General features: G+C 39.3%; 1 protein-coding gene, 3 long non-coding RNA genes and 1 other non-coding gene across 8 annotated transcripts; 1 reads left to right on the plus strand and 4 right to left on the minus strand.

Annotated features, from left to right (window-relative positions):
- Positions 1-101886: 101886 nt before the first annotated feature.
- LOC143158476 (uncharacterized) lies at positions 101887-147278 on the minus strand. Of its 4 annotated transcripts, XR_012995007.1 has the most exons (9): positions 147124-147278; positions 136910-137039; positions 135304-135480; positions 127104-127224; positions 119679-119806; positions 119241-119293; positions 110690-110847; positions 107563-107704; positions 101887-102675 (listed from the first exon to the last, which is right to left on the minus strand). It is a non-coding gene; the product is annotated as an uncharacterized LOC143158476 (long non-coding RNA). The 4 variants fall into 4 exon arrangements; XR_012995009.1 differs by lacking the exons at positions 135304-135480; positions 136910-137039; positions 147124-147278 and adding an exon at positions 128185-128269; XR_012995006.1 differs by lacking the exons at positions 127104-127224; positions 135304-135480; positions 136910-137039; positions 147124-147278 and adding an exon at positions 122611-122717.
- Positions 147279-152313: 5035 nt separating this feature from the next.
- Positions 152314-157694, minus strand: LOC143158479 (uncharacterized). The gene is made up of 3 exons (XR_012995011.1): positions 157545-157694; positions 155056-155184; positions 152314-152818 (listed from the first exon to the last, which is right to left on the minus strand). It is a non-coding gene; the product is annotated as an uncharacterized LOC143158479 (long non-coding RNA).
- A 56626-nt stretch (positions 157695-214320) lies between these two features.
- LOC143158478 (uncharacterized) lies at positions 214321-479491 on the minus strand. The gene is made up of 4 exons (XR_012995010.1): positions 479413-479491; positions 415986-416157; positions 357944-358015; positions 214321-214351 (listed from the first exon to the last, which is right to left on the minus strand). It is a non-coding gene; the product is annotated as an uncharacterized LOC143158478 (long non-coding RNA).
- Positions 479492-515154: 35663 nt separating this feature from the next.
- TRNAI-UAU (transfer RNA isoleucine (anticodon UAU)) lies at positions 515155-515248 on the minus strand. The gene is made up of 2 exons: positions 515211-515248; positions 515155-515190 (listed from the first exon to the last, which is right to left on the minus strand). It is a non-coding gene; the product is annotated as a tRNA-Ile (tRNA).
- A 6126-nt stretch (positions 515249-521374) lies between these two features.
- HAAO (3-hydroxyanthranilate 3,4-dioxygenase) lies at positions 521375-557118 on the plus strand. Its single transcript, XM_076334457.1, has 10 exons — positions 521375-521573; positions 525837-525915; positions 535506-535589; positions 537284-537390; positions 540293-540382; positions 541099-541142; positions 550569-550714; positions 551870-551938; positions 553110-553192; positions 555790-557118. Exons 1-10 carry the CDS (start codon positions 521494-521496, stop codon positions 555866-555868), a joined length of 861 nt encoding a protein of 286 aa, XP_076190572.1. The 5' UTR covers positions 521375-521493; the 3' UTR covers positions 555869-557118.
- Positions 557119-576716: the final 19598 nt, after the last annotated feature.

Raw genomic sequence — 576716 nt, forward strand, 5'->3', positions numbered from 1 at the left:
AAATCTGCATTGGTATATATGCAAAGAATAGTGTTTAAGTGCTTCATTAATTCAAAGGATAAATAAATGTAGAATAAAATGAGGAAATATGTACAAGCAGCTGTTCAAGGATATCAGATTTTAAGCTATCTGTAACCTTCCTATTATTTCAATGTTCTTCCTCTATTATTAAAAAATATAATGCAGACATTATAATTATAGTAATGATCAGTAATTAGCTGAGATGTTACTACCTTTCAGATATTTAAGTAACGAAATACTCGAAGTCTTTTTGATAGTGATGGTTAGTCAGTGGCAACAGATACAGACTTTTAATGGGGCCAAAGGGCTTCATGGCAGGAAGAATGCTGAGAGCTGCAACCATCATTCAGATCATCTTCGTCATGTACAGTCTTCTTGCCCTACAAGAAGACCCTACCAGCCTTCATGGCTCTTCATAGCAGAGCCATGAACTCTGCTTTCAGAAAAGACTGTTGCAATTGTACTTCTGGTACCGTTTAGAAATGCAAGTTTGGGCTTAGATAGGGCACAGATCGGGAAAGACTCACTGAGCCGGTATCTGGCACGAGCTTCAGATCTCATCTAATCCTGCTAGTCTTGGAGGATCAAATACTCCAGAGTCCTTACTGAAACTGCTCCCCCAGCCTAAGATGAGCAATAAGAGTGATCTTTATCTGGACAGCAGAGCAGCTCAGAGAAGGAGAGGGAAATGCTGATGGCATTTTCTCAAATCTGTGTGAATCTCCAGGAGAAATGTCAGTGTGGGACATTCCCATAGTACACTGTTTGGCCTGGGATAGATGACTGAGGCTTTGGTGCCAGAAGGATTAGTACTGGGTGCCTGTAAGCGTGGATACACAACCACATTTCTGACAGCGTAGCCAGAAGATAGGTTTTGTGACTTCTAGATGACTTTGCTATGGCATGATGCAAGGGTGTGGTTCCCTGGCTCTTAAAGCCGCTCCAAATCAGGGCTGAGCAGGCTTGCTGTCCTGCAAACCCCTGGCCATGCATTTGAGCTGCTCTTCTCAGCTGGAGCTAGCACTGATGTGAATGTGTGGTGAACAAATTTAGAGTTGCAGAGAGAGATCAGTCAAATCACTTATCTGCAGGCTGAGGCCGCCTCTTTTCTTTCCGGCACTAGGCACCCTAAAACTGATAGACTATATCAATGAACCTGAGGTTTTCCCATGGATCAGATAAAATAAGGAAATTCCTCTTTCTCCCTCCACTGCAAGTTTCTAAGCTTCTAGTGGGACCTAAATCAGGGAATTAAGAATCTAGATATTATTGAATTTACCTTCTCCAGGACTCAGTTTGTTCTTCTATATGAAAAGATCACAGCATAGTTTTGTCTCAGATAAAAATGTTCGGACAGCATTATATGTATTGCTATAGCTGTTACCATTTTCCACAAGTATGGGTTATGGAGAGAGAAGACTTGCCAATATAATCAGCATTATTACAGATTTCTATTTCCTTTTGTTATTGTATCTTCAGAATGGCTTTGTTCAATTCTGTTCCTTTGAGGATTGCTTTATTTTTTTAACTTGCCAATTCTTATACATTTCATCAGCCTTAAAAATAATATTTTCAAAACGCTCAAATAACTTAAGACCTTCTCTCTTTCTCAGATGTGATCTGGTGCTTACATGTGGGCCTGGAAATACTATTACCTGCCAAAATTGTAGTGAAACTGGTGTGATATAGACATCTAAGACTTCTGAGACTCTTGGTCTCCTATAGAAGATCTGGCACTAGTACAACCATTTAAGTTACTGGTATTTATTTTTATTGAAAAACATCCCAGTACAACCACATTTATAGATATAAAGACATCCTATGTTGTTGCTTCCCTATACTGCTATTTCCTTTCTGGACTGAAATAGGTGATATTGCTAAGAGTAACAGTATAACTGCATCAATATCAAATGCTGTCTTAACTATACCTGACATCTTGCTGAAAGTTGTGACATAGGCTGCTAAGTTCTAGTCTGTTTTGAAACCAAGACTTAAGGTCTAATTCCACGAAACTTCTTCGCTTTCTTTTTAAATTGGAGCTTTTTGTCTGTTTGGCTCTCTTGAAAGTTTTTACAGTTAGGTTTATGCTACCAAATCAGATCAGGAATCAGACTTGGGGTAGGACTTTGGGTATTATTATTTCTGTCTCATAATAATGATATGACAAGGATTAGGAACAGTGTGAATGAAAGGTGAAGCTTCAAGCTTTTGGAGCAGAACTAGCTCTCACCAGAGGTGAGTCCACGCTAATGTTGCACTTCTTTTATGGGGCTTATTTTGAACTTTCTTAGAATTTTTGAGGCAGTCATCTGAGAACTAAAAAGCATAGCTGCCTAAAAAGTAAACAAATGCTTTTAGATGTGGTGGGCAGATCAGATAGGATATGAGTTCTAAGAATGTACAAAATTAAGTCAGCTTTATTTAGCAACAGAACGGTTACTGCACAGTGGTAGCACCACACATGACTCGTCCCCAATGTTGCAACACCATTAACCAGAGAGATTGGACACAAAGATGACTGTTCTTGGCCTTGCCGAGAATGCCAGTAAGATGTCTAATCACTGCCAGTCGTGCTGTTTCTCAGCTCACATGTTAGTCATATACAGCAAGAAAAAAAATCAAAATTCTGTTGTTCCCTACTAAGTCACACCGAGTAGCACCTAAGTATTACAGCTGCTCCTGATGGGACTCCTCCCATCAGACCACCGCAGCTGGGTGATCACATCTGGCCACCAGGGAGCAACTTTGGGTCTACTGATTCAACAGGAAAACTGGTTTGGACCTGAGCTTCCCTATGACTCTCACGGTCGCCAGTCTGTATCATGTATCGATCTGCAGTCTCTGTCCATTAGAGTGGTCATTATGTAACATTACTTACTACTTTTTTTCAGAGTGCCATGAAGCTTCCACCACCTTTTGCTTTTCTGGAATGATGTGGGACACCCACCCCCCAAAAAAATCCCCAAACCCCTTCTTCTGCCCATCTCATCTGTACGGTGCAAAACCACCTTCGCTAGAAGGGCCAGGAGTTGTTGCAAACCCCATCGTGCATTGTACAGTTTTGCTTCTTTTTATCCCTCTGATTCTTTTCGCTGAATTGTCTGATTACTGAAAAGCATCAAAGACAAAAGGACAGCATAAAGCAAAGGTAGGACTTCTTTCTTTTTCTCAGGGCCACTCAGCTTCCAAGAGATCTGAAACAAGAGGGCCCTTCTAACTCCCACAGCAAGAGCATGTTTTTCTGTAAATGCTCTCTCATTCTCTCTTGCTCTCGCTTGCTTTAAAGCATACATCTGACACAAATTAATCTGCAGGGTTTTTAGTCATTTCCCATCCGCTGCTGGGGCAAATTAGACTTGCTGATGTTGTTTTGGCCTAACCCTGAAGCAGCATGAAAGGAATGGCCCAGAGAGAGAGAGCGCATGTTCTCCTTGGCTCTTCTTCCATGTACTCTCTGGCTTGTTCAACAAAAAAATGAGTTCAATTGGCCTGAAAGGCACTGGGAGATTGAAAACCCCTCTGTAGTACCTTAAAGAACCAAAATTACTTAATTAATGTGGAGGCCATTATGTGGGGTTACCATATGAATGAGTAAGTGGACTGCCTGAGTTACAGAGCAGGAAAGAGGAGAGGATATCTGAGGTCAGCCTTGTCAGGGTAAAGGAATCCCAAACAATGAGGGCACTGGTTTAAGATTTGGGGAAGAATTTGAAAAAGAACCCTGAGAGTGAAATTAAATGAAGCATGGGAGAGTATTAGTGGAGATTAGCAGCGCTGTGAAGGAACCCAGAGCAGACTGCCAATCGTCCCTAAGCGCAGGCAGCTTTAACTGGGCTGCTGCAGGCAGGAATTAGGCAGTACGCTGCTGGAGTTTGACTGAAAAGTATTTTCTTGAGCAACGTTAAAGAGTTTCTCTTCCACACCCCCTCTCTTTCATTGACTTCTAAAAGTGAACATGCCTCTTTCAGCTGCATTTTTTTTTTTTGTGCCAGGCAGACTTATGACAGAAGTAGAAAAAACAGAGTCAAGATTTTAAAAGCACTCTGGCACTCTCACTGTAAATGTGAGATTCGCTTAGTAGCACAGGGTTGTCATCGCAAATGTACTGCTTCAGACAAGCAGAGGACAAAGCCTAGTGAAACTAATGAAATTAATGGCTGTGTTTATAGTTGAATTTGGTGAAGAAACTGATGAGATGCATTTGCTTACATATAGAATGAAAGGGATGGATATTGGTTTAGTGAAAACTAGATTATTTTTCCAAAATCTGAATACTTCCAGTGATCTAAATTTTTCGGAGTTCTTTGAGGCCATTTCAAGATTTTTCTCTCTAGAGTTTTATCTTATCAGCCATAATTTCCAGAAAGCATACCTGTGATAGAACAAGCGTGCATAGGACAAGAATGAGCTGAAGGCGGTAATATTTTGGAAGATGTTGGCTACAGCATTTATTTTCTTGGCTTTGGTTTCATTTGCTGTCTCTTTGAAACTGTATCCACTTACATGTTCTGGAGTAACAATCCTGACTGCTGGATATCAGTTCCTGGCGCTTACTTTTCCTACCAGCTGTAAACAGAATTGTTGCTAAAAGCAAGGGGAGAGAAAGTGAATCATCTCTCTGAAAATACTTTTATTGTGTGTAAGTTTTCCAGAAGATAATGGACTAGATTTTGAATAACATTTGCAAGACTATCCACAGAATCCCAAGGTGAGACCTGCCAGAGCCTGTAGGAAGTCAGGGAACATATTTAGACCACGTCCTTCAGTTGTAATTAATGATCCTGACTGACTGTATGGATTGGTAGCACCTAACGGCCTTGGAGAATCATCACTCGGTGCTTTGGTGTTAAATGCACCAAATGTACTGTGATACCCAATAGCTGGTTGCATGGACCTAATCTTAAGTATCCATCTTTGGAAAGCTGCATTGTATCCTTCTCTACATCTTTATTCCTAAAGACTGTAGGTAATCTTGTATTTTACACCTCTAAGCTCAGTCAGAGGGGCTTAGCCTTCCCAGGCAGCTACTGCATGCTCCTGAGACGCCAAGGGACCCATGTGCCTAAACTGCCTCTGAGGTATTGACCTAAATGCTTAAGTTGCCTGGTGAATAGGCACACTTAAACCCTCGCTGTTTTATGTCCCTAAAACATTTAGGTGCTTCTGGGAAGGGCGGGGGGTGGCGGGGAGGACACAACGCCAACTAGCCCTGACTGTTAATAATCCTAATAGTTTTCAAGTAACACCAAAACTGGAATCTAGCTGGCGTTTTAAATTGGAGTAAATTAGTGGAATACACATAAATGGTGCTTCATTGCATAAACTGCATTTCAGAAGCAGATTGGATGACATTTTCCAATGTTCCCTCTGCAGCAATTGTTTCATTCCTCTGCAAAAGAACAATTTAAGTAATTGAATTTTCCCTCAGGATAGGAAAAAAATTACCCCCCTCCCAGCCCTTTCTTTTTTATTTTCCCTTCTATTAATTTAATTGAAACCAAAATTGTTTGAAATATTAAATAGCATTGGAGACCTCCCATTACTAAGGCTAGAGCTGTGTGGGAAATACTTTTCTAACATGCAAAATGTTTGTGTTTTCCTAAACATTCCTATTCTGCTCTGAGATAAAACCAACCCCCTTTAAAGGCAGGAGTATGTGTGCTTGTGTTTATGTATGGGTGTTAGCATTATGAGTGGTACGTAACCCCCCCAGAACTTTCAACTTCAAAATACCTCCTTTTTTTTCCTGACCAAAGAAAAGAAAAAGTTGCCAAAAAAAAGTGAATGGTTCCATGATTTCATTCTCTACCCAGAGCTTGAGCAGGCTTGCTAGCAGGGCACTGCCTTTCGACTGAGTGCTCTGCAGGTTAATACGAAGGCCATCAGAAGTCCGACATGAGCAGGAACCAACACAGAGCATGGCTCCACAAGTGCTTAGCGTGACTGTCTTCAAAACATACCTTGCAGCCTGGCTGAGCAAGAATTCAATTCCCTTTGGAAAGCAATGTTGCTTTGAGACTTGTGACTCACTAGTCACCAGTCATATAGCTGTCATGCAGGACTTCATGGGTAGTTTTCCAAGCTAGGCCTGACTAACATGTTCCACCTGGTCTAATGGAGTATATACAAGCGGCTTAAGCTGGACTTTGCAGCGAAGCAGAGGAGGTGCGTTCAGGCGGTCGGCTGCAGGCCCAGCTGGGGGGGCGGGGGGGGCAGAACTACCTGTTGTGCCACAGATGAGGCTGGTCCCTGAGGGCATGTGAATTTGGACACAGCAGAAACAGGTCAGGAAGCCCTCCGGACAAAACCCCTGACCAATCCCGTTGTGTGTTTCTGCATTTTTTTTTCACATAAAAAAAGAAAATCACACCATATAAATGAGAAACAAAGGTTAAGCTAGTGGTTTGGTTTTTTTTTTTTTTTTGCTTAACTCTAGAGCTAAAAGAGCTGACAGAGGAATTGCACACCCTCTAAACAGTCTGCTCTGCTTCTGGTAACAATAACATATGTGATGCTCCTGCTAATTCTGAATTGACCATGGAGTTACTCAACATATCCTCCTGCACTGCAGCGCTGATTGCTCAACATACGGCCTAAATAGAGTTCGCAGCTGAGTGTGACTTTCAGTTAGTGTAATGTATAATGACCAAATTTTGCCAAGTATTAATCTAATCAGCACTGGAGGACATGTTTAGTTAAGAATGCTTTTTCTACTAAACATGTTGCAGGCAATGTATTCCTGAACCATAAACTATCCCCATTTCTCCACTCCCATCTGAATAAAACAGAGTAACTTTTTATTGAAAGATTTTTGTGTTACTTCAAACAGACTTTAACCCTGACACTGCTTCTTAATGAAATCTAATTACAGATATGTGAATTCATTTTAAGAGGTTTTTCTCTGTCCTTGCCAGTTCATAGCAATTAGAAATCCTTTGCCTTAGAGCTCACATAGAAGAGAGACTCATATTACTTAAACTTTCAAGTCTTCTTTTTCATGTGTGAACCACAAATATAATAACTTTCAATGATTCACAAATTAAGCTAATAAAAATAAAGGCAAGGAGGCGGGTAGCTTCATACTTTCTAAGAGTTTGGGAAGGGTTTTTTTATTTTAACAAAGAGAAAGACAGCTGAAGTCTCAAGAAAAAATGAGCGATACATGAGACCAAAAACTACGTAGTTCTTTTAAAGGATTCTGAATAACTAATCCATTATTAAGATTCCTTTTAATGGCTGGTGCTCCTTCTAATTGGTTAAACTACTTAAGGAAGTATTTCAGTGCAATCATTAGCATAGAAAGCCTGATTGTTTATGCCTTTTGATCACTGATGCTATCGGGGAAGAAGTTGGATTTTAATATTCTTGAGAAGGATGAGTAGAATTCTGACTGCCATCCAGGCTTCTTGGTTGTAACATTATATGTCTAAGATCCTTAAGTTGCATATAGATATCATCTTATTTCCTCTCATCAAATGTTATCATAATAAATGCCCTTTTTGTACTATTTATTATACGCTATCTAGTGAGCTCCTTGGGAATCAAATAACTTAGAAGTAAGGGGAGAGAACACATTCTCCTTCTTGTAGGCTGTATGGACTATGTTGTGCCCTGGAGGTAAATACTAGCTTTGGGATTTTTAGTGAAGTATCTGACTTTCTATGATTCAGTGTGAGTAGTTGTAGAGGCTAAATCATCTGCCATCTGCATTTCATCTGTTCATATGTGACCTAGGTGAACAAGGTCCGCTAGAGTAGGGATAAAGAGGTATTTATGCAAAGAAATGTATCACCTAGATTTAGTTTAGCAAGTTTACCAGCATGTTCTTTTGCTCTGAAAATTGAGAAGGAATCCTCTCAGGTGAAGCTTTCCTACAACATTTCTAGTGCTTCCAGCCTTGAGATACAGTTGCCTTACTGGGTTTGCTTTTGGTTCTTTCAAATCAGCCCGGAGGTGAGATACACGCCATGAAGAATGTCAAATTAAAAGCTGGCTGGTCTGAGGACATATTGAAAGTACCCAAAATAGTCCATGGCATTTGTCATGGGCTAAATTCATTCTTAGCGTCAGCAAGTACCCTAACAGTGCTTGGTCCTTAGTGACACCTGGTAGTAGAAATCAAAGGATTAGCATCTTTAGCCTAAGTTGCTTAGAAACTGTAATTATACTGTCAGGGATATGTAGTTGTACCTTTTCTGGACTGAAACCAGTGAGAACTTCGTACTAAAGAAATCCATTATGGGTGCACACATGAAGCTGAAATTTTGATCTGGAGAGAAACCGTACCAGTTTTACAGTCCTGCTGCCTTGGATGTGGCCAACAGTAAAGCTGATTTTAGAAAGTCTTTCAAAGCTGGCATTAAAACATTCTTTGTTAGGTAGGTAGATGGGGCCATTTTATACTAATCTGCTTCAGAGTGAGGCTAGGAAGCAGTTTTTAAAAACACACTTGTTACTGAATTCAAAACTGTGTTTTGTGAATCATTAGCCCACATTGTGTTCATAGGTAGGCTCCATTATTTGGGCTGACTTTCAAAATGCTGATGGGAGCACACCCACACGAGTAGAGCTGAGTGAATAATGAAACAGCGAATAATTCATCTGATACATTTTGCTTAGGTTCAGGATGTTTGCAAGCAAATTGATTTGGGGGGTAATATTTTACACTGATGAGCAACTACCAAGTTCTGGAACTAAAAGCTGTGCTGTCTAGCTGCTCTCTGTCTACGTGTGCGCACACGCAGCTCTGGCATGCAGGCTGACGGATGCAAACGAAACCTTCAGTTCTGGAAAGCCACGTCTGCCACTCTCCCCCTCCCCCAAACCCTGCTTTCTGCTGATATGTTTGCCAGTAAAACCCAGCCCTGTGAACATTTGCAGACACCAGTCATAAAAACAGGCCAGGCACAGCAACAGTTAAAGATTAATAAAAAAAATTATTAACAGTCACAGAAAATAGGTGTTTCTCTTCTGGCTTCCCCCCTTTCCCCGCCCCCCCCCCCCAGCTGTCTCCTTGGGAGCATTTCACCAGGAAGGAAAATAATTTAGTTATCACAACTGTTGTTATAGGTTGCTGAATGTTTGATTTAGGCAAAACTTACAAATTTAATTCCTTATTTCTGCTTACACAGACCTTATAATGTCTTTCGGAGAATCCTTTTTAAAAGGTCTGAAAGATTGAATAGTTGTAACTTAATTGCATTGAAAAGTTCAGGCACGGTCATTCAGTTTTCAGTCATGGCCATTGCACTTTAGACCGTAAAGAAAAAGAAACCTGAGGAGGGTGGCTGTTTCAGAATGAAAGGCGTGATGGCTGCCCGCTCTCAGCTATTTATTCAGAAGTTAACACTGTCCTGAGTTACAGGAATTCTGCATTTAGCAGCCTGTTCTCCCCCCCCCATGTATGCGGAAAGCCTCCGTCAGCAATCATGGGGAGAAGAGACAATTTCATGAGGGGTGAGTCAGAGGTTATCCCTAATTATAAATGTATTATACTAGCATTTTATTTCAAATCCTTCTGCTCACATGCATGAATCATTCAATATGCTACATGACTCTCTACCTGACTTGTGAACTTACGTGGCGAGGAGGAAATTCCTAGCTTGGGGAAGCGTCTATGGTATGAATTCGTATAAAGTTCCTATGTTCATCAGAACAAAGGATAATGCTTAACTAGCTGACTGCTCAGGCCCTCGATTCTGTAATGTACAGAAAAAAAGGTACACACACTGCACACTTAGCAGAGAGGGAATAAAGTTGAGTATCTAAAGCATTTGGGCAATTCTCTCTGAACTCAGATGCGTCAGTTACCATCAGTATAGGAATAAATAGGTTTTTTTAATATAGATGAGAAAATGCTAGAAATCTCTACTACACCTTGAAAACGCATTTGTGGGCCTGAAAGTTTTCTTCTGACTATACCAGCTGACCTAAAAAGTTTCTCTCTCACTGTGCAAACCCTGCCTCAGAAATATCACAGGTTATCACTTACTTCCAAATTCTCCTTTCAGAGCAGAGTATATGTCATAGAATCATATCACAGCAAACATGTCTCCATGTGTTTCAGCACTGGAAAGCCTCAGTTTTGAGTGGGATCTGTAATTAACACTACTACAACTGAATCTCAACAGCTTTCTGTGCGAGGGAACCCAAATGCTGTCTTTAGTTCGCTCTCGATCCCTGTGCCTAAATTAAGGGCTAACATTAATTTAGATCCAGACTGAACGTGGTCATCTTACCCTCATCAACAAATCCCAAGCAGTAACAGCTCTCCATTCCTTTCCTAGGTAGCCTTATATATAACTTTCCTGTTTATTTATCATTCCTCCCAAAAGTATTAGAGGAAGAAGTTAAACAGAGTTCTTCAGAATAAACTCTGGATTAGTCTGAAGAATTACAGCTTCAAATGATAAAAATCATTTGCCCTTTTTGTGGCCTGAGCTTAAAGAGCATATACCTGTCCAGTTTACTTCTAAAAAAGCAGGCTAGACTGCAGATGTGTTACTTGGAAGAAACGTAACGGTCTGAAGACGTGCAAAGTGTGTCCTGCCAATAAAGCGCTTGTCCTAAAGTAGCAGATCTGGCCTCTTAAAAGGCAGCATGTGAATTTTGTGAATTTGATAGGTTTCTTTGTTTAATTAAAAGAAATTATTTAGCTAAATTGCAACTTTTCTGTCTGACAGAGCTGCAGCTATCACACAAGAATTTCTGCCTAATGGCTATTTTAAGTAGGTATTGAATTATATTGTGTTCTTATTTCAATGTAGATTTCTATTTTTAAGGAACGATTAGACAGTGGTTACATTCTGTACCATTATATTTATTACCACTTTAAAACTTTGACTTAATCGAATTTTTGTAGTCTCTCAGGAATTATCATGGTGATTTACGTGGCTTTATATTCTGTAACTAGTAACAGACGCTGGTCCCTGTCTCCCTTTTGTGCTCTGAGCACTTGGTATGTGATGCTTTTTTAGCTGGCTTGGTTTTGTGCTGTCCCGAACAAATATTTCCACAAAGTTTTCTATCACTGGATTTAACACCATCAGTGTAGCACCTGACACTGTCTTGACTTGCAAGGATCACTTTCAAGGCTTGGAGTCCCTGGCTATTTTGCTCTCACAGATTATTAGGCCCTTTTCGTAATATGGGTCTTGGAAACTAGTTTGAAACCACCAGCTGCTTCTCAGACACTTTTGAGTGGTCCCAGAGATGAGCTGGCACAAGCAATCACACAAGCAATTTTTGTGATAGAAAATCAGTTCAGAAGGTGCATTTGACAAACTGATATTTTAAAAAATTCTCCTTTTCCCCTGTCCAGCTGCCTGGTCGCATCTGTTTGGCTACATCCTTGTAATCTAATGAAACTGATAGATTGCGTGTTTGCAATGAATAATTCATACCCCTCTGAATACCTCAGCTCTTTACGTTCCCCACAAATTTCCAAGTGATTTGAAGAAATAGATTTACCCCATGGTACAGTTTAACAATCCAGATTCATCCATCCCAAGCTGAAATGGTTATGTTTTAGGAGGAATGTAACTGGTGAAAGTACAGGATTAACCTTTTAAGTGAGCATCCTTATTTCATTCAGGATGAAGAGATTAAATTTGGGACTATATTTTGAGTTATGTACGAGGCTTAAAAATTAACAGGGAAAGTTGGGAGTCTGGTTAATATCACTGTTTCTAAAGGGTCTGTATCAGGATCTTTTCAAATAGGTCACAGCTAAAATTATTATCACATTCATTGCTCTTCTGTTATAGCTTTTCCATGTCTCTGAGTGTAATAAGAATAGGTTGACAGTTGCACTTCATTTTGCATTGCATTTCCACATCTCCTAAAAGAAGCCATTGCCTACTTCCCCTAAAAGATATGCAGAAGCATCCCATGTCTCTTTTCCGGTCTGTTTACATATTTAATAGATAGGCTTCATCACCAGAAACTCTTTTCTGTTTACAGATTCAAGGTTTAAAACACAATGGACAAATTGCTACCCATAGAATAAATTTGGGCACGTACGTTGTGTAATTAACTCCAAGAGTTCCAAATTACATATTGTACTAATTACATATAAAGAAGCTAATTACATGGCTAGAGTTGCTTGTTGCTGCTTGTGCAAGTTCACAAAGCACAGAACCTCCTTTATCTATACCGTGATTCTACAGCTATCAACCTACTGACGTTTGATGATTCAGAAGCAACTTTTCCTAGGGTCAGAACAGGTCACTGGAGTCTCCTCAGAGATTTAAGTTGTGGCTTTTTTATATCCTGACTCAGCTAGGTTTCTGATTCTAGGTTCAGACTCGCGACCTCCCTTTTCCTGATTAGACCACGGAAGTTGCAAAACACGGGTGGAAAGTATACATGGGAGAACCACATTTTCTGTATAATTTTATTGCAGTCACTGAGATTGTCTTGGTACTACTGCATTTCATTAGAAGTTTGGATACTTTCTGTTACTAAAATAATGGAGTGATATGAGGGTAACAAAGATGAAAGTATTTTCAACAGGATATCTTGATGAAGCTGAAAAAAAATTTACACAACACTTCAAGTGATAATTGTTCCTTTTATTTTCTGACCAGCACTGAGCCAGGTTACTGTCTGGAATCTGAGTATCACAACACTTAAAGTGAGACAACAAACAACTGCAGGAATGACCAGATCGAAGCGCAAAAGCAAATATATACCTTTGTGCATACCTCCTTCATCTCAACACCACAAAATCTAAACATCTTAATATTATCTAAAAACACCATGCCTTTCCAAATTTCACCCCAAAGTTGGAAACATTGCGAAATGAATGAATTGCAGAAAATCGTCGCCTTGTACTGTCATTGCAGTCCTGTACCTTGCAAAATTTGAGCATCTCTCATCTACACTTTGCTTCACGAGGAATGAAACTCTGATATAATGCTTACTTCTGTAGAGTAGAGGGCAGATCTAAAGCAAGAATAATTGCAGTGAGCAATAGATATATTCTTCAAAAGAACAGTGGCACTTTTGGTGGAAACTAAGCAGGATGGAAAGAGGTAACAGGTTGGAGAGACACACATAAAGGAGGAGATCTCTTGTATGTGTTCAGTCTGTGTTCCAGTTAATCTCCCTAAGCAATGAAATGCATGTATATAACATTTGTTTGAGTATGGACTCACTGTACAGCATGTCTAGTACGCTCAAGCGGTCATCCCTGTGTTCTGGTAACTGGTTATCAGAGACTCCTTTAAAAACTGAGGATCTGGGCCCTCAACCCTATCACCCCACAGGAGAAGACAGGATTAACTAAATGAAGTTTGAATAAATAGCAAGTAAGTGAGCAAGACTAGGGGCCATCAATGATTCAGCTCCTTTCTCCTAAAAAAAGCCAGCATCATTGTGTTAGCATTAGAACATCCCTCTGTGATTGGAAACACTTGTAAGGCGGTGCCAGCATGTTGCTGTTTGCATCCAAACAATAATCAAGATCTCACACAGTGATGATTTGTTGTCAGCTATTTTTCCTGCACTAAACAAGTCTGACACTAGCAGCCCACAAGCTAATTAACTCAAGTATCTGGCATGGGGATCTACATTATAGCTATCAGCAAAATATCCACAGAACTGAAATAACCAGCCAATTGGACTGATGCTCCGGGGAGATGAAGAGTGTCTCCTTGAGGTAGCAAAGAAGAAAGATGAATGTTGATAAACAAGATTTCTACTCCTCCCCCCCCCCCCCGAAGAAATTTATCTTTTTTTTTTTAAAACGAAACCTTGAATGAAGATTTTCCATATTCACTGAGCTGAGTGCTTCAGACTGAGTATTGGTCACTTGGCCTTTTAATTCCTCGTTACTTTCTATCTATCTTTTCAACCTTTCTGGTTTACCTTTACCTTTCGAACTGGATTCTGCTATCAGTTTGCTTTTAATATCTGCCCAGGTTACTTGATGAGACAAGACTGTGGGATGCCTTGCTGTTCAAACACTTTTTGTTGCTCCCTCGGGGTACTGTTGGCATCACATGCTCACGGGCCAATCAGAATTCAGAAATAGCAAAAGTTTTAGGAATTCAGCACTGTTGCTAAAGCGTTGCAGTAGGCTGGACGAGTTGAGCTGTCCAAGATGAAAAGGTAACAAGAACAAACTGAATGAACAGGACATTAATATTTTGACACCTTGTCAAGGGGCCTATATTTCTTTTTTTTTTTCCTATGTGTCTTACAGAATTAGAACAACACTCCTCTGGTTTTCTATCATTCCCACTGAATTCAAGCAGAGCTATGGAGTCTCAGTCTCTTTAAGAGTGGGGCCTGAGTTGTCTCCTAAGTGGGGAAAAATGCTGCAATAGTATCCTCTTGCCACTGTAACACTGAAAGTGAACTTCTCTTTTTTTTAAAAAAAAAAAGACATGATCATGTGGCTCATAATGAGCAAGGAATATATATAGATAGGTCTATAGAGAAAGCCTAGTTTAGTAAGCATAGGCAGGTCCCAGGAGAGCTAATGGAGACATATTTTTTAATTAAAGCAAATTAGATCCCTTCTGAGGAGACAGGCAAGAGCTGTTGGGTCCATATCCATTAAGGAATTTAAGCATTTGGCTCACAGGGTCATATTTACACACCAAAATTAAATACTTATGAGCACTACTTGGTAGAGAGTCACTTTACTCAGTAAGAGGCTCTTGAGAATCATAGGTCAGCCAGAAAATATGCAGAAGAAAGGGCTGCTTCTGAAAACTTGCCACTTTGCTAAGTGTGTCTCCGCGAAGTCCGGTGTTTCTCACCGAAGTTGTGGTACAGTGATATGTTCCCTTCTGTCTTTTGTATAGCAGATATTGGCACAGAGTGAGAGTTCAAAAAGATATTTCTTACCTTCACAGCCAGAAGAGTTAGAGGTGAATCGTTCTGTTAAAACTGAATTTATTGTGTAGAAAGGGAATACAAGATTCATTAATTCCCAAGAGAGTATAAGCAAAGGGATAATGACTCCTCAGACCTGCAAAGAACATACTCCCTTGGAGCAAGGGAAGCCTGAATAGCTGTTTAAATCAGTAACAAGCATATCCACAATTATAATACCATTGGCTAGATTAAGAATTCTGTTTTGGGGCTTGGACCACTCCTCAGTTATTAAGGAGGGAGTCTACATAGTCGTTCGAAAGCACCGTTACAGCAAACATGTCAACTTGCTGTCAGTTGAACTAACTACTAACAATAATGTAACTGCAGCAGCATTAAGCTCATCTCAAGATCTGAGCATATTTTGCTGAAATCAGTGCTGCGGTGGGCTAGAAGGGAAGGGAGTTATTCCCCCCCTTTGGCTACTCTTGAGATCTTAAACCACTCTGAGTGGTCTGGTATTGATAGCACCCAGAAATCTGGTGCTAAAATCTGTGGGGTTTGGGTCTGATCCATTATGGCCAGTCCAGTTCTTCAAGGGAAGCTGGATGTAAATAGTTATGTTAAGTTGCACCTTTGGCAAGTCAGAAGTAGACGTGAGGCTGGCTTTACCCATTCGCCCTCTCCAAATTCGAAATTATCTCAGCTTCTTGGCCAATTTCAAACAATGACTAAACAAAGAAGGGGGAAAAAAAAAACAAACCCAAAACCAAAACAAACTACCATAAACTTGAACTCTTGTTGTCTTGCCACTGTTTAATTGGGGCTTGACATGCAAATTTAGTTGTACATCTGTGGCAGTATTAAATTACTTTTATTAGGAAATAACTTTTGCAGCAATGTGTACGCTTTCTCTTGCTCACTTTCACGCTGAGCTATAAGGTTTCACTACAGCATTCTTTTCCAGGTTGCTGCTGTGCAATCTGAGCGCTAATCATCAAGTGAATTTCTGCTTCTGCTGGGCCCTTCACAGTATTTTCATTTTTTTGTTTTTATTTCCCAAGCATTGCTTTCATCCTGCCTTGGGTCATTTACTATTATTCAGTTAATCCACTCTAGCGGAGTGGCAAATGAGACTGGCACCGAAGGTATGCCTGCTGATGATTCCCAGCATTTTTTTATGTCAGAATAGCACCAGAGGACATTGTGAAAATGAAGTTCCTCCTTGCAACATAGTGTGTCTGTGAGCTATATGGAAAGTGATTATGAGTAAGTCCACATCAGGTACAGGTCATTAAATTAAAGGATTAAATTAAGGGAAGTTAGTTTATGTGGAGTCTGTCAGTTGCATGTGTCAAACCTGAAATGATCATGTTCAACAAAGCCTGGCACACTGTTATATTTTTATAGATATTTTTCATTAGAGGATAACTTCTGAAAACAACAAGAAAAAGAAATGTTGCATGCAACAGTGATTTTGGAAGGTCCCGTTGTTCCCATTTGCCCTTGCTTGCTCTCTCCCTTGTACATGTCATAGCCTACACATTTGAGAGTTCCTAACTAGATTCTGCAAATCCATGTATAGGACAGGCAAAAGCCTCTCCTATAGGTGCAAGTGTCCTAAAACTCAGAGGCACAAACTCCTCTGAAAGAGGTACCGCCCAGTTTCAGACTAGCCACATTTGGTAACTATTTGGGCTAGATCTATTAAAGCCTCCAAAGAAATGTCTTTAGGAATTGCACATCCTGATTGCAGTGTGGACATAATGTGAGTCAGTCATGAGACATCCTGCATGTATTATGAAACTACACAAGGATTCAGATCGGTATGCACATCAGGGTAGTAAGTGCAATCATGCCTTAATGCATGTCTGCACCTGGAGACGTGTTGTGAAGTGTCTTCAATAAGAAGACCCCACCAATATTTTTACAGCTTACATTAGGTTCTCTAACAGGCTGCTGAATGATCTAGTAAAGTTTTTTTAAGATGACATAACCGTTCTGCAAACAAAGTGCCATGTACTTAATAGTTTAACACTAAGGAAGGCAAGCTGAGGGCAAGTCAGTAAAGAAGAGCTTCCCATTTTGTTTTGATTTAAAGTTGATTCCTGTCACAAAGTGTATTCTGGCTCTTTGCTGAAAGCATAGTTTTGTCAGATTCCCCTCATTTTCCAGGAAAAGATACTCTAGGATATGCTGTTAACTTCATCCAGCGAGAGAGAAAGAAAATCAGTTAGAGCAAGGATGAAGCAGCGCAACTCTCCTGTGAACCTATGATTGTCATTGCGTTTATTGTGTGTCATTGTACATGCATGGGTACTGCATTATAGTAATTCCCAGAGTTAAGAGATCAGGATCCAACATGTGTTGACATCTTTTATATCTCTACACTCAGGTTTCTGCAAATACAGGACTCCAGACAGATGAGCTGAATCAATTAGTTTATTCATGAGAAAACAAAGCAAATGCTAATTCAAGAGTTGCTATACTCTGCAGTTACAGCACAGGGACAAATGGAAACGCCCCGTCTTGCTAAGTTGTGTGTAGTGCTTATAAATGTTTTAACCACAGTTCCTCAAAAGGAGCAGAATGCATAGTTCTCCATGTTAACTCCTCCTCGGGGGAAAATGACTGGGCTGAGCAAAAGTAGTGTCGGTATGGCCCAAGGAGTGAGAGGTGTTGCAGTCTCAGCACCAGCTTTGCACACAGGGAAGTCAGTGGGAGTGCAAGCAGTTTAAATATAGGAAAAATCTAATTGCCGGTAATCATGTGATTACCTAAAATGACTTAATATAGCTCTGAAATTAAAAATTAAAAATATATCACGTTCAGCCACTGATATGTAACCTTGGCATAAGGATGTACTTTTGGCAGAAGTATACTGTAAACACATAGTAAATGGAAAGCCACTGCCTTAAGGAGCTATCGGTCTTGGGTTTATTACAAGATGCAATCAGAGAAGGAAACAAACAAATGGATAGGAGCTGAAACAGAGAAGGATGTGGGAAGAATAGTGCAAGCACACTTTTTCATAGATATGCTGTGTGCATAATATCACAGTGAGCAAGGGGGCCCTGGGAGTCTCCTGCTTCATGTTGTGGCTTATGTAGGCACAACTCCCATAGACCTCAGAAAGAGTTTTGTCTTAAATAGAACCGAGGAGGGGAAATTGGGACTCGTCACAAAATGATGATCAGGTATGTACAAATGAATGGATGTGCTTCCCACTATGCTGGCTTAGTGTTGCAAAGAGAAACAAAGCTTGGGAGGAACAAAAAAGCAGCTTTTTATAATTATGGATCTTTTTGAGTTAGTCTGAGCCCTCCCCTTTCCTTCCTTTACCTTCTGTTTCTCCTCCCAAAATAATAACACATTTTGCCAATAATTTTGAGGAAGTCTCAGTGGGCCAGACGGAATTTGGAGAGAGGGATCTGATGGAGTTTCATTTCATTCTTCTTTCTCCTGCTTTTTCCCCCTCCCCCGATTTTCTACTTGTGATTTCTTTCTTTGGCTTATTGCATGACATGGAGGTGGTGAGGCAAAAATAGAAGTTAATGGTACTACCACTGTTTGTTTCTATTAGCGTTTACATGTGAAATGAAGGCATTTTGGAAGAGAACCAGACTAGCCAGTAAAACCTTTCACCCTCATAAACTGTACATTTGGTTTGACTTTGGCTTAGAGCCCAGAACTTGTCACAAGCTTTATTATAAAACTGTAGTTCAGCTAGAGTTTTGTTAGCCTTATTACAACAGCTCCCCTCCTCAAAAAAAAAAAAAAAAAAAGAAAGAAAAGCAAAAGCAAAAGCAAGCAAGCAAGTAAGCAAGAAAAGCTTTTGTTCATTTTCAACACTTTTCAAATTCTGGAGAAAATATACTAGAAAATGCAATTAGCCAGATAGATAACTGGTCAGCATCAATCAACAGAAAATAAATGAAGTTTACATAAAATTTACAAAAATTATACATCGCCTCCTTAAAATAGTCCAAGAGTGACTAATCATATAAACAATAAGGCAGCCACCAACACTCAAGCATGCTACAACTTCTGAGAAAGCACAGGCCTAACACTGCCAAAGAAGAGTCTACAGATCAACTGGAGAATGATATGGACATCTGGAGGGAAGATGCGTGCTACATTTCAAGAGGAGATTTTTCTTTTTTAATACTCTTTCCCAAAGGGTAATTTAGCTCTGCATGAATTCACTCAGGGAATATATAAGGAAAAAAAGAGGAGGAAAGGGAATGTGTTACACAATACACAATTATAAAACTATTGGTCTCATCCTGCTTTCATGCATCCTGTGTCTCTCATGCACAGAACCCCCTTGGTTCAGGACCAAGTACACGTGAGAGCAGTATAGGATTTACACAGTGGTAATGGGATTTAAGGGGACTGCTTTATGCAATAACGATTCATGAATTTTTAAAACCTATTACTGCAGATTGAACAGTTATCAAGAGGATAAGTGGAACTGCACTGAGAGATCAGTTAGTTCATAGCACTCAGCTGGAATTTGAAACATGGTCTTGTAGCTAAGGGACTAATTTGAGACACAGAAGATCTAAGTTTGACTTTTGCTCCTGTCAGTCAATTCCCATGTGATCTTTGAGTAAGTGACTTACACTACCTATATTTCAATTCCCTATTGAGGAAATGGTGACCCGAAATTCTTATTTGAGTCTAGTTTAGAGTAGTCTAAAAAGTCTAGATTGGTCTTCTGGCGTAGACATTTTTACTCTTTTAAAACTTCTTGGGTCAGGAACTCTTAATTTAGTATGAGGCCTTGATTTTGATTGGAATTCATAGAAACCAGATTCTTAAAAACTATTTGATTCCCCAAAAATGCAAACGGGCACATCAACTCAATTTTTTCACAATATTTTGGTGTCTAATTCCAACAGAAATAATTATAACCCTGCACTTTTCAGTGTAGCACCGCACTGATGGTGATTCCTTATTCTCCCATTGGAAGATACAAATTCACAAAATCTTAAAGTTCCCTGAGAACCTATTGAATTGAGTCCCATGTCTCCTTCAGTAGTTGCTGCCCAGGGCTGTCTGGAACCAGGGTACCCAGGGAGCAGGACTACTTGAAAATCTCTCTTCTCATGCAAAATGTTTAGTGTGTGGATGTGAGCAGTATTTTTTGTGGGGGAAGGAAATGCATTTTCTTATTACTACTCTCGGAAAGCAAGCAGATTTGGCTCACCAGCAGTTAAGCCTGGCTCCCGTGCCAAGGGCATGGTTGGTAGTGGCTGCAGGCTGCCTTGTACTGTCCGAGCCTTCCCTGTGGAGCTGGGCTGAAAGTTTCTCCTTGCTGGGACCAAAGATGAGCCTGGTAGAATCATTGTCATCCCTGGTGAGTAAATCACTGCCGGAACTTGTCCTCCACTCCTTCCTGGAGAACAACGTTGTCTGGTGGTGCTTTGCTATGGGTCATCTAACAGAAAGTTAGCCACTCCACTATACTAGGGCATTAATGATGTCCATCAGCAACCTATTGAAGTGAGAATTTGTGTAGCAGATGAAGGTTGTATGCAAATGATCATTAGCTTTAGTCAAGTAGGAAAATCAGTTATGTAAGAAGTGCCATGTAATACATTGCTACTGAATTTCAGTTCACAAGCAATGCATGCAACTCCCAAGAAGTCTTTGGCAAACATTGATTCGCAAATTTTAATCTGATAACTGGGTATTTTCAAACTATACTTGAAAGTTTGCTGGAATTACAAGTAAAGAATGTAAAAATAAAATTATGAAAGACTTGCATCTACCATTAAGAGGAAATCAAAATGCAGGGTGAAACTAAGGGCCCACTGCTGTATGGCATAGCACGTATTCTGTGAAGTGTTGAGGATGAGATTGTTTTAACAGTCAGCAGGAGCCAGAGCCTCCATACCTCTAAAAAATCTGTCTCTCTCTGTGCTTTACATTCTTATTGCTTTCTTTGAGGGGGAGGGAGGTTTGAAGGTCACAGGATCGGGCCATTTGTGTAACCAGAACCAGATGATTAATTACTCTTTTAGGGGTTTTGTTCCTCTGAAAATTTTATCCCAGAAAAGCACGAGGACACACAAAGTCTGTGGTTGAAAGAAAATTCTATTAAGATTACAGAAATATTGTACGTCACAGTTCTATGGGAAGTGGCTTTTCATTGTTTAGCATAAGAAAAAGAAATACTAACAAGTCAGACTACACAGCTGGGGTTTGTGCTGTGTAATAAGCTCCAAATAAAGGAGTTTTATAACAAACCTTTAAATATTGCACCCAAGCTGAAACTACATATATTGGAAAGTCTCAGACTGAAAAGAAATCAGTTAGCACAATTAACATTCAAACTAGATTAACTGTCATTTTAGCTTAAAAAACCCCCACTCCATTCTTTCGTGCTCCCCCCTCCAAAAAATTTGGAACTCATCACTGGAAATATCACCTCAAAAATCTTTTTCTGCTTTCTATTATTTAAACCAGAGACGTATGTACTTGTTTGAGCAAAATAAGAATGAATCTAATTTTTTTCTTAAATCAGAAACAGATCCAGATGAGGATTTCAAAATTATGAGAACACTTTTTCATTTAGATTTCTGTGCATTTAAGTGTTATGTTCTAGGGAAAATGCTGATTATTGTCAAATGTTGAAGACCAGGTCGCAAAGCCCATTGAAACCGCTGGGAAAACTGCAAACAATTTTGATGTGCTTTGAATCAGGCCTTTTCTGGAACAGTCCCTGAACATAATACATGGGATGGGCTGAAATATATCTCATTATGCTGCTCCAAAGGCTCTGTTTATCATGGCAAACCGTCAGGTTTGAGCACCGTCACACAGTCTGTTTCCTTCTTTGCACTTTATTTGGCCCAGTTTTGGCCTGGGCTGACCAGCTTCTCCCAGTTAATGAACAAACATTGTTTGGGTGACTATTGCGAACCTAAGGCTCTTCCCAAGAGTTAGCACAGATGTGGTAGCTGGATTTAGGTACAAAGTGGAGGCCTGGTTGTGTGAGTCCAGAGCATGCTAATGCCACTCCTACTCAGAGCTGGAGAGTAGTTCTGGACACATTAACAGGCCAAAGGTTTAGCAGAAAGGAGGCCTCTGTCAACTCTTATCCAAAAATCACTTTTTTCAATGAAGTCTCTGTTTTCAGCTGGGTTTACTCCGGAACACTATTTTTGTAGTTTCTCATTTCCCCTCTCATTTCCCCTAACCTTGTGAGTTGATCACAGCAGCAAATGGATATGGAGAGACCTAAGCAATACTGCAACAGACAGAATTATAAAGAGTTCATGCTGTCTTCTGCAGGTCCTCTTCCGTGTGTATAAAATCCCATACATGAGTATGTTTCCAGGAGCCAGCCACGCTGAGCCTGTATGAGGAAATACAAAGGGGCTGGTGCCATACCAGATGTTTGCCTCTCCAGAGCTTGGCTGACCTTGGCTGAATGCTGCTTTGCAGCCTACCGTCCGGGCTGGGAGAGAGGGAGCGAGCAGCAGTGCCGCGTCCTCCAGGCTGAGCTGCTCCACAACTCCCTTAGAAGAAAGCAAATCCTCAGCTACTTTTCTTCTGGACTGCTTTCTGGTGGTTTTGTCTTGCTCTTCCTCAGCACCAGGAGCTGGTTGAGCCCAGCACTTCTAAAAGCCCCATTCTTCATGAATGCCACTGAATGGGCTTTTTACAAGGTAAAGTTTGACCTAAGGCTTTTGATATCCTGAAAGGAATCCCTTTTACAATGAGCGGCATTACATTAAAAGGACAATTCTGTTCTCTCACTGGAGTTAGATCAGAATTGAGGTTTCTGCAATTTTTCTGTCCACTGTAGCTTTGATATAACACAATCCCCCTGATGTTTTTGGTGCTGATAAATAAATGTATTTATATGTTGTGCTCTTACATTCCTGGTACTAACTGAGGAAGCAGAACAATAACATACTCTTGTCAATACAAGCACTGCCCTGGGAATTGACTAATTAACATAAAACTCAGCCCTGCAGGGACATTTCCAGGTTCATTTTTTGCTGCCTCAGCAAACTATAGGGTTTGGGCTGTTAACTACTTTCAGATGCTCTTTGTCTTTCAAGAAAGAAATAAAGAACATCCACATTGCTTTAGGCAAGTTAATGATTCTACAGAACACTTACCTTTTTTACCATATGCTTCATGGCAGATTAAAATCCTGAAGGAGCTAAGGATTATATACCGTGTATAGTCCTTTGGCAGAAAAACATGTATTCTGAACTAGAAGTGAATGGCTGAATGTGACATTTATATTCATTGTTTTCCCAGAACTGCACACTGAGGATGTTTGATTTTACTCAGTCCCAAAGCAGAGGTTTTGTAGGTGCCTTGATTTCTCAGGATCTCTTAAGGTTATAACAAGCAGTTCACAGTGGCTACTGAGAAAACTAGAGAGACTTGTGTAATCACTTCTGTAAAATTAGAAGGAAATCTGGCCTAACTTGGCAAAGAGGAGATGTGCCTAAAGTTTTGAGAAACTCAGAATTCTTGGGTTTTGTGTGTGAGCATATGTGTTTGTGTGAATTACTTACTTTTCATTCACATTCTTTTCTTTGGACCACAAACCAAAAGTTTCTTGTCTACAGGAAAAATATTAGAGAAAAGAGAAAGAAATTCAAATGAAATGAAATTTGAATCTCCCAGGTAAAGAAAACCTCATTGTTTTTATTCATTTTCTCTAGATCTGGATGTTACAGCAAATTGCTCTCCTCCTTGTACTGTTTGTCTCATTATTAATTATTATTATTAATCTATTATTAATGGACATGTCTGCCCATTGCTGCTATTTATGAATGAACAAATCACATTCTGCAATTCATAGAAATCATCTGTAGAAAGTAACAATAGAATAATTTTCAATCAGAGTTTTGAAAACTGTTCGATAGGTCCTCAAGTACTACAGCTAAAAAGACTCAGAAGTTACATTTGAATGAGCACAAATACTTTCAAAGTGTTTTGTGAGAGCAGAAAAATAAGCATATGTGCAAAGTGCAAGTTTGAGACAGCCGACGCCACGGCACATGCAGATACATGCAATATTCATAGTTCTGTTTTGTACACACATTTGCTTGTTGGTGCATGAATATGCTTATTTTGTGAGTGCACTTCAGGCATGATTATCAGAAGACCATGTGTGTATATATAACTGTGCATGCCTATCGGCACAAGTTATTAAGGTTGCCCAAACCTATTTGATTCTGGTGTATAAGCTTCACAAACTTTACCCATTTGCAATAAAATTTTACATGATGTATGTCTGCCTGCACTTTTTTTGCTGCAAATTTCAAATATAATAGTTCAACGTTTGCTAAAAAAGGAAGAAAAAAACCTAAGAAAACACATACTGTTTCACTCTTAATCAGACATCCTGGAAAGGTTTAATTTTTGTCACTGTGCCTTTTAGGTTCCAGAATAGCAAATTGGATTGAGGGGGACCTTGAACTGAACTAGGAGAACTTAAAGAAATCAAGAAGGTGATTGGGAAGGGGGAAAGTGAAATCTGATGTGGAACCAGCAGGTAGCCAGGACTATTTGGGCAAGGTGACGTCTAAGAAAAGAAGAAACTTATTGTGAGAGATGAGTGCCCACAGGATGAGGAGTCAGAGGCAGGGAAAAGGAAAGATTGCTACAGCAGTATTTTGAAGAGGATGAGGCAGCAAGTGTCAGTCTTGGGGTGATCAGAAAAAAAACCAGCCTTTGTGCCCTCCTAGCACTTGGAATGGCACCAAGTCCTTGTGAAAGTCACTGACAAGATCTTAATTTCCTCTTATCCCCATCCACACAAGCACTGGCAATTTACTACTGCCATCATCTACTACGACAACTGTCATGCCAGTCGCAGAGATCTGTGCAATGGTTTCAGTGTTTCCAGCACTGCTGATTCTGGGAGTCAGCAAATGCAAAGATACCAAAAATATGCTGATGAAATCTTAGTATTCTTCTTTATTTCCATTAGATACCGCTCTCATGATCAATATAATAACTTTTAATTAGTTTAGTCTGCCTTTACTCTCCTGAAAAGCTTAAGGAAAATTAGGCATTGGTTTTATTTAACTTTTCCCTGGAGATTCTTCCCTGCACGCAGCACAGTGGCTGTCTGTCATATATCTACAGTATGCTAAAACAGAGGGAACACTGCATTTTGCCTTTATTGTCAGGAAGTGTCAAAAGTATTAATAGCATAAATTTTGCTAGCTAGCTAAAATTCTCACACTGCAATCTTGCGCATCAGCATTTTTTTTTACCACAGATGGTCATTTATGTAACACTGTTGGAAATTGTGGCTGTGTTCCACAGCAACAGGAAAATGGGATACATCTGCACTGTGTGGGGAAAAATACAAATGAACTAGAAGCTATGCAAACATTTAAATTACAGGGAAACGGGACTGCGATAAGCCCTGGACTGCATGAGCAGGAAGAGAGTGTCAGCCTCACCCATGCCCTGAAAAAATGGCCACATTTATGGGCTACTCTATTGTACTGAGTGGAAGTTTGTTTATGCGGGACCTTCCTTCCCTCAGGACTTCCTCTGAGAGGAAATGTCGTCACTATTCAGTAGGGGTCAATTGTTATGCATTCAAAACTCAAACATAAAATGCTATCCCTGAATGCAACAAAGTGGAAAGGAATAAATAAGATTTCTCCATTTACATATTTAGAAACATTTACAACAGTTATTCTTGCTCACCAATACTTTCAGAGAGCTGAGAAAAATCGAACAGGTCTTCAGTAGCTAGAATAATACTGTTTTACAGGTAGCCCAGACACTACTCAGTATTTGATGAATCCCACCACTTTTGTGGGCTCTGCTACGGCTCTGTGGGAGTATGTTTTAAATGGAAGAAGGCTAAAAAGTGTGCAGCTGTAAAACCAGGGTCGTGGTCTTATGGGAAGACTCGGCTAAGTCTAGTCTGTGTTTTGGACCAAAGTGCTCTGGATCTGAAGTGCTCTGGATGAACACTTTTCTGAGGCCGTATTTGCAGCTTAGATGTTCCCTGAGTTTTATTTTCTCTTATGGTAAAAGGAATATTGTTTGAGTCAAAAGAGCTAATATTAGTGTTGCTTTCCCTTTGCTATTGTCATTGTGCTGTCAGTCAAATGAAATAACTATGGATGAGACTTGTGGGTGGGGAATACACTGAGCTCTTGGAGTGACAGAATGACAGAATGGCTGAGGTTGGAAGAAGCCTCTGCAGATCACCTCATCCAACCCCTTGCTCAGGCAGGGTCAGCTAGAGCTGCTTGCCCAGGACAGTGTCCAGCTGGGTTTTGAGTGGAGGAGACTCCACAACCTCCCTGGGCAACCTGCTCCAGTGTTTGGTCACCCTCACAGTAAAAAAAGTATTTTCCTTATGTTTAAATGGAATTTTCTGTATTTCAGTTTGTGCCCGTTGTCCGTGTGTCTTTGTCAAGCTCATGGTAACTGTGCTGTTCTGACACCAACCATACTGGAAAGGTGCTGGGCACCAAATGGACAAAGGCACAACTGAAAATTTTTGTTCCCCACTCACAAGAGGCAGTTAGTAAACTTTTCTCCTAGGTGAGTAGACTTTGTCTCCAGGTATATATTGGCTTACACTTCTATATCCATTTTGCATTAGGCTGTGGGACACCTCAGAACAAAGGAATGTGGGGAACTTGACCAGGGTCCACAGCAGTCTGCAGGGCACATTTGTGTCCAGAAGAGGCACCGCAACCATTACCAATGTTGAACTCTCTTGACAGCCCATCTCTTGAAGTTTCAAGTTTCAACGTCCATGAAGTCTTCTTCCCTATTGCATGGCCTATAGTAAAAGTAAGGTGCCTATCCTCTCTCAGATAAATTTTCCTGAGGGTGAGGAAAAGCAATCAAGGCGGCGAGAAGATGTTACTTAGTCTTTCCAGTGGAGCACTTAAGAATTCTCCACCAAGGTCAATATACAAAATAAAGCACAGCACAACATTACAAAGTGGTGTCAACCTGATTAAATCTCTGTTAGATAAAGCACCGTAGTCTACAAGCTGATTTTATCCCGACTAGAGACCTGGTACAACACGTTTAAGTCAATTCCTCCCTCCTTCCTCCCTTTCTCTGCCTCTTTCTCTCCCTCCTTCCCTCCCGCACACACATGCAGGGATTACCCAGGTTTTCAGCCTCACAGTGAAGGAATAAGTGGAGGGCTTTCATGTTGCACACGTACACGTAACCTTTCTGCCAAGCCGTGCAGTCCTTGCAGCCCCAGGCCCGGGCCGTGTCCAGGCCACCAGCCCCTTGCATCACATCTGAAAGAATGTCGCCTGTGAGGCAGAAATTCCCACCATGAGAATCGCTCCTCTGTGTTGCACAACAAAGGCCACCGCATTGTCTCCCTGTTAAGCGGGTGTTAAAATGCGCATATGTTGCCAGGGCTATTGCATATGAGGGTCCATTTAGGAAGCAGTGGTTTTTCCCGACGGCTGACTGCTCTGAATCCCCTCATATTAGCACATTAGCACACATGCGGGCCTTCTTATCAGATTAGCTACAGTTGTCACAGATTAGTTCACCCTGTGAAGGAGCCGCAAAGGTACCTTTGACCATTCATTCAAAAGAGCCAGAAAGGTTTTTTTCTTGTCTTCAACCATCAGAGTGCAAAGCAAATTAAAGGGAAAGTCTCTCTCTTGCCCTTTGTCTCTCATTTTGGTAACAGGATAACTGAAGGATGGATATTAGGGTGGACTAAACAGACAGACATTAATGGATACCTAATATTCATCTAGAAAATATTTATTTAACCCCTTAAAAACATGTTTGTGTTTTCTTTCCTCACAGGACAATACTCTTTTGTTGAGATACTCTGAAGCTCAGAGTTGCTTTTTTATATTTTGCTTCTCTCCCCCCCCCCCCCTTTTTATTACAGTTAATTTGCAGTGTGGTTCAATGATCACTATTCTGCAGATTGGGGGTCAGGGAGAGGAAAAGACTTGCTAGTAGCTTGCTACATTATTTATTTAACCCATCTTGCTCCTTAAAAGGTTGTGATAGCTGGTAAAATAAACAATGACTCAAAATACCTTCGGCATGACTTGCAGTCTACACAGGCATCAAGACTGAGCCTAGAGAAGACATAACACCTTGGAAGTGTAGTGACAGCAGAGATTTCAACAGTCATCTCTGAATGAACTTGGTGGTAAAGGAGGCCTAGAAAGTTACAAAAACATATAGCTGAAACTGCTGGTTAACATTCACACCTTTGGCACAAAAAAATTATGGAAGGAAACTGTGGTGAGGAAGGAATGCAGCAATTCCTTACACCTCGGTGCTTTCTAGGGGAGGTGTTCCACATCCTTGCTGCCAGGTGTAGCATTACTGTGCTCAGTTTGAGCTTGTCCATGAGCCAGAGAAGAAGAATCAGAGGGCCGTGTTGGTGCCCTTAATGCCCTCTGCAAATTAGCTGTGCTGCCTGCATATGGGAGACAGAGGGGACAACCCTCAGTTCCAGGACTGGCGTTCCCTTTGTCATACAGGTGGGCTTTGAGAGTAGACCTGCAGTTGCTGCTCATTGGTCTGGTGCAGAATATTTTCTCTTGGAAATGAAGAAGAAATCAAAAACTGAACTGTGACTTTTTTCTGATTGCAGGTAACCAAACTGCATTATCATTAGTAGGACTTTATTTGGTAACTCTTCATTCAGCTTCTCCTGCAAATGCTGGAGCACAATCTTAGCAATATTGTTTACTAGTCTGTTTCTCCGCACAGGCTTAAACCTGGCTGGTTCAATGTGCTCTGTTTGTAAACAGTAGAAAGTACATTAGATCATTTGTAAGGGCACTAGCACATTAACAGAGGCTGGAGTTTTGGTGCTTCTGAACAAACAGCCCAACTATGTGTACTCAAGTGCATGCAATCATACTCTTCTAAGACTACAACTTTAGGCTCAGAACATGAACTTTTTGGTCCTGGAATCATATCTGACAGTAAAACCCTAAAATACTCCCAGCCTAGTTCTGTCTCACTTTGCAGATCCTGTTGAAATGCAACAGTGTTTCTACTACAGTCATTTTTTATTTTATTGTTTTCAAATCATAGTGCCACATCTATAAGAGAGGGCTGTGAAGGTTGTGGCAAAACCATCCCTTAGAGCCCTGTGTCAAGAAAACTTATATCGCTGATGGTGCTTCCCAGCTCTAAGTTATAAACAACTTCAATTTATGATCAAGATAGTGAGGCAACAACAGTAACAGCAAAGAGGGGTGTATGTGGGATAAATCAAGCAGTTGCACCCTGCTTTTGCTTTAAGTGGTTGCATCTTACTAGTTGATGAAAACAGTCTCCATGCTATAAAGTTACCAGAAGACTTCATTGTGACATCTGTTTCTTCTTTTGTCAGATAGGATGGTAAAACCTTATATTATTAATATCCTGTGTTGTTTTCTGATAAAAAGCATCAGTATTTATATTCTTATATTTCCACATGCACCTAGTTCAGTATGGTCATTTTAAAATTCTATTTCATTATATACATATATATATATGTATGGTGTTAACTGATTTGTTCCAGTTTTTAATTTCTCTTTTGAAAGGGTGTGATATGAAAAGTAGCAGTGGAAGTAGAATTGTAGTTCTCAAATCAATTATTTCTCTATCGGTCTAGAAATTATTTTCTGTGTTTCTGTGAAAAATAGATTTTCAGTCCTCCACTGACACCTTTCACTGTGGGTCTGTGTAGCTTATGCACCGACTTCAGTCATTAATCTGAATTTAGCAAAGCTCTTTTGTTGGTGATTCTTCTGTCTTTATCCCAAAGCAAGAAAATAGCTGCAGAGCTAAAGGCCTAAATTCACAGTAATAACATCTCTTTTTCTTCCTTAAATAAGCACATGGGAGTCTGGGTCAGAGTATGAGTCTTCTGTTTCCAGTAGTTATTTTTACTATGTTGTCCCAAGTGTCACCTGTCTTGCCAGTGTGAGTAAAGAGTCCCAGTTCGAGAGACCCTGTTGAATGTGAAAGTGCTGATTTTCACACAGTCCTCTTCACTTAATGAAGTTAAGCGAGCGTGGTCTGCAGCAATGCATTTTGGTGCTGAGGATGTAAATTAGAGTATTTTCCAGAACGCCGTTTCAAATCCAAACAGTAATCTTCCATGCCCCCAAAGCAATTTAACCTCATTCTACTAAATGTTCTAAATGTTTGATTTTTATCTAAATGATAAAACAGTCTGTCTTGCTTGCCTTAGGCAAAAGAGACTAGAATTGAGACCTGTGGCATTTTATGCTTTGATTCATGTAACTGAGTCCCTGGCAGCTAACCCTGCATCTCATTTCTCTTATGACGTTATGGCTTTCTTCCTTTCCACAATCCCAGGCAGTGTGGCAGCCTGATCTGTGAGCTGCCGATACAGTCATGACATATAAGATGTGGGCTCAGAAAATGGTGGGAAGGGAATGCCATTGGGGATGGAGATGGAGAGCTGCTGCCTGCTGTGATCCGTGCATGGAGAAAGAGCAACGCTGTACAGAGCATGACTGCCTCCCTCCCCGGGCTCTGTCACCTACCCGCTTGCTTTTGTCACCTCAGGCGGTCTGGCACACTGGGACAGAAGCAACTTGACATGTCTGCATGACACACAGCTTTGACCCTTCTTCAGTTCCTTGATGCAGCTCACAGAAGAAACTTCTTGGCTTTGGTCATTTTATGACCTAGTCGAAAGTAACACACAGTTTTATTTGAAATATCCATGAACTTTTAAAAACTTATTTCTACCAAAATGTCAACAACACGTTATTGAATTTTTTGTGTTGCCCTTACTTGTTTCAACAAGCATCTGCTTATTTTAACACACTGGATTAAACTCAGGCTTCATCAAACATGAATAGTAAATCAATTATTTTAAATACAGGAGAGCTGCTTCACTTACAACAAGTCTTTCCTATGCTGATGAACTCCTGCAAGCTCCATGGCTGCTGACCAGGTCTGGGGAGCCTTGTTCCCATTGGTAATGTTGCTTATTGTGAGAATACTGGCTACGCAAATCCTGACGCTTGGTGTGCAGATTTGCATTCCAATACTTGGAGCACTCTGTAAGGGTGTGCAGGGCTGGTATGCTGGCTCTCGAGGCACAATGGGAATTATGGATATGTGTCTCTGGGCCAACAATTGTTTCCATGTGCTTGCTAAATGAGTGCAGGGAGGGAAGACTTTCCTCTTGTTTAGTCTCTATCACTGTCTTCGGTGCTGTATTGCATTTTAATATAAACGTCCCCCACCACCACTACCGCAACCCAGCCCTGTTAGAAATTTGCCTGGCTTTCATTAAAACACTAATGCATGAATAGCTGTAAGTTCACAGGGCTGGAGGGCATCTTTGCTGAAGCTGGAATCTTTGGTAAATAACTTGCTGCACTTTTGGAAGTGTTGAAAGTAACTAAGCACCTAATGAATGAGTACCTGAACAATGGAGTTAGTCAAACTACTCCCACTATTCTTTTTTGCTAGTAGAAGTAAATAAATAGTAAATGTTTTTTCAACCACTATATATTGTTGGCAGCTCAGACTCCCTATCATGCATGTGTAGGTTCACAAGGCTAAAGAATATCATTCAAGTGTATAGTGCCCTATCTAGCTATCAAAAGCAACAGGTCTATAGGCAGACTTGGGCTTTTCCTTCTGTCAGAATAGGCTGGGCTACAAAAATAACAGTATCAGAGCAACAGCTGGCTTAGTCACATCATGCTCTGCTATATAGTCTGGACTTTTGTTTTCATTTCACTTTCCTTTGTTTTAGAGACAAAAAAGGAAGCCCTCGGGGGAAAAGACTTCCAAGTTTACTGCTTGACCAAAGTTAGCTGACTCTGACATCAGCAGCCTTTATTAACTGGAGCTTTAACATTTCTTTCTCTGAATGTAACATTGACACTGGCACCTCTGTTCAGCCACAGAACCAGTACCAAACAGGCCCTGGTGCAGGGCACCAGGCTTTCTCACGCTGCTTTTCCGATTGTTGTAGTGTCATCTGCCATGGACTATCCCTAGGGTTATTAGAGAAATCACTCTGTACAGTCACAAGCATCCTAGACTCTGCCCTTAGACTGCCCAATTAGGTATCACTTTGTGCTGTGTGGCTTCTATTTTAGGAAATGGTTTGAGATCACCAAAATGTTCTTCACATGGAAGCAACAAGCATTTGCCACTGCCAGCTCGACTATAATTTGAAATCTGTGGCCTGTATCAGGGACTGATGGAACTAGCGTATAGGTGGGAAAGGCGGAGAGCTGGACTGTGCAATGGCAGCTCCTCTGGCAAGTGACAAGTACTCATCCCACTCCTGCTACACTGGACTGGGCTAGTTGAGGGCAGTCCAGTTACTGAGCCAGCTGCACCAGCCATCTAATTTCAGTGCACTGTTCTTATGGAAAAGAAACAGCGATCTCCTGATGAGCCATATCAATATGTGAAGTGAGACAAAGCTGTAGTGAAGAAAATACTCCCTGCACATAAAAATGCAGGGCAACTTAAAAATTATTGCTGTAAAGGACACTTTTTGGTTAATAGTACTGGCCCCAAACCAGACTGCATTGCTTTTGCTAAAAGGGCCAACTCTATTGCTTCAGTCCTTTGATGGAAGATCATGTAAAAAGATCACATAAAAGAAGAATGAAATGAAGAATAACACTAGAAGTTTTATCCAAGTGCCTGTAATACTGTATATCGGTGATGGATGATTAAATATTTTTGAGTCTTCATAGCATTATGCAGCTCAGCAGAGCGTGATACACTGTCTTCTTTCTTTTGCTTTTTATGCTGAGCTATATGAACAGCCGTCTGGGTTCCTGAAGCAGCAAGTTAAATATTTTGTCTATAAGGTCACTTCTGTTATCACATATGGTGTTGCAAGGAAATTTCCAACTTAGTTTCAAAATAGCTTTGGCAGAACATAATATTCAAGCCAAGAAAGCCTCCTCCTCCTTTTCCCAGCTTCTGTCAACACCCGATCAAGGGTCGGCAACCTAAACCCGGCTCATATGGAGTTGGCTAGCTCATTTTTTTTATTTCTCCAGGGACAAAAGCAGACTTCATCGCTAAGATAATGACCCTCCCTTCCTGCAGTGATTGAGGTCTAGAAACCCTCTTCTTAGGTGCATCGCATAATCTAGATGTTTGCTTTCTGTACTTGGGTTAGGCATGCAGCATACATTTCAGTTAAAACAAACACTGCTCCCAACATGTCTGGCTTGTTCTTTTGACACAGTTTCTTGAACAGGATTTTACTTGCCAGCTAGCTGTCAAAAGGTTGGAGAAAAGATAAATCTTTATTTGGGTAAGCTGTACTGTGTGTTAGATACTTATAGTGGAGCTCACCTTTTGTAATAACCAGCTTATGTTTTTCTCATACTGTATCTAATGTGTTTTGCTATAAATTTGTCCTTATAGATTTTTTGTGTGTTTGAGTCTGTGTCAAAAATAGAAACAGAGATATAAATTGTGTTCTCTGTCCTGTTTCCTGCCTTTGAAGAATCTCTATAGACTGAAGGATCAGTAATATTCAGGAACAGGTATATTCTGGACAGGTACCGATCATTGCCCTCATGGATCTGGTCACCAACAAACTGCAAATAAGTCTTCATGCAAGATCACAGATCAGGCTCCTCTTCCCCACTCAGCAGGCAGCTGAATTTGGATACAAGTACTGGATCCATGAGCCTTGAAGTTTCCCTGCGTTTGGTCAGGCTCAAATGGCCTTTCAAAGACTTCTTGAAGATCTACCTTTTTTTCCTTCCTAGACTTCAGTCATGCTACTGTTTATGGTGTTCTTATTTGGGAAGACAGCTGTTCACTGATTTTCAGGTTTTCTCTTCTCTGATACCAACCAGCTGATTAATTTTACCCTGACACCTTCAATAGTGCAGCAGTTTCATCAGATATATGAGATTCAAACCATTTCATAGAGTATCCACTTTTCATTCACAAATGCCTCATCACTTGGCTAGAGGGTCGTAGAGACAAAGCCTAGTTTTCAGAGAAACTGAGTATCAAAGTGACCAAAAGGAGCCCGGAATTTTCTAGTTTGACATTTTACTGATATTGCAGGATAAGGAGCACCACGTTCTTGTCCTTGCTCAGTTCTGTAAAAAAACAACTCTATATACAAACTGAAGTGCAGAAGCCGAACATTGAATAAAAGTGAACTGAAACTGGCTGGGATAGTTGAGGAAGTTTAGGAAGAGAAAGGATAGAAGGTGTTGGGGAAGAGAATAGGTAGTGGCAGAGCTAACTTATAAAGCGCCTTCTTTTTAAAAACAAAAACAAAACAAAAAAGGATTGTAGTGGAGAGGGTTGCTATAGTGAGAGTAATCTTACAACCTAATGTGTGAGTGCTCTCAAAAGACTGGATGTTCCAGTTCAGTGAAGCAAGATGGCCCCCTGCAGTATTGTTAGCCCCCTCACAAAGAAATTTTGCTTCTAATCTAGGAACATCATTGTACAATACAGTAACAGATCTGCTGTGGTTTACCATTAGTTTCACTCAAAACACAAGATAAACATTCTTTACTTTAAAACATCAGTCAAAAATAGAAGTCCTCAGTTACCAACTTTGCTCCCTATGCTTCCGAATGCCTCCTGCGCAGTTCTGATGTGAGACTGAAACAAAATTGGTTTTAGAGTAATACCCCTGAACATGCAGGAGACAAAAATACTCTCTCAAACTCATGTGGTAAAAATTGCAATAGGGTAATAGTAAAGACTGAAAAGAAAGTCTTGCTGGAGTTGTGAAGCCAGGAGAGAAGTAAAACTTCATGAATGAGAAGGTAAACCTCAGAAAAAAAGCACTGTGCTCTACATGCATTCGGAATAGGCACTTTGATGTGTATTGTGTGCATGAAAAGCTTTTTATTTCTCCCATCTCATTGTGTTTCCCTGATGGTAGTGAGAATGGGCTAGTACACTTTTTTGAAAAGAAAAAAGTTTTTCTACTATATTGGTATTTTGGCAACATTTGGGGCTTTCAGGTTATCAAATTCTTTTCACTGACACAACAAATCACTATAAATTATGTGCTTCGTAACAGCACAACAATTTCATGCTTTAGAACTTGTACATATCGTGGGGTTGTATATGTATAATCAATATACATCTCTAACCTGTGCCTGATAATATGCAGCAAAATGCAGAATTTACTCTTTATTTAGTAGTTATGCAGGAATAGGCAGTTAGTTTCCCTCTGAAGTACATGAGACTTCTCTGACTGGTATCTGCAACTTAAAGCATCCATCCAGGTCACACATTGCAAAAGCCAGGAAAAGGGGAGGAGGACCAGCTAAAAAGGGACTCAAATATTTTCTTAGCAATTAAATACAATGGTTCATAAGGTTCATGAAGTCAAATAAATTCCTTTCCTCGTCCTGGTTCCTCTCCTCCCTCCCCCCGCTTTGTATACCTCTATCATTTCTATCACTATTATTTGCAAGGCAGCAAGACTATGCCCAGTGCTTGACAGAGACATGTGCCAGACGACCAGAAGTAAAAGCATTAGAAAAGAAGCCTGTCTCATAATATTTCTGATTCACACTTTAGCTTGTTCCCATCAGTTTTCCAACCTAATTCAGAAAATCAAAAGTGGACTTGCAAAGTTTGAATGAGTGTAAACTTTAATAAAAATTAATTTCCTCTGAACGTCCCAATGTTGAACTTAACACATCACTCACAGAAACCCACCCAAGTTCTAAAGACTCAGTGTTGTGAGGTCTGTGTGGCCTTCTACAGACTGCTTTGGTGTGGGAGCTGGGATTGTTTTTGACCCTGTGACACTGAATGGCCAAGAGCTTCCATGCAAGCACAATGGTGCTGTTAGTGCCCATTAGTAAAAGCCTTCTTGTTTCTTTCAGCCGCTCACAGGCCTCCTAAACAATGAAAGAAATCCATACATCATTAATAAGGAGATTTAATTTAAATTCTGCTCTAAGAGAATTCTCAGATATCCTCCTCATTTATTTTTTTTTAAAGTGAAAATTGCTGAAGTCTGATGTAAGGCAGAATCTTAATGCAGAGAAGTGTTGGGCCTTATTTAGGAATGCCTGGAAACTAGTGGGAATTGTAATCATGGAGCAAACTGGAAAGCAGTACTGTCACACCAGTGAGCAGCTCCCATGGAATGAAAGCTCACTGAGCATGGGGATATGTCAGCTAGTGAAAAAAACATCTGTGAGCCTTCTCATAAAATGATCTCTTTTGACTCGAGGGATTTTATGACTTTTACATTTCTAATGATGGTAACTTTATTTTTATTGGGTCTACATGTATTCAGAATTTCTAATAGCCATTTCTCACTCAAAATGAACTCAATTTCACTAGAAAAAGGAATTGCTAAATTCCAACAGAAAGTTGATATGAAAGAAAATGGAACAGGATAGCCCATATTCACCTTTGTACTGAAACGTCACTAATATACACATCAATAATTTTACTTCTAATTGTGAACACTTGACACAGTTAAAAATCAGCCAGTACAAAAGAATCCGGGTTATTTGTCACATGAAAATAATGTGAGTTAACTTTGCCTCAGCTCTATCTCTACTGTCTTCAGTGGAATTAATTACATGAGGAATGAATGCTGATTAGGGATTTCAAAAGGTTTTATTCTGCTGTCACTTTGAATTTGAAACCATTTACTCATTTTGATACTTTTTAGGAAAATAATTAACAACAACAGAAGGTTTCAGAGAAACCTCTAAGTTGGACTATATTGTGTGAGAGGTTGGTTTATATTGCTATCAGTCCATCGGCCAGAGTAAGGCCAGAAACAACTAATGCTGCCTCCATGTAGATATATGTAACATCTTTAAATGTTTAAAACAGATTCTAGTGTAACAGATTCATGTAATCCAGAATGAGCCAGTATACTAATGATTAGGTGGAGAACAACTATTTTATTATGCTCGTTCTTCACAGGTTTCAATAACCATGCTGAATTCCCCATTGAGTGTGTTTTGGTAACGTAGCAGATATCTATCTATCTATGTATCTATCTGTCTATGTATCTATCCATGTGTGCACGTGTGCACACACACATACACACACAAATATATATAATATTTAGAGAGAGAGAGAAAACTCGGAAGAGAAATTCTTCTTCTCATGCCATTGAATCTAATTGAATGCCGTTGAATTAAATAGATTAATTCTGTAGTTACACTAGACTAACTCAGAGCAGAGTTTGTATTTTGGCAGATAGAAATTTTGTTATATAAACTGAATTGTCACTCTAAATGCACTCCTCGTACAGCTCATGCATAATTCTTTTTAAGTTAGATGAATCAAACTGGCTCATAAAAAGGTTATATATATAAAAATATATATAATTATAAATAAATATCTATATAAAAATTTTTGAGATACCTATTATAGATATGTCTCCTAATCTGCTCTCTATGTGTATTATGGCTTCCAATGAAGGTAGCCGCAAAAAAATTCCAGACACCTCTCTAAGGCACATTCAGTGATTCTTTTACCCGAGGCCCCCTGATCTCTGTAAACCTGATCAGGGTCTTATCAAAGATGTCACATTCAGTTTAAAGATTCTTAAATTCTTCTGCGGCTACTCCTAACATGACTTGAGGAAGGCACAATCTCAGGCCTCTGTGGAAACCTTTCTGCTTTGAGGGGATTCTGGAGCTTGTCTCTGTGTCAGGTTTTCACACTATACTCAGCAAGTACGTTATTGCTTTACAGAGCAGTGAAATATGACTTCTTTGCCATAAATGTTTAGGCAGCAATACCAAACATCAGCTTAAAACAGGAAATTAAGGATAATTTTTGATTGAATTTGTTTTGGAAATTTAGGATAGGAAAAATTATATATGCTTCTGAGGATGAAGTAATTCTTTGGAATTTGAGTACATCTGCATTAGCATTTCAGTGTGGGTCAGGAATGTGCTTTTAAAGTGAATCTCTCATTTGTCCCCAGCTACCATGGGTTGGTTCACATCAGAGACAGCACAAACTAGATTCTTTTAAGATGTCATTAAGCCAGAAGATGCAAACATAATACACTCCAAACCACCAACTGGCAAATGAATTCACACTCGAATATTCCTTTGAATGTGTAAATAAGTTCATGTTGAGCATGTACAAGTCCTTGCTATGTTTGTTTTCACAAATATTTGAGCAACTGAGCCTCATTAGCTAGAACAGTATCAGAGCCTCGATCACAAAGTCACTTGAATGAATATGCATGAAATCACCATTAGTTTTGCATTTAAGGTAATTATTCTGCACACATGTTTAACCAGGAAATGGACAGCAAAGAAACCACTCAACTCATTCCCTTGAGCTCAAGTGAGAAAGGTATTTCAGGCCCGATTTTCTACTGCTTTGCATCTTGTGTATTTCTGCAAAATGAGTGTGAAACGTTATCCATTCTGTTTTGAAAACATTTCACAACAATGAATAATGTTGTTTCAGTTAGTAGTTATGTTATTCATCTGTCTGTATCTAATTCTTGCTTGTGCTTAGAATGTAAACTTTTGAGAACAGGGACATACCATATTGGTACTATGCCGAGCAGAGTAGGATCTTGTTCAATGCCTGGAACTCGTATGCACTGGTGCAGTATTACAGTGTAGTTTTGCAACGTTCAAGATGCTGGAGACTCAGTCATCTCACATTTAGAATCTTGTAAATTGTAGCGGATATATGTAATCAAACTATACGTTAATGTAAGAGTCAGGAGAATACTGATCACTACGTTGTACAAAGGGCAATCACAGATATTAATTCCATGAGCAGAAAGAAAGGCAAAATTTACTGAATAAGACAGGAGTTAGGAATTATTGCCTATGCTCTAGTAAATACATATAAGGGACGACATTATGATCATGTCATACCATGACCAAAAATGGAGATTCTAGTATGGGAAACATTATTTTCTGCTCCCTCCCTTCCTTCTCTCCTTCTCCACCCCCACTCTTTTGTTCTTTGCCATTCAGTGTTTTGGTTCAAGTTAATTAAAGATTCCTGTTGCAGCCTCCTGGAGTGAAATTCTGGCAGTGTGCCCAGTGCCACCATAGTCATGTGTAAGCAGCCCCTCCAGTGAGCTCCATAATGTCTCTAAGAAACTATACAAAGAGGAAGAAAGAAACTGAATCCAGATGGAATGGGAAACCAGATATTTCTTCCATTTGTGCTGAAATTTGTGAAGGCTGCCCCATAGGTTGAAAGAGAAGGCAATTCACATACTCCGCAGTCTCAGGGAAAAGCATGTTTTCTCCCCCACCCCTCCACCCTTCATTGAAGACGAATCTGTGAGAAAGCTTACAGTGAGACTGCAAACTCACTAATGCAAAACATGTTTTCCCAACTCAGCTTTACTCTGCTAGCTATAGAAAGGTGTAGGATAGACCTGTCAGGGGAACACAAAAAACAAAACAAAAGACTCAAGAGAGTGACTCAGGCAGACAAAGACTCTTCCTAATGACAGGGTAACACGAGAATTTGATATCCAAACCAACATTTTGACACACAATTCATAGTGAAAGGAGGACTTAAGGCATTTTAAATGCCCAACAGGAGAGTAAACATGTCTAACACACTAAGCAATAACCACATCCTGAACTGCTTGTTGTTAAAAGGCACATTAAAAAGATTACAAAAATGTATAGTACATAGTCATTTCTTGGATCTCACAAGCATAACAAAAATCGGGAAGATCCCTGCAGAAGCACAGATGTAGTGTATTTTGTGCTTGTGAGTCTTTGTCAGCTTCAGTGCTTGGTTCTTAAAACATAGCACTACATTTGGTTGGTAATTACTGAAGAATTCTCCTGTGGATTAACGACAGTATCATTAGAAATTAAAACTGTGGATATTTGCTGGTGTATTTTATATATAAATTCCAGTTTGCTTTGTGGCAGATTCTGTGCTCACTAGGGATATTCTGGAATTTGGTGGGGGAAAGGAATAAATTGTGAAACTATCTGCAGTCTTGCTTGGTTTCTCTATGCATTTCATTTTACTGTCGGCACCATGTGAATTTGTTGCTCTCCGATGGCCTGTTTAGTTTTTCAGGATTTTGGTTGTTTTGGGGGTGGGAGGTGTTATATGAGGATTAAACTTTAGCCAGGGCATTTATGGAAAAGAAGTCTTAAACTTAACAGCTGATGTCTATGTCCAAGGACTAACTTTTAATTCTAAAATATCAGGGCAGAGTGATTTCTTGGCAGAGAGAACAACCTGTTGTAACACAGGAGATGCCCATTTGAGGTGCAGACTTGGGGCAGAGGTTATGATTCAAGGAAGCAGAGTTTCAGCTGACGGTTTAGAGCAATACTTCAGGTGAAATGAACCCGATAATTGCGGTGCAGATTTCCCTAAATAGCAGGTTGACTGGAATAGCTCTGGTTCCCTGTGACTAATTGGATGTTTTGTTTCCACTTTTTTTTTTAAAGCAACAAAAATAGTCCAAAAAGCTGTCCAGGTGAAAGGGGTAATAGATGTATGCTGATATGGGTACGTGTGTTTCTTGCCCTTTCAAACCTTTGAAGCTAGGCTCGGGTCAAATTACTCAAGCAGAACAGCTCTGTTGACAAACATGTGGTCTTCAAAAAACAACCCCAGTATGAGAGGTGCTGCTAATTTAAAATAACAGAGGGGGAGGGAAAAAAAAGAAAAAGAAAAAAAAAGAGAGGGAAAACCAGCACCAGACTACATGAAATCCAACCCAACTGCCACCTTCCCTGCTAGCTTCCTTTTGTGAGCCTGCCTTCCCTGCCGCGTGAATCAGCCATGGTTGGGGTTAAATGGGTAGCTTTTGTCTCCTCACAATGGCCGAGAGTGACAGGTTGAGCTAAATGATTTACTGGTGGAGATGATTTGAAGGACAGAGCTGGGCAGCCTTGGGAACACACGCACAAGAAAAGGACAGTAGCGAATCAGCCTCTCCTCCCCCTCCCGCTTTCATGGTTTTGACTGAAAGATCACAGAGCGAGACTCTGACAGACACAAGGACCATTGAGAAGCTATTTTTATTACTTATCCATGGCAGCCTCGCTTTGCTGAGAACAGACCTGAGGTTAATTAACCTTTACTTTTTTTCTTTTTTTCTTTTTTTTAAACATTGTTGTTTTTCTTATTGGGGATGCAAGCCCGTAAGTTGGCAGGGTCACATGCCATGGGCAGAGGGAAAGTCTCTGTGTGAGACTTCAGTACAAGAAAGCTCAACAAACCCGTCCCTAGCCAAAACAAAGCTTTCCACACAGAAAGGCGATGCAGTGGGGCCGCAGCAAAGGCAGCTGCTCGGAGCAGAGCCGTCCCAGCTGTTGTCAATTGGAATGTGCTAGAAACAGTGCCCCCCCCCCCCCCCGTTAAACTGCCCTGGCGGTGACGGTACCGAGCGCTAATATGGATCCCAGATTGTTTCCTGAACACTGTTTGATCTGGCTGTGTGGGTGGGAATGAACCGGTTTGTCGGGATGCGGGGCATACTGGAGCGCTGGCGTGCAGCATTTTGCCCGTCTCCTCATGAGCAGGCCAGGCATGCGGCGACAAGATGGCGGGCTGGCTGCGGGCCCTCAGCACCAACTTAGGGGAAGGTAGCTCCAAGCCTCCTCTCTGCCTGCAAAGGGGGGAGCAAGGCGGTTTGAGAAATCAGCCGGCAGAGGCTGTGTTCTCCCTAACACAGCTGAGGCTGGCAGGGAAAGGGCACGGCAGAAGGTGGCTGGAAAGTGCCCGTTGGCCATCATGCCCGCCTCCACCTTGCTGGGGTGCCTGCCAGGTCCTGCGTGTGGCCAGCCGGTCCTGCAGCCCCAAGCGCCATCCCCAGGGAACTCGCCCTCCGTTGCACACCCACGATCCTGCTGGCTCGGCGGGACCAGCTGCAGGGCAAGTGCTACTCACCGTCCAAGGCAGCGGGCAGAATGGGGCCTGGCCTATAAAGGGGAGCAGGAGATGGCAGCTCTGTGGCCTCTCAGTAAATGTATTGCGATGCTTTCTTCAGAAGCTACCCCTCCAAACATTTGTGAGGAAAAGTGAAAACTTTTCTTAATAGGAAAAGGACCTTTTCAGACAGTTGCTGTGAATTAGTCTGAAAAAACCCAGAAGGCAAGCCACAGAAGATATTAAGGTTGGGTTTATGGATAAAGCAGAAGTCATAAGAGCCGTATTACTTGGAAGAGGCAATGCTCTCTTTCTATTCCATATTTCATTTGGTCTACGATTTGTAAGCTATTCCTCAAGCGCAGTGGAATAATAAGTCCTGTCACAGGTTATAACCTGCAATTGCCATGTCATTATTTGGTTCTGAGAAACAGATAGCAACAACAAAAATTCTTCAAGTAATTTTTCTAGTGCCTAACACCTAATGACATCCAAAATCCTGTGAATTTCATCCTGTGCAGCAAAGCTTTATTCCGATATATTTAGCTAACTTCAAAAAAAGTCACTCAGCGAATTTCTCAGACATGTTAACTAGTTAGGGAAGAAGTTTGAACAGCAAACCCACTGTGTGCAATAGCACATAGCTTTTTGCTGGCTAGTTTTCAATCATATTCTCATTTTTATAGTAATTTTAATGAAATCTTGTAGTTATTCAAAAGAAACAATATGAACATGTGAACATGATGGCAAAGCAGCATTTCATATCAGCAAGTTTGAAAGACATGACTTGATTTAATGGAAAAGTGAAAGAGTCTATAAAATGGCAACTTTAGAGAACAGAAGTGTTTACTGTTAATCTGTTGTACTACAGAGTTGCAGTACTGTAGAGTTGCAGTATGCTGTCACATGATACGTTTCTAATGGCCTCTTGAATGCTCAGTGGCGAATAAACACTTCTTTTTTAAAATACAAAGAGCAAACCAAACTAAATCTAAAAATAAAAGAAGGAACTATGGTATTTTTTTCTGTGAAAGAGAGCAGTGTTTGCAAAATATGAAGCAACTCTAAAAAAAGCTTACTCGACATGCTTCCAAATACGGATTTGCTACTGTAAGGATTATGGCAGGTGAAAATAGAAGAAGAAACCTTTCTCTTGCATATTCTTCAGTCATAATCACTGTCACTGTCCCAGTGTGCATGGGGAGTGTTGGGATTCCTTCTTTCTTGAAATCCCAGAGGAATAAGTGTACTGTAGTAGACACTGATTAGTACAAAGAATGGGTTTCATAAGTCTTATTCTTGACTGGCTCTGTATTAATAAAACTGGTCAGAAAGATCTTGCAATTATATTTTGCATCTATTTCTGTCCAGGCTGACTTTCTGATGCTTCTCCAAGCACTTCTCTCTCTCAACTTGGGCCTCCACACCTCAAGTCCTAGTAATGCTGCTATAGACATCATCATCTCCAGGACTGGGTACACAGTGCCCTTATAGGACTGGGCTACAATCCATTGCAAGTTGAGCCCTGCTTTAAAAAGTGTCTCCCATAAGTGGTGAAGTTTATAAAGTGCTTTCAAAAATAAAGGAAAACATCTTATATATTGCACAGGATGAAAGAGATGATTTGAGGCTCAAGAGTGGCCTTCTAAATCCAGGACTACACAAATAACAGTTACGCTTGCTCAAAGTTACCAGTGTCATTTACATTAGGTTCTCACTTTACCCCTCTACTTTGCATGAAATCAGTGTAAAATTCCTACAGCTTTACTTTACTATGGATGATATGTCCTGTTCCTTCTTTTTCTGTGATTTTTCTCCTTACCTTCACTCTTTTTTGTTTCCTGCACTTTTCCCAGCCCTTGTTCTGTCTTCCTCTTCTATTTCATCTGCTTTTTCTCTGAGTCCTTTACATGTTTCCTTGTCTCATAATCCTCCTGAGCCACTGCAGCTGTAATAGTGTTCAGACGCCAGAGAGTCTGAGCTAGTTGGCTTTGAAAGTAAAGATTGGAAAACTATGTAAGGGTGGGAAAGGAACACCTGTAGGATGCAGGGTCTCCAGTTCATTCCTTATTTTTCATGTTATGCCAGCAGCATCACAATTTTGCTGCCTCTCTCCTGTTTGTCTGTGCCTGATGAATGCCTTGGCTGACCCCAGCTGAGTGGCTGGATATAATCTGTTGGCAAAGAAAAAGCATGGAATAGGGCTCTGTTGGGTCACCCAAAGGAGGAGCAAGATGGAGTCCCCACAGTCAGGGGGACAGAGGACAGTATGGGTTGCATGGGCTCTGTACTGCAGCTTCCCCCATACAGCTGGGATACAAGGTCCCCTCCAGCCACCTGGCACTCTCCAGTGGCATTAGGTGGCCTCTGACGCTGACATGGGACATGTGCGTTGGTCTATTCCTTCCAGCAGGGCACAACCCCAGAGCACTGCTTGGAGCCAGCGCATAGTGCTTGGGTAACACCAGCCACTTAATTTCTGCCCATGCTCAACAATTATTTCCTTCTAGCAGATCTTTCAAACGCTTTTCTTTACATTACAATTCTTTCATTGCTTTATAAGAGGTTACGTCACATCACAAGACCAAAAAGCACAGTGCAGCTTAGTGTAACTTGACCCTGATCTGGCATTTCTTTGTGATGTGTCATGTCAGAAATGTAAAGAAAACAACATTGTGCTTTTCCTATTAGTTTGGACAGCAGTGGCCACTGAAGGTGGCCTTACCTTCTGCCTGGAAGATGTGTGTAGTTTATGAAAGTAATGAGGATTCTGTACTGGAAGTAGGAGACAGCACGTTTATGAAGCCGTACATACTTTCTGGAGAGCTGTGTGTGAGCTTAACAGAAAGTGGGCTCTGAGTCAGTGCTGCTGTGGGGGTTGCAGAGAAGCTGGCAAGAAAGGCAATAAACAGCATTTACAATTGTTGCTACTTGAGAATGAAGAGTGATGAGGGAAAATATGATAACACACTGTTTTGTCATTTCTGTAGATTTTCTTTTTTGGCCTACCGAATTTCAACTGCTTTTAAATATGCACTTTCCAAAAGGGATTTGAGACAGCCAGGAAAGGCTGAAATTACCCTTAAAAATTTGAAGAGTAAAATTCTAGAGCATCCCAGACCCATTAACAAAGTTCCTCCTTGTACTGAGCCTAAGCAAGAGCTGACAAACAGGACCTGTTATAGCCTAGACCCAGGCCTGATCACGTTAAAAGGAATCACATCCGTATTAATTTTTTCATGCGTACACAGGAAATGATAATGCTGACTCCCATTGCACAGTGTGCTGACCTATTGTTGCTTACTGTGAGGCGTCTTTTATATCCTCATAACTACAGCCTATTTGGATTTAAATATCATACTGTCAAGAGCCTTGCTTCTCCCCATGCAAGGATCAAGTACTTCTTGTTTTTAAAAGAAGACTTACCACTTTATCACCTTGGGGATGATGAGCATGAAGCCCTGATTTAAAAGGCTTGTATGATAGTAGGGATTGAGGATGGTTTGCAGATAAAACATGCTAGGGGAGCCTCAAATGCTCAATTTCCAGTCCTGCTACTAACCTGTTGAGTGACCTTAAGCAACTCACGTCACATCGCTGCAGCTCTGTTTTCCCCTTGATTTTTTTTTTTATTTGTTTAACTTGCAATATACTGGAAGCCTTTGTATAGCACCCTGTAAAATGAGTCCTGATCTCATTTTGGTTGTTAGGTGCTGGTACATTAAAACAATAAAAATACTTTAAAGCAGATTATTAACCCTTCACCCAGGTCCCTCCATCTTAGCAGACCACAGTGCCTTACTAAAACATGTGGCCCTTTTTCTTGAAATATTCTAGCAGCGCATCAGTCATTCTGGGTTTCTGCTGACAGGAAAGCCTTAGGTCAGTCACATCCATCACAAAAATACGGTGCAGTGGTATACACATTTTACAGCTTGAATTCATAGGTAGTTGCATCAGTACAACCCAGGTACTGGTAAGGCAGTGGCAGAAAGAAGTAGCTGGCACAGAGGAAAGTAAGAATTTCTGTGGAGGAGCTCGTAGGGAAAATACCTAAGCACATATGTAGCATAGCTATACTGTGTGAATCTTTAGAGGCGAGGAGAGTTGGAACGGGATGAGTTAGGGGAAACAAACACATAGTCCATTAAAATAATATTTTGAAAAGTGTGCAAAAGTGGAAATTGTTCTGAGTTTCCATACTTACTTTCTCTGCAGGGAGGAAATATTCCCATGCTGTAGGTCCAACGTATAGGGTTAGCAGTTCTTCAGCTATCAGGCCTCATGCTTTTGCAGAAGAGATTATGCTCTGTATCATAGTCTTGTCTTATCATCCATGCTTTCTCAGGAAGTTCAGGTGAATAAGCGTACCTGAGTCATGTCCCAGCTTACAATAGTATTATTAATTTAAATGTCTTGCTTCCACTGACGTTTTGCCTTTCTCTGTGGAGAAAAGATGAGGCCTTTGTGGTTGCTACATATTACAAAAAACATTTGAATGAATAGGACTGTTGTCATTCTGAGTCTAAAGTCTAACTAACATTGGGTGCTTTATTCAGTGGCTCTCTTTTGCCAGAAGAGGGAAAAAGCCCCCCAAAAACCCAACCACTAAAAAACCCCTATATAATGATAGCAAAAAAAAAAAAAAAAAGAAGTTACAAAAAGCACCTGCAAGATTGCTTGTGAGTCCGGGGTACATAAAAAAAGGTGCTTTTAATTTAATTTACAATATTTCAAGTTTATTTCATTCATTTAAGAATCTTTCTTTTCCTCAGAATTTTGATTAAGTTAATGTCACAAAGTGTAAGCCATCTCAAATATTTTAAAAGGTTTCCTGTGTAGCTACCTAGGTCTGGCTTTTGCTCCTGGAGAAAACAGGCACCTTGAGGCTAGACTTATTTAATTGGATGTTCACTGGACTTTTTAGAGATCCAACTTAACAGGAGATGCATGGTACTCCAGAAATGCTATTTCTCTCCATTCACTATAAAGGCAGAAGAGATGGTTAATCCAGATGTAGAGAGCAACATTGCAGATGGCTGTGTTTGATCAGATGAATTGACCAAAATACTTGTACAGGAGCTTCAGAGAACAAATGCCCAAAAGATGTGTGCTAAGTTAAATGGAGGCTTGATTCAAAAGCCTGTTAAAGTCTCTAGTCATCCTTTATTATCTCTGAAAATGTCTATCCTTAAGTCAGTCAAAGCAGAAATGGGGATTTGTTAGTGTTTGTTATTTTCTACCTGTTTTCTAATTGTGCTTTTTTGTCTCCCTTGCGTGCAGAGCCCTCTTCCTGTTTAGCTCATTGCTGTGCACATGTGTATCCATGCGTGTGTACTTGTATGTACAGGCAGCACTGGCTCAAAGCCTCCTCAGAGTTGTGGACAGAATTGATTTCTTATGCTCCATGGATGGAGCAGCAAGAAGGGTTAGAGGTCAGGCCAGAACAGAAGGGGAGCTGGTGACAAGTAGCAGGGGAAAAGGCTTCCCTTTCCTTTCTCAGGTGTAAGTAAAGGTGCACCTTTATGCTTTCCTCAGTGGCAGCAACCGCCTGATGATCACTCTTACTGGGACTGGAGCCAGCCTGCTGAATGTGCATGTCCATGGCCTCTGTGACTATGGCCACACTAGTATTTCTAGCAGTCCTAACATACAGTCCTCTCTGTTACTCTTGGAATAAGTAAGGATATTATACCTTTTTTTAACATTGAATGGTTTTAACATTCATTTTTTTCTAGATCAGAAGATTTAACACTAAAAATCAGACTGTCTACTTAGGTGCCTGTGATGATGGCCACAGGTCCACATGTCTAAATTCTACCAAGGAGAAGTGCACTGGCTGCGTATTACTCAGGGCTACCTGGTCATAGAAACTCCTAAGTTGTCATTTTAGACCACAGAGTTCCCAGGACGTCTAAATATAGATTTGCTCTCATGTTCGGAGATGTCCCATTCTCAGCTGGGTATATCCCCCCACCTCTCCTTCCAGAGCTGCCCTGCTCTCCGGAGAGCAGAGCAGTTCGGGCAGACAGTGCAGAGACTTCAGACAGTCCGCATGGCGTTTGGGATGGATCTCCCAGACTGCCTGAAGCGGAGTCTACTGAAAAGTAGCAAACATTTCCATGATTCTGGCTTTCAGTTTTCAAGCTGTAATGAAATCCTTTTAGTATGAATGTGCTATAAAGCCCTATGATCTATTTTAGCTGGATTACCAGAGGCAGTTTTTTAAGAACTGCACTGCCAACCATGAAAACCCATCTCAGGTTACATCAAGGATATCAACAGTGTATGAATGTGAACCTTTAGGTTAGCATCATTAGAAATAATAAGTAAACAAACAAAGTTATGTTATTCTTAGTGGGCTTAGAATATCTTTCAATTATTAAATATATGCCAGTATGTTATTTACAAATATCCAACAGTGATTTTTTAGGAAACCTGCCCTCCAGTTAGAAGTAAAATGCTTTTTCCATATTTTTTTAATGTTAAAAAATAAAGATGACAAGAGAAAACTGGTTGAAGAACTCCAGGCTGTGCCTTTCCCTGCACAGCTTGAACTCTCCCTGTATTTATCTGAAGCAGATGTTCCAGGCAGGATGCATGCTGCAGCCAGAGGTGAGGACGGAGGTGTACAGAACTTGAATACATTTCAGTACAGCTCCCACATCCTGTTTACACATAGCTGCTGGCCTGAGAACAACACAGGGGAAAAAAAAGGAAGGGGGGGGGTGTGGGGTGATAGGAAGGAACGGTTGATTGGAGTCGTGATACTAACATCACTGCTAGGCGTACATATTGAGAGTGCTGTAGATTTGTGGTTCTCTTTGCATCTACCATCGCCAGCCACATTTTCCCTGCTACTTTGGCAGGCGTTGACAGGCATGCTGTCTTCTGTGACAGGGGCGGGAGGAGGAAGAGAGGGAGCAATTCATTTAAAAAAAAAAAGCCAGCTCACCTGCAGAGAAACTATACTTTCTCTTCTATTCACCAATGCTACCAGACTCAAGAAAAAACACGGCTGGAATTCACTGAACCAACTTTTCTGTCTTATTAAAATCATGGACTGATTTTTAATAGTAGAAAGGCACTTACTGAATCACTGGTGGGCAATGAGAAATACTAATAATGCTAAGCCCCATTTAAACAGTCATTCTGCTGGAGGATAGATTTTTTTCAGGCAAGATACTTACTGGCGATTTGATTTCTGTACACACAGAGCAGTGAAAGGCCCACTTTTCTGTGGACTGGACATGCATTTTCATTTCATGCCTCATTCCCAACTTACTACACCTATACCGCATCATCCACATGTATTCCTGTTTAATGCTAGGGACATAAGGAAGAGGCGTATATATACTTTCTATGGTTTGTTTTTTTTTTACATTTAAACAAGATCACTAAGGGACCAGCTTTTCCTTGTCAAAGATTCATAAGCTGCTAATGGCAAAATTCCTGGGAGGCAGAAATGGAAGAAGCAGTTTTTCAAGGTTGTTTTTCACAAAGTTCACAACAGGCTGGGAACACTATGTATCTGTTAGTTGTCCCTGTAATATTATATTCTGCAGAGACTGGCTACTGGCTTCACATCTACATGGTCATGCACACACATACAACATGGGGTAGTTTGAAGGACATGTACTTTCTTGTGCTTAAATGGTATGAATTTATCAACACCAGAGATTGACTGATGTCTCATCAGCTCATATTTTAAAATGCTTGAGAGGCAGAATGTATGCAAGACACGTTTAATGCCAGAAATAATTAACTAATTTGTTTTACTAGGACAATACAAAAGAAAGTCAAAACTTATAAAAAACTCTGGAAATCTATATTATTGTAGGTTATTATAATCTATTTATTTTATCTCCTACTAATTAGAATGTAAAAATACTAAAATCACAACATGAAAGTTTCTATTCTCTCAGCCCAGACCATATTGACTTCTTTACCACTGCTTCCCCCCCCCCCAGCCCCACTCCAAAAGGAAAGGAACCATCTTAGTGCTCAAGACTCCTCTTTTCTATGGATCAAGTTCCAGTAGGAGACAGAAACTTCTAAAGTATGCGCTGAGATAAGCTACATTTCCCTGGATGCCTTGCTTTTCTTTACCCTATTATATTGGGATTATTTTGTTATCCAAGCAACTACCATGGTATTAGGCTTTGATTTTCTTATTTCAAATCATCTAAAAGACCAGAAATTTGGAATCAAATTGGAAGATAGAAGGCAAACTTAAATTCTGCTTTATTCTCAAGCCTTTCTTCTAAGCTTCAATCTATTTAGTACTTGAAACTCAATCTTCAGATAAGGAACAGCAGTCAATTTCTTCGTTGCTTCCCATTTGTTTTTCTATAAGACAGCCTATCGAGTTCCTTTTTCCCTGAAAAGACTATAAAAAAAAGATGAATTAAGACCTTACTGTATTATTACTAGTAATCCCAGCTCACATTTACATAGCTTTGTAATTACACTGTTTGTTAAAAGCTTTTCAAGCTGCTAAAAAGCATCCATCTTAAGGTCAGGCAGAGGCTGCCTGAAAACTGTTTAATTTTCTGTTACAAAAAGGTTTAGAACAGGGTGAAGCACTGTAACTGGAAATACAGACACTATTTGGGGAAAAAGGCTATTTTATCTTTCCTAATATTTTCTATTTCCATATCTTTTACAGTATTTCATTGAAGAATCTGGTTTTTTGCATCAGTTTTATGGTGCTGTCTTCTACCTTCTGGCATAAAACTCAGTGTTAGTGTTAACGAAAACTAAGAAGTCCTCAAAGAAAAAATGTTACCGGGCTTACTGGTAGACAAACAGCAATATACCATTTTCTGACTTAAGCCTTTGGCCTTCAATCAGAGGGTATGCTTTGCAGCTTCGTGGATTACTATTGCCACCTGGATATATTCTCAGGATGGTCCCTAAGACAAAGACCTTATGAACGACAACATAATATCAAAGATGTGTAGCGAATGAAGAATGACAATCATTTTAGTGGTATAACACTAACATCCTTTCCTAGTCGAAAAGACACTAGGAAATGAAAAAGCACTAGGGAGACAGCATGAGTATCAGCTCAGTGTTATAACACAGGTATGAGTTTTAAACCAGACTCCGCTTCTATTCATTTTTTACTTGTATTTCCAAAAAGGGTAAGATCATTTAAGATAAGATACTTACTTAAAGATATGAAAGATAGCGTTCTACCTGTTAGTAAGAAAAGAAACTCAGTTAGGCAGCGTGAATATTGCATATGGACATTTTATAATGGTTTCCAGCAACTGAACATCCAGAGCAATCCTCCTTATTTGGAACAAAACAATGAATCATAGCAAGATCAGTATACAACACGTGTGGTCTGCAATCAGGAAGGATTTCTATATAATTTGCTTATGATAAGTAGAGAAGATATTAATGGCAAGATACCAATTTTTTTTGCTGTTTCCCACTTCTATATTGCATGTCCAGATGTCCTAGTTTACCAAGTAAAGGTGGAAAGAATTTCAGAATTGGCTTCTAACTATTACTGTTACCATTTTTATCCTTATCTATTTGTACTGTAATCACGCACAATGGTCAGGATTGGTACCTGACTGTGCTGACAGTTGTGTGATATATGAGATGGCTCACTTTTTGTTCCAAGAACCCTGTTGTCCCATGGTTGGAATGGGCACTGAAAAGATTCAGTAATCACCGTATCTTGATAATTTTGAGAAAGCTTTTTGATTCTAAGTAAATTCCTTTGTGTTTTGCATTATAGGAAAGAACCTTAATATTAATATATACCCGAGGATATCTTTTTCCTCTTTGTATTATTCATCTTGCTTCACCTCAGCTGTCTAAACAATTTCTTGTCCTTGGTTTTATATCCAAGCTGATGCCTGACCTGCCACCAAATCTCTGTTATCTCAAATTTTTGTGTCCCTTATTATCAATATATGTAATCAGCTGCAGTATTTTACTGTAACCTTCTTTCTCTTTGAGACTGAGTATTAGTTTGTTTTTTTTTTTAATATATAAAAACACTTTCAGTCCCTTTTCTTGATCATGATCATTTTTTCCTTTGTCACTGAAGAGAGCTCCAGGGCTTCGTGTCTGAAGTCTTTCATTTCTCATACAAAATATAAAATGTGAAAGGGATGAGGGAAAGTTATACTGCTAGCTTATGCAAAGAGCGGATGAAATCTTGAATGAGTCAAACATCGAGCTGAAGATGGTTTTGTCTGCAGGGTCTGACTGGGCTGTGCTTACAGCCAGCAGACAGTGTATATCCACAAGAAGAGGTGTATCTGGAAAGTCTATGGTAACCTGAACTATCTGAATCACCTTGATCAGTAGCCTTGCTTAAGCACAGGATAAATTATGTGAAATAGCTTAAATTTATATTTAAGATGTACAATAAATACTTCAGATTCCAGAATTTTTGAATACTCTCTTTGTAAAACCAAAACCAACTGATTGGCAATTAGAGAAAATAATAATGTTTTTACCAAGCTGAAATATATCCATGAATGTTTCATGGATAAATACTAGCTAATTATTAACTCTCACATATCAATATAAACTTGTTCAGAGTGAGGTTCCTGTGTAGCTGATAACGCCACTGAGGTGGAATATAAACATTTCAGTAGTCCAAATGCCCACGAAAGCAGTAGAAAATTGGAGGCGACTGACCCCTTGCCCATTGCCACCCATTTCCTGGGTAGGCTGAGGAATTCTTTTGCTCTTTCTTGAGTAGCTGAGATGATGAGACTGAACAGGGATAGCTATCAATTTGGTGGAGGATTAGTTACAAATTATGTAGAAAACATTAAAAGCATTTGTCATTCATACCAGTCTGCAATAATACTGAATACTGTTCATTCTCATGAAGGGGATAAATGCTTCAATACTGCTTAATGTTCAGTTTGCAGTCATTATTCTGGAATGGGAATAACTCAGAAATACAATTATGAATCTACCGTGTCTGATGACAGTTTTAATTCCATTAATAGCGAACTTGGCCACTGTGAGAATTTCTTATTCTTACTGCACTTTTGCTGCAGTGATATCTATAGACAGTGCATTTGACTCAGTTTAAGTTATGAGCAATACATTATTCATATTGCTCACACGCTCTGCTTGGGAACTTTACTTGTAGACTTAATTTCATGGTTAGTGACTTCATTGTGAGAACAGTAAGGACAGATAGACAAAAGACAGAATAATTTCAGTTTGTTTAGCCTTGAAGAGCATTGTAAAATATAAAGCAAGGAAAGTTAGCAAATCCAGTGCTGCCAATAGAAGATTACAAGCCATATCGCTGTCTGCAAAGTTTTCATGTTTGATCATCTTGTGATTTTTTAGTGCAGAAAAGACAGGTTATACTCTCAAACTAAAAAGAGCTGCCACTATATTATTAATTCTGATGAGTGCCCAGTATTTGCACTTTCTAAAACCAGAAGGAGGGTATGATCTCAAAAGATCACCTATTAGTACCCCATTTTTTGCTATTTCACTTCCAATCTTCTGTCCCAAGTGCAGAATAACTAAATTTAGCTGGTCACTTACCTTTGTTAATGACATTTTGATCTAAGTGCCAGGAGCTGCCTTCTCTTCTTGCCTGGTAAGATAAACACATCCTTGAAAATATTTTAAGGTAAAACTATTAATAGAGCATATTATACTTACTATGCCAAGTCTTGCACACAAACCTATCAATTAGCCAACTGAAACCAACTACAGGTGCCTGCGAAAGAAATAAATGCATAAAGTTTAAATGCACCATTAAAGGTAAAGCTAAGGATATTGACCAACCAGGTACAGTTACATGCATGATAACAACATTTTAGAGATTTATTTTAGTAGATTATTTTTAGAAAATTACAATAATTGCAATGCATCAGTGACTATGCATTTTTAACAATACCGGTCTTAGTAATATTTTAAAACATGGAAAAAACTGTCATAGCTAATGGCATTGGATTACTTAGTTTTTTATTTAGGAAAGAAAAAGCTGTCAGTGGCCTTTACAGAGTTTGCATGGTAGGAAAGAGGAAAGTAAAAACCTTCTGCAGTGGAAAACTAAAATATCATGAAGCGGTCTGCTTTATATTTATGATTTAAAGGAGATTACTCTGTGTCACATCAACCAAACTGTCTAACGGGAGTTTATTTTAGGGAGCATAGAGATTAGTATTATTCAAAAAACATCTGCTAATTGGGGAACGGTACATGAAGGTATCAGCCTCCTCTTATGTGTTCTGCAGTGCAGTTTTCCATTTTCTGTCCTCAGCACGTTCCACAGTATCTGCACATTCAGAGGGTACTCAGCCATGTTAGCCTTTGACATACAACTGAACTTGTCTTCAGAAGGTGTTCATCTGCACTACACACACAACTATCTAAATCTGTAACATCCATGTCTATCTATCTGTATCTGCATCTGTATTTGTATCTGTATCTAATCTATCATAGCTTTCCTTTAGCCACCTTACTTAGTTTTACTGATGAGCTGACTCATTAGGGTGGTATCAGGGTGATGTGTACAAGACAGACCTTAGGAGTGATGAAACAGGGCAAAGGGAGGCCCATCTCCAGGGTGTGTACGCAAATGCCCACAGCCAGGGAAAAAGGCGGGAGGAACTAGACCTCTGCTCGTGGTCACCAAATTACATCATCACTGGGATAACTGTGGTGGGACAGCTCACATGGCTGCAAGGTTGTGATGGATGGATACACAATATTCAGTACAAAGAGACAGGGAAGACAATGGGAGTGTCACCCTTTAAGTGAAGTAGGAACTTGGATGTATGGAGCTCCTCTATGAGATGGATGACAATCCGGTTGAGAGCTTATGGGTCAGGGTCAAAGGAGAGGCCAGCAAAGATGACGCTGTGGTGTAGTTGTGTTACAGACTACCTCTTTAGGATGAGGAAGTAGATGAAGCCTTGTTTAAACAACTCAGGAAGTCTCTGTATCACAGATCCTCGTTCTTATGGGACCCTTTGCTTTCCCTGTTATCTGCCGGAAGGGCAACAAGGCAGGATGTAAGCAGGTACAGGTACTAGATGAGCCAACCAGGGATGACACACAGCTGCATCTGCTATTCACTAACAAGGCAGAACTGGTTAGTGTGTAATAATCAGTGATAGCCTTGGCTGTAGAGACCATGAAATAGGAGTTCAAGATCCAGAGGAAGGAGAGTAGCAGATTACAAACGCTGAACTTCAGGAGATCAGATTTAAGCTTATTCTGGAAACTGGTAGATGGGATCCCATGGGAAGGAGCTTCAAAGAGCAAAGGACTCAGAAAAGTCTGCAGATCCTTAATGACAGTATCCTCCATGTACAGGAATGGTCCATCCCAATACACAGGAAGGCAAGTAGATGTACCAGGAGACCAGCTTGTCTAAGCAGAAAACTTATGAAGGAGCTCCAGTGCAAAAAGGAGCTGAAACTCAAATGGAGATGTCAAAGGGATGTCAAAGGGAAACAAGAGTAGCCTTTACCACTACATTAGTAGTAAAAGACTGAACAAGGAAAATGTGGTCTTGATAAGTGGATGACTGGATGGGTAAAAAATTGGTTAAATAATCAGGCTTTGAAGAAAGTGGATAATAGACCTACCCTGCCTGGATGCTGATGATGAGTACGGCAAGGGTCTGTTCTGGACCTGACCTGTTTCGTATCTTTTTCGAGGATTTGCCAGAGGTGATGGAGTACATGCTTACTGAGTTTGCAAATGACACCAAACTGAGAGGACCAGTCAATAAAGTCTAGGGCAAAGCTGCCATCCAGAGAGACGTAGACAAATGGAGGAATGGGCTGACAGGAACCTTCTGAAACTCAGCAAGGACAAATGCAAAGTCCTGCATCTGGAAACAAATGAACTCCTGCAGCAATATAGGCTAGGGACTGACTAGCTGAGGAGCATCTCTGCAGGAGAGGATTTGCGGGTCTTGGTAGCAAGGTGGACATGAGCTAGTAGTGTGCCCAAAGGAGCAGCAAAGGAGATCAATAATATTCTGGGTTGTATCACCAGGAACATAGACAGTAGATCAAGGGAAGTGAAAGAAGTCCTTGACTTGGCACTCATGGGACCTCATCTAAATACTAAGTGCAGTTTTGGGCCCCCCAATATGGAAAAGATGCAGTCTCCACCCTTGGAGGTTTTGAATACCTGTCTGAATAAAGCCCTGAATAACCTGATCTGACCTCAAAGCTGAGCCTACTTTGAGAAGGATGTTGGACTAGAGACCTCCTGAGGTCCCTTCCAACTTGAATTATCCTCTAGTACTATGATTAGGAGGGGCAGAAAGACAAGGCTGGGAAAGAGAAAGAAGAGGGTTCAGACTCAGAAGAAATGCACCCTCATTTCATGATTCTGCCTCCTAACATCTGCACCCTAAAAGAAAAAGTGCAGAAGTGACTTCCCCAGCTAGGTAAGCACACGAGACAATCTCTCTGCAAAACAACTGCGAACCTGAAACATCGCGGTACTGAGGAGCACAGGGAAGTTCAGCCACAATCCCTACACTAGCAAAAGGGAAATGGGTAGAAGTAAAAGCCAGCTACAGCTTTCCACCTTAGGAAGGTGCAAATAGTCATTAGGAAAGCATTTCTTCCTCAGACATTTGCATATTAACACCTTGATGACACCAAATCTGTCTTTCCTATAAAGAAAACTCAAACGGTTCCAAAATGCAATTTATTTTTGACATTCTGTTTTATTTTTATTTTAGGCTATCCCTGGGACTATACTGTCTAACAGTTTTCCCTTAATTTGTCTCTCTCTCAGTTTTGCAGAATGACTAATATGAACCCAGAGGCATCTGGCATAATTCTACCAAATATAGCCTACTGATGGGATGGGAGAAAGAGATGCAGTGTGTTTCTATATCTCAGACTTTCTGGAGACAGAGTTTCAGGTTTATTTAGCCCTTGAAAGCAAACAGTGAGAGGAATGAGTAAGTGGAATCTCAAATTTTTACAGAGATAAATGTTCCCTAATATTAGAAGCTCTGCTGTTACCTCAGCCATATATCAGAGGACATACTACATCCTTGTTTGAAAAAAATTCTACAGCCTAGGTTCAATGGCATAAAATAGAATAGATAAAAAGAGTAGCAGAAGGTAATGCTTTGTCAGCCATGTGATGTTATGAACAATATAGTTGCTTGTAAGTCATCTGCGTATTTACAGCAGTTTTCCCTGTGAGAAGGGCTATTGGTAAATGCTACTAATAAAACCTTACAATAACAGTAATAATATCTTTCATTTTTAATAGTGTCTTTGATCCTGAAGGGGCAGCTAGTTTACTACATGTTTTCCAATTAAAAAGGGCATTCATGTTTTATGGCCTTCATCCTATTCATCCTGCTTACTGGCTGTTTAAGGAGAAGGAATAAACCTTTAGCTCTGGAAAACCTAAGACTACTTTGCATTTCTATATTCCCTCCTCATTGCAGGGTCCCTGCAGGCTGTTGACACAGAGTGCTGTAGGGTGACTCCGTTTATCTCCAGTCATTGGTATGATATGACATGGTATTATGCCTCCTAATGTTTGTATTATATTCTATCCTTTTATATTAAGACCTCCAGACAAGTAATCACACTCCATTGTGCTAGATGCTGTATAGAGATTTATCAGAAAAGCCAGTCCACAGTCCAGAGAGTCTATAGCCTAAACCAGACAGGGCACTGGAAAATGTAGACATTTGATCCAGTGAGGGCCTCAAACAGAGGAACAGACTTTAAACAACTTACCAAATTCATACAGGAAGTCTGCGGAAGAATAGGGAACAAATAATCTCTGGGCTCAGTTCTGCTTTCACACAGGATAAATTTGGAAAAGTTCAATTCTGTACTTGGGTCATGAACCAACAGAAAGTAAAACATTGGGGTAGACTCCCTGAATGTCAGGATCATCCGAGGTTTATAAATGCTTAGATTTAGACCAGAATATTCTAGACTATAGCAATCCATTTACTAAAATCAAAATCAAAAGAGGAATCAAAAGATTTTTGCCTTGAGTTGAATCTTACCTCTAGATAGTAGTTTCTTGTCAGGCTGAAGTCTATCCAGTAACTATAATATTTTTATGGGAATAGCTCTTCAAATTAAACACTATTTCTTACCTTTTTTTTAGATTGTTCAGCAAGATTTTAGACAAGTATGAATAAGGACTTACATAGCCTTCTTTAGACCATGTTGCACTGCAAGCTTTACTGCAGCCCTCACACAGAGGAGGAGCTCCTTATGGAAATGTCTCAGCTTCCCCTTCTGTAGTACCAGGGAGGTGTGGTAGGTCACAGAGGGAGTGAAACAGTGACACCCCTTGAGACTTCACTGCGCCCCTTGTCCAAAAGTGATACTGCTTGAGTCTGGGGTTTAGTTTCTTGGTTTCAGCATCATGAAAGATTCAAACACTATGGCACACGTCTGTTCACAAGGAGACCATAACAAAAGTGCATTAAAATGGTATATCTCTGCCCAGTGGTGATTCTGTCAAACAAGTAACAGCTTGAAGAAGGTCAGGAGGGGGGTTCTAAAACAAGACTGACTTTTTAACTATGACATGTATTTAGAAACAAATGGCCTGATTCTCTTGATTAGGCCTTTTGGGGCCCTTGAAGGAGTGGGAGTTTCTTGCTTTTGGGCTGATATGATAGTAGAATTAGACTGGTCAGGTGTCTCAGTTGTTATGGTCCATGTAGATTTTTAGATCAGCCAGAAATTAATAGAGCAGATGCCACCCCAAGATGACTCACTTCTCTAAACCATAACACCACTGCTGCAGAAGGGCATTGTGCTAAGCCAACGCCACTATGTTTGGGTAATTCTTCATGCAAAGAAAAGCCCCAAATTTTTCTCTTGGAATCAGCCTTATGACCCTTGCAGCCTGAAGAAAGGCAGAAGATACATACCATAGACTAGGATCAGATCCCTATATAGATTGAATGTCCAGCAGTTTGAATGCTTATCCAGATCTTGTCCACAGTACCTCTGCTTCCCGACCTTAGAAATCATTTAGGCAAACTTACACTTCCTGCAGCATTCTGGTGTTGGACTGGAAGAGGAATATGAAAAAGGAAGAGATTTAAAATAAATTGGACAGATGTTTTAATCAATTTCAAATGTTAATGAGTTCTGATATTGAATTTCAACATAGCTATTAATATTAGTTCAAAACTCTTCCCAGTGGTGCATGAACACCTCTCATATGTGTGCAGAAAAAGTTTTTGTTTGCCAGTTTTTCTATTATCTTGGCCTTTGGAATACCAAGTTATACCTTCTCAAATATTCATGAGAAATGTGTGTGTGTCTATATGTATATATATATAGATACTGTAGTGGACTTCCTTTTAGATCAGACTTAATACTTGCTCCATCCAAATGAAAACAATCTTAAGTCTTAAGAAGCTTTTGAATTCTTCGAAAGTGGAGGGATTTATAAATCCACAGCTGGAACAAAATGAATTGCAAACCTTAAAAGACAGATTATGTTTCCAAAACATGAGGACAAGTATGACCTTACTGTAAAACTATGTGTTTTAGCCTATGGGTAAAAGTGGTACATGAGGGGATTATTTATGTTTAGGTGTGTAAATAAATAGTAAGCCTTTGGACACCCTTCTCATATTTCCAGTGGAGCCTGCCAGCAGTCTTTTATTTCTGTTATGGCTTCAGGACAATAAGACCAGGAACATGGCTAAATTAGATGTTGCAAATGCCAAAGTGTCTGTGGCACCTCTCACCTTCACATCTAAGGGGCTTGATTCAGTTGAACATGTGCTTTACTTAAATGTAGTGATAGTACCATGACACTCTGGTACGCTGCTCCCAGACTAAACCATTGCTCTATGTAAAGGTAGCAGAACTGGGTCCTTGGTATTGTATCTATCTGATCATGAGAGAATTCTCATCCTATACCAGTCATGACTGTAGAATGGAAGTAATTCTAGGGAAATTGACTGCATTTGAACAAATACTTTGCTTTGTTTTATTTGGCTGTAGAAGGAGTAAAATTATGTTGGTCATACAGTGAAACACTTAGTAGATTTTGTAGAGGCAAAATACTTCTGAAATAATTGAAGGTGAGCTGTAAAGACAATCAATCATCAGAAAGTCATATTCTTTTAATGTTTAACTTGTCCAAATCCCTGCTCTTTCTGAAGTATTGTTCCATTACTTCGAAAATGTTAGAACAATAACAACAAAAAGTCCCACGCTATTATATCCTCTGAAATGACCATAACCAATCATAGGCCATCATCGTTTTAGTGTCTTCAATGATTAATATTTTTTTACACATGGACAAGATTAACACAGTCTGATATATTTATAATCTTTGTACTTAGCCTGGAAGCTCCCTGCCTGATTGAAAATGCCTGCTCTGGACCGTCAACCCTGTACTGTATCCTGCATAGTACTCTGCTGTAGTCCAAGTTTAGGCAGAGTGCCATAAAAATTCCACCTTAATCTTCTATGAAGTTAGATGTGATAACATACAAGCACTCAGATGCTTCAGTAGCCATCCTTTTGCATAATACTCCACTAACTCATCCAGCAATTAGGAGTTTTGGGCTTTCTTCGAGCAGAGAATGCTTGAATCTGTATCTTTCACATGTTAGTGAAGTGCTCAGGCCATGAGGTATTCTGGTTAACTTGTTCTCCACCCTTTCTCTTGAAGTGCAGCCAGAAATGCTAGCATCGTGGGCCAGAAGGAGTACAGCCAAGAAGAAACCTGACTCTAGCTTAAGGTTCAGACAGTTGGTTAGAAAGGGAAAAAACCCAGGGATGCCAGACACGCCTCCCTAATATGTATGCACATTATATAACCGTTAAAACAGTCCTGGGAGCAGAGTTAAGATCCAGAAAGTCTATTATTATTAAGCACCCACCTGAGAAGATGGCTAAATATGTATTGTCTTTTTCTGCTTGTAGTAGCCCTGAGAAATATAGCTTCAATGAATCTTCATCTGTCCTTTCTCAAGTCTATGGGTAAGATCATTGCAACATTCATTGCCTTCCTCTTTTTCTTTTAATTAGCACTTGATTCCTGTTAAGGCCTTTTGAACATGGTCCCATGTGCCTTGTTGCCAAGCAGATTATCACCTTGTAGCTATTGTGTATTTGGAAGGAAGTTTTCTGGGGCTATTTATTAAGGAAGTACACCACCACTCATATTTTAAAATGGATTAGGAAATGGAGGTACAGAAGAGCAAAATGACTTGCCTTAGATCAAAAAAACAGAGATAGAGCCAGCAGGATGCTCCCATGTTTCTGGCACCCAGCTCAGTGCCCGGTGTGGCATATATATCATATTTTCTTTCCTGGATATATTTTCTTGTTTGAAATACATAAATTCCCAAAACCTCTGCTTAGACAAAGTCTACCCCTTCATGCAATTAGGCAAGCTATTAATGTTGTGCCTCAAGAACAGTGCTTCATAGTGCTCCTGTTCCCACTGATGTGCCTTTTCCAACAAGAAACGCAAGCATTATTTGACCTGAAAAGAGTTTTGAGAGTTTAACCATAAAAAGCAATAGAAATCTCTGTTTACGGGATAATTCTGAGTGGCCTGATGGTAAACAAAATAACTGGTGATTTCAATTTTTAATAGTTCTTTAGACTGGACTTTTACACAGACTTTTAGAATATAGACTATATACAAGCATACATATAGATGTAGGTATACATATAGATGTGTGTATATATTATATAGATGTGTGTATATATTATATAGATGTGTATATATATCTGTATATATGTATGGGCAAATTCTGCTTTTCATAACTGAACAATATTGCCACTGAATAGCATAGAATGTGGCTCTGTTTGAGAATACCATTCCGTATGGAAGAAGTTAAATCCTTTCTGAAGTGCAGAATATCATCTTGGACCTCCTTCAGCTTTACTGTATATGCAATCAATAATTCAAGATTCAGAAAATAGAAACAAAGAAGAGGAAGCTCACCAAACATGGTTTTGCTTGAGAAACACTGAGAAAAATCTCCCTAAGGTATTACTAACATTGAAAGATGATGGAAATTCTTGACCTTTCAGCAGTCAAGATTACGGTTAGGCTATACTGTATATGATATGATCTCTTAGTGGGGCATCTTTTTAAGGGTCAGCTGCTCAACGAAAAGGTTAATGTTTACTGGCATGTACAAAATGGGCCCTGCAAAACTTCAGCCAACTGGAAACCCTTGTCAGTTGGAAGTCTAATTAGATTAATTCAGCTTAATTATGTATACTATTTAATAACAGTTACACAAAGGCTAACTAATATACTTTAAAATCCTAGTCTCAAAATTATTCTCAGCCTTAAGTAGTCTATGTCATAGGTACCAGTTTGAATATTGCTCAGTTTCCATAGAATATATTAATATTACTACATTATGCCAAAACAGCCTTGTCTAGCATGTGAAATATGATGTGTCAAATGTTTATTTCAGTTTTTGAACCAAAGTGAATAGTTGCTATAGCAATTGTTACATCACAGATTATTTGGCATACTCTAATGATTCAGAACAATAATGGCTGAGGTTTTAAACATTTTTGTCACCTGTGTAGTAAAAGCAGGGCATATTCCTGAAAACTTGAAAACTACAGTCTTCCTGCTGACACATGGTTTGAAATTGAATTCTGGAATGACAGAAGATTTTCTGTACTATTTTCAAATTGAGCTGAGAAAAAAGAAATCATACAGCAAGAAAGAATCAAATGCATTTAAGATGTATAATTAAGTTTTCTAAGCTGTTCGTTACAGCTGTGTGAAAAAACAGTTCTCAGTTCAACAGCGGATGCGTGAGCTCTTCCCAGAACATTGCTACATTACAGATGCATGACTCTGAAGTGGCCCAATGCAAACAAAATGTATAGCAACCTTCTGATTTGCTCTGTGTTGTGCCTCACACCTTTGACTGGTGTCATTTTTCTTTCTAGTACACTGGATTTAGGTAGAGCTTACTGGGAAAACTACTGTGTTTTGCCAATGATAGTTCAGGACCAGAAAGGGGAATCCTCACTAATCACTTGTGCATAAACTAGCTAACTGCTGTGTTCAGTATCGAACCAGAGAGGGATCTGGATCATAAACTTAAAATATAGTACTGGACTCCTGTCAGAAGCTTCCTCATCTTTTGTCTTCACTTTTCCCATGGATCTTAACAACTAAATTTTATTGGTAGAAACCTGGCATTAACAAATTTAAATTTACATGGGCAACTATTCACAAAAGAAGCTCTGTTACCTGTGTAGGAAAAGACAATGCTTCACAGAGCATTTCCAAGGATTTTGGCACAAGTGGAGGCTGATGAGCCAGATGAGGCTCTGACCTGTACTTCTGAGATGTACTTCAGACCATGAGGGAGTGGAGGGACACTGTAGAACAAAACATAACTTTGCAGTTATCACACAAGATAGTTGAGGGGTATCGGTTCAATCCAAGCAGACTGTCAAAAAAACATATGTCTTCAATTATTTTTATTTCTATACTATATTCAATTGACTAAATTATATATTTCATGTTATGTGTGCATGGAGGGAGAAAGCTTTTTCCATTTTTCCATTGTTTCCATTTAAAATTAAATTAAAATTTACTTGTTCTCTGGAAACATGCATGATAATACAAATAAAATGCAGCAGAGAAGACTGCAAGAAGTGAAAGTAACGAATTCTCATGAATAGATGAATCTCCTTGTTTCCTCCCTTTCCAGTTCTTGTTTGGTTGATTAATTTCTGTTCCTTGGAAAATTCGTTACAACATGACCATGAATCTGATCAATGTATTCAGGTCACAGGAAATAACAGAGGAAAAGATTGAAAGTGATTTCTTGACTAAAAGAGCTATTTTTCTACCACCCCTCCCCAGATATCTTGCCTTCAGCCCATCCTAATTCAATTAGGAATAGTAGTAGGAATGTCTCAAATTACTGTAATTGCTGCAGCAAAAAGGGAGGAAGATGATAGAAACGTACATACCCCTGACCTATGTGGGACTTATGCAAAATAATTCAATTACATGTTATAAAAATAACTGTTACCTATACTACTATGTAGTGGTGATAGCTATGTGGGAAATGGCATTTATAAAGCGCCTTTGACCACTTCACCTGAACCCAGATCACTAATCTGTCTGGCCTGAGACAATTTCCAACACTCCCAATCTGTCAACAGTTCCAAACAGCTGCCATTTCAAAACTAAAGCTAGCCTTTCAGACAGATGTCGTCTTCTTTCCCTCAAGATGTGGCATTATTCTTTTCTTTGCTCCTCCTCTCATAAATTCCACTGATGTGATGTGGGATCAGTAACTGGTCCTTGAAAAGGTGACTGAAGAAGTGGCAGATCCAGTAGCTGATAAACCATCTTAACCCGAGATGACAAAAGATTATTCACACTCATGATCCAGAACTCCAGATTCTAAAGAAATATGGGAATCATTTCTGCCTGAAAAAAAGAGTGAAACATTATACTCAGAAGTGCAAAAAGGGTACATAAAATCTACTTTTTACTTTTTTTCCCCAGAGATTTTTGTTTATATGCTTATGAAAGTTCTGTGGGATGACATTCTATCTTTATTGTAACACTGCAGTCAGTGGAATTTAAATTAAATTTATATGTGAGGAGAAGTGATGACAGGGGACTGTTTGAGTGGGGAAAGGACAAGACACTCCGTTGGTCCCATTTGCTCCAAATTTCCACCAACAAAATTTCCATAATTTTTAATACAGCCAGGATTATATCTGTGGGAGTCACCTGGGAGTAAAACAAGATCATCCATAGGTACAGGGTATAAGGAGGTTGTGTGAATGTGGACTTCCTTCTCAAAGCAAAAGGATTTATACTTATTGAAGGCTGCTTCCCTCTGGTTGAGTTCCTCCAGCACATCTCCCTTGAAGCGGGAGAAAGCTCTTGCAGCTTTTACAACGGTATAATTAGCTTTAGTACAGCTCTCTGCTGTCACTGCCAAACTGTTTCTAGGTGTGGAACTAGCTAGTTAAATACTTCTGTATCATGGTACCCTGTATAACTCAGACATACCCTGCAACACAATGTCCAGAACAATGGTTGACATCTTATGCTCTTATATCTGCCTATAGCATGCTGTTACAGAGGATAAATGTATGTACATGCAACAGAAGAGTTTAAACGCCTGTAGAGACTCAATAGCAAAAATTTAAGGTTTTTTCATTAAGCAGATTTTTATTTTCTTCCAATTGTCGGGCATTTTTAACTTGAGGTAAACTGGTTATCCAGTTGCAGAGAGACAAAACAGCACTACCAAGAAAACTGTTTCAAATATGCTAAAAAGTTTTAAAATTATTCCCCTTGCATTCCTGAGAAACATAGTACAAGCAACAAAGTGATGGTTGGAAGTATGGTTTTGTTTTGTATTTATTTATTTTTCTGTTACTTGAATCTTTAAGACACAAGTAATATGATCATTCCCAATGAGTGCCAGCAACAATTTTTTGTAACACCAGAAATACAGCTAGTTATAAAGACAAATGCAGCAATAGCATATTAACTGCCACAAGCTTAATCATACCAGATCTGTATAAATGGTGGATTTTGAATCTGTGCCTCACATGGCATTGTACATGGAATTCCTTTTGGAGCCAATCCTACCTACTTCTCCAATTAATTCAGATAGAGTTGCGAGTTCTCAGCACTACCGAGGCTGTTTAATAAGGGCCTAAACCCCCAGCCTTTGAAAATGGAAAAATTCACTTTGAAAAAAGAATTCTATAGAACTGGGCATTTATTATGTAAATCAATAATGTTGTCGATAAAGATCCTATAACACTCAATAGAAAATACTCTACAGAGGTTTTGAACCATCCTACAGAATTTAATAGATAAGGTGTATGGCATGCAGGAACCTCTAAAAAGAAACTATGCAAAGCATATATTCTATATCAAGGCCCCAAATATTTTATATTAGTTTGTATGGGACCTTATTAAGTGTTAATATAAATAGGACAGTTTCATTAATTCTATGTTCTACCAGGGTTTTTCATCCCCAGGAGACACTATTCAGGAAGATAAATTTTTCTTCATGAACTTTCCACTAAAGCAAACAAAAAAGACTTCAAGACTTCCCTGGAAACAATCTTTGCTCTTAAAGAGCAATAGGTGGTATCAGTTATTCCAGACCAAGTCCTTTTCTCACTTCTTAAGTTTTTTAAATAGAGCTGTTTAGAAAATGCACTCCGTGCAATCCAGATATTGTGCAAGTATGCAATTTATCTTGTTGTATTTATCTAACTAGCTGTGGATAAGAAAACATGTTTTTTCTTTTATCTGAGCACTGTTGAATGGAGCTTTTCCCTTTAACAAATGCCATTTTACTGTATTAAAAAGAGGAATTCATTATCAGTCAGTTAAGTGAAGTTACTTTAGTCCTGAGATGTCCCAGTTTCAGAAAGGTTTGGTTTATGCTTCAAGCTTTGGTAACTGGATAGTCTGTCATTGAGTGGGAAACACATTAATTCGCAAAGGAGAGTGAAACCAGAAGTGGTGAAAATTTGTCACTGCTTCTTAACACAACTGTTATGACAAAATAATAATTCTTTTTAAAAATTCTTTTGATGTTAAATTTGGTGCTGTAGCAGCTGCAGTAGAAATAGTCAAATTTCTACTGGCTAAAGTATCCCAGGACTTCATTTTCAGTATTTCAGGACTTCAAAAATACAGAAATGACTATTGTTATCTATATAGTGTGGCAAAGTTGGCAGGAGTTGTTTTTTCACGAGCAAAGTTGGTTGTTCAGAATTTGGAAGGAGCTTTATGTTCAACAGTGTTCAGTGAATCATCCTAACATGTGACTGATTTTTGAGAAGTCAAGAGCACTCAGAAATACTCCTGAGAATTTATTCTACTTTTAATTACAGAGCTGAGATTATGGGGGTTCCTAAGGAACTGGCCGGTGGAATTTCTTATGTGTGATAACCCTACATTCCCCAAAGAAGGGAAGGATGTAGAATGAGTAACAGTAAGGTATGGCGACGATAGGTCTGCAAGAAGGATTAGGATCAAAATGGAAATGGCTTTACCTTAGAAGCTTCCCAGGTGACGGGAATAAAGAGTTGAAGAAAACAGTAATCTGACACAATTTTTACACCTCTCTAAAAATATAAGCATAGTCACTGTGGATTCATGATGAAAATTTTATAATACCACAAAACCAAACAACGTAAGACCGCCTACCCGGCTGCCCTTTTTAACCTCTGGATAGACCTGATGTATGATTGATAGACACTAACTATGGAAATATTTCCCAAGGGGCAGAAAAGTAAGGTTTTCCATGGAGTTTATTGTTTTCAGAAACTATCTTGGCTCCGTAAATAGCTCTGGTTCAAGTAAATGTAGAGGATGCTCTGCAGCCATTTAGCCCTGTGCTGTAACCTGGGGAAGCTGCTGACTGGGCTGACAGCGCTCCCACACATGCCACACAGGAAAAAAAGACTCAAGGTACACAGCACAAGCCTCATGTGAGAAAAGGCTTTCAAGGGAAAAGGGAGCTCAGTGAGTTTCCCACTCTCTCCTCGGCTTTCGGAGTTGAGATTGTACCTTGGGACGTAGGTTGGACAAAGACAGTTTGGTTTTTGGTACTGATGCACTATGAGCAGGTTAAGAGGATGCCAGCACCTCAGAAGTGAGAAAACCCACATCTGCAGAGTGAGCAGAGGCATTATCTGGAAGATTTTTGACGTGGGGGCCCCTTTTACTTTAGGCATGGATGGGATTATGAAGAGGACATGCTAATGTTTGCTAAACACAACAGAGCTGCCCTGTTTGACACCACACAAACTGATGAGACTGTAAAAATTCCTCGGGGGCTTTATGGAAAATAGATCCTTGTTTTAATTCTGTTCTATGATTAGTTACTGCTTCATACTTTTTTTTACACCTTCAGGGGACACCCACTGATTTAGCTCACTAGTCTGTGCAGTTTATAAACCAGGGTTTACTTTCTGTTAGCACAGTAATACCTCAAAGCCATGTGAGAACTCAAGGCTTTATGTATTAGTGGCGCATACAGAAAGCCTATTTAGAATTTACCATGGCTCACATTGTCAAATCTTTTTTTCCTAGCATTAGATCCACCGAAACATCTGTAAGCCTGCCCTACTAAATAAAAGCGCCTGACTTTTAGAAGAGAATGAAAGCAGCTCTTGTAGATTCTGTGTTTATAGCATGTCATATGGTACAGCTTGGTCAGAATATTTCTGAAGTTAAATAATGTTTAGAGAAGTTCCAAAACAAAAATCAATCCAAGAAAAAAATTCCAAATAAAAGATTTCTGGTTTGTAAAATGTCAGCCCTGCTTCCTTTGAGTAAGGCCGATCTACAAAAAATGGCTTTGTCTGTGTAACTTTAACATAGGGGATTGATTTAATTTTCATTTTCAACCGAAATAATTACACTTGTATAGTCATGGAGGTATGGTGCTGCCTTATTTCAGGAACAATCAGTCCCGTTTGCACTGCAACTTCTGGCTATACAAGGACGTACACCCCAATACCCTGTCCCCAAGCGCTGGATTACATACTGAGATACCTCTACATCCAAGGAGGCTACTTGAATGTGTAACTGCAACCTTGTTCCAGGTATGCCACAGGTCAGCACAGGCTTTAGAAAGCCAAATATCTTGAGGGAGAGTACTTTGATCTTCCCATTCCTTGAGTACAACTCTAAGATAAACTAAAAGCAAACATCCTAGTTTAGCGTGTTTTAGTAATCTGCCCAGGAATGTGATGTTCCCTGAAAGCAAATGTATAGCTTTCTCTTTCTGTCCTTCTCTCATAAATGAATTCTCTTTTTGTTAAGCTGAATGTTATATGAAGTAGTTTTTTAAGCTACAAATTCCCAAACACTCTTCTGATTAACCCCTCTCTAAGTATAGGACACACTACTTGTGTCCAAATTCCCCAGTCAGACCACAGCTCACACAGACTTCTGTCTCTCTCCTCTAGCGGGGATCTTGGGAATTTCCATTTGTCTGAGGAAGGGTTGTTTATCATGCATGTGACTCTGGTTCTACTTCACCTCAGTCTCATGAGAGTGTTTTTAGGGGATAATGGTTAAGATCTCCATTTTCCTTAAAATGGCAAATTTCTAGCTTCTGTGATTGCAGGAAAAATTTTGAAAATGTGGAACGCTCCTCTAAACCGCAGAATCCGGAAGTCAAATAAAATACTTTCTTCCTCTTTATTTTTAAGGTTCTTATGGTTTTTTAGCCAGTTTCTTTCTTTAGTATTGTTTTTTTCTGTAGAGAAGGTGGAGGTAAGGCGATTAACTCACGTTTTTACTTATCTATTTTTTATTCTTTGAGGCTGACAAGGAGCTTTTGCTAGCCTTCTAACTGTAAGTGAAATCAGGGTTATGCTGATTTCATTATAACTGAAATAAAGGGCAACTAGTCTCCAAACAACAGCAGCTACCAGCTCCTTCCCAAAAGCAAGTAAGGTCAGTGTGCCACGATCTATCTGAACCAAAGATCCAAAGGAACTCCTTCCTTGTAGTGCTCATGGCAGTCCTAAAGAAAAGGCTGGGGTGAGACCCCAAGAGGAGACACAGCCTGACTGACAGTCTGGGTAGTGTTCGGTGGATCGGAGGAATTTGCAGTGCACGTGTCAAACCAACTATTTTCCTCTCAGTATTCCAAGAGGGGTGCAAGAGGCTTTCCTTTTCCCTCTTCTAAACGGCCCTGCAGCCTGAAGGTAAGGGTTTGATGCCGGACAACCGAGGCTGTGCATTTCTTGTTTAATTGTTAGCTCCTTGCCTGTATAATTTTAGATGTGAGTAATTGTTTTTTTCCTCCTTTCTTTTCTTTTTTTTTTCTTTCTTTCTTGCATCAGTGGAAACAAAATGTCAGAAGTATGGGAATACTGGAGCAAGTGGAAAGAGTGAAAACAGACGCTTTCCTGGAATATAATATTATGCCATGGGGGTCAGAAGCAGATGAAGCTAAACAATGACAAAAGAGAGTGCCTTTATACATACATTTCTTCTTGTTCCTTTTTGAGCCATAAAATATTTGAAGTTACTAATTTTACTGTAAAAACAATTATTTTTCTACACGCTGGGCGGCTGGATTAAGATTTAAGCTACTGTTGAATGATTGGATTCTTGCTATTATTTCTTTTATTTTAACTTTAGTGCTGTCAGTATATTCAGTGTCATTTAAGTAAAGCTCATGTTGCTCAAGAAAGATTGCAACAGACTTTGTGTTTTGTACACCCAAGAAACTACTGCTTGTAGCTAGCAGGAAAGATATGAAGGACTGAGAAGGGAACTTGCTGGTCTGTATTGAACCATACTATTTTGAATAACATGTTTCAAGAAAGTGTCATTTACACAGTTTACTAGGGACAAGAAATTCAAAAATTAAAAAGGCTTCAAATAAAAGAAGTCATCCTCAGGGAACCCACTGGGAATCGTTCATTTGAGTTCACCCAAGAAAAATTGTTTTAAAGTTATTTACAATGCCAGATCCTTGGACTACAAGTTTGAGATATTGCTTTAGCAAAAGCTTTTTTTTTTCTTATTTTTTTGAACAAGGTTCCACTTTAAAATCACAGATTTATTTTCTGTAGAAAAGAGTTCCTTGCAAGTGTAGCAGAGAAGTTAGATTTTTTTTTTATGGAGGAAAAAGGAATTAATGTGTCTGAAATGCATATTCGCTAGGCAAGTTTAGTTTTGTGTGAAGTGGTAGCTTTAAGAATCACTCCTGATTAATTGTAAAGCCTAATGAAATCAGCAGGCCTTCTCACATGTTTCAAATTAAATATATGATCAAGTGATCTGCTGGATCTGACAGACTGTACTCTTCAGTAGATCCAGAAAAACATTTTTACCTGATTTATTTTTTTTCCTAAGAATAAACGTAAAGCCTGGTGAACTGAAACATTTCATGAGTTCATTTCTGTTTTACCTTATTGTTAATGCAAAACCCAAATATTAACCAAATAAAAATGGTTTGCCCTTTTCTTCTTTTTTTTTGGGGGGGCGGCATGGAGGAAACAATTTTTTATTTAGAAATCTTCTTAATTTGTAATTCTGGCATATAAAAAAGCAGTACTTGAAGATTTAGCACTTTGGATCACAGGAACTTTTTGTCTAACATTGTCAGACGTGAAATGAAATTTTCCAGTCTGTTTGGTTCCTACAATTGTTTAGGCAACCCAAAATGGCTTTTCTGCTTCAATTTTACAGAGTAGTCAGGAAATTTGTTGTTTTTCTTTGTCCAACATTCCTTTTTATATGGAAAGTCTGTTTTTGAATATTAGGAACTTGATGTTATTTAACAGTGTTAATAATTTAAACTTCTTGGATCTTTTTCAGGTAGTTCAGACCTTGAGAAAGCAAACATTTGCACTATTACAAATAAACTCCATTTGACTCACCTTCTCCAACTTCAGTGTCTGTCATTGAAATAAACATTACACAACAGCATTACATTTTATTTACCCTACTTATCTTCCAATACCATGAAAGAGGCAATAGGTGCTGCTCTAAACTGCAGAGTAGTAACCAAATTCAACATTAGCAACTTTTTCCCTCAAAAAATGAGGCCATAAGCAACAATAAAAATTTACATTATACTTCCTACAGATAACGTTCTTCCCTTGCAAGCTGTTTGTGCCTGGCAAGATGCCCCAGTCACCAGCCCATGAAATTCACAGACACTCATTCCTGCTACCACCAAGTAACTTAACTGTTTTATTTGGGCTGAGAAGAGCAAGTTTCCAGCTGGACAACAGTCTGTAGCACTTCACATATACCAGAAGATGCCACATAACAATGTGAAAAAAAAAAGAAAAAAGAGAAGCTACTGAAACTTTGGCTTGGTACCCACAACTTACAGTAGCTTGTTTTGTTGGCTGTAGTACTCTATGGAGAGAAACAAGAATACATGAGGCAACTCCCCTGATATTTTTGAGATCTGAATAAGAAATTACCCAGGATGAAAATGGCTTATGCAAAAATACTAGACCTCTGCATTGTCACACAGCAACATCTTTGCTGATCATCCTGTGTGTAACAACAGAGGCAGCACCAGATCACCTAAACTGATACCCAGTGATCTTTACCCTCCTCATTATTCAAATCAGCCACTCCAGAAATCCCTTTCTATGCATCTTTTCAACTTCTGCATTAGATGCATGTCTTTTATTTTATATAAGGCCTGGTACAACACACTGAAGCCTACAATACCGCTTTATCTTTTTTCAGTCTCCTGTGGTTTGTGAGATCTCATAGTCCCTTTCCATCTTTTTTACACGCTTACTTTGTGCCCAGTTACTTACTTTGTATAAGTTACTGATTTTATATTCTTTACATTTACAAAGCAGCCAATTCTCAGTCCTTTTTCTCTCTTCATAAACCTGGAGCTGCTGCTGCTTTCAAGTCCCAGGAGAGAGTCCCACTCCCAGAAATTCTCTTTTTTCATCTAAAACCAGTGGGATACCAATTCTTGGAGGAGTTCCCTTTCCTCTCTGGCCAGGGTGGTGAGGCGCGGGCATTCCTCCCCACTGGACTAAGGGGAACTCTCTGTGTACTTCTCCTTCTAACCTTTCCCTTTCCTGGTGCGTTGGGCACCTGCTCTACTGCCGGAGAATAGCTGGTAGTAAGGCTAAACAGTGGTTAGCAATGGTGACAAGATTACTGTGACATTAAAGGCCATATGGAAATTACAGGTCTGTTTTCTGCCACTCAGGTCTCAGTATTTTCATCCATTCTCATTTTGCTGAGAATTTTTCTTTGGCCTCTTCCTCAAAATATACTTTTGTGACACTCCCATAAAACCACAAAAGAATGGTCAAGAAGGGCCAAAAATAAGGAACTTGCCCCACCCCTGCCATCAGGCCCCGACAAAAGTCAGAAACTGTGGAGAGAAATCAGAGGAATGAATGAACTGATTGCTAACTCCAAACCTCCAGTTCACCTGCTTGTGGCTTGTTGCTCATATGAGTATTTTTTTCATCTGTAGCCTATGCAATCTAACTCAACAGCAAGTTCTTTGGTGCAGGGACGTAATTTACAGGTGTGATTCTGGAAACCAATGATTCTGTAAAACCCATGGCTAGCTGAGGGGGACCTAAAAAGAAGCCCGTGATTTTTATGGAAGCCTGAGCATGTATCTTCTGGAAATCAGACTCCTCTACGAATTCATATTTTCCAGTCTCTCTGTCACTCTGGCAAGCTCCTGGACAGGTTGTGGAGTTTCTTTCAGAAGTTTAAAAAATGCAGTTAAGACAAATACTTGCTGGGAATGTCCTGGATATAAACAATTCCACTAGTGGTTTCCAAAGCAAAACTTCTGTCTTCTTCTGTAAGATGATTGCAAACACTCCCTCAGAAATCTCATCCTAGATTTCTTTACTATTTTTCAATTTTGCAGAATGTCTGCAAAACACGAGAACTTTGTAGATAACAAGTAAGAAACTAGACAACATAATTACAGGAGGTGAAAAGAAATTCTGGAACTGACAACCTCACTTATGAATCTGATACTAATCATCTACAATAACAAAGTTCTGAGAAGAAAACAAAGTGATTGCTGAGAGATCGTTTAACAACAGCTACAAAAAAAAAATGGTTTAACAACAGTAACAACCAACCAAAAAAACCCCCAACCCCCAAAAAAGGAAGTAGAGCTAAAACAATCTCTGTTCAGAATGCTGTTCCACAACAAGTCTCAGTGGAGCCTTTGGGACTGTGGTCCCCATATTTCAGTCAGCCATGTGCTTCATGAAAAATTTAGATCTGAAGATTCATGGAGTTCTTGACTGTTCTTAGCACACTGTCTTTTGTTCTTGCTTTCATGCTTTTACCCAACACCTCAGCAGTTGGATCCCTTTGGGACTTGAAAAACCTGGGTTTTTTTCCTCCCTTTGTCCAACAGAATTCTGGCTTAAAAATCTCTCTCCAAAAATTTCTGGAAGGTGCCTTGGGGAAATCTGGGATGAGAGGAGCCTCCGAATATTTCTGGAACAGGGGAAACTGTTCCATTTTGAATAAAATAATTAAATACTTGTTAAGCTATTGGCCTTGAGGTTAGGGAACTTGCCTGAAATGGGAGAGATGAATATTTCAGACTGCTCTGATTAATAGTTCACTATTTTACGTTAAACCAAGCAGGGAATAGACCTCTAGCATTCTCCTTCCAAGTAAGCCTTAATTTAAAGTCCCATTCTCACACTTCTTCACTTGGTTTTCTTCTTTATGTGCCACCCCAGCCTAGGTGAGGGGTATGAATACAATATAACTCTAGGGAAAGCTGGTATTTTGTGCTCAACATTTCCTGTTGCCTGGCTTCGGTGCCTCTCCAAGCACTATGTCAGACTTTGTAAAGCCTATTCTTATGTGCCCAACTCTCCCCACACAGCTTTGGTACCTAACTGGAGTCTGGTGAATCGGGGTATTTATAAGTTCCTTCTGTGGATTTCACCTCTAATTGATTATTTTCTTATTCTTTATCAAATTCCTATTCAACTAAAAATAAATCCCTCTGCCAATTGTAGCAGGACATGGAAAGCATTTTGCTGTAGCAAGGTATTTATATGGATTGGAAGCTGTGAGATACCTTCTGCAGGATCTCATTTGGTCTAAAGTTAGGAATAAAAGTTGATGTTTAGCTGTATATAATTCTTCGCCCTGTCAATGCATGTCAGTCACATTGTTTGAGGTCATTCAAATTCAGTATGTAAAAAATGCATTAACATTCTTTGTACATTGTTTCTTGGGGTTTCCCCGATTGGTAAAATAGCCTTCACATTACCATCTTCTGCAAGAATTTTTCCAGAGGCAAGGAATTCGGATTGACTTTTTCTAATAAAACTACACATAGTTTTTTCTTTTTTTTTCCCCAAAGGCAGGGAACCATTGTACCTTTGATGGGTGCACAATAAAAAGCCACTGAAGATGGTTTTCCTGCTTTTTTTATCCTCATGGATCTTGTAAGATGGTGGATCCATCCTTCATCCTTTTTTTTTTAAATAATATATATATTAGATTACATTGCAGTGGCTGACACTGCTAATATTAACACTGTTGTTTTAGATGCAGATGTCATGATATGCAAAATCACTCAGCACTAGATATCCTAAGTATCCAAAAGATAATGTTGGCTGCAAGAAATCTCAACGACTCTCTTCCTTTAACAATTGTTGATATGGACAAGGCAAAAGGACCTTAGGTGTTTGCAAAATGCTGAAGTTGTACCCATCTGATTCTGAAATGTCCCTGTACAGCTATTTTGAACTTCCTGGAAAAACAGAGAGGATATGAGTATGAATTAAGATGTTACTTCATTTGGCATCCCATGGGAACTTGATACCTGTGGAACATTAGTTACCTAGGCTGAAAATAATAATCCAGTCTCTTTCATCCAGTACTATCTAGTTTATAGTGTTGCTTCCAGGTTATGATGTTGCATTTGATTACAATGTAATAATAAATTACCCGTCATACTATAATTTTAATTGTCCTTCCCTGAAGCTGGTCTTCCTTGCAGCTTTGTAAAGCCAAACAGCTTGAGCGATTTGATTCTTGTCCTTGGATATCTGGGAAGTTTCTGCTTACCAAAAGTTTCAGTTCCCCCTCAAAGAAAGGCTCTAAATTTCTTGGGTGAAAACAGCAATAATTATACCATCATTGTGGTCCCTGTGGGGGATACATCTAGGATGCCACAATTCTGAGAAATAAAGAACTTTGACTGAGAACGAAAGTGATGACTCGCAACAGATTCTGTCCTGTTGTCTGTTACCCTGTTTACAAAACATTTTTCAAAATTTGCTAAGAAAGCAAACTACATAATGTTTTAGTGGTGCTCATACTGTGAAAACCAAGGAGCCAAATTACTTTCCATCTTCAGAACAGAGAAACAAATAAAAATCCAAAGAAACAGATCTAAGGACTCTAATATTCAAACCCTCCTTTTTCTTCTTTACCACTTCTTCAGTGATTCTTCCAGGTCCCGCTGGCTGGTACTGGTTAATCAGTACTTTGCCGAAGTGTGGTCTTAGACCTGTGCACTGCTAGCAGTTAAAGGCTGGTTTCCAGAGAAAGGGATGATCTTCATTTCACCTGGGGAAGAATGCAATAACAGCAAGAATTTAAAAAACTTGTCTGGTTCATTAATAACTGTGACTCTGACATGAGACACTAATTATATGGAAGATTCACAACAAAGAATGAAGAGGTGGTAGATGAGGAGGATGGGTGCCAGACCCAGAAGAGGGTTACTATGTGTGTAGTTACTTTCAAGCTAAAGCCAACTAGGCCTTAACATATGCCCAACTGCATTAAAAAATTACTCTTTCTGCATGGGAAAAGTTCACTATAGACACAAAACAAGAAAACCACAGCCTCTTATTAGGTTAAAGTGTCTTTAGACTTCTGACTGCTGCAGGAGAAATGGTACGGCAGGTTTGGGAGTGAATGTTGAATGCATTGAACTAAACAGTCACAGAACAAAGCATTGTCAAAAAACAAATTGCTGAAGCATATGACAGGAATATTTGGCCACACCACTTTTTTTCATACCGTGTTTAAGTGAACACTGAATCTTGGAACAAACCCAGTCAACCAGGGGCAAAGGGTTTCATGGCACTATTCTAATCACCAATCTGTTTCATCTTTTTTTTTTTTTTTTCTTTTTTTAAGATCGGGACATTTCTGTCTGCAAGCTGACGCATTCCTTAAGCATATATACATGTCACTTAAGGATTTAACAGTCAGAGACACTGAGAGACTGTCCAGATCCCTCTTTGACAGTTCAGGAGACAACTCCAAGAGGCTGAATTACTACTGGGATTTGAAATAACGTGTGCAAAGAGTCTCCATTTCTTCAGCTAGTTAAAGTGGTTTGTTTCTATAATTTCATATACATTAAAAATAAATGTATAGCAAGTAATATTTTAAAGTAACTTCCTGTTATACTGCTGGCATCATCTCCAAAACAGTCGTATGTCTTAATGACATTCCATTTATTTAACTGTTTTTCTCATTAAAAACACTGCCCTGGTGGTACTGATTGCTCAACATTTGACTCTCCAGATTATGCAGATCTGCCTGTTCTGAAGAGACAAATACCCAGGGCAGAGCAGCAACCCCAGAGAAGGGAAGTTCCCTGCTAAGAGTTTATCAGGTTGAGGAACAATGTGCATTGCCTGATGCACTTATTATCCAGGAAGTTACTCATCACTGTTAGTTATTCTTACTGAAAATACTAAAATAATTTCCAGTACTTCATCCAAGAAACTGTGTCCTTCAACTAACAGTGAGTCCAGCGTTACTAAAATGGCCATGCATGATTCTGTACAGAGGGTTTTTTTAAATTAAATTAAACACAAAAGCTGATGAAGTATTTTTCATTTAATTTTATTTTATTTAGCTGGAAAGCAGATTTTACCAGTGCCCTGAATGGGTTTGTTACGACACAGTCCAGATCTATGCACTTTGAGACCCTAAGTCCTTGGTTTTTTTCTCTCTTCATAAAACTGGCATAACTGAGGTTTTGTACTCTGAGGGCAGGCCCCTGAGCTAAGAAAGAGTGGGAAAAAATGTTATAGAGTTTTCTTATACTCCCAGTATGAGAAAGCTGTTTGCATTTCAGCTCTCCCCTAGATAAGATTTGGGTTTTACCCTTGCAATGAAGATCTTAGGCACCAATAAAAATCAGTACCCCAGATTATGAAAAGCCTTTCAGGATACTCTTCCCCACTTGTGCCAAAGGATGGTGAGGATGTGAAGGCCCTGTGGTGATCAGGAGCTCTCTGGAAGCCTGCAGTGATGGCACCAAGGAAGAGCTCCCAGCTGTACCACTCTCAGGAGGAGGGCCCTTAGGAGTGGTTTAGGAGTACAATATAGACCCAGCCATAATGCTCCAGGGATGGTTGCCAGGTGGAAATGCCCCTCCAGGACATGCATGCAAGGTTTTATTTATGAAAGGTCCTGTGTGCTCTTAATTTCCAATCAGTACCCTGAGGCTCAGGGTGGCAGAAGAGGTGCTCTCAGCCCCCCAGAGCACTCTGAGCATGTCAAAATGGCACCCCGACTCTCTGGGTCTCTGCTGCATTTTGCAGGATGTGCATCCCGAGGATGGTACGCTCAGCAGAGTGTTTCTATCCGCAGCGCACACACTGTATGTCCTGTTTCTTGTGTTCTTGCTTCAGGAGGCTCTGCTGTGTTGCACAAGACCAGCTCTTATGTGACAAAAAATCATGACTTCACATACTCTCTGTGAAATCGACTGATGCTGACACAAGAAAATTCAAGGAGTTGATCAAGAAATGGAGACCTCAGGTTATTGCCTCATTTTCTGACTTTATTCTGTTCATGGACCACTCTGCATGCAAAGATCAGAGTTAAAATATAGTTCAGCAGGTTGCCATTCGGTCTCAGTGATGTGCGGACCAGGAAGACATGAATAACACACTGAGATTGGAGCGGTATAATAATACAAACACTTCAGTGATGTACCAGGTGTTGCCTGAAGGCACCAGTTTTCAGACGAGACCTTCAGCTCTTTATCTGAGCTCTAGTGTTTTGTAGATAAATGATCACACTGCACTTTTGAAAAGAGCACAGGGACAACCCCAGGTTTCTAACTAACATTCACTTTCTTAACACATAATATAACATGCAAGGCTGTTACTGACTGAAGCTTGGCTGTTAATGTTTGCCTACATAGTCACTGTACTTACCAGCACCTAATTCATCTGGAAGTGGTCTTTAGGATTTTGAGAGAGATGTTAAATAAAACTAAATTATATTTTTCCATTCTGTCTCACATATAAATCTCTATAAACATAAACCAATCCTGTGTGTGCAGTTTGAACACAAGCTTTGCTTCTGAGTAGTTTTAAATGAGAGTTCTTCACATCCTTATTTAGATGCAGTATCATTTCTGCCTTCAATGTTAATAACATACTCAGAGGGAATGGAAGTTTTGCAAAAAATCACAGCCCTGTATCTGAATAAGTAACGCAACTGACAGGTGCACTTCTCTTGCAGCACTTTCCTGAATGCGTGTGTCTGTGTGTAAAGCAAAGGCCATGCTGGCAGCAGAGCTTTCTATGCTAGCATTTCCATCCCCATTTGTTATCATCAGACCCAAATGTTACTTCTGCAAGCAGCAGCTAACAAGCAATGGTTTAATTCCTCTGGAGCCTGTAGGCTGTTCCCTGCAGAATGCAATCTCATGTTAGGACTTAATTATTTTAAGAGTTTGGAGAACAAAAAGGTCTTGACAGCAAGATAAGTATGAGCTCAGGGAAGCAGGGGTCCCAGTCCAAGTCACTTTCCTCTGCTGATTATGGATTTGGTGAAAACAGGATTTAGTTTCTATGTATTATCTGTATTATCTTTGTAATATCTGACAGAGTCTTTGAATGCAAAGGCAAATAAAGAGGTTCATGTGCTGAGTTCACAGTTTGCTGGGAAAATTAATGTAAATTAATAAGGCCACCAAATGCCTGTGCAAAACTGCAGTAATATACAGAAAGGAATAAGAGATGGTGTTTTGAGAATGAGATGTGTTTTCCATTTATCTGGAACCCAACCATTTATCACAGGGATGATTTCATTTTGGTACACTGTCTTCCCTAACCAGACCTTTCATTCTCCTGAATGAAAATCTAAGTCATGCAAATCACATGTGAATGCATAATGTACAGAACGGTCATTAACTGCAAATCTAACTTGTGTGAAATTTTGTGTATCAGTTGATTTTAATTTTTTTTAATGTTGCATACATTTTTTTCCTAATAGAAATAAAAAAACCCCAAACCCTAATGAAGATAAAGATTCAGTATTGATACAGAACATCAGACAAGCTCAGAGTTTTCAATGTGAGAATATATTGACCTGGGAGTATCACTATTCAATTATTATTTGTTTCCAAAAATCACAAGCGATAGAGCTGGGCAGAAAATAATGCCAAATACACCTGCAGTCTGTCCCAGATTATTTCTGTAGCTGCATCAAGTTTTGGAATTTAAAAAAAAGCCCAAAAAACAAGAAGAGAAACTTATATTATGTTTATTGATTTTCCTGGAAAACCGGGTATATGTGTAGATTATAAAATAAAAATAATCAATAGCAATATGTTATTGGCTATAATGTCTTATTTCAATGTACAGCTAGGTAGAAACACCTGAGAAATTACTTATAAATGTTGCAAACTTTTCAGCATGATGACTTGCTATGTGAGAAATGTTCAAAGTAACAAAATTCTTAAAGAGATCAAAAAAGAACAAAGAGATTCTGTAGAAACAATGGACCAACTATATCTAAAGGATAACCCCACTGAGATCAGTGGAATTGCACTAGGGATATACTTGGCCCAGTGACTCCAGAAATGATGTTAATGAGGAACCTTAACACTACTGCTGGAGAAATCTCTATTTAAACCATGCTGTGGCAGTTCATGTGAAAAAGTAAATGGGACCTTCACACAAACGGCACAGCATGTGAGTGTGAATCAACAGGCTATAATAAATTGGTTTGGTTTCCTTCTCCCAGACTTAAGCAAGTATATTATATTGTAGCATTTGGGATGTTATAATGACAGTTATGTCATTATTCCATTATGTTCAAAAAAGCCTGATTGCCTTCAAAAAAGGCCTGACGTTGAAAAATAGTTATTACAAAAAAAAGAATCTGTAGATAAAATTAAAGAGTGATAAATCCCTATTAAAAATCCCCTGTTTGTCTAAAACTTGATCTGGTAGATGTCAATAAGCTCTGGATGAGGAAATGTTTTGTAAAATAAAGGCCTCTTTTTTTTCAAAGGAAAGCAAACCTGAATGGGTTTCCTAGCAAAATTTTACTTTCCTATAGAAAGAAGCAATGATTTAAAAAGTGTGAAGGAATGTAGTATCTGATGTCCTATGACATGATATATCCTGAAACTACTTAAAAACACAGAACTTGAGCTACCAGGGAAAGGAGTGACCTTTTCAACTTAAACTGCTGATCGTAAAAAAAAAAAGTAAGACAGGATCAAGATTATTTCTAACTTTGGGTAAAGTACTCACAAGTAACAGAAGCTGAAGCTGCCTGGATTGCTCTGTCCTGCCTCAGACTGAATGCAACTCTTACATAAAGCTGTTTGCTAGTAGATTTGAAGGCGCTTTACATTTGTTGTTCCTGGGGACAGATGGGGAAACTGAGATGCAGAAAGCTAAGGTGGGCAGTATCCCTGAGATGGGGGATAGTGGTGGAGTCAGGATCTCATCGCACCCACTGATGCACACGGCAGAATCCAGCAACAATACCCCCACCCCAGGTCACCTTCATAAAACATGACTGATCCTGCAAGCTCTTTTCCATTTGAGGACTCCTAGGCTTCGGTCTCCACCAAAGAGCAAAATCTTTTTTTCCTAATCTAGTGTCTGTTTGCAGTGAAGTGTTCAAACTTTGCAAAAACAAAAAACAAAAAGCCCCAACAGTCTGTGGGCATGTGAAGGAGATTAAAAGATGTAGTGCCTGTGCACTGGGCTGAACTCAGGGCCCTGGACTCGGTGACCCCGGATGTCACTTCCAGTCTTCTAGCCCTGTGAACTGTGATTTCATTCCAGAGATGGTTGAAAAAGAAATGCAGCGTTTCACAGATTTCATCTTGCACATTCAAAATGATCATGTCCTGACATTTCAACTGTTGAAAAGAGACAGTATTTACTACCTCACATGAAAAAGACCAGAAGGCTAAAATGCATAACGAAGTAAAGCCATGATATGAGACAGATGAACTCATTTAGATAAAATAAGGCAAGACTCAACCTTCATCTGAACTTCAAATTGAAACTGAGTTAAACCTCTCATTGAAGGAAGATAAAAAGTTAGCCAATATATTTGTCTTCCAGTTCTCCTTTTTACTTAAGAGAATGCTATTGAAGTGCTGGCTGAGATTTCGGGGAGAGCAGCTCCTGCTGCTGGTACAGCTTCCGGAGCGATACTGAGCCAGGCACTCAGCCTCTCTTGCCTCACTTTCCAGTCACAGTCTGGTGTTCCTCCTCCCTCTCCTTGCTGTCTGATGTATGTACTTTAAACACAAAATTTAGAACAAGAACTACCTTTTATTATTTGATTACACAGTGCCTGAGGTCCTTCCTTCAGCCATTGCGTCCAATGTGTTTGCAGTGCAAATGATGATGTTGATGAAAATATTTTTCTCTGCGTGTCCCCCAATGTCACCTAGATGGATAAATATTTTTGATAGAGGTATATTCTTCATGTGCTATCTCTTTGGTTTAACATTCCGAATATAACTCATCTGAATTTAAAAAGTACTAGGAGAAGAGACAGAAATGTTGCATGCAATTTTGCCTGCACTATATGAACCCCGTGTTATTACCATGCCTTCATTCAAAAGTTAGAAGAAAGCAAAGGCATGGACTACATTTTAATCCATACTTCATGGCAGCCAATTATCATTCTGCTATGTGTCATTTCCCTCTATATTGTTACGATAATGCTCTGGATTTTTGCATGAATCCTTTGGGTTATAAATGTCCCACAGAATATAATGGAAAATATCTTTATAGAAGAAAATGTTATACAACCCAGCATGATCCCACTCCTCATCATTTGTTCTAGGATTATTCAGAAATGTTAATTTCTCTATCTGGATTTCATAAATAGCTCAAACACCCCCAACTGAGCATAAAAATAACTTATGTTTGATGGAAACTGTCTTTTGGGTCCTTCAACTGTTGTTTCTAAATTGGCTATTTTGGTCCCGTTTTCAATTGCCGTGTATGGCACAGAAAGGAGATGGCAAAACACCTTGCCTATTCCTACAAGTGTTCATTTGTGAAACAGTCTTTAACCAAAACCAACAATCTTTACCATAGCTCAGGATATTAGGAAAAGCGAGGTCTTGAAGACCTGTCATTAATAGATTTCTTCAAAGGAAGAAAATACTAGTTCAAACTTCTCAGTCTTTTCGTTGTGGCTTAAGGGATCTCTTTGTCTTTCCTTTCCACTGCCAGTGTCCCATTTTGTCTCCCACCTCCAAGGCACTTAAGAAAACCCTTGCACTTATACCTTCTCTTCTTATCTCATTCAACGGATACTTCATCTGGTCAATAGACATAAGAAGTGGCATAATAACATCATGAAGTGTTCTAATCAGTAGATTCATTATCAGATTTATTATTGTTAACCGAAGTTACTCATATTGCAGGAGTGGAGCAAATCCCAGTAAACACATAATAACTAACAGAACTTACACTTTTCCCAGGCTCCCCAGAGTAGAAAGAAGTAGAGAACGAGGTGAGCAAATTACCCAGCACTCTTAAGGATGTTACAGTATTATAATCACATCTGTTGAACCCCACTTCTGTTCCCTCTTCCTGAACAAAAAATACCCAAACATGGAGGCAGAATAAAGCCAGGTACAGATATTGAGGCTAGATTTTAGAAGAAATGAAGTGATATTTTGCACCCCCTATCAGTGTCTTTAGGAGTAAAACAAAATACGCAAGAAAATGAGTCTGAAAATCAGCCTGAATATCACTATAAAACAATTCAGTGCTTGAGGCATTGCTGAAACTGGGCAGATAAGGTACAGAAGATCCATTCTACTTAGAATTTTGAATGAGCAAAAAGATGATCTAATAGCACTCATTACATACTCACATGATATAAATATACCAGTCAGTTGTATTTTCCAGAGTCCTACCAAAAAAGCAAGAAATATCAATGAAGGCCAATTGGAACAAGTAGTTAAAAAACTAATGTTAAAGAGGAAAAAAAGCAGAAAGTGTGAAAGAAAAAAAGATACCCGGTTTGAGGATCTTCCATAATTAGCATGGCCAGTGTGACGCAGTGCTGTCTCTGCTTGCCTGTGAAGTATTTATAGACTTTGATAGGTTTTTTGCAGTTGTGCTGAACAATTTTTTAATGTTACCACAATCCAAATATGAGTAGCTATTACAATAACAAAACATTGTGAATCATTCTGTAATTCTCTTCTAGCCTAATGGTAACTGTGTTAATCATTTAAATGGCTTGCTACATTTCCATGCTTTATGCAGCAGTATTTAAAAATGTTCCCATCACCCTAGCAAGGTACACTGCTGAGTTCACATCATGTCAGTCACTGTATGGTTAAATACTAATTTGAAAATCTAGCCAAAGATGACTGTAAAGTGAGTAGGCCAGTCACAATCGTTCATGGAAAGGCAGGAAATATGTTAAGGCAGTAGAATATAGTTTTTCTCTAACATTTAGGGAGAGGAGCATATAAATCACTGTGTCATAACATCTAAAACATTACAAAACTGTCTCAGCTGTAACAGCAGGCTGCAGGGCAATATTTACTGCTAATTCTAATTATTGTTATTATGGGTATTCAACTTCAGTATTTTTATTTCCTCAGAACCACTCCCCCAAATGATTTAAATTACAAATTTCTGTTCTTATATAATAATTTCACCTTACTGCTATTATTAGGATGTCAGCTCTCATTCTTGGTCACTTCTTCAGTTTACAGGTAGTTATGGGCAAATTAGTCCTCACCTATTACAAGTGTTTTCCCTATTCAGTTGAAACAGTACACTGAAATAGATTCGGTTTCTACTGTAGTGACATTAGGGAGAATACTTTCATTTCAGTTTCTGCTACATTCTATGCTATATTTTGTTTAATTTTTATTTCTCAGTGGGGCACTCAGTGACGTTGCTCTGAAGCTTCAGTCAAAAAAGAAGAAACAGGTTTTGACTTCGGGAGACCTAGCAGAACACTACCATAACCTGTAAAATTAGAGCGCAGCATCCACAAAAGGAAAAGACAGAGCTGATACAGGAGGAAAAAAGCAAAAACCCCAAACCAGAACAGAATACAAACCAATCTATTCTGCCAATACTGCAAGGAAAGTGAATAAAGGAGAAACTGGAAAAAAATATTGCCTCGCTTATCACAAAATGGTTGAGTTTGGAAGGCACCTCTGGAGATCGCCTAGTCCAATCTCCTGCTAAAAGCAAAGTCAACGAGAGCAGGTCGTTCAGGATCTTGTCCAGTAGAGTTTTGAATATCTCCAGGGATAGAGACTCCACAGTCTCACCGGGCAACGTGTTCCAGTGTTTGATCACCCTTGTAGTAAAAATGTTTTTCCTACATTTTTCTTAATGGAATCTCCTGTGTTTCAATTTGTGCCCATTGCCTCCTGTCCTTTCAATGGATACCACTGAGAAGAGCTTGGCTCTGTCTTCTTTACACCCTCTCTTTGGGTATTTGTACACATTGATGAGATTCCCACCCTAAGCCTTCTCTTCTCCTCTTCTCCTCTTCTCCAGGCCCAACAGTCCCACCTCTCTCAGCCTCTCCTTGCTTGTCAGATGCGCCAGTCCCTTAATCATCTTCGTCTCCCTTCGCTGGACTATCTGTAAAGATTTCTTACTCAAATACACATTGTTTATGCATATTACCTGTATTTATAAAAATATTACACATATTTTAAAAAATACCACACACACCCTTTAGGAGGAATGCTGTAGGGAATGCTAGAATTAGATATGCTTGCGCAACATTAATTCAGTCTGTGTGGTATACCTATTGTGACTTTTAACCTATTTTGAGAGGGCGGGGACATGATGGGTCATCCATTCAGTCTACAAATAGGCAAGCCATATCTGTTTGTTTCCTCTTCACTCTTCAGTCTGTGGCTCAAGGCCTTATTTTAACATTTATAGCCAAACCCTGGTCTGAAAAAAGGCAATTTTTTTTCAGAGACTTTTCAGTGTAACTTCTCACTAGCGTAAGTAGCTGTGCCACAAATGTTCACAGCACCCCTGTGAGGCAAGGTAGCATCTCTACTCCCGTTTTACAGACAGCCTCAGGCCTGAATTTTTAGAGAACTTCGCATTTAATTGCACTTTACATGCCCCCACTGACTTTAGTTGCAGCTGCCAGTGCTCAGCACATTTGAAAATCCAGGCTTCTAGGGCTGTAGACTGGCTTGTCCAACACAATTAGCTTAATCATAAAGCACAATGTTTTTATCTAGTGAGATAACAGTTTGGAACAAGGGAAAATCCTATTCAGTGGAATCTTTATGGTTACAACTCCCCCAAATAACTGTCCTTTCCACACTCCTTCATTTCTTAACCACTGTATGAGATATACAGCATGCGGTAATGAAATATGAAATGCATGCATTATACTGAGCAAATCTCTCACTTGAAATGTGAGGTCTTCGGTTTGAAAATAAACATGATTCAGGGCTCAGCTGTGGAACTGTATTTGCTGCTCCGACAGCCAGGTCCTGCTATCCTTGCTCAGTCAGCTCTTTTGCACAGCGTTAGCCTGATCTTACATTTTCCCTGTGACAAGTTTCCAGAAGTAAGTGTGAAAAGGCAGATCACTTTCCACTACCCACAGGAAATGAAATGACCCTTCTGTTGTTGGTTGAATGATACATGATCTGCATCCCATGCAGAAGCCAAAGCTAGTACGGACTTGTTCTCATTAAACAAAGCTAAATATTGGAAGCACATTTAAAATGCAGTGTAGGAGCTGCATAGGCTCCAGTTGAACTTCCAGAATTAATTCTGCTGGCTTTAAGCTCTTCAGCCTTAAGGCTGAGCTGCTGGATGATGCCATTACAGGCTTTACCTCTAATTCATAAAAAGGGAAGGGGAGAGGCTAAAGAAGCCATAAGCTACGCTTGCTTCTTCCTAATCTTGAGGCATCTCAGCGTTTCAATGGCCTAACGTAACAGCTCTAGAGAGTAGTTTGCATTATGGCAGCCTTAACCCAGCTGCCCACTATTCAGAAAGTCCCCAGTCTATCACACTGCCTCTGCCACATGCTTTGCACCCCCCCTGCCTCCACTGTGCCAGCAAACTGCAGAGCTCTGGCCACATTTAGCTGTAGCCTGTTCACCCAACCCCATCTCCTGAAAAGCAGTTCAAGGAGCAGAAATCCACCCCATGAGGCTCTGAGGACCTGTTGTTTGAGAGGCTGCGTCTTTCCTCGCTGTCACAGCTGAAATCCAGACCAAAGTAATGCTTCCAACAAACCTTTCCAGAGACAGGATGAGAGGAAGGGGAAGGTGGCTTTCATATTGCTCCATGGATGGCCTGCCTCAGGCATCAGTCTCTCTGACTTCCCAGGCACATGGCAAAAGCCGTCTCCATCCTCATCCACGCACTCCCTGTACTGCTTCGCTCAAGTTATGCCGAGGGATGGTATATTAATGGGTCGCCCTTCTGTGTACGTTTAATTTCTGAGGCTGATGACCTGAACATGATATGAGCACTGACGGACATTGTAATTGTATAAACTTGGGGGGGGGGAAATTAAATAATCATAACAAAACCAATTGCCAAGAATAATAAGATTTTCCTTTTAGTGGAATAATAGTGTCATTAATTATTAAAGAAGAAAAAATAACAATGAATCATCGAGGCTAAAAGTAAATGAGCCTGGAGACTACAATTCCTTCTTATATAGGAGTGCCCTCTGCAGTCTAGTTCCTGAGGAGTGATGCTGTGCCAGCTCACGCAATGCTTGTGCCAGAGGAAATCAGGAATAAATTGGTCAAAGCCAGTGCAGTAAGTGGGGATGTGGAGCCATAATGAACACCTGGAGTATGGGATTCACAGTATTGATATGCCGTTCCCTAGGCTAAATGCTAACCCCTTTTCTCTGACGGACAAGCTGAAAGACCTGTGCGCACTTTAGTGGTGGTTTTTCAGATGTAAATGTTGCAGCTGAGAAGTAACAACTTTTATCGTTGCTGCTTAGACATGGGGCACTTTACTCTGTGTTTTAAAGCTTAGCAGAAACTGTAAAGTGATCTTCAGGAATGTTCTTCAAAGGGGACATTGTCTGTGTCCTTTCAGGATTTTAAGCTCTAAAGCTGGTCACATGCTGCCGTAATATTTTAATGTCATTCCTAGCTGGCAGGTAGCAACTTGCTTTTCATCAGTGCCTTATGTAAGTAACCCAAGCGTTAAGATGTGACTTCATTTCTAAACACATTTCTCCATCAACTGCAAATTTTACAGGAGCATCATTTCTGCTTTTATGATGCTTCACAAAAATTACTACTTTTAATTTTTCAAAAAAGTATGTGCAAAAGAATATTTAATTTGGGAGGGAAAAAACCCTAAGCCTCTGAAAGTTTATACCGCCTCCAATTACTTTTCATGCTTGACTATGTGGCAGGGAATACTTCATTATGCCAGGTCACCAACTTTGACATCTCTAACCTCGCAATAATAGTCCTTTTTGTAATGTACCAAAATTGAAAATCAGTTTAGTTTATGTTCTCACTAGGTTCATGGCTCCAGTGCCTAATATATTGCTGACTTGTATGCCAGCATTACTCCCTAGTGAGGAATATTAAACAGCCACAGCATATATTAGAAGGGGTGAAAAGGTCCAGCTCAAGTCTGCTGTATAGTTCACATTCGTTAGTGCTTTAAAAACTCAATAAGTTGCATAATGTTTCCACTTATCCGTGAAATTGTGGTATGATTCATATCATAGGCATCTTTAAATGATTTGTAGTTCACTATTTAAGCATGTATTCCACATAAATAAATACTTCCGGGGTTTGTATACACAACTTGTGCTAGTCAGTATCATAAAGAGGCACAATAGTGCCTGACCTTTATTACTATGGCAAGAAGTTCCTACATCTAATGAAAAACCCCCAAACGGCCAACAGGAATGGCGTAATACAAACACCTCTATTTGGAAAAGGCATTTTTGGAGCTTATCGAAATATGAACGCTATTTCCCTCCATCGAAAACTTCTGTTCTTTCCACTCCCAGTATTCTCCGTGCCTTCTAAAAAGTTCACAGACTGTGTTGTTAAAATTAATGTTAGTACGTGGGATACAGTGTTTGACTGCTGCTAGCTGGGTTGCTCCTTGATGCTGCTAGTTCCTTAGCTCCATTTGTGAAACAAATTGGACTAGAGCCCTGTCTCTCCGGAGGACTTACGTTACCAGTGAGCATACCTGCCTTCTTTAGTATACCAGTTTTTTTTTTTGTATGGAGCAATTCTGCAAAAGAGAAGATATGTATAGGTTTCTGGAAGCTGAAGGATGATAGTTGTTCAGAAAAACCCCTGTTCTTTTCCCTACCATGATACATCTCCAATGTGTGGTAAATTATTTGCAAGAAAACTGAGGATGCTAAGGTGACAAGAATAAAAAAGCTGCAGGAGACCCAACAATAGATGGGCTCAGTCAACAGTCTTCTGAAATAATCTGGCCTGTAGCTTTGGGCTGTTCCTGAGGAGTCCTTTGGGAATCACTTATTCTTCCTGTCAAATTTTTGGGAGCGCCAAATGAAGTTTCACTGAACTACCATCAGTCAGAGCATTCAGCAGCTACCATGTTCTCCCCTCAGCGCTTTAACTGACCTTCTGGAGCAAAGCGTGTCCTTAACACTCTTTGTTGCACGTTTGTGCAATCATAGCCACTGCTGGCAAACCTGTGCGTGCACCTAGCCTGCAACTATAAAATATGAAATATGGCGTGAAGCACAGTGAAGCATGAACACGATCTCTTTCATAAAGAAATACAAGACACAGGATTGTCCGATATCAAGTTCTTGCAAAACAAGATTCAGATTCACTGTCTTGGTGTACATGCATTTGTGATAGATGCTACCGTTATACCATGGGGGTCTGTGAATTCTCCGTGTAGGCCCAAGTGATAGAGCACCACTTCTGTGACGGCACCTGTGGCACAAGCCACGTGCTCCACGTTGCACCGTTCCGCGCGACAGCCAGTGAGGATCCTCTGAGAGCTGTCTATAAACAGGCTGAGGGCCTACACGGGGTGTTTTTGTCTTCTGCAGAGCACGGGTGGGGCATTTCAAGGCAGCACTTGTGCCTGGCGGTGCTCCTGGTCCTGCCAGCCAAGCACCAGTCGAGGTCTGTTGTTCTCACTGCACAAGTGGGTGAAGGAAGGTCTGTGCTGGCTGCCAGGGACATCCGACTACCTGAGTGGGGAGACAGCTGCAGCAGGGGACGAAGGAAAGGACCCTGCCTTCACCTCCAAGACTCCCCCTCCAGCCCCAAATCTTTGCGGATTCCTTACCCAGAATGCGTGACAGCAGTAGTTTCATCATGCTTTTGGTATCAGTACACTGTAAGATTCATGTGGTATTTTTCATCCCTAATGTGGGTGTGATTAGTTCTTTTAAAGTCATCGGGACTCTTAGCATAAGTGAAAACACTATCAGATCACAACCTTTTAATTAGCAGTATGTTGTTATAAGTTTGGTAAAGGAATTACTGAGTGAAATTGTACAAGCTGATTTATATGAGTCAGATGAGACAGTGATCATAACAGACTGTTGGCCTCAATGTCTATGAATCTGTAGGAGTCCCAACAAAACGAGAGAATAAGATCTTTTTTAGTTCTAATTTCTCCGATATCTTTTGAAAAGAAAAATACCTACACTTAAAGAAAAGGTACTTTCTGCAGAAAAAACCCTTTGCATACTGTGGGTTTTTTCTTTGCACAATAAAGTTTCTTCTTTGTTGTCCCTTAACCATTTTGTCTCTTTTTTCCACAAGGTGGGAAGTAAAGCAACAGACAATCCATATACATCGCTATTTTGTTTTATCATAATGATGGTGGACATTTTTAACTTCTCTCAAAACATTGAAGTATTTGTTGGAACTTATTAGTTAAACAAAAACCAATGTTCTTTCACTGAAACATCCAGCCTAATTTGTCGTATTGATATGGATATTGATATAAACTGCATTATGTTCTTGAATTTTGATTCCAGGGTAAATACACTGTTTGTTTATAGTGTCTACTTTTTTCCCCCTACCTTTTTTTTTTTTTTAGGTCTGTTTTCCCTTTCCTCTGTAGTCCATGCCAAATCACCTAAAGGACATACAAGCCATTAACATGCATGTGGGTCTCAACTGTGCAGAACAAGCTGCCTATTACGTAGACAGACTTTTCAGCTCAAATGTCTGAACTAATTCTCCTCTGTGACACTGTGTAGGCAAATCCTGAAGTCCTGGACCGCGTTCCTCATGCAGTATCCTGCACAGATGACGTTGTTCACCACAGCTGGGCCCAACTGCACTTCCCTCACAGTCTGACTGCCTCACATCTTCTGGGTTGATGGCATGCAGTTCTGGCCTCACCGTTTTCGTGGGAAAGTATGTTAACTCTTCTCATGGAAAAAATTGCCACTTGGTCCAAGTATCCTGACTTCCCTACACATATGTCAGAATAATTTCATTGAAAACTATTATTTTCTTGGTCAGCAAGGTGAGGATATGATCCTCTTTCTCCCCTTTTCCTCCTCCAAAACCTTACATATAATACACGTGAACAGTCACAGACAGAAGAACAATGGACTCTACATGGGCACAGTAGTGGCCTATGAATGACTCTTATACTGGTTCAGGATATATGACATGGCAGGCAGAACTTTTCAGATAAAACTGTAAACAAACAACCAAAATCATTATTGCAATTTGAGAACCAGCTAGAGAGTACTTGGACATAAATCACTTTGTGTGAGCAGAAACACAAAGGAAATATTGCTAAAATGTTGGCTGGCAGCCATCTTAAAAAAGGTCAGATTTTTTTTTTTTCTTAGGTGAACCATATGTAAAGACACGACACTTCTGGCTAACATCTTTTTTTCCCTGAAGATCGTAATATTTCCAGTCAACACTGTGGTTTTTCTGCACGTTAGAATATGTATTTATGAGATAGATAACAGCTCAAATCCTCATTACTATTCATAATTTCACCCTTATAGCTGCCTTACGTGACTTTCCCAGCCACAACATTACACTAATCTGCCAGTGAAGGAGTCCCCGTCACGACAGAGCCCACTGAGCATTCATGTAAGGATGTTTTGGGGAGGAGATAGGCCTGGATGAGGGGCAGGACCGATTCCCAGCAGCCTTGGGCTTTGGGGACCGTAAGAAGAAGAGTTAATCAAAAGGCTGCCGATTAAGTTGGGACCAAATACCTTGTCTGGCTCCAGGTTTGCCACCTACCTGTATTGTACTGTGTGCACCATGGCACTCGCGTGGTCAGGCTCAGGAGACGTGGGCTGCTGTGATGACTGCAGAAACAGTATTATTCAACAAAACTTCTTACTTTGCAGAGCTATATGAAGCTCGCAGTTGTGTTTTCTTCTGTCGGCCTCAGGCGCAACACAGGGTTTTGTAAAGGAGCAGCCTAGGTCGTTTGCCGTGGTAGTCACTCAGAGTCACCCCCAGAAAGCTCCAGGGAAAGAGAAGGGCAAGCAGGGGTTGGCAGGGGGAGAAGAGGGCAGTGTCTGGGTCACTCATGGCACGGGGGCATCCGACCTAAACTGTCCACATTATAGGGCAATTAGAAATGCTGTTCCAGTAGCTGCAAGAAGGCTTTTCTGTGACTGGCACTCTTTTCTCTGCTCCCCCTACTTCAAAGGGAGAGAGGGCAAAGCTGCCCCCTCTCATCCATCCATGCTTCTCCGGGTATTAGTCCCTGCGCAGGCAGGGACCCCTACAGAGCACCTCAGAGGGCTATCTCCACCGAGGCAGAGAGGCAGGGACCCGGCTCCCAGCCCAGTTTGGAGAAGAGGATGTGCCCCAGCACCCTTTTTAGTGCAGGATGGCAAAGCTCCCCCCTGGCTTTCAGCTGTGCCTAGTATGCACAGCCCAGCTCTGACTAGTTTGCAGAAGGTGGGATTTTTGCCTTCATACATTCCTGTAATACACTCAGTACCCTGCAGCAGAATGACGCAAGGTCCAAGAAAGGGCAGCCTTCATGCATTTATTAAAATTAATGCTAAACTACAAAAAAAGTCCCCTTTCTAAGGATGTGGGTATTCTTGACATTTCTTTAAAGCAAACTGCAATGCACACTGAACAATGTTGAGTCCTGCTGAGGCTTCAGTAACTTAGTTACGCTTTATTCTCTTTCTAACCCACCCACATACACGTTTTACCAATTTAAACTTTTTATAGATCCTCCTAAAGTCTTTTCTGCTGTGGCTTTTCTCTTAGCATCGCACTTGTTTTGTTTTTCTTGCTTCAGCCCTTGCTCAAGTACAGAGTTCCTTCCTACGTCTGCATGATACTGTGCAAGACAGTTTCCATACCACAGTGTGAAGCAGAGCTAAAAGGAAGGAGAAACAAATGGACTTTACCTGTGCGACACCTCTGTCTGGCTCTTCTGTATAAAATACACAACACTGATTTAGGAGCTTTGGTCCTTGCATGCCAATAAATTACTGGAAGTAGACATAAAAGATGCTAATGGAATCATACACTAATGAAACCTAAAGCATTTATAACTTAAGTAACTTGTCACAAAGCAAAAATTGACATAATTGTACAACTAGGTCCAGGCATACACTCCTGCAACTGTAAAGAGGGGATCTTGCTTACAGATCAAGGCCATATTCTCTGTGTTGGACAGAGTGATTAAATACATATATTAATATAATTAGGTAATATACAAGCATTTTTAAAATGAAGCATCTAAAAAGTCATACCAACTTACCTTTCAAATCAGGAATAATTAGAACCATTTTGAGGCCTATTACTTTCAGCTGCAAGACAACAGCTGATTCCAATGGGCTCTGTATCACTGAAAGCCTGCGCAGTGTTTTGCAAGACAAAGTTCAGATTCATGCTAAGCTAATACATTCATTCATCTTTGAGAGCTTCTTCCGCAGCTAAAATTTGTTTTTGTATTTGAGTAGTATAACAAATACCTCATCAACTCAAAAGCATACTCCCTAGCAAAGCACTGAATTTCAGGACTAACAGAAAAAATTGAAATCTTAGAAAGAAAACACTGGACTTTCTCAGTTGATAGTTGCCACCTTCTTATATAAGATTCTTGTGCTGAGTTGAGCTGATTATAAAATAAAAGGAATGGGTTTCCTAGAAAAATGGAAATGCTGTCTTAAAGGAAGATGCTTTTCAGATCTAAAATACAAGAGTTGAATTTTGTTTTCAAACAGAAATCATAAACTAACGAGATTTACAGAGGAAAGAGCAATGTGCAAAATGCGTGAAGTTTTTCTATTAAGGAAAATTATTTCTGGCAGTTGCACCACTTGAGATAAGGGGTGATGGAGACATGAGCAAATATCTTGGCATCACTTGGTGTGAGCTTGGAGCTCTGCCTAGCAACATTTCTAAAATGAATCAAAGCTCATCTGGCATCCTGCTTAATCTTTAGCTAATGCATACATTGGGGCTCGGGCTTCCCCTTTGTATTATGATGTTACCAACACACTAATGACTGTTTCACTTCGGTGTGGCATATAAAGTGGGGAATATTTGGGAAGTTACACCCACAGGCAGAGTAATGAACATACCTTCACTGAAAGTCATAGGGTGATGCTCATTTATGTTGGTCCTAATCGTGCAATAGGAATCAGAATATGTTAACAGCTTGGGCACAATAAATAAAGCACACTCCACGCTCTCTCCACCTGAGAGCGTACACAGCACTCTACAAACTCATTTTCATTAGAGTTTACTGTATGTTGAGCTGAAGAACATGACAGTAGATTCTGTTGGAGGTGAGTGTTGAATGGAAGATGTGAATATCCGTTTCTGGTTATAAGTGGGGTTATGGATTTCTGAACTCCACCTGGGACCACACTGGGATGCAAGGAAGTCAAGCCCCAGAATTAGCTGTATGGTACTGGATGGAATAATTTGTTCATATAGAGGGCAGATTGTTTTAGAAAATGGGATTAGTTTATTCTCTACGAAACAGGAAAGACTTGCTTCAGGCAACTGAAGGAAGCAGCAATTGCCCTTTTTATTCTTTCTTCTCCCTGAGGGGATATAAGGCAATGAGTCAACTTTGATTCTCCCCTCAGTCCCACTGTCAGAGAGGCTGCCAAGTATATATTGGGTTCCCAAGGGCAAAAGGCCTTCAAGCAGATATTTGTGATACTTATCCTGTGGCTAGTGCTGAAAATTAAAGACACATGATGTGCAAACCCAAAACAACAAGCATAGCTTTCCAAAGACAACCAGCTGCTTCACTGGGAACTGCCAGAGCAAACAATTAGGAATTCAGCAAGGCTATTCACACGGCCTGCTTTCCCGTTGGACGGTTTGGTATTCTCTGCCATGAGGGGAGACAACTTTGATATTTCAGAAAGATGATAAGAGTGACTATTCATCATTGGTTTTGTCCAGCTGGGGAGGTAAGGGCATGTATCTGTTTTGAAAGAAAAAATAACTGAAGCTTCCTCAGTCGGCAAGGCAGTTCATGAAATACACCTTTCATAATTACTAAACATGAATTACATTCTAACTGAGAAATTCTCAATAAAGGAAAGCTGTTTAGGAGGTTAACCATCACTATCAAAACTGAGGAACTGAGATGATATGCTTTTTTCAAATGGTTTTCTAAAAGAAAGTGAAAGGGATGGACGCAAATCAAGTTGCCAAATTCAGTCTCTTCATGTAGGTCCAGATACCACTGATGTGGTTCAATTGCAATGAAAAGCCACAGTCTAGTATGCATAGCAACTCCATCGCTGTAGCCAAATTAACACAAAGGCAGACTGTGGAGTCAGATGTGCTCAGGAGAATCACTCTGGATTTACCTGGGTAGGACTGAGAATTGAACCTGTTCCATAAAGTAATCCATCTTCTATGCAAGCATGTGAAGGAACTCCAAAATTGACATTACTAAACTTCCCAAGAGTATAGTATTTCTGTATACCATCTTTTCAGCTTTGGATGCACTTGTAAAGTACTGTTCTTCTACCAGTGAATATCACTTCTCACACTTTGGCTAGGTAATTGATGGTTATTGACTAAAGCCTACAAAATTGAAATAACCCTAGAGTTCAGCAAATGCACAGTTCTTCACATATACCAATATCTTGGCAGAAATCATAGAAAATGCTACAGAAACAAGAACAAAACTAGTTGTTGGGCACAGCTTTAAAGCCCCATAAAGAGTGTTGCCAGAGAAGTACCATACAGGCTGAAAAAGATGATTTTTAAAAATGCAGTACTTAATAAGGTTAAGAACAAGTGAACTGTGTACCAGCTGCACATTAGATGCTCAAATTCGTATCAGCTTCTTCACCTACGGATGACAAAGCATCAGCATGTGAACCTTGTCTAAACCATGTCTAACTCTTGACCTAGACAGTGACCAGATCTCGGGAGGGCACGACTTTCTACACAATTTCTAAACTTCCTGGTTCTATCGGGGTTGAACGCTCTCAGAAAAAGGATCCTTTCTGCAAAGCTGTTAAATGCTCCTTGCTATTTCACTGAGTGCTATCTTATCACCTGAGAAGTCACACTGAGTATTCCATCTCCAGTTTCACAAATTAGTCTAGTTCTTGGAAATGAAAATCCTATCTCAGATCTTACCGGAATATTATCACAGGAGCCTAAATGCAAATAAACAAGAAGAGTGCGCACCACCAGAGGTTTAGCAAAAACATTTTTTTTTTAAATTTCTAGCCGTTCAAATATAACTGGTTTGAAAAGTCATCTGAGAAGTGAGTATAATGGTATTTGCATTCCTTCAACAGAGATAAAATACAAATCAAATAAGCCAAGGGAGGAAAAGAGAGCAAAACTATAAAGTATAAAGGACTGCAAAAAAAAAGGGAAATGATTGTATCTGTATCTATCTATCACTAATCTACAATTTAATAGATATAGTTAGATGAAAAAAAATTAAAAGATAGCAAGGAGAAAAATATATTAGTGCTCAAGATAAGAACAGACATCGCTGAGTGGTTGATCTTCACAGCTTTTCCTGAAGACCCAGATCATTGTAAGTGATTTCACGTGAACTCCCCACAAATGAAACTGGCAACTTAGGCCCCATTCAGTGCATATTTGAAACAGGCTTTTACTGAGGCAGTTCTGATTTCTGATCAGAATCTTTTTTTTTCCCCTTCTGCTAATAATATTTTGCATACTGCTGAATAGTTCTATGGAAAATACGGGTTTTAAATTACTAAGGGCAGGGGAATTGACAGTTCAGCTGAACTACATAGATGTTTGAAAACCAAAAGCTCTTCATAGAGGTTAGTGACAAGGTATTACTTCTTAAGTTAATATCTTCTTCAAGATACTATTTCTTAAGTTGACCTTTCTTAAACAGAATTTTTGTGGTAGTCTTAGAAACTCAGCATAGGACCAAACAGGCCATCTTTTCTTTTCTTTTCTAGAGTAGTACCTTATGAGCAAGGGTGGAAAAATATGTAGTATTTTGTAAGGGATCTTTCCTGAATAGTGCAATAGGAGTTGTAGGTGCTGTATTTGTGAGCAGGCAGAGAATGATGTTTTCCAGTGAAGCTTTCAAAAGCATTAAATTCACTCTAAGAAAACTTCTGAACCTTAGACTTTTCCTGTGAGCATATGATACACATGCCTCAAAAACATAAAACCAAAGAACCCAATCAAAATCAAAACCACAAAACCAATAATAAAAAGCCATTCAGCTGGAGGTATACTGTAACTAGGATCTGTTTCTAGAAAATGAAAACCAGCTTTGCACTCTTTCTCTGCATGCATAGGCTGCTGAAGCATGCATTTTGGTTGCCTCTGTCTGAATACACCACATTCTGGCAATATGGCAAGAAGCAAATAAGATAAAACACACCATGAGATCATATTTTGTAAATCAGAACTTTCCCAAAGAGTACTAGTGACATAATAGATCTAGAAATTAGTAAAAAATATCAGCAGTTTCCATCTTTAAAAGCTCAGTTTATACCTGTTTACCATCATCTAATGTTATATGAAATTCATAAAAGTTGTGAGTGCAACAGTTAAAACAGCACTGAAGAACTGGACTGGATAACCAGTTTAGGGATCTAGATGACTAAAGTATTAGCTCTGAATGCAAATGTAAAGGGATAAAATTCTGCCCATGTTATACAGTTATATAACCGTAAATCTGGAACAACCCTTCTGAGGCCCCTGGAAATTCTGAGATGTTACAGGAATATAGCAGAGCACAAAATCTGACTGAAATCAGCATAGTGCTATCACTCATTCCTAAACTACATGAGAATATATGTATTTACAGGCACAGGAATGGCAAAATTAAAGACAGAAATTCATAAAAAGAGTAAATTCCTTAACAGAAAAAGAAAACACAAAGATATTCAAGCTTTAATGTTCTGGAGTTACACTATAACAACTAACCAATTTTCCATTTTCTTTCAAATGTCCCACACACCTAAGCCTACAAGCAGGTTGTGCTCTTAAATTATCTCTGGATGTAATACTCACAGAAAGACACAGGCTGTAAACAATGAAACATAATTAAAATGGTTTGAAAAATTCCTGTCCAAGTACCTATGATTAAATTATTTCATCTTTAAGTTTGGGCAGCAAGTTTCCCAGGATTCTGTGTACCTATGTTATAACATGGATCAAAGTGTTGGCCATGTAAAATGAGAAACAGGCCAGTGCAAAACTGACAGAATTAATCCATGGTATACACTTTTCCATCATAGTAAATGCTGTTTCTGTGCAGTGAGCCGTCAGTAATCTCAATTCTTTTTCCTGTAAGTAATACAGCTCTGGTTAGTTTAATTTGCCCTGTACTTTAGACTTCCTCTGCAAGCTGCAGTTTAACAGATTTTATGAAGAAGTGTCCTGGTTGCGGCTGGGGTAGTTAATTTTTTTCCTAGTAGCTGGTACAGTGCTGTGTTCTAGATTTAGCATGAGAACAATGTTGATAACGCACTGATGCTTTTGTTGTTGCTAAGCAGTGCTTACACTAAGTCGAGGTCTTTGCAGCTTCCCATGCCCTACCGACTGAGAAGGCTGGAGGGGGCACAGCCAGGACAGCTGACCCAAACTGGCCAGAGGGATATTCCATACCATGTGACGCCATGCCCAGTACATGAACTGGGGGAAAGCTGGCCGGGGGGGCCGCTGCTCGGGCTAGGCATCGGTCGGCGGGTGGTGAGCAATTGCATTGTGCATTGTGCATCACTTGCTTTGTATATTATTATTAATTATTATGATTACTACTATTTTATTTTATTTCAATTACTAAACTGCTCTTATCTCAACCCACAAGTTTTCTCACTTTTACTCTTCCGATTCTCTCCTCCATCCCACCATGGGGGGAGTAAGTGAGCAGCTGTGTGATGCTCAGTTGCTGGCTGGGGTTAAACCACAACAAGATGCAACTATGTTAGAAGAAAAATATTGTTATGTGTTCATAGTGGAGTACCAGAGCCACAAAGCTTTAATCCCCTGTTGGCTATAAACATTAAACTTCACAGTTTCTGTACCACTTCAGAGCAGGGCTATGACATTTTAAAGTCACCATGAATAAGCGTTCCTTTGTGGCAAATACTTAGTCAAGCTAATGATTTTTTTTTTTTTTAATTGTTATTACTGTCACTGCAGAGCTCCAAATAAATGATAAGGAAGTAGTAAAAATAATGATTGCAATGTCTATCAACAGCGCACTGGTAACTTAGGCCTGTAACTCCCGTGCAAACAGCTTGTAGAGTGAAGCGAAAAAAATATTTCATGTAGCTTTAACTAGACCTACTTTACCTGTACAAAAGCTCAAAAATCTCACTTTAAAAATTACAGTAGTCTGTGAGATACTGTACCTGAATTTTCTATTGCTTTCATAGCTTGGCAATCTTTTGGCATGGCCACTGGCACAAGTTCCTCCTGATTGTTAGGCTTACCTACAAGATCTCCTCTTCTGGATGCGAGAGGCTGTCCTGTTTAACATATCATTAAAAGGTTGTGATTTACACCAATCTTTACCAATGTACAAGCGCTAAGTATGTTTAATTCTGTGTGTGCTAATACAGGGCCTGGGGAACCCAAGATAACAGGAGTAATTTTTCAGTGTAAGTAGGCTGTTAGGGTGACATTCACCTGCCCAGGTCCTAACTCGGCGTATGGAAAGGGCTATGTGTAAAACAGGGACTGCAATCTAGATTTCACCGTAAATTTCATTATTAGTCAGACACCTCTTTCCCTATTTGTATGAATTGTACACAGCAAACTTGTTTTCTTCAAAGAAAAATCAAGGATCTTCCTCAATTAGCCGCCTCCTCTCAAATCAAATCAAAGTTTTAATAAGCTGGCAAGCAATACAAAACTATTAACAACATCCTAAAGAAGAAAAACATATTTCTTGCTATCCCTCAGTGAGCTGGAGCTCATTTTGATAACCTGGTTAGCTTCCAGCTTTGTAAGCTACTGAAATATTTTTCGCTCTGGACTATAATCAGACAAAATGAACAAAAGGGAAAACAATTATCATAGCAGTTTTGTTTCTGGAATTTAAATCCTGCCAGCTCCTTCAATTTTGCAAACTGACACCTTTTCAGACGACTTCTTCGTGATAAAACCTCTTTGCTGTGTTTACAGTGCCAGCTGAATGGCAAATTCCCACTACAAGAGGAGCAGTGGATAAGGCTTATTTCCCTGCTCCTGCAGCAAACTGCCCACCTAGCCTGTGAGCCTCCTCTGTAGTTTTGCCTTTGAAGTTTCATCTTGATTGCAGTCTAAACACTCACTAAAGATGGAGAATTTCACCTTGAAGCTGGCAGAGATGTTCTCATTTCTCCACTGGTTGTGCAGAAAAAAATATTCTGGGCTTAGCACAAAAGCTCAGTAGCTCTTTTAAAAGGACTTCCTCTCTTTTCGGGGTCATTAGCTTTAAATATATGGAGCAGTAGTCAGGGAGCAAATGAAGGAGACGGAAGAAAAACGTTTGAAATTAATTGAGGCCTAGAGCGTAATGAAAAAAAGAACCCAAAATCACATTAGAGATGGTTTTTTGGACATGGCTTCTGTTCTGTCCTTCTCCAGCCAGGATTCAGTCTTCCGACAGCAGCCCAGCTGCCTTTGACATGAATTATCTGCTCCAGTGGTGTTCTCCCAGATGAGGTGCCCAGTGCCCCCAGGCCAGCTTTCAGAAAAGGGTCAAACTCTGTGAGAAACTGAGCATTTTTGCAAAGGTCTGAGGATCCTCACAAACTGGGTGAAGCCAGAGTCTCTTCTCCTGCAATAGCAATAGACTCTAAAGTTGCTCAGAGCAGGGAAGGATCAAAAGTATTCATCCCGGTTACCTCAGGAAGAAGGAGACTAGTTGCCAGGCCCTCTTAAATTTTTAGATCAGATTGGATGTCTTAGAATATTCATAGGACATTTTTTGCAGACAATAAATATTGAAAGTGCTGTCTTTTGCTGAAGCTTGAAAAACGTGAGGGTGGGTACTTTAAAACACAACATGCAAATGCGAAAGCAAGTAGATCAAACCTAAAATAAGAAAGAGTAGAAGTAGTGTGACTTTCTTTGAATCTGGTCAAAGCTGTAGGTCGCTTTACTGTTATCTGAATGGGATCAGATATTGTTGGCATGGTAATATGCAAAAATCACGTTGTCATACACGCACACAATCTATTTTACCAGCTAGTACTTTGCAATACTACAAATCAGCATTTCCCCTCCAAGATCTTTCCTAAATAATTTTACAAGGAATTTTACACCAGATGAGGAAATAAAGAGGATTCATGCAAATGTTCATTCCCACGTTAAATGGGAGGGTGCAGCAGAGAGACTGCAGTTTTTATTCAAGCTGAAACCCTGCTTCAGTCCTGTGTGGCCTTTCTTGGGGAATTCACTGTACAATTTTTTATTTTACAGAAATAAATCCACTTTAAAGTGTCCTAAGATGTCCAGAAGTGGAGCAAACAAAAATTCTGACTTGAAAAGCTCAGAAGTGAAAATCTCTAAGTCAGTGCCATTAACTACCACAGTTAGAGCTGCTCTCCTATTCTTTTCTCTCTAATAAACTACTGGAACAGCAGGTAAAAGAGCTATGATGAAGGCATGTGGAAAAGTTACTTATAAATAACAGCGAAATCCAAAGGTAGGTGTAATCCTGTGGACAAGGGCTCCCTCTGTGCAAAGATATTCCCTGTCACAGGACAGGAACAGTGTGCCACAGTGAAAGGTGCCAGCAGTGGGAGGAAGCACATAAAAGAAATTAGCCCTCTCCCCTTTCTACCAGTAAATCCGTCTGGTAACAGCTGTTACCTATCCAGTTTATACAATCTCTTCTCCAAAATCTTTGATGTCCAGAAGACTGGAAAATCTAATCATGTCTTAGGAAAGAGAACAACAAAAATATTGGGAAAGTAATAAAAACACAAACAATTCTCTTATTGCAATACTTGCTGAGAAAGAAAGTTCTCCAGATCTGGTTAGTTAGCAAACTCTTTTATAAACCAGTCATGAATGGATGAAATTTACTATTTATGGCTATGGAAATAAAATTTTAAAAAGGACTTGCTTTATTCAGCAATCTTGAGAACAATGATATATTTTCATTTGCTCTGCTAAGGACAACCAAAAAATGAGAGCATTGAGGCTTCCTCTGAAAGTCTTCAGCTTACACAGCCAGAATATAGTTTAGCCCATTACCCCAAGGGCCTGATTCTACATTACATCAGCTCTAATGGAATTACATTTGTGCAACGAAGACGATAATGAAATAAATAAATAGATCACAATATCCCTGGTTCTACTACACGACCAAACTGGCGGGATACACCGTGCGCCGGGAGGCCTGTGGTAAGGCACCGAAAGTGGAGCAGCTTGGCGGCTGCCTGCCATGCCACGGCTTCCCAGCTGGAGAGGCGGCCTCCCGAGAGAGGCACACCGAACCCAACCCCACGCTGGGAATGACGTAACTCCTCTCTCTGGCGCTGACGAAATGGCTTGAGATGTGCTACCCGTGACATATGCCCCACAGTAGCTGAATGAGGAATGAGAGTCCTCTTCCGTCCCTTTTGCCCCAGACAAAAAGTGGCATCGTTATGCAAACAGGCACCGCTCGGGGCACGTAAGCAGGCTGCACTGCATCGCCGCTCGCTCACGTCGGGTGTATCAGGCTACCCGGCGCTGGGGTCAGGCAGGGTTTGGCCAGCTGCACGGGAAACAAACAGCAGCTCCTTCTGGAAAACAGAGGGAGGGGGCCAGTCTCCATGCACCTGTTGAAACAAGATTATAAGATTTAGGTTAGGAATGCCAATATGCTTCTCCTGCACAGATCCTGCAGGCACACCTGTGGTACCTAGCAGAGATTGCAAAACTTCGCACAGAGGGGACCGCTCTCACTGCTGTAAAACAGGAATAGCACTCGTACCAAATCTGATATGTAAAGTGAGAGAGAGAATCTGAATTTTAAATATGAATTTTAAAGCTCTTCCTGTATCATCATCCCATTCACCTACAGCTCCTGTGCATGCGAATCTCCCCAGACACATCTCTCCAATGTGTAACCTCAGTTACACATCAGATAATACGCCCAGAGAGCTATTTTTTTTTTCTATTTGGAGATTATGCAGTACAAACTCTCATTGGCTTATTTTTCTTTTAAATCACTACAAAATGTCTCTCTGTTTTGGAGGGGGAGGAAAGTAGAAGGGGAGTAGGCTAATGCATTTTAAATTTTAAGGGAAAGAACCCCTCCAAAGTACAAAATCTTTCAAAGACAGACTTAACGTGGTTTGTGAAACTTGTGTGTGACTGCTGTTTATAACTTGTACCACACTCTGCCTCCTTCACCCTCTGACACATAGCAAGAAAACTGGATTCAAAATGAGATTGCACCATGGTGAATTCATTCCTTGAATTGCATCGTACGTTTCAGCAATACACAGCGTGGGAACACGTCGATTAGCTCTCGCTTTGAAGAAATTGGATTTGCAAAGGTCAGCAGTGGCTCGGCCCATTTCTCAGCAGATCTTTGGCTTGCTTTTCATCCCGGGACTAGCAGGGAGGAGGTCAGAGAGGAATGACAAAAAGAGCGAGCTTTTTGAAGCGCGCCCAAAGAATCTGACCCTGCTCGCAGCAGCGTGGAGGTTTCTTTTGCTCAAAGCTAATAAATAGGTAGATTTTATACCAAATTTACAGGAATAACTTTCCGGGTTTACTTTACGTACTAAACAATTCATTATTTTGGTATAAACTAAGAAATGCTTTTGAGTGTAACTTTCAGTCTGGTGAGAGCTGCCTGAAGCTAATCCGTAGAAACGGCTCACTCGCCCTCCCCCATCCATCCCTCTTTTTGTGCGAAGGGGAGCCGCCAGCCTGGAAAAAAGGTGGAAGGAGGCAAAGCTCAGCCCCCAGTGGAAGTGCAAAACCCGGGGAGTTTGTGCTCTGTATTTCTCCTTTGAAACACATTTCCCAGTTGTTTAGCTTGCTCCCGTGCCAACGTACTGAGACAGAGGTAGCTTCATTACCCTTTCAAGCCGGAAAACTCACAAAATATTTTGGCCACCCTCCACACCTTATTAACATAAACTGGAGTTTCCTCCCGCCGCTGGCAGGGCAGGGCGCTGGGAATGTGTGATCTTGGCATTTCGGCGGCTGTCGCCGAAGTCCACCTTATTCCTGCGGTGAAGGATTACTCCTGGATCCTGAACAGGGGGTTGCTGTGGGCACTTACACCGGAAAGCCACAAAAGAGGGAAGGAGGTGGGGAAAAAAGAAACGAGGGCAGGTTAGAAAGGAATCCAAGAAAACCAGCAAGCCTGAGTTCCTTCACCTGTAAATATTAAACACCTCTTGCAGAAATATAGTACATACAGACTGAAATGTGTCTCCTAGAAAACTGGGAATAATGGACTTGTTTGCTCCATTAGTATATTTTTTTGGCAGGTCCCTTTCATATGCTTCGATTTCTCTGGCTTTAAAGTCTCATGAAGGCTTGCGGTGTGGGGAGAGAGTAGAGAGAATAGCTCCGGCTGCTGTTGCAGGTCTCCGAGAGCTGTAAAAATTTGCTTTTCCCTGGCTCTTCCAACACATAACGTTGCAGCATTCTGGCATAAACTATAATTTAGAAAGGATCCAAATCACAGAAGGCCAAATCCTAATGCCCCTGTAGGTTCCTGTTAAGTAGCCAGTACTGATCCAGGTGAATTCTCCCTGACATTAACTGAACAAAAGGTGAATGCCAGACTTTGCCCCGACTAATTTATTCAAGTTGGAGAATTCCTTTCAGAGTCGGTCCCAGGGATTCCGAGAGGTCTGGCTGCTGCAGGAGGTGGCAGCAGGAATACTGCAGATCTTGGGAAACCTGCTGGAGGGGAGCATTTACAGCATGTGTAAAAGAGGTGCAGGGCAGAGCTTTTCAGGAAGACGAAGAAGATGAAAAGAGAGTGGCTATCGTCAAAATGACAGATGAGTGATGTTTCTGTGACATAACAGGAAGTAATAAATGCTGGTTTCAGGCTTTTAGTGGGGAAATGGTTTGTTCACCTACTGCTGCATAACTACATCAGGCTTCCCCCAACATCTAATCATCTCCATGAAGGAATGGGTCTATGGAGGGCTCGTAACAACTCTGCCAAGGAGACTGTGCCAGCTCGCCTCCCAGGTGTTACGTTACCACGGATCCAGGCATACCCTGGAGTTTCTCATTACCTCACAGACCAGCAACCTTTCGGCTGAGCCTTCACTTTCCAGCCACAGATGTGGAGGCAAGTAGGGGATCTGAATAAGGTTCCCAGCTAAGGGGATCTCTCTTCGGAAATAGCATTTTGTGCTAAATATGAGATTCCCATCTAGAGGTTTGGTTACAGAATCCTTTCGAGGAATATAATTTTTAATTGGATTGGTTCCACAAAATTTGACCTGTAGGAAGTTGTCACTTATGGACACACACATCATTTGCAAATTTTGCATCTGTGTATGTGCAGACAAACATTATCTAACATGCAGAGTTTAGGCATAAGGAGGTGTATCTGGATTATCTGTGCACAGCCGTTCATGCTCAGCAATCAAATCCCAGAACTAGCTTCTTTTTTATATTTAGCATCCTATTGTCTCTCTGTTTTCATTTTTAACACACTCTTTTATGTGTGATATTTTTATCAACACTTACTTCAGCTTCCTTCAGTGGAGAAAGGTGTCCTTACTGCACCTTTCACATATGAATAGGCTTCGTAACTGAAAACACAGAGTGCTGGTTTTAGCTTTCTTTTTTCAAAAACAAAACAAAGTAAGTCAGAAGGTTAAACAACTACAGTTGAGGCTACCTTGCTGAGCTGCAATAAAAAAGAAAAGATTGGTCTGAACACACATTTTTTCATTAAAAAAAAATGCACATAAATTACAGCTGCTGACCATGTAGTCATTCTTTTTATGAGGTGTTTCCCTATACCCATATATGATTTCCACATATAAATTCCCCATTGGTCTGAAAACTGCTCACATGAAACTGATGTTTTTCTTAATAAATTGTCCGCAGAATCTGTATTTCATCTCGGACATAAAAAGTTCATTAGGGAAAAAAAGCATCCCGGTGTCCTGGTGGAAAGCAATACCAGACACTATCCAAGCTAAAAAAAGATCTGACTGTGTAGCCTTTTTTTCCTGCTTTTCTACTTAATTATTTTCCATAATTTAATAAAATCCAATATACCATAGCATACTATAATGGTGCCTGCAGTAACAACCATCTAGTCCAGAGCAGAGAAAAAAGCAATTCTGTTTCGCTGAGTATTTCAGTGTGTTAAATTTTGTTTCCTTTAAAATTCTCTAGGAGAGGGAATAGGCACCTAGCCCTGAAACAGTCTGTCTCCGAGCACAGAAACCCCGAAGCCCTCTGCTATGAAAGAGCCTGTTTGATGAGATGCTCTCGAACCATGCAGTGTGGAAGCCTGGGAACTGCTCCAGGTCTGCTTACCGAGGTCTTCTCACCAGGGAAAAATCACTGGAACTAGAATCAAATGTTCCATATGGGATGCTCAGTTATGAATCTGAGAAAGCATTAAAAATATGAAATTGTGAAAAAATTCCCCAGGCACACACATGAAAATGAAAACCCACATTCATCATTACCTCTGCTACTCCATGTAGAAAAGAGGCAATACTAAACTAAACCGGATGGCTGCGTATTAAGGGTCATCTGCTGCTCTTACTATGGAAGCGCAGCTGTCTCCTGAAGAAGCCAGTGAGTTCAGCAGAGACCGGGTGAAGAATGTGCTCCTAAGAGATTCCTCCTCCTAGAGGAAAATGCTTGGTTTGACAAACTGTTGGATGTGTGTCAGAATGTGACAGACAGGGGACATTTTTAGGAACACTTCACTGAACTAATGTAGCGGAGTGTGGTCCCCAAAAGTACAGTTGCTTTCATTCCCATAATTTACTTTCATCTGTCTTTTTCAAAACCTTCCCTAATTAAGCTTAATTGCCATGCAGTCACACATTAGTGCAACATTCTGTCCACTTGTGGACCACCCATAAAATGTTTCATAGCATTAATCCTGGAAAGTGGTAGATTGCTTGTTTTGTTTTGTTTTTTAATGTGCATAAGTGCCTATAATGCATAGCGATGGCTTTCTGGAACTGATACTTGACTCTGATTATCATGAAACGATTCTTAGTTTATATCAGAAAATTAGAGAGGTCAGAAGGGTGTTTGTGTTTTCGGAAAAACAAGCAATTGTGATGATTTGGAATCCAATGTCTTTGGTGCAGAACTCAGACATGGGGATTCCCGGCTCCATGTAATATTTAACTCCTTCTTAGGACAGTTATGTGCCAGACCATAACAACTTGGATACCCTCAGCTTTTGTGAGTTAGCTAGGTTCTCTGCATCACTTAAGTCTCGGTGATTTAGACTCATAAGCAGCAGTGATCTGATGACCTAATGAAACCCAGGAAAACTATCTTTAAAGCTGGGCAAAGGTCTAGCCTGGAGGACGCCTCTAAGTAATTTGTAGGAGCTGATCCATTACAGAGTATTTAGAAATAGTAAAACAAAACAACAGCAACACAGAATCGCAGGGAAGGCCACTGAAATATTCTTGTAAGCAGCTGATTATTCATCTCTCAAACTACAGTTTATCTGAGTGCAGTAGTTCTCATACCTTTGAAGTTAAGATGACCCCTGAATTTCTAGGATGCTCAAGCAAAAGCAGCAAGTACCAGGTACCTCAGAAGAAAGCTGCTCCCAAGATGCTTCCAGACAGAAATGCTCAGTCAAGCTGGGTGGGCTGAAAATTCACATGACTAGAGGGACAATGACAAAAAGACAAGCAGAAAGTAGTGTTAGATAATAAAATCAGAACTTTTGTAGCAATCAGACAACATGATATTTTATAGCACAAAGATATACCATGAGGGAATTCCAGCCTCACTCACTTTGGTGAGAGTCAGAGTTCACACAATATGACTAAAAATTTCATTTGCCATTTACACTGGCTACTCTTTCCTATGGTTTCTGGGCACTGTGGGACAACGCCAGTATTTTTGCCACTGCTAGAAATACTTTTCTTAGTCCAGAAATGACAAAGAGAAAGGGAAAAACAAAATTTAGGTCCAAGTTAATATTTCTAAATTATTAATAAAAGTGATTAAGTTACATCTAGTCCTTTCCAAAGCTTTCAAGCTTTGTAGAATGTATACGTTGGAAAGGGAAAAATGAAAGGAGAAATACCAAGAACTCTCTAACCAGCAAGGACTAGTTGCACATGTAACTTATTAGCTAAATTTGTCCAAACTACATAGTACTAGAAAGATGCACATTCTTTGAAAAAAGTAGGGGTCTTACGTTATGCATGTGAGACAAAAGTAAAACGGAGAACAGGAGATGCACACATTATTGCCTGTGAGCCCAAAGGCAAGTTCTGATGATGATTTAACATTTTAATGTCAGGGAAAATAATTCTTTTCAGTCACACCTTTATGAATTTCAAAACTGAGAAAAAAACCCCCTGCCTCTAGCTTAATTGATTTGAATAAAAATGCAAACATATAAATTTATTTTGCTTAATAAAAGCTATAAAATGTCAAATGACACAAAATTTCTTCAAAAATTTCTTTCTGAAAAGCCACACACACAAAAACTCATTGTTATCTATGTTAATACTATCTTTGTCCCTTATTTACCACCCAGCCCTAGCATTCTTTCTGGGTGGGAACTGCGCAAGGCAAACACTCATGGGCAAACTGAAGTGACAAGCAAGCAAGAAAAACAGAGTAAAGAAATGAAAAGTGTGTACTTGCTCTGCCAGCTATGCTGCAGGATACCGAAGATATCATAGCTGCATTGAGTCAGCCCTAGAATTTTAATAGGTCATTATAGAGGAAATTTGACATATATTATTAAAGAGAACCCCCCAGCTCAGAAATGCTGGAATAAATTAACACATTGCAATTCTACTGACACCGCCAGGGTCATTCCCAGGGAGAAACTGGTGTTGTCTTTTGTTTTGTCGAGTAGGATTCATTCCTTCAATTTCAAATTCTCTTTCAAATGTTAACATATCTAGATGGCATAAACGTGGCAATCCTGGTGACTACTATACAAGGGAGGCAGGCTTGTTTGCTACAGGGCTTCTGCACTTTGGGTCCTCAACGTCTGGGGCGCAGCCTAATCCAAGGGGTATAGGCAGTAGGGTTAGGATATGTATGTTGTGGAATATGGCAATCTGGAATGGCTTTGTGGCTATTTACTCAGAGAAAGAGTGGTGCCACCTCTCTGTGATCATTTCTACGCATCTTTTTACTCGCATTTAAAAATAAGTCAAACATCCAATCTCTAAAAATACCAACTACTCACAAAAATATACAGCTCCTTAGGGAAATGAGGTTACAACATAATCGTGTTGTACGAGTGTTTGCCTGTCATCTGTTTGCTCTTTCCCCCCAGTTTTTAACTCCATTTTACAGAAGGGCAGAGGTCTCAACGACTGTCAAGTTCTTACAAGTCCTGTGCAAAATGGGGGCAGCCCGGGACCGTGTACGCAGCAGCGCTGCCCTGGCCACGCATACAGTCCTTCCTGCCAGGTGCTGGAGGCACGAAGGACAGGGAGGGCTGGTGGTGGTGGAGAGCTGGAAAGCAGACCATGAGGCTGAAGAGACAGAAATCTATAGGAAATGAGGCCTCTTTAGTCTGGCTGCCTGTGGGTCAACTTGTTAACTGATTTATACCATTTTTTTCCCCTCAGTTCTTGAGTTCTGCTGAAAATTATTTTTCTGCCAATGATGCTTTCCAGGAAAAGACTGCAGTGCTCACTTCAGAACTCCTGACAGTATCATTTATATGCTGAACAAGGGGGCATAGCAAACAAGCTTTTTCTTATGTTTTGCTTTAACCTTGCTGATGCCTTTTCGGTGAACTATGAGCCAAATTCTTCATTTCACTGATTTAACAAGTGTGCAGATACTGACATCTCCAATCCCACTTTTCCAGGTCAAGATCACGTTTCTTTAGAGACCAGCTGAGCCTGCAGACCTCCGAGTCTATTTTCTCATAAATGCCGGTCTCACGGATTTTTAGTGGGAGAGCAAGTGTGGGTTGGGGGCTCGGTACCTACCTATGTATAGTACATATTTGTATTTAATTCTGAGATGCAGCTACCCTGATGGTTATAATCCTGTCCCATAGAAAGCAATATTAAATACAGGGCCTGTTCCTATAGGCTCAGTTCAAATGTGGTTAATCAAATGAGTCCATATTCTGTAGGTTTCAGTACTCCTGAGAGTAACAGAAAACCAGTGACACCAACAAATCGTGATTAAAAATGCAGGAAGCCTCATCAGGGAATGATTGCAGCTTTCCTACTTTGTTTTGATTAATATTTAATTCTGGTACAGACAGAAACAAGAATACAATTGAGGCTGAAAAAAGTATTTGTTCTAATGAAAGTATTTTGCTCATTAACAGTACTATCACTCAGTGAATAACAAAAGAACTGCGATGAACTCCATTGATTAAAAAAACGCCCACAACTATTTAAGAAACCAAATATATATTTAGGGTCCTAGGCAACAAACATCAGGTACCTGAGGCCTCCCAGGAAAGAAACACACATTCATGATTATATACAGTAATACCATTTCAGGGCTTGTCTGGATGAAAAGCGTTGAATAAGTTTATATAGCTGACATCCAGATCACTGCAATCTAAATACGTACAAACCTGCGTAATCTAGTCCAGACAAAGAGAAGCACCTTTCCACCTGGGAGCAAATAACAAATGTTATCACTCACCCAGTGGGTGCGTGGGGTGAGAGGGGTGGTTCGAATACACCCGGTGCTGTCAGGACCACGGCTTCTGCGGAGCTAGCTGCCCACGCTCCCATCCTCCCTGGCAGCGGTAAGTTGCTGGAAGCCCACAGCCCACCTCTGCGCTCTGCTGCTTAGGGCATCTAAGAAAGGGAAAAAGGACGTAAGTGAATCCATTAACTATTGATGCTTCTCGCTACACCTTTACATTTATTCTTTGGCTGTGATGCAAAAAATTAACTTAGGGCAATGATGCCTCAAGCTCAGCAACTGACATCCTGCATCATCTTTCTGAAACTGAAGTTTAGAAACTGAAGTTTTTCTAAAACTAAAGTTTTAGAAAGATCATTTCAAAAACTAAAGTTTGAGTTAGCTGCGATAGCAGAGAGACTGTTTCTGCCATTGTTTGCACTCAAGCAACCAGGCAGAGTTACACTCACCGGAGGCAAACGCTGGCTGATATAGTTTCTGACACAACTGGAAGTTTCTTTGCTTTCTCCATCTTTCATAAAAGACTGAGATCAATAAATCCTTTCTGTCTTCTACTAAGGAAAAAACCCACGATGTGCTGCTGTAGCTTGGGAAAACATAAACTTTGAGGACCTACTTCTGCTGCCATTTCAGAATTGCTTTAAGGGTTTGTCTGCTGTCCTCATTGTAATGGTTTGCATCACCATCCAGGAAAAATATACTGCAGCAGTGTACTTATTCATGATGAAAATTCCACATGAGTAACACTCAGGAATATTAGAACCAACCTATACGTATATGCACGTATAGTTAGAATTACAATTTTTTTTTTAAACAAAATCATAAACCCCCCCCCGTAACTGTCTTGAGCCTAATAAGCATAACAAGGCCATCAGTCTAGAAGTGTATAACTTTGCATGTTTAAATGTATCTGTATAAATATTAATCTGAATAATTTTATCTGCCTCAAAAACGTAAAAAATTACCCGAACAGAAGTTCTTTGGCCTTTAGGTAGACTTCAACAGTTAAAAAAAGCCCAGCATTCAAAACAACAACACAACATCAACAATAACAAAAATATTTATTCTTTCTGCTGAAGCCATTACCCAACTTCCCAGCACTAATCCTGAACTCTGCTTCTTGCTAGCACTTACTTGCTGTAAGTACGACAAAGGGCAGACAAGAGCACCAGACAATATAAACTGAAACACTAGCTTGAGCGTAACCGGAGAACCGAGTTCTGCCAGACCCTCGCAAGCCTGAACTCGTGCAGCTTTTACCGGCAGGTCATTGGAGAAAGCTCAGCTGTGGTTACTGCTCAGGCAGGCAGAGCCAAGGGCACCGCTGGATGGGGGCCAGGACGCCCAGCACCGTGCACCCCGGAGCTGCGGTGCCTCCGTCAGCCTAGGAGGGGGAAATAACGTGTAATAATTGTGCTGCGTGGCTTCGTTTAGAGGAAGCCCTGACTTACAGAAACAGCAGGCTCTGTTTTGGGAAGGGACAGACCCTCTGGACCTACAGAGCACTGTGGGAACGGTTCTGTCGCTTTTGTTCACACTAAGCGGGCCCGTTCCCCCAAGCAGACCCAAACACTCGCATGAACTCTGCATAAATAAGGTTATAAAGCTACTAATGTTCTTTAACCATAAAGAGATAATACCAACCATGAAACCTGAGGGGCTTTTTCTTGTCTCCTGCACATATGAAAGATGGCATTAAAAGAGATTAGTTTTAAACCACTTGCAATTTCCTTTATGCAATAAAAGATTTTCTTTGCTTAGAATTTTCCTATTTATGGTGTGTATTTGGACTCAGTATAACATAATACTTCCCTCAGTATCCCTACTTTTAATGATGCTAGCAGTATTTGAGCCATTCATCAAACATGACAATTGAAACAGCTAGGAGTTAATGGGAGCATGAGCGGTTTGACAAACACAGTCTATTTGACAAGGCTGAGGTCAGGACTAAAAGAACTGCTCGTGGTTAAATAAACAGAAAAGCAACAAAGTAAAAGCCAAATCTTTGCAGCCATTTATCAACTTTAAAAGCCTTTTTGTTATAAGAAACATAAAGTGAAGCTGCACACAGAGATGGGAATTAAATGGGGTTGGAAGAATTCAGTTGGCTTCTTTTTTAGGTGAAATTAAAAAGCTCAGTTAAAACTGAAGGATTATGTCCATAAAACTGACACGTAGCTACATAATACCTAAATCTACACTTTAGAGCTATCCGCTTGTGAACTGACTTAAAGAACCTAGTCTTTTCCAAGATAACAGACTGATTCAGGTGGCATTGAAAGGAGAACGATAGGAGAAGAGACGGCTTTCTTGATGCCTGCAAAGCAGGAGAGCACCGTGTAGGCATGTTCAGGACCACAGCTGAGACTCCATCCATTCATTGCTGCTTCAGTAACAAATTTACCTGATACTAATCTGTGCAGGAGGCCTTCCAGAGAGTCTTTGCAAAATATCAGAGTTTTGTGTTAGACACAATATTGCCTGTAGAAAATTCCTGGATGTCAAATGACTCCTGGAAGGTAATAATTAGCACACCCACTAACTTCCTCCCTTTACTTGGTTCATGGACATCTTTTTTTTTTTTTTTTTTTTTTTTTTTTTTTTTTTTGACTTGGGGAGATTAGTTTGGGCTCATCATCTTTTTCCTCCATCCAAGCCCCTGAAGAGTCTAGGAAAGGTAGAAGCACTGGATCTGTTCTTGTGCTCCCTGAGTAAAGTGGCTTTCAGAGCATGCAGCACACGCACACAAAAAAGGACAATTTCTCTACCCTTTTCTTTTAAGTGCACATAGGCATGCAAAATCAAATCCTTACTATCCTGGGTTCAGTCTTGCAACCGATACACCAAAGGCAGTATCCAGGCATTATAACGTTGATTTCAATGGGAATAAGACTGACTTTCCTGTGATTCAGCTTCCCTGCTGTTTAAATTTGGGGGTGATAATATTCTCCTGACTAGATAAGACAATACAGATTTAGGTACTCAGAAATTCTTGGATATTATAGCTGTGCAGAGTACTTTTTAATCATTTGCCTACCATCACCTTGTGTAATCATTTATATCACTGTCCAGAAACCACCAGTACCATTAGGGAATTTCCATCAGAAGCAAATAAAATAATCTGGCAAAACTCAGTAAGCTTTTGCAATCCTAAAGTTTCAGGAAAGGTCTTTATGGCTTTGAGGCTGGACATGTTGCCAGATGAAAAATCCCTTTTCTTTTGAGACTTCTCCATCCTTCCTATTGCTTTCATGCTTTTATGGCTACTGGCAGTTTAGAGACAATAAAGAAAAAAAAGGCATGTATCGAGGCACAAAGACAGCAGAATGACTAAGAATAGTTATACATTTACAGATTAATTTTGTGCATCTTACTTGTTTCTCTAATAACTTTTCATTTTTTCTTTCATAAGGCAATTTGTACAACTAACTAATATATTTAACAACTCGTATTGCTGCTGGAAAATCACGAAAGACTTCTTTTCCTGGAAGTGATTGATTATAGTCTGGACAAATGAAATAATTTTCCCTGTTCTCTTCTCGTTATGCTTTGAGCAAAAAACCCGTTACAGGAGCACTGGGCAGCCATTTGGAGCTAGGAAATGTATTCCATTTAGCCTGTCAAACACAGTTTAACTGCTGTCTCAACTCTGCCTCTTTTCCAAACCTCCTTTTCAAGACTACACTAATATAACCTAATTTTGACAGAGCATTCTGGACTCTGGGCAGCTCTGGCTCTTGAGCTCTTTTCCATCTGGAATGGTCTTTTCATCTGCTTAATCCCAAGGCTTTCTGGTTAGTTTCATTTAGTTGTTTTGTAATATACAACCTACAGTTGTCTTATAAAATAATTTATAGCACTCACTTGGACTCCTTTTTGGAACTTTCTATTTGGAAAAAAATAAAAAATAATCAACCAAACAAAGCTCAATCCTGGTTTTACTTTTCAATAAAAATGTTGTTACCCAAAATACTGGCATGGATGTCTGAAGACTGCACCCTCCTTTCCAACGTCAGCAATACAAGTGTCTTTTATAATGGACATAATAGCTACTTTGTGTCATGGTTATGTTGTGTTTGGGGTTTTTTTCTGTGTTCAAAAACATATAAAAATACATTTAAAATGTTCAGTGTGACAAACATTTAACGACATGATTGTATCCAACCTTCAGTAAAGCAGGATCCTGGAACAGAGCACAACAAGAGTAATGCTAATTTTAAGATGAAACTTCATGTGTTCATGCAGAACATATACAAATCACATTACTAACATTTTTTACTAATGTAGTCACATAATAGCTAGGTCTGGATTCAAAGATTCAGGAGATCCTTTACAGTCTCATATCTCTTGTAAATGCTTTATGGATGGAATTATTTCTTCGTGCTATACAAAGAAAATCCCATTTCACAAAGGCGGGTTTGTTACCTACTTGAATATTGATTGGCTTTTTTTTTTTTTTAACTTCTGTGATCAGCAGCGTGCTAAACTGCTTAAGGAAATCAACCCTATTCATGCTTTTACCCTCTTTTCTTAACCAAATTGAGTTGGTGCTGAGAGATTTTTCACTGCAACAATGGTAAAAGTCTTTAGTCTAGTCCTGGGGAGGTGGAGGTTAGGATCAAGATTCTACTTTCACTTTGCAATATTATTGCAATCAACCAACAAGAACAAAACCATTGTTATGTTTTTAACATTTTTATTATTAAAACTGTTCATGCACTGACAGCCTACCAAAGTCCTTCCCAAAATTCATCTTCACACCTTCTCCGTAGTTGGTCCACAAGAAAGACTCCTCAATAAAAAGCAGTATGCATCAGGCACACGGAGTAACAGGCCCAGAGGAAAGACCAGCTTAGGAGAGCCTTGCTTTGGCTAACTCCAGGTAGGACTGTCAGGTGCTAATGACCAGGTTTTAATCAGTCCCCAAACCAAGAACTAAGAAAAGATATGTACTACAAAATATGAAGTGCATCTTTCTGGTTCTCAGGAAGTACTATTCCAATTTTTGTTGTATTTTACTTTAATAATAGTCATTCAGTACACACCAAACACATTTGTTTGCTATCTCTATAATTTAGTGCATTAATAGAAAATACTACTATTGTGCCACCTCAGGTTATGCTGTAGATCACTGACTAATAAATCTTCTTCTTAAGCTATGTATCCTTGTTCACCGAGAGAAACAGTAAAGTAAATTTACGGGACTGTTATTGATCTCCGAACAACTACACAAACTGCTACATTAGAATCTTTTACGGTCCATCCTATACAGGGCACAGAGCTGCGTTCAAATCAGTCATCTCTTTTGTCATTGTTGCTATTATTTATTATTAGTCAAGTACCAGCAATGTGCTAGGTCTTCTAATACCACTAACAGCGGCAGCCCTGTTCCACATTTATGAAGCCTTTTGAGTTTCAATTTTACTAAAACTCCTAAGTCACACAGAGCAGGTAATGACAGGCACACCACTAGCTAAACACCTTTAAACTTGGGGTGTGGAAGCCAAGTGAGGATATGAAAGACACAATTTAATGGGGAAAAAGAGAAGGGAAACCCTTTGTTTCTTTCTCCCCCCCCTTTTTTTTTTTTGGTTTCTTTTGGCATTATTTCCTGCAGGACAGGCCACAGAGTAGGATTTTACTCAATAGGGACAGAATAATATCCACCCCTTGTTATTGCCCCTCACTGTCTGTGGGCAGCACGGATGAACCGAGTCTTTAAATGGGATGTGAATAGATAGAACAATATGCCACATATAAATGAGAGGGACCGCATACATATGGTTTCTCTGAAATTGTCACTGAGATGGGATTCTTCTGGGTAGGTAAGGATATATGATTACAGATAAAGGCAGAAATAGAATTAGGCAGGACCTCGAAGACTGCAAGCAAACTAATGGAAGACTTTTCTGATTAAACTGTCTTTCAGCCCAGTTTATCTGGTTTCTACGGCAAGTTATACTATGAATCTCTCATTTTTCATCAAAACATGATTGGGGGGGTGTCATTATTTGACTCACTTGGGTGTTGACAATATTGTCTACCGGAAAATGAAATTATCTAGATTCAAATGATGGAATGAAATTCAAAGTGCAGGGACTCTGATTCGGCTTGCTTTTTGATAATGACAGCAGGCAGAGAAAGTTTTTTATCAGGATTGTTACACAGTCACCAGAAATTATTTGCTTTAACCTCAAAATGTTTTGTAGCTCAAAATTTTATTTTCAGCCAGACTTTTGTAATTCTATAACTTCATTATAGTTGCTTTCGTAAAATAAAAAACATTTATTAAATGAACTAGACATTGACCTAGTCTCATTTTATGTAAAAATTTACATAGAAAATAGTGATTTGAGATGGTAATCACTTCTCCCTCCTATATCCATTCTGTTGGGTCAATTAATGTGGTCATTGGAGACTGCTTGCCCTTTAAGCCAACTCTGAGAAAGGCCAGAGCAAAACCACGCTGCAGTAAAAGACATTCTGCAAGGATGCTGGGTGCTTGGGTCATGTGTTAGAGCTCCAAAACCTTTCTTAATGTACTGCAGATGTTGCTAAGCTTTCACTCTTTTTAGCTATGTTTTCATTTACTATTTAGGTGGTCACTGTGTTACAGTGTTGCCAAGAGAGCTTTACAATCAGCTTAAAATGGGAATTAATTGTATTAATTCATACAGAAGTAACCGAAAAGGTCAAAATATTAATTGCAGGCCTTCTGGCCTGAAATCGGTAGCTAAACCAACAGACAAGGCACAGTTCATCCACCTTAGCAAACAGTTTTATTTGCACGCTGAAATTGTCACTACTGGTTAACCCGCTGAGATTTTTTGCTGGAAGAAAACAATTGATACAACTGGGGTCTCCAGAGTCACTCTCGAAACAGATGTTCCAGGGAGCCTGAAAAATAGTAGCTTCAAGTAAAGGCTCACAAATGCTTCACTTGCCTTGTCCCCAAGCCTTTTCAGTCTGAGAAGACTATCTGCTTACTATGGCATTTCTACTTGTATTAATATTTTTTTAATTCAGCTCTCAGCCTTCATTACAGTGTTGTGCTTAGGAGGAGTAGGGGACTGAATACTTGTGCGCTTGAAAGGCTGAAAACACTGGGTCAAAGATTTTACCAAACACTGCTCTTGCTCTCACTGTTAGATCTAAGTGTGACTGGATTTTTCCTGAAACTGCAAACACAGCCAAAATATTCTTAAACTTGAGTTAAATGGAACCTTTCGCTTATTTGACATGCCAGGGCGCTGCTGATGTTCAAACTAATATCGCTGTTCTTTTGTACTGCCAAGCCAGTCCCCAGAGGTTATGGCTACTATTGCCTAAATCAGGCTCGTTTGAGAGGAACTAATTCAAACATAGATAACCTGAGCAAACACTGAAGGGAGCACTAGAAAACTAACATCCCGAAAAAGAAGCTGCTGGGAGTTTATTGCCCCTAATCCTGCTAATAAGGGAGACTACTGGGCTCATTCTTGTGAATATTTAATTTTTCTTACACAGGAGAGGAGCGGAGAGGGAGAGAGAAGAGACCCAGAAGAACGTCCTAGTGAACAACGTGATCCTCCGAAGCATTTGACTATTAGTATTAATGGGGATATCCTTCGGAGAATGACACAGATGTAAGACTCTGCCTTCAACTTTATCCAGTTAAAAGTAGTAACTTTTTACCTACAACCCAGCTCTGTTTTTGTGTAAATAGCTGTACAAAATGCAAAGCAGGAAGAAATCAAGTCCTCATATTGTAAATAGAAACAAAGTACCCTTCAAGCCAACAACAAATGAGGACTTGATCTTACATATTGTTTGCCTGTTCAATAAGAAATTCAGGATATAATCTGTATTAATAAAGAAATTAGCTACAGTCCAAATCTGTATATGTTATTCAGATATGAAAGAGATATTGTGTATATCATGCACATACGCTATAAATATATTCTACAAACTATTTGCAGGCTGGCCCTCAATCTTCTGCCATATATGAAAGTTAGATCAGTGTTAACTCAATGGCTAAAACTGTGTTGGAAGAGAAAATATCAGGTTTTCTAACAACATTTATCTGCCTTGGCGATGTAAGTTCACCACAGTACTAGAGCTGAAAGAAATACCAATACAAGAGTGTTTTATGTCAAATCTCGAACCACTAATACAAAAGAGTGTAATTTATCAGATCCAAAGGAAAACACTATCTGACAGTGTCCAAAGTACTACTATTCATTACATATCTAAAGGCTACTGATCAATAGACAGCACTATGCTCTTTCGTTCAATAGGTTCAAGCTTAACTGATTTTCATGGCTTCTTGAATGCTTTTATGACTAACAAGGCATGATCCACATAGTGCTTTGTCACTGATTTGCACATAATCTAATAAAGTGACAGTAATAAATCACAAGTATCATTAATAAATCGCCAACAGACAAAGCCGCACACTGGAAGCAATGTGGAAAACGCACAGATATTCCCCCAACTACTTTGGTGAGTAAACAGGCTAAACACACAGTATTAAGAGCTGCAAGTTCAATTCATAGTGAATACATACATCTAGGCTTTTAGAGATTTTCTATTGTAGTTGGCAAACACTCTTCCATGTTTCTTCAGGGCAGGTTCATAGAGCAAAAGAAAAAGAGAAAAGGAAAAAAGAAAAGAGCTGAGAGAAAACAAAACTCAAATTGAGCAAACAAATGCTTGGAACGCAAGAATATAACCCAGTTTGATGACGCTTATAATGCTGTTAAAAACACATTTTATGCCTATTTACTTTATCATTTTGTACCTCATAAATACCTACAGTAGCTAAAACTGTCAGTGGTGCCACTTCAAAGAGCAGTGCCCCTAGGAACAAGATCTTTGAGGTTTAGTCTGGCCACAGTGTGGTTAAGGTTATCACAATGCCTCTTTAAATCTAGAATCTAGTTGGCATAAATCCATGAAAAGCACACATACCTTCAAATGCGAAATTCAGGATTCATTTACTTACCCTTCAGGTTTAGATTTAATGAAAGCTGGGCATTTAACGTGGTAACAAGCTTCCACAGACTTCCCAGAAAAATCCAGCTCCAAGATACATACAGCAGAAGCAAAGCAGTCATTTTGACTCCATCATCACTACAAAAAATGCATACGCTTAACAAGTATTTACTTGAGGTAACAGAAACACAAATTTGTAGCTGTCACACAAGTTAGCTGGTTGAGGTTAACGTTAGACCTCTGTAGCACTTTCTTCTATAGTGAACAGAAAGCCAAATTACTTAGTTTTGGACCGTTTTGAATTAAAAGCCAAAAGTTTTAAGTTGTTTCTTTCGCTTTTAGTTCCTAAATTTAACATAGAACTAGTAAAATCATAAGCGGAAGTCAGCTTCCCTGGAATTTTTGCCCTGACCAAAAATTTTTGTAAACACCACAAGAAAGCTTTTTCCTACAATATTTTCTATTCAATATTTTAAGGCTTTACTTGTTCTGATAAAAGGATCATCTGAATTCTTGAACATGAATGTGAATCAAATTCCAATTAAAATCTTTAGGTGCTTTTCAACCACTTCTCTGGTGACCCTTGAGCAAATACACGTTTGTGTCAGTGGCTTGAGGCAAAATACATAATTAGAGCCAATATTAAAACCATCTTTCCTCTCTCTAAACCTCAGAAACAAAGTTTGATTCAATACTAATAGCCATGGAAAAGAAATAAATAAGGTAGTGGCTAATACCAGAGTGAATAAGGGCTTTCCCTCTGAAGAGTAGAGGAGGACTAGACCTTGGTTCATTACAGCAAAGGGGACAGGTATTACAGGCGGTTATTTACAGGCAAAACTCCCGGACTCTGAGGTAAACCATTCCCTCTTCATCTATTCTTGAGAAATACAAGTCATGTAATGATGTTAAGTTGAAGTCCTTAATAAATAATCAGTATTTTTCCTTTAAGGTGGTGAGGAAAACTGTCGGGGCAGGACCGAGGAGCCGAGAGTGGTAAGGAAGCCTCAGAGCTGCAGATAGGAGAGGAGAAGCGAGATACGTTCCCAACAAGCACCACTGGCATGTCAGAAAGCCTTGCTCCTCTCTGCAGAGTCACCAATCTTTCTCTAGCCGCCTGAAACAGCGGCCAACGTCCCCAGCAGTTACCCCATCCAAATGTCGAGATTTGGGAGTTTTAAAATGCATGTCTGTGGAGCAGTCTTCAGAATACCGAAAAGCCTAGACAGTAGTGGGAGAGGGGCTTACCCCTCCCAGGAAAATGCCATGGGTAAAACGTGGAACGTGGGGCCATGGCAGCAGTTCCCACAGCCTTGAATTGGTCCTCAGTACCTCTGTGTTTACTTAAGGAAAGCAAAACACTTTTGCCAAATTTAACATCTACATGCTATAAATTTTACCAAAAAAAATTGGACAAAAATGAACTTTTTCTTGAGCGAAAAATTAATTTATATGAAAAAGAACAAAAAAATCTCAATTTAAAAAAAAAAAAAAGAAAAAAAAAGAAGAGAGACCTTAAGGAAGTTAATGTTAACAAACGAAACCTGAGGCTTAAAGCCATAAAGCATGACCATCACTCTCTCCTCTTCCTGAGCATGTGACACTTATTTTTGATCCAGAGGTCACTGCTTACTTTAAATGTGACTCCGTCTTTTGGGCAGAGATGGCCTTGGGGGCGAGATATCCAGCGGAGCCACAGATAGATACACATGAAAGTGGGTATTTATAAAACTGCTAAAACGTCTAAAAACTTTTGAAGGTAGAGTTAGGTTGCCTGCTGACATTTGCCCTGCATGTACTTCCTATACAATCATTTGTTTTAGTGTCCTTCATTAGCTTAATTATTCACTGAAGCGACAGAATTACTGCCTTTCTTAATGCTTAATCTCATATCTGTGTAACAGTAAAGAGCCCCCAAAACCTTAGCGCTTGTCTTCTCAGGACAAACCCCTTCACAAATGCTTTTGCTTGCAGTTAAGTTTGCTAACCTTCATCTGTCCTTTCTCCTATCCTCCTACGCTTGTCCGTTTCCCTTTAACAAAGGTTTAAAATAGAAGACGCCTTTGCCCTCACCAGTCTAAGACAGCCCTTCCCAACATCTTCCAGGCAGGCCCAAAATATAAAAAGAAACTAACTTTTTCCTCCTGTGCAAAAGACAATATAGGAGAGAGGTCTAATTTAAGCGATACCATCTCCTTTCCCTGCCTCAGTTTCAATATTGCCCTTTGATTTTTCCTCCCGAGATACTTACTCACGACATCCCCCCATGCCTACACCATCGCTCAGCGAGCATGAGCTTTGCAGCTGAAGTGGGAAAAGGCTCAGACCCAGAAGATGTGGTGCAGCAACACAGCATTTCCCTCTTTGATCTCCCGCTCCTGCCCCACCATCCAGTGTGAAGCTTGGTTTGCTCTAAGGGTGAAGCTCGCCCCACGCAGAGGGGCCCACACAAGGTTTGCTATGCTGTTTAACCCCACGGTTATGCCGGGAAGGGAGAGAATGGTGGGGGACCTCGGAGAATCAGCAGCACAGACAAGCCTCCAACACCTCCCTCCCCCCCCCCGCGACACTGCAGCACTCAGTGGCGTCTGCTCTGGCTCCAATTAGGTCAGCATGGAGGGGGATCTGAGAGGAGGTTAGGGGAGGGTCTGCTGGACCCACACTCCTGCGGCTATGTTGGAAATGAATTCCCACATACGGGGTGCAGATGGGCCACAGCCCCTTTTCCAGCCTGCAAATAAACTTAGTAGCAGCTGGGGAGGGGAACCACCAGAGCCTCATGTGCTTTAATGGGTTCTGTGTTTCTGCATATAGGAGTATTCCCTCCCCTCACTAACCCGTGCAAACCCTTCTGTAAAGTCCCATAAACAAAGCTGTGGATATAATTTTGAATGAGAAACTTGCCACTGGGGAAAACGGCGGTCAGGAAAAATACAACATACCTTTTTCTCCAAGAATGGTGTTTTGGTGTATTTTCATGGATTAAAAACAGATTTTGCTGGTTCGAGCAAGCAGGCAAACTTCTGACCTTTTTTCACATAATAAACCGCCCCCCAGTACTGGTCCCTAACCTGTCCTAAAATAGCCGAGGGAAGCATGGAGCCTGTAAGCAAAGCCGGCCGCATTGCCAGGTGCGGATGTTTGTCAGCACAGCACGGACACGTCCATCTCCGAGACCTTGTGCCCTGGTCTCGATCCAATAAAGTAGTCGAATGTGTGATTAGCTTTATGTTTTCAGGAACTGGCCCTCAACAGGACCTGAAATCAAACATTTACATGAATGTTTTTCTGGGTCAGCCCTGCAGAGCTCAGTACTTGCTGGTTTGAGATGCCAGTACACACCAAAAAAAAGTTTGTGGCTGAGAGCAAGGACCTTTTTAAAGCAAAGCATGATTTTTACAGCTCCATATGGAGTTCAAAGTTAGAGGAATCTGCATGATTACTTTTAGTTTAGCCAAGTGAAATCAAGTTGAAGAAAACTTCCTAGTTCCAAACCTGCGCCCAAATGCAATCTGGGTGCCATTTTTGTTAGTGGAATAAATTTAATGAGGTAAACATGCTGACTTCTTTTCAGAGGCTTGTGCGCTCAGTAATCTCTGAACTTGGAGTTAAATGGGGAATGCAAAAAATGAGGTATCCAGTACCTGAATTATATCTGAGAAATCACTTTTAGACAAACTGGCAGCACTGTAGCCAGGGGCTCTAATAATACATGTGAGCAGCAAGATACGTCCATGCACATGTCTGCAGATACAAACAGGTAGGGACAGAAGACAGTGGATTGATGCTGCACTGTCAGTCTTTCTGTGAGAGACTACTTTTTTCTTCTGAATGCATTTAATTCTCGGCGACAGTCAGCACATGGATAGATTTTACATGGTTGCCAAACAGATCTCACTTCAGTTTTTTATTCAAGCGAGTAGACAAATCCGCAAACATCTTTCTACTGTTCTAGATCAAGGTAATAGCCATAACTTCAACTTCTTGTTTCTTTTTTCTAGATGTAAATGTTGTAAAGAGGTTATTGCTAGAAATGTTGAGACAATAGTAAAAACAGAATCCATTTGTTGCCAAGATTGTCTCAGAAAATAATGAATCACAGTAAATTTGAGATATTTAATCAAGCAGCAGTCTAATACTTTCCCTGACAGTTATGATGCTGCTGGAAAAATCACATCATTGCCCACATTAATTCTGGTTGTGTTCTCTTTTAGCATTAAAATGAGAAGCCAAAAAATTAATTTAAGTTTTACAGCTTCTCTCAGTGGTCTGTAAAATAGAGTAAAACAAAACTGATGATCTGACTTTTTGTTTGGTAGTTTGGAAAAGGCAGACAAAAGAATAGGAAAGGATGAAACAAAAAACAACTCCCCCCCCCCAATCAAACAAAAATAGAAAAAAGCAACAAGAAAAGCAAAACATGTTAAGGTAGTACAGAATCTAGGGCAAGGCAGCTGCCTCTGATCCATAAGGCTTTTGTTTTTCTTTTCTAGGTTAGTTTTAAAACCATTTGGGGTTTGCTATGTACATGGGCCAGTGTCTGTGAGGATGCCAGTGAAATATGAAAAGGACTGAGGAACAAGCTATTTGAAGGCGTAACTACTGAGCTCTTTTCTGTTTGCTTTGGCTGTTGGAGCTGTGGTAGGTCTTTCCCATTTTTAGCCTTCACACCTTTATTATGCTTGGGTTGCACATTAGAAATATTCCAGATGCTGTGGATGGTGACTTCCTCTTGGCTCAAGGAAGAAAGGGTTTCAGTCTCTTATGGATTTCCCTTCTACTGATCAGGAGGCTTCACCTACCATTATAAGGGCTGAGCTTTGTGGTGCTGGTGTTGATGCTTCTACTGGCTGCTGTAGCCTGGAACCAGCATCCCATGAGCCCAAGTCTTCTGAGTCTTCTTGAAAGGAGGGAGGGAAAAAAAAAAAAAAAAAAAGGGGGGGGGACAGAATTGGCAAAGGCTTTCAAACTCGATGGATGATAAAAGTTGATCTTTTAATTTAGACCTATAAAAACTACCCTTTCTCCTGGCGGCTGCCTCTTGAAGTTGAAGGTAACTAATGCTCAGCAAAATGGGTCCATGATTTGGCCCTTCCTTAGGCTGCAGGTGTGGCCCCCATGGCTCTGTGAAGCCAGGAAAACCTGCCACCAACGGACCCCACCGTTTGTCCTCATCAGTCCAGGGCAAGAGTCTAACTGTAACACACTTCACTGCAGCACAAAATTTACTCACCAGCTCACATTCACTGAAGAGCTTGCAATTTGCATTTTAAAATGCTACTTATTAAAACTGCCTACAGAAAATACTTTGAAGCAGTGACCACACCAATGCTAGACTTCTTACGTGAAAATATGAGCTTAAAAATAAGTCTGTTCTACAGCGTCTGCCTGCATCTGATAGCTTGCTGTCTGGTTCAGGTTGACGCACCTTGTCACTACAGAGATGGGCCTCCCCCACAAAGCCAGAATATCAAGTATTAGGATTGTTTATAATCCTCTGCAGCCGTATAAAGCAGCATAAGGCCTAACAACCCCAGCTGTCCATTTGTTCTGTAAAATATACCATAATAAGGGTAAACACTACAAGTGCTGGAAGCGAAGGTTAGAATGGCAGAATGATTTAGGGATGTCAGTGCCCGTACTGTGCCTGCTGCGCTTGATGGTGACCTCCTTAGAAGGGGCTGCCGCTAGTGTCCGCATTTCACTGTCAGACACACATTATGCTCATCCTTGGCTAGAAAAGCCTTGAATGATGTTTAAAAAAATGGGGGGGGGAAAGACATTGCCCCTCTATCCCCATCCTGTAGCCCTAACTGGCATGACTGCCCTGTGTTTGCTTCCCTCTGATGTAAGGTAGCAACATGTATTAATTAAATACCACTCTCTCGTTTCTTTCCCACATTTTCCTGTTTCCTGTCTTTAGATGTCCTTCCATCTCCTGTTTTTATTTGGTTTTATATCCTTTCCTTTTCTCTTTCACTTCTGCCTATCATTATTTTTCCATCTCTTTCTCTTTTTGACCCTTCTTCATTATCTTCTCTTTATTGCTACTTCATTTTACCTGCCCATCAGCTCTTTCACCATGCTCTCTCCTCTCATTTTCCCGTTCTCTCAATCCTTTTTTTCTCTCTGACTTTTTAAATGGCCCTACCACTTTCCCACTTTCCTGTTTTCCCTTTCTGTTTTCACTAATGTGTTTTAGAAAATAGAATTTCACTCTCAACTTCTTCCCTTTTTCTCTGTGGCAGACTATGTTAAACTCCTGCTCTTTTTCTGGAAAGAAAAAGCTAGTCAAAAGTTAGTGGAAAGATGAAGAAGGTGGAGATGACACATCGATGAAAAATACTGTTACCTCACTATTCATGTAGATATTGTCTAACACAGGTTTTTGCAAAAACCAGCTGTCTAACATAACAACAATTCTTGTATTTATTTTCACCTTTTATTTTCAAGCCAGTCAGCAGCTATTTCTTAAAGGATCCTAAAACTACTTTATAATTCATACAGATATAACAATGGTGTTTTCTCTGGGGTGTTTCCTGCCATTTCAATTATAACCGAAGACTGAATTTGGAAGCATCATTTGTGGAATACAGTTATCTAGAGTGTAAGTTTGTTTAGGACAGTGATAACTTAAGGTACACTTCACAGGAATTATGAACTAACTTAGCTATGAGTTATAGCTATTTTCCTTCCTAAATATAACAGTAAATTGTTTCTGTGACTGCTACAAACTCCAGAATGTAAGAGGAGACATAAAATCACTGATGCATCCTTTGATATGCTTTCTTTCTCCCTCTTTTACAATGCCAAGCCATTTTGGCTCTGTGTCATTCTCTTCAATAACATTTCACAGATACTTGTGTTTTGAGCAGGAATGGGTGATGATCAAATGGTTCAACTTAGGGTAGCATTAGCACTGCAAAAGTGACAAGCCATTCCCCTGCAATCTGCTTGCTTCAAAGACTTCTAGTTCACCTCAGGCATCAGAGAACATAATGCAAGAAGCCACAGTTCCTACAGGATCTTGCCCCTCTGAGGCACTTCTACGCGTGTCTCCTTGTGCTACTTGTCTGTCCTTTCCAGGGTGATACCTCCTTGTAGCATTTCACCTGGGTTTCACTCGGGGAGCATGCTAAAAAGTAACCATGGAAATTCAATAGCTTTAAAATACTACTCAAGGCAGAGACCACCAAGGGCAGTATTGTCTGGTTTAGTAGAGCTGGCTTGTAAAATCACAGCCGTTTCCCAAACCAACTGTTAAACCCACAGACAGCAAATTCTGCTCTGCATTACATTGCCTTCCTTAGCGGGTGCTGCGCTTCCTGCACTTAGCATGAAAAATGCCACCACCGCCGCCTCCTCCACTTGTTTAAAGCCTGTAAGAATCAAACCCCACGTCAAAGTGCGCATGGGGGGAAGAAGATGGACTAACCTGCTGGGTCCCCGTTCCCGACCTGCATCAATGTCTTCTGGCCCCGCACTTGGAAACAGTTGATCAGTCTTGGGCAGCAGCGCTCCCAACCAAACCAAAGTGTTTCAAAGCTGCAGAGAGACTGGAGACAAGAAATTTTTGAACTTGCCTGTTCACTTGTTGGTCACAAGTGCAAGTGGTAACAAAACACCTTTAGGGTTTATTCAGCTCCCACTGAACTCCCAGCTTTAGCATTAACTTGACTGAGACCAGAAGTTAACATTAGTTTACAAATAGGTAATAATTCAATTCCCTCCTCCTTCCCCTCTTCACCACAGCATGCATCTAATCGCAGTGCTTGATAGACAGCAATTAAAAATGCAGTTATAATACAAATTCATAGGCACTTGACTTTGGGAAATAGAAAATTTCCGCTGAAATGATATCTGAAATACAGGACAGAATAAAATGACTATCAGTTCTTCTGTATGCTCTTGTTTAGGCAGGTTAGGAATGTCATATCATTGTGAAGTTTTCCACAGGAACTCATAGCACTAGATTTGAGAGCAGACTTGCTTTTCTAGTTGATAGACATTTGTCTTTTCATTTTTACCCTCTGATGTGTGTTACCAACTGATATATGAAATAGAAATATTTCCAATTAATTTTCTTTTAATCTACTTATCTCCTAGAAATAAGTTCAGATCAAATATGGTGTTGAGGCACAGCAACATAATAAAGCATTGCCAAGCATAACAATCTGTCTTTCAAGTTACATTTTTCTTTAGCGATTTTTCTGCAGCCAAGAATAAAATTAAAAGAACGGGAGGAAGACAGAGAGGGGGAATTAGTACATTTGACTCAAATATAAACAACCCACAAAATATGTTACTAATCAGGCAGATTCCCATCATCCTACTTATCTTGGGCCAGACTGCATGTGGTTTCTCCCCAGATGTGCAGGATAGAGAGGAAGCCGTTCTAGGACTACACACAACGGTAATTCTTTGACATACAAATGGGACCTAAGAACCATCCCGGCAAAGGGTGTGACTCAGCATGCTGCATTTCACACAGCACACAATTAAATTGTGGTACTCACTGACACTGGATGCTGTAGAGACCAACAGAGTCTCCACAAGATTCAGAGAAGGATTAGATGATTTGGAGACGACAGATCTGTTAACCGGTTATTACCTATAATGGTCAAAATAAATCTATTTCAGAAACTCCCTCAACTGCTGACACAATCCTTCCCCGGAAGGAAACTCCGGGGAAGAAACATAGGTTATATGGTCTGGTCTTAAATCTTTCCCAAAGTACGGTGCAACATCAGCGAGAGGACACAGGGCCAAATGGGCTGTTGGTCAGACATAGCTCTGTATCTAAGTAGAAGAAATCAATTAGTCTTTTGTTTGTTTATTGTCTCCCTTTACTCACCGCCATTTTAGATTGCACTCTCTTCTTGCTCTGGGTGTGGGAAAGGTTTTGCTATCAGTAAGGGGTTATCAGATCTCTATCAGTTAGCTATCAAAGGTTATCGTACATGGGCCAGAACCTTTGATGGAGGCAACAGAGCTTTACGAGCAGAGCATCCGAGATAATAGTGATATATGCAGGTTGGACCCAAATATATTTTTTTGGTTTTTGAGACGCAGACGTCAGTGACTTTATTTAAAGAATTCCTACATGTTTTTCCTCCTAAATTTAAAGAAATAAAGTTACTGGACAGCACTGATTTTAAATTCCCAACATTGAAGGGACTGAAAACTTTTGCAGAAGCTCTTAAAAGTGTATGTTGTTCCCCATTATAACTGCTAATACTACATGATTGGCTTGTTAATATAGCTAACTCACCAGCAGCATTCACATTAATTTTCACCTTTTACTATGTAATGGTAGTGCTATTTATTAGCCAGACAGACCATTTTTAGTAATGTTATAGGAACAGAGTGTGCATTACACAACAGAACTAGGTTACACCTGCAGCTGACCATTTCTATATTTATGGCTGTCTGACATCTGTAATGAATGGCAAATGGAAAATATTTGTTTTTTCTTTGGCTTAGTAATTATTTTTTTCATGTTTTAAAAATAAAAGTGAAGTGAAATACCTGGCATTAATTAGCGGTTTTAAATATCTGCAAGTCTCTTGCCAAGGTGCCCTGGAGAAACAGAACGGATCCTTAGGGCAGTGCACAGGAAAGAAATCGTTAGCCAACCTCAACTTTCACTGGAAAACTTGACTGGAAAAGCCCAGATTACATTACAGTTCAATTTGTAATCACATCCAGCCCCTTTCACTTCAAGTCTCAAGTACTACAGCCCTTCATTGTATGGGTATAACTTTAAGATGGGGAATTTACCATGTATTCCTAACAGATGATCAAATGTTTTGCAAACTTTATAACAATCTGGTGGACTTCAAAGTCAAATGAAGTTAGGTAATTCATGCTGTAACGTTTCATCTCACAGATGTCATCTAATTATTATTAACATGCAGAACCTATTTTTTCTCCTCTCTCCCTCCTACCAATCATGCAACAGTTTCAGTCACCATACAAAGAAATCCTTTGAAAAACAAATGAAATTCAGGCTGAAACTGTTCCAAGTGGTCCATAGCACAAAATTCTTATCACTTAGAGATTTCAGAATTTCTGTTTAATTGTAGCAGTATTTATTATGTAGCTAGTCACTGACAGGCCTGACTGAAAAGATACAATGATAAAGAGGAGGATTTAAAAAAAAAAAAATCAGATCAAATTGCCTGCAGCACACTTAACTATAAAGGAAATACATATTAAGATATACTTTTTGGAGCATGTAACAATCAGAGCCAAAATAGCCATTCGAAACAAAGCTGGAGACATGGACAGTAAGTAGTCTGAGAATGACAAACCTATTACACAGACCATGGTCTCCTTCTGACTTGGAATTGGATATTTTCATTTTATCTTAAGGAATCCTTGATCAGGTGCAAACAAAATGATGCCCAGATTTTAAGGAAAAATCATGCTGACTCAATTTGCTTGATATTCTTTTTTTTTATTATTTAGTCAATGTCTTTCTATAAAAATTTAGCTTGTAGGCTCTTTGCTCCATGGAAGGAGAAAATCTCACTGTGAAAAAAGCCACAGTGAACACGGCTTTCATGAGGAGAAATGCAAAGGCTTTTTTATAAAGAACTCTTCTTTCTGTGGCACGACCTTTGGTCAGCTCCAGGTAAATGCATTTCAAGGAGGCCAGAAGGAAGTTTCTCCATCGTGCTGGACAGAACCCAAAACACTTGAATTGAACGGAATTTCACATCAGCTCTTCAGTATCAGCTTTTAAAACAAATCTTCCAAATGCCTGTGTTTTCACTATTTTAAATTACCAAGATACATTCTTCCCAAAGGCAAAACTAGGGGAATTTCCCATTCCCACATTCTTCTGCTATTCAGCGAAGAGCTTTGTAACCTACTGACTGGGCATATATCACCCTCTGTATAGATGCTGATAACTACAGAGATGGTAGGTTAATGTAACCATCAGAGTCTTTCAATCACACAGTGATTTGGAAATATGTGAAATGAAAAAGAACAAACAAAATCTAACTACAAATCCAGATTAATTTCTCCTCAAAGTTAGTGAATATTGTGTTTGCCCTCACGCTCTTTGTTTTGATGAAAGACATTAACTGACAGTGCCTTGGCTAGATTTTATTTTCAGCTGTTCATAATCTGCATTTTTAATGACTGTTTTAGTGTGCACCTTCATCTGAAGGATTTTATTGTCATTCTAATGCATGGGAAAAGTATCACTTTCCATCAGCTTCCTTTTCAAAACATCACATATATGTTTACCTTTGGTGTGTCTGCAGCATGGTATGGGGATTTGATAGACAAGGTATTAGCAAGGCTAATCATAATTTAATGAATGGAAACTTTGCCTTCAGCTCATCCTGACGGAGTTGGTAGTAGGAGTGGTTCTTTTGTTACTTCTTTTTGTTGTTGTTGCTGTTGAGGACATTCTTGTGGGTGCAGTTAAATTGGTGCCAAATTACCTGAAATAATTTGTGGTTATTAAACAAACCAGTCTCTGATGTGGAAAGTGCATTGTTCCCTGGCATTCCGGAGGCTTGCAATTTTTCTTTTTTTTTTTTTTTTCTTTTTTTTTTTTTTTCCACAAGAGATTGTAGTAACTGATCTCTGACAATAATGCTTTCTATATGTTGCCTCTTGGGTGGTGGAAGAAAAGACTAAGCTGTGTCACAAAACTGCGCATATGATCTACAGCTGGCATGTCACATTATAACCAAACAAAAACGATCCCATGACTTAGAAAAGCTCTTTAAGGAGGCATCACTTGCAAGGTTAACTATAGCGGTTGACAAAAGAGACAAGGTGCAAACTATCATCCTATTTCCCTGACATGGAATAATGTAAAAGTACTGTGTTTGCTCAGTCTGATTCTCCATTGGGTATTTATTTATATTCACCTTATTTCTAGAACTGGACTTCTAAAATTGCTAATAATTACTATTTTTTATTTTACTGGAACATGAAACCTTTGCAACTTCACTATCTTTGCATTCAGGTGTTTGACCAACTGGTTTTTTTGTAACATAGGAAGGGCTCATTTCTCCAAAAACACGTTTTTATAAAGGCAGAGTTGAACTAATAGATTATACTACCCTTTTCTCACAAAACCTGCCCTTTCTTGGTCTTTCAGTGTGTAAGGATTCTGTATCTGTACTCATAAGTATTCTTCATCAGGTATGTGTGATAGTTGCTTATGGTTCCTACTGCTTGGTCTTTTGAGGTTATTTAGCTATCAGATTTCTTATTCCCAAGGGTCTTACCACTTCCAATGTATTCAACTAGAGGAATTCTATACTCAAGCAATTTACATTAGCTAGGGAAAACTGAGGCGTGTCTACATTGGCCAGTCATCCTACATATCAGGACTCATGTCTTTTCTTATTTTTATTGGTCTGAGCCACAAGTAACTCCACCAATATCAATGGCATGAAGTCAACATAAAACTGACATAAATGAGAGAACCACCAAAAGCCTGTGGTATTTCTGGGGCAACTTCATTAGCATCAGTTATTCGAATCAGGTTTACACTAGCGTAAAAGAGAATTTTAAAAATGCCCCACTCTAACACATTTGACTGCTTGACAAAATTAACTGGAAAATCCCAGCTAGTCTGTCAGGGGTTTTTTTTGACATTTCCCACAGGAAGTATCCATTTTAACACAGTCAATACCTTTCCTAGACACTTGTCAATCTGTTTGGCCAAACAACATTTACACAGTCAGCAAATTAAGATGTAAAAGAAGCTAATCAGGACCTCTCCAGGTACTTTCTTTCCACAAACAATGTACAATGCTTAATTTCCTACCAGGAAATTATAGCGTCTGCTGAGATTTCAAGTTCTGATTAGTTTCAGAGGCTTGGGTTTTTTAAAAACCTGTAATTCAAAATAAAGATATAAACATTACAGCCACCCTATGCCTGAAATCTGGAGAAACCTGGTTACTGCACCCCCTTTGGGGAAAGAATGGGACCCTTTAGATTTTTACTGATAAGGTATGAATAACATTCTCATAAAGCTCAAAGATTGCCCAGATATACACATTTAAAATAATTATGGTAATTAAATAGAGTTGCAAGCAGCTATAGCTCCAGGCAACACCAGTTAAATGTAAAGAGAAAACATCTTCTGCATATGTTTGTGATTTATGTAATTACATGCTTCTACAAGCTACACACCATTCACTGGCAAACAGCCATCTCTTCTTCCATTACAATTTAGCCACAGTAAGTAACATACTTCATCTGTTTGAAAAGCTCCACTTAATAATGCCACCGAGGATGTATACAACAACACTGGTGAGTGAATGTGAAAAAATTAAATGTCATTTGGTTGTGTGTGTTAAAAATAGCCTTTGTGGGCCTGTTTCTGACGTAAATCATGAATGACTCCATTTTAGACAACTAAATTACACCTTATGTCAGTGAGAAATGAATAAAACCCAAGGTGTGTTTCGTGTATGAGATTATGTGTTTGCTCTTGAGAATTACTGTTTTTCTGAATGTAGTAATTTTTGAAAATTAATCTGTACTGGGCCATTCTGAGGCAAGTCCTTACCAAATCCAGTGAGAGGAGAGCAAATTAAAGTGTTACCTGAACAAAAATGGATTCAAAACTCAAGAACCCTCCCTAGCGCACGGGCTTCCCTCTGCCAACAGGAGCACAGACAAAGGATTTCCCTAATGTTTGAGATGCAGCCTCTGGACTACCCTCACGCGCTCACTAGAAACTTTTAGTCAAGCTTCAATTAACATTTTCAAGGAGGTAAAAAGGAAAATGAAAAGAAAAGGTATATATATTTTTCACATTTCATCAGACTTTCAGATTTCTTACTGCTCACAATCACGCTACAGTCCATGGGGTTACTTGTCAAGTATGTTTTTCTTCAGAATAAAAGGCATCAGACTCTTGTTCTTTTATATACAGTGTTTCCTCAGCTCAACTAGTTTCAGCATACACAACTGATTTCGCAGTTCTTTGTGAAGCCTAGTTTATTTATTTGCATGAAAGGGATACACTAACTACAAGACACTGCTCCCGTATAAAATGGGGAGTGCAAATGGGAGCAAATATATTTGGTTACTAGAAATGTAAGAAAACTGTCGTGCCTGTAAAATTGCATACAATTTATAGTAAATATGACATTCTGGTTATGCAGTTCCTTTTCCATTTAGGTGTGCAATTGTGTCTTGAACTATTCCACATTTTAAGTTACATAAGATGTCGAAGTTGCCATTATGGAAAATATTTCTAAGTATAAGTATGCTCTACTGCCCATGAAATAGTGTCTAAGTACATAGCTGAGACACACTATACTCTATACATGAAATTTATTGTATACATACTTTATACTATAGTGTGATATCTGAGACCAAGTTGAGAAAACATTTCTGCTGAGCTAGAAAATATACAAAGAGTAAAGCATGAATATTTGTCCTTTCCACAACTCTTTCATTCCAATGCCAATACACTATTATTTGTAATGTACTTTCTGGCTCTTCACTGTATCTGTAAAGGGTTCCAGATTAAGATCTTTAGATTTTTTTGTTTCATTCTCTGTCCCCACCCGACTGCTGGAAGCGAGGAAGCTTAGCGCTTAGGGCATTGAAAGGCAGGGGTCCCTGCCCCTCTTGAAAGGCAGCAATCTGAACCCAGCTCTCTGAAAACCCTGTTCTGTTCTCACCACTAAACTCCAAAACTCAATCTGCCTCTTCTGCTCATGCAATAAATAATTATTCTTTTACAAAGTACAGCATCTTCAACAAAGAATAACGTGAAAATTTCCCCACACAATTGTCAGTAGTCTCCAGATTCTATGATGGGAAGAACCAAGCCTCAGTCCTTGCTCCAAATCACCCTGACCTGAGACCCACATTCTGAATCTTGCATATACTAGGACTAGGCACTTCTGACCAGAATTTACACATTACCACGGGGGGAAAAAAACCCAAAACATAAACCAACCAAACAAATAAAACACAAGACAAAACCACCTTTAGTTAAGGTAATTTCTTAATAGATTTTCTTATTCCTGTGACTTCTAGATACTTTCCCAAATCTGGACTGAGTTGGAGGGAAAAGATCCAATCCGAAGGTGATACTACCTTTGTTATTTCAGCCGACAGCTAGATGCACTGCATCCCAGAGGGAAAAGCAGAAAGAGATGCAATAACCCGGCCTCAGAGAGGACTCATTTTAGGAAGATGCTGGAAGCCGTGTGAAGGCAACAGTGGAGGGGTGCGCTATGGCTCGTAGGCCACAGGCCACCTGCCAAGGCCAAAACTGGGCAGACAAACTTTTGCTTGAAGAGCTCAGGATCAGCTGTGGGCATAGGAGTCACTGTTATAGTCATGTCCCTGTCCTATGCTGGTGTTAGAAAGTCAGACTAGAAACAAATTAGACTACACCACTCTGCACATTTTAGATCAAAAGCATAAGCTATAAGCGAGATGACCCAAGGCTAAACAATTTGGTAGCAAGAACTATGTTTTCCTCTATGTGTTTGTACAGTACAATACAGCTTTAGTCTGTGACTGAGCTCTTAAGGCACTGATACGATAAAAGAGTAATTGAAGGTCACAACAAATTTAATTGCAGTCAAGCCTGTTACACGTATGCTTGGAGTGTTTGTGCTCCTTACCTGCTAGCCCACACAACATGATCTGTTACTTAAAATTTCTGGCGCTGTGTCAGGGCTCAGATGTACCAACAACACCAGCTCTTCCCTGTGGCACTGCAAGACACCACCCCTGCTAGAAGGACAGAAGGATCTGGTGTACCCAGAAATCATGGCAAACACAGATTGCCACCTTAAAACCTGTGGAAAAAGAAGAACTGAGGATGTGATTCTTAAAAATAATAAAAGAATTAGGAATTTAATAAGATTTAGATGCTTAACACTCTTAAGCCCTTATGAAAATCATAGCTAAGAATAAAGCTCTGTGACATCTTTCTCCAGATTTGTCAGAGAAGAGAAAATGGTGAAGAAGCGTGAAATCATGACAGGTCAAAGCCTCCACGAATATCCTGGGAACTTCCTAACAAATGTAGCCATCTCTATGTTCAACTTGAGGGGAAGTTTCTGGGTGAGGAGACTGGAGCCTGTAAGGTGAAGTAACACTCAGCGTGTCTCAGTTGGCTTCCAACTTGCAGGTGTTGGCCAGCAAAGACACCCAAGGCTGTAGCTCACAGACGCCAAGTGACCTATTGTTTTCTTAGTGGAGACCACTTGCTTCTGGATTTTGACTCCAGGAGACAGTAAGGGTCTGGTAACTTTGAGGGCACATTGCCATGGTTTTGTCCCTGTTGTGGCAAAAGAAAGGCAGTACTTTATTTTTCCTTTTCTTTTTGAATTTGGTCTGCTATAGCTTTTCACCAAATCTCTGGGGATCTGAGTAATCAGGGACTTTTTGTAAATTAAGAAAGTAGATAAATAGAGGCTTTTAAAAAGGCATTTCCCCATCATTCTTTCTAAAGGAAAGCAGGTGTTTGGCTCAAAGGGACTTGTTCTCTTGATAGGGCAGTAGGAGAGTAAAACTGCATTGTCCCCTAAAGCAAAAATAAATAACTTCAGAAAACATGAGAACTGAGCCCTTGTTGAGGAGGTGAAATGGGTGTCCACCCTCTTGAACTAATTTATAACACCGAAGACGTCAAGTGACATGCTGAATGAAGAAATGATTTGTGGCTGAGAAAAGCTCTGCAGAGATCCCAGAGGCTTGGCCAAAGGCAACTGTATCTTGATAGAAGTGATCGACGGCCAAACTAAAGAGTACTGTTAAGAATCTCATCTGGGAAAAGGGGGAGAGCTGCATTTTCCAACTGTGGACCCAGTTGTCCATAGCCTTTGCCAGATTGTGCAGCCAGGATGAAAGCATGCCAAGCATTTAGCCTATTCACTGGGTGCCCTTTGGAAAGACACATAAATCTTAAGGAAAGGTTTCAGTACTTTAAATACATCACAAACAAAATCGTATCAGCAGTCCAACTTTAGTAAGCATGCAACAAACTGGCATCTAGCTCTTCAGGCACTTGGCACAAAGTGAAATTTTACACAGAGGTTGTTTAAAACTTGTACCCATGGGCTTACTTATCTGCAAAGCTTTCTTACCTTCTTATTCTTCTAAGAACTCTGGTTTGCATGATCAGAGCTTGTAATTCTCACGGAAGAGGCAATACCATAGCCAGTTTATACAACTTACATCAAGCATTCCTGCTTACACGTTCCAGTTTAGAATGGTGGTTACCTCTTGCAGTGAGATTGCCACGTTTGGGGCCAGATCCACAGAGCACACCATCAGCTACACCGCTTTATGTCAGCAGTGGATCAGCCTGTTGGGTCAAGGCTGTGTGACACTGTGTCATCCACATGTCCTCCTGCAATTAGAAAAGCAAAGAGGTATTGCAACACAGCACATAAACGCATCCTGCCATTCAGGTTGCAAGGCACGGGCAAAAGATGTCAGTAGTGATATAAAATTGACAGTTGTGCGATGTGGTGATTCTTTATCTATTGCAAAAAATAAATTAACAAGTTAATATTCCGAAGTTAAGGATCTAACCATTCCGGTTTACAGGGCTATAATTCAGCCTAGGGTAACATGTTGCACACCAGAGGAATTTAGCCTTTGACCTGATTAGATGCTAGAATCATCCAGTTCCATTCTACGTGTGAAACTTCACACAGCTCTAATTATTGAAGCCCTGAAGAAAAAGGCCAGAGGTGCTACAGAGCTGGCAGGTGTTAAAAAAAGTCAGAGGTATCCGCTCCTTATATTACTCTCCACCTCCTGAGAAACGGTAGTTCAGAAATCATATACACTTTCATGGGAAGACTTTCTAAAAGTGAAAGGCAGAGGAAAGAGAGATTTGATGTCAAAATCCTATCTGTGACTATGAAAATCCTCCCTTTGTTTAGAGTTAACAAAGCACTTGAGAACCTAATGAAACATAGATTTTAATTATGATATTTGGGAAATTACTCACAAAGATCTTTTTATTGCTGCTGAGAGCAGCTCATTTTCTAATGATGTTAAACAATAGTACACAAAAAGGTAATTAATATGAATGCTAGTACAGGAATAAAAGAAAAGTTCAGAGTTAAAAGCACACGAGTCAAGAAACACCAAGCAATCTCCATACAAAAATGTTGAATGTCTCATACCACTGTATTGGTACTACACGACTAGGGAGTAACAAATCTCAGAATGGGAAAAGAGTAACCTGAGCGATCGCAGGTCCCATCCTGGGCTGTTACTCAATAACATACAAGAACCTAGGAAGAATTAGTAAGGTTAAAGTAAAGACCGTTCAAGATAAAAGGAAAAGAGCACAAAACACACCTGAGGTGTGCCAAAGGTATGCTACACACTAGATGCTACACGCTACTAAATGAAGAAGGAAATTATCTGGCTTTCAGAAAAATCATTGAATATGTTTCCAAAGGAAGAAATTAGTTTAATATGGAAAAGGCGATTATAAGTACCAGCATTTCGATAGGTGTAACAAACCAAATGACAACTGATATCAAAAAAACAACAGAAGGACTGGAAGGTTATTAGACAGGCACCTAAAATACCATTAGTCTGGAGCAGGATGCATTTAATATTTTCATTAATGACTTTGGTAACAATCAATAGAAGTGCTCTAATGAAAGTTAGTGATCACAGGAAGCGGAGGAGCCCTGCCCATGCCGAGGAAGACAGGAATAGTGCACAGGAACGATCTTAGAATTCAGCTGCACAGACTGCAATGCTGTATCAGCAAGGGAAAAACAGAATTTCTCTTACAAGCTCAGAGACCATGATTTACGCAACAAAGGATGAAAATGAGCATGGTATTTTATTTGATCACAGTCAACACTTAAAAAGGCAAATGCAACCTCATAAGGCTTCAGGCAAAGTAGAAAAGGGAATTACTGAAACTATTGCACCATGCCCTAGTACTAATTCGCCTGAGGCTGTGCATATAAATTCTCATCACTGACATTCAAGAAAGGTAAAAGACTGGAAAATGTACAAAGAAGGACTAGTCAGATAAGAGGAATGGGTAGCCTCTCTTATGAGAGAAAATTAAGGGAACTTGGCTTATTAACTTAGCAAAATGTAGGCCAAAGGTGGACGTGCTCAATTATTTTATCTGCTAGGTAGCATAGACAGCAGAGTTCAGCACAGCCATCAGTGCGACCAAAAACTGGGAGAAAATTTGCAACTGTCATAGCAGCGTGCTTGTAGTACAGCTTTCTAGTAGGGCTGCGAAGGCAAGAAGCTGTCTGGTTTAAGATGAAGGACATTAGATTTATAAACAGGATTACAGTGACACAGTTGTCTGCCACAGCAAGGAAGTTGAGTCAGTGAGCCCAAGCTCTCGCTTTTGTTAGAGCTTTCTGATAATCAGATTCTCCAACTGCACGCAGTGCTGCGGTCTGTGATCAGCAGCTTCAGCACTGTGTCACCACAGCTACCCAACGTGCCAGGACAGATGCAGCAGAAGTCCAGAACCGGAGCAGATCTCCGATGTAACTCAATACACGTCGGATCGCAGTATCTGATGCCAGGTCCCCAACTGTACTTGCTGATATAAACTGAATACACATAGTTCTCATGGACTTTGGCTGCATTGAAAAGATTTGTGCAAAGCTGTTTCCTTCACTGATTCTGATTTATTTTCCCTTCCTTGCTTTCCTCCTCCATCATTTTAGCCAGATCTTTTAATTCCACATTTTAATCACATTATCATTAGCACCAGTTTTTCTTTTGATTTCATGATGGAGGTCATCCTTTTCCTCTGACATATGAGATTAGAAATCATAAAGGACAAAAGAAGAAAGTTTAGTATTGAAACCAATATGCAGAACAAACATTTAAGCAATATAATTTGTCAACTCTTAAGGCTGACTCAAACTGTATTGTTGAACATATTGAGGGGGTGCATTGAAAGATGTTCTGATACTAGGAACTAGTCTTCATATTGATATGTGAAAAATGTTGCGATTATATTATTTTAAAAGCATTCATCTCACTACACTGTTGTTTCATGGCCTAATTGGAACAAATCTATGAATTCTATCTCTATTTTTCCCAGTCTACCCTAGCAGGCATACAAACTTATTGAGGAAAATAACAGATACAAAATGCAGTGCTATGACCTTCATTACAAACAGAGCAGCCTGAATATTTTTGTTCTCTTCCACTTTTTCCAGGACCCAAAAAGCCCTGCTGAATGGAGCTGATGAATTGTGCTGCCTGCGCTTTTCATAAAACTTCCTAGCAGGAATGAATGAGGGAAAAGAATGTTCAGGGTTGGTTTGGTTCATATGAATGAGTATGAACCAGAGGTCCTGCTAAACTCGAGGCACAAATCTTGACGCAGTTATTCACTTTAACCATTGGTTACATATGATCCCACAGAATTAGTATGATGCAAAGTTAAAGGGGCTTAGCTTAATTACGTTTTCAAAACTGTCGCAGCCTTTGAAATGTCACTGTTTTATTCAAAGAGAGGATTAAGAAAAGTTACTATTCTTTGTACTGTTTTAAACACACTGGAAAGCTGCTTCAAAGCACCACAATGCTGCCTCAAGCCCCCTGCTCTGTTTTATATCCCACAGAACTGTCCTAAGGTCCTTTGTAAATACTTAGATTTTGTATGATAAAGAATGAGCAATGAAATAAGACACTTGCTCCCAATGATATTGTTTGCTATTTATAAGCATGACATTATTACTTTTACAATTTACATAGCCTTTGTAGAGAAGTGGGTTTCATTTAATTTCCTAAGAATGACAAGTAAAGACAGAGAGAAATCAACAGAAATGGGAGATTTTTGGGGGATATTTTTAAATAAGCTTTCTTGATAATTATCATATGACCCCACATTAAATCGAGGTTTCCTATAGCACATCTGGGTGATTTGAATTCACAGTTAACATAAACATCATAAACACTGTATCTGGCTTATGATGATCTAGTAACTTGCTGCTTAAATCATCAGAATGAAATAGGAAGACAGTGTATGGGGTAAAACAAAATGCAAGTTGAGTTACAAGCAGCGAACAAGTCAAGGTGCATTTTCAGGATTTATACTTCTAGCAAATGTGTATAATTTTCTACCATCTAGCCAATTAAGAAGATTTGACATTTTTCCAGTGAACTACAAAAGAAGAGGCCAGATGGAGAAAGTAACTATATACACATAATTACCAATCCAAAAAGTCAAAACACTTCACGAGATATGTAATATACTGCATATTCATTCACATATTCTGAGTATAAAAACTCAGACATCATTGATCTTTCTGAAAAATCCCTCTTATTTTCCACATATTTTTGACAAACTAGACCCATTTCAGTCACTCTAAAGCAGTGAAGATAAGAAACTGTGACGTGGGGCTCTCACCAATTTCAGTATATCTTCTCCTGAAGTTTTCTCTACTGATAACATATTCTAGAAACAGAAATACAGGCTGTAAAATTATGATAAAAGTAAAACAAAAACAGTCTGCAGCGTTATTGGTAATTTTCTTTGGATTTTGTCAGTCCTTCAGTTTACAGTAGTTCCTTAAAAGTCTTTAGCAATGCACATGTGAAAGGCTTTAGTTCAAGCTTTAAGCCCTTCTTAGTTTTAAGATGGATAAAAAAGGGATCATCACCTCAATCTATCCAGATTGGGTGTTCTTTTTTTCTCAGATCACTGGATTTATTTCTGCCTCTAACTTAAACACGGAATTTTAGTGGGAAGGTCTTAAGACCTGTCAGGGCAACTAAGTAGCATATTGCTCAGCAGCTCCATGTCCTACAGGCTTAAACAGCATTATACATCTGGAATTTGATTATCTTTTTTCCTTCTTTTTCTTTTTTTTTGGTGCCAAAACTGCCATAAGTAATTGGTTTAAAAAAAAGTTTGAGCTGTACATTTTTTTTTTCTGGCAGAACCAGAAAGAAAGAATAATTTCTAGTTTAATATTGGAACACCATATTTAATGTTTTTTTTTTAAAAAGGTGGAAAATTTGTTTCACCACAAAAAGCTCTTTCCTCTGCAAATGACAAGACTTGTCACTTATTTCTACTTCAATGGCGATTCTTGTGAAACTTGACCAGCCATAGACTTGTACGTATATATAACGTGTTGTCTATTGAATTTAAGGGAAAATACCCTTAAGAAAAACATATTGATTTCTGTGGGTCTTACGATTTTCCTGAGGTGTCCCATAAAAAACAAAAAAACAAACAAACAAAAAAACAAACCACTTTTAATGTAATGACCTGCCAGGATTTTCATAAGCTTCCAGTATACAATAACCAGCCTGTACTTCAAGCAAGAACAGTGTTAGAACTAACATCCTTATTTGTAAAAGGGAAAAAGGAAAAGGGAATCTTCACCACGTATTGGGAATGCGGCACGTGGGCTGAATAAGCTTGCCTCCATCAAATACCCTACTCGATCCTTTATTGTCTATTAGTTGGTTATCAATATTTAGAAAATGAAGGATATTTTTACTGGTGTTCTTTTGTTGGAAACAGTTAAGCAGTTGGCAGCCTTTAAAAGTTTTAATTTTGATTTAACGCTGTCTTGTATCTGACTTATGACAGAATGTCAAAGAAATGTGCTTGAGGAACCCATTCTGACAATATCAAGACACTGCATCTAACTTTACAATACACTAATGGTTTGCAGACAACTTCTCCTTCTTTGTTTATTATGCAAGGAAGTGGCTGTCTTCTCATGGGACACTAGCCCATCTGTTAGACAGCCAGACAAGATCAGCAACAGAGCTGTTTTGTTAGATTAAAAATGGCAAGATCTTATTTTCTAGTATTGTTTCCTATATCTTGTAACAACGATTGACAACACTTCACCAAATTGGGTCAAAATCAGGCCAGAAAGTTAAAAATTTACAGGGTATAACTACCAAATATAAAAACACAAGAGAACCAATTTGGCAAACCAATGCATCTACTGCAAAACTACATTTGCTAACTCTGCATAGCAATATGGAGAGCTTAACAGAAGGAAATAATTCATTTATCAGTTAAGAGATATTTATAAAGCATAGCTGGACAAGACTTTAAACAGAGGGTCACCTATAGCTAAAAAGTCTTGAAAGAGAAGAGTCTTTTGGCAGCAAGTGGGTTTTCAAAAGCTTAAATTTCTTAACATGAGAGCGGAGCTGCACTCACTCTGTGAAACGTCACTGTCTCAAAAGAAATTATCTCCTCTGTTTTCAAGAAGAGCTTGTGATGAGGAAAGTAAGGATGACTGGACTCCATAAGCCAATTTTTTCTTTTGTGAGAGCGGGAAAGTTATTCAATCACTCTGTAACTCAGCTCATCATCTGTAAAATGGGAGCACTGGTACTATTTTTAAAAGAGAGATTTGGGGAACTGTATCAAAAATCTAGAGGCGGCAAGATATCAGCAAGGGATCATACAAATATTTGAGAAGTATCTATTGCAAATGTTGTTAAGATGACACCTATTGCCAGCAGAATAAGAAATAAAAGGATGATGTGAGATCAACTCTGTAAAGACCTATATTGAAAAGCACCTAAATACATGCTTGTCAATTCCTATCCAGAATCATGTTTTATCTTGTACTCAAATGCTTTTCTGAATAGTGATGTTTTTCTGAATAAGCCTCACACTTACTAAAGGAGCCCTGAAAGTTTTAGCAAGAACAACCTGAAATACATATAACATAACTCTCCATTTAATCTCTTTAAAGAAGCATGGATGTGAGCGGGGTACTATTGCTGAAAACTTTCTTAACTCTTCCAGGTTTGAGTACTGTGAGTACTCAAACACTTGTGGGAAAGCAGGGTGGGATGAATACCTTCTATTGTCCAACAAAATCAGTCCAGGAAAGACCCAGATCTGAGATGTGATATGATCTGATCCCCCTACAACGCTTAGTCTGAATGATGGTAACTGCTCAAGAGGAAGTTAGCACTGACTGGAAGAAGCCAAATCTAATGTGCATTAGCTGAGCTGGAGGCAATCTCTTCTAGCATTCACATACAGAATATGTGAATTTCAGACAATGAAACTAAAGGAACCAATTTATGATGAAGGAACAAAGATAAAAATACTTTCTGCAGGGCTTTGGAAGCAAAGCTGGAGAAAACTGCAAGAATGTAAATCCAGGACGAGCAGAGAGGTGGGCTGGGTGCACTCATCAGTTGTGGGGGCATAATCATCATATATAAGCTGCGATGTGACTGTCTACAAATTGGAGAATTTCGGCTGAGAAATTAAAATCAAAACCACACAGTAGTCGGCACCCAGCAGGAACTGAAGGAGGATGAAAAGAAAAAGCAACTTTCCTGATCCTCCTTCTTTCACTACAGACCCTGGGTTCCTGCCTTCCTGTTTCCAGCTACAGTGCAACTCCCTGACTCTTTCACTTGGGGCAGTTCCCAAAACACAGACCTCAACATCCCTTGAGTGCAATGAAGAGAAGGACAAACAAACAGAAGGCATGTGACAAAGGTACAGCTCCGTGAGAAATGCAGATGAGCCAAGGCTTAACCAAGAAAGAGCACGGGGCTTCTCTAGACAAGGTCACTGAGTTGGTGCTTGCCATACACGTGTCTCAAAGTTTGGTTCAAATCATTATGCAGAAATATTTGACAATACGAAGATGTTCTGTAGTCACCGTACCACGCAGCAGGGGACATCAGAAACCTGGAACTGTAGCAACAGACGTGGAAGACGGAGTGAAAAATGGGAACTGAAAGTACCCAGCTTGGTAATAGATACCCACCTGGATCATTAAAATTTCCCTAGAACAAACAGCAAGGCCACTCACTCCTGGAAGGTCTCTGCAACAGACATCATCCTGGAGTTATAGCAAGGAGCTTTTCTGAACACATGATAAATTCGTACTCAGTCCCCTTTGCCATGTTTCCTTCCTCAATGCCACGGTCTGTTATTGCATTACAGAATAACAGTGCATTGCTGCAAGGCCTGCCTGGTGGTGTGACAGCATGAGCAAACGTACATAAACATCTCCCTTACCATGTAGACTTCAGGACATGCAGAACAGCTATCAGCCTTTAGCTGCCCTGAGCAGCTCTGAGGGTACAGCGGCTGGAGTCACAGACTGCAGAAATCCATCAGATAATTGGCACAGAGACTGCCTATCAGCTGGTCACATAGGCATCTCACCCCATTTTAGCTTCCTGAAAATGGGATTGATACTTCTGCATTCTTTTCTTTTCCTATGCAAAATGTAAGTTGATTTGAGTAGCCCCAAAGCATATTATTAACCACCTCCGTATTTTCGGTGCTAGCTGAGGTTTGAAATTGTTCCTGAAAGCATGTAACAGAACTAGCACAGACAGTAGTTGTTTTAGCATATAAGTACTTTTGGAATCAAGGCTTTGGCATCTCTTTCATCAGAAAACCTATTCTAAGGAATGCTGCTCTTATCTAGCAGATGTTCCGCTAAAGAATTTGCTTTGTCCTTTGCAAAATATGGCTCAGAGCCCATATCCACTCCACGGTGGAGATAAGAGTGTTGTTTTTAAGGTAATGAGTGGAAGTCTCTTTCCCCATAGAAAAGCTCTTTAGGAATCTTTGACTGTGAAGAAATAAGCATTTCCCGATGAGGATCTGGAATGTTATTTGTAAACAGTTCACATTTGTATGCAATTTTTACGACATGAATTACTCTTTCCTTAACTGAAAGAGCAAAGTTGGACATATAAAAGTATAATTAAAAAAATAGCTGGGTAAAATGTTTGCAAGCAATAGCTTGTTTAATGGATTTAATCCCTTTCTCTGCTCAGAAATTATCTACAGTCAGTCTTTTGTTATGAATTCCTTCGGTACTCCTCTTTGTTAGTCAGAAGTTTTGTGCAAACAAATTTCTCCCTACTCATTGCACACCAAATGCTGACTGTAAGTGTTCTCTTTAGTATTTTAATATGTTCACCACTTGATAGGTTCAAGCTGTGCAATTGGGTGTCTAAGTCACATGGTGTTGTTTATGTTCTCAGAATCCTTTTGCTCCTAATGATTTTCATATGGTCGAGACATAAATTTTGTTTTATGATTAAATGAAACTTGGCTCAGAGGAGCCAAAATTAATTTTTCAGGAGCATTTTGTACAAACAAAACTCCACTGACATAAACACATTAAAAAGGGGTTGTGAGCACAGCCAGAGTAAAAAAAAAAAGAAAAAAAAATCTATTTAGAAGATGCCAAAGTGCTAGAATATTTTTTGTCCTAACAGGTCCAATAGCCATGTTTCTTCTCATCAGTCCCTAAATGCCATAGAGTGATTGTAAACTTCCTCGATTCAGTATGAGTCTGTACAAAATACTTGTGTTTTACATAATTTAAACCTTCACGTAAAGCAATTTTACTGAAAACATGAAGAAGAATATATAATTTCACACCACCGTTTGTGCATAAATATTTCCAGGGCCAGCTGTCCATCTGCCAACTGTACACAATAAATAATTTGTTATTTCCACTCTCTTAGGAAAGCAGTTTTCTTTAAAACAAACCTTCACAATATGTGTTGTTTGCTACCATTTCAAGGCCTGCTACACCAATGGAAAAGAATGTGCTAAATGTAGCATTATCATGCAGGTCAGGCAGGGCAGCCCGGTACACATTTTCCCACAATCTCTGCTCATTAACATCTAGTTCCCCCATTGTGCAGATTTTTGGCTCTGTTCCACCAGAGCAGAGAAGAAAAATGTTTACAATATGCAAACTTGGAGGGACACAAAAAAAAAAAGGGGGGCTTTGAAATGTCAGTCCTTTGGGATGAAAAGTTTCAAAGGGGAAGGTAAGTCAAAGGTTACTAATGGGATGTCTGCAACACCTGCTTTTAGTGGAGGTTTCATAAACAAGCTTTACTTCTCAAGAACAGCTTGGCCTAGACAAAAATGCCAGCTAAAATATCTGTGGCTAGCTTGAGCAGCCTGGTACCTATGAACAGAAAGGTCAGGTTTGTTATATCCTAACATGGCCTCTCACCCTGCTTTTATTGATAAAATGAGATTGCCTTGGTGGCCAACATTGCTTTTCACATCTTAAGGCGGAAGGCACTAGCAACGTGGCACGCTCAGCCTCTGCAGCGGAAGAGGAGGAAGGTGATGTTCAGCATGACTGCTGTAGAAAGCCCTGCTCTCTGAGGAAGAGCTGAACTGTTACACACAGGACTGAGTTTTGCAAACTTCAAAAGTTTCCCAGCTCAGCTAAATGGCCTTCATAAGGCACTTTCGGTTATTGTGAGCAAGTTTCATAACTGTCATAACAACTCAGAGACCTTCAGTACTATTTTTCCCCTGAAAGAACTAATGCATATTTCTAAGATTTTAACATTGAGAAACAGGCAAGAGAAGTGAAATCCTGCTAAATATTCATCAGACCATTGCAGCACCTTAACACTTAGCCATTACAAACGTCTTCTACCCAGAGAACATTCGTGAAACTGCAAAGCAATACCTTCATCTCACAGGCAGCAACCCAGGAACAGGACTGTGTAAAATGCTTGTCCTAAAACAGAGAGATCCTGCAGCAGAAACAGCATCCAAGTCCCCAGAGACAAATCCAGGGCTCTCCTTGAGACACCATCCTTCTTGTCCAGCAAAAAAGCGCGGCACCTTCTGCAAAAGCTCAGAAAATTTCCATTTTAATATAGAAGCAAGGAGAAAGCTGTGTGATAGATAAGGCCACAAACTGGCGTTTGGGTCTCATTAGACAAAAAAACCCCAACCCTATAACCCATGAAACTTTCTCTTTTTTTAATCACAGAGCTAATTACATTTACTTGAAGTTGGTACTCAAACAGCAAAAAAAGATTAAGTTTTCCCCACAGTAAAATATTATCAAATGTTATCTGCTCTCCTGTTATTACCATTTGTAATTTCTGATCCATAGCAACCAATAGAACTGCTTCAGCAGGAACTGTGTTATTAACCATTGCCAAATCAAGACCTTTTTAACACTCTATATTTATCACCAATGTTGAAAAGAAAAAGCCCCAAGATGATGAATGAGATGGTGGGCATTACAATAGAAATAAGCATAGACAGAATCCCAGGAAACTTCAGGAAAATAGTTTCTAGGCTTGGCTTTACTTTACAATTTGTGGAGCATGGGTGTTTGCCACAGGCGATAGGAAATCAAATCTGTTGAGATCCGATTCCTTCAGCTGAATTCCATTTTTTAAACTGATAATCCCTGTTTCTATTTCTCCAGAGAATTGTCAACACCATTAACTACCTCACATACATGGCTGGGCACCAGGGACATACCTGCTTGTAGAGGACGCAGATGCAGCATGAAGTTTTTTAAAGCGCTAATGTATTTCTACATGTGTATTTATCCAGACAGAATACTTTCTGTTCAAAAACTTTTTGTAAGCTACAACTGTCCTAAAAAGAGATCATGTATACTAACCTGGATACATCTTTGTGGTGATGATGATTCAGTCACATTATTTCTGAACTGGATTGTATCTGGCCAGCTCAGAGCATAGGCAAAATACTTCAGACAAACAGCCATGAAGAATTTAATATATTTTAAAATGTCAGACAATGAATGCTTTTAATGCGGTTTAGAGATGGCAGAAACCATCTGTTTCACATGAAAACACAGAGCTGGACAGCAAAGTAAACACAGAGAGTGCACCCTGTATGCCTTACAAATGTAATCTAAGTTTATTTATAAATACACCAGAAGCTGAGAAATGTCTTCAATAAACTATTTGCGTTTTTCATGTTTGCAGATATGCAACTCTAGAAGTTCATCTGGAGAGCTACAAGAAGATTTAGATAAGTTTGTAAGGATGACCCTGCTTCTTATTTCACATAAGTTTTCCCTCCCCATAAATTGACCGAGCTTTCACTCCGTTCAGTGGAGCTGTTCCTTTTTACACTGGGTTGAGATCAGAATAGGGCCTTTTGTAAATGGTACATCAAGAAACATGTTTAAGTCAAATGTAAGCCTTTAAAGTAAGGGTTCTGCTTTTGGTTTGCATAATGACACGCTATGGAGAATAGCTTTCCTATTTTATATTCCTTCCCTTCTTCTCATACCACCCATGACTCTTCTCTTTATGTATTACTTTGGATCTTTTCTTCTTGCTGTTCCTATTACAAACTACATTTCTTTTGCACCCTTTAAACAGCACATTGATGTGTTCAAACTTCCTGCTTTCTGACTGGAAAAGCATTCAGAATTTCTGGTAGGACTTTCAGTTGGGCAGATGACTGTATGCAGGCTGAAAAGTTCATATTAACTTCTGTAAAGTGATGGGAGGAAGCGCTGAAGAACCAGAGCTGGTTGCCTTCAATGTCTGCTCAAGCAGGACTCTCAGCATAAGAAATAGCTATGTTTTGCCCCCAGTCATTCCGGGGAAGTCAGGTACCATTGTACAGGTGCTAAATCAGAAGATGACAACATCCCCAAACAACGCCATTCCCTTGACTGTGTTATTACACAGTCAAATTATTATTAAACAGACCAATTACAAACCAGTGTTTGAACTCCAGTTTAACTGTACAGAACTGGAAGCGTAAACCACCAGAGGAGCAGTGTGATGCTTGGTATCACTCAGACCTTCTTCAAACCTTCAGGCTTTACACTGCTGTGCATAACAGAAATGCTGACATATCACTTGTTTTGTGTACGACTGCTCAGAACTAAAAATTACTGCTTGAACAATCAAAGGCATTGTTCATTTTCTTATCAGATTCAGCATCTGGGCAATATTCATCTGTACCAATTCTTTCAGTAACCAGTTTCTCTTTTCAGGACTGGATTTTTGCATCAAATCACTCTGTAAGGGTAGGGCTCTGGAAATGGGCTTAGCAGAGAAACACGAATATGTGGTAGTGGAAGCCCACCTCCCTTAGGGCAAAAATCTCAGCTAAAGCACCTTGGCAGCATATTAATAGCTATAAAAGACTCTTTCTTTGCTGACCACAAATATGCTGTGGTCAACAAGAGGTCTACTCACTGTTTTGTTAAAAACAGTGATGATTTATTTTGCTTCAGCCATGTGTGAAACTAGTCACCACATTATGAATAATAATATCCTCTTAGTCTCAATGGAGCTCTTTTTATACAGAAAGATCCACAAAGCATTTAACTAAATACTCGATATAGCAATCTACTGGCTGACCACTAAAATATAGCCATATCTGGGATGGAACAGTGCAGCTATTTAACAATGCACAGCAGCAGAGGAGACAAAGAGTAGAAAAAATCCATTAGAAACCAAAGCAACAGCTGAAGTAAAATATAACTACCTTAATTAGGCATGAGCGTCGAGCGGAGCTAAAATTGTAAGTTTGAAAACTGCCCTGGAATCTCTATGCCTACAAGAAACCAGGAGTTTACGCAGTTTCTCAAGAGGACGAACTCCAACTGCACAGTGCCCTCTACTGTGAAATGAAATCCGTAGAGGCTCAGAGGGGAGAAAATTATGTATTAAATCACTTGGCCTGCTTGTTTTCTGCAGCACTGACCTGAGGTTATAAAATCTGAGGAGAACCGAACGCAGGTGGTAAAGGTTCAGCCTGGGCACACAGGACCAAGCTGGAGTCCTCAGCTGTGTGCAGAATAGCTTAGCATCTGCTAAGCCAGCTCCCCATAACTATTTCCAAAATGGCAAATGGGATGAGTAGAACAAAATTTAGTATGATTAAGTGCCTTTTAAATGTCTACAGTTCTAGCAGTTTTGATATTTAGTTTAGTGTGATCCATCTCAATATTTAGATATTATGATCCATCTCAATAACAGTTTGCACCACAGGCAAAATTACAGAACCGTACTATTTGTTATACCTTTGAGTGGCAAGCAATCCCCAATTGACTAGACCTTGCTATGTGAAAAAAACCAACAAGCATCACTTTAGGGGAAGAAAAAAAAAAAAAAATCACCCAGCACAATTCATCCCTGATGCTGCAACACATTCATGCTAAAATTATAGAAGTCCACTTACATTTCTGATATTTAAAATAGCTAGCACAGCGCTAGGGCATGTTATTTTGCTCTCCTAATGCCTACTAAATATGTTCTACTGAGTAAAAATATAGCAAGTTAAACTCTTAGTGTTTCCAGCAGGGTACATGAAGGGACCCAAGGAAGGTTTAAGCACAGGAAACATCTCGGATGACCAAAAGAAAGAAAAGTTAGTTCAGTAGCAAAGGGCAGATCCTGTGACAAATCACACCTCTGTTCAGGAGGCTCATTTGAGCCCTACAGTGGGGGCTTTTTTTCTTTCCTCTCACTCCTGCAGTAAACCCTGCCAGTAGGTTTTATTCCTCCCTACCCCCTAAACACACACATACATATACACGCTCCGCCTCAAGAGCTGGGAGACCTCAAGAGGTTTGCAGCTGGTGTAATGTTTTTCCCTACCACCTTCTAGCAACCTGCAGGAAACAAAGCTTCTTCAGGGAGTTTGCTTCATAAGCAAACTGCTTTTAGCTCCAGCATAAGGCACATTCTTTAAACCTTTTATTCTCCAACATAAATATAAAGCAAGTATGTGAACACCCATTCATTCCAGAACAGATACCCACATGTGCATGGACAGGACAAAGCTGCGGTGGAGAACACCAACGCTTAACGTCCTACAGAAAATATTCAGACAGGACAGTGGAGAGTGTGGAATAAAAACCTGTACAGAGCAAAACAGAATAATTTTCTGAAAAAATCTCATGGAAGAGAGGAGACACCCAGAAGCGCCCTCTGTTCCAAAAACCTCTGCCGACCAGATGGGGCACAAATTTCTTGCACATAGCTCTGTGCGGTCCTTTGGTGGTTTTAAATACTGCCAGGCTGAGCAAGCCACTTGTTGGTTTTAAGTTGCCAGACGACTGCTGAGCCACAGTTTACATGCTGCTAACTAAAAGAGATGCATAAGTTGCAGTTCAGTCCTAAAATATAGTTTTGTGCATTTCCTTGGGTGTGCGCCATGGGTTTTTAAGCAAATATCATTACTTTTCAATTGTGTATCAAGCAGAACTCAAGTTTAAAAAGTAAAATGAAACCAAGTAAATAAAAAAAATTCTGGAAAGCTGAAATCATGGCAACATGATTGTTTTCTTAATTGTGAAGTTTTCCTGTGAGAGTCTGAAGAGGATTACAAGATTTATACGCCCTGTAAACTTCAAGGAGTGGTCTTAGCGATCTAATCGTATCTGGCGGCAGTGATTTTGCTGAGGTGGAGTACAGATCAATGGAGATGGTAAACAGTTTCAGTTCTGAAAGTCACCTGTTGCACTCCCTCTCTAAACACTCACACACACATCTCTGCTCCTGTTCATATGCAAAACGTTTAAAATCACTCTTTCCCCCCCCCCCCTTTTTTTTTTAATCTTTGGAAAGTCTTTGTGGTCTGGCAGGGAAATATAGAGCTGGGGTAACTCAGGGAGAGGGAAATATGTATATGTTCTGTATATAAATAACCCCCAAAAGTCAGATTTCAGCTTGATTTACCCTGAAAGAAATAATGTTTTGTACTCCTTTCTTTTTGAGAAATCAGACCTCCTTTAAAATGCTCATCCAACATCACTTTCGAAATTCTAGATCATACAGGAGTTTTAAATGTAAAGTCACTGTCAGAAATCTGAAATTCCTTCTTTATTATACTTGAAAAAAATCACAGATAACTTCTTATGTTACTATCTCCTGGCTAACTGATTTAATTTTCTACTAGTAAGGAAAGAGAGAAGGCTGAAAAGAGATGTAGATGATTTATAGTTTAGAAAGGCTTTGAAATAAACCAAACATTTGCTGCATTCAATAATGTTCTTTCACTGTTGTTAGCATAGCCCAGTAAGCACAATAGCAGTGAAGCTTTTGGATAAGTTAAGAGCCTTTTTTTAACACAGAAAAGAAAAAGAACTTGTTTACACTTTAGCAGCTGCTTAAAGATAACAAATGAAGCTTAAAAAGGCACATACTAACATCAACACAAGATGTTCCTCAGGCTTGAAAATAAAAATTCAGAGCTCCGCTAGGCTTACACATTGATATTAGATTAAAAAGAAAAATAGTGTTTTCCTCTTACATTTCTGGAGGCAGACATTGTTTGCTGAAGAATGTAAAATTCAATCCCCCAGGGAATGCCAGAGGCTTTTTGGCAGACTCTCTGAAACTCAAGTTGACTCTTTTCTGTAACGACTAGCATTAGAAAGAAAAGGGGAAAAAAAGGAAGAAGAGGAGGAGAAGGAGACATAATTACTTTCAATGTTTACATGGCTCTGGCTTCTTGAATCTGAAAAAGTATCAGACTGCAAAGACTGGACTTAATCTAACTTTATACAATTGACAGGTGGACTTCAACTACTTCTAATTATTCTAAGTGGGTATTTAGTTAGTTATCTTAACTCTTTTTAGAAGAACAATGGGAAAGAATACTCAAGTTTATAAGAAAAGAAGAAAATGTGCTCTCTTATATTTGTGCTTGTTCAAGCTCTGCGCTATCTCATAACGTCAGCTTTGTGCCTAGAAAGACCAGTTAACTAGCCTAACATCAGGGTGGGCATGCATTTTACTGCCAACATCCCTCCAAACACCGTTTAACAAATGTTCTCCATTCAAGCTGAACAGATGGAAGAAAAATTACTCTGAGAAATTGCAGTCCTATAGGCATAAATTATATGGATGCTTAGCAATAGCAGTGCTCAGGCTCAGGAGGACAGAGGTTGCTATAAAACTGACTTGCTTGCTTGGGCATGCAAGCCAAGGCTCTCATCACCCTAAGGAACTATAGACTAGCAATGCTACTCCCATATTTTTGGGGCATACATAGCCTTGTCGGTAATTTTCTAAATATCTTCTACTGAAGGAAATTCCGTATCAGTGTCAAAGAAGATTAACGAATCAAAAAGGCTCTGATTGCTCTACCCTCCCCATAGTTCTCTTTCATACTTAAAGCTTTGAAAGTGTAATTGGCTTTCCCTATTCTTCCAGTATACTTTTCCATCCACAGATTTATTTATTAAAAATAGACGTTTAATGTTTTTAACCAAGTAGTGCCCCCCTTTTTCAGTCAACCTTATAAAAACTTTATTTAAACTATACGGGAGTAACAGAAAAAGACTATATGATTATGTGGGAAAAGAGGAGAAATACTGAGGAAAACCTTAGGTTTAGATCTAATCTGTCATGGCTGGGATCTCAAAAGCAATTTTTAATAGATTGATAGCAAATGTATTAAAAAAAAATCCCATCCTTGAAACCCAACTTCTTTTAGTCCCGTCCACAAATCTTGCCCTGGAATCTTCTGCTCCATGTCTATATTTGCATAATTACCTATTTGTATGCAATACTGTGACTCATTCAAGCACTGCTTTACCAGAGGAATAAGTGTTCTGCAATTCCCTCTTCCTCCACTAGCATCACCTGAACTGCCTTTCATATTCTTTCTTGCTGTTCCAAACCACCATTTTGATTCACATGCCAAAAGTGATTGTAAAAAAAGATACTGCACATGTGAGAGCAGCTTTATGGTAAAGATGCTGTGGGTATGGAAATTGAGGTTTTCAGGGGAACTGATAGAGGGATAGATAACCAATTCAGATCCAATCCAGTGAACGGGAAGAGATATAAACTGACCTGCTATAATGGCATTAGTGAAAAGATTTGTTCACCTGAGATCACCTCCTGGTAAAGAGATGGTCTTATCACATATTATTAATACTTGATTACATACATCAATGCAAAGGCCTTAGAAACAAGTATGCAAGCACATTAGTTCAGTTCACTCTGTATATATGTTTTAGAACACTGATGTCTGGCTTTATTTCACTTCCTTATACTGCGGTCACATGATTCTTTTGACTTGCAATGATGACCTAAAGCAAAGCTTTTGGGATTACATATGGGAAGTTTCAAGCAACTCCATCAAGGTTGCTGTTTAGAAATATTGTCTAGCTAGATCACTAGCTAGATTATGCAGTAAGAATACCCACAAGAAAACAATTAAAGCAAAAAAGACAACAGCTCTCTAGACGCAGAACAAGTATCTGAAGTCCTTCTCACTGAATTTAAAAATTTTAAAATCTGAGTAATCTTTGCACAGAGGAGAAGGAGGTACACTGGTCAAATAACTTGCAAGAGAGAGTTTGCTGAAGGGCAGGTTAGAGAAACATAAAACCCAGCTGCAACAGAAACTAGGCTTTTTTTTAAGACAGTGTGATTACCCTTCCAGAATGACCAGTTTTCTGAGACATTTTGCTAAAGTAAAAAAAAAAAGAAAAAAGAAAAAACCCAGAAAAATGGCTGCTTGATTTGCATTTCTTAGACTACTCTGAAGCATCTGTTGCCCAGAAAACACAGGGCATCATGTAGTTTCACTCATCTTTAATACTAACATACGAAAAAAAGAAACAAATATATTTTCTGAAAAGCCATACCAATCTTCCTTTTGGACTGTTATAGAAGCCTGTTGTAGAGGTCCTAGTTGTTGGTTTACCAACATCTTTTAGCAAAGACAATAGAGCAACGTGGACAGGCAACTCAGATCACAAGAGCACAGTAGTAATCTATAGGAAGAAAGAAAAAAGTTTTTCACAGATTCTGAGATTACATGCCTATCAGTTATTCTAAGTACACGGTAAAGGTTACTACACTAGGGATTCATATATTTATCGGTTAATCTGTCCCAAAGCCATGGAAGGTAATTAATGAAAAAGATAGTCAGGCATGGCTTCAGGCAGTAATTCAATATTACTCTAAATCTCTGCATGAGCAAACCTGTGAACCAAAGAGGAAATGCATACTGTACAAGGACACTTGTGTTCTGAAACGTGATCCCCCGTGGAGTTTTCAGATGAAGCACTTTTCCAGTGATTAACTCAGTACATTTGAATTTCATTATTTGATGTTTTAGGTGACTGGTTATTTGTAGTGCACAGAGAGGAAAACAAGTTTTCCATAAATAAAATCAGAGTAAAAGGCAGATAACGACTAAGCCATCTCAGGTCACTCGGAGCCCCGTTGCTCCACTCTGAACCAGCAGGATGTTCAGTGTGTGCTCTTACAGCTTTTTTGATAATTATGCCGTACTTTTCCTACATTCTGGTGACAATAGATCCATGCTAAGATACATAGAACTGGTTTTCCATACTGCTACTTCCCTTCCTATAGGGTTCATTAAGGAGCAGATGAGGGAGGCATTTGGGCTTATCAGAATTTGTCAACACGCGCTGAAAATGCCCCAATTACACCAGCTTTTACAGTGGTATAGCAATCTCCTGCTCCAGGGCACTGCATGCCGAGTGCAGCCAGGCAATGGAGCTCTCATCAATTTTATAAAAGATGAGAGCCCTCAAAGTTGCCTTGCAGTTGCAGCAAGGAATATGGTTGGCACACACTTCTCCAGGATTTGGGGAGAGGCAAAGCGTTATTTGTCTCTCTGCCGATCTATTACTAAGCAAGAATCAACTCAGATGCGTTTGAGGTGTTCATCAAATTAAAAGATCTCTCCAGAGAAATCCACTGGATGTGTACGTTCTTTGCCAAGAAATGATTTGTTCTGCCATACTTCTGGGAAAACAGAATGCCAAAGATCAGATAATGACACTAGAAATCCAGGAAAGAAATTCAGATAAGGGTTAGATAAAAAGTGAAATCAAATTTCAGAGCTTTGAAATTGTCTCTTTACTGCACTGTAAGTCCCCCTGCTAAATTCACTGGGCCCTGGGTTTGGTGGGATACACTCCATCAGAATATCATTTTACCCTCTATCAGAATGTGGTATTTTAAGCCTGTTTACGTTCTTTTAGTTCAGCAGTATTTTCATGGGCTGCCTTTCTCTTTTAGAGATCAAAGACAAAATTCAGACTGTACTGACAAACTCAATTCTGGATTACATCTGGATATGAAATGGTGCTTCTGTACCATGAAACTTTTTCAGCTTTCAAGCAAAATCTTTTCCTGTTCCCTGTTGGGATGAAAAACAAGGCCTTTTGAAGTTTTGTGTAAAAAACAAAATCTCAGGAGACACCCATGCAGTCCCAGTTAAAAGCTCGGTGGTCAGAGCTCACATCTGTCCAATTTGGACTAAAGACTCGTGACTAAATTTCCCTCAGCCCGGGGAACAGTTTTTGAATAAAGTGCTACTGAAATCTCTGCCAGCCTCTCTATTTTTGTCAGAAATTCTGTCCTGGAGTAGAAAAGTCCTGGTAGAAACCTAATTAAAATCAGCAAATTTGTATAAAAATTTTAATGAAGGAAAAATTCTATCAGACTAGTCCAGTTTTTATCAAGCCCCCACCAGAAGCAAATTAGGCATTAACCACAGATGATGAGACACTTAAAAACAAAGTGACAGCAAAGACATCCCACTCAAACCCAGAAAGGCATCAGCTACATGCATTTCTGCCACTAGTTCTGACATTCTGGCATGCAATACCCTTGGCTTCCTAGATTAATAAACTAACAGCTAGCAACGATTATATTTTCAAATGTTATTTGTAAAGCTTTTCATATTTCAGCGGTGAATTTTTCAAAGCATTGTCAGCTTAGCTAAGGGCTTCCAAAAGTCTGGCACTTAACACACTTTATGCACAAACAAAAAAAATCTGGCCTCCTGACCTTAACTCCTGAGGAGGTCAGGACTGGAGGAACACCTCTGCCCTCTATCTGTGCAGCCCCTACCTGAGGCTGCGACTGGTTTTGCCACCACTGCATTAATGCAGTACAACAGAGATCTCTTTGTAGGATGCTGGTACCCAAGCAAATGAAGGTAAGGCACTTCTAGGTAACATGGCCCTCACAAGAGCCACATCTGTGTTTAATAAGGTGGTACACAGCGACGTGTTTATATTCTGCACTGCCAATATTATTTCAGGTGACTTGGGAAACAGCCCTATACAAGGCTGCATGCAAGCAATCCTGGTACCTGGGTGAAGCCAAGAGGAAGCACATGGAGAGAGGAGTACAGCAGAGCTGTGCCAAAGTCGGGAGGTCAGGAGGCCTTCTGAGTGGAGGTCGCTGCAAAATTGAGACTTCTCTGTCTTCAAGACTGGGTTTCCACTTCTGCTTTGCAAGCTGAATGCAACAGCACTGCATAGGCAGAAAGTGGAGTTTTGGAAAAGATGTGACTGCTTTTTTTATATTTATAAACTGCAAAAGCAATTTCTCCCTTGTCCTCTCCCTTCCCTTTTCCCCTTCTCCTTCCTTCTTCTCCCCCCTTTTTTTGTGTTTTCTTTTCTTTTTCCCTTTCTTTTTTCTTCTCTGTATGAGATTTTCAAAGCTGTTCCTTGCAGACCACTGTAGAGACTATTATGTAGTAGCTACGCATACATTTTCACTCTCATTGTGTCAACAGCGGATTGGGAAAGCTTGTTCCATCCACCTTATATGAAGAGTTGACATCAGCCACAAGGACTACACGATGACTTTTGATTAGCAAAAGATATATTTAGGGTTTTTAACATCTTTAAGGTTTTTATACATTATTTTTGACTCAATATTCAATATTTAAAATTCTTGTCATCTCACCTTGTAATTCCTTGAAAATAAATATTCTTTTCTACTCCATGCCAAAGTGAAAGAGAAGCCTTTCAGTTACTGTTGGAAGATCTGTGAGCAGTACAGGCTGGAAGGATTCTTTATGTCTCAGACACCTTTACCCGCACATTTGATTCCCAAGCAGAGGCACACGAAAGCTCCAGTGGATTCTTGGACACCATGAAATCAAATCTTCTGTGGCCCAACACGGCTTTTCCTCTATGGCATTCCTCACCTGAAGTGGAAGTCCTTGAGTCTCCTTGCTTTTGAAAGAAATAAGAGAAGTAGCGTAGGTCAAGTTTTCCCCTCAGTTAGTACTGCCTCCTCAGTTATTATGCCTCCTTTCTCCTAAAGACAAATCAATGCCTGTAAGTATCCACTGGTGTTTATACCCTTGGACTCCTCAAATGGGGGAGCTACATTGCCCTTTTGCAGACAAAATTTTTGCAGAATTCTTACGCTGAATTGGATGTGATGGAGGTTGGTTCACACACCTCTGAGCTGCTCATTTTAGGCTTTCAGCAGACTCAGGAAGGCGCTTTGACAGTTACAGCCAGTTCATTTTTTTTAACCTTCATTTAGACAGCATATATGAAAGAAGATTTCTACCTTTTTTGAATGAAAGTCATCATATGACACAAGGGATCTAAGCCCTCTATGACTTATTCCAGACCTGGAACCACTGAGCAGAACCTTTTTTAATGTGCAAGTGATGATCAGTATCACTATGTATCATTCAAACTCTAAATAGACTAAGATGATTGTTTAAATAGAAAATTAATTAAAAATACTGCTGCAATTTTAATAAAGGTATTGTTTTTTAATAAAAAAGCTAAATGTCAGAGCGTAACTATTGTGATGACTGTACAGATTCCACATTATAAATAAAATACATGTGTTTTAGAACAAAAACTAGAACATGCTCCACATACTTCTTCAGTTGTTGCTTAACATATCTGGAATATATTAAAAAGTCATATTCAGTTATAACTCAAACAATGCACACATGTCATGAAATATACACTCTTTGCACAGAGGACTAATACGTAGTCAGAATCACTTTTTCAAAGGGACACAATCGCAGTGTGAGTGCCACTGAACCAAGAACAAACACACACCAAATTGTGTATTTGACTCCTACGTTAGACGAAAATTCCTTCCCTAAATTCAACTTTCTTGGTTGAGTTGTCTTTCAAAACATTATCCTTAAAGATTAAGAGTTGCTACCAGCACAGCTTGCTTTTTCTATTCTGTTATGACAGCTTTACTCTACCTGAGGTCAATGACGTAAAACTGGAACGACAAAATTTCTGTAAATTAATGACAGTAAGAGTTTCCCTTGTTCACAGGCACTTCATTCATACCCTTCCAAGTCAATGACAAAGATTCCATTGACTTTAGCAGTAGCATACCTTCACCCATATGAAACACAGGTTTTGACCCCATCTTTAAAATGCATATATATTCTTGCAGTTAAATATTTCTCCACAAAACTTTGGAAAATAGGCTGTATAAAACTACAGAAAATATCTGTATTTATCTCTCTAGGGCAATTTCTTCATTTAGATGCACAAAGAGACATGAAGACTATAGGAATTTACTTATTTGAATATGAAGATATTTGGCCTCAAATTCAAATCACAGACAACATCTAAAAGGCAGTGAGATACCAATGTGAGCAATCATACCTTGTTTATCTTTAGTGCATCCTGGGAACACAGATCAGCAACATGTTCCCCTTAGGACTTTATTCAGCTTCCTCTGAAAAACAATGGAAGATGCCCAGAGACTTCAGTGGTGAGCTGAATTTGGACATATGATTTCTGAGATGTAGCTGAGAAGTTAGTGCTTCATAGAGGGTTTGTTTCTCAAATGAATATTCATACTAAAATAAAATCTTGCTCCCATTGCATATCTGTTGAAGCTAAGTTCACCTTCAGTGTTCAGTCCTGGGAGTCTCTCTATACTCAATCAGAATAATTCACCTACTCACCAATAAGATGCAGTAGAGAATAATTCTCTATTTTTTATCAAAAAGAAAGGCTAAAGCTACTACAGACTTTGGAAGTCTGGCATAAATATTTATTTGTTCCTTTCAACTGTTTTATTGCTTCCTTGCTATTTAACAGCAAGTTTCCTTCACAAAGGGAGCAAGTAATAAAGTGCTTTCATAATAACTGCAAACTTTTAACATTAAGTTGGCAGAAACAATCCATTTTTAATAACAGTCTGTCTTGGTAACCTTGTATTCTGACCCAAGGTGAAAGGTGAAGATTAAATCTCTTCCACCTTTCTGAATGCAGCTGCTGTGCACACAGACGTTAATTGATGTGAGACTTAGCTTTGTAACTCAAGACCATCTCCCGCCTGCAGCATTGAAAACGTGCGATTCAAGGCTCAGTTACTGCTGATAGCAGGTCCCTCTCAGCTGATGGTCTGGACAGGAGAATAAAGTCTTTGTCACTATCTATTCTTCATCAGGGTGACTTTTTTCTTCTTCATAACTCCAGTATTCAGGTCAGGCCTATAATGGCGGCCTCTCGGCAAGAAGCAACATAAAGTGAAACAAACTGAAAAATGTGACAACCAACCAACCCATGGGTGAGCAAAGCTGCAAAGCTGGAGCAGAGACCCACTTGACACTCACTAGGCAACGTGTGTGTGAGTTTTTGTGGGGAGAGGCGTTTGCACAGACATAGTTCCTTTTTCTTTCAATTCTGTTTTGCATCTGACTGAGTACAAGGTATTCCAAATTGGAAACAATTTCTTCGTTTTCTCCCCAACTACAGTGCAAGTACCTGTACATTCAGGAATTAAGTTGTTGGCCTTGGCATTATAGCAGGTCTGGTTAAGTTATTCTTCAGGATATTTAACCAGACCATCGAGATCTAAAACCATAGCCTCGACTGCTTGAGCAATATTAGTACTGGCCTAGAAACATCTCTCTGAAATCAGGGACCAAATCAAGACGCAATATATAAACTGACAAAACGGATAAGATTCCTTGAGCCTTTTCTAAACGTACACCGCATCTGCTGATTTGCAGGAGTATCTAGAAGCATCAGAAGCTAATCAAAACCATTTTACAATTCTAATTTGAATTTGAATAAACAAGTAAAGACTTGCTGAACTGTGCTGTGCAGTCTTCTGAGAAACTCAAGATATTGCTCTACGTGAGGCTCTAGTCACAAAGCAGCATCTCTAACACATGGCAACCAAATGCACATGCTGAGTTTAGATGGAGGACCAGTATGTCATATACACATTGGACTTAGTACTTCAAAATGAAAAGAAATTGATTTTTTGATGTATACTGGCAATGATGAAAATTGCGCAAAAATATTCCCACAATACCACACTAACCTCTTATATACAAGACTATAAAGTTAACATATATTATATATGCATGATCTAAACAATCTGCATTGTTTGCACTGGAAAAAGAAAGAATTTTAAAAAAAAGAACACAACAAACAAAAAAATCAAACCCCAGAACAGAACCAAAGAACAGCATGTGCTTCCAGCCTAGTTTTCTAAGTCATATCTTTCTGGCAGGTCTACTTATTTCAGAGAAACTTGGCTTCTATCACTTAGTGATTTTAATTCCAGTGTTTGGCAAAATCTAGTTTTCTAATCGCCGGCTGAGTTCAGAGGTCCAAATTACCAAAATGAAGGCTTTTCCCCACCGCCTGCCAGGGCCAGGTGATAGGAGCGGGTCTGTTCTGGGGTTTCCAGAACACCCAACCGTCTGTGTAACTAGATAGCATCACATTTAAAGGCCAGTGCAGTATAAACTATGCTTGAGCTAGGGGGGCATTTCTGATGAGTCTCAAACCACTCCAGTAATCCCCTGAGACTCCAGACGCTTTCACAGAGCAGCATTACCAGAGGATCACCAAGTGCTATGGGGCTTAGTGCAGGCAGTTCAGAGAGGATTTTTTTTTTCCCACCCCGAATAGAACATTTTAACGTGGGAATTACAGACCTTTTAAGATAAATCACGCTCAGATTATGCCTTATAATTTGTTAGCATCTCAAAGGAGAAAAAATTAAAATTGAACTTCGCACCTCTGAGAGTTAAGCTCATGAGACAAGAAAATGAAGGTGCCTAAGGGTGCTGAGCATTTGCGAAACACTGCTGGATTCGGCAACATTTTTAAAGGCTCTAGGCAATTAGTTTGGTCATTCACTTTGTTAATGCTTCTATCTTTTTTGAACAGCAGCAGGAGCCACATCACTGAGGAACCTGAAGGACCTTAGAGCAAGGCCTGTGCAACGGTGACAGCAAGCGTTTGTAAAACTTCATTCTTGTGCTGCTGGTAGGAACGTGTCAGCACCAGCTTGCAGGCACAGCTGGAACCTGGCTTCTCCTGCTGTCCACTGCTAGTTAGATGATCGTAATTATGACAAAGTTATCACTTCATGAGAAAATATACTTTGGTTTTTCAAAGGCTGTGGCACTTTGTGCACTACAATTACCTCCATAGCCTCCTCAGAACTAACTGCCAGTTGATAATACCTGATTAAATACAGCCATGGATTTTTTTTTTTTTCAAAAGGAAGAAAAATATCTTTCTAAGGAACTCTCAGAAGAGTATCTTATATGAAATATAACTTACTGTACATGCTGATTCCAAACTACTTGCTAATTAAGCACCAGGTCATATGTTAATAGAAGTAATTACAGAGGGTTCAAGAGACCTTGAGTCATATTATTATTCGCAGCCTGAAATCTATCCTGCTACATTGTGCAATTGATGATGTACTGTAACTTGGTCTACAGAGGCTAGAGACGGAGGTGGAGCGGGAAACCTAGTATCACTAACCTAGTCCTAAAGTTATCACTTGAGTCATTATTGCATTAGCTAGTATCTGAATAAAAAAGAGCAGGAGGAGAAGGTAAAAATAAAATAACTAGGAATAGCTCCTATTCTAATACAAAAGCTAATTCAGGAAACAGGCTGAGGGTGCAGGGGCGTTAATACATTATTGTGCTGAACTTGGGGCCAAAAGGCAGCCAGTTACAAAGAAAAAATATGTACCTATAGGGTATAATATAGTCCATCTGTCAGAGCAGTTTAACATTTAAAGCCACAGCCCTCTACGGTGCTGTTATGAGGCACAAACTAGCTTTATTCAGATCCAAACCTCCTTTTCCCTTCTTTTTTTCTGGAGATGTAATACGCTACAGGACAGGATTTAGCTCACAAGAGTCCTACGTAATTGTGGTATGTAAAATCAGAAAGAATCAACTCACTCCTTTCTCTCCTATTCCTTACACCAAAAGGGTCAGCCTCTTGTTTACTCCTTAATTCAACACAGAGTATTAATTTTAGGGAGGAAAAAATTTTTGAGAAAAAAAGATTGACCCATCAGCTTTTTACCACAAAAATGTTGAATGAAGTAGGGGGGTGTGTGTGTATTTTTATAACTCTAATTGTACTAACTGCAGTAAATTGAGCCTCACTTCAATTTCCATGGGCTTGCCGAATTCCATTTCTCTTGGTAAGGATCCAGCAAGTCCACTGTCAGTTTGTATATATGCACTACATGTTAGTGAAGAGCAAAATCCCATACAACTTAAATATAACTTTCTTACACCTCCCCCTACATCTGTTTATTTGCTGAGAACACTTGAATTGTTCTTGTAGCGTAGATGATTTCAAGCAATCCGCATCACCTCTGAATACCAAGGGCTGAGGCTGTACCAAAACACCGGTATAATGAGACAGCAGTTTTGAAAACATTAGTCTTGTCCTCTCCAGACTTCCAAGCCCCTTCTCTGAAATGAGAAGAAGTTTGCTCAATTGCCTACACACAAGAAGAAAAAGCATTACTGGCCGGCGTACTCTTAAACAGCTTATGACCCTTACCAGGAGCATTTCTCAGAACAGCAGACCATACCACCACCTGGTCACGTGTGTTGTACACAGCTTGCAAACAGAAGTGTTTGGACCTTGCTGTTCATACATGCTACATTTGCAACAGCAAGAAAAGGAGATACTGAAAAAGAGGCACAGTGCCATCTACTCAGTTACTTCGCTATACCAGCTGGTACAGTCAGGTTTATAGGCCTTATAGAAGCAACTTCTCCCTTTAGACCTCAGCAATAAACAGGGTGATAAAGACATTTCAGACAGAGACTTCGAACAAGGTGACATGAAGGCAAATGTGGAAGAAGTTGCCAAGGGGAAGGTTAATTATGCAGCTTCGGGAGTTGTTATTGGGTTTGATAGGCTATAAGTAGAATTTGAGGTCCTTCCAACTCATCAAACAATGTCTTCCAAGGGGGCCTAATTGGATAAGATTTGAGATTAGTATTGAAGGATCTTCTACTGGACCTTACTGCCTCACAGATCCTACAAAGGGTCAAAAGGACTCAAAGGAAGAAAACTGCAATTAAGAGTACTTACTAATGATCAGAATAGCACAAGTAGACCGCGAGGCTTGAGTAGGATTCACAGGTACCTAAGAAATAAAAGCGTAAATTTGACTTTATTTTGCAGATTCAAAGTTACTTGTGAGGCAGACAGAAACAATCACATACCCTCTTTCCCAGGAACAAACAATCATTGGTGAACAAGAAAGAGAGTAAATGTAAAGACCAGATGTTGTCTATAAATGTGGCTCTGTATGAAATAAAATCTGTCAGTTTAACCTAATAAAAAGCACTTCTCAGAATTTCTTAACCCTGAGATAAAACATGTGTGATACAGAATATGGAGACTTCCAGCCAATAAAGCATTAGTATATTTCTGGTATATCAAATTAATTTGGCTACATAATTATTTACTATGCAATACAGCGTGAACTAAACTCTCTTTATTCATCTCATAGGCCCAAGTCCCCAGATTAATTTAAATGCTTGTCTCTCAGTGGGAGTTGTCTGTTTAAAGTAGTTTTGAGGGTCTGGGCTACGGCTCTCAGCTCTTCATTCACTTAAAAAATGTGGTGTGGCTGCTTTATGCAGAAAGGGACTTTGACCCAAAACAGCATCTTTGTAAGAGGATTAGAAAAATTCCATTCTTTTAATGATTGGCTAGATGTTTGCTCTCCTTTACTTAATACTCTTTGTCTGTTATTCTTAATTATCAGCATAAATACTTTAAACCAACGTTGTAAGTAATCTGTCGTTTTATCCAAGGTTTTGTTGAATGGTTCTTTTGAAATGATCTGATTATTGATTTCTTTAGGAGACCATTCAACTAAATTCCCATGCCTGCCCATATAACAGCACCTCTGCCACTTCTGGGAGGTTCCACTAAGACCCATGGTGCTGAGTTTATCTTAGCGCTGGCCCAGGCAAATCAGAAGCTTCACTGGACGGGGAAGATGTGCTTAGGACTGCCAGAAAAGACTGGCACAAAACTTATTTTCTAATGTCATTAACATTACCTAGCAATTTGTGCCACAATTTTTTTGTTCCAAACACCAAGTATTTTCATAGTGCCCTGATAAAGATGGAAACATTTTTCCCAAAAATCTTGTATACCAGTCAACTCCCTTGGATCCTAAGTAATTTAAAACTACACTTTCTGTTTACATGCCTACAGATGGACATCAGCACCTAACATAGCTCCTTAAAAATCCTGGCTGAGGACTAAATTTCACCCCACTAATATAGTCCTACGTTACAGGATAGTGTGCGATAACAGGCCTTTTAAAAGAGCCAAGATGTATTTTGTAATTTAGAAAATGACTCTGAGGAACCATTTGTCAGTTTAATGAAAATCTGAAACTACAGGTTTACATAATAGAATTAATTGTAATGGCTCTGCTGGAATGATTTCTTTCAGATGGGTTATTTGAAGGATTGAAAGAGGGATTTCACAGCTGAAAGAAAGAAAGGATTTATCCTAATACCCATGTAAGCAAAACACGTTTAAATTTCATAATACAGTGCCTTTGACTCTGTGGGACTATTGTTTTCGCATGTCTTGAGATGTAGGAGATACTTCTATTCACAAGTCTATTCAAGAATATCTTGAAAGAATTTGGTGCTCTCCTAATGCAGGTGTTCATCACCCACAGATGGCAAAGGAGTGAGTGCATTTACTTATTAAAATATGACCTTATAGAGTTACAAAGAGTTACACGGGGTTGTGTAACATCCCTGCCAAGATGGAGTTATAGAGTAAACAGAAAACCTATTTCTAACATGGAGGAAAGATTCAGGCCTCAAACAGGTGAGATGGATGGAAAAATTACAAAAAATTATATAGCTCAGAGTGACAACGTGGTCACCCAGGAAGCTGCAGGGAATCATCAGCCTCCCAGTTCAAAACATCATTTCACAACAGGGGTGGTGACCTTATGGAGAAAATAAGTCTTGATAATGCCATGTGCAAGTTTGCTGTTGAGGTCCTGAAACAGCATCATTATTAGCAGTATCTTACACCCTTCATTGCTCAATATTAACTTCTGAGCACATTGTGTGTGTATGTGCCTGGGGGGGGGACCCCACATACAATACTTTGGGTTGGGGCTCCCCCTACCCACATGATCATTCCCTTCAGTCCTTCAAATAGAAGGTCATTTCCATTCCTCATTTCATTTCTTTCTCCACAGTTGGAATGATTTTGTCAGCTATTTGGCGGGGAACAAAAATATTTTGTATTCTGACAATTCCACCCTAGCAGCCATCCCAGCACGTCCCAGCGCCAGGGCCATGTTAACATCAGGCTGCAGAAAGTGTTTCAGCTAAACATTGTTATGAAGTAGAAAAACCACACGAATTGGATTCCATATGGTTTCCGCTCTCACTGGTGACTTCTTGGCCGGTAAGCTGTGCCCACGACTGGAGAGCGGCACTTAACAGACAGGAACAAATTACATGGCCACAGATGCAACAGCGCATCTGATGCACTGAGAAAAGGAGCAGGTGGGATGAAGGTCCCAAAGCTCTGACCAAAATTGCAACAAACAAACAGCAACAGTAGATAGAGTGACATGTGTAAAGGGCGAGAGGCAGCACAGTTTGACATCTTTGCCATAAGGCCTAGCTGGGCCAACTGACAGCTCATATCCTTCCCTCTCACAGCTGCAGTTACCATATTGTACCCATTCTTTCCCTAAAATACTGCTGAGTATTCAATATGCAAACACTGCCATCTGAAATCATGGCAAGAAGTACTTTTTAGCGCATGGACTATGTAGGATATTTAAACACAAATTCTGATATTTTTATGGGGTTAATTCCCCACCCCCTAGTTTGAAACCTCCTCCATCTTACATAGATTTTGATTCAACTATGCAGATATATTTTCCAGGATGTGCAATTGTTGCTCTGTGTCCTGTTGTAATGCAAGTGCCAATGTGTAAAGTAAGGTGTTTACTTGCCTTCTACTACTTAGGCTATAATTTTCGGGAGGGGGGGAACAAAAAAGTAAAAAAAAAAAGGTTAAACCACATTTCTGAACTAGAAGCCTACAGTGTTATTACGGTCGTAGCAACACTAGAACTATAAGAAATGTAGCCATCTCCACTGTATGATTTAAAATAAAAACATAATTATCATTGTCTTCTGGTAGCTAGGAGGATAATTATGCATTGCATTCGTGCCCCTTGTAATTCTATGCAATTTGTTCCCAATCTGTTATTTGACAAGTGTAGGAAAGCACAACCAGTGGCTGGTATTTCAGGGAGTGTCTTGGGAACTGCCATAAGGTAAATAGATGTTAGTGAATCCCTAGCCCCAAAGGCCAAACTACAGAAGCTGAGCAGTGTTAAATACAGCATACTTGCCAACCTGCAAGCCACCTGCAACTTCCTCTCACTGAAGCAAACAGCAGTGCTCAGCAAACCTCAGCTGCATATAAAGTATATTTATGTCCAACCTGTTTTCCCAGAAGGGTACGAAATACTGATTTGAAGCAGCATAACAATAAAGCAATGATAATAATAAGACATTATCCTCCTTAGCACGGTTCTGCAGCTAGGGAGTGCATTTTTGGTTCAGCTAGCTTCTACAGGAAAAAAAGGTTGCTTCTTAGATTACAATTTACCCTATATTACTTTGTTTATAACATTTCTCCATCCTCCATGCCACCCAAAGTGAAAGAGAGTTCACGACACTTTTGATGTGTATTTTACAAAGAGTGCATTTTAAATAAGCCAGGGAGGTTAACTCAAGATCCTTTAATCCCAGCATATATCTTTGTTAAGGAAACATAGACCAAACCATTGAAAACCCCAGCTAGAAAGCAGGTTTGAGTAAATCCCTCACCCTGAAAAAGCCCTCTCAGACCAAATTCAGTGATGCACATTCAGATTCTTTCTGCAAAGAAATAAACTCGGCGGCTGTTGAGGGGAGCGTGTCCCTGCCAGCAGGGGCTGTGGCTCCTCTCCCCCGGTAGCAGCAGCCTGGCATAGCAGAAAAGGATGCCATGCTCTTGTGGGTTTGCTGAGTCTTGTGGGTGCCTTGGGTGACCGCCCGCCTTCCTTCTGCCTCCAGCACGCTCCCAATGTGCTGCCTTGCAGAGGGCATGAGATCTGGAGAGCAGCAGCAGGTCTGACAATGGAGCATCCCCTCCCCATCAGGCAGCTCTCTGGCAGGAGACCTCACAAAGACACACAGGTATCTTTGATCAGGATTGACTGAAATTAATTAGCCCTGTCCCTCTTCCCTATTTCTTTGTAATGTAATGGTTTTTCACTTAGTTAAAGGGCATCAATATTTATGCACGTAAGTAGGCGCTGCCCCAGATGACCTAGGTTGATGTCGACCCTAAGCCCTGAAAAAACAACCCATTTTGGTTACAGATGACCTCCCTTACCTTCGCTGACAGTTAAATTTATGTCTTCTACTCATGAAGTGAAAACGACTGGGCTGATGGGCTGTCCTACCTGGCACTATTGTATCTCTGCCTGAAGGAGTTTTAGAGCCACCAAACAGTCCAGTCCAGTTATAATGCTCCCTCAGACACTTAGAAATCTCAGTATTTTCTCCTTCCGTATTTGCCTCTGTTTTAGAGCTGTCAGTCCCAGGGAAGAGCAGGGCATAACTGCACAGCAAGCTGGAATGTTTTGAGTCTCCAATTTAGTTACTCTGCTCTACAAAAAAGAAATGTTGCGAAGTACCATAAAGGCTGAAACTGGTAGCAGACAATGCATGTGGATAAACACCTGCTGATAAAAAGGACCATGTAAACTTACGTTTAGCTCTGGAAAAGAGGAGTGTTTTCTCTGATTGCCAAAATCAAAAGCAAATTGGATTGGGGGAAGTGGAGAAGAGAGACTTTTTTTAAAACTAAAAACTAAAACATAGCAGTAAGCTGATGCTTACTCATAGAAATGTTTGTTTTCCATAAAAAGATCCAAAACCAGTTTTACTATCCTTGATTTGTGACTTTTTCCCCTCACATGGGCTTGCTCATTTTTCTCTGAACTATAATGAAAATACATCAGTTAAATATAAGTCACAACCCAAAACTGAATCTAGTGATCCAGCACAACCAAAGTAACATCTCAGAAAAAGGTTTTTCAGTCTTTATTAAAAAGACTATTTTTAAAGCGATGACATTTATTTCATGTTCTTTTATGTCAACCTGAAAAATCCAACATTGGAGAAAGCAGTAAATATCTTCAGCAGTATATAAAATATGATAAAATAGCTGGTAGAGGAATTTATCAACCTTTTGAATGTTTTTGGAAAATGACTTAGGCTAAAGTAAACTGCGATCTCTACAGGCTAAAAAACTTGAATTCCTAGAAATATTTGCATACCTATAGGTGAGTCCTTATCCTCTGCTCTGGCTTTGGTAATTTTCCCCACCGCAAATGACATGCTGTCAGGATAAGATAATAAATTTTCAAGACGGCTTTCTGTGAATTGCTGATTCAATCTTTGATTAATTAAAATGTTTCGATAATCCAATTTATATTTTACTGGAAATTAGCCTGCTCTTTTTATATTTTGTTTCTCCTAAGAAGTGTCACTGGTTTGCTGTGACTTATTTTTTGTATCAGGACACAATTTCTAATGAGTTTTGCTTTCCAGTAACGTTGCATTATTGTTATTTTGTGATTTTCCAGAACCGATAGAAAGTGTTTACAGTAAAGAAATACTACCCACTTAAAGTTGTTTTTTCTGTCTGGAAGTTGCGCGCCTCCTCATGTTACATGCAACAGAGCCAGGAAACCTCGGAGAAGCTCAGGGTGATGATTCCCGGCGTGTTGCCCTCCTGCCAGGTGTGCAGCGGGCGAAAAGGCCACGGTGACTTTCTCAAGGTTGCAGATTACTTGCTGCTGTTTGCCAGAAGCATTTACCAATGGCATCACTGTTCCTCCTGTACACTGAATTAACCTGCCTGCAACGCAACTTACAGGAAGGGGTTGGATATACCAAGCACCAGAAATACACAGTGGGGCAGAGGACTTCAGTTCCAAAATGCAGAAAATGCAAGATGGACCCAAAAACCTTCAGCTAAAACAGGGCCTTTCATCCCCCGCTTCTCAGTCCCTGCTCAGGCCAGGGCAGAACACATCCTTGGGGAAAAGCAAGTAAAAACAAACAAAAGCCCCAGGAAGCCTTATTTAGAGCGCTGCTCTTCCCTGCTACCAAGTAACCACTTTCAGGAACAGAGCACAGTGGTGAAGCTAAGTTTGAGGGGTTTTGGACCCACGTCTGATACAGCTCGAGGACCCCTGGGCTGAGCCATATAGAACAGGATAGCTCCAGGGAGGAGAAGCAACAGAGGCAGGGAATGGAGTACATCATTTTGATACTACCATGATTTTTGACAGCCGCTTCTACCAAACTGGACTGAATTTCCTCTGACACAGCACTACTAGAGGGATGGCTCTCTCAGATGCTGGGATGGCTTAAAAAAACTGAAACAGAAATGAAATCACCTGCATCTCTTGCCATAGCACCTGAATCTTTTCTGCATTTGCAAATCTGCATTTGCAGTCGTGCCACAGTCTAGGCTCTAGACATCCCTGGTCTGTTGACCTGTTCTAGGTCACGTAGGTCCTATGTGCATGGGGCACCACTGTGCATAGGTCACCCACCAACTGAGCAAATCCTACTGGAAATGAGAAATACCTGACCAGAGCCACTCCACACCTGATCAAACGTACATCCTATATCCAATAATAAAGAAACACCCCCCAGGTTTCAGATAATACTTGTGGTTCAATAAGCCTCCTTTCGTAGGAAATAAAGGTTCCCAAAAGTCAAATACCCAAGACTAAAACCAAAGTTTTCAAAAGAGCACTTACCAGGAGCATTTGATTTTCTTCAATATTAGCGTGCCTCCACTTTCAACTGGAGGTCTGTGTGTGGCCTTCATCTAAGTTCTGCCTTTAGAGATACAAATAGAATTTTAAATATTTGTTAGTTAATGGCCCCCACTGTCTTTTTAAAATAAAAATACACGTAACCTCTGTAGAAAAATGACAAATTCATGTTTGCATCAATGATCTTCCTCCCTGCCCCCCGCCCCGCCAGTCCTTCAAGGAATATCGTCTAAATACTCTCCAAGGATTTTCCCTGCTCCTGGCATGCATATGAATCTCCTATTAGCGTCAATGAGAGTTATGTCTGCATATCACAAGGAGAATAGATACCTAAATAATTCATTAGACCCTACTCATAAGTATGTCTTCCTTGATGAACAGTTACTATCAACATTCATGGAAAGGTCCATTTCTAAATATTTTTAGAAACTAACCAACTGTTACAGTTATTAAGACTCTGCTTACAATGCAAGTGATTTAAACCAGAGAAATGCGGGCAGCACCAATTCCCGAAGATTTTCTACAGCAGCGTCAGTTACTGATGCTGACACAGGAAAAATACGAGGAAAAGGCAATCAATGGGGCTACATTTCGACTTAATTCATTAATATTTAAAAACAAGTAAGACTGGTTTGCCCCAGGGATTGGTAATAGGATACAAGCCTTTCACCTCTAAGGTCAGCAGTTCAAAGCCAACTTTGGTCACTACTGACTGAAAGTCATTACTATCTATCCGAACACTCTTCAAGAGTATATGTAAAATAAGTTGGTGGTCTCTGTTTATTTCCTAATGGCTAAGGCCCTGATTCAGCAAAGCTCTTAAGCATGCACTTAATGAGAAGCAGATGTTTAAATCCTTTTGAATTTGAACATCTGATTACAGTTAAGCACATTCTTAACAGCCTCACCAGCATGAGCAGGCTGGAGCACACACTTCGGAAGCTTTGCTAAATAAGAGCCTCAGTGTGCCGGCTTGTCAGTTGTTTGTGCACACACAAACAGAGGGAACAAGCAAGCAAGCCCACTTCCCCTTCCCCCAAATAATATTACCCACATGCTGGCACTGTGTGCTAATGATGGCACAGGCATAAGAATAAGACTGTCAGCTGTAGAATAGTTTCCCTTTTCATTCCTCCATATTAATGAGACAAAGTGGGGGAAAAAAAATGTTTGAACTGCCATTATAAAGCAGAATATAAGGGTACAGAACTGTCTGGCTTTTCTTGCTTACCAGCCCAGCAGCTTTCATGAGCGTGGAATGTGCTTTAAAAAGGAGTGGAATAGAAACGTGGCATCTGCACAGCCTTCCCGGTGCTTATTCATGCATGTGCTGTGCTAAAAATGTGTGCAAATATTAATATAGTCTGGAAGAATGGAAGCCTCATAGCCCAACCACATTCAGTATTTATCTATAGGTGAAGCTCATTTCTTATAAGGTAAGGCATTTCGGGGGGGGGGGGGAGGGGGGAAGGAAGTTATTTGGGAATTTAATGTTTTGAGTTCTTATTTGTACTTGAAAATCATTAGGACTGGCATACGGGTAGAAGTTTTTAAACACTGCTGTTGAAGCCGTCATCTCTCCCGCTAGATTAAATACCTTCTAAGATTACCAGTGGATCAGATTTTGTTTTGCTACTTTTAAACAGAATTGTATTCTGGGACTTTTCCATGGTGCCGCTGCTTATTGTCTTGCATGATCAAGGTCAACTGCTGTGAAATTAAAGCTAGTGTTTCAAACCACAGCAGGCTGAGAAAACCACCATTTTAATACCATGACTGTGATGTTAGTAAGGCAAGTAGAATTTCATCGGCTACAAGTGCTACTCCCTGTCCCTGAAGACTTCTGCAATGGTGTTAGTTGTACAACCCAATAAGTCCTCTCAGAAAGAAGTGATGGTCCCAGTTTTGTTGTGCTTCAGTTGAAATCAGTGGAGTGAATTATATCATGGAACTGAGATCAACATCTAGTGCAGCATTTGGTAAATCTTCTGGCAGGTTTTCGCTTGAATAAGAAAGAGATAGCCAGCAATCAAATTGGTTCATAATGAAATGATCACACCCAATTTCCTGCAGCTTAAAAAACAGTTTTCCAAGTATCTAATCTCAGAAGATGTCTATCTCAAAGAATTTTGGGTAAGGTTTTGATAAACATCCTTTACTAAAATGAATGAAACCACTGACCTCTATTAAATTTACCCATTGCTAGCGGAAAAATCAACCTAAAAAGTCATCATTAATCAAATGTTTGGCATGACTAAGAACTCCTCAGCCTGCAGGAATTCTCAGAAAACACTTCCTAGAGTGAGAGTGTTTGCTCTCTTTCTGGAACAATCAAAAAAGGCTATTCCAGAAACTCTTTCCTCACTCGGTAACAGAGCGCTCCGTGCTGATCCCAGTTTTGGGACCAGTTAGTGCTTTGTTAAGGCTCTCCAAGACAAGCCCTGAACTTTTGTGTTTCAAACGTATTCATCTACTTTTTTCTGTAATCATAAGGTACCTACAGTTTTGATTATGACTGTATTATTATACAAACATGGTAATTTCAAACTCTGAATAATTTCAAAACAATTTACATTGGCTGTTTCTTTGATTGTCTCAAATTCATACGCTTTTGTTTTTGCAGCCTATGATTAACCGCTGACCTTCATAAAAGACTAACACAGCATTTAAGTAGAATGCAAATAGGTGTCTGCAACCCTGGCTGAACTGGGAAACAAATCACTATTCAGCCAAGTGATGCAACGGCTTTTCCTTATATTTTGCACAGTTCTGTGCAGTTTACCAGCAGAGCTCCGTAACTTTGTGAAAGGAGTTCACTGTTTATCTGGGATACTATTGCTGTGCTGTGAGGCCAGAGCTCTGCTTCTGCTCCTTTATTCTGGGAACTTTTCTTTTTTATTAGTCATAGTAGCCACAGGAAATTACAAGTACCACCAAGACACACTGATGATAAATAAAGGTTCAGAGCTGCCTTTCCTTTCCCTCCCCCGTTTATGGAAGAGCTTTATCTATTATGACAGTAACTGCTAGGAGAACCAGCTTCATTCTAGTCCTCTAGTGTACACTCAACTTTGCTGAAAACAAAGAGGAGGTCCTGGTTCATTATTTAAAACGCTGTGACTATAATTCAAAATAGAAAAGAAAGCATAACAATAGGTGCTTAATAAAGGAAACACCTGCTTTTCATTTTCCTGTAGTGTTTAAATGAAGCAAGTTAAATAACCTAATTGAGGACAAAAGTTTAAATCCAGGTTAGAAATTGGAGCTATGTTACACTACCTCAGATTGACAAGCAGGGTAAATGCACGTTTGATTCAATTTAACTTTTGGTGGTTCTTAATTAAATTTAAGAACTTGAATGGAAAGTAGGCTATTACCTGTTACGGTCCCACAATAGAATTTCTAGTGTCTCACTGCAAGTGTATCATACCAACTTGTATGGTACAACATATGTTGTATGACACAACCTCCCCTTAGACTATATGTGGGACTTATTGGATAAGGTCTTCTGCTTGAAGGTCTGTGTGGCACAGTGCAGTGCTGCAAGACACTCAAGCGGATTGGGAGAGGTGTAGGCATGGTTTTGGCACACTGTTTGGCCTAACCAGCCATGCTGAGAAATAGCATGAGCTAGCTCGATTCACTAACACAGACAAGCAGCTTCTGGCCTGCAAGCAGGCTCCCTGGGAACAAGCTTAGTTTATCTACACAGCTCTACTTTGTGCCATGTAGACAGCCTTCAGTAAGATGCAACCAAAATCCTTGCCTCAGGGAACTCCAGCACCCTTAAACATGATTGCCTAACAATGCCAAAATACCTCTGAGCTTTTAAAACATGAGTAAATAAGAAAGATAAAGCCCGAGATGAAAATTCCTTCAAGCACACACAGAAGAGAGGAGGCTGAAGAAAGAAGGAGCCACACTTCCTGACTTCCAAGCCAGTAGATGGCCCACCAGACCAATTGAGCTCTGCTGGTATTTCCTCTGAATTACATCCGGCCCCTGCCCCAAAAGCTGCTCACTAGGCCGGAGGCAGAGAGAAGTTCATATGCAGGAACCTCCTTAGCTTGTGGAGCAACACTGGGGCTCCTCCGCAGCTGGCCACAGCACTTCTGAAACTGCAGCAGTGACACCACAGCCATCAGTGAACTAACGTGGCAATTAGACCACTTGTTCCCCCAGCAGTTTTCCCCCACAAGCAACGAGCGGTCCTGCAGTCTCCATGGCCCTGTGGGCTTTGTAGCGTGGCAGGGGCAGACGGGAAGGGTGCTGAAGCCCTGCAGAGCTGAACATTGACGCCACTTCCTCAGCACGGAAGGAGAAAGGGGCAGACTGAAGCATGACTCCACGGTTTTGTGCAAACCCCACAGAAGCCTCTCGCAAAAGGCAGCTTGCAACACAGTTCTCGGGTTGGATGCCGCACAGTGAGAAAGTTACACATTTATGAGCTAATCCTTTGCCATTTGGTGATGTGGTTTCATGTTCTCCATGTTTTCCTTTCTGCTAAGTGGCAATGCGGGGGGAGAGAAAAGCTACTTTTACTTCAGAGGTTTTTCATGTTTATGAGGGGACACCCCAAACTGGCAAATTTCCAGCTTAAAAAAAAAAATTATGTATATCAGTAGTTCTTCTCCCCCTTCCTCATAAAATTTGGACCATTTTCAAACTTATAATGAAATGTGGAAAAGATTTAATTGTGAGCAGTTTTGCCTTTCATTAGGAATATCTTGCATGACATTAGCTGGGAATAACCCAGGTCTGTGTGTTTTTCTTGGAAGCCCAAAGTTCTTTTAGTACAAACCTCTGAAGACAACACCTGTGCACACTCCCACCTCGCTCCTTTCCTTTGACTTCCTCCAGAAGTCTCCAGATCCCAAATTCTTATGTTGGATGTATTCAGTAGGGTTTCCGAGACCTGCTTAGAGAGGGACTCCCCTTGTGAGGAACTCTTTTTGGGATCTACGGAGGGTTGGCTGGCATGCAGGGACTACAGCCAACATGTTAAAAAAAAAATCATCAAGCCAATGTTACAAGGACAGAATTGTTATCTGATAAGAACCCATTTTGTTAAGCAGGAGGGCACTTATGAAAAAGATACTTTCTATGCAAGTTTTCTATTTGAACACTTAAGCACTTTAACCAACAATATTTTACAAACAGGCACTTGTAACTTAAGCTGACAGCCAGGGCTTGGAAAGAAATTTCTCTTTCATCTGTTTCTGCCAGTCTTCCAAGTCATATCTGCAAACAGAGCATGGGGAAAATATATACTTCTAAAGGTTTTATTTCAAAGCTCTTGTGTTCCTCCTGCCTGTTGGATCACCTTTACTAATAAAACAGACTGGATGCACAATGACTATCAGTACTGAGAGTCAGACAGTTACCATACGTGCCCATAAACATGAATTTTTCTGTCATTTGAGTACAATAGCAAAGAATGGTAACTCCATTAAATAAAAGGAATGAAACCCTAAAAAACCCCCAGTGAAAACACAGCATTAGATTTCATTCTCTAGGTTCTCAGAAATCAACAACTTACTTGAATACATTAACGAATTCAAAGAATCATACCAGGCTCACTCTGTGTTCAACATTATCAGAAATCTCTACGTAGCCCAGCTCTAGGGCTGGAATCAGCTCAAGGGATATAAGAAGGTATGATTACACAAGATTTTCAATTCGACTTTGAAGATTCAACAGGGACCTGATCCAAAGCCTACTGAAGTAAATGGAAAAAAGTAGTCTTATATCTTAGTTTAGACATATTCAGTTTGGATACAGTTCAGAGAAGTACTCGTACTTGGCAGCTGATGTAAACTAAACATATTAACCTATCATTAGGAAAAAAAAGGTGCCAGAATAGATCTATATAAGGATAAATCTATGAAGTATTGTTTTATGGTCTGTCTAGCCATTCCAGGATTCCAACACCTTAACAGAGAGGTAGAACAAACTTTTGGTCAATTTATTCATGTGGAACTTTTGCAGTGGCAATTAAAACCTGAATAAAGATCTGATCCTACCCTTTTCTTAATTATTGCCACAGATAAATGCAAGTCTGCAGATAAGTAATGACTTATTTGAAATTAGTGAGGTTACACATAGTGCTGCTCCCAACACTATTTTTTTTTCTTTAATTGCTATTCCATGACACTTTTCTTCTGTTTGTAAAGGAACAAAGAATTTATCACATTAATGAGATAAAACTCCATGAAATAATTCGTAGCTTACTTGAATATTTGTATTTTAATGGCAAAGTATAACAGAAAAATGACTCTTAAACCATAGCACAGTATTAATTGCTAATTAGTTTACCATTATGACTGGAATGCCTTCTAGCATTCTAAGTCAGTTTTAATCCATATAAACAGCCAAGGAATGCTCTATCTCAAAACATGTAATTATGGGGGATTATATTACACCTCCAGCATTTTGGCACAAGCTTGCAATGGCAAAAGATAAAAAGTAATACCAGTCTTCTTGTGATTTCATACAAACAGAGGAAAAAAAAAAAGGCTCATTATCACTACAGCACATTCACTGTTTAGTGGCTCCCTTTTTTTTTTTTTTTAGATTCAGAGATTCGAGCTTTATGTCACACACAAAATTTTTCTTCTACATTCTCCTTTGCTCGTGTCACTCCTAAAATAGAGAATTTAGCAGAGCTGGCATTTATTCTCAAAATTTCCAAGAGAATTCCTGTACATCACTACCATACACGCTACTCTTATTTACAATAAGGTTACAGTTAAAAAGAAAACCCAAACAAACCAACGCCACGGAACTTTGTTTTTGCCAAGAATTAAGTGGTTATATGCATTGTTTGCTGGCTAAAAGACAGCAGATTTAAGTACTAATCATGCTTACAAGTGCCACGGTTCTTTTAGACTGAGCTCAACTTAAATTGAAGAAGCTAGCTCATGGGCATTCACCTTCCTTTTGAAGGGAAACAACTGTCTGAAGCATTTATCATAAGGGATCTCAGCCACAGCGGTATAAACAAGCAGGAGACTAACTTCATTTTCCTTTCTCAGAATTTACTGTCTTGAGACAGAGATATCTCCTCAAATACCCGAAGTTTTTGGGCCCTGGGCAACTCCCTACCTTCTGCTGGGCCTTTTTCAGCGAGGTGGCCGCAGCAAGGACCCTGAAGGAGAAGAATGAGACAGGGCAGGGAGACTGGCCACTGGGGGACAGCAGAAAGAAGAACTTTCCCGTCCCTTTTGTCCTACAGCCATTCAACCCGGTTCTTTGTTTTAAGATTTGTAACGATGCAATTTCCCTTCAGTTCAAGCCCTGGATTTGCCTAAGCAGACGGTGAATCCACGAGTTAATGACCCCGCTGACAGACAATCCGGGCAGCTCCTTCCTTCCCCGGGTGGCTGCCTCTAGCTCCCAGCTGCACCCCGCAGCATTCAGTGCTTTGCCTTATACATCTCTCCTGCACACCCGGAGCTGTCACCACCTCTTATTTCTTTACTCTGTTTCATGCCTGGGCTTTTTCAGAGTTGTTCTTGCTTTTCCCAAAAAAGCAACAACTCTGTTTTCGATGAGATATAGTCTTAGTCCACTTCGGTACCAACAGGCTCTGCTGTCCTTTGATGGCTGCTAGCTGCTCCTGTGGGCCCACAGCAGCATCCCCTCGCTTCCCACTTCCAGTCCTGGCTGCCTTTGGACCTTCTTGAAATTAAGTGATAAACTTAATTGCCCTTCTCCCCAGCCAACCCTCAGGCTTCTCATTGACCCTACCAGCAAAAGCCTCAATTTTCAGCATCCACAGCTAGATCAAGGTTTTTCAAGAGGCCCCTCTTTCTTTTCAAGCCCTTTAGAAGGGGTGCATTTGATGAGATATGTCAATATTTTGCCGTAAGTGGATACGGTCACCTTTTCCTACGACTTGACCAGTGAACAAGCTGAGCTCTGCTGATTTTAGGCCCTGTTCTCTCCTTTTCACTTTAACCAAAGCCATGGAAAAAGTTCCAGACTGATGGCTTGAAATACAGGTATCTGGTGGAGATGTTTTTAAATCCAAGTCTTTTGCACTTTGGCAACACATTGTCGTTTTCACTTAATTTTCCTGACAACCTGCCAATAAAGCCAAAAGTCTGTTTAGCAAAAGCGAATTAAAGTGCACCTTTCTCATCTGAAGAAATGACATATGCTGTTCTAAAGATAACTTGTTATTTCTGACAGAAACAACATATTAAATATCCAAATCTTGTTTGTTGTCATTAAAACCTGGGAAAATAACAATAAGCTGACTTATTTGGGAAAACCAGTCTGTTTTTGAAGCGCATGCTTTAAGAAATGGAAGATCCTGCCCTCTCTGCTCTGCTTGTCACACAAGTTTTGATTTTGAATCTTTAAGTGATTCCAGTGTTAAACATGATAAATTTGATTCCAAGTTTAAGCAAGTTCCTTTATCTCGTGAGTCATTCTCAGTCATTTCTCTCTTGAAAGGAGCTTTACTGATTTCAAATTTTTCTGTTTCATAAACAGGCTCATCATTTTTCTGTTGAAAATCATCACCTTACAAATGGATCATGCAAGGACTACCTGCCAGCTGACTCATATCCCAAGATAAAAATTACAAGGGTTTAGGTGATTTTTTTTTTTTTTTAAATCCATTAAGTTAAACCAGAGGAAAATCCTTACAGTCTAAATCAGTGGAGTTTTAGTGAAAGTCTGAATTTAGTTGGAAAGTTTTTTTTTTTTTTAAAGCATTTGAACAGATTAAATTTCTCAATATCAACAAACCTTTAATGTCACTTAAGTCTTGGAAATAGGGTTTATTTGTCTTATGGACGAATAAAGCTCTCTCCCAAGCACTGGATTTCATTCTTTGTTAAACCGGTGTCTTATGCTGTACTGAGTGGATAACAAAGCATGCATTTAATACATAAAAATCAGAGTAATGAGACACTGGAAGTTAATTATAATGTAGCAGAGTTTAAGGGTCAGGATTAGCAGGCTAGGATTACTTGTCAGTAGGAGTAAAAAGACCAGGAAAGAAGAGGTCCATCACAGTAAGGTAACAAAAAAAGGGCATTAAAAGGACATCTGTGGAGACTATGCTTCCTCTACTTTTTTTTTTTTTAAAAACAAAGAAAAATCTGATTTTGAAAATTGGTCCCAGGTATCTAAAAAAACCAGAGAAAGTTATTTGATTTTTGAACTTCAAACTTTGTGTTCTTTAACTTAAAAGCTTTAACTTTGTATACTTTTCCTTTTTCTGGCATTGGTGAAGCACACTTTCCCTCTCATATTAGTTCCATTCCAGCCTTGTGCTATGAAAGGAAAAACTTTATGGAAAGAACATAGTGCCTTGGTTGTCCCTATATACTACAAATAAAAAAACTGGAACAGGCTGAGCAGCACTTGGGACTAGATATGAACTAAATACATGTTACAAAGAGAAACAGACCATACCAACTATAGTCTGAAGTGACATCATTTTCAAATATATTCCATTTCCATGCCACCTTAGTGACATTTATCAGATGAATTACTAAAAATTAGATTTTGCCAGCAAAGAAAAAATTCAGAAGAAAGGTATTTGTCTTGGCTTATCCAGAAACCTTCAGCTGTTTGTATTCAGGGAGTAGAACTATTTAACATGGGCCTGGTACCCAAGACTGTCCTCAGTTTTATATTCACTCCCTACTCTGGAAAACTTTTCAGTTAGCTTCAGTGGATACTTTCACTGAATTTTAAGTTTACCTGAGAGCCAGTGCTGAAAACTCTTCTGCACGTGATTACTGTTAGTAATCAACCTCCTTAAAGTCAGTGAGACTATTTACTTGAGTTGTCTTAACTTTTCTTTGTGACCTTGAACAAAGTTATTAACCATGAGGTCAAAAGCCTTTGATAATTCGTCAAAGAGGAAAAATATATTATTCAGAAACCTTCAAAGACAATTAAAAATCCTAAAAACAACCCCCAAAAACCCCCCAAAACCCCCTTTTTTCTCCTCCACCCCCAAAACAAATAAAGGAAATGTAACTGGCTATGCACTGGCTACTTCAAATAGCCTTCATTGTATCCTTGAGATACACAGGACCAATGACAGCCTTAAAAAAAAATAAACCTTCCTTGCATACATGAGATATGCAGAATTTCTGTGATGTGTTGCAATTTCGTCAAACCATTCTCTAAAGAGCACATGTGCTCCTATTCCTATTCCTAGCTTTTGTGGTTAGATTGCCACTAGCCAAGTTTCCAAAATAAAATATGAAGTTCCTACAACAGACGAAAGTGTCCAGTAACATAGTGCAGTATAGTTAGAGATTAAACTAGTCAGTAAATAAAATAATACATTGCTTATTAGTTACGGGATGGGTGAAGCCAAGCCCAGGAGGTGGGTAGGATCAGCACACTGCTGCCAGACACCGTTAAGTTAGCATGCAGCGCTAAGTAGGACAACAGCAACTGAAATCAAAGGTTCACAAATTGGCAGGACACATTCTTTTGTTGCGCAGAGTCACTGGTTTTCGAAGGGTGAAATCCAAGCCGTGTTGAAGTCACCAGGAAAAGTCTCTGTGAGCCAGGACTTCACCTTAATAGAAAGTAATTAACCTCGCTACTCCTGCCAAGAGTTTGGGTCTGTGGGCACCAACCCATTAAGCCATGAAACTCGCCTATGCTACAAGAGCAGCTGTTGCAAAAATGTGCAGAGCACAGCAGGAAGAAAGGTTGCCCTGGTGATGTTTGGACACTGCGGTGTTTGCATGATTATATAGGAGAGTGTCTCCTTTTCCAAGTCAGTATCAATGATAATCAGCAGTGATGTGAAAAGAGATGATTAAAAATTACAAGATGGCATTTCAAACATAGTTTTGGCAGGAGGCAAAATTCCCAGCTTCCAGGCAGCTTCCAACAGCTCTGTCTACAGTACGGAAAGCAGCCCAACTCAGCACCCCTGGATCTGAGCATGGGCTTGAAACCTGTGTCACAACTGAGTCATTTAAAATGTCTACTGCCTATACCCAGACACTTTGTAAGTTTTAGGTAGAGTCTAGATTGGGATGACTTCAGGGAAACCTCTAGTTTAGAACTGCCCATATTTAGGCACCCAATTTCTCCCCTGCTCCTTACATCTATGTGCTTGCCTAACTCCACTCCTCCCGTCCTCTTTGACAGCTGTGGCAGTGGTGGCCGAAGTAGGAGAAAGGAGCAATGACAAATTACACCTTATCCCTAGCTGGTGGAAAAAACAGTAAAAGCTAGCTTATCATATTGAACATTGTATTTATTTCAAGATCGTGTTTCTCCTTGTTAGGACAGCAGAGTAACCTTTCAACCTTCATTTGCATAAACCAGAGGTCTACTGGAACTGCGCCCACAGCGTCCACTGACAAAGATATCACTGAATGCTCCTATACACCGTTACTGTGAAGACTTCTTTATACAAAGCCAGGCTAGAATAACTAAGATCGATAAGGAAATTCATTCTGGGAGGAAGAGCTTTTGACTCACATTAGCCTGGGGAAAGACCAAAATCATGCTGGTTAAAAATGGTAAGTGTTCTCAAGCATGAAACCAGATGTTGTCTCCTCTGCCGCTGAACATCTTCCAAAGGAGTGGTATGAAACCTTTATTTGTATGGCTGGGTAGCAATGGCATTTCAAAAAGATGGTTTTTTTTTTTACTTCTAACTTTACAGAAAACATTGCCACTTCCTGTCAGATAAGCCTCTAGCCATGGTGACCCAAATAAGTGTTGATTACCACAATTGACTATCTCTGGAGCCGAATGTGAACATCATGCATTTCCAGCTGCCAGAAAGTGCCCTTGCTCCCTCCCCAGCGGAGACCACCATGTCTCCACCAGGACCACGTGCCACTGGCATTCATCCAGCTTCCTCATGTCAGCACAGCTATGCAGTGTTGCATTTCAGTGCAACCATCAGGCTGCTGTTTGTCTTAGAAACACACTTTGCTCCACAGCACTATGAAATCTGAATGCCTGTGATACACACTGGATCACAGAACCCAGGAGAAAGTACATAGAAACACTAGAGAAAGCATTTCTGACCCATTGAAATCACTTTTCAAGAGAGTTTCGACAGAGCCAGGTCTGGCCACTCAGAGGAGACTACAGAGCTTTTTCTTTCTCCCCATCCCCTTAAATGCTTTACCACCAGAAAAAAAGTAAACACCAACCAACCAAAGTTAACCTCAAAAAAAAAAGTTACCAACTTTAAAAGAAAATCACAACTGAAATACTAAAAAAACCACCCCAAACACCAACAACTCCCTGCTCAACAGAACTTTAACCCTGAGGACACTCACATATGAAAAGCTCAAAGGACTGCAGCAGGGGTTTTGTCAGTATTAGTAAGGCAGACAAGATGGAAATATGTATAAGCACAGAGGGCAGATAGCTGTTACAGTGGGGGCTTGGGTATGGTTCTGGTTTTGCAGTCGCAGTTACTGTTGTGAAAGCACAGATTTCTTTGGGTCTGGGATAAGGGTGACACAGAATGTTGTCCGAAGTCAGTAATGTCTAAGACCATATTGAAAGACCCGAGGTCAGCATCAGACCCGTGTCGTCAGCATTATAATGAATTTGTTTAACTTTTAAAGTTTCCCTTAGTTCAGAAAAATATCCTACAAATGTTTTCTCTGAAGAGGATTTGTGAAAGTGCTTTTATTCTTGTTCAAGAAGTATTTTGATATTTGGATTCAGTGATTAGAAGTGATAAACTTTCATAACAGACTTCTGGTTCAATAACAACAGATTATACAGTACATAGTCAAACGAACATTACTGAAATTGGCCTGATATTAGATACTCAGAGCGTATGTTTGCAGACTTGTTGGCTCTGATTGTAAATAGGCTTGTCTTCCATTTTAACTACAGTTCATTTCCAGGGAGCAATTTCTACTGTTTTAAAACCAGTCTGTACATGTTGTACCTAAAAGCAAATGAAGAACATTTAGAGAAGGGAAGTAGCATGTGTATATTTCCAGAGAAAACAGCCATTTCAGCAGAAAACACTGCCTGACAGTAAATACTTAACCATAAGCAGCCTGGCAGCAGAGCAGAGATGTTACATGGCACACTGGTGCATCTCAAAAAAATTAACCTGACTGATTAAAACTAAATAAAGGATCTTATTTTCATTTGTGATTACAGGTAGCGTCAGAGACTATAAATTCTTCTTAGCTTGAAAAATAAATAATAAAAAAAAAAGAAGTCAAGAGGAGCTTTTACTAAGTTAGCAATACATAGCCCACAAATTTTCGTGACTTCAAGATAACATAACAAAAATCATTCTAAGTGATCTTTTTAGATGCCTTCTATATGATTCTGCATGAACAGATAGTCCCGTCCTACTAATAGTTGTTGGGGCACTCATGTCAGGCTTACAATATCCCAATTCCACCTGTTTTATAACTTACTGACACTTCTTTTATCCATAACAAGGGCGCAACGCCTACCTGAGACTTGATCTGCTCACTTCTTTCTTTGATGTTCCTCACTCTGCGCCAGGGGTCACAGTGCTGGCAGACATGCCATGGGGTATGAATGATTTAAAGCAACAGGTGAAAGTCTTTAAATGAGTGTATTTACTACCACCTTTCAAGGACTCTGTATCAGCTATGCTTGATCATGTTCCATGAGTGTTCTCAGATGCACTTTCCATTGTGTTGCTGTTTAGTGGCACGGTCATATTTCATGTAAGTTAGATATTCTGTGAATTTCACGTGCTCATCTTGTAAAGCTGGTCTAGTGTGGATGGTCAATCTCCCGGGCTTTCATCACTCAATAAGGGACAGATGCATTTCAGTGTTAAGCAAACTAGTAATATTTCCTACATTTCCCATGAAAATACTTTCTGCCTGCATCTCATCTACTTACACTTTCTTTAACGTTCATCTCTGCTGCCTCCTCTCACTGCAAGAGTCTGAAATGGCTCCTATGCCTTAAACAACTTGCTGTTTTCAAGGTGATTTTACCTTCCTTCCTTCAAATCTTTTTCTTAAAGACCGCTTCTTCTAGAGCTATTTTCTTCCACAAAGCTTTGAAAGATCAGCACCCCCTGAGGCATGACATGGCCTTTAGCTAGAATTCCAGCACCAGTCTCTGATCAGACACTCCTCTGCACAACTGCAAATTAGAAGAATCCCCACTCTTATCTTCAACTGCTTCCCAAGATGTTACAATTGCATCACAGCTGTAATGATTGCAAACCTAACTGTGGAAAAAAAAAACCAAACAAATTAAATGCAAAAACCGCAAAGTCCCTTAATGCAAGGAAAAAATACTGAAGAATATTAAGTGGAAAGAATGTCATTAGAGGTCATCTGTAAATATTGTCCAATTCACTAAAATAACAAACAAAAGCAACTGTGAGAACATGCACCTCTGATCTCACAGTGTTTCAGTATTGAAAATTCATATATTCAACTAGGAGGCCAAAATTCTTCCTTTTCCTTCTTGTTCCCCCTTCGTTTATCTCATAGCAAAATTAATGTACTTATCATGCAAAGTAAAGACTAAACAAAAATAATACTTTTTAGCATAAATTATTCCCAGATTAGAGATGGTCAGTCAGGATTTCCTTGCTAGGCGACATGATATTTACTGTACATACAACAGCGAGATCGGCTCCTAATGTTGATAATAGAAGGCAAACCCGATAAACGGCTAGAGAATAGATCAGGAATTAGAAGGCCTCAGTTCTAACCCAGGCTACGCTACTCTTTAGTCATGATGTTGACCAGAATACTTCACAACGCAATGCCTCTCCTTCCCACTACAATGTGCTTCTACTATGTAGCGTTTTAAACGCTGTAAATATTTCTTTAATAGTTCCAGTAGCTTCAAAAACGATGATGGGAACACTCAAATGTACCTTTGCATTCATGGCAGCATCCTGTAGCACATCAAGAATTTAACATTTTCAGGTGTTTAAATATACCTAAATTACATTTCAAAATAAAAATTTTTAATAAAAATAAATAATTAAAAGCTGCAGAAATTAAACACGCACTCTTGGCTTCAGGCTCCATTTGCAGATTGACAATGATCAGCACCTATAAATCCTCATGGGCAGTGAAACGCTGGAAGGGAAAGAGAATGTTTTCAACAATAGCTGATGTCTGTATCAGCAACAAAACCAGTCTCTGAGCACTGGCATCAAGGAGCATTTGATGTGAACAAAGTGACATCGTGTTTCATCAAAGGTTAATGAGTACAGCGGCTCTGTCAGCAATACATTAAGACAGCAGTGTCACTGTTCGTCATACTTGGTGAGTTCAAGGCAGACTGCAAGCATCAATGTTTGCGGATTCGTTGGGGTTTCTTCTCCCTCCTGGTTCAGTAAGTTTAACGTGACAAGTTAGTAGCTCCCCATAAGCAACTCTTTATGCTGTTTTTCTGTGGAGCAATAATGCTTTTGTAAGCCTGGTACTTGTGCTGACTGGAAAACTAGAGGCTTTTCTCAGTAAGTTTAGTTTGTTTAACTAGAAAGCAAAACAGAAAATGTAATAAAACATCCTTAACCATTTTTTTGTTGTTTTTCAGTTTCCTGATTAAAAACCTTTTTTTTTTGTAGAAAATGCAATATTGCTCAGTTAAAGGCTTTTTTTCAAGCAAAATTTTTGTGTAAAACTTTCAGTTTAGATATTTATCCATAACTGTCCATTAAAATAATTGGAAAAGTGTAGAGTAGCATCAACGGGGAGACAAAGAAACAGCAGCAGTGAAGTGCTGTAGAGCCAAAGTTCAGCACTCCGCACAAATTCTGCTGCTAGATCCAGTGCCACTGGGCAGTGCTCAAAGATATCACAACCGGCTTCTGAGCTGGTAGAGTTTTCTGTCAGTATCTCAGGAAACTATTATGTGGCTGAACAAGCACCTGACTCCATGGCAGAGTAAATAAGGACTGGATGTATGAGTACGGCTCTGGGATCTGGACCTTAGATGCAACAGCACTTGCCACATTCTGCCATCCAAGTTCGTAACAAACACCAGCTCATTTCCCTGCTGGATAATACCTTATCTTTCTCTAACCGTAGACAGGATATGGATGACACTTCGCCTCACATGGCATCGGCTTCCAGGATCCATGACCAAAGCCACGGACGGGAAACTTCTTTGTGCTTGGGAGCTGCCCGGGTGAGGTAAAAGTCTTTGTAGCCTTTAGCAAGTCAGTAGTGTTATGTGGTGTTTACTACGCTAGCATTTTATGAGTTGTGCTCATATTGTTGCTGAAAGTGCTTCCGAGTCCTGCTGCTATTGGCGAGGTGTGGCTATTTTCAAAGGCTTCGGTTCTCCCTCCTCTGAGGACCTGAATGACTCATTCGGGACAGTTTATTTCTATGAGCTTGTTTGTTTTACACAAGCCAAACTTTCAGTTCTGTCAGTCTCTAGCTAGACAAACCTTAGTTTTAAGAGCTTATTGCACAAAGGTCTTATTTACATCATTACATATCTGTGTTTCACAAGGCAACCTGTACTTTATAGAAGAATCATAGAAAAGGTGGTTCAAATGGAGCTCAGGAGGCCTTGTAGTCATCAGGTATTCTTACGCCATTCCTGACAGGTATTTGCATAATTTAACAACCATGTAATGACAGAGGCCCCGCCTATTGCTGCACAATCCATTCAACCTTTGCATTAGAAAGGTTCCCTCTCCCCCATAAAATATCTACCTTACCTCTTTCTGGGTACAAAGACTTAACTTCATCAACATGAACATGGAAAACAGACTATTCCTCTCCTTTCTGTGGCCCCTTACAAGGCTAAACATATACTGTTTTGTCTTCTCTGGATAGCTCAACACCGCATGGAACCAAGAGTCCTATATACAACTTCCACCCGTTTTCTCTGTAGTGAGCAGTTGTGCTGAATCAGATTATGCAGTGATGAAGATTTTAACTGGAATCTCACCTGCTATATTCATGCACAAAGCAGTCCCATTTGTGTTGTAAATTTTATTCTTTCACTTTTTGGCTAGCATCCCATTTGCTAAGGATAAAGATGGCTTTAAGTTTGGAGATACTGTTTTGGCAAGTCCATTCTCTGGTTTTCAAAGCAAACAGAATGAAGGCAGGCATAACTTTTGCCCTGGTTTCCTAAAGATATGAAACCTACACAGTCATGCTACACAAGACTTTCTGTCCACCCATCCCACCCCCATAGCCACTTCTGATCCTGTAGGTCAATGTCAGCCTGATTTGACAGGAATGAAGAGTTCAAAGACTGAGTTTCTGCAAGATTTGGGGGTGGGGGGAGGGAGGGGAAAGCAACCAATGAAGAACAGAGACTATCTGAATCAGAATAAGCAGATAATATATCGGACGTTCAGAATCCTTTTAGGAGAGAGACTTACAAAGTGTCTGTTTTGCAGGACAAATTTCACTTGAAGAGCTGGACTAGCCTAGAGTTCATATTGGGCTTCCTGGTTTCAGAACTCCTGGATCCATTTGCACTAACCTGGAAAATAAGTTTGCCATGATATGAAATTCTCAGTGAATAGGGTTATTATTTGTTTCTGTGAAGCTCCTTTCATCAGAAGATCTGAAAGCATGTGACAAAGAAGGCCTTGAGCGTTATCTCTGTTTTATGAATTGAAGAACAGAGAGGGGATGCACCTTGCCTGAGGTCAATAGATCAAATGGCGAACCCAGGTGTCCTTCAAGCAGCTCAAGCAGTTGTCCATGCTGCTTCAGGTGCACCTCAAATAGAATCAGGTAACTTATATTTTGCTATCCTATTTTTTCTGCTAGAGACTTGACACTCACTTGGAATAGTGGTCTAAGCTACTTTTATTTTTACCTGACAGACGTGAACCAACAGAAAAGAGCCTGTTTTTGCAGAAAATAGCACAACCTCAGATTTTTAAAGGTGTGTTCAAGTAAGCATCCAAATGTTGAGGCATTCCAACACACAAGTTAACTTAATTTTCAAAAGCAATTATCTGTGTCTTTGAGTTAACAAAGGGAGCTGCAGAATCACCTCCAGCCACAGCAGTTCTTGTGCAGTTTGAAGGCAGAAACTCTTTCTGAAATCTGGGCTGGGTTTACTACAACTGTCCAGAGAAGTACTATTTGCTCCCACTTAAAAATCACGTAACTTCTGTGCGTTCAGAATCTCAACATATAGTTTTCTTGCCCTTAAATACATTCTAGAAGATGATGTAGCCTTAAGTCTTGTGTTCAGCTATCCTAAATAAATCTGTTCCATAATCAATGCCTATCCACAAGCAGTTTCTAAAATCAACCTGCCTGAAAGATTCTCACAGTGAAAATCAAATTTCTTGGAGGATCCACAGTCATTTTGTCAGAACCTGTTTTATTATTCCAGACAAATCCACTCAGTGTCAATGTCCGAGGGTAAAACCACAAAACAGTATTCCCTCTGCTAAATATTAGCAACAAACAATGATTCATTTGAAATAAGACTTCCAAATGTAATTCTATCCCAATAACTAAATAAATGAGGTGCTAAAAGCACTGAATCCCAATGATGTCTCTAAGATGTCAGGAAGGAAAAAAAGCTAGCTCTTACTACACAACTGCATTTAAAATTAAATTATCCAACAGCCTCCCTCACCACCACAAGTGGTCCTTCAAATCTGCATTGTTGAAGCGAAGAGATGAGAAGAACCTTAAAATGGTAGGAGACAGCCATTGAACAGAGTTGAGAATAGTAAGTGGTACTTGAGTTTTAAATCTAGTTACAGATACTTCATTCTGGCCATACCAAAATCTTGACATGCCTGTACCTTCAGCAACCCAGGTATAATATAAATATTTATATATATATACACGTAGTATATATAAATATATAAAAATGCTAATGTTAGGATCACTCCTCTGAGCCCCAGTGAAGCAGGTAGCCCTTCTCTCTGAGTCACACATTAATCCCTACGACTGGCAGGCCTAGATGCCCAAGCAGCATCCTGACACTAAATGCGATGCTGCATCACAGTTATTCTAAATATATTTTAGGCTTATACACTTATCTACTTCTGCTTGGATGTTTTTGTTTGACTTTTTTTTCCATTGTAGTTTTGGGCATTGCTTCAGTGAAACACTTTAGCAAATGCTTAATTTTCATCATGTAAGTAACCGGGCCATCTTCTACAAAGCAGGGCTTCTGCAAAGCACAGTCTTTTTCCACCTTAAATGCAAAGAGGATTTAAACATGTGCTTATGCCTTGTGCTGACCTGAAATGCAAAGAGGATTTAAACATGTGCTTATGCCTTGTGCTGACCTGAAAACCTTGTGCTAGTGACAGAAGCAGAGCTACTGGTAGCAGTCACCTTTCCAACACTGCTGTGTCACCGGGACTCACACCTGATCTAGAAAAGTCCTTTAATCTCAATGCCCATTCAACTCCTGTGCCCTCTGCTAAGGGCATCACTAGTAGTTTTGAAAAGGACACTTCTCTTTTAGGAAACTGGAGCACAGTTTTCAATCACACACAGTTTTAAAACCAGTACAAATATACTAGAAAGAAAAAAGGAGAAAATTAAGGTTTACTTTCTGTCAGAGGAATCTCTAGCGTAATGTGATGCCTCCTAAAATTAAGGATTGTACCAGACATGGACAAGAACAATATTCTGAAAATGACAGCACACAACAACTATCTGTTTTGACATGTCATATACAGAAATGCTCTGATTTCAATAAAGAACATACACTGTCAATTAGGTCTGAGTTGAAAGTAATATCTAACACTGTGGGGATTAGAGCAAAAGTCTGTGAGCATGCACTTACACCGAGGGTGATTTTAGTGAGGTTTTTTGTGGGTTAAAATTAATGAAAGGAGAGAAAGAGACAATGGAACATGAATGGAAACTGAATTATTTAATTAGCCCAAGTGATTTTTAGACGTATAATCAGTTTCAGAGCCTAACACTTATTGCTTTCAATGGCTAATTAAAACACTACTTGGGATGTTAAGGATTATGTGTGTGCTTAAATGAAAGTAAGAATTCAGGGTTTGGATTACTTCTTTGATGATTTAGGGTATGGCATTGCAGTCTCGTATGCGCATATCTAAATGGGACGGCTCACATGAGTAAGGTTAGTCATGTGCATGTGTGGTGGCCACAGCCTTCACAAACACAGCAGGGAACTTTAGGACTGAAAGCATAAGTCTGCATGTTTGGCTTAAGAGAGGGAGTCCCAGGCTGGGAATTGTTACAAATCAAATAATCTGTCAATCAAGCACAGAGATGGCATTGCCAAACGCTGGGTTATACATGTTTCCAAAACCGTGCGTGATACATTTTATTTGCAGGCTTGGGTACCACTCTGAAAACCATCTGATGTCAGCAAATCAGTATAGTTGCTATCTAAAAGGAGGTGCACTAGCTACAGAAGCCTTTATTGCCTGCTTTCATGGAGTGAAAAAGTTATAGTCAGTTTAAAAAGTCAACTGATCCACAGATAATGTAAAAGTTCCGCAAAACTATAAAGTAAAAGTATACTACATAAACCATGCATGTAGCACCCACAACATCAAAACATCCACTAAAATGCATGTGCAACGTGTCTACTTTTTGGTCTAGTAACTGTCTATTTTCCACATATTCAGGTCATGGAGACTTTCTTTAAAATACAAACATTGTTTTGAATCATATAATCGAAGATTTTACTTTGGAAAGCAATCAGCTTGTAGCCAGTTACATCCTTAACTTCTCTGTAAGCTCCCTTCCAGATTTTCAGACATCAGAAAGATCATACCACAATGTAATGTGCTATGCAGGAGAGTTTCAAACTCTGCTACATCCCTGCTATCTAGACATCACTAGCCTATATACACACACCCCTGAAATAATGAGTAACTGTGTATTAAGATATCTTAGCCTGCCTTCCTAGCAATAAGCAAACCAGTCTTTTCACTCGTAGTCTTCACCTTCTCAGTTCTTTATCCTCAATTTGAACAGATACAGCTATATCCCATGTCCCCATACAAAATAACGAAAGGTAGAATGGTTCCTTAAGTCCAGCTCATGCATCCCTAGATTTACTTCTGTATACCACAAACAGAAGAAAAAAAAAAAATCCCTGTAAAGCTTTTTTTAGTTGCCAATTTAAAGTGACAGTACAAGGAAGGTAAGTTTTGTAGTTACCCCATCAAGGTAACAATAAAATATTTGTGTTCTTATTTACCCCGGATTCATCTATGTTGCAGATCATGCTGCACATTCAACAGAACAGGTCAGAGTGCTTTAAATACACGACACAAAATAGAGGCTGAACAGTAAGACTGAGCGTGTAGTCATTGTGCATGCATGTACAAGCTCAATATATTCATCAGATGGGTGAATCCTGAATGAGAATAAAAATATGCACGATGAAAATACAAGAATGCACAAAGCTAACACAACAGCCTGCAGAAATGCACAGCAGGTGTTGGAAAGCCATCTGATCTTGCTTCTAGGTCCGGTTGTGACTTTGAATGCTGAATTATATACAGAGTCTAAAGATGTTTTACTAATATGACATTTCCATGTGAATCCTTTCGCAATATACGAGAGGGAATACCATATTTCTAGTTCTTTGGAAGGCTGATGGGATACCAAGCTTGTAAATTGTACGCAATGAGGCCAAGGACAGCCTGAGATGGTCATTTTGTTTGTGGGGCGCTTGAAGGGAAATGGTAATTGGTCAAATTCAGTAACTGCAGTTTCCATGGCATGAATTTGCTCAGGCTTCTTCATTTCAAGAAGAGTCAGCATCACCAAGGAAACTTGCATCTCGCACACTCATAGGATATTCTTGTAGAAAATAACATGCTGTTGAGAGGACAATTTAGGGCCAAGTTCTGATTTGCTGCTTGTCTTACAGACTACGGTTGACTTCTGGGTTTTCCTGTAGTGGTGCCGTCTGTCTCTCTACATTGCCTGCCTCCTGTCATAAGTTTTCACTATGACGTGCTTCGGGACAGGATCATCTTGCTTGCACAGAGCTTAGCACAGTTGAGTGCTGACCCACGATGAAGGGTCCAAGTGCTATATATCATAAGAAAGAGTCAAAAACATCTGGGTGCCACTCCTTTACTACTGGCTTGCTGTGAGGAATCAGCCAAATCACTTCAGTAGTTCTTCTAAAAATGGAGTAAATACCACCATTTTTAGAGTAATGACAATTACTTGTTTGATACTCTACATTTCAGACCTGTGAAGTAGCTGGAGAAGTCAATTCTTATTAAAAGAAAGACTTTTCTTTCTCTGTGGATGCCAAAGAAAACAAATGCTGACCAGAGGACAGAAGAAAGATTATTTAGACAAGACAGATATATCCAAATAAGCAAGGCTTCATGAAATCCAGTCTTGACTACTTCAGGAACTAATCAAAATGGTCTTTGAACCATAGGAAATCACCTTTGAGAGTACACAGAAAACAGGGATTAAAAGAAAAGAAGAGGAAGGAGTCACAGAATGATTGAGGAAGTTGCAAACCACTCAAGTCCTGGAAAGGTTCTGGAGCAAATGATTAAGCAAACAATTTTCAACTACTGAAATATAACAGTGATAAAAAGAACTAGAAAAAAACATGGCAAGTCAGTCCAATTTCCTTCTTTGATAGATTAATAGGTTTAGTAGATAACAGGAGACTGGTAGATATATTTCAGCTTGAGTAAGACTTTTGACATGTACACAACTTTATCAAAATTAATGAAAGAAAGAGTTTAAATGTAAACATCATAGAGCATGTTCACAGCTGTAAACACCACAGAGTATGTTCACAACTGACTGAAGAACATCTATTAGTGATTCACTACCAAAACAATTCCTACAGAGGAACAGGTATCTGAAGTATCCTTGAAGTATTCATCCTGCAAATAATTCTTATTTAATGGATGATTTGAACAATGGAGTACAACAGGCAAAAAGTGTGCAGAGAGCAATCAAGTAACAAGATACTGCAAGCATAGATTCAGGGCCTAATCCTGCCCTCCAAGGCTCTCAACTAGTATGGAAATAGTGGAATATAAGGTGATAAAACACTCAAGAACAATCAATACGTCCAAAACCAGAAGATGAACTTCAGTAAAAATGACTTTGAAGTATTACATTTAGGAAGGAGAAAACAAATCACAGGTGCCCACAGAAGAACAGCTAGTGAGGCTGTAATACAGTAGAAAAAGATCACAGACTGAACAGGAGCATACAGTGTAACAGTTTAAAACCAAACCAAAACATCTTATTCGGGTCCTGAAAGGAGTGCTGTAGGACACAGGCATTGCAGGTAAGAACTCAAATCGTGCATCATATCATTAAAGACACCTCAGACTACTTGACATATATTCATGTACAGAGATTCCCTTTAGAGTGACTTGTTCACTTGTGTTTGCTTGGGAACCAGCCTGGTACCGGCCTTGCTGGACTCTAGGTGCTCGTGCAGCCATAGCGCCAGCAATGGCCACTCCAGCCGCTTATACTGTGCCCCAGTGAGGAAAAACGCCCAAATATTTAGCTTTGATTTAGGAACTGGAAGAATGTAAGTTCCATCAGTTAAACATGGATGAAAACTAAATTCTGGTGCCAAAACAAACACGAACAGAGGGGATCCCGCTCTCCAAATCTTAGCTATGGGCGTCTTCAATGCCACTGCTAATAGCAAAGAAAAAGCCTCCTCTGGTAAAGTCATTGAAGATTACTGTTCACGGCACAACTGCATGATCAGCATCACAGCTGTGATTTATAGTTGGTCAAGCAGATTTTTAAAAGGTACAATAAGCTGCCTTTCTACGACATGGACAGTAGAAATTTGTCACCAACGCTGCTTCAGCAGTTGTAGCAAGGAGGAATCTGGGGCTCAGAGAAGTTCCTAAACCAACGCAAGTTAGGCTAGTAACGTCGCAACAAAATGACCAAGTGCTGTGCCAAATGCAGCTCTTGCTATCCCTGCTAAGCTGAGCCATCAGAATTATGTGCCACTGGTTTTCATCCTGAAGGCAGCCACTATGAGAGCTGGCAGAGCAGTAAATGCTGCACGCTTCCCTCCTCACATTAATTCCTTCCTCATTTCTCCTCCTCAGAGATTGCTCTTACATTATGGTATCATTGACTCTGTAGGCAAGCAGCTTTTTAACTGTAAGATAACTAGTAAGAGAAACACAACAGCATCCTTTTCCCTCCTGGTAATTTTAAGCAACTGTGTTAAAGGCAATTACAAATAGGTGGGCGAGCGATATATATAGTATTGACAGCCTGTTGGCCACCCATAAATTCAGAGCTGTATACACAAAATACAAAATACCTCCAGCCCTCCACAGCCAAGAAGGCATAATGTCAGCATATCGCATGAGAAAGCACTTCCTCATCCCCACCTGGGATGAAAGCATGGACTAAAGAAAGATAACCAAGATACCCAGCAGGACATATAGAAAGAAAACTTTTCTACAATTAAATTCATTCAAGTAAAGGCCCATTTGACACTCTGAGGGGAAAAAAAGCAAACAAAAAAAAACCACACCTAAAAAAATGACAAAGCAAACTTACTACACAATTAGGCTTTGTTTTCTCTGTTTGGACATTCAATCTGTCCTCACAACATCTTTGAAACCTTGTTTACAATGAAGACAGGTTACAGTGGAGCAAGTGAGATAAAAGCTGGTGACAGACAGGGTCCAGAAAGGATTTTTATAAGCTGGAATCAATTTTATCTAGGAAATCAGTGAAGAATCACTCTGCAAAATGTTTTAAGCCATACGTATATTTTTTCCAAACATTTTTCAATATTTTGGAATAAAGGGAATAAAATTGGGCATTCATACAAGTAAATTGAAATTCTAGTCAGAAGTTACAGGAGTACTCAAAAAATTATTTCTTTTGCTATTTACTGAATTATTTACTGAATTTTCTCCTTGGATATGCATTGCCATGTGGCAGGAGAAGAGCCAGGCTGACTGGAGGTTTGAACACAGGGCTGCTTGTGAGACCACGTGAGAAGTGTAAGTTATACTACTCTTTGCTTTTGGCATCTAACAAACTTGTCTGAGTGAACATACCTGCCAAAAATTACATTAGCAACAAGGTATCTTGTGTCTGTGCCAACACATTTCCCTTCAAACATGGAAATAGCTTACCCCGCGTGTCTAGCCTTCACTGATGTCTTGAAAGCTGAGACATATCTGTTGCAAATTAATCTGAGTTTTTGCTTTGGATGAAGGGACCAGTCTGCTGACTTGGTGGGATTTGGAGCACGTAACATAAGAGGAGAGACCGAGAGAACTGGGTTCGTTCAGTCTCAAGAAAAGAAGGTGAAGGGAGATCTTATGGTTTTCTTCATCTATATAAACGGGCGCGTTTAAAGAAGACAGAGTCAAACTTCTGGAGGTGCAGAGTGAAAAGGAAAGAGGCAATAGACACAGGCTGCAGCCAATGAAATTCCAATTAGATGTTAGGAATTTTTTTTTCACTGTGAGAGCAGTCACAGACTGGAACAGGCACCCGGGGGGCCAAGGAGTCTCCATCCTTGGAGATGTCCAAAATCCGACTGGACGCAGCCCTGAGCAACCCAAGTTGTCTTTAAAGCCGGATCTAACTTCAAAGTTGGACCTGCTGTAAGCATGGCTGTTGGACCAGGCAGCCTCCAGAGGCCCCTTCCAGTCAGTTATTCCCTGACTCTCAAAGAAAGCTGCTGTGAGGCTGCTTTCTTAGAAAAGTGTCTCACAAGAAACGGGGTCTGATCTTAACAGCAGCAACAACAAATAAAGGGTCAGCTTTTAGATGTTTCTCTCTGGGCTCCATATGCCAGCGGGGTATTAAGAAGCATTACTGGATTGAAGATTTGCCTCAGAATTTGTTGTGTATGCTGTCAACATACAAAAACATTCTTTAGTTTTACTGTCTCAGATGAGAGTTGTTTCTTCATGGGATGCTACTTCACAGGAGGAAACACTTTACAGGAAAAGGAACATGCAGGTCTTGTTTTTTTTCCTTGTACTGATATAACAGAGACCCCTTCTTTATGCTTGCACTGGAATAGAATAACTCTGAGTTGGGTTTTATTTTGTTTGTTTGCTTTTGTTTTTAACATCCCTAAAAGCTTCTTCGTGTTAGAACTAACAACAAGCAAACAAACAGAAAACCCAAACAGGATCTGAGCTTCACGTTACATTTGCATCCAGCATCTGCAATCCGATCTCGACAAAACAGGGGTTTTGTTTGTTTAGAATCCAAACTAATTCTAAACAAGTGAAGAGTTGGAAGATACTCTTAAAGCACATACAAACAACGCATTAAAGAGGCACTGCTCTGGACTTGGGAGATCTACACGAATACCCTAAAGGACCTTGGTCAAGACATTTTGTTTTTCTCTGCCTCACTTCTCCACCATAAAGAGGAAATTGATATCACCTTTTTGCCGCTCTTTTCCTTTCTAAATACACAGGACTGAAAAATCCCACAGGAAAAGGAGCTCTGTCCTATTACAGCATAAACCACAATGCAGTCAAGTTGTCAAAAACATGAAAATACGGCTAACATATGATGAACAGAAACAGAAAGAAGCAAAAAGAGCAAGTACTCCCTTGCAAATATATTCTTGATTTTGCTTAATTGAAAAGCTGGCGACTCTTGGATGGCCAAGGCTTTTCTCACATCCTTATGCAGCGCTGTCTGTCAGTTAGTTGTGCCGTCCAGATTGTATCCATGAGCACACAATAAAGGTCTCCTTCCTCCAGGGTAGCTTCTTTTACAAGAAACAACAATTCCCACCTCTCACTGAGATCCAGATTTAGAAACACAATCCCATAGGATCTGTGTGAGGAACCTGATGAAATCTAAGCTGGCGGCACCAAAAGCAGAAACCTGACACTCGAGGACAGGGCACAGTCTCGTGTGGAGCCACATTGTCAGTTTGTCTCATCACAGTTTGCATAGATCTTCAGAGCTGTCTTTGGATTATTATGCCTCAAGATACCACACACAGATAACACTTTGCAGAGTGTAAATGTAAACATTTAAATAAGTGTGAAAGGCAGAGCAGGCACATTATGGAAGGGAAGTTTTTTTGATGCTGGTGTGGTTTCCAGCGCTGTTCTTGAGAACATCGCACTCAGGCCTTCAGGTGAAGAGGTTCCCCCATCTCCCCCCAAAGCAAGCCTTCTCCTTGCCTTTGTCTGTACATTCCTAGACATTTTACAATCCAAGCTCTGACACACGCTATCTGGAAGCAACAGCCAAGAAGAGGGCCTGCCTGCCAATGTGTCCTGACTAATGTAAGAGAACAAATCCTCCATTGTTGCCCAAGTGCCATATGTCAATACAATAAAATCACTGTCTTCCGTACTCAAGGTTACACTTGTTTATGATTACAACGTTTATTTCTTGCTGTAAGACTATAATTGTGCATGCTCTTTCTTCTGTTAAAATACATTTTTCCACCCCCACCCTGTTAATCCTGTTCCTGCCCCCTCCCCTTCTCAACACATAGCCAAAGGAGGAAAATTCTCTTGGGCATACATTAAATAATATCATGTTTCTTTTTTATAAGTATTAATAATTCAGTTATAACGGCATGCCTGCAGTGACAACATCTAAATACAAAAAAGTATTTAAGTACTTGCTTTGCTTAACGTTAAGCAAGTTAAGTAAAGCCAATGTGAACAGCTGTATACTTTTTGTTGGGCTGGGATGCTACTGAAAGCACCACAAAGATCAGGAGACTTAGGTTTCATCCCAGTTTCTCCCACTTGCCCTAAAATTCTACAGCAAGTCTCTTTTCCTGCTCGTGCCTTCCAACCTGAGACAGAAAATATCGTGTGATATTTTTTCTGAAGCGCTCTGAAACACAAGGATGGATCAATTCAAATACATTATCAGTGTAGATTAAGATGTCTATGGTGCTCCAAAGCCTGCAGTGTGCTGGCCTTTCCACTTAAAGGACACAGTCTCTGTATGGGAGAATACCACTGCTTTCAGTTTTCCCTCATGGAAGAGAGTCTTTTAACAATTTGGTGGCACCCACCAGAGCCATGCAGACAGGCGCACCAGAGGAAGCTGCAGAAACCTCCCGCCATGGGCTGCTCTGCCCAGCCCTCGGACTCGCTCCTGTCCTTGGGCTCACTCTCCACCGAGAGAGAGGATGCAGCTGCAATCTCACTGCTTACTAAGCACCATTTTCATAACACAATGCTGTAATACAGACGTGAGGCAAACCAGCTCCCCCAGTGCACGTAACAGACTTAATCCTGTAAGAAGTGCTCTAGTGCAATAAGCTGCTCCAGAAAGGATGCAGGATGCGGTACTGTCAACACCTGTACCATTGAAAGTCTACCCTCCATTAGACTCTTGCCAGGGCAATAATAAAAAGAGTTTTCTGCAGTTTCCCATGGGAGTGATAAGTCTCACCTCCCTGGAGTGTTTTTTGATAAAAGTCTGACTGGGGTCAGGATGAATGAAGGTAGCCGCCAGGTTCCACCCACTCTCACAATATATACTTTGTCTAATGTGCTGTAGAGCAATACAACCTACAATATATCTCAAATAAATATTTGCCTAGTTAAGTAATAATGCTGAAAGGTTCCCCTATCTTTATTATACCAGAAAGAGATGCATAAATCACCTGATGATATATCTCTGAAGAAGTTTCCTCTAACTGGGGCACCAGGAAGTGATTTTCAGTTTGTGAGTTGGAGTAAAGGGGAGGAAGGAAAGGCGGTATAGTTTGTTGGGTTTTTTTTCTTTAAAAACAAACAAACAAAATAGGCAACAACATTGCTGATGCTACAAAGATTTCTAACAGGTCAAATGCAGCTGCATATAAAAGGACAGGTGCACTGCAGCTATGAGGGCTCTTTTAATAAAGACAACATCTTTACTAGAAAGGAACAAAGTTCATGATTTCCTGTTAAAGATGCCCATGCAATACCAGTGCAACTTAAATAATCATAGCTAAATATTGACTATTTGTGGAACAGCTTTCATTCCTGAACTCTGCACGTGATGTACTCATGTAACACAAGACTGTGCCGCACCAATTGTCAGACACGAGTCTTTATGCAGAAGCAGGATAAAATTATGAGTCCTTGTCTGCCTTGGCTTTTTCTGCCTCCATTTACAAGGAAAAGTTGAATTGCAGTTTAAAAGAAAGACACTACTCTGTGGATAATTTGCTTGGATATGGGTAAGAAAATACTCAGCGGCTACATTTCTATTTTTCCTGCCTAGCTCTTGACATAAAACTTATTAACTAACGAGGTAGGGCAGGGAGAAACAAAAGACAACACAGAAACACAAAAGACTGACCTAAACAACTCAAAGCCTTTGTGAGTAATAAAACATCCAACATTTGCATTTAGAAATGTTAAACTCCTGAGTGGCTAGGGAACCGTGACTTATGCAGACATCATTATTAATTCGCACCAACTTGTCCGACGACTTTGTGCTGATCATGCAGTTAAATTCACATCTAGAAAGACATGAACCTAGAGAGATAAGAAGGGATATTAATCTAGACCTGTAATAGGTTGGAATACACAACCTTATTGCACTAGGAAACAAAACAAGAAGCATGGCACACTAAGCACAGCTCTTTCAGTTCCTAGTCACAAACAGCAAGATCTATACTTGGTGTTGTGTCATTCTTATATCTTAATTCTCCAGCCTAGCTTTCCCATTTTCAGATGTCATTGATTTTCCTGTTGTCCACTGTTCTGATTTTTCAAAACTGTCTTTGAAATTAGCGCTTCTCTAACATTGATTTTCGTTACTCATTTATTATTTAAATATAGGCTATTTCTGCTGATTTTTTTCTACACTGTCATTTATTTAATCACCTCATGATCAGTCTCGAGCCTTCCTATCCTTTATGTCCTTTTGTTTTGCCTTGTGCAGGATCGCAGTTTCCATATTGGATCATTCTGCCTTCCGTTATTTATTTTTCACAGTAAGGCAAACTGACAGTCAAAAATTTGGCTAGTTTTGAGTTACAATAAAATTTCATCTTCTATTCACATTTCTAGGGTTGTTTTTTTTTTTTTTCATTCAATATACTCTTGGACTCCAGTGTCATACAAATCATTGAAATAACTGTACAATACACATTTATTAATCCAATAACTGAAGAAACCCTCCTTTAGATGAAACGGAGCTACAGGATTACAGTCAGGATTTTTTCTGTTGCAGAGATTTGGAGATTACATGACTATCATTTTCCAGGTCAATGCTGGGCAAAGTTAAGTATAAGGAAGCAGTATTCTAACACACTGTTTTGAAGTATGAGATATTTGGGCAATAGTCCCTTTTGTTAGTATTGTGGCTGGTCAGAAGTGTTAAAAGAACATGATTTTATAGCTATTAGTGAAAGGCAGTGAAAAGAGCAAACTATGCAATCTTGCTTATACCTTATTTTAGAGAGCTTCAATGGAATCAGCCAGTGCAACAGAAGGGTAAACAAAGTCACCAAATGCACGCAAATTAAGACCGGAGATACAGGTAATAGGCAGTATCAATTCAAGCATCAAGTCACAGCACATAAGCAGAGAAGTAGGTCAGAGGTATCTGTGGTCCATTTATTCAGTAACTGTACTGTCCCTAAAAGATGGAAATATGGGTAAAAAACAGGTACAAATAATTGGACGTGAAAAGCATGGCTTTGTTTTGAACAGAACAGAGATTCTCTTCCTCTGTTGGATTTCAGTTCATTCAATACAACTATATTCGAATTCACTGTCGAACAGCTAGGCCCATGACGGGATCTATTTTCCACTGTTCCCAAAACATAGCCTTTTTGTAAGTATGTGCAGCACATCAAAGCTGTGGACAGGAAAATGGTGCCATTGAGGAGGATTTCAACGTATATATAAGAATTGTTCTCATACAAAAAAAAAAAAGAGAATAATTAGTTTGAAAAGCTAGAGGAAAAAAAAGTCCTTTTAGTTTTCCAACATGATCTAAGAGGCACCCTCCAGCCCTCATTAGATCACACTCAGGGGCATGTAACTGCAGGCCATTTACAAAATCACTGAGTCAGGAGTTTCATTACAGAAAAAACAACATTGGAACTGAAAATAATTAGTTTATGGACTTAATTCAAAAATTTCCAACCCCTTTTACTGTGGAAAAAAAATTGTGTGGGAATGCATTAACCCTGAATACAAGATTCCTCACCTTGCCTTTTCTGTGCAGGTAGTATACAATCTTTGGTTTACAGTTTGGAAAGGCTTATAGATCATTTAGCATGTAGCACACTGTCAAGAGGAGCTGAGGATGCTCTTAAGATGGAAATTTCTTGGCACTTAGTAAGAGTGCTTGTCTTAGTTTATCCCACTCCAGCCAAGAACTGAGGTAAACATCTCAAGACACAAAATATCTAATGCTCCTAATAACAGCCTGTAGGATCCCCAACCACAAGGAGACAGTCTGATTGCTGGTGACTTTGCCAAGCAGAAAAAAAAAAAAGACGACATTTGAAGCTTCATATTAAAATGTCTCACATCACCCAGTAGTCACTCACTCTGCTTATCTTCCTGTTATAATTAATAAATGCAGAACTGTTCTGAGGTTTCAGAACATTCAACAATTTTCATTATTAGACACAGCAAGTAATTAGGAAACAATTACAAAGGCAAACAACAGCATAAAAAAGCAAGAATAACCCTATTCCTGGCAATTCCAGAGCCACAATTTTAATGTTTACACTCAGTCTGTTCCCCAAACACTCACGTATTTGACATATCTTTTGGGAATTTATCGAGCTGATGGATTACTACTTTCTGATGTTGAAACAATTGATTATTTTCCTACATATTAATGTACTGTTGCTACACAGGTCTTGCTAACATCTTACAAGGCACAGTACATACTAAAACAAATTAGCATTTGCAGTGGTGTTAGTTTATTAAGAATGACTTTCTAAAGTTTAGAGAACTGCAAAAAGGCTGATCTACGGTAACGATTTCCATGAAATTGTCCTGCACATAATGAAGGAGAAATCAGTGGAGACTAAATGGAAGAAGGTCCAAGTTGTGCTATCATTGGTGTCACTGTAAATCAGTCCTCTGACTTCAGGTCAACTGTTTCAGTTTTGTACTCCATGCAGCTAAGTACCTGGGAATGATAAAATACAGAAACTAAGCAAATCTTGCCTAAAGGATTTGTTCTCAATTTGAAAACGTGCAGAGCTTAGGACATACAGGTATGACTAGCTTAGATTACTTCCTCTTGTAGAATAAAATATACCTTTCACTATTGTACCCATCATATTTTTTCAGGTACCAAAAAGAGAAGAGTTGAGAGGGGACCAGTCCAGCTGTCGTGAATAATTATGGAATAGTTCACTCCCAAAGCTGAAAAGCCTTGGACTAAATTTCAAAAGGTAGGTGCTGAAACTATTCTCAACACATATTCATGACTGGGATAGAAAAATGAAAGTTTTGCTTTCATTTGTCAACATCTGTGCTTCACTGATGCAACCTGCAACCTCAGCCTACACATTTGAGACAAAGTTGGAGCTCCTATATGAGCACTAAATAGAGGAAAAAAGTAATTGCTTACTTAATTTCCCTGATATTAACAGCAAGTCGCAAAGGTAAACTGAGCCTCCATTTCAACTGTCTTCCATTGAGTTGGAAAACAAACCAAACTCTTGTTATTGTTTAAATGGCCTTTTATACAGAATATGTTACATGTAATTCCTGAGTCTGCATGAGCCAAAACAGGTGTTTCTGGTAGAACATAGGAGAGCTCCTACCACCGGCAATTCAAGTACAGATGTAAACGATCAAATAAAAACTTGATCAATCTATTCTCAAGGCGTTAATACTTTTCTCAAATAGGACTTTGTTTCTTGTATAATTGACTGGCATGTTTCAGCATAAGCAGGCCCAATATCAGCTTTCACATCTTAGTAGAAATTCTAACTATGCTTCGTCCAACCTCCTAAAATACATAGGCTGTCAAACACATTGGGCCTGTTTCAGTTAAATACTCGCCTAGTGATTTTATTTCCCCGTATCGCAAAAACAGGTTTGCTTTGCAAAAACGTAATTGCAGCAGAGTTGCCCACAAAGCTACACCCACCATGCTCTACTCCATATTCCCACGCTTTTTAATATTTGTCATATTTCATCTTTTAATGCAGTCCTAATGGGAGCATATTGGAACACCACAGAACCAGGCTCATAAGAATGTGGTCTTGAAATAAAACGTGGAACAGAAGGAGCATTGTATTACAGCCTCTGTTAATGTTTTAATGGTTGAGAGATTCCAACATGTTGGCAGTGTCAGGACAAACCAATTTAATAAATTATTAACACTAATCAAACATTTTTATGATGGCAGTCAAAACTTCCTTGGCAGTTAAGGTTAATTCCGTTGAAGTTTGACAAAGATGTTACTGTTTGATGGAAACCATGTATAAAACTACAGCCTCCTTCAAATCAAAACCTTGCAGTGCACCGAGAAGAAATGGTTAAGCAACACGTCTCGAAGTACATAAAGAAACAGCGAAGGCAGGGCTACGGCCTCCATCGGCAGCGCAAGAGCCGACAAATGGTAGTGAAACGTAAATTGATTACAGCGTATATAATATGCCTGCCACTACTTGGGAAAGGATGGATAGAGAGAGACTGTTATCGGGAAGAGATAAAGTTCAGGCTGTCAAGGGGAGAGTGCTAAATCAATATACAAATAAAATCTAGGAATTCCAGGCACTTGACAAGAGGGGTAGAGAGGAAAATAAAGAATCCTGCCAGTTTTGATACATTAAACTTTGGAGAAAAGGTATTTTAAAACTTCCTTTCATTCAAAAGGCAACTAACAATAAACGCCAGACAGCGCCACATTCTCCCTCAAACTCCTCTAGCCCTGCCAGCTAGCTGAAATCCAGCACAGCAGAAGCTAATGAGGGGTATGGATTAACAATACAATGTTTCTCAGGCCTTTCTTGGGCCTCCCCTGGGGCACCCACAGTCTATACATCATCAATCTACTGCAAATTGATGTAGTCAGCCTGTGACAAGGGTCAGGTTTCCAGGACCAGCTACCAGGCATGATCTAGTCATTTTGAGTTATCAAGACAAAGCCCTGTTCTGCTGAGCTCCGGCCATATAAAATCCACAGTTCCCCAGGCTCTCAGTGAGCTGAAAGCAAACCATAGAGCCCTCTCTGTTCTCCTCTATGCCCACTGAGAAACCAGCTCACCTTTCTGAAGCGACACCGTCGTCATTATTTTGTGCTCTCTTACAGATGATACCATCTCAGAAACTTCAGGCTCACAAACAAGAAAAACATATACTAACCCATTAGTTTATTATTAATAATAATTTTCTTATTTATCGTATGCTATTTCAATCACATAAAAATAGTAACAAGAAAAAACATACATATTTATTTTCAATATATGAGAGCAACGAAGAAGAGAAAGAGATGCTCACTGATGTAGCTTTCTAAATAAGAAATAGTTTTATTGGAGTACCAAAAAATGTTGTTCACCCACAATATTTTTCCTGAATAATCACATGTGGGATCTTGCTTTTATCCAACAACTCATGTGCCACAGCTTTTCCAAATACTCTGTGGATTAGTTTGACACATGCATATTTGTGCTGACATCCCCTTAGCTTAGTTGAAGTCGGTGGATTTCCACGCAAGCTTGGTGGCAAACGTGCCTTGGCTCACAGCACTGCAGCCTGGTCAGCTGCACCAAAATGCATCTGTACAGATGGGAAGAGACACAAGGAACCAAGTGTACAACACACTGAGAAAAGTGAGATGTTCTGTCAATAAGTTATGCGCAGCCTGAACTGAAGTAGACTTAAATCACTAGGGAGGCCCCTGTTAATTTTAATGGTTTTGATGGCATCCGCACTTCTACAGAAACTGCAACAGGTAAGATTTACATAATATCTATAGGTTTAGCTCCACCTAAAGTTACAATTAGTAGTTCTTCCTGGAGGTAACTTTCATAGCTGTTGATCTGCCTCAGAAGGATTAAAGAAAACAAGCTGCCATATAGAAAAAAAAAAATTGGATTATTGGATCCCAGCTACCTAAAATATGACAGATTTCTGAGGCATCCAATATACTCAAGTTAACTTTAAATATTCACAGCTACTTGTGGTCCAACACAGGTGTGAACTACCAGTAGAAAACAGGCTTTTTTATTCATGAAGGAACTTAAATGAAATTCAATGTATTCATTACTTATACTATTTCTATGACCATACCCCATTAATATATTTTAGAATGTGTATGTCCAAAAGAGTATCTTTGCAAACGTTACTTAGGGATTTATTAACAAAAAGCAAATCCCCAAATTCATTTTGCGTTTGTCTGCTCTGAACGGACAAGCTTTGAAAAGCAGGCAAGAAAACTGAGCAAGCCACTTGTGGTATGAACATCTGATGAACATTTGCTCATATTTATTCACGCAAGCATTCTGGAATTTCTCTGTCATGGACGGTCTTCCAAACACAACGTCATGCATATGAATGCGCACGAAAAGCAAATAAAAAGATGCACCAATACCTTTGAAGTAACTTTGTGGCTTTTATCTGATGGATGCTTGCGAATACTTTGTTTCATTATTCACTCAAGTTTTTCACCCTGCCAGCAAACTTCTACAGCGGAGAAAAAAACAAACCTCTAAATTGCCAGGCAACCTTAGTTCTCATTTTCCACCAGCCCCTTTGAGCAATGATGTGGGCTTGAGTAAGTTTCTAAAACATAACTACATGTACGTGTTCAAAAATTAGGCTTGTACTCAAAAAGTTTCCACGATCTCTCATGATGAGCTCCTGCCACTGGACTAGCCAGCGATGACAAGTTCTTCTCTTTGTTATACGAGTGAACTTCTACATCGATTGGGATGTAACCAAGACACTGATATTTTTGCAAAAGGTTGCAAGGGACTCTAAGGGAACTCTTGAGGGAACTGTAGCCAAGCCGTGGTCTGTAGCAGGTAGCCATTACATACAACTTTTTGAAGAACCAATACTTAAGCCTTTTGAGGTTCCCAAAAAGGCATGCTCTTTAACCTACATTTATTTACCTAATTTTTTTACATATGTTTGTCTGGGTGGGTGTGTGCACGTTCACCTTTAAGGGCCCGTGTAGCACTTTAGGCACATACCCCATCAGTTAAAAGCAAAGTCTCAATTTAAGCTGATATGAATGGAAGTTTGGACAGAGAATGACTGCAGCTCTTTCTTTTAGTATATTACCACTCATAAGTGATTTTACCTAATAACTTTGCAGGTCTTCTGATTTATTCTGTGCTAAAGACAAAACATGCATTCACATTATTATCGCTGATTACTATTAGTGGTATTATATGGAGCACACATTTTTAGAACAGCTGATAATATATGAACAACTGATAAAAAATGAATATATATTTTGGAAGTAAGCATCAGCACATTATAGAAATACAGGTTCACCTGAAGAGATGTCTAAGTTTAAGTTGCCTTCTATTTATTTTTTCAGTTGTTAAAAACTACAAGGAAGAACAAATTTTCCCTTCAGTAGAAGTACATGCAAAGATGTGCCCACAATTAAAAAAAAAGAGACCCTTTAGAAATGGCTTACAGAAATCACGCTAGTTATCCATCTAAGTACTTGACTATGTGTATCATTAAGATATGCCAGAGAAGAGAAATATGCAGGTGTGTTTCAATTTGTGGATGAAACTGGTGGCCTGTTCAAATTCTGCCTGTACATGGAAGCCCACAGAAAATACGTCCCCCGAATGAGCCCTGCACTGCTGACCTCCATTTAAAATCTCTACTGCAGCTTCGTGAGTGCTTGCTAGCTTTGATCAGTAGTGAAGGATCAAGGCTAAAATCCTGATTCACAGCTGGAGGAAATTTAAATCATCATCTAGACATGAAATTTTACCTATCATATCTGGTAAGGGAGCATATCAGCACCAACCATCTCCCCCACCTAGAACATTTGCCTCCACTCCTCCTCTCAACTGCAGCAGCCCCTCTGCCCTGGTTTCGGCAGGGAGAGAGTTACACAACTACTCACTACAGTAGTGGGAAGTCTTACAGTGGCTGTTCCCTTGGAGGAAAACTGCTAAAAATCTAGCCTCCAACCCCAAACCAGGCTGCTCTAGTACAGGCCAAAGGCTGGCTCTGGTCTGACTGCTCTCTCCATCTACAGAATTGTTACTGCTCTCTTCTTCCTATGCTAAAGCTAAAAACAAATGCTGTTCAGTGTAAGTCAGCTTTTTGAGCAATAATAAATCAGAGTGGTTTGTCTGTGCAGTACACTGGAGAGAAACTTCTAACACTGTTGGCATGAAAGTTCACTATTCCCCTCCCAGAACAATGCTGCTCCTCTTCCCACTTTAAAGGCTCCCGCCCTTCATTGCTTCTCTTCCCACCTATCTTTATTTGGCTGCTTTTCCAAGGGCAGACGAGAGCTCCACGCAATTCTCCGAATCTCTTATTTTCAGAGAACAAAATACCTTCCCCCGTCTAAGAGAACTGATGCACTCTGCTGGCTTCAAACTTTAAAAATACCTCTCTGCTGAAGCAACTGTTGAATAATTTATATTTCTTAGAACTGAGCTGAGTATATGTACATTTTTGCTTTGATATATATGGTATAGTTGTTTTTCCTTCCTTTCCATTGCCACCTTGTTTTTCACTTAAAATTTCAATGTAGGAAATTCTGAAGACTTCAGAGTCTGGGAAAATGATTTGGGGTTTGGGAGCAAGAGAGAAGGAGAGTACAATTTGTTTGTGAGTTGTTTTTTTAATGAAAGGAAAAAAATCGTGAACAGCTTGCAATTAGCAGCTCTCAAAAGTTACAGTTTCTTCAATGGCACACAGCATGCCAAGTAAACCTACAAGAGATTCCTTAGCTTAACATGCCTGGAGCTGGACACAGTTCCTCTAAATCAAAGCACAGCTCACACTAACAGTTGCAGTATGTTAGTGGCTGGATGGTTGTTTTATGAAGAATTATAAAGTGACACAGCAGTCTGGTTGAAAAAAAAAACACACACACACACACCACGCTTTGATGTTTTTAACCACTAACTTCAAGAGGACCAACAGAGACCTTCCTGTTTTTATTGCAGCCTCTCTATCATCCCTCCCCCTGCTCCCTCCCTCCTCTCCCACTGTTAGATGGGGGACTGTTATCTTTCAGTCACTTTGTAAGCTTGACTTGTTTACAGACTGAATGTCTCTGTTTATAGGCCTATATCAGAGAACAAACAGGGCAAGTGTGACTTCCTAGGATCTGAAATGCGATGCTTTTTCCTCTTGGGCAAGCAGAAGTGGCAAGGGAGGGGGGAAGGAAGGGGAGAAGAGAAATCCTGTAACTGTCCTTCTCCTTGTCCCTCTTCCCTCCTGGTATAACGTACACACCTGTATGGTACCAAGGTATTTTAAATGAACCAGTTGCTTAAGTGTTAGTTTACCAAAACACCATGAAAATGCACAGCAATTCTCAGTAAACGCTAGGTCCACTTCAGAATCTCGTCCACCAACAGTAAAATCAATGCTAAATAAAGGCTTTTCTTAAACCGCTTATTTTTAAAGTTTTATATTATAGATCCATTTAGATGTTCATTTGGGGAACCTTAAAAGCTTATATCACATTTTACTGGGGACATTTAAAGGGTGTCAGTAGGGTAATTATAAGCACACACACTGTAACGATGAAATTCTAGAAACCATTAATGGCATGAGTTTGGATATTCCTTCTTATCTCGAATCATATTTTACCTCAGGCATAACCCCAGTCCAGTCAATAAGAATAGCCTTTAATAAGGTACTCAAATGACACAAGAGACAGTTTGCTTATATTGCTAATGGCAGATTTCTTTTCTGTTCTCCATAACATTCAGGTTATAAACACCCCAGAGGAGGTATGGTTTTGTCTTTACTAACGGTGTCTTACTTCTACACTAGCAATTTTTATTTTAATTGTAAGATTCATTTTTAAAAGGTTTCTGGTTTCAAAAGGCTTGCTTTTGCACAAATGCACACTTGGGAGCAGAAGGGTTTTTTAAGGAGGGTACAAGGAGGCATATCACATTTGCTCTTACAGAACTTTATGGTGAGACACTGGGCCAGCCATTTGAGTTAGCTCTATCTAGGCTTTCTCCTGTAGTTTGCTCACCAAAAGAGACTGAAAAGCTTTTGAACTAAAAAATAGAATAAAATCTAGGAAGTTAACTCTTTAAGCACAAACCCTTCCAAATAAATAGATCAGACAGGACAGAAAAGGAAAGATTTTACACATGGCTCTTCCTTTGACAGCTGTGTCCATGCAGGAGGGACCTTTGGCACCGGCACTTGGTTAGACATAGCCCAGTTACCGTGTGAGTAGCAGCAGTACCCAGCCCCTGCTGAGTCCTCCCATCTACTCTAAGACCTGTCTGCTCGTTGCTCCTCACCGCTGTCTCCGAGTCAGAACTGGCCAGGTCTGCACTGTGACTCCCCAGTCCCTATCATCCCCTCCAACGTGCTCAGTAGCACCCCAGCAGAAGAGCAAGCTCCTCTCCCTCCAGGAATACCACTGTACCTCCCTGCTTCTTACTGATGGATCACATGCCTTTACAGACCACAGGCAGGAACAAATGCTGCCTGCACGCACCTCTGCTGTGCAAAGCCCAGTACGAGCTGTGTCAGCTCAAATGGCTGAACTTTTGAAATGAAAGTGAGAATTTGGTCTCCATTAAAGTTCAGGAACAACTTAATCAGTTTAAACACAGCATCCAAATGGACATTACCTAAATGTGTCCTGGTGCCACTCTGCCTACTGGTAACAGCAGAGTTGTTCCTCCTTAGCTGGCCTAGCACAAAGACATCTGAGGGTACTGGCCTTTTAGTTTTCTGCCACAGCAGCAGATTTCTCCCACAGAGACCCCCCACGTCCTCCCACGGGCAGCCAGCCCCACCAATGTGCCACGTCCTCCTTCCGCTTGCTTTCAGGGCCTGCCTCACAGGAGGTGCGGGTTTGTGCCTTTGTCTGGTATTTCACACCTACAGGGCTTCCTCAGCACAGACTGCAGAGTGCACTATGTGAGATGTGGGCTTCTCCCTCTGTGGTCTCCTTACTCTGAAAGCTGTGGGTAACAGCAAGCTCAGTACATGCCACTCCTGCCAAAAAGCAAGCAGCAAGCGAGGAGACAAACCAACCCTTCAAAGAGCGCCAAAGCCTCCCAGTGCAACTCGGCGTAAAGGGAGGGCAGAGATTTGTGGCCATTCTGTTTTGTTTTAAACTAAACTGTTTGGGCCATCCACACCCCTTCCAATTTTTGGTCTCATCTGAGGAAAACAGAGGAAATTAAACTATATGAGTAGAAGGTGGTTTTTAAATCACAACCACTTTTTCCCCTAGAGACTAAAAGCATATGCTTGAATTAAGGGACTCTTTCCATTAATCACAAAGGGCCCAGGATAGATGCAAGAGAAGTTAGGTTTTCCTTATCACGCATAAACTTCCTCCAGCTCTCTTCAGCAATTTCACATGGGGATGATGAAGCCATTTAGCCTAACAAAAGACCTGGCTTGAATCCTGGTTGGCATTCAGATATGATTAACTCTCCCTCTGTCCCTTTTTACATGTTCCTCCTTTAAGATGGCTGAAAAAACACTTTAATGCTCAGTTCTAAGTACATAAGTGGGGCAAAATTGGAAAACACATGCCTCTCTTCAGCATGGCCTGCCAGGAACTATAGATGACACTTTTGCCCATACCTCAATACTGTCAGATCCCATTCGGACACGTATAATTCTGTCTGCACTAAAGGCAACAAATTTTATATTATGGATTCTACTGTGTAGGAAAGACCTAAACACAATGTGACAGGATGCTTAGCCCTTTTTGCAGCTCTGGTCTTTACCATGGAAGTCTGTGGCAAATGAGACACTTAAACTTTTTCTGCCATGTCTGAAAGTAAAGCCTTCACAGCCCTGCACAGCTGGAGAAGAGATGATCACATGCTATACCTCATGGGTGGAAGGATAATCAAATTGAATGTATGAAACCATGCGAGATTTAGATGCGTTCACAAAGTGCATGTAAATGCATGAATACACCTATCTAATTCTCAGAATAAAGAGAATGAACACCTCAAGTCCCCGGTCTCTAAACAGGTAGTATTCAGTCAGCATCATTCCTGTAGCTAATAAGAGCTCAAGGCATCTCACAGATAGACAAGGAAATTCACATGCAAGCCTTCATCTTTCCCACTCATTCTGACAAATTCTAGCTGGATTGCCTTTCCACACAAATTATCACAGTCATGTCCCTGTGGGAATTATTGCCTCTCCAAAAGTACTAAGATGCAGGTACAAGTATCAGCATCCACTGAAGAACCAGAAAAGTCCCAGAGCTGATACATCTCACACAGGGTAAAGGTATGTGACTTAGGGTTGTGTTTGAGCTGGGTGGGCAGGCTGACTGAACATGGGCTTCCTCAACTCTGCTCTGGTTGATACCATAAAACGTAATTTTTCCACCCCCGCCTCTTCGAAGCTACTTCTGTATGCCTGAGCAGTATGCACCACAAAGTAGGGCTCGTGGGCAATTATGTTTCTAGAGCATATAATTATGTCACAAAAAGTATAATTTTCTTTCTACGATTTCCTGAGCTACTTTGCCCTGTGAAATCCAGCACAGAGAGAACCTAGGATTTGGAAGTTTTTCCTGAGAGCTCAGGTGCCAGCTGTTATTTGTGTTCCTGCACTTATATCTACAGTGACATTCAAGATGGCAGAGAGCATAAAAGATTTGACTCCATTGGTGGGAAATAGCTGACAGGGCATCAGGACTGCAGGTTCCTTTCCAAATAATGCCACTCGGCTGTCCCGAGACCTTTATGGATGTACTGTGCCCTGCAAGACTGATTTGTTCCCACATCTTGTGGGCCGAAGCCATGCGAGCTCTAGAGCAGGGACTCCCCTCCACCCCCCACCCAGCTCTGTACAGTGCCTGGGCCTCCACGGCACTATTACAATGCAAGCACTAATTAACAGCCCAAGCAGGCTTTGTGCAACGGTTGCCAAGCCAAGTTCTTTGCCTTGTGCTGAATCGTTTGCCCTGCTTAGCTTTTTAAGTCTTTAAGTTCATCATTTACTGCAATGTACTAAGTTATATCATAGAAATTTTACAGGCGTGACTCCCCTCCACAAGTTACTTCTGAACAATAACAAGTCATCGTATGCTTGTTCCTGTGCTCTGATGAGCTTTGAACTTTAATAAATGATTAATCCTATTTAGAAGTAACTTAACACTGCCTTAACTGCATCTTTCCATGAAGTGTCACTTTGACATCCTCTGTTGTGTGCATTCATTGCAACTTTCACACGCTGTAAATTAAGAACATTTACACATGCAATTAGTGTTAAATAAATGCCTGAAGAACTCCTTGGGGATTAAGCAATTAGATGGCATCATGGAGTACCCTTTGTACTTAACGCTTATGAAGAAAATCATCTACCCGTTTTGCACAAATTGCATACTGGGGTAACCATTGTGCTGGCAGGAAGTGCTCAGTCGAATTGCCAAATGCAGCCTTGAGCTCATACACGCCACCTTCTCCCCAGGTCTCCCACCCCTCCCCCGCCGACTTAAGAGAAATTAGTATAGATAAATTTGTGATAAGATAGCACATTATTATTAAATGACTCCTTACATAAAAAAACAGGATTTAAGAAGAACTTGAACTTTTAATGCCATAGTTAAATTATTTAAAAAATTGTCTAGAAAAGATACAGCTCTGTACACACAGGCCACTCGCACAGCCAGTGACAATACAGACTTAACCCTTTCATATCCTATACTTATTTCACGGTGCACGAAAGCTGTAGTCAGTATGTGGCAAAGTATGCAAACAGTCTTAGAAGGAGAAATACTTGGCACACTAGAGCGCCTCGCAAGCAGGAGCATGTATTTTATGTATACACCATGCACACACACCTAAAGCATACTGCAAATAAGAGCAATCATTTGCCTTGCAACATATATGGCTGGTACTCACCAAAATGACTGGTTAAACACCAAAATTAAGCTGTTGGGAGAAAAAAGGACAATGAATTCTTATGCCTTGACATTCAAGGCTAAAGTGAATTCAACTCACTCTCATTAACACCTGTCATTCACAGGCAGCCTGGAGAAGAGGGGGCATCTCACCTTGATAAAATTGTACCTAACACACGGACTTGGACACAAACAAGCAAGGGGTGGGCACAAAAAAAAAAAGCAGCTTTGGGAATAGAGTGAAGTTTGAAGCTACCCCCTGAGCGCTTAAGTCAGCAAAACGACTAAAATCCCGTGCTGACACCAGGACAGGGGTCCCCTCTCATGGCACCGTGTCCTCCACCCCACCAAAACGAACCACTGCTCGCAGATGTTACCCCCAAAGCCACACACCCTCCTTACAAAGGAGCCCATTGTAACCAAAAGCTTCCCGAAGCTGGTTAGTGCTGGGATACAATGAAGGTGGTGTGAGACGTGAACTAGTCGAGGCTGCATTTCACAGGGGAAGAGAGCACCCTGTTTGCAGGGGAGCAGGATTTCCAAGTGCCAAACATTTAAAAAAAAAAAAAAGAACGAAAAAAACCAACACCAACCAAACCCCAAACAACATAAAACAGCTGCAGGGAAGTTGTTTTTCCACTTGATGCAGCCTGTAGAAATTGTTTAAAAGGTACCCCTGTGGATGCGAAGTCACCCACTGCAAGAAATCCCAATCTCGGAGTGCCAGCGCCACCTTCTTGTCAAGGAATTTAGTGGCAGGCTCTGAAAACGGCGACCTGCGACTGCTAGCGTTTGCTTGTGTCAAAACCCACGCAGGTTTTTTGGCTGGCACCACAGAAGACACTCAGTTTGCACCACCGGGCCGGTGCGGACGGGTCCCGCACCCTCCCGGCCCAGCCCGCCCGGCATGGCGGCCCAGAGGAGCCGGCCGGACCCGCAGCATGCTCCAGGGCCGGGTCCAGCTCCCGCTCCCCTCAGCAGGGGCAGGCAGAAAACATTTTTACAAAGAAGGCAGCTTAAAACTCATGGGAAGCCATCTAAAATTAGACTCAACCCAGCCTCCTCCTAAAAGGTCCATTATTTTTCTTGATGCTTTGAGACAGTCTTTTTCTAGTGGGAAAAATAAAGGGAGCTTTCTGCTGTTATTTTCTTCGATGCAAAGAAATTAATTTTCCCAGTAACTGTTCAAAAGCAAAAATGTTTCTCCCATACAAGCAATTTTTCCATAGGTAAACATTCCTACAGCAAGACTTTAAAACAAACCAAGATGTTAGTGGGTATTAAAAAGATTTTAGTCATATTTAGGTCTAGTAGAATGTCATATTTGGGAGATAGAAAGTTTTATAATCTTCCCCACTCAAAACCAGCAACTCAATGCACTGTTAAATCAGCCGTCAGCTGCCTGGAAGAGAGGCTAAGCTCCTCGCTAACGAACCCTTCAACCCACCAAGGAGCACCATGACGAGAGCCCATTGGGAAACCTGTCTCTTCTTCCTGTGCCAAAAGACTCATGGCTGCGGTTGGTGATTTCGTCTGTGTGAAATGAACCAGCAACACCAAAAAAATTACATCTCTCGAAGAATTTCAGAATTACAAAGTGTGCCAAACGGATGTCCTCAGAGCTCAAATGCTCTGGTGAGTTACAGAGACAGCACAGAGCTGGTGTCGGCAGAGGGGAAGACTCTGTTTTGTTGTCCCAAAGTCCATTAAATATGACGTGGAAACACGTACAATCCTCAGGGTGTGAGAATAAGTTCTGAGCCTCTCCAGTTTACTTCTCTGAAACAACTGTCACCAAGGGGTTCTTCTGATGCCATCTACAATTAAAAAAAAAATCTAATTCCCTAAACCACTTTGGGTGCTTTGATCATTTAGTCCATATGCTATCAATATAATTTCACTTCAGTCACCAGACAGCACAAGTAATAGCCTACACATTTTCATGCATCTCTTTTTTCCAGTTTCCACCTGGGATGGATGTAGACACAAATTCCCAAAGCAAAACACTAAGTATTTCTGTTCTGAGCGTACAGCATGAGGAAACATACTCCAAAGAGATTTTCTTTTCCAATACAGTTTTGCATCAGATGATGCAGATAAATATTGCTGGATACTCATCCAAAAAATAAGGCTCTGAACATTTCAAGACTTGCTCTCCCCTGCAATCCTGAGGTTAGAAGTTGAAGAGCAACAACTGCAAAAGGATGTGACCTTTTAATCGCATTCAGGAATCTGGAGCTTGCCTGTCCTTGCTGTCTGGATTGAAGACATTCGATGAGCGAGGAAGAGAAGCAGCAGAATCAAAAGGAAGTACATGCTGAAGTTACACATCCACGTGTATACAGGGAAAAATATAGATTTCCCAGGGTAAATAAAGAAGTTTGCATTGTACTTCATAGCAGAGTTGGCTGCATGTGGTGTTAAAAATCTGTCCCTCACCTATTTACTCAACTTGATACCACCTTCCTATAAATTTAAGTGACTCCAGCAAAGCTGTTAGGGTGAGCTGTCTATCTTCTGCTCTTAGAATCCACTGAGATTGCAGCCAGATTGTCAATGCTAGATTTTTATAGATATAAAACTTGCATATACATACACACCCCCCTGCAACTAGTTGTTAAAAAAATGCAAATGGCAAAACAAAAAGGCAAAGAGAGGACACTTGGAGAAATACAAAAACAACAGCTGAGAATGTCAAATAAAAAAAATGAATATTTTCAACTTTTAGAAAACTCTTGAAAATGTTGATTATTGTTGTGAAATATGACTGTATTTCACATCCCCAGCCTTGATCTCAGGAACATTCAGTCCTAATACATTTAACTGCTTAAGAAGAAATATCAGTTTAAGCTCTCCAGCAAGCGTGCACTCATGCCTTCCCTGGGACTCCTCAGCAACTGGCTGTGATACGCATTTCCCTTGCATAACACAGACTAGGAGTAGTCACAATGTGATGGCCAAGGTAAATTCACACAGTGAACCTGGAACAGCACAGCTAGACCCAGCGTTACTTCAAAAGCGGAGCGGCACTGATGCTACTGAATGACTGGTGGTGCGCTGGGGGAAGGCACTGACCTTCCTCTGTCCTGGTCCTGCTGTCGCTCCCTGCTCACCCCAAATCGCCCTCTCCATCTCTGGGGGACACATCCCTGGAGGCAGTTACGCTCCGGGGGAGCTCCTTCTCCCTGCCTGGAAGATTGCTCCCATGGCAAAAGCTGAAGCCTGCCTCAACCCTGCCCATTTCCTGTTAAGAGCCTGTATACATATATATGTATAGTATGCATATATATTTAATATCAATTACAGGGAAGACAGGGCAGTCTTTCAAACTTCCAATATGTCAACATACTGTATAAACAGGAAGCAGCACTGTAGCAACAGGTCATTAAAAAGCCTGCAGACCGACCAAGAATCATGAGAGTCATCTGAAAAATGGGGGGGGGGGGGGGGGGGAGTGGAATATCAGGCCTTTTCCACCACAGCTGGCATATCCTAAATCTCACAGTTTCATACCCTCACAGAAGAGATATGTGTTTCATGGAACCACCCGAGCAAGCAGTGTTACAAATAGTCATGTATTTTCACACTGCCTTTTCCCATAACACCCTCCCTATCGCTTAATCGCCTCTGCTCTTTTGCTTTCTCCTTGATACACACAAAACTTCTACAGAGGGTGGGGAGAGAGGCTCAGAAAGCAGTTTTGTCTCCTTTGGTGGGAGCCTTTCCATGGCAGAGGCACCCTGAAAGCAGCAACCTGCCTTCCCCTCCTTGCAGACTTTAATCCCTTCCCTCTCCCTGCCTTCCACCTTGAAATGACATTGTAAGGAAAGTCACAACCGATTCGTTTCTCAAGAAGCTGTCGTGGGATAGCAGAGATCGGCTGCCAGCTGGAGGGAATCCGGGGGGGAGCTCTGACCCACCCAAGTTCTTGTTCATGACAAAAAGTCCCCACTATAGGATAGAAAAGCCCGACATTTACAGTATCACTGTGAGTGCTCTCATCTAGAAAGGATCCTCGTTAGTATTTCCTATCCCATTAACCAGCTGAAGGTGATATATATTCTAGTTTACCAGTAACATCTGAATAGCAGCTCTATTTCTTTTTTTTTTTTAAAAAAAAAAGTAAAATTAAAACCACCCTCCTTCCCCGGAGTATTCACCATTTTATAATCCAAGCCGTCCCAATGCAGCATGAGTATGCACACAAGCAGCTATGTTTTTTTTTAACATCTGCTTTTCTTTTTCTTAACAGGAAACCAACACAATTTCCATGACAAAGGAGGATTCTAGTGTTATACTCTCATTTATCTGTCATGTGTACACTTGGCAGCATTTGATCTTTATTCTCTAGACGCTTAAGAGATAATCTAGGAATTATTGCTTCTTGACAATACAAACAATAAGACTATCTATAAATAAACCGCAGCAAGGACAGGGTGAGGATCACTTCGCACCCGCAGAGGGACTGCTAGTTCTCATCTATTTTTTGGCCATTGCTGGGGATCAGGAGGTCACCCTCCTTTCTGAGCCCTTTTTGTGCGAGCCTGCACACGGGGAAGACGGGCCCTCACACAAAGCACCTCTGAAGAAATTGGTTGACTTTTTTTCCCCTCTTCTTGCCAGTCTCCCTGACAGGGAGCTGGGCTTTGGTGGGACCAGGGAAGGCGGGAGGTGACATCCCAGTGGGCGGCATGGCCCCCGCCGCCCCTCCACAGTACCTGCAGCACTGGCAGCCAGGCTTCACTCGCAAACCGCAGCTCAGCAGACGGAAGAAAAGGTTTTGCGTGAGGTATTTAACCTTATCTCCACTCTATGAATTTCAGTTTGAAAAACCAGGAAGTGTAATATTCTTTAAATAAGTTGCAGGCACAAAACCATTGTTTAGTTTATGCTATACTCATGTCGGGCATTCTTGCTAGCACCCACCAGATGCTGCTCAACTTTTTTTTCTTTTAAATTTTACTGTTTGTAGCATCTCCCCACGGATATTCTTGTTTGCCTTGGGCCTGATCCAAACAGCTATGGGAGGAAACAGCCAGGACGCCTATTGACTTCTATAAAAGTTGAACCAGGGCCATGGGCAGTAATGGATACAATCCACTGAGCCTTTCTTGAAGGCTCTGAAATTAATATCAGCCCCTTGATTTACATGTCACTAACACGACAGGTACGTTTTAAAAAGGACAACCTTTCCTTTTTCCTGTCTCTTGCCTTCTACATGAAAATGTTGCTCACTATAGAAAGATACATTTGTAAAGAAACCCTCACATTCCATCAGAGAGAAGTTTTCTAAGGAAATCGTTTCAAGATAGAAAATTAAAGACACTAGCTAAATTTGTTCCAGTTTAATATCTTCACTGTCAAATTATGAGATTGACCCGACAAATGCTTCATCATGGCTGGGATTTTCTTGGAAGTGAAGAGCACAAAATCAGTTGAGAGCCTGTTCCAAAGTCATTTATAGCCAGATGCAATTAAAATAAAATGGCATATTGCCTACCTCCCTGTGGCATCCAGAGGCTGGAGGTCTCTCAGATTTCTATACAGTTAATGAGAGTTAGGAGCCTCAGTATAGAAGCTAAAGCAGCCTTTGAACAAGGAGACACAACTGACATAAGCGTGCTCAGCATGCAGCTACTTGAAACCACCCAAGAGAAAATGCTGAATGCAAGGCATTGCCCCAGATATTTATGCCTCCCAGGGCTTCTGCCCTTCATTCCTTGCTACAGCGAGGTTATCTTTCCCTATTTCAGATCAGCAACCTGGGACACCTCTTCACAAAAGACTCTGCCTTGTTTTTCAAAGACTCAAGCAGAGGTTACCCTTTTAAATGACATTTGGTACCACAAGCCATGTTTAATGTAATAACTCGGTGGTTGGAGCATTACCCTGGGAAGTGGAAACCTGGGATCTAGGTCTTTTTCAGCCTGGGGTTGTCCAAATAAGTGAGCCATCAAAAACTGGCCAGAGAGATTAAATGCCCAAATGAGAGAACTATCCAGACATAGACCAACAATAGCTCTATTTTTATGTACACACTTATTTATATTCATCTTACTTCAGCTCATTTCCTTATTAAAAAAAGCTATTTCTGTCCAAACAGACCTGCTTGAGGTTTGCCAAACCAACAACTGAACTTTTTTAAAGCAGAGATTTGATGCCAGAGGTGGTCTTAAAAAAAAAAATTAAAATTACAAGAAATTGCTCCTTAAAAATAGAGAAACAAAAGGCTTAATCAACTTGGGCCATTTAAAAAAAGAGGTGTGCCTTGGCTCAAGGAATCAGCTTCACCCTTCAAGGGTGAAAACAAGCAACCTCATTCAGGATTTGCATTTATATTTCAGTTAATAGAAGAAAAAAAGCCTCAAAACAAAACAGGAAAGAGTAGTTCTAAGTGTTATTTTTTCCTCTCTTCATGGCTGTTAATCACATGAGCAACTTCACTAAATCTTCTGAGTATTTCTATTAGTAAGTGCTCAATATTGTAAATAAGTGATACATAGTTTGGCCTATAGACAGCATAGCAAAGACATCTGGAGAAAAAAAAAAATCTTTGTAAGCATACATATTAGTATTTGTACCTTTATCGGCATGTCTATTGTGTTAAAAATACACGCAAGCAAACAGTTGGCACCATGTGGGGAGAACCGCAGAGAAGACCTAAAAAAGGTTAGAACAGTATGGCCAATTATAAAAAAAAAAAATCTCTTTAACCTCTTTTGGTAATTTCTTTGCATTATTTACATATCCTTTTCATTAGTTAAAATAATATTCAGCAATTTAAATATCCCATGCAGAAAGAACTAGATAGAATAGGTGGAAAGTGACAGTACCTGAGAGGCAGTTTTCCATTTAAACACTCTTATTATTTACAGGAAATATTATATTTTTGACTGTCCACCAGGAAAATTTTAACAATATATGCAGTTTTAGGTGAATCCAGGTCAAGATATTTCAGCTGTCAAGAAGCAACAATTTATCTCGGGTCAGTTCAGCAATAATTTGCCCCTGACTGAGATGCCACAATGATTCATGGAAAACTATAGATTGGATGTCTCTTTCTGTTCGCCTCCATGGGCTGGCTCCATACTAGATTTCACCTCCAGTGACCTCCACACTCTTCCCTTTAGCTGAATCATAAGTGGTGGATGATGGAAATCCTACAGACATAGTATATTATGGGAAATGCAGTCCAGCTGCGAAGAGTGAGCCACAGAAAGTGACTTCTAGTTAGTACTCTCCAGTCTTCAAGCTTGTTTTCCTTTCTCTCAAGCCTCACGCATCTCAGCCATTTTTCACCTGACTAAATGAAGTCAATTTTTACCTATGAGTAAAATGATTAAATAACCTGACTGGTTTAAAAATAAGTCTGTGCATATTGACTGCTCTTCTAACCCGAGCTGTATCTTCCTCCCGTGGCCACTTTTAGGAGGCCTGTGCGAACAGAGCACAGCTGGGGATCTTGGTTTGGGAAACAAAGACAGCACTTTATGTCATTATTTCTGTCTTACACCAACCTTATAATCTTTGCGTTCATTGGCTCGATACAAGTGCTGTTACTAACAGCAGTCCTGCAGTGCATTTGTCCCTTAGGACCTTGCGAGTGGGATTCCTGTTAGAGCTACTAATTGAAGGTGAAGCAAAAGGAACGAAGGATCTATTCGAACAGTTCCTCCAGGTCCCAATACTTGTGCTTTTATACAGTAGATAGGTTGCACTAGGTCTACTCTAATAAGCAGAAACTTGGACTAAAAGTGGGCCTAGAATACCATTCCGTTATCCTGTCTCTGTCCACTGCCAAAGCAAGTATTACATCAGTTATTATAGGCGCATGCATGTGCACGCACTCTCCACACACATTTTGTAAATGCGCCTTTGTATAGGGAATGTATGAACATATGTATGCGTGTATAGAAAACCAACTCAGTTCGCATGTGGCTCACAGACAGCCTTTCCTGCCATCTAACTATGGCTGTAAATGAATCATAACTCCAGCAAAAATTTCTACTTTCAGACTCATGAAAAATGTTATATTATTTTTGGCTTGTGTCAAAGAAAAGCAGGGTGATAAAAAAGTGGTACAGTAAGGTCCAAGTTCATCTGCATTTTCACCTGTACATGTCTTTTGAGATCTCTCTAGGTTCTGTTTACTTGCATAGACTCAAGAAGCATACTTTATGTTTACATTTATTCTGTTTTATCACACTGCAGATGTAAAGAGCCCATTTAGGAGTGTGCATTTTATATACATATAGTAAGTATAATGATCTACGATTTGGTTCTATAATCTGCATAAATATTAATCAGTTAGACTACAAAAGCAGCAAGTTTGAGCAAATTATGTAGAAACTTTAATATTTTACTTTATGTTTGCACCATTCTTCACCCATACTCAAAAGAGTGAGCTTAATCCTTAAAGAAAATCTATGTGAAAGGGAAATTACCCATCGCTTTTCACTTTGCTGCCATAAGAATGAATTCCAACAATTAACAGAAACAGCTTTCTAATCTATCCTGTCACCCGTACTCCTAGACAAACAAAGATACCTCGATAGTGCTGCCATCCAGAGGAGAAGAGACATGTAAAGGGCAGACAGCCTTAACAAAATGAGAAGTCTTGCCAGCAAGATCTTTGTCCACGATGATGCTTCCTCCGAAACAAACTCAAAAGAAACTCTAGTACAATGTTTTTGTTACTGAATTATATGCCACTCCTTCATCCAGCAGTCTAGCCAGACTGCACATTCAGAGCTGGCTCTCGCTGCCATAATTTCACAAATCCAAAATACTAAAGACAAAAGCTTGGCAAGACAGAAACATTAGATCCAAACACTGAATCTGGGGAAATAAAAATGAGACATGTGTAGTTCATGACATGGGCTAATGCGCTCTTCTTGCTTGTCTCACAATACCTTGCTTTCATAAACGTGCTTCCTCCTATTCCTGCCAAAAAGTCCCAAGACAAGCACTTGCAGCTATGCTAGCCTTACTTTTTTTTTTTTTGCCACTACATGCAAGCAGTGAAATGACTGGCTTAAGTCTCAGCTGTTGTCACATCCTGCCCCAGCCCTGGACCTCCAAACTACATGTACTCCATCCCACCCTATGTCATATTACTTCCCCAACTCCCTTCCTTCCAAAGAAAGACTATTAATGTTTAAAATGGATCTAGTCATCCTGTGAGGACCTGGGAGGGGTGGCAATGCAGACTCAAACCAGGTGGATCCCTTCTTGAAGTCCCTCCTGAGGTTCCTGAACATACCTCCTTAGATCCAGCCTCATGCAGGAAGACAGGGCATGCATGTCTGAGGAGAGGCACCCGCGAGGAAAGCAAAGTCCGTTATCCTTGTTGCGATTGACACTGCCTTGCAGTTTCAACAGACAGTGCTCTAGATGCATTATGGTGTCTAAAAACTGCCCACAGGGGCAGCAAAAAACTGCCCACAGGGGCAGCAAAAGATTTTCCTAGTATAGCAAAACCTTCCAGTTGGGAAAGGCTACTCTGGTGTAACCTCACCGAGCCTCTTTCTTATAGGGGTTAGGGAACAGAGGACATTACTCAAGGGTGGAACAGCACGGGAGCTAAAATATTTTCTTTCGCTACAGCGTTGCTGCTTGAAACAGGGCATGCGCTAACTTACAATGGAGCATTTTTAGTCCTGCTGTCAGCTCAGGACTGATTGATAGAAGCTTCTCTTCTCTGAGACCCAGTTTCTTCCCTAACCTCCTTTTGAATGCTGATGAACTACAAATGCAATCCTCCCACTGTAAGGTATGATGCAGCTAAGCAGTTCATGTGAGGATGCAAAACTTCCTTAAAGTTTCAGACATCTATCTGGTCTATGAAGGTTGTTTCAGGAAAAAGACTATAATAATTAATAAGTAGTGATTATGAGACTTCATGAGTAGAGAAGGATAAATAAACCATGAATCACAGCTAATACCTCCTCCCATACCCACAGACCTCTACAAACAATACATCTTTGACATACTTTATCGTCAAATCACATACACATTTCCATGCTTTCTAACCCCCGGGCATTACTACAGCTGGGTCACTAATTTTTCAACTTTAAACCACAGTCTGAGCACCCACTTTTATGAGCAGAAAACAGCAGGCTAGTGGCTAGCACCATGGAGTAGGTGCACAGAATCAGATAGCACAATAACCTGATCAGCACTAACTGTCCTGCTAAGTCCTTTACGTCATAGGTAAGGAGGAAGATTTGTTATGGACTCTAGCAAAGAAGAGTGCTTTGACGAATCAACTTCAACAAAGGAGACACTGACTTTCAGTCTTAAGTAAGATATCCCTGCCTTTGTGCTAAGGTTTGGGCAACACAAGTATTTCTCTCCCCCCTACGGTTAGGGTAAAAATACTTCTACACCATTCCTATAATCTTCAGTGGAATTTCAGTCTCCTTATCCCACAGCTGAGTTTGGTCCACAGAGCGCAAAAATAGATTTGCCCTGCCAGTTTTCAGCAGTGTACCAGCCACCAACAAAAACAGTTCCTATTAATGATTAAATGGGAAACTTTACAGTTCCTCTCCCACACAGGTCTTTGCAGACCTTTTTGGCATGACATTGAAAAAAAAAAATTGCATAACTGCAGCTGCTTTTCCTTTAGACCAAGAACTATGTTTTCAGTTAGTTATGTTTTCAAATTTGGATTGGAAAAAAGTTCAAACAGAATTTCACTCCAGCAACTGAGTCAATATACAACATGCTCCTGCTTGTATGGGAGAAATAAGTATGCAAAAAGCTACGCAGTGAGCTTGCAGGGGTAATGAATGTTTGCTTGTAGAATCTGCCAGGGGGTGGATGGTGGGTAACCGAGCTCACCTGCAAACCACCTTGTAGGCCAGTCATATCACTTTAATCTTTGGATCATGCTCTGCCCGAGGCTGCGTCCTGAGCTGCAGCGCTGCCAGTACAGGAACACAGCACTCTCAAATATAGTATGAACACCTTTATAAGCTGTGCCCAATGTTTTGACAAAACTAAATCAGCTATAGTGTTAAAGAATAATTTGACAGGGCAGCCATGGCTCTATTGGACAGTTCAGCTGGGATCGCTGTGCTGGTCAGGACTCACACCTATTTGTATACAGACTGACACAGCTATGCTGGCAGACATCCCTCGTACAGAGCTGGCCTCAAAGGAGATTAGGACAACTGAGAGGAAAATTTAGTTCATGCTGGACAGTTTTCAAGTATAAAGTGATTTTTTTCAGAGCAAAATCCAAAGTGTTTTGTCTAGTCTACTGAAGGAGCCTCAAGAGCACCAAAGGCCACAGGGGCAAGCAGCAGGACACAGTTCACCTTCAATATAGCTAAACTCTCCCCCCTACCCTAAACGTGTGCCCTTGTCTCACTGTCTGTTGGGTGTTGCCCCTGGCCTATGCTGTTCCTTGGAGCTTGCCCAAGGACTTCCTAGGAGACTGCCAGATGGCATGGATCAAAATCATGCCAGGAAACATGCTAACAATTAAAACAGTATGGGGCACCTGCAGAAGAGTGCTCAAGGCTATGAGCAGGACCTGTTGAGTTTCCTAGTATAGACTTAGCCTTTCCACGCACCACTATAATAAATGAATAAACTCTACATAGCATGTAGTTTGTCTTGGAGATCTATAGGAAGTATAGCCCACACTTGGTTCTTAGACACCTCTGCATACCAAGTAGCTCAAATGCCCCTGAGCACTGCACTGGAATTCTAATTTCACATGATGAGTGACCTATTTTGAGTTATTTTTCTGTTGCCATATAGACACAGAGATAAAATACATGAAAACAGTAGTGAATGACATATTGTCTGAGATATCTTTATAATAATTCATTTACTTTGCAAATAATGTTTCAAACAGCCTACTGGTTCAGTTGCTACAAGAAAGGCAACATATCAGCTTTGCTTTCTCCACAAGAAATATTTTTCAAACGTATCTGATACAAGTGATTTTTTCCTTTCATGGAGTTAATGAAATATTATATAGTTATATACCCTTCACAAAATAACACTGGGATGAAGAATTTTCAGAGCTAGAAGATCTCTTCCGTAGATGGATACAGACCTAGCAAGCAATGAGAGTGGCAGGTGGGTGAGCGATCAGTTGACCACTCACATGCATGAAACAGTCTAACTTCAGAATTACATACGGGTCTTCATGCTCATTGCACGTAGTTCTCTGCCTTTTGTGTGATAGCACCACCAAAATACACCAGCTACACATATTGCAGCACAGAAATGTCAGTATCTGGTCACCTGTTGAGGTAATTTAACATGTCACTGAAAAATTGTCACTGCCTGGGTATCAAAGCTTATAGACTCTACTCCTCTAAGCCAAAAGATTAACCTGTGACTTAAGAGGGCAGGCTGCAGATGTAGAGCACATCTCAGAAAACATAGAAACACAAAATAACTGAGACTAGGACAGATTTCTCTTTGTCTGCTTCAAGCCCTCGGTCAAAGCAGAGCCAGCTTACGAGTTACATCAGACCAGTAAGTACCAGTAAAGTTTTAATTACCTAGCCTCCAAGGACAGGGATTTCACTACATTTCTGAGAAACTGCTCCAGTGTTTAAACATCCTCTTAAGTCCCAATTATCCAAGAGGCTTGTTCTCTACCAAGATACATAACTTATTAACCGACAAAGTTCAAAGATGACCCTTTTACACAAGATTTTTCTACACAACTTCCGTAGGCAATTTTTTACTATGATAGACAGAGTATAGAATTACTCTTTCCTTGTGTTTCCACAAATAATATTTGAGTTATATTAGAATGCTTTGATCCTATCAAATTGAAAGCAAGAAATAATTAGTACCAGGAAACAGGTTACACCAGTAGTATAGGTCTGTGAACATGATACATATGAAATGTATAAGAACAGAGGTAATATGGTAAGATAGGAGAAGCAGAGAATAAAGTCAGGACACTATATTGCCCACAGAGCCCAGCCAACCATAGCAATGTACTGTTATAGTCCACTTATGCTCTAAAACTAAGCAAAATGTTTTGGCCCAGTTGTGCCCCAGAAAAACACAGCAAAAATGAGATCGTGCACTTGTATGTTGATACCAGCTTTCTCAACAGAAAGCAAACAGACCCAAAACCCCCAAACATTATTTGCTTTGCTTATTCATTGCCAGGATCTGAAAGCCACAAATGGTCAGATTTCAGTTGTGCAGCCACCTCTGATTTTCCAGTGTCAGAGATAACAAAGAGAGGGGAGAACAATCAATATGTTTCAGCAAATAGCTGTACTGTGCTCCTTTGCCCATTATACCACAATAACTAGCAAAACACTTTAGACTTTTAATGTATAAACAAGCACAACAGGTAGATACAGTGTGAAGAATCCTGATTTATAATCCCCTTTGCTGTACTGTAGCTTTTTCAGCGATTCCTGGCTATTTTAAGTAAATATAGAACAGCATACAAGCCCATAGCATACATCCTACCTTCTCTCCATTTTCCCCGTTGACCTTTAGCATCACTGCTGCCTTACGAGAAGCGCTGAAGCAAGGAAAGAACTGCTTGAAGGTGAAGAAAGAGGAGCAGCCTGCAAGAGGTCTTCTAAAAAGTGTAATAGCTTCTCCCCAATCAACTAAGATAAGAAGCCTGAATTTTACACAGCTTTGCAGCTTGTATAGTCATTTACACATTTGTAAAACATTACCAGTTGATGAGGTAGCATTTTGCACCCACTTTGCACTCACTTGGAGCAAGCCTACATGACTATGGAACATAAAAGACCTTGGAGGGGGAGGAGGAAGCTCAGGTGTTTTAAATGCTTAATTACTTGTACAACTCAAACTCAGGTGTTCCTCTTAAAGTATCACATTAGCTAAAAAGTTTTGATATTTAAACCCAGAATAGAAATATCTGCAACACAGAAGATAATTGAAGTACCAACCATCAGAGAAATACTCATTGATGTATTAAGACATGTTAAAATTCTTACTCCTCTTAGCACATTGCTTAGGAGTCCTAATGACTGTATATTCATCCAGTCCTTCTGAGAAAGGACCCAGGACATTAAATTAAAAAAAACACTAACTCAGGAAAAAAACCCCAACCACCAAATACTTTTCTTCTGTGTTAGCAAACTGAATCAGTTCGGTCAAGGGATCAGAGAAAAACCAGATGAGGCTAATGGGACTGCAAGCCTGAGCATCAGGCCAAAGAGCAGCCAGAAGGGAAAACAACAGAAGTGAGTCACCAGATCTGCTCTCATCAGAGCACCCCGAAGTACAGTAGAAGGTAGGGAGCCAGAAAGCAGAGCAGAAGGAAGCACTGAAGTGATGAAACTATCACAATAGGCAATTACCTTGAAATAAGAGAGGTATTATCCCAATTTCCAACCTGACGCTCATTTATTTATTCATAACCCCAGTGCAGAAGTGCAGGTCTTTCAGTGCTAGAGTGCAGTGCCAGTTCTGTGCACTTGAATATCTCAGGTGATGCACAGAAAAACAACATACTGAGGGATCTGAAGGTCTCAAGTGGGCATGTACAGAGCTATACGTACACTTTGCTGCCAAACATGTGGGGATCTTATTTAATATAAAAGTATAAAAAATAGTATTTTTTAATATGAAAGCATTAAACGTGCTTACTGCACATAGTCTGAATTGCAATTTGTTCGACTTTTAAGATTTTAATTCGTCCAAGTTGCACTTCTGTGGTCAACCATTGCTACAGCAGTTTTACCCTCTAAAGCTGGTGTTTCACCTACAGTTAGTTTACACCAGCTCTTCAGCTGAGCAGTGACCGCGGCCTGCCCCTGCCCCTGTCCCCAGCTTCTTAGCCCCAACACTGCATCCATCGTGTCAGTGTGGCTGTTTGGGTGGCTTCGTGGGAAACTTTGTGGCAGAAGGCAGAGGACGGGGTGCTACTTTTGAAAGCCATGCTACCTCATGCCTATTTAACTAAGTATATTTGAAACTGTACCTTAAATCTCATGGAGCGATAATCCTCCAAAGATATTCCTTGCCTACCCTATGAACGTGGTTATTCATTGCTTTTCAGTTTGAGGGCTCATTTACACCAGCTCTTGGATGAAATACAAGGTTAAACAAAATATGAATGTCATCAATTTATACCCAGTTAGCATAGGTGCAAATAACTGCGCTAGGAACAAGATAATGGTCAAGCCGATTGGCTGAATTTCAGGTTTTGTTCTTTTAATTTTTACAGGGTCTGGACTGCAAACCCTCTCTAAGCAGTGGCTCTGTTTTCCTATGAAGCCAGCAGGATCAGGCCCTGCTTCTGACAAGGATTGTTACAAAGGACACGGGAAGGTGGGAGGAAGTTTTTTCCAGGGAAGAGTAAAAATTATCCATGGCACTCTACCAAACAGAAAGCCCACAGAGCTTCTCTGGACCAACAGTTACACAGGTGAAGCTCTTTTCAGCTGGTCTGAAGACATTTACTTTGAATTATTATTTTTATTGTTTTATCACTTGTCCACAAAAATTCACTTAGACTGAAACCTGGCACTCAAAGATATGATATAGGAGTGTGAAGGGTTTCATCAAAATCCTTTAAAATAAAAAAAAAAGAAAGAAAAAAAGAGAAATAGATTGTGTTTAATTTTAAGTTAAACATGCACAAAGAAAAACAAACAGGCTTCCCAGTTTGAACTGCTTTCCCTCCCTTGTGCTTGTGTAACTTAAACAAGCTTTTATTTAAAACATGATATTTTCCAGACCCTTAAGACCTTTGCTTGAATTAGGCATTTCTGGAATTTCTGATTTAAAATTGAAATGACTGAGTAGCAAATACAGCAGAATAAGAACACAAGCCCTGTGCTTTGGTAACTTTTTATTTATAGCATGTTTTATTACATGTATCAATATTAAAATCTCTCTGTAAAGTTTAACTAAGGATTGAAATAATACTACAAGTAAGATTACATCCCCACTGAAGTATTCTGTTGTTTTTGGGTTATGGCAGGCTATGGCACATCACAAGACCAATGCCCCATTTTATCATTAAACAGCCAGCGTGTTTCTTTAGGCCACAATTCACTAATGTATTTAAGTGTGTGGCTAACTTTAGTTATGCAACTAATTCCATTGGTTTCAACAGGACTATTCACTTGCTTTATGTTAGACAAGTGCTCAAACATTTTGCTGGACTTGAGCCAAGCTCAGCTTTACAGAGAGCTCCTTCTTTAATTGACTGTCTGATTCACCGTATCAGGAGAATACTGAGCATCCTGGAGAATTCCTAAGAGCATGAACAGATCTTACCAAAAATGTTAGAGAAAAGATAAAGACTAAGAGGCTGTCTTTTCAAGTGAGAAAAACTGTATCTAACACTGATCATTTTCATTAAAATATCTTGGATTAATAACATACCACTGGCCTCAAATTTGAATTTCCTGGCTTTGGTGGGAGTGTGACACAAATTTAGCTTTACTTAAACACAGAGTCCATCCCCCCCCCCCCCCCCTTTTTCTCTTAATTCGTTTAACATGTACTCCCTTTATTTTCATTATGGAGCAAATTTTGAGTGAGTATAAATCCTGGGAGTTTTACTACCTAATTAAAAACATGTTCCTGTTCCACACATTGATGGGAAACTCATGTCTCAAAGGGTTAATTAACAGTCTTTACACATTCTGTATTTAGCTCAGGGTACAAAGCCAAAAACATAAATAACGTCTTAGACGGAAACAGGAGGTGCAGATGGTTTTTAGATTTGGTTCTTAGTGCATTTTACACTAGCCAGAAATATGTACTGCATAAAACCGAAACAATGACTCAGTAACCCTACTTAATGCACAGTTATATTTAAAATGTTCTTCCCCTTTTGCAACTTCATATCTTTTAGGCTTATAAAATAATTGTAAGCTTGCTGCAGTCAGATGTCTGTAAGCAAGAAGCCTTGAGACAGGAGTGCAACAAAGATCTTGTAACTGAGAGAGACAAATGACAAGTATGAAACTGTATGTTACGTACTGTTGTGTACATAACAGATAATCATCTGACAAAAACAAAATTAAACACTGGGGTGACAACAGAAATTAGCACACTGATTTACCAACTCTCCATTTACAAAGCAAACACCCTATAAAATAGCACTAATTTGGCATTAACTTTAAATGAAGCAGAATTATTAACTGAGAATACCAGCTTAAAAGAAAAGTGAGAGAGGATTTTTCTGAGAAGCAAATGCTTAAAAAAATTCCATTACAAAGGCATAAAATGGAACATCAGCCCACACGAGTCCTGCTAGTCCCCCATCACTGGCTCTCACTTACATAAATATTCTATTGGATCCAAATGGCAAAGGGACCTGGTAAAAGCCAACATTAATTGAGACAGCTGAATGAGACCATTGACTGAGGGGCTGCTAATTGGGTAAAAGTGTTTGCAGGTTTGAACTCACATACAATGTGCTATGGGACAGTGGAAGTGAAGGAAGCATGAGATGAATACAGAAAAGAGCCAGACCGTCTCATTCCCTGTTGTTTCTAGCTATTCTGTTCCAACAACGAAGTGGCCTTGGACATGTCATGACATTTGTGTCTCACTCTAATGTCTCTTAATGGGACTTAAATTTTAACTAACCTCTAAAGGTGCCATGAAAGTGAGTTAATTTTTAACAGGCATTTTGTAAGAGATCCATTTAGTGTACGTTTACAGATTTGTGAAATGCCAATTACACATGTTATTGGAGTAAAAATTGCAATTTAGGATTGCAATGGCCTTGGACATAAAATACAAGTATTCCTACAAACCACCTACAGCTAAACTAATCACTTCAGAACTGCAGCTCCAGCTAAATTGCCTGTCTTCCCATGTCAGGGCATCTGCCTCAAAAGAGGGCTCCAGTTCGTGGTTTCAGAACAGACGTAAACAATTCTCTACAGCCTTGACTTAAAATTGAAGAGCTCGGTGTTTTTTCTGGGCTGACTATAAGCTGCTGTGGTCCTACTAAGGGTTCCTTGCTTAGTATGCAGATGGTTTTGGAAGCACCCATGTATCTATGTGCAGCCTTTAACTCCTTTAGTAAAAAGGCAACCTTGATACCTTGGTGTCCAGTATCTAAAAGCTGGGATCTGTAGGCCCCCAGCTCCTTACTTTAGATCCTCTCAGGAGCATGTTTGCAAACACCCTTCTGCTTCTAAATCACTTAGACATCATTGGATGTTTTGTCTAGCTAGAAAACATTGCAAATCATCTGGAATCTGACACTTAAGAGGAAGATATTATATGGCTATTACCTCAAATGAAAATGGGGAAATTTTGCTGTAAGACTTTATGAAGGAACATAATTTGCTAAGACTTCAGACCACTGAGTAACACCTTGCAAATCAGCTCACCTAAGGAAGCCCAGACTCGCTAAATGGGGTGCAACTTGCGTCAAGTACTCTATGTTCCAGTATTAAAGACACATCTGTCAATGAGAGGCATGTTTCTCTCTCTACGCAGAATACTAGTCTCTTCTTCCTGCTTTATCCAGAAAATGACAAAAGTGTGGCAGTGTTCCCTAGCTGGAGTCAGTAGTATTCATTGAGAAAGAGCATTTTCCTACTTCTTCCAAGAGTAGGAAAGCACTCTGGCAGCACAGAGGGGGTAACATCAGCGTCCTGGATGTCAGAGCTAAGGTCCAGGCCCCAGTTTCATTGTAAAAGATGAAGCAGGTAGCGTAATGAATAAGGTGTTTGGCGCCCACGCCTACGATATGGAGACTGGCACTGTCTCTGCTCTGCGCGCATGCTAGGGAACTAGCGGGTATCATCCTTCTTTTTCCTCCTCCCACTTCTGGGTGAGGGTCAGAGCTGTCCCAGGGGAAGCTCGACTCCCTGCCACCCCTGAGATGGCAAAGTTGCAGGAAATAATGCTGTAGTGCTGTAGCAACAATGCAGCAAATCATGCAAGAACTTGTAGGAGAAGGGGGATTTTATTTTAAAACAAAGCTGATTTCGGTCACACTCTCATACCCTCACCCCCACTCACAAGTGCTAAGACTTGTTGTACATGAGTGGTCTACCCAGCATGCAGGCACCCAGATGCTCATATCCTGGTGTCCTGTCCAGGCTTCTCTGCAGTGACACAGAGGACCTGTCAACTATCAACTCCTCCTCATGTCTCCTCTTCTTCCTCAGCTGGCAACCCTGTGCTGGTTTTGGATGTGCCTTTTTGCACCCTTCAGGGATGACAGTGATTAATCTCTCCATCCTGTTCCACCTCTGTGAGTCATCGGGATTTACTCACTGTACTTTGTCTCTCAATCTGGGTGACTTGAAAAACTACACACACATGTGTGCTAGGATCCCGATGACCTGCTAATCCAGCTGCCATCAGCACGTGCCATTCTTATAACCCTTCTCCAACTGTATACTCATTCTGGTGTTTCTGCAACCGGACTTACCCATTTGCTCTCCTAAGATACTAATTTTAACATTTCTACTACAATTCTCCATACCCCCACCAGCTTTGGTGGGTCATTTGTAAGTAGCATGTGGAACTTTTTCTGTTGCAGGCTCTGTGTTACCAAGTTGCCTCGGTCAGCAGGATGCAGCCTTTTTGGTTATGTAAGAGGGAAGGGGACAGAACCCTGCCTGGTATTCTGGAAAATGAAGTACACCCACAAAGGATACAGCCCCAGTGAATGATAACAACTGATGATGCTGAACATACGGGAAATGAGAAATAAATTTGATGCACTGGATAGAACAACACTCCATAGCCAGAACAAGTGAACATAGCCAGAAGAGATCAGAGATAATGAGTATGGGAAGGAAAACAGCAAGCACAGTAGAGAGCAGGAGTTCTTTCTATTTCAGGTTAGCCCCTGAAGAAGATGAAAGGAGGAAAGAGATATCAGGTGAAGAACAAAGTGTGGATGAAGGGAAGTCCCTTTCAAGCAGAAATATCTGTAAGTACTCCAGAGGGAAGCTGAACTTCTCACTAAGGAGAGTGCAAGTTTGAAACAGAAAAGGACTAGGAAAAAATGTTTGTGGCAAACAGAAATACAAGTTACTGCATATCTTGCATATGACATTATCTCATACAATTGTTCTTGGTCAGAATACCACAATAATAGGGACAGAACCACCAACCCAGCACTCAGCCCAAAGGGATTTCTGGAAAGAGGACTGCTGGAGGCATATATGTAGGCAGCCACTCACTATTCCACCTATAGTAACAAACCCCTTATTCATATTCTTGTCTGCCGGTAAATACCTTAGGGCTCCATGTGGGACCTAAGTGTACACCTGACATTTAAAACAAGTGCTTCTCTGAATAGTTACGGCCTTCAGCACAAGTCAAAGTCCTCTGCTGTAATGTATAAAGCAATATCCAGGTTTTCTCTGGGTCCAAAAGCTGCTGTAAGATGTATAGAAATAGAATGCATACAACAGTGGGTCAAATGTGATAGTTGGTGAGAAAAGGAAAAAAGGAAAAAAAGTGAAGTATGTCCAGAAAATATGAATGCAAGCTAATGCAGCACAAAGGTAAGGAACAGAGAGTACAAAAAGAGAGAGAATAAGCAGTTCCGTCTCTTAACCCTCTGATATTAACCCCATATTCCAACTATATTACAGCATCTCTCAAGTGTCTTGCTCAGTTTTCCCCTTATTGCTCTCCCCACTCCCCAACCACCACTTGAGTCAAATAACTGCTTTCCGTTCCCCTCACCTAGTTAGTTTTAGGAGACTTCAGGTTTTCCCAGCCTGTTTAGCACTCCTGAACCCATCCAACAAAAATATAGGCATATTTATCCAGGATAATATAGACATTTCAGTACTAAATGCTTAATTTCAGGGTTCATTGTTGCTACCCGCCAAACCTTATGCATTTCATACTCTAATAACTGAACCATGAAAATTACAGCTAATTTTGAAGCACTGCTGGGGACGGGAGGGAAGAGGAAAAGAACCCTGGAATTACAAAATTACTAGCACAGTCTGGTTAGAAAACTGATGATTTTCCACATCTTGCTTTCTACAAAGAATACATGCGAACACAGTGACTTCTTTTCTTTAGGTGTCCACTCTGGATTGCTGACCTTGTTCAACTTGCTGTTTCTTTTCTTTTAATTCCCTTTTTTACCAGTTTGCTTAACTGCTATTTCTAGGAACATTTGACAGCCTGAGCAACGGCAGACAGAAATCTCTAATTGTTGTGTCATAAGAGTAAAACCAATCTGTTTTCTGCAACTTATTAACAATTTTTTCCAGTCTAGGGCATGAATCCAAAAGATAGAGAGTTCTGGCTAGTCTGGCTCCATCCCCATCTGTACCGAAGACACTTTGTGCCTGATGGAAAGAGGAAGACAGTTACGCAAATTGAATTTTTAAAAAAATTGTCTAGATGGAAGAATAAATGCAAAATTCCAAGGTAAAAGAGGATGTCCATTTTTACATGCAGATTGATCAAGTCACTTGAATTCTTTAACTATTCCCTCCTTTTTTATAAAGAAAATTATTAGTCACCTCTTCCAAGAAGTGACTTTTTTGTACCTAGAAATCATAGATCAAATCCTGCTTGTATCCATCTCCCAGTATTTCCATTTCAAGGCAGAATAATAAGAGAATGCATTCCTAGAATGATGGGAAATGATCTCATAGTACAGGACACTGTGCCACAACTTCTCTTTAGCTCAAGAATGTTTAACAAGCCCTGCAAATTAAGTTTTGTTGTACCAGGAGTGCTTTAATTCTGTCTTTTACTTGCTGTGCACGAAATTAGTTTCACCCTCTAAAAGTTCAAATAATCTGATTTCCTGAAGAAAAACAACCTGGGAGCAAGTTGTAGCTCTTCTGAATCAGCAGCTCCAGTTCATGTATTGGAATAGCATCCACAGCCTCTCTCCCTGTTGAGCAAATGAGTTAGGGCCAGATAATCTGAGGCTGGTCCAAAGACCAATGAAATAAAAGGAAAACCTCCTTTCTATTTCAATTAGCCTTGAATCCAGCCCTCAGGCATTGAGTCCAGCCCAAGTCCAACCCCAGCTTATGCTCTCTGCTCTGTCTAACCACATACTGTCTCAGCTCCAGGTAGCGCAAACCTGAAGTGATGAAGGAGGTACTGAGCTATTCCCCCATGCAAACATTGCAAAACACAGTGTTTGCACATGGCTTTCTGCTGGCCTCTGTCCTCTGGTGAATTTCACCCCTATATTTACATCAGGATCAAAACCTGAACTCAATACTGCCGTAAGGAAATAATTTTTTGTTTTCTCAAATATCTGGATCTTTTAAGATTTTTGAACTGGGTTGAAAAGTGAATAAGTATCATCTGTAGAGTGATGGAAATATCACTTAAGTAAGCTTTTGGTCCAGAGTCTTGGAACTGGGTCCAAAGGAAAACAAGATTTTGTATCTTAATCTTAAAAAAAAAAAAAAGAGGAAAACTTAAGTTCAAAATGGATTGTGTTTTATTTCTTGGCTCGCCAATGGAAAAACAAACAAAAAACAGCTAGTCCATTCAAGCGCACGTTATGTACCCATTCTGAGTAGTGTGTGTGTGCCAAGAACATTTTCTACTATACAATTCTCTTACTATGTGTAACTGTATATTTCATTTTGCCTAGAAATAACCTCATAGCATCACACAGTAGAAAAACAATGGCCAAAAAAATTAACTACCCACAAATCAACTGCATGGGCTTGCAAGCCAGCACTTCAGATGATTGGGAAATGCAAATCTATTTTTAATGTTATATTTGTCCCCCAACCATTGCTTCATCAGCATGATAAACATTATAATTTGTGGCTCCAAAAAAATAAAAAAGAAACCTACCAGGGCAAAACCATATTTTTGCAACTCTATAAGCATCCAGAGTGGAACACGTGTATCCATAAATTTAAACAAAACAGTAATAAACAAACAAATGAGTTGCCTTCAGTGTTTTCATTCATGCTATGCTGCGATACTATCTTTTGGCATTTCGTGCAACTAGAGGACACAGGAATCAAAGTTCTTTAGTTAGTTTGTAAACTCCCACTCATTGCTGTAAGCAATTTTGTTGTCTGCCCAATGTATTTTTTTTTCTATAACAAAATATACTGCGTGAGTTGCTGAAGTGGCAATCTGTACTGCATTTCCCTACTAGTATGTGTAGTGTTTACCCCAGGCTTTCCTGGTCAAGAAAAGCAGGCAATATTGAGAGACAAATCTGAAACACTCTGTTGATCCAAGGTTATATGCTTCATCAGCTTAAACAACCACCAGAAATAAACCTGGTGCCCGAAACAGCCAGAACAAGGAAATGGAGCTGATGAACGGATAGAGTACCTAATAGAAATGACTACACAGAAACACGGTCTAAGTGTTACCAGGGTGATGAAATCACAGCAAATAAGTACAAAGACTCTGAAACATTTATCTGCTTGCTGTCACCACGATCAGCCTGTTGTCTGTTTTTGTACTATATTTGGACTTTTCACACAGACATTAGCTTCCATTATCTATGAGACCTAGTTTTTTACTGGATCAAGCCTCTGCTGACCATGAGCAGGTTTTATTTCTCTAGTTTAGCTTTCTAGTAGAGAAGAATTTGGCAACAGTAAGTTTTGACATTTTCTTACTTTGAACAGTCCAACAGAGATGGTCAAACAACCTTTAGGGAACCCCCTCAGCCAGAGAGTTCAACAAAGACACCAACACTGCATCTCTGCCACTTCATTTCTTTTATTTAGAGACCAAAGAAAAGAGTGAACAAAATGAATATTCCTCCTCCTTGCTTCAACTCTCCTAAAATAAACCGTATCATCCTAAAGTCACAACAGAGGAGCGTTTCTTCAAAGTCTGAAGGGGTCTTTTTCAAGCTAAAAAAAGTTTATGAAACAATGTGGAGCAGTCTCATGCAGTTATTCCCAATACAACACCGTAATATATATTTGTTGCTTGCATGACAGTACACAGTCAGAGATATGACCACTGGAAGAAATGCAGACACACACATTTCTCCATCTTTCTGGTATACTCCTGTTAGCATCTCCCTCAAAGCAGTGGAAAACACCCTAGATCTATTATTCCTCATTCCCAAACTAGGATGTTAAATATATGAAGAAGAAAAGGAACAGAGAAAGTCACAAAAAATCAACAAAGTTCATCAAATGCCCATTGGAGAAAAAGGAAAGTTACTTTCTAGTCTCTCTCATCCTCTCCTTGTTCCTCCCAGACCCTGGTAACTCCTGCACTTTGGTCTGAAGTAAACATGGCTAACAGCTTCGGAAGTTCGGCTTTCCTTTGGGAAAGCTGGGGAGCCCCCTGCACACCTAGTGTGCGGCATATCTGAAACCGTACTACGCCTCACCTTGGCTGGGTAAAACCGTGCCAAGGTAACTGCTTGTTATCACCACTTCTCACCAAAAAAAAGAATGGCTGTGCAGTAGGCTTGCAGGGCTGCAGCACGTAGGTCTGTGTGAACAATGACCGGATCCTGCAAGTTTCTTGTGCGAAAACAACTTCCTGAGGAGAAAAAAACGTGCAAAATGATAACTAAAATCCAGAGCCCCTGCCACCTTCGGCACTTTGAGTAGAGCCTAAATACTTCTGTAACAATATTCCCTTTATTTAACCTCAGCAGACACCCCCTTACTTGACAACTCAGAATAAGATCCTGTAGAAGAGAAGAATGCTGTTGGTTTATGAGGAAAAGCAGGTAATTTGGATAACTGAGTGGCAATTTGAAGACCTCTGTCCTTTCTGAGGGGGGCCGAGCTCTGGCTGGAGGCCCAGCAGGATATTGTGCGTGGCTGTGGCTGCGCCTGGTTGTTTTAGGGCAATCGGTGCATGGGGACGCGTGTGGGTTTCTGCTGCGAGCTCTGTTAAAGTTGTTATCCCCTTCCCATGGACAGCGCTCTCTTTTTTTTCTTGGCCTTATTTCCTCCTTCTTGCTCCCCTGGCAGCAGCATATGACAATGGTAAAGAATCAAGAAAGAAACATTATCTTTCAACGTGGAGCAAGAAACATTGCTGGTATGAGGAAAACGGCACTTCCCGTAGAGGTGGTCTGTTTCTCACCCTCCACTTCACTGAGAGGAGCTTTCCCCTTGATCTCTCCCTGCTCCCATTCCCTCCTGACCAGCTGCCCAACATTGGTTTAAAAGTTATAGAAACAGTGCTGGTATCTTCACAGGAGAAGGTCAGCTGTATTTCCAAATGTAGCTCATTTTTACTCAGCTTCTGATGAGAAAAAATAGTTATTTCTGAAAGCTGCTAGCACCAAACTTTCCCTGAAAAGAACTAATGTTCTTCTATGTCAAATTTACATTCTCCACTAAGTACAAAACCACATCTAAAATACTGTATTTCTTTTAAAGGTGAGGTGAAACTGGGCTGCGCTGAATTATTTCATGACATTGAGAAGTACGAATAATACAAAAAAAAGACCTGACCACGAATTTATAGCACTTTTCTCTGGTACATGTGTGACACATAAAAAGTGTTCAAGTTGCCAAGTCAAACACTCAGTCAGAAATGACAATATACTTGACCTTAATTTGGTCCCCCTGTGAATATATAATACGATGATTACACATTCAGGGTTGGTTTGGGTTTGTTTTTTTTTTTTGAGTGGGTCCTTGTCTCATTTTGTGAAGAGAAATGAAAAGTGCTCACAAAAAACCAATGTTCAGCTGGCTGCTTTGACTTATTCTTCAGTGTGTGATCATGGCCTTTACGTGCTACACTTTATTCAAAAGCTGTTCTCAAGATAGCTTTATTAATTTCCTCGAGACTTTTTGTGTCCTATTCAATACAATAGTATCTGAGTGTTTCATATGTATTAATTATCCCCACAGTATAGTTTTCATTTTGCAGCTGAAATAATGGTAGCAATTTCATTTTTTTAGTTGTGACACCTGGGACTTAAGTTTTCACGATACTTACATGCTTAAAGTACAGGTCCTATTGCCCCCTGCTGCACCTCTAAACACGGGATCCAGAAATACAAACCACAAAATTCTCAGTCATGTTTTATAAAGTCTGGTTTTAGTGACTTGCTTAGTGTCATCTCACAGGAATTCTGGGAGAGATGGGCAGAGACCATCCTTTCTCTTCCAGTAGTTCTCTGCCTCACTCGATGCAGATGATGATATAATCTTTGAATCCACATCCAAAGGCACTAGCCTTCTTGTCTTCACAGCTCTGGTGCATCCTAAGAGCAGACATACCTTGTGTGCTGAAAAATGCAGGGTCTTGTGGCTTAAAAACAAACTATATGATTAAAATGCAAATGTGTGACCCAAACTGAAATTGTACATGCCGTCTCAAACTTCACTTTCATAATTACTTGCCTCAAAAACCTTAATAATGTTCTTTTAATGTGGACTTGCACATGTAGTGCATATGCATAATATTTTTAGTGGGAAGTCTTGCTGAATCTCTCAGCCTCACTATACACTAACTTTTTTAACTAAGCATACGAGAAGGTTGAAACTGGAGTAAAATGCAGTACAGAATAAAAGGGAAAGAGACAAAACTATATTCACTAAGGATCAAATTCACCTCTGTAAGAAGCCATTATAAGTCCAAACTCAATATTAATACCAATGTCTCCTACTTTCAGAGTCCAAATAACATTTAATTTGTAAAAATATCTTGTCCAAATAACATTTAATTGGTAAAAATATCTTGTGATGAGGGGGTAAAATTTTACATTATTTTTATTAACTAGCTACTATTTTTTAACTTTCTCTATTAATACAAAATAAAGCTTAAAATATCACATGTATTTAACACAATGTGAAAACCTGTTTCACTCCACAAAATGTATCTCTGCTAGGCCAAATGCTGTTTTTTTGGCATGAGGAAGCAGCAACAGCCATTCACAGTTCATTGCCTAACCTGAAATCTGTCCATCACAAGGAAATGTACCCTATTAAGTGAACACTGCACTTGTACACTCCCTTCAAATTAAAGACTTCTCAGTACTACAAATATGAATAATGCTTAGGTTTCTTGTAGGGTACTACTGTAGTTATTTGAAGATGGATAAAGGCAAATTCTGGTAGACTCTACGGAGGTACTATTACAGTGGTATAAACCTGACTATCTTAGACTCCAAATACAGTCAAGAAAACTTATTAGAAAATTCTTCCTGGGATGAAAAGAAAGGTGCCAAGTGGTTCAAAGTTGCAGATAAGGTTTTGAGGGATTTTTCCAAGGTCTGTAATATTTAGGCAGCACTCAATCCCTTGGGAAAGTACAGGAAGATTTCTGTCTTGGTGAGAATAAATATCTCTCAGAGCTCTTTCATATGGAATACACAATGTGGTGTCCCTGGAGGAGTCTGAGGCTGGACGCAGCTGCAGCCTGTTCCTGCAGAAGGATCCAGGAAGCCCCGTGTAGTCTCTGTTCCTCAGTGAAGGCATGAGCAAAGTTGCAGGAAGTTTCTTACTGTACACAGTAACAGGCATGAACTCATACCAGAGTCTCCGATCCAAAATCTTCTGAACTGCTTCATATCTGAGCCCAGATCCAGAACTGAATGTTAAAATTTCTCCCCTCTCTGTAATTGGCTTAACAATTCTCTCTCTCCTCTTAATGGAAATACCTCTGCAAATCAATTGTTTTTAAGCTTGAAGGCCAGACCTGGAATCTGTGGCTTTAGAGGTCTCTGCGAAAGCTTGCCTACCTCTGCATACCTGAAATTTCTTATGAGGATTTGTTAGCTAGTTCTCTTTTACTGACAACAGAAACTAATAGTATACTAATACTAATCCTCACTACCCAGGACTTCAAGAAAAGTCTAGTTTTCCCAATGAACTAAAAAAATTAAAAAGGCCCTAGATTTAGGTAAGAATGGCTAAGTATGTCTTTATTTAGCCTGACAAAATGGAAACGAAATTTTCAAACCTGACAAATTCTCTTTCAGCTGAAGCAATAGGGCCTAGCTTGCTGCCCCTATAGTGGTCACTGCTGGCATGCACGAAGCATGGTGGTGGCTGACCCACTTGTTGCAGTGGTCCAGCACTTTTGTAACTATTCTTTGGAAAAAAAAACAAAGTGTTTTCCAGGCAGGAGGAAAAAGGATGAATAGCTAGTCCTTACAATAAGTAATCCCAAAGCAGCATTGTGAAAGAGTTGAAATTCCTGAATTTCAGGAGCTGAAATTTATTTTCTTCCCATGACTTGACTAGCCCATACCTTGGTCATGTGATATTATAAACAGCATTTTCCTATCTGAAACACCAAGGCATTAGGAGCATGCTTTCTACTACTCTGAAATTTAAGACTCCCCATTGACGTTGTGATATTGCAGCTGTCAAACTGTTGGGCTCCTTCTTCACCAGCGTACAGTGCTAACTATCAAAGACTAAACAGAATCTGCTTCTGGATCAAGAGCTTTAATATCAACAGGAACCTCTAAGCAGCTGGGAAAAGATGACAAGCTGGTTTGTTAGGGTGCATGCTGAGTGCCGCACCGGACTCCAGCTACAAAAATACCGCTCAATCTGAAGGGAGCTGCAGACAAAACGGGACAGACTAGGTAGGTTAGATATGACCCCACCAGACAGCCTCCCAGATCTTTACTCATTTTTAGAACCAGACTGGGACCAAATGTTCTTAAGCTCTTGGAATTTCTGAAGAAGTGTTTTTTCAGTTCCACTGTCCAGCTAGGATGGGAAACAGAAGTGCTGAAAGCTACAGGAAAAATGCCGCTCCAGCCCAGTTTTACAGTCTCAGAAAATCTGGAGAGCTTTTATAAACTTTGGATCGGTGACTGCAGCTCTTTCTGAACCAAACCTCTGAACTTTTGAAGTCTGGCCAGGATTCAGATAATTTGTTGACTTTCTCCGTGAGACAGTTAAAACACTGAATGTACATGTCTGTGTGGTTACGACCTGACAGTATGTAAACACGCAGAGACCACTCCCTTCTCACCTGGAGAAGACAGTGATATTGTCATTGGGGTCATTTTCCTATTCCTCAGGGAACAGCCAACACCACATTATATTTGAGCTCAGCAGTTAAGGCTACATATATCCATTTCCCCTACCATTCCCTGCCAAATGGGAGTGAGCACAATCCACCGTACAGGGGCCTTTGAGTCACCGAGCCCTGTGATATCTACTGAAATAGCAAAGGTTGGTAAAGACTCCTTCCTGCCGGTCTGCTTGCATCAACAGGTCCTCAAAGCCTGGAACAGGAACAGTTTGTCCTGGACACCCTTTGTCCTCTCCCTCTGAACACAGGGGCATGAACACGTGACTTGAGAGGCCAAACTCAGCCTTGTCCTCTCAGTGAGGCATGACCAACAACACACGACCACTGAATCACCACCACATGATCCCCAAGTTCAGACTTGAGAAACACACTGCGACTTTGAAAAATGAAACAAACAAGCAGCCTAAAACTAAGATCCAAATTTGTACCAAATATTTGCGCATCAGTGTTTATAAAATGCTCCACCAAGGGCTTTGCCTTTTTTATTTACACACAAACAGATCGATGAAACAGAAACAGTGAAAACAGAGAACTCAAGTAGAAATAGTTATCTGCCAAAGCGACCAAAGTGGGTAAAAGTCAGTGCATATCTTTTCTTCTATTAAATCATCAAGGAATAGCATGAATAATACTCAACAGTTATACACTTATACTTTCTACAACGTTCTATTATTTTAATAAAGAGGTCATTGTGCATAGAGTGTAATTACTAGCTCAGGACAAAATTAGCTATGCTGACTTAATTGATGCTATTTACTTTTGCAGTCCATTGGCAGCCAGCCATTTTTGTGAATACCAGTTCTCCAATTAATCGTGATGTTCCTTCAGCTTGCCAGAGTTTTCTGCAATGGCAGCTGCTATCTGGTAACAACTATCTTGCATATCAGGAAAAGAGCAATCTCTCTCTTTAAATTTAATAATAGATTGTTTTATCACTCAAAGCAATGTCCTGAGGCATGATCTTCTGAAATCTCTTTTACTCTCATTGACTTGATCAGATTTTAGTTTTGAAAGTCAGTCCTCTTGTTCTCTCTAGTGATGCAATACATCACACAAGAGCTATTAAAAAAACGCCCACAACCCTTGATAATCACTCAGGTACTATCTATTAAAAAATGGCACGTGTTTCTAATTAATCCATTTTACAATCGTTCAGCAGTTTCCTGGGAAAAAAATCAGCAGACCGAAGTGTAGAAGGTGAGTGGGAAAAAGTGCAAGAAAAGTGTTGCTTTTCCGAATCCAAAAATTTCTGAGGCCCGTGCTTGTTCCTCTCAGAACACTGCTGCAGGAATGAATGCTGCTATAGTTTTCTACAGGAAATCCTCAAACCCACTCATTCCGATGGCATGTTATGATGATCCAAGAAGGCAGTATTTGCAGAACTGAAAACCAGGAAAGAGTACATAGTATTTTGCCTTTGAAGAAATCAGCTGGACGTGGGCCCTCTTTTGACTCACCTTCAGCTTTCTATGTCTGATGTCTCTTCTTGTTAGCCTGACTAAAATAATATTTTATTATTGTTGTTGTTATTATTTCGCTGCTTAACGGCTAACAGATGTGAGCTGGTACACCCCGCTTCCTGTCACTGTACACACAAAAGTAAATGTCTCTGCAGCTCACATACACAGAGCCAGAAGCACCACCTTCTGCTTATATGTATATGCACATATAAGTGCATATGTATGCAAACATATACATATCTATTTATTCGTAAAGAAATGTAAGCTGAGCAATGAATTGATCTCGCAAAGAAATTTAAGAGTAAAAATGTATTTTGCAAATGCATGTGCTGATTCAGAAGTATTACTTAAGTGATATGTTTTGACCATATGTGTCCTGATCCTATTGGGAGTTATCCAACTCAGAGTTTGGGCCTGATGGAATGAGGGTGGAATAAAGATGAAGTCAATGACATTCTCTTTCCATTAGCTGGAAAAACTGGCTAAGAGGAAAAAAGAGACGATGCAAGCTGCGTATCCTCTGTGAAATTTGCTGCATAGAAACACATCGTGTGTCAGGCCCCAGGAAAATGACTTGCTGTAACACAGTTACATCTGGGATTCTCTTTGCAAAAGATGCCCAGTCTTGTCCACTGGATTTTGCTAACCCTTCGTGTTTTAGATACACTCAATTCAATTACTACTGGAAGAGAACATGAAACTGGTGCTTAATTAAAAAACCAATTATTAATGAACACCTATGTAGCCCTCCACTAGCTTTTATATTCTTCTCAAGCTTTTGTGTTAGATTGCACACACACACACACGCTTCTATGTTGGCTGTACATATATATACACACATATGCCTGTACACACATATGTATTCTTACATCTATTATAATTGACAAAAGTTCATAATCTGTTTGAAGTTACACACAGCCTGTTTAATGCTGTCTCTATTCTAATACACCAATAAAAACAAACTGATGTGAGAGAAAACCTATAGAAAAATCTGTTTTCTGAATATAACCAAACTGCTCCTCAGAGTGCTTACATCACCTTTCTACTGAAAAGCCAGCTGAGACGGGAAGTATGATAAAATCTGTGCTGTACACGCTATTCCCCTGTGCAGTCTGGACTCTGAATTAGGCCTTGCAATGAAAATAGTGAAATACTGAGGTACAGTTTATAAGGCATAGAGTGTAACAGTAGGTGCAAAGAGGGGCACCTGTGCTATTAAACACCACTAACCTTTGGGGAGGGATTTGCAAAGCCACTGTACTGTTTCTGCTTACCTGCAAGTGCTCACATTGATCACAAACCTTATTCCCGTGTTTGCTAAATTATAATTTTCCTTGTTTCTCCCCAGGTAATGCGGACTTGCTAAACATCTTTGGCAATGGGGTGTCCCAACAAAACTGCTATGGGTTATCGCGTTTCCCACTTATTAGGGCAAGGGTTGGATCCAGAGAAAGTCAGTGATTTCTGATGAAATGAAGTTACCTTGGAAGTGATCACTTGTGGAACCTACTACGTTTCACTTAAAAACAGAAACTGTTAAACACCTTTTTTTGCAACCAATTCTGAACATTTGCAACTAGATACATCCATTACATTGCAGAAGCCTAGTTCAGCATCAGTATCAAGTGTCTTGCTTTATGACCTTGAGTCAGATGGGAATTTAGAGATCTGCCAGATGTTTGGTATCTCAGCCGGAGATGCAGGGAGTTCTCCTCTCCGCTAAGGAGTGAAATAGGGAACGGTGGAATTTCAAGCATTTGGCAATGTGTTTTGTTCTGTATAAGACAATACTAATTGAGATAAACAGATGCGCTCCAATAACATCTCTTGCCAGGTCAACTTCCAAAAGACTAGTGTGAGAGAATATCCCAGTCAGCAAAACGTTTCAAGTTAATGCCTACCTCTGAGCATATGTTAAGTTTCCACTCATTTCAACAGGATTTAAGAAAAGGCTTTTCTAGTTGAGGGTTGACATAAAAAAGTGGTTAAGTACCTTTCTGAGTCAGGGCCAAAACTGGAATAAACAAATAACAATTAAAAAAATCCCATGCAATGTATAACATACTCCCATTCCACTCATGACTTGTTTATACGTATAGAAATATTGTCCAAATACTCAGGCTGCATACTGGCTGCCTACTCTAACACAGGTCAAAATGTCCTGTTTAAAAAAAAAAAATAATTTTTTGGATACCCTACAAGTTTCCAAGGCTTATGTTACTGTGGAGGAGGTACAACGCATGGGAATTTTTGGTTTTATTTTCTTTTAATGAGTCCTTTAAGCAATTGTTTCACAATACAGTCTGAAAGGCTAGAACAATTAAATGACTACAGATGTGTCAAATGATGCAGGAAAACCATGAGACACTTCCAAATGAGTAGGCGGAGGGTGTGAGGAGACCATATCCTGTAATATGTGAATCTCAGATTCTTTGGCATGCGGCTTATTTTTATGGAAATGTCCCGGTAAGCCTGGAACCATCTAATGGTTTTCAAAGTGTTTCAAATCAACAGCTTAAAAGTGCTGTTGAGAACAATCTTTTTATGCTGTGGTGATTTTGAATTGGCCGGGGAACACTATACTAAAAAACATCCAAGAGCTAAAAGGACCAAATTATTATTGCATTCGCAAGCTGTAGGTGAGAAACAATTTCATAAAGACAATAGAGTTCATTAGTGCAAGAGGCATAGAGGAAACAGTGCTGGTTGCTTTCATCTACTTTTGCTGACTCTCAGCTTGGATCTCAGCCACGGACACAGATTGCAACAATAATAGGGTTGCTCTAAGTTATGCCATCTTCAAATGGGCCGCCATGGAGGCTTCTCCTGCAAGTCATTACACGGGAGCCACATTTGTCACTTTGTCTTCTGAGTCTCCTAGTGGGCGATTATGTGAGGACCAGTTCCAGCCCTCTCCTCTCCCATTTATACCTGAAGGAAAGCAGGTCTTGTTGCTGTGATTGTGTAGCCCAATCAAACTCCTAATGTGGACTAGGCCACCCTTGATAACACCGGTGGGAGGAGAAAAAGCAGGGCTCTCTTAGCAGCGAAAATCAGACGGTAGGTTCCTTCGCACAATAAGGCCCACACAAAACTGTGCCGACACTACCTGACCGCTAAGCCAAACACTGTTGGATGTGGTAATGACTCCATGTGTGAGCAGAAGAGGGAAACGGGTGGGCGGGCAGGGAGATGACAAAGCTCCCTGCAGGAAGCATCAGATTTCAAATCATGGAACCTTTTGAGGGACACGTCTCTCTGCCTGATGCTATTCTTTTGCCTTGTGCATAAAAAAGATGGATCAAGGCCGCAAAGTCCCAAACATGGCTTACTCTTCTCTACAGCTGTATGGGTTTTTCAAAAAAGAAGTAATTTAGTAGTCTTTGTCTAAAAAAAACCCCGAACAACAACAACAACAACAACAAAACCCCAAAACCCACAAACTTCAATCACTGAAAATAAACTAAGGTTAGTTTGAAATTAGCTCTCACATACTACTGAAGGTTTAGAGAAAACTGTCAGGGAAAATCAAACATGTGAAAAGTTGATCTTAGGTGAGCATGTTTCTCAGCAGCCCATAGTCAGAGGGTCCCTGGATCAATAATGCTGCAGATCATTACGATGTACCACTGTGACAGGAGAAGTTACATGCCTGAGCTTCTGAGCATTTGTGCATTAGCATTGGACCTTAAAAGAGAACAAATGTCTTGCCAAAAATACTTGGAGACCACTAGGTGCCTGAAGAATAAGCCTCCACTATTTCAAATATTTTCTTTTCAACAAGTCCCCTTCCTCCCATTTTTTGAGAATGTAATTAGATATTCTAGAACTCTGTGTGGACATTAAAAGCTTTTATATAAAACTCTCTAACAAAATAGGCGTATGTATATAAGCAGATGTAACCTGGAAGTTGTGACATACAGCAAATTTGTATGATTAATTTGGTTTATGTTCTGTGAAAGAAACAGTCTGTTTAGAAAAGCGTTATATAAAATTATGTTGTACACAATTGTCAGCAGATACTAATTACTGTAATATCTTCTGAGTATATAACGGGAAAAAGTCATCAGGTCATAGGAGAAAACCCATTTTATTTAGCCTTGTAGTCATCAAAGTAACGTCACTATTCATAAAGATCAAGTAATAAGGGGAATTTCTGCCACTGTTTGTTTGGGATTGTAAGAGGTCTCTGGAAAATTTCTTCTGCTATCCAGCTGAATACAAAGGAAGGGGTCCCTTCCCTCCCCCTGTTCAGCAGCAATGTCCTATTGGAGAACCTGAACCTGATAAGGAAGTCGCAGAAAATTCTGTAATAATGTCACCGAAAGAGTCATTCTCATCACCAAGTAAAGAAAAGTGAAAGATCACATCCAAAATGCAGGACAAAGTATGGCACTACAACAGATAGAAGAACTACGTAGCCCATATCAAGAACAGCCATTGGTAGTAGAACTAATGGTAGTTACCATACCATTACTTTGTAAATATCTCAAACACGTGCAGCAGAAATCAAATTGTTCAAGTGTTACATTATAATTTCCGTGACACTGACACCAGCTAATGAAGACTAGATTCCCAATAGAATGACCCATTAGACAGTCCATTTTCTGACTTACTCACAAACTTGTAATGCAAATGAGACCTAAACTCTGACTTCAGCTTTTCTTCCTCCTTTTGAGAACTGGGGCTTTATCTGGGTTTATTTTCCAGTTCAAAGAAACCAATGCAGCAGATAATCATGAAAAAGAAATTACGTTTCCAGTGTTTTATAACACAAATGGTAAGATGGTGTTTGCTTTCAGCATCACATTCCTGTTATTATAAAACATAAAACTAACTCTATAAATGTTTTTCTTTATTATCTACCTGTCTCTGGTGGAGCATGATGAATTAGTTGAGAGTATTTTTCTTTAATACATTAGTGGATAATTCCTTTTTGATTTGCTCAACTCTAAATGTAACTGAGGACATTATAATGTAAACAGATGTACATGTATTATAAGAAATATCATACATAAACACAAGCAGAATCAATTTTAGACTTGTGATGTTTTAAGCAGAATTTTTTTTTCATTACAGAAAACCTCATAATTTATATTTTAGTTACGCTGCCATCTTAAACACAGCCATACACCTTCCATCCAGCCTCACTCAAGTCAGCGGAAATGTTTTCCTCAGCTATGAAGAACTTTGGATCAAAGACCAACTGATTCGCCCACACGCTGCACCAAAAGAAAGGCTGAGGTCTGTAAAGCTGGAAATGAGTAAAACCTGTAGCAGAAAGGTTTCCAGGTACAACCCTCTGCTATTAGCTGCTCTCAGATGACATCTCCCTGGCCTAGCAGTACACACAACAACCTACATATCACTGTTTTGCATTTACAAGTTGTAATGATTTTCATTCAAAAGAATCCAAAGGCACTTCACAAATTTAGAGCTAGTCTTGGAGTAATTTTATACATACGATCGTCCCATGGACTACTCCTGTCTTTATAGAACTGAAATGAAAAATATGAGCTGTGCATATGTTTCTGACTCACAGCAGAAGCGTCGTCTTCTCTGAAAAACACCAGGGAGTGCAGAAACATGCTTAGATGCAGCATCACATCTACTTTACACGTACTATATTTTCAATAGAATATCTCAAATCTTTTTACACCTTCCCTATGGAAAAAAGAGGCAGGGAAGGAAAAAAGCTTCCCAAGATCACCAAGCAGGCCAGCAGCTTGCTTGACCTGATGGGAAAAGAAAAGATGAGCTTGGAAAACAGGATCTCATTTCTGGCTGAGCTTTCAGGCCAGGCTGAGCCTGGTCCAGCCTGTGTGGAGAGGATGCCTTGGGTCTGCCTGTAACGGGGATCTTCCCCTCACAGGAGAGGCCTCTGGGAGGCAACTCTGTGCTGCATAGGTTGGCGCAAGGTGCCTGCAACCCTGTATATGAATTTGACCCAAATCTTTTGTGGAGGTTTATTCCCCTTGAGTTAAAGGAAAGGTACTCTAACACTTAACCTTGTATTACCCATGGCTGCTACATTGTCACTTCTGTGGGTGACGAGATAGACCAATTCTCGGTATCTATTCCCTTCTGTTCATTCCCTGCCATGCTGCCACCTTCTGTGCTATTGCCTCCTGACAGCTGCTGCTGCTGCTGCTACAGCTAATTCCTACTCAGCTGAGCTATCAGCTGGAAAGAGACTTTGCCAGCTTTGCTCTTTAGTGAGCCCCTTATACCACTATCAACTGGCTGTCACATGGCTGAAATAAAATTCAGAAACTTCAGCACAAAAAGAATCGTATTTACATCTAGAAATAGGACACTATAAACATTTCATCCCTCAGAGGACAATATTTCAAGGCTCTTTCCTACATTTCAGAGTTATCAAAACTTGTATTTTATAATGAAAAATTGGGAGGAAAATACTGAGTATATTGTAAGCAAAAATAAAGTGCTTTCTCAAAATTTTCAGCAGCCATGAGAAGCAAACCCTACAATCTCATGAATGAAAGTGATGTTTCTTGTGTCCAGTGAATCTACACACCGAGTTTCTCTGTGGGTTCAGAAAGTAACTGGCTCCAAGCTAAATTACCACATTAAAGCAGGTCATAAAATAGTGAGCATTTTAATGAGAAACTTGGAAAGAAAGGTCAAAGATTTTTTTTTTTTTTTATTTTATCATAAAAGTTCCATAGTTTTTGAATTTGTCATAAAAGTTCTCTTTTCCGGAGAAAAGCAGAGACTGTGTTTTTGGAGAGAAGGGCCATTTTCTGTTCGGGTAATTAAATTAAGAAAAACTAAACTTTCCTTTCAAAATTTAACATTTTGCTGGGGAAAAAAAGTGAAAAAGGGCAGTCCTTTTTAGTTGAAAATGTCTTGAAATAAGAATTTCAATCTGCTTTCCTATGAGGAGTACAGCACACTTGGATTAAAGGCTATATAGCAGAAGTATGATACAAAAATGTTTTTGAAAGCATAACACAGACCACATAAGATAGACATTTTGGTTTGTAGGAAAAAATACCTAGACTTTACATTGGAAAACAAAACTCAGCATATGTCCATGCCATTACCAGATTTGCTCAGTATTGCAAGTCAGCAGCCACAGTCTTCCAAAACTGATCTCAGTTTTGTATAGTATATAAAAATATACAAATATACAATATAATATGTCCACTTGTTCATTTCCTATCTGACTTCACTTCACCAGTCAGCCAGCTTGACTTCAGATGAAACTTTTGATTCTTTTTCCTTCTTAACCACAAGGGCTTCATGGATCTGTAATTAAAATTGTATTTTCCTGGCTATGCTATACAAAAGATGTTAAGTATTTGACCAGATGCTGAAGACTGGCCATTTTGATCAAAGAGATGGAGAAACTGCAGTAACAAAATATGGCAATATTGGAGTCTTTGGGAAGTCACAGTATCCATGTTATAATTTATACAGGAGAAGGGTTGTACGTCTAGCTCCTTAATGTATTTAACAAATTAGCAGACATTTGAGAAGAAAAGAACTATCTGCCTTTTTTTTGTTTGTTTTACTCAATATTTTATATTGAGTTATTCTGTATCATTACTTGAAGAAGAAGCACTGATTTATTGCATTCAGTCTGATCAAGTTTTATGTTTCAGGGAAGGGTTGTTTGCTTATCATTTTAAATTTTATGCCTGGACATATAAGACATGCACCAATAAAGGAGGATTTTGTTGTAAAATTTTCCCCCCTAAGCCAGGAATCAGTAATGAATAGAAAAGAAAAACTCTCAAGAATACCTATCAACTGAGATTCATAGGATCTAATTATTCCTATTTTGCTAATATTAATTTAAACTTTGCACCTAAGTTACACCCATATTCCTTCTTCCCCCCCCCCAAAAGGGTTTACAAAGTCCAAAATTTTCTAAAGTAAGTTTGAATATTTTGCCATGAAAAATAAGGGGCAAATAACTATAAAAGCTCATGTCTTGAGCAATAATGTCAGTTTATGAATACTGAATACACTAATGATTCAGTTTTCACCCTCATTTTTTACTTTGATGACGAAATTAGAAGATTTCAGTGAAGGGTTGATAATTGCAATCAATACATAAATACTACTTGAAAAAACACTCAAAGCCAACACCATCTTTTAAAATGTGTTTCCAAATAACTGGACCATTGTGGACTTTAAATCAATATACCTGATACACATTTGGGCTCAATTAGGGCTACACAACTTAATCTTACAGAATAGTTATTTTTTAAAAAAATGCTACATAAACAAGATCCAGCTAAATATTCTGAAATTTGGAATGATTTTTGTCTCTTTCTCCTTTTTGTGGACTTCTGTAACCAGAAACATCAAAATATTTGTGCCAGTCCTGTGGTAGTTCCTCAGGCACAAGTCTTGTTGACTTAGGCTTTTGCTGGAGTAAGGAACTTAGGGCTGTTCCCATGCTACAGTGCGTGGTGTTTTCTCAAGGGTACTGAATATAGCTGTTAAAATTCTTTCTTGCTGTTCCCATAAACACTAGCTGAAAACCTGAATGAAATTATGAAGAAGGTCAACTTAGCGTTGTGAAAGATACAAAGCAGTTCAAGGTAAAAGAGAAAAGATCAGTGTCACAACACTGCCTGAGGAAGAAGTCTGAGGTTGAACAGAGTTTATTTTAGAATAAAAAACAGAAATTAAATCCTCCAGAGATTAGAAATGGCATTCAGAGTCTTCCACATTAAGGTCACGAGTTCAAATCCAGTGTAGGTCACTTACCAAGTGGTCATTACCAAGTCATGGTTGGTCAATGAGCTGGTGATCTCACGGACAGGAATCCACACCACTAAAACCTCTGCCACAATTGGCACCTTTACTGCATATTTCATTAAAGAAACCAAGGACTGAGTTGAGCACAGAGACAGAACAATCCTTTCACCATAAGAGGTGATGCCTCAAAAAACAGGTTAGTAGGATTTATGGTAAGCTTGTCTTAGCTGAACGTTACTGTTCACATTTGCAACCAATAATCAAGACAGAAAATATCTGGGTCAGATTCCTTCTGACCTGTTTTAGTGTTGTGATGCCCAAATAAATGCTAGATAAACAAGTTATTCCTGACTCTTTCATCAGGGTAGTGATTTCTGTATTACTTCAAGAGAAAAAGACCACATAATTATCCCCATATGGAACCCATTTCTCCCTCTCTCCAAATGATAATTTTAGATGTTGATTTCATTGCCAGGAAGAATATTCAGTTCGCAACTAGTTGAAAATAGGTTTTCTAATAATACTTGACTTTTCATATTTTCATGCACAAAAGGATGCTCCAAACATTCATAGGGCCTTTCAGAATGTGTGCAAAGCAAGCGAAATGAAAATATCAGGGCTTCACATGGTTTATGATTCTGAGACAACAAAATGCACTGCAGAATTCATTCGTCCTCACAGGTCCCTATTTTAGAGCACACCAGCTTAGTTCGACATTTTACCGTACATTTGTGAAAACACAGACATGAAAGTATAAATTCCTAACTGACTCTTCAGACTCTGGAAAGCCTGTAATGAGAGGTATGAATAGCTCTGATCAACTTCACACATGTTGCAGATCCCATTGCTGTATAGCCCAAGAAATAAAGCATTTTTTCCAGTTTCTGTAGGAAAAAAGTTTTCTTACAGAAGTTAGAGGGTCACTATTTGTTTCTGGATCACACCAACAGTTAGGGCCTTGTTGGAACATAAAAATACAAGTGGCTATGCTGATTCAGACCAAGTATCTAGTTAATCAAATATTCTGTAGTCATAACTGGACATGTAAGAAAGCATAGTAGAGTAAGTATAGAGGCTACTTCCTCTCCTCATACTCTTCCACCCTGCAGCTGCTTTCAACTCAGCAGATTTTCTGAGCTTGTTATGATTTAATCTATTCAGGAACTCTGGGGGGCCTCTGTTTCAAATACTTGTCCAGTATTCCCTTGAACCCGCATATATTTCTTATATCTGCAGTGTCCTATGGCATTCCATAGGACAGCCACTTGTTTATGAAGAGTTCTCTCCTTCAGATGAACTACCTAGTTTTGATTTGAACTAGGTTCCTACCAGCTTCATTTGTTGGCCCGCAGTTTTCACACTGGAAAAAACCGTGATCAGTTTTGATCACTGCCAAATGTCCTCATGCTGTTCATGATGTTGTAGACCTCTTTTGTGTCCTTCCTGAGGTTGGAGGGGCCCTAGTCTTCTCCATAACTCTTCCTATGCAAGCTGTTCCATACCTCTTGTCATCCCTGCTTCTCTTCTCTGTGCCTTCACAAGTTCTAATTTAATCTTTTTCAGATAGGGAGACTAGAACTGCAAAATTCATTCAGGTTGTGAATGAACTGTGCATAATGATATTTTCCATTTTGTTCTTTTTTTCCATTCTTAAAAGAGCCTAACATTTTGTTTGCTTGCTAAACTGCTACTAAGCACTGAGATGATGTTTTGCTGTCCATCACAGCACCAAGGTCTCTCTCCTGAATGGTCACAGTCAGTTCAGAGCCCACTATTTTATCTGTGTATCTAAAAATGAATTTTATTGTGGACCACACTGCTTCACTGGAGACAGTCAGGCAAGAAGCTACAGCTTTAGTCCAGTTTGAACACATAGAGAAATGAAAGATAAAACTGCAATTTAGAACTGGATTGCTAACAAAATAAAACCAACAGCAAGAGAGCTGGAAAGATATACTTTTGAGGCTGACTGCAATCCTTTATTCTGCCTGTCAGCAGTGATTCTAGAGCAATGATGACTCTGAGCTTGGCCATACAGGAGACATCATAAGTGCTGCACTGGGATTTTAAAGTCTATGGAAAAAAAAATAATTCCAGAGTTCTACATCCAAGAACATTTTCAGTTATGCATTACGGTTGTGTTTGTCCATTTGCATGACAGATAATAGGAAATAAGGACTTCTCATTATCTTACATAGTTGACAATAATGAAGAAATTACTGCACTTCAATGTGCAGTACAAACTAACAGTCACTATTACTGGCACTGGTAAGCAGGAGGCGTATGAAGGTTGAAAGATGAAGCACTTGTCTAAAGTTCCCAAGAAATTCAGCCTGAGTCTGAGACTTAAGAAAGCCATACTGACATTTCTGTGAAGAAAGCTTTTGTAGCAGCTGGGGAGTTTTGGCAGATTGGTTGCAAATCTTAAAGATGAATTGAGTTTTATTAAAACTTGAAATAGTATATCTGTAAGTCTTTTAAGAGTTGGCTATTTTGGCTATTACGATATTTCTATTAAATTCTATTTGAGTGGATGATGGTCTTGTTTCTAGGGCCCTTGATTGGCTTTCAGAAAAAACTAAGTTAACACTCAAATTAATTTGGTGTGATCTGGGGCCAGTTATTCAAATTCATTATTCCTCAGCTTTACATGTGATTTAGGGACAATAAAAAGACTTTTCTTGTTTATATGTGGGTTTGTCTCACAATATGTGACTGATTGCATTACAGCTTTTCTAGCATAAGTTTGCCCATAGAGCTTGCATTTCATAATTATGGTCTTAGTTGTCATCTTTTCGGCTTGATTTCTCTTTCTACTCATTCCTACACTGCCAAGTACACAGAGTCTCCGTTTCTGTGCACGAGTACCACATGTGGCTAGTTTTAAGTGCTCTCTTCCTGTAACATTAGAATGACTACAAAAACTGCCTTTTCATTTCTTGTCTGTGCCTTCAGTAGACTGCTATGGATGCCTCGTCAAAGCCAAAATGGATGCCAGATTAAGACTAAGGTTTAATCCACAAAACAAACAAAATAAAGCTGCTTATAGACATTTACATAAAGTGAGCCATTCATAGAATTATGAGAATCTCTTTCAGTGCTTAAGACGTTTGCTATTTTTTACATGTATTTGAACCAGAAGTAATAGGCCATGTCCAAGAGTGAGTCTAAGCCACACGGCAGGAGCTTAAGGTCAGTTTCACAACAGGGAATTCAAACCTTATCTCCTATCTACACTGGCAGTGACTACTGTAGGAAGTTTCTCCCTTGATTCTATCCCCATACACAGCAGCTATTTTCATATTATAAACATATGCAACACACTTAAAATCTATAAAACCAAGTATGAAAATTGAAAGCCCCTTTTAGAAGAGCCCCAGGAAAAAAGGAAACTTCATCAACAGGTCTTACAAAGTGTCATGGACCCACCTTCCCTTTCCAGAGGAAAAGCTGCAAAAATGCCTGCAAAATGACCATTTCCCAGCTCTACTACGGGCTCACGTCATCAGAAGCACCACAGTTCATGTCTTGTCCTAAAAGATTTAATGTGAGAGACCAGCTATGGATGAATCCTCTGCTTACACAAAAGTCCCACTTCTTGTCCTCCCTCCTTCCCCCATCATTTGCCAGGCGTTCAGCAGAGAATACATTTATACCTTTTCTAACTGAACTCTCTAGGACTGAAGGATGGTACAAGCTGCAAACCTGGTGTGCTGCCCATCCTACCACTCCTCTGTAGAGCCCTGTAAAGGATCCAAGCAAGGAAAAGTCAAAATAAACCAACAAAACGAAATATTTTCCTTCTAATGTCTCATTGAAGCAGTGGGCTTAACAAAACTTCAGATGGCATGTACCTCAGAATTCTTACTGAGAGCCCCTAATTTTTTTTCAAGGGAAAAAAAAAGTTTCTATGCCTGGCCAAACTAATCCTGAAATACAGGAGAGAGACAACCAGTGCACCTTGGATGATTGCTAACAATGCCTTTCTTCCTAATCTGAAAAGTTCACCTCTAGGCTGAGGCAGGCCTCTCTACCAACATGACACAGGCTAAGGACCAACTTGTAACCTCCTTTTCATGTTGGCTCACTGGCTTGTTTACTCAACGCTGTCATGTAGTAGTTACTTAAAGAAATGAAACCTGTGTTCTAGTATTCTTTTCTAGGAAAGCATTCCTAGATGCCTGCAATTCTGGGTATCAAACGCTAGTAAAGGCATGCAAAACTGACACTGAATGAAGCCATTACAGATTATAATGATCCTAACCAAATGGAGTTTACCTGGCAGGCAGGACCTCAGTGGCCCCAGTATACAGCAAACGGCAAAGTATTATTTTTGTAATGCTAAGTACTGCATGAAATACAGTCAGTTCACATGACTGTTGCTATGTATGAACAAAATCCAATGGGTTCCTCTGGATCCGAGTTTTGCACAAAAACAAATTGTGTTGGAAATAAGTCATCTCCATCGTCCCTTCCACAGTGTTATGACTTCTTTTTATTTAGGTTCATATTTCCTGAGCCTTCAAAAATATTACTTACCAGCAAAACCAGCATGCTAAATAGTCACATTTATTCAGTGGATATTTGTATCACATTGGCAAGCAATCGTTCACCATCAGTCTTCAGCTCACACAAAACAACAGCCCTGCACGATGTGGAGACTTTTCGGAAGTTTCTTACTTCACTCAGGTTGTTAATCATGACAGAATCTTGATCCGAGATATTTTGGGTCTCAAATGGTCTGTTAGTGAAGACTCAGTTGGGCGTCAGCAGTGTTATCTATCTCCCATCATTGTTTTTGGCCGGGCCAACTAATCATGGGACCGAGCTTTCCCATTGTAAGTACTTTGGCTGCAAGATATCTGTCAGATGTTTTCCCATGTCAGCCATAAACACTAGACCAATTAATTTAACACAGTCAGGAAGATGCACTGAAGCTACACAGAGTCATGACACCCACTAACCCTCTAGTGTTGTTTTTGTTCAGACATACTGAACGGATGGTCCATCATGTTCAGGAATGGACAAGAAACTTTTAGCTAGCTTATGATGACCACCAATACTGGCAAAATACATCCATGCATCTCCATATAGTATCATTCACAAATTACTCCCCAGAATACCACAGACTATCCAGCCAGTCCAGCTTCACCTCTGAAATGCCTATTTCCCAGCTGGTTTTGGTAATGACTCACTCAAAAATGGTTAGTATTACAGCTCATCATGGATAAAGTAAGGCTTGGGTGAATCCCAATGGCTGGTTCTTTCTCTCACAGAATAATTAGGACACAGGCCAGTCCTTCCCATGCACACCAGCTGTGTGCTCCTCAGCCATTGCTAAGCAGGCAGATGCATAATCTGGAACTGGTAGTTGCTGTCAGTCAGCTGGCTGTTATTACGTCAGGCGCAGGATAATCTCCAGGACATTTTGCAAGGCAAGGTGCTCTCAAAAGAATTTCTTGACTGTGCCACATGTCCAGGAGTCAAGTAGAGAGAAGCCAAAATAAAATAAACAAAAAAGAACAAGTTCAGTTTTCCTCTGAATAACATGCCACTGAAGCATGCATAACAAAAGTTTGTAAAACCCTTACATCTGAGCTCTTGTACAGAGTTCCCTAGCAGAAAACAAAGTCCCTGAGCCCACTCAAGGGGCTCTTCTTCCTGGAGCCTGAAAGACTGCAAGTCACCACTTGTGGAAACCAATGTCACTTCAGTGACTATCCTCCTTTTGCTGAGCTTCCTCTTCCCATCTAATTATTCTAGATCTGGAGCAGGAGCAGGCTTTTCAGCATATGCCAGACAATTTGTGTTGTCATACCTGCAAAGATCAGACTCTCACACAAGACACCTTTGCAAGACTCTACACAAGTAAAAGGACTCGCAGAATGAACAGATGTGGAGTAGCTGAAGCCATAGGTATTAACACAGGCCCTGCTCCCTGTGCAGAAAGACACACTGCATATAGACTACCCCGTACCTAGGGATCCTTCACCTGGCCAGAGCTATAATGCAAGAGCCAAGAAAGTAAATACATAAAGAAATAGATCAGTTCCTGGCTAGGAAATATAGTCAGCTAATCAAGATGACGTTTCTGTTTTGGATCTTGTCATCCAAAGTGTTACGCTGAACAAGCTTCTCAAAAAAACTCCATTTACAATTAGGTATCTAATGAAGGTGATTTACAAACTGCCTGGCACCCATCAGTCTTTTGACATGTACAAGCAGATTTTGTAAATAACTCAACGTGCACTTCTTTTTAAAATCTATCTTTTTATTTTGGGAGTTTCCTTTGATATCCTAGTCCAAAGGGAGTGGCTGTGTGTGGAGCTCTAAGTACTGCTGGTTCTGCAGTATCTTTTATACTCCCCAGATGAAGATCTCTGTATTTCAGAAATGACATAACGTACTAAATATCAGCAAAATAAATTACTCATTTCAATTCACTTTGAGAGTTAACAGGCAGACTTTAAAATTCAGCACATATACATAACCCCTCATAGCTAAAATAATCTGTCAAAATGTCATTTATAAGGCAGTTAATCTTCCAGGGAATGTTAAGTTTAAGGCATATTTAATAGCAATCTTTTTTAGACAGCCTAAACAGTACAGTTTGCATGACCTTTTTCAAACTCTTCATCAGGACACAATATCTCTTAGAAATAAACTGTGTAGAGAGAAATACTTCTTTTACTAAAAAAAAAAAAACCCTTCCTCAGAGAAAAATCATGAGGTGATAGAACTATAAGCAGTCTGGGCCATGGACAATGGCTTCCCCCCCCGCCCCCGGCTGGAAAGAGTGACTTCCTGGATTCAGGAATATGTTGTGGACCTACATACACATCTACATATCATTTCAATCTGGAACACTAGAAACAACTACAGTTGGGAACTTGAACAGGCACAACAGTGGCTGTGGTGATTTAGTTTCCTTTTAATCAGAGCAGGTTCGAAAAGTCCTTACCAAATAGTGTTTCACTAGACTTTGATGATTTGGCCAATATAGAAGTTTTCACAGACGTGGTTTAATTTCAAAGGCGGTTTGACAGACCCTAGGCAGGCTCCAATATGAGCCTCACTGCCAGGCAGGTTTTAAAACTTGGGTTCTCGCTGGCTACCTCATCCAGCTTGTTGGCAGCCCACATAGCAGGCTGCTGGGAACCTAGATTTACAGGGTCTGGAGATTACCAGCTGTCCTTCCCCAAAACAGTGCAAGAGCTCTGTCCCTATTAACAGAATATTCCAAGTGTTTTCCTGCTATTTCTTCAATTGGAACCAACACAAATGTCAAATCAACAAAGATCTCTTTGAAAAATAATTACTATTTTTATCTCTGTCTGATTCTAATATCATGGAACATAACTAAAACATTAAAATTCCATTTGGTGGGAACTACTTCATATGGCGACTGTCGTCATTAATAAACATAAACCAGATAACATGCAAAAAAATCACGTCTTCAATAGAGGCTACTTTTTGTTGATGTATTTTTACATCATGCATTTGTAAAATATCACAATAGAATCCCAATTCCTTGGTCAAAATGCGAAATGAAATCAGCAATACTACACCACAGAAAAAAGAGAAATCATTGCCACACCTTCCTTCATGGTGTTTGGACGTTAAAGGTAAAACCAAAGTCCTATTAATCATTATTAATACTTATGCAGTACCCACAAGTCCCAACTGACATGATAGCCTCCTTCTAGTATGCCTCATAATTCCCTATCCCAGGGTGGAATTAGCCCATATCTAAGTTGGATTAGATGAAAACAAAGAATGGAAAAAGAAACAGAACTGCAGGCTAAGGTGATATAAATGTTGAAGTGAATTGCTGCCCAGTTTTCAATTTGAATTTGTGCATTTGAAAAAAATTCAGTGACTGCAGAAGTTCTTCTTTTGTTTGTAACTGTTATGGAACACTCCAGACAGAATTTTTTTCCTGTACTTCTATTTGCACTGAGCTCCTGCATTTTTGAAATTTTGAAAAGTTAAAGGACAGCAGAGAATTTGCACCTGTGCAAACAACCTTAGTCAGTTCTCTTAAATCCTGTTTGCCACTTGGCACTGATAAAAAGTTAAAAAGAAAAAAGAAAAAAGAAAAACCAGCACCAAATCACAAGCTTTTGGATTTTTGTCTTTGAGGAAAGATAAATTCATTTTTCCGACTGATTTAGCATTTTAGACCCTCTGCCTACCTTCCATGCCTGTAAAATTACACGTTACCAAGTTGTTAGTATGGTTCTTCCTACAAGAAATAAAGTTCCCAAGAAAACTGAGCTACTGCTGTCATCTTTAAAGTATTGCCCATTGAACACATCCAGTGGAACAGGTCCCTAGATATGCCTTTTACTTTGCCTATCTAGCCTTTTCATCTTTTTTCTCTGCTGAAACTGTTCCCAGTGGGAATAAAAATGGTTCCCAGCCAGAAAACAGAGCTGGTGTTGAAAGTTCACCCTCACTTTCAGTTCCAGCCACCAACAGCAATGAATTGCATTTGAAATATTTTTTTTTTTTCCCCCACAAGCAGAATAATTTTAATGCTTACAGAAGGTGACAGTAGCAGTGTTGGAAGTCGTTCAGATACTAGGAGCCATGGGGAAAGCTTTGTAAATATCAAGAATCCTTCTCAGTACACAGGTCTCACCCCATCAATGTCAGCCCTGGTCACCTGAGGTTGAAGCACAACATCTGGGCTTTCCCCACACCTCTTCGGCCCTGGGCAGTCTTCTCCAGTGCTCACGCAATAGCAATGCTGCGTTAGATACCGACTGGTCTCATTTCATGCAAGACCTCAAACAATGCTTCAGTCATGATCCTGGAACGGCATTTAGCCATAGTGACCCTGGATTCAGTCTAGATCCTAAATAAGCATTATAGGTCTCTCCAGGTAACGCTCCAAATGGTTTATACTGCAGTGGATTTCATGGAAATGAAATGAGTTAATCCATCAGGTCTCTCTATGCCCCCCCTGTAGAGTCCCTCTAGAAGTATCTCAATACAAGTACTGGACATTTCATCCTGCCTATGTCCTATCATGTCCTACAAATTCTACCCGACTTCACTCGTACTTGCGTGAGAAACCTTGATTTCTAAATTTAAAGCAGCATTTCAGGAACTACTGAACGTTCATACTGTCATAGTTAAGCTTTTATCCCCAGAATTGTTTGTCCGTGAAATGTGTCAGAAGCTTTTATTTATAACTCATAACTAATAATAGTGGAGGTGGATTCAAGAACTCCAGGTTTAGTCACATGCCTGTCTCAGATATCCTGCCATAAAGTTTCATTATTTCTGTATGCTACAGAATAGCTTCTAAGTTGTACTTTTTTCCCATGTCACAGAATCTGACAAGAAAGGTAAAAATGCTATAATTTAAACTCTTAACAGAAAGAAATTAATTAATCAAGATAGTTTTCTGAGGCAAAGAAGATTTTTTTTTCTTCAATTCTCCTATGTTTTTCATTGCGAAATTCTCTATCCTCTCTTGCAAGCTAGCATGAATAGCAGGACGGAATACCATTCAGCTTTCTCTCTTCTAATTCCAGTATTCTTAGTTTCTACATGAGTGGGAGGAAGAAGTTTGCTAAAACAGATCATCTTGAGTGCCATCATGCGGCACGTACACGACAAGCAGGCGATCAGGCCCAGTCAGCACGGATTCATGAAAGGCAGGTCCTGCTTGACTAACCTGATCTCCTTCTATGACCAGGTGACCCATTTAGTGGATGAGGGAAGGGCTGTGGATGTGGTTTACCTAGACTTTAGTAAAGCCTTTGACACCATTTCCTACAACATTCTCCTGGAGAAACTGGCTGCTCATGGCTTGGACAGGTGTACTCTTCGCTGGTAAAAAACTGGCTGGATAGCTGGGCCCAAAGAGTTGTGGCAAATGGAGTTAAATCCAGCTGGCGGCCAGTCACAAGTGGTGTTCCCCAGGGTGCAGTACTGGGGCTGGTTCTGTTTAATATCTTTATCGATGATCTGGACGAGGGGATTGAGTGCACCCTCAGTAAGTTTGCAGACAACACCAAGTTGGGCGGGAATGTTGATCTGCTCAAGGGTAGGAAGGCTCTGCAGAGGGACCTGGACAGGCTGGATCGATGGGCCAAGGCCAATTGTATGAGGTCCAACAAGGCCAAGTGCCGGGTCCTGCACTTGGATGACAACAACCCCATGCAACGCTACAGGCTTGGGGAAGAGTGGCTGGAAAGCTGCCTGTTGGAAAAGGACCTGGGAGTGCTGGTTGACAGCCGGCTGAACATGAGCCGGCAGTGTGCCCAGGTGGCCAAGAAGGCCAATGGCATCCTGGCCTGTATCAGAAATAGTGTGGCCAGCAGGAGTAGGGAAGTGATCGTGCCCCTGTACTTGGCACTGGTGAGGCCGCACCTCGAATACTGTGTTCAGTTTTGGGCCCCTCACTACAAGAAGGACATTGAGGTGCTGAGGTGTGTCCAAAGAAGGGCAACGAGGCTGGTGAAGGGTCTAGAGCACAAGTCTGATGAGGAGCGGCTGAGGGACCTGGGGTTATTTAGCCTGGAGAAAAGGAGGCTGAGGGGAGACCTTATCGCTCTCTACAACTACGTGAAAGGAGGTGGTAGCGAGGTGGGTGTCAGTCTCTTCTCCCAAGTAACAAGCGATAGGACAAGAGTTAATGGCCTCAAGTTGCGCCAGGGGAGGTTTAGATTGGATATTAGGAAAAATTTCTTCACCAAAAGGGTTGTCGAGCATTGGAACAGGCTGCCCAGGGAAGTGGTGGAATATTTTAATTGGTGGAGATTTAAATCCCTGGAGGTATTTAAAAGACGTGTAGATGTAGTGCTTAGGGACATGGTTTAGTGGTGGATTTGGCAGTGCTAGGTTAATGGTTGGACTCGATGATCTTAAAGGTCTTTTCCAACCTAAACGAATATATGATTCTAAAACTGCTGATTGTATCTGAATCATCATCCACACGTACAGGCAACATTCTTCCCTCTGTCTTAAATGGATGTAGGTCTTTCTGCTGACTCACAATAAAGAAAGGAATTATGTAAAAAATATTCCTCCTTGAACATGCCAGAGTGAATTCAGAATAATAAGAAATGCTCTTTTCTTTGACAACAAAGAATTTGGGGCCTGGAAAGGATTCGTGGGTATTAGAATCCAATACACATACTACAGGCAACTACGTCATATATTTCCTTTCCTCCTATTTCAGTATCATAATGAAAAAAAATTTAGTTCTTGTGGTAAACATGCTGAAGTAGAAGTAGTCTTAGTATTCTGATGGTATCTAGAGGACCTCCATGAAATTATCCACTACATAGCTGTTGTATATGCAGAGAGTGACAGACATGTCAAGCCTGGCAGATTTTCCTTTATGGAGACAAAACAGTACAGTATGGGAGAAAGGAGCATGAGTTGTAGATGGCGAATTGCATATAGTTGAATTGACATCTCTTGGTGTTAAGGCAAGATTTACTTACATTTGATGGATCTGGTTTTGCACCGTTATTTCCATGTGTCATCATCATGTGCATAAATGGCCCAAGTAAGTCTATTGCAATTACTCAGGTGCATATGGTTGACCAAACTGGCCTCTGTGCAGGTAATAAGGGTAATTTATAGTTTTAATTTTAATTGTATTTAGTGGCCAAGATACAATATTTCAGTATGATGGGATGTGCTATGTCACGCTGGTTCTTATCCATTTCTAAACTTCCCCAAGTTTGGTGGAGTTGGCTCTACACTGAGCTTTGTCTTTCTCCTGCAGAAAAGTGGTCATGTAATTATGCTGCATATCGCATTTTTGTTTTTTTTTTTTTTTGTAGGGGAGGAATGCATATGCAAACAAAGGTGATGCATGTATTATAACAACCTATTTAAGAATGAGAGTCATGCTACTGACATTAATCATGTGATAATCAGAACTGGGAGGGACAATGAAGAAATTGTCATTAGCTCTTCAGATCCCTGCCTCTTCTTTCCCTCACTTCACCCTTTAGAAGAGGTTCTTATCAGGGACTGGGAGACTATTTACATTCTCTCTCTATTCACATGACAGTGGGATTATATCTGTAGTAAAAGAGCCAGAAAGTTTATACTTATTTCTTTCTGTACCTGCCAATGATTTTTAGTCTGATCAGTTGCGTTTTAACCTGATCACGTTCTGTACTTAAGTTTCCAACCTCTTTTCCCTTATTCAGATTTTATTTAAGGAACAATTGCATAGCAAAAGGGCTCTATCAAGATTCAGAGCTGATTAATATACTTTTTTTTAGTTTTGACTAACATAATCCAAATATCTAGGGTCAGCCCTTCCTTTGTTATTGAAGGAAATGACGCAAGAGAATGGTACCCCCGCTCTTTGATGTACTTTCCCAGACGGGAAAGTGTGCTTGAAATTACTATTGCCGCCTGATGTAATTTTCAAGTGTGCATCAATATTCTTTTCTGAAATAACGTGTTTGAAGTTTTCCCTGGGTTTTGAGTGCCATAGGCATTGAAATAAGCTGTAGGAAGGCATATTCGCATGTATGCCATGCTCTGCGTACTGCCTAGACTACCTTGTGTAACTTCTTGTCAAGAATGATTATTTTAGGGAAACTAGGGTTAAAATGAGCTCTTACTTATTGCAACACAATATAGAAGGATCATAAGAGCAGATTCAAAAGTAGATACTGAAAATTCACACCTACTGGGGTGGCCAGTCAGAATTTCATTCGGACGTCAGTCAGGGAAGGCAGCAGAGAACCTTTACATGAACTTCACATAAACCATCCTTTGCGCTTTCCTTGGATTCTTTTGCCCCTCCCCGGATCTCAGAAGGTCCTTAGACTAACTTTCTCACCCTTGGAGACCTAAACTATCCCTGTCTTACCAGCACCCAGTTCACTAATATGATACTGCTTTAGCCTCGTGCCTACCCCAGGTGCAGCCAGACTTCTTCTTTTTTAGGAGTCTCAGAAATCAGCCTACATTCACAACACTTCTGCCTGAAAAAAAAATCTTCCTTTCATTGCTACCTAAGATTTAAGCCTGTATGTATTTTGCCAAGAATAAAAAAAAAGGTGAATGTAAGAGCAAAACAGAGAATGTTTATTATGACTAATTTAAAACAGTTTCATTTTTGGAGAAAACACACTGGCTAATTCTTGTCCTCCCTCTTCTTTGTGTATACGGCATCCATTCAGGAACAGTGGGGAAGGAGTGAAGAATAAAGTCATGGTTTGACATTCTATTGATACAAGCCCAGTGATTTTAATCAGAGTTCATCAAACAACTAGTCAGGGAAACTCCTTGCTCCACAGAGTATAACATCCTGAGTGTTTAGACTACTTAGGATCATTAGTTCTTTTAATGAACTATGGTCCTTTTTGAGATGATTTTCTGCTTTTAAGGCAGAAGCAGCTCGGGGTACTAAAAGTAACAATTCAGAGAAAAATCTCAAAGACTTGAGTATGACAAAACCAGAAAGAAACTACATGAAGAGAGAGAAGTTGGAGAAATAACGACATTTCTCAATGTCTGACTGTCTCCTGACTTTTTTTTTTTTTTTTTTTTTAAACAGAGTTGTTTCCCTAACCTCTGACATTGTGGTTACTTCTGTGGGCAATTTCATCAGAAATCAGTTGAAATAAAAGATGAATCCCTTTCCTGACAAATTCCAAAGCATGTGTGTATCAGATATTATTCAGACTAGTGGCAACAAAAAATGTAAACTATAAAATACGCCTGTTGTTTCCCTTTTACAGAAAACTATGGGAAACAAAACAGCTGGTGAGACCTACGCTGAGTACAAATGAAACTGGTGTGCATTCTTAGGAATACGCAGAATTAAAATGAAGCAACAAAGAAAACTGAGACCTGGAGTTGAACAAATGAAACCAACTACTTACCTATATAGGTAACATCCTGAAAAACACAAAAATTATGTAGGAGCTGACTTCCAATTTTCAAAGGAACTGAACGTGAAGGTGTTTAAAGCTATTTTTATGCTACGGTTTGTGCTGCAAATGGCTCCTAAGTCACCTCAAAACTTTTGGAAAATCTGTGCTTAGGCAATTCTGAAGACCCTTTTTTTTGACTGGAAGAGCATTACACAAACAACATGTGGAAGCCTTTTTCATTCACCTTGAAAGCCAAACAGAACAAGGCAGGCAAGTTTGTATGGGAAAGGCTGCTGATGGGTAAAGGGCAAAATCTCCTTTCCAGCATTCTGTTCCTCTATCTTTGTCACAGATAAGTTATTTGACACTTGAATGTAAAGAAAACAACTTTTTTACTCTGATTTAGCACTATCTCTACCAGAAGTTCTTTATTTAGTGATGGCCAGTTTTTCTATTTTTGAAGCTAAATTTTCAAACCTTTATAGATTAATGTTACCCTTAGTGATTGTAACACCTTTGATTTTTAGTCAGTAGAACAAATAAAATTTGAATTGTAGATGGTACTGAACTTCCAAGGGCCCACATGAGTACCACTGGCCCACATGATATTGCTAGCAACTGTGTGAGTTATTATAGCCACTCACATGGATATCTGAAGGCAACAACTCAGTTCACAATTTGTCCATTAAGTTCCTATCATTTGAAATGTTTGAGTCCAATAAAAAGGAGTCACAGGAACAGACTCTGTAAGATTTAACGCCCTAGTTCTTCATCTTAACTCTCAGCAGACAAAATAGTAATCAGTGTCACCGGCTTCAGGATCTGGGGTGTTATTTCTCCTACACCAGTGATGAAGTATTCTCACCTTTATTTTTAATTGTTCTTATTCTGCAAGCTTTTGAGCCTTCTTTAGGGCTTAACCTGGCCCCTGTATGTTTAATATATTTTTATTAACTACATACCACTTTATATCTTTTTCAGATACATTTTCCCAACGTTGGCCAGCTCTCCTAGCCTAATTCACAGCAAAACCATTGAAAACAGAAGTTGTCTTTTTGGTTTTCATAAAAAGGATCATGTGGAATATAGATCAAAATATGATTATATACTAAAAGGCATTGAAAAGGGAAGAGTAGAAACAATTCTGTTGCATTAGCAATTTTTCTACTGGTAGACTTAATCTGAAGTTCACTTACAAGTGAACTCAATTTTGGTCCAAGTTCAGTTTTAAAATGAAACTATTGGATTTAGTGCCACAAGAAGAAAGGAAGAGGCTTTAAAATTTGCAAAGGAATTAATACTGTGCATATTTCATTGCATAAGAGTATATGGTTTATCTCTCCTGTGTAATTATTAGGGATGAACTTTGCATCAAATCCATTCCCTGCACAAGTTCAAAACAGGCTTGGTTAACTGTTGGCTTTTTTTCAGCCAAGAGTAGAAGCCTAACTGTAGGCACCCCACGCTATAAGAAGCTGTTCTCATGATATCTCTTTGCCGGCAAAAGCAAATGACCACTGGAAAACTCATAAGAAAGTCTGATCATGTAACATTTCCAGCCTGATTTCCAGACCAAAGAGGTTTGGACAAGTTTTGGTTAAGCAGACTAATTTTTGGATGCTTATCTGAACTCAACAGTCTGAATTTTTTGAGGTTCAGTGTTGGTTGCTATCCATTTGAAGAGCTGTTGGCACCTTTATACATATAATCAACGAAAGCCTTTCATCCAAACTGCTTCCAGCTTGTTCTGTTGTGTTTCTAGTGTATGCTCATAAACTGGCAGTGTTGAAACAAGCCGCCTTCTGACATAAAAATAAAAAGAAAGGTGGCAATAGGTTCTTCAGACAAAAACTGGACCAATTTTTCAAGTGTGCCTTCACTTAGACAATGGTAAAGTGCAGCTCTGTATCTCAAATGCTACAAAATCTGCTGCAAAGAACCTGTGACAGGGGGGGTTTGGTTTTATAAGCCATTACATTCTAAAGTGAATTTAAGTTACCCACCTAGTCTTTACTGTCATTTCAGTGGAAAAAAGTATCCCTAGAGCTGCAAAAGGCTGCTTGAGATTGCATGGCTTCCTCTCTCACCAGAAGAAGTTGTCGTTATGGGTGTTATTAGGATGAAGGTAGATGGACACAAATGAATTGTATAGCTGTTTCTGCCCTGGGCTCTTCTATGAATTTCTTCAGTTTATACAGAAAGTAACTTTTTTGATTGCAAGGTTTTGGTTTTTTAAATGGGACCCCAGGATATGTCTAACTAAAGCACTAAATGTGTTAACATGACACACTGTTCTCCCACAATGGATATCTCTAGAATGCATAGCCTAAGAAGGAAGGTCTAAGGCGGCAACAGTTGGATTAATTTGTTTATATTTTTGTTACTTACCTTATGTCTAAGTTTTTGAGCACATGAAGGCTTCATGAAGCATTTTTAGACCAGTTTCAAATGTGAAACTTCCCAACCTTCATGTCCTCTCATCACATGTTACAATCAGGTATGATTTTACTGTCCACTATTTTAAAATGTTTTGCATAAGCTCTCTTATGATGCTCTTCACTCATTCCCCTTTCAACATTCCTCCTCTTAGGTCTATCAGTCCAAAGATTTCTATTACTTCTTATTGGACTTTTTCTAGTTCTCCCAGATATTTTGGTAAGACCATCACCAAATCCAACCAAACTAACCTAGGTAAAGGATCACCGTAGCTCATAGAACATGGCTAGGGCTAATCAAAGACAGTTTGCTGTTTGATCCATGGTACACCAAGCAAAGATTCATTGGTGAGGTGTTCATGATAACCAAAGTTTCAGGTGGGTTTTTTAAATTTTTTTTTCCTGAATATCTAATGTTAATTTAGAAATACACAATGAGTCCATGGTACTACAACAGTTCCTTGCAGTTTACCTTGCTGAACCTCACATTAGACTATAAACAAGTCTGGTTAGTTTTCTTTTTTCTTTCAGCCCATATTGTATAATAATAAATCTTTCCCATTTTAGTTTTCTTCCCTAGCTTTTTCTCTGCCCTCGTTCCTCCTCTTCTTAGTTGCAACTTCACACTGTGGAAACTTGCAATACTATGACTAACTGAGGAGAGAATGAGTCATAAATTAGTCACTAGCAAGACAAGCATCTTAGCAGGCCCACAATGACTTAAAACATTAGACTGGTTTCTGGCTCAAGGTCAAGCTGCTAGAGATCCTTGGGTACATAGATCTAAAAAAGCACTAATTAAAATTATTGGCTCTTAACTGTCCACCTGTATAGAGTCTGGTTACACAGCATTCTAATGAGCCAGTGGCAAAGGGAGCCAAGCATCTGCTCATGAACATGTTGTAGTCTTTTCTACTTCTCCTTGCTGTGCCAGGAAGTAAACACGATATTAGGAATTTGCTTTTTTAATCTTTGTGACCCAAGATGTAAATTGTAGTGCATTACTTCTGTCCGCTAACTGGGGGATTTGACTTCTGCTTTTACTTAGGACAAATGAGGTTTTGTTACTAAAAAAAGTTCAAAACTCCTCAACCAAAAACACCTCGTTGTATATCACTCCAGACAAGCATGAAAACAAGGCTAATAAAGCAAAAACCAGTTCCTTGCTCAATGAACTGTTCACAAACAGGCTCACATGTCTCTGACTAGTTCACGGCACTAGGTACATTGACACACATCACATATTAGATCTATCAGCTAAAATACATGCGAGGCAGAAAGTCTAGGGCTGTTGGTTCTCCATCGTCCCTTCAGTGAGAGGACAGCTTTCAGTAGCTGTTATCAGACATGAAGTTGGTGTATTCTCTGCAAGTTTTAAGGAAGGCTGTTCATAAGCAGGCCCTGCTCGGTGAAGTACACAGCTGTGTTGGTACGCTAGGTAGCAGAACTAAGTTCCCATCACCTCCACCCCCAGCTCAACCCAAGTCTTGAAACTGCATTATTTGGTGATGCATGTGCAGCCAAATGGGAAGTAAAGGTGGGGAAGAATCCACAGCCTGGGTGATCAGGTCCCCTGCTAAGGGACTCAGCTTTCTTCTCCTCAGCCAGGGTACACGTGCCTCACACTCATAGCTGGTTCTCAGTTGAAGGGAAAATACCAGTTGTGTTGACTGACTGTTAATTTCAGCGGCAGCAGCAAGCACAAGAGGTCATTTAAAACTGAGAGTGAATACTTTTGTAGGCTATTATTAGTGGCTGCAAGATGGAAATGTGATTCTCTGGCAAATAGCAATTTTCTGACTTGGACTTTCTTTGAGAAAGCTGTTCCCAAGCACTGCCATCGTGCCACTTTTCAAGACAGCACAGATGAAAACGAGAAGGGGATTTCTCAGAGAATGTCAGTAGTTTTTCAATACTTTTAAAAAAAAATCACTTCCTGCAGTATTTTCTCTGAAATGCAAAATGGGCACAGACTGCCCAGCCCCAGTCCCCTAGCAGGAAACAGACTCTCTTTTTCAGCTTAAGTACTCCCACTCCTTCTGTTCACTGATTGATTTTGTTTTGCTTGACTTGACAAGACCAGGTTGGACAAATCTGAATTATCTGTATGTTGCTGACTGGATCAGCTGCAGATCCTTTAGTATGCTTGTCATTTAGTCTTATAAATTACATTAATGAGGGCTGTAAATCTTAGCTCTCTGAGGACATAGCTATACAATAAAAACCAATTCAAAGCTTTAAAAAAGCAAAGACACCCCTAGCATGCAGGCAGTTCTTTAAATGCAATGCATCCTCTCTTGGTATTTGCCCTGGATTCCGGTTGGTTAGTTTTCCAAACATAAGTTACCTTCTTTAAAGAAAAACTAAGCTTACCTAATAGGCAAATTTTGCTAAACTCTTTCAGAAGAATGGAAGGAAAATGTAATTTCACATGGATCTATGAAGTTTTGCATGGGTAGAAATATGTGACAAAACACCGTGCAAACATGGTTTAGAGTGGTCTAAAAGTTTGTTCTGGTATCTTTAACCATTGATTTATTAGATTAAAATAATGCTAGCTACTAACCAATAAAATAAAATATATATTCTGTCCATCCTCTACCTATGCCTAAATAAAAAAATAAGAAAATGAAAGAAAAAGAGACTGTCAAGAAATCAATGCATAAAATCATGACATTAACAGAAAGAACCATGTTTAAAATTCAAGTCCTCTGACTTTCAGTACTGCAAGAAGCACAAGATGTATTGAAGTACATTCCCAAAACTGGCTTCCTCTAATGTCAATCTTTTCAGAGACACAGAAGGGTTGTTAACAAGTTATATAATGCTCCCACCTTTTTCCAAGTTCTCTTTACAAAACATTTAGCATTCAATTAAATGTATTAAATGAACAGTCCGAATCATATACTAAAAAGGGTAGGTCCCAGCGTATACTGAGGAGTGCCGCATAAAAAAGAAAGTTAATAATATGACCTCAGATGGCAGAAATTTAGCCATAACTTTTGAAGACATCTGTCAATTGACTTAGTTTAGCTATGACAGTGTACTATATATATCACTTTCACAAAGTAATACACATATTTTTATATTATAACAGATTTATCAGCCAAAAAAATATTTTAACAAAGGTAAACAGCTAAAATAAATTTATTACTTGTCTGAAGTAATCATAAAAAGTAACGTACTTTGTACTAAAAGTTGTATTATAAGGCATACTAATTTCTTGCGATATTAGAATTCTTTTTCTCTGTCTTTTCCTCATATTCCTGACTTGCTTTGATATAAACACATTGTATTGCCTTCTTCATTAGCTTGTTTTTTGATACAGCTTTTTAGCTTGCACACAAGGACTAGAGTCTATTGCTAATGCACATACATTCATTGGTTTGACAGGGACACAAGCATTTTACAAAGTCCAAGCTAGTTTTGAGTGCGCGTGATTTATTCACACACTGAATGACACTGTCATTTATTGCCCAAGTGTAACTTGTTAGACTCAAACATAGTTCTTGTTCCTTTGTTAGCTATCTTGCATCTGATCTGCAGGTCTACTCTTTAAATGAATGTATCAGACATCCTCTTCCACCTCCAGCATTTTTTATGGACATCTCCCAAGAAATGTCAATAGCTACAAAAATTCTTCAACTTTCTGCACCTCTGTGTAACAGTAATAACCAGGCACTTTCCACAAGCTCTGCAAAGGTCTTGTTAACACTCTTCATTGTCTGGACCGGGCTCATTCCATTAATCACATGGACATCTACTGAGTAGTGCCAATGCCCAGGGAATAATGGACATGCCAGTACTTCTCTAGCGTCCAGCAATTAATAAGTTCCTAAATAAATTCCTGCCTATTCTGAGGATTACTCATTTCCTAAGATCCTTCCAACTCCCTTAGAAAAAAAAAGTCTGAAAATGTTTATTTGGATGTCTGATCATAATATTTCCATGCAGAAGAATTATGCTCAAAATGTTTCTTCTTGAAACTGTGGTATGCTTGTTACTCTACCTTGCTGGATTTCAGAAAGTCCTCTGTGAAAATGAGCAGGAGAAGGAGGACAACCGACCAGTTACTAGACTGACAATATCACCACATATTAGAATAACTCTTTCTCCCAAGCATATTACATATTAAACCAAAGATATAGCATCCGTTTGATATTTCGGTACCCTAGGCATTTTCAGTTCTGCTAATTTTCTTGGAGCAATTCAGTTTTAACCTGTCCCTCAATTATCTCATACAGATGCTTCAGCGTTCAGCACTTTGATGACACCAACTAGCTTTCCGGATGTATCTCCTGCAGTCTCAGAACATGCCCTTTTGTGTGGTTTACATATAAACACATCATTTGCATATTGTAAGCTAGTTAGCGATTGTGTACAGTTCAGATAATTGGATGCATAGGAGGTCCAGAGTACAATGGCATAGATGGAATTCAGACGCAGGTCCAATACTTTTTCCCTACCAGCCCATGCTGACCTAAACATTGCATCTTGATATCCGTGTAAGAGACCCAGAATACTTCAATTACCACCATCCCTTAGGATCCGCAAAATGCAATTAGTGACTCTAATAACACATTTTTTGCTCAAAGAAAGAGGTTCCACTGAATCTTCATCACATTCATTTTGCTAGAAGACCCATACAGACAAATATCTAAAGCTGGTTGGACCCTTCCTTGAATCAGTTCAGCTTTTTAACCCTGCTGAAAACTAATCAGCAAAGACCAGGGAAGGGTGGAAAAAGCAGTGCTGAAAGAGAAGGAAGAGAACAAGTCTACCTCTCCTCAGTGTCAAGAAACTGACAGATTTCTCAGCTGCTCACAGCACTGTAGCCTCAGATACGTTTCAGAAATGGTTATGCCTTGTAAAAATGAGTGGCTATAAAGGATGGCATCAAAATGTGCTCAGCAGATGTTGCCACAAGTCTTGTTGACACATTTAAGTGCTTCTTCCAAATGGGAAACACTGGCTGTGCAATTACCCTTCACAAGTCCTTTGTCTTTTTAAGTATTAGTCTTCCATCTCATTTGTAATCTGTTTTAGCGACTTCCTAGAAATGTCTTTTTCCAAAGCCATAACACTTTGTTTTTCCTCAATAACACACAAAAGGTGTGTTCGCCGTGAACATTTTGCAGCCTCTTTGATGATACTGAAGCTTGGGTATTTCAGCTTCATTCAAAATTTTGGTAACATCCAGAACTGAAAAAACAATGGGAATTTGGTCAGCTCCCAGAAGGATATGTTACAAATTATGTCCCAAGATTACACTAGATTGCCGTTTGGAGGGATATCACTGAAGTTAAATGAATGAAAAATGTCCTCTGACTGAAAGGACTCTGCTCTGTCCTCCTCCTCCACTGCTTATCACAAACGTGATCTTTACCATAGATGTGAAATGTATGCTTCAACACTGTAACGTATCTTAGAAATGTTGTAAACTACATTAAAAAAAAATCACCAGAGCTATGTTAATATAAGTATTAATATTGAAAGTACAACTAAAATTGTAGAAGTGCTATTTATGAGGAAATCATAGCACAGATAAAACAATACTGCCAAATTGCACTAGCTACCTATTTGCCTCAGTTTTTGACTTCTGCCAGTTATTATCCTGGCTCACGTATTACCAAGCAACTTGCTAAAGCTGGACCTAAACACAGAAGTGAAATTTTGCTGGGAATAGAGCTGCACAATTTCTCTCCTTGGTTGTTTTTTTTTTTTTTAACTATTTTTTTTTTATTCCTTAGCAAATACCTATAAACCGGTTGGATGAAATACACTTCTGGCCATGAGTGCAAGTAAACTAATTTCCTGGCATTATAGTAAAACCACTTATCTCGTCTATCAGCTATCATTATCAATTACCATGTTACAAATACTGGAACAAACAAAAGGCCAGGAATGTGGAAAACCAGGTTACAGGGCTCCTCAGACATTTTGCTGTGGCCTTTTCATTAAGTCCAAACATAATTACAGGTATTAGCAACAAAGATGGCAGTGGTAAATCTGATCGATGAAATTACACAAGTAAATGGTCCATTGTAATTTGTGATGGCATTGCCCAAGAAGCAGAGATCAAGATATGTATGTTAGAGCAAAGTGCCTACATTGGGTGGCTGACTTTGCGACACTGAACGTCACTACTGCTGCCACACATCCAGGTGGAATTTATTACCTACGGGGTATAGAAAAGAGAGTGCAAAGGAAATCTGATCTCTACAGGAATGACTGCACCTACTGAAAGCATTTGTCTTAAACTGTTTTACTTCCTTGCCTGGATGCTATGGCAAAACTAATTTTTACTATAATTATAAATCCTCAAATTTTAATCTCATAGCCAGTCAACCTGGCAAGAATCCTGACTTTGCCACTGTGATCATCTACCAGAAAGGTCAACAATTTTATTTTAATAACATACAGCTTAAGGAGCCAAACTCTCATTTTTTATTCACTTCTGCAAGCAAAAACCTGACAAAGGTCAATGAGAATTATGACTGAATTCATGAATTATGACTGGGAATTATGAGGGCTGAGTTAAAATTTTGGTCTTTGTGCCAACATTAATAATTTTAACAGTAGGCCAATTTAATCTCTGATGTAATTCCACCTATCTCAGTTGACAGTTGGTCCTGTCTCAAATTGTACCATTCATTTTAAAAGCATTTAAGTAGTTTCGCTTTTGAGAAATGTACATAAATCGACTGATAAATTCATCCTGGAAACGGAGAATATTTGCAAAGGAAGGGAGCCTTAACTGTAACATTAAATTCCATAGATATAATTCACAGCTTCACTATACCCCACTTAGATCACCTAAGAGCTGATTTAACACAACTGAAAACCATGCCTGTGTGCTTACAAAATATACACGGCTAAAACATGTTATAATTTACTAAAATGTGACTGGTTCTTTAAATTCACAGTTACAAATAGGTCCCTAATGCAAAATGATCTATTCCATCCTATTTTTATGTTCGTATCCATAATACAGATCTGCCCAGACTGTACTAAGTTTTTATGAGCTTAATGAACAAACGCATGCACATAAATGTCCATGCCTTTATACGGAGCTTCATGAGAAAAATCAGAAGGTTAGGTTAGATCCAAGGGAAAATATGCCTGATATAACCTACCTTGAGATTTATGTGTTTCCAGAGAACACATTGAAAAAATCCAGAAAGATCTTTGCTTATTTTGACTTCTTGCCTGGTCTGAGGGTTTGTTATATGTCTAAAAGTTGAACTGAAAGATTAGAAACCTTGGTGAACCTAGACTGCTTTCAGCAAGGCAGGATTTGGGGCTTAGGGTCATTAAGGAATGTCAATCTGAAGCTACAGTCAATCTTAAGAAAATTGTTTGTCTGCTTTGAGGTTTAACCGGCCTCCCCTAAAAGTAGTATCGAAGATATACAAATTCAGAGAAAATAAAACAACATCTATAACCGAGATTATTTAAAAGATTGAAACGCACATCCTCACCCCTTTTTTTAAAAAATAAATAAATTTACAGGAAAAAAAAAAGGAAAAGAGTGTGGGTTTTTTCAGTCTTGCACATGCTTTTTTAAATCTCTTCATCATATACCAAGGAAATATCTAGGGTGGTTTTACCCAGTCATAAAGCTTGGTAAAAAACCTTAGGGGAGTTCAAGTCCACCGGGCATGCAAAAAATCATTCAAAGACCGACCCCAACCATTTTTTTTCTTTGTCATGCTTAAGACTAAATAAAATGGGGCTTTTCTTTCCACAGCAGTCTTTTCCATTTTCTTCTGTTTTGTTTTTCTATTTCAGTAATGAGGAATGCATCAAGGGACAGATGAATTAATCTCCAATACCATATGTGTACATGTGAATACTTCAGTATGTCCAAGAAAACAAGGCTTTCATAACTACTGTACTGACTGATAAAGGCACTTTTTCCCGCGGTTGTCCTAAAAGTACACTGTAAATGCTCTCTTTCATAAGTCCTGAAGGCTCTGCGCAAGACACTAGAATTCCCATCTGTAGAATGCATGCTTTCATCTGTGTGATCATCAACACATGTCGAATACGTTTCTGAAAGTCTGTTTTAAAGCTATGGCCATGGGACATCACGTGACCACTGAATCATTTTCTTCCAGCTGAGGGTACATTTTATCTTGCCAGACATTTTCATAGTTTGTGCAAGCAGTTCCTGAAGTCTGATTCGGCTGCTCATGATGTGGCTGTCTGCTTGTCTGAGTGCAGGGGAAGGTTTAGGATTTCATATTCCTCTGCACGCTGTGACTTTTAATCCTCTAAAATGTTTCCTGAGTGTTGAACATATGCCTGTTTGATTATTCCTGGCAAATGGTGTTTAGGAACAGTTTGTTGATTAATTCTAAGCCATGCTGTGATGGTCTTCAAAGAACACCTTAATAATTTTAAGCAAGCCATGAGGAAAAGATCTTTTTTTCCTTCCAAAATACATTCTGCAGCAGCATTTTTCATATTAATGAAAATAATATTTTCATGGCATATTAGGAGACCTTTTGGGGGTATGTAATGTTCTTATCTACCCCATATTTAATAGGATTTATTGCATACACCCTCCATTTAATGAGGTCACATACACACACCAAAGTCTGTTAACCAAATAAAATAAGTCAGAAGGCTACAGATTTCAAGTAACTAAATCAGTGGAACCGAAAATCTAGTAGCGAATATAGTTATCCCTAAAAGTGTACTGGTTTCTTTTTAGTGCCAGGATCAGCACATACGTTTAAGCTACCAAAGCATTGATAACCAGAGAATTAGGTTAATACAGTGAGCACCCTCAGCCAAATACTGACCTCACTCAACCTCTGTTTTTCATACCAGTAGGTCAGAATCCTACCCACCCCTTGGACAGTCAAGCGATCATACCACAGTGAGACGAATAGGTAAGGATCAGAAGGTATAATTAGGGGCACATTAAGCCCCTTTTCAGAGTTACAGGGCTTTAGTTTTCATCTTATTTTGATTTCTTTCTCCTTGACAATTCTCCTGGTTAGCTTTATATGTGGGTTACTGAAAACTGCCTAATGTGAACTGTTTAGTATAATCAGTACCACAGCCGAGCCTAGACTCACATAGGCTTTCCTAAAATTGTACAACGCTTAAAATTCTTCTAGACATCAGAGACACAGAAGGTCTACTAAGTGATCCAGCCCATTTCCCAGTCTCATTTATATGCTGGATTTTTCTGTGGTTCATCCAATCTAGTTTCAAACTCTCTCAAGTGACGTGGCTTCCTCTACTTCCTGCAAGAGACAATTCAGTACTCTAATAGATCTTGCTGTCAGGATGTTTTCCCTGATATTCTGCATAATTCTTCCTTTTTTCATTTCATCCCATTAATGCCAGTTATACTCCCTTTCCCTTAATTGATATCATTGTTTTTCAAAGGAAACGTAACAAAAGTTTTAATGAAAAGGAAGCCTGTCTTACGTAAATAATAAAAATTCGTGTTAGAAAGAAACATTTGCCTTACTTCTGTGAACCAGGGAATTAATATGAGGAAAAGCAATACAGGCCCATAGCTCATGCTGTGTTGTGGTCAAACAGAACTCCAGCAATAAAGTTGCAAGACCTTCACTAATTCCACTACCTATTATTCAAGTAGGCTATAAATCTGGTAAACTTTTTCCATTGGCCAACCTTACTTACTAATCAAGTTTAATTAGCAATTTATGTAAGGGCTTGACTCCAAGGTCTTTGAAGTCAGTGGGATTTTTTCCATCACTTTCATTGGGATCTGGATGACGCCTATATTATACATGAAAACACCACTGCATTTAATAGTATGCTAACAGCACAAAAGTAAATAATGTGGGAATATCGAGAAAATACTTTTTCACAATACCTTTTACGTATCTTTTGTGAAAGTGTCTTTCATGAAATCATCTGCATCCTATATTTTCAGAGCAAGACAATTTTTCAAACCCTCTCAATTTTCACTTTAAAATTATTTAAGCTGTAACAGCATGCCAAGTGAAGTATCAATTTCTTTGACAAAGAATTCATTTTCCATGTGGTTTCAGTAACAAAAAGCTTTAACCTGTTTACAGTAGTTATAAAAGCAGTAACATGAGTACCTTTCCCCAGTATTACTAGACCAATTTAAGATAAGGTTTCACAGCCCATGTATTATCACTTTCTTTCTTCTCCTTCTATAGCTATCTGGTCAGTTGAATTTCACAGAACAAATTTTCCTATGGGATTATAGAGGAAAGTGCTAATAGCAGCTGCATTCTACCTCTCTTGCATGAAGTTCAGAGATGTTAAATGCATTCCAGCATACGCTCTCGACTAACCCTGTGCTCTGCCTCTCCCAGAAAGTTTGGGGTCTTTTATTTTGATAAATGACTTGGCATTCTGAAGGGTGGTCAATTTTCATCCAAGCAAAACAGGCTGATGTATTGGCAATGAGATAACATCTCGCAGCTTTGCTCAGTGATGTATACTAAACCTAAGCAAGGCATGAACGCATATACACCCGTATCTAACATATGGACTTCATCTCTTTCCCTCTCCTAGGCACTCTCTCTCCCCTTAGCTATGTGCAGGCAAAACTCCCATGTTCGTGCTAAATCGTTGCTGGTCCAGTTAAAGTAAACAAAGTAGAGATAATGCTGCTTTTCTTTCCAGCCAGAAATGCTGGTTTCCTGCTTAAATGCATACCTTTGATGGTGGTTCACTGGCAGAACTTGCCTTAGGTAAAAGAAACATAATTATACAATTTTCTGCTAAAATATTTTTGCCCTTAAAGAGAGAGGGAAACTGAGATCTAATCCAATCTCCCAAGGAGTGTCCATTTGTGAAATTAAAACTATTTCATTGCTCTAAGCTCATTTCTTTTTTTAAAAAAAAAAAAAAGAGATTTTGACTAGGGTTTACATGAAGCTAGCAAGCAGCAATCTGTGGCCTGTATGGGCTTCATACTGGGCCAGCAAGTCAGATGGTTTTGGAATAAAGTATATTACATTCACAAATTACATATATAGAATGGTTAGGGTATGTATATAAAAGATACAGATCTTAATAAGACATGAAGTACAAACAGTCTGTATTATTTCTACATTTCCATATTCCAAGGTAAAAGAGGGCAGCGCTGCCTCGTTATCACACTGTCGATCTTAGAAGTCAGTTTCTCAGACTTGAAATGAGTGAAGCTGAAAGGCTTGCAACATGTCATATTTAATAGAACCGACTGAACTAATTGCTGTGAAAGTACACTGTCACAGCCTAATAAAACTAGATATGAAGCAAGGCTATGTTCACTATGAAAATGTTCTCTCTACACAAAATAATTACTATGCCAGATCACAGAGGCGGTGATGCAGTTCAACCCACAGTAGTGACACGTGGCTATTACAAGTACTAGTTAACTAAAATTTGGGACATCGTATTTCTCACAATTAAGGGGCCCATGATGTTTTACTGTCAATGCAAATGAGCTGGTTTTCCTCCTCATCCCATTACCTAGCATGCAGAACAACAGAACTTCACCCAGCAAGCAGCTGGGAAACAGTCCCTTGCCTGAAGCTGCTACAAAAGTACATGCACAATATGGAACAGGCTAATAAAACTTTCTCATATTTTCCCTGGTCGTGCCTTTTCTGATCTTTTCAGTGCTTGGGAAAGTTCTGATGCAACCCTTTTATGGCTCGGCACTTGCCCCCACTGGGCAGCAATAATCATCAGTGTTTAGGAAATCCACTTTTCTACACTGTTACAGAAAGAAGCGGTTAATTTGTGTTTCTCGTCAGAATTTAGCATGGAGCTGGTTGCGTCTCAAAGGCAGGGGAAGCACTAGAAAAGCCCTGTGCTGTTCTTCTCTTAGCACTCATCTACCTTCAGCAGAGCAAAGGCTTGGATGGAGCAGAGGTTTCCCTCCACCCGAGGAATGATTTCCCTGGCATTCATGGTGATGCTGTTGCGGAGAGAAGAGGCAGGTACTGGGCTGAGGTCAGTTTAGGTACGTGCTGATCCACCACAGGTGAACCACTGTTCATCAAAAGACTGACTCCTACCCTCTGCTCTTGGAGACTGCTGCTGCTGACAGACATTGGTGCAGCCCTACCTCTTCCATTTAAAAATGAAGCCCAACCCAAAAGCTGGACCCTACTTTCACTTTACACTGCTGGGGGTTCCCAGTTAAAAATGTTCCAAAGCTGCAAAGTTGGGATGTTTCTCTGCAGCAGTTTTCTAAGCTTCTGAAGTTCCTACACGGATTATAACAACCTCATTTCAGCCGCAGGGTATCTTCACTAACATCAGCAAATTTGGCTCAGTATCCTCCAATAGATGGGCAATTTGTTTTGATAATAAAAAATACCACAAATCACAAGAAAAGCAGCATAGCTGCCAAAATGTCTTCAGTCCTTACAAGAAAAGAAACAGACTCTGCTACAATCAAAGGATTTTGTTTTCGTTTTGGTGAAGTAGAATATTGCATTCTCTCAGAGGATTTCTGTCTCTGATACCATTGAATAGTCTCTTGGCATTAAGGACAGTAGAGAATATCCGGTAATGTGGGTTTGCATAAAGCCACTTTGGAACAGGGAAAAAAATTACAAGGAAGATTTCAAGCAAAACTGAGTGAGAAAACTATCAGAAATACTTAATTCCCTTTATGAAGGATTCACATTATTAAAACTACTACTTGTTTGCTGTCTGTTTCTTTGAGTTACTATTACCATTTTAATTTCTTAGCCTTTCTACGGAGGAAGGAAAAATGTTTCTTCTTCTGAATGAACATTAACTATATAACGAATCTATGATGAATACAGCAGGCAAAGTAAATAATGCATAGAAAACATTCTTGTTTAAAGGAAAGTATGAGTATTTCTTAGGTGGTGAAGCTCATGTACCTTGAGAAGAACACCTCAGACAGATGTAGTTTAATGGTGGGGCCTTTCTTGACTCTATATTCAGAGTAAATAGCACCCGTAAACAGCTGCTATTCACCAAACATAGCAGGACTGGATTTGGATGCATATCCATGGACATTTCCACAGCCTCTGATCTGTCCTCTTCTTAAACAAGTAAAAGAGAACAGAGTACACACTGTTTAGAGAAGTACAATTTGCTTTTCGAAAAGATCTCTGAACGCTAGCAGTGCCATGCCCCCAAAACACCTTCCAGTTAGCTTTTTGCGAGAGAACTTAGCAGCGTTAATTATGAATTTGCACTTTGTGACTGAAAACCAGTAAACAGCATAGCATATATATGCTATATATGCCAAGGACATACTATTTTACTTTTAGGTTTTATTCCTATAGGCTTGGTTTGTTCCCAGACCTCATAAAAAAAGCTTAAGGCCAATCAAGATGAAAGTATAACTGAGACAGTTCTCTTCTGAAATAAACTGCATGTATTATCCTACCGTCATATCATACCATTTTAAATATGTTTCAAATGATGTAGAAAACACAAATTAGTCTTTTGAAGTTGGATCAGGAATCAGTTTGGTAGTTTGATGTCTAGCAGAAAGGTCTGATATTTTCTTGTTCAAGTATAACTTCTCTCCCCTACTCTAATGCTGCTCTTTCCTGGCTCTTAACAATCCACAGGCTCTTATTATTATGGCGCAGGATGTCCTGTCCATGGTTTCAGAGGAATGTGGGAAGGACATATTCCAACGTGTCTGTGATGCTCAGGACAACTTTCTTTGAACTGAGACCTGGGCTGTCATTGTAGGCAGCTAATATGTTTCAGGAGTCATTTTTTCCTGTAACATTTGCTCGGTATGTGATGAGTTTTGTTCATTCATCAGAAAGAAGCCACAAAGCTGAAAGTATGGAAATACAATGTGAAAATGTATTTTCTTTTGTTTCTGTCCTAACGATCACATCCCTGCCAGTCAGGGTAAAACAATAACAAGAAATCTTTACATGTATTTAAAGAAAACCGAGTTAAGTTCTGACTTCAAACTTCACTGGGTTTTGAGGCACTGCATTAGTGCGGATGCAGAAGGAGGTTGCTCCTTTTGGAATGGAAAGCAAAAGCAGCAAATGCCTGTCAAAGAGACAAAATGGAGACCTGCTATTTGAAAACTGGCAAGGTTGATATGCATATTAGAGGAAAGTGACTGACATTTACTGCACCCACACAAATTACTTCAGTGTCATGAAAAGGCACTCAAGTTAGTTTTAAATTAGCAAACTTTGACCACTGTAGTTCATTCACAGCAGTACAGTGCATCACATAGATGCATTTTCTCCACTTTTTGGAGTTCCCCGGTGTCCCGCTGACCTGGTTCTGCCCCGTGCCGTCCAAAGTGAGCTGACCCAGACCTGTCTATGTTAGACTGCAGTTGCCTTTGTGTCCGCTATAGTACCTCATAATACAAAAATAGCTGCAGGCTTTCAGTTTACTTTCCCAGCTGAAGTATCTTGCTTGAAACTTAAATCTGCTCAGTAAATTCCAAATGCCACCATAAACTGGAATCAATGAATCCAGCCATTCATGTATTACATACAAAAGATACTGGGGAAAAATGTGTTTTTAAGAGCAGCAGCCATGCAAAGAAAGTGAGAACTGCAGTACTGCATATCGCAGACAGCAAAAGGGTACTATTTATAGCCTACCTTGAGATCAAGATTATCAATTAATAGGAATGCTAAGAAGCTAGCACTTCTTTAATTTAAGTAAAATGTTCAACAACTGAGGAAGCGAGATAGACATAAGAGGGTTCCTTTAGAGCTATTAGCTGTTTGAATTGATTATTAAGAGAGTGGAGGGATGTTATCACTGCAAACGTTTTCAATCACTAAACTTTCACTGACCTCCATAGCAGCAAGATGAGGCTCCAAGAGATAACAGAAAATACCTATAAGACTTGACCATGATTCACACTGAGGCAAGACCTTTCCAGTGTTTCCAGCAGGATATAAAGAAATACATGAAATACTTGTCTCTCTCTGGCTGTCAGGGTGATATAAATGAAACTGGCCACTAAATAGCTTGATTTATAGTACATTACCCTAAAATGTAGCGGATTACTTTGAATAACCGCTAGATGCAGTCACTTTCTTTCAATTTCCAGGCTGTTTGATATTATCACTCATTTTTCTACTGAAGACCATTAGCTTTATTTTAAAACCAACGTGGGGTGAAGTGAGGTTAAAGATGCCCACTGGTTGTTCTTTCCATGTTCCTCCATTCAATAAAACAATAGCGGAGCTTTACACAATGGAACGTCTCTATCCAAGACAGAAAAAGCAAGTGAGAAAAGCCTGGCTGGAGTTTACAGAACCACAGAGGGAATTTAGCTAATTATATGATGTAGCTATTAAGGTTGACTCTGTTTTGTAAAATAAACACTTTATGAAGTTGTTATTCTGAGCTTTAGTTTTTCAAAAAAATGAACATTCTGCAGGTAAGGGATCTGAAACGTTTACAGTATTTGCCAACTGTTTAAACTACTCTAACACCAAATGCAATTAAATGCAAAGTTGATCAGCAGAGCAACTTTGCACGTTTTCTACATAAGACTAAATGGCGATATGGAAGGAGGGGAATTTCAAGAAATGTAAGCTTAACTTTATAAGAAGAAGAAACCAGACTTCCTTGTTAAAATCTCCATGGCAATAACTGTATAGATTACAATTACATAGACAGCGTAGGCAATGTAGATTGTGTTTCATGGATCACGTTTTTTTAATACCTAGATACATTTAAAATATATGCCTGCAACCATATATTTGTTGCGTGTACCAAAAATCAGTTTGCACATGCACAGACTAGCACAACATGCACTGGAAAACTTGCAACACTTTATCAAGATGTGGTCCTGAATGTTATTTTGCTTTTGTATTTTCTGTTTGTTCATGAACTTTATGTCACCGTTCTTTCCTTTTTATTCCCCATAGATACTAATAACTCCAAACATGGATGCTTCAGAAGAGACAAAAGAAATAGGGCTGGTTAAAGAAACAGAGTACGCTTACAACAGCAAATAGATTACATATATGCATGTAACTAAGAACTCAAAAGAGCTTGGCTGCATGCATACAAAACTGAATTTAGCTAATTAATTATAGTAATGAATTTGTACCAGGCATAACGCAGTTTCTATTAGTTTCTATGCAACAAGTTCTGTTGTGTAGAATTTTAATAAAAATATTTCAAAAACATTAATCACAATATTTCCAAAGAAAATGTCATCAACAGGCCAGTTTATTGATAACTTGATAAGGAAAATCACCCAGAGAACATTTGCTAGCAGCAGACATTCCAACTTCTCCTCCAAACTCCTGCCTCCATAGGTACTGATATTGCATACACGTGTCTCTGTACGACTGTTTGCCATAAGCACACTAGCAGATACTTTACATCTTATTTTAATTCAATGATAGTAATGAATATTTTCTCACTATGAACATTTGCATGTAATAACTAAATGCTGGAATTCTCTCTTTTTTTAATGAATGACAGAACTTGTAAATTAATTGGCTCTACAAAACTATTTGTTTCACAATGACTATAACATCCAGTCTATTAGTTTCGTAAGCAAAAACTGGAGTTAACTTTCTCATACAAGAACTGTTGGTTTCACCACAGAAAACCCAAGGTAAGATTTTTCTGTATAACTGAGTTTACAGTACTGAAGCATTTTAACTGGAAAACACCAACCATGATTTTTACAGCATGGTAAACTAAACTCAGCTATTAATGAATCTGCTTTTTATGCAGATTTTAAGAAATGCAGAGAAAATGCAGGCTTTAAGACTGAACTAATTTACTGCAAAATGATATAATGAGAAGGTATATAGGTATATAACTGTTACAGTTATGTAAGAATCAGATTTCTGTTCCTTTATAAATTTCAGGGTTCTGAATATTTCCTTGTTCTGCAACAGAAAGTAAGAAATTCTCTACGCTTCTCTTGAAATTAAACGGGGAAAAATTATTGAGGGTTGTGCAAACTTTTTTGTTTTGATGACACATAAGCATTAAACTCTGTTTTAGCCCTTACCAAGAACTGATTTAGAGTGGAAAAAACAGAATGTTTAAAGATGTGGCTGTTATTTTTGTTCGGTTTTAATAATCACTCCCTGTCTAAGTCAAAATCTTTCTGTGAAACACTTCTATTTCAACAAAACAACATTTTTTGATTAACATGAATGTACATATAGTTCCATGCTATTTTTTTTTTCTGTTAAATGTTATCTTTTATGACTTTGACTAAATAAATTTAATCTATAAGGTAACTTCCTCCACATATTTTATGAATGTTATTGCATACCATTTGACCAACTTTTAAGTAGACTAACATGGCCACGGCAAAAAAGGTTAATATTTTAACACGCATAATTTTGGTTTCAGTGAGGTGATAATTTGATTCATAGATAACTCTAAAGCTCTGGTTTAAATAAAAGGAAAGCGTTTATCGATTGACAGTCTTTTGAACCTGAGAGATTTTACGAGTTAGCTGTGTAACACTAATGAGAGCTGTCTTTAAAGCTTGGTGTTTAAAGTTAAGCTCCTAAAATTAAGCACCCTAATAGAGCAGCTTCTCTGGCTGGTATGCTAACCCGCCGTTTGCTACCACTGTTCTTCTGGCAGAGCAAAGAAAGGCTGAAACTCTTTGTTGTGGGCAAGAGGCACATTTTGAAAGAAATCAGTGACTTCCAATCTAGAATCAAGGTACATTAAGCAGTTATTCAGGACAGATTTCATCCTGACAAGACTGCTTTTAAAAGGAAAAGGAAAAGCAAACCAAACTGGGGGTGGGGAGAAGAAGCCGAGTTACTGTGCAATAAATGCACACGTGTTTGGTTAAGTCTGTGGCTACAACCACCTCACAACCACCTTATTAGAAAGCATATTTTACTAGAATATTCTTTTAAATCAAAGGAACATACCAAATATGCCCCTATTTTAAATCCTATAAAATAAGATACCTGTAACAAGACTGGTTTACAAATCAGAGATTACATGCTTTCAGTTCCCCTGAGGAACAGAAATAATCAAAATGATGATGTACACATAAGTAAAGGCTGTTCTGTGCCAAGAATTTTAATCGACAAGCAGTTATGTCAAGACAGCAAAAGACAGCTGTGTAAGCTAAAAGAAATGAGATAATTTTTATGGAAAAATAGCATGGACTCCTTCAGCAATCGCAGTGTTATTTTGTAGGTTGACATACCAGTCACTAATGGGATTTGGGCAGGTGGGGCAGTGCTCAGAATTGTTTGGGAGCTTTTCTAGTTTATTTTCAGTTAAGCATGAGCAACAACAGGCACATGTGAGCTTTCAAATATGTGTTGCTAGAAGAAATTAAATGATCAAGAACTGGAATCATTATGCTGTTTGGAGTACTGGTCCCCTTTTCTGAATTGGGCACTGAGCCATAACCTTGAAAATGCCATTGCCCACCTCACTTGCAGGCAGACACCTCTGGAAGTCTTAGACTTGCTAACAGAAGACAGGGAAATCTGACCTCCAGAAAGAATTTGTCCTATGACCCAGCTAGATCATTTACAAAGGAGAAACACATAAATGCGCAAACGCAGGATACCCAGAGCTTGCTGAACACCTTGTTCAACAAGCCGGGCAAAACGTGCGTCTACATTCCTCGAAAACAACTGTTGCTATAGTCTGAATCACAATAAAAACAGTAAGTTGAAGCAGAGCAAATCACTTTATTCTGCTGAAAATAAGCACAGGCCTTCAAGGAGACCTGCCTGGCTCCCTCCCGGGACATCAGAGTTCCTCCTGAGCAAATGACTCAAGGGCCTTTTTGCAGTTTTCTGCAAGGACTGAGAGGCTTTGGCTCCACGTTCATCATGATGAGAAGCAAGAGAACAAGCCATCAGTCAAAGATATACTTTCATGTAGTAATAACTGGGTCGCCTCCAGCAAGTTACTGGCTATCTAGATGTCACTGCTTTTAAGGTATCACCCTCTGTCAGGACAGCGCATCAGGAGGTAAGGTTGCACAGGATAAACCTTGTGGGTTTAGGCTTAAACACTACCACATGACCACAAGCACACAAAATAAAACACAACGAACTTTAGAGCAAGTTCCTGGCAACTCGGTAGAACAAAACAACACTGAAATGCTTTCTTCTTTAAAACTATCTGCATAGCTCTGCTCTCTGCCATATGTTTTTATTCACCTTTTTTGAAGCCAGGAAGTACTTCTTGGGGCGGAGGGGAACAATCTCCCAGACAGACAAGCTGTGTTTGGACACCTTCTAATACCACACACAGCCGTGCTGCTCTGGGAACAACAGGTTCATCCCAGCTGTTAGAAAGTGAGGCCTGAGAAAGGATGATCAGCAGCAGGACAGAGACCTCTCTGGCATGCATAAAAATGCTGTCCATCCTCTCACTAACTTTCTCTCCTGGGCAATTAGGAAATCTTGTGTACTATTGCAGGAGATAATTGGAAATTAACAGGTACTTGCCCTACATGCAGCCTAACTGTAGATCTGCAAGTAAAATCCACTTTCCTGAAGCAAGAGACACTTGATTTAACGCCTATGGGGAACTGAGTAATCGATAAGTTTGTTCTGGCCCTCTACATTTTGTCTTCGGTGCACAGCACTATCCCTGATTCAAGCCCTTAACTTGTCCCGTTGTACGTAGATTTCACTGGTGTAGAAACAGAATACTCTTGAGAAACCTGTTGCTTATCCAGTAGTGAAAAACAGGCATTAATATCAACATATTTCATTGTAATTCTCCATCTGACCACTTGTTTGTTTTCAAGTGTTTATCAGCAGCCTGCCTCCTCTCCCTTTTCTTTTTAAGTATGGCATGATGAAATGTGAGAAGCCATGGTATCATCAGAAATTGTTTTTCAAGCCTTGACATCTGTTTACAACTATTGCTAGAGTGGAAAAGTGGGAATTCTCTTAAATTTCAAAGATAGTATCTGCTGTATCCAAATATCTGACTAAAGAACACTATTTTATACGCAAGGACAACACATGTTAACTGATTCACGCAGCTCTGGTTTAACACAGAGTAACGCTAGCACTACCAAAACACAGTGACTGAATGACCTCTATCAATGTTGCCAGTTTTAAAGCTTAGTATTACTGCAGCATTGTGCAATTTAGCAGTCTAGAAATCCCCTGCAAATCAAGAAAGCAAAGCCTCTTTCTCAAAGCCAAATACAAGCAACAAAACAGAGCCACAAGAAGATTTCTGGGCATTTTTTCCCCTCTTTCCTTACTATCCAGTGACACTGGATATCTTGTTAACTGTGTTTGTCTTTTAGCTTCTATATTGAACAAATTGAAACACAGGAATCTCAAAATGAAGATTAAGTTTTTATGGTGGCTACGGGCATAGCTTACACTTATGCAAGTTACCTCGTATCTCTGCCAAGAGGCATGTTTTTCTCCTTCTGGTTTAGTTTTGGCTAGCATGTGTGGATGTGCAGAACATTTTGTTGCAGCAACTATATCTCTTTTCCTGTATCTAAAGGAACCTCAAAATCTGAGCTTACATATTTCTGAAACTCCAAATAACTCTGGGGCACAACTACTGATGCCATTGGAGAGAAGCTATTTAGATTATAATCTGAAAAAAGAGCAATGAGTGTGAGGGAGATTCAGAACTTAGCTGACACGTGTTTAGGGCAAACAGCACTCAAATTTATAAATGTATCTTCAATGTTTCTTGGTCCTTTGTTTAGGTCAGGATGATTTTTAGATATGTTGAGCTACTACCTTAGTTTAATCTCTTTAAAGAAAAAGAACAAAAAGCAGAAACTTACCAGGATTTCAAATCTGATCTTTCTATAGAATTGAAAAGCTGATTCCTTAATTTACTATCAGAGGTCTTACCAAGCTTACAGACCAACATCTGGGTATCAAAACCTCAATGATGGGCACAAATAGTCTACAAAGGTGCTGTCTTCAATCAAGACAATGCAGCAACAGTGATTCATAAATCTGGTTTTGATTTGAAAGTAATTTTGAATCTCTATAGCTTATTTCATACATAAATACTTAAATCTGATCCTTCTCCTATGTGGCTTCTTGTAAAGGATAACAGTATTTGGAAAGACTATGGAATACAGCCCATTTTCCAGCCAGTGGAAGATCACTCCACTTTAGCATGCTACACTGGGCTTTACTCAGAATCACTTTAAAAGCTCCGAACAACGTGATTTATACTTTTTCCTAAGTAGACAATTCCACAGCCAACTTCATCACACTGTAAGGATCTTGCGTGTGTGTGTGTGTATCTTCAATGTACATTTACTCTGTATTTTATTCTACCTCATTGCTTTTGTCCACATGTTTCCAGCTAAATAATTTGGCCTTGGCCCAGGAAATTGCAACTAAACCAAGTCAACAGAGCTACGACAATTGATGGAAAGATCTTCTCCAGGCATTTAAGCCCTAAATTTTTCACTAACTTAAGTCATGCTAAATTGCATACATTTAGCTTTTTAGACTTCAGAAATCAATGCTTAGAGCCCTAATAATGCTAGTTAAACCCATTCCAGTGTGGCAGTATCTTTATTGTAGGATGTTGTCCAGAACCCCAGTACTGGCTCATCATCGTGATTTTTGTTTTTGCAACGAGGTGACTTTTCATAAGCAGCCCAAAACTGCGTAAGTCTTTTTGTATCCATACTGTTTGACAAATTCATGTCCATTTGGCATACCCTCACATAACCTGACATCTCTTAGTATTGTGTTTTCCTCAGAATCATTTTCCTGTAGAGAACAAAATGTTTCAGGATAGTTTCTTTGTTCTCAGGTTGTTTGTTTGTTTGTTTTATAAAAGAATAACCTTGTATTGCTAATTCTTTTCCAGCTTTCCTTTCTACCATGACATCTTTTTTATGTCATTGTCTAGACTGAGCTTCAGACTGGTAGCAATTTTGGGGCTGTTAATTTACTGAGTGGTTAACTTCTTTTTCCAAGTCAGTAACAAAGATAACAAGTGCAACAGGTCCTAACACTAGCACTTACTACCACCACTGTATGATTTCACTTGCCATCCTCTAAACATATTTAACACAGTTTCATTTCTCATTCTCATCATTTAGTCTTTTACCTAGGCTTCATCCTGCCTATATTTTTATCTGAATAAAGTGGAATTAACTTTTCGCATAGTATACCATGAAGTAGTTCCCACTGAAGTATCAAAGCTGTGTATTTCCAGCACACTGCTTTCAGCCATTATGTAAAAAAGCATTGTTTTCCAACTTGTCCCCATCCCCGGCACCCCCCAAAAAAGCTTGTGCTCCAGTAATTTAGCTCACTGTAAGGCTGCACAAACAGCGATGGTGGAAAAAGTGGGAAATTGAGAAATCGCTGCAGCAAGGAGAGGATGAGACCACCCCTTTCAGCATGAGCATGGATCAAAGTGATCATGTAGCTGTAGGGCTACAGCTCCTACTGAAATAAATTTGAAAAGAGAAATCCAAAAGATTAATTTTTTCATTTGCTTGTTTTTACACTGCATATAAAGTATTTCAGTGGTTACAGGATTTACCATGGTAAAAAAAATAACATGAGAATTGTCACACTGGATCAGGCTAATGGCCCTTTTAGAACACTATGTCTACATGGCTTTGATATAAAATTGAGTCTAAACTTGGAGCCTTACTTAGGAAAAAAAAAAAAGTAGTAAAAGCTGGTTTCTTATATGTCTCCATTCAAACTGACTAAAGATAAAATTAACCTCTTAGCCAAGCTGCTCTCCCACTTCTGCACAAAACTTCTCCCTAATATTTACATTGACATAAATACCTTAGTGGCAACTCTATGAAAAACATTGCTGGTATTGATTAATATGAGCTTAGCTGTAGCTTCTTCTAAGGAGTTAAAAATCAAAATTGAGAAGAAAAACCCTACAAAAAGCCAGAATTCACGGACCATGTACTTCCCAGACAAAGCATCTGAGAGCTCATATGCCAGAGAAATTTCTACATTTTCAAATGTAATTGGAATTGAGTAAAACAAAGTGTTATATTTGCAGGCGTATGTCTCTAAGGCCTTCATAAATTTAAGTCCTTTGAGAACGCATAAAATATTTATAGAAACAAGAGATCCATATTGTGCTTAGTCTAGTTTGTATTTGTCAGTATATCACACTGCAGATTATCGCATACTGGTATTGATTATTTCACATAGATCACAACATGGGGGAGATCTGGCTGAGCGAAGTTCTTTTCTCTAAGAAACTTGATGAAAGTAGGAAACAAAGGAGGCATTTTAAGTTGAAACAGATGTATGAAATTTCTTAGTAAGGCTGGTTCTTGGTTCATCTGCTCCGTTAAAAGGTTAGGAAATAGCAAGAAGGCCTGAAAAATGTAGGAATTAATTTTAGATGGATTTTCATTATTTCTTCGACTTCTTTGGAGCAGCTCTCGGACCTCTGAGTTTCATTCTCTCTTAATTCCATTCTTGGAGCAATACATCACATTCTTCATTATTAATAACAACATTATTCTTACTATGTTCAAGGTGACTTAAAAAGTGTTAGAATTAATTTTTTCAATATCCATTTCAAGCTCATTTTTGACAAATGGTAGTCATCCTTCTTTGTAAAAGTCTCTACTGAACCAAACAGAGAAAATCTCTCTTACAGAGAGATTTCTTATAGAAATCGTGGGAGTACACACAAAATCAAAGTTTTCCACAGAAGAATATTTCTTGAAACAAATTTTGTTTCCCATGATGCACCACATCTGCCCTTTTGCACTTTGGTGGTTCATCATGGTACTTACCTTCTCATGCACCACCACTGTACTTCTGGGGGACACAGAGCTGAACTGGGCAAAATTAAATATTTTGGTATTTCTACATAAATTTTATCTCCCTATTTCAGCTGGTATGTCTTAGTTCAGAATAAAGTTAGTACCAAATTATCAACATTTTTCTGTGGAAAAGTTTTTTGTTTTGTTTGTAAGACAAATTCTTGTGAAAATTAGTAATACCAACAGTAAAACAAACAAACAAAAGACATAAAATCCTGCTGCACGTATGAAAATGGCAAGTTTTTTCCCTGTTTGCAACTTGACTAAAACAGGGTGAATTTCATGAGAACAATGAAAGGCACTTCACTGCCAAATTTCAGTATATATCTCCAAACCACAGAGGATATACAGCTGTTCAAAAAACCAAATTAAGAAAATGAGCACTGGCAAAAACACCTGTTCTTCACCAGCCTTTTTCTTGGAAACGAATGACCTATTTTTGTTGAAACTTTAAAAAGAACCATATCTAATGTGATGAAAGAACAATCTATGGAAAAATTTGGCTTAAATTACTACGATGAGCTGGCTGGAAGCAACTGAAAAGAGAGTGCTAAAGGCAGAAAGCATTAGGCAGTGTTCAGAGTCTCTCACATGGCTCTAAGCTAACACGCCTGCTGCCTCCAACTCGCCACGTTCCCATGCCTTTCAGCAGCAAATCCAGATTGGGGAGGTCACTATCTTCACACTCTCCTGGTGGGACAACATCACTGTCTGCTTTGCAGGGAAGAGGAGATCAAGCTTGGCATTGGCCTTGGGATCCTACTTCGCTGCCTAACGTAACTTACCCAAGCATCTGTTTCAGAAAGCCATAGGAGTAACATAAAGCCAGAAATACTCCAACTTATTTTTCAGAGAAATCAAACTATGTTTTCTTAAGAAAAGTCTGGAGAGTATATTTTGGAGTTGTGGAATACTTGGAATATGCTTGCAGGCTCAAAGGGCCTTGATGCTGGGAACAATGAAATCACCTTTTTTCTTTTTCTCTTTCCTGATTCCTTGGAGAATACACCCTTTGGGCAGTCTTTGTAAACAAGCAGGGTTGCATTAAAGACACTAAACTTTATCATCAATTTTTCCTCCTAACAGGAAAAACTACAGGACTTGCTGGAAGAGCTGCTTGGGCAAAAATGGAAAGCAGCAAAGTGTTTTGATTAACAGGACTTCAGTAAAATAAAAACAAAAACACCACCAATGAAAAAGTAACTAACTGCAATATTTTTGCATGTGCTGACTGAAATGCAAAAAAAAAGTCTCTGGAAACTCCTTATTCAGAGAAAAAATGTTATATCTTTTTAAAGATCTAGTTACGTTAAATAAAGAGTTAATGTGAAATGTACACCCTTACTATTACAGAAAGAGTAAACACCAGACAACCACTCACGAAAGGTCTCTGTAACATGCTGCTGAGCCTGGGCCCAGCTTGTGATGTTCTGATTACAGTAATTATTCTGTCTTTCTACTCACAAGTTGCGTAAAATGTTTTTAAAGCATTCATCAAAAGAGCAGCAGTTACACCTTGGAGCTGCAGGCATGCTGTCCCGGTGCTCGCTATGGAGAGACTCATTTTACAGTTGCTGCTGAGACCGCTCATACATTTTGCATGTTTCAAATGAATAATTATGTAAAATTACATTAAAAACTATGTACTTTGAGTGCATCAAAGCCAAAAAAGAAAGCAACCCCCCTTCCCCAATCATACTATTGTCCTGAATACCCTTATTTAATTCCATAGTGACAACATGCAGACTCTGTGGTGGTTTACATCACTTGACCCTTTTCATCCTAAAACATCCCCAACTATTATTATAACCCTCTTTCCGCTGCACAGGCCCAATGTATCTTTAAGCATCTGCATAAATATAAAATCACTTCCCAAGTTTTGGAACTAATTTAGACATTATTATACAATTTAAATTCTTTTTCTACCAAAGACTGAAACACGCTCACCACATAAATATAGTCAGAGTGTTCCAGTCATGACTGGAGCTCACCACAAAAAAAATTTGATAGTATATTTACATTTTCCATAGCTCAAAATGGTTTAAGTGTAGAAGTACATTATATTGATTATGCATCCATTGTTGGGTATTAGATTTGTTTAAACCCCTTAAAATGTGAATATTTATCTAAACTGGATGCGTATCATTCATTTTGTATCTTCAATAACATGTGTCATATTGCAGATAAAATAGCCACTCCAAGTTACGTGACAGTTATAACTAATCTCTATACGCTATTTTGCCCATTAGTTAATAAAACACTTCTCTCTGAAAAGCACACCCGCTTGTGATTTATTTTTTTTAAATTCATTTATTTTGCTAGAAAACATCAGCTGGTTGAAATTAAAGGAGGAAAAGACAGTTTTAATTAATGTCTTCTTCAGGAACAAAGTTCCTAAAGTTGCTGAAGTGATCCATTTTGGCAGTTTCAAAACAAAAAACTCCCATTTGTATGTTTGAAATGATTTTTCAATTTGAAATTTAAGACACAAAAAATATTATGTCCAATGAAAATGAAATGTTTGGATTGCTCAAAAGCAAAACATTTTTTCAGATTGCTGGCTCACTGAAAGTGTACACTTCTTGTGCCGATGTGAAACATAAGACAAATTCTAAAACTTTCTTTTATGCATCTAGATGTATACACACACATATATAGAGATATATGAACACACACATGCAAATGCAAACTAAGATGGAGAAATAAAAATAGATATATATATATAAAAATATATATGAGCACACATTTATGCCCACAAGAGCCATCTTTGAAATCTAATGGGCTATTTGAGACTGGCAATCAAACATAATCTCTAAAATTTACATGCTTCCTGCACTCAGGTGCAACAGTAATAAACTCCCAGATCGATTGTGTTCTATCTCAAAAAAATACAATCTAAATCAATATAATGCCTTTCTTTGAAGGATGAAAGGAAATAAAGGGAATTTAAAGCTTTGAAAGGAATTCAAAGGGGACTCCCAGTATCTGTCTCAGAGTTTACATTAAAACCTCAAGACATGCTTAGGCTTCTGAAAGGGGTTTGGCTATAAATACAGATTTCTAGAGGAGCAGCCTAAAACTTCAAGGGCCATTTCTGGTATGAGAAATAACTGATAGATACTTTAAAGAGAAAATCTTAAGTGCTGATAAGTTAGATGATAAGACAAATAACTATAGACCATCTTTAGGAGAAAGCATAGGAAGGTGCCGAGCAGATGATTTAGGGGCCTTTTACCAAAGAGCTTTCAAAACTTGAAAAACCTCTTAACTTTCTAAACACAATTAAAAACTTTAAAAACCTGTATTTTACCCCCGTCTTAACTTAGCAATCTTTAAATATGTAACTGATAGTATTATGCTCACTGTAGGGTACTCAGTTTAGCAGTAGGCTCGTATTATCCCATCTTAAATATTCCACACAGCTGGAAGTTGTCAGCACAAGGAATAGGAACAAGGGGGCTGCAAACAGTCTCCTGCAAGTAAGTACAGGCATGCTGGCACTCTTCCAGTTTTATTTATTTTTAAGGTTCTGCTAAGGATATAAGGCTTTGATTCCATCATTTGTCCTGGTTTTGTCCCACTTGTTGACATTGGATGATCCAGCTTTCAAACATACTGCCTTCAAAAGAAAAAATATTTCATTTATTTTTGTCCAATGATTGGTATGCTGTGAAGCCCACCCCCCTTCCATATCCCCCCAAATGCATCACATGAGTTTTTCAAAACAATGAAAACTGAATAGATTTTGATCTTACAGAATGGTTGGGGGCGGGAGAGATGGTGGGGGAGGAGCAAATAATTGCTACAAAAATATTTCCTGAAAATCATTCCTCACAATTTTCATTTCCTTGTAGTAACTTACAGATGTGACTGGTCTGGAATACCAACATTCTCCACCACCATCCAAAAACTTTAAGAAAGTTTGGATTCGAGTGTTAACATCAAATTTAAAATTTGAAATGTTTACATGATAGTCCAGATTCAAACATAGCCCCAAAACTGCGAACATCTAAACGTAAAATCAAAAGAAAATTAAAATTTCTGCTTCTACACTGCTCTGCAATACAAAAGTCTGTAAGTAAAAAATTAGGTAAATTTTTCTACCGGCAAGAAGCCTGGCAGCATTTTGTAACAACCATTTAGTGAGAGTTTTGCAAATTAAAAATTATTCAGGCATTCAGGTTTGTGCAATTTGCATTTTGTCACATGCAACAATAAAACCTTCATGGACTTTATTCTCCTATAGATAGAGGCCCCTTCATGCTGCTTTGGCACAAAACCAAAATATTCAGGTAAATTACACACAGTCAAAAACCAGAGTGCATCCAAGTCTGCAGGAAATTCTGACACTTGATTTTCAGCTGCTCAATGAAAACTATGTTCTTCTCACAGAGGCAAAGTTTGTAAAGAGATAGCTTTCCTTGGAGCTACTTCCACAGTTAGAAGGGAATAGGTAAGTTTTTCTCATGTCTGCAAAACAGTCAATAAACTGCAAGCAAAGTCCAAGTCCAAAAAGTTGGGCTTTAATTTCATCTTAACTAATCGACCAGTGTTCATCCACCAATGTAGTTTAATGAAGTGCTCTATTACTCATCTCTTATCAACTTCTGCACTAAGACAAGCAGAACGTCCATTTCACTAACAGCTACAAGAGGCTCCGGCGGTCTCTGGCCCTGGGAGATGCTTACCAGATGTATCTGCCCCAGACAATAGGTATCCCAGACGTTCAGTGTCACTGACTTCAGGAAAAATCAAGTAAAAGTCCAGGAAGCATTCCTTTAGGACTATACCTTGATAGAAATTCATCAAATCCAAGCGTTTCAAATAAAATGTTTAGGGTTTAAGAAATCAGCATTTAGCTTTAATGGCACTGGAAAGTTTCTAACCTACTCTAATATGCTGGGTTTTATTTTAATGTTCTTTTCTGCTAGCAGAACAGTTAAAAGGAATTTTCTTTAACTAACAATTAAACTCTGAGAAAGTAAAAATACTATTTTATAGTGTATTATTGAAACAGTTTTATCCAAAGCATTTAATGATATTTGATGCACATCAGTGTGTGATATGGAGTAGAAGACAACATCATCCTGGTTTATTACAGCACCAGAGAATTTGGTATAGAATGCTTTTCTGCCACTCAACTACATGTTTTTCTTGTCTTTTGTCCCACCATCCATCTAACTTCTGTCTTCCTCCTCTCTTCCCTGCCCATCACACGGCAATGAAACATAAGCCTCTGTAATAATCATTCACGCCATCCTTCTTCAAATACTGACTTTTTTTCCACTGAAAATGTTGAAATATGGGCCTGTTGTTCTATGGTTCTTTTACTGAATGAAAAGTAAAAACATCCTCCATTAGCTAGAGCAACTAATATAAAGATAGTGCAGAAAGAATCCTGCCTAAAATTTACATGCAAACCAGCGCAGGCCAGAACAGGATGTTTTAGAATATGATTTTGTTTGTTCTTCACTTTAATAGTAAGCCTTAGTGTTCTCATTAAAGATTGGCAAGAACAGACAGAGGTAAATTTAAAAAATATATAGTTCTGGCTTAAATGAGACTCGTGTAGTGACAAAAAAAAAAAAGAAAAAAAGAAAAGGAAAAAAGAGTAGCTACAGAGAAAATCTCAGGCCTATTTTACAGTGCAACCAATAGAAAACTGTGTGGAAAACAGGAAAACAACCGGAACGTTACAAGAAGAGAAAACAGTTAAATTCTACTATAGCAAAAGCCTATATGAGTACACTCAGAAAGCATTACACTTTTTTGTAGAAAAATGTATAACTATTGTCAAAATTATACACAGTTGTACACAATTGTATTAATTTATTTTAGTTTTTTTCCTTTAAACTATGAAGTTGAAGCTACATTTCAGCATACTCAGGGGTGTACTTCTGTTGGATAATATCTGCTTTTTCAAAATTCTCAGTGTGGAAGTAAACACATAGCTGTGACTGAAAAGGATGGAAGGTCTTTTCACATTTGCTAGAACATTGCTGTAGCAATCATGCTCAAAGGATACAAGCAAGAGGTTGTAGCAAAAACTATTTTACTGCCTCTGATATAGTGGGAAAAACGGAAAAGCTTTTGGTATCAGTCCATTCTTCCTATCCACGAGGCCCAAGAGTTTGTCTTTCTATCACCTGATGACAGGCTTACGTGCTTAAAAGTGTTACCAGTTTCCTCTAGTGTAACAGTAAAATAAAATATGCTACGTTTGCCCACAAACCCCGACTTACTTTCAATTTTTCTCATTTTCCTTGTGTATAGAACAAACATTCTTGAAAACACTTCAAATAATATTATGAACTTATTTCACCTTCATAGAGATATTTTGTCTTTCAACTCTTTCCCTGAATGTGCTCAAGACACATTGTTTAATTAATTTCACCAAAGGCTCTATGATTCATAAACGTGAAATTGTTTTCATATTAATGTTTCCTTGTTCACTGTCGTTCTCTTCCTGCTCCCTTTATGTCTAACCCGAGCAAGTCTCATTTGGCATTCCCAAAGCAGAATAGATTTGTTTTTCTAAAGCCATGGGCAGAGCTAATGGTACACAGATTCCCATGAAGTGGGTGTTGCAGAAATTGAATAAATAGCACCTGATTTCCACTGACCAAAGACAGGATTGTTAAGGTGACAAGAGAAAAAAACCCTCTAAAAACAAAGCTCTTTAGATACCTTTAGAACAGTGGGAACCAGACAAGAATGTGATATTATATCTCCCAACCGAGGGAAACTGAGCTGCAAATAGTTCCAGTCAGGAAAATATACTCAACTTTGAACTTTGCTTTTCAAAGGTGAGAGCTTTCACGCAGTGAGATCGTGTGAATGGGTGTGAATTCATGGGAATTAGCTTCTGAAGTAGATAGCCAGATTAAATTTAAAATCACTCTGCCTGTGTCCAGAGTTTAAGTGCTGATCCAAAAAAATAGAAGTCTTCTGATGCAGAAATCTTCTCTTTACCTACCCTAAAATCTTAATATTGCTTTCTGTGATATGTAAAGTTGTGTAAAACCTCTCATTGCAAAGCAATAGTTATGAAAACGCTAAGAAGAGTCAAGTGAGAACAGATACGGTGTGTCTTCTGATTAATTTACTAACGTGGATACGTGACAATGCCAAATGTTGTAGCTTTTTAAGAACTCCTGATGGCTTAAACTCTTAAGCTCCTCAGTATTTTTCAGCTAACATCTGAGCCAGCTGAAGTTTGCATGTCCAGAAGTTTTGTTTTCGAGTAGAAGACAGCATTATTAAGTAGAAAAGGGAGTCTGTAAATCAAGTATCAGGAAATTAGAGAGTCCATCAAAAAGTAGCAACTACTCACATGTAGACATAACCTGCAGTAAAATAGCCAAAATGTAAGTACATCTCAAGCTGGAAATAAAAAAGGGTATCTTCATACTTCCTAACATTTTTGCTTCCTGTGTGTATCTAGAATAGTACAACTGTCTTCGGTGACCATTAGCCACATTCAGCAAAGAACACAAGCTTCTAAAACAGGACTGACTCAGATCTGAGGCCCAGATGTTCAAAATGAAATCCAAAATACTTCTCAGTAAGATTTTCTTACTCCAGAGGGTGCTTAAACTTACCACTCTCCTCCCCATTTGACCTGAAAGTTTCCTAGGTGTTTGCTTTGTACATGCTTAGAATTGCCCCAGCCTAAATAGCTCAGCACCTATTTCTCAGATCCCTCCCAAGATAGGATCTAGAAATTTGGCAAAGGAATGTGTAGGTCCCCTAAGGCATCCAAAACATTAATCATTACTGAATAATACCAAAAGCACACTGACAACATGAGGTTCCTCAGAAAATGCAGTGTCTTTTAAAAGGATGGGTGGGAATCTCCACCTTTCATGCAACAGCTTAATGCTTGCAGGACGCAGCAAGTGAGAGGGCTGGATTCAATAGCTTCCTAAGCCTACAGACATTCAAAAGCCTAACGTCTCGCTTCCCAGGAGAGTGCCCTAACCACCAACCTTTTACACAGGGTGCACACTCCAATACAATTGATGCTAAGCCATTCTAGAGAAAGGAATCCACCATCAAATGGGCCAGCGAGACTAAGCAAGGAACAGCATAATGTTCCACCATCCTGGTTCATGTGGGAGTCATGGAGATTTACGCATTCACATCAAACAGACAGAATTTAAACCTCCAAGGAGACAGTCCTAACTACTAAGCCATTCAAGACCCTGCCTTCTCCTCCAGCTCTGCTTCAAAAGAAACAAGAATGAGCTCTGCTTTCCTCTGGCAGAAAGGCTTCTTTTGTGAAGAAGACATCTGCTGAGGCCTGAGATGTCTGTTCTGCAAATTGTGGTGCAGATCAGAGATCCTTAATCTACCTTTAAACAAGTTAGCTCATGCAGTGCAAGGAGTTATTTACAGCCACATCAACTTCTACAGCAACATATTTACCTTGATAAAAGTATGTCTAAAGTAGACACGCTGTACCGCACAGTCAACTCTGTGTGAGTCTGGGTTTCCAGATATACTGTTGCCCCCAGACCTTTGTTGTTTTCTGGTTTTTTGGGGGGGCGGGTTGTTGGGGGTTTTTTTGCTAACTGTATTACACTCTCTAATTAGCCAGCACCTTGTCTGGATTCAGCTTTGAGGCCCTGCCCTGTGCAGGGAACTTCAGTGTATAGATGAGGTTCAGGATTTCCACTATAGAGACTAGAAAGCATAAAACTTTGGGGCACCTAAGTCATATGTTCAGCCCAACCTTACATTTTTGTGGTTGTTAATAATCAGAGAGTACCCTAGATAAGGGGCTGATCAGATCTGAAATCTCACCAACAAAACCATCGACCAAATTCAAGATTGACTGCAGTGTGGGGCATTTTTAGGAGGCAGTGAATCCACATAGATGCTACCAAGCACAGAACATGATGGCAGTAGAGTTGTATGGATATTATTAAAGGCACAACCAACTTGTAGGATTCTTGTTACTGACAGGCAAAATGGAAAATGTGACTGTCTTTCATTTTGCAAGTTGAAATTTCAGAATCAGTAACTTGAATACAATCAAACAGCCATCTCAGCTTTCTGCTTACAGAGAAGTATGGCTTAGTGGGAGCCCAGTGAGACACAGTAAGTGTGGAACATTACAAAAGCCATTTTGGCAGGTTACAAAGAAAAAGGCATTTTAAAAATACACCTCTGGCTTATCTAGCAATACACATTAACGAGATATGGGGAAAGAGAATTTTTCTTGTCCCAGCATGAGCCGCTCAGGTAAATTAAAATGGTGTCAGCACTGTTTCTTTCCTTAGGACTAAATCTTTGCAAATATTAAATATAAGTTGTACATACGACATTCATACTTAAAAGTTGATTTTAGGTTCTATTTTTAATTCAAGGTATTTTTAATGAACTTAAAGTAAAAATAAAAAATAAAAAAAAAAACCAGGAGAATATTTTCTTTAGAGTATATATGAAATGACCAGTACAGCTTCATAATATTGTGCTTTATTTAGCTCTGTTGATTTGTTACAGCAAAACATACTGATGTCTGGATGCAGATTAAATCTATCTCCTTTGGTCATCAGGAAAGACAACTACAGTATTTAAGAAAGCAATTTTTAAAACAATACATGCAATTTCCTGCATTTCCTTGCAGGAAAAACATATGTAATACAAATTACTGGAATTAAATCTATAATCGGCATGATGGGTTCAGTTCAAAAGACTTGAGAAGGTTTTTTTAAGCTGTGCAAGTTTTTATCTCTGAGCTTTACTTTTAGTGGGGGTTTTGCCTGACAAAATAAATTCCTCCCCCACCAGCCATCACGTTTCAGAAAATTCAGTTTAACAGGCTGCTGCTAAGTTCTGTCAGATGACCTCTGAAACCATAGCTAACCTTTTCATCCTTAACACCAAGCAAATGGCCAGCAGCCCCCAAGTGTCTGAAGCCATGTTCTTACACTGCTGGAGCTAAGCGCAGTCGGAGGCGGAGCTTGCCCAACTAGGTCATGGGGAAGAACAAGAAAGCCCAATGCGACATGACATAATGAACCTGACATCGTCTTGATGGACGGCAGACCTGCCTCACCTGTTTGTTCTCACTTTGCTGTACCCGATGCTCTGCTACAGGAGCCCGACCCAAGCCAAAATGAAGGCTTTTGTTTACATTGTCTCGGCACATACCGGTGGCAGGGCAAGACAGCTTCTTGGAAAGCCACGGCTTTTGCTCAGGTGAGGAGTGCTTCGGGAACACAGGAAGCCCGAGGAGGCTGCGTCGACCTTGTCTAATTCAAGATTTGGGAAGCTGAGAGGCCAGGAAGCAAGAGCACTCTGCAGGTCCCTTCTTTCAAGCACATGGGTGTCGGGGACAGATTTCTTTTCAACACTCTTTAGAGTGTTTCTTTCTTATTCAAGAGGTCAAAATGTGCTTTATAAAAAATTGCCTCAGTCTGAGTAAGTTTTGCTCTAATAAAAATTAGTTCCAGAGCCTGGGAGACTTTTGGTATCTTTTAGATCATCTATTTTAAGGAAGAGGAGAAGCAGTTTTATATAAAATCCAAGTCATCTTCCAATCCATGAAGGGATTTGGAAACTGCCAGAGATCTTTGACACATGAAAACGATCCATGGTTTGGTAAAGCCAGTTTTGGAGCTGGTTATTCAATAGGTAGTATAACTTCAATGAGGCAAGAATATTTTCTCACTGATCAACAGTCGATGAAGCCAAATTCTTAATTTCACTTTCTAATTTCAATTCCTATTAATTCAGGTGTCTGACTGGTTACTATATGTCCTGGTTTCGGCAGGGATAGAGTTAATTTCCTTTCTAGTAGCTGGTACAGTGCTGTGTTTTGGATTTAGGATGAGAACAAAGTTGATAACGCACCAATGTTTTAGTTGTTGCTAGGTAATGCTTACACTAGCCAAGGACTTTTTAGTTTTCCATGCTCTACTGACTGAGAAGGCTGGAGGTGCACAAGAAGCTGGGAGGGGGCACAGCCAAACTGACCAAAGGGACATTCCATACCATGGAACGTCATGCGCAATACATAAACTGGGGGAAAGCTGGCCGGGGGGGCCGCTGCTGGGGGACTGGCTGGGCATCGGTCGGCGGGTGGTGAGCAATTGTACTGTGCATCACTTGCTTTGTGTATTATTATCATATTATTATTATAATTTTATTTCAATTATTAAACTGTTTTTATCTCAACCCACGAGTTTTTCTCACTTGTGCTCTTCCAGTTCTCCCCCTCATCCCACCAGGTGGGGGGGAGTGAGCGAGCGGCTGCGTGGTGCTTAGTTGCCGACTGAGATTAAACCACGACACTGTAATATACAACCATAAAGAAGCTTTATATAAAATATGCTATTAAAGAGGACATACCCCTGAAAAGAAATGACTCAATAAATATTTGGAGTCCTACTCTGGTAATTTAATAAAGTATAAATCCCTAGTGAAAATATCAAATGAAGATCTGACTTTTTCCTTTATTGGTTATCTCCTGCCAACATGGTCTTGTTGTTCTTTCTGAGTTACACTAAAGCCAGACAATGAAGAATCAGAGAAGTGTAAAGTGATGGAATATAAGCATCTAGATAAGGTCATATCAGACAACCAATAACAAATGAAAATAAAATCAAGTTATCAACTTCCTTAAAGTGGCATTAGTAAAAGCAGTATAAAAAAGAAGAATATATTGAAGAACACATACTGAATTAAAGATCTGAAATGAATCATTAGGGTTTCGGTTTTCATCTAAATTGCCAGGTTCTTTGTCACAATTTGGAGGAGATGGAATTTTGTATACAGGCTCATTTATAGACATTGCCTTATCTTGGTCCCCAAATCTTCGTCCCTAAAGCAATAAAACTGGGAACTAAAGAAAGAAAACCCTAAACACATAAATTAAGAAAAATAATTTGCTACAATTTCTTTCCCTCCTTTTCTCCAATATTAAAATGTTCCCTCTGTTCCTGTTGTCTCTAAATAGATAAAACCTTTGGAAATGCACTTACATATAACTGCAATGCACAGTCATGTTCCTGAACCTTCATCAACCTACACAGAGTCCAGGGTAACTTAAAAAAAGAGTCACTGGCTTGTCATCTAAAAGATACCTAGAAAGAGCCTTGCTTCCACCAAGCACAAATCGTTTTCGAGGGCTTCTTCAGCAAAAGCCTTGCCTCCCTGTAATGGCACTTCCGTTCTTGTAAACATTTGCTCCTTCTAATGCACAGCACTGGATCTAAAGGACCATATCCTGCCCCATGGCCTACACTCTGCAAAAAGATGTGTCCTGCTGCCATGGTCTAGTCTGCTGCGCACCACCTACCTCCCCCACCCCTTCTTCTACAGCATGTCTCTACCCCAGCTCCCAGTCAGTGTCCTGCCGTCAGCAGTTTGGCCAGATAGGAATGGAAATTTTTCTCCTATCTGTTCCTCCAGCCAGGACTCCTGATGACTGTGGGGAGTAAGGAGGGAGTGCCAGTGAAAGGACAAGATGCAATGGTGCCCAGTGACAAGATTCAATAGGCACAAATTGAAATACAGGAAATTCCATTTAAACATAAGAACGAACATTTTTTTCTTTTTACTATGAGGGTGGTCAAACACTGGAACAGGTCACCTAGAGGGGCTGTGGAGTTTCCATCCATGGAGATACTCAAAACCTGCCTGCACACACAACCCTGAGTAACCCGCTCTATTTGACCCAGCCTTGAGCAGAGGGTTTGGGATTAGGTGATCTCCAGAGGTGCCTTCCAACCTCAGCTATGTTGTGATTCTGTTGAAAAACATCAGCAACACTACTGATCTGAAAACAGAAGACGCATCATACAGCTTTTGAATAAACGCAACCATACTCCATGTTACAGAATACATTGCAAAGCTAAAAATGCCTGGGATGATCAGAGAAAGAACAACATGAATCTTGCCTGGACTTTCCTTTTGCAAATTACTGTGGAATTTGCTATGATCCCTTTCAGATACATAGCTGTTTTGTGAAGAGAGAGCTAGGTGTAGCATACATTTCTTGAAACTATCAGTATTTCAACACTGCTGCTATGCTCCTAACTAACGAGCCACACAGCAAGTCAACAGACTGTTTACTTTTGCATTAATATTTAACTTCTCCTATGAATTAATTGGAAGATTTCTCGATAAATTTTTGGAGTGGCTCATATGTACACAAGGTACAGCCAGCTGCCAGTGTAACCAAGTTAACTGCTTGCCCTTAGTAACTTCTGTGCAAACACAGCACAGTCTTCCTCAGTTCAGCCTGATTAATAAGCAAAGACCTGGCTTCTTTTCCTCAAGAGCATGAAAGCATAATATGAGCACTACATTCTCCTTTTCAAACCTGAAAGATTTTTTCTTTAAAGAATCAGATCCAAACATGCTTAGCTCAAGTTCAATATCTTTTTATTACTTTTCTCTTTTTCTATCCCTCTTATAGTCTGAGACAAGATTTACCCTCCAGTAGATTGCACCCATTTATTAAAGAGAAGCAAACAGCTATGGACAAGAGGAAGGACTGGATGGACAAAAGGGGCTCTGTAGATGTATTTCAATAAGTACAGGCTTATTTCATCATTGTCCAGAGCACTTCTATTGGCAACCAAAATAACTAAGGATCTCAGCCCTCAAGCCTTACTGATGGCATACCATTCACAGGGGTCCAAGATGCAAGTCCAAACACCCATGCTTCCATTTAAACCCATGCACACAGCCTGAACCATTGAATGATAAAACAGTGCAGAAAAGGTTAGCAGCTTTAAGCTATCTAACTTTCTGTGAGTCAATGTAGAATACATTTTTTTATCACGGGATCTACTGATATACCTGAAAGCTGTGTCTGCAGCTGCCTTACGGTGTCTAAAGTTCTCCCTGGATATAGAGACAGAATAAATCTGAAGCATGGAGCTGTGGTGATGCTCCCCTACCTCCTATGTATGAATCAGGGAGATCTTCAACTTTACTTCAACTCAGTTCCAGGAAAGGCTACAAAGAATGAATCCAAAGCATTTCAGGTTTGATACTCAACATGTAAACACTTAGTCCTTTGGACTGATGTTCACACAGGTATTTTAGAACTGTCACTGTCTAAACCTGATTCACTGCAGCCTCCTGATTTCACTTCCAGAGGGAGAACAGAGCAAGCACAGATGAATTTAATATTTCTGTGAGCTAATAAAAATGTGTTTTACTCACATCACTGTAGAATCTTCTAACACATCACATGCACATACCATACAAAAGGTGGAAAAAATAATCTGAAGTGGAGAGAGAAATTATCAAATAGGTCTTGAAACTCTTTATCCACCTTATGATATATTTTTACTTATGATCAATATTCAACAGTGTTAGAAAAAGCTGATTACGTAAAGTCAACCTACAACACAAGAAAACAAGTTAAGGAGCTAACGATGGACAAAAGGGTGCATTTGCTTTAATGAATAGTATCACAGCTAATCATTTTAACAAGAGAGTTTTCTGTTTATGCTTGCTGTCTCCTCCTCTATATATATGTGAATGAATTTTGTGTTTAGTTTTGAGAACTACTGGCTCTGTGACAATACCTATACTGATCATGATTAAACTGTATGTGAAATGTTCAAAACCTCAAACATAATTAGGTATTATTTTCATGTCATTACTAAAACAAGAAAAATAGCTTCTTGATTGAGTGCTCAACCAACAGAAAAAAAGTTGTCTTAAGAAAGTAAACTTACTATGGGTTAAAAATATGCATTCTTTTGTTTAAATTCCTACATACATACACATCAAGAATCTTAAGATGGAAATGGCAGAAAAGCATTGTAAGTCTTCAGATGTCAGTCAAAAGGGAAGGAATACAATTATTAAATTACTAATATAATAAAAAGCACACCCCAATTTGAAGACAAAAGAGAAACAAAATAAGAAAATTAATGGGAATTGTGAAATTCAAGTCTTTAACACAGACACCTTCCCTTCAGCTCAGATGTTACGGGATGACACCACTCTAATCCCCTTCCATAACTGAAATGAGACCTTGTGGTGCACATAGCTGAACTCTGTTTTACTTACTCAAATTTATTATTTTCTTTAAATGAGACAGAGTATGTTTATTATTTGATAACAAGTAGAAGAAACAAACCTAAACCCCATAATTCTGAGAAAATGTGCCATTATGACTGATACTGCAAAATGCTGCCTTGATTCCCCTCCCCTGAAGTACCAGCTGCAAAATCCTTCCCTGACCCTTCAGAACAGCAATACAACAGGGGGTCTTGTTGTGAAGGGTAAAACAAACAGTTTTTCTGAACTTTCACTTGGATCCTTAGGAACTTTACCATTTTGCATGGAATCTGTAGGATTACAGGTGCTTCTCCAAGAAGAAAACAGAAATAGGATGTGCCTGATCAGCACCACATCAGAGAAGCTAAATTATTTGTAATCAATAAGAGAAGCGGTGCTGATATCTTTCAGTCCCTGGGGAGAAGGGATTGAAAAGAGATCATGCTTCCCCCTTCCCCCCTACCCCTCTTGATGTTTACATTTCCTTAGTGCTCTGTTACAAAAAGTAATGTTGCGTGAACAAATGCAGCCCTGGCAAATGAGCAGTAACTGTCCCTTGCATTGCTATTACTGAACTATATCGATGGGGAGTTTAACCTTTGGTGGAAAGCAGTTGTTCAGTCCTTTCTGCTACACTGACCCACAGCACAGCATTACTTGGAAGAATTGATTCCTGTGTTTTTGTAACACCATAATCGGGTAACATTGGAAATTCACTGCAAATTCAGTGTTGATGTGAACATGAAGTCTTGGAATGCCATGGGTGTGGAGGCTTTATGTTTAAAAAATAAAAATAAATATTCATGGTTCAATATTCAAAGTCTAAGCACATACAAGAGGATGTACTTCCATCCCTTTTAGATCCCTTTCCCCTGCACTAGACAAAAAATAGCTTTGTTTAAAAGCTTTTTTTTTTGGAAATTCAAATTTTCTGACTCTAGTACTAGCTCCTCCTCCACACAACGGTTCCTGCCTTGACATCCTTCATTGTCCAGTATCTTTCTGCAGCATCGACTCCCTTATGGGCATGTTCATGTTTTCCTCTCATCCCCTGCCTGGTTTATGCTCCTGCTTCAGTAACTATTCTGGGAGTACATCAGCTGTCCTTATCAAACTCAAATTGTGAGACAACTATCACTAAACTTAAAATGTAGAAAGCATGTTTAGGTTTCCTTCTAACCCTGAATATGTAACAAATTTACCCGCTTTATTTCCTGTAGGAAATATTTTCCACTATATGATTCAAATAGTGCAACAAATGTCTATCAGTAAGACATCAGCAACCAAACAAGTAAAACATAGTCCTTAGGCTTAATATGATCCTTTCCTGTGCTTTGTATGCCATTTCAGTCCTGTCATATCCCAATTCCTGAGCTATCAGCTATATTCAGCTGTGGAGTATGTGATAGATTTGTTTGCAAATAGGAGCTGGTAAACATTGTCAGAATCTGAATATTTCAGGCATTGTAAATCCTGTTTGCCTGTTTCTTTTCAGAAAACTATAAAGACATGGCAAACAGCCACACCATGAGTAAAGCTGCATATTGCTGTTTTAACTGGATCAAAGGAATGTGTCACAAATAGGTTTGAAAAAAATACACACTCTTGTTTGCACACCTATGTAAATCCTCTTCTAGTGGTCTAAATACCAATGGTCACCTCAGCAAACATTTTGAGGCACCTAAATTTGTCATAGATCATAGAATCATAGAATCATTAAGGTTGGAAAAGACCTCTAAGATCATCGAGTCCAACCGTCAACCCAACACCACCATGCCCACTAAACCATGTCCCTAAGCGCCTCATCTACACGTCTTTTAAATACCTCCAGGGATGGTGACTCAACCACTTCCCTGGGCAGCCTGTTCCAGTGTTTAACCACTCTTTCAGTAAAGAAATTTTTCCTCACGTCCAAAGATGCAAAGATGCACACATACTTAAAGTTAAATCACTTCTTGATATAGAAGAATCAAAAGAATCTTCATCATATACCCACAATCATATTGCATTTCCCTCCTCACCTAATTGTTTATTAGCAACACATTTCATTGTGGAAACTGATCTTACTAGGGTTCTGAATAGCGTATGTACTATCGTATGTAGCATGTGCATTAGCAGATGAAATTCTCTTTTTTTTTTTTAATGGCTAATGCTGTTACACTAGTTATTACTCTTCCACCGCATTAAAAACAGCTTTCATGATAGGACGCACAGAAAAGAAAGAAGTGGGAACAGGCATTTATAGACAACATACAGGGAAATTTAGAAATCATTAGTGTGCTGATATTCTCCTAATACAAGAGCAACAAAACACAAGATTGACTTTCTGCTCATAATATTTCACCAGATAATTTATGTAGGCCCTTCCAATCCATTCCTGTAGATTCTCTCCCTTGGCTATAACACTAATCATTTCCCTATGTGTACTGAAGGTGAAATGCCTCTAAGAATGCTTTGTCTGATCATCCTCTTCGCAGCACACCACCCTCCCAAAAAAAAACCCCAGTCTTTGCTGAAAGGCATTCCTCAGCTTTGGTCTCAAAGCTGTGAACTACACTACGACGGCAGCCAAAGAGAGACCCAGTTTAGTTTCCTTCCCAAGCTTGTAAAAACTTTGGCACAAGCAACCCAGCCTGCTCAGGTATATATGAAACCTTCCCAAGAATTCAACCATCTCTTAAGAGTGAGAAACCAGATGCGATCCCCACCTTACAGTTAGAGCCAGCCATGTACACTCAGGTTCATATCTCTGTTAGCTTTCCAGTAAAATCACAGAGAAAGAGGAACAAGATTAAGATGTAGCTTTGAATCGTACCCTGACTTGTTTTATGAATAAGCTCTATAAATATCATTAAGCAATAACACTATATGCCTTAGAAAGACAGATATTGATGTATAAACACACTTACATTTCAACATTAAATGTTACTTTGTTCATGATGACAAAGGAGTCTAAATTCCACAGAGCCAATCTAACAAATGCCATAATATTTATTATTTGAGTATGTGTACTCAAGGGCATGCTCTTTTCCTCATACACACAGATCCAAGTACAGAAATTAAACATCTGCAGTGACACAACTACAACATTCTCTGCCTTTCATGGACTCATGGTGCAAAGTGTGAAAAAGCAATCCGTATGTCTCTCACTAGGATTTTCCTTACCAAGCAGTGAGTAATGGAATGAATTGTCTACAGTTCCTATTAGCAGGAAAGGGGAGGGGGGAAAAAAAAGAGGAAAGAAATGGCAGCAGTTGAGGAAGGGGACGTATGGGGAAGCTGGTAGCAGCTTTGAGGGAGACAAGGAAGGTTCTGTCCCGGCTTCTGTCATGCTGCTGTTCTCACCTAGCCGGGGTGGAGAATTTGCCCGTCTATGTTTAGTTTACATGGGATATGAGCTGTCATTTTTAGTGAGCAAGGCCCCGTTTGTTAAAATAATCTATTTCCACTTGGTTAGGGAACATTCTGCAGACATGTTGTGTGTACTCTGGAAAGAGAACCAAATATAATGATGAGTATTCAAAATAGTAAACAAACTTCCTGAAGGGAGACATTTGGTTTTAATGGATGAAAACAAGTTTATTATTATTATTTAAAAAATGTATTGCAAATACTGTAAGGAATGTAAAAACAAAATGTAACCTAGCACGTAGATTGCCCAACTAAAACACTTGCAGGTGGTTATGGGATCAGTACACCACATAATCCTTACATGTTTTTGAGGTGTACAGGACAGTTTAGCAAATATGAGGTACATTTTGTGTCTGTCATTATGTTGTTAGGACATATTTGTTTCTCTTATTGCTAACCACCCGGCTGAGACAAATACTCCAAATTAATCTGCAGAAAGAAGAAAAGAAAGCAGCAACTTTACTCCATCTGCAGACACTAGTACTGGAAACAAAGGAGCCGTATGAACAAAAAAGTTTTTTCTTCTTGATGCCGTTAACATCTGTACACTTAGATTTAGCAAGAAAGCCATTCTGCCGACTCTTCAGATAACTGGAAACAAAACAGCTTTTGTCTCGGATGTGTTTGGTCACATTAAAGTGTTACAGAGTCCACGCTAGGCAGCACTGGCTGCAGGGGTTTGTTCAATGAAGCACAACACATGGCTAATCCTGCCACGTCCACTCTACACCAAAGGTGACTTGTCTCTGAGCAGCTGGTAGCACGCACTGAGTAGGTACAGATTGTCTCCACTCATTTTAGAGCAACAGTGCTTCATGTTCTGAACCTACTGAGTTGAGAAGGAGAAAAGCCAGTAGTGGGTTTGGAGCTTGACTAGAAGACATGTAAAGATATGATGATGATGAGAAAACTGGTATTGGTGCTTTAGAAAGTTATTTTCTTCTAATATGAAGCAACATTTTAACATCAAGTCATTCTACTACTTTAGCAACTTGTTATTATGTTTTTTCTTTCAAGAGGACCATGTTAATACCAGAGCCTTGGGTAACTGACAGCTTTGAGGATTATTGTCCTCTTTACAAGAGAAATGTAGAATAGGTAATTTCAATCAAAAGTAACACTTCTTTTGTTTTACTGAACTGGTATATATTATTGCTGTCCTCTCCTGTGACCTGGCGTAAGTCACAACAGGAGTAGTTTTATCTACATGGCATATGAAATCATTGCTATCTGGACAGCTTGGACTATGAAGTCCAATGAGGCCAATGAAAAGACTTATTTCAGAGGTCTCTGGATCAGGGACAGAGGCAGCAGATTTAACTGGCTGAGATGTAAAGTAGTTGGTATCTTTTGATACGGGAGATACTTCATAAATGCACATTAATGTAAAGAACTATCATCCTATTTTGGTGACATCACTTAAGGTTTCTTAAGTAGTCCAATTCCTCCTGTATACTCCAGGAGTGTTTGAAGAGCTCACACTGCTCAAGGAATACTGGAAATGGCACAGGACCCTTCCCCAAAAGTTTTTGCAAATGGATTAGCTGCTTAGCTGATGAAAGAATGTCACAAACAACTGCAGCCACTCATGACTGAAATAACTCATGTTTGAGTTATGGAAGATGTATTCCTTTCTTCCCTAGGACATGCAGTATTTGGACCAACACTTGAAAAATCCTCAGATAGGAAAATTCTGTCTTATATTGCTGTATATCAAATCTGAACAGGTCTGAAATGGCAGCCAGAGAGCAATATAACTCATTCAGCTGAAGCCAATACCCTTGATCCATCACATTTGGGATCAAGGCCAGCACAGAGGACAGGACAAATTTTAGAGAGACTGATGGAAGATCTGCTGTCAGTGAGCACATATCCATTCTCATCTTCCCGATCTTCCGGCATAATCTAACATCATCTGTCCCAAGGTATGGCAGGGATCCAAACAGAATGTGTTGAAATGATTTAAATCATTCCCTCCAAACAACAGTAATAGGAAACTGCACATCCATCTCCATACTCTTAATTTACACTGTCAAGAAGACCTGTTCTCTCTCCAGATATTTTCAACATCGATATGAACTAAGAAAATGACACAGATTTTTCATGGGCATGGAAATGGCATATACCTCTGCTTGTATTTCATAGCATTAAACCATACAGTTGGCACTGATCAGTGATCATCTGAGTACATAGTTTAGGACTGCTGCGAAGTTTCTTTTGTTACCAAACACTTGTACAGCTACATCTATTCATTACATATTTGTCATCTTCATGTGAGAGAAAACTCTTCCAGCTTCTCTTTAGTTACGTGCAATATTTGTACCTCCTGTCTCCACTTCAACAATGCATAATGCTTTTTAAAAATGTTTGTCAGTACAGCACTTCAGCAACATGGATTACAACAAATCCATCACACCTGTTCTCCACGCTCTACATTGGCTTCGTCCTTGAAATCGAGTGAAGGTCTTTCCCTTCAAAACACTCAGTGACCTGTGACAAAGATAATATGAAAGACCACTTACAGAATGGGAGAAGATGCTGATTGATGGCAAATACTCAGGAAGTTTCTATCATTATACCTTCTAATGCAAAGGTACAGCTTCTTTGTGCTGAAAATGAAGTTTTTCTGGAGGCCAGTCCCAAATTGAGCTCCATCAGGAACTATGAGTCATCACAAGCATTTCCACTTCTCTCTCCAAATGCATGACATCTTTCTTGTCCTGACTTTCTCTAACATCCAGCTTATCCATTTTTAAAACGGATTTATTGCTTTTAAAAATAAATTTTACCAAAACCAAACACTGCACTATCCAATAAAATTTCAGCTCAGGGACAAGATGAGAGAAAGAGCAAAATACACATCATGGACACAACATTTAACATCTTCCCAGAAAGCAGTGCAAGTGATATAGAAATGAAGGCACCATTAAGATCTTCTGTAAAAGAAATATGTTAAGATCTTCCTTCTGTTTTAACACATCTAAAGCAATTTAATTGCATAAAGTTATGCTTAACTCCTAAGTGCCAGGCATTGCTGTATCCTGCTGTCCTTTATCTCATTGATATATATTTTACTCACTACCTAAGGTATAAACCTGAAAGACGGTAATTATTTAGAAAGTATTACACTCACTTTGTGGCAAAAGTTTATTTTTATTTATTTATTGAAACTGAGCCCTAGCTTTTGCATCTGCTGCATAACCTACCAAAAGATGTTTTTCACAGAAATAAAATTATTATTGTGTGTCTTTAAATTGATTTTATATTTCAAACAAGTCTGTTTATTTGTTTTTAAACATTCCAACACAACGATCATGAATTAGAAAATTTTATTTCCCTCCTAAGAAAGTGTCCCTCTCCACAAATACTAGCCAGAAATTACCACTGGATGTCTCATTATTTTTCATAACAGTTCCAGTAGAGGTTTCTGAGTTATCATTATTTTATTAACACAAATAAAAAAAAAAAAAAAAAGAATAAAACACACAATGGCACATCATGACATAGTGTGGCTAATTAGACTGCCAGAGCCACCACTTGAGTGGATCATTTCTGTAACCTAACTTTTCATTCTATGTCTCGGTTAAAGGCAAAGTGCACAAATGGATTACAAAAACATATAACTACAAAAGAACGGGAATAATAATGCAGAGAAAATAATCTATCATTATGCAATGTTACTCATTTTATAAACCCACGGTCTCTCAAAATCCTTATTTCTGTATTTCAAAGCATAAGGAGCTGACTGATAAACAAGGTCTTGTGGAAGAGATGCCAGTACTATAATGGATAGCTGTACCTTGATGCCTGAATTTTATATTGTATTATGGTTTGAACTTCTTTCTAGTTTATTATATATATTTCATGTATCTTGTACATTTGAAGAAGGAAATTTACAAGGCAGAAAAGTAGTGGCAAGCAAAGGAAGTATGTCTATCAAGGCCCCAATCAGATATTAATGTAAAACTAACAAGGCTCCATTAGCATCCAGGGGACACATACACTTCGTGCTGTTCATTTTAATGTGCTCTGCAGACTGCCTGAAGATGACACAAAGGGCTAATTACCTGCATTCAGAATCCTAGAGATCACACTATTATTAATCTCCAGTGTTTTCTGCCTGAGAAAGTGCAGAGAATGAAGTCTCTCATGTTTAGGAAATCAAGACCTTGTTCCACCAACACAGGTTGCTGCTTAGCACCAGCTGCATACCTGGTGGAGGCTTTTTTTCTGGGAAGTTGTAATTCAACAGTATGGCAAACATAGGACAATCCTGCTGAAATCAGAGAGATTGATAAGAGAGATGACCTTCAAAATATCAACATACTGTTTTACTGAATTATATTTTCTGACTAATCTTATCAGGGTCAGTCTGTTCTGAGCTAGCAGTGAAAAACAAAAATACACATAGGCAGCGTTATGAAATGGACCACAAAAGTACACCACCAACAACAAATCAAACATATCAAAGCCAGGCAAAGAAAATGAAGTGCCTTCATGGAAGACTTCTTTATCTTTGAGAAGGTAAATAAAATAGCTTGCCCCTATGTCACTGCCAAAAAATGAACAGCTACATCGGGATAAAACTGTTGGATCAAATTCTTTCCTAAACCATACACATCCAAGTAGAGAATTTTATCATAAACGCTCACAGACTCTAGGAGCTGATCAAAGATTTACTGTCAGTTAACTACTCTGACTTGACACTTCATGGAAACTGCTCTTTATTTGAGCAGATTAAACTCCTTTATATTGACAGGCATCCTGTATACTTCAGCCTTGGCTAGACTTCATCTTTTAAAACCGTTTGCTCTTTCTGATTTAACTGAGAGTGGAATCCTCCACTGGTGATGAATGATACTGTCTCCACTAATAACAGTGGGCCATAAAATTGACCTAGCTGCTCATACTGACATCTCAGAAAGGTTTCAAGGGTGACCTTTAACTACATAAAACTTAACTGCTGCTAAAGAGGAAAGTATACTAGCCATTACATTAGAAGTTTCAGCTGGATATTTCATGTGAAGTCAGTACTGTGATAAACCTAAAACAATCTAAACTCCTGCAACCTGATTTCTCCAAAGGTGGACTTAAGTGTTTTATGAGGGGTTACCATCCACCTCCTATCTCAGGAAGAAACCTTAAGCAAGTATCCCAATGTTAACTCATTTGCTAACATTTCCAAGGAAAGTAAAATAACCTCCGAGCCCCCCACTGCCACAAATGCACATTAGAAAACTGTTAAACCGTATCTTGTCAACCAGGCTGCTCTACAGGGGATTTAAAGGTGCCTTGGGACTATCTACAGGTACAGAATACCTCTGAGTGAACCGAGTGGATCCGTTGTTTATTAACCACAGATGGGGAAAGAATGGACAAAATTTTGGCCTGACTCTCTGCTACTCATACAAAATGAAAATAGATTAACCTGAAAGTAGCTGAATTGGTGCAGACCAAATTTTCAAGAGAAATGAGAAAGCAGGGAGAGAGACTCAAGAGGTTTCTGTGCCACTGGACTTCTGCAGCTCTTCCACGTACTCTGATCCTTGCGTGATGCCCTGCTTCTCCTGTTCCATCAGTGAAATCCGTACTAGCTTGGGCACATAGACCTACTTCTGCAAAGCATTAAGTGAGCAGCTTTACTCCTACGAATATTTTTATTAACGACAATGGGATTATTTATGTGAATATTTTCTAACGCACATCAGTGATTTTACAGGCAGTGCCTGAAAACAATCTATGAATTGTTTGCTGATGCGCTTATTATCATTTACTAATCAGCCAGTCTGTAAACTCCATTTTAAACTTGCTTCTGAATTTAAAAAAAAAGCTGAAACCAGCCACCTTTCTCTCTACATAGTGCAATCAGGTTTCTATTACCTTGTAAGATGGTTCACATTAAAAGATGGTTCACGTTCTAAGGGATTACAGGATCATTTTGTAAATTGGATTACAATGAAGAGACTTAACATCCTTGAGTGGTTTTACAATAGTCCCTTTATATTTTGTAAGAGCCTGTAAACTGTATGTTTACATGGAACTTCCCTGACCACTCAAAGAAGCACCTTGCACAAAGCGTTAATCAGTAGCCTTTTTTCCATGTGTTAACACCAAAATCATAAAATAAAAAATTTCATGTATATAATTCTAATACTGAAGTCATTTTCACAATAACATAACTTAATAGTGAAATCTGCTGACACAGACAGTATATTTTTATCTCAGTAATTTAGTCAATATGGTCAGTATTTAGCCAATACTTATCTGGAAGCTTTGGCCCATATTAATGATCTGAGCTGACTTATTCCCATGGAAGAGATCCCATGGGAGAACAGCTCATAAAAAATCCCATAGTCAAGAATTTATTCAACAGTACACAAACATGGAGTGATAAACTGATTAACTTGACTACAACTCTATGAAGATGTCACTCGTACGGTCGGTCTCAACAGAATTGCAGCTACATTTGCCTAAGTGTTTAAAAACATGCACTATAGAAAAATGTGACAGCCTTCTCAATGGTCTCAAGATCTCAACCGTTTAACTGTTCCTTATAAAAGTTTACCTAATGAAGGTGCCCAACTGTGTTAGCATTGAAACCTTAATACTCATTTGCCACTAAGGCAAGAGTATCTGAAGAAAAGCTATTTACTTCTTGACAATGCTGAAAGTAATATTGAAGTGTTCTGAAAGCTGTTTTTGAATCCAGCCTATTAACTTTCATTAGTAAGCAACAGCTAATGGTAACTAAGCCTTAGTATTATCTTTGTTTAGCCCTTCATGCACAAATATTTACTTACTAAATGCTTTTATAGGTCTTTTGTTTTGCTGACTATATATTAGACTGTTAGGATGAAAGAGATAATTAGCATTTTAATCACATTAATTTAAAAAAGCCTTAATCACTTACTTATCTCTCTCTATTGTGTGAGGGTCAGTAAATAAAATGTTACAATAGGTGGACTTTGACCTTATAGTTCTGAAGCTCTTGAATTTTTTCCTGGTTGTTAGCAAGTAGAATTAAGTGAAAACTTGCAATATAGTTTCAGCTTTTTAAGGACTTTATCATATGAAACAGAAGATATATGTGCCCAAATCTTTTGCCCTTTGGAAGCAGTATACAAAACCCAAAACTGACAGAAATTTTCATACCAGTCTTGCAAGGTCCTGATTGCACTCCATTTCTACAGAAGCGCAAGGGAGAAGAGAGGTTTAAGCACCCGGCTGGACATGTTTCTACGTGACATTAATTGAGAACAGAAATGCAGATGTTTTAGAGTAAATAAAATATTTTTAATTTAAAGAAAAGCATCAAAATTCTCGAGAGTCAGATTCAGGTAAAAATGCAAAGGTAAAAATTCTCATCTTTGAAGCTATGATGCAGAAATGGAGCCTATAATACAAAAATTACTCATGCACAAGTTGCATGAAACACAGTATGTGATATTGTTATACAGCTCAGTTACCACTACAGAACTGAAGCCCCCTGCAGCAGATCCAGGCTCTGTTATGATCCTTTGCTGTACTATCCAAATAGTCGCATTCAAGCTTTTATTTTTGCAGAAGCTAAGAAGTGCAAAAGAGGAGTTTAGTTTGGGTTGAGGAATCAAATTCATAACGGCTGCCAATTTAGCAGATTCTAATAATTCTACAAATCAATCAGTCTGTGAAAAGAATTTTAATAAATTTAAAGATGCTTTTGAGACATAGTGCCTGCTACTCGTAGTTACATCAAGTGTTAGTCTCTGAGAGTCCAAAGTGAAGTACTGTTCAGCAAGGGTATAGATGGAGAAGTTTGAGTCTTAGAAATGTTATACAACATTTGAAAGAAATAATCATTCTTCAGGAATTCAGTTCAGATCTTGAACTTCTGTTATTGCCTTCTGTTTTATTTCTCTGCCTTTAATACATTTACAATGCAGACATGCTTAGGAGACTTCATTAACTCAGGGTTATAAGATATGCTTTAAAAAGTAAATACATCATATTCCAGTGATGTATGTAATAAATCAAGGCAAAACTCTGTATTGTGATAATAGGAGAGTCAGTATTTGTGTGGAATATTCTTGAGAAACATATTATGCATGCAAAGTAATTCCCCTTAGCAGAAGTCTGTCTTAAAGCCTATCCTGCCACACGCTAAGCACGCTGAGGCAACCTTTAGTAATTCCTGCTGCTGGACATGAGAAATTGTATTTACTTTCGGTGCCTGCTGAGCATGAAGTTTCTGAGCAAGAAACAATTACCAAAGTTCATCCCTTTGCACGAATCCTTACTGTTACTTATCAGCTGTAGTACAAGAGCATCCCTGCAGCACCTTGTACAGGGTGCTGGATGCATGGACATGCTGGAATAGGAAACAGACTTATACATCTCAATAATCTTTCTTGTGTTTGTTGCCAGACCATTTATTAGTTTCAGAAATAATTTCTACCTCAGCGATATTTAGATTAATAAAAATAATTCTTCTTGTAAACAACAATGAGCAAAGTTCAACAGCCTTATGAGATGGCAACAAGATCACATATCTTATCAATAAATATTTATTAAGCTCTCGTCAGAGCTTGCAGAAATAGCAGAAGCATAAAGAATGGAGATAAATTATCCAGTTCTGCTTGGCTGAAAGAAAGGGAAAGAACAAAGTGCCAAAGGAAAGAATTTCCATAAAGGAAATAATCTTTCACTCCACTATCAGTTCTTTGAAAATTACTAGACAAAACCATTGCAATTACATACCATCTGCTGCTTATTATTATTGTCATTACTACTGGTTACCGAGAGAAGTTATTTACACTGCTTTTTGACTATCAGGATCTTTTCAGCAAGTGGTATGAATACTAAAGACTGCAAAGAGTGAAACTAGTTTTCTGAAAAGGGCTGTCAAATGGCACAGAGAATACACAGGGGAAAAGGGGGGAAAAAAAATCCCTTTGTATCTTCTTTCGGTTGCAGTGCTCATGTACTGCTGCAACTTCTTTGAAATACGAAATGAGAGGGAAGTGTGGTCTTTCAACTACAGAGTTCCCTTTAAAATTTTCTGCATTCAGCCCTTGCTTGTTGCACGATCCATCAGGCCTCTCAGAGTGGTCTGAACTCACCATGTGTATTGTATCAGTGTGGTCCTCCCCTCTAACTCTGTTTGGGTAAGCCCTATAATATACCTGTTTGCCCAGCTGTATTCTTTCTAATCTCACAAAATCCCACTTGGCAAACATCAGTGACAGAGAAAATGTAAACCTGTGGCAATCAGGGAAGACTTTAGTTACTGGTTAACCTTCAACCCTGTATATACAAACACAGCTTGATCTCTGACCATTGTCGAGAACTGGAAGTTTCATGGCATTATTTAACCAACTCTGTTTGCTTTAAAGGATTACTTCATTCCTCCCTCCCTCCAGCAGCCATACTCTGCTGAAAGCCTTCCCCATTGCAGCCTGCATGACCTTTCGCCTTACTTAAAATGCAACCTTGATTGATCCAGCCGGATGCCGTCCGGTGCACAACACATCGCAGGACACAGCTTTGTCTCTACGGCAGCAGTTATTTGCATTGCACTATACTACTTAAGTGTTTCTGACCAGCATCTGGGCAGCAAACTCGTCGTCATCTGTACATTTGACTCGGCTGTACAGTTTAATCTTGGCAAGGGACTGATCAGGAAAAATAACCCCTCAGCAAGTCTATCTTTTCTCCCATACTTGAACAAACTTGGTCAACTTCCAGACAAATGTCGCAATGAACTAGTGCCTGAGAGCAGATATTGGACGGGGGGGAGAAAAAGAAAACTGTTTCTAAAAGCCTTTCCCATTTATGTTAATTTCCTGTACTAATTCCTCTCTATTCAGTGAAAAAACAGAGGCGGCCTCCTCTTTCACAGCGATTAAAGCTGCAGCTATTACCAATAGTACCTCAATGGCTATTTCAGGTGGCTTAGTCTGTGTGAGGTGCTACCTGATTAACCAACCATCGGTTGGACTCAATGATCTTAAGGGTCTTTTCCAACCTAAATGGTTCTATGATTCTATAAGAATATACCTGTTGAAATGTTTAAGCCTAACATCTTATTTATTATTCTTTCATCCTATTTCACAGATTTCAATCTCACAGTGATATTATCCTTTATTTTACTTTGCCATGCTTCTTTTAAACCACAAGCATAAGATTGCAGATAAACTGACAGTAACGTATTTTGTATAAGAAAATCTTTCTATTTGGATGGTGTTTGGCAACATCGCAAAAATATTTTCTTTTAGAAATTGTTTGTTGTATTGGTGGCTACAGGGATTTTCCTGCAGCCACAGTGTCTTTTTCACCTGACTTCTTAATTTCACAAACACCATTTACTCAAGACAACAAAAAGCATCATGTGGCCACTTGAACTTGTGTCCTGATTTTTTTTTGATTTGAAGCATACGATAAACAGGAGACCCTTAAACTAAATCCAAAAGATCCCTGCTCTAACCTCTGTTGGAGAAATTAGCTTTTATAAATATACATTTTTGCTTACTAGTTTTTGTGGAATCCTAGCTATCTATATAATTATAGTGTATTTCAATATTATTTGTTACATTGTAAGTTAAATGATAAGCATCAGTGGCACGTTCTTTGGGAATCAGAGTGTATAACATCCATTTAAATGATCTTTCAGGCATTGGTAACCTTGAATACTTTTTTTCTAAACCCCGCCAGCCATATTGGTGATTTCTGCTGAAATTATTTTAAAGCAATACACTTCAAAGCTGTAGTTAACATATTTTTCTAATGATGTAAAATGTTTTCCACTTTAAAATGTTTTTACAAGTGGCAATATTCTAACTCTGTAACTGTTCTAATATTATAACCATTTGCTATTAATCATCCTTAATACCGATTTTCCTTTTTCTCCCTCTCCAGCCTCTGAAAATCTGAACTGTACCTTGGGAACTGTAAAAATAAGCGATGGGCCAATGTAAAACCCTATATTCTGACATATTCCAAATTTGATTTCAATCCAAATCCTACATATGAACATGTTAGTTTTGGCCAATATTTATTAAAAAATATGAAATGCGCGTACAGTGCAGATTTGCAATCGTTAAAATACCAGGTAGAATCCTGAAGATCTACTCTGACAAAACCACTTTTGATTTTATTGGCAAGTTTTGTCTGATAATGAACACAGGATCTGACCCATCAGTTTGTCATCTGTCAGTTTTAGAGATTCTCCCACTCTAGCCTTGCTAGTAAAGTTTGTTTTATTGCACTGAATTAGTAAAAAGCAAGTCTTTTCAATGATTTTAGCTTTCTAGTACAATTCCTTTGCCTCTGTTCAGAGTAACAAAACAGGTCATGTCTGATTAATCAGGGATTTTTTCCCCCCACATAAATTAAATAACAGAAGTTTAAAGCCCCACCTAGAAAGCTTGAAAAACTACATGTAATGCTGGGCTCCTGGGTAAACAGGCAAACTCTTTTGACTCTAGCACAGAGTCCTTTGGGCAAAGAAAGAAAGATTAATTGGAGGGTGGGGAGAGGGGGTGCAATGAGAGAAACTTAGGATATTTAGGACTCTTCTTTTGCTCTTACATTACTCAGCAGCAACTGCATTTTATCTGCAAACTTAAATTTTAACAGCATCTGACTAAAATGCCAAGCTGTTACCTATCAAAATTCAACAGGGTCTGACCTACACTGTCATTTCTGCTTATTCACCAGTAAATGAAGGCAAGCTTTATCCTCCATAAAGAGTTTCTGTCAATGGGGATCTCTTAACAGAGTTGCAGGCTCCCCAAGGTTCACAAAAAGGTAACCACAGAAAGCTCCTCCTTCTCCAGGCTTTGCACCACAGACCTTATTTGGTAAAGCAATGTAAGAATGTCATCTGGCTTTACAGGTATATAAAATTTTACAAAGTTACTACTATCCAATGTATATACATACACTAAAGGCAGGGCTGGGAACAATTCTGAGCTTCACACGCTTAAAGCTATTTTGAATTAATATAGCTCATCCTCAGAGATTTTCTTAGTGTATCTGAAGAATTTTATTTTTTTGACAAATACAAGAGTAACTTTCAGACCTTCCAAATTAAAGAGTTTCTACTCACTCAGCTATAAAAGTGACTTTTTTACTTGGAAAAGTCCATGGAACAAGAGGATAATGCAAGAATATTTAGTAACTCTAGAAAATAACAACTTCCTGTGTATTTTGTGATATATTTTCCAAAGGCTTTGAACCACTAATACGAGCCTTGCGTCCACTGCATTGGGCTGTAAATGGTATCCAGAGACATGGGTTCATTTTCAGTGGAAGACATAAGTAGAGAGCAATTAGACTGTAGGTTTCAAAAGCCTTGCCTGGCATGCAGGGCACATTGTGGGGATATTTGAGTGACTGATTGGCCTGTGATCACAGTAATGGGGGGAAAGAATAAGGTTTTTACGCTGTCCTTAAATTCTGGCACATCACATTAGAAAAGTCTTTCTGAGGCCAGCCTGCAGCAGAGTCTGCAATGATTTTATCTCAGGGTGCCCAGTGAAGACTTGAGGGAAGATACAAAGCATGTACTGGGATGACAAGGCCAGGTTGGATGGGGCTTTGAGCAACCTGGTCTAGTGGAAGGAGTCCCTGCCCATGGCAGGGCGGTTGGAACTAGATGGTCTTTAAGGTCCCTTCCAACCCAAACCATTCTATGATTCTATAACAACAGAGCCTTTTGAAATTGAAAAGTTTTCCAGGATTATTTGATGGTCCCATGGGAAGCTTTTCATTGTCCCACTGAAAATCCTGCCAAGGCTGCCAATATTAAATCATTTTCAAATCCAGTAAACTTTTTTCTTTTTGATTTTTTTTCTTTTTGCTGCTGCTTGGATTTTTTTTTTTTTTTTTTAATACAAAGGATAAAGTATGAGATTATTGCCTTGGGAACTATTTCATTGTCTGGGATGTTTCATTTTCAGAAAGTCTGACATCTTAATTTAATCCCCAAAACACACAGTATTATCCCTGTATTCATTACACAGAAGTGTGAGAGAATATTAATTTACTTAACATAGGCCATAAAACTATACAAACATTATTGAATATGAATAAGTATATTAGTGTATAGGGTATACAAATATTACTGACTGTTGAATATTTAATTGAAGACAGTTTATTAATATTGTAATGAAATTAATATGAACAATAAAATGGGTGTGCCAATCAAAATGTAGACAATAAATGAATACTTAAATATTCAAAACATAGAATCATAGAATCATTATTAAGGTTGGAAGAGACCTCTAAGATCATCGAGTCCAACCGTCAACCCAACACCACCATGCCCACTGAACCATGTCCCTAAGCACCTCACCTACAGGTCTTTTAAATAAGTCCAGGGATGGGGACTCAACCACTTCCCTGGGCAGCCTGTTCCAATGTTTCACCACTCTTTCAGTAAAAAAATTTTTCCTCATGTCCAATTTAAACCTCCCCTGGCGCAACTTGAGGCCATTTCCTCTCGTCCTATCGCTAGTTACTTGGGAGAAGAGACTGACACCCACCTCGCTACCACCTCCTTTCACGTAGTTGTAGAGAGCGATAAGGTCTCCCCTGAGCCTCCTTTTCTCCAGGCTAAATAACCCCAGGTCCCTCAGCCACTCCTCATAAGACTTGTGCTCCAGACCCCTCACACCAGCCTCATTGCCCTTCCCTGGACACGCTCCAGCACCTCAATGTCCTTCTTGTAGTGAGGGGCCCAAAACTGAACACAGTATTCGAGGTGCGGCCTCACCAGGGCCGAGTACAGGGGCACGATCACTTCCCTACTCCTGCTGGCCACACGATTTCTGATACAGGCCAGGATGCCATTGGCCTTCTTGGCCACCTGGGCACACTGCCGGCTCATGTTCAGCCGGCTGTCGACCAACACCCCCAGGTCCTTTTCCAACAGGCAGCTTTCCAGCCACTCTTCCCCAAGCCTGTAGCGTTGCATGGGGTTGTCATGGCCAAAATGCAGGACCCGGCACTTGGCCTTGTTGAATCTCATACAGTTGGCCTCGGCCCATCGATCCAGCCTGTCCAGGTCCCTCTGCAGAGCCTTCCTACCCTTGAGCAGATCAACACTCCCGCCCAACTTGGTGTCGTCTGCAAACTTACAATATTAATAAACTGTCTTCAAACTTACGATCCCTCGTCCAGATCATTGATAAAGATATTGAACAAGACCGGCCCCAAAACTGAGCCCTGGGGAACACCGCTCGTGACCGGCCGCCAACTGGATTGAACTCCATTCACCACAACTCTCTGGGCCTGGCCATCCAGCCAGTTTTTGACTGAGCGCAGAGTCCACCTGTCTAAGCCGTGAGCCGCCATCTTCTCTAGGAGAATGCTGTGGGAGACAGTGTCAAAGGCCTTGCTGAAGTCCCGGTAGACCACATCCACAGCCTTTCCCTCATCCACTAGGCGGGTCGCCTGGTCATAGAAGGAGATCAGGTTGGTCAAGCAGGACCTGCCTCTCATGAATCCGTGCTGGCTAGGCCGGATCCCCTGGTTGTCCCGCTCATGCCTTGTGAGCGCCCTCAAGATGAGCCGCTCCATAATCTTCCCCGGCACCGAGGTCAGGCTGACAGGCCTGTAGTTCCCCGGATCCTCCTTCCGGCCCTTCTTGTGGATGGGCGTCACATTGGCAAGCCTCCAGTCGTCCGGGACCTCCCCCATTAACCAGGACTGCTGATAGATGACGGAGAGTGGCTTGGCGAGCTCCTCCGCCAGCTCCCTCAGCACCCTCGGGTGGATCCCATCCGGCCCCATAGACTTGTGAGCATCCAGGTGGCGTAGCAGGTCATTGACTGCTTCCTCTTGGATTATGGGGGGTTCATCCTGCTCGCCGTCCCTGTTTTCCAGCTCAGGGGGCCGAGTACCCAAAGACTGCCCAAAGACAATTTTTTCCTAAATGGTTTGACTCACATGCCATAGAAAATACGGAATATATATCTAGCATTAAAAAATGTATTTGTAGTTTTGCCTCTGCCTTTGCCTTTTCTGTTATGCATAATTTTGCTCTGTGAAGCTCCAAGCCTCATTATGGTATGACACCAAAAACCATTAGTATTTTTTGAAGATGTAGGTCATAAAATTTTGCAGAATGCTTACCCTAAATCAATAATAGCTTGAAAAGTAACAGAAAACTGGTGCTCTGTTGTTGCTGTTAATTCTTGATTTTTTTTTAATGTAACACAAATATTTTTTATTTTACCTAAGTGTAATTAGGAGACTACGTGGGAATTTCACAAGGGAGGAAGGCCCTATGCTCCCAGATAAGAGAGTAACAAATGTCTTCCAAAGTCTCAAAAAGCAGCAAAATGAAAAGAAAACACTTTTTTTCACTGTTTCAGGGGGGAGCGGGGTGGAGTTTTGTTTGGGATTTTTTAGAAACCCCTATAGGTCTGAATTTAGTATCAGAATTTTGGGAGGCTGATCCATTCAACTTATTACTTGCGATTAACAGTACCACTGACTATTATTAGGAATAGTTACCTCTACTTCTCTGTATAATCTATATTGTCTTTAGCAACCAGCTCTGGTTTATTTATAAAACTAAGTGTTTATTATGCAACATCCAGCTTAGAATTAATGAGTCATTCTTCAAGATCCCTCCACCCTTTCAGCTCTTCTATTTCTACTACTGATATAACTCAATTTCATTTAAATTTCATCTTCATTGAAATTTTCCTACGCCGTAATTCCAGTTTCAGCATGGCCTTTCAGGTACTTGTATGGCCTCTGGACCACAGGAATTTTCAATAATTTTGCTCACATACCAGGCTCATTTTGAAGCTGTCAAGACACCCTGTCTCACAGCACCCAAAGGAGGCCCTATTCCGTTTCAGCATGCATGTGTAAATACCCGTAATTAGAATCAAAAGTAGATGTTTCCATACAGTGAGACTGAAACAATGGTAATACACAGACACGCATATTAAGATTGTTATAGAATTATTTCACATATGGTAGCAACTAATTTTTATTATGACCTTGGCTATTTTGCCATATTTTTAAAATACCTGATGGTCTTAGTGTACTTTTTACGCTAATATTCCAAACATTTTTATTTAAAACTAACTTTTTCCTGTGTATTATGGTTAGAGGTCAAAAAGTATCAGAGGTCTGCTTGGAGTGAATATTTTAATCCTCTTCTACCTCTTTATTTTTAAGGGAAAACAATTTTAATGAGAAAGCTCGGGGGGAAAAATTCTCTTCTGCAAAACAAGCAGAACTGGCACATTTTTTTAATATCTAGTATAGTAAACCCCAAAAAATGGTTTTGCTGGAATGTTTGGATAGACCTCACTCACATCAAAGAACTCTTGGAATTTGTACCACTGTACGACTCCTAACACAAGGCTTCCTGTGGAAAATCGGAGTTGTCAGTTTTTACCTATCGTAAAAATAGATTGTGTTTGGCTCTGTACATATGACCATAGCATCCTGGTTCTGGTCAATGAAGCTTTGGTAGCTGTGACTGGGACACATGGGACAATGGTTGAAATTGCTCTGGCAGATGAGCAAAGGGAGGAGTGAGCAATCGGTAAACATCATTACATTACATCACATCACTGTGCCCAGCTGTGGGCCCCCCAATGCAGGAAAGATATTGATAAACTGGAGCAATCTCAGTGGAGGCCACCACAATGGATGGGGCTGGAGCGCTTGCCCTGTGAGGAGAGGCTGAAGGAATTGAGCCTGGAGAAGAGGTGGTGTTATAAAACAACGTAAATTGAGTGTATCTGAGTGAATTTACTGAGTAAGGCTAACAGAGTAAAGACTGAGGTCATATTGGCTCCAGAAGTTTTCTTTTAAGTACTATGTAGCCCAGTAAATAGTACAATATACGTTTATGACTGGTAAAGAATACAAAGAGCAGGACAGAATCAACAGCACATTTTATACTCATCTTCGAATTCATCACTATTTGGAAATGTAGCTTGAGAGAAATTTGCAGCTCTAGCCACAGCCCACTGAACTTGATGAGTCTGTTGATCTGAATACACATGGAACAAGCCATTATTTAAGAAGAAATACATTGTGCAAAGTACTCTCAGACTTTCATTAAGAATTTAACCCTAAGCCACTGTAGTCAGTGCAGTCTTCTAAGCTTCCAATCTAAAATGCCATGTTGTTCAGATAAAATAATGAATTTTCTGTTCACTTACCCTTGTGAATGGTGAGATATTTTAATTATCTTCAATAAGAAAATTAAGAGTTTTGTTCGTGGATACAGTGCCACTGTATTGCACTATCAGTTCTACTATTGCCAGATAATTAGAAATTTGAGAAGTTTCAAACAATGCAATGCATTCATCTTCAGGAAAATGTCTGTCCATCATGTCTGATTATTTTTTTTTAATTGAAAAGCAACAAAGCAAAACAAAGAACCCACACTGGAGTTTGTCCAACCTCTTTCTCTACATCTGCCAAGATGGGACCCACCTTCTCAACCTGACAGAAATATTATTGAAAAATCAATGTGCCAGAGGCTGTTCAAATTCCTCATGGAATTCTACACCAAATATACTGTTCTATAGTAATAAAAAGTCTGCCATGTAGACCACTCCGGATTATGTTAAACACATCTTAGCTGGAAGAGCCTGAGCTTAGTTATAGTTAGAGCAGCCATCATTTAGAATAGTATTGACTCAACCGCAGGTTCATGTTTAATCTCAGTCAAGCCACTTAAAGTCTATGCTGCAGGTACATCGTCTGCAAAATTAGCCTGCCTATCTGAGAAGTACATATATACAGTCTGTAAACCACTTCTAAATTTTTCAGCAGTGATATTACTACTTTCCTTCCTAATAGCAGCATTATTTTACCACAGTTACACGCAAATAAAGAATAGATCCTGCGTATCTTGATAACACGCCCAGAGTACTTTGGATATGTATTCCTCTTATGACCAAAACCAACAAACATTTAGGCAAGTAGCTATTAAATAGGACCAAAATAAGGGAAAACTACACCAACAGCTATCTAGGAAGATTTGCAACATTTTCTTAGAGCAAAAAATATCATCTACTCATCAATTTATAGAAATATTTGGCAATTCCAGAGTGGATATAAAAGAACTGTTCTTTAATAGATTGGCAACTCTGCTAACCACCAAAAAATACTAAAGGAAAAAGCATTACCATTTAATGCTGCTTAGTTTGCTCAGATCAGTGTCTGTGTGGGTGGTTCTTGGAATACGTGTTTGCAAAAATATGTTTTGGATCAGTTGAGCTATAAGGATATCAATTATATCCTCTTGTGGGTTTTCCACTTTTAATATTCACTCTCGCTCCTTAAAGTTCAGAAGTGCAGTACCTATCAGCTTGATGAAATAAGTTTACTTGGTCAAGATAGTATCTGTCAGATACCTGCAAAGATGCTGCTGCTCAATCAGGCACAGATTCCAATGTCCTCATTCACAATGAATGGGATGTAACATCCGCAACAGTCAATGGACCGCTTTTGGACTGTGATAGTATTTGGAATGAAAAGCAAAATCAAAACTTGGCTTCAAAAAATGACCAAGCTGCAAAATTCTAGTGTGGATACATACTCTGAAGCCCACCATATATTATAAAAGGCCATAGTGCTTGATCATACAGTTCTGGTTTGGCTGAAAGTAGCTCAAAATGCTAAGTTGAGACAGTCGGGAAACTTTTCTTTAAATTTAAATTTGGTCTGAAGTGTGGTTTTTGGCATGGGCCTATCTGTGGTTCTCTACTCTAATTTTTAGTTCATAAATTGGACTAAACACCGAACTGCCACATAAGCTAGATAAGTAAAGAGCATATTAATTATAGAAGCAGCTTGATTTCAACCTATGCATAGCAGCCAGCTAAGACCTGGAGCATGAACAGTTCTACACTAAAATGTTAATTTTCCAACGAAGCACAGGGAACCAGAATTTTTTCCCAATCTTCCTACAAAGAAATTAGCATTGTGTGACCTCTTACTTTATAACTTCCCACATATTTCCTCCACCCCTTGTCACTCCTTTCCACTGCCCTTGTGTGAAATTGCACTAAATTCCAATGACAGAATCCACATATTGCTCTCCCTTTGTCTTCCTAATTGTTATTATTGCCTTACTGAAGACATTTGAATTCTGACAGGCTAATAAGCAAAGCTGGTAAGACCTAAATAAAGCTACTCTGCACAACAGGGAAGTTTTTCTTCCTGTTTCTTGGTGATTCCTTTTCTGTTAAGTCCAATTTAACCTGTGAGATTGTCACTGCCTCATCCTTTTGTTTATTGCATATTGGCTTCCAATTCTGCAGATGAAGTTAATCATGTTTAAAAACCAGCAGGGACATTCTGCTAAAAAATTATGCTTACAAAGGAATCTCCTTAGCAAAATCAACATTCTTTTTCTATAGCACTTTTTCTGTAGCACTTATGTGATGTGAATATATTTCTATTTCTAGCCACCTTTACTCATGGTTAGTCACACCCACTGCAACTAAAAATGAAGTCTTAGGCATATAATCAAAATCTCTTACATATGTATCCAGTACAATGTGCCAAAGATCTGTTCATTATCTGTTATGGTTCACAAATTCACCACCCATTACAGGAGAAGCAGCAGAATTCACAGCTCATCTCTTGACACCTCCACTAGGAAACAAGGAGCTGTTTATGTGGTTGGCTTAAAGGAGTTCCACTGCAGTCCCTACTTATGCTGAAACACACTTAGTGTCTTAGTTTTTCATTTTCACATACCAGCACTGTCTTATTACACTTCGGCTGAAAACACTGCATGAAAAGCATGCCTTATGTGGAATTAGAAGTGGTCCTGCTCTTCAGTTTTGAAAAATCCTTCTGTACAGGGCCAGATCAGCTCTCATAGGATCCCTTTAAAGCTTATATTTACAGAGAAAAGTAGCACAAACCTTGATTAGGGTTTTTATCTCTACATGCTAGAGGGAAGCATGTCTAGAACTGCATCACAGAGAGATGTCTAACATACTTTGTTTTAAGAATCTCTGAAATTGGTTAAATATAATTTTGTCTTTGAGATACTCTTTGTAAACTCATTCAGAGGAGTATGAAAACTACTCAGTGGGATTAATGAAATTAAATTATTTCTATCGAAATATTCCAGAAATTAGTAAAAGGCATATGTAAAATAATAACAGGGGTAGGACTCAGTTTGCAGGCTAGATCCAAACTCTTCACACCTCTGAGGAAAGGCAGACTCACGTCCTAATTTTGTAATTAAAGATCTGCATACCAGAGCAATAATCTAAATATGCAAAGGAATTTAAGCTGTGAACTAGGAACTACGTACAAGTCTTTGCCATTTAGTTCTACCTTTGTAAATAAATAAATAAATTAGTGGGGCATTGAATTGCTCTCAGTCTCCACAGTGCCAGAATTTCTTTCTCTCCATTTAGTAAAACCTAATGGCTGAACTGGCAGTGGGGTGGAGAGGGGAGGGTTGACACAAGATTGTAATACGCCATTCAAAAACAATCTTAGAAAGTCATAGACAAGGGGAGGACTTAAAACCTTATGCAGGAAGTAGAGAAGCATATTCGCTATTACGTTCAGATGAAAGGTGAGCTTACAAAACTGATGTGAGCAGGTAATTGGTTTTGTTTCCATTTTATCACATGACCAAATATGCAATTTTTTCACCACTTTATCATGGTAGTTTTAAAGTGCCAAAACTGTACAGTTTTATACTGGTTTTGTTATCAGTTTAAGCTCTCTAGGATCAAAACTTTCTAATACCTTTACAGTAATTTGTATACTCTTGTGAACCACGAATAAACTAGTAGATTCATCCACATGCCATGGCAAGTCCACTTAGTATTGTGTACAGCTTGTTTTTCTTAGAGCTGCGAGTCTTGAGATTGCTAATCTTTGCTTCGAAAAAACATTTCAAATAGTTTTCCCAAATACTCTAATCCTGTTTTTTTCTTTATTCATTGGCCCGCCTTGTTTAAGTTGTGCACGGTGTAGCACTCAGTAACATACCCTTTATACACTGATTACATTCAAATACTATAATATATGTATAAATTGTGGAGACGTATGTCCAGAACTGTAGAAGGAATAAACTTGTCGAGAGAAAAGGCAGGTCTTGGAATTGATATAATTAAAGGGCAAATGTCTAACAGCCATAGGCATGCAATTTGAATTTGAGTGTCCTAGCTATCGCAGCCTGCCCTTACTAAAGAGAAGCCATATGCCTCTAAAACCTCAGGAGGTCAGGAACAGAGCAGTCTCTTCCGATCACTGTGAATGGTTTTCTTGAAATATTAATGGAACTTGCCTTTACCTCATTTCTTTAAAACTGTAAACATCAACACCTCATAGTAGTTTCATTGCTACGTGCAGCTAATACCCATGAAATTCCCACCAAGTGTAGTGACAGAAATCTTTTTTAATGATCAGCTGGTACTACGTGTCCGTTCAGAATAGTCTGAGGAGTAGAATCACACTCTTCAGAGACTTCCCTACTGCAGTATCCTGTTTACACAATGTACTTTTAATCATTTAAGTACACTGGATTTATTTTCACAACATTCTTTACCATGAAATTTATAGTTTATAAACAACTTTAAACTATGTTTGCCCTTGACAAGGTCAAGAAGGGCACGCAAGCCATCAGCCACACCTCCAACTATAAAGTAGCTCAGATCTGTCATCTGAGTCAACCAATAAATAATAAAGATTGATGAAAGCAGCTCTTAAACTACTTTTGAAATGCATTCTATTTTCAGAATCACTAATGGCTGGCCATTAAAAAGGAAAACAAAAGGATTTTTTTTTCTTTTTTGTTAGAGTTGTGTATTCAGCTGAAATTTAGAATCTGCTTAATACTTTTTTCAAAAGAGAAAAAAGGCTGCTGCCATGATGGAGCCAACGTTGTGATGAGGAGTGCTCTTTCATGAAGCTTGCTGAACAGCACTCTGCAGAGTAGTTACACAAAGTAGGATAATTAATTTGTGTCTTTAGAATATCTGCAGCTTTCTATTTGTCCTTTATCCTCATGTGCATGTCAGGAAAAAGCTATCTCGCTATGAAACTCTCAATTATTCCTCCTTCAATTAAAATGAAAACTGCATTGTGGGTTGGAAAACACACAGAAATCAGTAGTAGCTAACTAGTAAAACATGTTCCCAATTCTCAGGCTTTGATGGGACTTGGAGAAGACTTGGGGTAGAAAGTACGTTGTACTGCCAGACTGCTCTGTATAAACTATCTAAACCTCAGAGAGAAGGTTTATACTTCAACACTCCAGGCATGCTCTTGCCTATGAATTCAGACTTCCGGATGGTACAATTACCACAAACTTCAGTCATGCACCTTTAACATGGTTGTTCAAGGGCTGCAATGAGTCAAAATACCATTAGGCAACAGATATTTGTGCATGTAAATAACTGTGTGGAAAACCTATATGCACAGCTGGGTTTTATATGTAAATTTCAGGGCTAAACAAGTGTAATCCAGGCTGGAATTCAGGTTCACATGCAGCAACTATGTTAATAAATATGCCCGGTCAAGTTTGGACACAACAATGTAAAGTCTGCTATACAATTGGTAGTATAATATGGGTCTTTAACTGGGGCATAACACTGTTTTCCATTCAGAGCAAAATCTCTGCTTTTATCTTTTGTGACTTGCATTACAGTGAATCTGACCAGCTAGGGAAGAGGAAAAATAAGTGGAAAATCCTGATTGCCCCTTACAGCCCTGGACTAGAATACAAATTATGGCCATGAGGCAGATACACAGTCCGGTTAGCAGACTGGAGAAATATGGGGGCAGAATATACTTAATGTGAATGGATCCTTTAGATGATGAAGCTGCCAAATTCTATCAAATCTCAATAGGATACGTACATATGTGAGATTTTGAGAGGCTTATAATTTGAACAAAACTCAATAGCTTTCTCACCAGAATGACAAAAGATATTAATGACCACCAAATTCGTCACCCCCTAAAAGCATGAAGTTACTAGAATTTTTCAATACATTAGCTATGTATCTTTAAACCTAAGTAAACTAACCCCCCGATGCTTTCTTAGCAATGGCTGCACCATTCTTGCTGAACATTTTCCAAAACAAGGCAGATACCCCCGATAGAAAATATTAACTGAAATTACTAAAATTTGGCAACATTAGAAGCAAGTGAAGAGAGACTATTATAAAGCATTAGGCATCTTTAATGTCAATTATTTCTACCTGTGTCAACCACACATTAAATTAACTTAGGCATTACCAAATTACAGTGTTCTTTTAACAGAATTTGAAGACGGTGCAGTACAATGAGATTCTTCAAAATACTCAGAGGAAGATCTTGTTATGGAACAGAAGACATCAATCACCATCTTCCGTTATGGCTTTCTGTGCACATTAACAAATTCCAGGTCTCTGTCAGATCTAGACCAGGTTCAGAACCAGGACCCGGAAGAGGTCTGGGGAGTCCTGTGAGCAGATTTCCCTGATCTTCTCCTAGGTGAAAATCTGGTGAAGCAGTCTAACTCAGAGGATCGACACTCATTAATGTCAAATAATGAGTACCATTAAAACCACTTTCACTACAGTTGGAACACTATGCCATCTCATCTGTTACTTATCAGAGTATTATTACACTGCAAATATTGCTAATATTCATATTTTATTTCTGGGAGAGCAGATTGGTGGCCTTCTGCAAAACAGGCCTTTTCCCTTTCCCTTTCTGTATCATTTCCTTCTCCTATCATTTCTGTAATGGTAGCGAGTATTATAATCCACATAAGACCCACATAACTCAATAAAATTCATTCTTAAAATATCACATTTTATATTGTCATCAGTCTATGAACTGCAGTGCACACACCACTGAAACATAGAGGGAAATAGCCTAAATTTTAATTTCAGGAGTCCCTTGGAGCACCAGGTGGATGTAACATCAGACCGCAATTCTAGCTAGTGGCATTCAGCTATACTTTCAAGTAACCTTCAAACCTATTTGTCATTTGACTCTTCCCCTATTTTTATATATATATATAGTCCATCTACACACTGAAGTCTTACATACATTCATCTCTGAGCAAAAATAACCATGACTTAATATTACCATGATTCATTTCAGTCCTTGAAATGTCACAACTGAAAGGGACCGATCTTTCCAGGGAGGGTAGGAGGTATATTGCTAGCTCTGTTATCTTCCATCATACAGATTCAATGGCAACAATTCTTTCATGAGAGAAGCAGTGAGCTGAAAATCCTGTGAGCCAGCAGCTGAACTGCATTAGGTCAGCTAGCACAGGAGTACTCATGTGAATCCAACAAATTAACAGCGACAAATAAATTTCACAGGCATTTTTGCACAGCATAAATTAAGACACTTCATTATTCATATACAAAACCATACAAAACGAGTTTGGAAATGAGACATATTGTATATGTCACTTGGATAACTCATCTGTGGGAAAGAGTGCCAAAATTACACAAAAGGTTGGTAAACTCAACACACAGTGGACATACTTCAATAACCCATCACTTGAAATGTGAAGAAAATTTCAATCGGGTTATCAGTGATTTCAAGGAAGATCATATCTGAGTTCAAGTATTCTGTTACGCATCAGAAAGTATTTTTTATTGTTGCTATACTAGTTTTTTTCCATGATTGTCTTTTGAAAGAGAACTTCTTATTCACTCCTATAGACACATAAGTTTTGTTTTGGTTATTCAAGCTAAGAGCCTAAAATTTTAAGATCGCTCTTAGTATACCACATGATGGAAAGCATTCATCCCTAACTGTAGATCCTAGTGCATGAGAGGGAGGAATTATGAGAGGAAAACAGCAAGAGGTATTATCTGTATGCACTACACAGGCCCACCAAAGAATTCATCTGCTCAGGAAAAAAATGTTTGCATCTCCCCTTCCCTCTAACCATGACAGAATTACTTCCCCAAGGACAAATTGGAGAATCATTACAGGTTTACAGGAGTAAGCTTTAGCCTAATAATAAAGAACTGAACAAAGACCTCACAGGTGAACAGTCGGGTGGGACACAAACAGAAACCTGATTAACAAAATCTTCCCAAAGCAACAAATCATTTGTTATACAAAGCAAATTCCCTTATTAGCCACTATGAAAAGCTTGTGCTATGCTAGCCATTTCAAAATTACTACAGCTTTTTGCCCCTCACTCCTCAACCTAACCTGTGCAAGTTTCCTCCAGAGACAAGATATCACCACACTGACCGTGCTTCCTGTCATGCCAGAAACAAACATAGATTAAATTAATGTTGACCTAGGGATATCTCCCAGTTAACGATTACTTTTGAGACTACTGATCAATTAAATTTTCAGTGCAAGCTCTTACTGACAAACATAGATACTAAAGGACAGTTGTGACAGGAATACAAGTTTAGAGATTACTGGCAGAAAAAAGATGATTATTGTTTTAAATATTTCTAAGTTGTGCTTCTAACGAATTTGATATTTATGACACCAGTAAACTACTGAGCTTATCTAACTGGCTGTTATTACATTCTTTTTATTTTGTCTTTTCTTTAACATGTAATGATATGGGGTGTCAATGAGCCACCCTTTGCAAATGCCTTTCATTTTCACATGGAAAAAAGCAGGCTTCTTTCTGAAGATGGGAACATTCCTTTCCCCCACCCACCAGTTTGATTTATTACTTCTAATCAAATGTCAGCATTAAGTTGTTTCACCTGGTTTCTTTTTTTAGCTTTGTAGCAAACCGAAATCAGTCCCTTGTCAAATTGCACAGCTTGGCACAGCTGTGCCAGAATTTCACTACAGGTGGGAACTTATGTGATTACAGACATTTGTATCATCCACACAGACCGTGGTTTTCCAAGACACCAGTGAAATACTCTATACAGAGGGAAAATAAAGCACTAATCTTTTTTACACAGGGAAAAAAAAAAAAGAAAGATCCATTTAATATTCTGTCCATGCCTGCATCTCTTTTCTTTGGAGAAATCAGGCAACAAGCACCCCATTTGGGGTTCTCAAGGGACAACACTGTAAAGCCATTGACAGCATACTGCCTTGGGAATCCAAATGACTACGCACTCATGATTTAACGTGCGTGAATTACAATCAAACAAAACACTGAAAACTATTTCCTGATAACGAAGAAAGGAGTGTATTCATATACATGCCTTGGATCAGATCCACAAATATATTCTCATGGAGTTATGCTAGATAAAGAACAATCTCCCCCACCTCCCCCCTACTATATCTATATATATATATGACTAAAATTTGAAATAACAGGTTTTTAGAACTGGTCTGACGGAAACTAGCTAGTGCATTTATGTTCGTTCTCCTGTGCAGCCATATAGCCACAGAGATGGTGGGCGCTGGGCCAGCTGTTCACAAACACAACCTCCTCTCTCCCACTCTCGCAAACGTCCTCCTTCCACTCTTAAAAAATGTCTCCACCACCTCTGCGCTGATCTGCTCTCGGAGGCAGAGGTGTCACTTTGCGCAGTGGTCTGTGCCTGAGCAAACGTCACCAGTATCAGCCACAGAAGTTGGGTCTGGGCAACTCTGATCTGCAGTTCACCAAAAGCAATCTTTGCCCCGCACCCGCTGTGGTCCAGCTGTATCATCACACCCTCTGTGCTAACATTAACTCACTTCTAAAGATACGGAAAAGGAAGATCTGGATTCCCTCCCAGCTTTCAGGTTCCAAAAATGAACGGATAGCCGCACAGAAAGAAACAAAACATAAAATCGTACTTGAAATGACAAGAAATTTGCTACAGTACAATTAACAATTTTATAAAAACTTATAAATGTTATGAAATCAGAAAAATCACAGTAATTTTTACTTTAGATGAGATTATCCTTTTAAAACTTGTCTTTCATGTATATTTTTCTCTCTGCTCACAAACAATAATTCTAACCCACCATTCAAATAAAAATAACAAATGGTTATAATCCTCTTCTAAAATTCTAGATAAAAATCAATGCTGGCTTTCAGTAACTGTAACTAAAGTAACTAAAGCCCTCTGCAGCCCTTCCTCATGATCAAAAAATAGAAACTTCTAAATCTCGAAAAAGATTACAGTATTTGAAAAACTTCTGGCACGGTTGAACTAGGAAGTGTTAGAGATTTCTTTATTCAATGTGAGTTGTGCTTTTAATTAAAAAGAAAAAAGTATTCAGGCAAGTAATCAGACTTCCGGATGCTTCTCCAGAACAAAAGTCTAAAATGTTGGGGTTCATTCGTGCATTAGTGGAAAGAAATTATTTTTTTAAATGACTGAAATAACCTCCATTTCTAAGGAAAGCTGGACCATTTGCTCAGTTACTAGATCTGTGACGAATGAGCTGTCACTGAAATGTGTAATATACGATCTGCCTCACTGAGCATTTCCCTTTCGTTTGAGAGAGTGCCTAAATAAACGTTGTACTCTACTAAGTGCAGGGCCTGCACAGCGTCAAAGTCATGGCTGCAGTGGGCTCCTGCTGGAGGCACTCCAAAGCCATGGCTCCTCTCCCTCCACCAACGTTCAGAGGACTTGCGCTTATTAAACATGATGACCTTTCTCAAACTGAAATTACCCAAGCACCTGATGCAGAAGCACTGTAGCATCATCTTAGTTGAAGGAGGAATCTCCCCAGCTCCCAGCAACAGGCTTGCCACCATTTGAATCTCTCCCAACGTGGTCACCTTTGGCGGTAAAGCTTTAAATAGCACCGTATGACTAACTTGCTATCATATCGTCAACATGGCTATTCCCATTCCAGCGAGTGCGGGAAACAAAGCAAGCATAAAATACGAGCAAAATGACTCAATAGCTGGTACCCTACTGCAGTCGGCTTTGCAAGTAAATCACTGCACACCAGCAGCTAACACTGAAGGTCAGCTGTTCTGCGGATTGAGACACCAATCATCTTCAAAAAGGGTGGCCACAGGAAATACATAGTTAGACTTTTCATTTGCAGTCACGTACAACAGCGGGAGGGAATGGCTGATGACATATGCTTACTTTCCTTTCCCATAGATCAGCTGGGAGAAGGGGATTTCTCCTTTGTGCATTGCACAAATGAGTAGGATTCAAACAAGCTTCAGTGAGCACGCTTCGTGAAATACAACACCAAAACCGAACCAGAATACAGACCTCCTGGTTGCATCTAGTCAAAATACATGATTCAATCAGAGAAACTAATAATGCTGAGGGCTACATTCAAGCAGGTACCAAGACTGAGTCCATAAAATAATGAATACGCATGCAAGTCTGTATTTACATTAGCAAATTTACATGTGCAAATGGACAGCAGTGTGCATTTACCAATTACGTTCACACATGACTATCTTTGGCTCCTTTTGAAAAGATACCTATATTTCTCTTGATAAATCCTGGCCAAAGGCCTAGGCCAGTTGGAACTGCCTTTGCCAGAAACTGTGGACATAAAATACTTTCCAGCTGGTACTCAGTTCCTCGCAGAATCAAGCCCCAAAACAGGGAGTTCTTGTTGGAGTTTCTACAGTGAAGCTACTGATGGTTATGATGATCAAATAAGCAGTGCAGCCCAAAGGCTTGTTCACAAGCTTAAAGGAAAAGCACTGTAACTGCAAACTTGCACAGAATAACAGCTTATTTAGCTTTCAGTAAATGAAGTGTTCTATCTAATAGATTTTTTTTTCTTCCTCTGATGGCTAAATGCTTCCCCTATTACTAACGTGTGAAATGATCTAGAGTATTAGTGTTTGCATTATGCAGTTACTTGCACAGACCTTGGAAAAACGACGGCTTCTGGCAAAACTTACTGGAGAAAAAAATTTCCAGATAGAGATTTGACTTAAGGCATTACTGTTCAATGAGGAGTGGTTTGGGCAAGATCTTATTTCCACTTTTGCCCTGCAAGAAAATAGGCAATGACTAGTAAATGAGTTGGAAATTATTACTATAATTAACATGTCTTCAAAGCAGCCGTTGGAAATTGTGCATGCGGCAACAAACTAATGAAGCTCCAGTTGCACAAAAACAAAAGGTCACAACAACCTGAGGGAAGCCAGGGTAGAAGCTGTTTCAGGGAACTTTTCCCATATTGAAGGCAGACTCTGAAGAAGATAGTGACAACGCCATCCTGCCCTGCATAGTTTCATTGTCTCGACAGCGAGTCTCCCAGTAATGAATGCCTGGTGCTGTCAGCACACATGGAGGCATTTGGAAGTCCTTGCAGAAAAAAGAAAACAGGAGGTACAGGGGAGGGGGAGTTTAGGATGAAGCCAGAAAAACGCAGCCAGCAAAGTATACTGGCGACATGAAGAGAGATTTGTTTGGCCAAATCTTGATTTATTGTGTAAATAATCACTCGGCCAGTGTGCACTAATTACATATGGCATGCACTGAACAATTCAGTATGAATCCTTTTCAAATGGTACAGCTCAGGTCTGCACTTTAGTTTTTCTCTCAAAAGGAAGATTATATTCCTGTGTGTCTCTCAAGAGTACTTCAATCCAATTGTTCGCTGCCTTCAAATTCTGCCTGCTTTTGCAGAATAAGAGGAAAATATCTTCATACAGATTCTCCCTGTTTACTTTTTTATGAAAATAGGAATCAAATTCGTATTAAAGGTTCTAATTGCATTCTTTCTAAATAAGCAGCTAAAAAGAAATAATAGTTGGAAAAGCACAGCACAAGCATATTGTGTACAGGTTTTACACAAGCGCCCACACACATATTTCTGCCATGACACCCACTTTTCCACATCATTCCTAATTTGCAATGTTCTTGTTGCTGGGCCTGATCCAAATCCCCCTGCAATGAACGTAAGTTTTTCGGTTGGTTTCAGATTGCCTGGGATTCAGTCGAGGCATTTGGCCTATAAAGAGCATATCAGGAATGCTGGCTCAGGAGTGGGAGGAGGATGTGAGGGCTATTTTCACAATGTTGATAAACAACCAAGCATACAAATGATATCTGAAATTTCAAGTTGTATTGACGAGAAAGCAAGAAGTATCCTTCTGACTGTTCTTCGTATGCAACAAAGTGATAGCTAGTTCCAATTAACCCTTAAATCCTTCTTAGAACAGCCTAAGAATAGAATTCTGAGCCTATTAAAGAGCCAGTTCATTCCATTATTTTAGATTTCCTTACTTCCATTTTATTTTTGTGATCCCAAAAGCCATTCCATCATTCCTGGCAGGTTACTAATCAGGCTGTGGGGTGAATCCCATGGAGCAAGACTGAAATTCTTAAATAAAAGTTCCTGGATACTAAGCAGCAACTTACTCAAAAAAGGGTTATTTAGCGTGCACTACTCACTCATCTCTGTTCTTTCTGTCTTGAAGTGAATATCTGATTGATATCCTTTTTTAAATCACCATCATTAGCAGTTAGTGGTAATGAACTAAACAGGATTTATCACCCTCCCCATTTTCTGCTCTGAGTAACAAAAGAAAAATTTACATCATCTTCAGCTTTGGTCAGTAAATATTGAGGATGCAGAGGAAGCCTACTAATGAGGCTTTCATTTTTGCCTCTTAATCTCTAATATTTTCCATAGTGAAAAAACACCAGGTGTGATTTTGCTTTGATGTGCTTCTTTCTCTTACACCTCTAGTAAGTTATTCCAGTGATCTGAGTATATTCACAGAGCTACCCTTTACTACCTACTCTGTCCATGAAAGTGATCCACTTGCATGAAGCTCAAATGGTATAGCACGTACAGCCAATTCCACTGTAACAGATAGCATGCCATCTGTTAACTGCATTTGAAGTCTGCAGTGGGACGTACTATAATCTTCTTTAAAATATCTCTGGGGTTACTTTTACAGGCCTGGAAAGATAAGGGAAAAATATTTCTTCCTTTGGAAGTAACACTGCATGTATCTTTCTTTTATGGCAGGGCATGGGGCAAAGGTATATATAAAGCAGTGGATGTTTACAAAACTCACATCACCTCTTAAATCTTTGTCATGTCTGGGACTGTGAAAAATGCCTAGTTTTCTGACAAACACTTCATATTCAAAATGAAGTAACTGTTCAGACAAAAATCAAACTTCAGTAGACAAAATTATACCAGTTCTGTAATGCTGGAATTTTGCATTTGCAAATAAGAATATTTATAAAAGCAGAAAGTGCTCTGGACTCAAATGCCAAGCTTTCATTAAACTTTGTGATTAGTTAGGACAACAGTAACTCTTTCTGGGGAAAAAAAAAACAAACCCACACCCCCCCCACACCCCCCTCCGAAAAACAAACAAAACCAAAACAAAATCAAAACCCATCACATCTTTTGTAAGTTATTTGGTTGTTTTACTAGATATTTTAGGAAAAGATTTAGAGAATACAATTAAATTACTTTGTAAACTCTAGAAAGCAATTAGGAGAAAAAGTCACAGGACTGTGTCAAAAACTATTGCCTGATGATTTAGGGTAAACCAGCCCTCACAGCAGACTAACAAAATGATTCATAACTGAACGTTAGCATTGTCTGTTTTCCAAAAAGTTTTCTTCCCCCACTGGTAAATCCAAAGACACCCAAGAAAGTCGATCTCATAAGAAAATCCAATAATACCTAACATCTATCTTTCCCCTCTTGCTATTTTATAAAGCAATTTGCTTGTTGTTGTAGTTTCTTAGGAAATGTGTGTTTCCTTTTTCTCAGAAATGGACCAGGGCTGGCATGTAGATCCCTGATCCCTCCTACTCCCAGCAGTCTCTATAGGTAATAATTACATGGAAATAGCTTAAGTCTTCCTACGTCACGTTCTGCTCTCATACAGCAAAAAGTCCCTATGCTGAAAAGCTTTACTGGAAGAACGAGTCCCCACACAATTTCCTCAGCTAGTCTGCTAAGGGTCCTTTAGCCTCAAACAAGTCAAAAGAGAAGACCTTCACGACTGCCATATTAGTACTATAAAAGCAATCCAAGCATGCTCCTACTCTTCTCATAACCCATTAATCTGCTTCTCTTTCATTCAGCTTTGTTGAAAGGTACAGATTGTATTTTACATCACTTTTTCATAAAATGCCATAATTCAAGGTTGACTGAAGCCCACGCTATGAGTTTTAACTGGGTGTTTCTCAGCTTGGGTCAGTTGAGAAGCATTCACGCATCTGTAACTCCGTTAACTACATAGCTGTTAAAGCAAGGAGGAGTTTGGTTCATGTTGTAACAGATGCCCTTTCAGATTTCCTTTATTCCAGCAGAGAAGTTGAACACTGCCAGCAGCTTACAGCCTTATTGGGCAATATTGTAATTTGGACTGTTATCTTCCACGGAGAAAAGATTCCACATTTTATGACACTGTCCATTAAAAGCTCTCTAGAACAGTACTATGGTATTTAAGACGCATGAAACATTTTGATAAGTAACAGTCACTTCTGTTGAGTAACTATTTAGGAAAAACACCAAAGGTTACCTAGCATTTCAAGAACAAAAATCCAGGGTTGATGGTGTTACCTTGACAGGAACGGGATAGCCATCTAAACAAATTCCTTATGGGCACAAGCTATGAGCATAGATGCCAAAGCTGACTCTCTGATTACCTTATTTTTAACAGGAAATTTAAGGAAATCATTAACAAGTGATGATGTTATAACAGATGATCACCTTGCTGGAGAAAGCCAGAGATTTTACAGCATGTTTAGAATCTGGGCGGGAAATGCATCAAAATTATTTTACTCAATCCAACCATGAGATAAGCCATAGAGGGCTGACTTCTTGTATTTTGTATCTACTAGTACAGAGTGCATGGGAGAGGGATAGGAGTAGGACTCCTCATCTCCTGTAGCCTGCAGGCTACAGTAACGGCTGGAGTGTTTCTCTATTGTTCCACACCATGAGAAAGCTTTCATTTCCATGCTCCGGCTCCTGCAGGTTTGAACAAGTCGTGCTTCTGTATCTAAGAGGATGTTTTACCTTAAACCACAGAGTCAAATCTTCAGGTACGTTACACTGAGATTTGCAGTTTGTCAAATGAGGATTGATTCATGAATGTCTTCTGATTACAACTCTCTTGTAAACATGAAAAAAACCCCACCCCACTAGGAAGCCCTAACAAGATATTCCTATCTAAAAATCATCTAATTCTACATAAGCATTATTTTCTTTTAACATCTCTGAGAACAAAAAAAGAAAAAAAAAAAAGGCAAACCAGTAAGACAATCGGAGAAAAAAAAAGTGTATCTACTGTTTCAGCACACTTTATTTATAAAGTGTTTATAGCTCAGGTCAGCTCAGAGGTGCACATAGAGATCCCTGTGAATCATGCAGAGGCATCTATTTTTAAAGCTATTGGGGAATACAGAAATATCTTCCATGTTTCCATCTGGAATTGTTTTTAGAAATGCCATCTAGAGGGGCAATGCAGAAACATGCTGTCAAAGAATAAACAGTGTCTTTATGTAAGGCAATTAATTCTCCAAATGCAGTCCAATCTGTGAATGGCTGGTAAACAAATGGGGTAACTGCCAGTATAAATATTTATTTGGGAACAGAGGCAGCTTCAAAACAAGCAAAAGTTTGTCTCAAGCAGTTAGCGTGTGCACTCTGCAGAGAAGGAACATGAATCGCTCTAAGCAAACGCTCACTGGGGCTCTGCATGTGAATTCCAAATATACAGGAACATTTTAAAGACTTTAGTGTTATTAACAATTCAGCAAATTGATCACCATGACTTTTTTTAATTCCTCCAGTGACATTTAATATAAGCTGTTATTAAAGCAAATAAAGTCCAGAAAGCTACTTGATCCACACTACTTACACTAGAAGATCCACTAAATGACATGAAGATAATAGTGCATAGAGAGAACGTAAACATTAGTCACCAACTAGCAGCTACGGCCATTTGACATTTTACAAATCTTAACTTTTTAAGTTTTAAGATTTTAACTTTTTAAGATTTAATTTAAGATTTTATTCTAAAGGGGAAGTTCTAAGGAAATAATTAAATATTCCTAGTTTATGGGACAACTTTAGAATGAGCTAACATTTTCATTAATAAAATATTGCTGTAATTTTTAAATTTTAAATTCAAGAAGGAGAACATGATAATGGTACTTCCTCTACTTGTTCAAGTACAATTAAATTGCTTTGATTATAAGTAGCAAAAGTAGTTACTGGATATGACATACTAAAATGGTAAAATGTAGCCTTCTGAAAGGACAAAAGCCAGTCTATGAATGGGGATTTTTTTTGTCCATGCAGCATATCCTAGATCAACTAACAAGCAAAATAAGATGCACTCCAACTATGGAACAGAAGGGAGCTCTCACCCTAAATGTTATTGAAATTATCCTTTGGCTGAAGCATTAGGAACCACGTGGTTTTAAAGCAGAAATCTTCAGCTAGCCAGTATTTAGTCCCTGTGGTCAGAGCACGTTGACTGGCTGACAACTGTCACATCCAATGTACCACTGGATGGTCACATTTAGTAAGAAGTTATGCCAAGATAAAAAGGCATGTCGTTAAAGAGCCTGATACTGCAAGGTGCTGAGCCTACTGGGAGTGCAGGACATGCTGTGCCTGCCATGGCTGAGGTCAAAAAACATAATTATTTCCATAGATCCTGAAACAACTCTACTGAATCTCTTGAATACATAACACTTGCAGAGGAACATGTTTGCTCCACAAAAACTGAATGCAGTATCAGAGTAAATTGCCATTGGAGAGGGGTAAAGTTAGCTAGCTCGAAATACGGCACTTCCTTTATTCCCTTCAAGCATTTCAGTCTCTGGCTACGTGACAGGTTATTTTTTCAGTCTGTCTCTTCACAATATTTTATTTCTTATGTAAATGAGATCCAAGTGTTATGTGGAATTTACCTACTTCTCACAGTTCTAGTCTCACTTCAAAGCTTTCTGTCTCAGTATACTTGAAAGAGAAGATAATTATCATAGAGGATAACAAAAACTGATTCCCTTTCGAAAGGAATGGGAATTTTAAAACACGCTTTACTGTGATGAGAAATTCTGAAGTAAGGGCCACGTCCATCTGCCATGCCTGATAATTCAGTTACTGGTTGGTGACACAATATACCACCTCTGCTTTCCTACATTAGAATTCTGAATCCTCCAGAAAAGCAACAAAACAGAAACACGCAATGAAATGCATAACATTCAGAGATATCAGGTTCCGTCCCTGTAAGGTTTGTTTTCTAAGAGAATCAAAAACCAAAGAGAGGTTTAATTTTTTCCTCATAGTTTAAATAGCTGAGATTTTACAATAGCCTGTACCTACGAAATTAATGCCTCAGTGGCAAAAGTTTTGCCATTCTCTATAGCAAAAATCTCAAGTTGCGATTTGCAGTCACAAAACCCCATAACGATGACAACAAGAAAACCACAACAAAACCCTCTTCAGAACCAGACAATATTCTGCTGTGAACTGAATCTCACAGTGTTGGTTGTCACGGAACCCGACCTTAAAACGAATCTGCAGCACGTATCTGCACCTTGGCTTGTTACAGCCTGTTCCATTCAGTGTACTGACTGCTCTCAAGTGACTGATAGGAGAAAGCGATAGGTGTCCTTGGTAAATACTTGGCGGTGTTAAGAATCTAAAGGAAAACCCTGGGCTAAAAAAAATTTCATTAAGTCTCTTTAGCTGTTAGACTCTCTGAGCTGACAAGATATTTCCAACCAATAAAATTACTGTGATTTTTTTAACAGCTGTGAGATGCAACAGTAAACAATTTGAAAATGAACAAATGCTTTCAGCCCTCAGAAGCTGTGAGCCATCATGGTGGTTATTTTTAAATGTAAGTCCATGAAATTACTTGTTATGAAGAACAAAGGATTGATATGTACTTTTGAAAGAAAAATCTATCTACTGTCATTTTTAAACAGAACAAAAACCTACAGGGAGGAAGATTGTGCAGCAATAACAAACTCCTTCTCACAAACATAAGGTTACTTCATAACATTCATAAAATTTCTTGATGAGGGTTAACAAGGAACAACCTCCCAAGCTTAGCAGGAAATCTCTACTGCACATTTTTCCTTCAGCAGAATGTCAAGAACATACTGTCCAAAACCAAGAGTTTAATGACATTTGGTTAATGAATTTTAGTAACAAAAATGTTTTGAAAATCAGAGGTTTAAAACACTAAGCAAAATTATCAAAAGTTTATAATAAATGTACTAGAGCAGTCAAAGGTTTGTTCTGATGTTATAAAAGCTCTTTCAAGGTAAAGTATATTTCCTTTTTTTTTAATCTATCTGCTGTTCAGAAAGACACCTCCCTTCCCCCCCCCCCCCCCCCCCCTTTTTAAAAAAAGTATTCTTGGAAAGTGGGAAAACACTGTCAGTTATGGAACAGCCTACTCCAGATAGGAATACAGAAAATATTGTTCATGTATTCCTTGCATTTATCAGCTTTAGACATCCACTGGGGAGAGCTAGGGAGAAGGAAGGTAATTTTGAAAAAGCTGAGAGGGTTTATTTACACACTGCATGATGCACTGTATTGATTTCTGCCTTGTATTTAAATTACAATGTTATTTTATTCTAAAGCTCTCATTTCAGTGAAATTAGGCACGTTGAAATTCATCATGAATCTGTGGCTATCTAGGAACTAAACAATGAGGTAAATGTCTTTACCTAGCCATAGTGTACCTATGTTATGTTACAGTGCATAAGGATAAAGATTCTTCCTAGCTGTAGGCTATGTTAATCTACTACTGTTAAATTACAATATAGAAGTTCTAATAAAGGAAGTTCTAGCAAAACCAGAAATGTTAAATCCTGACCAAGGTCCTGAAGTGGGATGGAAAAGGAAAGTCTTGGGGCTTTCCTCTAGCACAGCACAAAAAGGTATCTAAAATTTCCCCCACAATATTTCAATAAATTACTCCTGTGATGTTCCTGGGAAAAGCACATGGTCAGAGAGGCTCACTATTTCACCTGCTTGTAAAAAAATAAAAATGTATGTTATATTAATGACTTTGTTTTCTATTATACTGATGCCTCTAAAACCCACCCCCTGCCTAACACAACTCCTTCAGAAGTACCTGAAGGCTGTATTGTTTTTTTTAAAGAGGAAATCAGAAACTTTGCATCAAGTAGAGCACATGCCACTACAAAGAGGTTGCTATTTATTGTTATCTCTGAGAACAGCCACATAAACTAAACTAGTAAAATTTATTTTACTAGCGTTATATGACAGCAATGCTATCACTTAGCTGTATTGCTAGGCAAGCTACAAATCTGAAGTTTTTCAGTCTGGATAATGACTGGTCTCTGAAATAATGAGGAATAATAGTTTGATGACAACCATTGTGCAAGTTCAAACACTGAATAGAAACTTGTATGACCCACAAGAGAGGAAGGATCAGACTCACATCTGGTCTCAATATGTTCATGAAGTAGAGATTTGCACTCACAGCAGGTCTAGAGGCTAAATTTGCAAATCCCTCCCCACTGGAAGAAAACTGTTTTTCTTATCTGCCTCTCATAGTATTTTCTCCCTTTAAAACTGGTTCCTAAAATGTAAAGAGAAGTTAAAGCACCGTTGCTATTCTTTATTCTAGTCTTCACAGTTCTAAAACAGATGTCATACCTCTCCCTAGAACAGAGACTATGGAAATGCAGCTGGAAGTGGAATAAAGATGTAAACAAAAAATGAGCTCAGAAGAGGGATTATGAACTGAATTTGGTGCTCTAGGAAAAAAAAAAAGCACAGCCAGCCAATGTGCTGTATTGAAATTCCATTAGACTGGGAAGATAGGAGACTAGAGTTCATTTCAGCGCTAATGGAAATTGAAGAGCCAAGTCTATTGGAAAACATGAATTCAGCAGTTTTTCTGTTGCTTGTTTTTCTCTCGGCCATATTCCAGTTTATTAGTATATATCAGAGTTTCTCCTAACAGAGTATGTTTTGCATTCGAATCGGATTGAGGAAGGTAGGGTCTTCCTAATTCAGGATACAGAGCTTCTTTCTCACATTAGAAATGTTCCGTAATCTATCTAATATTTTTACTTCAAACATAACAAAACAAATTTTGGTGAATCTTTCTTTCTATGTCTTTATGGACTTATTTATATTGGAGTGTTTGTTTGTTTAGTTGTTGTTATTATCATTGCTCTCTCCTTTCCTCTAGTGAAGGAGGAACAGGAAAGAAGGGAACATTAAAAAGAGGTTTTGTTTTGTAAAAATGATTTGGTTTTTTTATGTATTTGAGAGAAGTTTAAAAAATAAAATAAAATACAAATCTTCACATGCTTCCAGAATATTTCTTCAAGCTATGTAAAAGCTATTCTCCAAAAGAAATTCACTTGACAGATACAAACCAGATGTACCAACTAATGAAAAGCTCAAGAAGAAAAAGTTAATTTTCACACAAATTAATTAAATATATTCCTAACTATTGTAATATACAAAAGTTTTGTCAGATTTGTGTTGTTTTAAATTACCTCTGCTACATGAAGGTATTCATGAAAGGCAAGCTTCCTAAGTTTCAAACATACGTGCACCTACATTGTTCTATTAAACTGAGTGAGAATATTTATGTCAGTGAAGTTTCTTCTGTGCTGATGTTTGTAGGATTCTGACCTAGTAATATCGTACAGTATGGTATAATAAAACTATTATTCTGAAAATTTTTCAGTAAGAAAATAACTGCATTGAGACGAATTGATATATTCCCAATATTTCCTAGTTTCCTGTAGCTTGTCCAAAGTCTGTACTCAGGATTTTAATTTTCAGTCCCTTTGTGCTGGAAGCAAGATCTATCTAGTCACACTGAACACTTACTTGTCAACTACTTCTGAACTTATTTGCCAGTTTAATCAACTTTGCCAGAAGCACAGTACCTACAAATTCCATGAAAACAGGAAACCGATGAGACATTAAAAGGCCATACTATTACCTTTGTACTAACTGGAAAAGGCTGCAGCACAAACCCATGCCTTATCAGACAATCCACAAAGATCAACTAAATGATAATTTTTCCTTGAGCACAAAAATAACGCAAAAGTAGTATAGCAGTAATATAAACCTATGTCAGGAAAATAAGCTAACATTCATTTCTTCAGCTGTTTGTAGACAGCGAGTTTAGATTTTGCTCTATGGTAGTGGGCAAGTCCATGACCTATTTATAATCCAATTACTTTTAGAAAAATGTCCAAAGCAGCAACCGAGAGTGATCCAACCCAGAGGAGCTTAACATGTAGAAAACTGACAGACTAAGATACTACATTGTTGTGGGTGTACACATTAAGATTTTCCTCGTATTTTATAAATTAGTATGACAAGAACAAATAGAATGGACAGAACAGTAAATAAAAGAATGAAAAACTTCCAAGTGATGTTAAAATATATTTGGAGAAAGACAGATTTCTAGGAGGAATCCTGCCCTCCGTTCCACAGAAATAACAGAGAAATTCTCTGCCAGTGTTTCCTCTTTATATTTTTACAAGTCATTTGTTGATTTTCTAAAAAAATGTTTGTCTAACAGCATCACTGGTACTTAGTCCACATCCTAAGACAGTTGTATCCACTTTTTGTTATAGATCCTACCTTGCCCCCCCATTCGGTCCCCAGAATCTTTAAGAAGAATTTAACCGTTCCATTTAAAAAAAAAAAAAAAATCTTTTTTTTAGAATTAGATTTTCTGTTCCACAAAGATATGTTCACAAATTACACAAGTTCAGGTTTAGACATGCATAGCCTATGCATTTGGATAGCCCTATGTCTACATTTCCCCTACAGTGTTCAATAAAACAATTACAGTGGTTACACAATGGCCCGACCCAAGTGATAGGGTCAGAACTCAGATCCAGAGCTTTGGGTGCATCCGTAGGGTAGCTCACAGCGACTCTTCCACCTCACGTGCATTCCCACATAGCTCAGAAACAGGGAGAAAATGGTTCTAAAGTTATAATGCAGATACAGCAGCATACATTTTACAGAAACAATTATAAACCGAACATAAACTCTTCCTGTATATTTCTGTCTAAAACAGGTAACGTAATATGAATGGCTAACTTAAGGTCTAAATGTTTATCCAAACTTCATAGTGAGCATGAGGTTTTCTAACAGTTCATTATCGTTATATATGGAGTGTCATAACTTTTTTTAAAAATAGCCATCCTACAAAGGAGTCATTTACTACTATCATCTTGAGAGAACAGCATTTAGGTAAATCCTTTCTTGATAGGTTCACTGATCAGCACATTTTTCTGAAACATCCAGAGTGTTTGACTTGCTATAATCTTACTTATGTCATTAAAACAAACTTTTGTGCCAATTTGAAGAAACTTCTTAAGACGTTCTACTGATTGTTCTTAGAGACGTCATGTAAAAGTTTATACCTTTTTGATCCTTTTTTTAATGAAAAATACCCACAGAAAAAGAAAATATTGCTTTATTTTTTTATTTGAGAGATGGTACAGTTTTCAGTGGTTATGAGTACAAAATGGCAATTTAATGCAGAAATTCCTTAAGCCACTTTTTTGTGCTTCATAGTCTTTTATTTAGAGAAGCAAAGGTAAAATGGCTCAGTAGCTCAGCAGGTTGGTGCACCTAAGTTATAATTGTTTTTCCTAGGCCCTATATCAGGGGCAAACAGCACAGGAATTAATAAACACCAGGAAGTAAAACTCCTTGCTATTGATTCACAAGCTACTTATTTGTAGCTTTACTATCCAGGAAAAACAATCAGTGCTACTATAGGCCATGATTTCTGAAACATTTCTGTGTTTTCTTAAGAAAACACAAAGACGTAATTTTTAGACTGAGAAAGTAACTATGTCAGCGTATATTGGCTTTTATTGCAATAAGTAAGAATGGTATATAATTTTTAGTTTTGTTGTATATCATGCAGTGCAGAAGCCATAAACACACTCCTTTTGACTGAAAAGGGCAGTGTCTTAGACTGCGGACAAAAAGAAACAATTTCATGAGAACTTCATTGCAATGAAATATAACTATTCCCCATGAAACTATCTATTTTGCATAGGTTTGGAAAGAATGAAGAACAAATCAGAATTAGAGAAAAGATTAAAGTGTACTTTATCTTAAGCAAAAGCCCAAGAGGAAGTATTCAATAATATGACATTGGTAGCATGATCTAAAAATACTGATAAACACATAGCAAAAGCAAGCCACACACTTTGACTAACCAGAAGAAACTCTTAGTCTGCACACATGTTAAGGAGATTTTTCCCATTTGGTAAAAGGCAAAAGGAATATAACTGAATTTCAGTAACTGTTCTGAATATCCTTCTAGAAAGAAGTCCCTTTTGTAAGACCAACAATTTAGAAAATTAATGGTAACAAGTGACATACTGCCAAATCACCCCTAAATCAGCACACCTTCATAATCTGTACCTGACAATCCTGAGAAAGTAAGGTGAGCTCTCTGGATCATTTATGTTTACTTTTAGATATTGTGGAATATTTCCAATAGGGAATCTCCAGAAGTTTTGTAAAAACAGAAATTCTGACTTGTTACCAGGTTATTCTAAGCTAGCCAGCCCATCACTCACCCAGGAAGATCTGATTCCTGAAGGTATTGAGAACAAGTTAAAGACCAAATATAATTAATGTCACTTGCTCCACATCTTTATCAGGTCTTGGTAAATAAACCTTTTGCTTTTTTGAGGAAGATCGATTCGAGCTAAAGGCTGAAGAAAATACATCTTACAATTATACTTGCCATGTCTAGCTTTACCATTGCCTGTCTTCTGGATGAGGGTTACAAAAACAAGAATTGAACCAAAAAGCTCAGTTTTTCTTGCTTGTTTTATCAGTTGATTGGTTGTTCAGTATTTTTTTAAGCACAATTCACTTAAGGAGAAAACAGTAATATGTTCTGACTAAAGTTTTTCAATCTGAAAAGCATAGAAAACTTGTGGTGACGCAAATGCTTCCTACTTACTCATCTAATTAGAAATAAGCACTAGCCCTGTGCAGCTCATTTCTATCTCTTATAGTCTTTCATTCCCTCTGGACACATAAGATCTCTGACTCTCTTGTCTCTTTTTGCCCCCTAACTCTTTGCTCCCAACTACAAGGTGCCATCCTTATCCTAATGAAGTCGGTAGTAATTTTGACATTGACCTCAATGAGGTTAGGATTTCCCTTCTCACATTCCTTTTAAAAAGGACAATACAGTCTCAAACCAGAACACCCTCAGTGTTTCCACTATTTCTGACTCACTAATCTTTTTCTCCCTCTATCACAAATAGCAAGGCTTCATTGTATACAGTATCAAAACAAGGTGGGGGGGAACCTCCACAAGAGAGAAAGAAAAAGCCACTTCCTGAGGAAACCTTGTCTTTATTTTCTTTTCATCTGTGCTCCCTAGCAAACACCATAAAGGCACAATGGAATAAAAATCAGAATCACAAATAAAAGCTCTACAGCGACATCTATTCTTCATATGACTGTAGATGTTAACCACTCACATGGTTGGATACATTACATTATCATGTGAACAGTACATGCTTACTCATTTCTGAATTCCCGGCTTCAGCTTTGGGGATTTCCATGTTTTATTTCCTATTTTGCTTTCTATTTTACCTTGCCTATTCAGCAATTCTCAGCAAAATTACCATGCACCTAGTATATATGTTTGTTTTCTTGTGGTGTTGCTTCCATTATTTGTCTGAAATAATGAATCAACAGACACTGCCTGACAAACTTGTTGAGACAAATGCTGCTTTACTGAGTGAGTTGAAGGCAAACATCCCTATTGTCCCTAATTTACTGTCAAACCAGGAAAAAAAAAGCTCTACTCAAAAGGCAATGATTTACACCATCTTAAATAATACTCTTTCTTCTATATATGAAACCACTGTAATTTGGAATGTCTATGCATCCAAAAAAATCACATTGACATGACAAATATCAAGATTTTCCCATTAAGAGAAAAAAGTATTACTTTTACTTGATTCCTTTTCTCATCTGGAGGTGATATGAACAATGTTATGACTCGGTTTGTTGTCTAGTTCCTTGAAAAGCTGTTCTTACTCTCACTTTAAAGGCAAATGAATTTTGGAGAGTTCAGCCTAGACATTATAGGAAGCTGAAAGTCTTGATCAAGTCTTGTATAACATGGATTAATTTAGCATGAAGAACAGCTTAGTATGAGGTTCCAGGGTAGAAATTTCATTTCACTATGAGAGGATGTACTCTCTATGCCCAATATGCGTACCTTCTACCCTACCTCCAGCTTTCTCTCCCAGTCCTAAACAGCAGTAGTAATTACAATTATTCCACATTCCTAGACACTGGACAATTTGGCCATGGTAACAACATGCTTATTAGAAATTTAATCTGGACCACATTCTCTCAAGATTACGAGCAAGATCTTTAACTGCAACAGAAATAAAATGGACCTCAAAGAGGAGGAAAAAATACATATCAGTTTCATGTGATGGACCTAATCTGACATAGGTGTCTCTGCGGCCTAGATGTAGGCACCAAAGCTCTGAAACAAAGAAAAATAAAAGGTGGACACCTTCCTCAGCTTTCCTAATGCCAGTTTATACAGCTGTTCATTTAGTTCCTGTGAATTTTGTTCAGCCTCTTCATTTTCCCCATGCTTTCTCCAGGAAGTTTAGGGATGCAGTTACCCTACTAGAAGCCAAGACAAAGTTAAGTATGCACAGCACGCTCACTGTTGCGGACCCAGCCCCACAACAGCTACTTCACTACCACCTGGGAACTCTGGAAGAAGGCTCAACTTCAGCAACTGTTCATCCAGAGGAGAGATTTCCATATAAAAAGGGCCTATAAAAAAGGCAGAACTACAATTCCCAATTTGGAAGAGCATTGGATCCTCTTATGCATTTTAATGCCAGCACAGTTCATTCAGGTCAGAACTTGCTGTAATGAAGATGCCTACTAGCAGCAATACATCTTTCTTTCATGTGAGAAGCACTCAGAGGTGCAAATTTTCTCTTCTCCTTTTTTACCCTCCATTTACAACTGTGAACCTTTTTGCTGAATGTTCTGTACAAACAAGAACAAATGTACGAGTGAGAAAGGATGCTTTTCCTTTCAGAGAAATCGGGGTCAATCTTAACCAAAAAGCTTCTGTGAAACTGCCGAAGGCCCCATCACAAGATCGCAGGGGCCCAAGCAACCCCCTGCTCTTACTGTGACTTACGCTGTTAGAGTATTTGGCATCCTGAGTCAGTACGATTCGACCCTGAGGTTTCCCGACTGGAGCTAGTTTATGTGGGAGTAAGTTAAACGTTTTTAATTCCTTTATAATAAAGAGTCTTTGGAACAAATTGTTACTGTTTTCTTGAAGGGCTTTTGGCCACTTTAACACAAAATGTTAGTACCTGGTATTTTGCATATGAGGAGATTTAAAATGCACCCCTCAACCTACTGAGAGATTTACAGCAAAACCTTTTTTTTCTTAATGGCACTGTAACTGCCATAGGAACATATTGTAACTGTCAGTTGCAAACCACTGACACCAGATTTAACCTCCTACACAAATACGCATTGCAATTGCTGTTTCGCCAGACAAGACATAACTATCCAGCTAGCAAGAGAAAAACATTTAGTCTCTTAATTGCTTTCTGTACAAACTGTATAATTAAAGTTTTGTTCTGTAATTTGGTAATGAAAACAAACAAAACTATTTGTAATCCAAAAAACCAAACAGAATAAAATCAAAGGAGGAATGAAGGAAACGGGAGGGGAGGGAGAAGGCGGCAGTGTTTTAATGTATTTTTTCATTCATGGTGATATGCAGCCATAAGCTCTGTTCAGCCTGTTCTGGAAAGAGCATGATAACCAGCACTCGCAATCAGTATTTTTGTAAGACGCAGAACAAATCTCTAAGGCCATGGAATCTCCCAGCACACTCCGAATTCTCCTTCTCTCCTCAGTCTAGTCAGTAAGAGCACTCAAAATTGGATTCAGGATCCGAAAGCCAGAGCCACCCTTTAGACGTGCAAAAAGCTTGTTAAGGTCAGTGGTGGAGCTACCTGAGGTGGGAGGGTGCTGGGGAGCGCCCTTGCTAGCAGAGGGCTCGGAGAAGTAACATCACAGCACCTAACAAATTTAGAATGGCAGTCTAAAAGGTCCAGTCACGGAGAGCGATGATCTCCCAAGGCCTGCACTGCAGCACAGATGTACCTCAGCCGGCAGCCCCCGGCCACCAACTCCAGCTCACCACCATTTCCAAAACGAGGTCTTCAGCCCCGCTGCAGTGAAGGCGGCAGTAAGACTACCACTGACTGCCTCAGAAAACCACTTTATTTTTGCCCCCACGATGAAGTATTCCAGTATACAGCCTATTTAACAATTTCCAGACTGACATGCCTGTTCGATTTTTTTTTTTTTTTATAACTTTGGTGATTTCACTGCGAAAACAGAGATTGTATTTAGCTAGCAACACCAGTTGCCAAAGCAGCACATTAACGCCCTTTTCAGGAGTAAAGAGAGAAAAATGGAGAAATTCACATTGCAGTAAGGAGAGAACAAAATGAATTGAACTGAAATGTGTCCATTTTAAAAATCACCAGTGGCCAATGATCAGTTTTATTGGTAGGAAACTGGAACCACACTTCCAAAGTTGAATAAGCGCTAAGCACATTTACACAAGTGAAGTGCAACCATATGTGACTTCAAACAAACTGTGCTGGTTATGAGAAAAAACTTCATACTTTATTGTTTATAAAATATGACTTAATTTTTTTCCCAATGAAAATTCTTACCACTGGGAGTGGGGAGGGGAGAGAAGGGATAAGACGTGTTTTTTAAATGGAAACTTTTAGGTTAATTTTGACTACTTATTGTACCTGAATAATAAGAATATGCTGAAAATTGTAAAACAAATTGCTTAGCTGGCTTTACTGTTCATTAGGTGCTTCTCTGCATAATATTTTTTGCAACCATAGTGGCATGTGGCAAACACTACCTTTGTATAAGGCCTAACACTGGTAAAACTGGAATGGATAAGAATTATATACTCTGACCATTCTCTTTTTACTTAGATTTTTTTCTCATTAATAACTTGCTTAAGCCTTATTTCTTAAGTAATATAAAATAATGAAAACTTAAAGTACACCATCTTTTAGAGAGCAATAAAATATCAAATAGTACCTTATTTCTCCAATTGTCTCATTGGTGTCAGCACTGACCTCACAGAAGCAGGGAACAGGCTCAGCGGAAGACCTAAAAAAAAAAATTAAAAAAAAAATATATAAATTAGGTTTATTGATAACATGCAATAGACTTAAAACCTACAGTAACAAAAAATGAACTGGAAGTCTCCTTAACTTTAATGGAAAAGTGTGTGAAATAAATGGTGAAATGGAGAGCTATCTGGGTTCTGCGGCACTACTACACATTAGAGAGTAGAAACTCTATCACCTTGGGTCCACAACGGCAAAACATTAAATTATCCAAAATGCAGGAGAGACAAGTGTGACAATGTCTTTTCTTGATGTTTGTTTATTGGGGTTTTTTTGTGGGGGAAGGTGGGGAGTGTACAGAGGAAAGGTGATTTATAAAATCAGGTGATTTTATAAATCTCATTAATAAAAATTAAATAACTCAGTGGTGAGTAATTACATTTTGTCAAATAGCTATTAACACTACTGATTTTTCATGAAAAGATACAAGAACCACAAACCAAAAACCAGGACAGCAGCAGCATGGGAAAGAAGTAGGATGGGATTAGGGTCTGATATTGAAGTCTTAAACTCATTCTCCTTCCATATGGACAGCATTTTCATCACAGAAGGAGAAATTTTCTTATGCTGTAATATTTTTCCATTACTCTTATATGGCATGGTATTATCCAGAAATGGCTAAAACACTCCAACAGTACTTCTGCAAGCAAGAAAGTGCAGAACCATTACTGAAGAAGTCCTATGGTTTTGTGAGGGCTGTGGGACCAAGCTATAAAAAGAGAGCTCTACCATACCTAAAATAAAATAAAATAAAAATAAGTTAAAAAAAAAAAAAGAGAGCAAAACCCAAAAAAGTCAGAAAGAGCCTGGCCTATTGAAGTGGATGACAAAAATCCTATAGGATTTTGATCAAAATTACTAATAATAGTTTAAAATGCTGTCACAGTATTACGATGTGTCAGAAACCTGCATTCCTTGCCCTCACTCTAAATTCTCACTGGCCTTCTTTGGGACGTCTGAAGATTAAACTAGACCTTACACCAAGTCATTCCAAGTTATTTGCTTTGATACAAGACATGGTGGAAATACTGACTTATGCACTGATTTGCTCAGAGCAATGTTCCCAAAGAAACTAATGCATAAGTAAAGGGAAAAGGTGCTGCCACACAAATACAGAGTCAGGAAGTCATAAAACAAACAAAAATCTAAAGGTCACAGAGAATAAATATTTTTCAATTTTTTGTGTATCAGTGCTGTATGTCTCCCTTTTAAACAAGAAGAATTGGAGATTCACATCAATGAGGTAAATTTGACACTGGAACCTATTTACAAACTACCAAAATGAACCTAAAACAAGAGTAAATTATTTCTTAACTGCTGGAGCCAAAGGACAGGGTGACATAGCCTAATGTTCTTAGATCCTTGCTGATGCACCTTATAGCAAGGGGCAAGCTATGTGGCTCAATGCAGGGGTAACTGCTGAAAAAATAGCACCTGTGTTTACTTACATCCAGGAAACACAACGGTGCTTCGGTGCTTTCAGTCTTTATACGCTCAGATTCAAAGGTTTAGTCATCAGCACTTCCACGCTAAACAGTGCTTCATGCATGGAGGTGTTTGCTGAAGCCAGTGTAAGGGGGGAAACTTGTCTTCTGGATAATAACTCTCTGCTAGCTATTGTTCCCACTTCCAGAAACTGCAAGCTATTTATGATCAGATGTTGATAAACAAAATATAGATGCCTAAAATAATTACTTTAACCCACAGTCACTTGCAGTAAAAGAGGAAGTGTGTTAATGACCTTAGAATAATGAAGTTGTTACCACAAAAATACTTAATAATAGGACTACAAATCTAATAGTCTTCACTCTATTCACAAAGGAGCTTTACTTAACAGAGACCAAGCTAGGGCTTGGCTTAGGATTTTATTATTGTGGAAAGCAACGGGACATATTCAGTAAGCACACAGGGTGAGGAAATAGAGTTTCATGTCACATCCACAATAAACTGCACCACAGAACAGATACTCTGGGTTTAACTGAGATACTGAAATTAGTTTAAACAACAGGCAGTGCGACTTACTACTGCAGTCTGAGCCTTTCTGTGTGACTAAACAGTGAATTAAATAATGGTTTCCTTCTGAAAAGACACCACTTATGGTCACCCATAAAAATATTGCCGGCTTTCAGCTACACATGCCTGTACTGAAAAAAAGACATAGCCGATAATGAAAACATTCATTTATCATATTTTATGCATTGCTTCAGTTTGTATACAGTATGACAGAATGGGTTTACAATGATAAGCAAGAGGATAATGTGGTGGTAGGACAGTGATGTGTCAAACATTTCAGCTCCTTGTGCTTAGAAAATAGGCAACCACAATATCTGTGGCAATCAGCAAACTTCTGGAAGGCTTCAGAGAAAGGGAAAAACAATAGAAAGTTTGTAAAACTGTCACTATTTTCTCAACTGAATAGTGTACAAGTATACTGAAAATATATATCACTTCCACCATCTTTACTTTTCACATCAGATCAAATTACCACGATGTGAATTTCTAATGTTAAATTTTGTTATGAATCTAATATTTCTTTTGCAGATCAGCATCTACATTAGCCACATAGACTTAAAAATTAATCAGAGTAGCTAAGCTGATCATTATTATTAACCAAGCTTACATTTGTTGATCTATACTGTTGCTGACTAGCTCAGGCTCCAATTTAGCAGCAACAGATCCCTTTGTCTATGGTGATGGATCAAAGGTCAGACTAACTCTAACCATGTGGAGCCTAATGATAGCTAAGGGAGACCCATGATGAATATAAAAATAGAACTAAAGATAAAGGCTTTAATCACAAGTGACAAATTACATTTTTGATGTGTCAAGTTCAATATTAATTCTTTTCAGCTGCTCTGCTTTTTCTTTTGTCTTAAGGAAACTACAGCAATCTGCTGACATGCCTGGAAAAGTTCAGGTGCAAAATGACCTCAGTTCAGTTTGCAGATTTACAGGAAACCATATACTATCCTTGGAGCATTTAAGTAGTATGGCCTGTGGAAATACTGTGGCCTGTAAAAAAATATGTCAGGAGATGATACTGCTCTTTTCCGATTTTAGAACGAGCTAAATCTTCTACTTGTGTTGTGGATTATGGACTGACATCAAACAAACAAAAGCAAACAACAGTGCTCTGCCAGCAGAGAATCAACAATTGTCTGGAGAAACAACATTTCCTATTAAGTAACTTTGCCATAAATTAAAAACATGAAAGAAGTGGTAATTTCTTTTCCACTTTTCCACCTACGGTGTTCCTTCAACATCAGCCTGAGCCATCCATTGCCTTACAAAAAAGACATATATGTTTTATACATTTTTTGCCACTTCATAAATCCATTGCCTACTCCAATGTTTTGGAAAACATCTTTTATTCATGGTAGAAAGCTAATTAGGCTGTAAAAATGAACATATACAGAAATTATTCAATGAGTAGGAGGAAAAATGAGTAACAGTCTAGAAGTTTAAAAGGCAACTGAGGTGTGCAACTTGACAGATCCTGAGCTAACAGGTTTTTTTCCTTGACCTCTAAACTGAAAAGTAAACATTTTATGATCATTTAATAGAAATAATGATATTTAATCTGTTGACCATGTGTGATGAACTAATAGCAAAAGCAATTAGGGAAGAACACTGTGGCATTTCAAATATTCAGTTATATGCAGAATCAGTAAAAGCTTTCCCTAACTAAACATCAACCAACTCAAAAGATACAGTGGTCACAAATGAACTCTGAAAACATTCTTAAAATACTGATATCTGCCTGTGATTATTAGCCTGGGATCTCTTAAATAAAAATATCTGAGAGATCCCTGTTTATCCTGACTACTGGAGACAGTAATGTCATGAAACAGAAGCACTCAGACAGAAAAAGGAAAAAGAAGAAAGAAAAAGCAACCCTAAATTTAAGCAAAACTAGGTAAGGTATACACTTTGTGGCAGAGGTCTACCAGCAAAAGCAGCCATACGCGTCAATGCTGCCAGCGCCATGAAAGCCATTCTACACTGGGGAAGAGGCCAAAATGGAGAATCATTCTGTTGATAACATGGTCAAAATGAGACAAATGAAAGGGCTCAGTGGGCAGGCCTGAAACACGTCTATTTATTTTCTTCTGCTAAAAAGGTATTTCTGGAGATAAGGAAGCATTTCATAAAGTGGAAGAAAGAAACCCAGTCAACCCGCTACATCTATGTCGCTGGGGGGAATGATTTCAATCCTTCATCTCAACCAATAGCTTCCAGCACTGGGATGCAGATGTTATCAATGAAAGAAAGGATGAAAACAGGAGATTCATTTAAACATCTTTTAGCTATTAAGCCAAAGGACTGTGTTAAAGCTCAAACTCTGCTTTCTGCCTAAGAGCTGAACACCAAAACTGCAGTGGCTAATGAAGTGGCAGACAGAGAAAGGAAGGATTTCTAGCATACCGAGGCAGATGAAAGCAGCTTGCGCCACAGGATCAGCAGCAGCTGAAATCTAGCCTTGCTATCTACCAGGGTCTGACAATCCCAGACTGCAAGTTGTTCTTGCAGAAGACAGGGAGCAACTAAGGGTCTCCAGGAAAGCTGCACCAAAGGACGGGGTTATAAAATAGTTATATGCATGTTACTGTGTTTATGTCTTTGCTAGTGGGTGTTTTGGTTTGGGTTTTTTTTTTGGTTTGGGGTTTTTTGGGGGGTTCCTTTCATAAAAGACAGTTTATAAATTGAGAAAATTAGATTATTGAATACCATTAGATTATTGAATTCACCAGTTTAGTGAAATTTATGAATGTTTATGGTTGGGGCTTCAGCCCACCATTTATTAGTTACTCTTTTAAATTGAAGCCTGGCCCTCCTTATTGTCAACCAAGTTCTGGCTAAAGGGGTTACACAGAAATAACAGATATGCTAGCTGATGAAAAGACACTCACAACACTCTATTCTGCGGCTTACACTGATTGATTCCACTACTGACCTGAGAAAAACCCACATGTATTCACAACATGATAGGGTATAAATTCTTTCTTCAGCTGTATTCAAAAGCAATCAAAGTAAATTATCTTTTTCTCAGCAGTACCTGACTAACATTCATGAAGAGAGTGCCTGGAGTTATAAACTGGATATAAATGAGTCATCACGGTTTACTGCATTAATGTGTGCATGTTTTCAGGGACTGACCTTTGGACTGACCTGTCAGAGGTATAGCCAAGCCATCACCCTCTGACAGGCCTTTACTGAGGGAGAAAAATCTTTGTAATAGCACAGAGGAATTTACTAATCTGACATCTAGTTTAGCAGATTAATCTTGGATTGTCTTTGATCATGCCTGGCAACAATGCGCAGCAAGTCAAACCAATCAACAATCATTAATTAAAAGAACAATGAAGAGCAGAGGCTATTTAGTTATGAATGGCACACTGACTGAATATTATGAGTTCTCAGATGAAAGCAACATTTCCTAAATGACACAGATCAGTACTAGATAAGCTTCAAGATAGTTGGACGATGTAAGAGGGAACCCTGAAAGAATGTTATCACGGTCTAGGGAAAAAGTAAAACGAAACTGGAAAGCTGCCTTTGGGACTCGCGTGAACCAAAGCCCTGCACTGAGATTTATGCAATTAGGCTTATAAACATCAGTGCAAACCCTACAGTGGGCACTCATGCACTGCCTGCAAACACTAAGGTTTTAAAATTCTGGTCTCATTAACAGGGTCACTGTTCTTTATTTACCTGTTTTATCTGTCTCAGCCTTTCTTAATGTTAGGTGGTATGGTACTGCTTACACAATAGAAAGTTATCTCAAATGCACAGACCCAGACGCTTAGCTGGTGTAACCTCATTTTTTTACTGAAATTGGGGGAGTTATATTTCTTTATACAACTAGAAATGTGACCTCGGACATTCTGACACTGAATTTTTAATTTCTTGTATTATGTAATGCAGAGGGTTGAGAAGTTTGTTGAAAATTTGTTACTATTACAAAAGTAGACTGAAAGTACTATCTGGCTCTATGTTTGTGATTGTAAACCAGGCTTATGTTCCTACCTGTATGACATTATAAAGAATGACTAAGCTTTAATTATTCTGGGAAATGAAGTGAATATAAAACAAAAGTGAAATGCTTAAGGGCATTTTGTTTTAATAGAAAAAGTATAAGGAAGTTACGGGCGTGTACCGGCTTAAAACTTTATTACTTAGATCATTGCATAATTATACACTGGGAAAATTGTTTGATGCAAAAAAGTACTCTAATGTTTGCACAGTTTCTTGTGCTGTTCTAATATTGAATGGAATATTTATGGCCAAATTTAAGCAGATCTTGTAGAAGTTCAAGATACTACTTATGAACTGTATTCAAGGTTTTCCTTAAAGCTGCTCGTCAGCAAAGAGTGCAGAGGTGACTGGTGAACACCTCCTGAGTGTTTAGAGCAATGAAGCAGCCTAGTAGGTGGGGGGCACTCTGGCACTGTCAAAATTGCAAAGCACACACAAAGCCAAAACCCAAAGGCAGTAATGAGACTGACATCTACAGTGAGGAAATTTCTAATAGTCCACAGCTCTCCAGACACCAGAGAAAGGGCTAATAGAGCCAATGGTCAAACCAAAACCAACAATGAGGTACACATTTCAAAAACGTGGCTATTTAAAAATCTATCTAAAACCGCACAGCAGAAAGTTCACCAACCACCATTTTAAATTGAGGTTTAGCATTTTATAGATAGATGTGTTACAGCTTAAACAGAAGGTCTAGGATCCTTGTGTCAGATACTAAGCAAGCTTGTTTCACCTGTTTTAGGCAGAAGATCCAAGTAGATGATACATACCGATCCTTTCTGTTCCAAAATCTATGCGTATTTGTCTAATTTAGATGCCATTTCTAGAGCCATACTGTGAAATGGGTGGAACGGTGTTAGCCTACATTTGTCCACTGTTCTTACATCCAAATATGGTTTCTAGTTATCAAGAAATGAAGATAAATTTATCTTTCAATAGGCCATGATTTGTCCTTTCTGATTTTTAATTCGTGTTAAACTTTAAAACTGAGTGCACATTTTTTGCCTACAGATAGTTTCGTGTGAGGCTTATCCAGAGTGATCTTTACTCTGGATAAAAAAAACCCAAAACACTCTGGATTTACTCTGGATTTAAAAAAAAAAAAATCTGTTGTTCACTTCCATTGTACTTAAGGAAAAAGTGCACTAATTTGAATTATAAATCATAAATCATCTCTGGCCATAATCAGAGCAATTCTACTGCATCTATATTATGAAATCATCTCTTCATGTGGGACACCAACTCATGTTTTCAAATGTGGATATCTAACTTTGAGCGTTGCACCTAATCATCCATAAAAAAGGTGAAAGATCTACTCAAAGACAAGAAACTAGGGCTAGATCAGTTAAGACAGACCTGTTTCTGGAGCTATTAAGATACAACATAGCATCGTACCCAGGCACCCTTGCCTCTTCATCCCTCCCCTGCCAATCACTAAATACCTCCTTACACCTATTTGCAGCTGGATCAACTGAAAAGAACTGCTGGTGCAAAACCAGGTGAAAGCGTAAATGCACACCAGTAGCTCCAGAGCAGAATACCAAACTCTGATGCCTTGAATACTCTACTATAAACCTTTCCTATACAGCGTAAAAGGAACGTGCCTATGCCTGGAAAGTGATTTTGTAAGAAATGTTTATTTCGTTTCTGTGTCAGGCATACAGGACTCAAGCAGCAAACTGCACAGTTTCCCACTTGCCTTTGAGATGATTGCCAAATATAGTCCCAAGCGTAAATGGATGAAGTTGATAAAAGCAGTTTAGATGAAAGAACAGAATTGCAGACTAGGATGTATTTATGGCTATAAAATGCAGTATTTCTGCTATGGAGACCATCTATAGAGTATCTACTCTATTGGTTTAAACCACAAGATATGAGAAAGTGCAGAGGTGTTGAATGTGACTGATGTGATTACAGCTAACTTAAATTTGCCAAACCTCAAAAGGAGTTCTCTTTTAAATTCAGCTGCAGGTCTGGCTACATCTTATTTCTTCTCCTACGTCTAACACAGAGGAGAACTGTAGAATGGGAAAAGTCTTTGTGGTCTGGCAAGCTGCCCTAATTTCATGAGAGTTCCTCTATACCTGAAACTATAATTGCTGACTCTTGAAAACTTAATTTCATTTTTTGTTAAAGTAGTTGTAAGAGACCTTTCTTAAAAGGACATTTTTCATCCATGTGTAGGTCCAGGCTAATTTCTTTCATGTCAAGATTTACATTCATTCAACTGAGAAAACAGTTACATTTCAATGAATTCAACACAGGGTAAATTTTTACCTAGACTCAACACACAATGGTCAAATTTTTGTCCCCAGGGGAACTCTATTTTTATTTCCTAAACTACACTTTGAGTAAAGTTCATTTGTTCACTTTTGAACAAATTGAACAATTGAACGAGTGAACAAATGTTCACTCAAAATTCAGCAGCCACCGTTATAAAACCCATTTTGTTACTTTGGAAGCTTCCTGTAAATAGTCTGTATTTTCTTGTGGGACTAGATACACTGCATACCACGGTTCTGAAACTCTGAAATTAAAATGTTTTGGGAGGTCATTAGCAATGTTTGCAAGCAAGATCCCTGTAAGGGGTCTCAAGCTAAGAAATAAAAAATTGAAGATAACATCTGATATGCACATTTCAGGAAACAGTATTCAAAGAAGCAAAAACAATAATTAAGAAAAAAATTCACAGTTCTCTAAATCACTTAGCAATTTCTTCAACCACCCCAGCAGTGTTTGAAGCATATCATTAGAGATGTAGCTCCTTATAATGTAGTTAGAAAAATAGTAACAGTTCTTGGAGAAGTAAGGGAATTTTTTAAGACGAGCTGGAATGAGAGTAATTAGAGAGTAAGCCAGCAGATAGATTTAGAGCTGAAAAGTATATAAGAAGCTAATATATCCTAATGCAACAAAGATTTTCATCAGTCTTAGCTGGAGAAGTCTAAATTACGCATAGCAATGATGCATTTTACAAATCATCCCAAATGAGGATTTCTAGAACTTCTCTAAGACACCATATTGATATAAATACCACAGCAACATGAAAAACAAATGTATTATTGTATTTCTCAATACAGCGTGACCATAGGCTCTAGTCTCTTAGTAACATGTCAAAATGAAGGGTACTCGGTAGAAGACAAATGTTAAATTTGATATGCAATACCTTCAGATAAGACAAACTTTTTAATTGAATTATGCAGAATGTTATAATTCAGCCTGGAGAGAAGGCTTCGGGGAGACCTTATTGCAGCCTTTCAATACTTAAAGGAGGCTTATAAGAAAGATGGGGACAGATTTTTTTAGCAGGGCCTGTTGCGACAGGACAAGGGGTAACGGTTTTAAACTAAAAGAGGGTAGATTCAGACTAGATATAAGGAAGAAATTTTTTATGCTGAGGGTGGTGAAGCAGTGGAACAGGTTGCCCAGAGACGTGGTGGATGCCCCATCCCTGGAAACATTCAAGGTCAGGTTGGACGGGGCTCTGAGCAACCTGATCTAGCTGAAGATGCCCCTGCCGACGGCAGAGGGGTTGGACTAGATGACCTTTAGAGGTCCCTTCCAACCCAAACTATTCTATGATTCTATAATTTGCATCATCCTTGGTCTTTCTTCAAGGACTAGAACTAGGTATTTTGAAGAGGGAGGACAGTGTAAAGCACACTCTCTCCCTCTCTCTGCTTGGCCAACAGGATATTAGAAAAAGCTGCAGCCTTTATGTATAGGGGAATGAACAATTTTTCTTGATCTCTGAGGAAAGATAATAATTCCACATTTAGGGATGCAGGAAAGGAGAAAGAACTCTTAGAACGCAGCACTGTAAATACAGGGAAGGAATTATCTAACATGGTGCCTGTAACACCAAGGGCCTGGGCTTGACGAATGGAGGCACCCATGCAGTCCTATGTCCCCAGCTGCTGCAGAATATTCCTTTGCAAAAATAAAAAGCATTGTGCAGAAACACGTGAGCCTATGAAGCTGCTAAGGGACCTGGAGAGGCTTGGTTCCAATGTTAGAATTAGGTAATTCAGAACTGACTTTGAAAACATTTATCACATGATTATGAAATCTATCACATGGATCTACCCTCTGCATACAATTACATACTGTACCAGACTGCAAAAGCTTGTAAAAAGAAAAAAAAAAAATATTACACTATCCAACAAAACAATAAATTCATTCCCAAATAAACAGAAGGGACAAAAATAAAAAGCCAGTTTTGCATTTACAGCTAATGTCACAGAAGCCCTTTACATCATATATGCACACTCAATGTAAAATGAGAGATCATGAATCTTACGTCAATTTATCATCTGACTGCTTTGCGTAAAAAACTAATTGCCTCTCCCCAGCAGCTTGGCCTGGCCAATGGTATTGGGCAGGAAAAATCATTTTGGCACAGCTGTGCACGTATCCCTGCTGAGTTCGTAAGGGAACCCCACAGTACAGTATGTTCAGGTGCCTAGGGTGTCTCACTGAAAAAAGAATAAAAAAAAAAAAAATGAAAAACACCGTCTATTTTAAAGCAGACCTTTTAATCTTAAAAGCAACTAGCTATGAAATCAAAATTAAATCTTTTCATTCTGCATGAAACTGTCCCAGCGAAAGAGACTGTGTAATGGATAGCAATCTGAGGTGCAATTTTCCATTGCATATGTTTTTCAAAGATAAACATCTGATCAGAACAGTTTGCTGTTAGTAAGTGAAAATAAGAACCAGAACTAATACAGTAACTGCCAGCAGCTTCCAGATCATTAACTATTGTTTATTTCTCCTCATGTTCAGACATCAGACTGGAGTGATGGAAGATACAGTCATTAATTTGGGAGTCATTTCAAGATGTTCCCATAAACACTGAATCAGGATACTGGCAAGCTGCCTAAGAAAACTTGCTGCCAAGAACTTTTTTTTTTTTAATTTTGAGTAGTGTTTTTTACTGTTGGTATTATTTTCTGCTTTCTAGTCCCTACAATAGACCAACTATGGGTAGATCAGAGTTTATACAAGAACTGACTTTTTATACTTTGTTCTGCAGCTACAGATGTTTTTTGCCTTTGTTACAACAAACCCTTTAAAAATATTGCATCATAAAACATCAATTATTCCATTCCTGACCTCTCTCATGGCAGCCAAAGGGGAAAAATTTGTTTTTCCTTACTTAACAGAAGCCTATTAGTGACAGGTAAGCTGTCAGAAATAATTAAACTAAAGTAATCTGCAAGATTTCACAGAAAGTACGTCTGTCCTTCCTGACAATCCCATGTTTATAGAGTCTATCCCACTTCTTAAAAAGTAATTAAAAACAAAAAAAAAAAAAGAAAGAAATCCAATCAGCTTTATTTCTGTTGATGGTTTGACTAGGAAAACAGTGAAAATGCTAACCTATCACTAGAATAGCGATAATAAATTGCTGTAAACAACATTTTAAGCATGAACTACTACTAGGATTGTACAGGAAATATTTGAAAGCTAGAGGCTCTATATTCTTACATATAGGCCAACTCTCCTGGACAAGCCCACAGTAAATGACAGAGCTGTCATTGACTTTAGTCACAGGACTAAAATATTTCATACCTTCTAAGACTCCGAATGCTTGCCAGAACTCTTAGTTTACGTGGTTATTATATAATAGTTGGATGGTGCATGAAAGTATCAGAAAACCAAGAATTTATTCTGAATCTTATTACAGTTACATGGTTGCCACACTTAGTGCATCGTGAAGCTATTGCTAGTTGATGCACATGATGGCAGGTTAAACTAAACATTAATAACAGCTTGTAGACTTTCCTGAAGAACCAAAAATTGTACAAAGTAATTGAAGTTTATAAGCTTACACAGTAATTTTATTACACCACTGATTATTTCAAATACTGCGCATCGCTGTCAAAGATAACATCTTATATGACACCTTTTTGTCTAGCTAGAAGAGGAAAAAATAAAACACAAGTTTTTTTCTGGTCAGACTAGAACTCCAGACTTCCCAAAGTCTTTATCTAAGTTCCAGCTATTATGTGGCACAGAAAAAGAACATAACATTCAGGTTTAGACGGAGGGAAAAAAAAAATAATTAAAAAAAATAAATCCAGAGTACAGAATTCTATTGCTAAGTTAAAGGATCTTACAGGATATAATAAACAGTCTTGAGGAAGTCAAAGTTGATGGCTTTAAATGTCAAACAATTATTTCTTTTTGCTGGTTTAGAAATAATCATGAACAACAATCCTCTAGTGTTGTTTTGGTCTGGACATAACCGAATAAAATGTGCAACAGTAATACAAGACAGGTCAAGTAAATTGCATTTATAATGTTGTCATTAATTTGTGATTTCCTTCATAAAACCATAGTTATGTCTTCACAGTCTATTTCTGGATCAATAAACAAAGAAACCACGTTTCTGATATGATAACTGTATTTTTATTGAAAAAGTATGAATAAGTAAAGAGAAACCTTCAAATACCTAAAAATGCCCTAGGTTAGGAATGTCCAGCCTTATTAATCCTACATGCCACATCATAAACCCCAAGAACTTTACATAATACATACTTCATACCACAAAGAACTCAGTGGATAGGGAGCTCAAGGAGCTATCCATGAGCCAGAAACAACAATGGTTCCCCCGTAATTCTTCCATTTCACTGTAGGATGGGAACAAGATAAAGTACAAGTAGGCTCAAGGGCCACTTAGATCTATCATTCTGAGCAGGTCAGGATGCACAGTTCCTCAGGCACCGAGTCCAGGATACCCAGCAGCTCAGCCAACAGCGTGCTTCTACCCTACAGCAGCCCAGAGCTAGTGGGCACACTTTAGCTGTCCAAGAGTTATCTCAAGATCTGTTCAAAAGGCTACCCAACTAGCACTAGTATCTCTTTCTTTTCCCTCTCAGTCTTCCTTTTCAAAGGAAGTTGTTTTCAGTAACACAAAAGACTTTGAAGAATGGTCTTGACTCTGTGGTCAAATTAATTAAAGGCTATTTAACTGTGAACAAAAGTAATATAGCTTGACCACGTTAATGGCACCTCTTCCTCTAGTTCTCCCATACTTTCCTCCGTCATTTGTCCTAAAAGGTGCTCTTTGGGTGAGGTACAAACAAGAATAATTTGCAACTCTAACCTGAGCCTGGTATAACACTAAGGACCATGCTTTGCTCTGCTTCTTGCATGCAAGGCTACCACGTGTAGCAGGCTCCTGTCCAGACTCAGCCTGCCACAGGAAGGTCTGAAGGGTGCAGAGAGTATGCTGCCCAGCAGGGCACTTGAAGAATGGCTACACAATGAACAGAAATGGAGCAAGAACCCCAGCATGGTAGGAGCAAACTCCATGTGTCCATGACATGAGGAGAAAGGGAATTCCAGCAAAAATTAAGCTAGAGGATTCTGGTAGGATATTGCCTTTTACTAACCCCGGCCTCAGAAAGATTTAAGTGTCTTGCTATGGATCCAGAGGCATTAGCTGAATACTTGCTCAGGACCTCTGCTTAAGCCTTCCTGCTGTTGACCCAAGTAGGGAGGCAAGGGCTTGTGGGTATCGAAATACACACATCACATTCTTGCATGGTATTATCTACAGAAACTGATAGAACTTAATCATGGCAGGCTAACAGACTACAGAAACTTACACAAAACTTTGTTTTCAAGCCTCTTCTGACTAATTTACCTACCACACTTCCAATTTTCTAAGCTGCTAGTCAAGACGATAGGAGTGTGAAAAGAAACACATCCTTGTAAAAACTCCAGAAATGCAGTGAAGTTCTTACTTTGTTAGTACTTGCTAAAGGGAAGCTGATGTCGTGACTGGTGAAAGCAACATTAACATTCAATCTGAAATAAATAAATAAATAAATAAATAAATAAAATCCAGATTTATTCTCATCTTCTGTTTATTCCAAAGAATCTCCTACGAGGGCTCTCCAGCAGACGGTATGCAAGACACGCATAGCAACAGAAATACAACCACCATAACACCATTGGCCCAGTACAGCTATCTGATCATGTCTGGAAATGACTGCTTTTAATTGGCAGGAAGACCTTTTAACAGAATACAAACTGATTATTATTATGTTAGAATTAGTTATACCAGCAACTTGTTAGAAGTTACTATTAGCATCTTAGCTGTCTTAAGTAACTTCGCTTTCTTAACTGTATTATCAAGTTCTTTTTAATAATCTTTTATCATAACAACATATAAACAGATTACACTTCCCAAGGACTTCAAGTCTGCAGCTGTAGGGTATGAAGACTTTCTGAAGAATACAAATAATAAGCACAGACATTCTTTTCAATCATTATTCTTCAATCTACGGGAGATAAAAGCTTTTAATGAAGTTCCCAAAACCTGCTTCTAGGACAAATTACTGACCTCTGAGGAATGCACTGAAAATTATTTGCCACATATTTATCTTATTTTATTCTTTTTACAAATTTATAGAACAACCTAATCAGTATCAAACTAAATGTTTGCTACAGAAATATTACAAAGAAATGACAAGCAGGCCATAGTATTTGCTGATACTGTTTAAAAATAAAGTGTCTTCAAACAAACAGAATTTACCAGACAACATAAAGAAAGCAAGATAAAGCTTAACTGTACAGTCATACGTCTTTGCTAAACATCCAGAATTCCAGCAATTCTCGTAGAAAAACATTTTGAAGTTACTGTTTTTTAGTTTTACTTTTGACAGTATTTTAGTTCTGTGTTTCATTTGAATTCGAGGTCTAATACAAAGTTAAGACCTCAAAGGAGGTCTAAACCAAAGTTAAGCATGACATGGACATGACACTTTACACAGAGTACCCATTTGACCCATTTTGTTGGATTATACACCCACAGCAGATTTCAGAGCTAATTCTGATGGAAAAAATGGATTTTGAGAAGAGAAATTGCTCAGGATTTGTAACAAAATATAAGAAGAAAATATTTTATTGCGTTGCGCTTGCTAATGAATCGTAAAACGTGACCAATTGCCCAAGACTAATTTATGATCATTTAAGATTTTTTCTGTATTAGTAAGTCTTAATTGATGTTCAATTAATAAAAGCTTAATTATTTTGTATTTATACACACATACATCTTAAGCATATATATAAATGCACACATATATATGCATACACTATCATATTTCATGCATCCTGATACAGGTAAGTGTGAGTATTGTTTGAGTATAATGCATACACATAAACACAGAGACTTCTGTGTTTCATAAACTTCATAAACACTTCAGGATATCATGATCTGGCTCCCATTCTATTGCAAGCATGGCCATCTATCTTTTTTTTTCTCCTCCACTTCTTTTTCTCCCCAGTCTTCTGGGGTTTTCCTTTTGCTACAGCTATACTTTTGCATATGAATATCCTTTGCACTTCGACAACCAGATCGGACCTGAATGCTTTAAAAACTTCTTAAGTTTTCTAATTACACACATTTTTACAAGTTTTTTTTGTGTAACTTTCAACTTTGCTTCCCCATTCAGGAATTGGAATTTCTTCTTAATTTAAGCCCTTCACAGATCATCACTGTCCTAATATACTACTAAATCCATGATGCGTCATCTGGTCTCAGCACCTGAAGTCACTGGATATACCTTTTCTTCCTTTCTGTTCCAGTGCAAGTCAGAAAGCAGAAAAAAATATTTCCTTCTAACAATAACCAATTCAACTATGCAACACATCTTTTAACAACTTTTTGCCCAGGACTCTGTCCAGACTAATTTTCTCCATTCAAGGTGAAATTTAGAAGCCAACAAATAATCTGTTCCATTGTAAATTGTCCTTGAACTCTTTGTAATTGGACATCAGGACTAAAATAGGAAAAATAATTCCAAAAAGAAGAAAGGCCTTTTTTTAATAGTCTAAACAAAAAACCTAAAACCAAACAAAACCCTCTACACGTTGTAGGAATTGTCCAATTCTCAGGAGAAAAATATAAGCTATACAGAGAGATGCAACATCTAAAGAGTTCCAAAAAGTATCTGGAGCACTGCCATTACAATAAATAAAAGAAAAAAAATTACACAAAGTATATTTTATAACAGAGCTAATGGCATATATAGCAGAAATAAACGAGGTGTCAAAACTGTTTAATCAGAAACACACTGCACAGTACCATGACAGGGTTATAACATATTTACTGGAGGAAAACTTTTAGGTTAACCTAAAAATCCTTTGAGTCAGAGTTATCCCCTAGAAGTTTTACATTACATTTACATTTACTACATTCTTATTGTAGTTCTCCATTAGGCTATAGGAGAATTCCCAAAGCACTTAAATCCATAAAGAAAATCAAAGTAGAAAAATAAGAAATCAGGTGGTAACGGAATCCAAGTTATGGATGCAATGATCAAATTAAAGAAAATGAGAAGAATTTGGAAGAGTCATTGAACTCCAACAATACCAGTCACTGTTTTGAATGTCAGCATTTTTATGTGAAACATCTACCTCTGGTGGCATTGTTCTTCAACACCATATACTTAGCATTTTGTTGTTGATTTTGGGTTTCATCCAGACTTATTTGGTTTAGTGTATGAACTTGAGTTTCCAGATTGTTTTCAGAAACCTTCAGTGGACGCAGAGAGAATTCAACAGACTTTTCCCCTTGGGCTCTGTTTAAGCTCAGTCAGCTATGATGGAAGACAAGTCTTTCCTCAAAAAGAGTTTGACAATTGTCATTCAGCACATTATCAGTTACACTTCGATATTTACTTTTCTTTGGTAAGACAATTGTTCTGAACACTGTTAGATGATTATTCAACAAGTAGAAATTTGTGAGAAACTAGTTGCAGCACGTTTTACAATTTTTAAGAAGCTTATTTTAACTACTGCATCTTGACATAGTTGCTGGAAAATGGGTATGGATAAATATCTACCTTCTTTCTGGTGATTTAAGAATATTAATGAATGCTAATTGCAATTTTGCTAACTACTAGAAAGGAAAGAACTAATATTTTCAGTGGAAATTTAAAAGGAAGAGAGTCTCAGAAGAGGAAATATTCTGACCATCTTTTTACATCTATTCATAAGTTATATTATAAGACAGTATATTTTTTTCCCCAAAGGAAATATATACCAATAGCAACACAAAAAAATTACACTGCTCAATCAGGAATGCTAGCTTATTTCAAAATTGTCTATGTATGCAAAACACTTAGAAAGGCCTGTCTCCAAGTCAGCTTGCTTCATGGTACTTCAGCAGCAGGTCAAAAGAAGAACTGTCATTTTATATATTTCTTTTTCTTCTTGTAATACACATGCTTCTTGACATAGTGACAATGACAATACTGTGTCCAAACTGAAAGCTCCCGGGATTCTGTGCTCAGGTCCTTAGATCAGGTCAGAGAAAAAGCCAATAACACTTAATTGCATCAAGAGCAGAACTGCTCCATTACCATTTTGACCCTCTGAATGGACAGAATGGCTTTAGACTTCCAGATATGTGCCCTGTTTTCAATTAAAAAAAATTAGTATGTGGGTATATTTCAGTATGTATCGATATAGATGTAAAGAATAAAAATCAATATTCATTGATTTATGACAGTCTGATCTTGAAGAAATTTTGAAACAGATTCAGTAAAACGGGTCGAGTGATCTTAAGTCATCAACACCAAAGCCTGTTGTTATGTTTCTGAGAAACTTCAGAATTTCAAACCTAGCTTACAAAAAAAAAAAAACATTGTCTAGCAAACAGTTTCACAGTATATATAAGCCCACAGATAAGATCAAGGGATTTCCAGAAGAACTAAAATATGGAGCAACACATTTCTATTTTCTTGGGATTTTTACTAAAGGCATTCTATGCAGACTTCTGCTGTTAAATTGTGACACAAAGTGTGAAATCATATGCTGCCAGGACTTTTGAGCACCAGCTTCAAAATTCAAATTGAGGACAAAGTATTTGTCTAATTGGTTTCACAGAAACCAGTAAAGCAAGAAAAAAAAAAAAACAACCCACAATTTTTGTGGCTGTGTTCATCAAATGAGGAATAACACTAGCAATCAGGTGCAGTGTCTAAGGGCCAACCACTCTCAGTTTACATGGTGTCACAGCAACAACAACAACAAAAAAATTGGCTGGTTTTAGTAACTTTTGCTTAAAGCTTTATCTATCAAACATTTTCAGATTTTATGGAAACCATCTCTATGGTACCAGCAGACATTATGACAATCTCTGTCCCTTCATGTCAAGTCACCATAAGAGTCAACAATTCAGTGCTCATATGAAACTTATTCAGATACACTATTTGTGTCCTCATTATGGCATATCACAGTAGCTTAAGTGTATGATTATTACTCTGACTTAGCACCTGTTCTTATACATTAGTATGAAAAAGGCAATTTTGACCAACAACATATTGAAATACGGACAACTCAAAGCAGGAACAGTGAGACACAGCACAAGCTGTTATATAAATTTACTAGTAATCTTTACTCTTTTTCATCAGATCAAAGAAAGTTTTTCCCATGAAACTGTACCTACTACTATCTCAGTCTGAGGCCAAAAAAACCAAACAAACGACTTCTCAGCCAACACAAACAGGAATGAAAGTGGGCAGCTCCAGACCTCAAAAGAGAAATTGTCACATTTGAACTTTTTATCTGAGGACTATACCAAGTCAAGATTTCTTCACAGAGGAGAGGAACTCTAATATATATTCCTAACTGAAGTACTACAATACTTTTTTGAAATTAAAAAGAAGAAATGCAGAGTTAGACATAGCCAAGGTATTGATACTAGGGAGGGTAACTGCGTACCAGCAGCAGCATTGTGCCCCCAAAATGTGTTCAGGTGCAGAGCTCTGTTTAATGTGGCAGAGATAAAGCTGACTTAGCACTGCTTGAGAAATAATTTAACTTTCTTTGGAAGAAAAGCTATTATAAATATCAAAAACTCATGGCCAGTAGGATTGAACAAAAATCTCTACTGCTACCTGAAGCAAGGTCAAGACCACTGTGGAAAAGTCAAAAGGAAAAGTTCTGACTAAGATTGTAACGTACACTTGCCAAAATCTGTCACACTTTTGTTCATGTTTGTTTAGACTATAATTTGGCAAGGCTAATCTAGTCATATAAGTACTTCTAATATTTCTTCTGTAGTGGGTAGCAGAATAACAACTTCATAATTATGGTAGCAACTTAGGTGAGTTCTTGGCTCCTGTCTGAGCAACAGTAGAGTTTTCCTCTCCCTGGTGCTTTGAATCTGGCACGTAATTAGAAAACACTAATTTCCTTCACAAACTTAGGTTTTGTATTACTTTGTTATAAAAATTTTCCTGCCTCAACAGCACCTAATCTTACTGTTCAGTTCTATGCTTATCTGCAAATATTAAATACTCCTCTTTAACTGTTTTAAAAACACAATCTTCTCCTACGGCATCTCTGCATTCCATTGCTTCTTCAAAAAGTGAGGAGCAAAATCCTTTTTTTTTTCCCCACAGATCTGTTATTCTCCAGTACTATTCTCTACCTTCTTCCTCATTTATCAAGGTGATTAGTTTTGCTTCTCACCCTCCAAGTCACATACCTTGACCATATTTCTTTATTTAAAATCTTTCCAGGAAATTTGGTGAAACATACACGAGAATTTCCAAATCTGCAGAATCTTCTGAGTGGAAGGGATGATTAACTATAGTCTCATACAGATAACCTTTTGTCTTTTTTTTTTTCCAAAAGTTGTGGTTTCCTTAAAAAAATAATAAGAATGATTCGTTGACATACTTTTTTAAAAGACATACTGGAAACCCCAAAGCAGTTCTTGACATTTTGAAATATGATTTTAGTTTTCATCTTTCCTAAGTTCTTCATTTGATTCCTTAAGACCTGATATAACAGCATATTGGGCAACATTTTCCTCAATCAGCTGAACAAAAATGCAGTCTGTTTAATATGTGATTAAAAGCTTCCATCTTCCCTCCCTAAAGACCGTAATTAACTAACACACACGACTTGGTCAATTTGTCTTCTCTTTATGCCACCTGGATAATACAAAGAGACTCCAGCATCAGCTCAACATTACGTCTCTTTGTTCCAGTATGAGATTACAATGTTGCCACCCCTTTACTCACACACGTGCACTCACTATCAGGCTTTGGGTGTGAAACATTGAACTTTGGGAAAAAGCAATACCCAGGGCTCCATTAAGACTTGTCTCTTCAATTTGAGTGAGTCTCCCCACCTGCCTAGATATCAGGTAAATTGCTGAACCTCACTACCAAGACAGTCTTGAGTTAGCCCAGGTGGAAGGAGCTGAGCTGACTGTACAGGTTGGTCACAAACTGGGCAGGGAGTCAGGAAATCAGATCACCTATGTGCTTCCACAGGATTTGATGAAAGAAATTAATTTGGAGTTGGCATGGAAGAAGGGTGTGCTAGGAGGCTGTCAGTTCCTCTTCTGCTGTCTTGGGTAGTCAGGAAGAAGCCAGTGAATTTAACTATCCCAAGCCTCACTAACTATTTGGGGGCTACCAGCCAAAAAGAATTTTAGGGCTACGCTTAGGCTTGGTCCCTAACCGTGACTGTGAGATGCTCTAAAAGCAGGAGAGCTTGGCTGTAGAGAGTTGGAGGCTACAAAGTTAGGGATGGCTAATTCTGAACATGATAATATTTGAGGATTTGATGGAGATGTTGTTTCTTGCAACAACTGCATGTTGCAGTGTTTCTTTCTGCAGGAGAGCACCTTTTCTATCGACTGTAAAAGGAATTTAGAGAAATCATGCTCTGACTTATTCACCTAAAATCAGAGGCCGGGAGTGGACAGCAGAAATGCCTTCTTTTGGGTCTATTAGGGTACTTAAGACTAGAATATATTTTATACCCCTCCCTCATGACAAACTAAAAAAATCCTACTTTTTACTATGGTAATTGCACTAAAAGTGTGCACACAGCATTTAGAAAAATATGTTGATAATGACCTGGCTGCAACAGATTTAGTATCTTATTCCTCTTAGCTGGACAGTCAGAAACTTAATTCTTGATAAGCAGTTTCTAGGGGCTTATGGCATATTACCATAATAAGAGACAGAACCACTCATAATTAAAACAGTATTGTCTAAGGAGAGAAAAATACAATTGTGCCTTGTCACAGATTTCAAATAAACACATTTTTGATATGTTCCCAGGTTTTCTGCTTGGGATGTTTTATCTCTTCCTGAGTGTTCAAGACTACTGATGTATTTTACATTGTTTATGCTAGGCTGAAAACCAGAGCTACTTTAGTTTGCATACTTCAAAGTCACTGTTTTAATTTACTTGAACTGACTTTGGCAGACAACAAAAGAGGACTAGAGTAAACAGTACACACACACCCCCTTTGCTACCCACTCAAAAAAAAAAAAAAAAAAAAAAAAAAAAAAAAAGAGGTAGTAGTCCACCATTGCTTTCTCCCTATTCTTACATTTCTAATGAGCTAAGCTTGTATCTGCTATTGGAGAAACACAGTTGAGACCTGAACGACACATGCTTAAATTTAACACATTCCCATGGCAGTAATGAACAAAGCAGTCCTTCCTTTCAGGAAAATCCTGGACTTGCATTCCCCAGGTCCCTGAGCAGTATAGAATTTAGAAGAAAAACAGGAAACACATGTGGAAACCAGATATAACTGACCAAACCTAACTATTTAAGTAGCCCAGCCAGTAGCTTTTAAATGAATAATCACATCTACACATCTATCTATATTATGCCTGACTGACCTTTTCCTCCCCCCACCAGCTATTCATACTGAAACATTTAGGCTAGGTATATGTATGTGTATAAATATGCAGAGGAAAGAAACAGGAGCTAGTGAAGTCTTTACCTACATCTTATACTATGAGAGTTTATAATTTTTCCCTGCATTTTTGAAAAAGGAATCAATATAACCTGTGCAAAGTTAAAAAAAGACTAAATTTTTGATCCATAAGAGTATGCACATATAAACAGCTAGTGTTCATATCTGCTTCATTAAGTATACACATATATACATAGTCTCAGATACATACATTCCTGTTCAGAAGTTAATCAAAGCAACACGGCAATATTTTTTTCAGTAATGGAAAATTAGTCACAGCCATAATGATTACTGTTGTGTTTTTTCCTAATCTACCTTACTCTACCATGATCTCTGATTTTTGAAAGACTCTAAAATAACCTATGTAACCTTTGGGTTTTATTTCCCAAAGAGCATCTTACAAATTAAGATGGGACATTTTTATTGTCCTCCAATCCAAGTGGTATAGATACTAGATATAATATGATGTTGAAAATAAGAGACACTGGAAATACAAAACACTCTTAGCACAAAAGATGTAAGTGATGATAACAAACTAGACTGTGCATGTGAGCTAGGCTCCTTTTCACATAAAATCTTGTTTTCCCATGTGTACTTAATGGAACGTCAGGAAAAACATTTAGGCTTTTTAATATTGCCATCTATAAAACACAGCGGGACTCTCAAGAAAAATGCTGTTTCCCTGGAGTTCTGCTGCCAAGACCTTCAATATACAGTGATCTCGCAACCTTCTGCCTGTGACAAGCAATCTGCAGTGTCCTTAGGTTCATATCCAGCCTTTTGGGAAAATCAAATCCACCTCTCTGGATGCTCAGAAAACTTAACTCCCCTCAAGGGATAAGTTAAATAAATAGCTCTAAACTAACAAAATTTTAATAAAGTGGGACAAGAAGGAACAATATTCATAATGACCTCCAAGAGGCAAGCAACTCTTCTTTTCTCAAAGTACAAAAATAATAGTTCAAGTAATTGTCTTTGTAGAGTGACCTCTATGGAAGCTGGAGCCCCCCTGCTTTCTGCAGTTATTTCTCAATGACAGAGTTTGGAAACCCCTCTAGGTATTGAATTGTGGAGCTCAACTCAATTTATGTTGCTTTGTTATCCGCTAGCCACTTTTCCCACTATTTGCTCTATAGTAATTTTAGTTTCTCTGCATAAATACGATGACAAAAAGTTCTTGTTATATTTTCTAAATATATTTTCCTCTTTCATATTCCAGCATTTCTTCATCCAAAAGCTTCAAGATATGGCAGTAGAACAAGCCAGTAAACCAGGCACATTGGGCACAGCTGTGTTGTCTATATTTTTCCCCAAATAAGGTACAGCACTGGGGGGGAGGGGGGCTGGAAGGGCATAAACGCCCTAAAATGTTGACCAACATGAAATATCAATCATTCCCATGTATAACTGACCTCTGACTCATTCCATTCAGTTCGCCCTAATTTCCTGAGAGAAACTGAAAATATGCATTTGTCCTCCAGGGCTCCATCCCTGTGTGTCTCTCTAGGATGTTTTCATCACTATTTTAATTCACCTGCGTATGTTTTTGGAGTCTTACTGAAATTAATGGAGCTCTGTAGATGTGCAGGTGTGTACCAACACAGAGCTTATTACCTGCTAACTATCTAAAGTGAGTAATATAATCAACAAAGCCAGAGATTACCTCAACCACTTCTTCCGTAGTGCTGGCTATCCCTCACTAAGTGAAATACCCTGCCTTCTGAACCTCCTTCTTCCAGTGCCCTTCTCAGGGTGGTTAATCTATTTCTGCTTAGAATTACTGTCTTAGCAAATATCTGTCACAGAATTCCCCATAGCACAAAGCCAGACCTGCCATCACTGGAAGCAGGAGACGTCTGTGGCACTGCTTACCACAGTGAGGATGAGCTGTGGTTAACAATAAGCACAACAGGCCCCAGGAAGGAGGAAAATGAAACATGGATTTTGAGAAGAACCACCCAAACTGTAAATTCCATTCTGCCTAAGCATATGGGTTTGGGGTGGAGGAAGGGTTAAACGTTTAATTTTATAGGATCTCTATAACAAGTAAAGAAATTGGTGGTACTTACTGAATGTAGAGAAACCAGCTAAATCAGTGGTGAGAAGTTGCTTTATTCTGGATACAAGAATCAAGAAGTGTAGCTATGTAGAAAAACAAACAAAATACCAGAACAGTCTTACTGGATGCTTGGTGTAGTCAAGCTGTGGCAGGAGAACAGCAGACACTTCGAATATCTCAAGTAAAGTTATATTACAAGATAGGTTTGCTAGGCCCAACTCTCTACCCGTATTCAACCTCTGCTAAAAATGCGCTCTTTTGCATAAAGCTTAGTCCAAGACTATACATCCCACAGACCAGCATATAGAAACCATCTTTCTTGTGGTCAAGTTGGGGTGTGAAAGCATACGTGAATTGTTTTTGCCCGGGGAACCTTTAGTCCTGCCTTCATCACAGGGACAGATGGGCACCACGGATCTAAATTAATCATTTAGCTCATTGTTCTGTCTTGTTTAGGTGTTATTATTCACTTATATTTTCACACCTGTGGAAGAAATACAAGAAATGCCATGGGTAGGAAGGATAGAAATGGGCAAGAATTTTCTTCAATGATAGTAGTTCACCTAAACAGAAAAAAAAATTCTTGTAGACATTTCTAAGTCCCTTGGGCTCTCTGTGCATTATGACCATGTGACATATGAGTCTTGCTCTTTAATTTTCTGACTTTAAAACAAAAAAAAAGGTCAAATAAAAACAAACAGAAAAAAGTGTAGTTTGTTGTCCTGGCTCATTGGTTTGGTTGCTAAGACAATGAAATGCTAAAAGGGCATTTAAACCACAGAGATCCTTAGCACTGGCTCTGGTTTTATCTTAGCCACTGAAATAGAACGTTTAATCTACTTGCTAAAAGTAACCTCTTCCAATACACTTTTTGAGATCCACCATAGTGATCCACTTATTCCTGGCATTAAACATGCAGCCATGCACTGCATTACACATGCCTTATTCTCTCCACAGATAAACACTCTGGGCTAAAGCAGCTGAAATAGGCACCTTTCCATTTAAAGAGGTTTGGTTAAAAGAAATGAGAAAAAAAAAAAAAGAAAAAAAAGAAACATTGCGGCATTGTGAGCTTTGACTTAATGTGAACTTTCCTATATTCCAGTCATGAGATTTAACCAAAAACAGCCTTGGGGATATCATGATGGGAAAAGCAAAGTGTGGTGATTGCGTTGGGAATATATTAGCTGGAACGCTGTCTCAGCAGCTGGCCAGCAGCCTTTTGAAAACAGGGTTATTCCAAGAACTATATAAATAAACAGAGGCCTTGGGAATTTTTATCCGTCCAAAAAAATCTCCCTGCCAAGCCAACCATTACCCAAACTTTCTCTATATGTGTGCCTCACATGGAGGGTACTTTAGACAGAGTAAAAGATGACTAGCTATGCCTGCCAAATGCTTTAAGTTAGGATTTGGCAAGGGCCAGTTTGCAAAGGGGAGAAGGAAGAAAAGGGTGTGGGGAAAATGGCTTTTCCAGAGGTCTACCCTAAAGCAATTATGCAGCTAATTATTAGTGGGCTTTCTCTTTATTACTACTGCTGTCCATCAAGAATTATATTTTGCCTTATGTTCACAGGGCCCTCAGGTGACAGTTCTTGCTATTGAGTAATTCTCACATAATAACACCCCGAATGATAATGCATTATGCTGCAGCTCTACATCACAGGTCAGAGAAGTCTCCAGAACCTGAAAAACTTGCTTGTTCAGCAGAGACTGGGTCAGACTGACAACTTCAGCTGACTGGATGTAGGAGGACACCAAAGACACCATTGGACAACTGCTTTGTCACACCCTAAATGATGAAAACCTGCTTAGTCCTTTCTGAAGCTTCCTGCTCAGTGTGGAGTTAACTATCCCTCCTGGGTCCATCTGAAAGAAATTTGAAATGCATTTTGTTGCTCTAACTGCTATTCCTAATAAGATCTAAAATAATAATCAGCGTCAATATGCCCGGACTTCTATCAATCACAAGGTCAACCAGGAAAACCAGTATAACTACCATGAAAATATACAGAAAAAGGCCAAAGGCACAGCTCTCCAGATGGCTGTAGCATTGCTTTGCAAATACTCAATCCTTTCTATTCTTATGGCCCAAAAGGGAAAGGTTAAACATTGAGCAATAACAGGTGAGAGAGGTTATGAACAAAAAATAGAGCCACAGTGAAAACAATGCAAGCAAGGAGTTTTAAGACTATTTAGCTTGACAATAAGTATTATCTTTTTGTCTTTTTTTTGTTTGTTTTAACACTTCTTATTTTAAGTCCGGATTTTTTGTCCTACTGCAATTTTTTTATTGGTAGCTGATTGGTAGCTGGCACTTTCTAGTAGTAATGTAAGTCTGCTTGGGCTAACATTTGTCAGGTTTACTGCTGACAGTATATAACCATAGAGAACAATGCAGAGGGCTTGTGATAATCATATAGGCCTGTGAAACATAAATTAGTACCACTTATAGCTATTGACACAAATGTACAAATAATCTGCACATTCTTTTGACCAAGTCCTAAGTTAATCAATGCCATCATGATGTAATTTATAAGATGTTGGAATCCACAGGCCCTTCTATTTCAGAATTTCTAGGTACTTTCCAAAAATTAATTAATTTTTATAAAGCCCATGGGAAATTTACTCCTGCTGTACAGATGTGGAAACAGACATGGAGAAGTCAAGTGATTCGCCCAAATTCACATAGGAAATGTGAGTCAGTTTGAGAGAAAGAACTTGTGCCTCCTCCTTCTCTCTTCTCTTGCTCTGTTTACTTTTATTAATTGTCAAGTAATAGTGATGAAAGTCATACATACAAAACATGCATAGGGCAGCAAGAATGGAAAAAAAAGAGAAAAATACCTCCACAAAATATATTTTAATGAAACTACGGAAAATGAAATCTGACCTAAGCAACAATTTTTCAGTAATTCGTAATGATTTATGAAAGTTAAATGGATAATAAAACTCCCAGGGTTTGTGCATATGGAAATAATAAGAGTGTATCACACGAAGCAATTCAACGTTCAAAATATTTCTCATACCACAAAAACATCATTTGTCACTCTTCATAGAATGAATCATAAATATCAGGTGTAATTTAATTATGCGCAGACCAAGCATAAGCAGATTAATATTTATCCGATTCAAAATATTTGATGCTTTTATTATAATTATATTGGTTGGACTAGAAAATTGCTATTCATAAGTCTAGAATCTCCAGGGGCTCGAGAAAAACAGTTTGTTTAGGCTGGTGCAGGTGCTGTGATTCAGCACAATAACACACAGGCTGCTCAAAGGCTCTGTACCAATGAATCCATGGCTTCCTTCCCAGTGACTCAAGCCAGATTAAGAAACTATAAAAATGAACAGAGCAATAAATCTCCACCCATTATTAAAAATTATTTACCAGGAATTTCTCTTGTGATGAAACACTCTGGTATTCAGAAATGATACTGACACTTCAGGTTTACATGAACAGGCTGAAGTTCCACAGCCAAGGGTTATATAACCCTAGAAATTATGGCAGAAAGTGAAAAAAAAAATCCACAAGCCAACAGAACTTAACCAAAGCATACGAGCAGCACCTGGCAGTGTGAATGAAAACAGTGAAAAATTGCTAAGAAATTATTTTCCCCCCATTGTTTCTTAGAAACCATTTCAGAATTTTGAAATGGCTTTCAATTTTTTTTTAATGCATTAATTTTAAATGCAAAGGTTTCCACACAAAGACATACATCACTGAAGCCAGCAGTAGCAGGTTCAGAAGTTCATTTAAGGTACACCAGGTTAGACATTTAACAGAAATTGGTATAGTACTTTCTAAATCTACTTAAACAAAAAAATCTTCAGAATGCATAAATTCACTCTGGTATTACCATTTCCTTTCTTAAGCATTCCAAGACTGAAAATATACACTGCTTAAATGTTCTGGCTGACAGGATGGATGATGTTCCAAGACCACTGTCCACAGTCTTGGAACATCAGCAGGTATTTCCATAAATACAGTCCAACACAATATTTGCTGCTTTTTTTTTCCTCCTTTCAAAAGCATTTTGACAGCCCAAAATAGCCAGATATATCAGGTATAACATATTCTAGCAATCTACATGAAGATTGGTTTCCCTTGCCACAAGATAGGACTATCTCCTCCCTACATTGTCCACATCTTGTTCTGGATTCCTCAGTGATCCCTGAAGTCAGCACAGATCCTTACATGAAGAACGGGAGCAGCATGAGGAAAACAAGAGACAACCATGTCTCCTGTCTCTCCAGTACCAAAATTAACTTCATCAAGGGTAGCACAGAAGGAAGACATTTTATGGAAACATATGACTCTATAACTTTCCTTAAAGAAAGGGGACACAAAAGGACAGTGATGATGTCATTACGGGAATGTTAGATCATTTCCTGTAGCACCACTTGGAAGTCAGATCTGTGGTGAAACTCCCGTGAAGGAATTAAAACAGCAGATCAACAGTCTTGTTACAGACATCTTAGAACTAAATCACTGACAGGCAGACCAATCAAAATGGTCACTGTTAAAATAGCACACAAAATCAGCAAAAGCAATATCACCTCAGAAAATGTCTACAAGTCTCCTTCAGATGCTTCTTTATCCACAATCGAAGACATCCAGCAAAAACTCACAAATTTTTTCCCCCCGTGTTTGTATGCCTTTTGGCAGGTAGGAACACCACATGATAAAGCCATATATCTGCCAGATTCATTGGCAGACACAAACAGTTCTGAAAGACACTGAGCAGAAGATAAACAAAGATGTCAACACAGTGGGAGAGGAGGATTTCAGGAAGGTGATGCAATTACAGAACACATTTTAAGTTTTGCTTTCCTGAACTACCATGAAAAGCCTAATGGCCTTCTTGACTTTTACATTCCTAATACTGCATAGTAAATGCTATCTACCGACTCTTTCAACAACAAAAAAGCCCAACACCCAGAACATCATTTGTTGTGCACATTGTCACACTGGCACTCTTAAAAATTTAAGAGGGAACATTAAGAAATTCTGGGTGGCATACATATGCTCTATTCACAATGCATGCAAAGTTTTTGAAGATTTGGTAGTTCAGACTCCTGCCACACAATGTCCTTGTGAGACTACCATGAAGGATGTCAGAAAAATTTGGCCATCCTAATGGGAAGCTTTCAAAACAAACAGGTAACAGTTAAGGATTTTAATCTCGTTGTAAAGTAGTACGACATGACCATTCATGAATGCTAATGAACACAAGCTAGGAGCATAAATTTACAAAATACCTATAAGCTGCTTGCAACAGAAACAACCTTCACTGAGAAACAAACTTCACTGAGAAAGAAGGCACACTTCTATTCTCAAGGCCCCCACTGTTGCGTGCATTAAGTTTAATCACTATCTCCTGGGAAATTACTATATCCATGTGGAAATCTGCCTTCAAAATGCCTTTTTTATCAATGAAAATGTCTTTAAAGAGAGTTTAACGAATGAAAAAAAGGTCATTTGGCTAGTAACATGAAAAGATTATCTCTGACATTTGTTACTTTCTTTTTGTCTAGAGCAGAAACACCACATGAGGCGGTGACTGCTCTACTCTCTCAAGCCACAAATATTCAGTGTATGGCAAACCCAGAATTTCTGTCAGGAATTCAAACACTTTAACAGAAATTAGCGGGTGGAGCTTCAAATCAGAGTGATCTGGTGAAAACTAATGACTGGCCCAGCAGAAAACTTACAAAGTTCAACAAAAGGTGAAAAGCTCTGCTCCTGGGGCAGAAGCGCAGGCTGTATCAGCACCTGCTGAAAACAACTTGGCAGTTACAGCAGATGCCAACTACATACGAGGCAACAGTGCACTTCCATCACAGCTAAGGCAAACCACATAAATGGGCTACATCAGGAGGAACAGGGGCAGCAAGGCAGGGGACGACACCTTCTTCTTCTGCACAGCACTGGTGAGGCTGCAGCTGGAGAACTTCATCCAGCTTTGGACCCCTGCTCCAAGAAGAATATGGGGATTTTGGAGAGGGTCCAGTAACAGGCTTCTAACATGGTCAGGGCCTACAGCACGTGGCCTTCAAGACTAAAGCTAACCAGAGCCATAACTGATCTGATGTTCATGCTTTGAGAAGGAAGTTGGACTGGATGACCTTGGAAGGTCCCAGGCAACCAACACTTCTATGACTGTGATAATTTATTCCTCTCTCAACATGTGATTAGAGAACATAGAGCATGCAGGATAGTCATCATCATAAAAAGAACAGCAACACCAACAAAGCCAAGCACATTACTACTGAATACTGGGCATCTTGGAAAAACTGGAATATAGCTCTCTAACAGCAAATCAACTCATAACAACAGGGTATCATCTGAAATTTGTTTTTCTGAGAAAAACTCAGTGCTAAAGCATGTGTGTCTCTATAAGGCCCAAGATGATCAATAATGAACACAAAGTCAAAAACACATCATCTGTTCACACACTACCCATAATGAACCTCTAAGTAATAAAAATAAAAAAGAGAAAAAACTCCTATGAAGCAGCTGCACACACTCTAATGTGTGTGTGTGCACTGAAAAAAATATTTTAAGCAGAGACTTAAAGCTAATGGGAAATTGAGTACGCACAGAAGATCGATTTTCTGGATTTTTGAGAAATGTATCACTTGTGTAAGACAAAATGCTCAAAAAAAGTATCTAAAATTCACAAAGTTAATTTAACTCTACTGATTATTAATGTGCACTTATGAAGGTGTCCTATGTCCACATAACAGTGGGGGACAGGAACAGTGCTTCCCAAGACAATTTTGGGGAACTCTCTTAAAGAAGTTTTTCTTCACTCTTCTTTCTCTCATACACCATTCTTCAACGTGTTTTCACATGAGTATCCACAAAAGAGGTTTTTGGTTTGGTTTTTTTTTCATTTGTGAAAAGAGTGCTCACAAAAACCTCATTCAACTGATGACACTGAGTAAGAAGCAGAGAAAACTGAAGCAATGCCAGGAATACATCTCTATTCTCCTAGGGGTATTAACTCCCTTAGAATTATATAGCTGCAAGCAAAGGCAAAATATACCATCCCAATCACATTACACCCTGACTTGTCAACAAGAGTAAAGAAAACTACACTGGAAAACACTTATAGAATATCTGTCCCCAGTGTCTTGCACAGTTTCCTCTAAGCATGACAAATGCAAATATCTTCAGATGCATCCGTATCATTAATTTTGCAGCAGTTTGAGTGACTGCACAAAAACTGGAATTGGGATTTTAAGTTTTCACTTTTTCTCCTTTTCAGATTTCACCAGAACAGAAGAAATAAACTCCTTACAAACTCAAGACCTCTTGGAGGTACAACAAAGAAAACCAAAGTAAGCAAGTTTGTGGTTTGCTATTCAGAAGTGAGCAGGTGGAAAAGGACAAGAAATTTCTTTGCCACTCACAGATACCATACCTAAAGGACAGTCTAAATCAATATTTTAATTAAGTACCAGAATCACTTGTAAAAAAAGAAATATACCTTCCAGATCTTCTTTTATCCATTGTTACATGGGAGTTTAAATATAAATTTTATGTCAACCAACTTTTAATAATTTAAGTAGCAAGGATGACACCGTAAATAAACAAGATTTGACTATCAGGTTTTTCCTCATATAAGAAACATTTTTGTTTTTTTTTTTATTTCAAGATGTTCCATTTTTAAACTAAAACTTCCCAACTTTACTGGAAGATGCAACTTCAGAGTTTACCTAGAATTACATTACTATTTATTAAGTCTTCATTTGTATGAGAACATCAGGAGAAGTCTAGTATAGCAGTACAACACCACTTTAATCAACATAGACTTATCGTACATTTGGAATTAATGTTGAACAAAATTTATTTACGCCAATTCAAGTAAGGTCTAAAATAAACCCGATGCAGCTCAGGGAGTAGCATTATGATACTGCTCAAGCATTGCTTTGTTCTGCAAGTAATTATTCTGTCCAAAAGAAGTAATTGACTAAGCTTGGTGAAACCCAGATTTACAGAACAAATATCTCAATTTTCTTATCTGCAATTTTTTTTTTCCTCTTTTTAACATTCTTCAACATAGATAAGGTAGTAGAAGAAACACAAAAAAGGTTTCAAATATACAAGAAAAATCTAGGAAACAAATTCTATCTGCGGTCAAGGGTATTGTTTCAGGTTTAAAAAATAAAAGGTGGAAAACACTTTGGGTTGATATCAGAAATAGCGGGTTTGACTTTTTGGATCTCTGAAGTCTAACCTGTCAAAATCAGCGACCATTTTATCCATACATACTCAGGTGCCAAAACAGAGATGTTTTTTAACTGTTGACAAGGTCAGTGGGTATAAATTGGGGTTTTTTTAGTCACTCTTTATGGCCATGAGTGTTCTGGCCAAAAGAGCTATTGTCAGGTTTGTCACATTCACAAAATGAAGCTCTGTGGGAGCAAGCAACTACAAGGATTTCATAATCACAGAACACAAATGCTTGACTTGGTTGCAGCACTAGCACCTCCACACTTATTGGAAGCAAGGACAAACTGAAGGTATTGAACCACTAAGTTTCAGAAACATGGTGCTTCATGCAAAAACAAAAACCAAGAAAAATTGCTTTTGTCTACATCAACTCAAGACTGAGCAGAACTAATTTCCTTTTCCAACCACAAACTCTCTAACCATTTGACCAGCTGCATTGTTCTCACAGTAAGAACACATGGAACAAGGACTGGCATTTATTGACGTAAAATGATCGTAAAAAATCTGTTAATACATCTTGATGGTTATTATATCCCCTAAAGTTAATTTGTCCCAAATTTACAACAAACAGTTTGTTTGAATATTCCTTTTACTAGCTTCTGTTGCATGAAGCTTTTAGAGATAAAACTAGTCAAGAAGCCATAGAGGGCTAACAGTGCAGTCAAGGTTATAGAATAGAAACCTATCAAAAATCTTAACTAATTTGTCAAGTAGGAGAAATCACATACAGAAGATGTAATTAAAATCCATGGAAAGCAGACCTTCCTCTTCTTGTATAAATTTGGGCTGAGTTGGAGCCGTTTCATTTATATACTCCAGGACAATATATTTATAATACGTCCTAATCATTTATCTGAAAACTTGGATGCATGCCCAAGGAAAAAGAAATCTAAAGACAGGTTGTGTTGCATTTTCAGAGGACATGAGGAGACAAGAGGTCACAGAGAAGTCCATATGGTAGTATTTGAAATTTAGGAGTTCGGTAAACTTCATTAAAAAAGTAACAACTTATCTGAGGTGGTGCACCAGACAAAGAAAATGGAGGGACATTTAGGGCATGCAGCAAGTTACAAAAAAACATTTCACAGAGCTGCCAAAAATAGAATTAAAAAAAAAAAAAAAAACAAAAACCCACACCACAACACAAGTTGACCCCAGCAAAAAATTATGTACAAAAGCATAGAGAGAAAACAGCTATTAAACTGTGACTGTGGTATACCATCTTTCAAATTGTGGAACTGAAGCAGAGAAAGTAGCACACTGGAGAAAAATCACTTGTGGATTATAGAGTCTTTTAATTCAGCACTCGTATACAATCATACTAAAACCAACCCTTGTCTGCTGAGACACGATTCTATATGGACTTGCGATATAATGGGAGAAAAGCTGTGCAGACCTGGTGTGTTTGCACTGTGTGGGTGAGACACAGCCAATACTGAGACTTTGCCCTTTGTCTAGCAGAGCGCCACACTCTAACAAGGCTTTCTTTGCCTTAGTATGCAGAAGGGCAGACAAGAGTGCTCTCACTTAAAGGCTATACTAACAAGTACGGATGATCAACCATTGTGTGAGGCTGGGAAAGAAGGTAAAAGTTGACTGGTTTTAGAAAAATACTACTAGTAAATCTGTACACTCAGCACAGTCAGATGGCGTGTGTCATATAAACTTAAGAAATTACATCTGAAGCTAGTTTTATTGCCTTTTTTCCAATGAAGTATTTGCATATTCAAGCCCATTCCCACAGTTCTTGAAGATAAACAGCTCCTGATGTCATTGTGGAGTTCTATTTTCAGAAAACTTTATTTATTTCTAAGTGGTTTAATGTGCATCTGTTTACATAAATATTTAGATATGTGGAAGCACATCCTGCTCAAGCTGCTCTGATAAACAGAAGTCAGCTGTTACTCCTTTTCCACTCCTGACTCCGCTTGGAGTGCTGCCTATTCCTGAGCTCTCGTTTATAATGCAGCCATTGTGCCTAGAACCAGGAGTTTATAAACACATGCTTGAAAAATGTAGTCTGGCTTTCCAGCAAAATATTTCAATGGCTCTTTTATCATTAAATTGCACTACAGTTGGTGTGGCTCAGTGCACTAAAAGTCTACATTTCTCCACAAGGCCTAGCGCAGTATACGTATCGACAGTATTAGCAAAACTGGGAGGTGACCAGAAGAGTGCACGTTAGAGAAGAACCCAGTATTATGACTTTTACTTGTAAGAGTTATCTCTACAAACTACTTCCACTGATTATAGAAGCAGAGTTTATGGAATATGGAATGCAATACCTAAATCTACCAGTGGCTCATCTCTTTGACCTACAAACCTGTTGTTATTCTTGCTTAACACACAAGAAAACTTAGTACAGAAGGATGAAGAACAGAGGGAGGGCGGATGTTCCTGCAATCTGAAGACTGGACTAGGAGTCAGAAGATCTGGACTGAGCTTCCACATTTGCCACAGAGGTCTTGCGTGAGTTTGGAAAAGTGTCTTAGATCCTGGGCCAGTAACATACTCAGTGCATCCCACTGACTTCAGTCTCTGGCAAGACTTGAATCATATGTGACATCCTAAATCTACTGAAATTTTTCCTGTTACTCTAGCCACTAGAATAAAGCTTTCTTTTACCTCAGAAAAAGACAACAGATGTGTTCTTTCTTTTATATACATGTATTCTTAATAAGGATTAAGCTTTGTTTTCCACCAAGAATTACACTGAACACTTTCTCCGTTGTAAATCAGTACCCGTCCAGTAAAACTTACCAGTTCTATGGTCCAAATTCTCCGAAGTCACTGCTGCATCCTTACGTATCTTTTTTGTCAAACATATTCTAGTTAAGTTTTCATACATGCCAAACTTCTGGAGGTCAGCAGTTTGGAACACTTTGCACTCCAATAAGTTGATTATAAATCATAAGATTCTGGGAAATACTTCTCATACTCTAATCTATTTAAAATTAAGATCATCATGAAACTTTTGTTTTAAAAAAAAAAAAGACACCTGAAAATGAGGATAGGCTATAAGTATCTTTCATGCTTTTGAAAATGGAATCCCAAATTCCATAGGAAAAGTAAAATTAAGATGTATACCTAGCTCAATCTTTTCCAAAAATCTCATTTTTAGATCACACTCATTTACTACCAATAAAATCTTCAAAACCAGCCATCGTTCACCTAAGCCAGTTCTCACTGAAGTCAGCAATGGCTGAGTCTAATTACTGGTTTAGGGTAAATCACCAGGACAGTTCTGAAGCAAACCTCCCAATTGTCCCTGCACAGTGACTATTGATTTGGAGCATGTGAACCGGATCTGTTTCAGTTGAAGTTAAACCAAAGATGCACTCCAGCCAGATGGGTATGCAGCCTATGGGACCACACGAGAGCTAGTCTGAAGTAAAACATCTCAAAATGCACACACTGTATCCTCTGTTTTGTTCTACAGTTCAATTTCTACTGGCCCTCAATATTTCTCAAGACGACACTAGCAGTGGGACTTTGAGGCTTTGCTCCTAGCAAAGTCAATACAGAGCTAAGTTTATGACCTAGTTATTTTTTCCTCTGTTTTGAACAGTTGCATATACAATTAAATCAGAAAGATTACTGGGGAGGGGGGAAGCATTCTCCCGCTCTTCCTTTACCTTATCAATAAACTTTTTTTTTCAATTCATAACCCTTTCTTCAAACCTTTCACTTTCATGCTCCCAAAGAACCACAACTAATAATACATCCGGGATAATAATAATAAAATAAAAGTTAGAAGAAAAGGCAGATGTGTATTTTTTTTCCATACAAGTTTGGGTTTACATGACTAAACTTCCTATTTGTTCTCAGTAAAGCCTGAAAATGTTGATCATCTTCAGAAAGCCATGTAACAGATATGAGTTACACAAATGACTATTCAGCTTTCATTTTTTTAATCAAGCATGAGAACTCAGCATAAATGCATTAGATTAGAGGGGCTTAAAACAAACCATAGATACTCAACTTCATCAGTTCAAGAATTTGTGTTCTTATAATAATATAAAAAAACCCACAACAAACAAAAAAACACACACACACACCAAAAAACAAGCAGCATCTTCCTGCAACTTAAATATTAGAAGTGACCAAAATATGCAGATGGAAACCTTTAAATAGAAGTTTTACAGTGAAGGCTAAATCCTGTGACTGACTCCAGCTGGCTTCTGACACTCCAGCAGGACATGGAGGCAGTTGCTAGACCTACAACATTATCTCCTTCTAAGAGGCATTTTTGAGCAGCACACAGTCATCAAAATATTGCTTGTACAATTCGCCTCCCAATTTGTCTACACAGAGCATGCTGCTGGGGAAGAAAGGTGTATGATAAGGAAGCCTTTTTTTTTTTCCTCTCCAATACTTGACTGAGCGTCCAGGCTGACAAGGAATAAATCAATAAAGGTCCTATGCTGAGCAGCACCAAAACATCCTAGGATGGAGCCCTATTTTGTTACAGGAAAAGTCAAAATAAAAGGAAGAGAGTTTAAAAAAAAAATAAGTGTACAGGTAGTTTCCACATATGTCATCATACAGTCTTGAAAATTATGCCACTGTGGCCATTCAAAAATGGCTTGACTTTGAGCAGAGATTAATTTGTACCATCTTCCAGATGTAGTGAAGCCACAATGTGCCAGATGTCCCCAGAAGGGTGTGGTATCAAGCAAAAATACCAGCAGCTATTAGCAACAGGTCACAATAAGGACTCATGCGTGAAAGGTCAGTAAGGAGGAAATCTGACAAATTGGAAATAGCAGACATAACTGGAGCTGCTTCATCTCTCTTTACTTTTCACCTCTAGATTATCCATATCATTACACAGAAAAAGAAGAAAAAAGAAAAGCCATAGAATGTAGGGCAAGAATGTATATTATGAGAACCAGCCTAAGTCAGGGAATTTCACTTCTTTCTATGTTGAGACCTGGGTCAGTTTTACCACTTCTTTCAAAAGCATTTCATTTTAGGTCAAACTCCATATTTCAAGACCAAAGTATTTACAGACATCCTGATATCCAAAATCCTGTTATTTGGTAACTACAACAAATGAAGTTTTATTTTAAGTGAATATTTTATTTCAAAAAAATACGTACATGCATGTTGATATTTTACTTTTTAACAGAAAATGTTCCCAGTGGTCGATAATTTCATTTGCCAATCAGAGACTTTCCCTCCCCCGGCTTCCTCTCAGTTTTCAGAATCAACGTCAAGAGAGATGTGCATCTTAGAAAAGAAAGAAATCTCAATCAGCACTTGAAGGGACTATTGGGAATCTCCCAATGAGTTCCAGATGTTTGGCCACTGATGCACTAATGCTTGCACCATGGAAAAATCTTTCCAGGTGTTTGCAGTTTCATGCATTGTTGCACAACAGGGATCATAAAGCTATTTCCATGAAGAAAGGCCATACTTAACCAAAGGCATGCAAATGAAAGAATACCCAGAGTAGCTGCGACCATGGCAGAAATAAAAAAATCTGAGCGTAACAGCACGGCTACGTATTCGTACAGAGTGTGCTGGGGAAGAATCTTGCTGTCCTGGAGGCACTGAAGCGTACGAGCAGTCCTACAGAGTCAGGCAGCATTGTTCATATCTGACAGATGAGGAGCCAACCTCAAAGTCAACATTTTCAAAGACAGCCTAATCTGAGATGCTCATTAACCTGAGCTTTGATTTCTACTTCAGAGGCAACATTGACTGTAGAGGCAAATATAACTTTTAAATACAGCATATTCCATACTTCAGAAGTGGTAACCCAAACCATGACTTATACCATTATTTAAGGCCTAACTGACAGTTTCTGGACCCTCCCTAAACCACCTAACCCCCCAAAAAAAAACTGGTCTGAAAATTCAGACAGGTACAAAGCCAAATGACAGATGCAAAATTTAAGGATATTTACTTGATTATATAAATAACATTAAATTCCAAGTTATTTAAGCAAGGGCAGTGCCAGAGTTTGAATCAGCATTCCCAATATTTTGACTTATTTTGCCAGTTTCTGAATGTCATCCCTAAAATGCAGTTGCACTACTTACAGTGTTCAGCTCCTTCAGGTTGAAGCCATAAGCTACATATATTATTAGTTAACGTTCTGGAACTTTTTTATCTTTGTCCAAAGCATTGAAATGAATGAATAATTTAAAAAGTTGTAAGTGAATAATATTATGGTTAAGTTTAGGATTTTTTCTAAAAATATATATATAAGAAGCACAAAAGGAAAGAAAACCCACACAGATATTTGTTTTATTTAACTACTAAGTAAACATTTTGTTTTTAAAAGAAAAGTTCTTTCTGGTTTTAGAAAACAGATTAAAAATTATGGGTCAGAAGCACATACAATTAGTAAAAACAAAACCCAATGAAAAGACTTCAAATTCTGACATCTGCAGTGATCTCTTATCTAAAAGGGAAGTATTCACAGCCATCTGAAATGTTTCAGTTGCTTTTTTGTTTCTACACTCCAAGTGTGTTTGTTTCTGCATTGCTAAGCTATGAATCTTTTAAAAATCAGAAACAGGCTTTTTGCATTTATACTAGGAAGGGCCAAACACAGCAACAACCAACCAGCAAACTGAAAACCCTTAAAGCTGCATATAGGATAAACTATCATAAAACACATATCATTCAGCATAGGCCAATAACTGATCATTCCACACGTTGCAATGTACATTTAGCATTTATAAAGCTTGACTGCAGCTCAGATCTTGACAAACATACGTCGAAGTCCAAATCTGAGTTTCTCAGCACCAGCACATACCACTGTTCATTAGGCTTTAAAAGTATGTACTTGACCAATAATCACCTTGTCTTCTCTTAAATGTCATTTTGTTTTAGACCCACTAACAGATTTTAAGCTTTTTGGTTTTTTTAAAGTTATTTTGCTAATCACTTCTCCAAACTTTTAAGTCACATTTTGGTTGTGGGTTTGTTTGTTTTCTTTTTTGTTTGAGCACTATGCACGTGTTTGGTAAGAGAAGAAAACATAGTATACAACTGTGAAATTACAAAATAAAACTGTATGATTAGATCCTGGCTAGGACACTGTGAAATAGCTACAGACAGTTCTGAGGGCAAACAGGAACATCGATGAAATGGAATTGTGTCAAAAGCATGTAGTTGTTTCTATCCTGAATTAAACCAATTCAAAACCTGCTTCAAAGGCAGCTGGTAATCCACGTCCAGCATTATCTCCTGAAGACATGATCTCACACAAACTGCAAGTCATCTGTATTCTGAACAACTATTTTAATTACATGAGCTATGAAGTACAGTAAAGGTAATTTAGAATGAAAGTATTCTTGAGTAATACATCATTCAAGCACGTTTAACTGAAAATAAGAGAGCATGAAGAAAAAAGAAAATATCAAAGATCAGCAGAATAATTTGCTTTCATTATTCTATGTGTTTCTTAACTGACTCATGACAAATCAGTATAATTTATTTGCATTTTTATTTTAGGACTATTTGTACCTGTTTGGTCCTTGTTTAAACACAAACAATGGACGATGGATCTATCTTTAATTTCAAAAAGACAAAAATTTCAGATTTCTGTATTTCTTAGTATAGACTTAAAAGGTCAGTAGCACTCTTCATAATTTAAAGAGCTGTTTGACTGATCTAGTCACATGATGATGATACATATTTCTAAAGGCATTTAATGAAAGTCAGTACCTAAACCACTTTGGTTCCTTTGAAATCATTTTTAAAGGTAGATAAAACTTTGCTATTGTGCTTTTATGGGTAGGAGAGAGGGAGCAATACACGCGACAAAATTATCAACATCTAGAAATAAGAGCAAGATCACTATTCCAACATCTGAATTATTCAGCTCATGGAAGTCCAGAAACTTCACTCAACATCCTACCTATTCATCTAAATTCCCTCCTGTAGCACCAACCAGTTTCAGTTCAGACGCATCACTTCTCCACCCCAGGCCAATAAATACCATCTCTATAAATTTCTAGGTTTAAATTTTCAGAAGGCAATCACTAATTGCAAGTGCATCAGCTTTTATTTGCCCTGTCTGAGATACCTCAGAAAAACACCTTGATTTTTGCAAGGTGCTGAGCATCTATACAATAAAAAACTGAATCCCCATCTAATACCGGGGATTCCAAACTTCAGACATTTAGAAGTTAAATCACTTTTGAAATCTAAGATAAATTTTCCTCAGCAAACATATATAAAATCATTTAAGAGAAAAGGAAAGTTTCAGAAAAAGATAAGAAAAAAACCTCAGTGTCTTTGAATGTCGGTATCTGCTTTGAAACTGTATTTGGCTGCAGTTCCACAAGATGTCTTTTTTACTTTTTTTTTTTTATTATTTTTTAACCATGATCTCTTCCTTGTTCTGCTTTACTGTGGAACTCCATAACCAATTGTACTGGATCGGTTTAATAATTGATAAATCAGATTTGACAATCAAATTAATACAGTGTTTCCTCTAAAACTCTCCCTCCAAATATGATGCTTCTAGCAATATCTGCTAACTCTCACGATCTTATCAGAGGTATCTTTTAAATAAGACATTTTTGGAAAGTTAGGAGCCATGGCTGTAATGTTAATATGAGCTGAATCTGTAACAGGATTGCTCAATCAATGTCTTGTGAGGTACACGACTAGTTGTTCTATTTATCCATCTTCTCATGCTCCAAATACATTTAAAGCAAATACTCGGTATTTCCCCACTCATTTTTCCCCACTGTATGACTTTATCAACAGTCCCAATATTGTGGGATAGAACATCATGTCATGTCCACTACTTATATGAGGACCTAAACCAGTTTACATTGTTCAGTATTACATATTTGAAATATTATTGCTTATCCTGATTCACACAGGATCAAGGATATGCATCAGCCATATGCTTGAGACAGGTTGATCCAGTGCCTCCAAATAACAGATCCACACAAAATAGCAAGTCTCCGATTCATTGTAAATTTTCAAGAATGTTTCAGACTTCTCAGATGTTTCTGTGGGTAACCGCGATATGCCTGATGAAACGATACAGCTGTCAATTAATTCAAACTGCCAGCATTTTTAAAGGTAATATTTTCACAAGAAAGAAACATCAAAACGTTAGGAAAGCATACCTTTTCTTCACAATTATTTGCCATAGAAGAAAATAAAATTAGACTGCCTCCTGAGGCTGATTTCTCTTTTGATAATTTTTTTAAGTAATCACTAAAAAATTAATGAATTTTCAACCAATAAGATGTTTATGAATTATTAGTTTCAGGTATTTATTGTTTTTTCTTTAACACTGTGCATATGAAAAGGTAAATCACATGCTGTGATTTCTACTCTGACTTAACAAACTGCTCCTTTTCCTTTTCAGGGGGGAGGAGGTGGAGGGGAGGCACAGAAAAAGCAAATTCTCCAGCATATTAACTCCGAACAATAACTGTATTGTAACTGAGGGAGCTTTTATATCAAATGAACTAAAAATTACAGATAGACTTATTTCTCATGAAGTTACAGTCACTTTTTCAGCCCAAAGTTGCATTATTAAAAATAGTATCCAATACTTCTTCCCTGTTAAAATCAAGGCCAATTGAATTCCATTCAAATATCCACAAAGAACTTCAATTAAACTAGTATTTGCCTTGTAGCAGTTGTCACAAATTATAATTAACAAGACATAGCTATTAAAAGATATATAAAGGAAGAAGAATATTATTCTAAAGGATACGTTTCATAATGTATGCTGAGCAACGTTTTCTGACAATCTTGCATGAAAAGGTTTCTTTTTCCTATTTCTTTTTTTCCCACCATTGCTTCATTTTTATTATTAATTCCTCCCTCCATCTCTCTCTTTCTAACCATTTGACCCTTTGGTTGGCATTTCAATTAGATAGTCTCATTTATTCAAGGGTGATTTTTTTTTTTTTTTTTTTTTTTAAATGTACTGCAGTACATTCAGATAGCAGATTTAAGTATATATTCATGTCATGGATGGTATCCTTGATGTGAATTTATTGGCTGTTTTTGTTACTCATCAACACTGGGGTTGTCCTCCCTCATACATGCCGTTCTTCTCCTGTTTACCTTGGGGAGATTCCCAAGGCAGACGTGATAGGTAGGGCTCCCTCCTCCCCCAACCCCAACATATCATAAAGCAGATTGCAACACACCACTAACCTCCACTGCCAGTATTTCTTACAGAGAAGAGACAGGGCCAAATTCTTCTAGTCTCATCATTTCAAGTACCACCACTGAGCTGAGTTACAACACAAGAGGGAGACCAGCAACTTATGATAGAAAGTTGTTGTTGTGATATGTACCTTGGATTTACTTCTGTCCTCATGTTGTGGTTTAACCCCAGCTGGCAACTAAGCACCACACAGCCGCTCGCTCACTCTCCCCTAGTGGGATGGGGGAGAGAATTGGAAGAGTAAAAGTGAGAAAACTCCTGGGTTGAGATAAAGGCAGTTTAACAGGTAAAGCAAAAGCTGCGCACGCAAGCAAAGCAAAACAAGGAATTCATTCACTCCTTCCCATCGGCAGGCAGGTGTTCAGCCATCCCCAGGAAAGCAGGGCTCCATCACGCGTAACGGTTACTTGGGAAGACAAACGCCATCACTCCGAATGTGTCCCCCCTTTCCTTCTTCTTCCCCCAGCTTTATATGCTGAGCGTGACGTCATATGATATGGAATATCCCTTTAGTCAGTTGGGGTCAGCTGTCCCGGCTGTGTCCCCTCCCAACTTCTTGTGCCCCCCCAGCCTGCTCGCTGGTGGGGTGGTGTGAGAAGCAGAAAAGGCCTTGACTCTGTGTAAGCACTGCTTAGCAATAACAAAAACATCCCTGTGTTATCAACACTGTTTTCAGCACAAATCCGAAACATAGCTCCATACTAGCTACTATGAAGAAAATTAACTCTATCCCAGCCAAAACCAGCACACCTCACCATTCAAGACTGCAGAGAAAGGTTGCATAGTGAAGACAATTAACTGCATTATCATATTTCATTGTGAAAGCAAAAATTGGCACATTTAAAAAAAAAAAAACAAACTGACACATTACAGCAGTATCGGCTCACAGGACACAGGCCAAGGCTATGTCTAAAATTTCCATTACAAACTTCATCTTACCTCTACTTTCAAGACAAAGCAAACTTTTCAAGCAAGGTTGGTACTGAATTCCTGAGCCCATGAATGTACTTTGATGTGAAGCTGTTTTAACAAATTTAATTAGGATGAAAAACAAACAGGCCTAGAAGATATGGATGTTACTACCTCTTTTTAAGGATAAAAAAGCAAAAAACCCCAACTTAGCTGGTTTAAGCAATAAGTATATATTTTTCATTATAAATACTGTACAGATATATTTGGTTGAAATTACACAGGTGCATCCACATTTTTAACAAGCTATCCTAATATTCATATCCATATTAAACTCACAGCGTGATTTGAATGATACACTGCAGTGATGAACTACAGGCGCCCTGTCAAATATGTTTGTTCTTTTCCTTAATAATGTTTACAGACTATTTACAGATTTGAGGTCTGTACTTGCTATTATTACATAACAGATAAGTGAGCTATTTGAATTTATCTTAAAAGTAACATTTTGCAAGTGTTGCAATGTATTACCTCTATGTATATTGCCTAGTCTTTAGCAGCAATGCTGGCCATTGTCCTACCGATTCATTTATAGTAAAATTTGGGAAAATAAAATATTTTAAATCCCATGGTATGAGACTGAGGCCAGTAATGCTTCTGAAATTAATTGGGGGTTTATCTTAGAGAGCCAATATTAGCGCCTTCCCTGTCACTAGCTGTGTAACTGTACTGTGGCAAAGCCTAAGAGTATCAGTTATTGATGAAGATTTCAGCTTGCCAGGTGCTTTACTAATAAAAGACAAAAGGATTGCCAGTTCTGTCAAATAACAAGCATTAAAGTAAGCTGACGACAACAGAGTTACACTTTAAAGATATGCTAGCTGATCTGGAAATAAGCATATTTTCATACATCTTTAGAATCAGATCTATCATAGCTTTTTATTGAGTGAACTATCAACTGAGATACTCTCCCAAGCCCTTTTCGTGGATTTAAAGTCTCTCAACTTCAGCTAATCCTACACTCAATCTTAACTAGATTGCTTTTTAATTACTGTACGAGTGCAACTCTGTTTTGCTTATTGCTGATGAACAACTAACTTGAGAAAACTGCTGGAGAGGAATGAAAAAGGAAAATAGGAGCTAGGAGGCCAGGACCAGTAATAATTTAACAATCTCATCATGTGTTATATAGATTAAAACATGGTGTAAATCTAAAATCATTCTCTTATTCCTGTATTTTTGCAATACATACTTAAAATATGTGAGGTCCTCATTTTCTGATAATTCTTCATAGAAGAATTCATGTCATCTCCGTTTAGAGAACTGCCCACTCAGGCAAATACCTAGCACCCTGCAAAAGCTTACTCTTCAGGAAGTCTTCATGGCTAGTCATGGGGAAAGCTTTTTCAGATCTGGTAAAGAGAGAGAAATACTGTTTTTCCCCTACAAAAGATTAAATCTAACTTTTCCCAAAAAAGAAACAAAACTATGTCTTCAACAAGATTTTACGTTTCTCATGGATGAACTGTAGGTTATGCATTGCTTTAATTAAAATACATTCTTGACATTTTTAAGTTGTGATACCAGCAAATTGTGATGAGTTAGGGTAGTATAACAACAGACAATTAATGCTGGATGGAGGAATGCTGAGATATGAAGAATGATTCTACTAACAAGGAACATCTGAGAAGTACATAATACAAACAGGATGTTGTATATTTTCCATAGTTCTGATTACAAGAGTTCTTTTAAAAAAAATAAATAAAATCGTTCAGCCATTCCTAACAAATATTAAGTCTTTACATGAAAATACATGGAATGTGCTGCTTTTTTTTTTTGCCTTTTTTTTTTTTTTTAAATCAGAACAAACACTTTCCTGCTATTCATTAAACCTTGTTCCCCCACCGTTTGCATGAAGCAACCTCCTGCTATCATACACAGGATGACTGCATAAATTTAAAGAGAAGGTATCAGAACAAAGGGTAGAAGCAGGCAGTCTTCCTTTAAAAGGACACATAAATGCTGTAATTATGTAATATATAATATTTAAGTTATTCTTTCAAAGGGATGCTACACAACAAATTCAGTGTACTATCTAAATACCAATAAGTAGCTTAAAAATCATTAAAAACATAATCGCTTCATTCATTCTAACTGGTTACCTGACTACCCTTTTACATACTCTCATGTCCTAAAAATTATACACTTCTGGTGCAAAATATCAATTAACTTTCTCCTTTTCAAAGTACAGCTCTAGTTCCATCTAACCTAGAGTATTATAAATATGTGAATTTGGCAGTAAGTTTAATTTTTTTTTTTTTTAGACAAGTTAAATTATCCCCTACTGCAGCATAATTAAACTATGTAACTCAATAAAAATAACTGTAGAAGGAACTCAACCCAGTAATTTTAATTTGCCCATTCTCATGTCACTAACATGTCTCAACCTTAAATAAGCACAGACAGCCCCAACTCAATATTAACACCCTAATAATCACTTACTTGGTTCTCCCTATTTAGAGTTCAACCAGCCTAAGCCTATGCTTGGGACTGTGGCACAAAAGTTTTTCAAAGATCAGATTTCGGTCTCTACCCTTCCTTCCTGTACATAAACATGAACACACACATATACACTTTTCATTATGACTTCTTTAAAGGAAATCAAATCTGAATTTTAAAAAAGTCCCAAGCAGCTTCATGGTAGGCTAATATCCAAGGCTTGATTCAGGTTCCTTTTGACCTCTGCAGACTATATATCTATACTGTAAAAAAAATTTAACTTCCTCATTGGCTCTTGAGCCCCTGTTTCTTCACACTTCATGTAACACCAGTTGTCTCTAAACTCCCTCCTACAGCAACCATAAAGAAGAAAACCTGGAACCTGCTAACGTAGTTCACTCAAGACTCCTGATATGTGAGACCTGGTGAGATGGTTCACTCTGCTCAAAGCAAGGTTTGGGGCTAGACTACGCCATGTTTCGGCACCATACCTGTGTCAGTCTTTCAAAAGTTCCCATGTAGTCTTGTCCCTTCAACCACCTCATGAGCCACTCATGGCATGCAACACAAATCCTCCTAGGCATGCTATAAAACCACAATGTTTTCAAGATGCAAGATATTCTTTCCATTATGCAGGCATTTAGAACTGAAAATAATTACAATTGTGTCTTTGGGCAGTACAGGCCTTGATGGAAATACAGGTTGAGTACGAGGCAGTGAAACTGCAGCCAGTCTAATGGGGACAATCAGCCCTAGCAATGGCTGTCGCTTTCCACTCTTTGATACATGCTCCAGGGGACACCTGCTTTAGTGCTATAGCAGTCAATTAGTTTCAAAATGCAGAGGATTTACAATATAAACATGTAGGTACGTACGTAGATATTGAGGGCATTTCTGGAATACGAATGGAGACAGCTTACTCTAAGTTTGATCTCTGTAGTGTTATGCGTATGATGTAATTTATGAAAAAAATATTTTGCTGTTGGCTTTGTATGTTCCCCCACATTTTTCATTTTACCTCGTTATCACAGTGTATGCAATTTCACATGCAACTTTTATAACTTTTTGGTGAAGTCCCAGTTCTGGGACACTTTCAGGGCCTGACCTCTCAGAACAGAGAGATTATTTTGAGTGGAAAATGTAACTTCCACATGACTATAATGCTTTCACCCTAAGAGTGCTTGCCTTTGGAGGCCAAGTCTGGCCCTAAGTGAGAGCACTAGCAAAACTCCCAATTGTTTCAGAAGGCTTTGCACCAGACTAAATTCAAATGACAAATTTTTTCTAATTGGAAGACTATACTTCAAAATATTTTTTTGCATGCTATTCAGAAATTTCATTAACTTTGCAGATTAATAAGTTTTATTATTATGGGAATTTAGACTCTGAAGCCTTTGGTGGATAGTTTCGTACACGTTCAAGTTAGTTAGCTCATGTTTAAGGCCCTTCTAGTCACAGCTCTCTCCTGTGTATTTTCCTGATCAAGCAGAGTTAAAAATTAACAATTAGATGTAAAAAAAAAAAAATCAAAAAAAAAAACCCAAACCAGAAAGAAAACCCCACTCCTTGAAATAAGATGGTAAAATACTGGAAGCAATGAGGAAAATGATATGGTAGAGAGAGAAGAAGGAAAATAAATACCTTCACAACCTAAAAATATTCAGTCTTGGGAGATGTCCTGATAGGCCTTTACCCTTTGGCTGTATCTGTATCTGTGTTAGCAAGCTAAGCAGAGCCAGGGCCCATTTTCTGGCCCTAAGGCCAATTGGCATAGCCAGGCCACACACACACTGTAAAACCTTTTAGACTAAACTAGGATTGCAACAGGCAAGCTACCTTGCCCACAGCAGGACTCAGCCCTTGCTCAGGACTGGCAAATGTTACCAGCTCAGCTGGGTTACCAACAGGTAGGTTACACAGGTGGTTGACATAAGTAAGCATAACCAGAAAAACATTAATTGCCAAAGAGACATATGAATGCTTCTCTTTGTGAGTGTGGCACCAAGACAGCCCAGAACACGGTGGAATATATGTGACTAAAGAAACTGATAGCTCAGTCCATGAATACTAATAAGTCATAGCATATCACTGTCATAGAAACTGGGTAGATGACACTAAAAAACAATAAAGCCTTCCAACTTTGAAAATGAGCTATTTGAAAGACTGGTAGACCTGTAGCTCTGACTGTACAATATTAAGGGAATCAGTGCACTGAGTGGAGTGCAAAAGTTGAGATCATTTTGTTGATTTAAAAACAGAATGCCAAAAAAACACATAATATACTATTATATCTCTGGCTTTAAACTTGAACCCAGCATAAATTATTTCAGGAATGTTTTGCACAGTCTCTTTTTATATCTCCAGTGCAAAATCTATTTTGATTGCATGGCCCTGGAACAAGTCTGTTTTTTTCACATTTTATCATTTTTGGAACCAGTATGCTACAACACAGCTTTCTTATCTTTCAACCCATGCCCCCTCCCCCTTAAGGCAAAAATAAAACACACTACACCACTTGTAAAAGCAGAGAGACAGGCTAGAGTGGAAATCTCCATTCAGTGAGGGAAGGTTTTGCATCTCCAAAGGAAAACAAAAACAAAAGTTGAAGACTGTGGTTAAGCTACCACATATGCTATAGCAGTATTCCATAGCTCAGCCATCTTCTTTAATGCAGCAAATGGTCAAAAGGCAAAGCTGTGAATCTTTGTAAAAGAGACGATTAAAAAAAAAAAAAAAAAATTGTGATGCAAAAAATAAGGCTTCACCATCAAAATTAAAAGCATTGATGATGTAATTATGGAAGAACATCACTCTACCCACCTGACATTGTGGATCTATCAACAGGATCATACACACAACTGACATACCACAGCAGGAACTTGAGATGAGATTTACATATACCCTAATTTGAGTTCAGCAATACGACAAAAAACAAAAGCATCAAAATACAGACTAAGATCCACACATATACTTTTTATGTACAAGAGGAGGAAAAGTGCACTCCATGTAGTAATTTAAATGTGTCTACATCAAGAACAGGAACAGGTCAGGTCAAAAAAGGCTGAAACATGGTGGTAGGAGGGAATAGCCATTTACTGTTGTCCTTTGCTTCTTCACATTATTCTTCTGTTCACAGAAATAGCCCCTACAGCCCTCTCAAACAGACGTGTCTTTTCTTTCATCCAGTTTAAGTTTCAAACTTAAGGATAGTGAAGAAAAGGTTTTTTCATGACCTTTTCCATTTTTAGGGCAAGAGAATAGCAAATGCAATACTCATACTTGGAGAAGGGCAGAAGTGATTTGAATTGCTAAACACCTTGATAATAGGCCAGCTTTAGAACAAGGCTAAGGTGGACGCAAGAAGGAAAGTAATGAAGGTTATCACTGGTGGAGTTCCTTGATCTTTCATATTTTCTAAGGTCCCCATCCCAAAGACCAGGAAAGTTCCAAAAAAATATGCTGCTGATGCAAAATTAGAAGGCATTGATAGCATATAGGAGGTGGACGCTACATAGGGAAATAACTGGTTGTCACAGAACAGGAGTAGATAGATTGACCCCAGGAGCTCAGAATTCAAGGTGGAGTTACGGATAAATGCCTGGATCTAGAAACACATGCTGCTGTCTCATTAGCTGGCAGGATTAGAAAGTGTTTATGACAGGGTATCTATGAGCATCAATATCACAGCCCCAGGAAACGCAAGGATCTTAATGTTTCCGAATAGAGATAGAAAATATTGTCAGTTCACAAAACATTCGTGAGACTCATGTAGGGTAGCTAAATCCACACAATAATGGCCAGTCATATTCAAGAGATTGCTTCAGAATGGGATTATTTTAGAGAAAGATTTTATGATCCTCCAGGAAGCAACAGAATTTCATATAAGAGGCTTGGAAGGGATAGGATTACTACCTATAAATTCATTGTGGGGAAAGAGACAATCCAGGAAGGAAAAAAGTTGTCTAAGGTAAAGGAAAAAAAAAGGCACAAGAAAAAATGGATAAAAGAATAGCCATACATATGCTCAGACTGGAAATTAGAAATAAGTTTCTAATGAGAAGAAGAATTGGTCTTTCTTAAGACACCTTTCCCAAAACTGGAGAAATTTACCGCTTTTCAAGGTGGAGCTGTATCAGTTTGTGTAATATAAACTGTGTTTGTGAGAGCAAACAACTGGACTCGACAACACTTCCAGCTTTATCTTTCTATAACTTCTATGTACGTTGAGTTTCATTACTTTAGTGACTGCACAGAACAGCATAGCAAGTCAAAATAATACGAGCATGTAGCCAGAGGAGACAAAGCAAGCGTTATCCTGCTGTGTTCACGTGAAACACTTCTCAGCACGCACTACACAGAAACAGCAAGCAGGTAATTCCTTATCAGAGTGTGCTGCTTCCCAGTGATTAGCAAACATGCTCTGTTTATGGAGATACCTGCAATGCTAGCAATCCTCCGACCGCAAGGGGTCCCACAGTCACGGGTGCCAAGGAGATGTGGAAATAGCATGACTTATTCCACGTGCTCCCAGACCAACTCAAAGCACTCTGCCCATGCTGCTCAACCCACTAGGGTACTTTCACAGCAGTGACAGCTGTCTGTACACCAGTAACGAACAGCTTGTAAATTCAGCCTTGAGCGCTGCTCTTCTCTGCATCTGCTTTTCCTTAATTCTGCATTGATATATTTCTGTCTTATTTACCCTCACCCTAAACTGTCATACATTTTCTTTAAGGGTCAGACCCCCAACAGCATATCATTCTTCAGACACATAAGCAGCAAGTCACCTCCTCTGCAATGCAACTAACTGAAAGACCTTAAAAAGACAAACAAATCCCTGTGTCTCTAGCCATATTTATCTGTGGCTTTGCAAATCAAACATCAACGTGCATAAACAACGTAAGGACCAGCTAAAAGAAATCAGATGCCCTACAGAACTTGGTGTACCTCCCAAAAATGTTTGGGTTGAACTATATCATAATTATTTTTAATTCTCTGTTACAATTTCAAATTAGGTAAGGAAATTAACTCAGTACTTTCTAGCTTGTAGACTCAAGTCATCTTCATACCACTCCCTGATTTGCAGCCAGTGTGTAAAATTGGATTATTTAGTGAAACCCAAAGAACCCTTTTTTCCCCTCCCAGAATATAATGTCACTACAAAGCCTTAAGGAGATTCGGGTTTGTTCAATGTTTTAAATTCCCATAGGCTGCAATAGAGATTACATTTGGTAAAACAAGGTTCGACCTTGGCACACTCATTCCACATTTGAGTCATTCTCCCAAAACCAATTCCTCTGAGGGACTATCAAGGTGAGTACAGGTTAGACAATCAGATCAATTATTAATGGGAATATTCTTTATCATGTGATTCAATCATGAGACATGACTTAAGACTTTGGAGCAATACTATACATCAGTCACAGTAATTTTGGGAAAGGCAAAAGGAAGATGTTTGACCTTGCTAACTTTGGAATGGATGTGTGATATTTTAGCTGATATAAACCTACCAGCTGAAATGGGATAGCCTCAGTTAGGCAAACATGTCTTCTCCCGTTAATAAGATTTTCCATAGTTTGGGTAACTATGCCTTTGCAATTCAGCTCATATTTGCAGCAGTTTGTATTTTCTGATACCAGCCGTTGCATTCTCTGTCTTTCATGATTTAGGATTAATAATGGGTCAACAAAAGATTACAACAAAGAATATTCTATTGGCCATCTGCACCATTGCCTGTCATTCACAAACCGATCACTCTTCCTGAACAAAGACCCTAAACTAGCAACTTTAAAGTTACTTACAATCTTCAGGGCAATTCATATAATTGTGCTCCCCCAAGGAGGAGAACTGAGGTTTTGAACAGACTAAACACTATAGAAAATGGTAGGTTCTATTGGTTACTGTGTAACATACGCAATGCAGAAATTTCCAAAACATCAGCAATATAACCATTTTTTATAATAGGCAGCAGTGTGTTTATTTGGTTAATGGCAAGAGAACCTTGTTCAAAACTTCCTGCTCCCCTTCCTTGCATATGTACATACTAGTCAAATACGAGGGGTTTTTTTCCTGTCTTGTTAAATCTCTTTCCGCTGATGATGGATGAGCTATCACAGGATACACAGAACCTGACATCCTTTTCCAGAGGAGGCAGTTAGCAGTTAAATACAGGGTTTGAGTGAATCAAGCTGGATTCACACAAGAGTAATAAAGTGCTCGCTTAAAACTTGGTCTCTGCCTTAGGGCTTATTATAATCTTGTAGCAACTGGTTCAAATTTGCAGAGTATTTTGGAGGCCATCTTATTATTCAGGAACTTTGGGGGGAGGAAGCTTTTCATATTTGCCTCCAATAGAAGCTTTTTATACTTGCCTCCGATAGTAAAATTCTGTGAATATTCTGTACAATTTGGCTGAAGTTACTCAGTTTTACCATAAATGGCTTGTCAGAAGTGACATAGGTGAATAATACTCATTTGTAGTTTCAATGGTTTGTTTCAGTTTGAGGTCTGCATGTACATTAAACCTTTGCTGTACTTCATGGTAGTTACAGCTGTCCTCTATTTGAGGTTTGTTTTCTTTCTATGTACACACAATACACATACCATTATGAAACTATATGATTCCTTAAGCACTACAATAAATTTCACGTATCAAACATTTTTCAATGTCTTACTGCACTCTGATCTCTCTCCACCACAACTACATCCAACACGGTACAGGAATTTTCAGAGAACGATGACTTTCAAAATAACCAATTATTGATTTTAGTTCTATATGTGGAATACCATTTTTGAGGCATCATTAATACACATGGAAACAAAAGTCATATAGACACTAGTCCTGGGTTAGAGGAGACAATACCTCTGAATGCTTATATAATAGAGATGTATCTCTAATATATATTTTTATACACACACATATATATAAATATATTAGAACATGGGCATAACGCTAATTTTCTTCCTCCACAGCTCATTAAGACCACCAGTATCCGAAATGATGCCTTGAAGCTCAGGTTTGCCAAATTAGACCTTTAAAAGGTTTAGTATTGCAGTCTCAAGAAGAACTACACAGTGAGAATGTGAGGGCAGCATATTCTTTTTTCAACTGTCAGCAACAGATACCAGAAGTTTAAGGAGTTCTTCAGGGTGCTGGGGAGTGGTTCAGAAAACTCCATCTAAGCCAACTCCTTGGCAGACAACATTATTTACTAGACTACTGCTTTAAGTGGTTACAATTGACAGTAAAAGCATAGTCAGAATAAGGGCATGTCAGGTTTTAATTTCCATTTATCACAAACAAAAGCAAAATATATTCATTTTAAAGTATAGCAGTTCAAGGGAAAAAAAAGAGTGCTATGTGTCACCTACTTCACATCTGAAAGAACATGAGAGAGTTTTTCTTTTGTAATAAAAAGAATAAATCACAAAAACATATGTTCCTATGATAACAGATGTTGACTTACACCATCAAAACAGAGCTTAATTGTTCTGGTTTTACTATTCAGTAGTATGCAGTTCAAATGGAGCCAGAAAACATGAAAGCATCTCTCCCTCTCTTCAAAACCATACGATTAGACCCATTGTAAGAAATAGTAACAAAGGAAGTCTAATAGTTTGACAAACCCATAGTGAAAAAGATGGTCAACCTTGAATTATGCTTGATTACATGAAAGCTAAGATACCATTATAAAGAGAGAGTTTATATGCTTTAGGATTTTAAAATAGTATGCACTTGACTATACACCACTGAAACAGCCGAGTATTCAGGGGAAGACATCTTCGCCTGAGTGCAGAACCACATGGAAAGATAAAAGCAAGGAGAAAGCTCTTCCTTCCTTTTCCCCTTCAGATCCTACCCCTCCCGAGTCAAGCACCGAGCCAACTCAGAACAGAAACATTCACCAGGCACGCTGCAAAGAGCGGAGCCCAGCCATTTCACACCACACTGTCCCCCAGCCCATTCCCTACTCTGCAGTCTCTGCAGGGTGATTTGGCCAACTCTGACCCTCGGCTTCAAAGCCTGCTCTTACCCCATGGAGCACAGAGCTCCCTGAAAGGCAAAAGCTATCTCTAAATATTTTGAGATGACTAATAGATATTTTTGTAAGTTCTTATTGCTTTCAGTCGGAAAAAACAAGGTGGACTCTTTACCTTTTCTAGCCACAGTTTGGGGGGGGGGGGGGGGGCAGAATCAAGCACCTCCTATCTGTTTTCTGCTTCTATTTTTCCAGGTTTTTTGTAAGGAAGCTAAGCATGCAGTTCCCTGGGGCTCTTTTATGAAATCAGAAAATGCCAAACAGAAAACTGAGCACGCTGTATGTATTTGGCTAATGTACGAAGGACTGATAAGGTTCTGTTCAAGGTAGCCCTTTGACAGGGTTCTCTCAGTGCCAGTTCTGCGCTGAAACCTTTACTTCTGAAAAAAGTTAACTGTTCTGAAAACAAAAAACTTGAATACACCAATGAGTAAGACTCATTCCCCATGAGTACACAAGTCTGCACAATATTTATACACTTGGTTGCTCATATACCTGATGAAAGAACGTAAGAGTCGACACAAAGGAAAACAAGGAAAAATAACCCTGGAGTATTCAAGGATTTTTATAAGGGCTACACCCTTGCTGACATTTCAGGAATTTCTGACGATACAGAATTTTCTGACGTGAAAGCAATTTCTTACTAGGACTTTTCACCAAACCACTGTGGGTTGCAGTTACCACAAAATTGTTTTCTACTCATTGCATATTATTCCATGGTGATTGGCATGATTGCCAGACAAAGCATCTACATGAGCTAAGTGTACACTGCATAAAATCTCACAGTGGGGACCTATTACTTCAGTACTCTAGTGCTTACTTCATGTGCCTATATAACAGACACATATAAGCACAAGAACACACTGCAAAATATGTAACTTGAATTTCTTATCACTGCATATTACAGGATGAGAATCTGTACAGTTCCTCCTGTTCAAAGTAATTACATGAGCTGTCTACACAGACACCCCTTTAAACAACGTGGCTTGAGCTCTGGAAACAACCACCTCAAAATTTGTCATCTCAAGCTTACTTTCTATTACATGTTATGAATGCAAGCAATTTTCCAATGTTAAAAATCTTCTCTCCTCACCCTTCTATATGACCAGTAAATTGCCAACAAGCTTTTCTTTTAAAAGGTAGAAGTAGCAAAGATACAGAAAATAAATATACCAGATATTTTAAAATAAAAGTTCATGGCAAAAGTTAGTTTGCAACATGGCTGCAGAGCCTGGAATCAATTTGATGCTGTGCTATTTGAAAATTGCTGTTACTCACTACACCATTCCTGGTCTCCAGGAGGCTTGGGGTGGGTGGACGAGAAGGGGAGAGTGCTAATTGAAAGCAGTACAACTCCGCCTGTGAGAAGTCAAATGGCAGAAACTATTTGCCCGGCTGACTTTAATGTGAGCAAAACCTAACCCAGAGATGATCTTACTGAGGACCTAAACGCTCACTACACAGCACCATGCGGAGCGCCGAAATCCTGAGAGTTGACCCCATATTCCTATGAGGTCAGAGCTCAAGAACTAGATTGAAGTTTTAAGCAAGACAGACACTTATGTCTTTTGTCTATGAGAATTACAATGTCATTTATAAAATTTGAAGTCAGAATAAGCTTCTGTGTACGCAGAGTATGTCCAAAAATAGGTAAGTGTAGCTTTATAAACAAGGAAAGGAAATTAGGTTGTTTTCCACTACTTACAATATTTATTAATAAGCATATATTAATATGCAGTTATTCTCTTGAGAAAACAGGGGCAATTTATGTTGTATAATTGGGAGTCAGTTATTTATTATGTGCCTGCAGATCCTGCCAAGCACGGATTATCAGCGAAGGAGCTCTACTCCTGACTTCAGTCATAGTGTGACGCATTAAGACACGTAGAAAGTAGTAGAGGGCCATAGCTATACTGCACATTACTTAACTCCTGCCTGTAAGGTAGAGTATGGTAATTAAGTGCTAATGCTTACTGGAATTTCCAGTGGAAATTCAGGCAGTCACTCCCTGGCAGAGCCACAGACATTTTTTGGTTCTGCAGTTCCACAGGAGTTCAGTATGAACTCAAAAGGAATGGATGCAATATGAATGGATACTCCTCCTGATCGTAGTATATGGTTTTTTTTGTTGTTCATTAATCAACATCAGAGCTCAAAATTCCTTCATTCTATAATAAATACTCTGATTACACACCACATCTTATTTGTCAAGTTCAGGCTGCAGTTAAACTGTCCCCAAATGTGCAGGAAAATCAGTTCTGCAGTTGCATTCCAGTCCAATAGCAGAATTAGAGAAAACTTGTGAAGACACAGAACCCTGTGTCGATAATCGGATTTTCAGAATCACTAAGCATTATTCTTCAGTGGCTCTGACTGAATCAGTAATTAAACAACTTCTGAAAAACAGTTTCCCTTTGATTTGAGCACATGATATTCAGTAAACAAACTGCGAACTCCCCAAGTCTACCATTCATACCTGGTTTTACCCATTTCGTTTTTGCAATAGCAACTGTTCCAGCTTGAAGAGCATTTGCACTAACTTGAATTTCCAACCTTACTATTGCAAACTGTGTCAAGAGCTTGAGGTTAACTTATCTGCACAATGCATTTTCAAGTGGTAACACTGGACTGATGATAACAAGATCATTCCCTAGTCTACACTCTTTGTCCTTGTTTCTGGGCAGGTCGCAACATAGTTAGATTGGCAAGAAATAAAAAACAAACGGGGAGATCCTTGGCTAGACTGCTGCACTAGCATTCATTTTCCTTCAGTCATACCTTGTTTTGGTAACATGGAATTTTCTTCCTAGTACGAAATAACATGCAAAATTTCTATATAGTTTTTTGCTGCAGCTAAGTGAAGAATGGTTTGCTAATGAATGTTATCATTGCATAGGTTTTTCTCATCTACTGTACACATCCCTCATCATCTTTTTTGTGTGCATTTAACCCTTCGGAATTTGCTGGCAAAACACATGCAAGCAGAGCAGTATGGTAATTACAATTGTAATCATTAAAGATACATGCAAATTTTCATTTTTTCAATCTCAGACATTGAAACTCCACAAAATCCAGTTTTCTTTCCCTTTCAGAGGTATAAGGAAAAGCTAACTCTCCAGAGGAAGTAAAAACTTCATACGAAAAAAAAAAATTATCTCAATCAAAACAGTGATTTTCTATAAAAAACAGTTTCTAGTGAAAACTTTCAACACATCTTAACTCTTCTTAGATGTTAAGTATAGAAAGGATGCTGTGGCATTTTACAAGAAAAATAAATGAGAGACAGACTTGTTATCAAAACCTCAGCATTTTTAATCCAGATGTTTTTAATTCAGGCATAACAACAAGCAAGAAGAGAGAAAAATAGGGAGGAGAAGAACAGAAAGATTTAAATTAGTAAGAGCACATGGATCTTCTAGAAAACAAGACAAAAATAATTAGATGGGATAAGTAGTTTGGTGAAAACATAAAATAGGGCTATCTACAAATAAGCTAAATACTCATTTCCACATGAATGTTTGTACATCCACGAAAACAGGGAACATCAACTAAATTAAAGAACGATACCACTTGGGGGATCTTATATTTCATTCAGACTAAAGCATTTTATTCCACTCTAGATATTTAAAGAATTCCCAAAGTGATAGGGAGTATAACTCTAGCACCTTACAGAATACAACCTTAAGAAGTCACAGGCTGTTTTAACACAAATATTTAGCTAGACATTTTCTATGAAAACAGTTTTAGAGGAAGAGTCTGTTGAGAGATATTACTGAAGCACAATATCGGGAGTAAATTATAATCCTCTGAAGAAATCCAGGTCCGCTGTGTTATTACAAAAGCAGATAAAAAATTTTTGCAATTTATTTTTATTTTTTAATCACCACCCTGGTTTCTACTTACATTGCAAAATAAATTACTTATTGACTCTCTCCTGAATGCCAATATAACTTTTTTAGGTCAGTCTGTATGTTGGATTTAGCTTTTCCCACATCCTGACCAGGGCAAACTAGAGCCATACAGTCAATTCTGGCAAAAAAGCAGGGAGTTAATGACAACAAATTAAAGCTGTTTCTAGAAAAGCAGAATATATAGTTTGTGTCACTCATGAAGCTATTGTCACCCTGCTCTGGCACTTAGAACGCAGACTATCCTCTGTTAAAACAAGATATAGAGACAGGATAGACAGAATAAAATTCACATATATAATTATTGCTGTACACAGTACAACACAGGAAGCTCACCATCCTGGTTTGGATTTAGCCTTCCAAATGTCTTTGGCTGCTTAGTATTCTTTTCAGAGCCAAACCAGGGGCATTCTTGGCTTCAGTTAAATTTGTATTAGCCCAGCACATCCCAGTCTTCAGTTCCCTCGACACTGAGTTTTCTTTGTAAACGATGAGGAAAACAGGATATCTGCAAATATAAAAAAATCACAACATCTTATTGTGAGCTTGCAGTACATGTGTCATTTCTTTATGGACACAATCCAATATGCTTACCTACTTTCCAAATTCAGGTAATAGAAACCAATTAAGTCTCTTGGTCAAAAGAAGAGGTTACCAGCTATCTATGAAAATTGATTTTAACCTCTGTGAGCTTGGCTTATATGGAATCTATTTGGAATCACTTTGAAGGAGGTAAGTTTCTTAAAATGCATTGTAATCATACATGTACACTGTAGTCAATAGCATACATGATAACACTGAGGGAATTTTCTGCAGCTATTACAGTGAAGCTATCGCATCTCTCTGAGGACAAAGATTTTAGATAAATTATACAAATCTTATACAGCTTTCCAAAAAGCAAGTACTGTCATGCTTCCTATCATGAAATAGGTGTATGGATCTACAATAGAACTGTGATTTAAGTATACTCTGCATTAGATTATTTCTTAATAGCTCATTTCTACCAACAGATCTGGATATGAACACACAAAGTAGAATTACTAAATCTGGCTAATAATAAATAAGAACCTCTCAAAGGTGAGAACTTTTCCTGTCTTAAACAATCATCATTTTATGGGATGAACTGTTTTCTGGAGTTGCCTATCCTTAAACCAATTAAAGGGAGAGCCCAGTTAACCAACTTCAGATACACCCCTTAACTTTCTAGAAAGCTAAATGAAGTCCATGAGTCCTTTGCAAAGCCTCATTCAATCCAAAACAGAGCATAACCAGGTCTGTAGAGAATTACAGAACAGAAAAGATGCTGCTTAGCTCTACACCAGCTCTATCACATGACATGTGTGCATTATTTGTGTTAAGAGGAGTATGAGGGAGATTACGTGCTCTCTGGGAATCCAACCCTGACAATATGAGATATCCGTTGTCTTAAATGGAGCAAGGATAAGGGGACACATAAGTTGATTTTGCAGGACAAAAACTTCAGAAGCTCTGTTAGGAATACTTACCATATTAAAAGTCAAACTACAAAGTTGTATTCAGTCCTCCTTATTTGGAAGTGTTAACTAAATACCCATCAGCTTCAATGGAAACACAATTCCCCCTCAATGCACCACGGTCTAGCACAAAGTTAGTCTGTGTGTCACCTTCTAGTTACAACTCAGACTGATTTCAGAGAACACAGTTCTTTTCCGAATCTGGGATACAAAACTCAATTCTATTGCATGGAGGAAAGTTTGTAGAATCAATGGCAACAACAGAAAGGACTGTGAAAGCATCGTACAGTTACATCCCACTGCTTATACACACTATATACTTGAATAAAATCCTTACTCTTCAGCTTTCCAACACTTGGTAGTCTTTGAAGACGAGACAAATGGTACAATTTTAGAATGAGTACAGTATAAGATAACTGTATAGCAAAGATAGAAAGTGTAAATAAGTTGAATACGAGACAACTCTGCAGTCACAGATTGTGCTATTGATTTGCTAATTGTCTATACCGCTTCCCCTACTTGTAGAGCAGCTGTAGAAAGACCAACTCCTGTATGATCACCTACAGTATTCACATGAAGAATTATTAGCCTGTTCTTTTCCCCCAGTATAGTGCATAGGCAAGAAGAGTAATGAACAATTAAAGCTAATTGGAGAGGGCATGACAAAATTGAGATCACCAGCACATACATAAAAATCTGCTTAGCTAAAGACAAAATGGTAACTCTTTCACGCTGTCCCAAGTGTTGCCTACATCTAGATATTAAATACATGACTTTCTCATTTTCCTTTGTATTAAGAAGTGTTTACTGATAGAAGGCCTAATGATGTATTTCAGGCTTATTTGCAGATTCCATAAAATCTTGTTATTAATTAAAAAAAAAAAAAAATCACACTGAGAAAGACTTTATTGCAGGTGGGTTTTTTTTCCCCCAAGTTTATTGAGTTTTTCGTATGTATTAAATATGTCAATTTGATATTTAATAATATTAAATATATTAAATAATATTTAATAATGGATTCCCAGAACATATTGTATAAATATTTATATAGATAGGTTCCCAAGCCTAGCCTCAGGTGTGCAGGCATCCTACGAGAAATAGTTGTGTTGTGCTTGAACTACTTCTGGGAGTTGGGGAAGCAGGGGTAAAAGAGTTAAATCTGAGGCATAGATTACTTTAGAGTTTATCCTTTTGTCAGTACCTCTCCCCACAAAAAGTTTTCCAACACAGGACCCATGTTTCATGCTAAAACATCAAGGAAGGGGTTTTGCTGAAACTTAAGTTCAGTTGTCTGAACTACCAAAATGTTTTTTTAAAATCATATCCTAATAAGAAAAATGAATAGATTCAACTTAGATATCTTAACTTGCTATTGCATTATCGTAACACCAGAGTGACTGTATTTTGCAATTACATCAGAAAAACACAACTTTTGAGTCTTCCTTTCCAGAACAGATCTAGTAGAGCGAACAAAGGTACAGAGGAGGGCTACCTGGATGACCAGTGACACAGAATAACTTACCTACAAGAAATGATTACATAGACTTGGACTCTCTTTTCCAGTCTGAGAAAATTTTCATAAAGGTGTTTAATATTACTAGCACATTCAGTGTTAACAGGGAATGAATATTCACTATGCTTCCCATTACAAGAATTACTGAACAGCAACCAAAAATAGCAGTGGCCAGGCTTAAGCTTTCCAGGACATAAGAATACTCTGTTTACTATTGAGCATCTTAGACGTAAGAGGATAAACCAATTCTATTGTGATGGCTCTGACCCTGCAGTTCAAACAAGGGTTTGTTTTACATACGGAACTAGTGTGACTTTCCAAAATGCTAACAGAGCATCTTTAGCCACACACATTGTTTAGCCTCTATTAATCAAACCTACCAGATTCAGAAAAGTTTTCACTTGTAATCTAAGCTCTCCAGGACATAAAAATACTCTGTTTACTACAGAGCATCTTAAACACAAGAGGATAAACCAATTATGTTATAATGGATCCAACCCTGCAGTTCAAATAAGGGTCAGACAGTAGCGTTTAACTTGCATTTATTGGATTTACCCCCCAGCCTCCAACCTTTGTTTAGGTAGTTATTAAGTGTACATAGATGCAATTCTATCAAGACTGTTGCATTTTAGAATCCATCTCATTGAATCCATTACTGATTTTTTTTTTCTCCTTGGAAATCCAGTAAAAAAAATACAAAATTAGTCTACTGGATTTTTCACAGCTCCTAGTAGCTGTGGATGTACACAAGTAGGTGTGCCTACTTGTCATCTTGTCTACTTTTATGCCACTGCTACATTACAGGAACTGGTAAAGATTGCAGCCTGTGGACTGAAACTGCCAGGGTAGTCCTAGTGGTCCTGCAGGTTTCTAGAAAGAGAGGCTTTTAAGCTAACACTGTTAAGTTCATAATTATCATAACTTTTAGGGGCCAAAAATTCCGATAAAAATGAAAAGCAAAGTTTCCTTGTTGGAATATCAATGGATTAATCTACAATACTGGTAATGAGGTATTTGTATCGTGGTATGGCAACTTTTTGCTGTTATGCTGTATGTCACTTGTATGTAGCTAGAGGGAACCTCAACCTATGAAACTTTCTGTCTAAATAAATGCAAGATGTCGGCTGTAAATAAAGGAGGTACAGAGATAGTTCATTAGTACGTAACTGGCAGAATCAGAATCAAGGTATTCTATTTCCAGGAGATCATATTCAGTATAGCATTAATTGAACCACAAAATAAAACTCACTGTATTGGTTCCAAACAATGTGTTTATATATAATATATTGCTATGCATAATGAGTCTTGATGAAAATGACTGTCTGTTTTAAACCATTTCCCACTAATTCCATGAAATACAACTGTGCCAGGATCCAAAACCACAACGTTTGGGACAAGAAAGTTCTTTGCTTTTTCCTTCATCACCTAAAAGGTTCTTTCATGCCTACTTTCTAATGCTGCAAGGTGCTGCCTTCCAGTCTACAAAGACACGAAATATACTACAGGAACTATAAATCTCTCCCTCATGTACGCAGAAAACTAATTTCCTATATTGCTCGTTCCAATCAACCCTCTGCTTTTTATTAAGCACGGCTTATAATTAAAAAAATACATTTGGGATACAAGTCTGAGAATTTTCTGAGAAAGACCCTCAGGTGGCTGAACAGTAAGCCAGCTAACCTTGCACTCAAGCAGAGAGATTTCTAAGAGCTATTTGGCATAAAACAGTTAAATCAATTAAATCATTTGAGTTCAAGCCCAGTTACAACTGTTAAACTCCAGATTCAGAATGTATATGCAGTGCTGGAACTCAAAACCAATGAAGGACATTTGAATAAAGTTAATTCTTAATCTTTTTGCCTCCCAATGGCCACACAGATGTATTTACATTGGAACCGATGTCTTTAAAGACAGTTTACCCCTCTATTTCATTAAGCGTTTGTCAAAATATTTCTAGTACATCATTGTTCTTTGCACTACAGCAGCGCCCAAGAACACTGTCACCAAGCAGGGCAGCTTTGAACAACCCTGACTGGGACAGTTTGTGTTCCCAAGAGCTCATGTGCACAGAAAACAAATCTCCAAACATAGCATCTGCTACGTAAAAGAAATATGTTTTTAATTTAAGCCGTTTGGATTTTAAAAATCCATTATACTTACTTGTTTGCAAATAGTGTTGGCTGATGAATGGCATCTGCACAATTGATAAATGCTAATATGACATTATTTCTGCACGTTTGACAAACTATTAGACAGTGATGTTAAAAATGGGACGTTATTTATTTTGAGAACTGGCCAGAGAACAGAAGTTCTTTTAAGTTGTCTTTAAAGCTTTTACAGCTTAATCTCCACTTCCATTCACAATTTGGACAGTGGGGTGGAACGGAGGGAGAAATCTTCCAAATATTTCAGCAATACAGTTTGGTCAAAGCATCTTTTTTCTTTAAAAAAGGGGGAGAAATGAATCAGGTTTTTCCTTTAGCTAGAATGTATCGACCCAAATCTATGATTCAAAAATACTTCCTTTCCATTTCTTCCAAGACTTTGAAGCTCTTCATTTCTTCTCACGTATTTCTACACTGGCCAACCAATTACAATATTTTGCATTTAAGACTCTAAACAAGAAATTACAGTCTTAAGCTCTCACTAAGCCTGGACCCAATTAATACAGGATTTAGGTAGCATGTACATGTTTACAACAGCATTTTCTGGGCTGTGCCTTCTCTAAATTGAAGAGCTTATGCCTTAAACCCTTCTCTCATCCATGGCAGAATGTGTCCAGCATAGCTCCAGCCTTTAAGATAACTACCTGGAGTCTAGCAGCATCTGCTGGGACCAATGTTAGTTTACCTGCATATAAATATTAGTTAAATTCATCAGAAGTATTATTTTTATAGGAATACTTAGGTAAGCAATTAATTGATTTTTAAGTAGTGCTGGTACATAGCTCCCATTTCCTGCATGGCTGGGTATTAAGAAAGGGATCCTACTTTGGGAAATAACCAAAAATTCATGGTTACCTAACCCTTTAAATTTAGTCAAATACAGTAATAATAATTAAACATATCAACTGCCAGCAAAATATTAGAGGTTCCCAGCAGATACATTTGGAACATTCTCTAAAATCCCAGAATGGTCTTAAAACACTGTAGTCTTTATTAGCAGACACTGTTCTTCAGTTCATGAAATCAAAGAAGACAAAGAAAGCAAGTTTAGAGGTAGGATTTCCTACCACCTGGCCTTTTTCAGATTGTGAGAAATAAGGGACAGGCAGGGGGTTACAATAAAACTAACCATGCCCCTTTTAATCATGCAGACTGATGAAGATTTGTAGCTGATATGTCACTTACAGTTTCAGTTCAAGATCTGAAGCTTCTTTATTTTCAAAGAGAATTTTTTCTCCTGTTGTTTTGGCTTACATCCTGAAGTTGACACAGCTACTGAACCACCTCACAACTTATTTGGTAACTTACAGAAATTTTTTTTGTTTACAAAAATGGACAAAAAGATTTTTTTCTTCTTTAGAATCAAATTTAGAGATATTGACATATAGCATACAGGCATACTCACATACATACACACATAAGAGGTATTTTCCATAGAAGTATTCTAATTAAATGCCTTTCAGATAAAAGTATTTTTTTATGACTTCCTAACTACTCTAAAAAGTAACAATAATAAAAAAATTATAGCTGCAGATGATACATATACTGCCTTCCACTGAATGTTGAAGTCTTTTATTAGGACTGGACTGTTTATTAGGACTATTAGGGAAACTGCAAGTTTTCTTTTAACACAAATTCATTCCCTTGGCAGTTTTCTCTGTCTCTGTGTTCATGTTATTTTAAGACACTTTCATTTGATCATTCAATTTTTTCCACCACTGACTAGGTGATGAATAGGCTTGCCACCTGGCTCAGTTTCCCATCCCCTCTCCCAGCTTGAATATTTCTTTAGACGTGAAAGCCAAAGGAAATGGAAAAACTGCCAGAGGTATTTTTTAATGCCTTCAACAAACAAAAATAAAAAAAAAAAGATTCTGTATGGACATGGAAGTCAAGACCCTCTCTGGGTCCATCTGTTACCTCCTCCTTTGCAAAAAGTAACTGCTACATTTTAGCCAAAATTAATCTCAGCAGAATTTTAAGGAAAAATACTGATGCATTCTCAAACCGTTCAGTTGCTTCTTCAGGAATCTGTTCTATCTCACTGAATCCTTTTCACATCTTTTAGTGCTTTCTCAGCTTCCTGTATGCAATCTTTCCTTTCCCGCTTTTCTACTTCACGTTTTTTCTTTCAATATCATTGCTGAAATAATGAGCCTCTTCTGCTATTCCTGTCTTTCAACATGCTGCAGTGCCTGTCTCCTGTAGCTCCATCTCTGCTTCATTTCACCTTCTTTAACTTCCAACTCTGCTTTTGCATTTTCTCTCCATGCCATGCTACCACATACATACTCAAGATAACCCTAAAATAGGCGATCCCCATGAATAACACCCTTTTATGGCTCATCTTCCTCTTTAGCACCTAGCATACTTTATTACTTTATTAATAGTTCCAGGATACATCTACTACCAACCACCAAAGAATCTAAACACAATGATGGTCTCCACTGTCTACTCAAGGTTGACAGAATTTTCACAACTCCTTAGAGAATAGTCTGCGCTTCCTGAGGATGCTTTTCCAGTGTAACTACCGCATCTTCCACATACCTGAGTTAGGAGTCACAGCTGCTATTAGTGGGAACTCCAGGACCAATTCTCCACAAGCAAAGCACAAGTGGAAACCTTGCCATACACCCTTTGATAAACCTATGCAAAGCAAGCTTGCAGTGGAATTGGATAGTCTTTCACAAAGTCTTTGCACTGTTATACTACAGCAAATTGAAAGCAAAGCTTAATAAGACTAGAACAAATCCAGACCTTAGGGAAAGTTTTCCATGGGTTTGTGGTTGGAGGAGGAGGAGAACTTTCAAATTGAGTTTTCAGTGAAAAATGTCATATGTTATCTGCCTCCTCATACCACCATCCCCCCATCAACAAAAAAAAAAAAAAACAATGTTATTAATTATTAATTCAGGGAGAAAAATTACATATATCCCAACTCCAACTTCTAGGTCTTGAAAATGTCATTGTAATGTTTCATTGAAGTTCTTGCCTGGTGATATCAGACTATCAGGTTCCTCAAAGGGAATGCATTTACTGTGATCAGTTCTGCAGAAAGGGATGACTGTGTTTCATTTTAAGGGACTTATTCCAGCTATTGATCATGCCCACATATAAAAGAATGAGGATATGAAACATCCAAATTACAATGCTTAACAGTCATATTGTTGAATTTTCTAATCAAAACTCACATTTTTAGAGAAGAGTAGGCAAGCATGAAAGTTGGATTTTTATAGCTTTTGGTTCCAACCCCCCCATCCTCACCACTGAAACATTTTTATGTGGGAAAGATTTCCTAATTCACTTAGGAAAACTAGTCCCCATCTTCAGCTCCATCTTAACAGCTTTTCCATTGTACCACTAGTGTAGCTGGACCATGAAAAGGAGCTTGCGTTGTCCTGAGAACATTGCAACGATTATACTCTAGTCATACCAAACGGTTACAGAACCTCCTGCAAACCTCATACAAAAGCTGCAGGGAAAGGCATGGGAAAAAGGACCTAGTTAATGTGTCTCTTGGATTTTCAAATCTCCGCCTGCTCATTCCAAGTCTCTAAGGGAGAAGCAGTTGGCATGAACTAAAAGTTTAGTCTGCTCCAAGCAAGAGCTGCTGAATGCTCAATCTTCACAAAGATTGCCTGTAGCTTGGCCCAAACAGATACCTCGTCTGTATCTCAAGATGCTCTAGATACTCAACAGCCACCATTTTACCTTTACTGCCTAGCTTACTGCTCCAGAACTATGCTACACCTGCATGCAGGTCTGCCCTTACTTCTGAAATACTTCTAGACAAAGTAAACTCAAACCTTCATTATACTTTTTTTTTTCACTGAGGCATAAAGTTTAAGGATTTTTTTTTTTCTATGGAGACAGGTTAACACAGTTTATGTGCTGCATAGTCTCCAAACACAAGAAAATCTCTCCCTTCTGCTACAGTATGATATAGATAGTATACCACAGTTTTCACTCTTCATCATAGTTCTAGTGTTTTTCCTCTAATGGGTTTCCTTTCTCATTCAAATTAACAAGTCATTTCATACCAAGGCTTTCAACTCAGGTATGACTTGAATAAACTTTAGGAGGGGAAAAAAAAAAAAAAGCTTGTTTTGGTAAGGCAACACAGATTTTTAGCTATTTAAATCTTGTTTTTAAAAATGGTAGGAGAGTGAAAATTTGGCTTATGCAGTAAGCTAGAGTTGTACAAAGTGGAAATTGGAACCATTCTCCAAGTCCATGAGGTACAAGTAGAGAGTAATTTCATGACAACTTTTGGGTTTTAATTGGACCATGTTCTTATCTTTTGTAACACTCAATCTACTAAAACGTGTTCTGTAAGATGGTTACCTCACTCATGCACAGATTAAATCATAACATCAGATGTTCCCACAGATCTGGGTGGCAAACATTTATCAACACCAAGCTGGTAAGCACACCATCATGCACAGATTATCCAGGTGTAACCATCTGTGAGGGTTTGGTAGCAAATAGGCTGTGTTTGCATTTCTGTAGAAAAGCTTTCTGAAAATTCAACTCCAGCTTGCACTTAATACTTGGATATACCTCCTGTGTCACCAGTACTAGCCAATACTTACAAGCACTGAGTCCACTTTACAAAGATAACTTAGGGGACAATTAAAGTCAGAGAAAGAAAGGAGAACATAAGCTTCAAAAAGCCAGTGCTCAAGTCAGCAATATCGTGGCTACCTGCAAAAAATTTCCCATTCCACTGTCTGGAGCATCTTGTATTTCAGGTTCCTCTTTTACTTGTTAACAGAAGAGCTGCCTCCTGCTTTTCTCCAAGGACTTTATAACTTATCTCAAGAGTAATAACTACAACTTCACTGCCCAGTAGCAGTGGTCCCTCACTAGAGCTCCGAGTTATGCTTCAACCCTACTTAGCATCATTCACCTCCGGGCTGTCTCTCCACCATCATTTCTTGCTCAGAAGGGCTCTGTCTTTGTTGCTTTGTCTTTACCAAGTACGTACAAAAAGATCAGTGACACATATCATACTGACGAGATTCCTTGATATCAGAGATATGCTGCCACCAAAAGGTAAGCACAATTTTTCCCCCAAACCAATTTTGCTATTCAGACCACATCTTTTGGCTAAAGAGATCTGTAACCCTAACTACATTTGGTGCAGTTTCCTCTCTCAGGTATCTCTATGTTTATGTACATTTGCGTCTTGCTCTAGGATACCATGTTTGAGCAGTTTAGTCATAAATCACAACATGCAATTCACAAAGTAGTCTAAGAGCAATCATAAATACTATCATTAAAATACAATTACTGCCAAACCTGAATTTTGTTCTTTCATTCTTCATCCAGTTTCCTAGTTTTGAAGACAGTGCAAACTTCGTGGGCTTTTAATGAAGTAAGCATTTGTATGTATGTTTATATTCAAAAGTACAAATAAAAGGAGTCAAAATTTTATAGAAATACGAGTCACAAAGATAAGATGTAGGGGGAAGAAAAAGGGGGAGAAAACTGAATGACCTCAAGGCAACTTCTAATCTACAGTTATAAAAATTCTTTGTAGTTTTATTAATTCCACTACTTAAGAAAGATCCGCAGTCTGTTTTCTGTAAAAGCTATATGGCACTTAACAATATATCAGACAGCAATTAAGTCAGCAAATGTGCCTACAGCATTTTGCTTTAGAAACATGTTATGAGAACTGTAGTGTGCCAGATGAATACAGATCTATAAACCAGTCTCACCTAATATGCTTGAAATGCTTTTTCAGAGTAAACAATACATTCAGGAAGAGGATTTTTAAAGCCTAAACAAAAACCTTATGAACACGTAAGATTTGGTCACATACCAAATAAACTGCAATACCCAAATAGCACTGAAATCAGGACAAATCTTCTTTTTAGCCACTATGGCACACAATGAATGTTGGCTTCTAAATTAAGAGTTCTCTGTTTTAATACAGAAATTACTACACTTAACATGGTTTTAAACTAGAGTTCAGGTTGCAAGGCAGAGGTGCAGAAAGAAAGGCGAGAACTACCTCCTGCCATTAGAAACAACGGACACATATGTTTGTTTGGTTTGGCAGCCATTAATATAGCAGCTATTTACCATGAGAGAGCAAACATACCACCTAGGCAGAAAAACGTTTGTTTTTACTATATGACAGACGTGGAGAGTTTCATTTGTCCATTTTTACAGGAATGGATTTGCAAATATAGCTTTAATACCGATTTGAGAAACCAGGCCAAAAATGAAGGATGCACAGCATCATGACAAAAATTAACAAGCACTGTGTATAGACCTAGTATATAAAAGGAAGTAAACGGGCTGATTTCCAGAGAATCAAGAGGTGTTTGTAAAGCAAAAAAGACTTTCAAGAGGACAAATGCAAGACAAATGTGTAGAAAATTCAGAAGAAAAATTTGTCAGAAAAAAATTCCCAAAGTGAACTTTGTAGATGAAGAAAGGTGATATTGAACAGTATCAGAGTTAGAACTTATGATTAGCACCCTAAGAAAGTACCACCTTTTACATTTTTTTCACAGCCCAATTTTATAATGCGACTCCTAAAGTAGCATGTATGCTGAAAGTATTTTGTTTATAACCAAACATATTATTATTACATTCAAAGGATTTTGAAACACCTGAAAGAAACTCCTCCGAATAACACTTACTGTTAAAACCACATGTAGCTGTTTCTGTTACCTTACTACAGCACCTTGATTGGTTCCAGTTCTGTTAAAGTAATCCCAGAAGAAGAAAGCCTACACACTTCAACTTAGAGGGGTTTGAAGCGATTAAGGGATTTCCTCATGTTCCTGCAGAGTATTTAAAACAAACCAACAAAAATCCCCACGTTTCAATTCCAATCTCTTTAGCACTCACACAAGTATGTGCAAACAGTGGTGGGTAAGACAGGGAATTATTTCTATGACAAAACCCCAAACATTCTCTAAACAAAAGTTAAGATTACAAAGAGAAAAAGATTTCAGGAGACTATATTCACAGTCTTATGCAAAGTGATAATTTATGTGCAAGCCTGTATGCTTCAGAAATCAGTAAATAACAGCAATGACTTTGATTTATGAAGCAGTTCTCTGCCAGCATAATGGCACAGATTGATTATGGGTGTCTTGCAAGAACACCCAATGATCATATCTAGAGCTTTAGCACACAGGTGCAACAGGTGAATTCCCAGGGTTCCACACGAGTTTTTTTTAATATCCATCTGACTGTAGGATATCAAACTCTTCCCCATCAACAAATAAAAAGCTTTCTTAAAATTCTACTTAGTGAACCTGTTTAATAAACAGGTAAAAACGTACATAAAAGCACATCCAACTGTTTCACTGTACGTTCAGAAAGGCAGAGTGAAAACCTAATCCGATTGTGTATCACACATTAAGGATACAATGGAAAAAAAAAACAAAAACATTACAGGTAAAAATATCAGCCATTTAGGTTACACAAATAACAAACTTAAGTCTTAACTAATCACATAGATGTTATATGCTTAGGCATATCTAAATATTCATTTTATGCACTAGAAGGAAGCCTGAATCATTGAAAATATTAGCCAGAGGTCAAAAACTATCAGGGAACTCTGTTTTTAAAGATCAGAGATTACAGTAGACTAAAGAATTAGTGCTGGAACAAAACAGCCAGATTTTAAGAAGCACCTAGATATCAGCTTCCACAAATTAAGATCCTCTCTCGCATGCTTGGGCAGCCTAATTAGGGCAAACAGACTGCTGAGGCTACATGTAACTACTGTTGCTTAAGGCTACTGCTCAAACACTATCACTTCAGGCACTTAAATGTTCTGCTAGCTGCTGTTCAACACTAATGTTGCCATAGACTTCAGTTGCCCCAACCAGAAATATGGAGTCAAAAACCCAGAAGCGCGGTACTTTTCTCAAGCACAGAGGAGCCAAGTCCCATTCCTTAGGCATGTTCTGGACATGTGTGTCAGCTCTTGCAAGGAAGGGCCAGAGGCAGACCACCTATATTGAGAGGGACCACACAAAGACATCAAGAGTCATGTGGCATAAGGATGGACATCCCCATTGGGATAGTTTAAGTTCTCAGGATTTGGAAGATTGAAAACAAAGCTGCAAAACAGTAACTAATTTACCAATTTTTGCTTCCAATGAAGGAAATGGATTAATCTTTCTACTGCCTAAGAGGTTCTTGGCCCCTCCGTCAGAGGGTAACGATGAAGAGCTGATATGGTGGAAGCCTATAACAAGTGGAGTAAAACAGTCTAGATCTGTCTAATGAAGGCAGCTCAAGGAGCTTCCCATTCAGCAGGCAGGCTTCTTGGATGCCCGACTCTCCCCATACTTTGCTTGGGGAACACCTAATTAGACATGAGTATTCACAGCCTCCACTAGCCAGCAGCAGGCATCCCCCCACATCACTCTCTTCAATGAGCTGGGTTTGAGAGCTCTAAAAGCTTCTGACAACTTCTATCTACTTTTTCCAGTACTTGAAATGCAGTAACATCCGCTCTTTGATTTTCAAGTTACCCATCAGAAGCGCAGAAAAAATTTTTCTCCTCTCCTCCTGAAGTTCTTATGTGTGAGTCTGGCGGACCACAACATGTTTGATGAGATGTTTTTATGGCCACTAATGCAATAGGACGTCCATTTCAGAGAGACATCATGTTACAACAGATTCTGACAAAGATGCCATCTGTAGAAATCGTCACTGATGTAAAATAGGATCTGATGGTGAAAATCATTACCTTTGGTCTCGCCGCAGCTTGCATTATTAAAATATTACTCAAAAATTAGGCATTTTCAAGCAACTTGGTAGTTAATTCTGAAAGCTAGTTAACGATGGACAGTTGACATCAAAAATCTGTGATCCCAGAATTAAATGGACAAGGCAGAAATAAACAAGACCTCCTTTATAAATAGAGACTTTGGATTCCTTAGAAGTTCCTCCCATATCCTTAACCGTAATTAAGGAAAAAAAGTCTTTGGATATGTAAACAAGCTCTGTAAACCCAGGCATGGAAACTGGACAGTACAGACTTTAAAAATGTGAAAATCTCTTAAAGCGTCAACATTTTGGCTAGGTTTGCTAGGAAGTTTCTGCATAGATTAGGAGTTGATGCTTTAAATACTTCATCTTTTAACAATGTTAAAAAAAAAAAAAACTTTCAGAAATGTCTTTATTCTACAGAAGGGTAAATAATCATCTTAACTACCAATCACACAATTTACATAAACAGATGCCCCAGACATAGTTTTAAAAGCGCAGGATTCATAATTTTTCCAGAAGTAGCAGCAAATGGGTGTAAGACTTGCAGCTGAATTCTAAAGAGTGTGGATTAGAAAGGGAGCTTTTGAGTGTTTTGGGGTTTCTTTTTTTGTCTACAAGAGATTTATTCTGAGATCTTCCATTTCTGCATGAGTGTTCTCTTGAAGAACTTAATGTGCTGGCATCTGAATGCATAATAAACGTGTACAAAAACTCATAGTCACTTGTCTGGGAACTTCAGCACAGAGGATGAGAATCAGGAAAAATAATTCTCTAAATACAGAGGTGCTACAGTACTGAATTAAATTAAAATCAAAAATAAATTAAATAAAACAAACATTTCTAGGATCACTTCTAGGATTTTTTTGACAAAAAAATTGAAATGTACTCAAGCCACTTAGCTTCCATTTCCTGATAAAATTTCGGGGGGGGGGGGGGGGGGGAATATCTTTAAGAGGACTTAAAGATTACTTAAAGTGTAGTACATTTTTTTTTTTTCTTTCTCTGTAATCTAATGATCACCATGATCACCATTAAATATCAAATAATAATCAATTTTCATCACCTCTACTAAATTTTTGCTGCAAGAGAATGACGCTAAGAATTCACAATAAAGCAAAACCAAATGAATTTCAGAAATAAGGCTTTTTCTGCTGATCTCTTCTTCGGACTGCTTACTTCTTATTGACAAGTTTCATCATGTGAAACAGCTCTAAAGTTTGCTCCACTCTTCACTAGGAAAAGTTGGTGAGACTTCATGTAGGACACTGACAAATTAAAAGCGATTTGCCGAGTTGCTTCAAATCAGTTTCTTGTCTGAATTCCTTTTCATGCAACATGCATTTGCTCAGTGAAACAAGCAATGTACCTTTTCCAAGCGTTACATTTGCTCATCTAAACTTCACAATCATTCCTCTCTAATTTGCAGCCGACAGGTTTCTCAAATTTCTGGTTGTTGTTTTGAGGAACTTTTATTACATCTAATAGATTTTATTTACAGTTGCCACCTGTCCCTTATCATTGCTGGAGGGCAGTGACACTGCAGGCACAGACCCTGACTACATTCGGCACCTTACGCTTCAGGCAGCCTATCTGCATTAGTACGCAGATGCCACTTGCTTTAGGGAGATCGATGCCGACAGAGCAGGGAATGTCTGAACATAGGCAAGATCAGCAAAGGTCTGCATCCTGGATTTCAGGTTCTTCCTGTTGTCCATTTACCATGTCTTCAGTCATTCATCTAACATACATTTCTCACATTTTTTTCTGTTAGTACAACTGCTTTCCACAATACTTGGCAAACAGATGAATTCTCACGCAACTCTCAACCACACTCACCTTGGGAACTAGAGCTACACTTCTGCTGCAGCTCACTGATGTGGTATTTATTCTAAGAGCTAAACCCCAGCAAAATTACATTCCAGGAACATTTCAGGAAATCGCTGTCCCAGTCTGCAAAAATAGTCCATCCTTGTCTCAGAATGCAATGGTTGCTGATACTTCCATATGCTTCTCTTTAGAAGTTTTAAAGTATTTCTGCATTTTACACAATTTCTGCACTATTTTTACACTTTCTCAGTGCATCAATAAAGGCAATAAGTTCCTTAAAAAGGAAAGTCAAAAGAAGACTTCTTATGTATGGATCCAAAAGAACAGTAGGAGTCTCAAGCCAAGGAGGAAAAGGAAAAAAAAAAGCCTCATTCTCAAGTTTGCATATTTCAATTTAATTCTATTTCTATTCTAAATAAAATAAAGTGCGACAGTGCGGGATTTAGAAGTCTCAGGTTTTTTAAAGCTTTTTTGTTTTTAACTTGTATCAGGAACTAATATGGAAACGTCTCTGATGTAAACCTCTGCACTGGGGCAAACTTCATTCTTCCCTTTTTGATGTTATCAAAAGAGTCTGCATGTTACCTCAAAAGATAAGGAACAAAATACTCTCCCAAGACTTTGCTTCACATTTTTATCCCAACAGTAGGAATTCACACACTTGAACAGACTGCTTGCATGGGACCATCTGGAATTATATCCTGCATGCAGGGCATTCCAAAATTGCTGTGGCACAAGCGAGCGGGTGGTGGTGGTTGAGGAAACCAACACTAGTAGCCAGTTTTAAGGGGGTTACCTGCACAGTGTCTCAGTGTTTTCAAGTTGCCATTTTTTGTAACTATAAGACCTAATAGACATAGCATTACCATTCCTTATTTAGAGAGGTTTGGAAACTCACTCAGTACCTGAGAAGTTAAGAAAAATGAGGTTTGTATCTGCTTCTTATTCAAGGTCACATAGCAAAATCAGTGGTGATTACTTTGTCTCCACTTTTCCTCTCTTTGCATAGTCGCTCATTCTATTCAAGTAGCTACTGCCAAAAGAGTATGGCTATTGCCGAATCCAAAATTACCACTGTTGAAGTGCTGGACTAAAAAGAACCTCAGGAAGCTGTCTACCCCTGCTCTTTCACTTAAGCAGAATGCTAATCCATCCCTGACAATCCGTTTAGTCTTAATCTTTTCTAAGTTTCAATCTTTCCTCATAGCTCATGTTTTCCAATGCGTTCATTACTGAAGTTCCTCTCCGGACTCTTAAGAATTGTAGACCAATTGACAAAATACATTTTTCAGCTGAGACTTCATAGTCACCACCAGAAGAGGAGGGATAATCAGTTCTTCATCTCACATATGGTAGCCTGTTAATTTTTGTCACGTGTATTTTTTATGTTTTAACATCTAGCATAGGCCCCAGATCCTCTTTGCAATACTGTTGTTTCATATTACTATTATTACTGGGAGAACTAAGTATCCTGCATCTCCTATTTCTTCTTTTGTACTCCCCCTCATTCTACATGGAAACCTTTGTGTCTGTATTTCAGCTTCATCTTCTGATTTCAGATCACCACTCTGATTTGTCAAGACCATTCTCATTCTGTCTTCCCAAGAGTTGCAACTCCTCCCAAATAAAGTTATCGAGTCTGATAGCATTTAGTCTGTTCCATCAGCCTAAACCATTAATGAAATTGGCGGAGTTCAGAATGCAGACGGGTACAACCTCACCTAACATCTTCTCTTGTGTTGATAGCTTAATCACAAAGCGCTATACTTTTTCCAATCAAAGTACACCACCATCCATATTTCCTTAATTTGGTTAGGAGAACACTGTCTTGTAGGAGAGTACTGAAAGCCTTGTCAAATTCACAACGGTGTTTCACAGTGGCTTTACTTTGTCCATTAGACACACTATTCTAGCCGAAAAAATAGATGCTATCAGATTTGTCAAGAACTTATTAGATCAAGCCAATGTCATCTATTTTTAATATTTTTAATATTATTCTCCAAATAATATTGTTCCCATATGCATTTGTAAATCACAATTGCACCAATCTGCCTTACTTTCTTCTTTCTTTCCCCACATTCCATGCTGCTACTGCTGCTTCTTTGAGAAAAAAATAAATTGACTTTTGACTTCATCCAGTTCTTTGGACCACCCATGCTCCATTTGTCCCCACTACCACCCACCACCATTCAGAGACTGATTCACATACTGAGCATTTAGCTACTACTAAGCAGCTCTTTCTTCTGGCCTTAATGAAATTAAGTGATAGAAGTTAAGCATCATCTCTCATTTAGGCTTTTTTGTTAAGGTCATAATGAAAATAAAAATCAAATACGCTGGCAGTCTTCACATGTTTAACCTTTCTTGCCTTTCTTCCAGAAAAGCTTCAAGTTGTGAAACCTACTGTGATTATTTTTTTTCCTTACACTACAAATTTGGATGACTAGTCACATGCCGATCTTGTCCACTTTTTGTATAACTGCTATTGCAATGTCCCTATACTTCAAAAGAGATTTTCACATAATCAGGTTTAATGTTTGTTTCTGTATTCTACATTAGTTGGTGCAATAAACCAAATATTCAAACAGTTCTACCAAACTTCCAGTACTCAATATGTCCAGAATTACCAATCTATCCTTGTTTCCCTGCTGTCACATATTACTTTAATTAAAGTAGAAAATATTCACCTCCTTGCTTCTGTGGATGGAACAAAACAGTAATCTAATTTCTGAAGAAGTACGATCTGTGCACTCGCACAAGGAGTAGTTTCAATTACTAGATGCGACTACCAGTCTAGCTAGTTGTAAAGCACGTCCCTTTATCTCATCAGCTGAAGTTACAGTGGAGCAATGTTTACAGTCTTCCCAACGTTTACATGTTGGTGCAAGTGCTACTTTGCCTTCCTGTGGAATGGACTTTGAAAACAGGAAAATAAACACAGTGAAGCAGAACCCTTTGGGGGAAAAACTGAGAATTCTACAAAAAGCATTTTTGTAGAAAAGATTAAGAACTGCTTTCATGTATTTGTAATTGTGCTGGTTTTGGCTGGGATAGAGTTAATTTTCTTCATAGTAGCTAGTATGGAGCTATGTTTCGGATTTGTGCTGAAAACAGTGTTGATAACACAGGGATGTTTTTGTTATTGCTAAGCAGTGCTTACACAGAGTCAAGGCCTTTTCTGCTTCTCACACCACCCCACCAGCGAGCAGGCTGGGGGGGCACAAGAAGTTGGGAGGGGACACAGCCGGGACAGCTGACCACAACTGACTAAAGGGATATTCCATATCATATGATGTCATGCTCAGCAATAAAAAAATAGGGGGAAGACAAAGGAAGGGGGGGACGTTCAGAGTGATGGCGTTTGTCTTCCCACATAACTATTATGCGTGATGGCGCCCTGCTTTCCTGGGGATGGCTGCACACCTGCCTGCCGATGGGAAGGAGTGAATGAATTCCTTGTTTTGCTTTGCTTGCGTGCGCGGCTTTTGAGATAACTGCCTTTATCTCAACCCAGGAGTTTTCTCACTTTTACTCTTCCGATTCTCTCCCCCATCCCAGTGGGGGAGAGTGAGCAAGCGGCTGTGTGGTGCTTAGTTGCCAGCTGAGGTTAAACCGCAACAGTAACCTTGGACTGCTTCTCTTAAAGCCGTTTATATATTAGTCCTCACAGGATGTCTAAAGTTTAAGTTATCAGTACTTTACACAACTGTGGCAAAATACAAATGTTTGTAAAGAACTATTATACTAGCTTAAAATCTTCTGGTGCCGAAGACAATAAGAGAAAAAAGCAAAGATGGTTGCATTTCTGCGCATGGTACGAAAACTTTCTACATCAAGATGATAAAGGAAGAGTTTTACATTCTGAACTCTGGCTTCTGGCAAACCATCAAGCCTTCAGCAAGTCATTTTTGTTATCTTCTCCTTTGAAAAAAATATGAATCTATGCATACCCCCATTTCTTAAATCCCACCTCAATCTTTTACTGCTGTGTAAACATAAATGTGACTTTAAAAAAAAAAGGTTTGTGATGGAAGTGGCAACTACAGGCCTGTAAGCCTCACATTAGGCAAAGAGATAATATTTAGGCACATATTAGTATTAGACAGAGTATAGAGAGAGATATTACAAAGGATAGCATTTATTCCCATGTCCGCTAATTCTCTCTATTCAGAGAAAAGCTGCCACGGTTTCTATGACGAGAATGCCTGCCTTGCAAACCTACTGAAGTTGTCTGCAAGGGTTATCACACAGCTGATAGAATAAAGAATTCAATAAATTTTCATTTAAGGGTAATTTCACTTTCATTTCAAGGGGTGTCATCTTAAATTTCCAAAAGTCATTTAACAAGAACTCTCCCAAAGTCTTTTAAAGAAACTAAACAGACAAGGTGTAAGAGTATAACACTGACTAAAGACAAGAAACAGCATAGAAGAAACAGTCAGAGGTCTGCATTGTAGGAGCTGTGCTGTTCAACATATTCATGTGACTTGGAAATGGGAGTAAGCAATGAGGTAACCAAATCTGCTGTATTTAAATAAGGTAAGGGGGAATGGCAAACTGAGTAACTGCAGAAAGACTTTAAAATACTAGGTGTCTGGACAATAAAATGGCACCAGAAGTGTAAATAAAAGTGTTTTGCACGGAATAAAACAATCCACGGATTCACTCACCAGACAGGCTCCAGAACACTGGGGTTACAGTAGATATTTTGATATAAACATCAACTCAATACTTACAGCAGAAAATGAAACATTTTAGGAAATTTAGAAAATTTTAGGAAGGAATAGAGGAAAAAAAACTTAAAATCTGATTTTCATGGTACGGTATAAATCTAGTGTTTGCCCACAACTGGCATGACGTGAGCAGTTCTGGTCAGCTCTCAAAATGTATTACAATTGGAAAAAGTTCGGAGAAGGGCAACAAGATTGAAACTGGCTCCACAGAGGAGAAGCAAACGAGTAGGCTGGGCTTCTGCAGCCTGTAACAGATGTAACTAACAGGGAGATATGACAGAGGTCCACAAAATCCTGACTGTTTCGAAAGGTGTAAAAAAAAAGTATTGAGAGTTTACTTTCTGTTCCAATATATAAATCAGGGTGTCAAATGAAGCCAAATAGGTGTCAGAATAAAAAACACGAGTGGTTGTGTAGCCAACAAGTGACTGACCTCAGGAATTCCGTGCCAAAGGCTACTGCGTGCACAAGAAGTTCACGTAGGTTAAAGGACAGGCTGCACAGTTTCATGAGCAAGATGACCATGGATTTACTAAACAGATAAACCAGATCAGGTTCGGGGGGGGGGGGGGGGGGGGGGGGGATCTAAAAATGAAGTGAAAATAGTTGGAGGCTAAAAGACTACTTTAGAAAGAAATATTATACACTTGCCTTGTTCTTACTTTCCATCGGGCATCCATTTCTAGCAACTGTAGGATAGAAGGAACTGGGACAGGTGGCTCTCTGGTCTAAATCATTATGTTTTGAGATACAAGAAAAACTTAAGAATTCTTTGTGCTAGAGCTGAACCATCTCTTCACTTCACACATCACGTCCTGACAAATACAGAGCAGAGGCACCAGAGGAGCACTAATTAGTCTAACAAGTATCAGATACCTTTGTTATGGTATCTAAACTAGTTTGCCATTTTTGGTAAGATGAATGCCTGTTATTTTGGCAGATGAACAGACATGGCTTGTACTTCTACTAATTCACCATGCAAAGTAACCTCGGTGCAGGTGATACAAGGAACATGTGAGAAAGGGACCTCAAAATTTTTGCCCTCTCCAGACAGTATAGGCCATTTTCATAACCCTCTCTCTCTTCAGATGTATTTTGTGTGACACTCAGAAGAGTTTACAGCATTTTAAGCTTGGGGCCGGGGGAAGAAGGGTGGAAGGGAAAAGGAAACTGTATGAACAGAAATCAAGGAAAAGCTCATTCGACATGATGTGTTTTGGTTCTCTGTGACACCATTCACAAAGAGTTGGCATATTGTACAGAAATTCTTTCAAAGGCACTGGTACATTTTGTGCCTTTTTACCTTTTTCCTGTAAAGTACGTATGGCTACTCCATGCTCTCTCCATCCTTTGGTGGATCTGTTCACCTGTTCGGATCTGTAAAACAATGTATACAGGCCCACAGCTGCCTATGTGTTAGAGACATATTTAGTTTCCAACCAGGATGTTGGAGTGACTTTCTGATGCCACACATGTTCCCACCCTTCTCAACAAAGCAAAGCTCTGCTTCTGCTACTGATGTAGGTTTTATCTTTTTTTTTTTTTTTTTTTTGGGGGGGGGGGGAAGGCAAAGCTAAAAAAAGGACAGATCTGTGCACATACACCTATTCAAAAACAAAAGCCAGTTTTCCATTTCCAGAGCACGCTTACACAGTATCTAGATATAAAGCTACTCCTCATGCAAGGGGGGGGGGGAACCACACAACAAAACCACACTGAACCATTCTACGACTTTACTAAAACACTTATTCCATCAGTCAGCCCTGCAGAACAAATGTTCCAGAAACCACATCCTCACACTACAGCCTCACTGAAATCTCCGCCCATTCAGAAAGAATCAGCTCACGTGCAAAGAAAAGAATTTAAGTCAATGCGGCCCCTGTACTACATGTTTCTCCAGCTGGAGCAGGGAAACAGCATTTCTCTCTTTTTCATACTTGAAATGCACGTCTGTTTCTAAGTTACACACCAGATTATATGCTTTTTCCTTCCAGACTGTCCTAACTTTCCTCTTCCATGTCTCCTCCTCAGATGCTCTAGGTAATTTTAAATTTCCAGTAAGTTGCTGATAACTGCACAGTACAAAAATCTGATCTTCCACAATGATACTCTCACTCTTAAGTTTCTCTGAAAGGTAAACATACGGAGGAACTTCTGGTTTATATGGCATTTGCAAGTAGTAAATGAGGTCAAGGCTTTGTGCAACAATAAAAAATTAAATAATTTGGATATTACAGGAGCTATTAAATAGCTCCTTTCACAGATGAAAACTGTGCATAAAAATCAGAATCTAAAGATATGGCAAGTGAAAAAGCATCTGTAAAAACCTTTAAAAGCTTCGCTCAGGTAATGCACAGGGAGGCAGAGCTGGCAGGCAAATTATCTGATTAGCTTAAACCTCAGACACTGAGTCAGTACAGTTCATTTACAAGGCACAGAATAGAACTGCAATGAGGTATCAGAATAGATGTTTATAGTTGAAACAGGACCAAAAGCAAATGATCAAGCTCATTTAGATTCTGCATTTCTGTAGCAGATTCAAAACTGTACCTGGATGGGCATTCCCAAATTTTTAGTCCCCGATCCACATGCAAATCTATGTTTAACAGATTTGTGGCACCGGGATTTGGGAGATAACATTCCAGCTAGAAACCTGAAGTAAGATCTTTAACTACCTAGGGATGCCAATTATGTAGGAGGTCATCAAAATGCCTGTGAGCCAACCACGCTTTGACAATACTTTTCTACACTGTACAAATCCAGTTCAAGAGAAGAACATTTCTCTGTGTCAGGCGAGTGCTGGTAGCATAACTACCACATAGATGTATAAAGGCACAGAAAAGTGGAGACTGCCTCTCCTAAGAGTCCCAAAGCCTAAGACTGCAATTTAAAAAAAATTCCCAAGGCCCATGATAAGATAAAGCTAGAGCAAATTCAGCAGGAAAAACTGAAATACTAGAAGCACTTTTTTTTACCATTGTTTCCCTCCTCTTCCTTCATGCTTTTCCCCTTTGTCTCCTTATTCCCTGACTCAGATTTCTGCTTTCTTTGTGTTGTATTCTCTGAGACTCGGTTCTAGTTTCACAAAAGTCTTCCCCCAAAGAAACAACAAGTGAAATCATTTATTACACTCTGTAAAGCATTCTCCAGCGTCTAAACCAAATGCTCAGGGACACTGCTAAATCGTAGGTGGCAGAATTGGACTTTTCAGGGTTGCTTAAGATCATTTGCAGACTGAATCAGATCTTACAGTTGCTAGACTTGCTTTGGTCCTTGTGGTTGTTATGCATTTACTTTTTATTCCAGCTAGATTCTGTATTTGCTGAATGCATATACATACATGCCTTGGAAATCAGTCACAGACACCGTGTCTACCCATAGGCCAACTGCTTATTATTCCTGAAAAAGCTTTCCTGTAAAAAAATTAAAGGAATCCTTTAATGAGAAAATATGACAAAGAAAATCTGCTCTTGAGTTGACATTTTTTAGGACAAGTTTCAACTAGGAGGAGAATTTGAAAGCCGAATTATAAAATACATGGTGGGTGGGGCAGGTTACAATAGAGGTGTTGGCACAAAGCTATCCAAGGCATTATAAACACAATGCTAAAATAATAGGATCTCTTGAATGGGAAACCACAACCTCTGAATTTGAAAGACTTTGTTTTACTTTCATGTGAAGACTTGTTGATAGCACTGTTAAATGCAAACATCAGAGCCCTCTCCATATTTCATAATGTGCTGCAATCTTGAATACACAGAGACAAAAATATAAACAGCATTAAACATACTCAAAACTCTGACAATAATTGTTTAAAAAAGTGGCAGACTAGGCAATCCTATTCCTGCCCGAATGACTGACCATGACATGCTCTGAGGCTGCACTAAAATGACTTAAAAAATACTGTTTTCTTTTCATCCATGCTGCAATACTCAAATTTGTGTGTTTTTGTTAATTGCTCGAGAGCAATTTTATTCCAATAAAACTAAAGGTCATTCTTGTGACTGATTATGCTGCAAGAATGTGTTACAGCTTCAGGAGAGAAATATGATCATTGGAAAATACACATATTTATAATATGCTTTCATGGTATAGTTCCAGAAATATCCTCTGCCTTTTGAAAACACTGACTCTGTTGCCTTTGGGAGTTGAGGGAGAAAAGAAAAGAAAAGAGGGTTGGCTGGTTGGGCTTGTTTTTCCATATTGACTTTGAAAATTGAGACTTGTAGCTTTAACAATTTATTTTGACAGGCTAGGGGGGAAAGAAAAAAAAAATCTATATGATGAAATAACTGGGAGGTTTTAGAAGATTCTAAAATTTACTATCATTTAAATGCTGGATTTTTAAAAATGTGATTTATATCAAGTACCAGAAAGCAAATCCTCTAACAGCAAATGCCGATACAACTTTAAGTTTCATATTTATATTGTTGCACAGCTCTTTTTAACATTACGACCTCTGCAGTACCGCATTTAAGCATGTTCTGTTGGTTTTTTCTCTGCAAAACATACGCTGGTTGGCATAAAGTTTTACAATGCTCGCTAAGTGAGGAATAACTCCACTAACGCCATTAGAAGTACAATATAAAACTGATTCAGTTTAGACTGTGTACACACTCTACCTAGCACGGCTCTCAATCTTCAAAAAACAAAAGCTAACATGTTTTTCAAAGTTCCTTGCTCATATGACATGGGGAATGGTAACCAGAGTCCAGAGTGCACCACTAGGATGACTATACTGATGTTCATAATGCTGTTGCATCCTGGAGTTCCTTAGTTTTTGCAATGAGACCTGCTAAAACAAGACAGGAATACTGTTTTCAGGGGGCCTTCCCAGTGCAAGGTGTTCTAGTTCACCTCATTACACTTCAAATTAGGCCCTGCAAATCTTTGAATGGGAATCCAGACAGCTTCAATGCTTTCTGCTGACAAGGTAACATGTGGGGACAACTGTAGTGGAGGGCAAAGTGAGAACGTGATACGCACATGCTGATGGCAGAACTGACTGCAGATAGCTAGAAGTCTAGTTACCAATGTCTGATCCTTCAAAGAGACAGGAACAGGCAGAAAAGGAGGAAAGGAACGTGTCAAGAAAACACGCTTTTCAAGAAAAAAAAAAAAATCATTTACATTTCAGCACAGCGCAGTTCTTTCAAACTTTCTTCTTTTAAGCCAACCTCATAATATCTGTCTGCATCAAAAATGCCTCTAGAAGCAAGTAAAAAAGGATTAATACAAGAAAAAAAAAAACCAAAAGAAATTCTTGTCAAATCCCATGCAGACACAAGCTGCTAGAGAATACTACATACCCAACCCAGAATGAATTCCCTGCTCTGTTACTAAACCAGTGTAAAAAACAGAAGGTGCATCAGTTACTGGTTTGCCACACAGAATACTCCTCATGAAGAAATAGCAAAGTATTTATTCCAGGTTTTAAGATACTTATAATCACAGAATCATTCAGGTTGGAGAAGACCTTTGAGATCATTGAGTCCAACTGTTAACCTAACACTGCCAAGTCCACCACTAAACCATGTCCCTAAGCACCACCTCTACACGTCTTTTAAAGACCTCCAGGGATGGGGACTCAACCACTTTCCTGGGCAGCCTGTTCCAATGTTTAACCACTCTTTCAGTAAAGAAATTTTTCCTCACATCCAATCTAGACCTCCCCTGGCACAACTTGAGGCCATTTCCTCTCGTCCTATCACTAGTTACTTGCGAGAAGAGACCGACACCCACCTCGCTACAACCTCCTTTCAGGTAGTTGTAGAGAGCGATGAGGTCTCCCCTCAGCCTCCTCTTCTCCAGGCTAAACAACCCCAGTTCCCTCAGCCTCTTCTCATAGGACTTGTGCTCTAGACCCTTTGTCAGCTTCGTTGCCCTTCTTTGGACATGTTCCAGCACCTCAATGTCTGTCTTGTAGTGAGGGGCCCAAAACTGAACACAGAATTTGAGGTGCAGCCTCACCAGTGCTGAGTACAGGGGGACAATCACTTCCCTAGTCCTGCTGGCCACACGTCTAGTGTCCATGCATGACATCTTAAGCCATTTTGCTCCTAGAAGCTCGGTAGTACAAGAGATTATGAACCATGTTTTGGGGGTACACATTAAGCAAAGTGTGCACTCCATTTAAAACCTACAGGATCCAAGCAATTTTTCTACCCTTTTTCCTCACAAAAATAAAGGTCCTAGACAATCCAGAGTCATTGCCACTGAATAAGCTTGAGTTTCTGCACTTATTTTACCTTGCTGTTGAAATATTTGACCTTCTACAAAGCAATTTTTCCACCACTAGATGTTCCTGGAGAAAAATCATCTTCAGGCTTTCCTACCAAAGCACACCTGCAAATTGGCTTGTTACCATCTCTACTGCAGCCTCAGAAAACCTAATGAGCTTTCTGCTAAAAAGCTGGAATAGGCGATTCCTTGCCCTCCAGCTTTCTTTTATGATAATATGGTGGTCTGCAAGAGGTGTAGGAACAGCCTATCCTGGCTTCTCACTAAATAACCCTCCTATCTGGTAGTACCTCATGGATTTTCTCACAGTGAATCTCAAAGTAGAACAGAAAGCTACTATTCAAATACTATTTCAATCTGAATTTGAGTAGTCTGTGCTCTCCCACAGAGGCTTTGCTTTTGTTATTTTGTTTTCCACTTGCTGAAGACATTTGGGAAGACAAGGTTATTCATTTGCAAGTGGGGGGGGCGGGGGAGGGAGGAAGGCAACTTGTTACTCGCCGAGTCCATCCTTCCTAAGAGAAACAGCATCAAAACTGAGATGAGGCATTTGGGTGACATGTTATGAAGGTGCGATGGTTGAGAGAATTGTATTGTCAAAACATCTCTGATTTTTTAACATAACCTGCCTTTGAATAAGAGTAGTTTATAACTGCTGTGAGAAACAATATAGGCTTAGTAGGGAGATTGTAAAAAGCGATCCAGAGTTGCGTTCCTTAGTTGGTACCCATGTTATAAAATGCCAGAAGTTTAGAAACCTTATGTTCCTAGATGTAGAAAATGAAGAAAATGTAGGTTTTGGAGGAAAGGGCCTCAGACAGAAGAATAGCTCAAGAACAGAGCAATTGCTTGTATCAAGCTTCATTTACATACTGTCACTACGTGCAACTGGGGCTGCACCACATGTATCATTTTCTGTATCAGACTACACGTACACCCAGGATGTTGAGCTTACAGGAAGCAACTCTCAAGTTTTTCCACGTTTCCTTTCCTCTTTCCTTCTTCTCCTTCCCCCTCCCATTTTCCAAATACCACAGAAGGTGTCCACCAGCAGACAAAGTGTTCCCTGAAGTTTTGACAAAATTATAAAGCACTAGAAAGAATGCCTGTGGTAGCAGAGCATTTTTATCCACTACTAGCCTCCCACATGTTGAAATATTTGTCTTTTAAATATTTAACACGTTTGTTTTCCACTAACAATTGGTATCAATCACTCTCACTTTTCTAATGTTTTTCTCTATTTATTGTCTTAATTTACAGCTGCATGCTTTTGTGTATCAGAGGATGTTGTAAAAACGCTTCCACCAACACGTCAGCGTTCCCAGTAAAGAGGAACAGCCCAAGGCCTGAACCCTGGTCAGCCAACAGAAACAGAGAGGAATTCACCCCATCCACAGCAACACAGTTGAAGTCATTTAAAAGACTGTGAAAATAGGAAATTCTGTAATTTATCTACTTCTGAAAATAATCCTGTGATTTTAGTTGTGTAGAGCAACTAGAGCATGCCCCTTTACAGTTTGCTGGTAAGCGAATGATGTTTAAGCTTCACCTGCATTGTTTTTTATGCTTGTGTAACTATTATAAACAAGATTTCTTAATTTTGCCTGTAAGTCAGAACAAAAGACTGGAGCGTACCAAGCCATGCCATCAAGTCAAACTCCTTCCATTAGCAACGCTCTCTTCAACATAAAACCATCTAAAAACAAAAAAGGACAAAGCCTTCCTTTTTTTCTTTGTGTTCAGTTTCTTCTTTTTCAGAAAATTACCACAATCCATAAACTTTTAGTGTAGAAAAGCGTATGGAAAAGTTTCTCCATCTTGATTATGAATAGACAAGGTGACAACATGAATTCTAGAAAAGATAGGAGGACGACACAAGCATCGCTCAGCAAATACTCACATATTACTTCACGTATTTTATGATTTTTTTTGTGTGTGTGTGTCAGCTGTATTGATACAGCCATGGTACACAGACACCTACAGCATCTGCCCTAGGTATTTTTTTTCCCTAGATAATTGTTTCCAACAGAAAGACACAGGATCTGCCTTATCAAGACTTCACCTACGGCTGAAAGGGATTAGTTAGGCCCCCTTGCTTCAGTCACTTAGGATTTGCTGAAGGCCCTGAATTTTAAGAGCTCGCCCACGTCTTGTACCCAGAGACCTTCTGAAAGTTCTCATATTCCAGACAGTACCAAAAGTCAGCTACTGTGAACCCCCTCATCTTCTCAAGTTGTTCCTCTCAGAAGCCATGGCTCATCACAGCCCCACTACAGTCGGTACAGCTATACTAGTGCCAGACTGTGTCAGGCAGAAACATTACGTCACATTTCATTCCCAGCTGTCTGAAGACGGTGTAACATCAAGTGAGACGACAGGAACAGCACACTATATGTGACAGCATGCTTAAATTTATATCAGAGATCATTTTTTAACTGATCAGTTAGCATCAGCTTGGACAGCATGATTTGATCCACTGGTTCACACTAGATGTAGAAAACTATTATGATTTGTGGACTGTTTCTCTCAGCTATCGGGCGTAGTAAATGTAAAAAAATAAATAAATAGAAACTCCAATTGTGAAGAGTTATTGGGGTTCGCAGTGTAACAAAAGAAAATAATTACTTCAAAACAGCAGCACTATCAAAAAGCACCAGAGCGGTAGGTTTTTACTCCCTCATTTTCACACTAGGGGTCCGGTTTTTACGCACAAAAATCTGAGACATTATGAGAACAGCTCCCTAGATGTGCATGTAAATCTACCTGGAACAGTCATAAACAAACGTGCATGTTCACATGTTCACCTATTTTATAACACTGAAAGTAGCAAAATATTGAAAAGAAACAGGCCTTAAATGCAATCAATGGTTGGGACTTTTTAAAAATAAATGTGGACGGACAATACAACAGCTTTCTATATTAACTTTTGCTCTTTCCTCCCCTCCCCTTTTTCTCATTTTAAAAGCTGTCAATTTAATGAGCCAAAATGAAGTAAATGGTAGCAGACATGAAAATCTGAGCTGCAGTGGCATGCTCAACAGAGGCTTGATCGCTGGCAAACAAAGATCTGTCCACTCAACGTCTGGCTCATTTCGATCCTTCAAGGTTAGCTGCCAAATGCCTATGTCATTTGGATTCAAGAGACAGAGCCATGAGAGAGACCTGATATCATCATCCCAAATGATCTGGGTCTTGCCCTGTGCTTAAAGCAGTCTTTTTAACACCAGCAAGAGTGAAAGAAGCTGTGCTGCTCCAGGGAAAATCTGACTTCATAAAAAGTTCCAGAAGCCAAAAGTTGGAACGATTAGTGGTATACTGGGAGATGGAAGAAAAGGCGTATGTGTGGTATGCTCACAAGCGTGTTATAAATTTCTATAAATGCACATATCAACAGTGCTGACTACTTTTAGCCCTGTAATTTCATGCATGCAACTTCCACCTTTAAGCCTGTAACAATAAATCTGTCTACTTACAGAGTCATTTTAAAGTCCTTTTGATTAAGCACTCTCAAAAAGTTTAGGTTTAGAAAACATATTCTCTTCCCCCTGTATCTTTTTCTTTATTAATTTTTAGCTGAAGCAAAATGCCTGAAAAAGTCCATAGCTGTTACTGAACATACATATTTATATGATTTGAAGAATCTCATGGAGTACACTTTGACTTACTTTTACTGAGATGTGGGTCCCCTTTTTTACGCTGTGTATTACACTGGGCAAATATTGGATTCCTTCTGAAGGACATTCCAAAGATGGCAGGAGGCTGCCAGGATGCAGGTGGAAGGGTCCCCCAGCATAGGTAAAGAATTTCATAAAGCCAGTTGCACTCATGCAGATTTAAACCCACTTACAAGCATACATTAGGGCTCCATAAACATCTTTAATAGAAAAATGCTTTACGCTCCAAACTCCTGCTCTTGCTGACAGGGTGGATTTCACAACAGTTAAGCTCTTGTACAACTTCCTCCAAATGGCCCATTTACCTGGGTCCTAAGCACAGGGGGGAATTTGGCCACAAGGAAATCATAGCGCACAGAGAAACTGCAACAACAAATAGCTGGCTTTTGGAGGAAGATAAATTAGATAAGTAGCACACACACGTCAAGTCTATTGTTCTAGTAGGAAAGTATCACAGCGAGTGTCTGCTGCACCAGACATCTAACCCAAGTTACCAGAAAACGGACAGATGCTTTTGGTCAACTTAAGAGGGCTCTTCAGCAGCTCCAAACAGCAACAAAAAGCACGGGAGCTACCAGCCTGCTGTGGCATAGACACACATCAGTACCCAAGTGCCTCGACACAGAGCCTGCAAGCATCAACAATGAAGATTCCAGTCTCACATACTGTTAGGCTCCGGGTACCGAAGTCGCTGGGAACGCCTGCAAGCTCAAGGCCGCAAGAGCGGCTGTGGAGCTACAGGGTGGAAGCTCCTCTCCCAGCCATGGCTGCTCCAGCACGGCCAGCTGCTGCCTCAGGCTGCATGCTTGCAGCTGGTCCACAGTCACCTGGGACCCTCGGCTCTGACATTGGACTTCAAAATCTCTCCCCATGACGCAGCTCTTTTGTTGCCTGTGCATGGCTCACTTGTTTGCCCTGCCTTCTCAAGTGCAGATTGCAGTGCCGGATGGATCAGTTACATTGTTGAGTCCTACATTGTAAGGCTGAGAATAAAACCAACTTGTTTCCTGCTACTTACTTTGCAAAATCATGCTTTCCATTATGTTTTCTGAATTACCCATAACTTCAGCCGTATGCTTGCTGGACAACTCAAATGCTCTATTTCAAAAGAACTTGACATTTTTCTAATAGGGTCATTAGGCAGTAAAAAAAAAAAAAAAAATTGTAAAAGCAGTTTGTGGACAGCTGATTTTACAGACTCCAAAATCATTATAAGAACTACTTAAAAACCCAGTTAAAAAAGGTCTGAATAGAAGACATAACAGATATTGACATCTTCAGACTTCAGTATAATTCAGTCCTATTCAAATTTCTTAAATTCCTTATCAAGCAATAAGTGATTTTAGAGAAGCTAATTTCAAATATGACGTCACCTATTCATACAAAAAAAAAAGGCAATAAACATGGAGATAAGGATGTTTCTCAATAACTACCAAATTAGACTTGTTTTAAAGGTCTAGGCTTAACTATGCTTAGTTATTATTTCTCCCTCTGAAAGTGTTCTAGAAAATTTGGTAGCAACAGAAATCTTCATTTTCTCAATAAACAACTTAATTACAGCAATAATTATAAAAATAGTCAGGCTATTTCGTGTTTTACATTACCCACAGAAATTATAGACAAAATAAAACATGGTCTCTCTATGGTCCAGTGATACAAAAAGAATAACAACAAGTAACAAATGACTGAGTCTTGCAAAAGACAAAATGATCAGCTAAGTTGGTGAAAACTTTTATTAGTTTCTGAGTTGTAAGAGATAAATTTGGGGAAGGTATTTGTTTATGCCAGAGAATGAAAAAAACCCAACAACTATTTAAATTTTAATTATTTTAAATTAGTGTCTTGAGATCCATTGTCTTGTGGTAGTGAAATTAAACTCTCAGGTAAGTATTCAAGTTATCGTTCACTAGTAGGTCATTCTCAGTTTGTCTCATTGACAATTTTGAGTGTTTCACATGGAGGAGAAAAATTTTATGAGAACTAGAGACACATCTCACTAGCTCAATGGTCAGGACACTGCAAAATGAGGGTTTCTAATTCTGATTCACGTTAGCCTGACAGATCAGAGATTTTGAACTAAAAAGAAGTCAGAAGTGTTGGGTCCAGCCCAACACCTGTGAAACAAGTATCCATGGGGCTTATTCCGAAAGAGTCCTCAGAAACCATCCCAAACCCACCACAGACTCCTTTAATCTCTGGTTTTTAAAAAAAAAATATAAAATAAATATATATATATGAAAAAAAGAAAGAAAAAAAAAGAAAAAGAAAAACTACCAACAACAACAACAAAACTTACGACCTTCTGCATGAAAACAAAAGCCTTAAAACAGTGACCTCAAGCAGAATGACAAATCAAAGACATTGCTATTTCTAGGATCCTGGAAACTGGCACAAAATCTACAGAGGGGACATACACAGGTAGTCTGAGGAAGGGGTTACCTCACGAAAGTCCAAAGAGGGGTAGGGAAATACAGGATGCAAAACTTCAGCCTGAGTTCAAAGGCAATCCTGATTGTAACTTTGACAGACAGTTCATCACTTTCTTCCTCAGTCTCAGCCAGGCATCTCAGATGTTGCTCACTACAATACTCTGCTGAAATTCCAAATCCAGTCCACGCTTAGGGGAAGACCAGAAAAGCTCACCGAGCTACAGAATGGGAGTAGAAGTCAGACCAAGCACCAAAGAAGAACAGGGGAAGTTTCTTCCTGGTCCCCTTGGGTGATCGGCAAAACACCTGAAGCACAGAGTCAAATCACCACAGCTCAGAAAACTACGACACCATCCCTGGAGGTATTTAAAAGACGAGTAGATGAGACACTTAGGGACATGGTTTAGTGGGTGGTGGTGTTGGTTCGACGGTTGGACTCGATGATCTTAGAGGTCTTTTCCAACCTCAATGATTCTATGATTCTATGACATGAAGAGAACTTCCTTCAAGATTAATTTGGTGGCTCACTGGGGATATTCCTACTGCACTCCCACATTTTTAAGCCTAAATGACACAAATTCTGTTCTATAATCCTTTCTACTAACCCCCCCATATTTCAGTTAGTCTGGGATCCTCACTCCACTGCAATATTGGGAACGTTATCTTAAAATTTCATTCCCTGGATAGCAAGCAGCCTTCTAGTTTCTGGTTTAAACTTAGCCCTTTCAACCAGTATCCTATAAATAAATGTTATCCACTCCTGCAAACATCTTCCTACATAAAGCAGTCCTATATCCTTCTCAAGGAGCATTTTGCTCTGCTAAACAGTAGATTACTCTAGGCCCTCTCAGAAAATAATCCAAATTCCCCGTCTGTCCTAACTGGCCTTCCCCTATACTACTTTTAATTCATTTCTGATGAAGACGACTGACTATACCAAATGAAGCAATACAGAAGGCAATGATAAGACTGGTAGATGAAAGTGCTTGAAGCATCATTCTTTCCTATATTTTATCCTAGTGGAGCCACCACCCAGCTAATCGATACAGCCAGCGCCCTCTCCCACCATGAGTTCCAACTCCTGCGCCCTTGATTTGAAACAACTCACACCACATTAAAAAAATTCATTTCAAACAAGACATTTTTATGGGATGTCCTTTTCAATGAGGGAAAAAATCCTTTGATCTGAACCAAAGTGGGTTTTTTTTAATTCAACATCAGCTTTTACTATCCAATTGTTAAACTGTACCCAGAGCCTTGATATGAAATTATTTTTTCAGTCACTACTTACTCATCATGGTGATGAATTTTCTAACTTTACTGTTGGCACAGAGGAGATAAACCCTGTCCTTAAATTCTTGCCTCCAGATTACAGTTTTGTTAGGGTTTTTTGTTGTTGTTTTTTAAACAATCCTGTATTTAACCATCTGTAGTATCTGGGGGAAAAAAAAGTTATGGTTATATCACCATGCATTGATTTTTCACCTGAGATACACACACATATTAACATATCATTAGTTTGTATCTCATCCTACATGCAAATACATGGAAGCGCTTCGCTTCAGAAAAACACTCTTTAGGCACAATAATGGATACACCGGTGCCCAGTTTTGCAGTCAAGTGGATTTACATCTCTGCTACACTCTGGTCCCACTAAAGATAAAACACAGCATTTTAAAGAAAAGATTATATTTTTCCCTAGTACACTTTGGACAAGTTTTGAGCAAAAGCATTATCTCCAAATACCTAAGCTTGCACATTCATATATAAGTCACAAGGATACGTGTACACACTGTATATATTCTTAAGATAAATTCCTGTGATAACTTAAGTCAACAAAAGCTCCACCTTACAACTTACATGTACGGACTATTACAATTCATGCTTCTGAAGCCTTCAAAATTAGCTTTTCAGCTTTGTCTGTTGGAAAAGTGGAGTTTAGGTACCCACATGAGCATGCAAGCTATGTAAATAATTTGACCCCAAAATTACTTATATTTCCTACTCATTATTGCTAACTGTTAGAAATACTCTCCAGATATTAAAATCAGTCTTAAACAAGAGGAAATCTACAGAATAATTCAAATAAATTCAGAGTACAATTTTTTTATCCATACTTTTCCACCTTCAAGATGTAATATGAAGGTGAATTTGGCTATCCAGCTATATAAATATAAAATTAATAAAAATGTACACAAGTACTTTTTTCCTGGGGAAAGAGGGGTGAGAGCGTTACAGGAAAGGGGAATGGAACAACCAGGGAAAAAATCCAAAACGTACAATTTATGATCAGGATACCAAGTGACAGCACCAAAAGCCGAAAACTAGTTTCAAACCAGATTTCAGGGTGTTATTTACATGCTGGCCAAAATTGCATTTAGCACCCATATTTTAATAGTGGGGCATTTTAAAACCTTTTCATTTCAACTTCATAGATGAGCTGCTTTTTCCTTAGCAATAAAAACATACTTTTTCAAGCTAGGTCACTTGGCAAAGCACTTGAACCACTGCCAGAGTTCCTGATTTTTTAGAGTTAAGTCATTCAATTTCCTCCTCATTTAGAAAATTCTAGATTTTTAAGTGGTGAAAATGAAGTTATCATTGCTTTATCAAGACACTGACTACATCCAAGTCAAACCTCAACCCTCAGAAGAACTTGGGATAAAAAGAATTTTTTTTTTTTTTTTTTTTTAAACAAGGGGCAAACAGTGGCTTTATGAAATTGCACTTTATACCTGAACAACTTTTCAGTTAAGGGCTTCTTCTAGAGCCAACTTTTAGAAGGCCAAAATGGTAACTTGCCAATCACAGCTAGACAAGTGATGAACTGGGCCTGTCTTTTGAATATAATTGTTTATTTTAAGCTAGACAGAAGAGTCACATGAGTTTGACTTCCCACACCAAACGCTATTCTTCATTTCTAAGAAGTACCTCCTCCACACGAGACAATTTCAAGATTAGCAGAATGATTTACCGACAGCTTACGGCTTAACTCAGCACTCCCTATTCGACCTTCTGCCATGTTTATGGATTCGGAGACCTCAGCCTCTCAGGTCTCACCCAGCTCACAAAACATGTCATGATCTCTGAAGTACTGTTAAAAAAACCTCCAGATTTGGTACCTCCAATCTAGATTCTCTTAGGTCAGAATTGAAGTTGAATACACTCACGAAATAAAAAGGCACAACTTTGAAAGTTAGTATAGATGACTGTGGGCCTAGCACAGTCCCTTGTGAATCCAAATGAGGCCAACAGCAAGTGATAAATAATTGCAGCACAGAAATAGTTTTATAGAATTATGAGATTTTAAAATAAGGCTATTGTATTAAAAAACCCCAAACACTCACTGCCAGACTGATCAGCTGTTGCAAACATAACTTCACTCAATCTCTTGAACAATCTAGAAAGCAAGTTACATCAACATCAAGATAGTCCAACACCCAGCCAACAGACCTTATCCATACTCCTCCTTTGCTCTGTACTGAGCCTAGGAAGCTCCCTGGTCTGGTACGGCCTTCCGATTACTACCCGCTGCTGGTTATACAGGCTGGCAGGGATGAGGTTGCAGAGAGAAGTCCTGCAGTGATCAAAAGAGACTTCAGGGCACTGGGGCGATTGGTTGAAGGATCAGGAGCACAGGTAGTGTTTTCCTCAATCCCTACAGTGGCAGGGAAGGATACTGAAAGGAGCAGGAAAACACACCTGATCAACACGTGGCTCAGGGGCTGGTGCCATCAGCAGAATTTTGGCTTTTTTTGATCATGGTGAGGTTTACACGGCACCGGGCCTGCTGGCGGCAGATGGAGCCCAGCTGTCTCACAGGGGGAAAAGGATCATTGCTCATGAATTGGCAGGGCTCATTGAGAGGGCTTTAAACTAGGTTCGAAGGGGGAAGGGGATAAAACCAGGCTCACTAGAGATGAGCCTAGGGGTGGCGTGCCAATGCTGGGGGCAAAATCAATAGCCCAGCTCAAGTGCATCTACACCAATGCACGCAGCACGGGCGGCAAACAGGAGGAGCTGGAAGCCATTGTGCAGCGGGAGAGATATGACTTAGTCGCCATCACAGAAACATGGTGGGGTGACTCTCATGACTGGAGTGCTGCAATGGATGGCTATAGACTCTTCAGAAGGGACAGGCGAGGAAGGAGAGGCGGTGGGGTGGCCCTGTATGTTAGGGAGTGTTTCGATTGTCTAGAGCTCAACGATTGTGATGATGATACGGTTGAGTGTTTATGGGTAAGGATGAGGGGGAAGGCCAATGAGGCAGATATCCTGCTGGGAGTCTGTTATAGACCACCCAACCAGGATGAAGGGGCGGACAAAGCATTCTACAAGCGGCTGGCAGAAGTCTCTCAATCAGTAGCCCTTGTTCTCGTGGGGGACTTCAACTTCCCGGATGTCTGCTGGAAATACAACACGGCAGAGAGGAAGCAGTCTAGGAGGTTCCTGGAGTGTGTGGAAGACAACTTCCTGACACAGCTGGTAAGTGAGCCTACCGGGGGAGGTGCCTCGCTCGACCTGCTGTTTACTAACAGAGAAGGACTGGTGGGAGATGTGGTGGTCGGAGGCCGTCTTGGGCTTAGCAACCATGAAATGATAGAATTCTCGATTCTTGGTGAAGTAAGGAGGGGGGGCAGCAAAACCGCAACCATGGACTTCCAGAGGGCGGACTTTGGCCTGTTCAGGACGCTGGTTGAGAGAGTCCCTTGGGAGACAGTCCTGAAGGGCAAAGGGGTCCAGGAAGGCTGGACGTTCTTCAAGAAGGAAGTCTTAAAGGCGCAGGAGCAGGCTGTCCCTGTACGCCGTAAGAACGGGCGGGGAAGATGACCGGCCTGGCTGAACGGGGAGCTCTTGCTGGGACTCAGGAAAAAAAGGAGAGTTTACCACTTGTGGAAGAAGGGGCAGGCGACTCAAGAAGAGTACAGGGATCTCGTTAGGTCGTGCAGAGAAGAAATGAGAAAGGCAAAAGCCCAGCTAGAACGCAATCTGGCCGCCGTCGTTAGAGACAACAAAAAAAGTTTTTACAGATATATTAATGACAAGAAGAGAGCCAAGAAGAATCTCCATCCCTTATTGGATGCAGGGGGGAACATTGTCACTGAGGATGAGGAAGAGGCTGAGGTACTCAATGCCTTCTTTGCCTCAGTCTTTAACAGGCAGACCAGTTATCCTCAGGGTACTCGGCCCCCCGAGCTGGAAGACGGGGACGGCGAGCAGGATGAACCTCCCATAATCCAAGAGGAAGCAGTCAACAACCTGCTACACCACCTGGACGCTCACAAGTCTATGGGACCAGATGGGATCCACCCGAGGGTGCTGAGGGAGCTGGCGGAGGAGCTCGCCAAGCCGCTCTCCATCATTTATCAGCAGTCCTGGTCAACAGGGGAGGTCCCGGATGACTGGAGGCTTGCCAACGTGACGCCCATCTACAAGAAGGGCCGGAAGGAGGATCCGGGGAACTACAGGCCTGTCAGCCTGACCTCGGTGCCGGGGAAGATTATGGAGCGGTTCATCTTGAGGGCGCTCACAAGGCATGAGTGGGACAACCAGGGGATCAGGCCTAGCCAGCACGGGTTCATGAGAGGCAGGTCCTGCTTGACCAACCTGATCTCCTTCTATGACCAGGTGACCCGCCTAGTGGATGAGGGAAAAGCTGTGGATGTGGTCTACCTGGACTTCAGCAAGGCCTTTGACACTGTCTCCCACAGCATTCTCCTCGAGAAGATGGCGGCTCACGGCTTAGACAGGTGTACCCTGCGCTCAGTCAAAAACTGGCTGGATGGCCAGGCCCAGAGAGTTGTGGTGAATGGAGTCCAATCCAGTTGGTGGCCAGTCACGAGCGGTGTTCCCCAGGGCTCAGTTTTGGGGCCGGTCTTGTTTAACATCTTTATCAATGATCTGGATGAGGGGATCGAGTGCACCCTCAGTAAGTTTGCAGACGACACCAAGCTGGGCGGGAGTGTTGATCTGCTCAAAGGTAGGAAGGCTCTGCAGAGGGACCTGGACAGGCTGGATCGATGGGCCCAGGCCAACTGTATGAGGTTCAACAAGGCCAAGTGCCGGGTCCTGCATTTTGGCCATGACAACCCCATGCAACGCTACAGGCTTGGGGAAGAGGGGCTGGAAAGCTGCCTGGCAGAAAAGGACCTGGGGGTGTTGGTCGACAGCCGGCTGAACATGAGCCAGCAGTGTGCCCAGGTGGCCAAGAAGGCCAATGGCATCCTGGCCTGTATCAGAAATAGCGTGGCCAGCAGGAGTAGGGAAGTGATCATGCCCCTGTACTCGGCCCTGGTGAGGCCGCACCTCGAATACTGTGTTCAGTTTTGGGCCCCTCACTACAAGAAGGACAGTGAGGTGCTGGAGCATGTCCAAAGAAGGGCAACGAGGCTGGTGTGAGGGGTCTGGAGAACAAGTCCTATGAGGAGCAGCTGAGGGAACTGGGGTTGTTTAGCCTGCAGAAAAGGAGGCTGAGGGGAGACCTCATCGCTCTCTACAACTACCTGAAAGGAGGTTGTAGCGAGGTGGGTGTCGGTCTCTTCTCCCAAGTAACTAGTGATAGGACGAGAGGAAATGGCCTCAAGTTGCGCCAGGGGAGGTTTAGATTGGACGTGAGGAAAAATTTCTTTACTGAAAGAGTGGTGAAACATTGGACCAGGCTGCCCAGGAAAGTGGTTGAGTCCCCATCCCTGGAGGTATTTAAAAGACGTGTAGATGAGGCACTTAGGGACATGGTTTAGTGGGCATGGTGGTGTTGGGCCAATGGTTAGACTCGATCTTAGAGGTCTTTTCCAACCTCAATGATTCTATGATTTTATGATTTTGTAGAGCAGTTCACTCGTGTGTCATCCACATTTCCACTGGCAATTCTTTTAGAGACAGGAAAAAACGGCCCCTGTTCCCTTGGCAATAACTGATTGTTTTGGGGGACTTAACCATATTTTCATCCTGTGCACTGTGTCCAAACATCCTAAACATTTCTAATATGTACAGCTGCCCTTCAAAAAACTGAAATCTTTAGCCGAGTTCATTAGTGAAAAATACTCCTATAGCATGGAGCACTCCTACAGATGTTTTAGTCTAGGTTGAAATAAGGCAAATGAACCAAATGAAAATCTGAGCATGCCATATCTGGTCCTAAGCCTGTATCCATATCCCATCTCTTATTGCTCATCCCTGCTCCTTTTGCAGTAAAGTAGACTCCAAAAACTTGAAGACTCCCAGCCACCACAACAGGCAGACTAGCCTAGTAGTCATGGATGTAGGTTGGTCCACCATTAGGAGTCCCATTTCTTACATATTCACCCTAAAGAGACACAATTATCTTTGAAGTCCAAACCTGCATGCATTCCCCCAACTCCATAGGAATGCCTTATTCAGGCCTCTTACAAATTGCTCCTGCTGTTCATAATGGTACATATTTCATCCACCTGTCCATTTACCATTTCCTTCGGTGATATAGTGCACAAAGTCTGCTTCCTGGACTTGATTCTGCAACTAACTGGTGGACACAACTTTTTTGGAAGAATTAGGCCTAGGGTGCCTACTTGTATTGTAAGAAGCTCTGCAGAATTAAACCAAACCAAAGCCATGGTAAAATGATTGCTAAAATTTTTTCACTGTAATACAGGTCTACCAAAGATTTAGTAATTTTAGTATAAGCCAAACAGAGCTTATCTGGGGACAAGTATAGAACTGAAGTCCAAGAGAGACTGCCTTATGTGACAGCCCAGTTTTCTCCCGATGTATTTGACCTGGCCACCACTGATGTAGCACTGTGCTCATGGAGAAAATGATGAAAGGGAGGGGAAGCAAATTTTTTGCATAACAGATCATGAACTGAGATCAAGCTTTTCCTCTCTGTGCACTACAATAATTCCTTGGCACCCTTAGGAGAAAAAAACCCGAAAAAACCCCACAGTAATAAAATGCCTCCTTGAGAAGAAACATAACTCTTCCCGAATCTGATAACAAAAAGTGTCAGCCTATCCATGATTCCTGTTACGTTTTGCAGAGCAGTCATCCTTCTCCAAGTTCTCGATCTCAAATACAGTATGCTATCTTTTGTTTTCTGCCAGCCCCTTCCCTTTTTCTCAACACAGAAACACGTATAAGCATACAGGCAAAAGGGCTTACAGAAAGACTGGGCTTGGGAGGGCCAAGTTGCTGTCTCAGCTCTACTTCTTAATTGCTTAATCCCAGGCAAATTTTTGTCCTCGACCAAAATTTTTCACCTGTAAAGCATAGATAACTTTCATGATCTGCATGAAATTTGATATCTATAAGTAAAATTCATTAAACCTGGCTTTGTAGAAATCTTCAGGACAGGGTCCGCACTGAGTGATGGGTGAAATTTCATGTAGGGGTATATTATAGCAGACAGAATTACATAAGAAGGTTCACCCATGGATCAACTGCAATCAACCAGTTTTTGCAAGTAACATGATCACATTAATTTTATACATACAAATTCAAATCAACAACAAGGAAAAAATTAAGACAATATTAATTCAGATATTATTAAGTAGTAAATTAGTGGGAAGAAATTCAAATTACTGTGAAGAAAGATCGCAGACATCTGAACCATCCCCAGCATGGGTTACAGCTTGTTTGTTTTGTTTCTTTTGTTCTGTTAATGAGCACAACATGAGATGCTTCGTTTAATATTTTCCTATGAAATAAAATTTTCTCCTCCCTCCTATGAGTTTCCTAAGGGAGACTCAGAGATTAATCAAACAGTGAAAAGTAGTACTATGGCACAATAAATTACCATCTGAGGCTACCTTTATATTAGTCCCCGTACAACCATTTACCACTTGGTTCTCAGCTACATAAACTGCCTCTAGACATTTTCTCATACGGAAATATCTATGCTTCCTTTAACACTACAGTTTTTGTCCTTCCATAAAATTTGTCCTCATCTTTTTTTTCTTCACTGCTTATCTTTAGTGGCTGCCAGTGTCAGTTTTGCCACACACCGGCCTCTCTCCATTTGGTTTGTCTTACATAATAAGTCTCAACCTACATATTTCTTTTTAAGTCTTATAGCTCAGAAGCACATTCATGTTTCACTTGATTCATAAAGCACCATGAATATGCTACAAGACTACATTTCCAAGTAAAAAAAAAAGGCAAAATCCTTTTTTGCTTAAGATGGATGGCCACAACTCAAACCCAATGCCACCCAGATGCAAAACCAGATGTTTCAATATTAGCACACAGAAGCAGCATGTTGGAATGAGCCCATGGCTCTCTTAGGTAAAGGGAAGTACCGCTTTCTGTACTGGTATAAAAACACAGGAAGCTTAAAGCAAGGTTCAACATCCAGCAGCAGCAATGAAGACATCTCTGCCTCTCTGATGAAGCTGCTTGCTCTGCCTGTCTCGCTTTCTCCTGCAAAGCTGTTGAGGCCATGCTACAAGTTAGCTCAGGACACTGATCTGGCTGAAAAAAATTGAAAACCAAGCGAGCCGTTTCACAGCCAAATCAGTTCCTGATTTTCTTTCACTGTATAACCACAATATTGTACCAGCATTGCTGAGGAGAAAGAAGACAGCCAGGAATTCATATTTAAGTATTAATTTTCTGCTTGCTAATGATGCTACAGTTTTCATAAATGAAAGAACACTTTAACATGTTTAACACATTTCTACTCAGAGCATTATTTACTACTGACATTCATTCCTAAAGTCGCGTTTGAGAACAGCTTGTTTGTTTATGCTCTCAACTCATCTGCCTAATTGCTATTTAACTGCAACATTCGTGTTCATGATATTGAAAAATAAAAACGAAAGAAAAAAAACAAGGAATAATTAATTGATTTTCATCAGGGAATTAAATCCGCTTTTTTCCTGTAACAGGCCACAACATTAGTCATCCTTTTCCACTGAAAAAAAGTCATGTCTTCTGTTGCTGTCTCTCACTGTGTCAGTCATAAGGGTTTTGGACACTTGTTTGATGAGATCAGCCTTGGGACCTTCTTTAATGCAAAAGAAAAATGGAACTTGACAAGCGTCTCGACCAACAAGCTACAGAGTTTTTCCAAAGCCCAGGCTGAACTCCTCCTGATGAAGTATTTCTTCCTTGGCTAACAAGTCAGTCTTCACTTAGCCAGTAACAAGCTGAGAACAAATGCCAGGGAATATGTCTGATTGTGCTTAGAAAACAAAAGCTGTCTGAATGTTTGATTTCAAGCACAAATCAAGAAAAGAGCAGAGTTTTAGATCTGTAGTTATTCTAGGGTTTTGTTTCCATTTCTAAACGAACTGTTCAGTTGTGCCGCTACTCTAGTGAATGCTTTTTATAGGAATTTGTATATTTTCTGTAGTAAGGAATCTTCATAGAGAACTGACATGTGGTAAACAATGACCAAATGTAGATACACAGAGTGACAGAAGAAAGGATTGATCTCAGCATCCTGTTTGACAGGAGTAGCTGGAGCTTCGTTACTTGCCCAGGAGCTGGGATTGAAAACAAGAGAAAAAATTCATATGCAATTACTGATTTTTTTAAAACTTTTTTTTTTAATTACACAAGAGTGTTTGTTCTGTATTTTCTAGGTTCACTCACTATAGTAAGGCAGAGCTGAAAATTACTGGAGTGACAGTTCCAACTAGCAATTATAAACAATTAGACAGAAAATTGCCATTTTCATACTCTCCATGAAACCAGCCGCAATTCTTACTTCATGCTTGCTATAATACTCTATTTATTAATACATACAAATGTAAGCTACAACTTAAATTATCACAGGGTAGTGTTCCTCCTTCCCTTGTCTTTATCTGAAAAATATTGAGGGACTCCAGACACATTTATCCATACCTATGAGACATCTACCAATATGGCCCATTGGGCATTCGGAAACAACAGTAATTAACTGCGCTGTATTTGGAATAAGTGTCTGCTTCATGGGGCAGAGGGAAGACAGACAATGGTGATCATTTTCAATACACAATAAGACTAATACAAATACATGCAAAATTTAAAAAAAAAAAAACACAACAATCTGCTGCTTTGAATATAACCTTTGAAGGGTAAATGCTATCAACTCTATATAATTTCCCCTCACTTATTTGCTTGAAGTAATTGAGTTGATCCAAACATTCTTTTTGTTAAATTGTTGGAGACAGGCTTCACTTCCAGCAGAGGGACATGCTTATTTACTCATAGGTGCAGGTTTTCCATATAAAGGTTAATGTTACTTTGTACATTTCCTCATCTTGGAAGAATAAAATCAGACTGCACATGACACAAACCAAATAACCTATACTGCTTATGGATTTGGGTCTCAAACTTGGAAGATTTTGCTTCACTCAACTAATCCACCCCCTTCTCAGCCAAGCTGCTCCTAAAGGCTGCCAGACCGCTGTGCTCTGTTCCCACAGCACTAGTCCCACACTCTCAAGCTTCTGCATATGGGGGAGAGGGAAGAGGAGAGGGGTTTTTATTCCTTAGCTGAAGTGGGACAAAGCAATTGCTGCTGACTGAGGATTCACAATCATCTTAAGACTTTCCTAAGCACTCCACCAGTAGAAAATCAAAACTGAAGACTACCTCTGTAGAGACATGGTGGCCAAAAGGAGTTTCTAGTAACTAGTTTCAAGAAGTAGAATTTTTTTTTAACCCAGTCTATACAATTTTTTGCTTTACTTTCCTTAATAGTAGAGCATTCTCTGGATCACCATATCAAATTGACCAAATATCAAAGTACCGTATTGCACAGAAAAACTTTACTATATCTAGTTTTCTTTACAGACTCTCCTTATATATGGCTTCCAGGGAACTATTTCTTTTTTTTTTTTTTTTTTTTTTTAAAAACACAGCTTTCATTCTCTATTATCAAATGATCCCACAGTCAGCTTTATTAGATTGTGATCAGTCTTCCACCCACTGATCTAGCATGTAGCTAGCCCCTAGGCTAATGAAATCAGTTCTTGTGGTTCATATTATTATAACACATAGACAGACTTAAGCAATTGTCACAGCATGTTGATAAACAGCTCCTTAAACCCAGATTGATAGCACCACAAGACTGCTTCCTTGCCACAAGTTATATGAAGCAAGAAAACACAGGAAAGTCATGGTTTACTGATAAAGTTGGACTGTAGGGATTCCAGGAAAAGGTATTGCAATAAAAGACATCCCAGCGACACCACGATCACCATGAACTCATTGCAGCAATGAGGAGAGAGACTAAAGCTTCTCGATGTCAAAAAGTTAGTGAGATTAGATATTATGTTTCTTCCCATAACTGACAGAAAAGGCAATAAGGCTTATGTAAACTTCATTTTGTTTGCTGTGGCTAATTTGACAACAATTAATTGCATGCTTGAGCCCAGCCAGACCAAATCTGTACTGCTAGGTGGTTCATTAGTACTTGGGCCTAAGAAATACAGATAGTACAACCAGGATCCAGAGTTTCCATTAAAAAAAAAAAATTGGGATTTTTTTTGCTGTTGCTTTCCATTGCATTTCAACTTCCTTTTCACATATATTCTGAATCACATAGTTAGAAGTTTAGCACAGCATTGTTGCTGCTGTCTTCCTGCCCTCGCTCACCTTGGTTTAAGGATGAGCCTTCATATTTACCCTAGACAATGAGACAAACTCCTTTTGCACCAAATAACAGCCCCAAGACAAGGGGCAAAAGCAGTTTTGGTCACATGTGACTTCCAATTGCCCACCTTTGCAATGCAGTTTGAAGTACCAGCTTCAAAAGGCTGCAGCCTTTGAACAGATCTAGCTGTAGGCACTTTGAGATTACTAGACTGGTTTAATTATCTGCTCCTTAGCAACTGTGTTGTTGTTTCTACAAAGTCAGCCCATGTAACGTGCTAGTCCCAGGCTCTGGCAGGCTGGCTCGCTCCAACTCCACGTGATCGCTGAAGTCATACAAGTTGCAGCTTGGCAAGGAACTTCCCTTTCCAAGAGAGCTCTGTTTTGGTTTTGACACGGGCAGGATCTTATGCAAGGCACGATCACAACTTACAGACTAACCAAACTGCCTGGGATTATGGCACAAGTGTTAACTTGCAAATGGTACGGGCGTGAGAAAGGTGAAGAAAGGTTTTCTTGGTTCTCTTCTGTAAAGTAAAAAAAGCACACGATGAAGCACAGTTTTTCAATGCAAAACACCAGCGTGGCTTGAAATGAAACACTTCAATGCCTTTTTTTAATTTTATTTCTTCTTCTTTCGGGTTTGCACTTCAGGTAGTCAAACGCAGTTTCCTTGACCAGTTTGCCTTCACTAGCATAGAATAATCCCTTCAGTAACTCTCCTAGTCATATGCTCTCTTAGAAAAAGTTGATTACTTATATTCAAGTAGTAAAATTCCAGGATTAGTCTCTATAGTAAAGTAAGAAGAAATGTCTTTCAAACAGAGAAAAGGAGGAACAGAAGTGTAAAGGTAAACGATTCTGCTTAATCACCAGAAAAGGTTTTGGTTTCTTAAGAGCAAGCACACATTTCCTCCACTTCCACCTTTGTGGCTCCACACTTTAAAATGTGAAAGCTGACCCATTCGCAACAGCCCATTAATTACCACTGTTCAAGGAGTCCCAGTCCAGCAGCACTGGTAAAGAGAGGCTCCTGGAGGTCTATTATCTGACATCCTTGGTTCCCAAAATGTTTGAACTGGCATCAGAGCCAACACAGGAAGACCCAGCCTGCTGAGTCATTGCTTTTGCTTTCTTTTTAAGCCGAACAAGTTTTATGGCACAGCCGCAGAAATAGTTGAACTGAGAAAGTGGCAGGGGCTGAAGCAAATCATCTGGAGGAGGACAGACAGAAGATAGAACTATCAGTGCTGTCAGGGTTTCGACTCGCTGGTACTGAGCATATTTTGGAAATCACAGCCTTTCAAGAAAAGAAAGCATGCCGCCTCCCAGATGAAGTAATTTTGAAAATATGTACAAACTAATACACTGTTTGTATAGTACAGTATTTGTATTACAAGCTAAACCAACAACCTAGGAAGAACACGCTTACACTAAAAGTCAAACAAACAAACAAAAAAAGCTTTTAATCATAAGTGCACTCATCGTGCAGATTGCTTAAATTTACATCTGCAGGCAGTGCAGGAATTTGAGAATACAGGAGAAGACATTTTGCGTTATCTTCACATCAATTGTACCTGAACTCTAACTGCATACTTAGGGCAGTGTTTTTCCTCCATACCTCTAACACAAACTTTCAGTTGTTTTCATTAAGGCAAGAAAGAATCAACACAGCAGCAGACACATAATGTAGCAAGTTACTGGATGATTTTACAAGTGAAAAATACCAAACTGGCTACTACCTACCTGTAGCTGGGGGGGGGGGGGGGCTGGGGGTGGTGGGGGTGCATCATCAAGAAGTCTGTTTGCACTTCCAATTTTCTGGATAGATCTAATCAGGATTAGATAAATTCATTTTTAAAAAAAAGTGCTGCAGTAGAATTAGCAATATTTTTTTAGTATATTAACAACTAGCTAGCACATCCTAGGCAACCACTTAAGCAGGAAATTCTTCTCCAAATGCAGTATAAACACTATTCTTGTTCTCCACATGGGATTTTCTATGGCAGGGAAAATAACTAAGCAGAGTGTCTTGTGACACCTATAAATACTTCTGAAAATAAATGAAGAACTAGATTTACTAGCACTAAAATAGACATAAAGGCCTTTTGGTTAGCTGCACTCGGAAAATATTTAGTGTTACTGCACCTGGCACTGACTGCCCCAAAAAATGGCAATTTGCAAAGATGAGATTTTATAGGGAAGCACCAGCATCCCATTACAATAAACTACAAAGCACTGTATTTGGTAACAACTTTTTAAATACGTAGTTCTACTCCTTTAGGTTACCAGAGGCAACGTGAAAGCTAGTATGTCAGGCATCTTGAACGATGTCAGGCAAGGCTGGTAAGATGAACAGAGGCTTTAATTTAATTAGTGTACCAGCACCTGACCAAACAAAGGTGCGTCCAGCCTGAATCAACTTCATATACTAAACCAGATGCTTTTCCTAATTTTAAAATGTGTAAAGCTGGCATTTAAATGTACTAAACCACTGAATAAAAAGGTCTGTGAAAGCAACCTGAAAGATTTCCTTCAAAGAGGATGAAGGTTAGGCCTTGTCTAGTTCTGCTTGTATGTGGCAGTCATTGGGAAGATTTAGGGGTCTTTCCATAGGAATGTGATTTTTTTTTTTTTTTTTTTTTTAATTCCAGTGCTGAATGTGAGTCACGAAAATAACAAGAAATAGCTCTTCTTACAGTATCAGCAGCTCAGAGACTCACTGGTGCCATTAGAAATTCATTAGCTATCTCTGCACAACCAGGAGCAGATTCTAGCCACTGGAAGGAAACGATTCTCAATGTGTTAACACAAAACTACAATTTAATTCTGCATTGTTTCTTGAAGGAAGGTAAGGAGGTTGAAATTGGTGAAGGGAGATACAACAAAATGGGTCAAGAAAAATTTCTGCATAAGAATAAAGCAAAGAATGAGCAATACTGGACCTTCCTTTTACAGTTGGACTTGATGATCTTAAAGGTCTTTTCCAACCCAAATGATTCTGATTCCTGCACTCCAAAAGCTTGAGGCTCACAGGCTGCTTGAGGTTAAAATCTTTTTCAACAACACACGTGTTTGTGTTGAATTGCTATACACAATTCAGATTTAAAAGATAACGTGTGCACCTTAATATTTAATTAATCTAATGCAAATTCATTGCATAAAAGAATGCCCATTATGAAACTATAAAGCAAAAAAACCAAACAAACACTCGAGAGTAGAGCCCTAGAAAGAACTATAATATTTGTTATGATGGGATAAAGTTATGTTAAAGTTACTTCTAGAGTCTTTTCTTTGTCAGGTGACGTTGGACCTTACGTGTAAGGGAAAGTAAGAATAATGGTGGGAGAAAGATGTGTCTACTTGTAGCGGGATTAAAGGACTTAAAAAGCAAATTTTACCTTATATTGTCTTCACTTGATCTGAAGTATTTAGCATATTTTACTTCTTGCTAATTTATCTAGAAGTAATTACTGGAACAATATTGGAAACATCAGAGGGACAATCAAAATGGACATTCACATCTACTCCTCCATAACAGTAGCTTTTTCCTTGATGAGCTTCCTTAAAATGAAAGCTGTGGACAAATTAAAACTTCCCAATACTATCTGAAATGCACAGTCATTTGTATCTCACTGTAGAAAGGTGTATTTTAAAATATGTCCCGTCCCTCTGTAATACAAATATATTTCAAGGGAAGAAAAGAAAAACAAAGAAATAAATCCTTATCTCAAGGAATCAAGCAGAACCACCACCACCCCTCCACCAAAAAAAAAAAAACCCAAAACCAAAACCCCAAAACCAACCACCACACATCTTCACTTTTGAAAGAAACACAAGTCTAAACAGCAAAACAGAGTTTAAAAAAAAAGTTTTAATGTGCCTCCAGTGATGAGACCAAATCAGGCTTTGGTTTGGGCACATCACTTTAACAGCAACATTAATAGCAACAGGATAACATTTGGAAATACATGTTGATTTCTAAACTAAGTATACATTAGAAATATGCACCAAAGCCAATCAGAATAAACTCAATCCTGATTTAATAAAACATCGCACACTATTGAAGAGAAGGAAGCTTTCTGTCTTCCATTTCAATACCATTCTCCCTGCTGTAACAGATTGGAGCTTTTATTTTCTGGATTTCCGGTAGCGCCTTTTTTTTTTTTTTAAATGTAATCACTTATTGAAATGCAAAGTTGGTAAAAAAACCTACAAATCAACCTCTGCATCCTTTTAAAACAGGTGCACATGAAATTTTGATTCAACAAAATATTAGGCCATAAATCTCCTCTTAACCAAATAAAATCTATGGCATCTGTTTAGTCTAATTTATTCTTCCACTTAAATGGGAGTTGGAAGAGAAACAGGTTCATCTTTTTATGTAATTATTCTGTTGACCTGAAAGTTTGAAACTAATTGTGCGAAGTGTTGCTGTAATTACTTAGGATTAACAGAGGTTTCAATCCATCTGAGATACATTACGAAATAAACACTAGAATTGGCTTTAAAAATCACTGTAATTTTATTGCCTTACAGCAGGCTACCAGTTTAAAGCTCTTAAGTAACCTGCAGAGATGGTTCCATTTCTTCAAACAGAAATTTAAATTTTAAAATGCTATTTAAAAAGACAGTTTCACATCAAACAAAACTTAAGTAAACGGGCTTCAAAAGGATGAAGTGTGCAGAGGAGTTCTGCCACATTAGACAACTTTGAACCACAGCATGCATTTGCAATTCATGCTTTTTCCTTATATTCCAGCCTGTTCCTCAGAAAGGCAGCAATACAGCAGGGGAAGAGCAGAAACAAAAACCTGGCAGAACCTCCAGCATGAAACCGGCAACCAAAACAGGATGCAAAAATGCAAGAGCAGCCCTGAAACCAAGGCAGCTTCCGAAGCAGCACCAGTTGACTGGTTGGCTTGTGTCTTCTGAATGGAAAGATTCTCTCTTGTTCCTACACTATTTTTCTAATAGCTATAAAATGAAAGTGTTGCACACAGCATAAGCCAATGTACTCACTGACGGATTCCAGATGAGTTAAAGAAAAGATAATGGTTTTCAGTTCATAAGCGGTTTGTCTTGGCAGTTCTGGTTCTGTTTGGTTATCTTGGTTAAAGCTCACCGCTTCAAGCACATAGTAGGCAGTAAAGGCAGTAAAAGACCTGGCAGAAGCTTAATATAAATAGTAGCAGACTTGAATTTTAAAAGCCCAATGAAGTAAAAATTGATGGAATTTCATAGCACACTCCCAGTGCTACCGTAATGTCAGTAGTTCATAGACTAAGGCGGGGGGGGGGGGGGGGAAAGAAAGAAAAATAAATGCGCCAACCTGTAAACAAACACAAATTTGTAGTGATTTCAAGAAAAATGCTTTAGAGAATCAGAAAAGAGGAAATAATTCAAACGCTAACCCTCTATCCCTTTGCAATTATAGGAGAATGCGTTAGAGCGTTTTGCAGTCTCAAGATGGGCCTAAGCACAAAAGCCAGGTTTTGATTTCACATGCCCAGTGCTGCATGCAGAATTGATCCTGATATCAAAGTAAACATACAGTGTTTATATGAGCCAACAAAGCAGCAAACTTTCTAATACGCATTAGAGTATAAGCCTATCATCTAATATGAAAGGGATTTACATAACTGGACACTGTTTACAGGCTGATTATTCAGTCATATGGCCTAAGATACATACATAGTTGCATTACAAGTTTGCAACTGTTTGGAAATCCTCCTGGCATCTAAAAGGAAGTAACAAGGGCACTTCTAGATATCCCCAGTCATTGCTGCTCACAGAGCACACATGTTTGTGGCACAGAAGTGACATGGTTGCATGAGCATCTTCCAGCTCACTAGCTGCACTCAGTTATTGAAACAGCCAGCGAGACATGGAGACAGAAGGACTTAAATGTCAGTTATCTCCCAGAGCTGTTTACAACCACCACCCTGAAAATAAAAGGTTTTGGTGATGCAAGCTCCAGCACACAACAGCTGTGTCAGCACAACTGAAGGGACAACAAATCATGGTATCGTGGGAGGAACTCCTCAGGCAGCAAGGGAAACCACCTACCCCTGACATTATAGTCACATTCAGTTGTGAAAGGTGAATTTTTATACGATCGTTAATGATTTCAAAGAAATTAATTTCAGAGCATGACATTCAACCTCTTCCTTAGCTCCACTGCTCATCTAAAGGGGATACCAAATTGGTTTGGCCCTCAGAAGAGTAACTTTGACATTTCATGAAAGCTTAAGCTTTTGTGAAATATGCCATGTTTTGCTAAGCTTGTCAAGCTCAAGATGATACGATACCCTTACTAGACCTGCCTTACCAAAATTATGAACAGGCCTATTTGTTAGCTCAGTACATTATTAATTCAGAAGCGGATCCCCAAGCGTCAAACACCGCTCTCCATCTCAAAACTATGCGATACATATCCAGGCATGGTACTGCAGGTAGGCTATGGTCAAGCACAGCATTTCCCTTATTTTGAGTCCTCTCCTCGATAAAAAGGAACAATTTTATTGTAAGCAAACCTAGAGATACCCATTAGAGCCTTGAAAGTCTGTTAGAACATATTTGCCATTGTCTTCAGGCATCACATACAAAAACAAATCCCTAAGACAGGAAAAACTCTGAACTTCAGCCTTAGTCATTGCCTAGCTGTCCGTATGCTGGACAGACTGAGGGAAATAGAGAATTGTCTGGTTTGCAATTCATTGTACATTTCTCCTATTCTCAGTTTGGATGTTGGGACCAAAAAAAAAAAATCCCCCTTTTCAGCTTTTACTTAAAACAGGTTGGACTGCATAGAATTAACATGAGAACAGGAGTTTGAGAAACGCGTAAAATTTCTACAAGTGCCCAAAGCTCATGAGAGCTCAAAGGACATCAGTTGTAATTCACTCTACACAAAGGAGGCAACAATGTGAAAATGCAAAGACATAATAGGAACATCCAAAGCCTTAACTCAATCTTCCCCACCCCAATTTTCAACAGAGAAGGAAAAAAGAAATAATCAGGTGCTTACCACATCTCTCAAATTATCCATTCACACAATTTAGTTTGAAAACATCAAGTCTCAGCATGCTGAAAAGGATGGGAACTGCCCCCTCCTGAAAGATAGCTAATATGAGTTCATATTCTTTCTGAGAAAGAGAGAGCAGACTTCAAGAAGTCTGGCTGGTTTTATGACAGATGGACGGGACATTTTTGTCAAAGGATTCCTTCACTATCTGCATACACTAATGCCAACGCCGTTATTGAGGAGTGAGGAGCAAAGTATTCGTGTGAAACCTGTAGCACTTGGCCTAAGGAGTCGGGAGCAACTTGGGACAAAATTCTCAGGGAAGTTATCCAACACGCAGCTCTCCGCTGCCACAGCTGCTGCTGTCACTGCATCCAATTTAGGTGTCTGTAAGTGCAGTAGAGTTCACAGGATTATTAACAGCTCACCTCCTATTTTGATATGAATGAAATTATATGATAGGTGAGTTACTGAAAGAGCTCAACACACTGGATATTGACACTATTTGCAGCAACCCAAGCTTTTATTCTTTAAGAAAAGGGAGTGGGGGGAAGAGGACAAGAAGAACCAGTAATCCTAGCTCCAGCTGAAAGTGATAACCATTTCAAGGCTACACATGTGCACCCAAGTCACTTGCAATTCATAGTCTGCAGTTCAAAACCATCATATCACAGATGATGATATGAGTAAGATGCCTGTCTCTACTACATCCACAGCTAACAGCAAAATCAGCTGTCCCCTGGTGCATCAGTTGTTTCAAGAGGGCGGATTACAGGGTTGTGTTACAATTAACATAGCTGAATCTGAATATGAGAAACCAGTTGCAAATATAAAAAAATTATTTGGCCATTCTTGCAGGCAACATACTGATGAGATTTGAGACCGAGTTATTCAGTCATTAATTTTTGCACATTTAGAAGATCACAAGTACTTTAATAGGACTTTAATAGTTTTCTTTCACTGGGCATTCAGACACATTGCTGCTACTCATTTCCAGATCTGACCTTTTGCAGCCAGAGGTGACAACAATGCAGTTCTGCTGCAGAGACTGGACAGACAGTGCAACTGTACCAGAGGTGCAGTGGATAGTGACAGTAACAGCAGAATCAGAAATGGCCAGCTTAGACAAAATTGGAGAAAGCCTACCAAGTTCCTATGCTGGCAAACTGAAACCATCCAGGCTTCAGCCTGCAAGGGCACGGGAAGCTCTGGCTCAAAGGTGTCAGACAGACCCCTCTGCTCTTGCTCTGGCTCCAGGCTGGGAAGGGTCTGTTCGGTACTTGGGTTTTGTGCAGTTGTGTAAGTATTGTCGAAGCTAGTGTTTGAATCGTGCAAGTTCTAACCATTTCTAATGGTTCGAACATAGACACTAGGTGCAAGTCTGACAGATGGATAAATAGTCTTATTTGGACAGCAAACATAAAAGAAATTAGAAAAAGGGTTTTTTTGCTAAGGCCCCCATTCTATGAGGACTAGCAATCCAGTTTCTCCCTTAGCGCAGAAGCATCAAGCCGCATGGCCGACTGAGGGGAAGAGCATCTTAGGCAATTCTGTGGCATCACAGTACGTGATGTCTGCTGAGCATCAAGTGCCTTCTGTTCTCATTAAAAGTGAAACCACTTATGAGGTAGACACATGGGTATATTCATTTATTTTACAACTGCCACTGGCATTAAGAGGAAGGGACACCGAAATCCTGATTCCAGTTCCTCTTCTGTCAGATATATTGCATGGTTCACTTCCAAGCCCACAATGTGGCAATTTGCAAGGACACTTCCGTTATTGATTCCAATGTTTTCAGTTAAAACAAGGCCCATACAAGAATTTCTCTCCTTTTTTAACTGAGACTTCTCAGGCAACTTCCTCTTGAACGTTCCAGATCACAGAATGAGTAAATACTAGCTTAAGAAAACGTTTGACCAACAGTCTTTTGCTCTGACGCACACATGGTAGTCTCTTCAACTATACTCAACAAGTGGAAAGGAAATCTATAGCAAAAAAAACAAAAAAAAGGAAGGGGTTGGGGGGAACCAATATCCCTATAAAAGGCGAGAAGAAAACGTCAACCAGACAAGTCACAAGATGCTGTGCCAACATATGTGAAAGCATACACCATAGAAAAATATCATGACTATATGCTTAGTAAGGCTATGTGGTCATGCAATTTGCAAATTATAAGGGCAACTGTTAGAAGATTAATGGTATATATTTCTTTTATATTTCATATTGGTGAAGCTTAAAGATAAAATTTGCTTCAAGAAATACAATCTCTTTCTAGACTTTGTATGCCAACACAGGAGAGGAAAAGAAACATTCATTTGAGCAATAAAGCTTACTTCTGGTGTTTTTGATGACTGTTGGGGGGCTGGGCGGACAGAAATCAGGGAACAGTGGAAAAATACAGTGAGATTAAAAATATACATATATTGCAGCAGTTCTGAGACACCACTGTTGGGATTACAGTCTCATTGTGATCAGCAGTTAAATAGCTGTCTCAAAGAGAAAACAGTCTTGCTGTTGGAGCTGGTACGCATAAAAGCCTCCTATTCTCTTCCATCCTTGCCCTGGGAGAATTCCTTATAAGCGAGAGCGTAATACACTTTTAGCACAGAAAACAGACATAGGAATGCTGCCTTCTATGATGTTATAGTCACAGTTGAGGCAGTCCTGTCACAAAAGACTTCAGTCCTCCATCTGTAAACTTTTTCCTTAAAAATTCTAAAGAACAGAAATGGCAGAATTTATTAGAAATCTTGTAATCTTTGCTGAAACTGACATTTCCACAGTGATCTGTAACTGCTTTATAGCACCTAGCACCAGAGCAAGAGAGAAGATATCTACTGAAGATTTCCGTTTCATAGGTGCTCCCCTGTTCCAGTGCTACTCAACCCAACATGCACACCCTGCAAAATCTTAGTATTTCACTTCTGTTATTTGCCTTCCATTTATATTTTCAAGATTGTACGGCAAACAGCTTCCTTACAAAGATTGTGTCTTCATTACTGCTAAAAATCCATGTTTCATTGAACATACTCTAGGACTCGTCCCAGCATAAGCATAAAATACTGAAGTGGGATGTCTCTGTCAAAGACACCATTAGCATTCCAAAAAGGCTAGAGTTTGCACAACACAGGCTTTCAAGTTTTACATAAAGCGTTAGACCTAAAAGTAAGGGGGGGGGAAACACACCACACGCAGCAGATTTTTCATATCGCCAAGTTTGAATTTACCCAGGTATTTGTCCAAAGTGATGGGGATAAAGCATTCTTGCCCAGTTCACAAACCCCAGCCTTCCCTCAGTTTCCCAGCACCTACAATGAGTGCACATGATGCAACCATGGATATCCATCCACATTCAAGAGGTAAAGTGGGGGTGACAAGAGGTTTCTACTATTTCATTCCTCCCACCAGGTACTTCTGTAAGCAAAAGCTTGTTCCCCCTCAGATATTTGCTAGGATCAAAGCAAGCTACTCAGTCCGAGAGGTTTAAACTGGGGGGGGGAGCATCTGGAATTTGAACTCCTATCTTCATCTAGCCATGAAACGTTTAAGATGCTGAAAGGGAGTACCAAGAGCTTGGAAAGAATATATCTTTTTTTTTTTTTTTTTTTTTTTTTTTTTAAAACAAATAACCCTGGAGCTGGGGGAGAGAAATGGAGGCGACAAGTGCAATAAGAAATAAGAGGAGTTGGAATGAGGAAGCTACACGGAATTTTTTTTCAGTGACAAACACCATTGATAAATGCAAAACTTTGAAGAAAATGAACTAAGGAATTGTGTGGAATGCTCAGCTTGGGAAGGAAAATTGATGTTGGTTTGTTCAACTGAACTATATGTTTTTCTCTTCTCAAATTATACCACAAGCATCTTGTAAATAGTAAATCAATGTGAGAGGAATTATAATTATCCTGGAAGATTACTCCTGTGTTCTTGGCTCTGTAGTTCACAGGAGGCAATTTTACGCTCATTGTATTTACACTGCACTTTTGACTGGACATATGGCACTGCTTTTTTGTTGTTGTTGTTCTCACTTGAATGAGTTATAAGGCATACTGTGTCGTGTGGGTTAACACCACTATCACAGAAATTACCTTACAGAATATTAGTGGAAGATTTTGAGCAACTCCAGCAGAGTCCGAGATGTCTCTGAGCAGCTACTGGCTGAGCTACAACTACGCGTTGCAGTCGATGCTCCCAGGTACCCTGCAGTAAGAGGGCGGTGAGTCACCAGCTAGCAGCTTTTCTGTTCAACAGAGAAAATACAGACGCACATGACGGCCTTACTTTTGATATATTAAATCTGGATAAGCTTACACTGTGTAATGTTTTAACTCACAATTAGCTACATTCACTTTGATGCAGTAAATTTAAGAGAAATAAGTTACTCTTTACAAACCAGAGTATCAAGGTCTCATTTGCTAAGTCTGCCTTCTATAGAGACACCAATGAAGCCAGAAAACAAAGGACTACTCAGCAAAAACGTACAAAGCTCTGGCCCAGATGAGCATACAGATTTAACTGATACTTCTAAGTACTGTTTTTATGACTAGCCTGCTATTCACAGGGCTTTTTAAAAGTTTAATTGTAGCTTCTTGCCTTAGAATCCTTATCTCCTCCCCTCCACCTCCCAGGTAAACAAACAGCCAAACCAATGCTACCAAGCAAGCTGCTGAAGAACCAGGGGTACGAAAAAGGGCACTGCTCAGAGAAATGCTCTCTTGACCTTGCAGGAGCAAACCTGCTGGAGCAACTGCTGTGACCCACTATGCAAATATTTAAAGAGGAAAGAGAGCTGCATTTTCAAAACTAAACAATAGTGCGGTGCAAACTATAAAATTAAACAACTGTAAAATATGCTATAAAAGTAAACAGCTGCGGATACTGAAGACACCAGTTAACTAACACTGCTCCGTCTGAACTTGACCCTTATGAAGAAGAGAATTCTATTCCCATCAAACACAACCCCAGTGAGCTTCCTCCATTACTTGAGTCTTCTGCACCTGTTTCAATTGTGGCAGGCACAATCAGGTCAAAATTAAGCAAGATTAAAAGCAGAAGATAGAATTCACTGAATTCCTGCTAAAGAAGGAGGGAGTTGAAAACACACAACTACTGTCACTTTTCGACATGTAGATAAAAAACAAGGTATAAAAGTAATGTAAAGTTAACGCTAGCGTTATCCAGGCTCAGTTACAAGAAGGGGAGTAAGCCCAGTTGCAGAATGCTGATATCAAAGATCTTTACATCTGTTACTTTTTGAGCACATTTATTATTGAGAAAAAAAATTCATTTTTCTTTTCTTGTTGCAGTTACATATTGCAAAATTACAATCCAATTTGGGTTGTAACAAGGAATAACAAAATAAAGTCGTTTGTTTTACATTTAACTACAGTCTGTGTGGAGTCAGCAAGCGTTACTTAAATGGATTTGGTGTTTTAAATATTTATGGATTTTTTTTTTTTTAAATACACACTAAAGCTTTTGAAATATGAGTAAAGTCTCCAAGGCAGTTAGGTTTTACAAGCGATAAAAACAATACTGGACAGAGATACATCTATAAACAAAGAAACCCTTCAAGAAAGTTTAATAAAGGAAGAACGTTCACTTACATTGTAGTTCTACCATATCTGGTAAAGTTACAGCTGAAGTAAATTTGGTTTGAGGCCTACAATTATATTAACTAGTGGCACGGCTAAAGTTTTTAAAATATGACCTTAGTGGGGCATCCTTAGCTTGACCAGTTTGAGATCAGTTGTGCTGAGTAACTACATAGTTCCCTTAAGTGTAATAATAGTGATATTTTAATAGCAATGTACTATTGAACAATAATAGGGAATAGGGATAATTTCTTCAATCATCCCTTTGTGAGAAGTCACAAACAATCAACTCGATCCGTCCGGCCAGCAGTTAACCCAGTGCTCGTGGCACCGAGTAGTTACCTAGTGCGGACACAAGCAATTCACCAACCACTTGGATTATAGGAGCTAATAACAGCACTAACAATATGGATTTAGAGGCCAGTTCATGCAAAACTGTTCAGCATTACTGAGTTCTCTAATTGAAAGTTTAGCCATTTATGCTGAAAGCCAATTCTGACAGTGGGGAAAAAAAAAATGGCTAGGAGAGGCCTTACTGTCTGTTTAGGACAGGATATTGCTATATAGTTAAAATATTGGCTATTTTTCCCTATTCCTCTTGCAGCATTCCTCCCTTCTGCGTATCCATGCAGCAGTTTAAGGAAATCCCATGCACAGTCCTAGGTATTTTAGGTACTTTAAGGAATCAACTTTCTGACTCCCAGAACAAGCAAGTGGCAACGCCATGTAGTTAACATAATGCAGGTGTTCAAACTATGAGATGTGCCTTGCATAGGTATTCATGACATACGTGCAACTATTCCCTGAGGTATTATTGCATATGCAACACCACGCTTTAAAAGCCTTTTAAATGTCACATTGGGCCTCGCAACAGCAGGTTACTTTTTTAGTATTTCTTGACGAAATACACAGGAATCCATAAGATTCACTTTTACTTTCTTTGCAGCGCTCCTATGATCATGTAGCAGCCTACAGACAGTATGAACATGTTACTATTCAAATATACACTCCCGAGGGTTAAGTATTAGCCTCTGAGCCCAAGTGTCTGATGTTCTTGGCAATGCCCTTCATCTTGTTGCCCACCATCTTTTACGGAGGAACAGAAAAAAAATAAAAAGAGTCTAAACCCAGAGGAGAAAAAAAAAAAAAGAAAAAGAATGAGACAGCGCAGGATAAATAATACATAGGAAGTGGTATTCCACTATAAATGTAGCTTTAAAACCTCATCACGAATAGAAGTTAGTCTTTATGCTGAACTAGACAGACCCTACTGTTGAAGTTTCTCTTGGTCATTGCATTTTATGGTCTCTTCTCATTGAAATTTCATTAAGTGGTAAACGTTAATGCAAAAGTACAAGTTTCCTAGTATTCTTAGAAGACCTTGAAGACAAATGGAGGGTTCTCAAATTTTCCTCTTGATATTTTACAACAGAAAATTTTACTGTAGGAAATATATCTTCTTTTATGCTACATCAACTTCTTGAAGACAGAATAATTATCATCGAGTCTGTCATTGCATAATGCGTACTTACGTCCCATTTAGAGGTGGCTTTAGATAATATTACATATAAGTTCAAACAAATTGGAGTAAAACCTAACATCTGAAAGAAGGATGTCAATGTATACAAGTGTCTCATATCAAAAGTATAAAAGTACTGAGAGCAGAGAGATGATTTTTGAGGCTACAATGATGTCAGTAAGCAGCTCTAGCTCTCCACTGGGCCATCCAAATAGAATTAGAAGTCAAACAGATTTTTCTTTTAAATAAATTTTAATTTAAAAATTATTTTAAAAGGTGTAAGAAAGGCAAACCTCCACAAGCACTCTTTTTTAGGTGAAGACTTAGAATACAACCAAGAGGGAAAAATCATCTTAAAAGCATGATCACAATCACATCTTCCCAAGAACTTTTTGTGAGAATATCCAACACTTCCAGGAAGATGTTCAGTGTCTTAAGAATAGGGCTCCTTCCATTAGGATTCCTTTTTATTAAAGTTGAAGGAAGAGATTAAATGTAAATATGGTATTAAATTATTTACACAAAGGCCCAGCAAAGCCCGTAAGCTCTGCTAGAATACTACGCTATTCAGAGAATGTGAGGGCACAACAGATACTGAACTCCTATTGACCTACAATCATTGTCTTGATAAATCAAGTATCTTTGATACGGTCTAAGACACATATGGATAGAGATTTTTAAAAAAGAACTTCAAAACTGTAATTAGTGCGGCTGACAAAAAAGCGCCCACCCCTCACAGAAGTGTTTCGGCATAAACCTATATGTGGGAAGTTTTCCTGCATCAAATCACACGATCATTAAACTGTAGACAGAGTCACCTTGCATTTAATTACAGTTCCTCACACTTGTCTTTCAATTTAAGTTTCTATGTTGGAATCTCCACTAGATCTCTTTTTATATATCTCCAATATATCTCTTTTTATATTGGAATCTCCGATATATTGGAAAGTGCTTAGATTACTATAACAGTTTTTTGTTCAGTTTCACTTTGCAACAATTTTCAACAGATCTTAAAATCTTCTCAGGTAAGCATCTGACTGCCAAAGAACAAACCCCTTTGGACAAGCATCCTCAAAACAGTTTATACAGCATCTCTCATTACTGTTCAGGGAGCAAACCGCAAGAGACATAATTGTACATAATTGTACTTTTCCTATTACTCACAAGCATTGTTATGATAGCCACACAAACTGCTTATAGGAAAAGTGAAATTAGGAAGATCCATTAAAGCTTTTCAGCAGTTTCATGAAACATTCCTGCAGAAAACTATGGCACAGTCAATATCCTGTAGACTCCCTGCTCTTTAAGCCAGCTGGCTCACCTCATCCTTCCCAATAACGCAGTCTTAGGAATTTCTGATTTAGGGCAGAGTCCGGTTAGCCACATAGGTATTATCACAGAAATATTAAGACTATTCTGTTGCTTAAAATAACTTTTCCTTGGCTCTAACCCTGCCAAGTAGCTCAATTTCTTCAAGATCTGCTGTCCTTGCTGCTAGTCATCTCGTTCTGCTGTAAACCAGTGAGTTTGTGAGGCTGCCGCCGGAGTCCTGCTCCAGAGATGGCAGCAGGCATTTTCCACTGCTCCTGGACTACGGAGGCTAAAGGCAGAGTGATCAAAGAGCACAGGCACACTTCAAAAGGCTGCTATTTAAGGGGAAGCGGGGGAGGAGAGTAGTAGGTGTTAACAAAAACCAATGCAAGTCTCCCCTTTTTCAGGGCCTGTTACACTAACACAAAGACAGAAGGGAAAGCGGCCAGCTCCGTGCCTGCTTTGGAATTTAAATGCAGATGGTTGGAACTGCATCTTAAGCATCCTTTGCACCTTTCATCACCATATCTACTCTGTAAAAATGTCACTGCATGCGAAAAATACCTTAACGCTTAAGAAAATACTTTAATCGTAGCTAGAAATCAGTGCAAGTAAGGTTTTGCCAAGGAATGATCTCAGATGTTCCAGATACAAAAATAATTCAGAGGACAGAAGAAATTCCCTATAAATTGAAGGAAATCCCCTAGTTAAGTTGTAGATATTGGAAAGTGAAGCTTAACTTTGCAGGTCCTCTGTCTTACAGTTTATGGAAAGTGACTGCCTAGGTGTGAGGAAGAAAATCCATTTTAGAAGTAGCAAAGCTTTTCCCAGTAGAGCATTTCTGTGTTTAAGTACATTTTTTTTTTTAATCAAATTTTGGAGCAGATATTTCCAAAACTCTTGTAGCTGTCTGTACACATGAACATGTACTTACATATATATAAAAAAATAAGCATTTTATATATTATTCAAAACATCAACAACAGATGTTAAGACATTTCATGCACTAGAGCATACCATATAGAAGCCAAAATATTTCAAGTTTAAGTGTTTTTTCTAAACACCATCCTAGTAAATGAAGTGGAAACAAAATAATTGTGACTTCATTAAAACTCCTGATTTTTCTAAACAAACAAACCAACCAAAATTATTTCCCTACCCCCATAGGAAACATTTATTATTCTTCAACTGATTGGCAGAGGGAACCTACACAATTGGCATTTTCTGCAAGAGTTTGAGAGGAAGCCAGTATGGCATTCTTGCGAAATACAAGCATTTCAGGTAGGTGTGCTAACAGGTCCACTGAAAACAAACAAACAAAAAATTCCCCCTCAAATCAGCTATAAGTCTGAACCACACAAAAAGACACCAGGTCATAAACCTTACATAAATTCAGTGTAAACTACCAGCTGATGTTTTTTTATCCAAGAGATTTATTTGTGCACCTGGCTTAAAAAGCCACCAAGATTTGGTGCACCGAGACCTGGAATTTTGTTAAAATGAAAACACAGTAAGTAGCTTATATATAGCATTTTAGCATTACATCTCTAGTAACATTTACAGTTTTTAAAAAGGAACAGTGACATAAATTCTGATTAGCACGTATCTTTTCAGTTCTGAACTGAAAAACCTCAATTTAAGCTAATTTTCTTTTAAAAAACTCTCCGGAATTACCCTCTCCCAGCTCTTTCAGCTAGAACTTACAGTTAGAATTGAACCCATTAGCCACTTTTGACTGCATAATTATGGCCAACCTTGCAATTTGATTATGAAGCCATCTAATGAGTCTGCACATAGACAACAAATTAAGTTAAATGGAGAAATAACAATAGCCTAAGAAAGCGTACAGTGGAGTCATTTTACAAACCTATTAGAGTGAAAAAGTACTTTGTGAATGCAATTCTCCCTATACAAAATTAGATCGTTAACCCCATGTCACTTTTTAAAGCTGAGACTCAATGACTGGTGAGCTGACAACCCTGCATGATTTACAGCAAACTGTCTGCCATCTGCCCGATATTAATCATTTTAGTCTGCAAATTTGGAATAAGGCAATGCTGTTGCAACCTACAGTTGACTCCCTTATATTTTTGCTGAGTAACACAGCAAGGCACTCTTATTTAGGAGAGTGAGCTTGATATTTGAAAACAAAGTTAACGCCAAGGGAACAAGACTGAGCCTATCTGACTAGTCCAGTTAGTGCAGAATGATTTTTTTTTTTTATGTCTTTATAAACATGTTGCTTATCTGACCAGCTGTTTAATCAGCCATAATTTCATCATAACTTCATGTGTATGGACAACTATAGGTACCTATAGGTACTACAGTTATCTAACTATAGGACAACTGTAGTTAGCTATGAATAACCATCAGATTTACAAACACATGGAATAAGCAAGGGAGTTATTACACAGCAAGTATATAGGATACTACCTGCAAGTTCATGATATTATGCATTTATGTTTCTAGAATCATGAGATTTTATAAGAATCTCACTTATTTAGAAAGTTTTTAAGGCTCAGCTCAGGCAGAGAGCTTGCAAACATGAGAACAGTTTTTCCCAAAATTCATAAAATAGAAAGTAAATAAAATCCTATTAAAAAAAAAAATCCAGTTGTCCTAGGAACTAGCTAGTGATTTTGGAGTACTATGATTAACCATAACAACCCTGGCAGATTCTGCAGGACTGGGATTAAATGAAAAAAAAACAAAACAAAAAAACGTGCCGCTGCTATAGAAGTCAACCAAATCATTAGAGAAATAAGAATGTGCCTTCCTGCAAGACTACGGCCCTGGTTCACTCTCCTCAAAACACCAAGCTTTAGATTCTAAAATGCAATGATAGGGGAAAACAGGATGAAGCAAAGCATGCAGGGAAATTTTGATACTTTAAGCAAAAATCTATTTCGGCTGTTAGAGCACAGCTTACCCCTCTCAACATTGGATACACCAGTTCCTTGCTTCCTCAGGACACGAAGGCCTTCCCCAGCTACGGTCTTGTCCAAGATGTTTCTGAGCTACTCTGGGAACGAGGCGGGGGGGTCGCTATCTGACAGGATCTACATTTCAACATCCCCACCTCTGGGGCCAACACAAAACAAATACCATACAGAGCAGCCTGATCTTCTTGAATCCAGCCAAGGCCCCAGGAAAGTCCAGCAATGAGGAACTGACCTTTCCAAGAGGTTACTTTTGGAGACTCACGCTGCCACGCAATGTACGCTATGGGGCAGAGATGCTACTTGTGACATTGAGATAGCTTGTACTCTACAACAGTTTGTAGTGAAACACATGGAGCACGAATTGGAAGCATCCAATCTTAGAAAGACAACATCAACAGCTGGGACACAGGCTTAGGAGCCACTTCCCCCCCCCCCCAATCAAAAGTATTGGGTTTCATTTCTACATTACACACAAATGCTGTTAGAAGTCAGATAGCTAGAGATTCAAACACGGCTGCCAACCTGTATAAAGGTTTTCTGGCGATCCAAGAATACAAGGCTTTTTACTAACATAGTTGAGAAATGTTGAAGTTATGTATCTCAGATACAACTGTGATAGTTGTGTAATCAAAGGCCACTTAAAATTAGATACTAAGTTTGCTTTTCTGAATCTTGCTTCATCCAATCTATTTCATGATCATTTATTTTCCTGTTGACAGTTGAGGTCAGTGCAAGAGCAGTAAGTCGTATCCCACACTTCAGGAGTTTATGCAATAACTGGCAACAGGACAATATTTCTGACATCTGGGAACTAATTTGCAAGAAAAGCTAGTGAAATGAGACTATCCTGAGTTATAAACACAAGTCTAATGATATCTTCCAGCTTTGCAGATCACTTTTTATAGAGTGGAAACTATGCAGTTATGTGTATAGTTTCAATTGTCATTACAAAGTCTTTCCTACACACAACACAATCAATGAAACAAACCATCAGTTTACAAGATTCTCTAGAACACTTGAACAAGTTATAATACTGGAGAAACATTTAAAGAAAATGAATAATGAAACGTTATATCTCACACACACAAAGAAAAACAAACCATGGAGACATTCAGCCCTAAAGACCCAGCTCTGTGTATTTTGGAATTTCTAAAAACCAGCAGCTGCGCTGAATAATTTTTCTGTTACAGCAGCAGACACTTATGTGCAACCATTCGGTAACTGTAAAGTTATCTATTGTTTTGGATAAAGAATCTCATACATTTACCCAATTTTCCACTAGCCAGCCACCATACCTTGAAGTGTTATGAGCTACCTATACATCACAAAGTAACCTATAAAAGTACAGGCCCTTATGAGCCCAGTCTTCCCTCCACACAAAAACATTTCCAATGTAAGCACTTTGCTGGAATGCTAGATAAGGATAAAGATCCTTGCCCATCCGTTACAGTTGAGGCCCTTCCCTCAGGTTCCCATATCCCTCTTGTCATTAATTATGAAGTTAACTACTAGAATATCAAACACAAAAAGTTTATTATTGTGAAAAAACAATAGCTTTCCTTGCCAAAAAATCTGTTGAAGCCAATGAGAAACCTCAAGTGACAAAGAAGCTCTCATACACAGGTCCAGCACAAATTCAGCATGCTCATTTTCAAGGAGGAACAGCAATCTTAGAATCATAGAATAGTTTGGGTTGGAAGGGACCTTTAAAGGTCATCTAGTCCAACCCCCCTGCCATGGGCAGGGACATCTTCAACTAGATGAGGTTGCTCAGAGCCCCGTCCAACCTGACCTTGAATGTTTCCAGGGATGGGGCATCCACCACCTCTCTGGGCAACCTGTGCCAGTGCTTCACCACCCTCAGCATAAAAGTTTTCTTCCTTATATCTAGTCTAAATCTACCCCCCTTTAGTTTAAAGCCATTCCCCCTTGTCCTGTCGCAACAGGCCCTGCTAAGGGGTCTCCCTGGAGCCTTCTCTTCTCTAGGCTGAACAACCCCAACTCTCTCAGCCTTTCTTCACAGGAGACGCGCTCCATCCCCCTGATCATTTTTGTGGCCCTCCTCTGGACCCGCTCCAACAGGTCCGTGTCTTTCTTATGCTGAGGGCTCCAGAGCTGGGCACAGTACTCTGGGTGGGGTCTCACCAGAGCAGAGTAGAGGGGCAGAATCACCTCCCTCCACCTGCTGGCCACGCTTCTTCGGATGCAGCCCAGGATACGACTGGCCTTCTGGGCTATGAGCACACATTGCTGGCTCATGTCCAGCTTTTCATCCACCAGTCCCCCCAAGTCCTTCTCGGCAGGGCTGCTCTCAATCCCTTCATCCCCCAGCCTGTATTGATACCGGGGGTTGCCCCGACCCACGTGCAGGACCTTGCACTTGGCCTTGTTGAACCTCATGAGGTTCACACAGGCCCACCTCTCAAGCCTGTCCAGGTCCCTCTGGATGGCATCCCGTCCCTCCGGCGTGTCGACCGCACCACTCAGCTTGGTGCCACATGCAAACTTGCTGAGGGTGCACTCGATCCCACTGTCTATGGCATTGATGAAGATATTAAACAGTACCGGTCCCAATACGGACCCCTGTGGGACACCACTCATCACCAACCTCCTTCTGGACATTGAGCCGTTGACCACTACCCTCTGGATGCAACCATCTAACCAATTCCTCATCCACCGGACAGTCCACCCATCAAATCCACACCTTTCCAGTTTAGAGAGAAGGATGTTGTGGGGGACCGTGTCAAAGGCCTTACAGAGGTCCAGATAGATGACATCTGTAGCCCTTCCCATGTCCCCTGACATAGTCACTCCATCATAGAAGGCCACTAGGTTAGTCAGGCAGGACTTGCCCTTGGTGAAGCCATGCTGGCTGTCTCGAATCACCTCCCTGTTTTCCATGTGCCTTAGCATAGCTTCCAGGAGGATCTGTTCCATGATCTTCCCAGGCACAGAGGTGAGACTGAGTGGCCTGTAGTCCCCGGGGTCTTCCTTTTTTCCCTTTTTAAAAATGGGGGTTATGTTTCCCCTTTTCCAGCCAGTGGGAACTTCACCAGACTGCCACACGACTTCTCAAATATGATGGATAGTGGCTTAGCAACTTCATCTGCCAGTTCCTTCAGGACCTGCGGATGGATCTCATCAGGTCCCATGGGCTTGTGCACCTTCAGATGCCTCAGATGGTCTCGAACCTGATCATCTCCCACAGTGGGCGGCTCTTCATTCTCCCAGTCCCCGCCTTTGCCTTGTGCGGCTTGGGTGGTGAGGCTCAAGCACTTGCCAGTGAAGACTGAGGCAAAAAAGCCATTGAGTACCTCCACCTTCTCTATATCCCAGGTAACCAGGTCTCCTGTTTCATTTCAGAGAGGGCCCACATTTTCCCTCATCTTCCTTTTATCCCCGACGTACCTATAGAATCTTTTCTTGTTGCCCTTGATGTCCCTGGCCAGATTTAATTCTATCAGGGCTTTAGCTTTCCTAGCCTGATCCCTGGCTGCTTGGACAATGTCTCTGTATTCCTCCCAGGCTACCTGCCCTTGCTTCCACCCTCTGTAGGCTTCCTTTTTGTGTTTGAGTTTGTCCAGGAGCTCCTTGTTCATCCATGCAGGCCTCCTGGTGTTTTTGCCTGACTTCCTCTTTGTTGGGATGCATCGCTCCTGAGCTTGGAGGAGGTGATCCTTGAATATTACCCAGCTTTCTTGGGCCCCTCTTCCCTCCAGGGCTTTGTCCCATGGCACTCTACCAAGCAGATCCCTGGAGGGGCCAAAGTCTGCTCTCCTGAAGTCCAGGGTAGTGAGCTTGCTGTGAGCCCTCCTCGGTGCCCTAAGGATCTTGAACTCCACCATTTTGTGGTCACTGCAGCCCAGGCTGCCCTTGAGCTTCACATTCCCCACCAGCCCCTCCTTGTTGGTGAAAACAAGGTCCAGCATAGCACCTCTCCTCGTTGGCTCCTCTACCACTTGGAGAAGGAAGTTATCATCGACGCATTCCAAGAACCTCCCGGATTGCTTATGCCCTGCCATGTTGTCCCTCCAACAGATGTCGGGGTGGTTGAAGTCCCCCATGAGGACCAGGGCTTCTGAGCGTGAGGCTGCTCCTATCTGTCTATAGAGGGCCTCATCCGCTCGGTTTTCCTGGTCGGGTGGCCTGTAGCAGACGTCCACCATACGTCACCTGTCCCTGCCTTCCCTTTAATTCTGACCCACAAACTCTCGGTCGGCTCCTCATCCACCCCAGGCAGAGCTCCGTGCACTCCAGCTGGTCATTGACATAGAGGGTGACACCTCCTCCTTGTCTCCCCTGCCTGTCCTTCTCGTCTCCCCTGCCTGTCCTTCCTAAAGAGCCTGCATCCCTCCATCCCAACACTCCAATCACAGGAGCCATCCCACCACATCTCCGCAATGCCAATAAGGTCGTAGCCCTGCAGGCATGCGCACATCTCTAACTCCTCATTTATTCCCCATGCTATGTGCGTTTGCATAGAGGCATTTAAGTTGGCCTGGTACCACCCTGCAGCAGATCAGCAGCTTGGAGCAGCTGGTTCTGCAGGCTATATTATACTGTACACTCTTCTTGGATTTCTACTTCAGTTGATTTTGATTCCTTAACAGATGTCCTGACTGCATTTGCAGTTTGAAGCTGTCTGAAGGAAAGCTACCCAAGAAACCTTTGCTGCCTGCTTTGCAGGAACCTCAGCAGACCACTCTAGAAAGCGTCATGCTATCTTGGCAGCTGTCGCACACAAAAAACAGCAGCACATTACTGCTTTCCCACATGGAAGCAAGCCATCTTTCTGCTCCTGTTCACTCAGGAGTGACACCATCTTGTGTGTCATCACATCAAGCAGTGACACGACACTGAACCTCACTCCAATGCTGAGCTCAGTTATCAGCCATGCAAAAGAAAAACATAAGGGAAGGAGTACCCATGATGTGCTTAGCTCATCGCTTTACTCTTTCAGATTGAATATAGGCATTCTTCGATGTCAGTTTGCCCTTTTCAGTATCTTTTTTTCAGGAACAGGGATCCTGGAACAGAGCTGAGCCTGCACTCTCCTCCCAACTCTTACACGCTACAGTTCTGGAGCCCTAAGTATGGATGTCCAAGGCTTTGTTCAGGATCTTTACACTGAGGGCACAGCTGTTGAGCGGTCCCCAGTTTCTGGGTCTTCAAGGAGATATTGTTCATCATCTTGAATGTCATGCATGCTGATTGCTGCTCTCCTCGTACCCTACAGTAGCAATGAGGTTAACAGCCTCCTGATCCTGCTGCTGTGTTACTCTGCTGGCAGAGCAGCTCCAGCCTCTCTCATGGCACAAGCCGATGACTGCGATTTCCTCCGTGCCCTAGGTGGATTTTCTGAGAAGCCCAGGTGTTGAAGACCTGAGTGGACAATTAGAAAGGGGGACAATAAAAAGTGGTCTTTTGTGGAGACAAAATGTTCAGTAATGGACTTGGAAAGGGGCAAGGGCAATGGAAGGTGCACATAAAAAAAAGAGGAAATACAGACATGAAGGAACAGCAGACCTGCTGCTAGAAGATAGCAAGTATAAAGGTGCCTATGTCATTTGGCTCTTTTAACAGTGTAAGAAGCCTTCTCAGATTAACTCAAGAGCTTTGCATCTGTACACATGTTCAGGATAAGCTACAGGACTTCACTTATTTGGATCCCACGCATTGATTTGGACCCTTATATGCCCAATGTGTGCAGCCAGAAAAGAATCTCTTTTGGTTTCACTCCAAAAGAATGTATCTTATGCATACTTGAAACACTCTGCAGTCCAAACTCTATTCCCACTCACATCTTTTAGTCCTGTACAAGAATCAAACACGCATAAAGACAGATACATAAATATATTTATAAGGGAACGTTACCATCTTTATAACTGTTTCAGTTCTTTAACATGCTTTCAAAAAATCAGCACAGATGACCAGGAGATTGGTCTATTGTATTGTTCTTCATCTACTGAGATGATAAAGCACCTACAGGGTCCTTAACACATGCCAGAAAGCACAGGTCATTCTGTATGTATACTGCATGCTTCAAATGTCAGAGGGTTGGGGAGACTTTGTGATAAATTAATATTTTCATGCTAGGGAACTGACCACCGCTTCCTTCCTGAAAGCCTTCAGTGAATCAAAATGATGAGGGTTCCCAATTAAGTCACAGATCAGCAAAACCTTAAGAAATTAGTGTGTTCGTGCTACGAGAATGCCAGACTCACTAATACAGCCCCTTTATTTTGCATCATTCATGAACTCTGAATCAAGATGCTGTACAGCAGGTGGAGATATCCGTATGACTTGGTCTGAAGTAATAGTTTTATTTTAACAATAACACTCTCATGCCAAGTGAAACTCTGTGTTGCTCATTTAAGAATAAGGGTTCTTCCTTCTTCTAACCCTTTCTTGGCAACCGCATATGTACATCCCACAAAGAAAGTAATTGGTTTTTGTTTCTCCACTGTTCAACCTGTCATCCCCATAATGAATTCAAGGGATGGTGCTTTTCCATGACAATTGAATATTGACTTTTTTTTTTTTAAATACAGTAGCGTACCGATAAAATTGGGGAAGCTCATGATCTGGAAAGCTACTCTAAGTTGTTATGATGTTACTCTTGATGTATCTAGAAATATGAAATTCTAAAACAATATGAAGTTGGGCCTACTTTAAGTAGTGTACCAGTTACAAGTTATGTTTGGAATGTTATCAAATTGTTCCATTATAAATAAATAATTTTTTAAAACATATTTAAAAGCAAAGATATGCTTTCAAGTTATCTCTTGATATTCTTGAGTTGGGTGGAGAACTACACTGAGCACAGACAACTAGTGATTTCCAAATCTTTAAAAAAATTAATTGAATAATTTTTCTGTAGAAAGTGAAAACAAAATTCATCTATCACCCCAAAAGTAACTGCTATTTTGATCTACTAGGGAATCGCTGCCCCTAATAAAACAGGTAACAGTTTTTCCATACCAACTTGATCAATCTTGCTTAGCTCAGTTTTTATCTAGTTAGTTTCAGCTGTGTTTAGAATACAGGTTTCGTTATGCCAAGAGGATCTTTTTGTTCCTGTTTTGTTCATTTTTTGCATGGGAGTTTCCTGGCAATCATTTAATTCTCTCATCTATTATAAGAATTTTGTCATCTTAGATACGTTTCCTACCACTGAGTCAGCTCTCTCTGCTATGATTACAGAGTTTTAAAAATCAGGGCATAACTCCTTACTCTCCAACTGTAAAACATCCTGCTTCTACACACAAAGACCTATTAATGCATGCATAATAGATGATGTGCTTTTTTTTCCAAGGAAGCTATAAAATAGTAATAAATTTGCATTATTAGTGTACAGTTTTTGTTGTACTGTAAAACTGAAAGCCACCCTCCTCCTGCATAATCTTAAATTAATCTTCAGATTCCAAACAGTTTTCATTTCATCCTTTGTCACCTTAAGAAATGACAGCCAGAGTAATCTTCCCCTCCTTAACAAATTTCAGATAATTCTTGACAGAGGCTGATTTGCTAACAAGTTCTTTAAATCGGGCAAGAACAAGTCACCAGCCATTGGGAGAAAGATAGAAATGGTTCTACAATTCCACAAATTAGAACAGAAGTGGGGGTACTTGGTATCTGCTAGAGGGTACTCCTTGGAATGCTTTCTTTTCCCAGTTTCTTAGTTTGTTTTCCCTCAGTGGATGATTAACTAATTCAGGGCCACAGTAAGAGAGGAGAGAGAGAGAGAGAGCGCACGCAAAAGCACTTGCCTCAGAATAAAGCATTAACCAGACAGAGGTCACAAGCAAGGTGCCAGCCAGTGAGTGCCCACCATATGATCCCCTTCTGATTAGACTTACTGCAGGTTTCGTTGCACATGCTGGTCATCAGTAAGTGTGCAAACTAAGTCTAGATGGCACATGTAGTGCACCTGATGGATCACACTGTACAGCAAAGTAACTCCCTGCTGAACAGTTTACCGGCACCTATTCAGTATTCCTTCCTCTGTACATTTGCCTTTCCCCTATTGCTTCAATCAATGCTATATATTGGGACTTTGTTTACAAAACAAAGCTGAAAGCTGATTTTTTGCTTCCATATTAGAAAGAAACCATTAGATGAATTTTGGAATAGAAATAGAAGTGAGCATTTCCTTCAAACCATTCACAATATGACACAAGGAGCTTTACAAAGTACACTTGTTCGGGATAGGGAGGGAAACAAAAACAAGATATATCATCTCTGTTTAGTTGTTTCTACGGAATGAATTAGTAAGAATACTTTTTCCTGTAGTTTTTTCCAAGCTTCATTAAAAAAAAAGAAACCACTTTATCAATACCCTACTCTACTATTTTTGTACTACACTTCCCATGTTACAAGAGTTGAAAAAGTGAGGAACAACTATCATAACTAATTCCAGCAAAGGAAAAGAAGAAAAAAAAAAAAGGGCAGGTGTGTCTCAAACATTTCCAACAGAAGAGGTATAAAGGTAGAGGGGTCTGTCTCCATTTTAGTTTTTCCTATGTGTTTAGATTTGAAGGTTTGTTATATTAGAAACACAAAATCCAAACTGAAACACAATGATTAGAGAAATCCTTAAAATACTTCTGCTCTCAAAAATGGACACAAGACAAACACTTGCAAACAATTTATTACCAAAAAAGTAACTTAGATACAGCAGTCTGCGATCAGTGGAAGGTTTATAACAGTCCCTGGTGCACAAGGATGTCATCACACATGAATTGAAGTACTGCATCTTTGCAGAAGCTGACCAAGAAAGGTGGTCATGGTGGGGAGGTCCATCTTTTTTTCCCCCCTTTTAAAAGGTCATCAGTGTTAACCCAAATATTCTGCAAGTGTTGCATGGCTCAGACTGTTACAATAAGTAGGCTTTTTTGGTTTTAAATTGTTATGAGTTTTCAGCATAGGAGTGCATCTCTTGTAAACTTTTCCAGTAGAAGAGGTATAAAGCTAGAGGTCTGTTCCCATTCTAACCATGCCCAGGGATTTAGATTGCACACAATCCAGTCCGAATTCAAACCCTGAAGTTTATCTTTCTCCACCAGTTCAAAATGTGGTGACTTGGTGGACATTTCACAAAAGACAACTTCTATTTCTCCTGTAAGAAGACAGATGACTTCAAGCATAAAAGATTTGGTGCTACCAAAGATGAACTAAAACAATTAACAACTTCATTTCAACATGCTTATAAAAAAAGTTTAAGGAACCTAACTATAAAGACTGCTAATTTTAAAGTGCTAAATACCTTTAGAAATCCTATGGAACCTTGGTTTAAATACACAGCAGTAAGTTGCCTTTTTTTTTTTAAACACAAAATAATTCTAGTATACATTTATGTGTTTGCACAGCTTTCACTGAGTTCAATCTTAAACCTACTTATAAATGTATGCCTTACACACTTCACATCCACCTCCTTTCATTGTTAGGTGGGAGACACAGTGTTGCAGGTCACCCCTCAGTATTAGAGTTTGACCATCTGTGTGCTTGATCCGCTCTCTATGAAAAAATCCTAGTGTGATAAGTATGCCCTTATGAACGCAAAGTACTCTTAGAAAAGTAAATAACAGACTTAAGCACAACAGAAACCTAAGTGCATGCCCATTACAATCCAGGTGCCGTTCATATCTGAAACCAAATTCACTCCCACTTAACAATACAGAGAACAGGAAACAGTCTGTCTTGCATTTAAAAAGAAAGTTACTTTATAATTTGTCCCAAATCTATTCCTCAGCTGAACAAAACTTCTCGGAGTAGGACAGAAGTATCAAACAAGCTGGGAAAGCAATGCTTATTCAAAGCTCCACACAAAGATCTGCAAGATTAAAAACTCTAATCCAACCATGCTTCAGAGCAAAATATTCTTTGTGCTCTCATTTGAAATATTCTTCTACAGAATTGAAAAAACCTTAAGATTGCAAAGGCCGGGGGGGGAAGTCTATGCTATGAGCATTTGAAGCCTTCAGGTTTCCTGACCTGTCAGATTAGTTTGCTATAAGTGAATTGTGCTTATTGCCAATTGAAGATGCTGAAGACTGCCTCTAGGATTTCTCTATCACACCAAATTTTTTTCTCACAGTGGCATAACACTTTTTCCAGGGTTTTTTCTCACCTCCCTACTCTCCAACACCTATAAATACAGCACAGCTTTCAGCAAACACTCTCATTGAAAGTCTCCTACTGTAGAATGACTTTTTGGTCAAGTGCTAGTCTCACATGCACACTGGCAAAAAAGGAGTCTGAAAAGCACAGCTGGATTGAACTCAAAAGAAATCTTCAGGTACTCATCATGTGCCTTACAGTTTTAGGTGTGTTTTGTTTTCAGGAGGTGAAGTGAGCAAGGGGACTTATTAAGAGGTTTATATGAAACAAAAATTCATTCAACAAAATTCTAATGACTTCAGCATTAATAGGAGACTTAAAGAGGTTGCCTGAAGTCAGTGAAGTTACATTAAAAAAGGTAATTCTTCCCTTCATTATCTATATTTAATTTAGATTTTAACTCATTTTAAGATTGGAAGCAGTTCCTGAAGTCCCAGCATTGTTCACAGACGCAAAACAGAAGCCTCATCATTACTTTGCATACAAGTATGATCAATGCTCACGGAAAAGATCTTTTCAAGTGAAAATAATGATTTTAAGCATGTTTTGTGTGGGTCTAATCTTATTCTACATTGCTACAGTGGAAGCCATATTAAATCATACTCTCAGTGACATGAAGCCTAGTGAGCAAGAACACTGAAACTGCCAACTGCTGGTTCCCCTCCCCCCACACACACACCTCCCTTCAATACACACAGAGAAGTCTGCAAATAATTTGTGCAACCATGATCTTAAACTGAAAATACTGCAGCTAACGTATTTATGTTAATGTACTGAGTGAGTGCCAACATGCAAGCCTTCAGCAAATCTTGCACAACCCAAACTCAGTTTTCATTTGTAGACATAAATGCATATTATAATATCTGAGTAACTTTGATGGTTTGTTTTATCAAGATTCCACAGTATTTGCAGCGTGCTGATATATATGAGACCCAGTCTAGACCATGATATAGCATTAAAAACAAACTAATTTCACACTGAGGTTAATAATTAGAGCAGACAGACACCCTGTAAACACTTAGAATGATACAATTTATGCAGATTTACAGTTACGAGTCTTGTATGCATGCCAAAGGACTTAAAAATACATTGGCTACATTCTGAAGATGTTTCAGCATGATTCTGTGCTTCATTTTTTTAACCTGTTTGAATGTTTTGCAGAAGTTGTTTCACAGCCCTTATCCTTCACTTGGTTCTACTCTCTTCTTCCCCTTTTAATTGAATACACATTGTAAGTTGCAGGATTGTATGTTAAAAAGTAATTACTATGTATAGACTTAACTGCTCTATCCACTCTATTCACTAGCGACCTCTTCCAAAATTTTATATCAAGCTTGGGCAACATAGCAAACACACTCCTTTTAATTATGCTTGCTCTTACAAAGTTGATGGGTAGATTTTCCCTACCCTCTCTCTTGCAGCCCTGAGGCACACGTTAATTCAGTCATTGACTACTGTCTCCCTGATCTTCTCTAGAAGTCATTTCCTAATTCTTGTCTCCAAAGGTTCACATTTAGGCAGCACAGGGAGGACAGGGGCCTGACTTTCACAGACAGAATAAAGGGAAGTCTCTCTCCATGGGTACGTTCAGTTCTGGTGTTTTTATTCCATGGCGATGGCACTTGGTGAGCTCTTACAGCCTTAGCAGCACTGCTGCTCTGGATATAGAGCAAATCCACAGACACTACTGCTCTTTCTGAAATATGGAGCAGCTTAAAGCAGCACATTTATGGTAGGTAATTGCCTGAATATATTAAACATATATTTCATCACAAACCCCAGTTTTCCCAAATGTGAGTACCTCTGTACCTGAATTGTCACATATCACTAACATATTTCAGCAAGCAAGGCAGATGTTCGCCATGTCTGCCTGAAACGCCTGAATCACAAAGCACATGAGCATTCTGCCATTACATGACTCACTACCAATTCGCAAGAGGCTTGCTTTCACAAGTTGCTTCTCTGACAGCCCGTAAGGCATAAGTAATTCTAGCAGAAGGCATCTTGCCCTGAAGTACTCTGCCACATCCCTTCACGAAGCATGCCAGACCAGAAGCACATACTGTTAGCACATTGCAAATTCAGGAGCACCAATACCACTCTGAATGGAACAGCTATGGGTAGACACACTGTGTGCTGCTGTGGGACGGTGGTTGTCTCCATGCCACCCTCTTCCTCTTTCATTTGGGTGACTAGTGAATGACGCAAGAGATAGTGGAACACTGCCATGACTGTATAATTTGCTTGGAAAGTTATTTTTAACATTTCAGGAGCTTTGAACTTCAGGAAAATCATCTTCAAGGCTACCTCTGTGGTTGAAAACCTTTGGCATCGGCACTGAAATTGGCTGACACAGTGCACAATGACTATTACTAAAATCCAACATCCAGGTAAAGAAACAACAGGGATCTATTCTTTCTTAGCTGGCCCATGGAATTACTGGACCCCACCTGACATCCATTAGTGTTGACAGAAGTTACATGAAAAATTTCCATATATACCAATAAGAGAATATATCCCTAAACTTAGAACAAAAGCATGCTGGAGAGGAAACACCCACCATTGCTTATATAAAGAGAGAGTTGACTGAAAATTTGTTTGATGTACTATGGTGCTCTGCGATTCCTTTGAGGTAATTTATGATTCTTGGCTATTTCATAGCCTGTTTGTTAATTCATGAAAGAGTCTTCCCAGAGAAACTGAAATTAAGGAGGGACACAAAATATACCATTAGGTTACGCACCTTGCAAGCAAAGGCTTCCCTTCACACACTATGAAGAACAGCGAAGATTTTAACGACTAATCAACAAGATGTGATCTCTACACAAGGAGTAGGCTCACTAGCCAAAACCTTGCAATTATATCTTCAAAGAAATCAATGCCTAAAGGAAAGTACGTTAGACACACATGCAGCCTAAACCAAATTTATTCTGGAAGAAGAGATGAAACACGAATAGTAGCTGTGACACAACGTACTTTGTATGTCTCTGCAGAATTGAACAAACTTGAAGTTCAATGTCTTCCTTATAAATGCGTTTGGCCAGGAGGAGTAAGATAAAATATTTTAGACCCTACCTTCATGCAGTGTACATTTAAAGACTACACCAACAAAAAAAAAAAAAAAAAAAAAAAGAAAAATAATGGGAAAGGGGATTAGAAGTCAGAGAGCGGGAGCATGGATGTCATGTTATTGTACATAGTGGTAAAATCCACAAAGAGGAATTTTGTCCCAAGCTTTCAACAGAACATACACAGCTTGGAGTTTCTTCCTTATACAGAACATTTAGGTTAACAGGAGACTTCACAGGAGTGAAATCTGGATGCACTTCAAATAACTGGGCTGCTCAAAGTCTGTAACTTCCCTCACTCTGCCATGGTGACTGGCTTGTATGTCCAGGGAATACCCCCTCCACCCTCAAGACAACCTAGTTTCTTGCTGCTACATGCTACTAAGGCAGGGGGTGGACAATACATTTGTTCTGTTGTAGTGAGAAGTACAACTTCTTCAGAAAACCTTGCAACTTCCATTAAGTGAATGTTTGAGACCACAAGAAGGGGTACGACACAACTGAAGAGATCATGAAGGAACCTTCATTGACAGCTTTCTGACACAGCCAGGTACCTTTGCTCATGTAGGAGCCTGTCTTCAGCAAATGTAAAAGATACAGTAAAACATAAAATTTCATATGAAATGAATGCATGCAAGTAGAGGTTGGTACAAAGGAGTAAGACAGCAACATATTTCTCAGAGTGAAACATGATAGCCCAGGGTTTACCATATTAGCCAAATCATAAATTTATTGTGTAGAATGACTACTTTTCCCACCTATCTAGTATCTTTAAAATGGAGCTTCAGCTCTGCGGTGTCTTCAGTCCAAACATGTAATAAGGTCCAAGTATAAGATGAATTGCAGATCGCTTTCTGGACAGACCAACTCCAGCAGACATGAGAACTAATAAAATGGACACCCACCCACCCTCCCCCCCAAAAAAACCCACCACCGATCAATCTGCCCCGAGACTTTCTCCTGGCTCCCTCCCTTTCAAGGTGACCCACTATATGCCTTGCTCTACAGCCTGCAAACCTGAAAGCACACCCTCCCAGGCTAAGGAAATACAAACCAGTCACCCTGATCAAATAAGGAAAATTACAGGCTTTGAGTTGCCTAGCTGAGGAATATCCAGAGAGTCACTGACAGTTATTCCCATTAAGAAATACAAATGAGATTTATGTTTCATAATCCATAGACTACCAGTGTTTAAAGTATTAATTTGAGAGGCTCATTATATTAAAAGTACAGAACACTGGAGAACATAGACAATACATGGAGACAAATGCATATTTACCATGTTTTAAAAATCACCGTTCAAGCCTCCTGCTCATCAGGTTTGACTTTGTACTTGCATTAAACTAGAAATAACTTTGGCTTAAGCAGTTGCTATGGGTGGTGTCCACCCTCACTCCCTAGCCTGAAAGCTGAGGAATACATAAATTAACATGAAGCTTCCTTCCCCTGAAGGTTTTGTTTAATTTTAGAAGTGTCAGGGAAATGTTAATGTTACATTTTGTTGCATATTTTCCAGCAGCATGTGGCATATGCCAAGAAAGGAAATAACACTGTTTGTTATTATGACTTTACAGCCAAGGAGGAAGAAAGAAAAGGAACTGAATTAAACCTGTAATTCATAGATCTGTTAAATACTGTTCTCTGCTATCCAAACTAGATTTAATAGTTTAAGGTGAATACAAGGTTCTTTCTCCGCTTCCCCAAACTGCTGATTTATTGCAAACCAGGATAAAATAGTTTTCATCAAGAAAGTCTGCACGTGAGAAGTCTGACATCAAATTGGGGAAAAAAAAGTTGACAATTGGTTCGACATTTTCAAACAAATCCTTATTTACACAACTTCTAAGTTTAAACATTGTAGTAAGTGATAAAAATAAAAATCACTAACCAAAACAGAAGGACTTGGGAGTAAGTGAAGTAGACCAAGACATTTAAATATTTACAGATTCAGAATTTCATGAAATGGTGAAACTGTTTCCTGTCCAGCTCAAGTGCCACTCATGACTCTCTCCTGTGTAATAGAAATAAATTTAAGGAGACATTTAAGCGTGTACACACAGAAAATGAAGACTCCAATAACACATTCTGTTTTTTCTCCATTTGCCTAAGATATTGAGAAACACCTGTATAATTTCAATTCCCTTAGGCTTCATTAGAACAAACACTGGAGTTTATCTGAGCATCAAGTTTTGACTAGACATCACTATATTTCTTTTCATTCCCCCAGCTACCTTAAGCCAGTCTCCTCCTTGCATCAATCCTACATCTAAGTTAATAAAATATTTGGTCCTCATTTTGCTTCCTCTTTTGCGGTTTGCATCCAATACAGAGAAATATTACGAAAGAAACTAGCATGGTGCTTGTGGCATAAATGAATGCAAAGCTGTATTTTCAACATTTCACGTTAAAAAGTAACACAGAGATATAACTGCAACTTCGTCTGACTCTCATAGCAAAGCTGATCACTCTCATGAAGAGCTTTTTTTATGTTGAAATGCATAAGAAAATTAATATTACAGGCTAAGAAAGGGCTTATTGTCTGTCCCTCTGTTTTCCATCAAGATTAACAGCAAGTCTGAGTTAAAGAGTCTGCACTGTCCATAATTTCTCTGGGATAACTGCATTACGGTCAATGGGGTTCTGCCAAAGAAAGAGAAGCACCAGTTTTCCACAAATATAGAGTATATTTCAGAACATGATGCTCTGAAAGAAGATAAGGAAGTAAAATTTGAATCTGAACCAGCTTGCTCTGCTTTGGTTAGACCAAGTTGTCTGTAAAGAGCATCACTTTCATTTTTTCCCAGCCCTAAAAAGATACAGTACAACAGTACTGGAAACTTAACCCAATGCATAGCTGACATGACCAGAAACTTCAAGTCAGAAAGCTCTCTCACCCATATCACTACAGACTTTATTTTTCTACACACAGAGATGTTACTCACTACTTTATTGCATCAAAACACAGTATCAGACCGTTCTCCATAAGACAGTTTCACATTTTTTCTTCATTTATGTTTTCTTTCTTAAGCCACCTGTCTATCTGTATCCAAAAACCTTAGAGCAGATGGGTATTGACAACTACTATACAACTGCCAGAGATTCCAATTGGTACTAAGAAAGTTCAAATGTCGATGCTGTCCGTCCACTGCTCAGAGCACCCTCAACTTTTACGAACTTTGAGATTTCGGAGATCTTGTATTCGAGACATGCATCCACTTGCAATTACAAGAACTACTGTCTGTGGAGGTGACTTGCACCGGTGCCACCTGACCGTGGTACACACATGAGTGCCTAGGGAGAACACCAACTGAAGGAGCAGCATTTGCAGCCAGCTGATGCTGGGAACGTTAGCCATATACATTCACCCATGCTGCTGCGTCTCTCTCTTAAGGATATCTGACTGGTAGCTCACTGACCCACCAGCACAGCATCAGTGTATTATACTTACTCTACTGTTCAGAGAGGCTATACTAAGGAAACTGGTTCTGTAGTAAGAACAGGGATTGAGGCCCAAAGCCAGTGTGAATAGCCATGTGGCAGTTCCTTGCCAACCCTAAGGCCTTCAACACAGGACCATTAACTAGACTGCAGAGTTTATAAAATAAATCCAAATTAGTAGCTTAGGGAAATACAGAAAATGGTGTTATTAGCAAGGCCAACATCCTATTACCTCTATTTCATCTCAGTAAAGCAGTTGGTTAGATGCTCTACTGAGCTTTCCACAGAATACCTCCAGTGGATGCTGAAACCAGAAACATGACCTTTCTCAGGCTTTCCAACAGAATTTTCCATGAATTTGGGTTTTAGACATCACTAGGCTCATTACTGAAGAGATACTAGCCAGAAAGACTGTACAGTATTGGTATTACCCATAAAACAGAAATGCGAAAATAAGTTTTGCTTGGAGTCATATGGGGGAAGGGGAAAACCAAGAGACTAAAAACCAGAACATTCTGTAATTGTAACTGGAGGATTTTGGAAAGAAAACAATTCAGAAAAAAAACTCTAATCCCATCATGATCATTCCCTCATAGAAGCTGGAGAAATTGCTTTCTGTAAAAATAAACAGAAACGAACATTTCTGTGTAGGCCATAAATGCCAGATCATTGAAGAAACAACTTTAATTTTGTAAGGACTGAAAGGATAAGTAATAAATTGGCAGGGCTGCTTAGACATTTGTGAACTTTCATAAATATTACCTACCACAAGTCTAAATTACTGCCAGCTCTGGCTTATGTTAGCCTATTTTAATATCTTACCAACTCCTCTGCCAGAGGATAACTGACCTTTTAAAGATTTTCTTCTAGTGCTTACAAGATAGCGTCAAGTAAATGATTATCAGTTCTCAGAGAGACTGGAAATCTGCAAATTTCATTTCTAATCTTTTGGATGGACCAAATCATGATTTATTAGCTTTTAAAGAACTTTTTACATTGATGAAATCCCAACATAAAACTAAATGTTTTAGAGTAATAAGTCTTGCAATGAGTACCACTGTCCACAGAACAGATGAGCGAGCATTGGATTTATCAAAGCTGCATTATGGATTACCTAGAATAATAAACTTGTATAATAGTTGGCTCCACTTTTCAGCTGGATTCTTCTATTTGCTAAGGTAAGGTGACTGGCAGACACACAAAAATCTATACAGATTCAAATATATATATATATAGCACCCCCACTGATTTAGACTAAAATTAAACAGTATGATAGAATTTGAATCATCAGCTCTGTTTCCTTTTCTGAATTTTCAAACTATGTATCAGTATACCTGAACTGGCTGACAAAAAGAACCACAGAACAGACACACAGAAAAGACACAGCTTAAGACCACCATGCACCAGGTTGCAGAGCACATGCATCAACAAATCCAGTAGCATGCATTGAGAGTATAAAAAGGGCTGTGTGTGGTTTAAGATTCTCTACCAGAAGAAGGGAAAAATGTGACTTGGAAACAAGAGAATGACTGGATCTTGGGAAGTTGCTTTAATTCTATTGGAGAAAAGAAGTGTAACAATAATGCCAGTCAAATAGGAAGATCTAATTTTTTTCTTAAAGCCATATGGTAAAGTAAAAAAAAAAAAAAAAAAGTAGGTTAGCCCCCATATGTTTCCCTATCTGCAGCAGAGGCCTGTGGCAAACGCAGGAGTTGCACAGCAATCACTGTTGCATCCACTTTGATGTCTAACTGCAGGGAGAGAAGACTGAAAGTCGGAACACAGAAACTCCACAGCTTCTCCGAAGGCCAGCTGGATCTGCCTGCTTCACTAAGGGGAAGAGAGTCCCTGTTCCTAATTCTGAGAAACCCTTGGCTCCGTAGATGTGCACAGCCGCAAGATTTGTTGGGGCTTTAGATCTGCATATCTTTCTATAGTAGCACTTCCCCTTGTCCATTTCCAAATTAAGTGTCAGAACGAAACATCAAGCCATGGGGGTGGCATAATGCTCTTTTGTTTGTCAGGGAACATATTCCTTAAGGTTTATGGAGGGGTTTTGTTGTTGTTTTCAATTAAAGAGAAGGGTGAAATGGGTGATATCCCAAGCAGCTATCAGATGGCAATGGCTTAAAATTTCATGTACATGAAAAAGGAATACAGGTACGAATTGCAATGAGGGTTGGAAGTAGTACAATTATAACAAGGTTCTCTATACAATGATTTACTGATGCAACTCCAGGATGTAGAAAGGAAAAAAAAGAAAAAAAAAAAAAAGAAAAAATCAACCACAGAGTAATATCTAATGTTACAAATTCACCATCCCAATTTACAATTTCACTGTTAAGATAAGCTTTTAAGTTCCCATATCCTGGAAGGATAATAGTGTAGGCATATCCTCATACTTCTACAGAGTCCTAGCGATAAGAGTTTCAGATTGCTTTACTTTAGATATGAGACACTTGGCTTTATTAATACTTTAAAACAAATAGTCTCGATATTAAAAACACCACATTAAAATACAGGGCTAAACAAATTCCAGAGCAATTCACTTTAAATGCATGCTCCCTGCTTTCATGCTACACAACTGAGATAGCAGAGTGCTCCATTTTCTCTTTTAGAAGCTGAGTCTTTGCCATAAAGATGCTTTCCTGCTGGTAACTGGGATGTTTCAGAAGATACAAGCAGTCATCCAAGTACAACTTTAAAAAAAAAAACAAACACAACTGTTTCTAGAGTGATAAATATCACTTTTGTTATTCCCACTGCAACTTTTAAGTACAGCTGCAGGCTGCAGCATAACAAAACCAAAAGATTTTAAAATTGTAATAAGAAAAAAAATCCTGCATTGAAGCAAATACCGTATTTTATAATGCTTGTTCTATTCTTGCCCAGAAAAGTTTAATATGCTAAATATCTGACTCCATAGAGACAAAGATCCCTCTGCTTTTTTTCCGCCTATCAGCAAGAAGGGAATATTAGGTCTTTTTTTGAAGGGATGCTATAAGATAAACATTTTAAATATTTGTGGGATGTTACAGCAGTGAGCTAGCAGAGCCAACACATAGAAAATGTCTGCAGATAAGATGAGAGGACCACAGAAACAAGCCTGACCTACTGCTTTAGCTGAAAGCTAACACTTAAAAGTTGATCCTCTCCATGTGGTTATCCCTTTTCCCATTTGAAAAATGAAACACTCCTATACTTCTCTCACCAAGAGTGAAACATAGACCATTTCTGTACACAGCGCTACAGTCCCAACCAGACCCTTCCATCAGTGATGATTATTATAGTTTTCTTGCTGCAGGTGAAACAGGGTAAGTCATTTCCTTGATTCCACCAAGCTTAAGAGTGGAATATAGGTGTTTTAAAAATCCTTTAGATTTCCTCATTCTGTAATATATAAATAACATCGATTCATATATTATATTACATCATGACTTCATGCTATTACACTGAACAGTAATCCTGGAAAGTGAAAGTCACAGCTGTACTGGATACTACACATCCCACTCTATAAAGGTGTGACATGTCTCCTCGGCTTTCCCGCATACAGCCTCTCCCCCATTCCCAAACAGAAACTGTACACCTTTTCATGTGTCAGAACCCTTTCCCACACTGAAACAGCTACATCCTCATTACCACCCCTCTGCCTCAAGTGTCATCTCTGCTCCAGAGGTACGAGATGGCCCCTCTTACAGAGATGATCTAATCGGTCACATTCCCCCTTGTATTTAGCTTTGAAGCCTAATGCTTCCCGCACACGTGCAGGCGCCCGGCCTCGAGTACCTGAAAGCTTGGCTGCTTTTACCAGCTGTACCAGTCCAACTACTGAGACATAACCTCTGTCTACAAATCTTGTCTTTCCTCCTCATGTCCTTAAACAGGTTTTGCCAAACACACAACACACCACACACCAACAAAAAATCCCAGAACACTAGTGATTTACTCTCTCTGGAAAGATAAAACAGATTGAGTTTTGTGAATATATTTGTCCAATTTCAGCATGTTAAATGTATGTAAAACTACCGGCCCAGTTCACATTTTTAGCAGCTATAAGGATCTCTCCTTCTTCCAAATGCTGGAGAGAGCCTTCCTAGTAAGCTTTTAAAAAGTCTTACTCTGAAGAAGAAATGTTGGCTATAGAGGTCAGGAAATCATTTCTTTAGGCAAGTTCCAAAGTACACCAGGACTGAGATGCTTTGAAAGCCCGTCTGCCAGCCGACTTTGTCCCACTTTGAAAACAAAAGCAACTCTTTAGAAAGCGCTTTCTTTAAGCTGTTAATCCTTTAAAAAGAAACAATTCTTAAATTATCCACCCTATAAAAGCAAACAACAGAGCCCAAGGGAGTCTTTCTGAATGGTTTACATAGCTGTTTGAATAGATTCCTTCTAAAATGTATACAATATGCAAATAACTATTACAGAGCTGTAACACATGAAAAAACATCTTTTATTCTGTTTTCTTGAACATGTAAATGGAGAACACTTACTTTGTATTCAGGAAATGTAGGCAACAATGACATATAATCGACTAAGAAAGAAGATATTTAGCAAACAAAGATCAAACTCATTGCCTTCAAAATTGCAGGCTTACTTGCTACCAAAAAACCCTACAAATTCATTCATTAGGAGTATTAAAGAGGAAACTGATGGCATCTCCTGTCATACTGAGAGTACATAACCCCTAAATGCTGAGCTACCGATGTTCCACATTGTTACGCACCCAGAACTTCCCCCATGGTATGATGAGTATCATCTAAATTCAGCTGGATCGGTCCTTAATTACTACATCAACCATGTCAATGCAACAGGGACTTGGGGAACTGATAGCTATCCACACATTCCACTCATTTTCACAGCAAGTATTGCTCAGTATCTCAAAAATAAACCAGATTATTTAAACAGTTTATAATATCCTCTGGAAGACCAGAGCCACAAAATCCAGTATTTCATTAAAATATGAAAACATGCTTCTGGTCTGCTTGAATGACCAAGTGTGTCATTCAATCCTGAAAAAGCACAGATAAGCACGTATTACAGATGAAGATTATTTCCATCTTTAAGATTTTATCTCAAATTCAGGATACACTCTATAGTGTGTATGTGACACATCCTGAAGTGACACCAGGAATTAATGCACCATTAAGCCTATTGTTACTGTGGTGCAACTTTTCTTGATATAAAATCCTGTTGCAAAACCAGAGCAATATACAGTGGAAGACATTCTTCCAGACAAAATTCCAGCAGCAGAAACCACCCAAAGTAGCTGCCCTCCCCAGAACTGCTCATTCCAACACAGCGAGGGAAGAGAGTCCACATAGCTGGACAGACAAGCCTCTCAAAGTGAGACCTGACTTCTGCGGTTGCTTGGGGGTTTTTTTTTGGTTGGTTTGTTTTTTATTGTTTGGGGTTTTGTTTGTTTGGGTTTTGTTTTTTTTTTTTAAAGAGTGTTTGTGTCTTATTTTTTAAAAAAATACTTTGTGCAACACTCTGAAATGATCTGTGAATGCTGTTTTTAGAAAGAGTGATTTATCTCACAAACTTAATACCCAAAGAGACATGGGAGATGGATTGTCTGATTTAATTCCAAGACCAAAAAAACCTCCTGACATTTATTTGGCTTTCTGCAAGATCTTTGGAAGGGTAGATATAGTTAAGAGCTTCCCTCCCCCCCCCCCCCGCTTTGAGGGAGGGGGATGTTACTACACAAGAGAAACAATACTGACTGCTTTTTACAAAGCACACATTGCTCCCTTGCATGAGAATACGACGATACTATGTCTTTAACTGTAGAGAGCAGAAAGTAAAGGATGACTCTACTCAAAGTATCCAAAATCTTCATGCCAAAGGTTTAAAATGTGACCAAGACGAAAGATAATTAATAATACCCTTTTACAGTATATGCACACAGGGCAATGAATCCCAGTCTCTCAATGCACTTTTGAAAGATAAAATATTGTTTGCTAACCTTTTCAAAGTCCTTCCTCCTGCAACATTAACCAAGATTTTTTTGGTTTGCTTTGCTTTTGCTTTTTGTTTTAAACAGGCTTATGCAAGCTCCATTTAACCGTTGTTGAAGACAGGAAATGAATCCCAATTCTTATTACTCTGCTCAAGTTGCTACGGAAGTCCAGGTAGGCCAAAAAGTCCCTTGCCACAGATTTCTGCTACATAACTACTACATAACACGCAACTTTTGTTCACGAATGCCTTTATGCGGTTTGAGGGGAAAAAAAAAAAATTGTGCATTAGACCGCTCTGACCACCAGACCATGTTCTGAGGATGTGACTAGTACGAGGAGCCCTCTCAATTTAAAATACCAATTCCCATGCTGCTGATATTCCTGAAATTCTCCCATTCAATTGAAATTTGTGTATGCTTAATTTGTTCCAGAATACTGAGATGGTCACATGCTGACAGCTTATAGCTGAAGAACTATTCATTCATCTCGGCAAAAGAGTCTGGCACCTGCAGTATTCTACTTTGACTGCAAAAACCAGAATAATTCAAAATTTTCATTGTGGTTCACTTGCATGGCAAAAGGCAGAATTGCACCAGAGTGTAACCCAAATGATTCAGCCTGAACTTCGGTTTTACTTATACTATTACTTTGTCCTGCAGGGAAAAAAAGAAAGGAGAGGGAAAGGATGAAGGTTTCTTCATTCACTCTGAAGCCAAACTCTGAAGTAGGTGCATAAAGCTACCTAAAGAGAGCACTAGTTTAATTCATATCAATATACTTGCTTCTACCCAACAGTTGCAGGGGCATAATCTGCAAGAGAAGTACGTTTTTTTAACCTCTTTCTGAATGGCTGCAATGGTTGACCTAGTTTCCATTTATTATTGCCAAACCTAAGAATAGCCTTATATTCTCCCTAAGAGATTTCATTTTTCGTGTATTCTCTTATGTACTACTATATACATAATCCCAAACTGCATCATAGACAGATGTCTGTCTGGAACTAGAAAGTTTTTTTCTGGAAAGGTCTCTGAAGTCAGCCCTTTCCTTTAGTAGCAGGAACAGCTTTCATTTCATCCCATGAATCAACGGGAGAGGGAGGGCAGGGGGGAGAGCCTCTCCAATTTTGCCATAATTGCTATAAATTGACCAGATTAAATATACAATCAAGCATGTGCTTTGTATACAATGCAAGATTCTTGAGTTCTCACAGACAAAAATTAACTATTGCATCTGAACCTTGAACACTGTCAAACAGTTGATAACTTTTAACGAGGGTATGTCCACTTGTACATCTGCCTAGCTATGGACTCTGATGATCAGGCTACATGTTGTTTAAAAGGTATAGTACAAAAAAGACTAGGAAAGTCAGCATGTTTTTTTTTCTAAAGAAGGAATGGGGGAGTGTTGTAGTCTTAAATACATAATATGCAGGAAGTCACTTACAGCTCTACACACATGGTTCCAGTTAGAACTCTTGCATCTTTAAGTGATTTGCTAATATTTTTACAAATAAGAACACTTTTATCAAACAGCCTTCCTCTGTCTCAAAGCAATTACTTAAAGAGTTAACATAAAAGATTTAGGTGTACTCGCATTGCTTTTTAGTATAATATTTTCTTACGCAGCACAGTGGTATTTTCCATATGAAAGCCCCGCGTCTGAAACAATACCCAATTATCATAATCTACTAAGACCTGTATTTCAAAACATTTTAGAAGTGGTTTTGGATTACTTCTTAGCCGGCAGCCTCCTACCAGCCTAAGTAGTAAAGAGTTGCAAAACCACTGCCGGAAAAATGAAGTTACAGAGTGCAATGCTGCCATCTGCTGAAAATTGGTTGTCTTAATGGTCTAATGACTATTTCCAAGGATTCAGTTACAGGCTTTTGAACATTCAAAGCTATTTAGACCTATTTAATCTGATCAGTTTGAGGAAGAGTAACAAATATTTTTGGATCAAGCATTTGTGCATACAGATACAAGGTCAACTGTAGTCAAGTACAGAAGCTCTACCTCCCTCTAATGGGACGGCCACCCATTAGAGGTAATAACCCACATTATTACCCATTGGTAATAACCCACATGTTTCCATGTGTTGCATACAATGCAGCACTGTAGCCTTGCAGAAGGTTCCCCCTGTCAGCAGCAGGCCCCCAAAGTAATGTTTCATGCATAGTGACAACTCTGGAATAGGCCATCCAAGCCTGCAGGCTCCTCTGGCTATGCAACAAAGGAAAGCTGCACATCAGGGTGGATACCATCCCCTCTAGCAGTTTGGGCCAGTGTTCCAGTTACTAGGGTTGCACCCAAGGGTGGTAGACTTGTTGGAAAACTTAGGAGTCCGTATTTTTAATTGATTTTTATTTCCCCACATCTAGTCATGGAATGAGTTGTCCTCTCTTCTAAGTGATAGATATGGCCTGCTATAATTGCCAAAATTCATACCCAGTTTGCCAAGAGACAGCATTTTTCATCTGTGGCCCAAACCAGAAGTTGTTCATCTAGCAAAAGCTGCTAAAGAAAAAAAAAAAAGGAACTCGTGAAAGTACCACACTGCCATTTTCACTGTGACCTAGATTAGCTGCGGTAACTAAGTTTAGGTACACATACAGAGCTCTTGCGTAGTATGGTCTGTCTTGCACAACCGTTACCCATGAAGCAGTCTGACATTCATGCCCTGTCCTCTACTGTTTGATTGGCACTTCTCAGATAAATGAGACTAAAGAGTTTATCTAGTACAACACTTAAAGTGCACACCAGATACTTTTGTTCCCATTTCACCAGTATAAATCTGAAATAACTCAGCTTAGCTGAGCGAACATGGACCTCAATTTCTATCAGCGTAAAAAAATCAAGGATGTGAGCCACTGCACCAAGTCTAGTCATGCATGGCTTTACCAGATACAGAAGCTTAACAGTACAAGCCTGATTTGTCTATGCCTTGCACTGAAGTAAACAAGAACAGAATTGTAATATACCACTACTGTATTAGAATAGTAGTTGATAATCACTTTGAACAGATTGTAAGCAATCTAATGGGGAACACTGAACATAAGAAATAGGTCTCTTCTATATACAGGTGGACAAACAAACTCATCAAATAATGTATGTTATACAGCCTGCCTCTTTGTTACCATCCCTCATTTCTTCAAAAAATCCATTAGAAAAATTCAGCCTCAATCATATCATCTAATTCAGTGCAGCTCCACAGTAATTACGATGGATTCATGCTGCATCACTTACATTGATATAAGGAAATTACCAGGAGATTCCAGAAGCATTTTACTGGACTTAATTCCAAGCATAAACTCGTAAGTGCTCCATTGATGTCTGTCAGTTTGATTATGGTATGAATCACATACCAAGAAATACTATCAACTATGTATTTCAAGGCAGTTTTAGTTCTAGCAGTAGCACAAAGAAAAGGCAAAAAAGCCTTTACTCAGATTAAAACATTCATCCCTAGCTTCATTTTCTTATAGGATGAAGAAAGCCAAATTTTAGGAAAAATATTAATTGTCAGTCAAAAGAGTTAGATGTAGTAAGCTGACATTTTACACTTAAGTTGATAATTTGTGAACGTTATGTTGTTTAATACAGACACAAAATGAAAAGAGTTTATCAGTAAAACAAGACAAACAGAACACGTGGGAAACGCAGTCACAGCAACACTAAGCTACAGTAAAGACTCATTTACTCCGAGTAGCTTGCAAATACCCATTCAGTAAAGAATGGGCAAGAAGCATTTTTGCCAGATCACCACTCATGTTTACAATTCGAAGCCAAGGAAACAGTAAAGACAGTAGATTTGATTACATAAGAGACAGCTTTTTTTTTCCCCCACAGTGCAATGGGCAAGACAAGCTCGAAGTTGCAGCTACCAATGCTACAGGACAAAGGTTCGTAGGTCTGAAGTAACCTCAAGGTTTCTTGCAGACCAGCAGCATGGTTAGACTGGTGCACGGTAACTTGAATTGACCACTAAACTAAGACTTCATGGACCATCGGTGGTCCATGAACATCAAGAAAACATCTGCCCTATCAAATCAAATGATCACATGAGATCCAAGTGCAGGATGTACAGCACACAAGGAACTGAAACATTAAAAGACAGGGCCAAGATCTCCTACAATTTCAACGGATGCAGTTCCACTAACAGTGGGTTGTTTTGGTGGGGTGTTTTTTGTTTGTTTGGTTGGCGGTTTTTTTGTTTGGTTGGTTTTTTTTAAACCTCCCACAGAAGCCAAGCCAGATGGCTAAACGCTGCTATTACTAATGCTGCTAATACCCCTTCAGGATTATTTATTGAATGGGACAGCTAAGACCAGCACTTTCATAGCTTGTAATCACTACCAATTTTTTCCCCCCAGTTTGTCTGTATCAGTTATAAGTTTCTTTCAGGATATGGCTTGTTAGTCTGCAACACGTATTGTTCACATCTACTCTAAGATTATTACTTAGCCAATACAAGTACAACTGAATTTAGATGTGTTGTTCTTATTTCAACTGTATCCAAGCCACAATTGTTATTGGAAACTTTTGGTCTAAGTTACTTTCCAAATTGACCCTTAAACCCCACTTTCTTATATTGTCCATCTTATATTGTCCAGCAGTCATTTAATGGAGTAAGTTACAGGAATTTTCACCCCATTATTCCATGGATTAGCTTCCAGAGAAAAACAAGCAACTTAATAAGTAGAAATATTCCATATAAAAGTTAAATGCAGCCCAAATCGTGTTTCAAACCAGCATTCACTGGAGACATTAAGGAATTGTAGTTTTCCAGTTATCACACTGCACAAAGAAGCAATCTTGAAGCAACAGCTCACCATGGGTCACACCTGATCAATGCTGCTAGCCATCCTCCCCAACTCCTGGCTCTACAGAGGTCACACACCAGTAATACCCCTCCCCATTGTGAAAAGTCTGGTACACATTAAGCCAAGGCAATCTAAGCTCCAAGAGCAACTAAAAGATGACCAAGCTAGAGAATTTACTGTACTAACAGTTCATTCTGCTACTTGCCTTCATTTGCACCTCACTTGTGGAAGGGACCTGTTGATTTCTGAAGGCCCTCTTCATTCCAAATGAAGCAAACGGAAGCCAGATCACTCAGCCACAGTGCTAGCCAAATACATCTGTTGGGACTACCTTGGCTCTGGTTTTTGCCAGAAGGTAAAAACGTTATCATATCAAATGACATGCAAGAACATTGCTTAGGTGGCTCTCTATGTATAGAGTAGGAGACAAGCACTGCCTTACGTCAGCAACCAAAGCTATCTATTTAAATACTAAATAAAATGCAAAGTGAAAGTGGAGAAAAACAACTTAGTATGAAAAAGTTCTCTTCTTCCAATGCATGATGCATCTATAGCCCAATGACCACAAAAAAGAAAAAGGAAAAAAAATTTTAAAAGTCAAGTCACAGACGTTTATTAGATCATCTGCCAAAGGAGCATTACACTGATTATATCCTCCAACCCAGTGGCCGCAGAACAGAAAGTCCCCTCCAAAATGATGCCTGCCAAGCACAGCAATCTTAACATGATTTACTGGTCAGTTAACACAAATACATACAAAGGAGATCATTATGCCCTTCTGATTTCAGGTGTCATCCAGGAGGATCGTTTCCACAGTTTTAGTAGTGAATGTTCCGAACTGCTGCTGTTCTTCCCAGCAATTGTATTTTGTGGTTCTACTTCCATTTCATTTACTATGTATGCATAAGCAGGAGGCCTCTCTTTGGCCTGAATTATTTACCCTATAATTTGTGCTTCTGTTTTCAACTAGTATTTACTGCTGAATCATGCCAAAAATCACACATACTGAATATTGCAGTGGGTCATACTTTAAAGCCCCATGAATTTCCTGGTTTCCTTGCAGCCAGACATAAGCTTCCCATTACTTTGGGCCAAGCTTTATCCTCTTATGGAATATAAAGCAAATTCACTGGCATCAGTGAAAATGCACCCATTTGTATTATACATTAATACTACATTTCAAAAACAGTCACCTGAATCTTGATTCCTTGACAGTTTGGCTTTTACTTTCAGAGGTGTTTAGATGACAGAGACTACTCCTGCAAGAATACTTCAAATACATTGCATTTGCAGTAAGAGGTATGTTTGCTAGATATCCTTTAGAACATCCAGATGCTTAGAAGCAGGCAAACATCAACATCAGGCAGGCATCCCTGAACAGCTCTGAAAATTCATCCAAGTGTTGTAAGAATCCTGTCAAAGGGCTACAGTTATTAGGAACCGAAAGACAATGGGGCAAGTACCCTAATTCTCTATTAACAAATTTGCCTTCAAACACAAAGACACACCATAGCACTCCTAGTACCCCCAATGACTTGTGTTTACAAGTCTCCAACTCCACAAAAAAATGGATTTTCAAAGATACTCTATGTTAAGAACTTAAGAAATAACGACACAGCCACACCAAACATTTCCTTTATCATAATAAATAGCAGTAAGTATTTTTTTGGCTAGGTTACACTGCAGGCGCAGAATAGCTAAATGAGAATGACAGACACAATCAGATACACCCATCAGTCACAGGAGTATTTTAAACAGATGTAGGCTACTATAGGCCTTGCAAACAGTTCAGTATTAGCAGTCAAATTGTAAAAGCTATTAGGGTCTTAAATACATATGCAAGCACCTATAAATCTCAATAGATCTGAACGTAGGCATTGATTTCGATGGGACACAGCCACCAAGCTTAATTGACTTTGCAAGTCTCAAGAAGGAACGTACTCCTGAGGTGTTAGGGCTGGATCCAACAAAGGATTTGGCCACTGAGGTGGCCCAAGCCACTACCACCCTACAGTCATCCGTGTCCACACAGCCCCTCCTGAGCCGCCCCGGGAAGCGCAGCACTTTCTGCTGCTCCACAGGGATTTACAGTAACACGTTCACAGCTGCACTGAGACAAGGCAACTGGCGTGGACCTCACGCTGCACTGTGAAACTCTTAGAGCACTTGACCAAAGCGGGAGACAAGTTGAGTACCTCAGGAGGCACTTGAGAGTGTGGAGAAATGCAGGTGGGGAGGGAAGCATCTGAATGGGTGCTTCCTGCCTTCCCTAAAACAGTGCCAGCTTCAAGGCAACCCTCTATCTATTGAGACTGAGCCCCTCCATGAGGAGGAACGTGGGGCAGAAGCAAGGTCAGTGAAGAGAGAGGCAGAGCGGCCCAGAGCATTCAAAAGAGTATCTCCCCAACCCTGCATCCAGGCACTTAATACGGACACCCACCCCCGACTCAGCTTGGCTGAAAGCACCCTCAAATCCAGCATCAGTTTCCTACAAAACTCCCCTAAACCCTAAGTGAGGTGGGCACATTTTCACTTCTAAGACACTTTCAGCTTGCTGCAACAAGGTATGAGTTTTTGCAAAAGTGACAGAGCCATTTTCCAAGATGCAGCTCACTGACAAAGCTACATAAGTTTGCATTATTAACAGCTTTTTAATATTAAAGTGGCCTTCACACATGCTGGCACAAGTCTCGTGACTTTCCTTCAAGATAGACGTATATCCTTCTTTAAACTCTTCCTTTAAACAGCATATAAAGAGTGCTTAAAATTAAGATGTATAGTTAACCAACTCTCATCCCCATTTCAATGGGTAGGATATGTGGAAAACAAATGCAAGCAGTGAAGTCAACTGACTCTGAGACCTTGCAAATAATTTTGGATGTTCATGTTTATGATTGATTTGACAGCCTCTCTTCACAAAAGCAGAAAACCATCTAAGTCTAAGTTATACCATATAGCCATATGACCTGCAGCACGATTGCCTCTTAAGAATTTTATACAGCCTTTTCAGAAGAGAAATGTTTAAAAATCGTTGCTTTATCCTCCCCTACAATCTTCATATGTGTAACTTCATAGTAAACTTTCTAGAAGTGTTTCTTAGCACTACCATAAATCTGCTATCCCATATATAAAGATCTCTCAACTAAAGCAGGCAGTACTGGCTCAATTGCCTCCTTCAAGGGAGCATCCCTCCTCCAAAACTTTTAATTACAGACTCTTTGACTATCCCCTGCCATTTCAGCCGCTTCCCCAGCCTGGTCTTCCTCTGGGTCTGGTTTAGTTTGTTTTGCTGTATTTTGAGACTTTTCCAAGGTTTCAAATATTTAGGCTGCACCAAAACTATCTGAAGAAACCAAGAGTCTTTTTCCACCTTAAAAGCAGAGCCTAACACAGCCAACTCAGCACAAGCAAGAAAATTAAATGGGCAGAAAATCCAGTACCTATTGTCCATTTCCTTCCTTTTCCAAGCCAGAAAGCTGAATTCTTTAGCCCTCCCAACACCAGCTTCAGTCCCTAGCGAGACCAAGGGGTCTCTTACATTGTCACACTAAAGTAACCACTCAAAACACACAGAGAAGAAAAACCTGCCTCTTGAGATCACTCTTTGCTCAAGCAAAATGTACCGGCCAATTTGAGTTCTACCGCAACCCCATCTTAGGTTGGCTTGACTGGCTAACACTTACTCATTTGTTTTTCACTGCCCTAGGCAGCACATTCATATAGCTATAGCCAGACAACCCAATTATTTTTTTTCTTTTAAAGCTTCTTTACCTATGTTCTTCTATCTGCTCCCTCTGTTCCCTCCTGCTTTTCTTTCTTTGTCTCCCTCCCCTTTCTCTTTTGTTCTTGTTCTCTCCTTGTAACATCCACTATCCTGGTTTCAGAGAGCAATGCACAAATTCTTTCTCTTTCTGAGCTTGCTTTTCTACTGATCTTACAAGTTCTTCTCATTTCTCCTCCTTCTGTCACAGCCTGTATGAGCCCAACTATGCCCTTCATCTTTCAGCCCTTCTCTTCACCAAGGTAGCGTCCACATGACCATCTGATTACCCCCCTCCCCTTATATTTGCTTTCCCCTCACAAAAGCAGCATATTTCTATTTGGTTTAAAAGAGTCCTTCCCCACGGTTTGCAAGCACCTACATTTTGTTCCTCTCCTCCCAGCTGCTGCTTCCAAGCCCAATACCTCCATAGCACGGGCATCCTCAGTGGGAAGCAGCCGCCTGGACTTTAGGCAGCACTGCGTGAAAGCCTCCAACACCAGCTATTCTTCAAAAAATTTGTTCAAAAGCATCTAAGCCGGGCCTGCTATGCTGGCACTTTGACACAGTACTGAATTCATACAGACTTAAAAAACATGATACACCCCAACCACCTCTGTTACTCCAAACACAGCTAATCAATCAACAGATTTTAATTTCAGAAAGGTCCTCAAGATGTTGCATACAAAGTGGGGGGTGGGGGACCCAAAACAAAAACCAAACGCATCTATACCTCCAGTAGACTTTGTTTTCTAAGCAACCCTTGGAATTTTTGCTTATTGTTCTTGCTGTGCACAACGGAGCATTTAGCAAGTGATTTCTATTTTTAGGATGTCTGGGAATGCTTTGCTTTGGTTTTTCTTTTTCACTTTGTGGGACCACAGTGCCATCTATTGGAAAAGTTGTGAAGAGCAGACCCTTATTGGCTATTTACTATGTGTAAAGTTAAGACTAAAAATATTTTTTACTTCGGTCTCAAAACAATTAGGTGGGACAAGTCTTTATCATAGGCTTTTATAGGCATCTGTTAGGATATGCAAGCCCCAATACTATGGAAAGTTCCTGACATACATTCAAAAGACACTTAAGTTAAGCAAAAGCTTAAGAGCCTCACAAACACCAAAACTGTACTAACATACCAGAAACAAAAGTTGCCACTTTTAGAAATCAACATCAGGAAGGGCTATCCTGCATGAGCCTGTCTTTCCTTCTCCTAGATCCTGCATCTCCCATTCCAGTGGGACTCCCTGTTTGAGCAAGATCATATAGGCATAAACACAAAGCCTGCTCCCTAACCTGATTACTGTTAATTCTCCACAATCGGGCAATAGCTAGGTCTTTGTAAATTCTCCCTCCAACAATAAGCAACAGGCACATAAAGTTTATCTGCATCTGTAAGCAAGCCCTCTTTCTTTCCACAGTCAGTGGGAACTCAGAGCAGCCAGAATAAGCCTACAAAGTATGCATAGTCGATACTCAACGTTAAATGAAGAGCAACACAAATTTTAAGAAGAGGGACCTTTTTAAAAGGGACCCTGGAAGGATTTCAGAGGAGCTGGGGAGATGCAGGCCTGCAAGCATGCCATCCACACCACACAACTTACTTAACAGAGAAATAACGAACATGGCATAGGCTAGAAGAGGCAGGCCCCTAGGTAAACTTGGGCAGCATGGAAAACTCACCATGAGGAAACCTTTCCTCCCGAGGGCACTTCCAGCAGCACCTATGGCCTGTCCAAGGCCCTCGACAGCTGACAGCAGCCCCCAGGCTGAGGCTGCCTGCAAGGACAGTGATGAATGCCAGGCAGTGGCTCAGAGGAGGGAGGACAAGCTCTGGCAGTTGGTTTTCAAAAGGAAAACGAGGCACAGGTGAACCACATTATGATTTGGGGAAGAGGTGGGAGGGGGAAGGAGGGATTACCTCTCTCTAGATCACGAGTACAGCTGGCACTTTGCATCACTCACACACAGGTGTTTTCTAAATACATCATCTGCGTACATTAAAGATTTAGAAAATAAGATAGCACTCACAGACATTGGGAGCTCTCCCATAATGGTGTAAAGGTATCTTTAGACATACCTATATTGATATACATACATATATAAATACACACTTTTTATATATATAAGCCACTGCCAACTAGCATTAAAGCATTAACCAACAACTCAAGACCAAAAAGCCCAACAACAGAACACCTTCGTGTAAACAAAACCATACACTTTCTTTTCGTATGCCTGTAAGACACCTAATTTTCAAGCGACAGCCCAGGGCACTCCACACTTCACCCTGTCAGAGCTGGCGAGGCCATGACAGCGGCACCATGGCTGCCCCAGCTCAGCGCCACATGAAGACAGGCTCCTCACGTACCCTCAAGAAACCACTCCGAGGCCCAAACCTCATCCCCCCCCTCCCCAGGCTTGGCTGCTCCACCCAGGGGCACCCAGACTCACCTCCTCCCCGCAGCAGCCCCCTGGGGAAGTAAATAAAACACAGCAACATGGCACCCTTCTCCCTCAGACTCTGTGAGGCCTCCCCAGCACCAGCCCCGCAGCAGCACCTCCACGGGGCTGGGGCAGGAGGAGGCCCCAGTACCATCCCTGCCCAGGTGCCCACAGCCAGGCCACAATGAGCTGCACTGCTCCACGGGGGTTTATTCCATCTTATTTCACAGCCCTGCCTCCTTCAGGAAGACCTCATGCTTTAGCAGCAGTTCACTTTATTTTGTAAATACCCATTGGATAAATAACATTCTTTCACTGTACAGGGATTTCTAGTAAACCCCCATAAATTGTCCTCATTTAGCACGATTTTCAGTGTGAAATCCCCAACTCAGAACATTTCCCTCAGGTGTCAGGCATAGGAGTCAATCAGGAGGTAAGGCCTCTGCTGCAGGAATGCAAACAAGTGTTGCCTCACATGGTGACTTTGGTCTTTCTTTTCCTTTTTTTTCTTTCAGAGGCAAAACAAAAATCATCTTGGAGCGAGAGTAAAAGCCAAGGTAGGACCAAGGGGATGAAGAAGTTCTTGTGGTGAAGGCCACAGCACTGTGCAGCTCTCACTGCTTGTCCCGGCTGCTCTCCAGCACCATAGAGGCAAGTTGCAAAAAAAGCTGTCAATGCAATGAACAGCGTCTGCTTCGTGCACCTCGTCTTTGGCAAAAATTGCACGATAACCACCCCAGCACACCCAAGCAAGACCTCAAATGCAAACCTCCTTGGTGGGGGAGCTCAGGAGCCACCGCCTGTGCCTGGAGGCACACAGGGATGTGGGGAAGGGGGAGAGGGAGGAGGGAGCAGCACTGTCCCCACTCCATTTCTGAAAAAAGTGGTCTCTGTCCAGGGAATGGAGTCCCGCTCCCTCTGCTAGGTTTTTCCTTCTAGTTACACAAAAGCAGCATTTTCATTTTTTAGTATTTCTAGTACCTCTGCAAATACTCCTCTGTACTGTCAGTACTTCTCAGCACTGGGACGTGGCACTCCTGCATGAAGGAGAAAACGTGAAACTCACTGCAAGCAAAGGTTGAATTTTATTTACCCTTCGATATATTAACAGATCTCTTGTTGATTTAGACTTCCTTATACTAATATGGCACATGCTTCAGGTATGACTGCACTGTCACTGAAATCAATGGCAAAGTTAATGCAAAATTCAGAGGGGACAAAGCGGTAACTAGAATAGGGAAGAAGTGGTAATTAAAAACCTTAAAGTGGCATTTCAGGGAGTCAACACCTGCAGTACAGACACTAATGGGCTGATTTAGGCAAGAAAGGCGCCTCTGGCTGCCTGATATTGAGGGTCTCACTGAACTTCTTTATATAAATTGCACTGTGAAAGTAACAGACTAGATGATGCTAGCATAGAGGTGGGTTCACAAGATCTGGGCCTAAACACTCAGGCAGTGTCCCCCAGCTTTCTTTTCAGGAAGTTGCCCTTTTCCCATGGCCCTGCCGCCTCTCAAGTTGTGAGAAGAAATCTGACATTATTTGAATTATTTTTCTTCCTGCTTCGGCCCACACATTTGTAAAGCATTACCAAGGTAATCAGCAGTTACAAAGACTCTTGCTGCCGAAGAAGGCAAAGTAAGGGTGGAGATTTTGTTACCCTTCAGTTTTAGTGACCGCACCAGTCCATATTTACTTGCACTTTGTATTAAACAACACAGTATAAAATAACCTTTATTTCCTGCAAGTTCACAGAAGCAGCTCTCACCAGGAAAGTGTTCGTTATTCCACACCGACAAGCTGCTCTGAACACACAGAACTTATGTTGATACGTGAGCACGTATAAGCAAACATATACTCGCAAACCGTGACAAGAAGCAGCCCCAGGCGAGCGCTCCCTTTGTGTACTGGGATGACTGCCACCAGCCACTTTGCACAGCGAGGCGTGCCCCACCTCTCCAGCACACCGAACACCCACAGCAGCACGGCCCGGCAGGGTGCACGCGTGCGGGCCCACGCTGCCGCCACGCCTGCATAATTTTTCCGTGAACTTTTTTCTTTCTTCCTCCGGAGCGCGGCCAAGTCCCAAAAAAGCCCGTTTTCTCTCCCAAAAAGCTGTGTGCTCCAGGTGAGGCTCGAACTCACAACCTCGGCATTGCTCGGCTTTGTACTGCTGTATAAGTACCGCGCGCTAACCGATTGCGCCACTGGAGCCCTGACACCAACTCCTCCCGAACGGTTTATCAAGGGCTCGCCCGGCCCGAGCAGGGGAATGGCGCCGCGACAGCTGCCTGCGCCCCGCGCGGGGCAGCGGCCCTGGGCCGCCCCGGTTCTCTGCCTGGGCCGCGCTCTCGTCGTTAACGGCCGTCAACAGCGGCGCGGGGAGGGGAGAAGGAAGTTGGTGGACGCGGCGCCCCTCGGGGCGGGCGGCGCCCCCAGGCACGGGAGGAAGGAGAGCGGCTGCGGTGCCCGGGACAAAGCCCTCCCGCCCCCTGCCTCCCCGCCGACCGGGCGGCCGTAGGGGCGGTGGGCCGGGGCGGCGGCGGGGAGAGCGCGGCCCCCTCCGCCGCGCGGGCGGGGCCTGCCGCGCGGGGCGGGGCAGGGAGCGCGGCCCGCGGCCGGCTCGGCGCCGCGCCACCTCCTACGCGGCCTGCGGCCACCTCCGGCGGGGGCGGCGGCGGCGGCGCGGTCAGGGCAGCTGCAGGTGACGGGCGGGTAGTGGGAGCGGCCTGGCCCCCTCCCACCCCCGGACACTGCTGACGCTTCTGCCGGCTGAAGCGGCCCCCGCAGTTCCGTACTCCGGAGACGAGGCAGACAGGCCCCGGCCCCGGGCCTCGGGCCGTGCGGAGCCAAACCTCCTGACGGCCTTTGGTAAAAGGCGTTAGCCTCTAGGTCAACGAAGCTCATCCTCGCAGTAATTCATATCGGTGGGGAAATAATGCACCCGTCGGTCGTGCTGAGGTCCGAGCCAGAGAGAAAAGCAACTGAGTACTGCCAGTAAATTAAATTACTATCCCTGTAGTATCACTAGCTGCACACCCTCGGGCTTTACAGTCCACTTGCTACTCCGCTGTTGTGTGCAACATGAGGGATGCCCTGGCACTTTCAAAACAAGTAGTACAGGTTAAAAGAAATCATGTAAAATTATTTTTGAATGATGCTTAATAGAAGTAACCAAAAATACTGGGGTTTATCCCATATGGATAATTCATTGAGGGCTTACTTTACCTCTGGTCTGATTTCATCTTACTTTACCGTAGTACAAGTACTTTACTAAGTACAGAGCATCCATAATATAAAGATGTCACATACACAGGGTCTAAACTGCTTGTTTCAATACCTGAAGGTTTTGTCTTGCTGTTTCCTAAAATTGGAAGATGGAATCAGATGCTCTGATACGAAAATGCTGAATAGATCTAAAAGGCTAACGTTGCTTATACATGGAAACTACGAAGTGTATATGTGATGTACTACATGCTTAGAAACAGTTACTAGAAGAAAACACACAGCCTTATGTACATGTTTATTGTTAAAGGATACCGCTAACGTGGATTTATTCTGCAGTCAGATCAGATCTCTCATCTTTATGTGGCAGGAAGATGGTAAACATAATTGGCATCAGCAGATATTTAAACCCAAGCAAAACTCCAACACTTACACAGTTCAGACAGACATGCTCTTTCTTTTTTTCCACCCATGGTTAGGCATTGTCACCATATTTACTTTCCTAGATGGCTCTGTTGGGTTACTGACGTAAGTACTAGAAAGCATTTTCCTTTCTACAGCTGCTTTACTGTGCCCAAAGCAACAAGCTCTGGGCATTTTATTACAGAGTGGATAGTTGTAGGGAGCGCTACACAGTGCTTGGATTTCCATGGCCTCTAAAAATGAACTGTTAGTGGCCCAGCAGCAGGTGACAGACACTCAGCCAGGTTTAAGTAAATAGCACTGGTCTCCCAACTACTTTTGGCAGATTGAGTGGCAGTTATGTGTGACTTCATTACCTCCTCCCCCCACCTCTGATCCATAAATGAGCCCAAACCTTTTGAGACTGTTTTGAATGGAGATGAGGTGCTACTCACTTGTCAAGAAAGTTGTTCTGCTGTTGGTACTATTACTGTGGGCATTACTTAGAATATGTTTCAGTGGTATACACCATTGGCAGGTGAAGTAACATGCAATTGCTGTATCTGACCCTGGATGGAGGTGGCTGGCATGGAGAAAAAGAGAAAGCTGACAGTTCATTTCTTAGAGAAATTTTCCATCATCCCATAGGTTTAGGTGGCATACCAGAAAACAGCAGCTGCCTTCATTACCCTTAGCAGTGCATCATTACACTAGAAAATAAAATATTCTATACCACGCAAAGATTGCTGTGAGCATAATTTTATCCAAACAAGTGCTTTTTTGGCAAATGCAAGAATGTCGAGAAGAATCAAAGCTGAAGCTGTGAATGTACAGACAAGCTCTTTATTGCAGATTTAACATTAGATTTGGGCAAGAGGGAAGACTCAGTGGCTCTAATTCTGGTGTTTATATAGCTGATAATCACTGCTTGTTGTATTTTAACCAGCCTTCCCATAAAAGTAACAGTGATAACGGTGAAGATTCTAGTAGTTTTTGTGGGATCTTTCTCTCTTCTATTGTGCTATGTGATTCACTTGCTTCTTATGTTTGTCCCCACAGAGACTGAGGCCCTTGATAGTATGTTTATGAATATAGCAGTGAAATTTAGCCACATGAATTAGTTTGTGGGAACATAACTGTACTTGGGTTCCGGTAGTACGTTTGTTACTGATTTGAATTTTTGTTTTCAGCAACTATATAGGGTTTTTTAATGTAAATAATTTTTCATTTTTTAAAAGAAGTACTTCATTTGTATTTGTTCTCAAAGAACAAACAGAAAAAGCACAGAATTGACCAAAAATAGGAAGCGTGTTCAACCGGGTGAAATGGATTATTTAGTCATATCTGTGTCTTCCTTTTTCCATTTCTTCACAATATTTAAAAAAAAAAAAAGGAAAAACAGCAGAAGTTAAAGCTGTCCTAATGCCGCAGAAAGTGACTTGCTTCCTGCTGCTTGCAGAATCTCCAGATTATCACTTCAGCGTAGCTCCATTATTTTAACACCAGTATAGATAAATCGGCCTCTGTATTGCACAGGAACAAAAAGGCAAAGTTGAAATGATACTAAAAGGATTTTGTCCTCAAATTGCTGGTGAATGCAAACCTCCCCTGGTGAAGATTTTTCAGAATACTTCTTAGCGCTAAGTATGAAAAAAACAAGGCTTAAGAGCCAATTTTCACAATGCTGTTTGCTTTCAAGAGTAGAATGGGCAGAGCAGAGCAGGCAGCATCCATGCTTGCTGGCTTTATAGTCTGTTTCCCTCTCCCCTTCCCAGGGGCTCTAAACCATCCTAGGCCTTTATCATCAGTTCTTTAGGTGAAAAAAAATTAATATAGGGAGTAATGGAAAAATGACCGAATATCACTTTAATACAGATAAAAATCCTGGCCAACGAACTGGATACCTCTTCTAACAAGAAACACAACATTTAGCTTATGTGCTTTTTGTTAACATATGCTGCTTGCTGGACACCAGCTGGTAAATTTAATTCTCTAATAGGTCTGGTGGTTGAGGAAAGTAGAAAAATAAGAGTAGGTGCTGTCCTAAACTCAGTTTTTTCCACTACCACTTTTTTCCTACACCCTCAATGCAAAAGATGGATTATTTTTGTGTAGCAGTTTAGTGCTTCAGTAGTCTTGTACTTCTCTGGCAGCAAAAGCAGACAAATGGAGTCCTTATCTTTGCATAAAGGGAAGGATCTGAGCCGAAAGTGAGAGCAGACACCCCAGCTGCTGGAACAGGGTTTGATGGATGTGAAGAGTCATTGCGAAGTAAGCTGGCAAGAAAAAAACAGGCCCCGATCAGGTCACAAGGTGTACGTATTTACTTGGCTCTCACAGAGGCTGCAACACTGGCTCTTTTCTTTGCCTCTCCAATATACTTCACAGAAATAGGGTTTCATGGCCCAGTACTTCCAGGCCATGCAGACCATTTCTTAGCCCTCCTCAAAAAAAAAAAAAAAAAAAAAAAAGCAATGTTCCCTTATAGCTGTTACACACATGAAGAGGCCATTAACTGCATTTTTCAAAGCCTCTTGATTTCAGAAGGTTGCAGAAAATGCTACCCTGTGATAGTAACCTCAGCTTCATACTAATGGTGAATTTTATAAGTGAACTTCATTTGTTTCCTCCCTGAGTAGGTCTAACTATCGGGTTTTCATACCTCTCTAGCCACAAGACAGATTTATCAGCCTGCAACTGAGATATTTTTCTCTGCAGGTAGTAGTACCTTGTATTCTGGCAGGTGGAAAAAAGTGGAGACTAGGAATTAGAGTAGGGGTTGCGGACAATAGCCCTGCATTTAAAACTGGCACATCAATATTGCGGTGAACAAGGCTTGGCTCTATCAATTCCAGGATCTATGTTTTTTCCTACTGTGGCTTTGTACAATCTCTTGGTTTTCATGCCTGACAAATGGAGTCCTGCTCTGCAGTACATGTTAGTAATGATGTCATAGAGCTTTCCAAAACCATGGTCATTAAAATAAGAGTGTCTTCATTTCTCCCAGTGACCCAGGCTGGGTCACAATCCCCCAAGTGAAAGTGCATTTTAAGTAGAAGATCTCTTTCCTTCACAGCTAGATAGTATGCCAGCAGCCTACAGTACAAAAAGCACTGAAATGTTCCTGTCTGTAGGTCCAAAAACAGGCCTAATGACTTTGCTATGCACTGGTGTCTCACCACAGCCATTCTGGTGGTAGAAATTTTGTGCGCTAAATAATTATTTAAAAAAAACCACATTATTTGAGTGAAATAATAATTACTTTGGCCTTATTTCAGAGAAAATGATTGCCAGTCCCATTGTGATTGTACTAGTATAGCGGAACTGTTCTACCTGTGGATCTTTTTATCCCCAAATGGATCTTTTTATCGCCCAAAAGTAAATATATCTTTTTTGATCAATTAATGTGGAATTAGTTTTAAATCAAAATTGTAAGATGAGGTAAAACAGAGTCATCCTTACATACTGTGGACCTACAGACAGGAACATTTCAGTGCTTTTTTCCATTGCAAAATTATGATGGCATAAGCTAAGAACTCCCAAATTTGTTCTGTCCCAGCGTGCTGACTCTTCAGTCCAGCAGCCGCACTGCTCATATGTGCAAGCCATGAGGATGTACCACTCACTTTTAAACAAATCATATTATAACCTTATACCCATGTACCACTCACTTTTAAACAAATCATATTATAACCTTATACCCATGTACCACTCACTTTTAAACAAATCATATTATAACCTTATACCTGTACACATTCACCCACTAAGCACAGTATAGATATAATCAGAAGACTAAGCTGTGTCAAGAGCAGCTGAAAAATGCTAAAATTTTGTAATGGCCTAGGGTTTTTTGTTTACCACCCATTTCACGTATGTCAAGTCTGAAAATAAATGTTTATACATTTTCTTATTAAAAAATGGGGGTGGCAGGGAACAGAGTGACCAATCCTGTAGGAATTATGTAGATGTTGAACAGAAACTAGTGAGGGAATAAAGACTAATACAGATCTGGAATGCCTGGTAGTTCTCGGTTTCTTGTTTGCCTGATAACTTGATGACAATATGCTGCGCTTTCCCAAAGGGCATCACAGAACCACGTTCAGCTCTCCAACAAGCCCTGCTATAACACTGGCAAAGAGTGGACCAAATTAAAATGAGCATTTATGGACAACTGCTTTTGGTCTTACAGATGCAAGAGACATCTTTATTTTTGTTACCTAGCAGAAGAAGATCCCAATATTTTCAAACACACACCCCCCCAAACATTCAGCCTAACAAGGTTGAGGGGAGGTGGGAAAAGGAAAGGAAATGGGGCTCTATTATCAAGCCTGAAACACCTATATATAGTTATGCATGCATAAAAAAAATCTTTTTGTATATATTATATGTAACTAAAATTTGAGCAACTGCTCTCAACTTGCATTTAGCTTTGAAACCTGTTGCTATATTAGACTTGAAAGGTGTGCATGCCCAAGTCTTGCCCGTTTTCCTAACTCACAGTTTGTCTGTGTAACAAGGCAATTTCTATAGAGGGGTAACAGGCATGCAGTAAAGAGAATTAAGAAACCTCCTGTGGGCAGAATGAGTCTGCGATTAAAATATGTGTTTTAAAAACACTAGTCAATTATTAGCTAAGCTGCTGGAGCATTAGTACTCTCTATGAAGTAAGCTTTGGCTGATGGACCTGTCCCCTTTGATACTCGAGCCTGAAGACACCTCTTCTACCAACCAATCCCCTGAGCTCTGGGGATGGAGCCACATGCAGTTTGCTCACAGAAAAAGCCCTCTGCAAACTCTAATATCTCTGTCAAAAGTTTCATAGCTGGTAGACCATGGAGCTTCTTGTAAATGTAAGAAAATGGATAGAAGAAAACAAAGCTGCCTTTTCACCACCTGTGTGCAATAAGCTTATGTAAGTAAATGAAGATTTTTTTTTTTTAACTCAGTTCTTAGATACATAAATATTCTTAGCTATAAGAGGAAGCTGCTAAAATGCATACATGGTAAAGATTAGTAAGGAACTGTAGTTCCTCTCAGACTGCAGTCAGAGTGCTGTTTTGAAGAACAGAAAGTGACTGAAATCTGTTTCGCAGTAACTGCAGAAGCTGTAAAGATCAACTTGAATACAAGATATTTGCCTCAACTCAAAGTCTCTTGTAGGCAGTTAGACTGAGTTAAGGGAATTTGTGTGAGGCCCTGTGACAATAAACTCTGAGAAATCAGAGGAGACGGCATCTCATCCACAAATGCTAAGATGTAGCTAACAGATTAGTGCTACCAAATTACAACCTGAAACAGCTGCTAGAGCTGCTGAGAGTCATTCCAACATTGCAGAGGAGCCAAAGCTGCAGGAGCAACCAAAACCAGTGGGACATATCACTGAAAGACAAGGAGAAAGGAAGGGCAGGGGCACTGGAAGAGCAGCTTTCCAGGGCATCTCCAGAGCTGTCAAGGCAGGGTAGGACCCTCTGTTCAGCGGGAGGCTGAAGAGGCAGTGTTTCAGAGCACTGACTGGCACCTTACAGCTACGAACCATATTCTGAATGAGACAGCTAATATAAGAAAAAAGTGTGGGCATTATGCAGTTGTATAGCATGCATATTCTCAGTGTCAAAACTCGAGCAAATTCCAGTGTAAATGGTCCAACGTGTGGCACCTTCTATTCACGTTAGCAAGGATTTCGTTTGTCAGTGAAGTTGAGGGCAATGTATTTTGTCCAAAACTCTATATACAGAAGGCTTTCATAAGAAAGGATTCTCTGTAAAGAGTGATATAAATCCAGGTTTTATAAAGAAAATAAAAAGCATTTTTCTTGCTTTTAATTTTTTTTTTTTTTTTTAAATCTTGCTTTGCAGCTTTAATCATTAAAAAAGCACCAAAGAATGTGCTTCTTGCCCTACCCTGAAGTGCTACCTCTAATGAAAAGCTGAATGGGCAGTACTGTAGCAGTGATGTTTATTTCCATTCACAGGTTCAAGGGTTACTTTTCAAAGTAATGGTTGCAAGACAAAAATAAGGTAAAGGGCACATCCTTACTGAGATGACTATGTTGAAACTACAGTTGTATGTTTAACTGAGAAATTATGAAACTTGAATCACTACAATAGTTTCACAGTAGGAGAGAATGAGGAAAGTGTCTTCTCCTTATGAGTGTTTTAATTTCTTTCGTTTTCAAAATGGATTTAGGAAGAATTTTGTAAAGTATAGCCATTTCTAAAGCTTACCAATAACGGTGGTAAAACGTTAGTATTTTACAGTATGTGGAATATTCATCGTTTTCTTTCTTCACCAGTAAGATGAACCTTTTTGTCATTACTGCACTGTTCTGCACCCCCTACCAGCAGTTCTGTGTAATCCTGAAGTAACTCCGGAATGTGACATCTATCAGAGGTCAGACAGTCACATAGATCCCTAAATACTTGGCATTGAAAAGTCTTCCCCACAAACATTGCAAGAAGCCACAGTGAAACACAGAACATTTTTTGTGATAAAAATTGCGGAGATTAAAAAAAAAAAATCCATTTTCCAACGTAGCTTCAGCCTGTGAAGAAGGAGAGGAAAGCCATCTACTGTATGGATTCTGAGTCTCTCGCCACCTGCTCCTGGTGGTATCTAAATGTTTTCAGGATTTTCCAAAAAGGCATTAGGCGATTTTCCAGGAAGTAACTAATAGATTTCCAACATTTTTCCAAAGGCTTTTATCCTTTACGTGTTGAGTAGAGATGTATAAGGCAATTTTCTCACTGCCTTCTACATCACTGGAAGGCAACCACCGCAAAACATTTAAGTAACTTGATCCTGTGTTTCAAGAGAGAATTAACGGTTAAAATCTAGATCTTACAGCAAATCAGTAGGACTTTTGGTGTCTAAATTTATTATGGCTTTCAAGCTTTTATTCAGTTGTGTTCCACACACTTGAGAGGATCAAAAGTTTTAAATACCTATTTGGGATTTCAAAACAAAACCTCAATTCCTGAGTCACCACCTGTTTAGAGTTTTACCAAAGTCAAGAAAAGGGTACAATGTAAGAGCCGCAATTTAATTAGACGTATTTTAATGACACTGTCTTGCAAGTTTAAATGCTTTTTAACCTCAACAATGAGCAATTAGTGCAAAATCAGAACCCTCGACATAGCTGATTTTTACAGGGTAGCCATGGCACTTCTAAAGCTCTTCTTTGAGTTCAGAATATGATACTTACCATAAGGAGACCTAACTGCGGTCATGGACTATCTGATTCTTCATGGTCTTGAGACTTTTTAAAAGGTTGCCTGCTGGTACCATTTTCTTTATATGATTAAGAAGAGAAATATAAGAGTATGTAAAACTTAGTAGGCCGTTGATTAGCACCTCATTAGGTGTGAGGTGTTGCACTCAAAATAGTGCAATCAAGTAATTTTAACACCACTGAAACCTTTATGATACTCTAACTGCATTTTGGCGGTCTTAACTGAAACTGCTTTCCTTCCTTATGATTTCTCTTTTTAACTTAATGCAACTATACTAACCAGACAACTTTCCTTAGTAGTATGGACAAACCAACCCATTAGAGTTCCTGTTTGTATTTGATAGCTGGAATTTTTTGATGGTGTCATTATATAATTGTTAATGATAGGAATGATTATCCCATGGTTCCCTGTTTATTATGTAAAACCCAGCTAAATCCATAGGGTAACAGAATTAATGGTAGATTTACCAAACAAAAAGTTAAGCAACAATGATTTTGAGCAATATTTTTACTTTTAGTTATTGAACTAATAACAAAACTCTATGGGTTTCTGTAAAAAATTAACTCGTCTTAAAAGTAGGCTACGAGATACCCATAGATTGTCTTTCTCTTATTTTATTCTCCAGGGTTGATTTTAATTTATTTCATTAATTATTAGCGGTGTTCTCACTGTTTTGGTCTTCCTGCCCTTATTTAGTAGAAGGGTTCATTAATGCAGAAGTATTACAGTGCGTTTTTGAAAATGAAAATTAGATCTGCATGGTACAGTTCTGATTTCGGTTCCTTAATTTAGGATACGGGCATGAAGCCAAGTGCTATAATGTATACAGCTTCCTATGGTGAAAATAGTCAATTTAGGAATTGTAATCTAATTTAATTATTTAGATTTTTATTTGACTAAGGAATTTGTCGCTGTTACTTGTTATTTCTGCTTTATTAATCCCTAATGTGTTGTTCATTATCATTTAAATACTTTTCAAAGTAAACATGATAATAGCAGCAGATTAAATGTATATATTCAGCAGTTCAGAATAGCTTCTCTCAGTTAAGGCTTACAAGGTGCTGACACAGAGGCACATCATTCTTCCCCGCGTTACAGGAGAGCGTGGCTCTGCCGGTTCTGTTACCAGGATCTCCTGTTAGCCCAAGTATTGCCCAGAATCTCCTCACTGAAAAGTAGAGGTCAACACCCCCCAGTTCAACATGTCAAAAAGAGCTTAAGGACAAATTTTGAATCACAGCTAACAGGCCTGATCTACAGGTTTTTTTAGCAAATGAAAACCACCTGCCTTACCTCTTTATTAGTGTAAGTGGACTGATAGATAATTGGGATGGTATCTATTCTTTGTGCCAGCTGAGAGAAGTGCTCACTGGGGCTCTTAAAAGGGGCAAGGTTAAGATAAAGGGCCTGAATCTCCTTTTCTGAATCAATTACAACCACAATGAAACCATCGTAATGTTGTTCCACCTTAGCAAAACCAGTATAAACGAAAGAGAAATCAGCTGACAATTCCTTCCATCAGTACCTCTAGTAAATTCTACCAACGGGGAAAGAAGTATGTTTTTTACCTTTATTAACCTTAAAAAGTGTTCTAGCTTTACAGAATCCTGATCTAATCAGCTCACCTTGAAAAGACATTTTCCTGTCGTTCCTGTCTTGTATGTAGCAATCTTTACAGTTCAAAGCTCTTTCCACAGTTGGTAACTATCGTTGTCCCCTTTTCATAGCTGGAGGCACTGAAACAGCAGAAGGGAGGTAGCTGGTCACCTGGCAGGACAGCGGCAGAGTGGAGAAATGCATCCAAGGTCTTTTGAGTTCTCATTCTGGATGTTGCTTGTCACTGAGCATTGTTTCATTGACTCACTGTCCTCAAAGAATTAAGAAAGCACATGAAATAAAGAACGCCGTGAGTGGAGGTAGCTTTGAAATGTCACTTTCTTTTCTAGGCACCGCCATCAATTGAATGTGATGTTTGTTGGAGGGCCAAATGAAAGGAAGGATTATCATATTGAAGAAGGAGAAGAGGTAACCTATAGGCTGTTTATATTTTGCTGTTTTAATTCATCTATAATGATTAAAATGCAGCTACTTTTGAAGCTACTGCTACAGATTAGCACTGCCAGGCTCAGTGATGTTGTGTTTATTAGATCCATTCACAGACTTAAACAGAATCATTCACCAGAACCATAGACCATCTGTGCATTTCCTTTGAAACAAGCACATGAGATCAGATCTATTTTGCTATAATTCATTTCCAACAGGAAACTAGAGGAAGTGTTCTGACACATCAAAATGTCTCATTTCAACATTTTGGAACAAAACTTTGGAAAGGTAACAATATTTTTAAAGTGATATTTTGTTGCAGAAGATCAATCTGTATTTCAAAAGTAACTTTGAAATTCAAAAATCAAAATTAAATATTGTGATTGCCTTGAAATTATATTCTTCTGGACTTTGTGAAAAATATCAGCATTTTCAGCTTTCATTCAGGTTTGAAAGGTTAAAGAATAGAGCCTCTAAATATTTTTCGACTCAGTCCCCTTTGCTGCACATCTTCTGTATTAAAAGAAAGCCATCCTAGTGCATTGAGTTGTGAGTAGCCATTGTGCCAAATGCAGGCTGTAGGAAGAAAGAGTAAAAACCTGTCAAAATTGTAACAATTTACATCTACTTTGTTTACTGCCTTTTTCATGGAATCGTCTGCTTGGCCTGAGGACTGCTCTGAGTCAGAGGTATCACAACTGGCTCTGAAGGAACCCTAAGGGAAAGGGGACACTAGAGGCCTGGCAGTGAGGATTTCAGGATGGGAGACAATTTGCCTTGCTTCCCAGCAGAGTAATTTAATTTCACGTAATTCCAATAAAATTTGGCCACCTAATTTTAAGTACCTTTGGAAACGCAAGACTAAGCATCTACATAGTTCAAGGCAGAAGTGAGTCAAGTTCAATAAATCCTTTTAAAAAGAAGCAAAAATTTGTGTTTACTTATCATTGAATCGTTTCTCACAAAACCAACCCAACCATTTCACAACAGCCTTCATTAATTTTCTGTTACAGTTGTGCCGTGCAGGTGTTTACAGTCATTATAAGCGTACTGCTCTGAAACAGCAGTTGCTACCTTACCGCTGTCAGACTCCTGCCTGCTTTGCATTGCCACCACGGTCTCAGAGCCCACCCGCGGCTGTGGGCACAGGCACCTCCGGTCACATACCAGGTTACCCAACACGCCCAGTTACGTCCCTTCTCACGGGCAGTGCAGGGGGAGCTCTGGCAACACCCGGGATCATGCCGGCAGGTCGCTTGGGCTGGGAAGGAGGCAAGGCAGGTCTCAGGGCAGTGCGTGTGAAGTGATTGTTGCTAACCAGAAGAATTTAGCATCCATCATATATTTACAAGGAAATTCCGGAGATACTTAGCTGGCGAAAACAAAATGTGGTTTCGTCAACATGATTATGTCCCTGGGAAAGGAGCAATCACATCTGTACTATGACTGCTCAGAAAGCACTGAGAAGAATATCTTCTGCTGTTATGGCATATTGTTAAGTATTATATGTTAGCTTAAAAAAGAGGAAGTGAATTTTGTTATCAAGGTGAACAACATCAAAGTTTGGCAAAGCATAAAATGAAGGTATGTGAAGGTACATATGGAAGTTAATGATTCCAGATAATTTTTTCTGTAACTTTACCTTTTTTTTTAATACAATTAATTTATTTTCTTGCTCTGAAGAATACATTAGAGCTATATACTAAGAGAGGAACACACAAAAACAGGCTGAAGTTTAATTGGTACAGTAGCCTGTACTACAATATTAAATATATGGTTTTTTTTTTTTCTTTTCTTTACAATCTTGTCTCTCTCTGCATCTCCCAGTTCATACTGGATTATCCTTGGTCCCTGACCCATTCCTGTGCTGTTTCATTTTTTGTAAATTTGTCTCCTCCTCCCCTTCCCTTAAAATGAAAGTTAGATTAATATAATTCACATCATTTTTTTTTAATTTTGCAAGATGTTCCTGTGTTTGAAAAAAATTTGGCCTACCTTTAGTAAGCCTCAACACATTATATGACTTTCCAACAGTGTAAAAAGTTAGCCATATCTATAAAGGCATAATTTATATCAGTATGCAACAGTATAGTAAATTATTGCTAATTCAACTGAATACAAGATTTTTTAGGTATCAATACATCCTCATTTACATAGCGAATATCCCACAGTTACTCAGCAACCACAAATGGAAACATAAAATTCCTATCAGGTAGGAAAATTGGCAATATACACATCAGAAGCATTATCGGTTACATATCAGTTTAACGTATGGGCCAATTTTGTCTGCTTTTATGGAGGTACAATATAATCGTACGTTGCATTTTACCATAGCTTTTTGTCAGACACATTTGCCCCTTCCTGTGATCTACATAAGCCTTTAGATCCATGTTTTTCATTAGAGAAGAATTGTGAGGCAGAGAGTATCCTAGTAAAAGGGCATATTCCTAAATTAGACTTGGGATTAAAAAAAAAACATTCAAAACCATGTTCAGCTCATTATTTTGGCAGGTAAAAGGTCATTTATAGTTCTGAGTGGTAATTTGAAAGACAAACTATATAGGCATACTGTTAACAGGCCAAATCATGAATGTGAAAACCCACAAATCCTTTCCACAAATTTAGCTGATGCTATTCTACTAGTATTATTCTGATAGCAAAGAAGTGTTGGTTTAGAAAAGAAAATTAAATTTAGGATTGTTTATATCCGTTCACTTATTATTTTATGCCTGTTATCACACAGCCTATGGTGTGTCCTGTGGCACAACTTGCACTTGTCAGCCTGCAGTTCACAGCAGCAAGGGGTTCACATGCAGAGATGAGGGCTTAGGAGCATCCTCCTGCTGCCGAGCTGTTCTCTGCAGGCGCTGTTAATGTGCAGGTGTATCCGGAAGATCAGTTGTGACTGGCTAATTACGAGAAAAACTGGAGGCTTGATTTGGACTCTCTTCAAAGCCTTTTAGGATTGTCTCCTGAACATTTGTTTAGGCTAAAACGGCAGCTAGTCTCGCACAATTTTTTTCCTCCTCTCAGCAAGCAGGAGTTTCCTAAATATGTAATTCGACATTTTCTTCCTTCTTAGTTTTCCCTGTACTACTTCACTTCCTTCTTAATTTTCTGCGCACTACTTATTTGCCATCCTTCTGCACAGAAGTACTGCCTCATACCTGAGACATTGTTTTCCATTGGACAGGTTTTATGAGGAGCCAAATCAAGCTGCACCTTACAAGAGAGAAACCATTTGCATTCTTTGGCTTGACTTGACCACTATGTCATATCCATTCTTTTTCCTATTTGTAAATGTTAAGTTCCCCCTTGCTCCCTTCTCCATCAGAACAGAGATGGAGTCAGCAAACATCTACTCGGACGTTCTCTGCCTCTAAATCAGACTCATTCTCAAAATAAAACTGCATTGCTTTGGGAAATGTATCTTCTGTTGAAACATGGCAAAAAACCTGCTGTGAGAATGCACCTATATAGCTATCTAGACAAAACTTTCTTAATATGCACTAAAAAGAAAGTGTTTGTGCTATATAGCTAGTTTTGTGAGTTTTCATAGGAACCATTATTCCAGTGTACCTCACTTGTCAAGACGGCTTTGGATTACATGGACTAGTGACTGCAGTTCTTGTGTAGACAACTTGATGAGACCACTGAAAGCTTCTGTGGTGGCCCTGATATGATGTTCGACCCCTCATGGCTACGGGGTCGCAGGTGCATTCCAGGTACCAGGGAACAGTCCTGGACGTACCTTTGTCTCTTGAACTTTTCATCGTACGGTAGCATTTGTGAGTTTCGGCATTGCAAAGCCTGAGGTGGGGCGGGGGAAAAACCTCTAGTCTTATCTTATAAATTCACCATATAACTTTCAAGAAATAAGGTAAGTGAAAACTGAAGGGGACTGTATGTTTTGGAGGAAGTTAATGACATGAAAACCATGATCATAACAAAGCTTAGCTATAGTAAAACCAATTTCGGATTTTATTTACTGCATCGCGTGGGCTGCTTTGTGGGAAAGTGAGATATGCTAACAGCTAAATCTAGGATCACAAAAGGAGTTAGGCTTCTGTCTCTTTACCGACTTCAGTCCGCCACTTAAACACAATAAATCTCAACTAGCTGACTTTGATTTCTTAACAATTTGTATTCTGATGTTGAGTCTACATGAAACAGTGCAGTTCCATGCAGAGAAATTCAAATCAGCCTTTCATCTACCACCTGCAACACATTTGCAGTGGCACAATATTCTGCTTGGTTTTAAAAGCCCTGCTTCTCATTGTGCCTTGTGTATTTTACCCTAAGTTTCTGCACTCAACATCTAGGTTGTTTCCTATGGATACAGCCACTATATCCATACAGTGGATGGATAGCCACAAGTACTGATGCAGCCCCACAGGTCAGAGCCCGTACACTGCAATCCTAAAGAGGACTCTCAGAACAGAAATTCCCCCTCCTTTGATCATCTTGGCCAATCTCTTTAGCTTCTTCTAGGATATTTACATGGTCTGACTGAGATATAGTAACGTCTTGCTCTGAAACATGATGCAGATTTGAGGTCACACCTGCCACAGCTTATCTGAGTTTTCTAACCTGAGTTTTGAATTCTCTTTTTCTCCCCCTCACACACACACCACAAGCAAGACTTGGCTCCAGTTTCTGACAAATTAACTGCTTAAATGAAGCCTGACCCCTTCTTCTAGCGTGTGCTGCTCTCTAGGCAGCAAGCTTTTGAGAAACTCTTCCCTAGCAGCTCAATTCTCCCTTTGCATTTTATGAGGATACTGGATGCCTAAGAAGGAGGGGAAAGAGGGGCTAGCTGAGCATTCCAGTAGGTGGTATTGTGGTGCTTATCTCCCAAATAAAACTGAGAACATGACTTGCAGCAAAGCAAGAGAAACCTTTTTGCTTCTTTACGTTTAAAAAAACCCCACATTTATCTGGTGAAAACTCTTTGAATATTTTAATAAGAAACAAAGCTCCTGTTATAAAGTAATGAGTGATCCTTTTGCATCAGAAAGAGATTGTGTCTTCAGAAATAAGTTTGCTGCATAAAATCATTGGGATGAGTCTTGGCTAGTATTCAGGTTTCACAGCTGTAAATGAGCAGAGGGAAAAAAAACAACAAAAACCCCTACAGCTTAGTTTTCTCTACCTTCCTCATCTGTTTGTCTCCCAGACTTCTGATGGCTGAAAAACCTTGTGATGAGAGAGGGAGAAAATTGTTTTTCTGTGCTCAAATAGATCAATCACCACTGAAGTCTGGAGAACACCCAGGCTCTACTCCCACATCAGAATTTGATTTGCTCTGCAAATTAATTTAGTACTTAGCAATCTGACAAGCAGTACAAGACAGGATATGCCAAGTCAGGGCCTAATCCCAGAAGTGGTTGAGCAATCCCAAATTCCACTTTCAGAAGCAGTCAGTCCTCAAAGTACACTGCAAATTGCAGGTATCTTTAGAGGTCTGTGAATAAGCTCTCAGCTACAAAAGCCCTCGCAGAGCTCTGGGCTCCTACATCTAGGCAGAGTTTGATATCAAAGCTAGATCTAAACTAAATTACATACATTGCTGTACATAAAATAAAATAGACTTGTTTTTTTAATTGGCCTATGCAAACCAATTAGAAATACTGTGTTCTTCCCCTCCTACATGCTTCCTTCTTTACTCTGCTAGGATACACATACCTGGATGAAGGAGCAATACAATTCTCACCACATTAATATGGTGGGGCTGATAGTGCTCTTTTTAAGGTAATATCCACACTTTCTACTACCCTGTTGAAATTATTTCCTACCAAGACAAGTAGCTTCAGTAATGCTTCCACTGAAGGGAACAGTGAACTCCCACCTCTCTGCGTCTCCACCTATTTTCTCCAGAAATGCCTGCATAATTTATTTTATGAGTCTGCATAATTGAGTGAAATACCCCTTTACAGACTTGACAATGATTCAGCACTGGTCATGCTGCCTTTCACTGTGGCTTAACACAATACTATCAGGTTTGAAGCATGATCAGGAAGGGTGAAGCAGACTAAGGAAGGAGGATGCAATTCTCCTACAGCAAAGAGAATTTAAGGAAAATTAAATGAGTCAAAAAATAAACTCTCAATCTTAAGGGGCTTTAAGTTTAGTTTTCATAGGTACAACTGCAGTTTTAATGATCATACCAGGCAATGTTATGAAAAAATGTTATGCTTAGGGTAAAGAATGACTACTAGATGGCTCAACTTCTGGAGGTAAGGTGAGAATTAATAAGAGGAGGTGTTTTTAGTGTAATCATAATGAGAAGATGCCACATAGTAAGCAGGAAAGCTAAACAAAAGGCAAAAGTCTGGAAAAAAGAAAGGAAGAAAAGAAGGAGGTATAAAAATAACAGAATAAAAAACTCCAAATAAGCACATTTAGTAATAAAAGGGATAGAAAGAATGGTGAACCACCTTTGTTTCTTCCTTGAGCCACATTCTTCACCCAGAAAGACAAATCCATGTCCGATTTTGACCCATTATGCAGTAGCAATGTACAAATCTAGGCTTTTTTGCAAGGAGAGAGAGAGAGAGAGATTTTACATGTAACAAGACACCTTGTCATTAATGAGATGCTAATACAGTGAAAATGTTACACATTTCCTCAGTTTTCAGTGCTACTGTGGAGAATGGATACCAGATTATCCCAGTAAAAACAGACCAACTGGGAAAGCTTATATTTTCAGGTGGCATGAACTCTACTGACTTACTCTCTATCTATATATGCATACGTATTTGCATATATACATACATATACATACGTGTGTGCATGCACCCACCCAGCCACACACCAGTACCTCCTTACTCAGGCCTTGATTATTCCAGGAGATACTTAGGAAGAGGTTAGATCTGCCCAGAATGCAAAGCTCAGTCAGCATTTATTAAAAATAACGTTCCAGCAAAAAGACAGTACAATACTGTATTGCCAAACTGTCCTGTGAAATGGGCATGGACTGTAACTCACTGAGAAAACAGCTGACAGTTTTCTTGACAAAAGTTCAGGGTATAATATAAGCAGAGCAGCAGGATCAATAATTACTGCCACTTGTATTAATCACAGTTACATCAGATGATTTATGGATGACTGAAGCACTCAGACATTTTTCAAAAAAGAGTTTTGAAGAATAGACCGTAATTTGTAATGAAAGGTACTATTTGGAGAACAAGTCTTACGAGGAGCGGCTGAGGGAACTGGGGTTGTTTAGTCTGGAGAAAAGGAGGCTGAGGGGAGACCTCATCGCTCTCTACAACTACCTGAAAGGAGGTTGTAGCCAGGTGGGTGTCGGTCTCTTCTCCCAAGTAACAAGCGATAGGACGAGAGGAAATGGCCTCAAGTTGCGCCAGGGGAGGTTTAGATTGGATGTAAGGAAAAATTTCTTTACTGAAAGAGTGGTGAAACATTGGAACAGGCTGCCCAGGGAAGTGGTGGAGTCCCCATCCCTGGAGGTATTTAAAAGACGAGTAGATGAGGCACTTAGGGACATGGTTTAGTGGGCATGGTGGTGTTGGGTCGATGGTTGGACTCGATGATCTTAGAGGTCTTTTCCAACCTCAATGATTCTATGATTCTATGATTTAAATTCAGTCAGAAAAACACCTTTATTGGCAATGTGTAACCCACCCCATTCCTCCTTTCCCATTGCAAAACAAATCTTTTAATTCAGAATTCAGTGTTCAGAATTTTTCTTTGTGACTGTGATGCTCGGCTATTGAACCAGACGGCTCCTTTCCCCTCCCCCGTCTCTCATCACCAGAAAGTTGCTTAGCCCTGTGACGCATTGTCACAAGCAGAATAAGCCTCTGCCTCTGTTGTCCTTTCCCTCTTCTCCATCTCCTGTACAGGTGTTCAGTAATAGCTCCCTCGGTAGTTACAGGGAAGATAACACTCCAAAGCTCAATGTTTCAAAAAGGATCTTTCAATTCCAGCCTTACCAGTGCCGTATTACCAATGGTCTGCATGATAATCCATCAGGATCTTAAGGTCTTAGATGAGTCTTTTTTGAAATGAAGGAGAGATCATTTCCCCACTCGAATCACTTTATGTTGTACAATGAGCAGTTAGCCTTGCCCGATGGGCTCTGTCATGAGGGCTTCTATAGCATTTTATATGGTCACTCAGTAACACCAAAGAAAATGACAGGAAAAGAACATGGGGAAGTGGAGTGCAAGGAGGATAAGTAGCCTGGCACTGTGGCCATCTAGACAGGAGTTATAATTTGTCCATGTCGATGTCCCTGGCACAAGGTGAACTTTTCACTCGTGTGAGAGCTCTCAGCATGAGCTCTTTTCCAGTACATGTTCAGTTGTCTCTACTGTTTCATTCCCTTGGCAGCATATTCATTCATTCTTATGTTCATAAGGGTGTTTCTTGAATTCTCAGGGGCACGTATTAGTATTTCAAAACTGTTTTAGAAATAGTCCTGATTCAAAAAATTCATTAAGCTTTTCTAATGTTGGAAAAGGTTTAGTTTGGGGTTTTTATATACTTCGGTGGTTTCTTCTTTCCCCTATTTATTTTCCATTTTGCTAAAACTGTAGTGAATTACTATAAATAAAATTATTTTCATTATAGTTCTAACTTCTAATCAAGTTTCAGACAATTTCAGCTGCACTAGCAATTATATGAATTAATCATCTGTTTGGTTTCTAGATATGGCAAACAGAACATGGAAAGCATATAGAAGCTTGGCAGCGTGTGGCAGAAAATTAAAGTTGACTTTTTGAAGTATTATTGTTCTGTCTTATATAAAATGAGGAAAAATGTGCCCATTATTCCAGGTCAAAGAGAGGCCTGCTTACAGATCAGAGCACAGTTCTACCATGAAACATGAGGCTAGGTCTGAGCACCTCAGAGCCCCCACAAAGCTACTCTGAAAACAGAGCTGTGGAAAGGTCACTGAAGACAGAATTTTGGGTTCAGTGGTTCTGTCCTTATACATGCTTCAAATGTAATCCTTTTACATACACAGTAGGAAGAGGAGCAGCTGTTGCTGGGCTTTGAGGGTATCCACAGAAATAAAGCAGGACAGCTTCCAAATGGGCAATTATTCCCATATGAGAAATCTCCATTAAAAATGAAAAAACACACCCAAAACACCTGTGCATGCATATTTGGAGTTTATTTGGAAAAGTGACATTTAATTTGACTGAATGTAATAGCGAAGACCCTGCCACATCTGAAACGAAGCTTTATATCCAGTGTAATTAGCGGATGTCTGAACCATAACATCCCAGCCCTACAAAGAGTAATTCCCAGGAGTAAAGACAGCACAATGGAATTCCACTGGGTTCACAGAATAGCTCTAGAAGCAGCTACAGACCTCTTAGATAGATTGTCAAATGTATGTGAGATAATGGAAATAATACATATTCAGTAACATTTTCAAAAGCAACAGAGGTTGGAAGTCTGTTATTTATTGTTAGAAAAAAATCTGTAAATATTTGCAATTACAGATTGAATGTATTTGTACATGTATCCTTTATATACAGAATATGAAGTACAGAATGTTTTGGAGTAGTTGCCTTAATGTTATTTTCCTATTCCTTCAGCTTTTTTACCAGGTTAAAGGAGATATGTGTTTGAAGATAATTGAAAATGGGAAACAAAAAGACATTGTCATCCGAGAAGGCGAGGTAAAACAGGGTTGTTTTTCTGTTATTGTTGAGCATAGGTATGTTAAATGAATATTTTATGAAGTATTTAAAAATAATTTTAACCCTGCTGTGCAAGAGATGGCATCAGGATTTTAAAAAAAAAACACAAAAAACAAAAAACTTGGATGCGGTATAGCAAATTCCATGTAATTAACAGCAAACTACAATACACTGCGTTCAACATTTCATGATTTCAGTAACAGATAAAAATCTCTCTGGGCATTTGGGATACCCATTCAGATGGTCAGGAATATACTGAGAGGAGTTCTTATTCCCCTGCATGGCATGGAATCTGCCATGTGAATTCATAGTGGATCTGTCTTTTATGTACACTTGTCGGGTCATACTGCCTACCCACCCAAACACGCCATTAAGCGGTCTGCCTAGAAGTTAGAAGGTTAAGAGATTCAGCAATTTTCAGCCTTCTTTAGTTGTCACAGCTAGCCTTCGCAACCATCACAATACGAGAACAGTTTTAAAAGAGCAATTTATGGATAAAATGTATCCAGCTGCACTCGGTTGTTTTTCCTTATAGTAGTGGACTTGCTGAAGCATAGATTGCAGTGCTCCTGATGAGCACTGCGTGACTTGATGAGAGCGTGACTAGACATTTTACTTGGTGTTACTACAAGTTATTAGATGTGCTACAACTGCCAGTCATTATTATTGTCACAAGCTTGAACTGCACTCAGTCTTTGAAAGGATTATTAGATCTACTGGGGCCAGCCTTTAAAGTGGAAGACATAAATTAGACCCAATAGCTTGATGTCATTAGAAGCATTATGACATTTTCAACGAAGAAACAGATCTACGTTTTTGAACCTATAGACGGTGAGATTCTGGTAATACACTTCACGCTGGAGAAGCACATCCAGCCGAGATCTTGGCATGTACCACAAGCATTAATGAAAAGGCGCCCGCAATATCCTTAGTGGGAAGACTGACACTAGTCCTGGTGAGGCACTATCATCAGCTCTGCTTTGCAGGCAGAGAAATTGTAATGACTTGCCCAAACCTGGCTAAGAAATCTGTAGCGCTGAAGAACAGTACAGGCTTACCACCTTCCTACATAGTCAGATAGCTGCTAGAAAAAGGTTTATTCTCAAACTTCAGTAATAGACTTCTCCCAACCAATGTTGCCTATTCACTTTGTCGCTTGCATAAGTAAGTAGCCCCTCATATTTGTTAATTATTTTTGGAGAGAATAACACTCCCCGTCATGCAATCACAGGTGCTCGCTGTGTTGGAGGGATACATGTGGTTGATTAGTTTAGACATTTTCTTGAGCTGACAACAAACTTGCTTTTTATTTCCATTTCTGCTACTCAGAAATTGCAGTAAATTTATAAATTCCAGATGAGTAACTGGTTAGATTTTCATTTCAATTGTGTCTAGCAGTGATGATCAGACTGGGAGGAGAGCACTCGACTGCAATAAAGGCAGTGCTGATTGCGGAGTTAACGGTCAGCATTCACCGAGAAAACAAGAAGCACTATCTGCTGGGCTGTTGGTACCAAAGTGGGTGTCGCTGCAAAGGAGCAACACAGGATCAACAAAGAGTAGGGGAAAAGTGGGGCAAGGAGCGGAGGATTTTGCAGGTTGTGGGGCAGGGGAAGGACAACACAAAGAACAAAGATTTCCTGACACTGATGCTTTCCCATTTCTTTGAACAGATGTTCCTCCTACCTGCTAGGATACCTCATTCTCCTCAGAGATATGCAAACACTGTGGGTCTTGTGATTGAGAGAGAAAGATTAAAGACAGAAATTGATGGGCTCAGGTGAAGTATAAACTGTTGGCTAATCTGTTAGGACTTGTAATATAAACTAATTTCTCATGTCAATACAATACTGTATTTTACTTTCCTGATAATTTATCAGATTCACCCTGGCAATTTTGTACTAATTTTATCCACACATCTATTTATCTATACACACATAAACAGAGATCTCATTTAGCATTTGATTTAGTTAAACAAGGAACATGTTGAAATGTCTTAAATGCATGTTGTGGTTATAGCTATCTACTTATGTATTGCCTACTACTATCGCCTTAAGTTTTAAAATCTCAGAGCTCTGTAACAACACAAATAAAAAAAAAGATTTTTTTATCAGTTCTGGCAAGCAGAACATTAATTCCTTTGTAAGCACTGAAAGCAGAAAGATAAAGAGCAGCTTTCACGGCAAGTGCGTGGGAAGCTGGAAACAAAAGTCAATTTTCTTAACACTAACCCCTCTACATTGTACACACCTCTGCCTACCTTTTATTGCATTAAGAAAACAACATCTTCAAAGAAATGAGAGGCTTACTTTGTATTCTAGTGGGAGCAGGACTAAGCCTTGTCCTGTGGTCATACAGAATTCATAAGTCTAAGAAGGCAAGTCACAGCAGTAACATTAGCCGAGTTAGAAAAGCTGTTTTGACATTAACCAGGTACGACTGACCAAAGAGAGCGTACCGCTAGTCATGTAATTTATAAAGATTTAAAACTGCCATAATATCTGTAATGTACTGTTTCTGTCCTGTTGCCTACAGTTTTGATTGTTGCATGGGCGGTGTCACAATAGGAAGATTGCGAATATGTGGAGCTAGAAAGATACACTTTTTCATTCAAACAAAAAAGGCTAAAGAAAGAAATAAGAAACTAAGAAAGGGACCATTCAAAAAACCACCTGATTGGATTCCAAGCTAAAGACAAATCCAGTTCATTTAAAACATTGTTCATCTATGCACTTGTCCCTTTTTTCCCTTTCATTGCAGGTCTGTGGATCATGAGCACTTACGGTATTAAAAAGATATTTTGAGCTAGAAACAATTGGCCCGTGATTCAGATAACAATGTTTATTTGTAATAAAGGACCATAAGTAGCTCTAGGTAACTTTAAGTAAGATAACCTACCTAGTACATGAAGTCTGTGAATGGTATGAGTTAGAGAGATGCTGAATGCCTTTTTAGGGATGCCAGGTAGATCTAGAGATTTGCACTCCAATATAGTCATGCTCTTGTGGAGAAATTAAACTAAAAGCTACCATATGGTTTGCAGGTGGAAAGAAAATAATTTGATTAACAAAGCACACTCTTAATTGAAAATACCTAATAAGATGCCTGAAAATAAATCACTTGGAGGTTTTTTGTGCCCTTGTTTTCACACTGACATGATAAACAAAGACACCTGAAGTTTTGGAAGTGAACAATCATGTCATACTTTTTAACCTACATTGTCTCTCTGTGTGCTCCTGGGAGAGATGGGATTTACAATCAGAACCTCTAATCTTCTCAAACTTTTTTCACTCCCAGCCACGTGCAGCAAAGACTGTACAAGAGGAATTCATAATAAACTTTGAAGTATGCTGACTCAAGGTCTAATATTACGTTACTGTTCCATTATTTATCATGCCTACAAGCCTCAGTCATAAATCAGAGCCCCCAGCATGCCAATTATTGTACAAGTGAAGAAGTAGCCTGCCCCAGTGTTTCAGCCTAAGTAATGATTACATGCTTTGTACTATAAGAAAAATGCACTAGATAATCTTAATCCTATGGCAAACAAGTACAGAAACAACTAAATTTTATGTTAGTTGTGTGGTTGGATTCTTTAACACCCAGTAAGGTGCAAAGTCCTTCCCAGGTGCAAAGCCTTTTCCCAGCCGAGAGATTTGTAACATCTCTCTTCTCTGTAGATTCTCTGTGTTCAAAATTTGTGCTCGTAGCACAGCTTTTTCCATACTGGAGGCAGTAATAACATTACTCTCTTCCGAGTACCCTGTTTTTGCAAAACTTAAGGAGCCGGGGAGCTCTTACAAACTTTCTGGACAATATGTATATAGATACATAAGACAGACGTGTATACACAAATATGCACAGTATAATTATATAAGCCTTGTTTCTCTCTTCAAACACACATTCCAGTGACTTTAACCAAAGGACACACAGGACCTATTTACAATCAGTCGCAATATGAGTGACTGTACTGGAGCATCACTCATTTGCCAGTCCATGCAGTCTTTTTTAAATCCGTAGGTAAATTCTGTATTTGCCATTCCATAGATTACAGCAACCTTGACCTGTTGATCCCAGCACAATTTGTTTATTTATGAAGACATAAAATAATGCAAGTGAAGCACTAAGTTCCTCTTCAGAGGGGTGAGCTAAACAACACTTCCCAAATTTACGCAGCTGACAACCGTCTATTTTTTGCAAACAAGTCCGTGAGCCACCTTGTTTTCTTACCAGTCCGTGCATGGGCAATAAGCAAGCTGCCGCCCTTAAATATGAGCATTTATCTCATAGCTGCATGGAAGCAGTTACTGGAGATGGTATTTGGGGCCAGTTATTTTTGCAGTAACTACATCCAAAGTGAGAATTTTTGGTCCCAAGGGACTATGGCACCAATCATTTCCAGGATTAAATCTGGAAAGTTTGCTAAAGGAATTTGGTGACTTATCTGTGGTTGATCAGCAGAACTACAAGGCCCTCCATAGAAGTTTGAGCACCCCACCCACCAAGTCAGCTAACCAGGGAAACAGAAAGCTTCCCTAAATAACCATTCTTCAGAATAAAGTACACCAGGCTTGAGAATAACACGCTCTTACACAACAGCAAGCAGCTATTTTCTTGAAAAGACTGAAACTGACTGATCAGTTAATTAATGAAAGGATTGACTAATGTTTTTACTTTGTCAGATACTATGTTGGAGAATCAACTAATGTCCTCTTTGAAAAATGGTTTCACTGCGAAGATCTCGGCACTCAGCTTATACCAATAATCCAAGAGTAAGCTTTTTTCTGTGTAAATTTTAAAAGAACGGTTAAAATGATCTAATAGATCTTCATCAGTCTGTGACTGACTTAGTTAATTTTCTATTTATGCTGCATTTTACATAGACTTGTTAAAAGTTAATTGCTGCTCTACAAATTTTTAATCATATCTTGTATACCCCAAACTCATTAAATCAGATTTAGAAAAATATGAAAATCAAGTGTTCCTCAGATCTATCTGGAACATACTTTTTGAACAAGTAAAAGCACACTGCTGCAAAGTGCAAAAAGAATTGAATGAAAAATTAACACTGAATTGATGCTAGGTTAACTAGGTAAAACACTAAATTGCCTTAGGGCTTCTTTCACTTTTGCTTTAATCTAAGTACTTTTAATCGATATTACTCATGAACAATCAGGACTGGCACTTTTGGTAGAGAGCTGCTTTCTAGGAAATGTGTGAATGTCATCAATTAATTAATCAATTTGTTAAACGGTTGCTAAAGGTGAACAAGGAAATTGTTTAGCGACATGAATTTTGGAGGACTTTCAGACAAACCCTCTGTCAATAAAATAGGTATAGCCCTGTTGAATACATGTGATCGTAGCTGAGGATCTGGCACATCCATTCTCAGCACAAAGCTTAATGGCCAGTATTACTGCCTAGTCTTTGTTAACCTGGAGAACATGAACACGACTTTTTACTGGTGTTTAAATGTTTATTATTCCAGGTTTTTCAATTCAAGACAATATCAAACTGGAAAACCAAATCCAGGTAATGCAAATTAATTTCAGAATTAGAACAATTACTGTATCTGATTGAACAGCAATGATTCTCTCCACATAAAATGACTAAGTTTCTGGTTTTCTTTCTGATTATGTAAATTAAAGTTACTTTGGGAAGTAATTCCTTTCATTACCCCAACCACAAATAAAATCCATACACGTGATTACCCACAGCATCTTGGTTTTCATGTGATGCCATCATAATGACCTATCAGGTAACTGTACAGTGTGAAATTTCAATAATTCTATCCTTGCATGCCATTCAAGTCTTATACTAACAAAATTTCATTTCTGACTGTGCAGAATGAGATTTTTGTGAGTTGAATCTACACACTCCATACCTACTTGTAGTCCTTTACCTGTAACTATACACTGTGATCTACTCTTGGGAAATAAGGACACCTAGAGAAAGACAGATACCTTTAGTTCATGTATCTGATCCATTTAACATTTTATTTCCATGCTGTTTTACCCTATTTTTTATTTTGCCTCTGTTTGTGCATAGTGATTGCAACTTCCACACTGGAGCAGATACTGCAATCGTAACTCCGCTCTTGAGTCTGTTGGACAGAGACATAGGACATAGAGAGAGTGACTGTTAAAAACTAATTTATTAGTATCTTTAGGAATCGGATCTCTCAGACGTGATGGTTGCTTTCTGTATGGCAACCGAAGTCTCTATTGCAAGGGTACTTGCGACACTACCTTCAGTGGGAAATTTGTTTTGCTGAAATCTTCCAATCCTGTTGGCCCACAGCTCTACATGAACACCCAGCATGTGCATGATCCATTGCTATTGATTAACGTAAACTATGTGCAAAATACCACCCACCTGTCTTAACTATGTACAAAAGACCGCACTATGTGACCATTTCTGCACCTGCAGGAACAGTTTCTATGGACTATTTGCAAGTGTTTTAGTTAGGTGCAACCTGGTCAGTTCTGCTGCAGGAACTACCTGGAGAGTCTCCATGACATCGTCAGGTTCTTAATCGACACATGAAAAGTACAAATCAGCATAAGCACAGCAGGAGCTGCCTGTGGGATCTCCAGGACAGACTGAGATTCCCACCTGGAGAGTTCCTGCACCAGTTAGCCAAATGCTGTTGTGAAGGCCACCAGTTCAGTCAATCCCATTGCTGAACTAGGTTTGTTGTTTCCAATCAGTCTGTTGTCTCATCTATGCAGGTGACAGACTGGGGGACGTCCTGCACCAACCAGGAAATTCATGGCTCAGGCACACCGCATGTGCACACATGCACAGCCGTAATACCCAGCTATGCTACTCTTACAACTACATGACAAACTTGAATGTCATCCTTCAGTCACACCCATAACAAATTCCATAGCTCTTAGAATCATAGAATCATAGAGGTTGGAAAAGACCTCTAAGATCATTGAGTCCAACCATCAACCCAACACCACCATGCCCACTAAACCATGTCCCTAAGTGCCTCATCATAGAATCATAGAAACCCTTGCCACAAGTTAAAGATAAATTTTAGTTCCCGTCTCTAAGAAGTTTTTGGAACCAGTTGTCCTTAATCTCCATCTTCATTCCCGAATGTCTTAAGTAAGATGATTTTTATGAATGACTCTATTAGAGACCAAAGTTCAAGTGAAACATTATTTCCACATCTATCCCATTTCTCAGCTTGATAGTCACCATAAAAATGTCACTGCCTGCTGTCTCAATCAACAATGGAACAAAGTTCTTACTCAGATCCTAAAATCAGGGAAAGATGTTCTTTGCATGAACATCACCTTTCTTAAAACAGTTGACTAAATCATCATCACCAAAATGAAAGGTTCACAGAAGAGTCTATGGGATAGCAACCTTACAAGCCCTTGCAATTAGGAAATGGTAAGCCAGTCAGAAACCCTGCCTGAAAGACTTTGCAGCTGAATGACCTTTTGGCATTGGCTCTTTGACTGACTAGGAAATGTACTTCTCAGAAAAAGCCTGTGTTTCTCACAGACAAAATGTTGTCGTCTCCAAGATCTTACTTTTCTTTATATGCACCATCAAAATGTATTTATTTTAATTTGAGTGTGTCACTTGTGTGACATGTTTGGGTGTTGGTGGTTTGTTTTTTGTTGTTTGGGTTGGGGTTTTTTTGCGGGGGGGTAGGTAGGGCAGGTACTGTCTCTCACTGTGTGTTCATACAGCATCTAGCAGAGGAAATACAATTTCAGATGAAGCCTCTAGGTGCTGCTGTAATAAAAAAAAAATCATCTCACACATATTATCCTTGTTCAATACAGTGATTTCCAATAAGCATCCCTACCAGTCTGAGCTAAAAGCTTATATGTCAGTAACAAAATAATTATATCAGTGCAGAAAAAAAGAACATTAAAGATTGATATTGTTAATATTTTTGCAGAAGATTAGAGCTAAAGACCAAACCTGACAATCGATCGGAAGCTATGATACATCTTGACACTTTTTTTTTAAACACAGAACTCTGAGAAATTGTTATTGATAAATCCAGTACAGAAGCTCTTTCCTTGTAATTTATTCAAGAGCTGTAAAAAGGCCAAAAGGCATGAGAGGCTTCCATTAAAGCTGAAAAAAGTTTTTTTCAAGACAAAAAAAAATAAAGCAAGTAAACGTAGTTATTTTGCTCAGAGCTCAATACCTCTTTTTCCCCTGAATGGATTCTCCTCTTGGATTAGCCACTAAGTCAAGACAACAAATATTTGAAATGTTCTTGGCTTAACTCTTGCTGTAAGCAAAAAGCAGTCAACAAAGTTACATGGCAGGCTTTCAGCCTGGGGAACAGGCTCCACTTTTCCAGTTTTCAGTTCTCATGGACAGTAAGAAGCTCAAAGTCTCAGTGATGTCTTATACATGAGGAAAATACCCCAGATTTTTAGTTACAGAAGTTTTAGCTAGTTTTAGTGAGACGTGTTAAAATAAAATAAAGAAATCAAACAAAGTTTGACTGAGATGTGAGTAAGCTGGTAATATGTTCCTTCTGGAGGCATACCCAATATGTTCCTTCTGGAGGCATACCCAACTGATAGAGAAATAACGCTTTGGATTATTCCCTCAGCAGCTCTCTTCTTTTTCTTAAGAAGTAGAATTCAACAACCAGCATGACACTTGCAACATACCACAAGCTACCACCAGTTTCTCATGATGTCTGACTCGAGACATATTTTACCAAGATTTGAGCTGGCCTATGCAGAGGGCTGGGTTTCAGCCTCTTTCAGTTTCTCTTCTGAAAATCCAGAATCCCCTCAGTTTAAAAGTGCCAGCTGAAGCGCTCTCAGGTTCATCTCTACATAAGCCTGAACTAGTGCCTCCCCTTTTTAGAGAGAAATGGAATAAAATTGAAGAAAAACATGTTGAAAGAAACACTTGATTGCAGCTCACTCATAGAGGAAAGCTATAAATGGAATCAATCAAGCTCCAATTGCTTTAAAAAAAGCACCACACCAAAAAAAAACCCTAAGTCCAGACTTTTTCTTGATTTATTTATGGTTTCTGGCTCAGCCAACATTAGGGCCATTCCTTCTGAAAGCAGGGTACTCAGAATATATGAAGAGACAGCAGTAGCTATTAAAAAGAGACATTTTTAGAAGAAGGACTCAAGTACCATCAAGTGAAATACAACCAGAAACACATATCGCATGCAATCCTTACTTGAGGCATCTTCCCTGGAACTGTTTTGTACTGAATTACTAGCCTCTTTTGTTACCACGTGTAGAAATAAAGCCTGAGACAACTCTCCCCTCCTTTTATCAATAAGGGTGAATATGTTTAGGATGTAGTCTAAACATGGAACACTCAAGACAGGTTGGTTTGGTTTACTTTACACAAATTTTGACATGAGGAATCATAGTTATCAAAACAACTCTTGCTGCTTTCAGTTGAATCAGACTGGAAGCAAGATTCTCTCAAGGTTTCTATTTCATCCCAATTTTATAGTCAAGTGGACAAGAGACAGTTCAGACAGACAAACCCCAGTTCTAATAAATGGTGATGGCTGACTATTGTTTGCAAAAGTATCCAGAAGTTCAAAAGTTTTTCTTGCCATGCTCACTAAAATAACGCAGGCTTCTTTTATGTGAAATTTGATGGGAAAAAGTACAAGAAAAGACTTTTCCTAAGTTAGACTTGTTTAAAAATGATCTGTACACATTAATGGTGTAGGTAGAATGTCAGGGGTTTGTTCATCCAAATTAATTAATCTACTTATAATTATCAGTGAAATTTTAATTCCCATAAAAGCTTTATTGTCAGTGGACATGCAGATATATAATACAAAACCCTTTGTTATAATGAAATATCCTATTCCTCTTCTATGGAAGCAGAAGTTATGCACAGAGACAATTAATGAAATGCCCACAGTCATATAAAAGGCAGATTCAGAAACAAAAATTAAGATTCCTGATATTAGGATTGGAACAGCGGTCAGTATTTCTGAATACAATTTATCATTCTTAACAATGACCGAGATATATCATGAAGAGCCTTTAAATGGAATTATGGCCTAAATCATGCAATTTTGTTGCTCTAATTTATTCCCTTCCTTCTGGCTGGTGATACCTCCTTTTGAAGAGGCTATATTTCTTTATTACAAAAGTATTTTTCAAAGCTTTCCTCATCAAACTTCTTTGTTTCAATTAGGAAAAAAAAAAATTGTTGTTTAGTTTCCAGAGTAGATTTAATGACACAAAGAAAAATGTGCCTAGAAATAATTACAGGGACAAGTCATAAATTAGCAGTCATGCCAATTCTCAGGGCATGCTACAAAAACACAGTAACACAGGGAAATGTATGATTACACCAAGTGAGTGCTGTATTTTCAGCTAAATGTTTCTGCATCTATACTCAACGAGTGAAATGAACCAACTACCCCCAAAGTAATCAGTCACCGTCAGTGCTTTCACTCTGGATTTTTATATGGAATGAGCTAACTACTTGTTTTTTCAAACCCAGATGACTGAAATTACATCCCTCAGTCCACAGGTTTTATTTGCAGAGGTATTAAACTCCTACTGGCCTCATTGACATTTCTGTTAACATTGAGAATAAAGCAGAATTTTCATAGGAATTAGGTAAGCACATATAGGAAAAACATCCCAGCGTATATATTATTGCTGGCATTGGCAGTTAAACGTGAAATGCTGCAAAACTGTCACATCAGAACTATTCATTATGATATAGTATTCTTTAAGAGATGGAAGGGATGATTAGAAAGTGGACAGAAATAAATGAATACATAATTCTAAAATAACTTGTGAGCTCCTTATCCCTAGTCTGGACCGTTTTACGCTCAGTTGAAGGGTAACAAAACAAAGAGGATCTAACTGCTCCACTTTGGATAAGGATGTCTTCTGCTTTTACAGAGGGAGACACCATTTGTAAGGGACTTCCTCACGTCCTTGCGTGCAGATGGGGCCACAGCATGCAGGGACAGGCTGTTTCTGAGGCAGCACAGTGACTTAGGGTGGAGGGGCTTTCATAATTAGTAAGAATGTAGAAGTGATTTAAAGATTTGAAGATTGTTCCATCTAGAATATGCTGCCTAGAAGTGAAGGATGGTATGAAAAATATAGTTTTTCATAAAGCCAACATGTAATCAGTTTGATAGTTGACACTATTTCAATATATTGTATTTCATGTGCTTTATTGCTCTTTTCCTTTGCAACAAATCTCGAAGAAACAAGGTTTGCAAGACAGCTATGGGAAGAGCTTGGGGACAGTAAGACTGAAGAAACACTCTGAGAGAATGAGATGGTCTGATTTCTTGACAAGAAAGCTTAGGCACGTCGCTGGGGTAGGGAAGGGGGAGCTTCCATGTAACATGCGAGTTTGGGGTAAGCAAATACACCCGCATATACCTGGTAGGCCAGTGGCAGTCCTCTTTTACCTGTCCTCTTTACTGCTGTCAGTAGTACAGTACTAACAGCAAGTTCAAACCCTTCCTTAGATGGTCTCTGTTGAGGCTGTAACTACCTGTACGTTCACTGGCTGTTTTCCTGCAAGCTGTTCTCTCCATTTTTGCACAGCTTCATATTCTCAGTCTCAGTACAGTCTCTATTGTTTAACTGAAATCAACTTCCTCTAAAACCTGGAATTTCCTTTCTTAAATATTTACAAACTCGTTCAGTAAACATGATGTATTTTTCAGCTTAACATGATATCATCACATTCTAATTTAAAGCTGAAAAGAGCTATAAAACCCAATAAAGAACACATTGCTGTGATACGAATATTTAACAGTAATGATCTACAAAAATGGACTTTACTATTGAACTATTTAAATGGATCTCGTGGACATGTAAGAATATATTAGATTTGATGTTCCACTTAGTGATATATTACACGGAGACACGTACACGACTAGCTTTGAATTGCCATCTTCTTGCATTTTGCTGGCATAGTTTTACTTTTACCATCATTAAACATGTTGTCTCCTTGTCTCACAGTATTACTAGAACGTAAGAACTCCGGAAACACACCAACTCACACTTCCCGAGATATTGTTGAAAGCTAATATACAGGCTAAGCAGAAATATATGCAACAATATCTAAATATAAGCCATTGTCTGATAAGAAACACTCAGTTCCTTTGGAAGCACCAGGCTTCAACTCTGATATGTGTGGGATCGCGAAATATTGGATCCTCCTCATCGTAGCTCGTTAGCTCAAGTTCGGAAGCACTAGGGCACCTGCAGCTTTCAGCATCATGCAGGGGGTGAGTATCAGAGTTAAATGAGGACTCAGTCAAGTAGGCTATTAATAATGTCAGACATATGTCATGTACTTCGTCATCACAGTGCTCTCTTACTTGTTCTGCAGTAACAGGTAATCAAATGATCGTGCTGGGTCACACTAAAGGTTCATTTCGTGCAGACTCAGTTTTCAAAGGCCGTTATGCTATCACAACAGCTGGAGTCAGAGATCACTAGAAAGAGGAAAACTAGCAAAATTACGTGTATGGGGAATAAGTGACAGAAGTTAAGCTACAAACTTAGAAGTTTATAGTTACTTTTCGTTGTTAGATGTGTGTTGCTTCTTGGTCAGAACACAAACAAGTACTTTGGCTTTTTTGTACCCCAAATTCCTTGCAACTCATGGGGAGCATTCATAGTTCTGCTTGCCTAAAACATCACAGTACCCACCCTAGAGACTCAGCTTTTTGCTATCCATTCTCCAACATATGAAGTCTGAACTTACTTGTTAGCTTGATGCTGGAATTCTTAACCTGTGGAGAAGATGTATCCCCTTGAGCTGAGCAGGATACCCATGGCTTCTCGGTGTGCGTCTCTTACCCTACCGGGTGCTATCTACTGGTTTTTGGGGGGTTTTTTGGTTGGTTGGTTGGTTGGTTTGTTGTTTGTTTTTTAAAAAACTATCTCAACTAGGACATGCATTTTAGTAGAAAGTCCTACCAATGGGTAACTTTCTTGTATTCCAAAAGGCTTTTCTAAATTCAAGAGTGACCTGCTTTATTCTGATAACAGAAAAAATCTCTATCATCTTCATATTACTTTAGAAGGTAAAGATTGCTACTATTAATGAAACAAAATATTTAAAAATCTATTGGAATACTAATTGCACTGAGTACCTTCCGATAAAATGTCTGTCTTCTCCTCTGCTGTGTGTGAATATATATCATAATATTTTAGACCTTTATTTTGTATCTTGCCCTAGTCAAAAAACAACTTTCCAATGCAGCTATAGTTGAGCGTATCCATAATTTAAGGACAAAGCATGTAAGTATTCCTAATGACGTCCAAAGCAAGTTTGGTGAACCCATGAAAATTAAGAAAAAAGAAAAATCAGACATATTGCAGTGTGAAAACAAATCGCCAATGACCTTAACACTACTTTTTAGTGTTATCAAACAATAAAATATAGAATGTTCAGACTAGGTCTCGTTAATGTTTCCAGGCCCAGATTAGAATAAATCTAATGTAAAGATTTTCTTTTTCCTTCTGGTGCTTCTTAATTTCTCTGGAGGAGTTTGCTTTTCAATAAAAGCGTGTTAAGTATTTGAGTTAAATAATGTAAAAGTAGGATGCTTTTTTTAAAAAAAAGCTTGAAGGCAAAAAGCTTTCAAACAAAAAATTCCTTCTTTTGCTGCAGATTTCTTCAGATTGCTTTCAGTATTTCCTGAAAGAGGCATTGCTGAGACAAATCATTTGCAGAAACACGTTGACTTCTTCCATTTAATTTAATATAATGCAGAAGAAATTTGAATGGCAAAACCTGTTTCTAAGATAAAAGGGTTAGCATCCCATCCAGATTGTCTGGAGATGGATGTAGATACTTGGTGCTTATTATGATCTGTTAAACAGCAGTAGCTTATTCAGTACACTGCTATCCCTTGGATGCACTGACCTTCTCACATATTGTTCAAAGACTGCATACAAAACGGCCTTCCATGAAAACCTGAAATGATACATTCAAAACACTGCAGAGCAGTGAGATACAGCTTTAGAAAAGAACCAGAAAAACATTGCATAATGAATACACTAATGCTTTAAAAAGACCTACTCTATTACTAGTACCGAGACTTAAGATTTGGCTGCGAGTTTATTACCTCAATGCGTTTGCAAGACAGCCATCTAGTGAGTTTTTCCTGCATCTAGTTGGCATTATTACTTGAAATTACTCTATGGGTGTTCCCCCATGGCATCTCAGAATGAACTGCTTAGGATCACCAAGGTGATTGCGCTGTCTCTGCACTTCACTGTGAGCTGGTAAATAACTAAAGCTAATTTCATATACCAACAGCACACAGCACAAATCTTGAATTTCACCAGCTACACTGAAACTGCATTCGGTCCTCCAGCTATTTTAAATCAAATCAGTTACGAAGGAGAATTACTGGAAATTAAATCCAGCTACAACTCCAGGAGCACCACAAAAAGGCATTTTATTAAATTTAGGGTTATGATAACCAGTTTGCTCCACTGTGGTCAGTGCATTTAAAAACACATAGGGGAGAAGAAACATAAAAGCCAGTATTAACTAGGTGAAAGATGTAAAGTAAGCTGGTTCTATGGGCCTAATTGCACTTATATGGGGATATGTAAGGGATGACTCAGCAAAGGCTCAGAGATGATACATCGGATTTTATCAAGCTGGTCTGAAAGAGAATGAAGAATATACCAGCAAGAACTAGGTAGTCCCTTGCATACTGTTTGAATGCATTTTTAACAAGCATGGATGCACAACAGTTCTGACAACAGCTTCAAAGAATATATGTATGCGTCTTACAACCTCAAGTAAGAAGTCCTGATAATGACCATAGCACTGTTTGCTGTTACAATTGACTTTTGTCTAGATAATAGTAAATAGTAAATTGAACCCTTCCAGCTGTAAACAACAGTAAAATGTTTGCAAAGATCAAGGGAAGCAAGCATCACTGATAGCCCTCTGCCTTGCTTACAGATGAACTCCTGAAAGAAACACCTTTCCCACTGAATTCCACTTCTGTTATGGAGCCGTTTTACTTCCAAGGCTGGTTAAATGTTCATCGTGGCGAAATAAAACAGAAGAAATCCTTGAGTATGTTTGGAGATAACTTTGAAACAGAGGTAGGGGGGTCTAATTTTTCTGAAAGAGAGGAATATTTTTAAGGCTACAGATAATAAGTGCCTACTGTTCAGACTGAGTGAATCCAGGCCTGGGAACAATATGTAGTCAGCAAAGTTACGCACCCCTAAGAACAACTCAGTCTTAGCCTGCCCTGCCCGTCGGCAATGCCTGTCTTCGTCCATTGATTTGACTAGCTTAGGGCAGGGGCTTCCTAGCTCAGATACTTCCGTTCACAGGATCAACCTGAACCTTACTTCCATTCATTTCCTTTGGGATTAAAACAGCTCGCTCTCTCCACCCCCCTACCCCCCCCCCCGTATTTCCCAAATCAGAAACACCAGTGCGATGCAAATGCTACTGACAAGTGTGTGTGTTTGGCTTTCCTATACGTTTGAACAGCATTCTTGGTGCCAAGTCTAATCTGGGTGTGTAAATACACTTTTTTCCTTTCCCCTCAATCTCCATAAAGTGGAAACAAGGAAAACTGGACAGCACCAGAGAGGCTGGGCTGTGCTAAAGCATTGCACTTCTCAGTTTAGTCAAACACAGTCTAGCTTCGGTGTAAATGAAGCTGTCACCATTTGATATCTGTGCTGTATGCACGATAGTTTACAAAACCTATTCTTTCCCTGGGTTACTTGGAGTCACACTCTGAAGAATCCAATACATTTGACAGCAAAGTGACAGAGAGTGTGGGACTCTCAGGAAGAACACAGAAAGGGCAGATAATAAGAAAAATACGGTCCGGTCTGCAGCTTTTTTAATATTAATGGAAGAATCTTTTCTACTTCAACAGGCTCTTGACAGGGCCCAGAGTTCATGAGGAGGAAGTGCCTGTTCCAAGAACAGAAGCAGGAAGGATATAGATGCAAAGCTGAGAGTGGGAGGAGGCAGAAGGAATAGATAAGTGAGGATGCAGAGGAGCATAAGGAGTGGCAGGTGTGATCAGTTCCCTTTTTATCAGTAGGAATCAATATGAGAATACCAAACGTAATGTGAATTTTAATGTCTGTAAAAATAACGTCATCTTCTATGAACATTTTTCTGTAAAAATAGAATGTTTTAAATGCTGTAGGAAGATGAATAAGTACACTTTGGTCACTGGGATGAATCCGTTACTTTTCTTCCCTGTTTCTTTTTTTTTTTTTTTAAAGGTTATAGCTTATGGATCAGGAACAACTGAGAAAAGTAAAAAGAATTCAGATATCTGGATCTGGCAGCTGGTACGTGACAATTCACACTTGTTAACCAATGAGTTCATGTTTCAGTTCAGAGCAGACTGAACAGTAGCAAAGCCTTCTAGCAACAGAAATTAAAATGATTAGCTTCCTTCTTATAGAAAAGATCATCAACAGGCACCACCCTTCAGCTTTAAACTGTGGTGAAAAATAACTGTAAACTACTGCCACCCTAAGACTAGTCTTATCTTGTATGTTGAGGACAGAGATACTGGCATCCTTTGTCAGGTCTTGGTGGGGATTTTAATATACCCTACCTAGGCTATAGCCTGTAAATACATCAGAATGCCTCTGAGTGATAAAAAAGTGTCACCTCTTCTGCCTTGAAGCATTTGTCCTCATACTGAAGTCAAACTAGAATCAGGTAGCCTAAGCTAATAAAAATCTAACTGAGAACTTGTCTATACCAAAGCACAGCGGTAGGTGATCCAGATGCCCTCCATTCAACTGGCTTCTAGGAAACACTCGCAGCGCAAGGGAAAACGCAGAGAAAAGCTAGTTTTCATTTACACAAGTCGCCTAGCTTGGGAGGCAGATATTTCTACCAGTTTCTGTTCTGTTGAAATTCACAGCGACTATCAAATAGTAATTAAAGACATAATAATCTTGAAAGACATTTGTTTACACTGCAGCTTACAACAGCCTATGCAATCAAGCCCTTGCTTGCTGGCAAGAACCTGGCTCCTCTGCCTGACATGATAATGACGAGTCCATTCCAGTGCGGATGGACTCCTATTAGCGATTTCTGTCAGCTCCCTGCTGACTTGTGAACTGCTTTTCAAGACTTAAAAAGATACTAGAAATCAGAAAAGTAGAAGAGGAGCTTGAAGTACTGCAGGAGGTTATCTCTGTAATTTCCAGAGCTGTACCAACTTGGAGGCTGCTAGGTTAGATTGGTAGCAGTGTACCCCCAAGAGTCAGGCAATGGGTTGCTGCTTTATGATGGGGAACAATGAACCATGAAGCATGTTTTTATTGATGCTAATAGTGTCAGACAGGGAAGATCAGCTGAATACGTAGCTAGGTCTTATGAAACAGAGGAGGTTTGAAGTGCTCTTTCAGTGGGAAAGATTTCCATACTTACCTGCAGCATTTTCTTTCTGCTAGTGATAGGATGTGGAAAATTAAAAGCTGGTTATCTGTTCTTTCCCTTCAGGAGGGCACATCTACTGTTACCATGGATGGTAAAACCCTGACCCTATCTGCTGGCGACAGCCTGCTTGTCCGTGCCCAGTCTACGTGAGTAGAGATGAACAGTGGTTCAATGTGTGATTTCCCAGCTTCCGACAACATAAATTCTGTGTATTTGGTCCACACCAGGCTGGGCATCAGCTGGTGCAGAAACACAGCATCTGTGAATGCAGGATTTGCAATAGCCTCTGTTATTCCTCAGGGCAGAAGTGTCTTCAGGAGGAAACAAAGCCGGACATTCATTCTAGTTCACCTCTTACGATTAAAGGTGGGGAAAACAAAAAAGATAAGCACCACCGAGAAAAAGCAGCATGCAAAAGACCATGCATAAAACTAGGGGGCACGAATACCCCAATCGGCAATCACAGCAGATACTCTAAGCTTCAGACCAGGCTTAATCAACATCAATGCAGCAGATTTGGGGTTCAGACTAAGAACACAGCTCTCTTCCTGGAGTAGGATGCATATGGCTGTTTCGTAATCATGACCCATGTGATATATATAAAGGAAAAAACAGTGAAAATAGTTTCCAGAGAGAATGGAAAGGGAAAGTACTTGCCAACTCTTGTTGAAGAGTGCTATAAGCTGATAAAGTGCCCACCATGAAGATGATGAAGGATGATGTATACTCACGGGTAATGCAATGCAGCAAATTATAGGCAGATGATAAAAATGGCCTTCTTTCCTACAGGAAAAATCTAATAAGTAGCAGTGCTGACATTTGCACCTTTTGTACAGCACTGAAAACATTTGCTGAAAGAGCTGAAACCATCCAGCTGTGCACAGAAGTGTTCTCTGCACCTGTGATTCCAACACAAAGCCACCTCCTCTCTTCACCATTACTTCCACCACTTCTGTGAAATCACTTGTCTTAAATTAATTCCCAGTCCTGCAGTCCAATCAATGAGCTTGTTTTCAAAATCATGGCATGATGCACGTGCAGAGATCTGCCAGCACAGTTCATACTGGATTAAGACATTTATCAGATCTGTACAGCAGGCACTTTTTATCATATGCGTCACTGTTGCGCACTGCTTGATCTCTGGCCATCTACTTGGTGGATAAGGGAAGAGCAACTGACGTCATCTACCTGGACTTGTGGAAAGCGTATGACACAGTCCGCATGACGTCCTCGTCTCTAAATTGGAGAGATGGATTTGATGGATGGACCACTCAGTGGATAAGGAATTGGCTGGATGGTCGCACTCAAAGACTTGCGGTCAACGGCTCAATGTTCAAGTGAAGACCAGTGACGAGTGGTGTTCCTCGGGGGCCATATTGGGACCGGCGCTGTTTAACATCTTTGTTGGCAACAGGTACAGTGGGATCGAGTGCACCCTCAGCAAGTTTGCACACGACACCAAGCTGAGTGGTGCGGTCGACATGCTGGAGGGAAGAGATGCCATCCAGAGGGACCTTGACAGGCTTGAGAGGTGGGCCCATGCGAACCTCATGAAGTTCAACAAGGCCAAGTGCAAGGTCCTGCACGTGGGTCAGGGCAATCCCAAACACAAATACATGCTGGACAGAGAATGGATTCAGAGCAGCCCTGAGGAGAAGGACTTGGGGGTGTTGGTTGACGAGAAGCTCAACATGACCCGGCAATGTGTGCTTGCATCCCAGAAAGCCAACTGTATCCTGGGCTGCATCAAAAGAAGCGTGGCCAGCAGGTCAAGAGAGGTGGTTCTCCCACTCTACTCTGCTCTGGTGAGACCCCACCTGGAGTACTGCGTCCAGCTCTGGGGTCTCCAACATGAGTTGGACATGTACCTGTTGGAGCAAGTGCAGAGGAGGGCCACGAAGATGATCAGAGGGCTGGAGCACCTCTCCTCTGAAGACAGGCTGAGAGAATTGGGGTTGTTCAGCCTGGAGAAGAGAAGGCTCCGAGGAGACCTTATAGCAGCTTTCCAGTACCTGAAGGGGGCCTACAGGCAATCTGGAGAGGGACTTTTTACAAGGGCATGTAGCGATAGGACAAGGGGTAATGGCTTTAAACTGAAAGAGGGTAGATTTAGATTAGATACAAGGAAGAAATTTTTCACTATGGGGGTGGTGAGGCACTGGAACAGGTTGCCCAGAGAAGTTGTGGATGCCCCATCCCTGGAAGTGTTCAAGGCCAGGTTGGATGGGGCTTTGAGCAACCTGGTCTAGTGGAAGGAGTCCCTGCCCATGGCAGGGGGGTTGGAACTAGATGGTCTTTAAGGTCCCTTCCAACCCAAACCATTCTGTGATTCTATGATCTCTGCAACTGGCACAGAAACAGCTAATACAAAAGTGATGACCACAAGAAAAATACTATTGAGTTCATAGATACTTATTTTGTTAAAATTATGTATGTACTGAGATGATTCTGTTCCAATTCTTACGTCACTGAGATCAGAATAGATGGCTTCCCCCTTGGTTCATCCATAAGTAAATATGCATTCTTCCCCACCATGTCATGATGTTTGGCTTATATTAGTGATGGTGAAGAGTAATTCCTGAAATATCACAAGATATACCAATATAGAAAGAGAACAAGTGTAATCAGAACAGAACCTGTTTGTTTTCCCCTACTTTTCAGTAGCATCAATGTTTTAGTTTTTGGTTCGAGTGTGTGGTTCCCCCCAATACACGTTGGATCATCTCTCTTTCTATTTTTCCAGGTACTGCTGGAAGAGAGCAGAAGAATGTGTTGCGCTCTGCATTGCTCAGGATCCGAAACGCAAGCAGCCTTATACCTAGCTCCTGTGCCAGTTGACTTTGATGATAACTAAGTTTTAACCTACTTGTCTTATCTTAATGATCTTTTAGTCAGAATGCCTGGAAATTTGAATAGTCTAACACAATAATTACACTGAATTAAGTGGAGTCAAGTGCTGTGCCCAATTAAAACTTTTTTTCCCCAAGTCATTAAAGTTTCAGGAAAATCTACAATCAGTATTTTTTTAAAAAACAAACAGAACAATAGTTCTTATCTGAAAGGAAGTGAAAACAGATCCAAGTAGCAGGATTTCTTATATAATAATATACATGATACTATCTAGAATAAGATAAAGTCTTTTCAAATGCAAGTCTGCCGCAAGATGTAGAAAAGGAGATAGGACAGATACTGTTACACCTACTTAGGTAACAGTCTTCATTTCTTTGTCTCAGTTTTGTCATTTGTAATAAATTGGGTATAACGTTAGTTACCCAGCCCACAGTAGGGGAGCTTTAATCAGCAGTAGCTCACAGATCTTCTGAGATATTTGGCTAAAATGCCCTTTAAAAAACAAAACCAACCATCTGCTGCGCTGCTCGAGGATCTCAGTGCTTTGTGAAAGAGAGGAAGGTGCATTAGTAAAGGGGGAAGCAGGACCTGCAACAACATCAGGCGTTACTTAGATCACCACTGTACTTTGGGTAACTTATTTTCAGTTTACCAAATCCAACAATGCAGTATCAATCCCAGTTATCAGTAACATGGTACACATACCGTACTGGATGCTGTCTATGCACTGCACTGTCAAGAACATAGCACAGCAATATGACTAACACAGGAGCATCCAGGTCATGGATGTTCCTGTGCAGCAGAAATCTCAAGTCAAAGTAGCCTAAGAAGTGTGTTAGGGGACAAGGGAGCAGAAAAATTATTATAATCAGTTTCTACTAAATGCTGCTTCTTTTTGAACAATGAGGTTTCTTACAGAAATAACAAATGTCAAATTATCTTTTCCTGCTTTTATTCCAGGAACTCTCCAGAGGGGTTTTTTTGTTTGTTTTGGTCTTTTTGATTGGGTGTTTTTTGTGGTTTTTGTTCTTTTTTTTAAACACATAGTCCTTCACATTAACATCAGAAAACAGGTTGCTTAAATGTTTGCTATTATGTGTCTGAGAAAGCAAAAAGTTACCATTTCTTGATTTTTTTGTAATTCTAATTAAGTTCAGAAATATTTCTTTAATATATCTATCACCTACAAAGCTCATTAAACTGAGATGTCATATGTGTTTTATTCAAGTGTTTATTCTTCTGATGAGAAAGATTCAGATGGCTTGGCTTTAATCTATAACGTATTTAAGTTCACTAGCTTTTCTAGTAAAGCATACAGCAGAACTTTGCTACGTTCTCCTAGTAACAGGGGACATAATTTGAGAAATTGAGCCCCATCCTTAAGGCTATTATGGGTGTGGGTTATCATGCATGAAAAGGAGGTATAACACTCCCTTTGAACAAGGGAGTCATTTATCTGATTATCACTGGTATTGGTGTGTCTGTGTGTCTGCAGAATTGCCTACTCCCTGAGTGAACATCTATGGCTGAGGGATCTAGGGTACCAAAGTGTTATATTTTCAGTCCACCGGTTTGGGGGTAAGCACTGCAGTGCTACTTACGGATTTACTTCACATCACAGAAATGTTTCTATATTTTACACTGAACGGTAAGTGGATAAAGCATAGCAACACATAGAACAGCGTCCAGAATAATCAACAGCTCTTCATCCATCCAGAGGCACTGTGAGCTACAGAAATTTCAGAATAAAAATTAAGGCACCTCTGGATTAGATACCTCCTAGCTTTAGAGACATAAGGATTTAAAATAAAGCCTCCACTCAAACTATATTTGTGATGAAGTCCTATTATGACAACTTGTGATTGAACACCTGAATTCTACCAAAGTCCTGTGCTAGGTGCCTCAAATCAGAGCAAGAACCAGACCGGGAGCATTAAGCCAGAGCTCAGTCACCTGCCGTTCTGCCACTGCCCACGCTCAGAAACCAGGGCTGAGTAGGTCATCAGTTAACTTCTTTTGAGGAGCTGCTGTCATCTAAAAATTAGGTAAGAGGTGTCCAGTCCCATAAGTATGCCTAAGAATCAGGATCAAACCGGTGTGAGAAGATTTCTAAAAAGGCCTAGATACCAAGTACTGGGAGAAGAGAATGTCATGTTCTAGTGTCTCTTTTGAGAATTGTTTCAGTTGTTCTGTTCCTCCCTGTCGTCCCCCCCCCGCCCTGCAAGTCAATAGTTATTTGGTAGCCAGAGCACAAATGAGAGCACAGAGAGAACTTGTCATTTACTCCTTCCAAGGTGCTTAACCACTGTGATTTAGAAACCTGCAACTTCTCTTTTTCCAAATCTTCAAATAGTTCCAGAGGGCTCCCGATCAGTCAGAGAATCTTTTTCAGGTGCTTTATTCTTCCTCCGTATTATATATATTGTAAACTGTCCCAACAATGGTACTTCTATAATTAAATGCACCCACGCTCCTCTGCCTATGAGGAGGTTGGCCAGATGCAAGTTTGGTTCCTGGAGTCCTTTTAGCTGTTAGGCACTGTTTCTGCATATGTGTGGTCAGCTCAGTAGATACTTTGGCACCAGAGTTGTTGGGACCACAGTCTGGGGACTCCAAAGCTGATCTTGCCTCATAAAGAAGGATTTCAGGCTCAGGTCAGTGGCAAAGGCTTAGTTAGGCATGTTGTCTGCAAAGGGCCCTAATGCACCCCTGTTGACATGCATGTCCATGACAACACACCAGCACAAAACCATGTCCTATGCATATATGTGACTTTTTCTTTACAGCTCTTTCTATACAAGGTGCACCTGCACCCTGATTTGGGCAGCCATTTTCCATCTGAATCGTACAGATATTGTGTCACCTCATATGTAATACGCTTATTACATTTTGGCAGGATTGTGCTAACCTCATTATTACAGTCTTGCATAGACAGTCCATCTGTTGCTCACTGTTTCTCCAAGACTCAAAAGCAAAGCCTTTATACATATATACATTCTGAGCAACATTACAATAAAGCCTACACAGACCAGAAGCCATACCTGCACCATACTTCATAAATGAATTATTACTTTAAACACATGCAGGATTGTCCAGAACCACAAGCTGGGTTCGACTTGAAAGCTTAGAAAGGAGTTTGAGTCTACCTACAGGCATCCACAGAGAGTTATTCCAAGCCTGAATCTCACCTATCCTGGAAGTCAGCAGGAGCTTTCCCCTTCACTTCAAATGGGAAAGGGTGATGTGGCCCAGTCCTGCCAGTTGTTGAGTAAAGTATCAAGAGAACCTGTGGCTGTCCAGTGCCTTTAAAATGTTTAATCCTAATGAGAAAACTGGTAAGTTTTGTGGAGAGAAAGATAAAATGCTCCTTTTTAGCTATTGATATATTTTTATTTCTATTATAGCATTTAAATGGTATAATGAGTGATATAAGCATTATTATAATACTTCAAATTGAGCAAATAACTTGCACCTTACAATCAGTCTTTCAGTCCATGTAAATTAGCAATATAGATCAAAAATCTTTAAAGTAATAAGTGTCTCCTATTGCCACTAGGCTAGACAGGTCTGACCTGATAGGGTGCTTATGGTCTTATTTTGAGCTATGCTGACTTACATGAATTACGGAAATAAATTGATAGTGTCTCACTATATTCCTCCTTATTAAGTGTTGAAATATGAGATAATAACAAAAATATGTTGACTAGCAAGGTTACATTATACATCAGCACCAGTTCAAAACTAGTATTGCTTGAAGTAATCATAATACTTAAAAAAATAAATAGTGCTGGTACCGTAAATAAAGCTTAAGTCTTCACCAGCTGTTTCTACAATATTGAAATAAGACCTATAAAAAGCAACTTTATGCAAAACATGTATGTTTGTGGTTCTGAGACAACTACAAGAGGAAAACAATGACCCTCACAGGTCACGTAGTAAAGATATCACAGATCAACAACAGAGCTCAACGTTGTCCAATTTTTTTTTTTTTTTTAAATAACGCAGAACAGTTAAGGCAAGGTAATGATCTAACGCTAACTATATTTCATCTTGCAATGCATAAATTGACAGCTTGTAAAAGTCAAGAGAGGAACTCTTCTTCCTCCATGCTTGCTTTATTTTTAGATCTTGTTTGTTCCTTTGAAGTAACAAACCCTACCAGAGGCAGAAAACTAGACTAGGTGGATCAGTAAATTAGTAAAATCAGGTGTGTTGTAGTAAACTCTTTCCTCAAAATCACACAGCATTTACTCACACCTGTAAAACAATCTTATCTTGTTGCGTGAAGATAATAACTGCTCTCATTCTGTTGTTAAAAACATTCATTGTACTCTGATTTCAGCTCTCCAGCCACATTTATTTTATAGAACAGATGCACAGAAAGCAACCCTCCCACCATCATTGCATATAAGTAAAGGAAGAAAAATTACTTAAGCTATTTAACAAATTCCTACAAAAAACAGCTTGTGTTCATAATGCAGACATTTCAGGGCTTTGGGGTTTCTTTTTATTTATTTTATTTTCAGTTAATAATCCAGAGCGCACTTGAACAAACACTTTAGGTTAACGAAGGTCATCACCTCCTGGTCTGTTTCTGATCGAATACACAAGTACTTGTAGAGCTACTCTTCAACATCAAAGTATGCAGAACAATAGCTGATTGGACCCAAAGTAAAACTGTTGATTTTAAAGTAATAATGAAGACGACAAAGTTAATATCTGCCCTGCAGCTCAGAGTAAATACCTGACCTACAGGTCCTAGCACTATCTGGTACAGAAAGATCTTATGCTGGATCCAGTCAGCGCTATTTTCAGCGATTGTCCAGAAAGTGTGGAAGTGCATAAAAACTCTCCCTTTTCTGTTACTGGAATTTTGATTGAAGCTTGAAAGCTAGGGTAGTACACACACATACACGCGCGCGCGAAGTCAGACAGTTTGTATTCAGCACCTTTCCAGAAACAAGCCTTGAAATGGCGAAGTCATTAGGCAAATCAGTTCCAACGCACACATCAGATTCCCTTCTGCAGACAGCTCTCCGGTTTGGGGTCTGCAAATCAGAACAATTCTTTCTAAATTGCTGTTGCTCTAGGTTAAATACATCTCCAAGACCTTTGGCCCAGTAATTTATTGTAAGTTGCATAAGAACCACACGCTGCAAGATTTGAACACTGCTTTGTATTTTTAGAGTTGCTAAGTAGGTGCATGTACATAGCCATTACACAGCTAAATAAAAAATTATGTCCCTGGTTTGGGAGATGAATTACGCTGAAGTTGGGGCAAAATTATTTGGGTTCTAAAAACACTACATTATATAATCTTATAAGCCACTGAGAAAGATGTCATGGCTATGACAAAATAAAACCAAGCATAAGCACATTTGGAGCTTTAGCGAGGAATCGGGGTACATCTTTATTATGTCAGAGAAAAATAGGACTTCTGCAGTGTTGTACAACTATAGCAAAAAATATTTAAAGATGTTTTAATGTTTTTCTCCTTGAAGGAAACTGGTTTGCTTAGAAAGCAATACTAAAGCCCGTAGGTGATGAAGCTTGTACTTCACTCATAGCAGACTTAAACTCTTCTGTATGGTAAGTTGCCCATAAGTTCAAACCGTATGCTTTATGGTTTGAAAATAAATTTGACAATCCCATCAAGTAAAGCAACTAAACATGTGCCAATGTGTAGAACTGAAGCTTGAAAGTTTCAGCATACAATTTCCAAACACTACTGGGGGTTGATCCTGAAATACAGTCACTGCACCTTACCTAGCTTTTTGGTATCTCTCCCTTCCTCCAAAAACCCCAGGGCAGCATCTGGACTCCATGCAGAAGGCAGATTTGGGCACCTCCAAATAGGCTCCACAATAACCGCTGTGCTGAGCGGAGAACTGCACGCACAACACAGCTGTCCACGGCTGAACCGCAAGGAAATGCCTAGAGCGTCATTTAAATGCCACCTTGCCACGCTCCACTCTCAGGGTGCTGCAGAGAACCACCTCCACTGAGGAGCCACAGGGCCCTGTACTTCTTCCAAGAGCTGAGCAAAGCTCCTTCCCTTCTTGCAAATCACAGCCAGAGATCTATAACCTCATTTTACCCAATAGTCCCAGGAAAAGAGCAGTCTTGCAAACAGCAGAAGCCCCAGGAACAGCTCCCATCTCTGCACGGGAGAAGGAAGTCAAACTCAAATCTTTGCTGTCCTGCAGGAACATCCCCGTCACAGGCTCTGCTGTTAGGGGCATTTCCACCCCCTCTTGGTACAGCTCCGCAGTATTGCAGCAAGATCAACTGAGCCATGCAGGAAGCATCACAGTATTGCGAGTGAGCTAGAAGAAAATTCCTACTCCCCAAATGGAGTTGCAGAAAACATTACTCTAGAAAATAAAAGCAAGTACTGACAGAAAGCACGCATTGTTACAGAGCCATTGTTCCAGTGGCAATTATTTGCCTGAACACATTTGTGATCTGAGCTGTCTATAGCATCTTGCCACACATTACAAAAGGAAGGTGAAAAACACATTTTGATTTGGGAAAAAAAATCATCAGCAGATTGTCGAACCACAAATAGATCAGCTTTGTTTATGACAACCTGAGAAAAATGTTAGCAGTTACTGATTGCTTCCTGATATTGGTGACTAACAACCCACATGGTTCAAACCCTATATGCTTTATTACCAAGTGGCAAATAAACATTCAATGCACAGGTCCCCTCATCAGACAGTATCTTGTTATTCTTTTCAGGAGCAGAATGATAAACACTGAATGAAACTGAGTAAAAGCTTCACAGAATGACAAGAATTAATTTCATTTTTCTATCCACCAAAAACTACTAGATTAGCTTTACTTTTAAACCCAGATAGGAAACTGTGTGTGAGCACTGGAATCAGGAATCAGATTGCCTTATCCCATCAGACTAGACTTTAAAATGAAAATTAGCCAACTCTGGCATCTATTTCCAATATGGATGACAGTGTTCAGTTGTCTAAAGCTATTTCTTCCATCTTTTGGATATAAGCTAGGCAATTTACACCCAATTCTTCACTGAAAGCAATTTGCCCCTACTTATATCTTTGCCATTTTAGATGCAGCTGCCCTGATTTATGCCAGTGTGTTAACAGAATCAGGCTGCTACATTACAATCATGCAAATGTTGCTTTGCTGTGTTCTGCATCCCCCAATATACCATTGCATAGTTGCATAGGGTTTATTTATTTTGTATATACACACACACACACATATATACACACACACAAACACACCTATATATGCCTTGTGAGTATTTTTATGCAGTAATTAGTTGTATCTTGCCCATACTGGTGAAATTTGTGCCAAGCATACCGTGTGTGCTTGGCGCTTTGCAACACGACTAGCCCATTATTGGCAGTCAGAGAGACAGAGATTGATACTAAAGGTCATTTTTATTTATGTCAGACACAGGATGTTTCAGAAGCTTTTATGGAGCAGCTACATCTGTGCTCCCTGTGGGTTGGATCCGCTCCATACATACTGCTGGAGGACAGAAAAAGCAGATCGTACAAGAGGGAAGAACTATCCTGGGCTTCATCAGAAGCCGACTACACCAAATGCTCCACCTAACCCAGCCTTTTCACAGCATCCCAGGCAGCGGGGCTGTGCAGCTCACAGACATTCCTCATGGAGGGCTGAAGGTTGTTTTTTATTATCAGTTTTAATCTGATAGAAAGGTTTGATGGCATTTATTTCCTCTATAGCAAAATTAACTCTACTTGCAAAGCTTCCTCCCCCTCAGAGGGAAATAAGATGTAGGCTCGGAAGCCCAAATCTGCAATGATATTTAAGTGCTTGAGGAACTGTGCCAGAGTGTCTGGCAGGGGAAGCTAAACAGACTCAATTTTAAAAAGGAGTATAGTGAATGGAGAGATAGACTGAAAGCTCAGGAGAATGAAGTACTCCTTTTATCTACTATGGGGGGAGCTGTTAAGTGGCAAAGCAAACTTCTTCTCTATTCTTGCTCATCTGTGTGCTTTAACCCACCATTGGCGCCATCTCCACTTGTATTTGAGACTGGCCGTTGCTGCAGCTGGCACCAAGTTAGTCACAGATGCTATTTCCATGACATCAACATCAGTGCAGTGGGAGCTGGACAGAGATAAATACAGTTTGTATAATCACATGAACAGTCATCTTCAAGTTCCTTGCCCTGCAGGACTAATAAAAACACTCTTTGTAAAAGGTACTAATATTCATCTTGCTTAAAAACAAGACACATAGAAACAGCAGAAAATGTTTTGAAAACCTGTGTTACTGATTATTTTATACAGCCTCTGTATTTTGTCATTAAACTCTCATGGAAAACCATAATTACTTCTTAACGTTTTGCATTGAACCCATTTTATTAATTTCCTCATGTGTCTATATTGTGACAAATGCTATTCCCAGCTGTATTTGTGTAAATATGTAGCTAATGGAAGTACGCTGATCTCACAGCACTGCAACAGAGGACAATTTGGCTCTCTATCTACATAGGCATTATAGCTAAAGCCTGACACAATGATGGAACTGCATCAGCACATGAAGGCTGCTTAACACAAGGTACACTCCAATATGACATCTCTAATCTGCAGGTTATAACTTCATTCTAATAGTGTACCTTATTCAAGATAAAAGAACAAAACATTTGGTGCTTTAACACCCTTATTACAGCTGAGTTAGTCCTTACCGAAATGCTAGAAAAACAGACTTTACTAGCTACATTCTGTTGAAAAGGAACAGCTTCCAGATGTCAATGTTAACATCCAGATACATGGAGAAGACAGCACTGGAGAGCAATAAGAACATCTCAAAAAAAAAAAAAAAAAAAAAAAAATCAGTTAACTAACTTCTTTCTCATTATTTTGAAATTTAACTAAAAATTAAGCGTAGTCCAAAGCAATCTCTAAAATTAGCTTGTTAATCATCTAATCGAAAAGAGTTATAAATTGAAACTGAAAGACCATTCGTATTTTCCATTTTTTAGACTGATCCTTCCCTAGCAAACATTACACCTGCTCAGAGCAGACTCTACAGTAGAGCAATGGAAAGCATTCAAATGCCAATAATGTCTCCCATATTTGTACTCCTAAAAGCTCAGCATACAGAAGTCTTTTAAATAAAGAAGGGGGTTAATCTGAAAATATTTTAGGGGAGTAGGAGCTAAAAGAGATTTCTTCAATTCATTGTATTCCTTTCTCAAATAAATGCACACTATTAGAATCTGACATTCATTTGTCTGATTTGAAGAAGTAAGGTTAGGAAACATGCTAGAAGAAGCAAGTAGTGGTTCTTGTGCATGTGTTTTAAAGGCACGCAAAACCCCTTTCACTCTAGTGCCTGATGTGTTTAGGGAAATAATAGACATAATTTAACTTATCTGCCATAAGGTCTTCACTGAAGAGGTTCATGCTGTGAGGATTTCCATGGCAACTACTTAAAGTAACATATAGCGTTCATTTTTTAAATTGAGAGCCCAGGGACGTGATTGGCTACAGTAATAATACCACGTAAACCACCTAAACAGAGATCTCTTGTTCAGGGCCAAGTAAACTAACTTTCCTTTTCCTGTATGGGAACCAACTTCAGAATCATTCACTAAGTTAAAAAAAACTTACGTTTTCTATCAAATTTTTTACAAGAAACAATAATGCATTTACAGATACACATATAGCTGAAATAAGGAGTTCCTTAAATTACCTAGTATACAGTACATCAGGTAGCCTATAGAAAGTCTACATGAAGAAGATTATACCAGGGTCAACTCAAAGAGGCACAAAAACAGATTTTGTGGAACATTTCCAAGTCTACTGAATTTCACCTGCAAAGAGATTCCAAAGAGATGACAAGTGCTCAACGGTCATTAAAATATTTTAAAAATAAGTACTCACCAGTATATTGAAGCTGCTACAACAAATTGAAGTTCTGGCATGATATAGCAGTAAAAAGGGGAACCTAAATTAATAAGCATTGCTCCAGAGTGAAGAAGAAGAAGAAACAATCTGATACCTGCCTCAGGAAACACAAAGATGGAGCAGCCAGTTCCTTTATACCTGTTTCCCTTCCCTCCAGGTGCGGTCTTGATTTTACCAGGCACGACTTAGGGGCAGGGATTAAGCACACTCTGCCAATCCCAACCTGCAGACTCTCTAGAGATCACAACCAGCCAGCAGAGACACAATCCAAGGTTAATTTATAAAGGGATGGGGCTGATAGGGAACAAGTCCTAAAACCACTTGGCCCCAACTAACTCCTCTCAGCCCTGGTCTTCATGGTGATTGCTTGATGCAGCTGAATGTGTTCATCTCACAGAGCCGATGGTTGATACCTTTACTCATCAGCTAGTCATACTTTAAAAGCTCTCCTTCTGCAATATAGTGCAGTTGATATAGATCATTAAAGCCAGGTTGAAAAATACAGTTTAGTTTTATGCAATCATCTGAAAAGGAGAATTTTATATCAACTCAAGTAAAGCTTCACAGAATACCTAGTTTTTCTGTTCTCTCTGATTTTCACATCTATTTCAGTCCTCCATTAAAACTGCATAACATTAATTTATTCAGGAAAGCTTAATAGTCATCCTGTTGGAAGTTTTCTCCATTAAGTTGATATTACTGTCACTTCATGGAAGGCCTGAACAGATGTCCTTTTTTTCCTATAAGGGTTATTATTCAGAGCTATGTTCACAGAGGCAGTTTCTTACAGTAAAAGTGCCTGGAAATAAATGTTCTCTGTGATATACCATCTCATATTCTTATCCTCTGACTGGTCAAACAATGACAAAACCGTATTGTTCATTTTAAAAGACACTTAAGGACTCATTCATGAAAGACATAATAGTGGTGGAGAAACATATCAAGGAAGAGCAATGAGTCAGACTGTCAGCAGCCACATCAGCTGGAGGAAGCCACATACATCCAGGCTGCACATGAACCCCCTGAACAATTCTAATCTGCCTATTTTTAGCACTGAAAAATACTTCGACTTTTACTCTCTTGGGAAAAAGGAAGACGGCAAGGTTTAAAGGGACTTGTCCCGGGATTGCAGTGATAGGCAGCAGAGCCTTTGCTATGGGTGCCCTTCAAATGGGACGAAGGAAAATATGAGCTGAGCTAGAGAAGAACAAAGGCAGAGTTAATGCACAAATTCCTATACTTGCTCATCAGCTAGTGTCCTGAAAGCAGAGACTGGGCACAGAAACAACTCCGTTGACAGAGCTGAGCGGGGAGGGGATATTTACTCTTGCTGCCCCCCACAGCTAATGTCACTGCCTCTCAACCTGGGCACTGGAGAATGGCATATCCTCCTTGTCTTTATTTGTTCCCACTGAGTTCATCAAGTGCTTTTCTTCACCAGGGATTAAAATATTGAGTTCCTGAACAGGCTACGTGTAGGTTTTTTACTGCATTCACTACCACATACAGCTACAAAGCATGTAGATAAGACATAGTGTGGTCCTGTGTGGCTTGGATAGACATTGCTATTGCTGCATGCTCGAGGAGTTTTTCCTTAGGATTCCCTGTCCTCTGGGAGAAAACTAACTCCCTCTCTGCTTAGGCTTGTGCTATTGCTGGAGACCAGGAAGGAAAAGAAATGCTGCACAGAAGGCACATCCCGCTATATTTGAGTGATCAATAAAGCAGATAGATACTCTATGATGTAAGGGTCCCATGCTCAGCAAGGCACTGTAAAAACTTAGATTGAGAATCTGTTTCCCTGAGGCTTGTAGGCTAAACAGCAAGCTAGAGAAAGGGAGCTACACAACAAGCAGAGAAAGGCATCTGACAAAAGCCTCATTAGCCCTCCATTTCCTTCACCCACAGCATATGTTTGTTTCTTCTCAGAGCTGGCATTTCCGAAGGTCTCTATGTTCAGTATTTATCCTAAGTATCCAGCAGTGAGAAACAATGACTGCATAGTCCTCTGAGTTAAAGAGTTACTGTGTTAAAACTTTGCTTCTCTAATCACTCTATGTTGTGAAAATTCAGGTGCCCGACTGAGAAAAAGACATCTAGAGTAGAACAGAAATGACTAAGAAAAAGATTCCTGCCACTTTAATTGCTTTTGTACCGAAATATTACCTCTTGATGTGTAAACATCAAATTAGCAATATTCTCAGGGTGAGCAGTAATACAGCAATCAAATAGTTCCTTCCAGCTGTATAGCAACAACTATGTGCTCTCCTGTCCTACCGTCTTTTCCTCAGTATTTGGTGCACTGCGCATTGAGTATACTTAAAAATATCCCTATGCTGTAGACACTTAAATTCCAATTATACTATCCCTTTGTACTAACTTCATAACTTTGAAGCTTATCAGCACTTGTATTTCCATTTTATAGAGAGAACTGTATGCCATGGCTGGCGGCAGTGACATGAGAGTCAGTGAGCCAAAATGTTACTTCAAGACCTGTGTTTATACACTGATGGCTCTCTCACACATTCCACTGGAATCTGCTACAGGGAATTTGAGATCCAGCATTATCCAAAACAGTTTCAAAATAATCCTAATATTTCTTAGCATTAAAAAATAACTTTTATGTAATTTTCTTTTTTTACCCATATTTCTACTTTAATCAGATCAGTTTCTGCAATATTACTGTCCTGTCCTACCTCACACCTTAATATCTTTCATAATCTCAGTACGTACTTCATCAGCAGTTTAGACATTGTCTAGGGGATCTTTATTCCCATTGCAAAAAGGAAACTACTCACATTTTGGAACTGTGAGCATGGCACAAGTTTACTCAGTAAATTGTCTTGGATTACCCTGTGATTCAGGATGCATCTCTGTTGCTGAACAGGCAAGTGCTGGAAGCGAGACTGAGAGCTGTTCCCAGTCTCATCCCACAGCTCTGTTCTGGGGCGTTCCAGCTAGTGCGCTTCAAAATTAGGGAGTACTTTGAGAGAAAAGCACTCCTAAGGACCAGTCCCTGCAGGATGAATGAGGTTACAGGTTTGTCTCCCTCCAGCCTTTGCAATCCTCTGGCATTACCCCACCATAGTTTACATTCTCCATCACTCCTGGCACACCCTCATACCACATCCCAGACCATAAAACATGCGGCACAAGCTCAAGTGCACCATGTCCTCTCAGTAAATACACTGTATCTTTTAGGAACTTCTCATCTAGACCATCTTGTTTTCAAGTCAAAACAAGCTTGCATTATTATTATCCTCAGCTCATTTCCTACTTCCCCCAGAACGACAGATCTATACATTTATCCTCTGTGACGTATAAATTTACCTGACTATAGGTATAGCCACGTTTGAATGAATATTTACAATGAAAATGTTGTTTCAGTGAATGCTAGGAATGTGTTCTCTGTTCTCTGAGTTCAATCAGCAAAAATTTAATGGATGTCAACAGAGTCAGTCGGGATTTTCATCTGTATAAATAGGAGCGGGATCTGACAGCCATACAAATTACATCTGTTCCATTGCAGCCATCTGTAACTCAATCTCCAAAATATTAATCAAGTTTATCTGACATGATTTTTCCTCCATCATCAGCTCATGCTGCTTATTGCTTCTTGGTCTGTTACCCTTATACACTAGATTTTTATTCCCCTTAATATTTATGCCTTTACTTTAGGAGACATTGAGTTAGATTTATTGGACAACATTTTTAGTGATCAATACCACATTACCTTCTCTTTAATAGTTCTATACATATCATCTCTTTGCTATATGGCTCTCTGTGGTCTGGTCTGTCTTTGCACTGCTAACCTAACACAATATATTTAGGCTTAGCAGTACATTTCAGTATTATAACTCCCTATACACTCAAAGACTAGTAGGTCAAGCACCATCTTGATTTTTATGCCAATTTCTTAGAGTTTCATTTCATTAGCCTGAGTTCTCAGGCCTTCCTCTGAAGTAAGGTTACATGTCATTTTTCTCAACAATGACAAGGGCTAGAGTACTTCCCCCCCCCCGCCTTTAATAAAAGCTTTGATTTCTTTAAGCAGTTCATTTCTGCTGGAATTCAGAAAAAGACTACCTGTTTTGAGATCTGACAGAAATGGCTATACTATAAAGTCTTTTTGAAAAGCTGTTGATACTTAAGTTTTTCTATGGTAAAGTACTGCAGTTGCACTATCACATCATTTTACCTTACTGTCTTCTCCAGGGGTGACTGGCTGTCCCACTTTCTTTGGTGCATTTGTTCATCTGTACTTTATATTATTTTTTCCTAGAATTAATAAACCATATAAACATAAGAATCAGAACATATGTGTCTAGAGCTCTCCCGCTTTCATATCACACTATATCAAAACACTTCTATAGTGCAATCTTGGCTACTGAATCCACGTAAATAAATACGGGATTGTTTCACCAGAATTTAAATTTGCAACTTCCAGATATTATGTAATTTTGAAAAACCTCCATTGAGCTTCCTGAAATATCTTCTTTCCAAGTCTTGTTAGATCTCATTAACTATTCTAAAGAATATTTCAATAGAAGCAAAGAAAACAATCCAGGTGGTTTATATTTTTAATAAATATCTTTGACTTCCCTCTGGTTTGACCAGGAACAGTCCACCTTGTTTTATCTTTGGGTTTTACTGATGCTACGTGTGGTATATGGAAATCTCTGTTTTTCTTAAAGAATCTTTTTATATCTTATTAGTCTTCTCATTACCCAGCATAGAACAGTGTACCAAAACAGTAATTTGTCTACAAAAACACATCTAGTGTAAAAGTCTACAATTGCTTGAATGCGTTAACAACGACTAACATTGGGTCGAGCCAATCTAATTTCCTTCTAGAAACATGGCAAATAAAGCAGAAATACTAAGGCCCTAGACACTGGCTCACACAGAAGAGAAGCAAATCAAGAAAGTATTGTCTAGGTGAAAATACTCTCAGTTGAACTTCAAGCGATACTTAAAACTAGTTGAATAAAATACTGCAGAGAATTGTTAGCCATTGACTGGTAAAATGGTCTTGCATTCAATGCTGTATAGTCACAGTAATCTGGATGATGCAATAGACAGCATATGGATTTAAAACACATACAATCCCAAACCAGGTAGAATTGCCGTATCCTAGAGGGCAGGCTTAGAATTCAAAACTTTCTTGATACATTTGTAGAAAATTCTAAAAACAATGGAGCGAAATTCAGTGGGGACAACCATAATGCACATAAGCACAAACAAATCAACTGCATAAAAACATGGGCAACAACTTGCTATGCGAATGTTCTCCTGGAAAACATTTGGAGGTTATTGTGGATCACGAGATGAAAATGAATAGTCAGCAGGGCATTAGAAATGAAAGAACAGACTGTATTGAGATGCACAAACAAACTCCTGAAGGAAGTCCTTCCAGTCTATGGGGGACTCACAAGGCTGCATGTAAAGTCTTGCTTCCAGTTGTGAGTACCACGCCTCAGAAGGGAGGTAGGCAATACATAGTTACACCACGCTCACCCCCCTAACAACCACCCTGCAAAAAAGTCAAAGTCTAGGTTTTTTGATTAATATGCAACTTCTGAATACTTCCTCCACTAAGATGGAAGACACACTTGTTCATGAGTCTTCATATAAAGTTTATGTGTTAGACTTCTCAAAGCAAAGCACCTTCCAAAGATTCCCACAATATCTTATGCTTTTTTTAAAACCCCAAATTGTATTTTCAGATTTTAAAAATTTGTCTGTATCAGTTTTGGAGGGGAAAAAAAAAATAATTAGACACAGGCTAATTCTCCACATGAATGTTGATTTTAAGTATGGCTGATAAAATCTGAAAGGCTGAGATTGGTAAAGCAGTGTCTCTGTATGAGGTGCTTATCCTTTTTGTCATTCTTCAAATGGAGACTTCAAATTAGAAGTATTTGACCTATTCATCCCCGATACAGATACCAAGGAAGTCATAACAGGCAAGAAGAGAGCTGTTTCTACCCTACATTACCAAGCAAAAGTCAAGAATCTTAAATGAAAACGACCTCAAAGTGGCCAAAGGACAGCTAGTGTCAAATCTCAGTAAAAGTTGTCTACTTCTGGCATTGTAGCTCAAGAGGACATAAATTACTGCTTCATTCCTCAGCGGGCAATTTAACCTTCTTTTCAAAGGAATTCTAAAACCTTTTAAACTCCAGACAAGACTCTTTACATTTTGCCACTGTTCTGCAAATATTAATGGTGCCTAGATTTTAAAATATTTTTAGGCCTGTTATTTTGACATACACCAAGATGTAAATTATCTAATTTTGGCCTCACTATTTGGCCCAACTTTTTATTAAAGTAAACCTAAAGTAATATGAAGTAAAGTTAGGGGAATTGGTACTGATTTCAATAACAGGAAGTTGTATCAGAATATATTTCCTAAACAAAGGACACTTTTACAAATGTTTTGTTGTATCTAGTACATTGTCTGTTATCTCAGATGGAACCAGTTGCCTTCTGCAAAAATTTAAGAGTTTACCCCTTAACAGTCAATATTGCTACTGTCAGATATTAAAAAAATCCTAATCACAAAACTGATTTAAAAATCGTATGTTATAAAAATAAAAAAGTATTTAAGATTTCCATTTTTACTCATCTACTTTAAGGTTTAACTCATCTCATTTACTAACTTTACAGTATTATCTCAAGAGCTAGAGACATCTAGGAAGCAGGAAATATGTTGGGATTTATCCCTCCCTCCCTCCCTCATTGCCAAGTATTATATGACTGAAGAAGAGCTAGCAATCCTGCTTATCAGAATTAAGATGACAAACTGGGTGTCTACGGTCCAAGACCGTAATCCAGACAAGCTGTTGCTCCTTCCCTTTCCTCATATTTATAACAGCATCTGTTCCCTCAATCTTCATAGCGAGTAGCAAAGTTGAAGAAATGCGGCAATTTCCCCTTTTTTTACTCATCTGCATGGCCTCTTGCCTAACTACCTGCCTGCCACTCAGTACACATAGCATGTGAAGCCCATTTTGACAAGACATGAGCCACGACCTTGTTATTTTTGATGGAAGGAAGAGAAAGAATTTTCAAATGGCAGTGAGGGGGGGATGATTACAGAAGGCACTCTTTGTAACTGCTGCCAGCTTTGCAGAACTTGGCTTAGTAAAAGAAAGACAAGTGCATGAAACATGTTTCATCATTGAGCTCTCTTGCCTTTTCCTTATCAGTAATTAGCATGAGTAGCAGAATGTGTGCACTTCCTCAATGGAAGTAATTACTGTGTAGAGGGCCAGAAGTTTTCAAACCAAAGCTTTAAAGACATCAAAATGACATAGGCCTTCTGCAGGATTTCCAGAGGGACAATTTTTTCCTCTCTCATTCAAAAAAAATTCGTAATCATAAAATATTTTTGTTACCACAGTCTCTACTGATAAAAGACAGCATAATAGTGACTAGGCATCCTTCAAGTCTGGACCAAAATTCCTGTACTGTCATGATGAACTATCACAGAAACAACAGATATCCAGCACTGCTGTCCAGATCTTAAAGAATTTTGCTGTCACTGATGAGTTAGGCTTTCCAACTTCACTCCTGTCTTTCGCAAATGAGCTTTTCTTTTCAGACAGGAAAAGACTGCAGTCCTGGAAGGAAGAAAATAGGAAATTTGTAACAGGCAAGAAATGGAAAACAACTCTAAGTTTATGTTAAAGGCAAAACACTTCCCCTCCCCTGATTAAATACAGTAACTCTGCCTTCTCTCAACAGACCTGCTTCTTCAAGTCACACAAACGCTCTTCAGTCTCCGGCAGAAAAGTAAAAGAGATCACTGAGGTCCGTGTGAGACAGGTCTTACCTTTCACAGGACTACAGAAGACACTGAAGTACACCAAACAGTCCTGTGTTCATGCTTGTCACTCATTTGTGAAAGGTAACCAGAAACATTTTTAGTGGGAATAGTTCATGATACTCAAGGTCGAACAGAAGAAAAAGAACAAACACAGACTGAAGATAATGTGTGAAGAAGGGAATAAAAAAAAGGTAACAGTGATGAAGAAGGAAGGACAAAAATACCCCACTGAAAATAATGAAATCCCCGTAACAGTGGCTCTCAGAAGAGGCTTTTCTACTGGTTCCTACAGGGTTGAAAGGCGTAACGCTGAAGAGAGCAATTATTACTGGTAAATATGGAAGAATATCATACTGCCATAACTATGAATAGATGTTCCCTTTCCAGTAACTTAAAAAGTGCAGCTAAACGTTTAAGAGATATGTAAGTTTCCAAGCCCTAGACACTAGCGTGGGATGCCCTAGTGGCATCCTAGCAGGTAAGTGACAGAGCTATTTTGGAAGCCACATTCAGCATGTACCCAAATTAACAGCGTCATAGAGAGCACACTTCCTCTACAGTGTTCTAGGGAAGCTTCAGAAACTGAAAAGATACAAAACTGCAGCCAAATATATCTGCTATTTTAAAATAGTCCAAGACTAAAGAGTCTTCTTAAAGCCATAGAAACAGTTGTTCAACATCATGTGCCAGAGAAACATGCTAATAAATCCAGCATTTCACCTGTGGCTCAGGATCACAGGTTTGGGTGATGAAAGGCTGGTTTTGATAATGTGTCTTGTGTTCAGCAAGGAATGGTAAAGCAAGAGGACTTGTGGTTCAGCCTGGAGGAGAATGGGATGGGTGTGCTTTGCCCCCAGAGTATGTGGGCTACACTCTGAAAGAGCTTCAGATACAAGGTCTATCAATATTGTCATTGGACACGACTCACTGATTTCATCTTGGTGGTGGTCTCTATCATCATAACAAAACAGTTTTTGAAAAGGGCCAAAGAAAGCTAGGTGCTTCATTCCCATGGAGGTCTTTGGGGAAAGAATCTCAGTATCATTGAACAAAGATCAGATTAAAACAGATCAAGAATTTTCCCATATTTGTAAGTGGGAACTGTTTGTGGAATGGTCATGGCAGACAATGGAGTTTGTGGGGCAGGGTCTCTGGCTTCAGAATACAATTAATTTATAAGTATCATTTGAGACAATGATGAGTACAAAATTATTCATCTGCCTCCTCATGGATGACCAGGCAAGTTTTTTTTTTTTCACTGTGTGTAATGAAATCAGTTAACTGGAAACTGAGTGATTCACACATTATACAGAAAACTTTATCACATAGTTTACCACTAATTTTTTCCCCTCATTCCTCTACAAAGAATTTGACAAGGCTAGACTTAGTGGATTCTGTGGCTTTTAGCTCTGTTCATGAAAAAGGTGTATGGATCAGATCGTCTGTACATTCACCCAGCACTTTCTATTGATATTTCCCAGGTAACATCAACAGCTACATGAATTCTTAGCCTTTGTGCACCTCTGTGTAATGCTAAACCGGGCACATTCCAAAGCTCTGCAAAGGTCTCCTTAACTCCATTTGTTTTCTGGAAGGGACTCGTTCCATTAATCACACAGACAGATAGGCTCATATTTTGTACTATTGTCCTACCTGACACTGCTTTCATAGCAAGACAGTCATTATTGCTAATGTCCAGGGAATAGTGGGTATGCCAGGACTTCTGTAACGTCCAAGTGTCTACCTGAAAAAAAGCATGCTCGTGAAAGAATCCCTGTCTGCTCTATGAGTTCCTTTCCTGAGATCCTTCCAGCCTTTTTCTTTCAGCTGATGTCTGAAAAGAAATTAAATTAATGTTCTGGATATCTGGCCACATCATTTCTGAAAATGCTTCTTCCTGAAAGCACTGTATGCTTGCAGCACTCATTAGAATGTGCCTGCATAAAAGTGTGCGTGTATAGTCCCTACCTTATATCTTAGTCAACCTATCTGACTCAAATTTTGCCATCTCAGAAGGTGATGGTTACCTCCTGTTGGAGAATCTGGGGACTCCAAGTGCATAATAATGGAGGTACAATTTAGGACAGGTCAGACAGATGCTTTATTAACTATGAACACTGGGACAGCATCTCTCCCTCTGCTCCCTGTTTCTCTGCCAAGCATTTGCAGAGACCCAACCTATATAATGTTTCAGAAAAAATGAAAGAGGTGAGGAAAAACAATCGTTTCAATGTTAACAAAGTCTGGGAGGCTTTGTTAACATCCCTGGGAGAGATGAACTCCTTAAGTAGCTTGCTAGCTGCCACACTCTTAAGGAATCAAACAGTAAATAACATGACAATATGGAGACATGGCTCTTGGTGGAGCCTATAGCAGTGGCACACCCCATATTATTTTAGCTCAGAAGTGGGGAGTTGGAAACAGTCACAGACTGTTAGCTTTTAGTCAAAAGGAATGTTCTTTTAGGAAAGGTAATTTCTTAGCCAGACCTCTCAATCTTAAATATTAATAATTTTACCACCACATTCCTTTTCCCCTCAGTGTCATAGACTGTAAGTTATCTCAGTGTGTGGAGCATATTTTGTAGGTGTTGGAAGTTACTGTTCTGGATTCCAAGCACACAGTAGCTGTTCCTTCAGCAAGAATTACTACCAATGGACTTTAACTTGCATACGACATGCTGCAGTGGATTTCCTATACTGTCCTGTAAAGACACTCTATACTTTCTGAGTGGGCAGAAAGAGTTCCCTCCTAAGAGAGTAAAACCAGCTGAGAGGAGATAAGAGTACACCACAGATAACATTCCCAAACTTGCAAAAGAATGACTGCTTAAACAGCCAGATTTCAGAAAAACCCAGGGACCTTGAGAACAGGACTTTAAAAATAAATCTTCAGACTTACCTACAATACATGACAGTTTTACAGTATCCCATAAAAGATGTCCTTCCTTTCAATGAGAAGTAAAGTTTATAGGAAGAAAGCATATCTTTTATTAGAGCAACACAGATAAACTCTGCTTACTCTTCAAAGTCTCCCACTCAAGGTCATGATTTCCTGTTCTCAGAC

This window comes from Aptenodytes patagonicus, chromosome 3, assembly GCF_965638725.1.
Source record: "Aptenodytes patagonicus chromosome 3, bAptPat1.pri.cur, whole genome shotgun sequence".
Taxonomy (NCBI): Eukaryota; Metazoa; Chordata; class Aves; order Sphenisciformes; family Spheniscidae; genus Aptenodytes; species Aptenodytes patagonicus.

Bases quoted from the DNA above. Each gene is read 5' to 3' on its own strand.
- HAAO (XM_076334457.1), top strand. From the start codon at position 521,494: ATGGAGCTTCTTGTAAATGTAAGAAAATGGATAGAAGAAAACAAAGCT. The intron at 521,574-525,836 runs GTAAGTAAATGA...TTTCTTTTCTAG, and splicing joins CCTGTGTGCAATAAGCTTAT to GCACCGCCATCAATTGAATG. The intron at 537,391-540,292 runs GTGAAGTATAAA...TTACTTTGTCAG, and splicing joins ACAGAAATTGATGGGCTCAG to ATACTATGTTGGAGAATCAA.